We start from the raw sequence: 576,716 nt of genomic DNA, 5'->3' as shown, positions 1-576,716 counted from the left end.
ACAGCCGACGCCACCTTGGACGACCCCTCGTGCCGGTGATGAGACTGAAACACAAATGATTGGCATTGTTTTACATCCTTAGATACACAAGTGAAATGATCGTATGGAATTGCCGGCTGAGAGGCCCCATGTTGAGGGGTTCGGCCGCCGAGTGCGACTCGTAACACAGCCGACGCCACCTTGGACGACCCCTCGTGCCGGTGATGAGACTGAAACACAAATGATTGGCATTGTTTTACATCCTTAGATATACAAGTGAAATGATCGTATGGAATTGCCGGCTGAGAGGCCCCATGTTGAGGGGTTCGGCCGCCGAGTGCAACTCGTAACACAGCCGACGCCACCTTGGACGACCCCTCGTGCCGGTGATGAGACTGAAACACAAATGATTGGCATTGTTTTACATCCTTAGATACACAAGTGAAATGATCGTATGGAATTGCCGGCTGAGAGGCCCCATGTTGAGGGGTTCGGCCGCCGAGTGCGACTCGTAACACAGTCGACGCCACCTTGGACGACCCCTCGTGCCGGTGATGAGACTGAAACACAAATGATTGGCATTGTTTTACATCCTTAGATACACAAGTGAAATGATCGTATGGAATTGCCGGCTGAGAGGCCCCATGTTGAGGAGTTCGGCACTTCCTCAGATATACAACTGAAATAATCGTATGGAATTGCCGGTAGTGTTTTACATCCTTAGATATACAACTAAAATGATCGTATGGGATTGCCGACTGAGAGGCCCCATGTTGAGGAGTTCGGCGCTTCCTCAGATATACAACTGAAATAATCGAATGGAATTTCCGGTAGTGTTTTACATCCTTAGATATACAAGTGAAATGATCATATGGAATTGCCGGCTGAGAGGCCCCATGTTGAGGGGTTCGGCCGCCGAGTGCGACTCGTAACACGGCCGACGCCACCTTGGACGACCCCTCGTGCCGGTGATGAGACTGAAACACAAATGATTGGCATTGTTTTACATCCTTAGATATACAAGTGAAATGATCGTATGGAATTGCCGGCTGAGAGGCCCCATGTTGAGGGGTTCGGCCGCCGAGTGCGACTCGTAACACAGCCGACGCCACCTTGGACGACCCCTCGTGCCGGTGATGAGACTGAAACACAAATGATTGGCATTGTTTTACATCCTTAGATATACAAGTGAAATGATCGTATGGAATTGCCGGCTGAGAGGCCCCATGTTGAGGGGTTCGGCCGCCGAGTGCGACTCGTAACACAGCCGACGCCACCTTGGACGACCCCTCGTGCCGGTGATGAGACTGAAACACAAATGATTGGCATTGTTTTACATCCTTAGATATACAAGTGAAATGACCGTATGGAATTGCCGGCTGAGAGGCCCCATGTTGAGGGGTTCGGCTGCCGAGTGCGACTCGTAACACAGCCGACGCCACCTTGGACGACCCCTCGTGCCGGTGATGAGACTGAAACACAAATGATTGGCATTGTTTTACATCCTTAGATACACAAGTGAAATGATCGTATGGAATTGCCGGCTGAGAGGCCCCATGTTGAGGAGTTCGGCGCTTCCTCAGATATACAACTGAACTAATCGTATGGAATTGCCGGTAGTGTTTTACATCCTTAGATATACAAGTGAAATTATCGTATGGAATTGCCGGCTGAGAGGCCCCATGTTGAGGAGTTCGGCGCTTCCTCAGATATACAACTGAAATAATCGAATGGAATTGCCGGTAGTGTTTTACATCCTTATTTATACAAGTGAAATGATCGTATGGAATTGCCGGCTGAGAGGCCCCATGTTGAGGGGTTCGGCCGCCGAGTGCGACTCGTAACACGGCCGACGCCACCTTGGACGACCCCTCGTGCCGGTGATGAGACTGAAACACAAATGATTGGCATTGTTTTACATCCTTAGATATACAAGTGAAATAATCGTATGGAATTGCTGGTAGTGTTTTACATCCTTAGATATACAAGTAAAATGATCGTATGGAGTTGCTGGCTGAGAGGCCCCATGTTGAGGGGTTCGGCCGCCGAGTGCGACTCGTAACACAGCCGACGCCACCTTGGACGACCCCTTGTGCCGGTGATGACACTGAAACACAAATGATTGGCATTGTTTTACATCCTTAGATATACAAGTGAAATGATCGTATGGAATTGCCGGCTGAGAGGCCCCATGTTGAGGGGTTCGGCCGCCGAGTGCGACTCGTAACACAGCCGAAGCCACCTTGGACGACCCCTCGTGCTGGTGATGAGACTGAAACACAAATGATTGGCATTGTTTTACATCCTTAGATATACAAGTGAAATGATCGTATGGAATTGCCGGCTGAGAGGCCCCATGTTGAGGGGTTCGGCCGCCGAGTGCAACTCGTAACACAGCCGACGCCACCTTGGACGACCCCTCGTGCCGGTGATGAGACTGAAACACAAATGATTGGCATTGTTTTACATTCTTAGATACACAAGTGAAATGATCGTATGGAATTGCCGGCTGAGAGGCCCCATGTTGAGGGGTTCGGCCGCCGAGTGCGACTCGTAACACAGCCGACGCCACCTTGGACGACCCCTCGTGCCGGTGATGAGACTGAAACACAAATGATTGGCATTGTTTTACATCCTTAGATACACAAGTGAAATGATCGTATGGAATTGCCGGCTGAGAGGCCCCATGTTGAGGAGTTCGGCACTTCCTCAGATATACAACTGAAATAATCGTATGGAATTGCCGGTAGTGTTTTACATCCTTAGATATACAATTAAAATGATCGTATGGGATTGCCGACTGAGAGGCCCCATGTTGAGGAGTTCGGCGCTTCCTCAGATATACAACTGAAATAATCGAATGGAATTGCCGGTAGTGTTTTACATCCTTAGATATACAAGTGAAATGATCATATGGAATTGCCGGCTGAGAGGCCCCATGTTGAGGGGTTCGGCCGCCGAGTGCGACTCGTAACACGGCCGACGCCACCTTGGACGACCCCTCGTGCCGGTGATGAGACTGAAACACAAATGATTGGCATTGTTTTACATCCTTAGATATACAAGTGAAATGATCGTATGGAATTGCCGGCTGAGAGGCCCCATGTTGAGGGGTTCGGCCGCCGAGTGCGACTCGTAACACAGCCGACGCCACCTTGGACGACCCCTCGTGCCGGTGATGAGACTGAAACACAAATGATTGGCATTGTTTTACATCCTTAGATATACAAGTGAAATGATCGTATGGAATTGCCGGCTGAGAGGCCCCATGTTGAGGGGTTCGGCCGCCGAGTGCGACTCGTAACACAGCCGACGCCACCTTGGACGACCCCTCGTGCCGGTGATGAGACTGAAACACAAATGATTGGCATTGTTTTACATCCTTAGATATACAAGTGAAATGATCGTATGGAATTGCCGGCTGAGAGGCCCCATGTTGAGGGGTTCGGCTGCCGAGTGCGACTCGTAACACAGCCGACGCCACCTTGGACGACCCCTCGTGCCGGTGATGAGACTGAAACACAAATGATTGGCATTGTTTTACATCCTTAGATACACAAGTGAAATGATCGTATGGAATTGCCGGCTGAGAGGCCCCATGTTGAGGAGTTCGGCGCTTCCTCAGATATACAACTGAACTAATCGTATGGAATTGCCGGTAGTGTTTTACATCCTTAGATATACAAGTGAAATTATCGTATGGAATTGCCGGCTGAGAGGCCCCATGTTGAGGAGTTCGGCGCTTCCTCAGATATACAACTGAAATAATCGAATGGAATTGCCGGTAGTGTTTTACATCCTTAGATATACAAGTGAAATGATCGTATGGAATTGCCGGCTGAGAGGCCCCATGTTGAGGGGTTCGGCCGCCGAGTGCGACTCGTAACACGGCCGACGCCACCTTGGACGACCCCTCGTGCCGGTGATGAGACTGAAACACAAATGATTGGCATTGTTTTACATCCTTAGATATACAAGTGAAATAATCGTATGGAATTGCTGGTAGTGTTTTACATCCTTAGATATACAAGTAAAATGATCGTATGGAGTTGCTGGCTGAGAGGCCCCATGTTGAGGGGTTCGGCCGCCGAGTGCGACTCGTAACACGGCCGACGCCACCTTGGACGACCCCTTGTGCCGGTGATGACACTGAAACACAAATGATTGGCATTGTTTTACATCCTTAGATATACAAGTGAAATGATCGTATGGAATTGCCGGCTGAGAGGCCCCATGTTGAGGGGTTCGGCCGCCGAGTGCGACTCGTAACACAGCCGATGCCACCTTGGACGACCCCTCGTGCCGGTGATGAGACTGAAACACAAATGATTGGCATTGTTTTACATCCTTAGATATACAAGTGAAATGATCGTATGGAATTGCCGGCTGAGAGGCCCCATGTTGAGGGGTTCGGCCGCCGAGTGCGACTCGTAACACAGCCGACGCCACCTTGGACGACCCCTCGTGCCGGTGATGAGACTGAAACACAAATGATTGGCATTGTTTTACATCCTTAGATATACAAGTGAAATGATCGTATGGAATTGCCGGCTGAGAGGCCCCATGTTGAAGGGTTCGGCCGCCGAGTGCAACTCGTAACACAGCCGACGCCACCTTGGACGACCCCTCGTGCCGGTGATGAGACTGAAACACAAATGATTGGCATTGTTTTACATCCTTAGATACACAAGTGAAATGATCGTATGGAATTGCCGGCTGAGAGGCCCCATGTTGAGGGGTTCGGCTGCCGAGTGCGACTCGTAACACAGCCGACGCCACCTTGGACGACCCCTCGTGCCGGTGATGAGACTGAAACACAAATGATTGGCATTGTTTTACATCCTTAGATATACAAGTGAAATGATCGTATGGAATTGCCGGCTGAGAGGCCCCATGTTGAGGGGTTCGGCCGCCGAGTGCGACTCGTAACACAGCCGAAGCCACCTTGGACGACCCCTCGTGCCGGTGATGAGACTGAAACACAAATGATTGGCATTGTTTTACATCCTTAGATATACAAGTGAAATGATCGTATGGAATTGCCGGCTGGGAGGCCCCATGTTGAGGGGTTCGGCCACCGAGTGCGACTCGTAACACAGCCGACGCCACCTTGGACGACCCCTCGTGACGGTGATGAGACTGAAACACAAATGATTGGCATTGTTTTACATCCTTAGATATACAAGTGAAATGATCGTATGGAATTGCCGGCTGAGAGGCCCCATGTTGAGGGGTTCGGCCGCCGAGTGCGACTCTAAACACAGCAGACGCCACCTTGGACGACCCCTCGTGCCGGTGATGAGACTGAAACACAAATGATTGGCATTGTTTTACATCCTTAGATACACAAGTGAAATGATCGTATGGAATTGCCGGCTGAGAGGCCCCATGTTGAGGAGTTCGGCGCTTCCTCAGATATACAACTGAACTAATCGTATGGAATTGCCGGTAGTGTTTTACATCCTTAGATATACAAGTGAAATTATCGTATGGAATTGCCGGCTGAGAGGCCCCATGTTGAGGAGTTCGGCGCTTCCTCAGATATACAACTGAAATAATCGAATGGAATTGCCGGTAGTGTTTTACATCCTTATTTATACAAGTGAAATGATCGTATGGAATTGCCGGCTGAGAGGCCCCATGTTGAGGGGTTCGGCCGCCGAGTGCGACTCGTAACACGGCCGACGCCACCTTGGACGACCCCTCGTGCCGGTGATGAGACTGAAACACAAATGATTGGCATTGTTTTACATCCTTAGATATACAAGTGAAATAATCGTATGGAATTGCTGGTAGTGTTTTACATCCTTAGATATACAAGTAAAATGATCGTATGGAGTTGCTGGCTGAGAGGCCCCATGTTGAGGGGTTCGGCCGCCGAGTGCGACTCGTAACACAGCCGACGCCACCTTGGACGACCCCTTGTGCCGGTGATGACACTGAAACACAAATGATTGGCATTGTTTTACATCCTTAGATATACAAGTGAAATGATCGTATGGAATTGCCGGCTGAGAGGCCCCATGTTGAGGGGTTCGGCCGCCGAGTGCGACTCGTAACACAGCCGAAGCCACCTTGGACGACCCCTCGTGCTGGTGATGAGACTGAAACACAAATGATTGGCATTGTTTTACATCCTTAGATATACAAGTGAAATGATCGTATGGAATTGCCGGCTGAGAGGCCCCATGTTGAGGGGTTCGGCCGCCGAGTGCAACTCGTAACACAGCCGACGCCACCTTGGACGACCCCTCGTGCCGGTGATGAGACTGAAACACAAATGATTGGCATTGTTTTACATTCTTAGATACACAAGTGAAATGATCGTATGGAATTGCCGGCTGAGAGGCCCCATGTTGAGGGGTTCGGCCGCCGAGTGCGACTCGTAACACAGCCGACGCCACCTTGGACGACCCCTCGTGCCGGTGATGAGACTGAAACACAAATGATTGGCATTGTTTTACATCCTTAGATACACAAGTGAAATGATCGTATGGAATTGCCGGCTGAGAGGCCCCATGTTGAGGAGTTCGGCACTTCCTCAGATATACAACTGAAATAATCGTATGGAATTGCCGGTAGTGTTTTACATCCTTAGATATACAATTAAAATGATCGTATGGGATTGCCGACTGAGAGGCCCCATGTTGAGGAGTTCGGCGCTTCCTCAGATATACAACTGAAATAATCGAATGGAATTGCCGGTAGTGTTTTACATCCTTAGATATACAAGTGAAATGATCATATGGAATTGCCGGCTGAGAGGCCCCATGTTGAGGGGTTCGGCCGCCGAGTGCGACTCGTAACACGGCCGACGCCACCTTGGACGACCCCTCGTGCCGGTGATGAGACTGAAACACAAATGATTGGCATTGTTTTACATCCTTAGATATACAAGTGAAATGATCGTATGGAATTGCCGGCTGAGAGGCCCCATGTTGAGGGGTTCGGCCGCCGAGTGCGACTCGTAACACAGCCGACGCCACCTTGGACGACCCCTCGTGCCGGTGATGAGACTGAAACACAAATGATTGGCATTGTTTTACATCCTTAGATATACAAGTGAAATGATCGTATGGAATTGCCGGCTGAGAGGCCCCATGTTGAGGGGTTCGGCCGCCGAGTGCGACTCGTAACACAGCCGACGCCACCTTGGACGACCCCTCGTGCCGGTGATGAGACTGAAACACAAATGATTGGCATTGTTTTACATCCTTAGATATACAAGTGAAATGATCGTATGGAATTGCCGGCTGAGAGGCCCCATGTTGAGGGGTTCGGCTGCCGAGTGCGACTCGTAACACAGCCGACGCCACCTTGGACGACCCCTCGTGCCGGTGATGAGACTGAAACACAAATGATTGGCATTGTTTTACATCCTTAGATACACAAGTGAAATGATCGTATGGAATTGCCGGCTGAGAGGCCCCATGTTGAGGAGTTCGGCGCTTCCTCAGATATACAACTGAACTAATCGTATGGAATTGCCGGTAGTGTTTTACATCCTTAGATATACAAGTGAAATTATCGTATGGAATTGCCGGCTGAGAGGCCCCATGTTGAGGAGTTCGGCGCTTCCTCAGATATACAACTGAAATAATCGAATGGAATTGCCGGTAGTGTTTTACATCCTTAGATATACAAGTGAAATGATCGTATGGAATTGCCGGCTGAGAGGCCCCATGTTGAGGGGTTCGGCAGCCGAGTGCGACTCGTAACACGGCCGACGCCACCTTGGACGACCCCTCGTGCCGGTGATGAGACTGAAACACAAATGATTGGCATTGTTTTACATCCTTAGATATACAAGTGAAATAATCGTATGGAATTGCTGGTAGTGTTTTACATCCTTAGATATACAAGTAAAATGATCGTATGGAGTTGCTGGCTGAGAGGCCCCATGTTGAGGGGTTCGGCCGCCGAGTGCGACTCGTAACACGGCCGACGCCACCTTGGACGACCCCTTGTGCCGGTGATGACACTGAAACACAAATGATTGGCATTGTTTTACATCCTTAGATATACAAGTGAAATGATCGTATGGAATTGCCGGCTGAGAGGCCCCATGTTGAGGGGTTCGGCCGCCGAGTGCGACTCGTAACACAGCCGATGCCACCTTGGACGACCCCTCGTGCCGGTGATGAGACTGAAACACAAATGATTGGCATTGTTTTACATCCTTAGATATACAAGTGAAATGATCGTATGGAATTGCCGGCTGAGAGGCCCCATGTTGAGGGGTTCGGCCGCCGAGTGCGACTCGTAACACAGCCGACGCCACCTTGGACGACCCCTCGTGCCGGTGATGAGACTGAAACACAAATGATTGGCATTGTTTTACATCCTTAGATATACAAGTGAAATGATCGTATGGAATTGCCGGCTGAGAGGCCCCATGTTGAGGGGTTCGGCCGCCGAGTGCAACTCGTAACACAGCCGACGCCACCTTGGACGACCCCTCGTGCCGGTGATGAGACTGAAACACAAATGATTGGCATTGTTTTACATCCTTAGATACACAAGTGAAATGATCGTATGGAATTGCCGGCTGAGAGGCCCCATGTTGAGGGGTTCGGCTGCCGAGTGCGACTCGTAACACAGCCGACGCCACCTTGGACGACCCCTCGTGCCGGTGATGAGACTGAAACACAAATGATTGGCATTGTTTTACATCCTTAGATATACAAGTGAAATGATCGTATGGAATTGCCGGCTGAGAGGCCCCATGTTGAGGGGTTCGGCCGCCGAGTGCGACTCGTAACACAGCCGAAGCCACCTTGGACGACCCCTCGTGCCGGTGATGAGACTGAAACACAAATGATTGGCATTGTTTTACATCCTTAGATATACAAGTGAAATGATCGTATGGAATTGCCGGCTGGGAGGCCCCATGTTGAGGGGTTCGGCCACCGAGTGCGACTCGTAACACAGCCGACGCCACCTTGGACGACCCCTCGTGACGGTGATGAGACTGAAACACAAATGATTGGCATTGTTTTACATCCTTAGATATACAAGTGAAATGATCGTATGGAATTGCCGGCTGAGAGGCCCCATGTTGAGGGGTTCGGCCGCCGAGTGCGACTCTAAACACAGCAGACGCCACCTTGGACGACCCCTCGTGCCGGTGATGAGACTGAAACACAAATGATTGGCATTGTTTTACATCCTTAGATACACAAGTGAAATGATCGTATGGAATTGCCGGCTGAGAGGCCCCATGTTGAGGAGTTCGGCACTTCCTCAGATATACAACTGAAATAATCGTATGGAATTGCCGGTAGTGTTTTACATCCCTAGATATACAAGTGAAATGATCGTATGGAATTGCCGGCTGAGAGGCCCCATGTTGAGGAGTTCGGCGCTTCCTCAGATATACAACTGAAATAATCGAATGGAATTGCCGGTGGTGTTTTACATCCTTAGATATACATGTGAAATGATCGTATGGAATTGCCGGCTGAGAGGCCCCATGTTGAGGGGTTCGGCCGCCGAGTGCGACTCGTAACACGGCCGACGACACCTTGGACGACCCCTCGTGCCGGTGATAAGACTGAAATACAAATGATTGGCATTGTTTTACATCCTTAGATATACAAGTGAAATGATCGTATGGAATTGCCAGCTGAGAGGCCCCATGTTGAGGAATTCGGCGCTTCCTCAGATATACAACTGAAATAATCGTATGGAATTGCCGGTAGTGTTTTACATCCTTAGATATACAAGTGAAATGATCGTATGGAATTGCCGGCTGAGAGGCCCCATGTTGAGGAGTTCGGCGCTTCCTTAGATATACAACTGAAATAATCGAATGGAATTGCCGGTAGTGTTTTACATCCTTAGATATACAAGTGAAATGATCGTATGGAATTGCCGGCTGAGGGGCCCCATGTTGAGGGGTTCGGCCGCCGAGTGCGACTCGTAACACGGCCGACGCCACCTTGGACGACCCCTCGTGCCGGTGATGAGACTGAAACACGAATGATTGGCATTGTTTTACATCCTTAGATATACAAGTGAAATGATCGTATGGAATTGCCAGCTGAGAGGCCCCATGTTGAGGAGTTCGGCGCTTCCTCAGATATACAACTGAAATAATCGTATGGAATTGCTGGTAGTGTTTTACATCCTTAGATATACAAGTAAAATGATCGTATGGAATTGCCGGCTGAGAGGCCCCATGTTGAGGGGTTCGGCCGCCGAGTGCGACTCGTAACACAGCCGACGCCACCTTGGACGACCCCTCGTGCCGGTGATGAGACTGAAACACAAATGATTGGCATTGTTTTACATCCTTAGATATACAAGTGAAATGATCGTATGGAATTGCCGGCTGAGAGGCCCCATGTTGAGGGGTTCGGCCGCCGAGTGCGACTCGTAACACAGCCGACGCCATCTTGGACGACCCCTCGTGCCGGTGATGAGACTGAAACACAAATGATTGGCATTGTTTTACATCCTTAGATATACAAGTGAAATGATCATATGGAATTGCCAGCTGAGAGGCCCCATGTTGAGGAGTTCGGCGCTTCCTCAGATATACAACTGAAATAATCGTATGGAATTGCTGGTAGTGTTTTACATCCTTAGATATACAAGTAAAATGATCGTATGGCATTGCCGGCTGAGAGGCCCCATGTTGAGGGGTTCGGCCGCCGAGTGCGACTCGTAACACAGCCGACGCCACCTTGGACGACCCCTCGTGCCGGTGATGAGACTGAAACACAAATGATTGGCATTGTTTTACATCCTTAGATATACAAGTGAAATGATCGTATGGAATTGCCGGCTGAGAGGCCCCATGTTGAGGGGTTCGGCCGCCGAGTGCGACTCGTAACACAGCCGACGCCATCTTGGACGACCCCTCGTGCCGGTGATGAGACTGAAACACAAATGATTGGCATTGTTTTACATCCTTAGATATACAAGTGAAATGATCGTATGGAATTGCCGGCTGAGAGGCCCCATGTTGAGGGGTTCGGCCGCCGAGTGCGACTCGTAACACAGCCGACGCCACCTTGGACGACCCCTCGTGCCGGTGATGAGACTGAAACACAAATGATTGGCATTGTTTTACATCCTTAGATACACAAGTGAAATGATCGTATGGAATTGCCGGCTGAGAGGCCCCATGTTGAGGAGTTCGGCGCTTCCTCAGATATACAACTGAAATAATCGAATGGAATTGCCGGTAGTGTTTTACATCCTTAGATATACAAGTGAAATGATCGTATGGAATTGCCGGCTGAGAGGCCCCATGTTGAGGGGTTCGGCCGCCGAGTGCGACTCGTAACACGGCCGACGCCACCTTGGACGACCCCTCGTGCCGGTGATGAGACTGAAACACAAATGATTGGCATTGTTTTACATCCTTAGATATACAAGTGAAATGATCGTATGGAATTGCCAGCTGAGAGGCCCCATGTTGAGGAGTTCGGCGCTTCCTCAGATATACAACTGAAATAATCGTATGGAATTGCCGGTAGTGTTTTACATCCTTAGATATACAAGTGAAATGATCGTATGGAATTGCGGGCTGAGAGGCCCCATGTTGAGGGGTTCGGCTGCCGAGTGCAACTCGTAACACAGCCGACGCCACCTTGGACGACCCCTCGTCCCGGTGATGAGACTGAAACACAAATGATTGGCATTGTTTTACATCCTTAGATATACAAGTGTAATGATCGTATGGAATTGCCGGCTGAGAGGCCCAATGTTGAGGGGTTCGGCCGCCGAGTGCGACTCGTAACACAGCCGACGCCACCTTGGACGACCCATCGTGCCGGTGATGAGACTGAAACACAAATGATTGGCATTGTAGGAAGATCTGACGCCAGCCACACCGCGCAGCACAATTAAAACCGCGCAAGTGTCTCCAATTAAGAAGCGAAGTTTAAATGTCGCTCAAAGATGCTTGCAACGATCTGTAATCATTCAATGGAGTAGCGCCCTGCGACGTCACCTTCGGGCTCGACAACGCTTCAAATAGCAAACCTTCGCAACATGCAGAAAGAAGGCAAGAGCTCGAAGTCCATGCGATGTGTAAGGTAGGTTAATGATGTCGCACTGGCACCAAAATGCATCTCAGTTCCGTCCCAACGGCACCGTGGACGTATCACATGATCGGAAGGTCGTCACATCCCTTCTTACCGACAATTCACCCCTTCTTTTGACGTCTCAGCAAAGGACGTCAGAGCGGCGCCGCGACGCCCAGGGCTTTCTTACGGGTGGCCGAGGAAAACATTTGACACACACAGCCGCTCATAAAATGAGCACTATGGGACTTAACTTCTGAGGTCATCAGTCCCCTAGAACTTAGAACTACTTAAACCTAACTAACCTAAGGACATCACACACATCCATGCCCGAGGCAGGATTCGAACCTGCGACCGTAGCGGTCGCGCAGTTCCAGACTGTAGCGCCTAGAACCGCTCGACCACTCCGGCCGGCCCGCCGCTCAGAATAGACACAGAAAGGCCTTATGGGTGAAACCAACCCTTCGCTTGGAGCGTTGATTCCCACTGTATTGCTGCTCACGCTGGTCGGGATCCCTTGACTGTCATGCGAAAATTGAATCTGTGGATTGAGGAGGGCCATAATCAGTGCAATGTAGGATCTCAGCGGCTGCGTGCGATTAGCGCCCGAGAGGACAAAAGTGTTACAGAGTACGAAAATTTATTTAAGTATATGGGGACGCACGAAATTAAATTGAACAGGGAATGAAGGCAGTACAGGTCTACACGTGAGGGTAGTTATTTAATGAAAGTGTTTTCATAAATACTAAAATATGTAACAGGATCGAAGAAACAAAAAAAAAGAAAATGTCAAATTAAACAAATAGCTATTAAGGTGAAGATATGTGTTTCCGTCAAATGGTAATATCAACGTGACAGTATGCCTTCGTAAGGATGTGAGAAGGCACTATGTGAATTTGGTTACGGAAATAATCGAAAACAGCAAGAATGTAAGAAAACAAAACAGAGACTCAATACCTTACCATATTTCATCGGCTAAGACGGAATGGTAGCTGATACAGAAACAATTATACATGAGCTCATAGCTTTCTTCAGTTTTTATGTAGTCGAAGATTTGAATCAGAAATACAAACAGTTAATAAAGAAAGTAATGACATGCAGAACAAAGTGTACAGAACCATTCGAGGTATGAAGAAAGGGAATACCTCCTGAGATGTGGTGTTTAGTACAATCGTTTTAAAGTTATAGGTAGAGTAATACAAATGGAACTTGAATTATTTCTAAAGAATATCGTCAAAAGAAGAAAATTCCATAAAACAGGAACAATATTGTAACTATATTTCACAAGAAATGAGGCAGGCAAAACTTAAAAACCTGCAAAACTATCAGCATCCTTTCTTCAGCGTATAAGATACTACCCAAATTTGTAGCCAACGGAGAATACAAAACAATCGATTTTAATCGCCTAGAAAAACGATCCGGCTGTCGAAGAGGTTATAGCACACTAGACTATTTACAAATTATGAACGGAACTATAGAAGGCTGTTATGACTGTGAATTATCACTTCGAATTGGATTCACATATTTTGAGAACGTATTTGACGCTGAACAGACTTTTGAAACTAATGGCCCCTGTGAGGAAAGGCAATGATTCAATCTGTCTCCCTATACCGAAGCGCAGGAGAGCTCGCCGCATCGCCGGACTGTAGTTTATCCATTTTCAAGACGGAAGGCAGAAGCTGACTGTTCCGCAGTTGTAGAGGAACATGTTTGCGCGATGGTTCTCACGTTGTTTCTCACGCCACTTTCCTTTCGTCCTTGTCGGTGGGGAGAAATCGGAAGTGAAGAGGCATTGTTACTAGTGCTACGCAGGTAATTTCATAGGAAATTTGGGACCCATACTGTTAAATTTAACGAAGCTGTTATAATATTGATTAAAATGTGCACGAATTAAGAATAAGATACCGTTCTTTTGTTAACGATACTTACCTGTATTTAGATAGCAGTAAGTCTTCTTAAACTTGCTGTGTTAGCCTGAGTCTCAGACACTCTTGCCTAAACCCGGACAAAGAATCAGTTCTAAAAACAAATTACCTGAAGCTCTCTTTCATTTTTCAGGAATTATTGTCAGAATGGCAGTGTCAAAGAAATCAAAATGGGATGAGGGGACAATGAACAAAGCTGTCGAAGGGGTATTGCGCGGAAAATTTAGCATAAGGAAGGCAACTGAGCTCTTTTCTATGCCTGAGATCTCAGTAGGAAGACGTGTCGCTGCCTTAAAAGGGGAAAGTACAACCATGATACCTTCTTGGGACAGATATAAAAACACCTTCACTGATCAGTCGGAAGGTGAACTAATCAAAATCTTAAATATTTAGACAATTGTTTTTTCGCCTAAACAAAACAGAATTCTTAAAATTAGTGTATGATTTAGCGGGAAATTTGAAATTGCCTCGTCAGTTCAACAGGATCGCGAAAACTACGAGCCTTCAAAGAAAACGACCTTTAAATAGAGAGCAATGAGTTTTGAAGGTCCATACCAGCACCGATACTGCTATTCCATTTAGTTTTACTTTTTTTCATATTTTCAATGAATTGTTTCTCGTACAGCGTGTCCACCATTACGATAGTTAGTTGAAGCATACCATTGTAACCCTAGATTACTAAACCCTCGTAAAATTAACTATTGCAGTAAGGTATAAAACATCAGGGCATTTTATACTCAGTTTGGTATGTAACACATCATTGTAGATCTGATATGGTAATTAACTAATGCATAACCTATAAATTATGACTTCCTTTGAATAAAACGTGGAGGAGCAAACGTTATGATGGTTTAGTAGCAATTTAATATTCCCCTCACCCTCCCTCCTTTTGCTTCTAGGATTAAACACGTTTTTAAAACATAATGAATGATATTAATAACGGACTATTTTTTATTTATTTTTGTGATTTACTAGGTACTAATGTCGTATATTTTCAGTATGAAACAGTTTTATTGTAATTAGTTCATATGTTCCTTAGAAGAGTGCACAAAGGCAAACGTGTCCGCCATTGGGGCATCTGTCCCTGCATGCATCAGTGTTACAGCGTTCATAAGACTTCGTCAGGATAGTGTGACATTTAGAACTGAAACAGGAACCAGACCAGTTGATTCCGCATCAGCAAAACTACATACAACAACCTCGGAGAATTTGGTAAACGAAAAGGGTTTTGAAACTAAGCGACCGATGATTAGAGTTAGTTGCGTTATCAGTCTTGAGAGTGTACCTTTAAACTGTATATAATAAAATTTGGTTTTTCCATATTGTTAATTTTTTATTTCATGACGTCTTTTATTTTCTGGATAGCCCTCGTATTTGCGTCTGTGTTTATTCTCACATGACTGCAGCGTTAATCAAACACAGGCTACGTGGGTGTTTCGTATAGGGTGTATCTTTGCTCAAGGGGCAGGGATAATGTCGTCTTCAACACAGGGTACAACAGGCGCGTTATCCCTGTTATGCTAGCTCGCTCAGGATGTCATCTACCTGGTGGCACCGGGTGAATGGCTCGTCTAATGTCACACCCACGTACTTCGCAGTACTGCCTCAGGGCACAGCGGTTTCTCCAGACGCATATGGGAGATACTCGTCTTCAAGAGATGACCAACCAGTTTACTGCCACACCGATGAAAGACGGGCTCCACTTGTTAGTCTTGACTCAATACATACCAACACTGACAACAATATTTCGGATTCTGTACCTGCCAACGTCGCAAGCAGAAGATTAAGAGATCGAGAAAGTGTATTAGTATACTGAACGGGTAATTCAGAACGTAAAGGAAAGTCAAGGGGACTGGAATGCGGTTGTAGGGGGAGGATTGGTAGAAAGAGCTACGAGAGAATATGGTCTTGGTAGTAAGAATGAGAGAGTAGAAAGACTAATTGAATTCTGCAATAAATTTCATCAGGTAACAGCAAATACCCTGTTCGAGAATCACAAGAGGAGGCGGTAAACATGGAAAAGACCGGGAAATATGGGAAGATTCCAGTTAGATTACATGTGGTCCGGGAGGGATTCCGAAATCAGATATTGGATTGTAAGGTCTACCCAGAAGAATATATAGACTCAGATCACAATTTAGTAATGCTGAAGAGTAGACTGAAGTTTAAGAAATTAGTCAGGAAGAATCAGTGCACAAAATTCGTACGGGAGTACTAAAGAACGAAGAGGTTCGCTTCAGGTGCTCTGAGGCTACATAGGTACTACGATAATGAACAGCTCAGTAGGCAGTTCAGTAGAAGAGAAATAGACATCTCTAGAAAAGGCAACCACAGAAGTTTGAAAGAAAAACATAGGTATAAGGAAGGCGACTGCTAAGAAACCATGTTTGACAGATTCAGTTGATCGACAAAAGAAGGAAGTACAAAAATGTTCAGGGAAATTCAGGAATACAGATATACAAGTCACTTAGGAATGAAATGAATAGGAAATGCTAGAAGTTAAGGACAAGGGTTAGAAAATTGAAATCATCCAACGTACTAGGGTTGCCAAGAAAAGTAATGCACAGCATTACTTTTTTTCAACAGTTCTTTATTGAACACAATGAGAAGTGCACACACGAAATAATGGTGTTTTATCTACACATCATATTTTTCCACGTAATTTCCATTCCGTTCTACGGCCTTCCTCCAAGCGAAACAACGGCGTGGATGCCCTGTTGATACCAATCCTTGTCCTGGTGGCGGGACCAGTGCTTCACTGTGCGAATCACCTCCTCATCGACCTCAAAATGACTTCCACGCATGACTTCCTTTAATGGCCCAGACACGTTGAAGTCCGAGGGGGCCACGTCAGGTGTTAGGTGTGACAGCCGTGGGTGGTCTCCCGGATCGCTGCAAATCGTGGAGCTCCACCAAACCGCCTTCTGATTACCACACCCCCCGTACCTAGCGACTAACTACACTTCTGTCGACAGCAGATGTTCCATAGACTTTGCACAAGCGTTTGTGAATATACCCTACAGTTTCTTTCTCTGCAGTGAGAAATTCAATGACGGCACGTTGCTTGTAACGTACATCACCTACAGACGTCAGTTTGAAACTGTCCTGTAACTACGCTATCTGTCAGAAGCGACAGAAACTTGGCGCGCTCACTCAGGAGACTTCAAATAATACATATGGAACATTCCGCATTCGTAGCATTGTTTTTTGGCTAAGTAAAAAAATGCGGTGCGTTGCTTCCTGGGCAACCCTTATATTACTCGGTTGACCCGAGGATTGTATTACACTCTCACTGAGGAGCTAAGTGTGGACGACACTAAACTTTCCATTTATCTTCGGGTGTCAAAACTGTCGTTTTATGAGTTGCTTGGCCATACGTAACGAACAGATCGGTACCTGTTGTTTCACCAAGCTTGGTGTTAGTAGTCGCGGAAAATACTGAAAAGAAACGGGTGTTAAATGGACACTATAAATCAAAGGCGAGATCAGGACAGAGTCGATTGTTTACTCCATGTTTGCGCTTACGCATTCATAAATAATAATGCTTGTGATCAATCTGGCTTGTTCATTGTTACCGGCGTTGTATACTTGTATTCAAGGATCACTTGATACCAATGAACATAATATCAAACCATGTCTCGAAGTGACACCTATTACTCTACTGAGGTATTGAAATTAGTTTAAAATTCGCCTAAAAGATTCTCCTCTCACAAGTTTCTACTCGTATCCTGGATACGCTTCTGTCGTGGCATCCCAGATTGCAAGCTTCCTTTCAGTCTCAGAAATGAGGTCTTTTGTGTTTATTCTACTTCGGAAAGATTTATCTATGTCTCTCGCTTCTCAGTCAACCTCAGCTGCTGTTTTCATATTTATATAATTGTTAAATAATTAACAATGTGGCACAACTTGACTAGAAGAAGGGATCGGTTGGTAGGACATGTTTTGAGGCATCAAGGGATCACAAATTAGCATTGGAGGGCAGCGTGGAGGGTAAAAATCGTAGAGGGAGACCAAGAGATCAATACACTAAGCAGATTCAGAAGGATGTAGGTTGCAGTAGGTACTGGGAGATGAAGAAGCTTGCACAGGATAGAGTAGCATGGAGAGCTGCATCAAACCAGTCTCAGGACTGAAGACCACAACAACAACAATTAACAATGTTGTAACACACTGCAAAAAAACACGATGTTCACAGTATTGTAGCAACAAGTTATTGAAGGACTGTGGGGCTGAGAGCAGGTGCTCGAGTCATGTGCCGTATGCTCGTGCAGATCCACTGGGCAAAAAGTGAGGCCACCAGTGGCCCACGGCTAGTAGGCTCCGTACACGGCAGTGCCCCATGACGGTCATTGGCAGCTCCAAGTGGACAAAGCTGTTACCATGCCCTGCAGCTAGTTTGTTAGTGGATCCAATAGTTGCCGCGGGTTCCCGTCACAGTCCATGAGATGGAGCTCTGTCGTAGAGAGGAAATACCCCTTTGGAGAGCTTCCTGCGATACTTCGTCGTGACTGTATCCCATAATATCGTCCGGTTTGCCCCGTTACGATGATTTGATGAAAGTCCCAAAAAGCACTGAGCATCACCTAGACCGACGATCTTTAGATCTTCGCCCTTTTCGGTGATGGTCAATTCACTGGTAGCTTTGCTCCTGCATCTCGGGGTCATAGTTCGGCGGGTCTTATCGAACACCTTTGAGCAGACAGCGACTTCGTCATTTACAAACTGACGTGTAACATGTTGATAACTGATCCGTGATTGGTTTCCCCTATCGCCTCGATTGTGATCTTCGGGTACCAGCGTCTCCACTTCTCTTGCGAGCCCCAGTTGTTCACAGGGAGATGGTCTGTCACTTTGTCCTTTGGCATTCAGACTTATTTGGCCACATTATAGGCGTCTACACCATCTAAGCGTGTGTCATATTCCGTTGTTGTAGCGTTGTTCTCCGCGAAGGCCAGGAAAAGAACTACCGCACGATACTTTGCTGTGGAGCCGGCCCGGCTCTCGGGGAATACTCATACTCTCTGAGCCCAACCGAATCTGCTCAGCATTCTGGCTTCCCCCACTACTGCGCTACACCGAACAGATGTGCGACGAGGACGGTTCTATTCCGAAGGCTGCACATGCGGGGAACGTAATAACACGTGTATGCAACACAATGCGACTACTAAAAATCGAATATTGCAGCCTACTTTTATAATGCTGATTTTAGCACTAATGTTTGTCTCCAACTTTTCATTTTTCTGCCAAAGCAATAAACTGACTGTTTATTTCAATAAGTACATTAGACAGTGCGAATACAGTGAGTATAACTACAAGAAGCTCTAAGTACAGGCATTTGACATTAAGTTGTGATGTTCATAAATTTATACAAATTTCGATTTTAGATTATATAGTATATCTGCAACTACCGCTCATGACAAAAACATATGGTGTTACGGAGATTAAAATCTGTTAAACTTAATGATGGCAGGACTTTCTCAATTTCAAACAGAAAAAAAAGAAACAGTTCGCACACGCATATTCAAGCAAATGTTGAAATTACGTTAGCAATTTGTCCATGCAGTTGAGGATAATATCAGATTTGTCCGCAATATCTGTTACCAAATGACGTACCCGTTGCATTAAGACGCTTAATGAATTGAAATAATTGGTTATGTCGACCATAAAAGATTTGGTCTCTTCTTTTCTTACCCTTAACTAATTTTTTCCCTAATACCCATCTTTAGTTGGGCCAGCATCGCTTTCGCTCGTCAGAAGACAAGTACATCATATAGTCTTTGTGGCTGGTGTTGTAATGACGTTCCAATGACTGTTGTTTCCAGCTAACAATAGTGTGATAGTGTATTAAGCACTTTGCGTGGCCTCCAAGTTATACGAAAAGTAAAGCAATTCCCATTCCGCATTGAATGACGTGGCTTCTGCACTTGTCTTTTTTTGAACAAGTGCGTAGGCGCCATAGTATTCCTCATGCAAGCATACTGTAACACAATCGGCATTGTTTTCAGACTGTGACAAGTCGACTGCCACACACTTGCGGCATACGACTGGAGCCTTTTCCTGTTCCTCCTTAGCCCTCAGCTCCACTCGCCGCTATGCTCGGAGCGCACGCGCTCGCATGGCACTGTCTGGTCAGGCCTGCTATAGTAGGTAAAAACTGTAGAGGAAGACAGAGGTTGGGATACATCCAGCAAATAACTGATTGAGGACGTAGGTTGCAGTGCTACTCTGAGATGAAGAGATTGGTACGGGAGGGGAATTCGTGGGGGGCCTCAGAAAACTAGTCAGAAGCCTAAAGAAAAAAAATAGAAAAACCACTTTATCGATGGCATGCGCCGTCTCTTACTTGCTCCTGTAGTGACGTGCTACGGCACCGTGGAGCAGAATTTCTGTGTGTACCAACAGTGCAGACATATGCCTACAAAAAAACAAGAAAAAACAAAAAAAAGAGTAAATACGTAATTTTGTTTTGTCGAGGTGATAATTGAAACTTTAGGACAGCCTCTTGTACTGCGTATCGGCATAAAAAAGTACGGTATACTTTCATTTACAAGAATTTTTTTGTCATATTATTAAATATTGCGCATGTATTATGCAGGATTGTCTTTCACGTGTATCATTAGCGTAGTCTTTTAGGTGCTTCGAATGATTTATTTCAGTGCGATGGAGGGTGGCTAAAGATACAGTATGTCAACAGAAAAGTGATCACAACAAAAAGTGTTATTATGAAAATCTGTCTTGAAAGACGGATGGGCTGCAGTTACAAAAATGTTGACGGCTGTGAAATGTGACTATATTCACGTGAATTTGTTAATGCTAATGGAAGAAAAAGCACTTGGGTCAACCCAGGTTTGCGTAGATAGAGGCACAAAATCGATTGTTTCCGGAAGACTTTACACTAAGTTTTGCAAGACAAAAACATGAGAAATAAAATACCGCAATTAAATCTATCATTGGCGTCATCGGTACATCCTGCTTAATTACGGTCTCTTTCTGGCTATAGCTTCTTTCTACCAGAAAGTGAGGATGCAACATTTCTTCGAACTTTCGCCACACCGCAAGGGAAATGCACTACTAACCTGCTTCCGAAAGCCGGCGTTCGATATCGCAGGTGAATGGCCTGGTGACTAGCGGAAATTGTGCTGCGTTGTCGCCCGTTGCGTGCGCTGCAAAGGTGTCTTAAGACGCCATTGCGGAGGTTCCCTGACGTAGTGGTGTCTACTACTCCCTTACTGAAGGTTATGTAGTTGAAGCAAAGTATATCAGTGAAGAATTCTCTATGGTGTAAGCGGTAGGTGAGCGCGAGCAAACACCATTCGGTTGTGTTCGACTCGCATTCGAAGATGCTCGCTCGTCTTTCAGCGAACCATGAAAGGAGTTTTGCGTGTTTTCCCATTGCAGCTCACAGATATCGTTAATCCGCTTTATTGCGTGGGTACAATGTTTTCTATTGATATAAGTTGCTCGCGTGACGAAATAATTGGAATAGAATGTAGTGTTGCTGATAGTAGAATATACACCTTGCCGTCGGTGGGGTGGCTTGCGTGCCTCAACGATATAGATAGCCGTACCGTAGATACAACCACAGCATGGGGTACCTGTACAGAGGCCAGACAAACATGTGGTTCCCGAAGAGGGACAGCAGCCTTTTCAGTAGTTGCAGGGGCAACAGTTTGGATGATTGACGGACCTGGCTTTGTAACATTAACCAAAACGGCCATGCTGTGCTGGTACTGAGAACGGCTGAAAGCAAGGGGAAACAAGAGCCGTAATTTTTCCCAAGGACATGCGGCTTTACTGTATGGTTAAATGATGATGGCGTTCTCTTAAGTACAATATTCCGGGGGTAAACTAGCCTCCATTCGGATCTCCGGGCGGGGACTACTCGGGAAGATGTCGTCATCAGGAGAACTAGCATTCAGCGGATCGGAGTGTGCAAGGTTAAATCCCTTAATCGGGCAGATAGCCTAGAAAATTTAAAAAGGGAAATGGAAGGGTTGAAGTTAGGAACGGTGAGGGTAAGTTAACTCCAGTGGCAGGAGGACCAGGACTTCTGGCCACGTGAATACAGGTTATAAATACAAAGTTAAATAGGGGTAATGCAGGAGTGGATTTAATAATGAATAAGAAAATATGAATGCGGGCAAGCTACTATAGACAGCATAGTGAACGCATTATCGTAGCCAAGACTGACGCGAAGCCCATGCCTACCACAGTAGTAGAAGTTTACATGCCAGCTAGCTCCGCAGACGATGAAGAGTTTGAAGAAATGTATGATGAGGTAAAAGAAATTATTCAGGTAGTGAAAGGAGACGAAAATTTAATTGGGATGGGGGACCGTAATTCAGTTGTAGGAAAAGGAAGGGAAGGAAGAATAATAGGCGAATGTGGATTGGGGGAAAGGAATGAAAAGGAAGCCGCCTGGTAGAGTTTTGCACAGAGAATAGTTTAATCGTCGCTAACACTTGGTTTAAGAATCATAAAAGAAGGTTGTATACGTGGAAGAGACCTGGAGACACCAGAAGGTTTCAGACTGATTGTATAACGGTTAGACAGAGATCTAGGAACCAGATTTTAAATTGTAAGACATTCACAAGGGCAGATGTGGACTCCGACCAAAATGGCTCTGAGCACTATGGGACTCAACTGCTGAGGTCATAAGTCCTCTAGCACTTAGAACTACTTAAACCTAACTAACCTAAGGACAACACACACATCCATGCCCGAGGCAGGATTCGAACCTGCGACCGTAGCGGTCGCGCGGTTCCAGACTGTAGCGCCAGAACCGCTCGGCCACCAGCGGCCGGCAGACTCCGACCACGATTTGTAGGTTGTGAACTGTAGATTAAAACTGAAGAAACTGGAAAAAGTTAGGAACTTTAGGAGATGGGGCCAGGATAAACTGAAAGAAGCAGTTGAGAGCTTCAGAGGGAACATCAGGTAACTTTTGACTAGAACAGGGGAAGGGAATACAGTAAAAGACAAGTGGGTAGCATGAAAAGATGAAATAGTGAAGGCAGCAGAGGATCAGATAGGTAAAAATACGAGGGCTAGTAGAATCCCTTGTGTAACAGAAGAGAAATTGAATTTAATTGATGAAGGGAGAAAATATAAAAATTCAGTAAATGAAGCAAATGAAAAGGAATACAAACGCCTCAAAAATGAGATCGACTGGAAGTGCAAAATGCCCAAGCAGAGATGGCTACATATACATTTATACTCCGCAATCCACCCAACGGTGTGCGGCGGAGGGCACTTTACGTGCCACTGTCATTACCTCCCTTTCCTGTTCCAGTCGCGTTTGGTTCGCCGGAAGAACGACTGCCGGAAAGCCTCCGCGCGCGCTCGAATCTCTCTAATTTTACATTCGTAATCTCCCCGGGAGGCATAAGTAGGGGGAAGCAATGTATTCGATACCTCATCCAGAAACGCACCCTCTCGAAACCTGGACAGCAAGCTACACCGCGATGCAGAGCGCCTCTCTTGCAGAGTCTGCCACTTGAGTTTGCTAAACATCTCCGTAACGCTATCACACTTACCAAATAACCCTGTCTCGAAACGCGCCGCTCTTCTTTGGATCTTCTCTATCTCCTCCGTCAACCCGATCTGGTACGGATCCCACACTCATGAGCAATACTCAAGTATAGGTCGAACGAGTGTTTTGTAAGCCACCTCCTTTGTTGATGGACTACATTTTCTAAGGACTCTCCCAATGAATCTCAACCTGGTACCCGCCTTACCAACAGTTAATTTTATATGATCATTGCACTTCAAATCGTTCCGCACGCATACTCCCAGATATTTTACAGAAGTAACTGCTACCAGCGTTTGTTCCGCTATCATATAATCATACAATAAAGGATCCTTCTTTCTATGTATTCGCAATACATTACATTTGTCTATGTTAAGGTTCAGTTGCCACTCCCTGCACCAAGTGCCTATCCGCTGCAGATCTTCCTGCATTTCGCTGCAAGTTTCTAATGCTGCAACTTCCCTGTATACTACAGCATCATCCGCCAAAAGCCGCATGGAACTTCCGACACTATCTACTAGGTCATTTATATATATTGTGAAAAGCAATGGTCCCATAACACTCCCCTGTGGCACGCCAGAGGTTATTTTAACGCCTGTAGACGTCTCTCCATTGAGAACAACATGCTGTGTTCTGTTTGCTAAAAACTCCTCAATCCAGCCACACAGCTGGTCTGATATTCCGTAGGCTCTTACTTTATCAGGCGATAGTGCGGAACTGCATCGAACGCCTTCCGGAAGTCAAGGAAAATGGCATCTACCTGGGAGCCTGTATCTAATATTTTCTGGGTCTCATGAACAAAAAAAGCGAGTTGGGTCTCACACGATCGCTGTTTCCGGAATCCATGTTGATTCCCACAGAGCAGATTCTGGGTTTCCAGAAACGACATGATACGCGAGCAAAAAACATGTTCTGAAATTCTACAACAGATCGACGTCAGAGATATAGGTCTATAGTTTTGCGCATCTGCTCGACGACCCTTCTTGAAGACTGGGACTACCTGTGCTCTTTTCCAGTAATTTGGAACGTTCCGTTCCTCTAGAGACTTGCGGTACACGGCTGTTAAAAGGCGGGAAAGCTCTTTCGCGTACTCTGTGTAGAATCGAATTGGTATCCCGTCAGGTCAAGCGGACTTTCCTCTGTTGAGTGATGCCAGTTGCTTTTCTATTCCTTGGACACTTATTTCGATATCGGACATTTTTTCGTTTGTGCGAGGATTTAGAGAAGGAACTGCAGTGCGGTCTTCCTCTGTGAAACAGCTTTGGAAAAAGGTGTTTAGTATTTCAGCTCTACACGTTTCATCCTCTGTTTCAATGCCATTATCATCCCAGAGTGTCTGGATATGCTGTTTAGATCCACTGATTTAATGTAAGACCAGAACGTCCTAGGATTTTCTGTCAAGTCGGTACATAGAATTTTACTTTCGAATTCACTGAACGCTTCACGCATAGCCCTTCTTACGCTAACATTGACATCGTTTAGCTTCTGTTTGTCTGAGAGGTTTTGGCTGCGTTTAAATTTGCAGTGTAGCTCTCTTTGCTTTCGCAGTAGTTTCCTAACTTTGTTGTTGAACAACGGTGGGTTTTTCCCGTCCTCACAATTTTACTCGGCACGTACCTGTCTAAAACGCATTTTACAATGGCTTTTTCCATAAACACTCAACATTGTCAGTGTCGGAACAGAAATTTTCATTTTGATCTGTTAGGTAGTCTGAAATCTGCCTTCTATTACTCTTGCTAAACAGATAAACCTTCCTCCCTTTTTTTATATTCCTATTTACTTCCATATTCAGGGATGCTGCAACGGCCTTATGATCACTGATTCCTTGTTCTGCACTTACAGAGTCGAAAAGTTCGGGTCTGTTTGTTATCAGTAGGTCCAAGATGTTATCTTCACGAGTCGGTTCTCTGTTTAATTGGTTGAGGTAATTTTCGGATAGTGCACTCAGTATAATTTCACTCGATGCTCTGTCCCTACCACCCGTCCTAAACATCTGAGTGTCCCAGTCTATATCTGGTAAATTGAAATCTCCACCTAAGACTATAACAGGCTGAGAAAATTTATGTGAAATGTATTCCAGATGTTCTCTCAGTTGTTCTGCCACTAATGCTGCTGAGTCGGGACGTCGGTAAAAGGAGCCAATTATTAACCCAGCTCGGTTGTTGAGTGTAACCTCCACCGATAATAATTCACAGGAACTACCCACTTCTATTTCACTAGAGGATAAACTACTACTAACAGCGACAAACACGCCATCACCGGTTGCATGCAATCTATCCTTTCTAAACACCGTCTGTGCCTTTGTAAAAATTTCGGCAGAATTTATCTCTGGCTTCAGCCAGCTTTCCGTACCTATAACGATTTCAGCTTCGGTGCTTTCTATCAACGCTTGAAGTTCCGGTACTTTACCAATGCAACTTCGACAGTTTTAATTACAATACCGACTGCTGCTTGGCCCCCGCATGGTCTGAGTTTGCCCCGCACCCTTTGAGGCTGTTGCCCTTTCTGTACTTGCCCGAGGCCATCTAACCTAAAAAACCGCCCAATCCACGCCACAAAACCCCTGCTGCCCGGCTGCTGGCTAGAGAATAAATGTAAGAATGTAGAGGCATATATCGCTAGGGGTAAGATAGATACTGCCTACAGGAAAATTAAAGAGAACCATCGTATGAATATCAAGAGCTCAGATGGAAAACCAGTTCTAAGCAAAGAAGGGAAGGCAGAAATTTGGAAGGAGTATATAGAGGGTCTACACAAGGGCGATGCGCTTTAGGGCAATATTGTGTACATGGAAGAGGACGTAGATGAAGATGTTGGAGATATGATACTGCGAGAAGAATGGGACAAAGCTCTGAAAGATCTGAGTCGAAACAAGGCCCCGGGAGTAGACGACCTTCCGTCAGAACTACTGATAGCCTTGGGAGAGCCAGCCGTGCCACAACTCTTCCATCTGGTGTGCAAGATGTGTGAGACAGGCGAAATACCCTCAGACTTCAAGAAGAATGTGGTATTTCCAATTCCAAGGAAAGCAGTTGCTGATAGGTGTGAAAATTAACGAACTAGCCGTTTAATAGGTCTTGGTTGCATAATATCAACACGAATTCTTCACAGAAGAATGGAAAAACTGGTAGAAGCAGACCTCGAGGAAGATCAACTTGGATTCCGGAGAAAGGTTGGAACACGCGAGGCAATACTGATCCTAAGACTGCTTTTATCAGATAGGTTAAGGTAAGGCAAACCTACATTTATAGCATTTGTAGACTTAGAGAAAGCTTTTGACAGTGTTGGCTGGAATACTCTGCTCGAAATTCTGAAAGTAGCAGAAATGAAATACATGGGGCGAAATGCTATTTACAGCTTTTATCGAAACCAAACATCAGTAATAATGGCGAGGGGCATGAAAGTGAAGCAGTGGTTGAGAATGGGGTGAGACAGAGTTGCAGCCTATCCCCGATGTTATTCAGTCTGTACATTGAACAAGCAGTAAAGGAAACCAAAGAAAAATATGGAGTAGGTATTAAAATTCAGAGAAAATAAGTAAAAACTTTGACGTTTGCCAACGACATTGTAATTGTCGGAGACTGCAGAGGACCTAGAAAAGAGGTTTAACGGAACGGATAGTGTTCTAAAAAGAGGATATAAGATAAACATCAATAAAAACAAAACAAGGATAATAGAATGTAGTCGAAGTAAATCGGGAGATCCTAAGGAAATGAGATTGGGAAACGAGACACTTTAAGTAGTTTTGCTATTTGTGCTGCAAATAACTGAAGATGTCCGAAGTAGAGAGGACATAAAATGCAGATTGGCAGTGGCAAAAAAAGCATTTCCGAAGAAGATAAATTTGTTAACATCGAGTATAGATTAAAATGTCAGGAAGTCTTTTCTGAAAGTACTTTTATGGAGTGTAGCCATGTATGGAAGTAAACCATGAACGATAAACAGGTTAGATTTAGAGGCGAATACAATCTTTCCAAATGTGGTGCTGCAGAAGATGGATCGATAACGTAACTATGAGGAAGTACTGAATAGAATTCGGGAGACAAGAGATTTGTGGCACAACTTGACCAAAAGAAGGAATCGGTTGATAGGACACATTCTGAGAAAATCGTAGAGGGAGACCGAGAGATGAACACAGTAAGCAGATTCAGAAAGATGTAGGTTGCAGTAACTGTTCGGAGATGAAGTGGCTCGAACAGGATAGAGTATCATAGAGAGCTGCATCTCAAACTAGTCTTCGTATCGAAGACCACAACAACAACAGTAAGAGAATATATATATTAAGAATTGTGAATGTGGAATGCTAGAGATCTACAGTAGAAAATGCTTAAGAAAAACAAAAATATTTGATAGAAAACTACCGAATCACTCTTCCTTAGGTGCAACTGAGATAGTGGGAAAGACAATAAATTCAGTTGATTCCATCAGGCGAGAACGAAAGGTACATATTTTTGTGTTCCCCTTTGCTAAAATGGAACAGCAAAATAAATTTCCTTGAAAGTGAATACATGCAAATATGTATCTACTACACTGATTAAAGTAAGATCAAAAATTCTCATAGCATACGTTCAAAATAATTGTAATGACACAGACGTTTAACTGTTATTTTAGGAGCTTTTTCTGCAATAACCTATTCAATAAAAGTCGTTTATTCCGCAATTACGCTATGGCATTTCCACTAAAGAGATCGTGTATGTATTTTACATTAGATTAATCGTACTTGAAAACCGTTATTTTCTTTATACGTACCTTAATACTTGAGCTCTTCGTATGTAACCTGCAGACACCAGCAGCTTTCTGCTGTATATAACAGCTATTGCAATGCGTCTGCAGTTGCTAAGATCCCAAATGTAAAGTGCTAGTCTTTCTGTAGGTTATGTTACTCGTCGGTAATTGATTTCCTGCTTTTAAATTCCCCTCTCAGTTGGAAAGAGGAGCCACCGAAAAGGATCAACAGCGCACGTGGAAGGTCTTGGAATTATGGAGCTGCGGCTCGGCGATAACTGCACTACTTCCAGATGTTTCACTGTAGAGTAAAAATTCAAGCCTCTGCATTTTTCTTTTTTGCGCCATTTTGCTTGTTTCGTCAAGAGTCAGCTTGTCCGCCATGCGAAATAACATCATCTGAATCATAGTTTTGAATCGTGGTTATAACTATTGTATCGAGTGAAACCTGAGTGTCATTTATAATTATCGCAAAAAATAACACAGTGATGCTTAGGATTGCACTATACTCATTCTCTCGTGCCCTCTCTACCATTCCCTCCAGTGTAAACGGATCATAAAGGAAACCCTAAGATAACCACCACACAGAAGTTATAATCTATAGATGCCTCATTTTTTATGCAATGGGTAGAATGGAATGGTAGTCAAAATTCGCGAATTCTCTGCGAATGCTGGTTCGCTTGTGTTCGCTTCCATTCGATCCAGCGTAAACGAGTCTTAAGATGCCAGTCTTTGTGGTTACAGAAAACTGGTTAGCATTCGAGGAGAGTTCTCAGTGCCCTCGTGAACTGATAGGGCAGGGCATTGCCTACTATCTTTGAGTACAAGCAATGGCGTTCCACGTATAATTAGAAGACGACGAATTGATTTTAAATCGAGGCAGCACACTGATTAAGATATAACAATTGTTTTTAACATCCTTATCGAGCATTTCCGTTTGTAAGTTTACATAAGCATGTTTCTCATACGTGGTGAAACGATTATGAGCTGTAACAAAAAAGTGGAAGCTACAAAAACCCGTGACGCGTGAATACGTAAAACTCTTAGCTTGTGAACGATTTTGTGTGATCATACATCATAAAGGAAACCCTAAGATAAGCACCACACAGAAGTTGTAATCAATAGATTCCTCATTTTTTATACAAAAATCTCCTAGGTTTAAATAGCAATGTGTTGGAGCTAGAAGTTCAAACATATTATCAACTTAAGAATGTTCCGCTGCTGCGTAAATAAGCATTGTTTCAGAACTGTGCAAACACGCACTATACGATTTCTGAAATAAATCTGACAGCAAAAATGTCATAAGTGGAGCATGTCATGAAAGGGAGTCGACTTCAGAGTATTAAAACTTCCTGTTGGGAATTAACTGGAAAGTACTTTCAGTATAGAATGCTCGAATTATCAGTGAAGGGAATGCTATTGTATGGCTAACAAATCATCACCAGGTAACATTTCTTTTGTTATTGGATATCACAGGGAGTTACAGTAGTATCTGAAATATTCAGAATTGTGTATGGCGAATTAAGCGTCAACGTTACTCTAACAGTTACCAATGTGATACAGGGTTCTTAATCTAATAGTGCATTCAGTGTGATTACAGATGTGGAAATAGATTCAAGGAGATAACTGATGAAATACTGGATATCAAATAGAAACATTATATAAAAGAGGAGTGACCAATACTTTTTCAACTCAGAAGACGGTACATTTTCTGCTAAAAATATGCTTAATAAAAACTAAAAGATAAGCGAAAAACGTATCGTTATCGTAGGAGACAAATAGAAGAGAATTAAACCTACGTTTTTTGTGGACTAAGAAAAAGCTGGAATATAATCTTGGATAGTGATAAAAAATACAGGGAAGTGAAGGTTATGTACAGAAAGCAGACAGCAGTTACTACAGCCTAAGGCAACGATGATATTTAATCTCTTATTGATGTTATTTAATCTGTTTGCTTAAGCAAGCAGTAAAGAAAACCAAGGGGAAATTTGGAAAGGGAATTAAAGGTCAAGCGGAAAAACAAAAACATTGAAGTCTGCTGATGACAGCAATTTCTTTTAACGGAACGGATAGTGTCTTGGAAAGAGGTAAGTAAAACTAGGGTAATGCAATATAGCCGAATGAAGTCAGGTGATTCTGGAGGTATTACATTAGAAAATGGCACTACAAATAGTACATGAGATTAGCTATTTGGGCAGCAGAATAATTGATAATGGGTGAAGTAGAGAAGATATAAATGAAGACTGACAATAGCATGACAAGCATTTCTCAAAAAGAGGAATTTAACATCCACACTTCAGCACTAATATTGTAAATGTGAAAATATGTTTGTCTGTTTACCCTTTCACGACTGAACCACTGAACTGATTTTGATGAAATTTGATATGGAGATAGCTTGAATTCTCAGGAAGAACATAGACTACTTTAGGAAGAGGGGAAAAAAAGACGACTAAGAGGATGAAGCAGGGAACAGAACTTATTTTTAAATCATTGAGCATAAATAAAAATGTTAAAATGTTAAAAATTATTAAAGTTATTGTATAACGTAGAGCTACTTCAAAAAAATGATGCATAGATTGCTTCTAGCCACGCCCTTCTGCACACACCTCTCCGCAGCAGTGCTGCACGTGGGAAGGTTACACACCATAAGCTATGCTTACACGAATGGGAGGCAGACGCATGAGGATAGCTGATGTTATTGCACGTACAACAGATCATTTACTCACCATCACTCATCACAATAAAATTACGGAAACGTAAGTGCAGCCATGGGAAACAGCTAGTCTAATAAAAATTTATATGTAAGTAATTATATTTTAAATGTATTTGCCTGGAGCTTAGCCTTGTATGGAAATGGAATGTGGACCATAAGCAGTTCAGACCAGAAGCTTTTGAACGTAGTGCTACTGAATGATTTTGAAAAGTAATGAGTGATGGTATAGATGATCAGGGTATATTGAATCGAATTGGGGAAAAAACAAATTTATGCACAACTTGTGTAAAAGATACTGAGGTATCAAGAAGTTGTCAGTTTGGCAATTTAGGGAAATGTGCGGGGATAAAAACTGTAGAAAGTTATCAAAGCTTACCTGCACTAAGCAGGTTAAACTAGATGTAGGTTATCAGTAGTTATGAAGAGGTAAGGAGACATGCACAGGGCAGAGTACCGTGCAGAGCCAAATTAAACCAGTCTTCGTACTGAAGCCCACAGCAGCAACATTATTTGACAACATAATCATTTGTGACCGTAGTGGATGAATTAAATTATTCGGATTTTAATTGAATTTTTTCGTGTTGAGAAAAAGAGAAGGAGCAATCTGTTTTATTTACAAGGAACCCCTTGACTGCGACGTCGCAAGTTCAATCTTTAGTAAGGCTCATTTGAAAGTGTTGTGTTAACAATTATAAAGGAAAAGATATTAGCTGCTAATGATTCAACATTTGCGACAGGACGACGATAGAAAATGAGTGTTCGGGAGGTGCAGAGACCAACCTTCCATGAGATGGATGTACTACTACACTTCACAAAATGGACATCGTCGACGTTCGGGAAATGTTCAGAACAAACCATTAACTTGCGCCAAGAACACCAAAACGGCGCGCCACAGTGATCACTAAGGTTCGCACCGTCAAGATCGAAGGCGAACTGCTTTGGAGTTGCAATCAGTGCTGGACGTTCAGCTAATTCTCCTAGGTATCCACTCTTAAAGAATGCATATAGAATCACATTGGTGTAACGGGAAGATGAGATCTGTTGGAAACGTGTCTGTCGTGGGGCTTATAGTGAAAATGGCAGATAGTGCGATAATATGTCTTATAACCAAGAAAAAAACAAACATCCAGAGCCTGAATTTGTCTAATGGTTCCAGTGGTATGAATTGCAACGTCACACATTTTTCAGGAGGGATAGCTTGCTCTAAAAGAGTATGATTTTTATACGCGGGCCGGAAATCAAGCAAGTTATCTTGACCAGCTGTTGGCCACAAGCAGTGATCATACCATAGTTGTAGTTCTCTTATGCCCATTTTTCCATGCTTGCGTGCTGTGGGGGGAGAGCACCTCCAACTTCTCGCAGCACGATAAATAACTTTCCAGCCAATTTATCATCCAAATTAACAATCAACATAATTACATACGAATGCGTTAAGGCTTTGATGTTAGTTGCTCTTGACACGACACTCTTGGTACATCTAATTTCCAGTGTTTCTTTCATATGCATTTCCTCTTCAAATCTCGATTGGTCGGAATTGAAAAGAAATTCCTTACTGAACGATGGGATAAGATTGTTTACATCTGCAAAGTTTCGGGGCAGTCCGCAGTTTTCTCTGCATCGTCAAGCTGACGCTTTTTTGAAATTTCGTTATGTCTTCCATTTTGTAGCTCTGTTCGAAGTTATGCAGCCATCCATTGCTTCACTTGAAACCACTGTGTTCTATGTCGCATGGAATTCGATACGCAATTCGTACTAGATCAGTATCATGCACATACTGTAAATTGTATCGAGCTTCTTCGAAACGCGCAAACACCAGTTTTTGTTAAAAGTGCGCCTTGTCTTTCCTTGAATATCCATAGTTGTTCTTATGCTCTACACGCTCATACTGCTGCGGACTTATTCGAAATCTGTCCACAATTTTTTCTGCTATGTTGCGGATGATCTTCCATGTAAGTAATTATGTTTAGTACCCGCTCCTTGGGCAAAGATTGTCCCTTACTACGTTTCACGGATACCGGATTTGTGGCTTCCTGTCTGATAAGAATGATGGACTACATGGTTCGACACCAGTTTCAGTATCAATTTCACTTGTTAAGCATGCGTCGTCATGATTGTACTACTCCTGTACATTGTCCGCACAGTCGAGCGTATATGACACTCCACACATTCCACTGAATCATCTTGCAGAAACGCTACTGTTTCATCTGCCACTTCTCTCTCACTCTGCGAAATTCCTTGAGATTTTTCCTGACAAAATGTCAACTTCGGCAACCGTTGCAGATATAATGCAATGTTTGCTTTGTTTCTCGTAGCCATTGCTCCGCTATGTTGGTAAACACCACTAGCACTGTAGCACTGTTGTGAGTTACTCGTAGACGAAGCAATAAAACTACGCTCCGTAGCCTCATGCGGTGCTCACCGTTGGATACCTCCAGTTCCGCCCCATGCTACCATTAGCAGCCAATATTGTGGTTGCAGGGCAGACAATGTCTTTGCGACCTTGCACTCAAAGGGTTTCTTGTCAGTAAAAAACTTTATAAAGCCAAGATCGTATAAATATTTCTTTATTTTTAACAACCAGTTTCGACAGACTTTGCTGTATCTTCAGGTCTTCAAAATTTTTGTTGAGGAAGTGTTCGTTGTTAGTTGAAACATAACGCCAAGTTGTCATGTTTGTGGAAAAAAGGTAGCAACTTATACAGAGGTTTACCAGTAACATAACATGTACAGTCAAAAAGTCCCTTGTGTAGATGGCCATGCCCGTATATGTAGCGCTCACAGATGATTGTTAAGTCATAACAATCGCAGTATACAATAAAATGTACTGTAGCACATATGTTTACATCTCATACTATTGTACCATATACGCTGTCTAAGATGGATCGGCTGCCGGCCGGAGTGGCCGCGCGGTTAAAGGCGCTTCCGTCTGGAACCGCGCGACCGCTACGGTCGCAGGTTCGAATCCTGCCTCGGGCATGGATGTGTGTGATGTCCGTAGGTTAGTTAGGTTTAAGTAGTTCTAAGTTCTAGGGGACTTATGACCACAGCAGTTGAGTCCCATAGTGCTCAGAGCCATTTGAACCATTTTGAACCATGGAGCGGCTGTTAATGGTAAATGGCGAGCTAACGTAAATAGATGTGCTACTGTGCATTTTATTGTATATTGTGGGTTTTATGACGCAACAGTGATCTGTGATCACTACATTTAGGTCAAGATTATGTATTGTACACAAGGTGCTTCTTGATTATAAATGCATTATTACTGACAAATCATTATATAAGTTGCTACATTTTATCCACTGACATGAAAACTTGGCTTCAGGTTTCAGCTCAAAAGGAATAATTTTTTTTAATAAAAATTTTGAAGACCTGAAAATAACAGCAAAGTCTGTTGACACCGGTTGTTGAAAATAAAGAAATATTTGTGCGATCTACGCTTTATAATTTTTTTTATATTGTTATTTTGTAGTGTGTCAATATTTCCAGATTCTTTGGATCGACATGCCGGGTCTCTTGCTGAGGCTTTCTTCTGGGAAGTGGTTACACATTGTGGCGCACAGTCAGATTTTCACAAATTTAAGGACTACCTTAGTCACTTGGCGGAAATGTTTATTTTTGGCTCGTGTTGACGTTTCCACGACTGGAGGAAACGTTTACCGGTGTTCTACTGTTGGTGTCTTGTTTATGTTTACGTTTTTGTTTTTCGTATGCCTGTGGCGGCATCTTAGCACCTACAGCCAGCAACTAAACCACCGGTAGCCTAAAGTCATCGCCTCGACAGCAGTTGTTCGGACATTAGCAAACTCGACTGCCTATCTGGCGTTAAGTAAGTAAGGCCTGCATTTTGTCCGCATGTTTCACTATGTTCAACTACGGCTGACATGCTTGCTTGCTTTGGGTGCACATTCGTTCGTTTTCCTTTAGTCGCTCTCTGACTGCACGGCCTGTCTCCCCTACGTCTGCTTTATTACACTTGTAACTATTTTCATGTACTCTTGCAGTCTGCAGTGAATCTACTTAGTGTTTCGTCGATCACAACTCATCTTATGTTATACGACTGCTAGAAAAATCGTCTTTACTTTTACGGCGTAGGATCTTCCCGATGTGATTGGTCACGCTCTTTATGTATGGTAGAAAAAACAAATGCTATGTTTCTGCATCATATTCCTCTTTGTCATCTATTACTGTTTTACATTTCAGAGTATGTCTGTTTAATTAGCGATATATCAGTTCGAAATTAATTATTTTCTCAGATTAATTAATTCTTGTTTTAATGAGCTTCATCACTAATACGATACCCTCTTGTTGCCAGCGTGCAGAAAACTGCTTGTTTTTGTACCCGGATGATGGCGAGAATCCGCATGCAAGTAAGTTGCGGAATACAAAGAAACATTACGGTAGCTAAAGGAATTTAAACATAGAAGTAGAACGCCATACTCTGTGGTTAGGAAAATTGTATACGGTGCTTCATTTTTATTGGCTCTGAGCACTATGGGACTTAACTTCTTAGGTCATCAGTCCCCTAGAACTTAGAACTACTGAAACCTAAGGACATCACACACATCCATGCCCGAGGCAGGATTCGAACCTGTGACCGTAGCGGTCGCGCCGTTCCAGACTGCAGCGACTAGAACCGCTCGGTCACTCCGGCCGGCTTCATTTTTATTGCCGCACTAAAAGGTACCACCTCACATGGTGTTAATATTCTGTTCCAACATAAATGGTAAAGATAATTAACTGAGCTAAACGTTCTCGAATAATAAGTGAGTCAAGCCATGTCGGATTCTAAAATACAAGTTCATTAATACAGTAGGCGAGATATGCTGGAAATTTTACGTGTGTGGAATGTACAGTAGAACCAATTAAAGACTGTTTAACACAGTCAGTCCAAAGATTAATTGGGTAGATGAAATTGCCGGCCGGAGTGGCCGAGCGGGTTTAGGCGCTACAGTCTGGAACCGTGCGACCGCTACGGTTGCAGGTTCGAATCCTGCCTCGGGCATGGATGTGTGTGATGTCCTTAGGTTAGTTGGTGGGGAGGCTTGCGTGCCTCAGCGATACAGATGGCCGTACTGTAGGTGCAACCACAACGGAGGGGTATCTGTTGAGAGGCCAGACAAACATGTGGTTCCTGAAGAGGGGCAGCAGCCTTTTCAGTAGTTGCAGGGGCAACAGTCTGAATGATTGACTGATCTGGCCTTGTAACATTAACCAAAACGGCCTTGCTGTGCTGGTACTGCGAACGGCTGAAAGCAAGGGGAAACTACAGCCGTAATTTTTCCCGAGGACATGCAGCTTTACTGTATGATTAAATGATGATGGCGTCCTCTTGGGTAAAATATTCCGGAGGTAAAATAGTCCCCCATTCGGATCTCCGGGCGGGGACTACTCAAGAGGACGTCGTTATCAGGAGAAAGAAAACTGGCATTCTACGGATCGGAGCGTGGAATGTCAGATCCCTTAATCGGGCAGGTAGGTTAGAAAATTTAAAAAGGGAAATGGATAGGTTGAAGTTAGATATAGTGGAAATTAGTGAAGTTCGGTGGCAGGAGGAACAAGACTTTTGGTCAGGTGATTACAGGGTTATAAATACAAAATCAAATAGGGGTAATGCAGGAGTTGGTTTAATAATGAATAAAAAAAATAGGAGTGCGGGTTAGCTACTACAAACAGCATAGTGAACGCATTATTGTGGCCAAGATAGACACAAAGCCCATGCCTACTACAGTAGTACAAGTTTATATGCCAACTAGCTCTGCAGATGATGAAGAAATGGATGAAATGTATGACGAGATAAAAGAAATTATTCAGGTAGTGAAGGGAGTCGAAAATTTAATAGTCATGGGTGACTGGAATTCGTCAGTTGGAAAAGGGAGAGAAGGAAACATAGTAGGTGAATATGGATTGGGGGGAAGAAATGAAGGAGGAAGCCGTTTTATAGAATTTTGCACAGAGCATAACTTAATCATAGCTAACACTTGGTTCAAGAATCATAAAAGAAAGTTGTATGCCTGGAAGAATCCTGGAGATACTAATAGGTATCAGATAGATTATATAATGGTAAGACAGAGTTTTAGGAACCAGGTATTAAATTGTAAGACATTTCCAGGGGCAGATGTGGATTCTGACCACAATCTATTGGTTATGAACTGCAGATTGAAACTGAAGAAACTGCAAAAAGGTGGGAATTTAAGGAGATGGGACCTGGATAAACTGAAAGAACCAGAGGTTGTAGAGAGTTTCAGAGAGAGCATAAGGGAACAATTGACAGGAATGGGGGAAAGAAATACAGTAGAAGAAGAATGGGTAGCTCTGAGGGATGAAGTAGTGAAGGCAGCAGAGGATCAAGTAGGTAAAAAGACAGGGGCTAATAGAAATCCTTGGGTAACAGAAGAAATATTGAATTTAATTGATGAAAGGAGAAAATATAAAAATGCAGTAAATGAAGCAGGCAGAAAGGAATACAAACGTCTCAAAAATGAATTGACAGGAAATGCAAAATGGCTACGCATGGATGGCTAGAGGACAAATGTAAGGATATAGAGACTTATCTCACTAGGGGTGAGATAGGTACTGCCTACAGGAAAATTAAAGAGACCTTTGGAGAGAAGAGAGCCCCTTGTGTGAATATCAAGAGCTCAGAAGGAAATCCAGTTCCAAGCAAAGAAGGGAAAGCAGAAAGGTGGAAGGAGTATATAGAGGGTTTATACAAGGGCGATGTACTTGAGGACAGTATTATGGAAATGGAAGAGGATGTAGATGAAGATGAAATGGGAGATAAGATACTGCGTGAAGAGTTTGACAGAGCACTGAAAGACCTGAGTCGAAACAAGGCCCCGGGAGTAGACAACATTCCATTAGAAGTACTGATGGCCTTGGGAGAGCCAGTCCTGACAAAACTCTACCATCTGGTGAGCAAGATGTATGAGACAGGCGAAATACCCACAGACTTCAAGAAGAATATAATAATTCCAATACCAAAGAAAGCAGGTGTTGAGAGATGTGAAAATTACCGAACTATCAGTTTAATAAGTCACAGCTGCAAAATACTAACGCGAATTCTTTACAGACGAATGGAAAAACTGGTAGAAGCGGACCTCGGGGAAGATCAGTTTGGATTCAGTAGAAATGTTGGAACACGTGAGGCAATACTAACCTTACGACTTATCTTAGAAGAAAGATTAAGAAAAGGCAAACCTACGTTTCTAGCATTTGTAGACTTAGAGAAAGCTTTTGAAAATGTTAACTGGAATACTCTCTTTCAAATTCTGAAGGTAGCAGGGGTAAAATACAGGGAGCGAATGGCTATTTACAATTTGTACAGAAACCAGACGGCAGTTATAAGAGTCGAGGGGCATGAAAGGGAAGCAGTGGTTGGGAAAGGAGTGAGACATGGTTGTAGCCTCTCCCCGATGTTATTCAATCTGTATATTGAGCAAGCAGTAAAGGAAACAAAAGAAAAATTCGGAGTAGGTATTAAAATTCATGGAGAAGAAGTAAAAACTTTGAGGTTCGCCGATGACATTTTAATTCTGTCAGAGACAGCAAAGGACTTGGAAGAGCAGTTGAACGGAATGGACAGTGTCTTGAAAGGAGGATATAAGATGAACATCAACAAAAGCAAAACGAGGATAATGGAATGTAGTCAAATTAAATCGGGTGATGCTGAGGGGATTAGATTAGTAAATGAGACACTTAAAGTAGTAAAGGAGTTTTGCTATTTAGGGAGTAAAATAACTGATGATGGTCGAAGTAGAGAGGATATAAAATGTAGACTGGCAATGGCAAGGAAATCGTTTCTGAAGAAGAGAAATTTGTTAACATCGAGTATAGATTTAAAAGTGTCAGGAAGTCGTTTCTGAAAGTATTTGTATGGAGTGTAGCCATGTATGGAAGTGAAACATGGACAATAACCAGTTTGGACAAGAAGAGAATAGAAGCTTTCGAAATGTGGTGCTACAGAAGAATGCTGAAGATAAGGTGGGTAGATCACGTAACTAATGAGGAGGTATTGAATAGGATTGGGGAGAAGAGAAGTTTGTGGCACAACTTGACTAGAAGAAGGGATCGGTTGGTAGGACATGTTTTGAGACATCAAGGGATCACAAATTTAGCATTGGAGGGCAGCGTGGAGGGTAAAAATCGTAGAGGGAGACCAAGAGATCAATACACTAAGCAGATTCAGAAGGATGTAGGTTGCAGTAGGTACTGGGAGATGAAGAAGCTTGCACAGGATGGAGTAGCATGGAGAGCTGCATCAAACCAGTCTCAGGACTGAAGACCACAACAACAACAACAAGTTCTAGGGGACTGATGACCTCAGAAGTTAAGTCCCATAGTACTCAGAGCCATTTGAACCATTTTTTTGGTAGATGAAATTAAGGAAAATTTAGAAGAGATGAACACTAAATCAGACATGAAAATTTGATCAGAATGCTTTTGAAATACTAATGAAGAAGTACAGTTTCACGGAAGAACTTCTAAAAAAAACTGACAAGAATTGTTCAGAGAGCCGTTTAAACACTAGCGCAAGCTCGTAAAGATATTTACGCATTATAAAGGGGAGAACCATCAGACCATCTTTTAAATTTGAGACACTCTCTGAATAAGACTAACGAAATATGATGAATCTTCAATACACGTTCAAGAGCGCTTTATACAGGGTGATCGTAAATTCTTGTTACAAGCTTCTAGGACATGGGAGTGAGTATACAATATTTTGAATGGGAAACCATTTCCGAAAAAGTACCGTTTCCGTTCTACAACGGTTTCAGTTCAGACGTGTAACGTGTCCACGTCTGCTGAGGGAAAGAGAAAAGTCTGAGTTGCTTGACCTCTGTTCTACGCCAAACGCTCACCTGATGTCAAGTTTAATTTACGAGACTTCTATAGAGATAGAGAAAGATCTGCTGGCACGAGTTCTGTCCGCTGCACTAGCAATTGAAGAGTCAGCAGATGGAATGTGTACCAGAACATTCTTCGTAGATACAATGTCTGTAACAACGTTAGTGGACGCCACATCTACCCGCTGTTGTAATGCATCACTACAGTTCTGTATGCACAGGGTGCTGGTTTTCTTGTTTTGGAATAATGTAAACATGTAATTTTTAAGTGTTTATACTAGCAAATGTGCTTAAGCGATAAATGGATGTTTCGTTATGTTTCCTTTCGAACCGTGTACTGATAACAGTACTGTGTCACGCCTAATTCCTCAAACAGAACTGGATGAGATACATAAACGTTTTAACTGAAACCGTCGTAGAGCGGAACGGTACGTTTCCAGACATGGGATCCAATTCGGGATATTATGTGTGTTCACTCCCACTTACAAGTCCTAGAAGTTTGTAACGGGAATTTCCGAACACCCTATAAGACATGTGACGGTTAATACCCCTGGAGAGCGCCCCTTCCCAATCCTTATGCACTACCGGGACCCTTAAATTATTTACCAAGCATTAGATACGGAAGTAAAGAAAAAAAAAATACTTCTGCTGGTGGCGACCTTGGCGAGTGTGCCATACGAACTACGTGTCGTTTTAAATATTTTACACGAGGAAACACGGAAACGAGAATGTCGCATTTGTCACAACTTCTGAAGTTACTACTTCACTGTGTCCGTCCCTCGGTTGCGTAACATGCTATTCTTTCGTGCATAATCCGTTGTCGGCCGATATAACTGCGGTTTATGAACTTACGTCTTAATGTTAGACCGTTGCGTGACTTTGCCAGCCGTAGCGGAGCGTCTCCAGGAACGATCTCATTTACGCTTGCATTTTTGAAACGGGAGCCACTGGGTTACCACTACATTATTCCTACTGTCTTCGTAGCTGTCGTTATGGCTCACAAAACTGCTACAAAAGAGTAGGAGAAGAAAGAGAGAGGGGGAAGAGAGAGAGAGAGGGTTGGAGGGTGGGGAGGGGGGCGGGTTGACTGAGCATCATGAAACAATCGATCCAATAGCGTGAATTAGAAATACAGAAACTTCATGGCAGATTAACTGTGAGCTGGAACGATACTCGAACCCGGGACCTTAGCTTCGATCCGGAACACAGTTTTATCTGTCAGGAAGTTTCATATCAGCGCGCACTCCGATGCAGAATGAAAATTTCATTCTTAATACAGATGGTGGTGTAGCCTTCCTTTGGAATCGCTCGAAGCGCTGAAATCACATATCTTTTCCTCTGCGTTGATACACTATGTGATCAAAAGTGTCCGGACACTGGCTGAAAATGACGTACAAGTTCGTAGCGCCGTCCGTCGCTAATGTTGGAATTCAGTATGGTGTTGGCCCATCCTTAGCCTTGACGACAGCTTCCACTCTCACAGGCATACGTTCAATCAAGTGCTGGAAGGTTTCTTGGGGAATGGCAGCCCATTCCAAAATGGTTCAAATGGCTGTAAGCACTATGTGACTTAACATCAGAGGTCATCAGTCCCTTAGACTTAGAAACTACTTAAACCTAACTAACCTAAGGACATCACACACATCCATGTCCGAGGCAGGATTCTAACCTGCGACCGTAGCAGCAGCGCGGTTCCGGACTGAAGCGCCTAGAACCACTCGGCCACAGCGGCCGGTTAGCAGCCCATTCGTTACGGAGTACTGCACTGAGGAGAGACATCGATGTCGGTCGGTGACGCCTGCCACGAGGTCGACGTTCCAAAACATCCCAAAGGTATTCTATAGGATTCAGGTCAGGACTCTGTGCAGGCCAGTCCATTACAGGAATGTTATTGTTATGTTACCACTCCGCCACAGGCCGTGCATTATGAACAGGTGCTCGATCGTGTTGAAAGATGCAGTCACCATCCCCGAATTGCTCTTCAACAGTGGGAAGCTAGAAGGTGCTTAAAACATCAATGTAGGCCTATGCTGTGATAGTGCCACGCAAAACAACAAGGGGTGCAAGCCCCTCCATGAAAAACACGACCTCGCCATAATACCACCGCCTCCGAACTTTCTCTTGACACTACACACACTGGCAGATGACGTTCACGGGGCATTCGCCATACCTACCCCATGCCATCGGATCGCCACATTATGTACCGTGATTCGTCACTCCACACAACGTTTTCCACTGTTCAATCGTCCAATGTTTACGCTTCTTACATCAAGCGAGGCGTCGCTTGGCATTTAACGGCTGATGTGTGGCTTATGAGCAGCCGCTCGTCCATGAAAACCAAGTTTTCTTGCCTCCCGCTTAACTGTCATAGTACTTGCAGTTGATCCTGATGCAGTTTGGAAGTCCTGTGCGATGGTCTGGATAGATGTCTGCCTGTTACACATTGCGATCCTCTTCAACTAACGGCGGTCTCTGTCAGTCAACAGACGAGTTTGGCCTGTACGCTTTTGAGCTGTACGTGTCCCTTCACATCTCCACTTCACTAACACATCGGAAACAGTGGACCTAGGGATGTTTAGGAGTGTGGAAATCTCGCGTACAGTCGTATGACACAAGTGACACCCAATCACCTGACCACGTTCGAAGTCCGTGAGTCCACGGAACGCCCCATTGCTCTCTCACGATGTCTAATGACAGCTGAGGTCGCTGATATGGACTACCTGGCAGTATGTGGCAGCACAAAGGACCTAATATGAAAAACGTATGTTTCTGGGGTGTCCGGATACTTTTAATCACACAGTGTTTGTTGGACGACGTCTGTGCACTGCAAGGGAGTTGATTGCCCGCCGTATTTTAGATCGATACGGCAGCTCCCGATCCGCTGCTGTATTGATTTGTAGGAAAAGGTGTATCATGGCCGTGCTTGCCACCGAAGCATGTTTCCAAAAGTTGTTTCGTGCAATTAGTGAGATATCCCACCCGCGAGGGAAACGTTTTGCATCTACTACCACAGAGGAGGCCAAAACATTTCGATTCTGTGAACTTGTTGCTAAGTAGCTATGCTATTGTTCCAACAGTGGTCACTGGTGTAGAATTTAAATTCGTCAAACCAGAAAGATATTTACGCTTAACAAACGCGATAGAAAAGTGATTAGAAACAACCTGAGCAGTCAACTGCAGACATTCAGCTCTGGCGAAGAGAATGTGCAAGGTGTCTGGCACAAATCTACGTGCCAGAGGAGACGGTGGAGAATGGAAAGGGCACAACGTGGTTCAATAACAGTAGTAGGAAACTAATATGAAAGCACAGAGTGCTGGCGGAGCAGAGTCAAGAAGAGGTCTTGCTGACAAACAAAACCTGAAGACAAAACTTGCGCAAGGATAGATATGCGAGAAGCATTCAATACATTCGAAAATAAGAGGCTGTGTGCTAATTTGTCAAGAAACCCTAAAAAGTTCTTGTAAACATTGGTAACGCCGATGGATGAATAAAAACTAATATACTGAATTCTGTACTCTGAAGCAGCTTCACCAAAGAATATCACAATGAAATTTCTACGATCAAGCGTCGCACGGAAGTGATAAACAGCTACAATTGTGCGATATAGGAAGGTCACAAGACTTATTGAGGAATTTGTTAGATTCTGTATTGAACATGAGGAGCAATTGACCCCTCTTCACCGCAAGTTGCTGGAACGGTGCCATGCTCTTGATAAAGAGATTCATAAGATCGATGTGCAGCATTGCGGACCTACCGGTACGTCACTGACGTCAAATTCTTGTCGACTTGTGGCACATACACTGCGCTAGTTATTACTTTCCTGTGTACTGCAAAACTCTTATGTGAGAGTCAATATGGTTTCCGGCTGGTGGTGTAAAGTCACGTAGAAAACAAAATACCTGCATATGGTTTATTCCAACAGATTTGTAGTCGAACTGAAGACTTCATAACAAACGGAACAATGTATTCGTTCTTCATGGGGAGGCATTGTCAGAAGTGAAGATAGATTTGCACTCGGACTGAAGATTTCGTAATCATCGACCAAATATTATCGTAGTTCATGGGAAGACGTTGTTAGAACCGAAGACAGATTTGCACTCGGACTGAAGACTTTCTAACAAAAAGAACTCAGTATATCGTTCTTCATCCCCCCCATGAACCATGGACCTTGCCGTTGGTGGGGAGGCTTGCGTGCCTCAGCGATACAGATAGCCGTACCGTAGGTACAACCACAACGGAGGGGTATCTGTTGAGAGGCCAGACAAACGTGTGGTTCCTGAAGAGGGGCAGCAGCCTTTTCAGTAGTTGCAAGGGCAACAGTCTGGATGATTGACTGATCTGCCCTTGTAACAATAACCAAAACGGCCTTGCTGTGCTGGTACTGCGAACGGCTGAAAGCAAGGGGAAACTACGGCCGTAATTTTTCCCGAGGGCATGCAGCTTTACTGTATGATTAAATGATGATGGCGTCCTCTTGGGTAAAATATTCCGGAGGTAAAATAATCCCCCATTCGGATCTCCGGGCGGGGACTACTCAAGAAGATGTCGTTATCAGGAGAAAGAAAACTGGCGTTCTACGGATCGGAGCGTGGAATGTCAGGTCCCTTAATCGGGCAGGTAGGTTAGAAAATTTGAAAAGGGAAATGGATAGGTTAAAGTTAGATATAGTGGGAATTAGTGAAGTTCGGTGGCAGGAGGAACAAGACTTCTGGTCAGGTGACTACAGGGTTATAAACACAAAGTCAAATAGGGGTAATGCAGGAGTAGGTTTAATAATGAATAGGAAAATAGGAACGCGGGTAAGCTACTACAAACAGCTTAGTGAACGCATTATTGTGGCCAAGATAGATACGAAGCCCACACCTACTACAGTAGTACAAGTTTATATGCCAACTAGCTCTGCAGTTGACGAAGAAATTGAAGAAATGTATGATGAAATAAAAGAAATTATTCAGATAGTGAAGGGAGACGAAAATTTAATAGTCATGGGTGACTGGAATTCGAGTGTAGGAAATGGGAGAGAAGGAAACGTAGTAGGTGAATATGGATTGGGGCTAAGAAATGAAAGAGGAAGCCGCCTGGTAGAATTTTGCACAGAGCACAACTTAATCATAGCTAACACTTGGTTTAAGAATCATGATAGAAGGTTGTATACGTGGAAAAACCCTGGAGATACTAAAAGGTATCAGATAGATTATATAATGGTAAGACAGAGATTTAGGAACCAGGTTTTAAATTGTAAGACATTTCCAGGGGAAGATGTGGACTCTGACCACAATCTATTGGTTATGACCTGTAGATTAAAACTGAAGAAACTGCAAAAAGGTGGGAATTTAAGGAGATGGGACCTGGATAAACTGAAAGAACCAGAGGTTGCACAGAGTTTCAGGGAGAGCATAAGGGAACAATTGGCAGGAATGGGGGAAAGAAATACAGTAGAAGAAGAATGGGTAGCTTTGAGGGATGAAGTAGTGAAGGCAGCAGAGGATCAAGTAGGTAAAAAGACGAGCGCTAGTAGAAATCCTTCGGTAACAGAAGAAATATTGAATTTAATTGATGAAAGGAGAAAATATAAAAATGCAGTAAATGAAGCAGGCAAAAAGGAATACAAACGTCTCAAAAATGAGATCGACAGCAAGTGCAAAATGGCTAAGCAGGGATGGCTAGAGGACAAATGTAAGGATGTAGAGGCTTATCTCACTAGGGGTAAGATAGATACTGCCTACAGGAAAATTAAATAGACCTTTGGAGATAAGAGAACCACTTGTATGAACATCAAGAGCTCAGATGGAAACCCAGTTCTAAGCAAAGAAGGGAAAGCAGAAAGGTGGAAGGAGTATATAGAGGGTCTATACAAGGGCGATGTACTTGAGGACAATATTATGGAAATGGAAGAGGATATAGATGAAGATGAAATGGGAGATACGATACTGCGTGAAGAGTTTGATAGAGCACTGAAAGACCTGAGTCGAAACAAGGCCCCCGGAGTAGACAACATTCCATTGGAACTACTGACGGCCTTGGGAGAGCCAGTCCTGACAAAACTCTACCATCTGGTGAGCAAGATGTATGAAACAGGCGAAATACCCTCAGACTTCAAGAAGAATGTAATAATTCCAATCCCAAAGAAAGCAGGTGTTGACAGATGTGAGAATTGCCGAACAATCAGTTTAATAAGCCACAGCTGCAACATACTAACACGAATTCTTTACAGACGAATGGAAAAACTAGTAGAAGCCGACTTCGGGGAAGATCAGTTTGGATTCCGTAGAAATACTGGAACACGTGAGGCAATACTGACCTTACGACTTATCTTAGAAGAAAGATTAAGGAAAGGCAAACCTACGTTTCTAGCATTTGTAGACTTAGAGAAAGCTTTTGACAATGTTGACTGGAATACTCTCTTTCAAATTCTAAAGGTGGCAGGGGTAAAATACAGGGAGCGAAAGGCTATTTACAATTTGTACAGAAACCAGATGGCAGTTATAAGAGTCGAGGGGCACGAAAGGGAAGCAGTGGTTGGGAAGGGAGTGAGACAGGGTTGTAGCCTCTCCCCGATGTTATTCAATCTGTATATTGAGCAAGCAGTAAAGGAAACAAAAGAAAAATTCGGAGTAGGTATTAAAATCCATGGAGAAGAAATAAAAACTTTGAGGTTCGCCGGTGACATTGTAATTCTCTCAGAGACAGCAAAGGACTTGGAAGAGCAGTTGAACGGAATGGATGGTGTCTTGAAGGGAGGATATAAGATGAACATCAACAAAAGCAAAACGAGGATAATGGAATGTAGTCGAATTAAGTCGGGTGATGTTGAGGGTATTAGATTAGGAAATGAGACACTTAAAGTAGTAAAGGAGTTTTGCTATTTGGGGAGCAAAATAACTGAGGATGGTCGAAGTAGAGAGTATATAAAATGTAGACTGGCAATGGCAAGGAAAGCGTTTCTGAAGAAGAGAAATTTGTTAACATCGAGTATAGATTTAAGTGTCAGGAAGTCGTTTCTGAAAGTATTTGTATGGATTGTAGCCATGTATGGAAGTGAAACATGGACGATAAATAGTTTGGACAAGAAGAGAATAGAAGCTTTCGAAATGTGGTGCTACAGAAGAATGCTGAAGATTAGATGGGTAGATCACATAACTAATGAGGAGGTACTGAATAGGATTGGGGAGAAGAGAAGTTTGTGGCACAACTTGACAAGAAGAAGGGATCGGTTGGTAGGACATGTTCTGAGGCATGAAGGGATCACCAATTTAGTATTGGAGGGCAGCGTGGAGGGTAAAAATCGTAGAGGGAGACCTAGAGATGAATACACTAAGCAGATTCAGAAGGATGTAGGTTGCAGTAGGTACTGGGAGATGAAGAAGCTTGCACAGGATAGTGTAGCATGGAGAGCTGCATCAAACCAGTCTCAGGACTGAAGACCACAACAACAACAACAACATCTTTATTTATTTATTTGCACCTCAAGTTCCATAGGACCAAATGGAGGGGCAAATCTCCAAGGTCATGGAACGGGTCAGTACAAGAAATTACAATATAAAAGTAATAACAGATAAAAATAAAATGTTTATGAACCCAAAAAAAGTCAATCCATAAGTTTAAGTAAACGCAATCAACAATACAACAAGAATCAGCTTAATTTTTCAAGGAACTCCTCGACAGAGTAGGAATGACCCATGAGGAAACTCTTCAGTTTCCATTTGAAAGCGCGTGGATTATGGGAAAGATTTTTGAATTCGAGTGGTAGCTTATTGAAAATGGTTGCAGCAGTATACTGCACACCTTTCTGCACAAGAGTCAAGGAAGTCCGATCCAAGTGCAGGTTTGATTCTGCCGAGTATTAACAGAGTGAAAGCTGCTTAGTCTTGGGAATAAACTAATTTTGTTAACAAGAAATGACAGTAAGGAATATATATATTGAGGGGCCAATGTCAAAATACCCAGGCTCGTGAACAGGGGTGACAAGATCACTGCAAAAAAATCAACACCGCCTGCAGCTCACATCTGTATTTACTTTGCAGGCAGTAATTTGACACTAAGCGTTTAATACTTCGCGGAGATACTGTCGATGCAGTTCTTGCACACCTGATTTCACTGGCAGCAATAGGAGCCTCAAAACCACAGCTGAGGTTGCTCACAATACCTGAGAAACTCCACAGTTGGCTGAACCTGAACCGAGTACCTCCGCACAGCAGACGTCTGTGTCAGAACCGAGGCTTCTGCACTGACCAGAACCGCTCGGAGCAGTGAGAGGACGGTGCGCCAGCCGACAGCAGGTGCGGTCACACCACTGGATACACCTGATCAGAACGGGAGAAAGCGCTAAATGTATTTACAGTACACCACAAGACTTGCCATACCCCCCCTGACTCACACATCCAGGTAACATTGTGACTCGCACAGACCGCCATAATACGAATTTATTGCCCGAACCGCCCGTTTCTGAGACAAAAATATCCTTTTAGAATGGGAAAAGTTACCCCAAAATATAATACCATACGACATAAGCGAATGAAAATAAGCTAAGTAGACTAATTTTCGTGTCGAACGATCACTCACTTCTGATACCGTTCGAATAGTTGAAAATAGCAGCATTAAGTCTTTGAACAAGATATTGAATGTGGGCTTTCCACGACAGTTTACCATCTATCTGAACACCTGAAATTTTGAACCGTTCAGTTTCACTAATCGTATGTCCATTCAGTGAAGTTAAAACGTCGGTTTTTGTTGAATTGTGTGTTAGAAACTGTAAAAACTGAGTCTTACTGTGATTTAGCATTAGTTTATTTTCTACAAGCGCTGGACTTAAGTCATGAACTGCACTGTTTGAAACCGAGCCAGTGTTGCACCCAACATACTTTACTACCAAGCTAGTGTCATAAGCAAACAGAAATATTTTAGAGTTACCCATAATACTAGAGGGCATATCATTTATATAAATAAGGAATAGGAGTGGCCCCAACACTGATCTGATCCCTGGGGCACCCCGCACTTCACCATACCCCACTCAGACCCCACACCACAGCCATTCTCAACATCGTGAATAATGACCTTTTGCTTTCTGTTGCTAAAGTAAGAGGTGAACCAATTATGAGCTACTCCCCGTATTCCGTAATGGAGCAATATTTTGTTCAAAAATGGCTCTGAGGACTATGGGACTTAACACGTGAGGTCATCAGTCCCCTAGAACTTAGAACTAATTAAACTTAACTAACCTAAGGACATCACACACATCCATTCCCGAGGCAGGATTCAAACCTGCGACCGTAGCGGTCGCGCGGTGCCAGATTGAAGCGCCTAGAACCGCTCGTCCACAACGGTCGGCGCAATATTTTGTGATCAACACAATCAAACGCCTTAGTTAAATAAAAAAAATGCCTAGCGTTCGAAACCTTTTGTTTAACCCACACAATACCTCACAGAGAAAAGAGAGTATAGTATTTTCAGTTGTTAAACTGTACATTTGATAGCAAATCGTGTGATATAAAATGATCAATTATCCTTACATACACAGCCTTTTCAATAACTTTTGCAAACACTGATGGCATAGAAATAAGTCTAAATTATCTGTATTTTCCCTTTATCCCTTTTTATAAAGCGGTTTTACTACTGAGTATTTTCATCGTTCAGGAAACTGACCAATCTTAGAGGAAAAATTACAAATATGGCGATATACAGGGCTAACATGTGCAGTACCGTACTTTAATGTTCTGCTAGGCACTCCATCATAACCATGAGAGTCCTTTATCTTCAGTGATTTAATTATTGACTCAATCTCCCCCTTGTCTGTATCACAGAGGAGTATTTCAGACATCAGTCTCGGAAAGGCATTTGCCAAGAAAGTTATATGATTCCCTGTAGAAACTAAACTTTTATTTAATTCACCAGCAATGCTCAGAAAATGAATTTTAAATACTTACGTATATCCGATTTATCAGTAACAGAAATATTTTTACTGCAAACTGACTTTATATTGTCTACCTCGTACTGTTGTCCAAACACTTTCTTCACAGCTGATCATATGATTTTGATTTTATCCTGTGAATTAGCTATTCTGTTTGCGCACCACATACTCTTTGCCTTCCTAATAACATTTTTAAGCACCTTACAGTACTGTTTATCATAGGCTACTGTAGCTTGATTGTGACTACTTTTAAAATTTTGAAATAATTCCCGCTTTTTTCTAATGTGGAAGCATTATTAGAAAGGAAGCGAGTGTCCAGCATACCTCAAGGTAGTGTGATAAAGCTGCTGCCGTTCACGCCATACAGGCTAAATCAGTTAAGTTGTTCACCTCAAATATTTCCGGAAATGTTTAAGATACCGAATTCTGTTTTCACCCAGTGAACTGTAAGAAAGTCGTTATTAAACGACGCATAGTCTCACTTTAAAGCTATATTAATTGCCAGAGATACTGGTACCAACTTCGCTTTTTCAAGTTGGACTATAGCAATTTCTGCTGCTAATATTGTAGTTCTAAAAGAGATGAATTTAAAGGAATTTACTCGAAATCCGGTTGCTAGTTTCGAATTAAGATATTTAGAACTTAGGATTTATCTGATTTGAATATGAAACCTTTTGCTGCCTTATGGAACTTCGTGATTTCATTACTAAATGGAAATACGTTTCACCGGATAAGGAGGAAAAAGAGTGTTGCGCCACAGCCATACCGCTGTAAAAAGCGCACAGAGGAAATGTAGCTTCCATTATGTCTGCGATATTCGCGTATTTAGAGTGCTTGTTAATACTAAATAATAAGCGCCTGTCACAGACCAAAGTACTTAGTTATGCTCCTTCACTACGGAGAATGCAGAATGAAGGTGAAGAGGGCACTTGAGTTGTACACACAAAACGTATCCCGACAGACGGTATCCAACAAGATTGACAGTTCAGTGAATGTGAAGAAATTCATATTGGAAAGGCACTGGAATAGTACATGGGGGTAAACAGCAAGCCTGCAACAAGTGGGTCAAAGGAAATAGATGTTTATCAACTGTTGATCATAAACCGTGTAATTGTCAGCTAGCGGCAGAGAAATCGCGAGTCCCTCTGCAATAAGCCAGCTCAGTTTTCGCATTTTGCACACAAGCAGCTTCCATCCACATCAAGTGTCACTTAACCGGCAGATTACCCAGCGGAATTTCAACAGACGTAAGGAGTTCTATCACTCGGTTCTCATGTGACGTCAGGACAATGTGTCCTTTCTTAAAGCAGTTCTCTTTATCGATGAAACTACCTTTACAAATTACGGAAAGGTGAACATAAGCATTATTGAGACAGTAAGAATCCGCACTGGAAATTGAAAATTTGTGGAAGTTTCTATGAGACCAAATTGCTGAGGTCATCGGTCCCAAGGCTTACACACTACTTAATCTAAACTAAAATAACTTGCGCTAAGGACAACACACACACACCCATTCCCCGATGGAGGACTCGAACCTTCGACGGGGGGAGCCGCGCGAACCGTGGCAAGGCGCCCGAGACCGCGCGGCGACCACGCGCCGTTGAATCCGCACTGGCTGGGGCATGTTGAACACCAGAGGCAGTGGATTGAGAACGTTTGGTACGATATTATTGGAGACTATGTGACTGGTTCCTACTTAATTGAAAAAAATGTTAATGGGTAAGAGGTATGCACAGTTTCTTACCCAAGTGCTACCCTGTGGGAAGTACCATTTGTACTACGTAGACGGATGCGTAAGCAGCACAGGTATGCACGGTTTCTTACCCAAGTGCTACCCTGTGGCAAGTACCACTTGTACTACGTAGACGGATGCGTCAGCAGCACGATGGGCGCCTGGCTCTCTGTGTTTAGGAAAGCGTTCATCCATTTCTTTTCTCGTTGCTGGATAGGACGTGAAGGCGTTATTAGTTGGCCTGCACGTACGCCTGATCTGATGCCATTAGACTTTTGTCTGCGGTAAACTCGAAGATGAATTCTATGCACAAGCTCTGACGACCCAAGAGGATATAAAACGTCCTATTGTTGCGGCATGTTAAGTGATCTCGAAGGAATATGTTCAATCTGTCCAGAAGTACTTGCACCAGCGATTGATAACCTGTACCGTGGGCATTTAGAGCGTTTGATGACATGAATTGAACTTTAGGGAAGTGCTTATGGCCACATTCTTTTGTGATTTCACTTTTTGTTGTTGTTTCTGAAGCAATTTTCCAGTGAAAATGTGTACCATGACAGTAAACTGATGAGGCAAAATTAATTACATAAATCCTTTGTAATTCAAATCCATATTATACAAACCCATTCACTTTTTGGCATGCACCTTTCTTTCAAGTATCTTATGGACACGAGAGTAGAACTGTTACTGTAGTTAACTCACGATTCAATGCCACGTCCATCTGGTGTATCGGTCTAACTCATGTAGCGAAGGGCCATCACAGTTCCGCTTTTGTAAGTAGACACTGTCAGCTACGTCAGCCTGATGCCACAGTTCAATATAACCGTTGAAAACAGATAAATCCTAAGTTCTAAATAATGTAACTTCTCCAAAATTACTAATTACAATTTGAACGATAAAACCCCACTGAATTCATCTCCTTCAGAGCCATAATACCGGCAGCAGGAATTACTACAGTCCCTTTTGAAAAAGTGAAGTTGGTACCGATATCTCTGTAATTAATATAGCTATGAAAACAGACTACACGTTACGTCCTCTATGCCTTTACTAGTCGGCATATTACGTTATTCTTGTTTCGACAGTCACGAGTTGTTTCGCTTCCAACGCAGAAGAACTCATTCACTGTGTCTACTTCGTGGTCCCCAATTTTTATGTTAACTTCATCACTAATCTCGTTTCTGCTACTCTTCAATACTTTCGTGTTTCTTCGCTTTGTCCTCAGTCCATATTCTTTACTCTTAAGGCTGTTAATTGCATTCAAAAGGTTCTGCAATTCGTCTTCACTTCGTCATCGGAGAATCTTACGATTGTTCTCCTTACACTCTGATTTACTCCCACTCTTGAGTCTTTATTTTACTTCCGTCATTGCTTCTCCGACATAGATTGAACAGTAGAGGCGAAAGCTTATTATGTCGTTTTTAATCCGAGTACATCGTTGTTGGTCTTCCATTGTTACTATCCCTCTTGGTTCTTGTACATAGTATATTACTACCTGTCTTTCCAATTTTTCGCGGATTTCTAACATCTTGCATCATTTTACAATGTCGATCGCTTTTTCTAGGTCAGCAATTCCTATGGAGGCGTCTTGATTTTTGCTGATTCAGTTATTAGCCTCTATGTCAGAACTGCCTCTGTCTTACTTTCATCTTTTCTCGAACAGAGCTGATAGCCAACCAATAGATCCTTAATTTTCTGTTCAATTCTTGTCAGTTACTGAAATACATGAATTGTTAAACTGATATTGGGATACAATATACATTAATAAAAACTGGATGGCCTCGTTAAGCTGAAAATACATTCTCAACACAAATAAATGTTGTAAAAAAACTGTTTGTATTTTGATCGATAATAACATATTTAGCTCGAAACGGCAGAATTTTCTGTGAACTGACACTATGTATTCTCAAAATAGGAAATGAAAATTAACAGTTATGTCAAGAAACAGAAAGTTACCGTGCGTGCTCCATGCCACTTGTGCGCAACAACTAATAGGCGAATATGGGATCGAAAGATACATAGATATTCAAATGAAACTTGTGAAATTGGACTCTGTAAACAAAATTGTTCTGGTAAATTTCATGTCGGTTACTGCAGTCTTCAGAATCGCTCATAAGTAAACGTTGTAAGACTGTAGCATAATTGAGCAGCAATATATTCGTAGACTGGTTTTTAATAAAAGTACTTTCTCAAACGCATTATTTACCTAATTTTATGACATACCGAGCCCTAAACATGCCTTGAAATACAAATGGTTAAAACGTGTGTTATGGATAGAAAAATGCTCTGCCGGATGACAGTTCTTATTTCTGGTCTTTAAGCTCTTTAAGCTCCATAAGTCTTCAGTTGAGATGTTTTCTTTCTCATATTCCAGTTAAGTGCCTCAAAAGTACTTACAGTGGGATGTAGCATGACTACAGTTATTATTTTCACTTAGCTACTGGCCTTCTAATTAATAATTTTAATCAGCTGGGAGACGTAAGATCCGAAGAGTAGCTAGTTCCTAATTATCTTGCGTGTTTCGCGTGTTGTAACATCTGGTTAATTACAGCATTTGCCGGCTGCCTGGAAGTCCTGTCTGGATAGAGTAGCAAAGCAGATAAGCAGACGCATCGCTTGCACAGTCCATCATATGTATTAGGCTTCCCACGTCGCCCATCACGCAACGATTACGCTTCGGGATCGGAATAGCCGATATTTATTTTTCTGACGCTAATTATGAGATCTAAAACCGATGTTTGAAGGTGTTAAACGCTGATGGGTATCTGTTGGAAGATTCTCATGAAATGCAGCTCTCGCTTCCACCCCCCCCCCCTTCACCCCCCCCCCCCCCAAAAAAAAAGAAAAAAATACAATAGCTATAATAAGCGCATCCGGATATTCATGGTGTCAATAAAATTTTAAAGTGAAATGTTCCGATCCTCCGAATGGTCGAGGAAGAAACAGTCGCGGCATTCGATCAAATGTTCCAGACAAAATTCGAAGCACGTAATTCGCGGTGTTTACTTAATTACCACACGCTCTGGAAATAAAGCATTTGGAAGATGGACACAGGGTAACCTCAACCATTGCTATGTCCTTTATTTAATAAGGGTCGCCAGCCTCTGTTGGATCTGAAAGACAAGGCTAAGCAGTTACAACTCTTACGGTTCCTTTTTCCCTTCGTTTGACGTTCCGCATATAATATAACATAAAGGTATTCTTGCTGAACGTTATTAAACAAAATGAATGTACAATACAGGGCAGTGGCTTCAGTCGTAATGGTAACCCCCTGAGGAGTAAAATAAAATTTTGTGAGGGGTAAAAACTATTATTAAAAGATAATTAGCATCATCATTATTACATAAGTTAGCAATAATTAGTCCTCCCCCTCCCTCAAATACCAGCATCATTGCGTGACTCTGTATAGAGGAGTTTACAGCTTATGAAATCAACATCTTCTTCACATAGTCCACACACTACACACATATGTTGTAGTTTGTGCCGTGCATCTATGATAATAAAATAGTCACACACATCGCTTCTCAAGAAAATTTCTCCTCCGAGTTGTGGGTAATTCCAGCAAGTTCAGAATTTTCTCCATTATTCACTTCGCAATATTAAAGGAACTAACTGACACCACAACTACACTGCTGTACGGCCTACACGGCATTATTATTATTATTATTATTAATGTTAGGGGTTATGAACAGGCACAAATTATTACCAGCGAGAAGTCTTTCACTTTCTATCATTTCAGAAGGAAGGAGTCCAGCAATCAAACGATTTACCGACAGAAATTACAGGGCACACCTTCTAACTTCGTTAATTTTAAATGGGGAAGCAGGGTGTGGGTGAAGCAAGTGGCAAGTGCTGCTAGGGAGACAAGTGGTGCAGAGGAAGGATGCTTTGTAACAAGTGTCTGCCCCGAATATGGCCAGTCAGATTTCTTTTCAGAGGAGTTGTAAGTAGCACTCGCGATGCATTGACAGTTGCTTCACCGTTCTACAGAAAAAAAGGTCGTTAGATTTAGGCAGTATCAATTGTGTCACTGACTCATTAATTCGTGGATTAGTGAACTATCTACAAAAAATCATTTGATTTTTGTCATTTTAAAAATAGAAATACAGAATGAAAATCTCTTTTTTTTTTTTTTCTAAGTTTAGTTCGACACTAATATTGACGATGGTGCGGGAAGCGAGATGGATGTGTGGTACTACCCAATAATCCGATTGTACTCAGGGATAATGATCTCAGAAAGGTTGGGAGCGACTAATAGTGTTCATATACTATAAACAAGTACAGAGTGTCCACGATTAAAGTTCCAGTTACTGGGAAAAAGTCTGTTTTTAATTGTCATGAGGCCAAAAACGGCATGAAGAACATAATGACATCGATAAAATGAAACCATATGGTTCCAGAGACCTTTCCAAATCTCAAACATCTATGCTATACATATGCACACTGAAGCGACGAACAAAAATTTGAATCCCGACACGGTACAAATTTCCATTGGTCGCTTCAGTCTGCTTGTATACAAAATGACACCGGTCTCTAATTTTCGTGAGACTGGCTCAAGACATGTTAGATATGCTGTCCACAGTTTTCTGTTGTCGGGTTCAAATAGCTCTGAGCACAATGGGACATAGCCGGCCGCGGTGGCCTTGCGGTTCTAGGCGCTGCAGTCCGGAACCGCGGGACTGCTACGGTTGCAGGTTCGAATCCCGCCTCGGGCATGGATGTGTGTGATGTCCTTAGGTTAGTTAGGTTTAAGTAGTTCTAAGTTCTAGGGGACTGATGACCTAAGATGTTAAGTCCCATAGTGCTCAGAGCCATTTGAACTATGGAACTTAACATCTGAAGTCATCAGTCCCCTAGAACTTAGAACTACTTAAACCTAACTAACCTAACGACATCACACACATCCATGCCCGAGGCAGGATTCGAACCTGCGACCGTAGCGGTCGCGCGGTTCCAGACTGAAGCGCCTAGAATCGCTCGGCCACACCGACACAATAACATATCGGAGGACATAATCTGCAAATAAAAGTGAAATAATTGTCACAACAAGGAAGAAGAATAGGCCAAATGTGGCTATAACTTGTGGAGGGGAAAAACTACAGGTGGTAGAGAACTTCAAGTACCTGGGAAGCATGATTGAAAGTAAGGGGGGAAACGCAATGGAAATAAATGAAAGGTGCAGAAAAGCAGGGCAGTTCTACAAATGCATTATGGGGCTTATTTGGGGCAAGGAGGTGCCACAGAAATCCAAGGGATTTATATACCGAACCTACTTTGTCCCCATATTGGCATACGGAAGTGAGACATGGGTAATGCACAAAAGCGACAAAAGTAGAATACAGGCTAGTGAAATGAAGTTCCAGAGGAGCAGGTTGAGTGTAACAAGACGAGACAGATTGCGAAATGTGTATGTGAGGGAAAGACTAAAGGAGGAACCAGTACAGGACAGGATAGAAAAATCAAGACTGCAGTGGTATGGACACATGACGAGAATGGATGAGGGAAGAATTCCAAAGAGGATGTTTGATCTGCAACTGGAGGGGAAGAGGCCCAGAGGAAGAACAAGAGATAGATGGGTGAAGGGAGTGAAGTAATGTGTGACGAGACGAGGAGAGAACTGGACGAAGGTGGAAGAGGGGGAATGGTGGAAAGACAGAACACGATGGAGAGGCTTGTGTTCCCGACAGACCCAGCCAGTGGCTGGAAACTGTCCAAGAAGAAGAAAGAGGACATAATAAGATGGATACTTTTCAAAATAGGGTAAACAATGCTAAGAAATCGATTTTCCGATAGGTTTAGTGAACAATTAAGGAGCCCATCTTGTACAAAGTTTTCTCCTGTAAATTTGTGATGAATAAGGTGCTTTACTTTGTCTTGTTATCTGCCTCTGGCACCAGATATTTCGTACGACTTTAAGCACTGAATGTCTAATATCATACTGTGTACATTCTCGTTTCTTTAAACATAGATTTCATGTTTGGGGCATTGCCCACGTGGATCCACCTTGCACTTTACAGAAAGACGGTCACGTTGACTTCATGTGTCCATTTCAATTGCTAAAATGAAGAAGCAGGCTCTGTGCACACCTTCGCTAACTTTCGATGAATTTCTGTTGGCGATGAACCGTTCAAAACAAAGAATTTTGTGACAGAATGATATTCTAGTGTAGGCTCTATCTATTTAAACAAAACATACAGGTTATGAGTTTTCTAAAAAGCCTTATAAACGAACCATTCCGCAAATCCATTTCGCAGCTGAATTATGTTCTTACGAATCATGCACGAAAATAACAAACACGAAATTTCATTAGTGTCACTTTTGTGTCTGACTGAAATGCTTTCGTTATTTCCTCAGATGTAATTGACGCCGTACGTATATATAATCTCCACTGAACGTTCCTGATCTATACCTAGGTCTACATTTATATACCGCAAGCCGCCTTACAGCGTGTGACGGAGGATACTTCGGTTACCACTATCTCTTGCTCTGTTCCATTCACGAAAGACACGCGGGAAGAATGACTGTCGGTAACTCTCCGTACATACCCTAATTTCTCTAACTTTCTCGTCGCGATCATTTCGCGATTCGTTTTTGGGAGGAAGTAATATGTTGTTTGACACTTCTTGGACCCAAGCTCTCAAAATTTCAACAGTTGACCTATCCGTGATGCGAAAGCCTCTCTTACAGCGTCTGCCGTTGGAGTTTGAGCTACGCCGTACCTTACCTCTCGGCGGAGTAAACGTTTACGGAGACGAAACATGTCGCTCTTCGTCGTATCTTCTTTACCTCTTTTCTTAAGCCTACTTGGTAAGGGTCCTAGACTGATGAACAGAACTCAAGAAATGATCGAACGATTGTTTTGTGAACTACCTTTTTCGTGGATGAATTACATTTCCTTAGGATTCTCCTTATAAATCTCAAACTGGAGTGTGCTTTGATGTGATAACGTAGATTTTCCCGGCGTATCAAATACTGATGATTTTCACGGGTTTGCAGCCGGGTTCCATCGTCCTGACGACAACACGATATTTCGGCGGAGTGTGCATTACCTGCTATTTGTGTTATGTGGTCGGTCCAGCTTAAATAACTTCAGATGGTTACTCCTAGGCGTGTTACAATAGACATTTTTTCAGTAATTTGTCGTTAATAGTGTATTGGAACAGCAGTAGACCTCTTTCCCTATTTATACGCAGTACGCTGTATTCATTTAGGTACAGGGTCAACTGCCAGCCCCAGCACCAATCGACGATCTTCTGCAGTTCTTCCTACATTTTGCTACCGTCTTCAGCAGCTGCAGTCACCTTACAGCCATCAGCATCGTCCGCGAATAACCTCACTGAGCCCCCAATGCTATCCACTAAATCATTAATCCTGCGTTGCTCGCGCGGATGACACTCGTCATCCACATGAGTTTCCCCTCTCAATTTTGTCTGGCAGGGCTGGACTGAGTTCGCGCCATTTTCAGTACCTTTCTGTTAACTCTCCGGTTGTTAGCTGCAGTCATTGTTGGCTTTCAGTTACGAAAGATACATTGTTTATGAAACATTATTATAATGAGGACACTGGCCATCCGCGCGAGCTCTCCTGCGACAATCTGAAACAAAGTAAGTCTGTATTACTTTATTGCTTTCCTAGATTCAGTCGATCTTTTAAGTGCATAAATTTAGGCGTATTGAAACTGATTGCAGTTATCTTCCATGTTACCTAGTATTCTCTTTATTTTTAGATTTTGGAAGAAATGTCAAAGGCAAAAAATCCTCGGACAAAGTTTAGTAGAGATCCTAATGTACGACTAGAATGGTTCAATGAGCTGAGTGATAAAGATGCTCAGAGACTGAGGATTCTTTTCACGAAAGCGGTCATCATTCAAGAACAGAACAAGAAGTGTCAGAAAATGATGTTTATGAGTCACAAGAAGACGTAATTCAAGAGGATGCATTTTCTTAGGGAAAGATGGAATACAGCAACTAAATGGAGAAAAAATAAATATCCTACCAATATTAGAAGCAGATCTTGTAATATTATTACGCGTTTGCCTGGACCAAACAATCAAGCTCGTATAAAAAAAACAGAAATAGATATTCTGAATTCTTCTTCGATAAATCCGTCTTGATTTTTAAAGATGAGACTCTCGTTCTTCAAAAACGTCATAATGCATAAGCATAAAACTTGTACTACAATTATACGACAGTTCACGTCTATCTTGAAAACAGGAATGACCTGAGTTTTTTTCAAATCGCTAGGTACTTTTCAACGCTCCGTTGACCTACAATAAACTACCGCTAGAAGCGGGGCAAATTCTTTCACACAGTCTGTGCAGAACCTCACAACAAATGGTTCAAATGGCTCTGAGCACTATGGGACTCAACATCTTAGGTCATAAGTCCCCTAGAACTTAGAACTACTTAAACCTAACTAACCTAAGGACATCACATACACCCATGCCCGAGGCAGGATTCGAACCTGCGACCGTAGCAGTCCCGCGGTTCTGGACTGCAGCGCCAGAACCACTAGACCACCGCGGCCGGCAGAACCTCACAGTCACAAACAAGCTCAAGTCCGAAAGCTATGGTGGCTTATTAAATATTATTATAAAGTGCATATAGCACAAAATACACTACTGGCCATTAAAATTGCTACACCACGAAGATGACGTGCTACAGACGCGAAATTTAACCGACAGGAAGAAGATGCTGTGATATGCAAATGATTAGCTTTTCAGAGCACTCACACAAGGTTGGCGCCGGTGGCGACACCTACAACGTACTGACATGAGGAAAGTTTCCAAACGATTTCTCATACACAAATAGCAGTTGACCGGCGTTGCCTGGTGAAACGTTGTTGTGATGCCTCGTGTAGGGAGGAGAAATGCGTACCATCACGTTTCCGACTTTGATAAAGGTCGGAATGCAGCCTATCGCAATTGCGGTTTATCGTATCGCGACATTGCTGGTCGCGTTGATCGAGATCCAATAACTGTTAGCAGAATGTGGAATCGGGAGGTTCAGGAGGGTAATACGGAACGCCGTGCTGGATCCCAACGGCCTCGTATCACTAGCAGTCGAGATGACAGGCATCTTATCCGCATGGCTGTAACGGATCGTGCACCCACGTCGCGATCCCAGAGTCAACAGATGGGGACGTTTGCAAGACAACAACCATCTGCACGAACAGTTCGACGACGTTTGCAGCAGCATGGACTATCAGCTCGGAGACCATGGCTGCGGTTACCCTTGACGCTGCATCACAGACAGGAGGCTGCGATGGTTCAAATGGTTCAAATGGCTCTGAGCACTATGGGACTCAACTTCTGAGGTCATTAGTCCCCTAGAACTTAGAACTAGTTAAACCTAACTAACCTAAGGACATCACACACATCCATGCCCGAGGCAGGATTCGAACCTGCGACCGTAGCGGTCTCGCGGTTCCAGACTGCAGCGCCTAGAACCGCCCGGCCACTTCGGCCGGCGCCTGCGATGTTGTACTCAACGACGAACCTGGTTGCACGAATGGCAAAATGTCATTTTTTCGGATGAATCCAGGTTCTGTTTACAGCATCATAATGGTCGTATCCGTGCTTGGCGACATCGCGGTGAACGCACATTGGAAGCGTGTATTCGTCATCGCCATACTGGCGTATCACCCAGCGTGATGGTATGGGGTGCCATTGGTTACACTTCTCGGTCACCTCTTGTTCGCATTGACGGCACTTTGAACAGCGGACGTTACATTTCAGATGTGTTACGACCTGTGGCTCTACCCTCCATTCGATCCCTGCGAAACCCTACATTTCAGCAGGATAATGCACGACCGCATGTTGCAGGTCCTGTATGGGCCTTTCTGGATACAGAAAATGTACGACTGCTGCCCTAGCCAGCACATTCTCCAAATCTGTCACCAATTGAAAACGTCTGGTCAATGGTGGCCGAGCAACTGGCTCGTCACAATACGCCAGTCACTACTCTTGATGAACTGTGGTATCGTGTTGAAGCTGCATGGGCAGCTGTGGCTGTACACGTCATCCAAGCTCTGTTTGACTCAATGCCCAGACGTATCAAGGCCGTTATTACGGCCAGAGGTGGTTGTTCTGGGTACTGATTTCTCAGGATCTATGCACCCAAACTGCGTGAAAATGTAATCACATTTCAGTTCTAGTATAATATATTTGTCCAATGAATACCCGTTTATCATCTGCATTTCTTCTTGGTGTAGCAATTTTAATGGCCAGTAGTGTACTAGGTGTCTTTAGATTAATAGTAACATAACCAACCGACTTTCGTTATGCAGTCACGGGGCTGCTATCGCGAAAGATAGCAATAACTGGAGAATATCGTTTGTAAACGCTCAGGAAACTACAAAGTACGCAGTTACCACGAAGAATCAATTACGTAACAATCAGTCATCTTCATGAAACTGTAGCTATCTTAGTGATAGTTACCTTACGAAACTGTAGCTGTCTTAGTAATGATTGTCCTTCGAAATAAATATAAACATCATGTGACTCGACTAAGAGCCTAATGGAAGCCACTTAGGCGCCTTGCGAGTTTCTTTCGCTGCTTATTTATTCAAATGGTTTCTCATTTGGCCTCACGAAGGGTAATGGGGCCCGTTCCCGACCTTTCCACCACATAACAATCTGAGGCGGTCACCGAAAATCACACGAAATCGACAGTGCATGTCTGAATATAAGACATGATACCAGAAGATTTAAAGTTAGTTTGTGGAGTTCTTTTGTATTTTAATTAATGAACAGATCTATATCGTTTGGCTGGCGTTCCAGGTTGAAAAATTTGGAGTTTTGGAAGTTCTGGAGGACGAAGTGGGTTCCACCTTTATGTAGTTGCTAACGGCTAATGTCTGCTCGACACACAGTGATGAAGAAGGTGTAGTTATAAGTTGCTAAAGTTTATAACAATTTCAGTAAATTAATTGCTGCAATAACATATAGATATTATCTGATTGTCTCTATAGACACGAGACATATTTACTCGAGACGCAAGAGAAACACAGACAAGGAAGGCCATACATTAGATCGATTATCGGAAAGTTTTCATCATGCAAAGCTTGGCAGTATTTAAAGTCCGGCTTGTGGTTTTGTTTAACTGACAACGAAAGTTGGAAGGAAGAATGTGGCAAACACGTGACGGCAGGAGCGTTGACGCAAGTACGAGCGCACAAAAACTACGAGGCAGTCGGCGATGCAGTGGAGGTTGCCACAGGCCAGTGGCCAAGGTGAACTTCTCCCGCAGGCTTCCCACACCTTGTCTGACGAGAAACGTCGTCGGCAAGTACTATTTGTGAATCTCTGGACCTCGTTTCGTTGCGTCAACTTCACTGGAATGTGTCTCACGATACCAAACGTTCCAGTAATGAAAAACAATGGACTAGATTTAAGCAAGTCTTCTGATTACATTATGCTGGAGTTATGGAACATCCTTGCTGCCAGGAAGTTTCATCCTTGCTGTAATCCGAGTGGTCACGGTAGCATCTGATATGTTTCACCACAGTTTAGTTAGACAGCCGCTAAGTCTGAAACGATATACAGAGAGAGTCAAAAAGGGCCCTAAAACTTTGGAATAATATAGAAATTTATTGAAAAACTTATACAATTGGTAGATGTGTCATTTTGTAGCAAACAATCTCGTCACATAAAAGGGTCAAATGTCATTTTGGTTCGATGTGGCTACCATGTATCATGCGGTAAACATCCCACCGGTATCAACTGAGGAGTGTGATGGACTATGGGCGTAATTGGATTTACACTCTTTGTCCGTCAAAGTGCTAAATCGATACCTCCATATTTGATTTACCCACCCTGAAAATTTCAGTTCGATATTTTTGATGTAGGCTAAGCAATCATCTTAAGAAGGCAGTGAATGACAGGCAACTGTCACCTTGTTTAATGCGTACTGATTGTCGTATCGACACAGCTGCGTTGCGTGTTAACTTGTGTGTGGTATAATGAGTGAAGTGAGTGCTAATGAACCAGAACTTTACAGACAAAAAGAAGTCAGTGTGACCGGAAATTTGGCACTTATGAAAGAACGTTGAAGAAGAGAGAAACTGTACATTCAAAAGAAGAGTATGTCATAATCCTTAAACAATGCAGGGAGAAACCAGAGCCATTTCAAGTCATTGAGGGAAGTGAGTTTAGAAGTTCATTAAGAAATCAACATAACTCACTGAAGATATTTCATTTTTGTCATTGATAGAGAAACCAACTGTAGCAGCAACAAAGTTGAAGGACATTCGAGACCTGTTGCGCATTTTTCCTGATACAGTAAAAGGCTGGTATGAAGAACTTCTAGACAGAGTAAACAGTGAAGAAGCTACTGATCCTGAACAGGAACCTAAACTATAATGATCATGAACATATATTTTTTGTTAATATATTAAGGCAATTTTCAACTCAATGTTCATGATATTTTGTAGAGGTATCATGGTTTGATGGAAAAAGGGAGTAAACCGTTCATCATATTTTGGATAATATATCACAAATGGAAGAAATATCTTCAGTTGTATGGAATGATTCTCTATGTTAAAAGTATGGTCTAAGACAGAATTATTACATAGTTGAAATATAACAGCTTTTCAATAAGATATAAACATGCAAATCTTCGACTCACTTTTACCGGAAATGCACTTTTCGGATTTACGCCCATAGTCCATCAAACTCCTTAATTTCTCCCTACACTCGTTACAACAAATCGGGCGTAATTTGTGCAACGGTAGCGTACATTCGATTTTTCAGGTCGGCTTAATTGTTTGCTAGGGGAGGGACATACACACAGTCGTTAATAAAACCTTAGAGAAGGAAATCCAGTGGGGTCAAGTCTTAGGAGCGAGGAGCTATGTGAATGGCCCCTCACGGCCAATCCATCGACAACCCAACTCAACAAAGTTCTTGTGCCAAGAGTAAATTGCAGGCCTGTTTGGAAGCTATTTGGAGTACCCGGAACGAAATTTACGGCGAAAATCTGTTGCTCTACACCACTAAAATAGCCATTTCAGCTGTACACTGCGCTGGTGCTCCTGGTGGCGGAAGGTGGTTCTGATGCACTACGTAAAGCCAACTTTCGGTTGTTTCCTTCAAAATGACATAGCTATCGATTATTTATCTCAATAACTTTATATACCACTGCAAAGTTGTAAAGTCCTTTTTGACTCACACTGTGTATACGCTCCTCATAACTGCTGTGTGCGGAGTCAGAACAGATCGGGAACAGGTCCAAGTTTGCAGCCGAAAGTAACTATTTAGTCATTAAGAATTCGGCATGTACGCCTCTCTGGTTATGGAGATGTGCTCCCTCATGCAATCTTAAGGTTACCACAAGATCACTATGTTGCTTACCTTCACCTGAGACGGGCTGAGTCCAATGTCCATCGCTGACATGTTTTTTCAGTAAACCTGTTTCTCGTAATATGCCAAGGCCAAGATGTCCCTCCCTCACTGCATCCCGTACACCAGGGCTTAATGTCGGCTGGAACGACGTTCCGGCACTTTCAAGGGATTTTTTGCAACTGGAACAAGTCGGCATCGGAGATTTAAAATGGGACACACGTATTAAACCGCAACGTAACTAATTTGCCGCTACGCCAGCATCAGTGACAGCGGGTGACCAACGTCATGCGATGGGCAAGCGCGTGGAGCAAGGTAGCATATGTGTGTGTGTGTGTGTGTGTGTGTGTGTGTGTGTGTGTGTGTGTGTGTGCAGTACATTCAAGGTAAGATGAGCTTCGTTCCGAAGAGACTGAACGAAGCAACTGGCACCAGTTAAAAACATGAAGGCTTAGTTGCGAAGACTACAGACGTATACCAATATGTATCGAGCAGAACTGTGGGGCAACGTGCACTGTTGCAGCGACAGACGGTAGTACCTGTTGCGATTTTATTGTTTTGATTAAAGAAAATTATATTTTAAAATATGAATTTCAGAATAGTATTTAGTAAAAAATGATTTCTCATTACAAGTTTTATCACAACTTTTCAAAAATCGAAACTTGCGATTTTTATGATTATTAGACGGGGTTTCACGGTTGAAGAGGTGCGCTCCGGCAAATAAAGTTTTAGAAATTAAGCACTGCCACACGCTAACGAGATTCAAGAAGATCCGTGAAACCGATGAGTGTGGCTCTGTCAAAATGCTGTCAACAAAGGTTTTTGAAGGGCTTTCAAGTATGAGAATCACAGCCGATATTTAAAAATAAAGATCAAAAGGAAATGGCATACATGAATGAAAACATCGCAGACGTGGCACTACACAATACCACGGCTGTATCAAGAGACATCCTCGATGATTTCCAGGAGACGACTGCACATAATTACAGAGATAGTGACGTAGTGAGATGGCGTAGTGGCAGAACCACTGGATCGTGATTGGAAGGACCGGAATCCTCCTTCTAGCCCCCTTAGTGTACGGCTACTAGTTCAAATGGCTCTGAGCACTATGGGACTTAACATCTGAGATCATCAGTCCCCTATAACTTAGAACTACTTAAACCTAACTACCCTAAGGACATCACACATCCATGTCTGAGGCAGGATTCGAACCTGCGAACGTAGCGGTCGTGCGGTTCCAGACTGACGCGCCTAGAATCGCTCGGCCACAGCGGCCGGCACGTCTACTAGTGAATCTACGATTTTATCGATTAAAACTGCAGTACTATGAAGGTGGCATATAACAAACATCAAATTGGCAGTTAGTACACGCTTGGATCTGCGAGTGGTAAGTGTTTATCCATCCCGAGACGACTGGAAGTTGTTTTGAACGCCAACGGTTTTCCTACACCGTATTTTAGGCATGGCAATTTATTATGTTTTTTATGTTTTAACACCCTTCATAATAGCTGTTGTCAGTACCCGCTACAGTTACAAACTGCGGAGTGGTTTTAATATTTATTAACTGGCTCCTTATTTCATTTCCAGTTGCAATCAGACCTTTGTTAGAAGTAGCTTTTGGTAATGTTGTCAGCTCAGCTTCTGTGATTTAAAATTTGTCTCTACATAATACCAGAGTATCGTACAAAGCTGTCAAGTAGCATAAAATAAATCTTCGTTTACATGCGTTCTCACGCACGATATTGGACAGCAATACTAACTTCTTTAAATTTTTTTCTATATCTACATTTTTGTCTTTCAGAGAGATAATATTTGACTGAAATTCAGTCTTTACCACAGATCAAACACGTGGAAAGCCATCGAATTTTTTTGTTTCTCAGTCACTACGTTTACATGCGAGACGTCTTCCGAAAGACGACCGTGTTTACACGTTAAAGTCTGAAGCAGACTTACTAGCCCAGTTAAACATTGCGCCTGGAAAACAACTGTTACAGTTTCTGATTTAGTTATCACAATCACTATTTGTCTTCGATTAGAATGGTGTCAGCAGTTTTAGTCTAATATTTCTATCTGTCCTTCGCTGTATAAAAATCCATTCCCGAGCACGTTTCAAAACCCGTTGCGTTTGCATGCGAGCGAAAATCGATTGCGGAATTGTAAAACCGGATTTCCAGAATCGTGGAGAGTTAAAATAAGATATGTCTACCAAGAAAAACTACATGTGTATAATTACACAGAGTCACAATTTAAAACTCTGTTTCTCTGATTGTACTTAGTGTCCTGACCGGCGTCTAATATATAATACTGACAAACTCGCCAATGGCGCGTTGGAAGAATCGTTGTCGGCAAACCTCTGTATTAGCTCTAATCTCTCGAATTTTCTCGTCGTTGTCATTTCGCGAGATGTATGTGGGAGGAAGTAACACGTTGTCCGACTCTTTCCGGAAAGTTGTTGTTGTTGTGGTCTTCAGTCCTGAGACTAGTTTGATGCTGCTCTCCATGCTACACTATCCTGTGCAAGCTTCTTCATCTCCCAGTACTTACTGCAACCCACATCCTTCTGAATCTGCTTAGTGTATCCATCTCTTGGTCTCCCTCTACGATTTTTACCCTCCACGCTGACCTCCAATGCTAAATTTGTCATCCCTTGATGCCTCAGAACATGTCCTACTAACCGGTGCCCTCTTTTTGTCAAGTTGTGCCACATACTCCTCCTCACCCCAATTTTATTCAATACTTCATCATTAGTTATGTGATCTACCCATCTAATCTTCAGCATTCTTCTGTAGCACCACATTTCGAAAGCTTCTATTGTCTTCTTGGCCAAACTATTTATCGTCCATGTGCCACTTCCATACATGGCTACACTCCATACAAATACTTTCAGAAACGACTTCCTGACACTTAAATCTATACTCGATGTTAACAAATTTCTCTTCTTCAGAAACGCTTTCCTTGCCATTGCCAGTCTACATTTTATATCTTGTCTTCTTCGACCATCGTCAGTTATTTTGCTCCCCAAATAGCAAAACTCCTTTACTACTTTAAGTGTCTCATTTCCTAATCTAATTCCCTCAGCATCACCCGACTTAATTCGACTACATTCCATTATCCTCGTTTTGCTTTTGTTGATGTTCATCTTATATCCTCCTTTGAAGACACTGCCCATTCCGTTCAACTGCTCTTCCAAGTCCTTTGCTGTCTCTGACAGAATTACAATGTCATCGGCGAACCTCAAAGTTTTTATTTCTTCTCCATGGATTTTAATACCTACTCCGAATTTTTCTTTTGTTTCCCGTACTGCTTGCTCAATATACAGATTGAATAACATCGGGGAGAGGCTACAACCCTGTCTCACTCCCTTCCCAACCACTGCTTCTCTTTCATGCCCCTCGACTCTTATAACTGCCATCTGGTTTCTGTACAAATTGTAAATAGCCTTTCGCTCCCTGTATTTTACCCCTGCCACCTTTAGAATTTGAAAGAGAGTATTCCAGTCAACATTGTCAAAAGCTTTCTCTAAGTCTGCAAATGCTAGAAAGTACCCTGTAGAAATTTCAGTAGTAAACCTCTTCGTGATTGATGACGCCTCTCTTGTAACGTCTGTCACTGGAGTTTGTTGAGCATCTTTGTAAAGCTCCTTCGCCGACTAGACGATCCAGAGACGAAACGAAAATTGAAGTTAGTCATTGCGGCATTCGAAAGCTGTAATGAAATGTTCAGTTGCTGTGGACAGTATTTTCACCAACTGATGCAAGTACACTCCTCGAAATGGAAAAAAGAACACATTGACACCGGTGTGTCAGACCCACCATACTTGCTCCGGACGTTGCGAGAGGGCTGTATAAGCAATGATCACACGCACGGCACAGCGGACACACCAGGACCCGCGGTGTTGGCCGTCGAATGGCGCTAGCTGCGCAGCATTTGTGCACCGCCGTCGTCAGTGTCAGCCAGTTTGCCGTGGCATACGGAGCTCCATCGCAGTCTTTAACACTGGTAGCATGCCGCGACAGCGTGGACGTGAACCGTATGTGCAGTTGACGGACTTTGAGCGAGGGCGTATAGTGGGCATGCGGGAGGCCGGGTGGACGTACCGCCGAATTGCTCAACACGTGGGGCGTGAGGTCTCCACAGTACATCGATGTTGTCGCCAGTGGTCGGCGGAAGGTGCACCTGCCCGTCGACCTGGGACCGGACCGCAGCGACGCACGGATGCACGCCAAGACCGTAGGATCCTACGCAGTGCCGTAGGGGACCGCACCGCCACTTCCCAGCAAATTAGGGACACTGTTGCTCCTGGGGTATCGGCGAGGACCATTCGCAACCGTCTCCATGAAGCTGGGCTACGGTCCCGCACACCGTTAGGCCGTCTTCCGCTCACGCCCAAACATCGTGCAGCCCGCCTCCAGTGGTGTCGCGACAGGCGTGAATGGAGGGACGAATGGAGACGTGTCGTCTTCAGCGATGAGAGTCGCTTCTGCCTTGGTGCCAATGATGGTCGTATGCGTGTTTGGCGCCGTGCAGGTGAGCGCCACAATCAGGACTGCATACGACCGAGGCACACAGGGCCAACACCCGGCATCATGGTGTGGGGAGCGATCTCCTACACTGGCCGTACACCACTGGTGATCGTCGAGGGGACACTGAATAGTGCACGGTACATCCAAACCGTCATCGAACCCATCGTGCTACCATTCCTAGACCGGCAAGGGAACTTGCTGTTCCAACAGGACAATGCACGTCCGCATGTATCCCGTGCCACCCAACGTGCTCTAGAAGGTGTAAGTCAACTACCCTGGCCAGCAAGATCTCCGGATCTGTCCCCCACTGAGCATGTTTGGGACTGGATGAAGCGTCGTCTCACGCGGTCTGCACGTCCAGCATGAACGCTGGTCCAACTGAGGCGCCAGGTGGAAATGGCATGGCAAGCCGTTCCACACGACTACATCCAGCATCTCTACGATCGTCTCCATGGGAGAATAGCAGCCTGCATTGCTGCGAAAGGTGGATATACACTGTACTAGTGCCGACATTGTGCATGCTCTGTTGCCTGTGTCTATGTGCCTGTGGTTCTGTCAGTGTGATCATGTGATGTATCTGACCCCAGGAATGTGTCAATAAAGTTTCCCCTTCCTGGGACAATGAATTCACGGTGTTCTTATTTCAATTTCCAGGAGTGTATTAGTGAGTGGAGTTGAACATTTCGGCCACTGAAAATATTTTGATGAGATTTTCGTAAATCCAAAATAGAAAAATTAGAAAAATGGAGATGGTTGGTTTGGCTTTTGAATGGCAGTGAAATTTTCATATTTTGACATTGATGAATCTGCCTGAACGGTATTCTCTTGGTAGGAGGAATGCATCGAATCATGCGATTTTCAGCATGTACCAATGTATATCGTAACTCTTCTGTCCACGCGTTCTTTACAAAAGATTCGAGCGTCGATTCGCGGTATCCAGATCCGACGCTAATCTCTGCGCCCTGGGACATGGCTCCTGCTTCCCACAGCGAGGTGGACGGTCTGGGTGGTACGGCGGTGGCAGTTTTTACCAAATCGAAGTATATCGTATACCCTATGGCACGTGGAATTTGCAGTACCAATATGAATTTGTGGACTTAGTGCCTCAGACAACAGGACCCACAGGCTAGCTGCAATAAAAAGCGTCAATGTTGCGCGTTTTGCCCTTGCAGCGCTTGACTCTCAGGCCGATGGGAAGTTCAGAGTCTGACTGTCTCTTGTTCACATGGCACACCAAACTATTACATTCGCGTAAGTGACACGAGTCATTTCTCTTGCCTATAAGTATGTGTATTCAGTGTGTTTCACAATTACTTTTACAGGCTTCTAGGGGTGGTAGAGGAGAATTGCAAATAAAATTTTGATACGGATCCCCACCAAACGATCAGTTTAATAAATCATGGTCGCATAATACTAACATTGATTCCATACAAAAGAATGCAAAAACTAGTAGACGCCGACCGCGGGAAGATCAGTTTGGATTCCGGAGAAATGTAGGAACACTCGAGGCACTACTGACAGTACGACTTATCTTAGAAGACAGGTTAAGGAAAGGCAAGCCTACGTTTATAGCATTTGTAGATATAGAGAAAGCTTTTGACAAGACTGACTGGAATACTCGCTTTGAAATTCTGAAGGTGGCAGGGGTAAAATACAAGAAGCTAAAGGTTATTTAGAATTTGTAAAGAAGCCAGCTGGCAGTTATAAGAGTCGAGGGGCATTAAAGGGAAGCAGTGGTTGAGGAGGAGTGGCACAGGTTTGTAGCCTGTCGCCGATGTCATTCTGTCTGTGCATTGAGCAAGCAGTAAAGAAAACCAAACAAAAATTTGGAGTAGGATTAAAGTACAGGAAGGAAAAATAAATACTTCGAGGTTTGCCGATGATTTTGTAATTCTGTCACAGAAATCAAAGCTCTTGGAAGAGCAGTTGAACGAAATGGACAGCGTCTTGAAAGCAGGATATAAGACGAACATCAACAAAAGCAAAACAACGATAATGAAATGTAGTCGAATTAAATGTGGTGCTGAGGGAATCACATTAGGAAACGAGACACTTAAAGCTACAGACGAGTTTTGCTATTTGGGCAACGAAATTACTGATGTTGGCTGAAGCAGAGAGGATATTAAATGTAGACTGGCAAAAAGTGTGTTTCTAAAGAAGAGATGTTTGTTATATCGAATGTAGATTTAATTATCAGGAAAACTATTCTCAATGTATTTTAATGGAGTATAATAGCCATGTAGGGAAGTGACACATGGAAGATAAAAAGTTTAGACGAGAAGAGAATAAAAGTTTTGAAATGTGATGCTACAGAAGACTGTGAAGATTATATGGGCAGAACATGAAACTAACGAGGAGTTACTGAACAGATTTGGGGAGAAAAGAAATCAGTGGCACAATCTGATTTGAAGAAGGGTTAGGTTATAGGAGATATTCTGAAACATCAAGGGATCACCAATTTAATGTTGGAAGGAAGTGTAGGGGGTAAAAATTGCAGCGGGAGAGCAAGAGACGAATACAGTAAGCACATTCAGAAGGATGTAAGTTGTAGTGATTATTCGGAGATGAAGAGGCTTGCAGGCAGGATAGAGTACATGGAGGACTACCACAGCGACGACAAGAATCCCGTGTCTGTAAAAGTACCATTTGGATACAAAATAAGATTGAAGACGGGATCACTTTCAAATCTCCCGCTTCACGGTACGGTACGTAATGGTAGAGTTGCACAACGCATGTATCGAGAACGGTATAAGGTCGTCTGAATCCAACACTTACCGTGTTCGTCCGACTGCAACAACGGCTGCGATAAACTGGTACGTTCGGAGTTTTGAAGGTTGACTGTGGTGTTCCACAGACACGCACCAGGGTAGTGTACCATGTGTATGAAACCACTCGTCGCGGATATATCTAGTGAATGAACAGCAGGATCGCCAATTTGAGCAAACCCGGTAGGGCTCGCAGGTCAGAGCTCATCTCCGATTTTCAAACTTATTTCACATAGATACAGGGATTCCCAGAATTCCCACGTCTATCACAAAAGAGAGGGAAGGAAGGTAGAGCGCAGAGAGAGAGAGAACGAGAGAGAGGGGGGGGGGAGGGAGTGAGTGTGTGTGTGTGGGGGGGGGGGGGGGAGTGGAGGGAGAGAGGGCGAGAAACGCGAAATGCAACACGAAATAGCAGAATCCGTTTATTATTACAAGACTTAACTAACTGACTCCTTTTTCTCATCTAGCTGCTGGGAGTACCCCTGAAGACATATATAGAGCACCAAACAACATTCGGTGAAAACACAGAGCCTGTAGCAGGGTCGCCGAAATCATGCGAATTGACGCACCAGAATTGCTTTCTGACGAAAAATATGAAGAATAAATGTAATCTTAACTGGCAACCGAGGGGCTAATGTTCCGCTAATATTCCCTGTCTGCATTATAATAAATACGAATTTCAACTGTCCTGCATAAGCTAATAGTCTCTGCTATTACAAAACGTCACATTACGTGAAGCTGATTCCACGGATATTGCGGAGAGGGGTGTCTGCGATGTAGAAGTCAAGAATGCACTCTTTATTGAGGTGCGATAAAACGCTAACGTTATGGATGTACTCTAACGAAGTGCTAATACGTTGAAAAACTAGTTTCAAGAGTTTCTGGGAAAATACTCATCAGCGAAGTAGAAGCATTCGTTCATCGAAAGTTTGTAACTCACTCTTAAACTCAACCACGTGATCCACAATACATTTGATATATTCTGGACTGTCTCGAACATATGTGGTCTTTCTGTACTAATGTTAAGCTCCTTAAACCTTTAGAGAAGTTTACGTTCATTCCAGTATTATATTCATAATTTGCAATATTTTTTGAGAAAGTGAAATATTTGTGACGACAAGCTATAGTGATGAATATATTACGTATTGTGAATTAACTGCGAAAATACCAAGTTTTTGTAAGAGCTCTCTGTAGCATGCTCGAGAGCTAACATGAGGTATAATTTTTATAATATATTCTTTTGCTGAAAATATTGTACTCTACACCAGTGGTGTCCATCCTCTTAGCTTACTCGGGTCACACTGCAAGAAGACGGATATATTTGAGCCGCACATATTGGTAATATACACTCCTGGAAATTGAAATAAGAACACCGTGAATTCATTGTCCCAGGAAGGGGAAACTTTATTGACACATTCCTGGGGTCAGATACATCACATGATCACACTGACAGAACCACAGGCACATAGACACAGGCAACAGAGCATGCACAATGTCGGCACTAGTACAGTGTATATCCACCTTTCGCAGCAATGCAGGCTGCTATTCTCCCATGGAGACGATCGTAGAGATGCTGGATGTAGTCGTGTGGAACGGCTTGCCATGCCATTTCCACCTGGCGCCTCAGTTGGACCAGCGTTCGTGCTGGACGTGCAGACCGCGTGAGACGACGCTTCATCCAGTCCCAAACATGCTCAATGGGGGACAGATCCGGAGATCTTGCTGGCCAGGGTAGTTGACTTACACCTTCTAGAGCACGTTGGGTGGCACGGGATACATGCGGACGTGCATTGTCCTGTTGGAACAGCAAGTTCCCTTGCCGGTCTAGGAATGGTAGAACGATGGGTTCGATGACGGTTTGGATGTACCGTGCACTATTCAGTGTCCCCTCGACGATCACCAGTGGTGTACGGCCAGTGTAGGAGATCGCTCCCCACACCATGATGCCGGGTGTTGGCCCTGTGTGCCTCGGTCGTATGCAGTCCTGATTGTGGCGCTCACCTGCACGGCGCCAAACACGCATACGACCATCATTGGCACCAAGGCAGAAGCGACTCTCATCGCTGAAGACGACACGTCTCCATTCGTCCCTCCATTCACGCCTGTCGCGACACCACTGGAGGCGGGCTGCACGATGTTGGGGCGTGAGCGGAAGACGGCCTAACGGTGTGCGGGACCGTAGCCCAGCTTCATGGAGACGGTTGCGAATGGTCCTCGCCGATACCCCAGGAGCAACAGTGTCCCTAATTTGCTGGGAAGTGGCGGTGCGGTCCCCTACGGCACTGCGTAGGATCCTACGGTCTTGGCGTGCATCCGTGCGTCGCTGCGGTCCGGTCCCAGGTCGATGGGCACGTGCACCTTCCGCCGACCACTGGCGACAACATCGATGTACTGTGGAGACCTCACGCCCCACGTGTTGAGCAATTCGGCGGTACGTCCACCCGGCCTCCCGCATGCTCACTATACGCCCTCGCTCAAAGTCCGTCAACTGCACATACGGTTCACGTCCACGCTGTCGCGGCATGCTACCAGTGTTAAAGACTGCGATGGAGCTCCGTATGCCACGGCAAACTGGCTGACACTGACGGCGGCGGTGCACAAATGCTGCGCAGCTAGCGCCATTCGACGGCCAACACCGCGGTTCCTGGTGTGTCCGCTGTGCCGTGCGTGTGATCATTGCTTGTACAGCCCTCTCGCAGTGTCCGGAGCAAGTATGGTGGGTCTGACACACCGGTGTCAATGTGTTCTTTTTTCCATTTCCAGGAGTGTATTTAACACTAACAATAACCGCTGAGTAAAAAAATAAAATAAAATGAAAATTAAAAAAGCGATGGTTCCGTGAGGGAATAGCATTGTGTGGTAGGAGTGGGAGTTTCAAATTGAAAATATTCAATGTTTCTTAATTTTACATAAAAGGAACCTCAGGTTGAACACTCCTGCTCTACAGGTTGAATTTCCAAAACAATAACCCCATAACCAATGAGTGAATGGAAATATACAGAATGAAAAAAATTCTTCCCTCTGTAATCGCCTATATATGCAACTATGTAAATAAATATAATAATGTTCACATGAACACTTTGAACTTTTGAAAACTTTTTGCCAGTTTACGTGAAAAATGACCACTTAACTGAACTCATTACGTTCTCACCGAAGATCTGTCTGCCCATAAGTAGAGCAAGACCCATTTAACGACATGACATGGAAAATTATTTGTCTCACAAAAATAAGCATTTAGTCACTGTAGTAATTAAACGTAAACAGAATTAAAGTCAGTTTAATTTATTTAGCTGTTTCTTGGTCATAATGATATGGAACCTTTCAACTGAACAATAGATGCACACGCTTCTTAAAAATGACGACTGACATTTATGCTTAACACTTCGTCGGTGATATAGCAATTGTAAAAGTGGAACTGCTTAAATTAGCAAGCGAACACGCTAGTGATGTCTCAATCGATTGCAGTGGCGCAGTGTTGACACACTGGCCTATGATTTGGCGAGAATGGCGGTTCTGATCCCAGTCCGACCGCCAGGTTGAGGTTTTCTATGATTTCCGTAAATAACTTAAGGCGAACGACGGAATTCAGATTTGAAAGGGCATGACCAATTGGCTTACCTTAACTTCTCCCATCTGTGCTAGTGCACCACTTAAAGACGTTGCCATCGATGGGACTGTAGACCCTGGGGTGGGTTCCTTCCCTCTGTAATTCAGTGTCGCTTTCTACGTCCTGTTTATTAAACAAGAACCAAGCAGACATATTCTGAATAACAAATTCTACAAAGATGGATTTTTGTTATAATGCTTTGATTGACGCAAACGCCTTGAACGTCTTGGGGTACGGTTGCATAGCCCGTAGTTAGTAAGTTAGTTATATGTTCCACATATCATTTGTACGATTTATTAACGAAACGATGTGAAACGAGTCAGTTTACTGGATATGTATATGTGATAAGTGTTAACACTAACGAACATTTTATTTTTTAGTCCAAATCATGGAACTATCTGTACCAAGTACGTGCTTTTTTTCTTACAGGCTACCGATTTGCACATAAAAATTCCTCCAATAAATAGAAGGAATTGTCCAGCAGAAATGATTTTAGGTCACGTTTAAAAGTTTCTTTGCTGCCTGTCAGACATTTTGTGGTATCGAGCAAATCATCAAAAAGTTTTGTTGCTTCATATTCAACTCCTTTTTGGACCACCGACAGCTTCAATAATGGGTGATAAAGATCATTTTCCTCGCTAGTGTTGTAGGTATGGAAATCACTGTTCTTCTCAAATTGCGTTGGATTATTTGAGGAATTTCAGTAGTGAATACATTTATTCTGACTAGGCAGTAAAAATGGTTACCTCCTTGAAAAGGTGCCTGTGTGATGACCGTTGGTGAAGCCACATATTCTTACTGGTCGCTTTTGTGCAACCAATATTTTCTTTCTAAGTGACGAGTTATCCCAGAAAATTATTCCATAAGACGCTATTGAGTGGAAAGATTTGTTTGTTTCCCAGCCGTAATTATACGAACATCAAAATTAGATGAACTATATTGTTTGAACAAGTCAGTAATGTGGTTTTCTTCCAGTTCAAGTTTTTATCAATGAGTACACACAAAATTAGGAGCATTCTACGCTGTTTATTGACTCCAGTTCATGTGCTACATCAATTTTTGAGATGACTTTATTTGTTGTAGAGTACTAAATGTAGCGTGTTTTCTCAAAATTAGGAAGAGTCCAAATTTGTAAAACCACTTCATAATTCTTTGAAAAACATAGTTAACAAGCTCTTCTGCTGCTTTCTCTCTAATGGTATTTATTATAAAAGTGGTATCGTCTGCAAAAACCACCAGTTCTGCTTGATGAATGTTAAGTGGAAAGTCATTCACATGTAATAGGAAGAAAAGTGGACCCTAAACTGAACCTTGCGGGACTCCGTGAGATTTCCCCAGTCACTAAAATTTTCTCTCCTTTCAAAATATTTTGGATTATTTGAGCACAACTTTTTGCATTCTGTTTGCTAAGTATGACTCAAACCAGTTGTTTATAAAGCCATCAGTTGCATAAAACTTAAGTTTTTCTACGCAGTCAAACGCATTGGAAAAATCACAAAAAACACCAACTGGAAATATTTTATTATTTACGGCTTTATATATGTAATTTAAGGCTTGCTATACACGTGGAAAGACGTCACTTTTGTTTATGGATAATTTTATTATGCAGTTCCAGCATCATGCCATTTTCAGGCACCCTTCAGTAGGACAAATTGATTGTGTTTTAATATGAAATAGTACCTAAATTGTAATGGACGTAACAAAATACACGCAGGCTTAATCAGAAATGATATATTTCACGCAAACGCCTTTGAAAGGTATACTTACTCTGTCTTCCTTCAACTGAACTTCAACAAACCTAACCACTCGGCGCTGCCCTGACCTTTACGATATGTCTCAGAGAGAAATGGTTGACTTCAGAATGACGTATGGAACATATTGGCTGCTTGACAATGAGGGGCCCTCATTGTAAGATCTCATCCTTCCTCCCAACTTGTCGCCAACGTCGTGACTCACGCTTTCTATTGTCCTCTTTCTCTGTCCTCATCGTTAAATCAGCGATGACCCTCAGCCATATGAACGTTTTTGGATTTCACGCCATTTCTGCGCCTGGAGGCTACTTATTCATTCAACCAGCATCTTAATTCGCCTCACGAGAAGCAGTAACACCGTTCACATCTCCGCACCCCAAAAACCATCAAGGATGATTTGGAAAGAAGAAACTGTTTCTCTAAGCGGCCTCACATCGTTGGTTATTACGACAATGTACTGGTTAAATATTAAAATTTGAATGAATTTTAACCAATGTTTGAACAGTAATTTTAACGCAATAGGTCAGTTGACCATAATTTCTCGGTTTTTTCCCTCGTAAATATAACACATCTTAAAAAGTCTAAATTAGTTCTAACTCAAATTTTAAAATAGTAAGATCGAAGTATATATTCTCTGAGCTCTGGTGTGTCCCTTATTGATTATTTTTTGCTTATAGTATTCCATTTTCTCTTTCTAACCAACAGCGAGTTTGTACGCTGTGTTCGGCCTGGTTTTAGTATTGCGCCATACAGAAAACGAAGTCTTACTTTTTGGTGGTAGTTGTTATATGGTCGTCAAACCGTGGTCGGAGTCATATTTTTCTGCTTAACATTTCGTCTTCCAATGCTGGAGACATCATCAGAGGCTGTAACAAGTCAGTAAGCAGTCTCAAACAGACTCAGCAAGTCGAACTGTTTATACGTATTCAGACGTGTGTTATGAAACCTCTCATTTTATGCAGACGTCTTACAGTTTTAGAGCTGGGAAGTTTGTTCAGAATTCAAATGGTTCAAATGGCTCTAAGGACTATAGGACTTAACATCTGAGGTCATCAGTCCCCTAGACTTAGAACTACTTAAAACTAACTAACCTAAGGACATCACACACATCCATGCCCGAGGCAGGATTCGAACCTGCGACCGTAGCAGCAGCGCGGTTCCGGACTGAAGCGCCTAGAACCGCTCGACCACAACAGCCGGCTTTGATGAGCCCAGGCGAGGCGTAAAGCTTTGTGTCGTGCAGTCTTCAAGGGTACACGAGTCGGCCTTCGGCTCCGAAAGCTCATATCGATGATATTTCGTTGAATAGTTCGCACACTGACACTTGTTGATGGCCCAGCACTGAAATCTGCAACAGTTTGCGGAAGGGTCACACTTTTGTCACGTTGAACGATTCTCTTCAGTCGTCGTTGGTTCCCTTTTTGCAGGATCTTTTCCCAGCCGCAGCGATGTCGGAGATTTAATGTTTTACCGGATTCCTGATATTTACGGTTCACTCGTGAAATGATCGTACGGGAAAATCCCCACTTCATCGCTACCTCGGAGATGCTGTGTCCCATCGCTCGTGCGCCGACTATAACACCATGTTCAGACTCAAATCTTGATAACCTGCCATTGTAGCAGCAGTAACTGATCTAAAAACTGCGCCAGACTCGTCTTATATAGGCGTTGCCGACTGCAACGCCGTGTTCTGCCTGTTTACATGTATCTGTATTTGAATGCGCATGCCTAAACTAGTTTCTTCGACGCTTCAGTGTAAAAACTACATGTAATATGTATGCAACTCAACTTTTTAACATATTTGGATTTTGTAACAAATATTTCATTTTGTAAATTAAAAGTGTCAAAGTCTCGAAAAATATAAGAATGATAGTAAACTTGCTGGTAGATCATTTTTCCATAAATAAACAACAAATCGGTTTCATAGGAGCAAGTAGCTCAGTCATGAGTTCAGTTTTAGATGTAGTAGTGACTATATTTGACTCTGCATGTAATTATGTAATAACATTTCATAATAGTTATTTATTTATTACCATCTCTTGCACTTCATACCTTGCTATCCTCAAACATCTTATCCAACCAAACACAGCTCTCTTCTTTGACGTATTTAAAGAAACCATGAGCATCATCATCTTTGACTTACTGGTGCACGATTTCCAGTTTTCAAGTTCAGTGTCTCTTAGCCGTTGTGTACCATCTATCTGTTTCCGCAGACGAAACGGGATAAATGTACCAAAGTAAGTTGAAGAGCACAGCGTAGTACCACTATATATTATTTTACTTGGTGGAGTATTATATCTTGAATACACACACCTTTGCCATGGGTATAGGAAGACATATTTGTTGACCACTTATCCAGTCCTTTATCAGATCCCTCTCCATACAAACTTTAAATGGCGAAGGACTGGTCCTACACTCTATCATAGCTGAAAGATATGATTACGCAGTTATGATTGTCTCCGCTTTCTTCAATTTTGATTTAATTATTCCGAAGCTCCTGTCGCATTTCCCAAAAGAATGTCCCTGGACAGAAAATATGTGTTAAATTCCACTTGACATGCTGTGGCTAACCATGAACAAAATGAAGTGATAACCACAGTTTTATTTTTTTCTCCGCAGGCACTAGAAATCAGTATCTGTTTTCACATTAGTGACCTCGTAAATTTATTTTTTAAAGCATTGTTTAGAAACGAGGCAACTGCATTTGAATCTCTTTTCGCCATCAACTCCATAAAACAACACATAAAGTACGAAGTGTCCTTGTGCATGTGAACATTACATACAATCATAGAAGCCTTTTATAAACTCGGCTGGTTACGTTTATCTTCGGAACTGGTAAATTTTGACAATAGTCGAATTCAACAACAAGATGAGAAGGGTCTGTTTCACTTAAGGATGAGATCTTTCTTCATGGATAAGTATCTCTGTCTTCGCTGGTGCAGTGCATACTCTACAAACATCTGTTGCATCACTTCTCAGCGTGTTTTGGCATCGTGAGCAAAATTCAAGGCATAGTTACAATGCTCTAAAACATTTTGAAGTAAGTTACATATTTCGTAAAGTTTTTACCGGTTTGTTCAAAGAAGTATAAGGGGAACATTTCAGATAACACGCTGATATTCAAGTTTGGATTCTGAAAGTAATCTACAACGCAAATTTGTATTTTAGCTCCTTTTGTAACTCCAATGTGTTGTTTCGAAAGGTCTTTGGGTTTTCGGTTTTCCTTCTGTTCAGCTTTTTACTTTCCAGTCCTATCGTGTGTGCTAAGCAAGGATCTTGCAGGTCCTTATTCTGTGCATTATAAAATATTTCATATAATTGTTATTTTGTAACGACTTTAGATGACACTTTTTCTGGCAATATCCGTTCATTGGTTTCCATGTCACTTCGTTTTATGTAAAAATAAACCTGCATAAACAGACATATCCAGGGCACAGACTTCAGATAATGGCATATCAGACACAGTAAGTGTTGCCAGAAACTAAGCATGGCGAGAATATTCTATACAATATGGCGGATCATTTAAAACGATTTCCCAAACAATGACCCATAGGCCTATAGGTCTGTGTTACAGAAAGCTTCTCCATTGCAGCAGTCATAGAATAAGACTGGAAAGAACGTTAACCTGTACGAGGAGAACTTGTTTGTATACCGTTGAGAAAAATCTATCATTAGAATTTCACACGAGGACTCTTCCTTACCTGCAGATACAAAGGAGAAAGAGAGGAAAGGCCGCAATACCACGTGAAGAATGCTAAAAGAGTATTTCTAAGTGGCCTAAAGCATAGTAAGCACCTCAAAAGTAAATACCGATTCTCTGGAAGAGATCTCTAAAAATGAAAAAGAAAAGAAATCTGTGAGATAAAAACTAAAACACATACACAGGAACATGCTTTACTTTTCTGCTCATTTTCGACTTAACATGTTGTTCTCAAAGTACTTTTGATTTCGTAGAAAGAGCTATTTTAGAGGCTCTAGAAATATTTATTATATCTGGGAACTCATCCAACCCAGAAATGAGCTTTTAACGCTTCATTGTGATAAGTAGGTGCCAGCCATTCTTTGGTGTGCAAGATGAAGTGATAATCGCGTAGAGGGAAGAATAGAGTTTAATCTCCGGCCATCAAAATCGTTTGAAAGAGGCAACCAGTTTGATCAGGACAAGGATGGTAAAGTGTGAAACATGAACTATAAGGCAGCAAAAGCTTGTATCGTCACCAGTCACATGAAAAAACTTTATTCCCTACCCTCCTCTGATCGATTTAAAAAGAAGTCTGCAGAAGTAATTATTTGTGTTTTGTAACGATTTTTCAACATTGTTTTGTATCTGTCCTGTACGAAGTTTCCGTTGGCTCTCGTAGTTGGTAATAACTGGTAATTATAATGCAGCGTCACCGGAAACTCGTGATGAAATTCACTTCCAGTACTTTTGTATCGATATGCGCTGCCTAGCACCAAATTATAACTGTTGAGAATGTTAATGTGACATTTTGCGCTGTTACTAGGGATAATGAATATTTCCAGTGTTATGTTACAATTCCCGAGTGGAGTGAAGGTGTTCCTCATGACGTGAGTAAAAGTATGTCAAAACCTGGCGTGGGACAATGTTTTGGTTATATAACTAATTACCCTCTCCCCTTTCCCATTCCCCTTGTACTCCGACGGGGCAGCTGTTTCGACTTGTCAATAATCAGCCAAAAATGCTATGTTAAAATGGCGGACAGACTCCTCTTTCCACCTGCGAGGTCCTGTGTTAGATTCCTGATATTCGTACTTGGTTCCAAGTACCGATTTAAGAAATTTAAGATGCCCTCTTGAACTGCTGGATAAATCTTTCTGCGCCGGGGAAGTTCAGTGCTCATCTCAAGTACCCTCTGCCACTGAATGAAAAGTAGCTTTCGGATTGTAGATTTAGATGTAGAGCGTTTGGTGGGGCATTTTCTTTTCAGCTCTCCAAATCATGTATTTGAGTCTCAGTGGCGCCATTTCCTCGCAAGTTCATCGACCATGTTGAAATATTCAAATGTGTGTGAAGTCCTAAGGGACCAAACCGCTGAGGTCATCGGTCCCTAGACTTACACACTACTTTAACTTATGCTAAGAACAACACTCACACTCGCACCCATGCCCGAGGGAGGACTCAGATCTCCGGCGGGTGGGGCCGTGCAGTCCGTGACATGGCGCCTCAAAGCACGCGGCCACTCCGCGCGGCTCACCGACCATGATTGGCTGTGGCGTCGTCACCGAGCGGGATAGCGCAGTGGACGACGGTTAAAACTCGGGTCCGGCCATGTTGATTTAGGTTTTCTGTGATTTCCCTTAATCGCTCAAGGTAAATGCCTGAATGGTTCCTTCGAAAGGGTACGGCCGATTTTCCTTCTCCATCCTTCCCTATCCCGAGCTTCTGCTCCGTCTATAATGACCTCGCTGTTGACGGGACATAATACACACATATCCTCATATAGCGCCATCACAGCAATAATTACGACACTTTGATTTTCATGACGAAGATGACGGAACTGTCGCCGAAAGATTATTTTATGCGGGGAGATTATGAGAATATTTTGTATATGGGTACGAGCACCTGGTCCTTACAGACAGATAATGGATAATGCGCATCCGTTTGTTTGCTAATAGCAGCCCAAAGGCCGACTGTTTTAAAAGTCTTTTTAAATGGTTGGGAACATGCACACCCTCTCTACACAGGTGGATCACGTATTGCAAATGGCGTTGGAAGCGCATATTGAGGAAACAGACGCACAACAGCGCCCAATTTCAACACCCTCCGGAAACCTAGGTACGTGCAGCGGAGCTCACTATAATTCTATAGGGGCTTAAATCTGCTGATTGCTTCGATAAAGATACAATCCTTATTCGGTCAGACTCGCGGTCAGCATTATTGCTCAGACGTAATCATTTAGTCAATAATACAAGTAATTACTTGGTATACCAGATCATAACCTGTATTGTAGAACTACAGAGTCCTAACAAGGAAATCTCTATGCTGCGGGTAAAGGGGTGCCATGGTACCAGGCGCAATGAAACTGTTGACGCAATCGCTAATAGTGCCATCCACCACCGGACAAAGATGTACGGACATGTTCCTTACATAAACCTATTGCAAGACGTGGCAGCAGATCAGAACGTTGTGGAACAACAAGTGGCGCCTGTCGTACCAATAAAGAGGAAAGGATTGTGCAGCTAGACTACCACGTATCTCGGTGCCACAGAAAGTTTATAGTCACCATGTTCCGCCTCTGCTTTAACCATGAACGGTTTCGGCTGCACCTCTATCGGCTACAACTGATTGATTCGCCACTATGTATTGCGGCGCGGAGGAGGAGATCGACCACATCATTTTCGGCTGCCCACTGCAATTCCACGTGACAGATGAGTTGCTACAGTGCTTGGTGTTTAGTGGACTACCATTGTGAAGTCATTACTCAACACGCATGATGTCATGATGTATCATTGTATAGACATATATATTACGACACAGAAAAATTGCAGACACTGGCTGCGAGCGGGCATTGATTTAAATAAATGTGGAAATTTGAAAGTATGTGTCGGATCAGGATTCGAACCCGGGTCTCCTTCTTACTAGACAGATGCACTGACCACTACGAAGTCCGGACGTAGTGGTCGCAGCTGCATCGACTACTCTAGCGCACCTCCCATCAGACCCAAATTCTCAACTTACCCACACACTCCTAATGTAGTGCCCCTAGTCCATTACCTTGATTACTCGCGGCATTTCGCCGATCCCCGTACAGTCCGAGCCTGGTGTGTATCTGCACTGAAGAGATCATTGGCCGTTCTCGCCTTAATTATGTATGTGTGGTGTCTGTTCTTTCAGACATTCAGTGCAGATACACCCCAGGCTCGAACCCTACGAGAATTGGCGAAATGCAGCGAGTAATGAGGATAATGGGCAAGAGTCACTTCATTAGTAGTGTGTGGATAAATTGAGAATTTGGGTCTGATGGGAGGTGCGCTAGAGTAGTCGAAGCAGCTGCGATCACCCCTGTGTCCTGATGGTGCAGTGATCAGCGCATCTGTATAGTAAGCAGGAGACTAGAGTTCGAATCCCGGTCTAGCATAAATTTTCAACTTCCCCATTGATTTAAATCAATACCCACTCGCAGCCAATGTCCGTAATTCCTTTTCGTCTTAATTCATAGTGGCTGCTGGATCAAAATGGTGTCTGTTCTTTTGGTTTGGACTTGTCTGAAAGAACGGACACACACACACACACACACACACACACACACACACATTACGTTTTGGTTGCTGAACACATCACGATTTTACTATTCTGTATAAAGCAATATAATCATTCTGTGTGTGTCTTGGCTATATTTGTGTGATGAGAGTAATTGGGTGCACATTTTAAATTGTAACATACCATGTACTACAGGATGACTGAGTGGATAACGTCTGAAGGTAACAATAAAAAGAAAAAAAAAAAGGCTGACGATACGTTCAGAAAGGTAATCCACGACCACTCAATGGAAATGGGGTTGATTCTGAGTATCGCCCCGATCGTCTGACCTCGGTCTTATTGAACACGGGGACGACTTAGATGGACATGTCTTCATAGTGGTCTCAGTTCAAATCAATTCGTGGACAGTGGATGAGTGTTCCTCGTTCAAGAGGGTTGTCCAACGCTTTTAGTGTCTCGTGGATTAAATGCACCGATACGTCCCTGTCGTCATCAATACGAAAAACGGGGTGCTACAGTCTACTAGGTAGGTATCTAATGTAGTTGACCGTAGGTGTACGATTCTTTCCGAGGAGGCTATTGGGCACCAACTCGGCATTCACATAAGGAACGACAAGAGACACTGATTCTCAAAGTCGTACCAGTGTGTAAGGTCGTTAATCCGACACGCTGGTTCGACCCGGGTTTGAATCTATGTCTCGCAAACTCGCTTTCTACACATTGCGACATATGGAACATATCCGTGACAACATCTGACAGTGAGAGCAGTCAAGCAGTGATTAACAGCTTAGATTACTGTTTGCGTAGTAAAATCTAAATTCTCGTCTTGCCATCCTGATTTATTTTAACCGATATTCTAACATATAATTTCAGGCAAATGCTTAAACAACACGACGAACGATTTCTTTCAGCGTTGTCCAGTTCAATCAATGCTTTGTCTCTAACGACCTCGCTGTCGACAGCACGTTAAACCCAAACCTTGCTCCATAATAACATGGAGCTCGTATTTCGGCCACGAGTATAACTACATTAAAAAGGTTTTTATTACTGCAAATAACTGGCGACAGGGGAACTGGCCTCCCTGTGTTCGCTCGAGACCAATTCCGCACAAATTTCGTTGACATGAATACTATTCTTGCAAGATAAGTACAAGAAAAGAACGATCCAAAAAGGGACAGAGGAGGACAGCTACACTTCCGGTGGAAAAAATTGCGAACTCACGTCCAGCCCCTGCAGGCAGTATCAGTTTGAAGGAAGCCAGAACATGTGATGGTTACTGATTAATAGCAAGTGTACCCAAAGCCATTTGTTGTCTTGTTCTGTGCAAAACTACCATAAGTACCCGCCCCCCCCCCCTTCTCTGACCCTTCCTTTTCTCCCACCAGCCACCCCCATCCCTTCCTAATACATTCCTTTCTTTGGTACGCTCTTGTTGGTGGACTGTAGGCTAATGAGGCATAGAAATGTCAATGAACCGACAAACAGCAAACTGCCGTTCGAACTTAACCCAGCATAGAGTACCACGCTAATGCGATGTTGATTACAGGCTTACTAATTGCAGTTTGATGGCTGTCTGTTAGACTTTTATGCTCCGCTTGAAATTATATAACACACCAACAGTATGCAGCAGATGCTACTGGAAGTGCAGGTGGTTTCCAAACGCCTTCGTTATCCTTCGTACGAAAATTATTTATACACATTTACCGATGTATGAAATACATCTTAAGACTTCATAAATTTGAGAACAAATCGTCCCTGAGGACAACAACACAAACAGACAAACGAGGTGCGTGATTCGTTACAGGAGTTGCTTTACAGGCCAGCTAACTGGGTTCAACCCTATTGCAACAATACAAACGTTGTTCCCCCTCCGACAGCATTCATTAAAAATTCTCTGTATGATTTTGATACACCTTTGCAACCCGCATTCACATTACTGCAGAATTCGCTCATTATGCGAAGATTCCGAACGCTATTATCAATAGCATTTGTTGAACTGTCAATGATTTTTTTCAACAGAATCAATGTTTTTTTCAGCACTGTTGTGCTCTGTGGTCATTAACATATACTGTTCGGCTAAATATGTACGGTGGCTGTTTTTTAAAGGTCTCACTTCGATCTTCGGATATTCTAGAATTAGCCAGTCTTGATTGTCACATCGTTACGTAAGCATCAGTTGACTGCACTGTGACTGAGGATTAAGAAACAAGTAGTTCATAGCGTCGCACTGCAGAGTTTCTTCATCAGACTCCAAGCAAGGAAGAAGGTAGTAAGTTTACAATAATGCCACGTCAGTGTCTAGGTGATAGGGTTCGAGCTCAGGTGGACACGCACTCGAACTGGTTTCTTCCCTTCATTGCGGCAGGATCATCTCTTGATATTTCAATCACCAACTTTGTTTTCTGAGTGTGAAAATGTTTTGTTGGCGCCCCCTACATAGGTGGAATTGTTGCCCATAGTAAAATAAGGGTAATCAGAGTTCGCACTGAAAGATTTAAGTGTTCGTTTTTCCCGCGCACTGTTCAAGAGTGGAACGGTAGAGAAATAGCTTGAAGGTAGTTAGATGAACCCTCAGCCAGGCACTTACTTGTGAACTGCAGAGTAATCATGTAGTTGTGGAAGTAGTTGTGGAAGTAGTACGAGTCCTGTGTTTTGTTAACAGTGCGCCGCCTTGCTCGGTCGCTGAACCCTGCGTTCGGCACTGTTCCCTCTATACTGACGGGTAAATTCCCCAGGAGCCTGGTTATTTCCTCCGAGCTCCAGGTAATTGCTTCTACATTTCCTCAGAATGCCCCGCGTTCTCTGTGGCTACAGCTTACGCTCTGAAAAGTAGGACTGACTGCGACAGGGAAGTCTGTGACTGTATTTTCTGTAAGGAAAGGTAAAAGCACCAGAGTGGCAAGTCAGATTTTATGCTTGGTAATGGAAGCAAGGTGCCTTCATTAGATTATTGCCAAGAAAAAGAATTCTGCAACGAAAAGTGGTGTACGGAGCTTGAAATAGTCAGAAAAATAGGCATACTCTTTATGAAAGGATGGGTAATATATGTCTAGGGTATTTATTAGATCAAAAGGAAAGAACGATCATGAAAGGCCAAGAGAAAAGTGTGTGAATTACGAGGGCCATTTCAAACGTCCTGCACACTGCGCATGCGCGATCGTTATACTGGCGTGGTCAAGTTGAAATTCATGTCAGCTGTGAGCGAGACCCAAGGCGTGAATATAGTATATGAGTCTGCTAGTTCGCGTAGCTGTGTCGTGAATAATTGTTTTAAAATAGAATCTGGAATGGAGTCGGGTCGGATTACACGTAGTGACCAGCGTGCCTACATCAAAATCCAATACATACATTTCAGCGTTGTCCAGTTCAATCAATGCTTTGTCTCTAACGACCTCGCTGTCGACAGCACGTTAAACCCAAACCTTGCTCCATAATAACATGGAGCTCGTATTTCGGCCACGAGTATAACTACATTAAAAAGGTTTTTATTACTGCAAATAACTGGCGACAGGGGAACTGGCCTCCCTGTGTTCGCTCGAGACCAATTCCGCACAAATTTCGTTGACATGAATACTATTCTTGCAAGATAAGTACAAGAAAAGAACGATCCAAAAAGGGACAGAGGAGGACAGCTACACTTCCGGTGGAAAAAATTGCGAACTCACGTCCAGCCCCTGCAGGCAGTATCAGTTTGAAGGAAGCCAGAACATGTGATGGTTACTGATTAATAGCAAGTGTACCCAAAGCCATTTGTTGTCTTGTTCTGTGCAAAACTACCATAAGTACCCGCCCCCCCCCCCTTCTCTGACCCTTCCTTTTCTCCCACCAGCCACCCCCATCCCTTCCTAATACATTCCTTTCTTTGGTACGCTCTTGTTGGTGGACTGTAGGCTAATGAGGCATAGAAATGTCAATGAACCGACAAACAGCAAACTGCCGTTCGAACTTAACCCAGCATAGAGTACCACGCTAATGCGATGTTGATTACAGGCTTACTAATTGCAGTTTGATGGCTGTCTGTTAGACTTTTATGCTCCGCTTGAAATTATATAACACACCAACAGTATGCAGCAGATGCTACTGGAAGTGCAGGTGGTTTCCAAACGCCTTCGTTATCCTTCGTACGAAAATTATTTATACACATTTACCGATGTATGAAATACATCTTAAGACTTCATAAATTTGAGAACAAATCGTCCCTGAGGACAACAACACAAACAGACAAACGAGGTGCGTGATTCGTTACAGGAGTTGCTTTACAGGCCAGCTAACTGGGTTCAACCCTATTGCAACAATACAAACGTTGTTCCCCCTCCGACAGCATTCATTAAAAATTCTCTGTATGATTTTGATACACCTTTGCAACCCGCATTCACATTACTGCAGAATTCGCTCATTATGCGAAGATTCCGAACGCTATTATCAATAGCATTTGTTGAACTGTCAATGATTTTTTTCAACAGAATCAATGTTTTTTTCAGCACTGTTGTGCTCTGTGGTCATTAACATATACTGTTCGGCTAAATATGTACGGTGGCTGTTTTTTAAAGGTCTCACTTCGATCTTCGGATATTCTAGAATTAGCCAGTCTTGATTGTCACATCGTTACGTAAGCATCAGTTGACTGCACTGTGACTGAGGATTAAGAAACAAGTAGTTCATAGCGTCGCACTGCAGAGTTTCTTCATCAGACTCCAAGCAAGGAAGAAGGTAGTAAGTTTACAATAATGCCACGTCAGTGTCTAGGTGATAGGGTTCGAGCTCAGGTGGACACGCACTCGAACTGGTTTCTTCCCTTCATTGCGGCAGGATCATCTCTTGATATTTCAATCACCAACTTTGTTTTCTGAGTGTGAAAATGTTTTGTTGGCGCCCCCTACATAGGTGGAATTGTTGCCCATAGTAAAATAAGGGTAATCAGAGTTCGCACTGAAAGATTTAAGTGTTCGTTTTTCCCGCGCACTGTTCAAGAGTGGAACGGTAGAGAAATAGCTTGAAGGTAGTTAGATGAACCCTCAGCCAGGCACTTACTTGTGAACTGCAGAGTAATCATGTAGTTGTGGAAGTAGTTGTGGAAGTAGTACGAGTCCTGTGTTTTGTTAACAGTGCGCCGCCTTGCTCGGTCGCTGAACCCTGCGTTCGGCACTGTTCCCTCTATACTGACGGGTAAATTCCCCAGGAGCCTGGTTATTTCCTCCGAGCTCCAGGTAATTGCTTCTACATTTCCTCAGAATGCCCCGCGTTCTCTGTGGCTACAGCTTACGCTCTGAAAAGTAGGACTGACTGCGACAGGGAAGTCTGTGACTGTATTTTCTGTAAGGAAAGGTAAAAGCACCAGAGTGGCAAGTCAGATTTTATGCTTGGTAATGGAAGCAAGGTGCCTTCATTAGATTATTGCCAAGAAAAAGAATTCTGCAACGAAAAGTGGTGTACGGAGCTTGAAATAGTCAGAAAAATAGGCATACTCTTTATGAAAGGATGGGTAATATATGTCTAGGGTATTTATTAGATCAAAAGGAAAGAACGATCATGAAAGGCCAAGAGAAAAGTGTGTGAATTACGAGGGCCATTTCAAACGTCCTGCACACTGCGCATGCGCGATCGTTATACTGGCGTGGTCAAGTTGAAATTCATGTCAGCTGTGAGCGAGACCCAAGGCGTGAATATAGTATATGAGTCTGCTAGTTCGCGTAGCTGTGTCGTGAATAATTGTTTTAAAATAGAATCTGGAATGGAGTCGGGTCGGATTACACGTAGTGACCAGCGTGCCTACATCAAAATCCAATACATACATGGAAAGAACCCAATGGAAATTTATAACGCATTGACAGAGTTGTGTGGGAATAGTGTAGTGGATCGTAGCGCAGTGTCACTGTGCTATACTCGTTACCGTTAAGGTCGGGTCAGCACTGAGGACAACCCAAGTAATTGAAGGCCATCAGCTGCAACTGACTGCACTTCTCAGGTTACTGTTGATGACATTTTGAGAGAGGTCGACAAGAAACATATGAGGCCAGTTTACAGAAGCATAATTGAAAAGTTAAAGATGAGAACAATTGTTGTCAGATGGGTTGTGCAAGGATTTGAGTGAAGAGCAGACAGCAGGTCGCAGAAGACTCACAGAAGCATTGCTTCAAAATTGTCGAACAAAATAACAGGTTCTGAAAAGGATTGTTGCACTTGATAAAACCTGGATACGAGATTTTGAGCCAGAACTGAAGTCTCATTCTTCACAATGGAAAAGTATCGCCTCTCCATTGCCGGCGATCAAGAATGAAACTGATGACGATCTTTGCATATGACATGGATGTAGCCATAGCTGCAAGTAAAGTGACCTAGGGACGTCTGTCACAGGTATGTACTGCAAGCTGTTTCTGAAAATATTTTTCCGCTCGAAAATTTGTCAAAGAAGACCTGACATGCTTGCATCTGGTGTCCTCAACTTGTACGATAGTGCAAGACCGCATACTGTCCTGTCACTGAGAGAAACGCTCGACAACAACGGTTGGGAAATACTTCTTCTCCCAACATAATGCCCTGATACGGGCCCATCAGACACTGATTTGTTTCCCAAATTCCTTGGAAAAATTTTTGGTGCAATTGATGAAGCATCCAGTGAAGCGACCCGAATGATCAGACAGCTAAACAATCCGTATCCGGAATACAGACGTTTCCAAAATCTTGGGAAGCAGTCATAAGCAAGAATGGAGATTATATTCAAGGCCTCTAAAAGGTTTTTCGTAAAATACATTATTTTCTTCAGTTCTATCTTATGGTTCAAATGGCTCTACGCAATATGGGACTTAACATCTGAGGTTATCAGTCCCCTAGACTTAGAACTACTTAAACCTAACTAACCTAAGGACATCACACACATCCATGCCCGAGGCAGGATTCGAACCTGCAACCGTAGCAGCAGCGCGGTTCCGGACTGAAGCACCTAGAACCGCTCGGCCACAGTGGCCGGCAGTTCTATCTTACAGTGTGCAAAATTTCTGAAACGACCGTCGTAAAAACGGCACAACAGAAGACTGTACTCTCTCTCTCTCTCTCTCATATTGTTCAGAAAGTAGTGAATCAAATAAAGGTTCACAAGTGGCATTAAAATTAAGAGTGATAGGATATCAATGAAAGGGCGTACTGATTGCATTGTAGTTCTCTGCGATACTGAGGAATAGTTATTACAGGACCTGTTGAATAGAATGAACGATCTACTGAGCGCAGATTATGGACTGAGAGTGAACCAAAGAAAGACGAAATTAGTGACAAGCAACAAGCCTTCAATTGAGGACCACGTAACAGACGGCGCGAAGCAATTCTGCTGCCTCGTGAACAAAAGATCATATGACGGACGAAACAAGGACGGAAGATCAGATTAGCATAAACAAAGAGGCCATTCTCTGTACAATGAAATCTACTAGTATAACGCATAATTCATTTTAAAACGAAATTCTTTAGACTGTTCTAGGGAAACAGGAAGGGAATCGAGGCGTTTAAGATGTTAAGTTACAGAAATTCTGAAAATAATGTGCACTTACGGGATAATAAAAAGAGGATGTCCTTCGTAGAACCGGGGATGAAAGGAATATAGGGAAATCACCGGCTAGAAGAAGAAAATGGACATGTGTTAAAGCAAGAGGAAGTAACTTTCATGGTCTAGCTGGAGACGCAGCAGTGGGCGAAAGATTGCAGGCGAAGGCAAAGACTGGAATACACAAAGCAAATAACTGAATACGTTAGGTGTAACAGACACTTTGAATGGCAGGCCATATCAGATCAGTCTGAAGAACGATAAAAAAAACTTTTACGAAAACGTGTAGCCTAAGAGTACCAGAGTTAGCGATAAAGCTTCCATTAGGTTTCATCAGGGTCGTAGGACATCTGTATCACTAAACGACCAACCCAGTGCACGGTCATCTACTCCCAGGTGCAGGTTCCCTAACTAACGTCTTCCAGGGGAGACAAAAATTTGATTTGCAGTATTTCAAACAGCTACTCAAAAATTTTAAACGCTGACATAATCTACTCAGTAGGAAGTATAATCTTATGTTCAAAATGTTCAAATGTGTGTGAAATCTTATGGGACTTAACTGCTAAGGTCATTAATCCCTAAGCTTACACACTATTTAACCTAAATTATCCTAAGGACAAACACACACACCCATACCCGAGGGAGGACTCGAACCTCCGCCGGGACCAGCCGCACACTCCATGACTGCAGCGCCCCAGACCGCTCGGCTAATCCCGCGCGGCTATAATCTTATTATCAAGACTAAACACAATACGTCAAACATATTCTAAGACGCACGACGATGAAATTTTCCGAATGAGACGCAAATCGGTAGATGTCATGTACATACACAGACAAACAAACGATAAAAATTTCAGAAAAACTGGATGATTTATTCAAGAGAAGAACTTCACAAATTGATCAAGTTCCAAGATGCTACTCCAGGCGGGTGTAAAATGAATGTGCGCAACGGATAAGAATAAATGCTAAAATGATGATTTGGCCCTGTCTGACTACCCCCTGAAGCATATCTTAGGATCTCTTAATTCTTTTTAAGATGCAAATTACAATCTAAACATAAATGAATGAGGAAAGCAACTAATACTACTAAATGATAAACGTTGTTGCTCAATATATATTTATTATAGATTAAAATCAACACTTTAAGTACAATTCTCTATATTTCCTAACTAAAATTGCAGATCAATTGTCCACTCTGCCCCTTTTTTTGGCCACGCGATCTAACATAAATAACGCGAAATGACTGACATCATCTACGTACCAAATATTAGAAGACACTACTTTCAAAATGATCTACAGTGGTGTGGAACCTCAGTGGAAATAAACTAATGTGATCACAGCTGTTTAGCTTTATAATCCTAATAAGCCGAAGCAATTACCAATATCACCGTATGTACTGCGTCCGGTGCGTCAGCGTGCTGGTTCTTGTACACGTCTGCGTCGAGGGAAGAACTCCAGCCACAAAATAAAACCTTCCAAAAACTAGGTCTAATACTGTTTTCTCCTCTCTGTGTTCTACAGACGATAAACGCGAACTCAGAAGCAGTGCTCTCAATTACTGAACGGTGCGTACTCAACGACGACTTCCAACCCGGAATCGTATAGGTTCGCAACAGTATAGTGCCTAACTGTTCTAACTGTAAACTCTACTGAGCTGAATCGCTGGGACCACAGTTAACGCTGACAGGTACTGTGAGACTGAAAAAACTCAAACGGGCAATTCAGAACCGGAAAAGAGGAATGTCGAGCAAGGGCGTACACGTTCTCCATGACAACGCTCGCCCACACATCGCTCGGCAAATCGTTGCTCTCCTGCAACAGTTTCAGTGGAATATAATCACCTACCCACCCTATAGTCCTGACTTGGCGCCAAGTGACTATCACCTGTTCCCTAGATTAAAAGAACATTTGGCCGGAAAGCGATTCAGCTGCTACGACGAAGTGAAAGAAGAGGTTCATAACTTTCTGAACAGCTTGGTGGCGAGCTGGTATGACATGAGCATACAAAAACTGCCACAGCGTCTACAAAAATGCGTCGACAGAAATGGTGATTATCTCGAAAAATAGCTAATTGTTCAAGCTGTAAACTGATGTAAACCATTGTAGAAATAAACAGGTCTACGTACTTATAAAAAATAGGTATCTTACTTTTGGGATTGCCCTCGTATATAGCGTTTTTAAAACAGGTTTTCCTGTATCTTTGGAAAGGAAAGTTAACGGTCAGGCTGTATTACCAGTTCTGACTTGCGAAGGTAATACAAGAAATTCTAATGAGAGAACCCTTCAGAGCCTGAAAGTCGCTCAGCGAGCAATGGAAGGATTGATCTCAAGAATCACTAGCCATGTGAGGAAAACTAAGAAATGGATCAGGTTACATTCAGGAGAATAAGATGTAATTATGACTGTAAGAAAAATGAAATGCAGACACATGTAGCTAGACGACTGGAAGGCACGTGGACGAATCTCTTTGGCGGATTCCAAAACAGAAAGAGAGACAGACGATGACCTACTGCAAGGTGAGTAGATGACATTAGGAAACAATGCTGGAGCATAGACGGTTGAAGACCGTAACACATGGAAAAGTCTAGCAGATCTTGCTGTTTCCAAAGCTGTTCACTATTTTTATTGTGGAAAATTAAAAATATTTTGGTACTATTTTTCCTCTACTCAGCTGTGTTTATTGTTTTCAATGCATATGCAATCGATTTCGAAGCAACTATGCTTTTATTTCCAGATGCTCTATCACTTTGATCTATGTAATATGCCAACACAAGTATATCCTGTTAAAATACTTAAGCATCCTTTGATGTGGCTGTTACTAGCTTACGTAACATGCAGTGGTATATCACATCGATCACAGTGCTAAAATGCCTGCAGATGAATCCGTAGTTGCTTCGAAATCGACAGGAAATAATTAAAAACAATAAATGATGCTCAGTGTAGACAAAGTAGTTATAAACAGACTTTATTATCTGTGATAAAAGTTCAGAGGTGTCTTTTTATCTAGCAGTGCATGCAAAATGTCTAACGACGAGACCGAGCGAGGTGGCGCAGTGGTTAGACACTGGACTCGCATTCGGGAGGACGACGGTTCAATCCCGCGTCCGGCCATCCTGATTTAGGTTTTCCGTTATTTCCCCTAAATCACTCCAGGCAAATGCCGGGATGGTTCCTCTGACAGGGCACGGCCGTCTTCCTTCCCCATCCTTCCCTAATCCAATGAGACCAATGACCTCGCTGTCTGGTCTCCTTCCCCAAAACAAACCCCCCCCCCCCCCAAATCTAACGACGATGGTGGTGGGGATAGTGGTGGCGGTGAATGTAGAGGCAATCGATATACGTCAGCGGCTTTTTCTAATGACCACGTGTCAAGAACAATCAGATGGGCATTCCTGGTGCAGACACTTGAACGAAAACGTTTACTGTGTTTAACGAAAATAGTAGTGGGCTGCCACACCTCGTAAGTGATCAGCTTCTGGAGCAAGTGGAGCAGTACACGACGAACCAGTCGCCTTACGATTAAAGAAATCAGCAGCGATTTACCAAGGATGTTCAGATCCTGCAAACTTCGATGCAGCTCTCAGAAGAAGCAAGTGATCCATAGTGCAGATGCTTTGCTGACTGAAGTCACAGGCATCAGCAGCAAAAAAATTCCTGCAGGCGATGTGGCGAGAGGTCTTTCACCATCTTGTAGTAGTTTCGTTGTCCCACCCGTTTCTTTTCTTGCACTCAAAGAAATTCTCATCCGGCCAACATTTCCGGTGTAGGACAATGGTGCATCGATTATCATACGCTACTTTCAGTCCCAGGAGGTCGAATTCTATGACACACAATAAAGAAGCTGATCACACGATATTAAAAGGACATAAAATACGGTGACGAGTATGTTGGAAAGTAACTCAGCGACCGGTGTGTTTATTCTAGCTTACATGTAATCCTCAAGTTACCTTAGGGCGTGTGGTGGAGGGTACTATGTGTACTATTGTTTTCTCCATTACCTTTTCCACTCGTGAATGGTGCGCGTTCGACATCTACATCTACGTGATTACTCTGCTATTCACAATAACCTGCCTGGCAGAGGGTTCAATGAACCACCTTCATGCTGTCTCTCTACCGTTCCACTCTCGAACGGCAAGCGGGAAAAACGATCGCTTAATTTTTTCTGTGCGAGCCCTGATTTCTCTTATTTTATCGTGATGATCATTTCTCCCTATGTAGATGGGTGCCAACAGAATGTTTTCGCAATGGGAGGAGAAAACTGGTGATTGAAATTTCGTGAGAAGATCCCGTCGCAACGAAAAACGCCTTTGTTTTAACGATTTTCACTCCAATTCACTTCTCATGTCTGTGACACTATCTCCCCTATTTCGCGATAATACAAAACGAGCTGCCCTTCTTTGTACTTTTTCGATGTCATCCGTCAGTCCCACCTGATACGGATCCCACACCGCACAGCAATACTCCAGAATAGGGCGCACAAGCGTTGAGAGTGAATGGCAGTAAACCTTCGTATGAGCTCGAATTTCTCCAATTTTATGTATGTACATAGACACTCGCGTGATATATGGTGGAGTGATATTTAGACTGAATCTTACTGAAATATATAATTTTAAAAATAAATATTTAGACGAAACTATGCTTCCTTTTGGTTCTTGTTTAGGGAATTAGGACAATCTTCTATCTATTTTCGCATATGTCACTTTAATCTGCTTCAAAGATTTACAAATATATCGTTTATAAAATAAGGCACTGTACGAAACGGACAACGATCATTCTGTATCCGAAGAACGTAAAGATATAGGGAGGAAGGAGTATTGGAGACAGAGTGAAAGCTCGGATTGTAAAAAGGAAATCAGTCGTGTTATATCCCAGCGAACTATTGGTTGTGTGCCTTAAGCGATCTGTGGCAACCACGAAACATAGAAAGCGAGTTGTCTGGGCGGGAATTTGAACCGGCCTCCTCCCGAATTCGGATCCAGTGCGCCACTTCTCCAGGTACATAGGAGCAGCAACGGTTTCGACTGTAATTTGTAAGGGGCTGGTATTATCGCATCTGCTTAACGCCTATCAGTTGTATAGTTGTCTAAGATCACAAAACGACGATCACTCGTGTATTCATTTAGTAGAGACACCAGTTCACAGAAGACAGTTATAGGCGTAGAAATGAATGGCAAAAGATATACCAGGTGCTCTACGAAAGTTCGTTAGTTGCCTTTTCTCAGACGATTTTGGCGAGATAAGTAACTAACTTATACTTTGTGATATGTACTCGGCGCGGTCTTGCTCACAGAATGATTTCTGTTACATCGATTGCGCGTATCATTTACAAACAAAAGGTTAAGTAAACTGCAGTTTTACGTTCTCAATCGATTGATGTTCCTCAGATTATTCTGGGGCTATATTTAATCGAGATATATCTATTGATATTATCAGGAAACCAAAAAATAGCCACCTACTGAGATACTTATTCTTTGTGTTTAGCAGTCACCAAAATGTGATATGAAATATTCCTAGATGCACAACAAAAAGGGAACCTGTCTACTATGAGGTAGAGATTCCTTTTTTTGGCTAACGTAGCATCTGTTTTGATACTATTGCAATTGAAATGGGGCTTTGTTTTTATCTGAAAACATGAGTTGTTTCTGGTTACTGCTAGCGAAGCCGGCAATGCTTCGCAATTGCTAGACATGTATGGGATTTGGATGTACATCCAAAACTCTTTTTCCCTCCGCCCTCCCTCTGCCCATCTCCTGCCCCGATCCCTCTCTTTTTTCATCTCCTCTCTCTCTCTCTCTCTCTCTCTGTATTACATCTCCCTCTTCTCTCTGTCTACCTCCTCCTTCCCCCTCCCTACCTTAATTCTCCCCTCCTCCTTCCCTCCATCCTCTTACCACTTTCTCTGATCTAGAGCATTGGTTATTGTTATTGCAAACAAAAACTTGACTGGGAATTTGTGTCGCTTAAAATGAAATGATAAATCAGTTGTAATCATTGGTGTATAGAGTATGAGAGAGCTATCCGCCGGCCGGTGTGGCCGAGTGGTTCTAGGCGCTTCCGTCTGGAACCGCGCGACCGCTACGGTCGCACGTTCGAATCCTGCCTCGGGCATAGATGTGTGTGATGTCCTTAGGTTAGTTAGGTTTAAGTAGTTCTAAGTTGTAGGGGACTGATGACCTCCGATGTTAAGTCCCACAGAGCTCAGAGCCATTTGAACCATTTTTGAGAGCTATCCAGCTGCTGGATCTGCGAGAATAGTGGCTTCAGTGACGGTATTTCACTTCGTTTTAATCTGCGACAGGGTACGACTACAAGATTATGGACGATTCAGATTCCATAGTACTATTCTAACCATAAGCCGATAAACAATAAAGATTACGTTCTTGTTTTCTGTAAAAGCGATAGGGAGCAAGAAAAAAAGCACGTTGTTGTGTATATAATTTTTTTCTTAAATTGTATAAGAAGAACATATATGGGGGACATAATTTGTCTCTTGAAATAAGACAGTCTTGGTTGCAAACCAAATTCATAATTTGTTGCTGTACCAGGCGCCCAGCATGGAATGGAACTATTTTTAATAATTTGTCGAATGGTTTAAATGCCCTCTTATCGTAGCTGAAACTAACTGTGAGAAAGAAATCGAAACAGCACATTTTCACAGCATAGCACAGCATTGTCTTTCTCGCTGATGGTTTTGACAGAAAACCTGCACAATGTTGTTTAAAAAAGTAAATAGCCTACGGTATGAATGTCTGAATGTTTTTTTAGCGTACCGTGTAAACATGTGAAATAAATCGGTCAAGAACTTTTCGAAATTTTTTTGTAACGACCTTTCCCCTTTATAAAATACACAAATATTTGCATATTACATATTTTAAAACATATGAATCCTATGTTCGTCCGAAGGTTAATTTGAGTATCGTGTACAAATTTGAAGTAAAACAGTCAAGCACTTTTCGAGATTTTTGGTAACACCGTTAAACAATATTTTATCTTTGTATAGTCTTGTATTGGTGATACACTGTAGCGCTCGTCAAAACCTTTGTCACCTACCGCGTTCACAGGAATGTAAGAGTATTTGCATGACAATCGAGCGTAAGAAAACGTCAATGACAGTTGACGTAGTAGTTAATTTACATCAGAGGCTATGACTTACCTCAAGATGAGTTGAACGAGCGTTCTCCTTACAAGTACAATTGAAACAAGGTAAACAAATGCTTACTAAAACTCTAAATGTTTGTTCCTTTCCACAACCTAACGCTTGATTTGTAAGTTGGGATTTATCTAATACACAGTCTATTCAACGTGGACAGTGTGAGTTAAGCAGGCTAGATACTTTTTTTTTTCACATTCATTCTTGCCACTCGATACTCCAGGTCCCGGTATCTACATCACACAAGAACTATTAGACTGAATTACTCTGCAGGTTTAACCTAGGTCCACTTTGTATCTCATATAACTAAAGGTATTTCGAGTACGATACAATAGTTTCGCCGGGAAACCCTTACACATCCTCCCCATGCGATTTCCATATTTTTGGAGCCCCGACGGAAGACATTTGTTGCTATCGATTTGCTTCGGACGAAGAGGTTTACACCAGGGTATCATTATGATTTCGTAAGCAGCAGCAAACTTTTTTTCATGTAGGCACTGACCGTCTTGTCTCACAGTTGGATAAGCGTATTAACAGTTTACGACAATTGATTTTTAAATAGTACCATTTTCCTTACTTTCTTCCATTGTCTGGGGGTGGTAGGCCACGTCATGGGGAAGAACAACTTTCGTTAGAGACAGAATGTTCGCCGATGCTTCCCGGCAGCGCTGGGTATCGCTTCAGACTGGTTATCCCTCTGTAGGCAATTTGTGGCGCTCGTAAGCAATGTGAGTTGCCTATCATTTGTTGCACATGAAAGGCATAGGCTGAGCAAAATTGAGTTCCTGATTCGCTTTTAAAACATCTTTGTCCGCTTTGACACACCCATTCTTATGGTTTTCTTGTTGACAACCACTCTGTCAGTTAAGTAGGGTAGATGTTGCACATCTGGTTAGCAGATCCTGCTACTTTGGTGAAATTTATTCGTCCCAGGGTCGGCAAATGCTAAAGGTCGCCTAGCATCGCTGGGAAACGTCAACGAAAATTTTCTTGTCTAACAGAAGTTGTTCTTTATGAAGCAATCTATCACCGTAGACGTTTGTCGCAAAGACTTTGGAACACCCTTTGTTTATATATGTGGTGCCACTCCTACAAGCCGTCAGGCGCATTTTCGGCAGATATCTGCGATTTCGTTTTTGCAATGTGTATATGGATTGGGACGAAAAATGCAGCTCATCACATCACATCAAATGAGACTCCCAGTGTGAACGTAAAGCGCCTGTTTCCCTTTACAGAAAAAATTATTTTAAAGTGGAATTTTACGTGTCGATTCGATAGAGGGGACCCAAACTAATCTAGAGTGGTATACGGTTTAGTGTTAAGTATTAAGAGGAACAGTAACAAAGGAATAACCAGAACCCATCAGCGACTCATTGTGCCTCTCTACCCTGGCCTGTCTGCTACCTCGCCGGCCGAGGTGGCCGAGCGGTTCTAGGCGCTACAGTCTGGAACCGCGGGACCGCTACGGTCGCAGGTTCGAATCCTGTCTCGGGCATGGGTGTGTGTGATGTCCTTAGGTTAGTTAGGTTTAAGTAGTTCTAAGTTTTAGGGGACTGATGACCTCAGAAATTAAGTCCCATAGTGCTCAGAGCCATTTGAACCATTTGTCTGCTACCTCCATGCAGCAACACTACTCGTTCACTGTTGAAGTTTTGCCTATGCTTCGTATTTTTCTGTCCCTCTTAACACTTACCGCACTAGACTTATTTGGGGCCGATCTATCAAATGGGAACGTAAAATAACCCTTTAAATTTGTTTGTTGCGGAAAACAAACCGACGCTTTCCATTTGCACTTGGCTTGGGCAGTATTCGTTTGGTCCTAGCCCATGTACAAATTGCAAAAACACAATTGCACATTTCTCGCATAACACTAGAGACAATGCGCCTGACGACTTATGGGAGAAACCTATACATATTGCTTACGCAGAAACTATATACAGAGTGTTCTCGGAGTCTTTCGCGGTGACAGGTTTCAATAAAATCTTGTCGATTTATAAGCTGCGTCCACAGTGAACGTCTCCTTGTAAGTGTATATTTTAACCCCCAATGTTTCCCCTTATTATGTTCTTAAGTTCTTATTTTTATCGCTTTTTATACGTCCCGTTTTCATCTTTTTACTAAACGTATCACTCAGATCACTCAGATGAAGAGCGGCGGATTGTACCGCTGCCAGCCACCCCCCCCCCCCCCAGACCCCCCCCCCCCTACCCGCCCCGGCCATATGGTACCGGGAATGAAATTACAATAAAGAATAAAACAAAAAATAAGCTGCATCTCTTCACATAAAGTACTCGATCTTTCGATAGTAGTCCCTGCTATCGCCATCAGGAGTTAAAATCACTTAGTCAGTGATCTTAACTACTATTGACGATGGCGGAGACAGTTATCGAATACTCGAATGTTTTACTCGAAATGACGTGGCTTGTAAACCACAAAGATTTTATTGGTATATACAAAGAGTTAAAAAATATTCTACACTTTGAAATGAGGTAATGTGCACCAAAACAAGTTCAAAATGGTTCAAATGGCTCTAAGCACTATGGGACTTAACATCTGAGGTCATCAGCCCCTAGACTTAGAACTACTTAAACCTAAGGACATCACACACATCCATGCCCGAGGCAGGATTCGAACCTGCGACCATAGCAGCCGCGTGGTTCCGGACTGAAGCGCCTAGAACTGCTCGGCCGCGGCTGGCCCAAAACAAGTAAAAAAGTCCGATGCACGTGGGATCCTAAATCCATACCTTAAGAGCTATGAGCACTTACTCATCTTTGCTACTGTAAAACACAACTCTTCTACTGCAATCTCTTTGCTATTACGAACGGCCTACAGAATGCAGAAAACAAACGAGTAAACAAATGGGAACGTATTAATCTGTAATTGTGATGCAGCAAGCTTTTTAATGTAGTCTGTTTGTTGTTAGAAAAGACTGCACTTGTGAGCCATCGCTAAATGGCGTGCTCAATTTAGTGCCCATTCATAGTAAAGCATGCTTCTGTTCGGCGTCTTAGGGAATCATGCACACCCTGAGAAGCTCCATGTTGGTCTCAGTTACTCTGGCAGGCATTGACGACCCGTTCCTGTAGTGTTTGTACTTCAGTAACGGAGCTTGCACACACCAAAGATTTCGAATGTTTATCATTTTCTGTGGGGAACGATAGACTCCCATTATACTGGTAAGTGCAAATTTTCTGTGGAGAACAATAGACTCCCATCGTGCTGGTAAGTGCAAAGATAAGACTGCAGTGCAAAAGCATATCACAAACAGACCATAAGAGAACCTGGTTTCTTTAGAACTAACATATACGCTGCACTTACCCAGTACTGTGAATATGGTTTACAGTAACAACACTAACAGATTCATGGACAATAACAAAATAATGTTTCCTCATTTGTTTATTGCATTCTGAAGGTTTTCCGTGACAGCAAAGAGTTTGCGGTAGAGGAGATGTGTTTCACAGTAGCGAAGATGAACAACTCATAGATCTTAAGGTTAGTATTCCAGAGCCCATGTCTACCGGACATTTTTGTCTTGTTTTGGTCCTTAGTACTAACTTTCCAAACTTGGTATACATTTTTTTAGCGCTCATTCTGAGCCGAATATGAGAGTACTGTCGTCAATGAAGAATTTCAATGCTTACTACTTAAAGCAGGTTATATAAACAAAAAAGATGGAATTGCAGGTACGACGAAATGTGCCTGGAACTGACGCAAACTAGGCCGGTGCGACCATACTTGGCGACCTTGGAACGTTGTGCGACCGCTGCTAGGCTGTTTCCACCGTCACCTCTTTGAGGTTAACCAGACAGGGTTAAGAGTGTTTAATTTCAGTGGACTAATGAATGACATACCGTATCATTTTGCTGTAACTTCGACTGCCAGTATTTGCAAAATGAGATGCACCTGATGAGTTGTTCTCACGTATTTGGCCACAATGCCAACGTATAAAATGATGCCAACAAGCATGTAATAGATGTTTAGTGAACCAACTGTGCATTTCTTAAATATAAAAATACGTTTTACCTTTAAACTTATATTAGAAGTAACGCGAATTGCAAGCATTTTATTGGCAGTTGATTCCACAGTCATAATGAATTGTTTAAAACCGTGGAGGTAAAAAAGAAGGGAGGTGTCACTTCAGACTTGCTGTAAGTTGTTTGGAAGCTAGAGTAGGTGAGGCCTGCCGCCATTTTAAGTAGCCCAAAACATTAGCAGACTACGGTTTACGATTGCTTCTTGTTCATTATTTCTGTCGTGTGCATGCATTAACTGTTTCAAATACTAAAAATGCCTACATGAATAACATGGTGTCAGGAACGCAATTTCGAAAGTTTTTCTGTTTTTGAATGCGTGTTTGCTCTAATAACACGACACATTTGACCTCGTTAATGTAACTTGCTTTTGTTCATATATTTCGAATGACCGAGACGAGAAGGATTTCACGTGAAAAGGATGCTGTCCTAATGCATTTTATTCCACTTTTATATATTTGTATCGATAGCAAATGAAGCTGGAACTCAGAAACTACAGCTTGTTTGCTTATTGGTACTGCTTCTTGTTCGTCACATTTTCAGCTTTCAACTCGGATGCCCAACATTTTTAATGTTCACGTCTGCGAAAAACTTCCCTACGTGTTCTTTTTTTAGGCCATAAACTTGTGAAATGAACAAAAAAGCAAGGCATGCTATCATATCTTGTTCATGTCAGCAAAGTGAATGATTATTGAAATGTCAAAGAAACAGAATGCGTAGTGGTATACCTCCATGCAGAATAGTGTCCTTGTTTTGTTAGATAGCCAGTGCATTATTTTCATTGTAGTTTACACATCTCCTCACTTCGAAGGCTTATTTATGATGCGTCATTCAATGTGTGGGCAGTAATAGCAATTTACAGGGTAAAAAAAAAGATAATTTTTTATACATCTTCCAGCATTGTGGAATACTATAAATGTGATTAAGGTAATGGATCAAACGCTTAAGACACCATAAAATGGATATTTTGCTTTAACATGTATGTCCGTTACATTTTTTTAGTAATGATGGCCTAAACTTTGTAAGATGCAGGCCTGCCTTTCCAACGGTATCCTGTTTGTTTCTTTTCCCGGAATATTTCTCGCCAGTAACTCCGCCAGTTTTTCAGGAATAACGAAACACAGCACAACTGGAATGTACATCTACATTCATCATCAGTTTAATTTTACTTTTGAATTTCATTTTGAGTATATAAGCCTATACCATGTTGTGTGATATACCAGTAGTTAGTTAGTTACTTGGTTAGTTCGCTTGATATTCCATGTATCATTTGCACGATAAATCGTAATGATGTGGAACGAGTTATTGTTTACTCACGCCAATATTTTTTTTTCGTAAATATGCCTCCATGCTGGTCATTTTTGTTTTCTTAGTTTTTTTTTTAAATTAAAGACAGACAGACGTAGGTCCGTAATTCGTACCCATCGCCATTTACACATTACAGTAATAGATAATCTTCTGTGGAATAGGATGAGTTGTCAAAGAGAAACGTTTTCAGTTTTGTTTCAAATTTTATTTTGCTGTCGTCAGGCATTTTATATCAATGGGTAAGTGATCAGAACTTTTGGTTGCAGCATTGTGAACCTCTGTGCTACAGACAACCTTAATGTGGGGTAATGAATGTCATTTTTTTCTACTGGTGTTGTAATCATGTACAACATTGTTCCTGTTGAAGTACAGAGAATTATTTACAGCAGCTTCATGAGGGAATAGCTATACTGTGAACCATTGCTATTCACATGTCACCCATCCTAGGAATCGATTTGTCGATACTGATACTGGCAGAAATTGGTCCCTGGAATTTCAAGACCTTATCACAGAACCTACAGTAGTTACCGTACGCGACGCGAACAGGGGACTTCAGTTTATGTATGCACAGAGAAACTATTTATTAAAACATTTTTATTTGCTTACTACAACATGCCTACAACTAACATTTTATGTTTTATGCGTCTGTTATGCTTTTGATGGATCATCAATGCAATGTGTGTTCAAATGGCGGAAGACGTGTTTATTTAATATCATTACAATTTAACACGTTTCAGATTTTTTTGCTTTACTTGCACTCTGAAACCTTGCTTCTGGCCAAATTTCATGATTGTAAGTCAATGGGATGCACCCAACAGGTTCTGATAAGAGAGTTTTCGAGTATCAAAATATGTAACACAAACGGCCATATATTTTGATTGAACTGACTTAGAAGCTTAAAATTTATACACTGCCAAGGGACTGTAGCCTGTAGTATATGACAGCAGTTTGAACTTGATATCTCTACCCGTTCCTGAGAAAAAGGTTTCTTAACAATCGCATGGACAGACAGGTACCAGATGGAAAACAAAGTGATCCTATAAGGGTTCCGTTTTTCCTGATTGAGGCACGGACCTATAAAATTGGCAATTTTGGAATCGTGCTCCCTGTCAGATAAATTTCTGCGGGTGCCAAGAGCCTTACAACTAACTCAGTAGAGAGTAAGAGTACCTTCACTATGAATTCCGTTCTAAAATGGAGCGCCGGCCAGTGTGACCGAGCGGTTCAAGGCGTTTCAGTCTGGAACCGCGCGACCGTTAAGGTCACAGGTTCGAATCCTGTCTCGGGCATGGACGTGTGTGATGTCCTTAAGTTAGTTAGGTTTAATTAGTTCTATGTTCTAGGAGACTGATGACCTCAGATGTTAAGTCCCATAGTGCTCAGAGCCATTTGAACCATTTAAAATGGAGCTAGAAAACGTGTGTTGGAATCACTGTCCAGGTTATCTTGGGAAATCCGAGGAAAAAAAATCTCCTTTTGGAAATTTCGCGGAAACATTTTGTGAATGGCTCTGTACGAAAAATGTCACGTTACACCACGATTCGGCGTCCACATTACGCAGTAGGTCCCTATGTAATTGGATAAGTAAGTCAGTTCAAAGATCGAGGAAAGGCAATGGTATACTATCTCAAACAAGACCACGCGCATTGAAGCACTGCGATGCGTTCAGGAGTGAGGACACCTTCAGTTAGCCCTAAGTTTCTTATGAGCAGCACTGAGCGAATTTGCGTTCTAAGGTCGTTAACTCGCGCCTGGCCGCCTACATGATGTCTATTGTCTAGATTACAGTAGTGCACGATCTTGCCGCAAGCCAGGTCGTTGGTTTCAGAGACACTGCAGTTGACACGTGGCATGAAATTTTAATAGTGAGAGTATCTGGGTCCGGCGAACTGAAATGCGTTGTGCGAGGGGGAAGGGAGGGGAGCGGGGGGGGGGGGGGAGAGGGTCGCCCGCCGAGTCCCGAACTGGCCGGTAATTACGCCAGCGATATGCCACGGACAGCCGCCGCGGTGGAGTCGGCAGTCTGTCGCGAACTGCCATGGCTGGCATGCGCATTCACGTCGCGTCCGCGGCGGCCGCTCCAGGTAGGCGGTGCACACTGCATTGTTGTCGACTCTGTCGGACCTGATCACCTACGCGCTATTATAGTGTGGCCAACATAAGAGACAATACTAAAGTGTCCCAGTCGTTAGAAGAAAGTTCAGTTTACACTAAAATGTGATTGCGATGTCTGGATAACGTGTTTGAAAGGCATGCCTTATAGCTGATAGTACATTTACTCTACATCAGTATGTAAAACCAACTAACGGAGACGTCCGAGTGTTGTTAAGGTGATGTTACGAGCACTGTGTGTTCTGAGGAGTGTTCTTTGTTTCAAAAATTTCGCTGATACCTGCGGAGAGCTGTTCTAATCGCCTAGTAAGTGTGAATACCACAAGGAGCCATCGATGGCTTCAAAGCGATTCCAGTGGGTCGAGGCGTTGATGATATCCTGGGACCCCCGGAGAGAGGTTCACTCGGTGGATTAGGGGTTTGTACGAGGGCAGTTCAATAAGTAATGCAACATATTTTTTTTCTGAAACAGGGGTTGTTTTATTCAGCATTGAAATACACCAGGTTATTCCCCAATCTTTTAGCTACACAACACTATTTTTCAACGTAATCTCCATTCAATGCTACGGCCTTACGCCACCCTGAAATGAGGGCCTGTATGCCTGCACGGTACCATTCCACTGGTCGATGTCGGAGCCAACGTCGTACTGCATCAATAACTTCTTCATCATCCGCGTAGTGCGTCCCACGGATTGCGTCCTTCATTGGGCCAAACATATGGAAATCCGACGGTGCGAGATCGGGGCTGTAGGGTGCATGAGGAAGAACAGTCCACTGAAGTTTTGTGAGCTCCTCTCGGGTGCGAAGACTTGTGTGAGGTCTTGCGTTGTCATGAAGAAGGAGAAGTTCGTTCTGATTTTTGTGCCTACGGACACGCTGAAGTCGTTTCTTCAATTTCTGAAGAGTAGCACAATACACTTCAGAGTTGATCGTTTGACCATGGGGAAGGACATCGAACAGAATAACCCCTTCAGCGTCCCAGAAGACTGTACCATGACTTTACTGGCTGAGGGTATGGCTTTAAACTTTTTCTTGGTAGGGGAGTGGGTGTGGCGCCACTCCATTGATTGCCGTTTTGTTTCAGGTTCGAAGTGATGAACCCATGTTTCATCGCCTGTAACAATCTTTGACAAGAAATTGTCACCCTCAGCCACATGACGAGCAAGCAATTCCGCACAGATGGTTCTTCTTTGCTCTTTATGGTGTTCGGTTAGACAACGAGGGACCCAGCGGGAACAAACCTTTGAATATCCCAATTGGTGAACAATTGTGACAGCACTACCAACAGAGATGTCAAGTTGAGCACTGAGTTGTTTGATGGTGATCTGTCGATCATCTCGAACGAGTGTGTTCGCACGCTCCGCCATTGCAGGAGTCACAACTGTGCACGGCCGGCCCGCACGCGGGAGATCAGACAGTCTTGCTTGACCTTGCGGCCATGATGACACACGCTTTGCCCAACGACTCACCGTGCTTTTGTCCACTGCCAGATCACCGTAGACATTCTGCAAGCGCCTATGAATATCTGAGATGCCCTGGTTTTCCGCCAAAAGAAACTCGATCACTGCCCGTTGTTTGCAACGCACATCCGTTACAGACGCCATTTTAACAGCTCCGTACAGCGCTGCCACCTGTCGGAAGTCAATGAAACTATACGAGACGAAGCGGGAATGTTTGAAAATATTCCACAAGAAATTTCCGGTTTTTTCAACCAAAATTGGCCGAGAAAAAAAATGTGTTGCATTACTTATTGAACTGCCCTCGTACATTTTTAACAGTGTTGGTACCACGCTGACGCTTCTAAGGAAATTCATTTCGCACTTTGTACTTAGCCTGGTTCGCGACTGGTCTGAAAACGTTTTAGACCGGCAGAACGTAGCACAAAGTATTTTCTGTAAATATCAACACACACTCCGCTGCAGAGTGAAAATTTCATTCTGGAAGCATCCCCCAGTCTGTGCCTAAGCCATATCCTTTCTTCCAAAGTGCTAATCTTCCAAGTTTCGCAGGAGAATTTCTGTGAAGTCTGGAAAGTAGGAGACGAGGTAACGGCTGAAGTAAAGCTGAGGGTAGGTTGTGAGTCGTGCTCGGTTGGCTTAGACGCCAGTATGGTAGCTCAGCGTGTTCGGTCAGAGAGCTCGCTGGTCTCTGTGATAAAAAATCTGTGTGAAGGTATCGACAGTGAATTTCAATGGGTGTCATGTGACGTCCGCTACGACCAGATATAACGAACAAATTGCATTTAAAAAAGTCGGTAGAACGCTTGCCCGCAAAAGGCAAAGGTCCCCCGTTCGAGACTGGGTCCGGGACACTGTTTTGATCCGCCAGGCAGTTTCATGTATTTAAAGATCATAATTGCTTTAATGTAAGAATATACGTTATTCAGCGTAGAGGGTTGTCTACAGACGCCGAAGTAATTTCAGGCATTTCCCAGAAAATTGTGAAACGGCTGTTATTGTTCATACAATATCTCACTAATGGTATCACACTTGTATCCGTACAAACACTGGCTGTTCATACACGACGCAGTTATCTGTGAGAAAGTATTAACCGAAAAAATTGTGTTAATACGCATCCCTATATGAACAAAATATCAACCTAGTACGAAGACTCGTGACTATCTTTTAATGCAGATAAATGTGTGCACATTACAAGACGAGAAAACATCCCTTGATTATAGGGTTAAAGAGTCACTGATGGCGTTGTTAATGCCGTATTCAGCAAGTAACAGAATGGCTTTTTTAAAAATTGGGAGACTGTAGTGGATGTAGTTTTGATATAAGTTACCTACAACTGGAAATGTGAAATAAAGTTTTTGCAACACTATGCACTTTGTATGCATTCGGTAGGCTAAATAAAACACCAGAATACTGTGGTTCGGAAAACGTCTATACGCAGTAGAGTACAATCAAATACTGTACACCGAATCCCTGTCGCTTCACTAAAAACTAAATTCCGTCCGAACAGGCCTTGGAAGGCCCAACGTTACCGACCGTCGCCGTGTCATCCTCAGGCCACAGGCGTCACTGGATGCGGATATGGAGGGGCATGTGGTCAGCACACCGCTCTCCCGGCCGCATGTCAGTTTACGAGATCGGAGCTGCTCTTCTCAATCAAGTAGCTCCTCAGTTTGCCTAACAAGGGCTGAGTGCACCCCGCTTGCCAACAGCACTAGGCAGACCGGATGGTCATTCACGCAAGTGCTACCCCAGCCCGGTGATCTGACGGAACCGGTTTTACCACTGCGGCAAGGCCTTTGGCATCTCTTCACCACTGCAGAGTAAATTTCAAAGTCATAATACCTCGACTTCGTTACACACTGCGCAACGAAGAATCACGTTTTGTCCGATTCTCTGTAAGATTCCGCGCTCTCGTCTTATGGTACCAACCGCCGTAAAGATGCTCTCAGTGATCTCAGGTACTGTCCTACTGGTGCTGAGTACACAAGTTGTCTATGACATATGCCTCGACCATCGAAGTGTGCTGGAGCACCATCGTTATAAAGCTACAAACTGGTGCACAGTTTCAAGTGAACGCCCTCCAGAAGTTGAGGCGAGAAGTTGTTCAGGAAGTTCAAATACCATGCACCCTTCAACATGGAGTGATGTGTGGTCCAGTAAGGTGATCTCCAAGAATTACGGCCCACATGTTCACTGAGTATCTCAACTGTTAACGTCTCATACAGATAGTGCGCAGATTGTCAACAGCCGCCGGCCAGAGTGGCCGAGCGATTCTAGGCGCTTCAGTCTGGAACCGCGCGACCGCTACGGTCGCAGGTTCGAATCCTGCCTCGGGTATGGATGTATGTGTTGTCCTTAGGTTAGTTAGGTTTAAGTAATTCTAAGTTCTAGGGGACTGATGACCTCAGATATTATGTCCCATAGTGCTCAGAGCCATTTGAACCATTTTGTCAACAGCCAAGTGATGGCCGTATAAACTTTATTCCACATTTACGGCTTCAGGTTCCTTATATCAAAACGCTTTAAATCATCCCCCACAGTCCCCCAAGATTAGCGTTCAACGCCCCGTCGACAACGAGGTCATTAGAGACGGAGCACAAGCTCGGATTAGGGAAGGATGGGAAGGAAATTGGCCGTGTCCTTTCAGAGGAACCATCCTGGCATTTGCCTGAAGCGATTTAGGAAAATCCCGGATGACCTAAATCTGGACGGCCGGAAGCGGGTTTGAGCCGTCGTCCTTCTGGATACGAGTCCAGTGTGCTAACCACTGCGGTGGGAAGTGGAACGATGACGAAAATACAGTATGTCTATGAATGATATTGTTCAGTCCATGATTGCTCAAGTGTGTAGGATCCATATGAGTTCGTGCTAACTGAAAGGAAGTAAGGCTTAGGTTTCAACAGTCTGTCGCCAATGAGGTCCTTGGAGAAGGAGGACAAACTCGGATTGTTTCAGGGATGGGGAATGATATCGACCGTGCTCCTTCAAAGGAAACTTCCCAGCATTAGCCTGGAGCGATATAGGGAAATCACGGAAAACATAGATCAGTAGGCTCGGACGTGGCTTTGAACCGGCGTCCTCCCGAATGCGAGTTCAGTGTGCTAATCACTGCGCCTTCTGAATCGATTGCTAACTGGAGGTAGCAAGTGAGTGAAGAGTAGACAGTGCTTGCCTCGGGCGAAAGAAATGCTGAAAAATTGCAACTGACGAACGCTTGGAAGAAATCACTTTGTTAGAAAATTCCAGAATGAGGTCTGAAAACTTATCTCATCCACACTTACGTATTGCGGCAATAGAGACAACAGAGATGAAATTGGACAAATAACACTATGCTTGATGACACGTAAGCCATGATCCTCCTGCAGAGAAAAGGAAGATCAAGGTTTAGCGTATCGTTGATCCTCCTGTAATCTATGGTACAGTAAAAGTAATCTCTGCGATGATTCGCATAGTACAGAAGCAGTGTAGAAAAGATTAAACCTGAGGGGAGTAAGTGGGCTTAAAATTATTTACCGCGAAGAAAAACTCAGTTGTACGTAGTTTACATTAAAAATAAAATAAAATATCAAACTCCTAGAATTATCAGCTACATTCGGCAGCAGTTATCTTTTGTACACTCCTGTCCCCCAGGGCTGGGGTAGGGGCTGGTGTACCCCATAAAAACTCGCATGATTTCCATCACACAGATGACTTATCAATTCAGTATCAGTTTAAAAATAATGGGGCAAATAATGGGTACCGACTAGTAGCAAGTGTAGAACCATTTGTCGTGAAATATCAAAACAGCTTCGCCGTTCACGGTGAAACTAATACGAGTTGTCGTGCTGATACAACCAAACATCGTCTCTGAAATGTTTCTCTAATGTAAGCAATACGCAATTCTATAGAATCGGTTGTTATCCTGCCGCATTTACCATTTTCTTAAGCGCAATAAGGCAACCATAAACAAGCCACAAAAAACACGCCCAAACCGTAACACGAAGTCCTCCGTACCTCACTGTTGGCACTACTCATGGTGACAGGCAATGTTCTCCAGTCGTTCCCCAAACACAAGCCCTTCCATACTGCCACAGCAGGGCCGGTATAAGGCCTAAGCGACAAAAGCCGCAGCTTGGGGTGCCAAGTTGAGAGGAGCGCCAGATGCGTCACAACTATAAGTTTCCTGTACAAAGCCGGCCGGTGTGGCCGTGCGGTTCTGGCGCTTCAGTCTGGAACCGCGTGAACGCTACGGTCGCAGGTTCGAATCCTGCCTCGGGCATGGATGTGTGTGCTGTCCTTAGGTTAGTTAGGTTTAAGTAGTTCTAAGTTCTAGGGGACTGATGACCATAGATGTTAAGTCCCATAGTGCTCAGAGCCATTTGAACCATTTTTCCTGTACAAAAAAAAGTTCAAATGGCTCTAAGGTATTCGTTCTTTCCGCGCGCTATATGAAATTGGAATAATAAAGAATTGTGAAGGTGGTTTGATGAACACTGTGCCAGGCACTTAAATGTGATTTGCAGAGATTCCATGAAGATGTAGATGTTTGCTAGAGGTTCTAGAGCGGACACCATACACTACCCTTGTTATTTGTTTCTGTGCAACAAACACTTTTAAAAGTGAGTTAGCTTGTTTACATTTTCATATCCCAAATGTAATATGAGGGGCGTTCAATACATACTGCAACACATTTTCCTCTCTCGGCAGATTTCAGTTGAAAAATGCGGAGTTTGTTGTGGGACATCCCGCTTCGGCCCGTATAGTTTCACGAAGTTCCGACAGGTGGCAGCGCTATATGTAGCCTTCAAAATGGCATTGTAATGGATGTGCGTTTCAAGCAGAGAGCTGTCACTGAGTTTCTTTTGGCGGCACGAAGAGTCGTTGGGGGCGGCGTCTGTCATCATCGCAACAAGGTCGCGTAGACCTATCGGATCTCCCGTGCCGCCTGCACACAGCTGTGACTCCTCCAATGTTGGAAAGCACGGGCGCTCTCAAGCGCGATCACAATCAAACACCTCGCTACTCAACTGGACGTCTCTGTTAGTAGCGCTGACACACTCGTCCACAAGTTGAGTACTGAAAGATGTGTCCCCCTGGGTTCCTTACCTTCTAAAAGAAGACCATAAACAGCAACAAAGGACTATCTGTGTGGAATTACTTGCGGATTACGAGGCTGATCGTGACAGTTTTCTGCCGTCGCAGGTGTTGAAATATGGGTTCCTCACTTCGAACTGGAAACAAAAACGGTAATCCATAGAATGGCGCCACACAACCTCTCCTCCGAAGAAGAGTTCAGAGCTGCACCCTCAGCCGGTAAAGTCAAGGTGACAGTCTTCACGGACTCCGGAGGGGCTATTCTGTTTGATAACTTCCCTCTTGGCGCAATGATCAACTCTGAAGTGTGTTGTACTATACTCAGGAAGTGGAAGAAATGATTTCAGTGTGTTCATTGCCACAAAAATGCAAACGAACTTCTCTTTCTCCATGACAACGCAAGGCCTTACGCATCCGAGAGGAGCTCACAAAATTTCATTGGACTGTTCTTACTGACTCACCCTGCAGGTTGAATTTCGCACCTCCCGGCTTCCATCTGTTTGGCCCAATGAAGGATGCACTCTGCGGGAAGCAGTACGTGGATTATAGGGAGGTTATTGATGCAGCAAGACGCTGGCTCCGTCGTCGACCAGTAGAGTGCTACCATGCTGGCATACAGGTCCTCCCAGTAAGGTGGCGTAAGGGCGTCACATTGAACGTAGATTATCTTGAAAAATAGGGTTTTATAGCCAAAAGAGTGCGCTGCTTTATTGGAATCCTGAATAAAATCAACCTGGTTTCAGGCAAAATTTTGCTACAATACTCATTGAACGTCCCTTATGTTTTCCGTAACGCAAAAGTTGACAGGTGTTCGTTCCGGGGACATCTAGAGAGCTGCCGTTGCCGCTGTATTTATGCTTTTAAAGTTTTGCACTCACTGTGATGGATGTCGAAAACTTATAATAATAACAGTACGTCACAGTCTCTACTATGAGCGAAAGGTGCATTCAGGAACAACCTCACTAGGTTTATAGAAGAAAATATGAGAAGTTAACTTTTCGATGAAGCTATTCCGGCATTGGCATTAAGCGATTCGGACAAGCTACGAAAAACCTACATGTGGGCTGTTAGATGGGAATCTAAACACTGCTCCTCTCGAATTCAAATCCAGACTTCATAGATTATAGTTATTGGCCTGGTTTCATCTCTTCGGATATCCACTTGATTCCTTTCGCGCGGTGTATTGTTGACTTCATCCTGTAATCCATTAGCTACTGATTCTGACGGTGATGAAGTGTGAAGTGTAACATTTTCTTTCTAAAAGAATTAATTTCCTACACTGACTGACAATTTCGCCTTGGGCCCGCATCTCGTGGTCGTGCGGTATCGTTCTCGCTTCCCACGCCCGGGTTCCCGGGTTCGATTCCCGGCGGGGTCTGGGATTTTCTCTGCCTCGTGATGGCTGGGTGTTGTGTGATGTCCTTAGGTTAGTTAGGTTTAAGTAGTTCTAAGTTCTAGGGGACTGGTGACCATAGATGTTAAGTCCCATAGTGCTCAGAGCCAATTTCGCCTTGGAAAATGCATTATTTCTCTGAAGACCTATTTGTATGAACGTGGGCCGTACCAGCTGTGTAATTTAAAAACAGTCATATGCCGTATGTGCAGTGTGTCTCATACACTAGGGCCAAAAACACAAAGATGTTACACAGTTCATTTATTCTCGTAATAAGTGGTCAAAGTTACGACCATTTGTCTCAAAGCACGCACTTCAGCGGCACATAATTTTTTTCAGCACTTTCTCGAACACTTCTGTTGCCTGTTATACAACTTGTTGTCCATCTGAGACGAGTGTGGCGCAGGGATTTCCATCAATCCAAACATACCTGCTAGCCACTTCCTCTTCAAATTCTATCGGGGTTTCAGACAACAAACTGCTTCAAGCAACGTCTTAGTAAGAAATCCATAGGAGTTGTATCTGGTCACCCACACTGGCCGTGAGGCAGGACTTTCTTTCCAAATTAATGATCATGGTGTGTACGTTCATTTGCTCATGGACACTAGTCTCTAAGAGGGACGGTACACCAGTATGTTTAAACCACATCGTCTCGTGGACATTAAGAGGTACAATCTCAAACATCTGTGGCAACACATCTCAAAGAACACCAGATAACATATAACGTTGAAACAGATTGACAGCAGGTAAGGATCGTGACTTGATCGTGTACAACCGGCCGGGGGTGGCCTAGCGGTTCTAGGCGCTACAGTATGGAACCGCGCGACCGCTACGGTCGCAGGTTCGAATCCTGCCTCGGGCATAGATGTGTGTGATGTCCTTAGGTTAGTTAGGTTTAGGTAGTTCTAAGTTCTAGGGGACTGATGACCTCAGAAGTTAAGTCCCATAGTGCTCAGAGCCATTTGATTTGATCGTGTACAAATCTTGTCTACAAGTTGATAGAGAACCGTTGTTGCCCATCTGAGACGAGTTTGGCACAGGGATTTCCATCGGTCCAGACATAACAGATGGTGCAGTTGAAATAGCATCACGGTTAAAAGCAGACTCATTCCCGAACAACATTAACATAGAAGGTTCGGACAGCAGTACTGAGATGAATAACCCACTGACAAAATTGAACCCTAGGTTCAAAAATCATTTGGCCTCATTGCTTGCAACGTTGTTCATGATAGATATTGCGCTCCATGAGTACACTACGTACTGCACTCCTAGAACTGTAAATTTCACGGGAAAGTTGACTGGTGCTTATTGATGAATTTTCCATCACAAAACCCAATATAATGTTCTCAAAATGTACTCCCCGAACAACCTTTTGTCGAGAAACTTGGACAGTTTTCCGTGTACTGAACAACCCAGTTTCTCGCTAATTTCTATTCATTGTAGGCACTACATCGTACTGCAGTGTACATGAAATGCATTTCCGTACTTTCCAGTAACGAGTAATACTCTACAACCATACTCGAACTGTAAAAAGACGTTAACTCCACCGTCGACATATCACAGACGATTGTGTACTATTTTTCAAGCTGTTAAAGATTATCCAGCGATCGGTTTACCGAAGCAGTTTACCTACCGAAGCAGTTTATCTACACGTGCATCGCGCGTATTTCTCATCCAAGACTTCGTACCATTTGAAATAATAATTTTAACCACTGGGTTCGTATCTCGTTTTAGAACCCTCTACAGTCTGAGTAATTCTGACCCAAAGGTTTTGTATACCCTGTATAAATGTAACTCCCACACTATGGTACACCCAAGTTGTGTTGATACCGGCTGGACAGTAGAATGTTACGCCGTGTGACACATTCTGCGGTTAAAAGTAGTTCAGAAGCTGAAGGCTTTGGACTGGATTGAAAGGTCAGCGGTTGTCGTCCTTCATACTTGAGAGAACCCCGCGGGTTTGAATAAATACAGACGCTCTGCGTGGCTGAGGTATTTGTAACTGTAGACCTCAACATAAAGTTACAGAAATCCAGATAGAAAAATTTAATCCGACCATGTAATTTATATATTATTAATAGCAATTTTAGTGCCTCTCCCTCCCTCAAATAAATTTCTACGGACACCGATGTTCGTACATATTTCAAATCTAAATAAATGTTACGTGTGCAACAAAAGAGCTCAGATCATTTTTCATTTCAGGTGTAAATTTGCGACATCTTTCACTTCTTTGAGATGATGATACATTTTTTGCTGCACCATTTGATGACACTTTCCCTCAAGAACCATAAAACCTCTGTTCTGACAACTAGTTCCATAAGCACGTTCATTGGTACTTCATAAACCAATGGTTTCAGATAGCCCCACATGCAAACGGAAACCTTGCAACATTAAAAACTGGTCAGGTATATTCGTGTTGCTATTTAGTGTGCATCATGTCCAAAGATAACAAATGCTTCAGGAAATTAAAAAGAGAAGAACTCTTTGTTAAATGTGCTATGCAAGACAAAGGAAGTACCTTAACGAACAAATGCATGAACACAAAGGTGAGAGATGTCCCGAAGTGATCCTACGCCCTTTATAGTACTGCCAAAGCTGTGCACCCTCTTCCTGTAAAATCAGCTTTCTGGCTTTTTTTCTTTGCATATTTAGCAAATTACTTAAATGAAGACGTTGAAAAATATTGCACACAAGAAACTAAATGTTTCATCGTAGTCAATAAATTGCAAATTATATAAACTTTCTACACAAATTAAAAGTAAAATAACATCTCAATCTGTTTATGGCGGCTACTGTAGATGATGTATAATAAAAAAACAGTTTTTATTTGCTCACAAATTACTAATAGTGCATAAATTACTAATTAAAAAAAGAAAAAGGGCTATAATTAAGAGCTGAGAGAATATCGTTTTCGAAGAACTATTATTTCATTATAACCTCTCTTTACATTTCTTTGCTTTGAACGAAGCAAACGGCGCTGCTTCGTGTTCTGTCGACAGGATAGCTAAATTTGACTCCATTTTAACAATAGTTTCATCGTCTCATCTTTTATTTGCTGCGTTCAAGAGATGCTGCTGTCAATGGCAATCTCATAAATTAATGCCCTTGTACCTATTTTGATGTTTGGATAAGCATTCGTTAACCCATACTTTGAAACAGCCTTCAAAATATGCAAATGAGAAGCCCTGACAATGTTCTTCATCAGCTCTTTCTCTTGGAATTTGAAAGTAGGTATTTCGTTAACTAATGCTGGTATATTTGGCACCAAAATAGGCTCCACATCTTTCAGATTTTGATACAGGGCTCTCACTTCAGGCATTTTGTGAAGAAATAAAGTCGGATGACATTTGTGGGAGCTGTCTTCCATTGAACTTATTATTCTATGAAATAATTTGAAGCATCTAATTGAAAGAAGTCTCGCTTCAGTCTACGATCGGCAAATATCGGAAGCCTTCGATCAAGTAGCGTATGTGTTTCAGCATCCGCTAGCCAGTCTTTAATATTCTATAATACCGTAGCGAATTAGGAGCAAGAACCCCATTATGGAATGTGAGCGAGTTTTGTATTCGGCAGGCAGCTGTGTGAATCAAATGCACTTTTGCCAACTGTCCACATATACCGTGTTGTTGATAGACGTCTGCTGGGCAATGGTCGTTTCTTTATTATGCTGCATGGACGAAATTACACTTTGACAACATCCTGCATTATAATCAAGAGCCTAAGGAAAGATTGCTTTTTGCAGACAGAAGATAGGGATGTGAGGGGTAGGAGAAATCACGAGACTCTCCCGGCTAATTCTAAACCGTATTTCGTTCTTATTTCTATTTCTCAGTAACTTTATGTGCACCCTCTGTCTCTCCTCCCATGGTAGGGATTATATCGCCAGCCCCTCGGGTCGGTCCTGTTCCTAAATCTTTCGTCAGGTGTGTGCTGCTCCGAGTGAGTGAAAGCTGACTAACGAATAAAATAAAAAATTGGCCAGTTGCGAGTAGGAATCACGCACTGAGGGTTCCGTAACAACTTAATTATGTTCATCCATTCTGGGAATTGAGAATCTCGATCGTTTTTGTCTGTTGTCGACATTGATACTGACATCAGTCTCAGGGAGTTCAAATTTTTCGAGAATGTTTTAATTTCAATTATACAAATGCGACGCAAAATCATGCAGGACGCAGGCGATCATAATTATAATTATCGGCAGATCTGCATTCAGGCTGACAGGGTCGTAATGGTAAAAGTCAAACATTAGCCAGGGAATGACTTTATTGCTCATACGACCCGTTTCGGAATTTATCGATCATTAGGAGCGATTACTGCACGGAGCTATAGTGTGCCAAGTTGTATCTGAAATAAACATCTGATGATTGATAAATTCCGAAACGCATCGTATGAGCAATAAAAGCTATTCCTTGCCTGATGTTTGACTATTACCATTGCGATCCCGTCAGCAGAATTACTGATTGTTTTAATTTCAATTTTGACATCGGACAACAAATGGCAAAAGAAATATTTTTTTCGTATGACATAATCGAAAAGTAGGTTTTCGGATTTTCTTCCTTTACTTTTACTGTGAAGCCGTGTTTCTTAACAAATTTTATGATTTTAGGCCAACGGCAAGTACACTACAGGTTTTGCTGAGTGACTTTGTGAGTGTGAAAATACGTGATATAAATGGCTGCATTAACTTATGTGCTTTCATTTATTACACTGCCAAGAGCCTGCAGACCTTCGTATGTGACATGAATTTCAACATGGTACGTTTATTTGTTCCTCGGGAAAAGGATTTTCAACTGTCTGACACACAGAATGACAAACGAACAACAAAGCGATCCTCTAACGGTTCCGTTTTTACCGATTGAGGCATGGACCCCTAAAAATAAATAACAACGAGGAAGATGAAACTTGTGGTTCGAAAATATTGACATTGGTAACATACAAGGACTGGACAAAAATATGGGAACACGGCCAGAAAAGTATGCTTGAACATTAATGCAGGTTGCGCTTTTGTAATTGACCACAATCGGCACCTGTACAATGTCCTCAATACGTTGCAAGCGCCAAACGTAGTCAGAACAGTGTTCTGTGTAGTATGAGTTCAGTGACTCGAACTTGTTGGTGTTCATATGGTGGGTACTTTCGTAACCAAGGTAGCCGAAGTATTTGGAGTTCTCAAGAGGCAGCGTATCAAAGATTTATACCGCACACAGGGAAAACATTATCCGCAAGTCACAACGCGGACGAAAGTTCGTGTTGAGTGATCGTGACAGTTACTGAAGACGATTGTGAAAAAAAAATATGAGGACGACAACTGCTAAATTCACTACAGGACTGAATGTCGCTTTCGCGAACCCTGCCAGCGCCAAAACAACACGAAGAGAGCTCCACAAGCTGGAAACTACAGCGCGAGCTGGAATATCAAAACCACTCACCTGTGGTACAAATGTTCTGAATAGGAAAACGTCGTGTCGAAGCCATAAAATCTGGACTGTAAAGCAATAGAAGGAATTCATTTGTCCGAATGAATCACACTGTTCCGCCTAGTTTATGTCCCAAGAGTGAAACATGGCGGAGCTTCAGAGATGATTTGGACAGCCACATCGTGATATTCCAGAGCCCTCTTGGTTATTCTGCAAGGTCGCATTCCTCTCTAGGATTATGTTACCATTTTGGCTGATCAGGTCCAATATTTGTTCCTCAATGTGATGCTGTATTCCAAGATGACAGCACCCCTGTTTACACATCTCGCATTATTTCCCTAAATCGCTCCAGGCAAATGCCGGGATGGTTCCTTTCAAAGGGCACGGCCGACTTACTTCCCCGTCCTTCCCTAATCCGATGAGACCGATGACCTCGCTGTCTGGTCACCTTCCCCAAACCAACCAACCAACCAACCAACACATCTCGCATCATCCAGGACTGGTTTTGTGAGCATGAGCATTTGTCACATGGCCACCACAATTACAAGATCTTATAAGGGAGTTGTTTGTGTTCTTGCCCTGGATGATAATTAGACGAAATATTTGTCAGGATTTGTAAGCGATGGGTCCTTGAGGTACGCCAATACGCGAACACGAGAAGTGAGTTTAAACATTTTTATTAACAAGGGCTCATTACAAAACACGCACGCTACGCGCACCCACCATCACTGTGTCTGACATCCTAATTATGGTCATATCGAAAGGTTCCATGGTGAGCTAAGAAAAGAGACGTATTCGTGCCCGTGGCCAGGCTAGCTAATACAGCGTGCTGTGGACGGCGGCATGTCGCTTACTACTTGCGTCGCATTCCGGCCAGAAGTGCGTACACTGACCAAGCAAATCTCAATATTATTGAGCCTTTGTGGTCTATTTTGGAGAGAAGGGCGCGTGTCACTATTCATCTCCACAACTGTTACCAGAACCTGCCACTATTTAGCAGGAAGAATGGTAAAAGGTTCCGATGAAAAACATATAGGACTCTAGGACGTTTTGAGAGCCAATAGTTTTCCTACACCATGTTAGGCATGGCAATGTGTTGTGTTTTTGCTGTTTCCATATTTTTGCCCTCTCTCTGAGTCTCAGCAATACATTCATGGAAACAATATAAATATTTCACCTAAACGCACTAGTAAGATAGAAGACAGTGGGTCCTGAGAAAGTTGTGCCTTCTAGTCATTATCAGTTATGTTATAGACAGTTGATTTTTAACTCAGAATGACCATATGTGTCTAAAACCTGACAGTGTACTTGCCGTTGGCCTAGAATCACAAAATTTGGCAAGAAACGAGGCTCCACAGTACAAGTAACGGAAGAAAATCCGAAAACTTAATTTTTGATTATGTCACACGAAAAAAATATTTCTTTCGTTATTTGTTATCCGACGTCAAACTTGAAATTAAAACAATCAGTAATTCTGCATTCAGGCTGACGGGATCGCAATGTTAAAAGTCAAACATCAGGCAAGGAATAACTTTTATTGCTCATATCGATTTTTAACTCAGAATGACCATATGTGTCTAAAGCCTGACAGTGCTGTAAATTGCAGAAGAGAAATCACAATTTATGCTTCATAGCTTCATTCATTGATATGTCACTAAAAGGAACTGTCTCAAAAATGAGAAATGCCAAAACAAGGACCAATGCCATGAAAGTTAGTAGTGCACAATTTTTATTGATGAATTTAAGAGGCTTTCAACCATTTGTGTTACAGCGCCACTTCCTGGATGGGGAGGTGTGCCAGCCCTGGATCGAATGTGCCTGGCAAATTAGTGATGAGGGTCAGTGTGCCAGCCACCTTGGATGTGGTTTTTTAGGGGTTTCCCCACAGCCTACTCGATAAATGTTACACAATTCACAAACATTTCAAAAACTTTTATTCACTTTCACATGAATAAAGACTACACGCAGACAGTTGGGTACACATATTCCATCCTAGGGGTAACAATGCTAAGTCTTGCACGAGATAGGGCACAGTTAGAACACTGCCCAGGTAAACAATGTATAACAGTTTTATTGAAAGTACACAAACCAAATTACTCCTCCTTTGGAGAAAAGTTAATCACTACAAGTCTGTGATAGTTCATGATTAGCATTAATTTATAGAAGTCCAACTTATTATATGTTACTTGCTTTAGCTGACTATCAGCTGAATACCACTGACACTGTAACTCCTACAACAAAGCCACAGTTGATAGCTTTCTTTGGTTCACTCAGTAACATCGGTTCCAATCAGAGCACTGTCTCAACTACCAGTACCATACCAAATAACTGTAATATTACTTCATCATTTTTTGTCTATGAAAGCTCATGCATATGTCACCCATGTAATGCAGCACAGACAGTTAGTGTATAAATTCTGCTGCTACAACAGTGTGTGTTAATATTTTGGTTATTTACAATAATTTGTTTGCATCAGAGGTAAAAACAACATGAGAATGAGATGAGATTATATTATTTTCAATACTGATGTGTAAAGATCAACATTTAATTCACACTGAAGCTTACAGAGGAGTATATACTTTCATACACCATACAATATTGTGACGTCTTCTGATTCATGTTCTCCGAAATTCCTGTCTATTGAGATGAAAGAACAAGAAGCCAATTTTTCTTCCAACTGAATGGCTCAGGGAGAGTCACCAGCATATCTTATAATAAAAGATCAACAAATTTCATTCCTACAATTCTGAGCCACCAAAGGATCAATTGGAATAGCATGGATGTCCGTCCACTCATTCAGAGTTTGTGTTCACACAACCAATCACTACAATGATGAGATGCACAGTATTCGCAAAAAACATGTATGTTACACACTCCGTTCAGCAGAATCCTGTTGACCTCCATTTGACACTGCATCACAACTCATCAGAAAACTAGAGAGGGTTCTATTTAGTTCGCCCATGTTCTTTACATTCCTCCAACCAATGTCTTCGGGCTCTATGGTGTATATTAATTGCAAGCATATCATAGACTTATATCCACTTACTGTTGATGATCTTCATCCTGATGGTGTCTGGAAGGCACACTGAAGTTCAATGGTATTCTACCTCACATTCCAGGGTAATGTGAGTAATAATCATCTCGGGTTGCTGTCAGATCTTTATTTCTGGAGATAATGCATACTTATTGTTTGCATTTGATAGTTTTGTGAAATAACAAAACTAGTCATCCTTAATAAAATGAAACTGATGATTAGAACTAAGATTCTCACCTCATAGAGTCATGACTCTACCTTCCTGAAACCAGAGATCCTCAGAAGACTCATGTACAGTACATGGAAATTGAAATCAATGCCAGATACAGCAAACTGATCACATTGCTGATGCCAGTTTGCCTCATATCTCCTTAATATGGCTATACAGAACCAATATTCCATATCTCAAAATGTTGTGTAGAGCATTCCATGTTGCTTGTTTGATGTCTGGTTGCTTTTGTCCAATCACCTTACAGAAGGAGCTATTTTGTGCAGTCATACTTGTAGTTTCTCCATTCTGTTACTGCCAGTAATAGCAGAAGATGTATTTCCAACTAACTTGGCATCAATATACAAAACATTATCTGAAAGCTTGTTTTGAGAAACAAATTGTTATTTACTTATAATAATGACCTGTTGAGAAATAATATCCTGTTATTTTGCTGACAGCTAATTTAACTTACCCTTTTTTTTTTACAGTGTCAGTACCCAATGGGAAACAATCGAACACATTATTCTCAAATGTAAGTGTGACGTTTAACATTTATTTCTTCTCATAATCACTTTTAGTGAATAGATCAATTAACATTGTGGGATTCCCTGTAATCTCTTCATTCCTAGCCTCACCAAAAGGCCTTTTCTTCTAATGTCAACACTGCCAATATATCACTGTTGTTTGATACTATTACTGAAGTAATGAACTTAGATATATGTCAATGTGAGAAGTCATGATATTCCTCCTCTCCAAGAAAGTCTTTTTTTCTTCTTCTTTTTCTTTCATGTGATAACATGAGGAAATACTGTATTTTTTGTGTCAGATTATCCCAGCACATGTCAACCTGCATTTTTTGTTAATTTCTACTTATTTCCATTTTGAAGTTACTAGTTTTTAATTTTATGTGCATGTTGTTACTCTGAAGTTTCCTCAATGTCTCAGAGTTTACTTTTTGTACACTGCATTCTATTTTCTTTCCTGTGGCAGGTTGTACAGAGGGCTCGTGATGCCTTTAATAGTGGAAAAACAAGATCTGCAGATTTTCGTGAAAAACAACTAAAGCAGCTCCTTAAATTGTATGAGGAGAATGAGGATGCTATTGTTGCTGCATTATCTTCAGATCTGAGGAAGGTAAATCCTTTATTGCAACTTAGTTTGCAAACACAAAACTAAAAACTGGGTCTGTAAAGTATATTTTTAACACAGCTAGGAAAATGATGTATAATGAAAAAGACAATGATTCCAAATGATCCTGCATTTAGAACTTTTAAGTTCTCCTTTATCAAGAAAGGAGAAAATAATACATCTATAAAAGTGGCACAGGCGATGTCAGTCAGAACCTTTGATGTAAATTCTTACATTTTAAAAGTTTTTTGTACCAATCACACTTCCTTTTTTTCTGACAGGAAATTCTTAATCGGGACGGGGAGCTCTGCATTATTTTTTATTATGTTTCATTCCCATTAATTTTGATCTGATCCAGGTGAACATAAAACCAAAACAGAATTTTTAATACCCTCATGAAAGGATGAAACCTATTCTGAAGTTTTCATGAATGAAGCAGTACAGTCTGAAAGAAGACATGTATTCAGAAATATAATCTTAAAAGATAAAATAAGCTAAACTATCCTAAATGCCTTCAATTGCCTCATAAAGTAACAGAGTACACAGCTATACATTCTTTGATCATTTACCCTCAGAAATCGTATGATAGGGAAAAAAACTGTGTTTGAATTTTTTTAAAATTTGTTCTTCTAGACATATGGTTCATGGTCCACTATAAATTAGTTCTTGATGGCAATTAATCAGTTACACAGCTGTAAGCAAACATATTCAGAAAATGTGAAGTGTGTATGTTCCATCATAACTCTATAAAATCTGGACGCTTTCAACCAACCTTGTACATGTATGCCTTATTTTCTACAAAATTATATTATTATAAGTAATTTAGTAATCCAAGGATAATTTTAGAATGATATTGCGTCTGTCAACTTAACAAAAGGAAAAACGTGTCATGTGGACAGACATGAATGTGTACTCTTGTTTCATGAGGTGACAATAAGTGGTCAGCTGTAGCCTTCTTCCAGAAAGCATATGGCACATGCCTGAACTGATTTAGGAAACTGTGGCCCAAATCATAATTGCCAGCAGAGCATCTTTTAATGTAATAAAGATGTTCTAATTAGTACTCTTTTTACTAACCCCTACTCTGAGTTCTCTAAGTAACCTTTAATTGTGTAGTATGTATTTGCATTAGGAGCATCCTTTATTAAAAAAATCTTTTTAGAGTTTTTCTTTTGTAAAATGAAGGATCAATAACACCTGCTGTACCTTCCTATCTACAGTCACTTTCATAACTGCAACAGTGCAATCACTTAAACAAAATAATAATATTTCCTCCTTATACACTCCTGGAAATGGAAAAAAGAACACATTGACACCGGTGTGTCAGACCCACCATACTTGCTCGGGACACTGCGAGAGGGCTGTACAAGCAATGATCACACGCACGGCACAGCGGACACACCAGGAACCGCGGTGTTGGCCGTCGAATGGCGCTAGCTGCGCAGCATTTGTGCACCGCCGCCGTCAGTGTCAGCCAGTTTGCTGTGGCATACGGAGCTCCATCGCAGTCTTTAACACTGGTAGCATGCCGCGACAGCGTGGACGTGAACCGTATGTGCAGTTGACGGACTTTGAGCGAGGGCGTATAGTGGGCATGCGGGAGGCCGGGTGGACGTACCGCCGAATTGCTCAACACGTAGGGCGTGAGGTCTCCACAGTACATCGATGTTGTCGCCAGTGGTCGGCGGAAGGTGCACGTGCCCGTCGACCTGGGACCGGACCGCAGCGACGCACGGATGCACGCCAAGACCGTAGGATCCTACGCAGTGCCGTAGGGGACCGCACCGCCACTTCCCAGCAAATTAGGGACACTGTTGCTCCTGGGGTATCGGCGAGGACCATTCGCAACCGTCTCCATGAAGCTGGGCTACGGTCCCGCACACCGTTAGGCTGTCTTCCGCTCACGCCCCAACATCGTGCAGCCCGCCTCCAGTGGTGTCACGACAGGCGTGAATGGAGGGACGAATGGAGACGTGTCGTCTTCAGCGATGAGAGTCGCTTCTGCCTTGGTGCCAATGATGGTCGTATGTGTGTTTGGCGCCATGCAGGTGAGCGCCACAATCAGGACTGCATACAACCGAGGCACACAGGGCCAACACCCGGCATCATGGTGTGGGGAGCGATCTCCTACACTGGCCGTACACCACTGGTGATCGTCGAGGGGACACTGAATAGTGCACGGTACATCCAAACCGTCATCGAACCCATCGTTCTACCATTCCTAGACCGGCAAGGGAACTTGCTGTTCCAACAGGACAATGCACGTCCGCATGTATCCCGTGCCACCCAACGTGCTCTAGAAGGTGTAAGTCAACTACCCTGGCCAGCAAGATCTCCGGATCTGTCCCCCATTGAGCATGTTTGGGACTGGATGAAGCATCGTCTCACGCGGTCTGCACGTCCAGCACGAACGCTGGTCCAACTGAGGCGCCAGGTGGAAATGGCATGGCAAGCCGTTCCACAGGACTACATCCAGCATCTCTACGATCGTCTCCATGGGAGAATAGCAGGCTGCATTGCTGCGAAAGGTGGATATACACTGTACTAGTGCCGACATTGTGCATGCTCTGTTGCCTGTGTCTATGTGCCTGTGGTTCTGTCAGTGTGATCATGTGATGTATCTGACCCCAGGAATGTGTCAATAAAGTTTCCCCTTCCTGGGACAATGAATTCACGGTGTTCTTATTTCAATTTCCAGGAGTGTATTATGACTGGAGAAATATACAGGAATTGTCAAATATTTAACTGATGAAATTCAGCCCATTGTCTATGGTCCGGGAGAGATTAGATTGTAATTCAGACTATGGAATGAAACACACCATTTTTTGTAATTAATCTGTATATTCTTCCACAAATCTAGTTTTCACATAATCCATTGTGCCTCTCTGCCCAGTCACAGAAACCCTGGAACTTCTGAACTAAACTATCTCTCACAATCTGGCCTTGCATTGGTTCTTATATAAAAAGTAACAGTCAGCTAATCATCATACATTATTAGCACTTTCGTAAAATTATAAAGAAAAATTACATATGCACAAAAACTTAGTGTGTCAGTAAGTTAAACATGAATGCATAAGTTATCTGAAATAGTTTCTTTTCTTGCATATTAGATTTTTTTATTCAACATTTCATAAGATTTTTGTTCCGTGCAGTCATTATAGAAATATGCAAATATCAGTAACATAAAGTATATATTCTATTATTATTTTAGAAATTATATATTCTATTACTATATATTGCCTATGATTATAGTGGTTCCACTGACTAAGTCATATTACTTTATACACAGAACTACCTTTAAAATCATATCATTGCTGTAACAGTGTGGCAAATTCAGTCCCTTAGTGGTATGATGATGGAGTCAGAAATCACCAACACTCAATTAATCATAGAACACTGTTATTAGCACACAATGAACATGCATGTGAAAATCCACAAACAGAAGGAAGCAAACAACATTGGTCAAAGTAACGTAAGTCACGCAAGAGAGTTAATATTCTTGTGGTGGATAGTTGACACAACATTTATAATTTGAATAATTGCCTATGTCATTTTACAGTATTTTCCAGAAACTTCTGTTTGACAGTCCTGTGTGTTTAGTATTAACATGCCAAACAAAATTTCAAACTGTACGGTGTCTTAACCTAGCCTTTGAAATGATATGCTGAATTTTGTCTTCTGCAGATTATTAAATTACTTCACATGGTGTTAAGTACTAATTAATAAATGTGGAAGCAATAAACATTGTAGTAAATACATGGTAACATTATAAAAATTTCAATGTATTGGGTAGTACACTAGAAGTGTGTACCACTTCCTCATTTATAAAATTTGTGTCAGATATTTCCTTAATTAAACATAAAATGAAATCTAAGACTGTGACATTAACCCCCCCCCCCCCCCTCCCATACACACATTAGACTTTCATGCATATCATGTATCCATGAGAACCTGTCTGCATATACATGTAACAACAAATGTCTAAAATAAAATGTAAAAAATGATGAGTGTGGAAATTCATGTAGGCACTGGCCAACCAGAACAGTATAGGTCTTTTTTTGTTACAGGTATCCCTGCAAAAGGTTTCAGCCTGTGTTATTTTCACAGTCTCAATTAACATTACAAACTGTATATTATTGTTAGTGAGAAAAGTGCAGTTCATCTGAGCATTAATATACAAGTTCCTACAGCTTTTTCTAGTCTTTGCTATAATCTGTTATAGTTTTTGTTCTCTTCATACAGGTTATAATGCAGTATTTTTTACACCCTTGTACACATAACATACATTTACACTCTTCACTCGGTTTGTGGAATTTGTTGTTGACACATATTTTATGATGAAATCTGTGTATTGTAAGTCTTGTTGTTTTAGGCCTCTGTTCTTACATTTTCTGGTCCAGCTGTCATCCAGCATGGTTGGTGGTTTGTAGAGCTCCATCTCTATCCCCTTCTTCTTTCTGTCCACAGTGTTACTCAGGTGCTGATATGGTCCTGTGGAAGACAGCCAGTGTTGTAATCTGATCTCTGTGAATTAAGTCTGTTTCATAAGTTCACATGTAAATCAGGATGCAGCTATTTTTTCCATTCGTAGTATCATTTTCATGAACACAGTCTTGACTTTTTCTGTTCTTTTCATATTGTTTTTCTTATATGGTCTCTGTTCCATACATTATGACTGGCACTTCTGCCACTTTGAACAGTGTCATCACTGTGCTTATTGATAGACTGGTTGTGTTCAGGATATCATATACCATACGTGGCTTTTATGGGAGCTGCTACTCTTTCCTGAATATGTGTATCAAAATATGTTGCTCCTGTCTGTAATGTAATTCCCAGGTATTTATATTCCCCTACTATTTGTGATCATTGTATAGAGTTATAGGCTTACTGTGTATATGAGACTTGGATAAAATACACAGCTATTAACTAGAACGTTAGAAGTCCTCTGTTCATTCTTCTTTCTTGTTCCCTGGAATTTTTCTTCCATTTTCATGTCATGGGCGTTCGCCACATCAGGATTAGTGTTGAATCACATAAAGGCTTAGAAGGTACACCATACATGATGACAGTAAATATCAGGTAGATATACTCAAAATGTCAAATAATTCATAATTAATGCAACTTAATGTTATACAGTCGTACAAAATGATAACTGATGCTCTTCTTGGTTTCTAATTAGTAACTGAAAATGTGTTCAGAAACAAAATTATACACATACCAGACTGTGTGCATATATGTAAGTACAAGACTAGCAGAAAAGCTTCAAAATCAAATTACTGTACTGTTACACCTAAAGTGAGTAATCTCTTAAATACTTCTTCATCAATACAAATCTACATTAATTAGTTACTCAGTGCACAAGTCACATACAGAAGTATTTCAACTATGGGTGGCATGCATGTCAAATGGTCTATGCAGCCAAACTAAAATATGTTTTCCAAGAAAGAAATATACAATATTATTCTTATCCTAAACTTGCATGTATTTCTAACATGCTACTTTCAAGAAATTATAAGCCTATAAAAAATGATATGACAATTATCATTAAGGAAGACAGCACCTCCACAACTGCTGGAATACACAGGCATTACTATTATTTTGCTGAAATAAATTCATCATCACTACAGTGAAAACAGAAAATTTCATATGCGCAGTTTATCATATGGGAATAAAATAGGTGATCAGTAGGTTCGTTAGTAAAAAAGAAATAAAAATTCATAATCAGTTTACTTCTTGGTCCACAGGGTTACACACATTTCTACCCCATACATTGCTGCCAGAATCGCTTCCACATCCATTATCATATACATAAGTTAGTTCTTCACAATATTGATGAATATCAGTAATTTCATTGACAACGTCGTATATCAGTAAGTAGAGGATGTAATGACAGAAAGAGTTAACTTAGGTAGCTTAAAAGACAAAATAGTAATCAGCACATAAGAATGACAAAATTAAATATGTGCTACAACAGCTTAGGGGCCATGTGATTGCCAATCATATAGCTTACACAGGTTGTATGTCCACTTGAAGATTTCGCAACGTGAACCCTTCACAATGAAGATTAATTATAATCATGTTTGCATAAGGAAAAATGTAAACAATAAAATAAATTCATTTATACAACATTTGCATGCAAGACTAATCCTAGAAATAAAAAAAAAAATAAGTACAAATATACACATAATGTGAAAGCAAGTTGTAATAAAATTATAAACATGGCTCACCATACAAGCTGTAAAAGAATTTTGATAGTAAAGTTGTAATTAAATTATCCAAATCATACCAGGACAGTAAAAATTTTCCATGTTATTCCAGAGATACTGATCCCAATCAATTTACTACTTAACTTTCCATTTCCGTTAACATTTTTATCTATCAGCACTTGTTCCTACATTACTACAAACTTAACTGGAAAACTCGCACAGGCATGCTATGCAAAAAACTCTCACATATAATCTTCCTCTTACATAAACTGAGAGGCTCTGTTAGTAGAACACTCCTACTATATGCATACTTTGCTTCTTCCACTCTCATCTCTCTTACGGGATTGCACTGTGGGGAAATGGCCCAATTTCAAAGACTGTATTCAAATGGAGTACCACCCAGAGACTTATGCAGGCAGCATTTTAAAGAATTAAATATAATGACAGTACCTGGCTTGTATATTTATAGTTTCCTGATATATGCCAAAGAAAATTTAAATAACTTTGACCTTAGGATGGCAACGCGTTCACATAATACAAGAAATGGATGAACAATTGACATACCATTTGCCAGACTATCATTGATTCACTGCAGTTATAAGTATCTAGCACCCACATTTTTTAAAAAATTACCCAAAAGTGCACATTCTATGCCCATGGATAAATTTAAAGTAAAAGTAGCAAAAGGGATATAAAAAGTAAAGTATTTTATACAGTTCAAGAATTTCAAGAGAGTGCAATAGATGATACTGAATTTTGATGGTACATTTTGTGAAAGGAATATATATTACAAAATTAGAAATATAATATTATGCAAGCAATTTGTCTTGTCAAATATATGTATAAATAGATGTATACAATATATCTGTAACTTTTATTATATGACACCAATTGCATGTAAAATGTTTAAAGGTGAATAAATATGAATGAATGAATACTTTCAGTTGGTACTCAGTTATTTATAACTACATCATTTCTTCATCATTAATTACACATTTAATCATCGTTAATTCACTAGCCCACATACTTGCTGTCATTAAGAAGTTAACAGTTTCAACAAAAATTACTACTCATTATAATCACAAAATCCACAAATTTTCAGTTACTATGTTACATTTCCTCTTTTTAATGACCATACTTTTCACTGTTCTTATAAATAACATAGAGCACTATAAATGCATTCCGTATGACTGAGTGAATACAATCCACTGTATTTCACGATTACTAATTCCTAAACCTAACTTATCATCATCCACCCAGTTCTGTTCATGAAAAATACTTCATAGTACTCTACAGTGGGGCATCAACCTCATTGTCATAATCATCAATGTTATTATCCATGAACAACCCACACATCATAATAATCCATTAAGTATCCAAGAATTTCCTCATAATGTTATCTTCTCATAATAGTCCTCATTATTTGACAATAACCTTTAATTCTTCAATCACAGTTACCTCTCACCTAACTGCAACATCATAAATATAAAAAAATCAATATTCATCTCATCAAAACTTCACTACAAATATAACATTCATGACAACATTACTAATGCATATTCCACATTTGGTTATCCAGATCATGGCAAAAACAAACTTCACTTACTTCTCCCAAGATTTTCATTGTGTAATATGGTGTGACTTTACCAAAAAGCTTTCTCTTCCTTCAATACTCAAGTTATTCCAAAGTATGAATGAGATGTGTCATAAAGGCTGTCCCACATGATATTATTCCACAAATATCTCTATGTTCAGTAAAGTGCTTAACAGCACATTTACTCCACCAAAAGAATAATCATTACACATAGACTTTATAGCTATAACATGACTTTAAAAACAACAAGTCTGGTTCTCCATCTTCCAAATAAATGATTTTACATTAATTCTAATTTCTTCAAATACAAGAAAATAATTACTTAAATTTAACCCAAAAACCGACCAAAATTAATGAGCAAAGCATACAAAACATCATCCTAGTCCTAACTATTTAACATCTGAACTAGAAATACAATGACTAAGAAAAAGCTGATGTAGAATTAATTTCAGAAGGTTCAGATTAATTTCCATTAGTTCAACATAATATTTGTAAATTCTGTGATAAACATGAATTCATATTGAATCAGTAAAGGTGAAATATAACATAATTAATGTGTGACATGTCTGCTGACTAATAGACAGTGGATATACATGACAGTAAGAGGTAACTGTGGTAGATTAAAGAATGAGTGAAGGATAATACAATTCAGAAAGTGAATATGATAAAATAGTGCTAAATAACTCAGAACCCTGTGTTTGGCAAGCATATAACATACAATGGTTGTGTGTTTCCCTGAGGGAACACACAATATCAACCCCAACCTTAACAAAACCAAATGGCATGTAACCATAAAATAGTTCAGTTCAAATACCACCATAAAAAAGAACACAGCATAATTCTGAAATCATGAAGTCATCGCAATTCCTCGTACAAAACACTACATAGCAAAAATAGTAAATCACACCAGTATAATATAACAATATTCCTACAAAAAAGGCAAAACAAATGAAAGCACTAAGTATACAGACTGTGTAATCACTATCTTCAAATACTCATAGTACAACATAAATCAAAGTATAAAGCACAACATAGCAAAAGTCCTTTCACCAAAATGAAATAAAGAAAAAGTCTTTCAGTTCTTTCTTGTGGGCAAATTTGTGTACCTCTCTCTGAGCTCTCACACTTTCCTGTCTGGCGGTTTTTTTAAATTCTTATTAATGGTACATTTCCAGTCACTACCTTATAACTATACGCAGTCCGAATTGTACATTTTACATCCATTGTCTCCCTTAGATCAACTGTCAAATAAAAAATGTGCAATTGTTGAACAGAGGCAAACTCAGCTTTACTTTCACTTACTTCAGTAACTTTTTCCCTTTATGTAACTGACAGGTCATAATTGTGAATTTTCTTATCAGCATCAAATATTTCAGACAAATCTATATCATTTATTATATTACCACTTAAGTTTCTCCAGTTTATTTTAACTTTATTTATTTATTCATTTATTTATTCGTGTTCCATAGATCCGGTATACAAAAGAATTGCATCGATATGGAATGAGTCACAATATAAATTAACACAGTAGCCTACTTGTATATGCTAACAAATGTAAATTGCAATTGGTATATAAGAAACAAAGTATATTAATAGTTACAGGCTTAAGCATTTTCTATGGTAAAACAGAGGTATGAAATGATAAAAGAATAAATTAGAATTTTCCATATTACAAACTATACATTAGCAGAAATTTGATAGTGCCAACTGCCTGAACACGAATTCCCATACTGGTGTAAGATGTATAAAGTTACAAAGTGGCAATAGCAAATATTACGAGTAAAGTATTGCATCTAAGTTACAATGTTACATTAAAACATTGATTAAGAGAGTAAAAAGCTTTTTCCAGAAGATATTCCTTCAATTTACTCTTAAATTTTGGCATTTCACTGGTAAGATTTTTTATGTCAGACGGGAGTGCATTAAACACCTTCATGCTTGAGTAGTGTACTCCCTTTTGTATCAGACTCCAGTTTTTTCTGTCAACATGAAAGTCATGTTTTGTTCTTGTGTCATAGTCATGATAAGAAGTATTGGTTTTGTACATGTGTAGGTTCTTAGCTGAAAAGCACATAAGGGTTAAGATATATTGTGAGGTCATTGTTAATATTTTGTGTGTTTTAATAAGATTTCTGCATGAATGATTCCTGTTAACTCCACTTATAATTCGAATTGCTCTTTTCTGAGTTACAAATACATTAGTTTTAATCTGCCAGGAAGTTTCATATCAGCGTTTTACAAATACTTTGTTTGCCATTGGTAGGTTACCCCAGAATATTGAGCCATAGGATAACAATCAATGGAAATAGCCAAAATAAGCACCCTTAACAGCTTCACTATTAGCAGTTGTTGCTATAACATGTACAGCATAAGTTGCTGAACTAAGTCTTTTTCTCAAGTCCGAAATATGGCAAGACCAATTTAATTTATTGTCAATGTGGAGGCCTAAAAATTTTGTTGAATAAACTTGATATGTATCTTGATCATAATAGCTTAGACGTATGTCATCCTGAACTTTGTGAGACCCATGGAAATGTATAAACTGGGGTTTCTTTTAGATTTAAAGTTAGGCCATTGCATCTGAACCACTTATGGAGGTCATGGAACACCAAGTTGGCAGATGATGCAATATCATTTTCACGTGTTTTTTCAATAACAAGGTATGTAACATCTGCAAAAAGAGTAAATTTGATGATAGCCTTAGAATAGTGAGGAAGATCATTAATAAAAATAAGAAAGAACAAAGGGCCAAGCACCGAACCTTGTGGCACACCTACACTAACTGTTCCCCAGCCAGATGAAGGTATTGAGCCATCTTCACGATTCAGCAGTACCCTCTGCTTTCTGTCAGTCGGGTATGATCTGAGCCACATTCCCACTTATCAGTTAAACCATAATAGGCTGCTTTTGAAAGGAGGATTTCATGACTCACACAGTCAAAGGCTTTGGTTAAGTCACAAAAAATACCAACTGAAGCCAATTTATTGATCAGTGCTTCTAGAACATTATTAGTAAAGGAGAATATGGCATCATCAGTTGGAAACCAAATCGGCATTGACTAAGAGCCTTGTGGAAATTCAGGTGTTCTACAATTCTTCTATGCATCAGTTTCTCGAGAACTTTGGAGAAGCATGTTAAAAGGGATATAGGGCGGTAGTTAGAAGCATCAGTTTTTTCCCCCTTCTTGAACAATGGTTTCACATCAGCATACTTCATTCTATCAGGGACAATGCCTTGTCGAAGGGATTCATTAAATATATGGCAAAATATTACACAAATGACATTATGACAATGTTTAAGTACCTTAGTGGAGATATTATCAAAGCCAGGTGACATTTTGGTTTGCATTTTAGTGATGATCCTTTTCACTTCACTGACTGTAACTGGGGCTACGAGCATTTGATTAATTTTGCACAGACCAGATCCTTTCAGAAGGTCCATAGCCTCATTGATTGAACCCCTACAGCCAGTTTTCTCAGAAGCTGTTAGAAAGTGCTCATTTAAGACTGTTGCAACTGCATTCATTTCTTTAATTAAATCACCACACTGTTTACAAAATTCATTCAGATACTTCTCCCACCATTCAAGCTCCAATTTTTCACAAAATTTAAATAGTGTTTACTGAAGAGATTCCTTACATACAATGGATTTTGAATAATTTTCTGCTCTTAATGATGAAATCCCATCTGTTTTTGATAACTCAAATACCTTAGATTCACTTTCATTATACAGAAATGTTGACAACGTCTGATCACAGCTTTTCAACCTTGAACTTCATTACAGCATTAATAATTTCAGTAGTTTTGAACACTTTTCTGATTCTTTGGACAAATTAAGTTTGACACCTGAAGCATCATCTTTGGAGCTGTCTTACTTGTTGCCAAACTTGTGAACGCACTTGAATCTACATTTGTTGGTTGGAGTCCAAATTTGGACAAAATTTTGTGAAATGTTGGTTACAGCATCTGGAAGCTTGTTTCAGGCCACAAAAGCTTTGATTCAGTATACACACATCATTAGTTCACCTTCAAAAAATTATGGTTTTCATATAAATGGGATCAGCTAAGTTTCCATGAGGGAAAACAGTTAAGACATCAAACTTTAAAAATTATTTGTGACTAGGATATGGAAATTTATATAAGATTAAGAATGAATTTTTGAACTGAAGGCATTGCCAAAAACAGAAAATATGAAACACTCTAAAAACCAAAAATTTGTTAATGTTCTTGAAAAATGTCATAACTCAGAGCATTGTTTGCATTGCTATAAGAATGCATATAAAAGAATTATAGTCAATTCTTAGGGTATGCAGATAATGGTTTACCATTAATAACCATCATAACATATATATAAACATGAAGGAGCAGAACCCTACAGACTGGTGGCAAATATCAATACTTGAAAACTAGTTGTCATTTTAAGACACTAGCTTTCCTGCAAATTATACAATTTGTATCAGTCTTAATTACACACAGAATACAGCTTCTCTGAATTGTACTTCTTTATTAATTACAAATTGATGAATGTTGTCTTTAATTAGATGTACACAAAGCAAGAAGTGCATGAGAGTGACTTCTAGATTCGCAGTTCAATGACATCTATTATTTTCTTTTACAGAGTAGACAAGAGACTATGCTGACTGAAGTAGAACTTATGAAAAATGATGTTATAAATGTACTGATTCATTTTAGAGATTGGATGAAACCAGAGAAGGTATGCCTCTAAACTATTTTATTGTCTTTCTCGTTTTAATTTGAGATTTCAGAAAAATAAAAGTTTTGCTGTAACTGTTTACCACTTTTAATGAATTTTTTTGTTGCAGCCTGAGAAAGGACTTGTTTATCTGTTGGATGATGTTGTCATTTATAATGAACCTTATGGTGTTGTTCTGATTTTGGGTGCTTGGAATTACCCATTTCAATTGGCACTGTTGCCTGCTGCTGGTGCTATAGCAGCAGGTAACTGTCTCGTAATCAAACCATCAGAAATGTCTCCACACACTTCAAAGCTTGTAGCTGAATTGGTTCCAAAATATCTTGATCGGGTATTTAACTTATTATTATCATCATTATTATTATTATCAATATTAGTGTTGTTATTGATGTTGCTGTCATGCTCTTTCTCTACCTACAGTTTTTCAAAGTCCTAACACCAGCATTGGATTAAAAAAAAAAAATAGACTTGATTGATTGCTTTATTAAGCTTTAACATTGTACAGATTTCACTATCTAAAACACTGAAATTTTTATGGCTTAAAATTAATTTCTTATACAGTAATTGGCAATAATTTTCTAAATCTAATAACATTTTTTGTTATTTTAGCTAGTTATTAACAATGATTACACACACACACACACACACACACACACACACACACACACACACACACAAAAGCAAGCAAGCAAGCTTTCAGATGACTCTTCTAAGTCCATTCTTCTAGACCTGCATCTACATGATTACTCTGCAGTTCATGTTTAACTGCCTGGCAGAGGGTTCACACCTTTTTCACCATCATTCTTCTAACTGGTCTGATATGGACCACCACAAATTCCCATCACCCTCACTTACTAGTTGGATATATTCTATTATTCACCTATGGTTTATACCCTCTACAGTTCCCTCAAGTACCATGAAAGATATTACTTGATGTCTTAACACATGTCCTATCATTCTGCTTTATCTTCTTGTCAATATTTTTCACATATTCTTCTCGTCACCGATTCTAAAGAGAGCTCTTTGTTTCTTATCTTATCGACCCACTTGATTTCCAATATTTTTCTATAGCACAACTTTTCAAATGCTTAAGTCCTCTCCTTTTGCAGTTTTCCCACAGTCCATGATTCACTTCCAATTGTACAATCTCAGAAATTTTTTCCTCGAATTATGGATGATATTTGATAGTAGCTGACATCGTTAGGGCAAAATGCTGTCCTTGCATGATTTCTTAGTCTGCTTTTCATTCTCTCCCCCCCCCCCCCCCCCCCCCCCCATCTTGTTTCATCTGTATCGCATTTTGGTTCAGAGCCAGCAGAATTCCTTCACCTCATCTATTTCATGACCCCTGCTCTTCATATTACATTTATCACTAATCTCATTTCAACTACTCTTCATTACTTTTGTCTTTCTTTGGTTTACTCAGTGCAAAGTGTCTTTCACTCTGAATTTTAATATCACTCCTCATCAATCTCCTTTTGTGTCATGCTTCTTTGATGTATACATTGAACAGTATGGGAGAAAGACTGCATATCCATCATATATCCTTACTAATATGAGAACTTTGTTCTTAGTCATCCATTCTTATTTTTCCCTCTTTATCTTCCTGAGAATTTCAGACATCTTGCATCATTGTCACATGCTTTTTCTAGGTCAACAAATACTCTGAACATCCTTTGATTTTCCTTAAGTTTTACTCTCATTATCAAGCACAACATTGGAACTGCCCTTCTGGTGTCTCTTCCTTTCCTAAGGCCAAGGTAATTGTCGTCTAATGGATCCTATGTAGCTCCCACACTGACTTGAACTACTTCTTCTATATTGTCATTAGACAGTTCACCCCCATTTTAGAGGCTTTCAGGGTTCTCTTTTTACTGATCCACTCTGTTCTCTGCATTTAACAATGGAGTCTCTCTTGCATTTTTCATGCTGACAACTTTGCTTTTAATTTCACTGAAGGCTTTCCTAGTTACTTAACAGTCCTTCCCACAGCCATTTCCTTTTCAGTTTCATTGCATTTTTCTCCAGCCATTTTGCTTTAGCTTCTTTGCACTTCCTGTTCATTTCCTTCCTAAGTGACTTACATTGCCATATTCCTGTCCTGTCCTGAATATCAAGAGCCCAAATGGAAAATCAGTCCTAAGCAAAGAAGTTAAGGTGGAAGGAGTATATAGAGGGTCTATAAAAGGGAGATGAAGGCAGTATTATAGAAATGGAAGAGGATGTGGATGAACATGAGGTGGAAGATATGGCATTGCGGCTTGGATTTGAGAGAGCACTGAAAGACCTAGATTGAAACAAGGTCCCAGGAGTAGACAACATTCCATCAGAGCTGCTGATAGCCTTGGGAGAGTCAGCTATGAGAAAACTCTTACATTTGGTGAGCAAGATGAATGAGACAAGCAAAATGCCCTCAGACTTCAAGAATAATAAAATAATTCCAATTCCAAACAAAGCAGGTGCTGACAGCTGTGAACATTACCGAACTATCTAATAAGTCACAGGTGCAAAATACTAACACGAATTCCCTACAGAAGAATGGAAAAACTGGTAGGAGCAGACCTTGGGGATGATCAGTTTAGATTCTAGAGAAATGTACAAACGTGGGGTAATAATGATCCTACGACTTGTCTTAGAAGATAGGTTAAGGAAAGGCAAACCTATGTTTATAATATTTGTGTACTTAGAGAAAGCTTTTGACAGTGTTGACTGGAATGCTCTCTTTGAAATTCTGATGCTAGCACGGGTAAAACATAATGAACAAAAGACTATTTACAACTTATACAGAAACCAAACAGCAGTTTTAAGAGTCAAAGGGGCACTGAAGGGAAGAAGTGGTTGAGAAAGGAACGAGATAGATTTGTAGCCTATCCCCAATATTATTCAATCTGTACATTGAGCAAGCAGTAAAGGAAAGCAAAGAAAAGTTTGCAGCAGCAATTACAGTTCAAAGAGAAGAAATAAAATCTTTGAGGTTTGCTGATGACATTGTAGTTCTGTCAGAGACGGCAAAGGACTTGGAAGAGCTTTTGAACAGAATGGACAGTGCCTTGAAAGGAGGATATAAGGTGAACATCAACAAAAGCAAAAGGAGGATAATTGAATGTAGCCTAATTAAGTCAGGTGATGCTGAAGGAGTTAGATTAGGAAATGAGACTCTGAAAGTAGTAGGTGAGCTTTGCTATTTAGGCAGCAAATTAACAGATGATGGCCAAAGTAGAGAGGATATAAAATGTACACTGGCAATGGCAAGGAAGAATTTCTGTAAAAGAGAAATTTGTTAACACTGTATATTGATTTAAGTGTTAGGAAGTCTTTTCTTACAGTATTTCTGTGTTGTGTAGCATGTATGGATGTGACACCTGGGTTATAAACTGTTTAGACAAGAAGAGAACAGAAGCTTTTGAAATGTGGCGATACAGAAGAATGCTAAAGATGGATAGATCATATAACTAATGAGGAAGTACTGAACAGAACCTGGGAGAAAAGAAATTTGTTGCACAACCTGACTAGGAGAAAGGATTGGTTGACAGGACACTTTCTGAGACATCTAGTTTAGTGTTGGAGAGAAGTGTAGAGAGCAAAAGTCATCGAGGGAGACCAAGAGATAAATACAGTAAGCAGATGCAGGAGGATGCAGAGATGAAGAGGCTTGCACAGGATAGTGGAGCATGGAGAGCTGCATCAAAACAGTCTTCAGATTGAAGACCATGACAATGATACTCCTGTCTTTTCCTAAACATTTTTGTACTTTCTACTTTTATCAGTTAATTGAAGTATTTCTTCTGTTACCCAGCGTTTCTTCATGGCTACCTTCCTTGTGCCAAATTCACCTGTTCAACATCTGTGATTGCTGATTTTAATGATGTCCATTCCCATTCAACAGAACTACCTATTGTAGTACTGAATATCACAGGATCTACAGAATTTCAACCACTCATTATCATTCCTCAGTACTTCAGTGTCCTACTTCTTTCAGTTTTGATTCTTTGAAATTATTCTCTTAAACTTCAGACTACTCTACATCATTACTAAATTGTTATCAGAGTCTCCCAGGTACAGCTCACAATCCAGGATCTGATTTCCAAATCTCTATCTGACCATGAGGTAATCCTTCTGGAATCTCTCCATGTTTTGCAAGAGTATCTCCTCCTCTTGTAATTTTTGAACAATTTATTAGGTATTACTACCTGAATTTATTGCACAACTCATTCTCCTGTCTCATTCCTACTATTGAGCCCATACTTTGCTTTAACTCATCTAAGGTCTATGATGTTGGCATGTTTATATGAACTACTGTTGTTCATGTTGATTCACTTTAAATTTTGATAAGAATAATCCTATCACCAAACTGTTCCCAAAACTCATTCTCTGCCCTATGTTCCAGTCCACAATGAATACTACTCCTGTTGCACCATTTGCTGCTGCTGTTGATATTATCCTATATTCATGTGACCTGAAAACCTTATCTTCTTTCCACTTCAGTTCACTGACCCATACTATATGTAGACTGAGCCTTTGCATTCCTCTTTTCAGATTTTCTAGTTTCCCTTCAATGTTTGAACTTAATATCCCCATGCTCTGATTCACAGAATGTTACCCTACTATTGATTAGTCAGTGTTTTTCTCATGGTTACCACCATCTTGGAAATCACCTCCCCATCCCCCAACCCTGGGGACCTGAATGGGGGCTAATATGGAATCTTCATGACACTTTCTCACTTACAGCTCATGTTTCCTGTGTATCTGTATTGTGTGTCTTTAATGCAGTGGTTTAATTTGCCTCCTGTATCCTAATTCCATTGTTCATTGCTGATTATTCAGCCTCTTAGCGGCAATTTCCCACTCCAAGTATAAGAGGAGGCCTCTACACACTCCTCTGCCCTCTTTGACAAAGTCACTGGTAGAAAGAGGGTTACTCCTTATACCATAAGGAGGGCTAACGTACCATGTAACCCCAGGGATTATAAGGGAGCATTGTGGAGTTATGACATATGTAGACAAACCTCACTTACGAAAAAGTAGTTTATAGCTTTTGATTTTATTTTTAGGACTGTTTCCATGTTGTCGAGGGTGGCGTGGCTGAAACAAGTGAACTTTTGAAAGAATGTTTCGATTACATTTTTTACACTGGCTCAACACATGTTGGTAAAATTGTGGGAGCAGCAGCTAATGAACACTTGACACCAACAACTTTAGAACTGGGAGGTAAAAGGTAAGAATATTACATTATTGAATGTAGTAGCTGTTGCTTCATTAGAGTAAGTGGCATCTACCTTTAAAAATATACTATTTCAGTTGTTTATATAGATAGCTTTATGTTGACAGCCCAGTTTACTTGGATTCTACAGCAAATATGGACATTGCAGTAAAACGAATTATTTGGGGAAAGTGCCTTAATGCAGGTCAAACATGTGTAGCGCCTGATTATTTGTTGTGTACTAAGGATCTAGAGAAGCGATTTATTGCAATAGCTAAAGAGGTGCTTCGGGAATGGTATGGAGATAATCCAAAGAATTCACCTGATCTTGCTCGAATTGTTACTGATCGACACTTCCAGTAAGTTCGACATCATATAAATAGAATGAATTATTCAAGTAGATGTCAGAAACCTAAAATTCAAAGATCTGTGTTAAATTTTTTTCATTTGTTTGTAGGAGGTTACAAGCATTCCTCAGTAATGGAACTGTTGCTATAGGAGGTGAAACTGATCAGTCAGAAAGATTTATTAGTCCAACAATCCTCACTGATGTTAAACCATCAGAACCTGTTATGCAGGAAGAAATTTTTGGACCAATTCTTCCTATAATAAATGTAGACAGTGCTTTTGAGGCTCTCAAATTCATAAATAATCGGTAAGTCCAGTATTTTACTGGAGATACATTGAGCTAATATTTATTTTTATTTTAATTATTACACACTGTGCCTTCATTCTGGTAAACAAGTTAAAACAAATTTATGAGTTTAATAACTGAAAAGATGTAATAAATTACTAGTAGGCACTTACAAGTGAAGGCTGTGATCATAATAATATTAGTAGGATATTTGATGTCAAGTACATTACATTTACAGTAATTGCATGAATAAAGGTCTACACAAAAATACAGTAAGTGAGCTACTGATATCATATAATGTTATGAGTAATGATATTATAAAAACTAGAGAATGCTATGGACATTCCATTGGTCAGTAATGAGTAATGAATTGTTTCAAGTGATAGAACGGATGTGCAGCTAATTGGTAATATAACATGTTGTATTTAATTGCATGCCTAGGAACATCTTGTACAGCTAGTGGAAGCTTACTAAATTACTCACGGTCTCTCTCTCTCTCTCTCTCTCTTTCTCTCTCTCTCTCTTTCTCTCTCTTTAAGTCCAATTTCAAAGTATGGAATGAAACACGAACTTTTAATTCGTGTAATCTTTAACTGTCTCAACTCTGAATACAGCATTAACCTTTTACATAAACTCGTTGAAACTCATAAATCAACTCACAATTGGCATCTTACTGGTTGTGAAACCTCTAGTGCTTCCACTTGGGCTTGCATCCATCCATTATATGTAACAGTAGTAATCAGTAAAATTTAAACAGTACGTCATTAGTATTAATACTATTGTAAAATTATGATGAAAAACTACTAATCTGCAAACATTTTATACAAAATTTCATAAAATTAAACAAATATTTTTGAAATAAGCAAATTCTAACTATGCTACTTAGCTATCATGATTGTCTTCATTTACAGAGGTCTAAATGCTAAAGTTTTATTGCTTAATACAAAGGAGTGCCTTTAAAATCGTGTTAAAGATCACTAAAGACTAAGGTCTATACATTTTGATAATCGACTTTGACATTTTACAATGTTTTCCAGAAATTTCTGTTTCATAATTTTTGCATATTTAATACAAAAAGTTGCATTAAATCAGCTAATTTCATGTTCATGGATTTGAAATTATTGATTTGGCAGAAGAGAGAGAAAAAAGATGTATATATATATAAAAACAAAGATGATGTCACTTACCGAACGAAAGCGCTGGCAGGTCGATAGACACACAAACAAACACAAACACACACACAAAATTCAAGCTTTCGCAATATCTGCAGACATCTGATTGTGTCTGTATATGTGTGGATGGAAATGTGTGTGTGTGTGTGTGCGCGCGAGTGTATACCTGTCCTTTTTTCCCCCCAAAGTAAGTCTTTCCACTCCCGGGATTGGAATGACTCCTTACCCTCTCCCTTAAAACCCACATCCTTTCGTCTTTCCCTCTCCTTCCCCTCTTTCCTTATGAGGCAACAGTTTATTGCGAAAGCTTGAATTTTGTGTGTGTGTTTGTGTTTGTTTGTGTGTCTATCAACCTGCCAGCACTTTCGCTCAGTAAGTCACATCATCTTTGTTTATATATATATATATATATATATATATATATATATATATATATATATATATATATATATATATAGACACACACACACACTCCTGGAAATGGAAAAAAGAACACATTGACACCGGTGTGTCAGACCCACCATACTTGCTCCGGACACTGCGAGAGGGCTGTACAAGCAATGATCACATGCACGGCACAGCAGACACACCAGGAACCGCGGTGTTGGCCGTTGAATGGCGCTAGCTGCGCAGCATTTGTGCACCGCCGCCGTCAGTGTCAGCCAGTTTGCCGTGGCATACAGAGCTCCATCGCAGTCTTTAACACTGGTAGCATGCCGCGACAGCATGGACGTGAACCGTATGTGCAGTTGACGGACTTTGAGCGAGGGCGTATAGTGGGCATGCGGGAGGCCGGGTGGACGTACCGCTGAATTGCTCAACACGTGGGGCGTGAGGTCTCCACAGTACATCGATGTTGTCGCCAGTGGTCGGCGGAAGGTGCACGTGCCCGTCGACCTGGGACCGGACCACAACAACGCATGGATGCACGCCAAGACCGTAGGATCCTACGCAGTGCCATAGGGGACCGCACCGCCACTTCCCAGCAAATTAGGGACACTGTTGCTCCTGGGGTATCGGCGAGGACCATTCGCAACCGTCTCCATGAAGCTGGGCTACGGTCCCGTACACCGTTAGGCTGTCTTCCGCTCACGCCCCAACATCGTGCAGCCCACCTCCAGTGGTGTCGCGACAGGCGTGAATGGAGGGACGAATGGAGACGTGTCGTCTTCAGCGATGAGAGTCGCTTCTGCCTTGGTGCCAATGATGGTCGTATGCGTGTTTGGCGCCGTGCAGGTGAGCGCCACAATGAGGACTGCATACGACCGAGGCACACAGGGCCAACACCCGGCATCATGGTGTGGGGAGCGATCTCCTACACTGGCCGTACACCACTGGTGATCGTCGAGGGGACACTGAATAGTGCACGGTACATCCAAACCGTCATCGAACCCATCGTTCTACCATTCCTAGACCAGCAAGGGAACTTGCTGTTCCAACAGGACAATGCACGTCCGCATGTATCCCGTGCCACCCAACGTGCTCTAGAAGGTGTAAGTCAACTACCCTGGCCAGCAAGATCTCCGGATCTGTCCCCCATTGAGCATGTTTGGGACTGGATGAAGCGTCGTCTCACGCGGTCTGCACGTCCAGCACGAACGCTGGTCCAACTGAGGCGCCAGGTGGAAATGGCATGGCAAGCCGTTCCACAGGACTACATCCAGCATCTCTACGATCGTCTCCATGGGAGAATAGCAGCCTGCATTGCTGCGAAAGGTGGATATACACTGTACTAGTGCCGACATTGTGCATGCTCTGTTGCCTGTGTCTATGTGCCTGTGGTTCTGTCAGTGTGATCATGTGATGTATCTGACCCCAGGAATGTGTCAATAAAGTTTCCCCTTCCTGGGACAATGAATTCACGGTGTTCTTATTTCAATTTCCAGGAGTGTGTGTGTGTGTGTGTATATATATATATATATATATATATATATATATATATATATATATATATATATATATATATATATATATATATATAAACAAAGATGATGTGACTTACTGAACGAAAGTGCTGGCAGGTTGATAGACACACAAACAAACACAAACACACACACAAAATTCAAGCTTTCGCAACAAACTGTTGCCTCATAAGGAAAGAGGGGAAGGAGAGGGAAAGACGAAAGGATGTGGGTTTTAAGGGAGAGGGTAAGGAGTCATTCCAATCCCGGGAGTGGAAAGACTTACTTTGGGGGGGAAAAAGGACAGGTATACACTCGCGCACACACACACACACACACATTTCCATCCACACATATACAGACACAATCAGATGTCTGCAGATGTTGCGAAAGCTTGAATTTTGTGTGTGTGTTTGTGTTTGTTTGTGTGTCTATCGACCTGCCAGCACTTTCATTTGGTAAGTCACATCATCTTTGTTTTTATATATATATATAAAATTTCAATTTGTGCAGTTTCATAATCTTGCATATGAAATGATCTCTCGAACTTTATTATCTGCAGGTCATTAAATTACTTCAAATGAGGTTAGATAATTGTTATTAAATGTGGAAGTAATAAACACAGTCATAACAATATGACAACATGATCAAAGTTGCAATGTATTGAGTTGTACATTAAAGCTGGGATAATAAACTTAGTTAATTGGGTATAATATGAAATCTAAGGATGTTACATTAGATTAGATTAGATTAGATTAGATTTACTTTCATTCCAATTGATCCGTGGTGAGGAGGTCCTCCAGGATGTGGAACATGTCAGAAAAACAACAATACATGACAAATATTTACAATTAAAACAAATAAGCTAATGTACCATTCCACAGGTCCCAAGTGGAATGATCGTCATTTTTTAATGAACACTAAGAGTAATTTTACAAATACTAATGCACTGAATTTAATATAAAAAAGTTTTTTATTTATTTATAAGGTAATACAACTACTGTAATACTTATTTACAATGAACACATTACTGCACTGAAATGGTGCAGAAGTTAGATTATACTAACACACACACACACACACACACACACACACACACACACACACACACACACACACAAATTTTCAATGAACACATTACTGCACTGAAATTGTGCAGAAGTTATGTTGTACTTATATACAAATCAGTTGGTTTTACTAAGAAATTCATCAATGGAGTAGAAGGAGTTGGCCACCAATAAATCCTTTAGGCTTCTCTTAAACTGAATTTCATTGGTTGTTAAGATTTTTATGGCTGCTGGCAAGTTATTGAAAATGTGTGTTCCTGAATAATGCACACCTTTTTGTACAAGACTAAGTGACTTTAAATCCTTGTGAAGATTATTCTTATTTCTAGTATTGATTCCATGAATTGAGCTGTTGGTTTGAAAAAGTGATATATTTTTAATGACAAATTTCATTAAGGAATAAATATATTGGGAAGCAGTAGTTAGTATCCCTAGTTCCCTAAACAGGCTTCTGCAGGATGTTCTTGAGTTCACACCACATATAACTCTCACTGCACGTTTTTGTGCCCGGAAAACTTTAGCTTGGCTTGATGAATTACCCCAAAAAATAATCCCATATGACATTATGGAGTTGTGTTCACGACCTGTTGTTGTTACAAAATAAATTAATTAGACTAGGTCCTGATTACTGGAGCTCCACAAACTACACAGAAAATAACAATGGTTCCTACAGTCATCATCTTTTCTACAGAGATCAAATGTTTGGTATGCAATTTTTATGGAGGTCTGGTAATTAAGGCATGCTCCAATGGATTTATTTTGTGTAACAAAAAGTCATGAACATAACCAGATTTGTTACATATTATTAAAGCAAATAATAAGAGACTTCTTATCGAAAAGCAGAAGCATTGAGTCGTCGACAAGCACATAAAAAAGAAAGAAAACTTTCTGCCTTTTGTAATGAGTCCTTTCCCTAGCTACAGTACAAGTCTAGAATATGATACAAATACAAATGTTTTATTCCATTGTTGAGCATATTTACATGCAATTGGTGTTGTCAGTGTTAACACAATAATAATAACAACAATAATAATATAAACTTCAGCATGACAAATGTTATTAACTACAATATAATAATCCAAGATGGATACAACACATATTTGTGCAAATGGCAATAGCAACAAGAAGTTTCCTATCAGATCAATTACAAGATAAATGAACTACATAGTTCAGTTGTTTCACTTCCACTTAAATTCACTTAACTGCTTAATGACCTTTCTCTTACACAAGCATGATGATTTCACACTCCATAGTGAGTGGAACCACTAAAGTATCTTCCATCATAACATTTGAAAATAAAGCCATCTCTCAATAAAAAGTTTTCAAAAGGTCGTTCTTTGAGAATACTCTTGATTGCTGCCAAACCATCATCATTCTCATGCTCTTTCCTGATTTTAGCTATTAAGGCATCTGCAAAACCTGACAGTAAATTTACATGACTTAAGGCATCTACATATTTATCCTAGAACCAGATTGGTATTCAATGGTGTAGGAAGACTCTTTCAAGACTAAAGCCCATCTTGCTACTCTTGGTGACAAGTCATTCTTATCCATAATGTTTTGGATGCAGTTCATTAAAGTTTTAAAACATATTCCTATCAACTACACTTGGAATTGCATTAAGGCATCGGAAATAGCTAGAATTTCAAGCTCATAACTACAACATTCTTCCCCTTCACATGTTGTTTTTTTTTTTCCCCTCATATAATTGATGGAACTTGTCAACATCTGAATAGTTTTTTAATAACACAGCTCCAAACCTTCTTTGCCTGCATCTGTGTGCAGCTCAGTTCCACATTTTGGGTTGCAGATTTTTAAAACTGGATTTGATGAAATGATATCTTTGAGCGTCTTGAATGCTTACCTCTCCTCCTTTTTCGAACTTTTATTCTCCATTATTTCTCACTCGCTCATATGTTTGGAAATATTGTAAAATAATTTGAGATAAACTTCCTAAAGTATCCTGTTAGTTCTAGGAAACATTGCATTGCTACAATAGATTTTGGTTCTGGAAACTTTTGAACAGCTATTGTTTTCTCAGAAGATTGGATTTGTCCACACCGTACAACGTACGCAAGGAACTCATCAGTGCTCTTCAAGAGATAGCATTTTGCAAAATTAATTTCCAAACTACATTTTGCTGCAGTTTTTAACATTGAACCAAGAGGCTGAAGTGTCTCATCATCACTCTTTATTGGTATTATAATATTGTCCATGTCAGTAAATATTTATAAATGTAAAGTTCTTTTGAGCCAATGCCCAAAAAACAGTGTTTATAAAATACAGGGTCACTGCAAGTGAATTTGATAATCAAACACTCTAAAACTGCAATTGCCCCGAGTGTGTCACAAACAAGGTATATTTTTGGCTTTCCTCTTCAACACAACAGGAAAAAAATATTCATGAGCTCTAGTGTGCAAAAGATCTTCTATGAAGGGCAACAGGTAACAATCTTTCACTGTGATTTTGTTGAATTTTCTGTGTTACATGCACATGTGACACACTCTATTTTTTTCACAGCTGCAACTTGGCTAGCATTCTCAGATGAACTTGGTTGTATTATTCCTTGATCAAGCCACATTTGCACTTGCTTGTAAACAATTTTTTTCCCTCCAGATGAAAATCTTCTAGGTCTGCTGTATTCTGGTTATTCATCTCTCACAATACTCTTTGTTCTGACATCAGCAGACTTTGTCTTGTTGGAGTTAACTAGTCTAGTCCCTAAACCTTAGCTATGTTGCTTTGTTTCATCACTAACAAAGCTTTCAATATCTAACACTGGTTTATCTTCTACATGGATGTATATAACACAAGTTTCCCTTCTGGCTTCATTTTAGTACTCTGTTCTTGTTTGGTCTAGAAGATCACTCCCAACTACCATTTCTAAATTCATATAGTCTCTAGAAACTACATAAATATCTGTTTCAATTTTCACATTATCAATCTCAATGATGCCTGCAAAACATCCCTGTGGGGATATGGAAGTTTTTCCCAAATCCTATCAAGACAATATCTGTATCTTGCAAATTTGTAACATTTGTAATCTCATAAACATGTTGTCATAACAAATTAAGTTGACTGCCACAGTCAATGAGCACCTTCACCTCTCATTTACTTATTCATACATTATTAAATATATTATTGTTAATACTCTTCTTTAAAATGTTTTCATTCATTGTCACCCTCTGATTATTCTTCTCCTGCCATGCATTCACATGTGATATGTCCAAAGTCACTGCAACTGAAGGATCTCTTTCCCTTACACTTTTGGTTGCAATCACTGAACATGTGACCAATGGCGTCACAATTGAAACACTTTTTGTTTGAATCCTAAGCTGCTATTCTAGTATTTCTGTAACTTGAGTCTTTAGCATCTTTCTCACTGGAGTCTCCGAAATTCTCATTGTTGTAACTTTCATTATTATTATTATTTTTTTTTTTACATGATATCACAGATTTCTGCAGTGCTTCTTTCTTCCTGAAATGTTTTCACACTTCCATTGTGATAAAACAGAAGTTTTGTGCCATAAATCACAGTTATTATCAATATCAGCATGCATGGCAATTTCTTTCATTACAAGAAATTATTCTTGAAGAGACTTTTCTGTTTCTTGTCTCACCAAGACACCAGTTGGCAGATTTCTGCAGCACTTGTTTGTGTGTCACATTCTTCTTGCAACATGTTTTTCAGTGCAATCCACACTGTAAGACCCTTCTTACCGTGAATAAAAACATCATCTAAACTTTCAAGTGTTTTTTTTTTTTTTTTTTTTTTTTTTGGGTGAAAACAAGCATTAGTAGCTGACTCCAACCCAGTTAATGATCCATTTTTTAAATCGATATCCATCACTGTCACTAAATGACGTAAGAGTGCCATAAAAGAACAAAAAAAATTACATTTATCTTGTGAATCTGCTGAGAATTGTGTTTCGGTTTTATCGTCTTTTCATAAATTTGAAATTTTTTCCATCTTGTTTTTGAGTAAATTCAGTCTTTTATCACTACTCATTTGGATTGCACCCTCTTCATCACCACCAACATCATCACCATTCTCTTCACATTCTGTGTCATTATTAGTTTTCACCACAAGTTTGTCAGTGTTGGGTAAATAATAACAAAGTTTGGTAGTCATTTCATTTCTGATAGCATCATCTGTACACAATATATTTCAGATTACTTCCAACTCTGCTTCTCAAAGTGCTGCTTCAATAAATGACTTCTTATCTTCAAGTTCACCAGAACTGACTCAAAACTAAAACCACAAAGTTCCCTCAATCATTTCCGATATCTTCTGTTATCTGGAGTTGTTCTGAAACTTAACAAATGTTGAGATTTAATGCTTGTAACTGAGACAGAGATAATATTTTTATTCACTTTTTTGATTTTTCCTAACATGTCCAATTCTCCTTTTGCCACAATGTTTAAAATTTCCCTTTGCACTGCTCTGCAACTGCTAACCATACTTAGATGTGAATTCTCATTGTAGATCCAAAACCAAACCAATTACACATTGTACATTGCTGCAGCAAAATGGTACTCAGAAAAGTTCGTCTGAAGCATCTTAGATTAGGCAGCAAAACTGCATCATTACTCATTAGTTGATTCCAGACAGAGCCATTAAATTTGTAGAAAAAATGGTCCCAACTTTCGTATAGAACTGCTTATTGTTCTCACAGATAGAACCTCTAATGCTGGAATCTCCAAATGGGAATATCAACAAAATAGGAAAAGACTGTCATTTACCATAAAGATGATATGTTAAATTACTGATAGGCACAATTAAGACACCTACACAAAGCTTTTGGCCGCAGCATTCTTCAGTAAAAGAGAAACATACACCATTCATTCACACAAGCAAGCACACCTCAAAAACACGACCACCTACTCTGGCAGCTTGGGCCAGCATGGAATGAAACATCATCTTCCAATGGCACAGGCACTATGGTGACTAGAGGACCTATGATGGCCCATCAGAAGCTGGCAGGGCTGGAGCTGCTGGCATCACAGTAATGGTGGTGGTGCTGTGGTGATAGCTGCAGGTTCTCTTTCCAGTGCCGGTGGTGTGGGACCCAATGAAGGCAAAGATGGCTGAGGCTGCAGGGTCCTCCTGGACACTGAATCAGCAAATGAAAAACCCACAGCAGGACCATGCAGCCCACACAACTGAAGCTTATTCTTCTGGCACTTCTGCAGCCTGGTGTGGCCCTGTCAGACCTATAAAGAGCAACCTATGACTTTGGTGATAACTCCTCATTCCCTGTGCCTATGTCTGCCAAAAACTCCGAAAAAGAAAAGAATGGTATCATTTACATTAAACTTAGAGCCCTATGGAAGACCACTGCAGAAAATATAGAAAGTGAAGCAGTGTCCTTTGTTGCATGACTGGGAATGATATGACGAAGGGAAGAGCACTAACACCTGCTCCCACATATGGGAAGTGTGTAAATTTTTCATATGATGCTTGAATGTTCAGACAAAGCATTCCACATGTAACGGAACCTATTAAAGGCTTTACTTTACCGAAGTATGGGTTACCCTCCAAATTCAACCAGTTTAACGAGTATTTATGATTATAGAAAAGTTATTGTGTATGTTAACAATGATTCCATAACATGTCTCTATAAACAGTCAACCCATTAAATTATACTTAATAACTGACCCACACAAAAGTTAATACCACTTGATCACTGATACAGCAAATGTCATCATGCAAAAACACTAAGTTCATCTTAAATAATTAATATGAAGTACGAAAAATAGTGGCCAACTTACGTATTTTGGATCTCCTTAAATAAAAATCACCCAGTGAAACCTGTTTCTTCACTAGGACCATTTTCACTCAGTATTCACGCAAACACTCCTATTTTAGACGAAAACCAATGTAATTCTTAATAATTCATGTTATTTACTTATTTATGCAAATTAGAGAAGTCAATTGACAAACTTCTAAAAAACTGCCTTTTTGTAACAAAGAGTTATTCTGTCAAGTCAAAAAATCTGTCTGTCATTTTAATAACCTGTTAAATTATGTCACTCGATATAAATTAATAACTTTTCTGCACAAATTAGAATAACAGATGTACATGTGACTTATGAACTATATCTCTTTTTAGTAGTTCTTTGACAAGGTTATAAATACGAGCAGCAAGAAGGGAGCGGAGGCTGAATGTCACTTTGGTAAAGTGTGTATGTGTGTTATTGTTCGAGATGGATAAACATTGCAAAGAACATGTAAAAGAAGTGCTACTTTGTGTTGTCATTGACTTTGGTGGACAGTGGAACTAAGATGGCCACCAGAGTAATAAATATTTGAAGTTTAAATATTTGTTGGTTTCGCTTGTTATTTATCATCAAAAGCACATCAAAAACACGGGACCTCATCTTTTACCCCTAGACAATCAGATTTAGAGCCAGCATTAGCATCGAGACACAGCAGCGATCCAGCAAGCAGCAGCAATTACCACAATGCATTTTAATGGGGCCAAACTAACATCAAGTGCTAACCAGCTCCATAAATGGGAGTGAAATAGTGCGATTATAGCAATATCTACGACTAGGCGACCATTACACACATCATCATGGATTGAGGGTGGAATGGTGCTGTCATCACATGCTTAGAGAGGTTAGAACTGAGACAAACCTTCAGTTTGAGAAAGAAATCAAAAACCATAATTCCAGCTTATTACATCAGCATAAACAGCCATTGGTTAAGAATTTTCAACTGTCAGCAGATATTTTAACTCCACCCAATTTTAACTCAGTCAATGTGAAATGTCAGCTATCTTTATTGCATCAAAATATTCGAGGACTGAGAAATAAAATTAATGAAGTAACTATCTGCATAGATGAATTAGTCTTCAAACCCAGCTAACATAATCTGCCTCTCTGAACATCATGTGACCACTGGTATAGAACTTTTAAGTGTTACAGGGTTTAGATTAGCATCTCACTTTTGTAGATCAGAAATGGAGAAATGAGGAGTTGCCACATTCATCAGGAACTGTCATAAATTTAAGAACATAGACATTCATAAATTTTGCCTAGAACAGCATATGGAAGCATGTGCAACAGAATTAGAATTTCACAATAAATCCTTCATAATATTAAGTGTATATCAAGCACCTGCAGGTAACTTTAATCTGATTGTAAACCACCTTGAAGCTGTACTGGCCCATTTAACAACCAAAAACAAAGAAATAGTGGTTGCTGGTGATTTCAATGTAGATTTCCGTAAAGACTCTCCCAATAAGAACTTATTTGAGTTAGTAACACTATCATTCAACTTAATTCCCACTGTAAAATTCCCCACTAGGATAGCCACTTGCTCACAAACAGCCATTGATAATATCTTTATAGAAAAGTCCAATGAACAAAATTATATTACAAAACCAATAGTCAATGGCCTCTCAGACCATGACATGCAGCTCCTTCTGTTAAATGTTAATACTGAACAGGATATAAAATCTGTTAAATCTGAGCTCAAGAGGGTAATCAGTAAGGACACTCCTCAGAGACATTTACTGGACTGATGTTTACAGTGCTCATGGCATGAATGAAAAATATAACATTGTTGCTAATAAAGTGCTTACCTTATTCGAACACTGCTTTCCCCCAAAACTTACCAAGGTTAGAGCAAAGTCTACAAAGAAGCCATGGATTACTCGAGGAATAGGGGTGTCTTGTAAAACAAAAAGAAAACTGTATCTGTCAATCCGAAACATTTCCAATGTTGATGCTATAGCACATTATAAGAAATACTGCAAAATGTTAAAGACTGTAATACGGACTTCAAAGCAAATATATTACAAGGAAAAGATAGTCATATCAGATAACAAAATAAAGACAATATGGGATATAGTGAAGGAGGAGACCGGTAGAACCAGACATGAAGAGGAACAAATAGCATTAAGAGTAAATGATACATTGGTGACAGATGTGTATAGTGTTGCAGAACTTTTTAACAAACATTTTGTAACTGTTACTGAAAAGATGGGGTTGTCAGGTTCGGTAGATGCTGCTATGGATTACCTTAGACCAGACATTTCAAGTAACTTCCATAATATGAATTTGACCCTCACTACCCCCACAGAAATAATGTCCATCATAAAATCTTTAAAATCAAAAACATCTAGTGGGTATGAAATATCAACAAAGTTAATTAGAGAATGTGATTCTGAGCTAAGTAACATATTAAGCTATCTGTGTAACCAGTCGTTTATCAGTGGAATATTTCCTGAATGGCTGAAATATGCTGAAGTTAAGCCACTGTTTAAGATTGGAGATAAAGAAATAGCATCAAATTTCCGTCCAATTTCACTGTTGCCAGCATTCTCAAAAATTTTCGAAAAAGTAATGTACAGTCGTCTTTATAGCCATCTTATCTCAAATAACATACTGTCAAAGTCACAGTTTGGATTTCTAAAAGGTTCTGATATTCAGAAGGCTATCTACACTTACAGTGAAAATGTGCTTAATTCATTAGACAAAAAACTGCAGGCAACTGGTATATTTTGTGATCTGTCAAAGGCATTTGACTGTGTAAATCACAATATCCTTTTAAGTAAACTAGAATATTATAGTGTAACAGGACATGCTGCAAAATGGTTCAAATCTTATATCTCTGGCAGGAAACAAAGGGTGTTATTAGGAAAGAGACATGTATCAAGCTATCAGGCAGCATCCAACTGGAACTAATTACATGGGGGGTCCCACAAGGTTCCATTTTGGGGCCCTTACTTTTTCTTGTGTATATCAATGACCTTTCATCAGTAACATTACCAGATGCCAAGTTTGTTTTGTTTGCCGATGATACAAACATTGCAATAAATAGCAAATCAAGTGTAGTCTTAGAAAGATCAGCCAATAAAATATTTGTAGACATTAATCACTGGTTCCTAGCCAATTCTTTGTCACTAAACTTTGAAAAAACACACTACATGCAGTTCAGAACTTGTAAGGGGTGTCCCAAGAGTATATGTCTAACATACAATGACAAGAAGATAGAAGAAGTGGACAGTGTTAAATTCTTGGGATTACAGCTTGATAATAAATTCAACTGGGAGGAGCACACCACAGAACTGCTGAAGCGTCTTAATAAATCTCTATTTGCAATGCGAATTTTGTCAGACATAGGGGATATAAAAATGAAAAAGCTGGCATAATATGCTTACTTTCATTCCATAATGTCATATGGGATTATTTTTTGGGGTAATTCATCAAGCCAAGCTAAAGTTTTCTGGGCACAAAAACGTGCAGTAAGAGTTATTTGTGATGTGAACTCAAGAAGATCCTGCAGAAGCCTGTTTAGGGAACTAGGGATACTAACTACTGCTTCCCAATATATTTATTCCTTAATGAAATTTGTCATTAAAAATATATCACTTTTTCAAACCAACAGCTCAATTCATGGAATCAATACTAGAAATAAGAATAATCTTCACAAGGATTTAAAGTCACTTAGTCTTGTACAAAAATGTGTGCATTATTCAGGAACACACATTTTCAATAACTTGCCAGTAGCCATAAAAAGCTTAACAACCAATGAAATTCAGTTTAAGGGAAGCCTAAAGGATTTATTGGTGGCCAACTCCTTCTAATCCATTGATGAATTTCTTAGTAAAACCAACTGATTTGTATATAAGTACAACATAACTTCTGTGCAATTTCAGTGCAGTAATGTGTTCATTGAAATTTTGTGTGTGTGTGTGTGTGTGTGTGTGTGTGTAATCTAACTTCTGCACCATTTCAGTGCAGTAATGTGTTCATTGTAAATAAGTATTACAGTAGTTGTATTACATGTTTATTACCTCATAAATAAATAAAAAACTTTTTTATTTTAAATTCAGTGCATTAGTATTTGTAAAATGACTCTTAGTGTTCATTAAAAAATGACGATCATTCCACTTGGGGCCTGTGGAATGGTACATTAGCTTATTTGTTTTAGTTGTAAATATTTGTCATGTATTGTTGTTTTTCTGACATGTTCCACATCCTGGAGGACCTCCTCACTACGGATCAATTGGAATGAAAGTAAATCTAATCTAATCTTAATGCCGTTTGTGTCAGAAGACTGTTAAACTTCTGCTGATGTAAACTGGGGTCATTGTCCAAAACAAACAGCTCTGGTAGACCTTCGATGCAAAAAATAATTGTCAGATTCTTTGCAGTACTAGATGTTGAGGTGGATTGCATGGGTGCTACAAACAGAAACTTGTTAAAGGCATCTACAGCAATAAGCTGATGGGAATTCCAGAAGGGACAAACAAAGTCTATGAGCAGATGCTGCCAAAGGGCACTGGGCTTGGACCAATCAGAAAACTTCTGTGGCAGAGCAGCCTGGTGTTCCACACATGCCAAACATTGTGAAGTCAATTGTTCCATTTGAATGAATATACTGACCTATGTACAATGGTGGTGGGTGTGCTGCTCTGTGTGTCCAATGCCCCCAAATCCTTGATGGAGAAAGTAAAGAATTTCCTTCTGAAGCAAATGTGGTATAACCACACATTATAGATCATTTTCTGTACATAACACCCTGATGGACAGATAAGTTCTCCCAAAGAGTAAAATAACAATGTACAACCAGATCACTGATCTACTTAATTGAAAGTGGCCAACTGGTATGGAGTTACTGCAACAGAAGCTTGAGAATGGGCCCCACAGCCACTGCCTCAGTAATCTGTCAGCAGTCAGTAGAAAAACTGTCAAGTGTTTCATCATCCTGAACATCAATGTGGAAACAAGAACCTCTAATGTGTCAAATGGCAAGTTGGTACCGACTGGTAGGTGAGAGAACATGTCTGTCTTCAAATGGTTAGCTGTGGGCCTGTACAAAATTTTGTATTGGTAATTTGAGAGCAGCAGAGACAACACTGCAACTTTTGCATGAACTTCCTTCTCAATTTGTGAGTAGTTGCACAGTGCTTTGTTGAAGAGTTTGGGTGTGAAGGCAGTTAGCATGACCAGTTATCCGACATTGTGAGAGAGAACAGCACCAAACTCATAAGAGGATGCATCAAGCCAAGCACGAGTGGCCTAGTGGTATCAAAATTTACCAAACAATGGTCATTCAGAAAAGCATGATTCAGTTTCCAAAATGCAACCTGACACTTCAGAGTCTAGCCAATGTATCTAGGAGCTGTGACATTAATTGTGACTGCAAAGGGTGGATATCTTGACTGTTGATCACACATCCTAAATAACAGTCTGGAAGATGGAGTACCTACTTGTCCTTGTCTTTTATTACAACACTTGAGACATTTACTGGGATTGGCAAGATGTTCATCAAGATTATGATCTGAACAACTAAGTCATCCAAATAGTTCAAACAAAAAAGAACGGTAGCAGGGTCAACTATGACAAACAAAACTGGAAAAATTGCAGGTGTGGACACACTGCCAAAGGGCAACCCCAAAAACTTAAATAACCCCATGTTGGTGTTGATCTCAAAAACTTGATGTGACTGTACATCCAAAGGAAGCTGCAAATATACATCACAAAGATCAGTCTTGGAAAATAAGCAGCCTACACCAAGTTTGTCCATTAGTTCCTATGACCAAGGCAAAGGAAAAGAGTCAATCATAGTCTGCAGATTTACTACTGCCCTGAAATCTGTACATAGTGTAACCTGTCTGAAGGTGATGCCCACTGAGTGGCTGCTACAGGGGAAATCATACCATTGCCCTACCAAGATAAGAATTTTTGTGCCACCTGATCTCTAATAACATGAGGGATGAGCTGTGCTTGGCAAACCTGTGGTTGCACATTGTTTTTCATAGAAAGTGAGCCTCAGAACGTGGAAACTGTCACTAAATTCCTCACAAAGTTCAGCTACCCTGTCCATTAGGCACAGAGGAGTTTGCAGAGAGAATATTGTCTTGAATGTGCAAACCAAACAAATTAAAATAATCCATGCCAAAAATATTTTCACTGGCACAAGTGCACAAAAGTGTGGATGAAACTATCTTGGTAATGTTATGAAAAGTGGCATGTAGGCTGGAAATACCTAACACAGTAATGTCATATCCACCATAAACAGGACTTGCCTGTGACTTATATAGCTTAGGCGTGCCTAACAGTTCATAAGTGCTTCTGTTCAACACATTCACTGATCCACTAGTGTCCAAATGCATGCATATTGCTAATCTGCAGAGTGAGAAACAACTTATTGGCTTGATGCTGAATGGAAAAATTGCGCGTCTTCATCACTGTTGCACCTGATTTGCACTGTGTAATACTAGAACCACTACTGGGCTTGGAAAAAATTGCATTAACATTCATGAACTGAGACTTTTGAGAACATGCAAAGTGCATGCTGGACTTGCCTTTTTAAAGCAGGCATCTTGAATGTGACTATACTTGCCACAATGATAACACATAATGTCATAATGGGGTGGAGTCATTTTGTGTTTTTACCCACTACTTATAGCCAATGTATTGCAGAACACTCCCAACTCTGCTTCTGAAAATGATGCTTCAATAAATGACTAGTTAGCTTCAAGTTCAACAGCTATTGACTGAAAAATAAAATCAGAAAATTCTCTCAGACTTTTCCAATTTCTTCTGTCATCTGGAGCTGTTCTGAAAATTAACCTATGTAGGATTTAATCTTTGTAACTGGGGCACAGATTATATTTTTATTTACTTTTTTGATTTTTTCTAGCACTGCCATTTCTATATTTTTTTCTTCGTTGGCTATTTCTCCTTTTGCCAAGTGTTTAAAATTTCTCCTTGTGTCACTCTGCTATTGCTAGCCATGGTTAGCATATGAATTCTTGTTGTAGATCCAAAAGCAGTCCAATTACACATTGTTACATTGCTGCAGCAAGATGGTAATCAGAAACGTTTGTCATAAACATTGCAGATTAGTTGGCAAAACTGTGTCATCACTCATTCAGTTGATTCCAGACAGAGCCCCCAAAACTTGTATGGAAAACAGATCCAACTTTTATGTAGAACTATTTATTATTCTCAGAGTTACAAACTCTAACACCAAACAATTCTCCCCCCTGCCATAAATGTGCTGGTGTATGCCTTCATCAGCACACTGGTCAGCACTAGAAAACACTGTGTAGCAGGCACAGAAACTAAGCACATCTACGAAAAGAGTAGACCAAGCATGCCGGTAATGCCCCCTGGGCAGCGTGTGTATAGACTGCCACCATAGACTGAGCTCTCAGTACCTCAGTACGTCACATCAGGACTCAGTTCACATTGCACCTCAATACGTCTCACTCTGCTCTGGTCTTCCACAGTGATAGTCGTTGCCTCACACCTTAGCTAGCTGTGAAGGAATGTCAGTCATTGTATGTAGTTCTGATATGGACATGGATCATGATTGAAGTTAAGTACTCAATTTGTTCCTGTAATAAAGTGTATTTTAACCAAGTGAGCTTTTTGTGTTGCAGTGAGAAAAAACTAGCCACCCATCTGTCATACCACCCTCTTCTCATCCAGCCAGGAACACAAAACATTACAGGAGGGCACAGTCATAACAAGAAGTAAAGATTAAATTCATTTTCCCCATGAATATTGTTTCTCTGAGAACAAACAAAACTACTCTCCAATATTTGGTTTCTCTGGTGTGTCACCGGTCTCATCAGTAGTAAGACAATTAAACATCCTATCCGAAGGCCAGAACTATACCATATGATTGGAGACCTCTCACTGAAATGCAAAAGTGTTGATTCATTCACAGGCATACAAAAAAAAAAAAAAAAGGAAAACTTAGTGGCTTTCAGAATGAATCCTTTCTCAAACTCAAGTGCACATACATGCCCCCCCCCCCCCTCTCCAGACACACAGAGACATACCTGAGGCTCTATGGTGCTGGCTGAATACATGGCTCTACCCACCACATGCAACCCCTAGCCAACCCCCTTCCACGTGCCAAACTGCAACGAACTGCAATCTTGGCATTGTGCATCTTAGCCAGCACCATGTAAAGGCACAAATTCTCTCTCTCTCTCTCTCTCTCTCGCTCCCCCCTCTCTTTCTGTCTACCTGTGTGTGTGTGTGTGTGTGTGTGTGTGTGTGTGTGTGTGTGTTTCATGAGATACCACAACAAATAAATTATGGCAGACAACTTGCAACTAATGCATTTTACACATACTTGTCATAAAAATTAATCGTCTTCTTATAACTCAAGAATTTTCAGTGATTCATTTGTCATTTGATTTAAAAATTTCTGCTTTTTGTTTTCACAAAGCAAAACCTTTTCACTTTAAACAAATAATAAGTCCAAGAAGGTGCATTATCTTCTTTATTTTTTAGGTAACTGAGGTCTTGACTACAATTTAGATGTCAGCTGTGTACTGTATGGAATCTTATAAGTGAGAGCATTTCATTAATTATTATCAGGATCAAGATAAGAGCCAGCAAGTCTCCTTTGAAACAAATAACTTAGTCAGTCCTGTGCTAGGCCTTTCTTTATCGACACAAAAATTTGCTTACAGTTCTATAGAAAGATTTTAAAAGTTTCTTAATACAACAAAAATGATGTTCATCTAGGAGTGGTTTATGTCCAACACAACTGCTGGCTTTGTTATTTAACAAAAATTGGCCAGGTGTGAGTACGACTTGTGCTCTGAGGGTTCCATACAAACTTACTTATATATATAAACCATTAATCAATCCCAGTAATTGAGAATCTTGATGATTTTTGTCCATTATTGCCATTTATATTGGCAAGATATTGGTCCCAGGAATTCCAAAACTGTACAGAATATTTAAATTTTAAATTTGAAGTTGGATAACAACTGACAAAAGAAATATTTTTGATGTGGTATAATTACAAATTAACAATTTTTAGATTTTTCTCTTTAGTTGTACTGTGAAACCTTGCTTCTTGCCAAATTTCATAATTTCACATAAATGGGGAGTACCCTACAGATTTTGATGAGTGAGTTTGCGAGTATCAAAATATGTGACATGAATGGCCAAATCTTTTGATTGCCTTGACTTAGAAGCTTCAATTTTTAATGCTACAACACGACTGTAGTCTTTAGTATGTGGCATAAATTTCAACTTGATCCCTATACCTGTTCCTGAGAAAAACAGATTTTAATAGTCAAACAGACAGACAGACAGATAAATGATAAAGTGAATCTATAAGTGTTTGTTTTTATCAATTGGCACATGGAAAATTAAACAAGATCCGAGTAAAGCTATTGTCAATAAACACTTGCTGAATGTATTGAACAACAGAGACTATGGTATCTATAGGTGACTTAATTACTCTAAAACCAAATTAATATTAAACATCTGCAACTTTGTTCTGCATAACTGAATTGATGCAGCTACAAGGTCACAAATTAATTCTTATCACTGTGAATCAAACAAAATGAGCAGCAATTAGCTCATATGTTGCATGTGTGTCTCCTGTGGTCTGGAACCTCTTTGAGGAGTGCATGGAATATTTTGCAATGAAGGTAGAATTGAAAATGCAAGTTTCCATAAGTGTATCAACATACATGTAATGGCAGGATATTATAAGTCAAGTCCTGTACATTTTTATTAGGTAGTAATAAGTATAATACCTGTAATCATATGTTACTATGAAGCCCCCACTTAAACACACACACACACACACACACACACACACACACACACACACACACACACACACACACACACAAGGCGAGAGAGAGAGAGAGACAGAGAGAGAGAGAGAGAGAGAGAGAGAGAGAGAGAAACACACACACTACAATAAGTGGCTTGTATGAGTGTGAAACATTTATGGTGTGAGCTTGTCAACATACTAGAATCACTGCAAGATGTGAAATTGATAGTTCATGGAAAACCATAGGGAATATCATAAAATCTTCCCACAAGCATCTCTTGTAACAACGAACATTGAAAGTTTCTGGTTAGTGACTGGTATTATGTATATGAAAACTGAAATCATAAACGGCACATTAAATATTAATGAGCTTTTATTTCTTACAATTGACAGTTACATCACAGATTCGATAATCAGCAGCATTTCTTTCCTACAAGACTCGAATTTCCATATTGCTGAAGCCGGCAGCCCCTATCTGGGTCATGTTTATTTGAGAGCAGAACAGTTAACTGTTCAGGGATATAATGCAGTCACCTGAAAAGCATCAAACAAATAAATTTAACCTAAAAGGTGTGTGTGTGTGTGTGTGTGTGTGTGTGTGTGTGTGTGTGTGTGTGTGTGTGTGTGTGTGTGTGTGTGAGGAGGAGGGGGGGAGGGGGGTAGGAGAGTCATAAAATACAAGTGTATGTTTTATCTTTCACTGCCAGATCAAGACAGTTGTATCTACACATTTAGGAATATGCTCTGGGTGAAAAGGATTTTTTGTTAAATCCGATGTAGTAATACAAAAATATGTGCAAATATTTATCTGGAACCAGGTGTAACAACCTCAAATGGGGCATACATACAGATTCCTTAGTCTGTAGGCTGTCATAAAACATGTTTGCCATAAATGTGATTAGCAAATATTGTAATGATATGTGTGCACTAAAAACTGTTTATTATTCATTATTTTTGTCAAATTTCACCTATTAAACAACCATTTCGGCTAATCACGTTATTAATACTATAGAAAAATCTTACCAGAATTATTTGTGATGCCAAACCTAGAAAATAATGTCAGAAACTGCTTTCAAAATTAGGTGTGCATGCAATTGTGCGTGTATTTACATTCAAAAAAATTTTGCTTGTGAAAACAATAAATCCGAACTTTAACTGCGACCTTCATCAGCATGATGCTAGATACCATGTAAATAGCTACAGAACAGTTATATATGAAAAAAATGCACTTCATGCTGGGCTGAAGCTAACCGATGCCCTACCAAAACTCTCCCTACTAACAAGTTAAAAGCCCACCTAAAAAATTTTTTATTGAAAATCCATTTTTCTCCCTAGATGAGTATTATATGTTTATGAAAAGTGCTTTGTAAGTATATCAAGGCCAAAGTTTTCAGTAATTCATCAGTGATCTCATGATAATAAAAAGATTTGTAACACTTTTATTTGTATATTGACAAATGTAAAATGCATTAAAATTTAAAATTTATTGTTCCACACAAATGTTTAGTTTGTAATTTGTTTACTGATGTATTCAGAAGAATAATCTGCATGATTTCCTGAAACTGTGTTATTTATAGGAATTGTATTTGATTATTCAACATTCAATCAGTATTATTATTATTAATATTATTATTATTGTTATTGTTGTTATAATTGTCATCTTACATTCATAATTTTTACTTAAATGTTATTCACAATTCTCTGTTCCATAGACCGAAGCCTTTGACACTTTATATTTTTTCAACTGACAAAACTGTACAAAAACTGTTTCTGGAGCAATCAAGTAGTGGTTCAGTCTGCATCAATGACACAGTATTGCATTTGGCAGGTAAGTTAATGTCTTATGCTAATGAAGAATAATCTTTCAGGCACTACAGCACAGTCAAGAGAAAAACTCTAGAGTGGGAAATGACTGCTGTAAATGACATTACCCTTTAAAAAGATTTCAAATTTTTTGCTCAGTTTATTCAAGTTAACCACTTTGCACTTACACATAAAAGTGTATTGTTTTATGTCGTTATTGTCATTGGAAAGTTATATTCATCTTACCAATATGTGGGTGAACTGGGTGAGTGTGACAAGGTGAATTTAAGAACTGATGAATTAAAGCAGTATAAGTATTTAAAATTTTTGATCCTTAAGGCTCTTTACTAATAATACCATCAATCTACTAGAAATTTTAAAAACCATTGTAGCATGTTTTTAGATATAGTTTATATCTGCCTCCCTGTGTTGTTCCTCTTCATTGAGTTCCTTCATTTCTCCTGCAGATTTTCATTCGTAATGGGGTTTATTGAATGTAAGGTAATATGAAACAGTTTCTAGGTGTACTGCTGGTAAAATTGGATAGTTTTCATTAAAAGCACTAACTATTTATATTCTGTTGTTCAGTAAAGTGTAGGGTATTTGTTAATACAAAAATTTTGTTACTCTTGTGTTCTGAGTTCAGGGAAACAGTGTGATATAATTTACGTACATATACACAACCCTGATAATCACTGAAATATGTCTATAGATTGACTACAGCATATTTTTAGATTCATGAGGGAACACTGATTCATAAATTCATACAATAAATCTATGTTAAGTAATTAGTAACTGAGCTGCAGAAAGAATATTTTAACAAAGGACTAGAAAAACTGATAAATATAATTTAAAAGGTCATTTAATAGAAATGTTGGTAATCACTTCAGTTCTTTAACTAATTTTTGTGAGATAAACTATGTTTTTATAGCTCCACCTTCTGAAAACAAATTATATTTCTCTCCAGGGACAAATGCATTTATAGTGTGTGTAAGATACTAGTTCCTTTGCTCATTTCTGAGTGTACTCTGAGAATCCAAGTAAGAATGAAGTTGTTGATGTGAAAATCTTAAAAAAAATCACACACAACATACCATGAAAAAGTAACAATGTATGTCAATAAATCATAACATGTTCTCTGTGAATAAAACATATCAGTAAATCCGGCTTCTTAAATTTGAAACTTTGCTGGCACTTATTATGAAATAAATTAAACACACAGAGGATAGCACATGACTGTTAATTGAAAGTGAGAAAAATAATTTATGTTTTACATAAGGTAAATTCATAAAATTATGCTGCAGTTATTACTTCATTTTGCTGACTACAGTGTTTACCTTTCATTTAGTTGAAGCACTTCCTTTTGGTGGAGTTGGATCTAGTGGACTGGGGGCATATCATGGTGTCCATACTTTCAACACTTTTACCCACAAGAAAAGTTGCTTGGGGAAAAACTTCAATCCTTTAGTGGAAAAACTTAATTCGTAAGTAGCCTACATGTATTTAGTGAAAGTAAACAATAAAGTATTCCTCCACTGATATTACAAACTTAGATAATAATAGCAAACAAATATCTTTTTTGTTATCTGTTTTGAAATTATCTTTATTGTTTGTCATTTCAGGATGAGGTACCCACCTTACTCAGAGAAAAAAATAAATCTTATAAGTTTTATAATGAAGAAACGCCGTGGAATAAGCTTCAAATATATAATCCATTTTATAATGTTTGTGTTGGGTGTTTTAACAACTGTTGCCATCTGGGGAATTGTGCAGGTAAATCAAAAGTACATATAACAAACAATTCCAGGCTGGAATAACAAAATTACTATGAAAAGGATAGATTGCTACTCACCATGTACAGCAGATGTTGAGTCCCAGTCAGGCACAATGAAAAGGCTACTAAACATTTAAGATTTCAACCAAAAGACCTTCTTTGTCAACAGCAAGCACTCGCACATTCTTAAAGCACAAATCACACACACATGATCACTGGTTCTGGCCATTTGGTAGTCATGTCACATTGGCCAGAGACAGTGGCCTCATGTGAGCAAGTTGGCTTGTATGAATTTGTGTCCATTTCTATTTCCAAAGAATTCCTTTTGGCTGAAAGTCTTTTCATTGTGCCTGTCTGTGACTCAATGCCTCCTTTTGTAATGAGTAGCAGTCCATTCTTTTCACAACAATATACATGTATATAATAAGATGACAGGTTAACAGCAAAAAATTTCAGATGCTTACAGTGACCAATAAAAAGGAAAAAAACAATGCTTTGCAAAATAGATGAGTATTAATCTTTGAAGTACATATTAACATTTTTTGAGATAAAAAATTTTATCCATCACACATAAATGGTAGTGGTAGTAGTACTGTCTACATTTATATCTGTATGCCACAAGCCACCTTCTGGTGTGTGGTGGAGGGTACTTCTGATAACACTGCCTTTTCTCCTGATTCTTGAATGGTATGTGGAAAGAACTTGTCAGCAAAGCTTCATATGATATATAATTTCTCCGATTTTCTCATTGTGATCATTTCAGGAGACATGTGTGGGAGAAAGTAATATGTTCCTTGACTCTTCTTGGAAAGTATTCTCTCAAAATTTCAACAACAAGCCTCCCTGTAATGCACAGTGCCTCTGTCTACCACTGGAGTTTGCTGAGCCTCTTTAATGCTTTCATGCTGAGTGAATGACTCCAAGATGAAAATCTCATCTTTTAATCCTATTTAGTAAGAATCCGAGACTGATGAATAATTGTCAAGTCTTGGATGACTGAGTGGTGAGCTATTTCTCTCATGGATGAATTACAGTTCCTTAAAATTTTCCCAATTAATATGTCCTCTATCAGATTTTCCTACTATTTGTTTTATGTGGTCATTTCACTTCAGGCTGATCCAGATGGTTATGCCAAGATGTTTTATGGTAGATACTGCTTCCAGTGATTTGGCTCCTACAGTGTAATCAAACAGTAGTGAATATCTCCAAGATGTTTTATGGTAGATACTGCTTCCAGTGATTTGGCTCCTACAGAGTAATCAAACAGTAGTGAATATCTCCAAGATGTTTTATGGTAGATACTGCTTCCAGTGATTTGGCTCCTACAGAGTAATCAAACAGTAGTGAATATCTTCAACTACCGACATGGAATACCTTAGATTTATTCAAATTGAGAGTCAACTGGTAATCCTGACCAACTGTTGATCCACTGCAGATCTTCCTGTATTTTGCTGCAGTCTTCCAGCAGTGCAGTCTTATTACAGGCAATAGCACTAACCATAGCCTCACAGGGTCTCCAGAATTATCCACTAGATCAGTAATATAAATTGTAAATAGTAGTGATCCTTTAACAATCCCTTGTGATATTCTTGAAATTACTTACATATTTGTCAGATTTGTTCCATTAAGAATATTCTAATGAGTTTTGTATCCAATCATACATCTGGTCCGATAGTCAACAAGCATGTGATTGTGATTTTTATTGGTCCCGTAAATTACCTTTTGTAAAGATATGTACTTGTAACATAGGACAGGTCATTAGGCTTACAATCTAGATAATACGAAATATAAAAGTATATAAAACAGCTTACACATTAAATATACATAGGAGCTTTCACAGTATGTATATAATATTAAATCATACACAATGACTTATGATGCAGTATATTCATAATATTACATGGTACAAAATGACTTAAGACACATGATATGTACAAATAATAATAATAATAATAATAATAATAATAATAATTACCCGTGGAGGCCCGGGAAAAGAATAGGCCTCCGGTATGTTCTGCCAGTCGTAAAAGGCGACGAAAAGAACAAACCACTAATAGGGCTAACCCCCCTTTAGTGTGATTAGTTGGTTCAGGACAGAACTAAAGAAGCCTCGGACAAGCGCCGTCATGGTTGGGGACGACGCTTCAACCCTATGCCCGCCCACAATGGTAACGACACTGCTAGCCAACTGGAAAATGATTTAAATCCAAATAGAGGTGTTTTGCAGGATATGCTTCCTGCAACCACCCTAGAAGGAAAACAAAGACAGAGGATGAGATGGTCAGATGAAGTTAATCGACACCTCATGTTCTGTTATTACCAAGCAACAAACCTAGGAACCAACACAACTGGATACAGATCACAAGTATACACAACATTTATTACCAGATACCCAGAATTAAAATTTTTAACAGAACAACAACTAGCTGATCAGATCCGTGTAATAATAAAAAATAACAGGATACCCCAGTCAGAATTAGAAAACATCAAACAACAAGTACAACAAATACTGGAACAAAATAATGTGCAATCAGAAGAAGAAGAAAATACAGTAATGGACTCAAACATCCCAGAGCAAACAAACAAAGAACAACACGCATCAATTAAACAATCAGAGGAAAACGAAATCTTAAGACAGCCACCAGAACAAGCACAAATAGAACACGAAGTGACACACATGTTAGATATAGAAGAGAAATTTCAGCTGACATATATAGAATACAAAGACACAAATACAGACATAAGACCATTCTTGCATAGACCACCAAATAACCCACAAGTCGAAACAACAATAAAAACTATCAACACAATCATACACAACAAAATAAATGAAAACACAACTATGGAAGAGTTACAACTACTGGTTTATATAGGAGCACTCACTACACTAAATATACACACTAGACAGAGATCAGAACCAACCAACACACAGAAGAAACCCGCAAAACCAGCATGGCAACACAGGCTACAGATCAGAATAGAAAAACTGAGAAAAGACATCGGACAGCTAACACAATTTATAAGAAATGAAATCTCGGAAAAAAACGAAAAAGGTTAGGTAAAATCTCACAACAAGAAGCGACAGAGCAATTAGACGAAAAGAAGCAGAAATTACAAGCATTAGCCAAACGACTCAGAAGATACAAAAAAAGTGAAAATAGAAGGAAACAAAACCAAACATTCAACACAAACCAAAAGAAATTTTACCAGACAATAGATAACACACACATTAAAATAAACCACCCACCAAACATAACAGACATGGAACACTTCTGGAGCACCATATGGTCTAACCCGGTACAACATAACAGGCATGCACGGTGGATACAAGCAGAAACAGACACATACAAGATGATACCACAAATGCCTGAAGTGATAATTTTGCAACATGAAGTCACCCAAGCAATTAATTCTACTCACAATTGGAAAGCCGCTGGAAATGATAAAATAGCAAATTTCTGGTTAAAGAAGTTCACCTCAACACATTCACATCTAACTAAATTATTTAACAGTTACATTGCAGACCCATACACATTCCCTGATACACTTACACATGGAATAACTTATCTGAAACCTAAAGATCAAGCAGACACAGCGAACCCAGCTAAATATCGCCCCATAACATGCCTACCAACAATATACAAAATATTAACTTCAATCATTAAACAGAAATTAATGACACATACAACACAGAACAAAATTATAAATGAAGAACAAAAAGGCTGTTGCAAAGGAGCACGAGGATGTAAAGAGCAACTGATAATAGATGCAGAGGTGACATATCAAGCTAAAACTAAACAAAGGTCGCTACACTACGCATACATTGATTACCAAAAAGCTTTTGATAGTGTACCCCACTCATGGTTACTACAAATATTGGAAATATACAAAGTAGATCCTAAATTGATACAGTTCCTAAACATAGTAATGAAAAATTGGAAAACCACACTTAATATCCAAACAAATTCAAATAATATCACATCACAGCCAATACAGATTAAGCGTGGAATATACCAAGGAGACTCATTAAGTCCTTTCTGGTTCTGCCTTGCTCTGAACCCACTATCCAACATGCTAAATAATACAAATTATGGATACAATATTACTGGAACATACCCACACAAAATCACACATTTGCTATACATGGATGATCTAAAACTACTGGCAGCAACAAATCAACAACTCAACCAATTACTAAAGATAACAGAAGTATTCAGCAATGATATAAGTATGGCTTTTGGAACAGACAAATGTAAGAAAAGTAGCATAGTCAAGGGGAAACACACTAAACAAGAAGATTACATATTGGATAACCACAGCGACTGCATAGAAGCGATGGAAAAAATGGATGCCTATAAATATCTAGGATACAGACAAAAAATAGGAATAGATAATACAAATATTAAAGAAGAACTAAAAGAAAAATATAGACAAAGACTAACAAAAATACTGAAAACAGAATTGACAGCAAGAAACAAGACCAAAGCTATAAATACTTATGCCATACCAATATTGACCTACTCATTTGGAGTAGTGAAATGGAGTAACACAGACCTAGAAGCACTCAATACACTTACACGATCACAATGCCATAAATATAGAATACATCACATACATTCAGCAACAGAAAGATTCACATTAAGCAGAAAGGAAGGAGGAAGGGGATTTATCGATATAAAAAACCTACATTATGGACAGGTAGACAATTTAAGAAAATTCTTTATAGAACGAGCAGAAACTAGCAAAATACACAAAGCAATCACTCATATAAATACATCGGCTACACCACTACAATTTCATAACCACCTCTACAACCCTTTAGACCACATAACATCAACAGATATGAAGAAAGTAAATTGGAAAAAGAAAACACTACATGGCAAGCACCCATATCATCTAACACAGCCACACATCGATCAAGACGCATCCAACACATGGCTAAGAAAAGGCAATATATACAGTGAGACGGAAGGATTCATGATTGCAATACAGGATCAAACAATAAACACCAGGTATTACAGCAAGCATATTATTAAAGATCCCAATACCACAACAGATAAATGCAGACTTTGCAAACAACAAATAGAAACAGTAGATCACATCACAAGCGGATGTACAATACTAGCAAATACCGAATACCCCAGAAGACATGACAATGTTGCAAAAATAATTCATCAACAGCTTGCCTTACAACATAAACTTATAAAACAACACGTTCCCACATACAAGTATGCACCACAAAATGTACTGGAGAATGATGAATACAAATTATACTGGAACAGAATCATTATAAACAGATAAAACACCACCACATAACAAACCTGACATCATACTCACCAATAAAAAGAAGAAATTAACACAACTAATCGAAATATCCATACCCAATACAACAAATATACAAAACAAAACAGGAGAAAAAATTGAAAAATACATGCAATTGGCTGAGGAAGTCAAGGACATGTGGCATCAGGATAAAGTTGACATTATACCAATTATACTATCAACTACAGGAGTCATACCACACAATATCCACCAGTACATCAACGCAATACAGCTACATCCAAACATATGTATACAACTACAGAAATCCGTAATTATTGATACATGTTCAATTACCCGAAAGTTCCTGAACGCAATGTAACATATACCGTACAGTTAAAAGGAAGTCACGCTTGATCAAGGTCCGCGTCACTTTCATTTCAAACCAGACCTAAGGTCTGAGAAAGGAAAGAAATAATAATAATAACCACTAATAGGGCTAACCCCCCTTTTAGTGTGATTACTTGGTTCAGGACAGAACTAAAGAAGCCTCGGACAAGCGCCGTCATGGTCGGGGACGACGCTTCAACCCTATGCCCGCCCACAATGGTAACGACACTGCTAGCCAACTGGAAAATGATTTAAATGCAAATAGAGGTGTTCTGCAGGATATGCTTCCTGCAACCACCCTAGAAGGAAAACAAAGACAGAGGATGAGATGGTCAGATGAAGTTAATCGACACCTCATGTTCTGTTATTACCAAGCAACAAACCTAGGAACCAACACAACTGGATACAGATCACAAGTATACACAACATTTATTACCAGATACCCAGAATTAAAGTTTTTAACAGAACAACGACTAGCTGATCAGATCCGTGTGATAATAAAAAATAACAGGATACCCCAGTCAGAATTAGAAAACATCAAACAACAAGTACAACAAATACTGGAACAAAATAATGTCCAATCAGAAGAAGAAGAAAATACAGTAATGGACTCAAACATCCCAGAGCAAACAAACAAACACAACACGCATCAATTAAACAATCAGAGGAAAACGAAATCTTAAGACAGCCACCGGAACAAGCACAAACAGAACACGAAGTGACACACATGTTAGATATAGAAGAGAAATTTCAGCTGACATATATAGAATACAAAGACACAAATACAGACATTAGACCATTCTTGCAAAGACCGCCAAATAACCCACAAGTCGAAACAACAATAACAACTATCAACACAATCATACACAACAAAATAAATGAAAACACAACTATGGAAGAGTTACAACTACTGGTTTATATAGGAGCACTCACTACACTAAATATACACACTAGGCAGAGATCAGAACCAACCAACACACAGAAGAAACCCACAAAACCAGCATGGCAACACAGGCTACAGATCAGAATAGAAAAACTGAGAAAAGACATCTGACAGCTAACACAATTTATAAGAAATGAAATGTCAGAAAAAAAAACGAAAAAGGTTAGGTAAAATCTCACAACAAGAAGCGATAGAGCAATTAGATGAAAAGAAGCGGAAATTACAAGCACTGGCCAAACGACTTAGAAGATATAAAAAAAGTGAAAATAGAAGGAAACAAAACCAAACATTCAACACAAACCAAAAGAAATTTTACCAGACAATCGATAACAGACACATTAAGATAGACAATCGACCAAGCATAACAGACATGGAACACTTCTGGAGCAACATATGGTCAAACCCGGTACAACATAACAGGCTTGCACAGTGGATACAAGCAGAAACAGATACATACAAGATGATACCGCGGATGCCTGAAGTGATAATTTAGCAACATGAAGTCACCCAAGCAATTAATTCTACTCACAATTGGAAAGCCCCTGGAAAAGAAAAAATAGCAAATTTCTGGCTAAAGAAGTTCACCTCAACACATTCACATCTAACTAAATTATTTATCAATATAATAGAGGGAAACATTGCACGTGGGAAAAATATATCTAAAAACAAAGATGATGTAACTTACCAAACGAAACTGCTGGCAGGTCGATAGACACACAAACAAACACAAACATACACACAAAATTCAAGATTTCGCAACCAACGGTTGCTTCGTCAGGAAAGAGGGAAGGAGAGGGAAAGACGGAAGGATGTGGGTTTTAAGGGAGAGGGTAAGGAGTCATTCCAATCCCGGGAGCGGAAATACCTTAGGGGCAAAAAAGGACAGGTATACACTCGCACACACACACACACACACACACACACACACACACACACACACACACACACATATCCATCCACACATACACAGACACAAGCAGACATTTGTAAAGGCAAAGAGTTTGGGCAGAGATGTCAGTTGAGGCGGAAGTACAGAGGCAAAGATGATGTTGAAAGACAGGTGAGCTATTAGCAGCAGCAAATTGAAATTAGAAATTAGCGGAGATTGAGGCCTGGCGGATAATGAGAAGAGAGGATATACTGAAGGGCAAGTTCCCATCTCCGGAGTTCTGACAGGTTGGTGTTAGTGGGAAGTATCCAGATAACCCGGAGGGTGTAACACTGTGCCAAGATGTGCTGGCCGTGCACCAAGGCATGTTTAGCCACAGGGTTATCCCCTTTACCAACAAACACTGTCTGCCTGTGTCCATTCATGTGAAAGGACAGTTTGTTGCTGGTCATTCCCACATAGAAAGCTTCACAGTGTAGGCAGGTCAGTTGGTAAATCACGTGGGTACTTTCACACATGGCTCTGCCTTTGATCGTGTACACCTTCCGGGTTACAGGACTGGAGTAGGTGGTGGTGGGAGGGTGCATGGGACAGGTTTTACACCGGGGGCGGTTACAAGGGTAGGAGCCAGAGGGTAGGGAAGATGGTTTGGGGATTTCATAGGGATGAACTAAGAGGTTACGAAGGTTAGGTGGATGAAGGAAAGACACTCTTGGTGGAGTGGGGAGGATTTCATGAAGGATGGATCTCATTTCAGGGCAGGATTTGGGGAAGTCATATCCCTGCTGGAGAGCGACATTCAGAGTCTGATCCAGTCCCGGAAAGTATCCTGTCACAAGTGGGGCACTTTTGGGGTTCTTCTGTGGGAGGTTGTGGGTTTGAGGAGATGAGGAAGTGGCTCTGGTTATTTGCTTCTGTACCAGGTCGGGAGGGTAGTTGCGGGATGCGAAAACTGTTTTCAGGTTGTTGGTGTAATGGTTCAGGGATTCCGGACTGGAGCAGATTTGTTTGCCACGAAGACCTAGGCTGTAGGGAACGGACCGTTTGATGTGGAATGGGTGGCAGCTGTCATAATGGAGGTACTGTTGCTTGTTGGTGGGTTTGATGTGGACGGACGTGTGAAGCTGGCCATTGGACAGGTGGAGGTCAATGTCAAGGAAAGTGGCATGGGATTTGGAGTAGGACCAGGTGAATCTGATGGAACCACAGGAGGTTGGAGAGGAAATTCTGTAGTTCTTCTTCACTGTGAGTACGGATCATGAAAATGTCATCAATAAATCTGTACCAAACTTTGGGTTCGCAGGCCTGGGTAACCAAGAAGGCTTCCTCTAAGCGACCCATGAATAGGTTGGCGTACGAGGGGGCCATCCTGGTACCCATGGCTGTTCCCTTTAATTGTTGGTATGTCTGGCCTTTGAAAGTGAAGAAGTTGTAGGTGAGGATGAAGCTGGCTAAGGTAATGAGGAAAGAGGTTTTAGGTAGGGTGGCAGGTGATCGGCGTGAAAGGAAGTGCTCCATCGCAGCGAGGCCCTGGACGTGCGGAATATTTGAGTATAAGGAAGTGGCATCAATGGTTACAAGGATGGTTTCTGGGGGTAACAGACTGGGTAAGGATTCCAGGTGTTCGAGAAAGTGTTTGGTGTCTTTGATGAAGGATGGGAGACTGCATGTAATGGGTTGAAGGTGTTGATCTCTGCATGTAATGGGTTGAAGGTGTTGATCTACGTAGGCAGAGATACGTTCTGTGGGGGCTTGGTAACCAGCTACAATGGGACGGCCGGGATGATTGGGTTTGTGAATTTTAGGAAGAAGGTAGAAGGTAGGGGTGCGCGGTGTTGGTGGGGTCAGGAGGTTGATGGAGTCAGGTAAATGGTATTGTAGGGGGCCTAAGGTTCTGAGGATTCCTTGAAGCTCCGCCTGGACATCAGGAATGGGATTACCTTGGCAAACTTTGTAAGTAGTGTTGTCTGAAAGCTGACACAGTCCCTCAGCCACATACTCCCGACGATCAAGTACTACGGTCGTGGAACCCTTGTCCGCCGGAAGAATGACGATGGATCGGTCAGCCTTCAGATCATGGATAGCCTGGGCTTCAGCAGTGGTGATGTTGGGAGTAGGATTAAGGTTTTTTAAGAAGGATTGAGAGGCAAGGCTGGAAGTCAGAAATTCCTGGAAAGTTTGGAGAGGGTGATTTTGAGGAAGAGGAGGTGTGTCCCGCTGTGATGGAGGACGGAACTCTTCCAGGCAGAGTTCAATTTGGATAGTGTCTTGGGGAGTTGGATCATTAGGAGTAGGATTAGGATCATTTTTCTTCGTGGCAAAGTGATATTTCCAGCAGAGAGTACGGGTGTAGGACAGTAAATCTTTGACAAGGGCTGTTTGGTTGAATCTGGGAGTGGGGCTGAAGGTGAGGCCTTTGGATAGGACAGAGGTTTCGGATTGGGAGAGAGGTTTGGAGGAAAGGTTAACTACTGAATTAGGGTGTTGTGGTTCCAGATTGTGTTGATTGGAATTTTGAGGTTTTGGGGGGAGTGGATCTGGCAGTGGGAGATTGAGTAGATGGGAGAGACTGGGTCTGTGTGCAATGAGAGGAGGTTGTGGTTTGCTGGAAAGGTTGTGAAGGGTGAGTGAGTTGCCTTTCCGGAGGTGGGAAACCAGGAGATTGGATAGTTTTTTGAGGTGGAGGGTGGCATGCTGTTCTAATTTGCGGTTGGCCTGTAGGAGGATGCTCTGAACAGCTGGTGTGGATGTGGGAGAGGAAAGACTGAGGACTTATATTAAGGATAGGAGTTGATGGGTGTGTTCATTGGCTGAGTTGATGTGTAGGTGAAGGATTAGGTGGGTGAGGGCAATGGATTGTTCAGTTTCGAACTTGTATAGGGACTGATGGAGAGAAGGGTTACAGCAAGAGATGGGAACTTTAAGTGTGAGGCCTTTGGGGGTAATGCCAAATGTCAGACAAGCTCGAGAAAATAAAATATGGGAGTATAATCTGGCTAGGGCGAAGGCATGTTTGCGGAGGGAATGTAAATAAAATTTAATGGGGTCATTGTGGGGATGGTGTGAGGGTGACATGGTATTAGAAGGTGGAAAGTGTAACATGAGGCTGAAATGAAAATGAAAATAAAAACATAAATATATGGGGAGAGATAAAGGTGTACTGGAAAGCAACTGGAGATCTGGTGTGAAAAAAAGGCACAAAAGTGTTGGTTATAGCTGGGCTTGTTGATCCTATGGTGAACTTGGGTTGGTAGACAATGATGTGCACAAAGGTTAGGTGGTTGTGTTGCAGCCAAAACACGTTAAAGGGTGGAGGAATTCGGGAAAATTTCGAAAAAAATGCGTACAAATGTATTAAAAGTAGTAGTTTTGTGGTGGCAGATTGTTAAGATGAGGCTAACAATTGTCTGATGAAGAAATAATGACGTTAAAACCTGTTGGAAGCGGCTAAAAAAGATCAGTGATGTGGGGAAAACGGAAATGGAAAAAAAGGCGAAAGTTATTAGAACTAGCCTAAATGGCTGTTTAATAGCTGAAAGGAATTGTTTGTGAACTGGAAACGGTGGATTTTATAGCAGCGGTAGTGTTGAAAGCGGAGAAAATTTTTTTGGTTATGGTTTGGAAGTGGGTTATGTATTATTGAGTATATATAGGAGGGATGAAATTGTATGGTAGATTCGGTACTGAGGAGAAGGTGAATACAAAGTGCAACTACTTGCAAAAACAGAAAGAGAAAATAAGATGACAGGAAAGATTTCGAAATGCAACAGTGACAATAACAAACTTAATTGTTGGGTTCAAATTAATGATATGAATATAATAGAGGGAAACATTCCACGTGGAAAGAATATATCTAAAAACAAAGATAATGTGACTTACCAAACGAAAGTGCTGGCAGATCGATAGACACACAAACAAACACAAACATACACAAAAAATTCAAGCTTTCGCAACCAACGGTTGCTGCGTCAGGAAAGATGGAAGGAGAGGGAAAGACGGAAGGCTGTGGGTTTTAAGGGAGAGGGTAAGGAGTCATTCCAATCCCGGGAGCGGAAATACTTACCTTAGGGGAAAAAAAGGAAAGGTATACACTCGCACACACACACATATCCATCCGCACATACACAGACACAAGCAGACATTTGTAAAGGCAAAGAGTTTGGGCAGAGATGTCAGTCGAGGCGGAATTACTGAGGCAAAGATGATGTTGAAAGACAGGTGAGGTATGAGCGGCGGCAAATTGAAATTAGAAATTAGTGGAGATTGAGGCCTGGCGGATAATGAGAAGAGAGGATATACTGAAGGGCAAGTTCCCATCTCCGGAGTTCTGACAGGTTGGTGTTAGTGGGAAGTATCCAGACAAAAGGGACAGTGTAACACTGTGCCAAGATGTGATGGCCGTGCAGCAAGGAATGTTTAGCCACAGGGTGATCCTCATTACCAACAAACACTGTCTGCCTGTGTCCATTCATGCGAATGGACAGTTTGTTGCTGGTCATTCCCACATAGAAAGCTTCACAGTGTAGGCAGGTCAGTTGGTAAATCACGTGGGTGCTTTCACATGTGGCTCTGCCTTTGATCGTGTACACCTTCCGGGTTACAGGACTGGAGTAGGTGGTGGTGGGAGGGTGCATGGGACAGGTTTTACACCGGGGGCGGTTACAAGGGTAGGAGCCAGAGGGTAGGGAAGGTGGTTTGGGGATTTCATAGGGATGAACTAAGAGGTTACGAAGGTTAGGTGGACGACGGAAAAACACTCTAGGTGGAGTGGGGAGGATTTCATGAAGGATGGATCTCATTTCAGGGCAGGATTTGAGGAAGTCGTATCCCTGCTGGAGAGCCACATTCAGTTGCCACCAGATGATTCACCTTTATCTCTCCCCATATATTTATATTTTCATTTTCAGTTCAGCCTCATGTTACACTTTCCACCTTCTAATACCATGTCACCCTCACACCATCCCCGCAACGACCCCATTAAGTTTTATTTACATTCCCTCCACAAACATGCCTTCACCCTAGCCAGATTATACTCCCATATTTTATTTTCTCGAGCTTGTCTGACATTTGGCATTACCCCCAAAGGCCTCACACTTAAAGTTCCTATCTCTTGCTGTAACCCTTCTTTCCATTAGTCCCTATACCAGTTCCAAACTGAACAATCCATTGCCCTCACCCACCTAATCCTTCACCTACACATCAACTCAGCCAATGAATACACCCGTCAACTCCTATCCTTAATAAAAGTCTTCAGTCTTTCCTCTCCCACATCCACACCAGCTGTTCAGAGCATCCTCCTACAGGCCAACCGCAAATTAGAACAGCATGCCACCCTCCACCTCAAAAAACTATCCAATCTCCTGGTTTCCCACCTCCAGAAAGGCAACTCGCTCACCCTTCACAACCTTTCCAGCAAAACCCAACCTCCTCTCATTGCACACAGACCCAGTCTCTCCCATCTACTCAATCTCCCACTTCCGGACCCACTCCCCCCAAAACCTCGAAATTCCAATCAACACAATCTGGAACCACAACACCCTAATTCAGTAGTTAACCTTTCCTCCAAACCTCTCTCCCAATTCGAAACCTCTGTCCTATCAAAAGGCCTCACCTTCAGCCCCACTCCCAGATTCAACCAAACAGCCCTTGTCAAAGATTTACTGTCCTACACCCGTACTCTCTCCTGGAAATATCACTTTGCCACGAAGAAAAATGATCCTAATCCTACTCCTAATGATCCAACTCCCCAAGACACTATCCAAATTGAACTCTGCCTGGAAGAGTTCCGTCCTCCGTCACAGCGGGACACACCTCCTCTTCCTCAAAATCACCCTCTCCAAACTTTCCAGGAATTTCTGACTTCCAGCCTTGCCTCTCAATTCTTCTTAAAAAACCTTAATCCTACTCCCAACATCACCACTGCTGAAGCCCAGGCTATCCGTGATCTGAAGGCCGACCGATCCATCGTCATTCTTCCGGCGGACAAGGGTTCCATGACCGTGGTACTTGATCGTCGGGAGTATGTGGCTGAGGGACTGTGTCAGCTTTCAGACAACACTACTTACAAAGTTTGCCAAGGTAATCCCATTCCTGATGTCCAGGCGGAGCTTCAAGGAATCCTCAGAACCTTAGGCCCCCTACAATACCATTTACCTGACTCCATCAACCTCCTGACCCCACCAACACCGCGCACCCCTACCTTCTACCTTCTTCCTAAAATTCACAAACCCAATCATCCCGGCCGTCCCATTGTAGCTGGTTACCAAGCCCCCACAGAACGTATCTCTGCCTACGTAGATCAACACCTTCAACCCATTACATGCAGTCTCCCATCCTTCATCAAAGACACCAAACACTTTCTCGAACACCTGGAATCCTTACCCAGTCTGTTACCCCCGGAAACCATCCTTGTAACCATTGATGCCACTTCCTTATACTCAAATATTCCGCACATCCAGGGCCTCGCTGCGATGGAGCACTTCCTTTCACGCCGATCACCTGCCACCCTACCTAAAACCTCTTTCCTCATTACCTTAGCCAGCTTCATCCTGACCCACAACTTGTTCACTTTTGAAGGCCAGACATACCAACAATTAAAGGGAACAGCCATGGGTACCAGGATGGCCCCCTCGTACGCCAACCTATTCATGGGTCGCTTAGAGGAAGCCTTCTTGGTTACCCAGGCTGCCAACCCAAAGTTTGGTACAGATTTATTGATGACATTTTCATGATCTGGACTCACAGTGAAGAAGAGCTCCAGAATTTCCTCTCCAACCTCAACTCCTGTGGTTCCATCAGATTCACCTGGTCCTACTCCAAATCCCATGCCACTTTCCTTGACGTTGACCTCCACCTGTCCAATGGCCAGCTTCACACGTCCGTCCACATCAAACCCACCAGCAAGCAACAGTACCTCCATTAAGACAGCTGCCACCCATTCCACATCAAACGGTCCCTTCCCTACAGCCTAGGTCTTCGTGGCAAACGAATCTGCTCCAGTCCGGAATCCCTGAACCATTACACCAACAACCTGAAAACAGCTTTCGCATCCCGCAACTACCCTCCCGACCTGGTACAGAAGCAAATAACCAGAGCCACTTCCTCATCTCCTCAAACCCACAACCTCCCACAGAAGAACCCCAAATGTGCCCCACTTGTCACAGGATACTTTCCGGGACTGGATCAGACTCTGAATGTGGCTCTCCAGCAGGGACACGACTTCCTCAAATCCTGCCCTGAAATGAGATCCATCCTTCATGAAATCCTCTCCACTCCACCAAGAGTGTCTTTCCGCTGTCCACCTAACCTTCGTAACCTCTTAGTTCATCCCTATGAAATCCCCAAACCACCTTCCGTACCCTCTGGGTCCTACCCTTGTAACCGCCCCCGGTGTAAAACCTGTCCCGTGCACCCTCCCACCACCACCTACTCCAGTCCTGTAACCCGGAAGGTGTACACGATCAAAGGCAGAGCCATGTGTGAAAGTACCCACGTGATTTACCAACTGACCTGCCTACACTGTGAAGCTTTCTATGTGGGAATGACCAGCAACAAACTGTCCATTCGCATGAATGGACACAGGCAGACAGTGTTTTTTGGTAATGAGGATCACCCTGTGGCTAAACATGCCTTGGTGCATGGCCAGCACATCTTGGCACAGTGTTACACCCTCCGGGTTATCTGGATACTTCCCACTAACACCAACCTGTCAGAACTCCGGAGATGGGAACTTGCCCTTCAGTATATCCTCTCTTCTCGTTATCCGCCAGGCCTCAATCTCCGCTAACTTCTAATTTCAATTTGCCGCCGCTCATACCTCACCTGTTTTTCAACATCATCTTTGCCTCTGTACTTCCGCCTCGACTGACATCTCTGCCCAAACTCTTTGCCTTTACAAATGTCTGCTTGTGTCTGTGTATGTGCAGATGGATATGTGTGTGTGTGCGAGTGTATACCTGTCCTTTTTTGCCCCTAAGGTAAGTATTTCCGCTCCCGGGATTGGAATGACCCCTTACCCTCTCCCTTAAAACCCACATCCTTCCGTCTTTCCCTCTCCTTCCATCTTTCCTGACGAAGCAACCATTGGTTGCGAAATCTTGAATTTTGTGTGTATGTTTGTGTTTGTTTGTGTGTCTATCGACCTGCCAGCACTTTCGTTTGGTAAGTTACATCATCTTTGTTTTTAGATAAATTATTTATCAGTTACATTGCAGACCCATACACATTCCCTGATACACTGACACATGGAATAACTTATCTGAAACCTAAAGATCAAGCAGACACAGCAAACCCAGCTAAATATCGCCCCATAAAATGCCTACCAACAATATACAAAAAATTAACTTCAGTCATTACACAGAAATTAATAACACATATGGCACAGAACAAAATTATAAATGAAGAACAAAAAGCCTGTTGCAAAGGAGCACGAGGATGTAAAGAGCAACTGATAATAGATGCAGAGGTGACATGTCAAGCTAAAACTAAACAAAGGTCACTACACTACGCATACATTGATTACCAAAAAGCTTTTGTTAGTGTACCCCACTCATGGTTACTACAAATATTGGAAATATACAAAGTAGATCCTAAATTGATACAGTTCCTAAACATAGTAATGAAAAATTTGAAAACCACACTTAATATACAAACAAATTCAAATAATATCACATCACAGCCAATACAGATTAAGCGTGGAATATACCAAGGAGACTCATTAAGTCCTTTTTGGTTCTGCGTTGCTCTGAAACACTATCCAACATGCTAAATAATACAAATTATGGATACAATATTACTGAAACATACCAACACAAAATCACACATTTGCTATACATGGATGATCTAAAACTACTGGCAGCAACCAATCAACAACTCAACCAATTATTAAAGATAACAGAAGTATTCAGCAATGATATAAATATGGCTTTTGGAACAGACAAATGTAAGAAAAATAGCATAGTCAAGGGAAAACACACTAAACAAAAAGATTACATATTGGATAACCACAGCGACTGCATAGAAGCGATGGAAAAAACAGATGCCTATAAATATCTAGGATACAGACAAAAAATAGGAATAGATAATACAAATATTAAAGAAGAACTAAAAGAAAAATATAGACAAAGACTAACAAAAATACTGAAAACAGAATTGACAGCAAGAAACAAGACAAAAGCTATAAATACGTATGCTATACCAATATTGACCTACTCATTTGGAGTAGTGAAATGGAGTAACACAGACCTAGAAGCACTCAATACACTTACACGATCACAATGCCATAAATATAGAATACATCACATACATTCAGCAACTGAAAGATTCACATTAAGCAGAAAGGAAGGAGGAAGGGGATTTATCGACATAAAAAACCTACATTATGGACAGGTAGACAATTTAAGAAAATTCTTTATAGAACGAGCTGAAACTATCAAAATACACAGAGCAATCACTCATATAAATACATCGGCTACACCACTGCCATTTGATAATCACTTCTACAACCCTCTAGATCACATAACATCAACAGATACGAAGAAAGTAAATTGGAAAAAGAAAACACTACATGGCAAGCACCCGTATCATCTAACACAGCCACACATCGATCAAGACGCATCCAACACATGGCTAAGAAAAGGCAATATATACAGTGAGACGGAAGGATTCATGATTGCAATACAGGATCAAACAATAAACACCAGGTATTACAGCAAGCATATTATTAAAGATCCCATTACCACAACAGATAAATGCAGACTTTGCAAACAACAAATAGAAACAGTAGATCACATCACAAGCAGATGTACAATACTAGCAAATACAGAATACCCCAGAAGACATGACAATGTAGCAAAAATAATACATCAACAGCTTGCCTTACAACATAAACTTATAAAACAACACGTTCCCACATACAAGTATGCACCACAAAATGTACTGGAGAATGATGAATACAAATTATACTGGAACAGAATCATTATAAACAGATAAAACACCACCACATAACAAACCTGACATCATACTCACCAATAAAAAGAAGAAATTAACACAACTAATCGAAATATCCATACCCAATACAACAAATATACAAAACAAAACAGGAGAAAAAATTGAAAAATACATCCAACTGGCTGAGGAAGTCAAGGACATGTGGCATCAGGATAAAGTTGACATTATACCAATTATACTATCAACTACAGGAGTCATACCACACAATATCCACCAGTACATCAATGCAATACAGCTACATCCAAACTTATATATACAACTACAGAAATCTGTAATTATTGATACATGTTCAATCACCCGAAAGTTCCTAAATGCAATATAACATATACCGTACAGTTAAAAGGAAGTCACACTTGATCAAGGTCCACGTCACTTTCCATTTTTGACCAGACATAACGTCTGAGAAAAGAAAGAAAGAAAGAATAATAATAATAATAATCATAATAATTTTGTGAGATATAATTAGCTTATATTATACATCAATGGTTCCTAATTATAGTTAATTTCTTCAACACTGATTTCTGTTGCTAGTTCTTTTTATGATGCATGAGATTTATCACTCACAGGATGAATTTTTGATCACTGTTTGCTAATGTAGTCAGCTGCACTATAAAATTATCCTTGTATCAGAAACTTTTTTAGAGTTGTGGGGAATGTTTCCTCAGTTTTGAGGTCTTGTAATTCCCTTGGCATTGCTTGTATTAACTTGATGCCAGAGTATTTGGGTCCTTTTTCAAAAATCTTAAGCACTGCAGTTGTTTTCTGTTCCTTGTGTTGTGTGTATGAACAGTCTCATTAGTCTCCAGTTTTGTGAGATCATGCAATGCACTCACATTGGTCTTGAATATATACAATGATGGAAATGTCAGAATGTTTAGTTCCTTGAAACAACTTTTACATGATTCTTTTTACTTCTATTTCAATATAATTTGAATGGCTTTCTTCTGTTACGTGAATAGCCTCTTCATTTGTATGATAGTTGAGTTCCCCCATACTGTGATTCCATATCACATGTATGGTTCAAAAAGTCCATGATAGACAACGCACCAGAGGTCTCGGTGAGTATACTGAGCCAGTGGTTTCATTATAAATATCGCTGAGCTTAGCTTACTGGAAACAGTATTTATCTGCTGTTTCCGATTTAGCTCACTGTCTATTGTAATACCCAAAAACTTAACTGCAGTTACTTCTTCCAGTCCTTTTTCATCTAAGAAAACATCCATATGTTCTTCTTTTTGTTTATATTTGAAGACCATGTACATAGTTTTTTCAGATTAATAATTAATTCATTTCCTGAGAGCCATTCTGCTGTACTACTGACTGATATGAATGTATTTTGCTCAAGTGCCTCCACATTATTGGAAACATTTAGCACAGTCACATCATCTGCGTAAAGTATTTTGATTTCATCTTTACATGTTTGTATATTATTCACAAATAAATTGAAGAGAACAGGTCCCATTACAGATCCTTGAGGTACACCATACTTAATGCTTCTAATTTCTGATCTGCATAAGTTATTAATGGCTACCTATTGTCTCCTGTTACTTAGATATGATGTTATCCAGTTTGCTGCATGTCCACGAATACCAGTATTCTCTAGTTTCTTTACTAGGACTGTATGATCAGCTGTGTCAAACATCTTGGATGGATCAAGAAAAACTCTAGACATTACCATCTTGTTGTCCAAGGCCTGTACGATTGATTCTGTTAATGATTCAATTGCTGTTTCCATTGGTTTCCCTTTCTGATATCCGTGCTGTGCTGGAGTTATTACATTATGTTTTTCCAAATAAGCAGTTAGTCTGTTTAGCATGAGAATTTATAATATTTTGGAGAAGCCTGATACTAAAGATACTGGCCTGTAGTTGTTAGGGTCATTGTGCTTTCCCTTTTTGTATACAGTTACTACTTAACTAATTTGAGTTTATCTGGAAATACTCCTTCTTGGAAAGAGCAGTTGGCAATATCCAGTAGTAGCATAATTATTTCTGCTGCCACCTGCTTCATTAAGCAGTTTGACACTTCATCATGTGCAGCACACTTTTATGCTTTTAGCTTTTTCATAACATTTGTCAGTTCCTTTTCAGACAATGGTTTCAGGAACATTGAGTGGCTTGGCTTATCTGTCACAATAGTTTATTACCATTTTTTAATTATAACCATTTATTATCAATGCTATGTCATTCACCAGCCACAGCTGGACAGACAGTGTCAAGATACAACATTATCAAAATACATGACTACAACTCTACTATGATAGTAATTTAATTCCACAAGACACATTTAAGTTACAAATTAGATTACAATAATATCACAACTATAAAATAGATACAAGTATAGAATGAAATTAAATATAATGGTTGCTGTTGGAGTCATGGAACTGAGCTGCAGCTCAAGTAAACACTATGCTATTACTAGAGAAGAATTCTTCAATATTGTAGAAAGGTTGCTCTTTTAGCTTAAATTGCTCCCATGGTAAAGATTGAATGTGATCAGGTAGAGCATTAAACAATTTTAAGGCCACCACTGGGAAACTGTTTTGTGTCTTTGCTAATCGACATCTTGGCATGTCGATACTGTCTTTGTTGCGAGTGCTGTATTTGTGAACTACATTTCTCTTTCTGTAAACATCATGGTTTCTCTTTATGTGGAAGAGGCAGTTCAGTATATATTGGCTGTAAACAGTCAGAACTCCTAACCTGGTGAAAATCGGTTAACAGTGGTCTGTTTTTCCTTGAAGTAATGATTCTCATTGCTTTCTTTTGCAGTAAAAGTACATTCTTGAAGACTGCTGAATGGCCCCAAAACAACAGCCCATAACTGACATGGCTGTGGAACATTGCATAGTACACAGTTAGAAGGTACTGTTCTGCTACTATACTTTTCAGTTTCCTCAAGACGTACAGGACCCATGAAAGTTTGGAACACATATGTTTGATGTGCTGTTGCCAGGTTAATTTGGTATCAATGAGAAAGCCCAGAAGTTTAACATCTGCTGCATTACCCAGTGCTCTCCAGTATTGCTGGGGCTGCATATCATCCTTTTTCTTCATTAATTTTCATTTTGTTCATGATAAACCAGGCCTTAGCTTCATTGAACAAGACTTCTGCTTGTTGGACTGCCTGTTAAACATTCTCTCCTTTTGAGAACAAGGCTGTATCATCCGCAAACTGCAAGGTGTGCCTATTGGAGCCTATGACATTTACGAAAATAAGGAACAGCAGGGGACCTATTACCAACCCCTGAGGCACACCATGCTGTAGCTTCTTCTCACCTGAATCAGCTTCTTGCACGGAGACAATCTGTCATTTGTTTCTCAGGTAGGATTTAAGAGTTTGCAGGACAGATCCCGCTATACCATATGTTTTTAGCTTTCTGAGCAGCGCCTTATGTGGGATGCAGTCAAATGCCTTACTAAGGTCACAGAGTACTATTGCTGTAGACTCTTTGTCTTCAAAACCCTGACTTATGTTTGTAACTAACTCAAGTACAGCTGTTGTTGTTGACCTGCCCTTCCGAAAGGCATTTTGCGCATCATAAAAGAGACTATTTCCACTGTTTTTTCATTCTTTGTTCCCCTTTTACCCTTCCTCCACTTCAGCATTTGGGGTTCCTCTTTTCCTTTCTCCTCCCTGAAAGCTCCTAAAGGCTGGCCCACGTGACTGATATGTAACAGGTGACTGGGTAACACATAATTCCCAGTCCCGGGTTGACAGGTAGGGTTCACACTTACCCCCTGGTACAGGCCAGGCCCAGGGAGGGGTGATTGCATGAGCTGTTACCTTCCCAAATTGCCAATTGGTCCCTCTGTCAGGTGTTTGGGAGGTTTGAACAATCATCTAAGGTGGGTGAGCCCCTCTGTGGGGGGGCCCCCAGTTGCTAGGAGCATGTCATCAGAGATGCTGCCAATAATGAGGGATTTTCTCATAATGAGCCAACCATTTCTTCACAGTCTGTCTACTAAACATAAACGGAATGAGACTAATAATTCAAAGACCCTCCCTGCTGCACCTTGGTTTCTCATGGTTTCATGTACTGAAGATGGTCAGTCCTTTGCTATGGGTAATCCGCTTACTATTCAGAAAGGTGTTGATGCAGTTGTTGGCCCTGTGAAATCCTGCTCTGGCACTTTGCTTTTGGAGATGACTTCTTGTTTCTCAATCACAACTACTGCTTGCAGCTTCGCTCCTCCACAGGTATCCTGTTCGTGCTGAGACCTGTCAAACGCTGAATTCTTTGCATAGTGTTATTTACACTAGGCTGCTCGATGGTCTGACCAAGGCAAAAATCCACACTTACCTCTCTGATCAGAGCATCATTGCAGTCCATCAGTTGATGAAAAAGGTAGATGCATCCTTAGTGGCCACATGCACTCTTTTTCTCGCGTTCGATAGAGTAGTGCTTCCATCAAAGATCAAAGCAGGCTATGAAGTTATCACAGTCCGACCATGCATTCTGAACCCAATGTGCTGTTACCAGTGTCATTGTTACAAACACACTTGAATGTCTTGTTGACACCCAGCCAAATGTGTAACACATGGTAGGGATGCTCACGAGGGCGACTGTCCACCTCCTTCTCACTGTTGGATGTATTGCATTGGCAACCATGCAGCCTCCTCCAGAGATAGCCCTGTGTGTCTCAGTGAGGGGGTCATACTGGAGATTATGATGAAGAAAAAAGTGCATTATTCTGACACTTGCAAGTTGTTGGCTAGTCAGAAACCTTGTGTTTTACCATCCAGCACTTACTGTACCATTATTACTACATCTCACTCCACAAAGGACATTGTCATGCAGACATGTGACCTCAAATTCAGCAAAGTGGCTGTATAATCGCCCAGTGTCAAGGTAGCATCTCCGTCTCCTTCTCCTCCAGCTGGGCAAAAAGCCGCCACATTTTCGCCTCTGGTGGCGAAATCACCTGCTATGCAACCAGCTGGTCAGTAAGGACAGGAGGAATACTTCCGCAAAGATTTTTTACATCCCTCCAGCCAACAAATATCTGAATTGTTATCTGCAACTGCAAAGGCTTCTCCTTCACTGGCTCGGAGATCCTCTTCAACAGTGTCCTGTCACCATGTGATACTCTCACACGGCCAACCTCCATGTCGTCGGAGCGCACCACCAGCCATTTTTCTGCACTGGACTCTGCAGACTGACCAACAGAGGATGCCGACACCTCATGGAGTGCGATCTTCCAGCTTCTGTGTTGTGTAACAGTGTCTTCAAAAGCTGGGACTTGGCAGCCCCCGAGGTGACACCCCTTCGTTTTTTGCCCTCCTCCCCTTTCCTCGTCATGACTCTCCTCCAACAGAATGTTCACGGACTTAGATCCAATAAGGAGGAATTATGGCTACTCCTGGAATTGCAGCATCCACTTGTTCACTGCCTCCAGGAAACAAAATTGCATCGTCACAACTGCTTTGACCTCTCACATTTCTTTCCAGTCCGCTTCGACCTTCCCCCTGAGGACAGCATGCCGTCTCATCCAGATTGATGTTCATAGTCAAACCATCTCCCCGAACACCCAGCAGCAAGCTGTTGCAGTCTGCATTTTCCTTCCTCACTTCACCTTTTCCCTTTGTACCATTTGCATCCCTCAGTCACTCGGTGTCACCAGGGCAGACTTCCTCCAGCTTGTTGAGCAACTCCTTTTTTGCTGCTTGGTGACTTTAATGAGCACCATCCCCTTTGGGGCTCTCCCAGAACCTGTCAGAGAGGTGCCCTCTTTGCTGACCTTTGCAATCAATTCAACCTCATCTGCATTAACACTGGAGCACCTGCATTCCTTTCAGACTCGACGCACACCTATTCCCATTTGGACCTATCCTTCTGCACTGCCCAGCTTGCCCATCATCTCGAGTAGCATATTATCTCTGACATGTACTTGAGCGACCGATTCCTATCCATTTCAAACTCCTACCCCACCTACATGCAAAACTCAAATGGCAGCTTTCCAAGGCTGAGTGGAGTCTATACTCCTTCCTGGCAACCTTTGATGAACAGCTTTTCCCCAGTTGTGATGACCAGGTAGAATACCTTACCAACATTATCCTTACCACCACAGAACATTCCATTCCTTGCACTTCATCTTTACCATGCCATGTCCCGGTCCCTTGGTGGACTGAGGCGAGCCGTGACGCAATTTGCACACAGAGTTGTGCTTTTGGCATTTTTAACTATCATTCTATGATGGTGAACTGTATTCATGATAAACAGTTGTGTGCACAGTGTCATCATGTTCTTTGGGATAGCAATGAAGCTAGCTGGGATTCATTTACTAGTACTTTTAGCAGTTCCATTCCCTCTTCCAACGTGAGGGTCAATTTCTGACGGCTCTCTGGGAACAAGATACTTCCCAATTTCTGGCCAACGTAGCAGGCAAGGTCATAGTGGACCCTATTGCATCTCTCACACCTTGGGCCGCTATTTTGGGAAGATTTTGAGCTCCACCCACTATCACCCTATCTTCCTCCACTGGAAACGAGTGGAGGAGGATCGGGCGATACCCTTCTCTCCTCAGAATGGGGAATGCTCACATTTACTACGAGGGAGCTAGATCAGGCTCTCACTTCATCCCAATCCTCAGCCCCAGGGACAGACAATGTTCACATTCAGATGTTGCAGCACCTTTCTCTAGGGGCAAGCACTTTCTCTTTCACATGTACAATGGCATCTGGGCAGAAGACATGTTTCCCAGTTGCTTGCGTGAAGCCTCTGTCATACCCATAACTAAGTGTGGTAAGGACAAGCACCTTCCTTGTAGCTACCACCCCATTTCTCTCACCAGCTATGTTTGGAAGGTGATAGAACATATGATTCATGCCTGGCTGGTATGGTGGCTCAAGTCTCACAATTTACTAATCACTGCACTATGTGGATTTCGAGCGCACTGTTCTGGAGTTGACCATCTCATCACTTTGTCAACCCGTGTTGTGAATGGTTTTCTGCAGAAATACCAGACTGTGCCCATGTTTTTTGATTTGGAGAAAGCCTACAACACCTGCTGGAGGACTGGTATCCTCCGTACTCTCTACATGTGGGCTTGAGAAGCCGCCTGCCCCATTTCCTTCAGGAATTTTTACAAGACAGCGTTTTTAAGGTATGTGTGGGTTCTGTCTTGTTGGACACCTTTATCCATGAAAATGGAGTGCCTCAGGGTTTTGTCCTGAGCGTCATCCTCTTTACTATTGCTATTAACCCTATTATGGACTTTCAGTGGGCCTCTCCAGTACCCTTTTCGTCGATGATTTTGCTATCTATTGTAGTTCTCCAGAGACAGTCTCCTTCTTCAGCATTGTCTCAATCGTCTTTACTCATGGAGCGTCAACATTGGCTTTCACTTTTCCACTGACAAACCGTCTGTATGAATTTCTGGCAGGTTCCTTCCATTGACAAACCTGTTTGTATGAATTTCTGGGCACCGCTGCTGCCAAGGCAGCAGTCCTTGTCCCTCAGCCCTCTAGTTCTTCCATTCTCTCTGATGATCTCTGTGTTGCTTTCTGTCAGCAGGTGTTGTCATTTTGGCATCACTATTGGTCTTCCCTTCATAGGAACAAGTTCTAGGGAATTATATATTTTGCCAAATGCTCGGGAGTTGAATTCTCTGCTTTTTACCTTAAAACATTTATTATATGTTAGTGAGGAAATATTTCTCTATTAATAAGATAAACAGCATTCTGTACTAAAGTCTCTTCTTCACAATACCATCACAGATTGTAGTATTTATTTCAGTGACTGCATGTAACAAGTTTGTTGTTCTTAACAGCTTTTTGTTTTGATCAAAAATCAACAAACAATATGTAACTTGCTTGACAATGATGGTAGGGAAGAGTCCTTACTTGGTTTTAAAGTTTTCTAATGTTAATTTTTCTTTCTTTGCAGGCAAGCCAAGGAGGGAACTGAGAGATTTTAAATTCTTTTACCTCAGAAGGTGACATACAGTATCCAGGAAGAGTTCTCTTTCATTTAAATAGTAATACTTATTAGGTGCTGCATTAAGAGTGGGATTTAGTACAATGGATGTCATAGCAACCTGCCAGTTTCTACAGATGCATTACAAGTGTCTCACTGGTACTTAAGGAAGATCACTCTTCCTGGTGCAATTTACCTGATTTTATTTACTGTCTCAAAGTATAGTGATACACAACAATCAAAACTTTTTGAAGCTGTACTTTGCCAAAAGAAGTACTTGAATTAGATCTGTAAAATAACTCTTTGATATTGGTATTGTTCTGTAATAATATTGATTCCAATTGTATATACATTGTAAATATTTTATAATATGTAAATAATATACAAGTAAGTCAGTTACTGCTGTGTTGTGGAAAAATGCTGGGTTTTGATGTAATAGTTGTATAAGCAAACACCACCAGCATTTATTTAACCTGTTAAGTAAAATGAATACAGTAACTTATCTATAAGTTAAGATATTTCTTATGCAAAACAGAGAATATCAGCAGTAACAAAGAAAGACACCTTTTTTCAGGACAAAAGAGAATAAATTCATTCATTTGTTCATTCATTCACTCATCACATTCTATGAAACCTTTCATGTAGGACAGCCATTTGGGGTGTGAGACAAGTAAAGTTAAACACATAGGCATAAGCAAACACTGCTGCCTACTTCTTTAAACTACACTAACAACAAATTATGATGAACACTAATCTGTATGCACAGACAAGAGTGAAAACTATCAGGAGTGGAGCCCATTCTAGAACCAAATGCAGAAATCTTTTTAAGGAACTCAACAACCATTGCACAATGTACAATCAGGCTGAAGTTTTTCATGAGGAAAAAAAGACCCCTATTTAAACCTAATAGGTGATATCAAAATCATTATACTGGAAAAAAGAAGCCATCCACTATGAGGATACAAACCTGAGTATGGTAGTGAAGGCTGTCCATATGGGTGGCTGTAAGATTTTTAATGCCCCCTTCATAAAGTATGTACTTAGTGGATGATGTTTCTCTTTCTCTTACAAAATACTTAAAGCATGGTCTATTGCAATGGTCATTTTACGCTATAGAAGAGTCCTGAACGACAATATCCTTATACCTGTAACTCTCAGACACATTCACAGATCCTAATTTGTATGCATGTTTGTTTATTATTGTGAACATATTTAAATACTTTTATGTTTTCTGTGATGGAATCTGAGTTACAGATGTCTAAATGTGAAACTGATTAATACTATTTACATAGTACCATAGAATGTAACCACAACAAACCTGTAAAATGGTCATTACATACCCAATGGTATATTCACAACTTAGATCACTGGAACACAAAATAAATGCAGAAAATTTTTATTCAAACTGGTAATTAGGATAACACTGTGTGTGTGTGTGTGTGTGTGTGTGTGTGTGTGTGTGTGGTTACACAGATGTTAGAACATATGTGTTTGTTTGCTTAATGTTTTTAGTGGTGATACCAATGAAGATATTGATGGAAGTATGTTTTCTTAAATGGAACCATGCACTTTTTATACTGAAATCGACAGCTCTTGAGAAGACAATTACAGTGAAATAGTGTTTGTTAATGTTGATATTGAAACCTGTCACAAAAAAATTCAAGAAATGTACTAGAATGAGAGAGCATGATGGCCGGAAACAGCATTTGTGGTGCAACCACTGCCACCCCTGCTCTGTAGTTGTATACTGTAACATAAGCCTGCACTATGAGAATAAAGCGTTATTTCCCCTTAAACCAACTTATCACTTAGATGCAGGTTCATCTATGAATGTTGTATATGGAAATATGATATAGACTAGAATCTCGTGTATCACGAAGGTCATAGGAAGACAGTTTGACATTTGTGAAACAGAGCTGAAACAGAAAAATCAACTGTTCATTCTCCAAAAATAAAGAGGTTTTAATCCTCTGCAAAACGGAACTACTGTATTAAATATCTAAATGACAGAATGAAGATTTGATCCAACAGGCAAATGTGTTGACATTCTGACACAACACAGCATGAGAACTCTGTTTGGCAGTGTTTGCATTGCTAATGCCAGATCTGGCCACCGTGCTTTCAAATTGTAGGACATTTCTTGAATTTTTTTATTTCAAGTTTCAATATCAACATTAACAAATTCTATATCCCTGTGATTGTCTTCTCAAGAGTAATCAAGTGCAGTTATAAAAAGTATACAGCTCCATTAAAAAAAGTACTTGCTTCAATATCTTAGTTCATACCAAAGCTAAAAACGTTAACCAAACAAGAAAATACATGTCCTCCAATGCTTTAACATTTTCCAAAAACCCTGTTTTGATACAGGGGTGTATTTTTCCTTCTTTTCCTGCTGTTGTTTATTTTGTAAGATTTGTGGTTGGTCTTATATCAGCACTAGTGGGAAGTTTTGTTCCTGGCCTATATAACAGGGCAATACTTTGCTGACCCCAATACACCGCCCGATGAAAGTAGTATTACCTTTATCATCTTGGCGGTCCGGATCCTTCATTACCACCTCCATGCCGATCCAACTGCGGTGAAGATGCCTGGAATTGTCTTCTCAAGAGTAATCAAGTGCAGTTATAAAAAGTATACAGCTCCATTAAAAAAAGTACTTGCTTCAATATCTTAGTTCATATCAAAGCTAAAAATGTTAACCAAACAAGAAAATACATGAAACTTCCTGGCAGATTAAAACTGTGTGCCCGAGTTCGAGTCTCGGTCGGGCACACAGTTTTAATCTGCCAGGAAGTTTAATATCAATGCACACTCTGCTGCAGAGTGAAAATCTCATTCTGGAAACATCCCCCAGGCTGTGGCTAAGCCATGTCTCTGCAATATCCTTTCTTTCAGGAGTGCTAGTTCTGCAAGGTTCGCAGGAGAACTTCTGTAAAGTTTGGAAGGTAGGAGACGACGTACTGGCAGAAGTAAAGCTGTGAGGACCGGACGTGAGTCGTGCTTCAGTAGCTCAGATGGTAGAGCACTTGCCCACGAAAGGCAAAGGTCCCGAGTTCGAGTCTCGGTCGGGCACACAGTTTTAATCTGCCAGGAAGTTTCATATCAGCGCACACTCCACTGCAGAGTGAAAATCTCATTCTGAAAGAAAATATATGTCCTCCAATGCTCTAACATTTTCCAAAACCCCTGTTTTGATACAGGGGTGTAATTTTCCTTCTTTTCCTGCTGTTGCTTATTTTGTAAGATTTGTGGTTGGTCTTATATCAGCACTAGTGGGAAGTTTTGTTCCTGGCCGATATAACAGGGCAATACTTTGCTGACCCCAATACACTGCCCGATGAAAGTACACGCTATGATCCCCGGAATGGTTCCGCAAGTTCTCTCTATTGCGCTACTAAATAAATAGCCACACTTAGCACGAACAGGGGTATATTTTGCCCAACATTTTCATTATCACTTTTCACAGCAGAATTAACAATTACTACAATAATACCACTCTCTTCAGTACCTTCAAACATTTGTACATGCATCCTGTAGGACCTGGGAGAAAAACCAGAGAAACAACTACCACTCTTCAATTGTTCATTACGCCCTTGTTGGTGTTTCACTTACTCCAAGGCTCTCTGATTCAGACACTTTCTGCACCATGGCACAAATGACTCCCAGACGACCAGTGGTTGTAATACCATTTTTAATGATCCCCTTCTCGCTGGCTCCACCACTGCTCCACACTCACTGCATACAAGAAAGGAAAATATACAGTTTCCCCTTCTCACTACATTTATCCTTAATCAATTTACTCATGAGCATCTCTTGTTGATGGCTTTCCAATGGTGTTTTGGAATGTTTACAAATATCCCGAAACACTACAATACATGGAACAGTTCACAAAATGAAAAGGGTGTTACATCTTGTGTGACTCACCCTGTATATACTGCGTGTTTGTGTTAGAAGAAAAGCTGCAGTTTTGAAAAGTCACTGTTCCTCCTCCTCCTCTACTACTCAGCTGCTCTTCTCATCTAAACAAAGCATTTTTGTAACTTTACACAGACCACTATTAGCTGTCTGTATACTGGTAAAGTAAGGGCCTTTCTAATATACACTGGAGAGCCAAAGAAACTGGTACACCTGCCTAATATCGTGTAAGGCCCCTGCGGGCATGCAGAAATGCTGCAGCATGATGTGGAATGGACTTGACTAATGTCTGAAGTAGGGCTGGAGGGAACTGACACCATAAACCCTGCAGGATCTCTTCTGTACAGCACATTGCAAGGTCAGTGGAAGTATTTAAACTCAGAAGAGTGTTCCTGGAGCCACTCTGTAGCAATTCTGGATGTGTGGGGTGTTGAATTGTCCTGCTGGAATTGCCCACGTCCATCGGAATGCACAATGGATATGAATGGCTGCAGGTGATTCTATATGTCTCGCGCATGCGCGTCGCCCTCTGTGAGGCAGACCGCGGAGCCCTCGCGGTCCGCAGTCTCTAGCCACACGACGAGGCCCATACAATGGGCTTAAAGTGAATTTGCAACAGCTTCTTTAATAGAAGTGACAAAACCTTATGGTTATACATCAAGTTTTATAAAGTTGACTTAGGACATGGCTTGTTTTAGGCAAACATTTAAATAATATTTTATGTTCTGAAGAAGACGTTATTACTAACGTTGAAACCTAGGTAAACGATAAAGTTAACCTGCAACTGTAGGCTGTATATTCTTATATATTTGGTAGAAAGTAAAAACGAATAACAATAGTAGTGTAAAACTGTGGATATAGACAAAATAAGGGAAAGACCAATAACTCCTAAACATCATGTGGCCCCTACACCTGTTTCTGTGAACCAGATTATAAAAACCTCAATTTCTGTTAAACCTTGCAGGATAAAATGCCTTTGTTGGTACATGAAACTCTTCATTAATGTTCATAAAAAGTTTTATGCTTGGAAAATGGTCTCTCAACCATTAAGTTTTAACACAAGTGAAGATCACTTCTGAAAAGCCTTGTTTGTATTGCAGTAATTTAAAAATTGAACATAAATCAAGATAAAATACGCAACACTTGACACTGTGTAAGCAAAGAAGAACCAAGGCATAGCTGTCAAGTGGGATATGCATTACATACAAAATAATTGATATTATTCTCACCTCCCCTGTCTGGTGGCACATGGCTAACAAGGTAATTAATTCATTTGAATATTATTGCAATAAAAGATGATCTGTGAAGTAATGGATGAGGCTGCAGGTTCATTTTCTGCTGTATTTAATATGAATTACCGTCACAGATAAGGTCTAACACATCTCATACTAACATATAATCACTCTAAAATTCCTTAAAGATCGTATCATCCTTTGACTGATATCAATTGAACTGGAAGAAATGTAATAAGAATGCTGTACATGATGATATGTTTTAATACTTAATTACTTTTATTACTGCAAATCATACAAATATTTTTGCTATAAAAGAACTGTACTGTACCAGGAACCAAGAACAAATGGTGATTTAAAATGGCCTTAATTATTATTATAGCAGTCTTTATGACCAGGCAGCCACATTAGTTCTTGCAAGGATTCATATTCATGCCAACAGTTCCTCTGCAGCTTCAAGTAGTCTATGACTAAAACCAGAGGTAATGCAAATTTTCTATTATTGTGCAAGATGTATGTTACATAGCACCTAATGGCCAAAGACTTCATTTATGGAGTAAACAAGGTTGGCTTTATTCTGACATAACTCACGGGATTCTGAAAGGCTTATTATTTTGGTGAAGTTTATTCCTGCACTGTAGGAATACTTTGATTATTTTCTTTTTTATGATGTGATAACCAGTTTATAAATTTTCGTACTGTATGTACAATTTTTTCCCAAGTACATTGAGTTAGACAATTTGCATAACTCTCATCCTGGACAAATTCTAACTTCACCTCACCATTCAGTGTATGCTCAATGAAAAACCAGGCATAACCACCAGTGGGGCATTTGACCTTACATTACGAGTACTTTTGCTAGATGCAGATCTCCATGGTACTCTACCCTGTGAGAGCCTCTTCAGCTCTGAGTAACTACTGCAACATACATCCTTCTTAATCAGCTTACTGTATTCATCTCTTGGTCTCCCTCTTCCTTCCAGTACTAAATTATTGATCCCTTTTTCTAGTTAGGTTGTATCACAAATCTCTCTTCTCCCCAATTCTGTTCCCTACCTCCTCATTAGTTACAAGATCTACTTGTTTAATCTTCAGCATTCTTCTGCAGCACCACATTTAAAAAGCTTCTATTTTCTTCTTGTCTAAACTGTTTATCGTCCATGTTTCATTTCCATACATGGATACACTCTATACAAATACTTTCAGAATGGACTTTCTGACACTTAAATCTATACTCAATGTTAACAAATTTCTCTTCTTTGGTAACGCTTTTCTTGCCATTGCTAGCCTAGGTTTTATATCCCTCCTACTTCAACCATCCTCAGTTATTTTGCTTCCCAAATAGCAATACTCATCTACTACTTAAAGTGTCTCATTTCCTAATGTAATTCCCTCACATTGCCTGATTTAATTAGACAGGCAACAACCTTGCCGCAGTGGATACACTGGTTCCCGTGAGATCACCAAAGTTAAGCGCTGTCGGGCGTGGTCGGCACTTGGATGGGTGACCATCCAGGCTGCCATGCGCTGTTGCCATTTTTCGGGGTGCACTCAGCCTCGTGATGCCAATTGAGGAGCTAACCGACCGAATAGTAGAGGCTTCGGTCAAGAATACCATCATAACGACCGGGAGAGTGGTGTGCTGACCCCATGCCCTTTTTTTTTTTTTTTTTTTTTTTTTTTTTTAACATTCCATTATCCTTGTTTTGCTTTTGTTGATGTTCATCTTATACCCTCTTTTCAAGACACAGTCCATTCCGTTCAACGGCTCTTCCAAGTCGTATGCTGCTTCTGACAGAATTACAATGTCATCATCAAACCTTGAAGTTTTTATTTCTTCTCGCTGGACTTTAATTCCTACTCCAAATTTTTCTTTTGTTTCATTTACTGCTTGCTCAAGATACAGATTGAATAACATCAGGGATAGACTACAACCCTGTCTCTATCGTTTCTCAACCACTGCTTCCCTTTCATGCCTATTGCTTTTCTAATTGCTGCCTGATTTCTGTACAAGTTGTAACTAGCTTTTTGCTTCCTGAATTTACCACTGCTACCATCAGAATTACAAAGTGAGCATTCCAGTCAATACAGTCAAAAGTTTTCTCTAAATCTACAAATGTTATAAATGTAGGTTTGCCATTCCTTAACCTACCTTCTATGAGAAGTTGTAGGATCAGTATTGCTTTGTGTGTTCCTACATTTCTCGAGATCCAAACTGATCTTCCCCGAGGTCAGCTTCGAACAGCTTTTCCATTCTTCTGCAAAGGATTTGTTATTATTATTTTGCAACTATGACTTATTAAACTGATTGTTCGGTAATTTTCACAACTGTCGGCACCTACTTCCTTTGAAATTGGAATTATTATATTCTTTTTGAAGTCTGACGTTATTCCGCCTGTCTCATACATCTTGTTCACCAGATGGAAGAGTTTTGTCATGGCTGGCTCTCCCAAGGCTGTCAGAAGCTCTAACAGAATGTTGTCTACTCTCAGAGACTTAAGTCTTTCAGTGCTTTGTCAAATTCTTCACACAGTATCATATCTCCCTTCTCATCTTCATCTACACCTTCTTCCACTTCCATAATATAGCACTCAAGTACATCTCCCTTGTAAAGACCCTCTGTATACTCCTTCCACCTTTCTGCTTCCCCTTCTTTGCTTAGGACTGGTTTTCCATCTGAGCGTTTGACATTCATACAGGTGGTTCTCTTTTCTCCAATGGTCTTTTAATTTTCCTGTAGGCAGCATCTATCTTTCCCCTAGTGATATATGCTTCTACATCCTTATATTTTTGTCCTCCAGCTATTCCTTTTTAGTCATTTTGCCATTCTTGTCAATCTTATTTTTTTAGACATTTTTATTGCCTTTCACCTGCTTCATTTGTTGCATTTCTATATTTTCTCCTTTCATTGATCAAATTCAATATATCTTGTGTTACCCAAGGATTTCTAATAGCCCTCATCTGTTTACCTACTTGATCCTGTGCTTCCTTCACTATTTCATCTCTCAAATCTACCCATTCTTCTTCTACTGTATTCCTGTCCCCTTTACTTATCACTCATTCCCTAATATTCTCTGTGAAACTCTCCGCAACCTCTGGTTCCTTCAGTTTATCCAGGTTCCACCTCCTTAAAACGCTGCCTTATTTCAGTTTCTTTAGTTTTAATCTACAGTTCATAACCAAGAAATTGTGGTCAGAGTCCACATCTGCTGCTGGAAATGTCTTACAATTTAAAACCTGGTTCCTAAATCTCGGTCTAACCATTATATAATCAATCTGAATCCTTCCGGTGTCTCCAAGTCTCTTCTATGTATACAACCTTCTTTCATGATACATAAACCAAATGTTAGTTATGATTAAATTATGCTCTGTGCAAAATTCTACCAGGCAGATTCCTCTTTCATTCCTTTCTCCCAGTCCATATTTACCTATACTTTTTCTTCTCTACCTTTTCCTACTATTGAATTCCAGTCCCCCATGGCTATTAAATTTTCATCTCACTTAACTACCTGAATAATTTCTTTTATCTCATCATATATATCCTCTGTCTCCTCCTCATCTGCGGAGGTAGTTGGCATATAAACTTGTACTGTGATGGGTGTGGGCTTCATGTCCATCTTGGCTACAATAATGTGTTCACTATGCTGTTCATAGGACCTTATCTGCATTCCTATTTTTTTTACTCATTATTAAACCTACTCCCACATTACCCGTATTTGATTCTGTATTTATAACCCTGTATTCACCTGACCAGAATTCTTGTTCCGCCTGCTATCGAACGGCACTAATTCCTACTGTATCTAACTTTAACCCATTCATTTCCCTTTTTAAATTTTCTAATCTACCTGCCCAATTAAGGGACCTGACATTCCACACTCTGATCCGCAGTTTTGTTTCTCTCGATAATGATGTCTTCTTGAGTAGTCCCTGCCTGGAAATCTGAATGGGGGACTATTTTACCGCCGCAATATTTTACCCAAGGGGATGCCCTCATCGTTTAACCATACAGTAGAGCTGCAAGGCCTTGGGAAAAATTACAGCTGTAGTTTCCCCTTGTTTTCATCTTTATTTTTTTACACTTACAAAAATGTATTGTTCTTTGTTAGGAAATTCTCATAAAATGTATTTGATGAAAGGTTCTTTGTTCTCATATTAAACACTGGACTATTTCAATTGCATATTTATCCATATTAAGTTACAAGTTTTCAAATACATATACAAACATATTCAATGAAATGTTTTTCAGATACAGACTTTTCATTAACAAGACTGTGTTACTATTAATGGATTACACAATCTTTATATCTGCATACTCTGGAAAACTGTCCTTTTCATTATTTAAATCACTTTCATGTATAGTGAGACACTATATTCCACAAACTGACTGTATCAGAATTTTAATTGGACATAATAAATGGAATTATTCTTATTTTGTTTCTTGGTCCATCAGTGGACAGACTGTTGTTCAGGTTGGACAGAGGTGTACTCTGTTTTTTTCTCTTTTTTCCCCTTTTTTATTATTTTTTTTTAAAAATGATCTTAACTCGTAGCAGATTATAATCCTAGGGAAGGACAGTCTAAGATTTTTTTTTATAGCAAGAGTTGTCATTTTTGCTCTGCTGTCAATTTCAACTACTTACATGTCACATGTTCTATGACTATAAGTGTACCGGTACATCACTGTTCATGACCACCACAACCCCTTACATAGGATGTTCTTGTAGTCTGCCACTTGCAGTCTTATTATCATCTGTGCAAATTATGAAGTTTTCTTAAGTGGCTAAAGGCACACAGTTTATTTCTTAGTAATTGCATCAAGTAGCCTGATTGTCATCCTGTGACAGTTACTCAGTGCTAGTGACACCTCACTCCAGTTCACATGCATCCTGCAAGATGTCTTCTCAGCTTCTACCCTGTGTAATCAAGGATTGCAGTACTTCCTTCACTGGTACGCCACTGAAGAGAGTTCTTCAGCACAGAAGTCACTGCTTACAGTTAAGTTCAGTTCACAGTTTATTCCTCAGATCCACACTACAATTTTCTTGTTTTGTCCATGGTGCAGCACTAGCACATACATGTGTAATTAGACTAGCTAATGATTTTGCTTATACTGTCAAACTGGGTATACAGATCTATCATACCATTTCACATCCTCACAATATAGCTCTTTCAGACTGCCATCCCGAATCCCACATTATTGTACCATCCTATAATTAAATGAAATAATCTTTTATCATCCTAATAACCATTTTTAATCTAAAAATATACATATTCTTTAGGCACCTCTGTTTCTGGGCTGGTTTTTAGATGCTCTTAGCTGGTATTTCATATGCAAACAGCCAGCAACTCAGCACTATGTGGAAATGTTGCTGTTTGTCCCCTAATAATGTATTTTCCCTTACATCCACCTGTCCCAAGCTTAGTGAGAAAAAAAATTGCTTAGCAACATGAACCAGCCAAGTAATGAATTTAATCTTCTATTAAATCCCACAGTAAAATTTTTGATTTTAACTCTATGTTTCTTTTAGAGCACTTTGAGTGATTCTAAGTCAGTGTTGTTGAATCTCATTATCTACATTATTACAATGGGGAAAAAACTTCTTTGCTTCAAAGTGGTTCAGCTTTCGTTCTATAGCTATTCTCATAAATATTTCCTCAAACAGAAAATGCTCTCTCTTTCTCTCTCATACATTATGTCTTCTGCAAAATCATAAAAACAGTTGTGTTTTCTATACTATGTACGGGCCTTTCTGGACACAGAAAATGTTCGACTGCTGCCCTTGCCAGCACATTCTCCAGATCTCTCACCAATTGAAAACGTCTGGTCAATGGTGGCCGAGCAACTGGCTCGTCACTATACGCCAGTCATTACACTTGATGAACTGTGGTATCGTGCTGAAGCTGCATGCGCAGCTGTACCTGTACACGCCATCCAAGCTCTATTTTACTCAATGCCCAGGCGTATCAAGGCCATTATTACCGCCAGAAGTGGTTGTTCTGGGCACTGATTTCTCAGGATCTATGCACCCAAATTGCGTGAAAATGTAATCACATGTCAGTTCTAGTTTAATATATTTGTGCAATGAATACCCGTTTATCATCTGTGTTTCTTCTTGGTGAAGCAGTTTTAATGGCCAGTAGTGTATATTGTCTGGTATAACAGCGGTGAAATTCCTATGAAATCTGACACTGAATGACTGCACGTACTTGTGATATTTCGTGTTTATTTCATATAATTTAAACAACAAAGTGTTTATATGGGCTGAAAAGTATTAAATTACTTACAAAATGAATTAACTGACTATTTACTTGATTTCTGTCATCTTATGTGGAGTTCTGTGATATAATATATAAGGTGTTCTGAGAGACCACATGTTTCTAGTTACACACATTTCAGAGATGTTTCGGGTTCAGGGTTAATAAAAAATACGTAGAAATTTTTAACTTGCTTTTTTGCTGCTCCACTGACGATCGTTTCCCCATATCTTGCGTACTATAAATTTATGTATTGGTTATTATTTTGATTGTCTTTCCACTCGGAAGGTGAAGTTATGAAACATACGAAACAGACACAAATCGGTTATAACATTACATACCTCGCTCTCATTACACATCTTCTGATGCAGCTCTACCTGGCAGGAAAACAACGTTGCACCAGATGGCAATCCCCGCTTACAGCAGCTGTCTATAACAATATTCTTCATACTGTCCTCTTGCTTAGCTGAGTGGTAACGTGCTCGCCTGCCATGTAAGTGGGCCTGGGTTCGATTCCTGGCTGGGTTGGAGATTTTCTCTACCTGCTTCCACTTCACCACCGGTGTCTGTCGGCCATATCGTGCCTCATTTGTCCCATCTTTCGACCTTTTTCGTCGACTACAGTTACATACATACCAGTCTCCCAGATACACGCCCACCCAGGACTAAGGATTTTTACAGCCTGCTGCTGCGCTGTGTTCCCCGGAATGTGATGGAGACCAGACATCCCTCCATCCAGTGGCCCATAGTGTGGACTACCGTCCACCAGCCCTACCTCCCTACAAACGTCCGGGCACTGTGGTATCACATAGTCCACAGGAAATTTGCCACGAAGCAGCGACTGCACAACATTGGCTTGTCAGAATCCCCTCTTTGTCTCCTTTGCCAGCAACCGGACACTGATGAACACCGTCTGACATGCGCCTCGTCGCAAGATGTATGGCGTGCAGCAAATCATTGCCTGCTATCTCCAGGTGTCACCAGATACAATCGAACCTCGAATGTTTCTACATCCGGAGAACCGATATTTTCCCGCCGCCAAATGTCATGCTATTACGTGGGTCAAAGGGTGGGCGGTCGCTTATCTCTTTCATGAGGGACCTAAATCCCGCCTCGACTTCTGCACCTATTTACGAACAGCCCATGCAGCTCTCGAAAACACGCCACGTTACCGAACATTATTTGCTAACTATCTTCGAGCGGTCTTTGTTAGACCTCCACTGAGTTGGGGGGTGCGTGGCTCAGAGGGCACCTACCCCTCCACCCTCGGCGGTGTCTGAGTTGCAACCGCCTACGATCTATTCTACTTCTGACCTCCGCGGATGGGAGAGCGCGTCGCAGATTGCGCGGATTTTATTTCGTTTTGCTTTTCCCTTTTCCTTTCTTTTTCTTTAACCAGAATTTATATTTATTTTCTCTTTCGCCGATGTGTTCACATAATTTCATGATATTAGTGAATATTACAAAAACACATGCAAATAAATAAATAACAACGCCTTCCACTACTGTTGATTCCTGTGTCTCCCATTTCCCTAAGCACCACAGGCTCGGTGGTGGTGAGGAGGACACTGTGGCCAGGCCTCTGGTTTCGACCCCTGCCCACTTTGCCCCCCGAGCCCCGATGCAATTGGCCAACGATGCCATACGCTCATTTCCATTTTTTTCTTCATACAGAAAATTAATAACACTTTTGCCTATAATAAAAATTACACATGATTATCTTATGCATTTAACAAATGATTCATAATCTGTTTAGGCTTTTCACTTGCCTATGACGTGCCAGGAAAACTGTCATCTCACGAGGGTTTGATTGCAATATCAAAAACCCAGAGTTGCCCTCAGTGACGTTTTCATTGCTAACTTTTGAAAGAATTAAGCACTTACTAGATGTATGTTTATACTCTAACTCTTGTCGTTAAAAATGCATTGACCTAACTAACCAGATCTTTGTGTAAATCGCTCAACGATTTACCCTCTATGCATTTTAAAAAACGACTGTAATTATATTCCTGTGGCTAGAGCAGAGGTTCCCAAGCTTTCTTAGGCCATAACCATCGAGTGCAATTAGACATTGGCTAGTACCCCCTCCCCTACATTATAACCAACTTTGGCGCATAATTAAACCGTAGAATGAAAGAATTTCCTTGGAAAACTTTTATTTTCAAAATGATGAAAGGTGAATGATATTTAGTTTGTATGTGTGTGTGTGTGTGTGTGTGTGTGTGTGTGTGTGTGTGTGTGTGTGTGTGTGAATGAATGACGTAGAAATTCATGATGCATCACAAGTACTACCCACAACTACACTTCTTACAAAACAGACTTCCCCAGCATTACTCCTCTCCATTGCGGCAATTGATTGACCTTCACACTGCAACCCCATTTACAATCAACCATGTTAAAATGTGTGCACTATACTTACTGTTCGTAAATCATTTGATCGCTGCGATCCTTATTTCTGAACTGGCAGACACTTGTTATTACACAAGGCTGAAAGCTGAAGACAGAAATAACATCGTGAGGAAGATAATCAGTAGTACATGCGTTTATCAGCCACAAACTTTAATAACAACGGCATTATCAGTCTGTTAATTGTGACAAATACGCATGCCCTGCCTCGTACAAGTCTGCCCGCTGCCAAAGAGGTTGACAATGCACTGAACTAGACTTTCAATCTTATTACTGGATGTCTGCGGCCTACTCCACTTGCTTAAGTATATCATGTGGCAGATATTGAGCTCCCAGTCATCCGTTGTTGTTGCCTGCATGGAAAAAAAAGCCTAGCCATCCACTACTTCAAAAAATGGTTCAAATGGCTCTGAGCACTATGGGACTTAACATCTATGGTCATCAGTCCCCTAGAACTTAGAACTACTTAAATCTAACTAACCTAAGGACATCACACAACACCCAGTTCCATTACTCGATTGTGCACCAACGGTCGACAGAGTTAATCCTCACGCCACTGAAAAGATGTGAGAAATCGGTATAAGGTTCAGTGTCTTTGAGAAACTGCTGAAATTGTTAAAACTGAAGAAAAGCTCCAGGGCCTGATGGAATCTTACAGAGTCTATATTGAATTTGCGACTGGGTTAGCCCATATTATAATTATAATCTATCGTAGGTCCCATTAGTTGGAAGAAAGCACAGGTAACTCCCCTTTACAAGAAGGGTAGTAGAAGTGATCAACAAAACTACCGTCCAGTATCCTTGACATCGATTCGTTGTAGAGTCTTAGAACATATTCTGACCTCAAACATAATAAGGTATCTTGAACAGAATGACTTACTCCATGCCAACCAGCCTGGATTCCGAAAACATCGATCATGTGAAACCCAACTCGCACTTTTCTCACATGGAATACTGAAACCTTTGGATCCAGGCAGGCAAGTGGATGCAGTATTTCTTGATATGCGAAAAACATTTGACTCAGTACCACACCTACGCTTATTGTCAAAAGTACAATCATGTGGGTATCAAGTGAAAATTGTGATTGGATTGAGGACTTCTTGGTAAGGAGGCCATAGAATGTTATCTTGGATGGAGAGTCATTGTTAGCTGTGTAAGTAACTTTGGGTGTGCCCGGGAGAAGTGTGCTGGTGCAAGGATTGATAACTTGCTTTAGATGATGAGAAGTGTAAAATTGTGCACTTCACAAAGCGAAAAAAAATGTAGTATTGGTTAAAAACAGTCTTGGTTGCAATTTTATTTTTTTTTATTTTTCAACGACGCCTTTCGCCTTATTTACGCATCTTCAGGTTATCTTTTCTAGATGGACGCGAGAGGCACCAAGATCTGCCTAACGCTTTCCCGTTCACAGCGCATTATGCTTACTCGCTGCTGTGAACGGGAACGCGTTATGCAGATCTTGGTGCCTCTCGCGGCCATCTAGAAAAGATAACCTGAAGATGCCTGAATAAGGCGAAACGCGTCGTTGAAAAATTAAAAAAAAAAAAAAATGGCAACCAAGACTGTTTTTAACCAATATTGTTACGCACTGGTTTGCTGTATGCCACATATGGATTGGAAGAAAAAACGTAGTATTCTATGATTTTAATATCAGTTAGTCACAGTTGGAATCCGCCAACTCATACAAATGCTTGGATGTAATACTTTGTGGAGATATGAAATGGAATGACGATGTATATGCTCAGCTGTGAGTAAAGCAATGGGTAGACTTAGGTTTATTGGTGGAATACTGGGGAAGTGCAATCAGTCTATAAAGGAGATTGCTTACAAATCCATATTGCAACCCATTCTAGAGTATTGCTCAAGTGTGTGGAACCTGTACTAAATAGGATTAACAGGGAATTTTGAACATATACAAAGAAGGGCAGCACGAATGATCATAGGTTTGTTTGACCCATGGTAGAGAGTTACAGTGATGCTCAAGAAACTGAACTGGCAGATTCTTGAAGATAGACATAAATTATCCCGAGAAAGTGTATTAACAAAGTTTCAAGAACCGACTTTAAATGATGACTCTAGGAATATACCAAACCCCCTAGGTGTCGTTCACATAGGGATTGTGAGAGCAAGATTAGAATAATTACAGCACACACAGTGGCATTTAAACACTCATTCTTCCCGCGCTCCATACGTAAATGGAACGGGAAGAAATCCTAGCAACTGGTACAATGGGAGGTAGCCTCTGCCATGCACTTCAAGGAGGTTTGCAGAGTATAGACCTAGAAATATACTGAAGCGCCAAAGAAACTGATATAGACATGCGTATTCAAATAGATATGCAAGCAGGCAGAATATGGCACTGAGGTCGGCATTGCCTATATAAGACAATAAGTGCCTGGAGCAGCTGTTAGATCGGTTACTGCTGCTACTATGGCAGGTTATCAAGATTTAAGTGAGTCTGAACGTGTGCTCTGGTCGGCGCACGAGCTGTGGGACACAGCAGCTCCGAGGGAGCGATAAAGTAGGGATTTTCCCATACGAACATTTCACTAGTGTACAGTTAATATCAGGAATCCGGTAAAACATCAAATCTCCGACATCGCTACGGCCGGAAAAAGATTCTGCAAGAACGGGTCCAATAACGACTGAAGAGAATGGTTCAAGTGGGCAGAAGTGCAACCCTTCCGCAAATTGCTGCAGATTTCAATGCTGGGCCATCAACAAGTGTCAGTGTGCGAACCATTCAATGAAACATCATCGATATGGGCTTTCGGATCTGAAGGCCCACTCCTGTACCCCTGATGACTTCACGACACCAAGCTTTAAGCCTCGCCTAGACCCGTTAACACAAACATTAGACCGTTCACTGGAAACATCTTGACTTGTCGGTTGAGTCTCGTTTTAAATTGCATCGAGCGGATGGACGTGTACAGTTATAGAGACAACTTCATGAATCCATGCAGCCTACATGCCACCCGGAGAGTTTTCAAGCTGGTGGAGGGTCTGTAAAGGTGTGGGGCGTGTGCGGTTGGAGTGATATGGGACCGCTGATACGCCTAGACACGACTCTGATAAGTGACACGTACGTAAGCATCCTGTCTGGAACCGCACGACCGCTACGGTCGCAGTTTCGAATCCTGCCTCGGGCATGGATGTCTGTGATGTCCTTAGGTTAGTTAGGTTTAAGTAGTTCTAAGTTCTAGGGGACTGATGACCTCAGATGTTAAGTCCCATAGTGCTCAGAGCCATTTGAACCATTTTTGTGATTTCCAGTCGTCAATATCAACTGCTACTGTAGTAAAGAGAACTCATGAACCACATGTTTCGTTTCGGGCTGTGATCCGCATTATGCATCAAAGAAGATTTGATTCAAGGACCTCGAAATGCTCTCGAGGTTGCCCGCTTCTGATCATCCGTGGCGTAATCATCCATGAGAATATGCCCACACATGTTCACTTTAAGTTAATTGCTTGCGTACACAGTAATTTTTTTGTTTGTTTCTTGTAATGATGCCGCTGTCACAAGTATAAAGGATGATTTAGAATTCATAAATGTAGATTGGCTTACCAATCTGGATAGTGTATTATCCATCACCACATGAATTAGCTTCTCAACGTACATAAGCTAAGTGTCCACTGCAATGGTTAGCCCCAGTAGTCGCAGATGCTTAGCAGTGACTTAACATGGCCTTTATGCGTTTCATGAAATGTGTTAACAGTTGAGAATGCAAATAATTATCAGATGTGTAAAGGAACAACGATAATGACCGGGACTTGAACTTGGATTTCTCGTTTTTCGCGAGCGGTCGCCTTAACCGCTTCCCTAGAATACTCCCAATACTTCCCTACAACAGACGTTACATGTTTGTTCCATTTCCATGTCAATTTTCAACGTTCTGCCTTTAATCAACGCACCTTTGTCAAAAAGCACACCATTAATACTGTATTCGAACATCAGAGGATTCTTTTAGCCATCACACCAAATAGAAATTGCCTGCAAGTCACCCTATATTCTCGTACAGTCAGTCTACAGTGACACTTTCCAGTACACTAAAGCGTCATCAGCTACAAGGCGCAGATTGCTGCTCATCCGATCCGCCAGATCGTTTATGTAAGCAGAGAACAGAGTGATCCTACAACACTTCCCCAGGGCACCACTGACGATACTTTTGTGTCTGACGACAATCACCGTCCAGGACAACATGCTGGGCTGTATTATTTAAATAGTCTTCAAGCCACTCATACATCTGATAACCTGTTCCATCGGCTTGGACCTTCTTTAACAGTTTCCAGTGTGGCCCTGTGTCAAATGCTTTCCGGAATATCCAATTTGCCTGTTGCTCCTCAGCCATGGTTTCCAGAATATTGTGCGAGAAGAGGGCACACAAGTTTGCGAGCAACAAACATAGATTAAACTGAAGACAGAAACTTCCGTGATTGTCAGTCTGAAGCAAAAGATTGCGTGGAAGTGAATCATGGACTGTGGCAAAAAATCAGAAAAGAAGAGGATTGAAGAGTTTGTGATGTGATGTTATGGAAGAATGCTGAAAATCAAGTGGAATAAGTTAGTAGTAGGGCAATGTTCATGCGGGTGCATTTTGTTAGTGCGGTTTGCCTATATCAAGGGCAGGTATGTACTCACAAGGGAACCTCCCCATCGCAACCCCCTCAGGTTTAGTTATAAGTTGGCACAGTGGATAGGCCTTGAAAAACTGAACACAGATCAATCGAGAAAACAGGAAGAAGTTGTGTGGAACTAGGAAAAATATAAGCAAAATATACAAACTCAGTAGACCATGTGCAACATAGGCAATGTCAAGAATAATTTGAGCAAGGGAGCGCCGTGGTCCCGTGGTTAGCACGTGCAGCTGCGGAACGAGAGGTCCCTGGTTCATATCTTCCCTCGCGTGAAAATTTTAATTTTTTATTTTCAGTTTATGTGACAAACTCTTATGTTTTCGTCACTTTTTTGGGAGTGATTATCACATCCACAAGAAAACCTAAATCGGGTAAGGTAGAAGAATCTTTTTATCCATTCGCCAGGTGTACAACTTATGTGGGTGGACAACAGGTCCTTGGTTCAAGTCTTCCCCCGAGTGAAAGGTTTGCTTTCTTTATTTTCGCAAAATTATGATCTGTCCATTCGTTCATTGACGTCTCTGTTTACTATAATAAGTTTAGAATCTGTGTTTTGCGACCACACTGCAAAACCGTGCTATCTGTCAGACAGGGGGAAGCAAATTATTATTTGTGGGGACTTCAATGTAGATTCTCTGAAAGAGGGTAATAGGAAAAATGACCTTGAAGTATTACTCGGTTCTTTCAATTTGACACCCGTTATTGATTTTCCTACTCGGGTGGTAAAGGATAGCAGCTCATTGATAGATAACTTCTTTATAGACCAAGATAAGTTTAACCAGATAAATGCTCAGCCTGTTGAGAATGGTCTTTCTGATCATGGTGCACAGCTAGTTACAATATATGACATAGCTCCATTCAGCAATACTAAACAGTCCTCCAAAGTAGTACGTTCAGTCAACGATTTAACAATTGCAAATTTCAGGGAAAGCCTACAGCAGTTAGACTGGGATGAGGTGTACCGTGAAACTGTTGCCAATTTAAAATATAATTTATTTCATAACATTTTTGTAAATGCATTTGAAAACTGCTTCCCCAAGAAAATAGTTAAATATACTCGTAAGAAACCTTGTAACAAACCATGGCTTACTAAGGGTATAAAAATATCTTGTAACCGGAAAAGGGAAATGTATCTGACAGCAAGAAAGAGAAGTGACCCAGAAACTATCAAAAATTATAAAAACTACTGTGTTATATTAAGAAAAGTTATTAAAAAATCCAGGAGTATGTGTATCATGCCTGAAATCAGCAACTCTGATAATAAAATTAAAACAATTTGGAATATTATTAAAAGAGAAACAGGTCAACCAAGAGCAGAGGAAGACAGTATTACCATCAAATTGAATGAAAACTTTACGAACAAAAAGTCAGAAGTTGAAAATATTTTTAATAATCATTTTCTAAATGTTGTGGATATAGTAGGATCCAGGTGTTCATTAGAAGATGCTAGGCTGTTAATGGAAGAGGCCATACCTATGAAATTTGATACAATTGAAATCTCACCCACTTCTCCCTCTGAAATTAGGAAAATAATAAACTTGCTTAAAAGCAAAAACTCACATGGAATTGATGGCATTTCCAGCAAAATACTAAAAGCTTGTTCTCAACAGATAAGTAAGATTCTCAGCCACCTGTGTAATAGCTCTCTGGAACAGGGCATTTTCCCTGATAGACTGAAATATGCTATTGTTATACCTTTGCATAAAAAGGGGGATAGATCTGATGTCAACAATTACCGTCCAATCTCCCTTCTAACAGCTTTATCCAAAATTTTTGAGAAAGTAATGTATTCAAGAGTAGCTTCACATATCTGTAAAAATGAAGTACTAACAAAATGTCAGTTTGGTTTCCAGAAAGGTTTTTCAACAGAAAATGCCATATATGCTTTCACCAGTCAAATTTTGAATGATCTGAATAACCGAACACCACCCATTGGGATTTTTTGTGATCTCTCAAAGGCTTTTGATTGTGTAAATCATGAAATTCTGCTAGACAAGCTCAAGTATTGTGGCATGAGTGGGACAGTGCACAAATGGTTTAATTCGTACCTAACTGGAAGAGTGCAGAAAGTAGAAATAAGTAGTTCTCGTAACATGCAAAGATCAGCACATTCCTCAAACTGGGGAACTATCAAGAATGGGGTTCCACAAGGGTCAGTCTTGGGTCCTTTGTTGTTCTTATTATATATTAATGACTTGCCATTCTATATTCATGAAGAGGCAAAGTTAGTTCTCTTTGCTGATGATACAAGTATAGTAATCACACCTGACAAACAAGAATTAACTGATGAAATTGTCAATACTGTCTTTCAGAAAATTACTAAGTGGTTCCTTGTAAACGGACTCTCACTGAATTTTGATAAGAGACAGTACATACAGTTCCGTACAGTGAATGGTATGACGCCATTAATAAATATAGACCTTAATCAGAAGCATATAGCTAAGGTAGAATATTGCAAATTTTTAGGTGTGTGCATTGATGAGAGATTAAATTGGAAGAAACACATTGATGATCTGGTGAAACGTTTGAGTTCAGCTACTTATGCAATAAGGGTCATTGCAAATTTTGGTGATAAACATCTTAGTAAATTAGCTTACTACGCCTATTTTCACTCATTGCTTTCATATGGCATCATATTTTGGGGTAATTCATCACTGAGGAATAAAGTATTTATTGCACAAAAGCGTGTAATCAGAATAATAGCTGGAGTCCACCCAAGATCATCCTGCAGACATTTATTTAAGGATCTAGGGATATTCACAGTAGCTTCTCAGTATATATACTCTCTTATGAAATTTGTTATTAACAACCAAACCCAATTCAAAAGTAATAGCAGTGTGCATAACTACAATACTAGGAGAAAGGATGATCTTCACTATTCAAGATTAAATCTAACTTTGGCACAGAAAGGGGTGAATTATACTGGCACTAAAGTTTTTGGTCACTTACCAAATAGTATCAAAAGTCTGACAGATAACCAACAAGTATTTAAGAAGAAATTAAAAGAATTTCTGAATGACAACTCCTTCTACTCCATAGAGGAATTTTTAGATATAAATTAAGAAAAAAAAAAACAAAAAAATTTAAAAAAAATTAAAAAAATAAAAATAAAAAATAAAGAAAAACAAAAAAAACACAATAAAATAAAGTTGTTATATTAACTTAAGTATGTTGTTAAATTAACCTAATTATGTCATGTATTGGAAAATTCGACTCGTTCCACATCATTACGAAATATCGTATTCATGATCCATGGAACTAGTATTAATCTAATCTAATCTAATCTAATCTAATCTAATCTAGACGAAAGGACGTGCCTGTCCAATGGGAAACGAAAAATTTGATCGCAAGGTAATAGGTCAACCGATTCCTCCACAGGAAAACACGTCTGATATATTCTATACGACACTGGTGACGGCATGTGCGTCACATGACAGTAATATGTTGTCCACCCACCTAACTTGTACACTTGGCGAATGGGTAAAAAGATTCTTCTACCTTACCCGATTTAGGTTTTCTTGTGGATGTTATAATCACTCCCAAAAAAGTGATGAAAACATAAGAGTTTGTCACATAAACTGAAAATAAAAAATTAAAATTTTCACGTGAGGGAAGACATGAACCAGGGACCTCTCGTTCCGCAGCTGCACACGCTAACCACGTGACCACGGCCTTGCTGTGCTCCCGCTGTCCCTGATCTTGTCTACCTTTTACATGGATTACTCAGTTTGTATATTTTGCTTATTTTTTCATAATTCCACACAACTTCTTCCTGTTTTCTCGATTGATCTGTGTTCAGTTTTTCAAGGCCTATCCGCTGTGCCAACTTATAACTAAATCTGAAGGGGGTGCGATGGGGAGGTTCCCTTGTCAGGGGCAAACCTATTGCTCTCCTTTGATTGACAGGTACGTAACCTATTGTTTTCCTTTGATTGACAAGTACTTAACCTATAGTTCTCCTTTGATTGACAGGTCCTTAACCTATTGTTCTGCTAAAAGGATCCTTCCTTTGTATTGACAGGCGCTTAACCTATTGTCAAGTATTAGAGATATGTGAGAATAAGATTAACGTATCAATACCAAGGGAACTACAGATGGTCAATTGTAAATAGCATCCAGAACCAAGTTACGTAATGTTTATACTTGTTATTATTTTAATAAATGTGTGTGAAAATTAATCAAGTTCTGTTTAAAGTTGGTCACCGTCAACCTGCTACTCTAAGCGTGCAAGTGGCATTTCTATCGTCTGACATAACGGCAGAAGATTAACACGCCACGATAAGACCACGAGACATATTGCTGACACTCACCTACTCCGTTAGAAAGACAAGTCAAATAATCTGATGGCGTGTGTACCGAAGGTCTTACAGTACGCACACCACAAACACCGTATGCATTCTTCCTGATGGTCCTAACGAGACTCCACGCGTTCCCTTCCTGGAAATCGTGACGTCCTGCTTTCAACATACATCTCAGAAACGGTAAGCGTTCTCGCCGCTAAAAGCCCTCTTCATGTCTGTGCACGCTCGCGAAAAAACATCAAAACATTCTTGTTGTTTGGAGCCGGCCGGAGTGGCCGAGCGGTTCTAGGCGCTTCAGTTTGGAACCGCGCGACCGATACGGTCGCAGGTTCGAATCCTGCCTCGGGCATAGATGTGTGTGATGTCCTTAGGTAAGTTAGGTTTAAGTAGTTCTAAGTTCTAGGGGACTGATGACCACAGATGTTAAGTCCCATAGTGCTCAGAGCCATTTGAACCATTTTTCTGTTGTTTGGAAAGAGAGTACTGTCTAAGCACAGACGGGAAAATCGGAGCAATTGCGCAAACAGAATTCGAAGCACTGTCCTACAGAAGAGAAAAATGGCTGGAATTTTCGGTGTCCTACAGCTACTGGTCTGGAGATGTCCTAATGCCACAGTGGCGGATGAGTGACGGCATTCTCGCCAGAGATGAATGGTCTGCTTCAACTTGTCTTTGAACACTTGCTTTCTCAGAACTTTCTGTAGATACCTTGCCTCCATCTTATTCGAATCTGTTTGGTGTAACTACAATTAAATAGCCGGCCGGGGTGGCCGAGCGGTTCTAGGCGCTACAGTCTGGAGCCGCACGACCGCTACGGTCGCAGGTTCGAATCCTGTCTCGGGCATGGATGTGTGTGATGTCTTTAGGTTAGTTAGGTTTAAGTAGTTCTAAGTTCTAGGGGACTGATGACCTTAGAAGTTAAGTCCCATAGTGCTCAGAGCCATTTTTTTACAATTAAATATTAGAAGTGCTATCCGCAGTTTGACACCGAGCAATGTACTAGATACATCTTCTCTTTATGACCTTGGTTCTGGAATGAATCTCAGTATCTATAGCGCACATAATTTTCCACATAAAAAAAAACCTTTCGTTCACCTTACGACTATCGAGGTGCTGAATCTATACCTCCCTCACGAAGGGACATATAGTCATTTTCTCTGGACATGCCTGAACATAAGCCACGGTAGCTTTACACTGCAACATACACGCATTTCAGACAAACAGTGCAGTTATCGTTTATATGTGTACAGCACCTGAAAAAATTATGGCATTCCCACATTCACACCAGCTACATGTCTCGATTCTCTTCAGTTCTAGGAAATTATTTGATGTTTAAGTTTTCCAGTCAGCGCTTCCGGAAAGCGCTGCATCCTGTCAAGACTTTCTCAAACAAGTGTTATAAAGCACAAGCATCCGGCTATGTGATAATCAACAGCGCCCCTGCGGTCGAAAGGGTTGGAAATATATCACCGATAAGGGTGGTTGTACTATAATCACCAACACTGTCGATAATGCGACAAGGAAAATGCGAGGAAACGCTTAGGGGGTGCCGATGAGGGGACTTTTTTTACAGCTGTATTGCCTGTCTTGTTTGCACACTACAGCAGGACCAGTTGAGCCCTTGCATTGCTATATTGTGCAGATTTTTACAAAATGAATCCATCACCCCTTACGTTCGGATATATTCATCAATGCATTGAAACCACAATTCACCACGGCAAATGTATCCCTCCCTTACGACTATATATATATATATATATATATATATATATATATATATATATATATATTCGTGAATATTAGTTTGATTACGTCCCACAAATGTCTGGTGATATGTCGGAACCACAGTCTCTTTACGTGCAAGCAGCAGCATAACATTTCTATCAATTGTAGGTGTACAAAAAAAATTAAGACACGTCCACACTTGCACCAGCTGGGTGTCGTTATTGCACTGCAAAAAAGCCTCCCGCCATTACGTATTTGTCGATGAATATAGGATGTAAAAAAAAAGCACTCCGTCTTCAGACCACGAGTGGCCTACCGGGACCATCCGACCGCCGTGTCATCCTTAGTGGAGGTTGTGGGTAGGAGGGGCGTGGGGTCAGCACACCGCTCTCCCGGTCGTTATGATGGTATTCTTGACCGAAGCCGCTACTATTCGGTCGAGTAGCTCCTCAATTGGCATCACGAGGCTGAGTGTACCCCGAAAAATGGCAACAGCGCATGGTGGCCTGGATGGTCACCCATCCAACAGCCGACCATGCCCGACAGCGCTTAACTTCTGTGATCTCACGGGAACCGGTGTAGCCACTGTGGCAAGGCCGTTGCCCAATAAAGGATGTAAGTATAATTTAAAAAAGCCCTAGAGTCTTTTGGGTTTATCGATTTCATCACTTCCACAAAACCTTTGGTATTGTCGATACTTGTAAATCCAGCCAACACACAGTGGCGTTATATATATTCAGACCGCCAAGTGGGGGTTTGTGTAGTGCATTCCACGCATAGCTTACACCAACCAGATCACACAATTTTCCGCTGACTAAGAAATCATTGTGAGTGCAAAATGTACTAGAGTGCTTTCATTCGGAGTTAATTTTCACGGGCAGAACAGGTGGGTAGAGAAACTGCAAAACTGTTGTAGTCTAAGCGCATTTTTAAGTTCATGTTGCTAAGCACCGTACCTGTTTAACACTTTGGAGCAGGAGTAGGATCACTGCGAGACAGATCTGTTTTTTCACATGGCAAAACTGAGTTTGTTACGAAAAAAAGTGGCTGTTGGAGCGTCATGTCTAGAGAACCAGCAAACGTGTCTTCCACTCGTCTTTCATCTGCTAGATGCAGACACCACAATCGATGTTCCCTCAACTAAATGAAGGCGTGAGATGGCAGACGCAGTCAGCTGGACAATTTACATGGGAGGGAATAATGGACCAGTGCAAAAACACGTCCATATCGAATCTTCTCAAGTTGCCACGTGATCACGAAAGCTGTCCAACACATACCAAGTATTAGTTCGCTATTAGGCCGTCTAGAGGGCGACATGGTCGAGTCAGCTATATTCCTGCATCCCAACAGGCCTCTCCATTCGGACAGCTCTTACCGTGAATCATTCCCGCCACAGGCTGCCACAGCACACCAAGCACACATAGACAGAATCGTCCTAGCAAACATATATATATATATATTTTAACACTGTACTTACAATGAAATATTACGATCGCAGTCTCAATTGGACGGCATTCCACAATGAGTGAAGTATCGGAAATACACCCTGCTGATGGCTGTGGCCCTGGAAATAGAAATATCTGTACCATTCTTTCTCGGTATTCCATGTCAAATCCATACCTTCCTTACGGCTGGACATCGTCATTTCCTTTACACATGTCGGAACACACATACACACACACACACTTTATATGCCTGATGCTCAAGGTGAACCTATCACATATCCCCTACTACTAAGCATAATACTTCGCCAATAACTAATTGCTGGCGATACGAAACAATAATGACCAAAAATCAATGATGGGTGGACATGTCTCATAAGTTTTTCCTGGTAGTATTATCACTGTGTCTTAGAAAGAGAGGCATAATCGTTTTACAAACCGCTATATATGTTTAAAAAATATGATCACAATGACCATATTACTATCGCAATCGGTCTTGGTCCTACAGCTGCACACAGGTATTGATGTTGAAAGCTATACTGGCCTTATAAATCGACGTATGATATTACCTCCCAATGAATTGGTTTTTCCAGACAAATACGACGACACTGAATACAGACGGTGATTGTAGGAGTGTATATTATCAGACCAGCAGTGCGGTTACACGTAGCCCACGATGCAACCTCGTGATAAAATCGCTGAATTTTGAAAGTGATTCGGTTAAGGAACGTGGTATGAAACCATTATTTGCAACTCCCTCATGCTGCCACTAGATATTTCTCCAGTATTTGCAACGTATTCTGTCTTGACGCCATGTCAGAGGTTCCATGATATATCCACTGAATTATGGGCGAAGGTTGATTCAGAAGGATCACTAACAGAAGATGGTGTGCTGATTGAGATCATAAGAAATGTACACAGGCTTCTCAGATCACTAGTGTTACGCTATCTGCTAGAAATGCCGTCTGGGATTTGGAATCAATTCTTTCCATTCAATCACATACTTGAGTTGGATCCTGTGGAAAATTCCTTTAATGATTACAGCCACTCGTGAATCATATTTCTGGCACTCCCATATCTCGAAACGAGTCACCTTTCTCGAACCTGTCTGCTACAGTAAAATTCCAACATGGTTTTAAGTAGTTCCTATGCATATTGCAACTGCCCCTCAGACTCTGCGCTACCATCCTTGCAGCTATGCGCATATGATCGTTCCAAATTAAGTGGAACTGAGTAGAAGTCGGAGAAAGCTATATCTATCTCTTTCTGCAACCTGTGTAGAAACAGGCTACGCTGAGTTAGTGCGACAGGACTGTGTTTTGACCATTCGATGGAAATGGGAACATGTTGTCATAGCCCCACCAGCTGCATACGATGTATAAGGTCAGCGCCAAACGAAGCCTGCTCCTGCAACATGAGGTAGTTTAAAAGACATCGGCAACTGGGAGAAGGACGAGGATTCTGCTGTTGCATTGTGGTGCGTCTACAAACTTCATACAGATACTGCAGTCCGAGGCATGTCCGCGTCCCTCAGGTCTCATTCACGTCTACCACCCCAGTATGCTATCATCGTTATTCTGTACCATCCAACAGATAAAAATTACGAACTATACAGGCTACACTAACTTCATCCGATAGAGTACACCTCAAGATTTTTACTGCATCTCTCTCCTCGTACTGTGGGAGGATGACCGTATCCCACAAACTATATTATAAGTCGTAAGAGACGCTCCCTGTGACCCTGTGTCGTTGTTGGAAACATTGCTTTTTCTGCTGTAACACGCTTTGTACACTGCCATACATTTTATTTTTCCGCCACGACTTCGAGGTCCGTGTCAGGTTCTAAACTGACATTAACACGTTCTGATCCACTGCTTCTCACAGAAAACTAGACGTTGCATGGTGTAAATCATGTTGTTACTGCTGGTACCACAACACACCACACACACTGGGTGGTTTTAAATAAAAGACAGTTACAATATAAGGAAACTGGAAGAGTTTGGCCACGTTGTGGAGCGTTTGCAAACTGCTGTCCAAAGGTGTTGGACGAGCTCTACATTTAAAGTCACCTGTCACAGTGGCGGAATAGCTGATAGCTCTGCCTCCCATTTAGACTGATTCCTCATATTGTAATCATGTACATGATCACTGCCATCCCTAGAAGGTGTTGCCCCTCCACCAAACTTCTTTCTCCATCTCAAACAAGCGGCGTCAGTCAATCATTATGTGCTAACCAACAGCATACCAGTGGACGGATGGGGTGGAAAAGACACAGTCGACGTACTGTAATACACTCCTGGAAATTGAAATAAGAACACCGTGAATTCATTGTCCCAGGAAGGGGAAACTTTATTGACACATTCCTGGGGTCAGATACATCACATGATCACACTGACAGAACCACAGGCACATAGACACAGGCAACAGAGCATGCACAATGTCGGCACTAGTAAAGTGTATATCCACCTTTCGCAGCAATGCAGGCTGCTATTCTCCCATGGAGACGATCGTAGAGATGCTGGATGTAGTCCTGTGGAACGGCTTGCCATGCCATTTCCACCTGGCGCCTCAGTTGGACCAGCGTTCGTGCTGGACGTGCAGACCGCGGGAGACGACGCTTCATCCAGTCCCAAACATGCTCAATGGGGGACAGATCCGGAGATCTTGCTGGCCAGGGTAGTTGACTTACACCTTCTAGAGCACGTTGGGTGGCACGGGATACATGCGGACGTGCATTGTCCTGTTGGAACAGCAAGTTCCCTTGCCGGTCTAGGAATGGTAGAACGATGGGTTCGATGACGGTTTGGATGTACCGTGCTCTATTCAGTGTCCCCTCGACGATCACCAGTGGTGTACGGCCAGTGTAGGAGATCGCTCCCCACACCATGATGCCGGGTGTTGGCCCTGTGTGCCTCGGTCGTATGCAGTCCTGATTGTGGCGCTCACCTGCACGGCGCCAAACACGCATACGACCATCATTGGCACCAAGGCAGAAGCTACTCTCATCGCTGAAGACGACACGTCTCCATTCGTCCCTCCATTCACGCCTGTCGCGACACCACTGGAGGCGGGCTGCACGATGTTGGGGCGTGAGCGGAAGACGGCCTAACGGTGTGCGGGGCCGTAGCCCAGCTTCATGGAGACGGTTGCGAATGGTCCTCGCCGATACCCCAGGAGCAACAGTGTCCCTAATTTGCTGGGAAGTGGCGGTGCGGTCCCCTACGGCACTGCGTAGGATCCTACGGTCTTGGCGTGCATCCGTGCGTCGCTGCGGTCCGGTCCCAGGTCGACGGGCACGTGCACCTTCCGCCGACCACTGGCGACAACATCGATGTACTGTGGAGACCTCACGCCCCACGTGTTGAGCAATTCGGCGGTACGTCCACCCGGCCTCCCGCATGCCCACTATACGCCCTCGCTCAAAGTCCGTCAACTGGACATACGGTTCACGTCCACGCTGTCGCGGCATGCTACCAGTGTTAAAGACTGCGATGGAGCTCCGTATGCCACGGCAAACTGGCTGACACTGACGGCGGCGGTGCACAAATGCTGCGCAGCTAGCGCCATTCGACGGCCAACACCGCGGTTCCTGGTGTGTCCGCTGTGCCGTGCGTGTGATCATTGCTTGTACAGCCCTCTCGCAGTGTCCGGAGCAAGTATGGTGGGTCTGACACACCGGTGTCAATGTGTTCTTTTTTCCATTTCCAGGAGTGTAATAAGCATCACAGTTGATAGTGCGAACAATTTTAGCAATTTTACAGTAATTTCAACACCAACTAATAATGAGACAGCATGTTACCCAATTTCAGTATCATAGCTAAAGTGCTCCTTCTCTACTTTGCCGAGTATCATTGCTGATGTAGACAGATGATTGTGCAGTACGTCCATTCATTGTTAATTCTCGAACATGTACATCATCAAAAGTATACCAGACAGCATTCTATATATTTCTAGCACCTCAAGCATAGTGCATAATTTATGATCTATCTCTATGTGGATGGATGTCACAGAGCATTCTGGCAGTCTTAGGATAAAATTAGAGACTGAAAGACGCCATCGCACTGTCTTTAATCAACCTGCTCGGCAGCACAGTTACCGATTTAATCTGCAGCTGACCAGAAGTAGACCGCTACATTCTGCGTCTCTTGAATGAATGGAAAAACTTGGAAATTTGTCGTAAGGTCTTATGGGACCAAACTGCTGAGGTAATTGGTCCCTAATCTTAAGCAGTAGTTAATCTAACTTAAACTAACTTACGCTAAGGACAATACACACACCCATGCCCGAGGGAGGACTCGAAACTCCGTCGGAGAGAGTCGCTGAATGAATGGAGGTTGCCAAGTCCTCGTCCATCCAAGTGCACAAGATTTCTCCAGACGAGCCCATGTCGAGGAGGTTAGCACCCCTTATCAGTGTATAGTAGTAGATTTGAAAGTGTTGTGATATAATAGCAGATGGTTAAGAAGAACAAGAAGTGGGTGGTTTTTATGCATAATGGAGCTCCAGGCAGATAGAGTTCGAAGCATTCTATGTACATCAACTAAGCTATCAATTTTAAAGTATTGTTCTAGTGTCTGGAAACAGTACCGGGAGGGTATTGGTAAGAGAGAACATAAACACACGCACTCCTAAGGCTACAAGGTTCTGCACTTAAAACAGGCTATAATGTTAGATCGCTTGTGTTTCCGACATATCAGTCATGTGGAATACAGCGCTGTTAATATTCAAATGTAAGAAATATATTTCCAGCGCATGACATTCATCCTTCCTGCAGGTTTCTATACGATAAACTATGGTAACATAAAAAAATCCTTCCTTAAAATATCGATTCTGTGTGATACGTGCACAATGTAGCTTTCCAGACATGTGAAGCGTCCACTGTTCACATTCGTTCACGATTCAGAAATTATACTATGCCCACATCAGTCCTATATAAAATGATCATTAGTGACAGAAAATACCTCTTACAAGGAAACAGATAAACGCAGAGCAGCAGCGACTTGTGAAATTACACGTCATGCCGTCACTAACTCTGTAACAAGTCATCTGTCAAGCAGATGTATACATGGGGATTGCAGTGTCTCACGAACACCTATCGCTAACTTAGAATCATCTTAGTTATGAAACTGAAGTCTCGATTTTATACCCAATATGCGACAAGGGAATGGAGTACATCGCATAAATCTTCGTTCGTTTAGAAGAATGTGTCACGTTTCATCACACATAAGATGGAAGTCCTCTGATGATCGATGGGTTTATTGTTAACGATCGCAAGTAGACACTGCTTTAAGTCAAATACAGAACACGCGGTTGTATATGAGTCGAATGCAGGCTATGTCACATAACTGACAGAACAGCGGAAAAAATGGCCAAATGAACTGCGCCAACATCTCCCTCCCTCTCTCTAGAATGCATCATCAGTCTACCACTAAATCGTACCTCGTTACAACTCCATAATGACAGGACATTCGTTTGGAAGTCAACGAACAGCTTCCGTGATACTAGGAGCTATAAAGGGAGAGAGACACAGATTGCAATCTATGGTATACAAAAATATAACTGAAGGTTTTGAAACTTCTTGCTAGATTGAAACTGTGTGTGGGACTGAGACTCGAACCTGGAACCTTTGCCTATCGCTCGCAAGTGCTCTATCGACTGAGTTCTCCAGGCACTAATAACGACCTACCCTCACAGCCTTTCTACCATCAGTACCTGTTCTCCTACATTCGAAACCCACGTTCGGGTCCCATCAGGTAAACACTTTTAATGTGCCACGAAGCTTCAGATCATTGCACACACTGCTGTAGAGTGAAAATAGAGTTTGCTAACTGCTACGCTGCTCGTGAAGACGTAACTGGCAAGGAGAGAAAACATAGCGGGACACATCAAATCAGGACAGCGATAACGAGAAAAGATCATGTTGTGGTGTAGCTAAACTTTGCGGATTTGTTAACGACATACGCTGGTGTCCGAAATTAAAGCAACAAACGGAAATCTTGCAAGGTTGCGGTTCTTTTTTTTTTTTTTTTTTTTTTTTTTTTTTTTTTTTTTCAGCAAAGCAGTACAAACAGGTGATAGTAAAATAGTAACAATGTAAAATATAGAGAACGCAAACAACTGCAACATGCATAACGGTAGACAAAAATATTCTTCATTTCTTCCAACTTAGGAGATTTACCCACACTTTCTGACAACTGTTTAATGTGCTCAGTATAGGGTGTGGCCACCTCTGGTAGCAATACAGGCCTGACAACGACGGGGAAAGCTTTGAATGATGTCATCAATCTCATGTTGAGGCAACAAAGCCATTCTTCCTGAAGAGCTGCTTGCAAGTCTTGGAAAATTGTTGGTGTATACTGAAGTGATTAAACCCGTGTCCCTAGTGTATTCCAGACGCACTCTATGGAATTCAAATCATGAGAGCGAGCAGACCACGCCATGCGTGCAAATTCTTCCGTTTCCAAGGAAACAGCAATCATCCATGGTCTATGAGATCGTGCATTATCGTCCATTAATACGAAGCCTGGTCCCACAGCATCTCACAACAACCCCACATGAGGCCCCAGGATCTCGTCACGATACCTGACAGCAGTTAAACCTTGCTAATTCAACCGTAAACTTTCATGAAGAGGTTTTCGAGTGGTCAACAAACTCCCCACTCACACCATTAGGGACCTTTCCCCATATCTGTCTCTTTCCACAGCGTTTGGGTCGCGAAAACGTGTTCGACGTTCCCTCCAGATGCGAATCGGTTGAGAATCGTTCTCCAGACCAACTCGGGACTCATTTGTGAAAAGAACATTGGCCCACTGTTCGACCGCCCAGGTGGCATGTTGAGGGTTCTACTCTGGAAGTTCCCTTGTGTGAAGACGCGCCGGAGGTACACACACAGCAGGTCTCCGACAAAGGCCACTCTGCTGAAGCCCTCTGTACACCGTTTTCCTCCATACAACAGATGTTCAAATGTGTGTGAATTGCTAAGGGACCAAACTACTGAGGTCATCGGTCCCTAGTCTCACACACTACTTAAACCAACTTAAACGAACTTATGCTAAGAACAACACGCGCGCGCACACACACACACACACACACACACACACACACACACACACACACACACATGCCCGAGGGAGGACTCGAACCTCCGACGGGAGGGGCCGCGTAATCCATGACATGGCGGCTCGAACCACGCGGCCACACCGCGCGGCTGCCATACGACACGGTCAGTGGATGCTGCCAGGTCAGATGCCAATCACCGTACAGCACTAAGGCAGTACCGTCGTCCCCTTACAGCCAAATAGTGGACCTCTCTTTCTGATCTCATACGCGGTCTCTATAAACTGTCACACATAGTCTCTGTAAACTGTCGCCACATTCGAAAAACAACAGAACGATTCACGTTAAGCCATCAGGCCATATCACTTTGAGACTGTCCTGCTTCCATTCTTCCTATGGCCCTCCACCGCGGACAGTCTGGTAGGCGTCTTCTCTGAGACATACTGCACCGTGTGTGACTGTGTACACAGCGATTGTGGAGGTGGGACTACCCCGTTCGTTAGGTGCCCTGAAGTCATCATTGGCGTGGTTGTCCGTTGAACCGGAATGCTATTATCTTCCGTGTAGAACGCGATCGTACGGATATAAGTTGACATTTTGTATACTTATATCGCGATTTAGACACAGGACGGGGAGGTAGCAGTTTGTTGCTTTAAATTTGGACACCAGTTTCAATCAGTGGTCAGCAAACTCATTGGTCAGCAGAGCCAAATATCAAGATTAAAAATATTGACATTTCTCTTGAGAGCATTTTTTAAAACTTCAACTATATAGATAAGTAAGCCTGTAGTGTTACCAACTTTGTTAGGCGCTTCAAAGCTTGCTTTCGCTATGAAGTACTGAGCCCGATTGAGCTACGTTCACTGAGGTCGTCCCCTTGCAGCTCTCCCAGCCATACTCTTCTTGTATACTTGTTTCGTCTATCTCCTTTCGTTCACCCTCTCTATATGTCTAAACCATCTCACTATATTTTTCTCAACATTCGACACTACATCTTTCACTCCACAGCGCTCCCTAAAATTAATTTAGTAAACGTTATGTCTTAGTTAAACTGCAGCTGCGTTGAATAGAACTTGGTATCATACTTAACAATGGTATTGTTTATTGATATAAGTAAATTGTAAGGCATCAACCGGTTCAAATGGCTCTAGGCACTATGGGACTTAACAACCGAGGTCATCAGTCCCCTAGACTTAGAACTACTTAAACCTAACTAACCTAAGGACATCACACACATCCATGCCCGAGGCAGGATTCGAACCTGCGACCGTAGCAGCAGCGCGGTTCCGGACTGAAGCGCCTAGAACCGCTCGGCCAAAGCGGCCGGCTGTAAGACATCCACAAAATTAAATTATTACAATGGGTGACAAATACTTACATGAACAATGGCCATGCATCTCTTTAGAAAGTTTGCCGACGTCATGTTCGAATATTGTTGCTTTTAATTTTGGGCAGATTTCAGGTTCACATCAATAAGAAAACTTCTCAAATTCATCTTCGTAAGGTTAATGCTTAAAAATGATTGTGCGCATGATATGAAGATTCGAATAAGGAAAGAGCAGCAAACGCTACCAGTTTTTTCAGATGATGATGTGAATCAGAAAAGCTATTCCATATGTTAAAAATCAACACATTTACTTCCCGAGGCCTTCCATAGCAGACCGCCTGTGCTGTGAATTATCTCCACGTTTGTTTTTCTTGAATAGTCCTGTATCAGCACAAAGGCATTCAAATTTCGATATCCACAATTCCTTGTTTTTTTAAATCCACCAATCACATTTCAGAGTTGCCAGTTTCAGTATTAAAGAGAGAAAATTTTAATTCTTTTACAGAAGGCGAAGAGTTTCTTTTTAAACAAAGGCTAACGTCCCCTTGCTGTTTGACATTTCTGAGACCTGTTGAGAGAGGTTTTCCTCATATTTAAAAGTGTTATTTCGAAACAGTAAATATCAATAACAGAATGGTTTTCTCGGCGATGTTTCAACAGACTTGGGAAGTGCATCGAAGTTTCTGTTTCAGAATCATGAGCAAAAAGTGATACTTTGTTTTCGAATGGAATAACTGAAAAAACTGTGTTTCTTTTCCTCTGTAGCTGTTGATGAAGCTGAATTAGATGAGACATAACATTTACCACGACATAAAATTTTTGGAGCCACTGATCTTTGGTTGGTTCTGTATATTGACATGCTTCTCAAGGCAAAATGCTTTAATTTCTGTTACTGTAATGGACAGGCCGGCCGCCTCGCGCATGTCTTTTTAGGTGAAGCCACTTCGGTGAGTTGTGTGTCGATAAAGATGGTTTGATGATAGAGACAACACCAGTCCCCGAGCGGAGAAAATATCCGATCCGGCCGGGAATCGAATCCAGGTTCCTCCCACGGAACTCTGCTGAGCTGACCACTCGGCTATGGAGGTGGACTATTTCTGTTAATAAGGAATCGGAAAGTTTCAAAAAACGTTTCCTCTTCATAAGCAACATACCTCGTTATGAAAAAAAAAAAGATCTGCGCGCTCATTCTCCATTGCAACTAAAAATTCGTTAAGTGAATTCGCAATTGTCACTAAGTGAATTCCCAATTGCGAATAAGGACAACCATCAGCTGTAAACTAGAATGATGACAGTGAAAATTTGTTGCGGATCGGGAGACGAACCCGGATTTTCCGTTTATCGCGAGCGGTGGCCTTACCATTTGGCTATCTGTGCACGACTCATGGCGACACCCAAACTTCCATATATCGTCAACCATGCGTCTACGACATGTACTCATACATCCATTATGTATATTCTCGTACAGGTCAAGTTGTACTTGGAAAGTCGCTTGCCCGGTATCGGCAGATAAATACGATACTGCAGTGCCTGTGTTATTCCGATTACGACGCAAAGCTGCTTTGGACGTGCGATTCTTCAATTTCTCCAGACGTATTTTATGACGAAATAAATCTCGGGTGAACAGCCTGGTATGAGTGTGCATAGGACATAATATTTCGGCAATCGACCACGTTGCCAGCATCAGGTGCGCTGATGTACTGACCGATGGTTTACCTAAAGGATGGGGCCGGCCGAAGTGGCCGTGCGGTTAAAGGCGCTGCAGTCTGGAACCGCAAGACCGCTACGGTCGCAGGTTCGAATCCTGCCTCGGGCATGGATGTTTGTGATGTCCTTAGGTTAGTTAGGTTTAACTAGTTCTAAGTTCTAGGGGACTAATGACCTCAGCAGTTGAGTCCCATAGTGCTCAGAGCCATTTTGAACCTAAAGGATGGGGCCCCTCCACGCCCACACAAACGTGGTGACCAAGCCAAAAGTTCTACTGTCACCTCCGTATAACATGTTAGTTTTTGTATCAGGAGTCACAGGATGCGGGCTGTGATGTTATCCATGCGTCTGGGTAAGATTACTCATTAAGATGGTCCACCAGGAGGCAGAAAGTGGAGAAAAGCGATCGAAGGGTAGCGGTAGTATGGGCAGAGGAAAAAAAGTGCCAAGGCAAGCGCCAAGGGAAAAACACCTCTGCGACAGTAGGACGGGTAGTAAGGGCAGTAGCGGCTTGCTATCTGCGACAGTGCATGCAGTGCAGACTGATGTTAGTGCGAGGTATCGTGCATCGTTACCTTTGTCGTTGCGGAAGCTCGTCGTGGGGCTTGCTGCAGTTTCTGCAGTTCAAGGTCGTCATACATTAGTGGGCGATCGGTCATAGATCGGCTCACAGTGTAGGGGCCGTGTGTGACTGGTTTGCGTGCTGTGTACAGTACGATTTCCCTTCGGTTGCCTGTTTTTCGGCGAGTCGAGCATCTGGGGTTACCAGTAGTAGCTGTGTTGCAGGGGCTCGCCAGTACTGTCGTGTTAGCGTGCTATGGACCATAGACGTTTAGTTCCTTGCCAATAGTGTCTTTGGTCTATTATGTTTCCATCTACGGTTGTGGTCGTAGCTACCCAGAGAAAGGATAAACGAGTTGCGCGAGTGTCTCGTGTTATTGTACAGTCGTGTGGAGAGTTTTTGGAATACCTGCAAGATGGTATCTAGCCGATATTCCCAGTGAAGGTCCGCGGTGAATGTGTAGCGCGGAGCGTTGCTTATGATTCTGGGTACTTTGTTCTGTATGAGCTGCAGACGGCGCAGGCGTGTGGGCGCAGCGTATACCCAGACAGGGGCTGGGTACGTCATCAGGGGTCGAATAAATGTCATGTACATGGAATTAGACACCATCCAGTTCAGTGTGCTACGCCTGTTAAGCATAGGGTAGAGTTGTTTGAGCCTCGCGTTTGCTTTGTTGGTCACGTGTTGAATGTGGTCCCCCCAGAGTAGTTTCCGGTCCAGCCAGACACCGAGGTATTTGACCTTCTCGAGGAAACGTATTGGGCGTGCATGTAGTGTTATTGGGTTGCAGTGCTGATGTTTACGCAGTAGTTTCGGTCTTCTAGTGAACAGAACGGCTTCGCACTTGTCGACGTTTACTCTAACACGTCATTTCACCAGCCAAGGCTCTGCCGTTCTGAGTGCAGTCTGTAGTCGTGAGTTAATGTTAGACGGCTTCCAATCTTGCGCAAGGATAGCAGTCTCATCCGAGTAGATTGCCACCGTCGTGTTGTGTGTAGCTGGGAGGTCGTTAATGTAGAGGTTAAACAGAAAGGGCCCTAGGATGCTTCCTTGGGGTACTCGAGCCTGGATACCATGTCGTGTCGATTGTTTGCCCTGCACGTCGGTGTTGAAACTCCTGTCCGTGAGATATGAATTTATGAGACGTACGAGCCCGTCGGGAAACCCTGCGTCGCTGAGTTTGCGTATAACGCCGTTGTGCCATAGACGATCGAAAGCCTTTCGATGTCCAGGAACACCGCTCCAGTTGCTTTGTTTGTGTTAAATCCGTGTGTTATGTATTCAACGACGCGTAGGAGTAGTTGTGTTGTCGAGTGGTGATTCCTGAAACTGAATTGCTCCGGTCTCAGGGTGTCGTTTGTGATACAGTGCCTGGTGAGTCGTTTTAGTATTACCTTCTCAAAGATCTTGCTGAGCGCGCTCAGCAGACTGATGGGTCTCTAATTTTGTGGGAGGGAGTGGTCTTTTCCCGGCTTCCTGAACATCAGGACCTTTGCCGTGTTCCAAAAGGCGGGGAAGTATTGGTGTTTAAGTATGGCATCCGTGATGTGTGTGAGGTAGTCTACTGCTTAGTCCGTGAACTCCAGGAGGACACGGTTTTGAATGCCATCGTGACCAGGGGTCTTCCTAGCGGTGGAATGCATGATGGCCCATTTGACTTCAGCTGTACTAGCTTGTCGGATGATGTTGCGCGCTGGTTGGGCCAAGATGCGTGTGACCTCCTGGTCCGTAGCAAGTGTGAACGCTGGGTCTGAGGGATCCAGGTTCGGTGTGAATGACGCTGCGAGTGTGAGGGCCATCAGTTCCGCTTTTTCTTCTGCAGAATATACTGGTCCGTCGGGCCCTTGTAGCGTGAGTGTGTACAGTTTCTTCCTGTTGAAGTGCCGGGCCATCTGCCACACGCCAGCTCGCGTGGTGTCCAGCCCTTCGAGTTTCTGGTCCCACTGTTGCGTTTTAAATGTTTGTATTTTGTCCCAGATTATTTCCTGGAGCCTGTTCATGTGTTGTTTGAAGTGGTGGGCCGACGCCATGTATATATAGGACAATCCCCCTCCCGATCCTCCCTCAGGCGGTTCCTATGAGTCGGTGCGGACCAGGTACAGCGTCCGTTCTCCCATCGTTTGGGCGCTGCGTCCTAGGTCTTCACGTTTAGGAGTGTCTGCCGGCACCGCTCTCGTTATTCTTCCCTCCTCCCCCGAAGTCGGTACACTCTTGGAAATATCTGACACAGACATCCAAATACTGTGACTGTGTCATCAAAGAAGCCATAGAAATCAGAGTAAGGGAGCCACAACTAAATCGTGACAGCGGTTACATCCTTAGCAAGGCGTGGGAACCCTCGATCACCCGGGTTAAGAAGAAAAAGGTTGTTTCCCAGAGTGTACCGACTTCGGGGGAGGAGGGAAGAATAACGAGAGCGGTGCCGGCAGACCCTCCTGAACGAGAAGACCTGGGACGCAGGGCCCAGACGGCGGGAGAACGGACGCTGCACCTGGATCGCGCGTGGGGCGCGGACCGCACCGACTCATAGGAAGCGCCTGAGGGAGGAGCGGGAGGGGGATTGTCCTATATATACACGGCGCCCGCCCACCATCGGTCAGTACATCAGCGCACCTGATGATGGCAACGTGGTCGATTGCCGAAATATTATGGCGCACGCACTCCGCTGCTCGACTCGCTGCGGCTCAAATCGTTACCCTCGCTCGCGCACGCCAACGCCACTAGCCCAACGCCATGCCGAGAAGCCGGAATGGAGGAAGAGGCAAGATTGCTGCTGCTGTGGAGCTCCTGCTAAACCCAGTCGGGAGCAACGGTTGCGGCAACAAGAAGCGGAAGCCTGTGGCACAATTACAGTGCTATAAGTGTCAAAAGCTTGGACACATAGCCAAAGAATGCGACGGTGTGGTTGCGTGTGTTAAGTGCGGGAAACCGCACGACACACACAACTGCACAAAACCAAGGAGTACTCCAGCGCTGTGCGTAAACTGCAGTGGCTCGCACGCCGCAAACGCGCGCAGCTGCAGTTACCCGAAGACGTGGAAGCAGCGGAAGTTGGCCACCAAACACGAAGAGGTGGCCCAAGAAGAAGAAATGGTGGTCACCCCGCCCCCCCCCCCTGCCTTAGTAGGGGAAGCGGGCTGCGCCACCAAGAGGACGTGGACGCCTTCCGCCAAGCACTGCGGGAAGCCAACGAGGACGCAATCAAAAAAATGGTTCAAATGGCTCTGAGCACTATGGGACTCAACTGCTGAGGTCATTAGTCCCCTAGAACTTAGAACTAGTTAAACCTAACTAACCTAAGGACAACACAAACATCCATGCCCGAGGCAGGATTCGAACCTGCGACCGTAGCGGTCTTGCGGTTCCAGACTGCAGCGCCTTTAACCGCACGGCCACTTCGGCCGGCAGGACGCAATCGCCGCGCTCAAATCCGCCATGGCGGAGGAGAGAGCGGCCCTGAGAGCGGAACTCGAAGAGACGCGCCAGGAGGTGACTCGACTAAGGATGGCCTTGTACCTCGCGTCCTGCACGAAGACGGACGTGGCACCGACCCCCAGCTGTACGGGGGTAGACGCGGCAACACAAACGACCGCCTCCCAGGCAGACGCGGCAACGCAGGTTGCTAGGGAGGTGGTCATGCAGTCGGGGAAAACCGCTGACAACAAGGAGACGGCCCCCTCGGAAGCAGTCGTCACTGCTGTCTCTGCGGATACGCAGACGACACAGGAAGTGCCGATGGAGACCGAGGGAGAAGAAGAAGACGAGCCGTTCGAGTGCCTCCCCCTCCCCAACAAGAACTGTGTGAGAGAGGTGCTCACCAAGATCGCCGATTCCCTGCGAGACGGTGGCTACCCACATCATGATTATCCTTACCCTTTCACGGTAGATAACATCCCTCCCCTTCCTCACAAACCTTATCCTTTCCACTGGAGGTGCGAACCCTTGAATCAGAAGCTGCGCGGTAGGGAAATCGTCAGGCGTGGAGATCTGGAGCTCATAAACAAGCACCCGATCTTCACGGACGAGGACTGGAAATACATGACTGAGGAAGCAGTCAAGTACATCCGGACACAGACGCCGCCAGTGGACTACTCCCGCCTGAAGAAAATAGAATTCGGGCAGCCAGGAAGCAGTAAGAACAAGAAGCCGCCGGAATCAGCCGGAAGATACGCTCCTGCATCCACAGAAACCAGAGGCCAGACCAACACGCGAAGAGAAACATTCCCAACAGAGAGGACTTCAGGAGGAACAGCTCAAGCAGCTTAAACTCCGCTACCTCGGGCCAAGGCAGGCCCGTCAGTATAGTGAGTGAGTGAGTGAGCCGAAATATTGTGTCCTATGCACACACATACCAGGCTGTTCAGCCGAGATTTATTTCGTCCTTTGGACGGGCATGCATGTACCGGTCAGACACAAATTTTCATTGACGTCACTCCATTCTACAGCTAATAGTTGCATTATTCACAATTGCGAATTCATTTAATGTATTTCATAACGGCTGTAGTCGCCACAGTGCCTGTTCCTTAGGACATGCATGCATATGCAAAGGAAATTTGCCTCGTAATCAGAATAACACAGGCACTGCAATATCGTAAAAATTCATTGAATTGGCAATGATCATGAGCTGTAGCGCTGTACGTGTGCGTCGACACGTGGTGTTTTTGTGGAAGAGTCACACTCAAAAGTCGCCACAGAGCTGCTTGTGGCTCGCGAGCCGGGGTTTACCAACCACTGACCTAGACAAACAGTTCATCAAAGCTTGAAACTGCCTCCGTGTAGTTCACTGATTGCTGACGAGATTTTGAGGCCGGCCGCGGTGGCCGAGCGGTTCTAGGCGCTTCAGTTCGGAATCGCGCGACTGCTACGGTCGCAGGTTCGAATCCTGCCTCTGGCATCGATGTGTGTGATGTCGTTAGGTTGGTTAGGTTTAAGTAGTTCTAAGTTCTAGGGGACTGATGACCTCAGATGTTAAGTCCCATAGTGCTCAGAGCCATTTGAACCAAACAAACCCCAAGGAAGTCTAAGGATTCAGCTCCACAAAATGAGGTCGAAATGCCGACTTCAACAAGTGCCTACATACACTCTGAGAACACTGAAATTACATAGAGAAATTGAGATATTTCGTGTACGTATAGCAGAAATCTGTTTTGAATGAGAATCTTGACACTAGGCTACACTACTGCTGAGCTTCCTCTTTCTACTTTTTCCCCTTCATTTCTAACAATAGTTTCAATGACACGACTCTCCAGTGTACCTTTCGTCATATTTTTTTCCCATGTGAACACCTTACAAAGCACAAAAAAGCAATTACCAAGTCAGCAAGGAAGGTGGAAATAGAGGAGTTTACATATGTGGCAAAATAACGACAATTGTGAAAATCAGGAAATACAAGTAATGTCACTGTCGCTGGGGATACTCCCAATAATGAGTACACGACGTAATTGGTTTCCGCGGTAACTAACAATCACTTTCTGAGCAATCGCAAGAGCGCTTGAACTGGGTAACGGCGATGTTCTTCAAAGTACTGAGGGATCTCCTTATAGGGGAATTCTATTATGGGGCGGTTAAACCAGCTGTAAGCTATGCCTCCGGGCACTTACAGACGATGGGTATAGACTCCTACTTTTTAGATAAATATAAGTCTGAGAGCAGGAGGCGCGGCCACGGCGAGCACGCCGCGCGGATGGCGATGCAGGCGGCTGAGGAGCGGCCGTGTGAGCGCGGGCTGGCTGCTCCAGAGGACGCGCCGCTGCTAGTGCGGGCAGGTGCCGCTGCGTACCGTGGCGCCACCAGTACCGGCGCCTACGGGGCACCTCGCGCATCCGCAGCAGCCACCGCCAGAGCCGCCTACGGGGCAACCAGATTCCGGCGGCAGCTGTGAAGGCCTCACGTAAGTCAGTTGTTCTCTTCACACACGCCATCGAGTCATTTCTCCATCATAACTGGTCAACTAGGAACCATGTGAAACTGATAGATTTTCTTGTCAAATGGCTCTAAGCACAATGGGACTTAACATCTGAGGTCATCGTCCCCTAGACTTAGAACTACTTAAACCTAACCTAAGGACATCACTCACATCCATGCCCGAGGCAGGATTCGAACCTGCGGCCGTAGCAGCAGCGCGGTTCCGGACTAGAGCGCTTAGAACCGCTCGGCCACAGCGGCCGGCCTTTCTTGTCAACCTCTTCACTTAACCCCAGGACTTCTTCATTCTTTCAGCTCCATTTTCCTGTGCTCCTAAATTAGTAAGGCGTTAGTTCTACTTTTAGGTACTTTTTCCCTGCAATGTATTGATGTTTTCGGTGCAGTTCCTGTCCTCATTTGTGGGTTAGGGTTGGATTGTTTTGGGGGAGGAGACTAGACAGCGAGGTCATCTGTCTCATCGGATTAGGGAAGGACGGGGAAGGAAGTCGGCCGTGCCCTTTCAAAGGAACCATCCCGGCATTTGCCTTGAAGCATTTAGGGAAATCACAGAAAACCTAAATCAGGATGGCCGGACGCGGGATTGAACCGTCGTCCTCCCGAATGCGAGTCCAGTGTGTGTCCTCATTTCTGTTATAGTGCAGAAGATGGCTAACTTTTTCCCCTCTTTAACAATTTTTGAAGCGGTACATGCGTTTCTAAACTGTTCTCTGCTAGACGAAGAGTGACCAGGGGCTCACTAAATAAATACCAACGTGTTTTCGCGACTGCCAAAATCAACGATATACAGGCATCAAACCTTTTTGTCAATGGAACAATGGTATTTTGTTCCAGAATAGCATACCTGTATGAGACAAATTCAGAGCCAGCGGATTATAGTTCACAAACTAAATGTAGCCTATAAGAATTTCATTTGTTACTGCTTAACATAGCGTGTTATTGAGATCTGTTGTCACCAACTCTGAACTCTCTATATGCTTACCTTCGTTTTTTAATTATATATGTAGTGAGTCGCATGGTATGTGAAACAAACGCTATTAAAATGAAAATAATGAATCAAATAATTCCCTTAGGTCTCAACACGGACGAACCCCAGTGCCCTGCAAGGTGGAGCCTGTGAGCGGGCGTGAACTTCCGAACGACGACCGCAGTGGGAGTTCGCTGTGGTGACTGGAGCTGACCGGGAAGCTGACTGCCATCTCCAACAGCTTCCCCGAGCGGGGACCTTTGATTCCTGCATTAGGGGGACGACCACCTTCCCCCACACACCGTAAGGTGGCTTGCGGAGTAAACACCTGCTGTGTGTGCTGAGGACCTGGGATACTGCATTGCCAGCGACGTGACGAACTGCTGGCCTCCAACGAGCTTGGCGCCACCGTCTGCAACACGTCTCGTGTGCAGAGAGCCCGTCATCTCTAGTGTGGACCTGACAGGAAGATTGCAGCTTGTGGTTAACAGCGCTGATACAGTCAGGCCGTTTACTCTCTAACGGCTTCTGCTAGTGTACTTGGAGTGGATTTGGTCAACATTGTGGCCAGACTCTTACTTTATAATCTCTGATGCTGCTGGACTGGTTTTTGAGAAGTGACAATCCAACTTATATAATCCATCTGTGCGAATTTTGTCTAATAAATGATACATTTTTCATGCTACCACTAAATGATTGCATCATTTTGTAATACGAAAAAGAAATATTTTTGAGTTGGATTACCCGAGAGGAATAACGATTGTAATTTACTCCTCCATTCCCTAAATGGATACTACCGCACCGCTATAGTTTTAAAAACGTAGGAGCGATTGCGTCAGTTATTAAAAAAAAACGTTGGAGCGATTGCGTCAGTTATTCTTTACGGGCAAATGTAGGTACAACATAAGTAGTTAAGATGTTGAACTGCAAATGTAGTTGCAGTAACAGCGTAAGTATAAATGAATCTCAAAATTCCTAATACACAACGAAAAGAAATAATCACAAGGCAGGGTCGATTTATCAGACGCGACAATTCACAAGCGACCACCAGATAGCTCAGTAGAATGTCGCAACAGATACTAGGAATGTCTATAGAGTGTGAATAGCGTACTACGTATGTCAACATCAATCCAAAATAGAGCCGGCCGCGGTGGCCGTGCGGTTCTGGCGCTGCAGTCCGGAACCGCGGGACTGCTACGGTCGCAGGTTCGAATCCTGCCTCGGGCATGGGTGTGTGTGATGTCCTTAGGTTAGTTAGGTTTAAGTAGTTCTAAGTTCTAGGGGACTTATGACCTAAGATGTTGAGTCCCATAGTGCTCAGAGCCATTTGAACCATTTTCCAAAATAGACAAGTGACAGTATGGCGCTGTTGTTTACATTCTGCGATAGCTACCAAAACTTTAATGATACAGAATGAGATTTTCACTCCGCAGCGGAGTGTGCGCTGATATGAAACTTCCTGGCAGATTAAAACTGTGTGCCCGACTGAGACTCGAACTCGGGACCTTTGCCTTTCGCGGGCAAGTGCTCTACCACCTGAGCTACCGATGCACAGCTCACACCCGGTACTCACAGCTTTACTTCTGGCAGTATCTCGTCTCCTACCTTCCAAACTTCCGAGTGTGAATCGTGATTCGGTAGCTCAGATGGTAGAGCACTTGCCCGCGAAAGGCAAAGGTCACGAGTTCGAGTCTCGGTCGGGCACACAGTTTTAATCTGCCAGGAAGTTTAATGATACAGTCATTTGCCCTCTTTTCACACATTTGTTTATTAGTAACAGCAATGGTGATGAATTTACTGCTATATATGAAAACTGAAGTTCTTCAAAGGAGGAGAAGTTATTATCATACCTAATTACCACAAATGTGTGATCATAATAGGGACGAGGGACGTGTGGTAAAGTTGCCTCTCTAAGATAAGTTTTCATCAGACCAGGGTTGTTGATAGAAGCTTGCCACTTACACATATTGATTCTTCACGTTACATTCACGTTACATACTCAGGTGACAGAAATCATGGGTTAGTGATAGGCACATATACAGATGGTGGTAATATCGCGTACACAAGGTATAAAAGGGCAGCTCTTTGGAGGAGTTGACATTTGTACTCAGGTGACTCATGTGAAAACGTCTCCGACGTGATTACGGCCGCACGCCGGAAATTAACAGACTTTGAACGGGGAATGGTAGTTGGGACTAGTCGCATGGGACATTCCATTTCGGAAATCGTTAGGGAATTGGATATTCCGAGACCCACAGTGCCAAGAGTCCGTCGAGAATACCAAATTTCAGGCATTACCTCTCGCCACGGACAACACAGTGGCCGAAGATCTGTACTTAACGACAGAGAGCAGCGGTGTTGACGTACAGTTTTCGGTGCTCACAGGCAAACAACACTGCGTGAAATAACCGCAGAAATCAATGTGCGACGTGCGACGAACTTGTCCATTAGGGCAGTGCGGCAAAATTTGTCATTAATGGCAGCAGACAGCCGACGCGAGTGCCTTTGCTAACAGCACGACATCGCCTGCAGCTCCTCTCCTGGGCTCGTGACCATATCGGTTGGACCTAGACACTGGAAAATGGTGGCCTGGTCGAATGAGTCTCGATTTCAGTTGGTAAGAGGTGAGGATAGGTTTCGAGTGTATCGCAAACCCCACGGAGCCATGGACCCAAGTTGTCAACAAGACTCGGTGCACGCATTCAGAAAATATCGTTCTTGTGCAAGACAGCTAGCTCTTTATTCCCATGAAGTAATGAGTGCTGTCGACAAGGGATCTCAGATCGCTTCCATATTCCTAGGTTTCCAGAAGGCTTTTGATACCGTTCCTCACAAGCGACTATTAATCAAATTGCGTGCATACGGAGTACCGTCTCAGTTGCGTGACTGGATTCGTGATTTCCTCTCAGAGATGTCAGAGTTCGTAGTGATGGACGGTAAATCATCGAGTAGAACAGAAGTGATGCCTGGCGTTCCGCAAGGTAGTGTCATAGGCCCTCTACTGTTCCTGATCTATATAAATGATCTAGGTGGTAATCTGAGCAGCCCCCTTAGATTGTTTGCAGATGACGTTGTAATTTACCGTCTTGTAAAATCATCAGACGATCAATTACAGTTACAAAATGACCTAGAGAGAATTTCTGTATGGTGCGAAAAGTGGCAATTGGCATTAAACAAAGAAAAGTGCGAGGTCATCCACATGGGTACTACAAGAATTCCGATAAATTTTGGGTATACTATATCGCACAAATCTAAGGGCTGCCAATTCGACTAAATACCTAGGAATTACAATTACGAGCAACTTAAACTGGAAAGACCACATAGATAATGTTTTGGGGAAGGCGAAACAAAGACTGCGCTTTGTTGGCAGAACACTTAGAAGATGCGAGAAACCCACTAAAGAGACAGCCTACATTACACTTGTCTGTCCTCTGCTGGAATATTGCTGCGCGGTATGGGATCCTTACCAGGTACGATTGACGGAGGACATCGAAAAAGTGCAAAGAAAGGCAGCTCGTTTCGTGTTATCGCACAATAGGGGTGAGAGTGTCACTGACATGATACGCGAGTTGGGATGGCAGTCACTGAAACAAAGGCGGTTTTCTTTGCGGCGAGACCTACTTACGAAACTTCAATCACCAACTTTCTCTTCCGCATGCGAAAATATTTTGTTGACACCCACCTACTTAGGGAGAAATGATCATCATATTAAAATAAAAGAGAAGTCAGAGCTCGAACGGAAAGATTTAGGTGTTCCTTTTCCCCACGCGCCATTCGAGAGTGGAATGGTAGAGAAGTAGTATGAAAATGGATTGACGAACCCTCTGCCAGGGACTTAAGCGTGAATTGCAGAGTAACCATGTAGATGTAGATGTAGATGTAGAAGCTGGTGGTAGCTGCTTAATGGTGTGGGCTGTGTTTACATGTAATCGACTGGGTCGTCTGACCCAGATGAATCGATCATTGACTGGAAAAGGTTATGTTCGGCTACTTGGAGACCACTTGCAGCCATTCATGGTCTTCATGTTATGGATGAGAATGCGCCATCTCACTGGGCCACAACTGCTCGTGATTGGTTTGAAGAACATTCTCGACTTTTTGAGCGAATGCTTTGGCCACCCAGATCGCTCGACACGAATCCCATCGATCATTTATGGGACGTAATCGAGAGATCAGTTCGCGCACAACATCCTGCAGCGGCAACACTTTCGCAATTATGGACGGCTCTGGAGGCAGCATCGCTCAGTATTTCTGCGGAGGACTTCCAAAGACTTGTTGAGTCCATGTCACGTCGAACTACTGCACTACGCTAGGCAAAAATATGTCCGATACGATATTAGGGGGTATCCCATGACTTCTGTCACTTCAGTGTAACATATCAGACAAAATATTTTTAATTGGAAAGAAATTAATACAAGGTACCTATAATTAAAGTTTCAGTTTCAAAACGATGTAAAAAGAGAATCACAGCTTCGAATGACGTCAAATTTGAACAGCATATTATTGACGCAGAGGAAAACGTCATGGAGCAAAAAAAATTTAAAGAAAATTTGACCAATAGCTGTAAGCGTCAGAATGTACACACAAGTCACGCGCGGCGCACAGCAGTTCCTCAGTTTGCGTCCGAGACGCCCAACATGACTGCCTCAACGAACGATGCCGCTCTGCTGGTAAAGCTGCTTTAGGAGAACGCTGACAGCGTGTCTGTAGCCCTGCGGATGTTCAGGACACTCAAAAGTCTGAAAAAAGACGTTGGGCCGACGTCTACTAAGTGTGCGGAGAAAATGATTACAAAATTCCAAAAGGCATGTTCTTTTGGGGTCCAATGCGTCAGAGGGAGGAAAGCAGTTGATATGTTGTCATCTGCGGAAGATGTGGTCCAGAGTTGCAGGAGGTGTCGGCCGGTGTGGCCGAGCGGTTCTAGGCGCTCCAGCCTGGAATCACGCGACTGCTGCGGTCACAGGCTCGAATCCTGCCTCGCGCATGGATGTGTGTGATGTCCTTAGGTTAGTAGGTTTAAGTCGTTCTAAGTTCTAGGGGACTGATGACCTCAGATGTTAAGTCCCATAGTGCTCAGAGCCATTTGAACCATATGAAACAATTGCAGGAGGGGTCAAGCGGTGGTGTGCAAACATGCACTGCACGGGGAATTGCCCAAATGTACACGCCGCGAGCATGGAGCGTAAAATCCTATGAAACATCCTGCGTTGCCATCCGTACAGGATCATCCATGTTCGACAGATCCTTCCTGCGAACCTGCCAACGAGAAAAGTTCGCTCTGGAATTGCTTGCTTGTATGGGAGTGGACAACAAATGACCATGGAACATTCTGTGGACAGAAGAAGCCAAGGACACGTCAGCATCCAGAATTGTAGAATATAGGAACGGAAAATCCGCACGCTCATCTGCCGGTACAACTATATTCTGCAAAGGTCACTGTTGACAGTGTCGTGAGTGTTGACGGCATAGTTTATTGAAGGGCCGTGTTTCTCGGCGAGATGAGTCCTGCGAGTCCTGTTACATGTACCATCATTGCTAAATGCTATGAGAGTCTTTGGCGCACCGACGTCACCCAACCCTTTAACAGTGTGGGCGTTTGGCTAGGATCATTTTTCTGCAAGATGGCGTGCCACTGAAGCGGGAGCTGCAAAGGCATTTCGGAAATGCTAGAAATATCAGCTGTCATTCCCCTACAGTCTGGACGTCAACATCGTATGATATCTGGCCTGATGGACTGTCTGAAAGACGTTGTGTTCCATTACCAGTTACGAGCGTAATTGAACTGAAGACACGCATTGCGTGACCGTAGAGACGCTCCGATCTGTTCTAGAACATGCTGTTTCTGAAATTAAACTTGCGGCAGAAAATGCGGGACAGCATATTGAACACGTCTTGCGCCAGTCTCACGACAGTTATAAACTGATGTCTTTTTGTTTTTATGGGATTTTTGGGTCCAGGACAAAAACCGACGTCATTTTGCTTTTTAAGCTGTTTTGGCGTCCGGTCAGTTAAGAACCGATTTTTCCCATCCGATCTGGTACGGCCTTGCCGTAGTGGATGGGCTTACCTAACTGACAGTGCCACAACTGTTGACTGCCGAATTTCTGCAGTTATGCACATTGAACAGTTCAGATGGTGAAATGTGCAACTGAAGCTATAGCCGTCGTATTGCGATCCACCTGTCATTTGTAGCCGACCCCACTTACGTTAAGACGCTTACGGCGCCAGCTAGTGGTAGATTTTTTGTTAAATTATTTGTTCCATGACGTTTCCCTCTGCGTCAATAAAATGCTGTTGAAATTTGACGTAATTATGAACAGTGGTTCTCGTTCTACAGCTTTTTGAAACCGGAACTTTAATTGTGGAGGCCCTGTATATAGGAACTAAACTGAGGTGACAAAAGTCACAGGATATCTTCTAATGTCGTATCACACCTCCTTTTACCTGGTGCAATGCAGCAGCTTGACGTGGCACGGACTCAACAATTAGTCGGAAATCCTCTGCAAAAAATACTCTATAACCATCTATAATTTCGAAAGTATTGTCGGTGCAAGATATTGCGCACGAACTGGCCTCTCGATTATTTCCTATAAATGCTCAGTGGGGTTATATTGGGCGATCTGGCTGACCAAATCATAACCTCGAATTGTCTAGAATGTTCTTCAAGGCAGTCGCGAACAACTGTGGCCCGTCCATGGAAACTCCATCGTTGTTGAAGAACACGAAGTCCATGAATGGATGCGGATGGTCTCCAAGTAGCCGAATATAACCTTTTACAGTCAAAGATCGGTTCAGTTGGACCAGAGTACCTAGTCTATTCCATGTAAACAATGCCTACACCATTATGGGGCCACCACAAGCTTGCAAAGTGTCTTGTTGAGAACTAGGGTCCGTGGCTTCGTGGTGTTTGCGCTATACTCGAACCCTACCATCATCTCTTAACTGAAATCGGGACTCATCTGACCAGGCCACGGTTTTCCACTCGTCTATGGTCCAGCCGATATGGCCATGAGCCCAAGAGAGACGTTGCAGACGATGTCTTGCCGTTAGCAAAGGCACTTGCGTCAGGTGTTTGCTGCCGTAGCCCATTCACGTCACATTTCGCTCCACTGCCTAACTGATACGTACGTCGTACGTTCCACATTGATTTCTGCGGCTATGTCACGCAGTCTTGCTTGTCTGTTGGCACTGACAACTCTAACGCCGCTGCTCTCGGTCATTCAGTGAAGACTGTCGGCTACTGCGTTGTCCGTGGTGAGAGGTAATGCCAGAAATTTGGCATTCTCGGCACACTATTGACACTATGTATCTCGGAATATTGAATTCTCTAACGATTCCCGGAATGGAATGTTTTTGTTTTTGTTTTTTTTTTTTTGTTATGGTTTTAGGGCGCAAAACTGCTACGGTCATTAGCGCCCGGTGTGTGACTTAGGAAAGGCTAAAAAAAAAAGGAACTGGAAACTAGCAGCAACGGGAGCAAAACTCAAAAAAGTGGGGAAACCAAAAACAGAAGGAAAGCTTAAAAAGCCACTATAGAAGGGGGTTGTTTGTCCCAAAAAAGAGCTTCAAATTACTGACGTCATCTCACTGGCACTAATGAACTCGAGAACGCGATCGGCTGATCGCGTGTCATCTGCTAAAATGGAAGATATATCAGGCTACAGCTGTAGACGGGCGCGTAACGGAGTAAAATAGGGGCACTAAAGTAGAAGGTGTGTCACCGTCCACAGTTGAGAGCAGTGGGGACAGAGTGAGGGAGGATCGCCGCTTAAAAGATGTCGATGGCTAAAAAGAGAGTGCCCTATCCGGAGTCTAGTTAAAATTACCTCCTCCCGACTACGAGTTCGGGAAGAAGAGGTCCATGCACAGGGAAGAGCTTTCACGTCCCGCAATTTATTATTGGGAAGTGTCGACCAATGTGCGTGCCATAAAAGAGCAACACGATGACATAAAACACTCCGTAGATCGGCGAAGGGAATCATGCGAATAGCTGGCCGAAGAAGAGAGACTGCAGCCTTGGCCGCTATATCGGCCGCCTCATTTCCACAGATACCAACATGTCCTGGGATCCAGAGGAACGCCACAGAGACGCCCCCAAGTGGAGCAAGTGGAGACAGTCCTGAATCCGGTGGACCAGAGGGTGGACAGGGTAGAGAGCTTGGAGACTGAGGAGAGAGCTGCGAGAGTCTGAGCAGATAACATACTGTATCCGCTGATGGCGACGGATGTATTGGACAGCCTGGAGAACAGCGTACAGCTCCGCAGTATAAACCGAACACTGGTCGGGAAGCCGAAATCGATTTGAGGTGTTGCCAACAATATAGGCACTCCCAACACCAAACGATGTTTTTGAGCCATCAGTGTAAATAAATGTGGCATCCTTCATTTGCGCGCAGAGAGCAGAAAATGCCCGACGATAAACAAGAGAAGGGGTACCATCCTTGGGAAACTGACAAAAGTGACGGAGCAGGCAGGTCTAGGGCCGGAGCAAAGGCGGTGCTGTACCCCAAGTTGTCAATAAAGTTTTAGGAAAGTGGAAGGAAAGAGAATGGAGCAGTTGACGGAAGCGGACTCGCGGTGGTAGAAGGGAGGAAGGGCGGCCAGCATACTCTAGATCCAAGGAGGCGTCGAAAAAATTGTCATGAGCCGGATTTGCAGGCATGGAAGACAGATGGCTAGCATAACGACTCAGAAGGACAGCTCGCCGATTGAACAGCGGAGGTTCAGCAGTCTCAGCATAAAGGCTTTCCACAGGGCTGGTGTAAAAAGCTCCAGTCACTAAACGTAATCCACGGTGGTGGATAGAGTCGAGACGCCGAAGAATAGACGGCCGAGCAGAGGAGTAAACTATGCTTCCATAGTCCAATTTCGAGCGCACTAAGGCGCGATAGAGGCGGAGAAGGACCACTCGGTCCGCTCCCCAGGAGGTGCCATTCACGACACGGAGGGTGTTGAGGGATCGCAGACAGCGAGCCGAAAGATAGGAAACGTGGGAGGACCAGCACAGCTTTCTGTCAAACATAAGACCCAAGAATTTAGCGACGTCCGCGAACGGAAGGTTGACAGGATCTAGATGTAAAGAAGGCGGAAGAAACTCCGTACGACGCCAAAAATTAACACAAACGGTCTTACTGGGAGAAAAGCGGAAGCCGGTTTCGATGCTCCGAGAGTGGTCGCGGTCGAGACATCCTTGAAGACGTCGTTCAAGAAGGCTGGTCCGTTGAGAGCTGTAGTAGATCGCAAAATCGTCCACAAAGAGGGAGCCCGAGACGTCAGAAAGGAGACAAGCCATAACTGGATTTATGGCAATGGCAAACAGTACAACACTTAGCACGGAGCCCTGGGGTACCCCGTTTTCTTGGGAGAAGGTACGGGAGAGAGTAGTGTTCACCCGCACAGGTATCGTATGCTCTCTCCAGATCAAAAAATATCGCTACTGCTTGGCGTTTCCGGAGAAAATTGTTCATGATATAAGTGGAGAGAGCAACAAGATAGTCAACTGCAGAACGATGCTTTCGGAAACCGCATTGGGCAGGTGTTAAAAGACTGCGGGACTCCAGCCACCAGGCAAACGGCAATTCACCATACGCTCCAAAACCTTACATACACTACTCGTGAGAGAAATGGGGCGATAGCTAGAGGGGAGATGTTTGTCCTTTCCAGGTTTCGGAAGAGGAAGGCGATAGCTTCCCGCCATCGTCTGGGAAAAGTACAGTCCGTCCAAATTCGATTATAAAGGCGAAGGAGGTAACGCAGACTATGGTATGATAAATGCAGCAGTGGAATGGAATGTCCCATGCGTGTAGCTCCAAACACTATTCCGCTTTCAATGTCTTTCAAGTCACGCCGTGCAGCCATAATCACGTCGGAGATCTTTTCACATGAATCACCTGAGTACAAATGTGAGCTGCGCCAATGCACTGCCGTTTTATACCTTCTGTACGTGATACTACCGCCATCTGTCTATGTGCATGTTGCTATCCCATAAGTTTGTCGTCTCATTTTGTATGCATTTTCCTGAAGGCTTGTGCAGAGACTGCTTTTCGCTTCCTGTGGGATAATGTGACCAGCACCATCGCAACAGCAATCCTATGTTTGTTGTTCTGATTTCCGGGCATGTTTCTCCGGCATCTTATGAGCTAATATCTGAAACAAAATGCCAAGCAGCTCCAGCAGACCGTTTTCAGGCGAATTTTTGTATTAGTCCGAATGAAACAGAACAGAGACAGTTTTAAATACTATAAATTAATTAATTAAGAATCGTCACAAGGGGACAGAATGACGAATGGCAGATTTATATATGAAATGGTTCAGACGTCAGTCTGATGTCTACTGTTACACGTGATATACGGAAGAAACTAACCCTTATGGGGGTCAGGCCACTTTTCCTGACGAGTACTGCAGCCACTTTTCTCGATCGGAAGCAATGTGTTTGCATTAGGTTGTTAGTAGATGAAACTATCAAACCGAAAGAAACAACAGGGAACTACATTTGTAGACTTAAAGACGTTGTTTAAACATTGGTATTATACAAGAGTATGTTAATGGCTTATTTTACATTAGACAACTGAAAATCAGATAAGTTTTTACTACACAAAAGGAACAAGCTTCCTCTGTCAAACTCGCTAACAGTTATAATGGTGTATGTTACATCTAGTTGGATCAATTCTACACAGGCAGTAGCACTGTTCAGGGCAAAAAGTGTGTAACTGGTGACATTCTCCGCCCTGGCCACTTGCCCTAGTTAGAGGCAAAGCAAGAACCGTAGTTGTGTGTGTGGCCATATATTTGCGAGACAAATGCTTGATTGATATATTCGGTAGTGTGTTGCCATTCAGTCCATGAATGTAAATACATTTCGACTAAATTTCCTCTGCAGATAAGATTTATATGTGACAGTCATTTCCTCTGGATTGTACAAATCTTCAAATCATTGTGCGTATTTTAAACTAGTCACGCTACAAATCTGTAGTATCTACGAGTGTTCTACCTAAAGTTTTTAGCAGAAATTCAGGAAATTTTTTGTTTGCAATATAACTGTTACCACTTCTCAAAATATTCTCTTTGAGCACTTGCACATTTTTCCATCCTTGAAACCACTTTAAAAGTGTCTCAGTCCAAGTTTCTTTAGGGAATTCACGTAGAACACTGTTGTATGCTGCAATAGTACCTTCAACGGATGGAAAACGTTGCCCACGAATTTTGTCCTTCGTATGCGGGAACAGGAAAAAGTCACGCAGAGACATGTCAGGTGAACTGGGTGGGTCCGGTAACACTTGCATTTTTCCCTTCTCCAGGAAGTCTATTGTTCTGAGAGCAGTGTTTGCTGAGGTATTGTCGTGATGAAGACGAGTTTACTTGATGTGGATCTATGTGGCGATGACTTTCCGCAGATATTCAGTCACGTATCATTCGCCACTGACTGTGCGATGTGTGTCCAAGGTCGTAAGGATGAGAAGACCCATGTTGGAGAAGAAAGTGGATACCACCATTGGTAGGGCACTGCAGGTACAATCCAGGAATTCGCTGACAACAGAATCCGCACATTCTTGCCTGTGGTGTCATATTACAGCTGAGACAATTGCGCAATTCATATTTCGTTGACAGCAGCATTAGCACTTTCTTATCTCCAAGGCCTTTGCAGGAATCATGACATCCCGCCAAGTGCCAAGGTCATGGAGGGGAGGGGAGGACACTCGCACCTCCCTCCCTTGCACTCCTGCAAATTTTGCGTGGAGAACCCACCACCCCGAGCGCCCCCGCTCTGCAGCCAATAGCGTGCATGCTCAGATCCTTACCACTTGATTTTTTTTTTTATGATAATGTGACTGCTTGTGCATCATTTGTTCTCCAGAATGAAGTATCGCCAGCCTTAGCAGCAATCAGCTGGGATGAAGAAGAAAACTGTCAGTATGTTTTACCTCAGCCCATCTGTAATTATTATTATGAAGTGTTTATACTTCATTATACTTAGTGTTTTTTATTTGCATAAATGTTAAAGATGCACAGTAGCAGCTGCAGCCCATAGGATGTATGGTGTTGACAGACTAAGCTGTGACACAACAGAGCAGCTATAACGACCGCCTGATCCAATGCTGAACCACGCAAAATTTGCTGATCTTATATTTCCACAGTCGCAGACCACTAGATGTCTGGATCTGGCGCCGTCTGACTGTGCCGTAACACAACCACAGCAGGGATTTACTGAGACATACAAACGTGTGAATGTAGCTTTTTCACCTGACTATGACTCTGAAATAGTTACAGAGGCATAACATGCCTGAGGTAAAGTGCAGTATTCATGGTATGAGTGTGACTATCTAAGCAGTATGCACATACGAAGTTGACAGACGAGTGTGACGCATCTCACACCCTTACTAAAATTCACATGTTTGGTCCTGAAGTGTCTATAGTAGATGTATATGGTGAGGCAATGCTACAATTAAACTCATGGGACACAAAAACATATCTAAAACATCCTGTATATCCACAGCACCCTTTCGCTGAACCTGCATCCAGACAATGACAACGACCGATGAACATGTCGACTGTTAGTACGTAAAATAAAAACTCTGCCATTCTTACATCAACCTGCTAAGCATTCATTTCCTATATTAAATTAATTTATTTCTTGTCCATAGCACGACGTGGTGGGATCGCCTAGGATGAAGATATTGAAGCAACTTAACTGTTGTTGCTGTGGGATTCTAAAAATTGTAATGAGAAAATTGTCGGCAGTTACGTGCACTGAGGCGACAAATGTCAAGGGGTATCGCGTCGGACCTCCTTTTTCCCGACGTAGTGCAGCAGCTCGATGTGGAATGGACTCAACAAGTCGCTGGAAGAAATATTGAGCCAAGCTGCCACTAAAGCCGTCCAATAATGCGAAATTGTCGCCGATGCAGGAATTTGTGCACAAACTGACCTCTAGATTATGTGCCATAAAATTTCGATGGGATCCATGTCAGGCGATATGGGTGAGAAAATCATTCGCTCGAGATGCCCAGAATGTTCTTCAGAGCAGTCACAAACAACGGTGGCTTCGTGTCACATTGTTATCCATAAAAATCCCATTGTTGTTTGGGAATATGAAATCCATGAATGGCTGCAAATGGTATCCAAGTAGCTGTTCATAACCATTTACACTCAATGATCGGTTCAGTTGGGCTAATGGACCCAGTCCATTCCATGTAAACACAGCCCACCTAATTATGGAGCCACCACCAGCGTGTACTGTGCCTTGTTGACAGTTTGGGTCTGTGGCATCGTGGGGTCTGGGCCACATTCGAACCCTACCATCAGCTCCTACCAGATGATATCAGGACTAATCCAACCAGGCCACGGTTTTACAGTCGTCTATGGTCCAACCGATATGGTCATGAGCCGCGGAGGAGCGCCGCAGGTAATGTCCTGGTGTTAACAAAGACCCTCAGGTCGGTCGCCTGCTGCCATAGCCCATTAACGTCACATTTCGCCGCACTGCCTAACGGATACGTTCGTCGTACCCTCCACATTGATTTCCGCGGTTATTTCAAGCAGTGTTGCTTTTTTGTTGGCACTGACAACTCCATGCAAACGCCGCTGCCATCGGTCGTTAAGTGAAAGCCATCTGCCACTTGGTTGTTCGTGGTAAAAGGTAATTTGGTGTTCTCGACACACACTTGACGCTGTGGATATCAAAATACTGGATTCTCTAAAGATTTCCGAAATGGAACGTCCCATGCGTATTGTATTCCGCGTTCAAAATCTATTAAATCCCGTCGTCCGGTCATGACCATGTCAGAAACCTTTTCACATGGATCACCTGAGAACAAATTACAGCTCCGTCGCCGGCCGCGGTGGTCGAACGGTTCTAGGCGCTCAGTCCGGAACCGCGCGACTGCTACGGTCGCAGGTTCGAATCCTGCCTCGGGCATGGATGTGTGTGATGTCCTTAGGTTAGTTAGGTTTAAGTAGTTCTAAGTTCTAGGGGACTGATGACCTCAGGTGTTAAGTCCCATAGTTCTCAGCGCCATTTGAACAGCTCCGTCAACGGATAGCCCTTTTATTCCTTGTGTAGGCCATACTACCGGCATCTGTATATGTGCACATCACTATCCCATTTCTTTTGTCACCTCAATGTAAACAGTATCGGTTCTCACAGCAATTGCCGTGTCACCTCTGGCTCTGAGGTGCTTATCAGTTATGCCACCTAAATGTCCTAACATAGGAGCGTAGACATATGTAAGATAATAATAACAGGAGTAGAGGTTATGAAAATATATTTACAGCAATCGTTAAATAGTTCACCCACTTGTGAGAGAAACGTCAAAGGATAAGGATGTAAAGACGTACATCAACGCTGCCGGGTGCGAGGCAATGTAAGTATTAACGTCAATCTTGATGAATAGAAGGGAGGGGAGGGGAGCAAATAAGCTCAACTAATTGTTTTCCTTGCAGTCTAGGTGAAGTACTTGCAGCAGCAGCCTCCTGACAAGAACATGACGCTGTTTAAGCAAACCTACTGTTTTGAACACCTGTGGGTATAAGGGTGTCAGTGTTGGTATGACATCAAAGAGGGAGTTCTGCCCAGTGGTAGTATTTGAAAACACTCGATTTGGTGACGTCAAAGTAATATTATCCATAGAGAAATGCTGTCAATCACTTGATGTGTCAATGCAGATTTCGGCCTCGGTCCACAGAAACGTTTACTCTCTGTTGATGATAATGGATGAACACACAAACTCTGTAGGGGACTTTCTTGATACATTTAAAATATTTGGCAACAGAGTGTTTATAAATCTACAGGAGCAGACCTTTAAGGATTTAATGATTGCTAGCTATGCAATACAGCATGAGCTATAGTGTCGACAAAGGTGGCAGTCATATGTCAACCGATTCTATGAGAATGAGAGTAGTCTAATGAAGTTAGCTCGCTAAAATCTCAGCCCATCGGAAGAAACCATACCTCAACTCTACAACGCTTGCTGTGCATCCATGGAGGTTGAAGCATTTGAGTCAACATTACCAGATGTGGGCACAGGACTACCATCTTATTGAAGTTTGTTTATAAATCCAGCTATATGTAAGGTTTTATAAAAAGCCCCTGCACTTCAATGTAAGCGAACAGCTAACACTATGAGCAAGTGGACGATACAACCTCACTTCGAGGGTCTTGCAGTAAGCGACTAGTCCTACAGTGATGAAGCTGGAAACCGGAAGACATGTGATAAAACAAGGACTGGATGATCTAGTAGTAGTAGTAGTAGTAGTAGTAGCAGCAGCTTTATTCATCTATAGATCTCTTTTTACAAGGATATAGGATATGTCAAAGTATTTACAAGTGTAGACCAATTTAAAATAAGCTAAGTCGTATACACATACATTTATGGATTTCTAGTTAGAGACAATCATTAGATTTAGTCCTAGTATACAATACTTTTTTTTACAATTAACTTATTAAATAATGTAATGCCACACTGTTCACTCATATCTCACTATCAGTCACTGCACACACTATACACACGTTGTTTCATAAGACTTCACTCACTACACACACAAACACACACACACACACACACACACACACACACACACACACACACTGGTGATCTCTGGGCCATTTTCTGTACTGCAACTGCCCATTTGCTATCCTGAAAAAATGAGTCAGCATCCCCCTATAATGAGTGAGATGTTGAGCCCAGAAACAGGAAGAGGTGTTAGTATTGTGCTAAGCATAGCTTGGGGTAAGTTTTTCTAGGAAAGGAAAAAAAGAAAGAAAAAACATAGTGTGAAGGTGTTACGTGGAATGTTGCATGTTTTATAATCATTATTATTATTTATTTGTATAACATTTTTTTCCAACCCCCTACTCTGTTTTATCTAAGTAATCCTTCACTGTATAAAGTGTATTGCACAACAGGTACTTTTTAGCTGCCTTTTTAAGTAAGTGTATTTTTGTAATTTCTTCAATGTCTTTTAGCGATTTATTGTACAGTTTTATTCCTTGGTAAAAAATGCTGTTTTGAGTTTTATGTTAATATTTTATTGGTAAATGTAAGTTGAGTCCAGCTCTTGATGCATGGTCATGGACAGAGCTGTTTGTGCAGTAATTACCAACGTTATTTTTGATGTGTACAGATGACTGATAAATATATTCACACAGAGCAGTTAGAATCCCAGTGTTTTGAACAGATCTTTTTTTAAAAAACAAAAAACAAAAAAAGGTTGAAATGGCTCTAAGCACTAGGGGACTTAACATCTGAGGTCATCAGTCCCCTAGACTTGAACTACTTAAACCTAACTAACCTAAGGACATCACACACATCCATGCCCTAGGCAGGATTCGAACCTGCGACCGTAGCAGCAGCGCGGTTCCGGACTGAAGCGCCTAGAGCCGCTCGGCCACAGCGGCCGGCAACAGATCTTTACAATGAGCAAGACTACTATTTTTTTTTTGGGTATTATTCTTATGGCACTTTTCTGGAGTTTGAAAATTGTGTTCATATATTGTGGGTTTCTTCCTCAAAAAAGAATGCCATAGCTAGGAGTTGAGTGTACATATAAATAGTACGAGTGGAAACTTCATTGTCCGCAGCTCGTGTTCTTGCGCTAGCGTTCTCGCTTCCCGCGCACGGGGTCCTGGTTTCGATTCCCGGCGGGGTCAAGGATTTTTCACTGGGTGTTGAGTCGTCTTCATCATCATCATTCATCTCCATTACGGTCGGAGGAAGGCAATGGCAAACCACCTCCGCTAGGACCTTGCCTAGTTAACGGTGCGGGTCTCCCGCATCGTCCCCTACGCTGAGTATGGGACCTTATCATCATCATCATCATCATCATGAATAGTATTAACTAAAAGACACTGCATGTTACACACCGATGATAGGATTCTAAGGGCATAACATGCTGATGACATTCTATTTGCAAGTATCTTTGTGTGTTCACACCACTTCAACTGAGAATCAATATTCATTCCTGGAAATTTTGCATTTGTTACACAGTCTATAGAGGTGCCATCTACTTTTAATTCAACATTGTCATTTTCCCTCTTCAAACTGAAATTCATATCATTAGTTCTCTTTATGTTCAATGTCACTTTATTGCTTATTGACCAATTGTTAACTTCCTTGAGAGTTCCATTTGCTTTTCCTGCAAGGAGTTCTCCTGTTTTCTTAGTGCCTAATATTGCTGTCATCAGCGAAAAGAATTTTATCACCATGAGTAACACTACTGGGTAAGTCATTGATGTAGGTATATCAGGAATAGTATTGATCCTAATATGCTAACTTGCAGAACCCCTATATTAATGTATTTTGGTTCTGATAAGTGTTTTACCAAATGTTTAGATCTGTTTGAATTAAGTGTTATCTTTACCCTTTGCACAATATCTGCTAGGTATGATCGAAACCAGTGATTAGCTGCCCCGGAGTTTTAAAATCCCAACGATGATGAGCTTATTAGATATGGAAACTAATTTGGCAAGGAAGCTGAAGAAATTCAGCTGTGTCCTTAGACGCTTTGAACTATTAAGGAAAACTACGAAAAACCACTGTATTATAGTCCACTCCTCTTGAATTCAAGTACAATTTGGCTCATATTTTAGCGAAATCTGTTCTCATTTCCGAGTTCTGAGGAGAACTGCTGGCTGAATCCTGGCTTTTAAGGACCCGTGATGTTTGAATCTGAATACGCCCAGCATGTTCCGTGGCTGTGGACATATGAAGTGCATACCTGACGGTATGGATGTGCTGAGGGCAGCTTTCCCGGCTGAAACTCGACAACTGCTGACAAATCGTTGCGCTTAGCTGGCTTAAGCTTTGAAATACGCGGTGGGGAATAGACGAAAATCAAGAAAGATTACCACGTTAACGATTTTTTCCGTAATTGGTGTTTACGTGCGTTAATGCAGAAACTATTGTCTTGGGGTACCCACTTGGGATCCTTGTGTTCGACAAAGATTTCATTGTCAAAACTGGACCAAAAAGGGGAACAGTAGTAGAAGCATATAGTTCCGGCTCACTAGTTTGTCTTCCAACGTCGTGGGTTTAATTCCAGGCATCTCTGCAGTGTCTCGGCAGGTGTTTATATACTGTTGAGAATGGTCCCTCTGACGGATAATTTAATTAGCAAACTACTTTCCACTTACAATCTCATGTATGTTAAAGATATGTTTGTAGATTTATTTTCAAAATTGCAACGTTCGGTTACATGTACATATACGCGACTAGTCTGAAAAGTCGCAAATGCTTGGCAGAGGGTTCATAGACCCACTGTCAGGCTATTTCTCAGTTGTTTCATTCTCGGATAGCACGTGGGAAATATGAACATCTAAACCTTTCCGTGTGAACTCTGATTTCTCTTATTTTATTACGATAGTCATCTGTTCATATGTAAGTGGGAGTGAACAATATAATTTCGCGTTCGGCATTGAAATTTAGTGACGACGGAAAATATAATGTAGGCAGTGTAAAGGAAATTTAAAGAACTTTTTTTGTATTTTTGTGGAGTACCTCACATTTTTATTGAATAATATCAACTGCCACTTTTCATACCATACATACACTCCTGGAAATTGAAATAAGAACACCGTGAATTCATTGTCCCAGGAAGGGGAAACTTTATTGACACATTCCTGGGGTCAGATACATCACATGATCACACTAACAGAACCACAGGCACATAGACACAGGCAACAGAGCATGCACAATGTCGGCACTAGTACAGTGTATATCCACCTTTCGCAGCAATGCAGGCTGCTATTCTCCCATGGAGACGATCGTAGAGATGCTGGATGTAGTCCTGTGGAACGGCTTGCCATGCCATTTCCACCTGGCGCCTCAGTTGGACCAGCGTTCGTGCTGGACGTGCAGACCGCGTGAGACGACGCTTCATCCAGTCCCAAACATGCTCAATGTGGGACAGATCCGGAGATCTTGCTGGCCAGGGTAGTTGACTTACACCTTCTAGAGCACGTTGGGTGGCACGGGATACATGCGGACGTGCATTGTCCTGTTGGAACAGCAAGTTCCCTTGCCGGTCTAGGAATGGTAGAACGATGGGTTCGATGACGGTTTGGATGTACCGTGCACTATTCAGTGTCCCCTCGACGATCACCGGTGGTGTACGGCCAGTGTAGGAGATCGCTCCCCACACCATGATGCCGGGTGTTGGCCCTGTGTGCCTCGGTCGTATGCAGTCCTGATTGTGGCGCTCACCTGCACGGCGCCAAACACGCATACGACCATCATTGGCACCAAGGCAGAAGCGACTCTCATCGCTGAAGACGACACGTCTCCATTCGTCCCTCCATTCACGCCTGTCGCGACACCACTGGAGGCGGGCTGCACGATGTTGGGGCGTGAGCGGAAGACGGCCTAACGGTGTGCGGGACCGTAGCCCAGCTTCATGGAGACGGTTGCGAATGGTCCTCGCCGATACCCCAGGAGCAACAGTGTCCCTAATTTGCTGGGAAGTGGCGGTGCGGTCCCCTACGCCACTGCGTAGGATCCTACGGTCTTGGCGTGCATCCGTGCGTCGCTGCGGTCCGGTCCCAGGTCGACGGGCACGTGCACCTTCCGCCGACCACTGGCGACAACATCGATGTACTGTGGAGACCTCACGCCCCACGTGTTGAGCAATTCGGCGGTACGTCCACCCGGCCTCCCGCATGCCCATTATACGCCCTCGCTCAAAGTCCGTCAACTGCACATACGGTTCACGTCCACGCTGTCGCGGCATGCTACCAGTGTTAAAGACTGCGATGGAGCTCCGTATGCCACGGCAAACTGGCTGACACTGACGGCGGCGGTGCACAAATACTGCGCAGCTAGCGCCATTCGACGGCCAACACCGCGGTTCCTGGTGTGTCCGCTGTGCCGTGCGTGTGATCATTGCTTGTACAGCCCTCTCGCAGTGTCCGGAGCAAGTATGGTGGGTCTGACACACCGGTGTCAATGTGTTCTTTTTTCCATTTCCAGGAGTGTATATCTTGTCTCTTTCACTCTGAAATTCGTTTTGATCTGCTGACGACTTTAATAGAAGGTAAACGACAGCACCACCCGCAAACCATTTAAGAGGGCTGCCCACATTGTCTCCTACATTCCTTATAAGGATTAAGAGCAGCAGAGAGCCATAACACATCCTTAGGGCACCCCAGAAAGCACTTCTGTTTCACTAGATGACTTCCCTCACAATTCTTACACGTGTTTTGCAAGTCTCTTGTTTTGTAGATGTATTTCCTTATGATTTTATCTCAGTGTGGCACTTGCCTTTCCTACAATTTGTTTTACGCATTCATTTTTACGCATTCATTCCACTTTAGGTCCTAGGTGATTTAGGGTAGTTAATATTTCCAGTGACTTGTTGACAATTGTGTGTAATCATACAGTAGTGGTTTTCTTACAAAAGTGTAATCCTACAGTAGCAGATTTCTTCTGTTATTTATGCGCTGTGCGCTACATTTATTAATGTTGACGGCAAACTGCCAATCCCTGCATGAATCGTCAATCCTCTGCAGATCTTCCTCCAATCTGCAACAGTCTTCTGGCGTCGCTACCTTCGTGTAAACAACGCAGTATCGTTAGCAAACATAATCATGGAAAAAATGGTTCCAATGGCTCTGAGCACTATGGGACTCAACTTCTGAGGTCATTAGTCCCCTAGAACTTAGAACTAGTTAAACCTAACTAACCTAAAGACAACACACACATCCATGCCCGAGGCAGGATTCGAACCTGCGACCGTAGCGGTCTCGCGGTTCCAGACTGCAGCGCCTAGAACCGCACGGCCACTTCGGCCGGCCATAATCATGGGGCTGCAGACGTTATCCACTACATTATATATAACCAACAACGGCCCTATCACATCTCCTTAAGGTACTCCTAAAATTACCGTAGCCTCTGTCGATTTTGTTCCTTTATCGACGGCGTGCTGAATTTCCTCTACAAGGAACTCTTGAATAAAATCACAAATCTCGTCCGATATTCGGTAAGCTCCCACTTTGATCACTAAACGCTGATGGCACTGTATGTAATGCCTTCCTGAAACGAAGGAACATGGTGCTCCAAATCTCCTGAACGAGCAGAGAGAGGGTTTCACTTAATTTGTCTTTACGGAATTCATGTATTTTTTACAGAGGAGATTATCGTTACCCATAAACGTTATAATACGTCAGCATAAAAAATGTGCCAAAATTCTACAACAGTCTGATATAGGATATAATTATGTGTATCTAAGATACGACCCTTAGTGGAAACAGTAATGACCTGTTTTTTCCAGTCTAGCTAGGCACCCTTCGTTGTTCGGGATCCTAGGCGAAGAGATCAACAATAGTTCAGAAAGAACTGGCATACAAGTACGAGGAACGTTCCGAAAGTAATGCCTCGTATTTTTTTGTGGTGATTTTGGATGTCCGCATCAGATGTCGCTGGTGTAGTGCTAATGCTTGAACCTTACTCTTTCATCTGCAGGTGGTTCAGTTGTTCTGCGGTAGTTGGTGCCAGCAGAGAGGTGTTCCGAAATGGAGTCTAATACGGCCATGCGTATAAAACAGCGATGTGTGGTTGAATTCCTCACTGCAGAAGAATGTGCGCCGATGAAATCCATCTACGCTTGCCAATGGTGTATGGAGACGATTAGACGTGAGCAGTATGAGGCGATGGATGCGGCATTTTCAAAGCAGTGAAAAGGGTGTGCATAACAAGCCACGGCCCGGTCGATCCTGCAAAGCTGTCATCCCTCGCAATGAAGAGCATCTTGATGAACTCATCTATGCTGGTCTGCTGGACCAATACGAAGTTGAAGATGACAACTTTCTGAATAGCATCGTCACCGGAGATGAGACATGGTGTCACCACCAAGAGCCGGAATCCAAAAGATAATCCATGAAACGGCGACACGCAATTTCTCCGTCAAAGAAGAATTTCAAGACACAGTCGTCTGCAGGCAAAGTGATGTTCGCAGTCTCCTGGGATAGGCAGGGTGTGGTTCTTTTGGATGTCCTGGAGCCTGGAGAAACCGTCAAATAAGCACACTACAAGACGACACTAAGATGAAAGACGGAACTTCCAGCGTAAGGCCAGAGAAGAAGACCAATTTTCACTTGCAACATGATGCATCAGGCCCCACAGCAGTTTTTCCACCACGCAACTCATTGCAAAATTCGGCTGAACTGTCTCAATACATCCACCGTACAGTCCCGATTTAGCGCCTTCAGCCTTCCATCTCTTTGAGCCTCTGAAAGATGGACTACGTGGCGAACATTTTCAAGACTCAGACGCTGTTGTCAAAGCTGTAAGAAAGTGATCAGCTTCAGCTCGTTCCGATTTTTACAAACGCGGCATGCAGGCTCTGGTTCAACGTTGGCAGAAGTGTATAAACGATGGTGGTGACTATGTGGAAAAATAACAGTTTGTAGCTGAAATATTGCTCTATTTAGCTGCGCTGTTGTGATTTACGTATCTCCTGTAGTTTCCGTGAGTAAAAATAGTAGGCATTACTTTCGGAACGACCCTCGCAAACCTTTGAAGCCTGTAGAGGAGAAAGTATTGGGCAAGAACCTAAAAAATGGTTCAAATGGCTCTGAACACTATGGACTTACCATCTGAGGTCATCAGTCCCCTAGAGTTAAAACTACTTAAACCTAACTAACCTAAGGACATCACACACATCCATCCAGGCAGGATTCGAACCTGCGACCGTAGCAGCAGCGCGGTTCCGGACTGAAGAGCCTAGAACCGCTCGGCCACAGCGGCCGGCTGGCAAGAACCTCGTGCATATGAAAAAATTCGATCACGACCTACCGGAAGATCATGAAGCTGTAGGGGCTGCAGCGGGAATATTCCACGATGTTCCTCAACAAATTGCGCATTTTTTCAACCGACGTAGGCCGAAAAAAAAAAAACCTGTTGCGTTACTTACTGAATCCTCCTCGTACTTCCCCCCTCCCCCAGAAACACGTAGCGAAAATATCACAACGAGAAAATCACAGCAATTGAAGCGTACTGGTTTACCGCCAGTCTCCCATGCGTGATTCGCGAATTGATCAAGGAAGGGAGAAAAGCACTCTCCGCCACACACCTTATAGTGGCTAGAGGACTGTAGATGTGGATGTACTATAACACATATTTACTTAAAGTTTTTTTTTTCAACTAAGAACTTCACTGACAGCTTTACAGTACCCTGAAAACGCCACCTTTTATTGGACGGTGACTAGCAGTTTCCGGGTGGCCGCCGCCGCGTGCGTTCGTCGGACGTGAGCGCAGTGCTGATGTCGCGCTTAGTAACAGTTACACAAGTGCGTACCTGACCAGCACACCGCCATCACAATGGGAGTGAGTGTCGCGCTTGCCTCTCTCCAATTGCAGACACGCCTCAAGCATACGTAGCATGGTTGTCACTCCGTGTATGCTGCACACTGACATCCGATCCGATTGTACTTAACCTCATTCGAAGCACGCACTTATTGTTACGTTAGGCATGTGTCACTTGTTACTGAATGCTCCGGTTCTACACACTCAGTCTGAACACCACCTTTTCGTTACGTTAGTAAAATAGCAGTAATCTTTAGTGATCAATAACTATTTCTTAAACTTTAACAGCATAATGAGTATGAATTAGTCAAAAGGTGCACTAGTTACGTTATTAAATAAAATATCACTGGCATCAACTCCGTGATTAGGTCTCTGTAGTTCCTAAAACGGTCTGTTCAACCTGTTATTCATAAACAATTGTCCGAATTTTCTTTTGAGAACTGCTGCGGCTTCTGTCAACACGACTTTCAGATGGTACGAATAACTGGTATCGACGCAAATGAGCAAAACCGAATTTTCTCTCTGAATTTCGCGTCTTCTCATTTCCATAACATATAAGTTTAAGCCGCAGAAATCTGTGCTTAGGTCGTACCCTTACCATTTATTCTTCTGACATTTTTTGTCTTAACTACTGTGTAGCCGGCCGCGGTGGTCTCGCGGTTCTAGGCGCGCAGTCCGGAACCGCGAGACCGCTACGGTCGCAGGTTCGAATCCTGCCTCGGGCATGGATGTGTGTGATGTCCTTAGGTTAGTTAGGTTTAACTAGTTCTAAGTTCTAGGGGACTGATGACCTAAGATGTTAAGTCCCATAGTGCTCAGAGCCATTTGAACCATTTCAAAAAAAACTACTGTGTGAAGTGGTGTTCAGGATTGTGTCGGTTACTATACAGTAACAGTGTTCTGATGATTCTACTAAGAAGCACACATTTAATGAAATGTGTACCTGCATACCAGAGTTGGTGCCTATAGTATAATCTGTCTTTGTTCAACTGTAATCACGTCACTATTATTGTGGAACGAGCCAATATTTTGAAAGATTACCGTCAAACCTCCTTGCCTAGGGACGCCAGATGAAAGTTAATGTCGTCAAGCCCTGAATGAAAATTACGCACCGGATAACTGGGGAGGGGAGCTTGAGAGCGCTACCTAGAGAGCGTGCCCTTTCTGTATGATACTAGGCCAGGGGCTGGAGGGCTCACACGCTGATGTGTTGTTCCCTGCATTCTATATCTTTTATTTTAAATGAATTCTATTAATTTGACTTCTTTGTGATTTTTAAGGTATGTTAAAGATTGATGACAATTGATTACCTATTTATTTTAAACATTATCACTCGATTTTACAGCTATTGCAGCAATTGTTCTAGTTTACAGATATTACAATTTTACAACTTATAGCTCGGGTATATTATATACTAATCTGCACGCATATTTCTACGGGCAAGACGTAATTGCGTTGGCCAAATGTATACCACCGAAGTCTCCCAATATTTCACATAGGACATTCACTATGTGAGGAGGATAACGGGCAAACTGGGGACCAGATACATTAACACAGGGGTCAAATTTCCGAAATTAAACGAGAACATTCATTTCCTTACACAATCCAAACCTGGAAATAAAAGAATTAGTACAAATATTCAAATACCTCTCTTACATGCGTTAACATTGAGACAGACGTACTGAGGGCACGTCTGCTCACTTACCCGTCTTCTGTAACACTCCTAGAATATGGCGGGCACCCAGAGGTCTTCTGGGCCCCGGTGGAGGGGATGGTCGCATCACTTGGCCGTCACCAACCTCTCCATTCCAAATCTTGCGCTACTGGAACGTCTTTGACTTTTACCTGCCTGTGCTGTCTCTCTGATCCCCTACCCAGGAGTAAGGTTGGCACTACTATACTACAGAACTACTTCCCAACTAAGATTTGGCCACGCTTTACGGAAAGGTGCGAGGAGGATTAGGAAAGTTCATGTGCAGATTCACATCCACGTACAAGAAATGCATAATACGTGACACATATAAATACGTATTATGAAGCCTGACACATTTCTTTCCACCCGTCCACATGGGTTCTGTTGCACCCGCGGCCGGCCGCGTCGTGCAATAAAATTGGTGGCGGAGCCGCCTCTGTATTTCCCCGTGCGAGCGAGCAGCGAAACCTGCTGCTTATAGAGCGGAAACTACTGTACCGTTTCATTTTTTACGTAAAAATATACACGTATATATTGTCAAAATGGAAAAAAAATACATCTGCTTTTGAATTTATTAGTAGAAGAGATTCATTTAATCTATATCGTACCATCAGATTCCTAAATTGGTTACAGGAATCGAATTAAGTACCCCTCGATCTAGAGAAAACTAGAACGCGAGATGCGGACACTGTGCAATGAGCAACTATAACAATGTCTATTCGACTGTAGCGAAAACGCAGATAAATTACGAGGGACGTTCGATAAGTAACGCAACACGTATTTTTCTCGGCAGATTTCGGTTGAAAAAAGCGCAATTTGTTGTGGGACATTGTGGAATATTCCCGCTTCAGCCCCCACAGTTTCATGAAGTTTCGATCGATGGAGGAGCACATTAACTTCAAACTGCCGTATGTAACGGATGTGCATAGGGCTGGCCGGCCGCTGGTGGCCGAGCGTTTCTAGGCGCTACAGTCTGGAACCGCGCGACCGCTACGGTCGCAGGTTCGAATCCTGCCTCGGGCATGGATGTGTGTGTTGTCGTTAGGTTAGTTAGGTTTAAGTAGTTCTAAGTTCTAGGGGACTTATGACCTCAGCAGTTGAGTCCCATAGTGCTCAGGGTTCGAATCCTGCCTCTGGCATGGATGTGTGTGTTGTCCTTAGGTTAGTTAGGTTTAAGTAGTTCTAAGTTCTAGGGGACTTATGACCTCAGCAGTTGAGTCCCATAGTGCTCAGAGCCATTTGAACCATTTTGCATAGGGCTGTCGCTAAGTTTCGCTTGGCTGAGAATCAGAGCGTTGCAGATATTCATAAGCGCAGGAAGCGTGGCTTTGAACAAAAGCACGGTGAGTCTTTGGGCGAGGCGTCTGTTATCATCGCTACAAGGTCGCGCATACCTGGCCGATGCCCCGTGTGCCGGCCGGCAATCCGTGGAGAGGCGCCACACCACCTCTCCTCCGAGGAAAAGTTCAAAGTCGCATCCCCAGCAGGTAAAGTCATGCCGACAGTCTTCTGGGATTCTGAAGGGGTTTTCTATTTGATGTCCACCCTTATGGTGCAAAAGTCAATTCTGAAGTGAGTTGTGCTACCCTCAAGAAATTGAAGAAACTTCATCGTGTTCGTCGCCACAAAAATATAAACGAACTTCTCCTTCCCTATAGCCAATGGTCTTGCTGCAGTGGATACACCTGTTCCTGTAGGTTCACCAAAGTTAAGCGCTGTCGGGCGTGGCCGGCACTTGGATGGGTGACCATCCGGGCCTCCATGCGCTGATGGCATTTTTCGGAGTGAACTCAGCCGCGTGATGCCAACTTAGGAGCTACTTGACCGAATAGTAGCGGCTCCGTTCAAAGAATACCATCGTAACGACCGGGAGAGCGGTGTGCTGACCATATGCCCCTCCTATCCGCGTCTTCAGCTGAGGATGACACGGCGGTCGGATGGTCCCGATGGACCACTTGCGCCCTGAAGACGGAGTGATTGAGTCTCCTTCCGTATGATAACGCAAGGCTTCGCATACGTCTGCGCACCCGAGAAGAGCTCACAAAGCTTCATTAGATTGTTCTTCCTCATCCATTCTATAGCCGGGATCTCGCACCTCCCGACTTCCATCTTTTTGGCCCAATAAAGGATACACTCCGCGGGAGGCAATACTTGGATGATTGGGAGGTTATTGATGCAAACGTTGGCTCCAATGTCGGCCAATAGAGTGGTACCATGCGGGCGTATAGGCCCTCCCAGTAAGATGGCATAAGGCCGTCGCTTTGAACGGAGATTATGTTGAAAATAGGGTTTTGTAGCCAAAAGGGTGAAGAATAAAATGGCATATTGGAAACCTGAATAAAGCCAATCTGCTTTCAGAGAAAATATGTATTATTTATAGTCACCTCTCGTATTACACTACTCGCCATAAAGATTCCTACACCATGAAGATGACGTGCTACAGACGCGAAATTTAACTGACAGGAAGAAGATGCTGTGATATGCAAATGATTAGCTTTTCAGAGCATTCACACAAGGTTGGCGCCGGTGGCGACACCTACAACGTGCTGACATGAGGAAAGTTTCCAACCGATTTCTCATACAAAAACAGCAGTTGACCGACGTTGCCTGGTGAAACGTTGTGATGCCTCATGTAAGGAGGAGAAATGCGTACCATCACGTTTCCGACTTTGATAAAGGTCGGATTGTAGCCTATAGCGATTGCGGTTTATCGTATCGCGACATTCCTACTCGCGTTGGTCGAGATCCAATGACTGTTAGCAGAATATGGAATCGGTGGGTTCAGGAGGGTAATACGGAACGCCTTGCTGGATCCCAACGGCCTCGTATCACTAGCAGTCGAGATGACAGGCGTCTTATCCACATGGCTGTAACGGATCGTGCAGCCACGTCTCGATCCCTGAGTCAACAGATGGGGACGTTTGAAAGACAACAACCGTCTGCACGTACAGTTCGACGACGTTTGCAGCAGCATGGACTATCAGCTCGGAGACCATGGCTGCGATTACCCTTGACGCTGCATCACAGACAGGAGCGCCTGTGATGGTGTACTCAACGACGAACCTGTGTGCACGAATGGCAAAACGTCATTTTTTCGGATGAATCCAGGTTCTGTTTACAGCATCATGATGATCGCATCCGTGTTTGGCGACATCGCGGTGAACGCAAAATGGAAGCGTGTATTCGTCATCGCCATACTGGCATATCACCCGGCGTGATGATATGGGTGCCATTGGTTACACGTCTCTGTCACCTCTTGTTCGCATTGACGGCACTCTGAACAGTGGACGTTACATTCCAGATGTGTTACGACCCGTGGCTCCACCCTTCATTCGATCCCTGCGAAACCCTACATTTCTGCAGGATAATGCATGACCGCATGTTGCAGGTCCTGTACGGGCCTTTCTGGATACAGAAAATGTTCGACTGCTTCCCTGGCCAGCACATTCTCCACATCTCTCACCAATTGAAAACGTCTGGTCAATGGTGACCGAGCAACTGGCTCGTCACAATAGGCCAGTCTCGACTCTTGATGAACTGTGGTATCGTGTTGAAGCTGCATGGGCAGCTGTACCTGTACACGCCATCCATGCTCAGTTTGACTCAAGGCCGTTATTATGGCCAGAGTTGGTTGTCCTGGGTACTGATTTCTCAGGATCTATGCACCCAAATTGCGTGAAAATGTAATCACATGTCAGTTATAGTGTAATATATTTAGCCGGCCGAAGTGGCCGTGCGGTTAAAGGCGCTGCAGTCTGGAACCGCAAGACCGCTACGGTCGCAGGTTCGAATCCTGCCTCGGGCATGGATGTTTGTGATGTCCTTAGGTTAGTTAGGTTTAACTAGTTCTAAGTTCTAGGGGACTAATGACCTCAGCAGTTGAGTCCCATAGTGCTCAGAGCCATTTTTTTGTAATATATTTGTCCAATGAATACCCGTTTATCATCTGCATTTCTTCTTGGTGTAGCAATTTTAATGGCCAGTAGTGTAATTATTCTGACAGCTACTATCAATTAATATGTAGTAAAGAGAATAAACTTCCGTCTTCTTTTGAATAAATTGCAAAAAGTAACTTAAGTCAGAATTGCTGGCGGGAATGCGGTGCGACAGTTTCTTCAGTCAGCAGTAACTACTCCGCAAAAAGAAAAAAAAAGATACTTTATCAGAAAAGTGGACATATCTTACGTACTTTTTCAGTAAAATATGTTAATAGGGAAAATTACTTATAGCAGTGACGTACATCAAACTGGGTATTTAGTAGCTCACTTTCATTGATAGTGCTGGCCGAGGTGGCCGAGCGGTTCTAGGCGCTACAGTCTGGATTCCGCGCGACCGCTGCGGTTGCAGGTTCGAATCCTGCCTCGGGCATGGATGTGTGTGATGTCCTTAGGTTAGTTAGGTTTAAGTAGTTCTAAGTTCTAGGGGACTTATGAGCTCAGAAGTTAGGTCCCATAGTGCTCAGAGCCATTCGAGCCATTCATTGATAGTGTACCTTGCTGTTTATGCAATTAGTTATTCAATATGGCATTCAAAAATTATTCTTACCACTGTAAATGTGCGCCCGATCCATAGAACGGTCTTGCACTGTAGCTTTCTGGTTAGCCTTCATGCAGCGAAGAAGTCAACTTCCACCACGACCATCAACAGCGCCAGGTGGAGTTCCTCAGTTTTCACGGCGGTGATGTTGAATGGTACTATTAGTCCACTCACGATGCACTTTCACAACAGACACACGCAAAGAGTCCACAAATCTACTTCTCCGCGATTCCCCTAATATTAACTGTTTTCTGCTACTATAAATCTCTTCCCTCCCCTCCGAGTCTTCTAAGCGTAATGCGTACAAATAGTTTTCCAGTCTTCTTACAAACGTTGCTGACAACCACTTATCACGTCCCACAACTATGAGCTAAATTTAAAAAACGTGGTGGAAGTTATGTACTTCGAAGGTATGTTTTAAGTTTGTAGAGAACTGTCAGATACAGTGTCTCGGACTGAACGAGATTCTGGCCATACATGACTCGTTAAGTGTACTACGGGCACTCAACATCTCAGCGAAACAAAGAAACAGCAACGTTCATCTCATGAGCATTATGCAGAAAATGACTGAGCCACTGCAGAATGGAAGTTCCGTGAACTTTTTCGAGATGCCACCAACAAAGGCATACAGCAAAATGAGCCTTTGCACCGCCTCGCAAAGTACGTACTGGACGCTTGCTTGTCCCCCATTTCAGTGCCCCCTCGACGGTATTCCAAATTAAGGGCATACAACGTGTGGAAAGACGAGTGACAAGAAACACGACGGCACAGAAGCTACCAATTCTATGCAACTTGCCCCCCCCCCCCCCCAGCCCCTTTCTTCCAGCCCCTCACCCCAAGAAGACTGTGCCATTCAACGGACTGTCAGGGACAGTGCTGTACCTGAGTACTGCTAAATCATTGCTGTATAGAAGACATAGCATAAACACAGATTAATGTTGCATTGTGATTTCAAAACAAATAGGTGAATTTCTACTATTCTTTTACCTTTCCTTCTTTCAATAATCTAAAAGAAAGGTATTTGCTGGGTTATACCACGATGTGGTATTATGATCCGTGAATTCCTAGGGGACCAAACTGCTGGGGTCATCGGTCCCTAGACTTACACAGTACTTAAAACTAACTTATGCGAAGAACAACGCAAACACCCATGCCCGACGGAGGACTCGAACCTCCGGCGGGAGGGGCTGCGCAATGCGTGACATGGTGCCTCTAACCGCGCGGCCGCCCTGTGCCGCAGTTTTTCAAGGTAATCAACTAGTAACATTCATGATTAGTGTTAATTTGATCTCTTTGTTTTTATTATGTCACAAATAACGCAGTTGGTAGGAAAGTCTAATTTTGTGTTGGGAGAATTGCGTAATTGTTAAAATCTTATGTTGTACAGTCTTTTCTGACAATAATCACAGTTTACTTCTTCAAGAAAGACTTCCCTTAATGTAAAACGCTCTTCCATTGTTATTAGTAATGTTTTGAATATTTTGTCGTGTGTGCGCTGCACCTTACGCCACACTATGCCGCAGATTGTTTCTGACAATCAAAAAACTAATTTTTTAGTTAGTACCGTAGTTTATTTTTCTTTAGTTCCTGCATCTGCTATTTTAAATTTGCTTTCGAGGACGTCAGTACACCAGACGCAAAACAGCATGCTGAGCATGAGGAAATTTACTTTTATTTCAGGACAGATATCACTTTGCCTTCTTATGAGGAAGCAATATCAGGTGTTGTGCTAAGCAAGCAGATTAACTTATAATGATCAGTGTAGGTAATCTCAAACAGTTATGTTTCTTACGAGTAGAACGGTACTTTATTTCGTGGACATCACAAGTCACAAATTGCGCTTCATGTCTCGCAACTTTCACAATGTACTTCGGTATTGAGTTTCAGTTAAATACTTTTCACTGAGGACGCCATCACTTACTTTCGCATTGAATTAGATTAGTTTACATTATTTCAAACTCAGTATTTCACTAACTTTAAAGATTTGTTTCACGATACTTCTCATGCGCAACACAGGCCCAACCAACAGTCAGTACTGCTCAGCAATTGAATGCGTATGCGATATGTAAAGCACACGTTACGCGAGAATTTTTTTTTCTTTTTTAAAGGAATATTCAGTATTTTAATTCAAAAATAAGGCTTTGTATGACACCACTGACAGTATAATCGAAAATTAAATTTTTCCGTTCACTGCTTTCTATTTGTTTGTTTAAACACCTAACAGCTAATCTTTGCAGCAGGTTAGTAGATTATCTAGAACTGACAGGATTTTATGATCGTTCTTATCGGATAAGAATTCTAAACCTGCTAAGTCAGTGATGTACGAAGTGTGATGATAATACAACTTTTCTGGTGTTTTGGGCAAGGCAGTATGTACTAATTTGAGGTACAGAACCCTTGTCCGGAAATGATCGAGTCAACAGTTTTTCAGCGAAAAGTGTTGTGTGATAAGCAATCCAATGAACCTGTGACATTGTCTGTACAGTAATTTATCATGTTGGCTACTTGGAAGTGGGGAAGACAAACCCGAGCAACAGTTAAGCATACAAAAAAAGGCGTTGAAGTGAGACCTTCGTGTCGGTATTTAGTTTCATTAAAATGGAACGCCAGCTCACTTTGCACATTTTGTTTGTGAACAGTTGCGACAGATTTTCACTAAATAGCTGGACAGGAAAAGGACGTTCTGTTTGGTGGCCTGTTCGACCACCTGACCTAATCCGGCTTGCTTTCTCCTTGTGATGTCTTGTGAAAGATGTAGTGCTTGGGACACCTGTTAGGTCCGTAGAGGACCACCTTTCTATACGGCGGAGCCCCTACACGCTCACATCGGCATGATGGCCAACACAAAAGATGTACTGCCATCTCTGCATATTGGTTAGTTTTCACTAAGTGAGGTCTCGCAGGATGTGGGTACTGCGATGTTTGCATACGTCTGGTTATGATTAACCATTAATACGCCGTCTTTTGGAGATAGATTGGGTCCAAAGTTGAACGAAGGGTAGCGGTTTGAAGAGCAGAGGAAAAAAAAGTGCCAAGGCAAGAGTCAAGAGGAAAAAAAAACCTTTGCGATAGTTGCGTCGGGTTGTAAGAACATTCGCTGTTTTCTTGCTGCCTGCGGCAGGTCATGCAAGGGTAGGTTCTGTTAGTAGTGAGTATCTTGTAGGCGGATATCTTTGATGTTGTGGAGCGGTGTTACTCGGCGGCTGTAGCTGGGTACTGGTATTGGCTTCTCGGTCAGCATCAGCATGCCTGTAACAGTTGGGTTCATCATCGGTTAGTGTCCGATAGGTCATATATCGGATTCACAGTGCAGGCCAGTGTTGACGGTTTGTTTGTGCATTTGTGTGCGAGCTTGTCGGCTTCCCTGTTGGTCGGCTATAACAGGAGCTGGCAAATCCAGTCAGTATTGCTGATTTGCAGGGGCTTGCCGATGTTGTCGCTTGTGAGTGAATGTTACCTCGCCATAGCTTACGCTTCCACCTATGGTTGTGATTTTAGTTTCCCAGAGTAAGGATGAAAGGATTGTTCGAGTGTCTCGAGTTCCTGTATAGTCGTGTGGCGAGTTTTTTTGAATACTTCCTTGAGGGTTTCTAGGCGGTATTCATTGTGGAGGTCCGCGGTGCGGGTGTAGCGTGAAGCGTTGCTAAAGGAAATGTGTGTGAATTCCTAACGGACCAAGCTGCTGAGGTCATCGGTCCCTAGACTTACACACTACTTAAACTAACGTAAACTAACTTGTGCTAAGAACAACACTCACACCCATGCCCGAGGGAGGACTCGAACCTCCGGCGGGAGGGGCCGCGCTCCGTGGCACGGTGCCTCAAACCGCACGGCCACTCCGCGCAGCTCGTCGCCGAAGGACCTCCTACTAAAAATTGTCACTGCCTGTGACATTATTCGAACAATTCTTGGGTTGTGCAGGTTCTGCAGGTACCGAAGGACTTAATATGACGATGTCAAGCGTGCATAGAATTGACGGAAGGCAATTTGGAGACCTATTGGGAATGTAACTCCTTGTGCAAGTTGTACTGATAAATAAAAATATTATAAAAAGGTATATTCCTGGATTTTTATTATAATCAATAGGCAAATTGCGTATTTAAATGTTCTCATTTTCGACTTTAACTTTCACCTCGGTTGTCAGCTCTCTGGACGATGATTATGAATCTCAAATTGATCCGTAAGCCCTTCGCCATCATCTTTGTTTCATCAGCATCAAGAGAATGCTCTGTATAATATGAACGCAATCGGTTCTTTAATACTTCCTTGGGGCACACAGAAAATTACTTTTATCTATTTAGATGGCACTACGTCCAGGGAAACGTGCTGCATTGTGTCAGTCACGAAGTTCTTAGGCCAGTCACAAACTTTGTTGGTTCGTAGATTTGGGGGAAGGGACCAAACAGCGAGGTCATCGGTCACATCGGGTTAGGGAAGGATGGGGAAGAAAATCGGCCGTGCCCTTTCAAAGGCACCATTCCGACATTTTCCTGAAACGATCTAGGCAAAATCATGGAAAACCTTAATCAGGATGGGCGAACGCAGGTTTGAACCGCCGTCCTCCCAAATGCAAGTCCAGTTTGCTAACCACTGCGCCACCTCAAAAATGGTTCAAATGGCTCTGAGCACTATGGGACTCAACTGCTGTGGTCATCAGTCCCCTAGAACTTAGAACTACTTAAACCTAACTAACCTAAGGACATCACACACATCCATGCCCGAGGCAGGATTCGAACCTGCGACCGTAGCAGTCGCTCGGTTCCGGACTGCGCGCCTAGAACCGCGAGACCACCGCGGCCGGCTGCGCCACCTCGCTCGATGCCCTACACGTTAGTGCTTTCCTTGACTGGCGATTGTGAATTACAGTTGCATTTTAATTATTTTCTTAATATAAAAATAATGGGCGCACCGAGTACACGTGCTTTGCCAGTGGCGAGAGTGGCAAAGCGAGAGTTTAGTTTTGCATGGGCGATATTTTTGGGATCTATTGCGGCTGCCACGGGTAACAGAGGTAGTATATTGCTGTTAACGTTATGAAATGTTGCGTTGATGGACGTCAACGAAGCCGGCCGTTGTGACCGAGCGATTCTAGGCGCTTCAGTCCGGAACCGAGCTGCTGCTATGGTCGCAGTTTCGAATCCTACCTCGGGCAGGTTAGTTAGGTTTAAGTAGTTCTGAGCTCTAGGGGACTGATGATCTCAGATGTTAAGTCCCATAGTGCTTAGAGCCATTTGAACCATTTTTTAAATGTCATGGAAGCTCGTTACCTCGAGACGGTATGTTGATCGCAGAGCAACCACAGCGCCTAAGGAGCGGCTGCTGTTCCTGTGACACCAAGTAAAGTAATGTTCAAGAGACTAAGCGACGCTTCTTACGTTCGGAACAAACCGTAAACATCTGACACTGTCAGCTTCTGCGTACTCGAGGGACTGTTACTGTCTCATAAAACAGCAGTCGCTCGTCAAGTGTTCAGTTGGCCTTGAGAGTTGGTTGCAACTTGCCGTATCCGAGTTGTACCGGTAGCTATGCCATTGGCGATACTAAAACGGAAAAAAGCTGCAGAAATGATAAATTATACGAAAATATGCAAAATGGGCTATTCCAAACTGGTCCAAGATACACCTCACGTACAGCACACTTTCTATGTTGCTCTCGTGTCCTCTTGCCTGCCGGCCGAAGTGGCCGTGCGGTTAAAGGCGCTGCAGTCTGGAACCGCAAGACCGCTACGGGCGCAGGTTCGAATCCTGCCTCGGGCATGGATGTTTGTGATGTCCTTAGGTTAGTTAGGTTTAACTAGTTCTAAGTTCTAGGGGACTAATGACCTCAGCAGTTGAGTCCCATAGTGCTCAGAGCCATTTGAACCATTTTTTCCTCTTGCCTCCGGGAGTCTATGCTACGAGTGCCTTTGTTGCCATTAAACATCTTTCAGTACACAGTTGACGTTGTTTGTTGCGGCATGATGTAAAATAGACACGACTGGCCTTATTCAATTGTTGCTATGATATCTTTCCAGCATATCGAAGTAAATCACAACTGCGACTGGAAAAAATGGACTGGTAATGGCCATAGACCTTCTCTTCTGAAATGGCATGAAAATCCTTCATCTTAAGCACGAGTGTAGATCATTTTATTACACTGTGCGCCTCTTTTACGTTATTTTCGTGGTCCCCGCGCGCGATACGCTATGACAATAGAGACAGCAGTCTCCCTCGAATACTGGTTCTCTAAATTTATCCAGTAAGACTTCGCGAGGCCATTGTCTCCTTTCCCCCCAAAGATACCTGTTTAAATATCTCGTATACCTTCATTAGGACCTATACTGATCAGTTATGATCGTAGCAGAGCGCCTGCCGATTGGTTCGACATCTGCTATCAGGGCTACTTGATAAGACCTCCAAATACTGGGACAGTACTCCAGAATCACTCTACTGTACTGTATACAATTTCCTTTACAGGTCCACTTCACATTCCCACAACCCTCGTAGTAAATTTAAGCCTTCCGTTCTCCTTATCTAATACTGATTTCACGTGTTCGTACCATTTGATATCGTTTCGAAGCTTTACTCCAAGCAATTTGAGTGTAAGTACTTCCAAGAGCTTATCACAAATCTTGTACTCGTATAATATCGTATTCCTTGCCGTTGTTATGGTCGATATCTTACGTTTCAAAGGGCTCTAAGCACTATGGGACTTAACATCTGAGGTCATCAGTCCCCTACACTTAGAACTACTTAAACCTAACTAACCTAAGGACATCACACACATCCATGCCCGAGGCATGATTCGAACCTGCGGCCGTAGCAGCAGCGCGGTTCCGGACTGAAGCGCTTAGAACCGCTCGGCCACATCGGCCGGCTGTCTTACGTTTATCAACTTTTCAGGAGATCTGTTATTCTCAAAATCAACTGGTCATGCAGTCTAACTCATTCATCACATTTTTGCGCCCATCCAAAGACGATACGCCTACTTTCTTGTAGGCTGCAACCTCGCCAATGACCAAACTGCGAGTGCCATTATTTATTTATTTATTTATTTATTTATCCAGTGATGACAGGATAAATACTGAGCGCAGACGTATGTAGGCTGCCAGGGAACCGGTCGGTCGGTCGGCCAATTGACCAATAAACTGGTGCATGTGTGGGGGCCAACGACCAAGACTAACGTCATTAACAGGAAAACAATAGTAAAACAAAATCCGATAAAGATTTACAACAAATATATACATTTGTACACAGATACAATCTCAAATTCGTGATAGGTTCAAACCATGTTCAAAATCCAATCAGAAGCTTCTATAGACAAATTGTGAAGGTCTTGTTTCTCTGAATGCTTTGAGGGAACATTCAGAATGTTACGTGGTGTACTCTATGTTGCTCTTCGTCGCAGTCACGTTCAGTGGATGACTTCCATTCCCACTAGTGCAGCAATGATCCTCATCCAGCCCGGTCAGTTCTTGTCCGATTTAGTATGATCCAGTCTGATAGTTGGTATTTATCCTTCTCAATAACGACAGTTCATCCCATGACATCAGTACAGGCAAAGAATTAATCGACAAATCGACGACGTAACGATGAAAATGGAATAGCGTTTTCACTGCAACCAGTGCGACTTCCGATTGTGTATTTTCTTGTTTCAGAGAGTGTTACAGTAAAAAGAGTGATTGAAATACGTATTTTAAATTTCAGTCAGTTCTGATCTGATTCAGTACGCTCCAGAACCCTTGCCCCAGTCTGATATTTCGGTATTTACTTTTCTCAATACCGACAGTCCATCCCACGACGCCATTACAAGCGAAGAATTAATCGACGGCCGAAGTGGCCGTGCGGTTAAAGGCGCTGCAGTCTGGAACCGCATGACCGCTACGGTCGCAGGTTCGAATCCTGCCTCGGGCATGGATGTTTGTGATGTCTTTAGGTTAGTTAGGTTTAACTAGTTCTAAGTTCTAGGGGACTAATGACCTCAGCAGTTGAGTCCCATAGTGCTCAGAGCCAATTAATCGACAGATCGACAACGAAGCGATAAAAATGTAATAGCGTTTTCGTTGCAAACATTGCGAACTTCGGCTATGTATTTTCTTGTTTTAGGATGTGATACAGTAAAAAGAATTTTTGAAATGTGTTTTTTAAATTTCATTACGACGTGGTGTTGATCTCAATGGAGTAGTCAGTCCAAGCAGCGACTGAGATTAAGCCGGCCGAAGTGGCCGTGCGGTTAAAGGCGCTGCAGTCTGGAACCGCAAGACCGCTACGGTCGCAGGTTCGAATCCTGCCTCGGGCATGGATGTTTGTGATGTCCTTAGGTTAGTTAGGTTTAACTAGTTCTAAGTTCTAGGGGACTAATGACCTCAGCAGTTGAGTCCCATAGTGCTCAGAGCCATTTGACCCATTTTTTGACTGAGATTAAACAAAAAATGGTGTCATGACAGCAGCGAGAAGGGAGGAGGGGGAAGTCTAAGTTTGCTCTTGGCCCTTATTACCCAAGCTAAGTGCCCTACACACACACCAACCGACGGACGGACAAATTACACGTGTGTGGGCGTTTTGACCGAGCGATCGACAAACTTTTCTTGTCGGGATATCGGCAGGGTAGACCACCTGACATCCGCCCCCTCTCACCTCCACGCCGCCGGCCGGAGTGGCCGAGCGGTTCTAGGCGCTACAGTCTGGAACCGAGCGACCGCTACGGTCGCAGGTTCGAATCCTGCCTCGGGCATGGATGTGTGTGATGTCCTTAGGTTAGTTAGGTTTAAGTAGTTCTACGTTCTAGGGGACTGATGACATCAGAAGTTAAGGCCCATAGAGCTCAGAGCCATTTGGACCATTTTTTTCACCCCCACTCCCGCCTCTCAATCCACCCAACAAATTGCGTTGTCCCTTGTGCAGGGGTTTCTGGTGAAATTCAGAAACTGCAGATGTAAATGGGGCACGTCATGCGAGGAGTATAGCAATATAGACGCAAGAAAACACTTTTTTCATTTTTTTAACGGATCCATAATGGTTTCGTGTGGCACGTGGAGAGAATAAGAGTCTGTCGACCTTCTGTATTTTCTTTGCCTTCTTTCCGATACGTACGGGAAATAAAATGATAAAATCGAAATATCGATATTCAATGGACGTTAATTCATACAATATACTTGCTTCATTGTTACAGGTACTAAAAAGGCCCAGCCTATAACCAAGCCCTTTCCTGTAAGGAGCAAAGTGTGAGATTTTTTTGCATGGTTTTCACAGTTGCTAAGTACTTCATTTCTTATGTATCTGTTGCATTTATTAGATGATGTGCGCCAGCACCATGTGTATAGTCCTTCTTCTTCGAATCTGAAATGAGTTTCTTAAACTTACATATCTTTTATGCTACATACATCAACAAAATAATGATGTTTACATAAACGTTTTTTGTTTTATTTGTTTTGCTTTACCATGGTGTATTTCCTCAGTCAAGTATATGTCACGTTACATGTTTCATGAACCATTTTAGGTAGTAATTGTTGGGATACAACAGCTCTGAATTTGAGGTCCTCTTAACTTCTGTCAGTGATTATAAATCATAATATAGCTATCAGCCTCTCTTCGCAGCTTACAGCCTCCCTCATGACAGTATCCTTTGTCGTTAATAATGGTTTGATGATGTTCAGCAGCTCCGATTATTCATCCATTCTTAGATAATTACGAAAATCATCGAATCGCAACTGCTTACGTAACACAACATGAGTGAATTTATTTCCTTGCATTAGCCACTTCTTTGCCCACAGCTTTCGCTCCGTACTTTTTTTTTTTTTTTTTTGATTGCCCTGTTACCTCTAAAACAGACGAGGCAAATCCCGTGTTTGTTTCTGTGTAAAACGTAGCGGGCTCTCACAGGAGATAAAAACAGTGAACTTACGCGAATCGCAACAACAGGGCAGACTGTAATCGCTAAGAGCAATCGGTCGGACGTGTGTTAAGCTACAACGAAATTTGTGTGTGTGTGTGTGTGTGTGTGTGTGTGTGTGTGTGTGTAGGTGCCTCAAGCAGCGATTGGGATTAAACAAAACATGGTGTGATGCTAGTAGCGAAGGTGGGGGGAGGGGGGGGGGCAGAGAATAAAGAAGGTATTGGGCCTGAAGTAGACGCGTCAGGCCTCATCGAAACACACGCACCCGACGCTCTACCATACGCTACACTGTTCTTCGTACTTGACGTATCACTGTCTGATAGACGCGGAACGAGATGTTCACACCAATTAGCACTCTCGTACACAGCACACTGAGATCGTTTTTGGATAAACCTAAATTGAGAAGGCTTCTTGCAGATAATGGTGCCCAGGTCCCTCTCCAATTCAGTGTACCCGAAGTTGTTCTTATTGTGTGATGCTAGTAGCGAGGGACCGGGGGGGGGGGGGGGGGGGGGGCAGCATCACAGGCGTAGAGTCGCAGTTTGCCCTGGGCGCCTATTACCCAAGTTATGCCAGGGTTAACACCGCTTCCTGCCCCGCTGCCTCTAAGCCGCTGGCACCTTTCCGCCGGAGGGTTTGTAGGGCGGAGTGTTGGCAACAGTGAGGACGCGCTGCGGGCACGCCAGTGCGCTGCCGCCGCCACAACACGCCAGTTCCGTGTGTCACACTCGGCCCGCGCGCGCCTACTGGCCACACTCTTTTTCTCTCTCGCGTGCCGTAGAAAGCCACCAGCCCTGCCCGGATGACTGCTGTGCAGCACGACATTTCTCACCCCAACCGGCTGCAGGAGGACCAGCTGGAAGCTGTTCTCGTTGACGGATTGCAGCCTCCGTGCCCAGGTAAGTCTATATTCACTACGTCTGATTCTCGCAAATTGCCTAGTTGTCCAGCCTTGTACGCTGCGGCGCCTGGTAAAATGTCAAGTCGCCAATTAGGGAACATAAATACTCTCCGATCTTAACAAAGCTGTATTGTTGGTGCAGTTATGTTCTTCTCTCCCGGTCAGCTGGCGACGGTACCTACGTGTCGCACGATTTTCTGACTTCCTTTATAAACTGTTCACAAGGTGAAGTTGAGCAAAAACTGCCATTTCTGCAATCATAGCGAAAAACTGACTCTCGTAACATCTGGTCAACGGAAGCGTCCGATTCCACCCGTCTGCTGTGACCCATGACGTAAGGGTGTTGCTGTGTGTGACGTCATTATGGCGCGGAGTTAGAGTTGGTTTTGTTTGTAGATGTCGTCTTGTTGTGTTTGATGGCGTCCTGTGTGTGTGTGTGTGTGTGTGTGTGTGTGTGTGTGTGATGGTCGGCCGGCCGAAATTTGTTGGTGGTAATTGTTTTTTTGGGTCTATTTTTCTCGAGTTGTAATGTTTTGTGTATTTATTGTGTATTGAATGTGTTTCAATTTACGTAGGGATGTTTGAGTTTTTAATTTTTGAGGTGATGTGGTTTTGGTTTTGTTTTTCGTAGTTGTAGGTGTTGGTTTTTTCGTATCAGTAGTTATAGTTGACCTATATAGGTCAAGGGAAATGAGCGATTGCAATTTTCGTATTTTTATATGTAGGTATAGGTATTTTGGTACCGTCAGCTGTCGTCAAGGAAAATGTCTGATTCCAATTTCCGTAGTTTTTGCTGTAGGCGTTGGTGTTTTGGTATCGCCGTTGACCTATATAGGACAAGGGAAGTGTCCGATTCCTGTAGATTTTGTTCGTCATCTTGTGTTTTTTTGGGATCGTGGTGTTTTTTCTTTACTGTTATATTTAGCTTGTCCTCTCCCTAAAACCCACAATTTCCCGATGTTGTCCCGTCAGTTTTATTGTATTTTTGGAGGGAGGTGTTATTGTCTTATTTATACGTATTTTCGTGTTTGTTGCCGTGTGTATGTAGTGATATCACAGACGCCATATTGGAGACGCTTAGAATAGCCATTTCCGCCATATTGATGACGTCATGGGTAGAACACTTGCACGCGAAAGGCATAGGTCCCGAGTTAGTCTCGGTCCGCCGCACAATTTTAATCTGCCATGAAGTTTCATTCTATTTTCATTGTGATCAGTCCGTAAACTGTAATGATGTTCTCCACGATAGTCTGTCATGTGCAAGACGCCTTATATTAAAACCTAGAAAATATATCATGGAGGGAGAAGAGGTGTTTTGATCAGGGATACACGTAACTCTTCAAGAGCGATGTATCTAAGAAACATTGTCATTACACATAACGGCGTCCGCAAAATGCGGATGGCGACGGGACGCGAGGAACACTCGCATGCTCTTGGAATAAGGAGACATACACTTAAATTTCGCTATAAAATTCTCATGCATATGTGGCAATTATCTTTGAGTCTAATGAACAGTAGATCTGACTTTGCCGAGTGCGACGGTAAACACTGTGGCTTTAGTTGATGTAATTAGGGAGAAAAGAGTAGCAAGAATTTCCTAAGATGGAAAGAGGTTCAAGAAAGTTCACCAGTTCAAATACATCGTATCTTGGTTTACCATTGACACCAGCATAGAAGATGGACATCAGGGAAAGCACAGCAGGGGGAATGAAACGAATGTATTCCCTCAGGGAGACATTCAGCTCAAAATCAATATCAGCGAATATTAAGATGAGAATTATATATATTGATGCGCCAAGTAGTCATGTACGGTTCGTAAACTGGAGCTTGATAAAATGAGAAAAGAAAACTATAATATTTGAAAGAAATGTAATGAAGAAGATATGGGGACCTATCTTAAAAAATGGAGAAGGAAGAATGAGGAACTCTACCTCTTGATATAATAACCAGCGATACAACGGAAGCTGAAGAGCAAAAGAATCCACTGGGCGGTCCATGTAGACCGTATGCCAGAAGACGGATGAAGAAAGCACTTGAGGGGGAAACCAAACACCAGACGCCGCATAGGGCGACCAAGGCAGCGCTAGATGGATGATCTAGCAAATGACTTGGCCGTCCTGGAGACTAAAGACACCTAAAGGAACCGAGCACAAAACATGAACTTGAGGCACTATGGAAGCACTTGGTCTGCAGGGCCTGTGATCGTTGGATATGTATGTGTGTACTAGTAATTACATTCCTTTTCGGCGGCAGTTTCAGCGTTCGTCTTACTCAAGATGAAGAACAGATCAGTGGGCAAGCCGGCCTGTGTGGCCGTGCGGTTCTAGGCGCTTCAGTCTGGAAACGCGTGACCGCTACGGTCGCAGGTTCGAATCCTGCCTCGGGCATGGATGTGTGTGATGTCTTTAGGTTAGTTAGGTTTAAGTAGTTCTAAGTTCAAGGGGACTGATGACCACAGATGTTAAGTCCCATAGTGCTCAGAGCCATTTGAACCAGTCAGTGGGCAAATTGTCCCAATCGCTCCTCTGTCGCTTTCTTACGTGGCCCATATCAATCTGCAGAGAGGGATCGTTCCAACGCTCAAGGGCACGGATTTCCTGAACAACATTAACAAGACACTTCCCATCATCATCTAGTCGTGCACTGGTTCTGCGTTACACATTATGTAGCTTTCAAAACAATTTCATTATTAGTTATGCCTATCAACATCAGTTAACATGGTCATATGTGTTGTTTTCAGACAGTGTTAACATAAACACTGAATAAACGTTTTTTACATTTTATCCCTGCTGCTCCATTTATAGCACTATTTTCTCAATCATCTCTTTTCTATTTCACAGTTTTAATTTTTAGTTTCAACCTAACATTCTCGGAGAATGAATAAATTACTTTAGTGAAAAATTTCTAGCTGTGTTTCGTAATACTTTGAATATTCTGAATTGAATCATACGAAAATATAATTTCAAATTGCGTTAAAGGCACCCATATTCATATAACGTAAGATGCTGTGCTTGACATAAACTATTGAGATTTAATGTTTAGGTAATACAGTAAACCACCTTAAAAATTTTAAAGTGATGTCAATAGTTGAAGACAAAAGAAATTCCGCGTACATATTGTCAAATTTAGTTCGTGGATAGCGAGACGTTTTTGGATCCACTGTACGTTATATCGAGAACGACAAATTTTAGAACCTCTCCCCCGCCTTTTGATAATGTCTACGACCACCAATGATCACACATCGATTTGGATTTGGTTCAGTGAGCGTTTCTTTACTTCCATCTGTAGTTAACACTATTGCACATATACAGAGCACACTACCTTATAGTTCACGTGCACGTTTGCATTACTATTTGTTAGAACGTCCGTGAGCATTCTGATTATGTTCATACTTTGAAGGATCAGAACAAGGAAAAATTTAACACAAAACAAACCAAACCTAAGAGTTAGATATCTGTTCCACAAGTTTTAATCTGTCAATTTGTGTTAATTGGATAATCGGTAATTTATTACTTTTACGATGAATAAAGTCATTTTCGGTTTTAAATGTCCTGTTCAGTTCTTTGTGGAACCGTTCATCGTAATTTTTAAACCTACCTTATCACAGAAATCCATTGTTTTTCTGTTATAATGCTCTTAGGCGTCTTCTCAGTGGAGGCAGATTCACGACTAGCAGGTAATACGAAAAGTGGTCGGCGCAGGCAAGGGAAATTTGAGGGCTCGTTTCTGTTAACGTTTTGTTTGTTTATTCACTTAATGCCGTCTTCAGCAGCACATGCTGACGGTGGACAACCACCTTCCACATGGCCCGTACAGGGCGTTGTACATCTTTAGGTTTAAAATTGTGCAGATTATGCAGCTGATTTTAAACTGAGCATTTTGACACAAGTAATGGTCTGAAATGATTATTTCAGGTGCTATGGGATTGTGAATGGGCAGTGTCAGCAGGTGATGGTAAAGCAATACTTATGTCTGTGCGTCGACGACGGTGGAAGTTTCACCTTGGTTGCATTAGCTTCTTATCTGCTAGCAACTTGCGGTCATTGTCTTGGTTAATGTGGTTAGGGTTCGTTCAGCGTTATGACGCTAGAAGGCCGTAAAATGAAATGAAATGGTGCAAGTCTCCCAAATAATTTAATGGAAAATATAACTGTCGTGAAAGCCGCCATCCTGTGTTTTGATGGGAAAGAGACGACGCGAAAAATAGTTGTAGTCGTTTACGCAGACAGATGAGCTTGAGACGGAGGGAGCGGAAACAGCGGGAAAGGGTTGTTATGTAAAAATTGTAGAAAACGGCAGATATTAATGTCGAATTTATAGTTTCCAACGTCGTAGAAAATTGGTAACATTCCCAGTGAAATATAAGTTCAGTGGAAGAAATTAGATGTTTGACCTGTTGAAGCCAACTAAAAGTGAGAGAAATAATTTTTCCGTGTCACCTGAGAAATAGAAATTACTAATTGAGCAGTTACGCTTAATCCTTACAATTAAATGTTTCCCGGGGACATTTGAGTCTCTTCATTATCTACGATAATGATCGAAGAAGAAGAAATGAATTAAAATTTGTGCCGCAGCCAGGACTCGAACTCGGGTAGAGTCCTGGCCTCAGCACAAATTTTAATTAATTTCTTCTGCTTGGATCATTATCCGCTTAATCTGTTAATTTTTGTAGGACTAATATTTTCAAAACGGTAGTGCGACACACATTTCTAAAGTACCGTTTTGAAATACACCTGTTGGAACTTTTCTGTGGAACAACGCGCATGCTCGCAAAGTATCTTCAACTATTGACTATTCACAGACTCCAGAACGGTAGCTTTCGTTTGAATGAACGTAGGTTTGACATATTTAAAATTGGCCAGCCGACTGAAAAAAACACATTGTCAATATACGCTATTAATCGTTTCTCAAATGCAAGAGACGTGAAATCAGCACATTGCGTGGGGAAAGCAACGAGCGCGGGAATTCTTAATAAATGATGGAGAGCATTTTATAGACGGCTCCACAAATTTGCACGATCAGTAAGTGAGCGACCGTATGTCATTACTCGTGATCTGGTGAAGAAAGTCGATAAAAAACTTGTGACAGATACTTCACGATTTCATGATCTCGTGTCTTTCCTCGCGTTTGAAGAAATGCTCACAGTTGTGTGGACGCACAAACGACAGATTTCTATGAGAACGGATCTAAAAATAGGATAACGATACGTCCTGTAATATAGGTTGAAATTATGTCGTGAAGTAGATGTAGGTCCAGTGTTTTATGTAGAAATAAAGTTGTAGTAATAGAATTTTTGTTCTCTCTACAAAGGCACTTTCTTTCTAAAATGCTACTAATGTATTAACATTATTAAAACGACCACACAAAGGTAAACACTGCACTGGATAGCTCAGTCATGAAGACCTTTATCCATGGAAGTCATGGTTCCGGGTTAGTCCCGGTTCGATACGCATTTATATATACTTTTAAAACAGCTCACACTTTCGCTGCGGAGTGTAAGATTCATTGTGATAGTGAAATATTTGTTGTAGTCTCGGCCTTACGGGGTTATGATACCTGGCGATCTGAGATCAATTTACAGAACCATCTAAATGCAATCAGTATCTGTTGACAGTCTGTAGCGTACATCTAAGTTTTCAATAGTCGAACAGAACTGTGTAGATTAGTTAAGCCTATTTTTCATATGTGCCTTCCAGTTACTGTTACGGCGCTGGATTTGCTTCGGTATGGTAAATAACCAGCAGAGGAGATGATTTGACACAAAGGCGTTTTTGACTAGTTCAGCCACTCCTTTGCTGCATTATATCACAATAACTGACGACGTGGGTGGGAAGAAGAATGGCGATAATCAAGTAATCGACACACAATATTAAACAATCTAGCAAGAGGAAGGACCATTGTTGCATTTTGCTTCACAGACCAACAAGTGCTGCCTGCCTGCTAGTTTAAGTGCTTTGCACTTACTCTCTTTAAACACTTGCCGGTAAATTCATCTTTGAAGTGAAAGTATGCATACATTCAGTCATTCATTGAGGACAGGACAGATACAAAGGTGCATTAGCCGACTGTGTATCATTTCAGAAGTCTTCTACAAAACATCTTATTCTCTGCGGGGCTAACAAAGGGTTATTTAACAGTTACTGTTATTAAAACGAATACAATGTACAACCTTAGCGTTGAGAAATGGCTGTCATTTTCTCTTCTAGTATTGTAATTATGTACCTCATTGTTCCTTTTGAATTGTATTGGATTATTTACAACAAACTGAGGGAATAAATATACTGTGAAGCAGTAGTCAGAATGCCCAACTCATTAAACAGATGTCTACAAGATGATCTCGTGTGAGCACCACATATTATTTTTACAGCACGGTTTTGGGCAATGAAGACCTTTCTTAAAGATGAGTTACCCAAGAACATTATTCCATATGACATAACTGAATGAAAATAAGCAAAATATGTCAACCTACGGACTTCTCTCTCCCCAAAATTTGCTGTGATTCTAAGTGCAAATGTGTCATAACTAAGTTGTTTTAGTAGTTCCAAAACGTGTTTTTTTCCAATTTAAATTCTCATCAATATGGACACCTAAGAATTTTGTAGTTCCACCCTAAGTACTATTCAATCGCCATATGTTACACTTATTACTGGTGCAGTACCCCTAGAGTCGCAGCACTGAATATGATGTGAAATTAAGGGTGAGGTCATTCGCAGAAAACCATTCAATGATACTTTTGAGAACTTTGTTCGCCATTTCTTCCATTTCTGTATATATACTGGAAGTGATTACAATACTGATGTCATCTGCAAAGAGAACTAATTCTGCTTGTTGTACATTAGACGGTAGATCATTTACATATATGAGAAACAGTAGCGGACCTAAGATTGAGCCTTGAGAACCCCATACGTGATTTCTCCCCAGTCAGAATTGTGTCCCTAGATTCTGTTGGTTGAATTACTACTAAGTACAACTTTCTGCATTCTTCTGGTTAGATGCGACATGATCCATTGGTTGGCTATACCAACAATCCCATAAAACGTCAGTTTATCTAGGAGTATAGTATGATTCACACAATCAAATGGCTTGTATAGGTAACAGAAAATACCGACCGGTGCTATTTTGTTATTTAATGCTTGTAATATCTGGTGTGTGAACATGTAAATGGCATTCTCAGTAGAGCAACCTACTGAAACCCAAACTGTGATTTGCTGAAGATATTATTGTTGCCAAGGTGCGATACTATTCTAGAATACATCACCTTCTCAAAAATTTTGGAAAATGATGTCAGCAGTGGTTGGTTGGTTGGTTGGTTGGTTGGGTTTGGGGAAGGAGACCAGACAGCGAGGTCATCAGTCTCAGCCGGCCGAAGTGGCCGTGCGGTTAAAGGCGCTGCAGTCTGGAACCGCAAGACCGCTACGGTCGCAGGTTCGACTCCTGCCTCGGGCATGGATGTTTGTGATGTCCTTAGGTTAGTTAGGTTTAACTAGTTCTAAGTTCTAGGGGACTAATGACCTCAGCAGTTGAGTCCCATAGTGCTCAGAGCCATTTGAACCATCAGTCTCATCGGATTAGGGAAGGACGGGGAAGGAAGGCGGCCGTACCCTTTCAGAGGAACCATCCCGGCATTTGCCTGAAGCGATTTAGGAAAATCACGGAAAACCTAAATCAGGATGGCCGAACGCGGGATTGAACCGTCGTCCTCCCGAATGCGAGTCCAGTGTCCAGTGTGCTCTTAACACCTTTCTTAAAGAGGGGTTTAACAACGGCATATTTTAGTCTCTCTGGAAAAATGCCTTGAGTTAGTGATGCATTACATATTTCGGACAATACCAGACTTATTATATGGGAACAAATCTTTAGTATTCTATTGGAAACACAATCAAAACCAGAAGAGCTTTTCTTCTTGAGAGAATGTATGACCCTCTTAATTGAAGCAGTAGAAGTTGGTGTTACTTTCATATGAAGTAATTTTATGAGTTACTTCAACATATTACTGTGATCTTTCTCTTGAACTGTTGGTCCCTATGCTTTCTACTATGTTTAAGAAATGATTATTAAATACATTTGCTACCTGTGACTTGTCATTTGTAACCCTGCCATTCAATTCAATAGAAAAGTTATCCTCTTCTGTGATTGATTGTCCTGTCTCTTGCTTCACAATATTCCATATTGCCTTAACTCTGTTGTCAGACGAACTGATTTCTGATGTTGTGTACATGTTTCTTGATTTTTTAATAACCTTGTATGTATTACATTGTATGTTAACCGGGGGCCTAGAAACGACGGAGAGGCTCCGTCCCCGCCGCAGCCGCAGTGGTCCACAACCCCACGACGACTACCGCAGTCCACTTCACCCCTCCGCCACCCCACACCGAACCCAGGGTTATTGTGCGATTCGCCCCCCCCCCCCCTCCCCCCTCGCCTCCCCAGGGAACGGATCACACCAGATGAGAGTAACCTGCGTGGTAGAGTACTGGTGGCGTAGGCATACATGGAGAACTTGTTTGCGCAGCAATCGCCGACATAGTGTAGCTGAGGCGGAATAAGGGGAAACAGCCCGCATTCGCCGAGGCAGATGGAAAACCGCCTAAAAACCATCCACAGACTGGCCGGCTAACCGGACCTCGACACAAGTCCGCCGGGCAGATTCGTGCCGGGGACCAGGTGCTTCTTCCCAATTCAGAAAAGCCGTGCGTTAGACCGCACCGCTAGCCGGGCGGGCTTTAATAACCTTTCTTAGCAATTTGAGTAGTTTTTGTAGTGTGCAACTACTGCAGGGTCTCTACTTGTTCTTGTCAAAACATACATTTCCCTTTTCCTTTCACAAGGTACTTTAATCCTCTTAGTGATACATGGATTTTTACACGGCTGTCTAACGTTCCTTCTGATTAGCTTATGTGGAAAGCTGTTTGATATGAATTTATCATGGAATATGTTGAATTTTATATTGGCATTTCTTTCTTTACAAATTTCATCCCAGGTTGTTTCTTGTAAACTACTCTTAAAAACATTTGCCCTGTAGTCATTCATGATTCTGACTGACTTCCACTGAGGTGGATCCACACTGTAAGGCACTATGTCATTTATCCTTTTAGTTTAGGTTTTCCGGAAGGGCCACTTGCTATTTCTCTCCTGATGATAAAACTTAATGAAAAATATCTCATCTTACACATACAGCATACAACAAAAATTTCTCTTTCAGATACCTAGCAATTTCTGTATATGTAGCTAATTCTCTTCGTTGTGAGACGTAGTCCGTCGCTTCCAACACTCAACTACTTCAAGGCAACGTTTACCGCACTCGTTTGTTGTGTTAAGAAGGTGGAGTTGGTAACACCACAAAGGTGCGGCAGCACTTGGCACGATGCAAGGGGCAAGCGAGCGAGCTCCCTAATGCCAACATTTGCATGACGGGAGCGTCGTTGCTCTTGGCTTCGGAGTTTCCTTCTAGGCTGTTCTTCAGCAGCAAATAAATTTTTTCCTTTAGCTCTGCACCGATGCTGCACCACTGTTCAAGAGCCGGCCCCTGCGGCCGAGCGGTTCTAGGCACTTCAGTCCGGAACCGCGCTGCTGCTTCAGTCGGGAACCGCGCTGCTGCTACAGACGCAGGTTCGACTCCTGCCTCGGGCATGGATGTGTGTGATTTCCTTAGGTTAGTTAGGTTTAAGAAGTTCTAAGTCCAGGGGATTGGTGACCTCAGATGTTAAGTCCCATAGTGCTTAGAACCATTTGACTTCTGACACCTTTGACCATGGGACCGATGATCTTGCTAATTTGGTCCCTTACCACCCCCCTCCCCATCCCCCACCCCCACCCCCACCCCCTTCCGCCGGTCAACCAACCATCGACAGCGAGTACTCGTCAGGAGTAAGGCACGGAAGTAAGATAGGACTGCTATTTTCTCAGACAGGGTAAGCAGCAGTCTGCGGTTGTTTGTTGATGACGCTGCGGTGTACGGAAAGGTGTCGCCGTTGAGTGACTGTAGGAGGATACAAGATGAGTCAGACAAAATTTCTAGTTGGCCTGATGAATGGCAGCTAGCTCTAAATGTAGAAAAATGTAAGTTAATGCAGATGAGAGGGAGAAACAGACCTATAATGTTCGTATACGGTATTAGTAATGTGCTGCCTGACAGTGACGTCGATTAAATATTTAAGCCTAAAGTTGCAAAGCAGTATTAAATGAGACTAGCATTTAAGGTTTGTTGTAGGGAAGGCGAACGATAGACTTAGGTTTATTGGTAGAATTTTAAGAAGGCGCGGTTCGTCTGTGTCGGAGACTGTGTACAGGACACTATTTCGACCCAATGTTTGTACTGCTAGAAATGGGCTGCTAGATTTATTACAGGTAGGATCGAGCTTTACCCAGGTACTGCGGGGGTGCTTCGGGAAGTCAAATGAGAATCACTAGAGGGAAGGCGACATTCTTTTCGATGAACATTATAGGGGAAATTTAGAGAACTGGCATATGAGGCTGACTGCAGGGCGACTCTACGGCCATCAAAGTACATTTCGCGTTAAGGACCATGAAGGTAAAATTAGAGAGATTTAGGCTTGTACGGAGGCATAAAGATAGTCGCTTTTCCCTCGCTCTATTTGCAAGTGAAGAAGAAAGGGGACCGGCTAGTAATGGTTCAGGGCACCTCCGCTACGCTTGCGGAGTTTCTATGTAGACGTAGATGAAGGAAGCTATTATTTTTTTTTAAATCTTCGGTCTCCAGCAACGTAGCTAAAAGTCACGATTTTTTCATCGCATAGCCGTCCGTCGCACCTAAGCCAAAAAATACCTACAGTTCACACACTTTACGTTGGCGGCTGGTCCCGAAGTTTCCTCGAGGCATGTGGGAATAATTTAGAACGCTGCACTTCTCCTCTCGCCTGTTTCCCATTGGCACCTGCATCCATACTTCCGTGTGAAATTTATACCGTTGCTACTGTTTGGAACGAGGAGCGCGAGCGAGCTTGTCGGTTAGTAGTTCTGAGTCGGAAGTGCTTCAGCATTATCCTGCGACCTTGGTTGTGTCACTAATTAGTGACGAGAGCTGGCCGGATATGGGGGCATTTTGTATTTGTAAGAGTTTACGTGGGTACTGTTGGTTATATTCTGAATAAAGCATTGTCGGGTTCGGAAAGTCCAGCGCAGACAATGGCGAAAAAAAGGAAAGGCAAGTGTCTCAAAAGGTTCGACGATCCTGTGTTTAGTGCTTGGATTAAAAAGAGAGAGGGTTTCACCACTGAATGTAAAGTATGTAGAACCGATATAACAGTGAAATGTGAAGGTAAAAGAGCTGTGAATTAGCACTGTAATCTGTTTTTGAGAGATATGCTATCAGATCCTAGTTTTTTGTGAAAAAAATTTACGAAAAGATTTAATTACTGCTGCAGAAGTAACATCTTTGCATCATGGGGTGAAACATCACAGCTACTCAAGGAAAGACTGTAACAATAAGCTGTTTCCTACGTTATTTCCTGATAATGGAAGTCGCGAAGAAGGTACCGTGCGGTCGAACTAAATTTGTCACAATGTCACAGTCGCGCTGAAACAAGAAATACTGCTATCCGAATTGCATGATTACACACATTCCTCAATTGGCAGAGATTCTTCTAACAAAGGAAATTTAAAAATGTTTCAATGAAAATACAACATTTTTCACTTAAGGATGGTTTGAAACAATGTTTGTGTATTTAAACTGGGGACCTAGAAACGACAGAGAGGCTTCGTACCACCGTAGCCCTGAATGGTTCACAAACCCACAACAGTACACCCACCCTACCGCCGCCCCACACCGAACACACGGTTATTGTGCGGTTCGGTCCCCAGTGGACCCCCAGGAACGTTTTATACCAGACGAGTGTAACCCGAAATGTTTGCGTGGTGGAGTAATTATGGTGCAAGCATACGTGGAGACGGTATTTGCGGGATTCACAACTGTTTTTCATAAGCTCAAAATAGAAAATCCACATATTTTTAAAGCGAATTGGAAGGGCTACATTTTACATAAGTGTAACAAAAATGCATTAAAAGAATTAGTTTGATGTGGGACGTTGGTATTGCAAGTTTATAGCGAATTTTCCGCATTTGCGCAGTAAATTGCGAAGCTTAAGGAACTCTCAGATTTCGCTCATCTAGAACCCAAATCTGTTCTCCACTGTGTTGTTAAACGATGGTTCTCTTTGCTTCCGGCTTTAGACAGACTTCTTCTGAATTGGCCGGTTTTGAGAGAACCCTTTCTTATTTTGAGAGAACCCTTTCTTATTTTGAGAGAACCCTTTCTTATTTTGAGAGAACCCTTTCTTAATGAAGGCGAAGAGGATTATGCAGCAATAATTTGGAAGGCCTTTAAAACGAAAACTGTGTTCCATTATGTTACTGATATTTTGTTCACAATATAATGCAAATTTTCGAAACCTCGATTTAAAAACTGGAAAGTGACTATACGACATGCTCTGAACTAAAAGTGATTATGACATAATTGTGAAGCAAAATTACTAATACACCCGACAAGTTTTACGGACAGTCAGTGATGCAGTTTCGGAGGAAGTTGATTAGTGATTAAAGTACTTTTAACGAAGATGCAGACAAATATACTGAGCGTTGTTTGGCTCATTTGAATAAGCGGTACGAATATGACAACTCTATTTACAAGAAAATGAACGTTTTGACAACGAAGCCAGTAAGTGTGGATAAATTGTACGGTAATTACTGTAAACTGCGAGTAGTTCGTGAAGTTGTGGCGAGTAAAATTCAGCCTAGATCTACGCTGGGTAAATTGTTTCGAAAAATGTAAAGATAAGCCTGCAAAAGAAATATAAAAGACTTGTCACTTTCACTTTATCGAAGCCCACCGCAAACGCAGCTCCTGAACGTGTTAATAAACTGTGGTCAAAAAGTGGCAGTCGACTAAATGAAGTCCATCTCAAACCCAAATTACAGGTGTGCACTAATTTCAAAAATGGTTAAAATGGCTCTGAGCACTATGGGACTTAACTACTGATGTCATCAGTCCCCTAGAACTTAGAACTACTTACACCTAACTAACCTAAGGACATCACACACATCCATGCCCGAGGCAGGTTCAAACCTGCGACCGTAGCGGTCGCGCGGTTCCAGACTGTAGCGCCTAGAACCGCTCGGCCACACCTGCCAGCTCACTAATTTCAAATTCACTCGTAAGGAATTTTATGATTTTATTATTGCTAATCCAAAGGCGCTAAAATATGCACGCTGTGAAAAAAATATATAATTTTAGATAAAAAGTATTTGACTTGCGTTGACTTATTTCATCTTCTAGATTTTTGAAAGAGAGAGTTGGCAACCCTGATTACATCCCCAAGCTAACGGACAGAATCGGCAGTGTATTCTGCAAACACGGCATATAGACTATATACAAACCGACCAAGATTGATCGATGTTCGCCAAAGCAGAAAATGGCCCCATTTGCAATGCTGGCAGTGTAAGTGTGGAAAACTGTTGGAATGACTGGACAGTTCTGCAATAACAGTATCATCGAACATAGACGGTTGCAGATTGGTACAGGTAAGGTCTGCCGTGGTGGAATGCCCGCTGTCTGAGACCGACCACATAATAAAATTTGCCAACGTGCGGGTGCTCGCAGCCTTAGGTTGGCATAGGGAACATATATTAGTAAGAATTGTGAGTGGTTGCAATGAAATGTTAGCGGTCTATCTATGCCACAAAGACAAAGTGGAATGACTGCACGTCTGGCGCACGCACGCGCGTTTACATGACCGTAGATAGTGAACAGTGACTGCAAACGGATATCAGCGTTACGCCATTTTCAAAAGATCCAAAACTGTAACACAATGTTGTACGGATGTCAAAAAGCAGAATGAATATGTCCAATACAGATACACAATAACTAGTAAACCTTAATGTCATGAGATGCCATGAAATTAGTGCAAATAAATGACCATGAGTTTTACAGAACATAATGCAACATGTATCTGAAATCTTCCATAGGGTGCCTCATGAAATATCACACACTTAGGCTACTTTGTTTACGGAAACCACATCAATTTGTTCACGTTCGAATTCACTTAGCTGCGAGGTAACGCGCTCGCAACTACACGGAACAGTGTTAGGACCATGCCTGACGCTTGCAAAGTATTGACGACATTGCACAGGTGTCGTTCGTGGTCAAATACACCCAGTGCACACTGTGCACACTATAGGCTTTGCTAGCAACTGCATTTATGTTCAGGCATGCTTTCCTAGCGGTGTGTCCAACCCCTGTACGGAGGAATAACGCCCTCTGCACTCAGTGTCTGAGAAAAGATTACATAGACTTAGTCAAAAAGTCGCATTTGAAAGTTACTTGCGAGAAGATTGCGTCATGCCTTGTGTGTGGTGGAGAAATATGCCACCATGCGTCTCAATTCGACAGCGACAGGGCAGAGTTGTTGCATAACAGATTTAAAATAAAACATAAGACTGTAGATAGGGCGATGCTGAACGAAACGCCTTTGGCTGCCTAAAGTGCAATGCATGAAGTCTTCAATGACTAACGCAGCAGAATATTATAGAAGGATCTCACAAAACCCAAAGAAATTCTGAGCATGTGTAAAGTCTGTTAGTGGTGTCAAAGTTAGTGTCCAGACATTCATGGACTAAACACGGACTGAAACTTAAACTGCTAAAATCGAACAACGCTCCAGGGCCCGATAGAATCCATATCAATTATATACGAATTGACGGCTGTGAACATACATACATACATTAAAGTGCATTATACCTACGAACTGAAAAACTTCGGTTCAACATTGCTTTGTATTTGGGGCCACATGGATCAACGTGAGAATGAAAAGCAACAGGAATGTCGATGGAGTTGCACTGAGCTCAGTGGCCATAACGTTTCAAAACTTTTCGTTGTCGCGATAGTATTGTTTTTTGTCGAACTGCTTAATTCGTCCTTACCTTAGTTTAGAGGTAAAGTGATTGTCACTTCAGGGTGTGCTATATTACGAGGTTAATTAGAAGACAAGTATCTTTGGTGCTCTCGGGGAACACCACAATCGAGAAGAATATTCTTAACCTTAAGGTTAGAAATATGTCGTCTCAGAAGTCAATTTTTGTCAGTCAGCTACTAAAGTCAGAAATTGCGTTGCCATCTTTTGTTCTAGCACACAGTTTGTGAACTACGAGGGTCACTCCAAAAGAAATGCAGACTATTTTTTTTTTAAATCCATCTTGTATTCTACATGTTTGAAAATTTTACAGTGTGTAGATACATCCTTTAGGAACAATATTTTCATTTCTCCACATAATTTCCATCCCTCTCAACTGCCTTACGCCATCTTGGAACCAGCGCCTGTATACCCGCACGGTAAAATTCTGGACCAACCTGTTGGAGGCACTGTTTGGCAGCGTGCACAAGGGAGTCATCATCATCATCATCATCATCATCAAACCTTGTTCCACGAAGAGAGTCTTTCAGTTTCCCAAAGCGATGATAGTCACAGGGAGCCAGGTCAGGACTGTAAGGCGGGTGTTTCAGTGTTGTCCATCTGAGTTTTGTGATCGCTTCCATGGTTTGTTTGACTGACATGTGGCCGTGCATTGTCGTGCAACAGCAAAACATCCTGCTTTTGCCGATGTGGTCTAACACGACTCAGTCAAGCTTGAAGTTTCTTCAGTGTCGTCACATATGCATCAGAATTTATGGTGGTTCCACAAGCAAGAGTCCTTCGGAATCGAAAAACACCGTAGCCGTAACTTTTCCAGCAGAAGGTGTGGTTTTGAAATTTTTTTTCTTGGGTGAATTTGCGTGGTGCCACTCCATTGATTGCCTCTTCGTCTCTGGTGGAAAAATGATGGAGCCCTGTTTGATCTCCTGTCACAATTCTTCCAAGAAATTCATCTCCACCATTCTCGTACTGTTCCAAAAGTTCGCTGCATACCGTTTTTCTTGTTTCTTTGTGAGCCACTGTCAACATCCTGGGAACCCACCTGGCACAAACCTTTCTTATCGCCAACACCTTCAGTATTCTGCAAACACTTCCATCTCCTATCCCAACGTATCGTGACAAATCGTTCACTGTGATTCATTAACTCTGCACATTGTCTGGAGTGTGTGCAGTACGAGGCCTGCCGCTGCGAGGACAATCCTCCATACTGCCGTGCCCGTTTTCATCACGTAACCTGCTTGCCCACTAACTAACTGTAGTGCGATCGACAGCAGCATCTCCATACACCTTTATCAACCTCTTGTGGATGTTTCCCACTGACTCTTTTTCACAGGACAGGAATTTTATGACAGCATGTTGCTTCTGACGAACGTCAAGTGTAGCAGCCATCTTGGAGACATGCTGTGACGGCGCCACTCACGGGAACAGGTTGAACTAAGTTTGAAAACAAGCGGGAAGGATGTATCTACAAACTGTAAAACCTTCACAGGTGCAGAATGAAAATTGTATTTTTACAAAAAGTAGTGTGCATTTCTTTTGGAGTGACCCTTGTAACTTCCAGTATATCAAGAAAATATTCTTTGGTGTGAGTTTTCGATTATTAGAAACTGGTTCAGCTGACGTTCAAGCCAGTTTTGATAAGCATCTTGGCCACGGATTAACACGAACAGGTAAAATGAACGAGAATACCACTGACAGTTTTACACTACAGTGCTGCTGCGGCGGCCTTCCAAGATTCCTTGAGCACCGAGGTTTGCTTTATTATTAAATCTCCTCTTGAATTTCTCTGCCTGTCGTTCTGAATTTCTGTGATTTTTAAGAGGTTCCTAGTATACAAATGTCGTAATTCGGGTGTGTAAATGGAACGTATACAAATTAGCAAGTTACATTTCTATAATGAGATTTAATGTGGAAGATAGTGAAATCGACTATTTTACAAAACGTTAAAGAACTTTAGACTTATGGTCAATCTGAAGATTGTCACCGTATAAATACATGCGATTAACAGAGCGTGGAAGTGAGGTATGAGAGTCATAAATATTAAATGATGAGTGAAGGAAGTGGCACTCTGACGTTCATTGGTATGATGTTAGGAGGGTGCAAATTGTCAGACATTACCAACTTACCACGTTTTATGGAATACAGTTAGAATCCATGGGTTACATATGTGGTTGTCCTAATAGATGGAAAACCCGCTTATAAAATTTCGAGAACTGGTCTTCAGTAGAGAATCTTGGAATTTTATTCTGGCCTCTCCTTAACCCATCAGAGTGACCCTAAACATTAGTCTCATCCAGGGCGTACAAGCACTCGTTTTTCTGTGAGTAAAATTGGAAGAAACGTCAGTTTACACAAAACTAGGAATTTGTTGCAACAGTCTGCAGGAACAACGGCTGTGTCTACTTTGCCGATAAAAGTTCTACAGAATGCGACATTTAACGTTAGTGTACACCCAATCACCAGAAAAAAACCTTCATTACTCATAGGGAGTGAAGGAGGAGAGTTTTTGTGAGTTTCTATCAATGCTTTCAGACAACTGGGGCATTCCGCTGACCTATTGGTTGGGCGCCTGTAGGTACTCCGTCTTTCAAATACTTCGTATCATTGATCAGAGCTGTAGTCATTTAAAAATAAAAAAAAAAAAACCTTTCAAGACGACGCGGACAGTCTCAACTTGCTTTTAGAAGTTACAACCAAGAGGAAGTAGCGCAGCGGTTAATGTACTAGTCTAGTACTCAGAAAACGTGGAACTCAGATCCTGTCTGTCTACGTTGTTACCCGTAGTTTCTTAAGAGTGCATCCCCAACATAGGCCATTTAGAGTTTGTGCTCTATTTCTAATGACTCGTCGTTGAAGGGACATTAAACCCTAATTTTCCTTCTTCCCATCTATTTACGACTTAGCTGCTGCCCCTATTACAATTCTTAAAACTTCGTCGGTGTCATGACGCAGAACCACAAGTGTCACGCTTCTGCAGCTGCCGTTGAAGTTCGTCCTGTTCCCACTAGATGGCAGCAGCTACTTTAAAGTGTCCCTGTGTATTCCCCCAACAGCGTTTGAGATGCACGCAGCTGAACAAGCTGCGTTACAAACAACGCGCGGAAGGTACATCAGTAATATTACGGTAGTCTCCCTTTCATAGTAACTTCATTATCGTTTCTACTACAGCGGTCGTGACTGAACACGAGGACGATGGTCTACGATAAGGACGGCTATGGAAAAGATAGTTTCTTAAGAGAGTTCTCTTTTCGTATTTTGGGACTAAAATTTACGAAGAAGAATGATGGCTTATCGTCAGGTCCCCATTCCTAAAACTCTTACTTCAAACTTCTATCGCAGTTAGTCGATATTGACAGTAGTCAGTCGATATTGACTGTTATCAATGGAGAGACGTCTACAGATGTTAAAGTAACCTCTGGCGTGCCACAGGGGAGTGTTATGGGACCATTGCTTTTCACAATATATATAAATGACCTAGTAGATAGTGTCGGAAGTTCCATGCGGCTTTTCGCGGATGATGCTGTACTATACAGAGAAGTTGCAGCATTAGAAAATTGTAGCGAAATGCAGGAAGATCTGCAGCGGATAGGCACTTGGTGCAGGGAGTGGCAACTGTCCCTTAACATAGACAAATGTAATGTATTGCGAATACATAGAAAGAAGGATCCTTTATTGTATGATTATATGATAGCGGAACAAACACTGGTAGCAGTTACTTCTGTAAAATATCTGGGAGTATGCGTGCGGAACGCTTTGAAGTGGAATGATCATATAAAATTAATTGTTGGTAAGGCGGGTACCAGGTTGAGATTCATTGGGAGAGTGCTTAGAAAATGTAGTCCATCAACAAAGGAGGTGGCTTACAAAACACTCGTTCGACCTATACTTGAGTACTGCTCATCAGTGTGGGATCCGTACCAGATCGGGTTGACGGAGGAGAAAGAGAAGATCCAAAGAACAGCGGCGCGTTTCGTCACAGGGTTATTTGGTAACCGTGATAGCGTTACGGAGACGTTTAATAAACTCAAGTGGCAGACTCTGCAAGAGAGGCGCTCTGCTTCGCGGAGTAGCTTGCTCGCCAGGTTTCGAGAGGGTGCGTTTCTGGATGAGGTATCGAGTATATTGCTTCTCCCTACTTATACCTCCCGAGGAGATCACGAATGTAAAATTAGAGAGATTAGAGCGCGCACGGAGGCTTTCAGACAGTCGTTCCTCCCGCGAACCATACGCGACTGGAACAGGAAAGGGAGGTAATGACAGAGGCACGTAAAGTGCCATCCGCCACACACCGTTGGGTGGCTTGCGGAGTATAAATGTAGATGTAGATGTAGCTGTAGATGTAGTAAGTACAGGCAAGATTCTACTCCATCATCATCCTTCATGTTCAGTTAGGAACGGCCCTGGTGACCGTCTGATACTGTGTTCATCATAATAATAAACCTGATGTAAACATTAAACCACATATTCTTCCTCGTTTGCTTGAATCTCATTGGATCTCGTTTCACGTGGAGCGGAAGCCCAACTGTGTCCCGTACAGTCAAGTACGATCATAAGGATACGTTTTATGGTGTGTTACACGCACATAGACTGATGATCATGCGGGACAACAGCTTTACCGGCACCTTTAAACTTGGACAGCACTGGCCGGCCACCTGGTCCAACTAACCTGCGATGGTGTGACCAGCTGCATTTCAGACGTAAAAGAGACGAGCAGAAAAATAATATAGCTTCGAATGTCATTTAATATTTAAAGAGAGTGAAATAATATTAGACACAGCTCCAGCACTACCGCACACTACTTTGGCGATCAGAAGGAAAGCATAAAATGCTCTCGCTTAACATAGCATTCGAATTACAAACAAGAGTGACGAAAATTCCTAACTTAAACACAGGGAAATTTTTGTGAGCGAGCTATTTGTGATGCAAAAGCATACTGCAGGGATTTCACCGTACTGTTGAATACTGAAGCCACTGAAGGAATTAGTCAGTCAGTCGTCTAGTAATCTCTTAGCTCCTTCCTTATCCGAATCCGAGAAATACATTTCACTTCTGGAACTGTCTTCTGCTACGTTGATAACGAGCGATCGACAACAGAATCCACGAAGTCACGTAGGCGCCGCATTCTGTCATCTTTTATGACGTGCCGTTCTATACCCCGCCAGCGTTCGGCAGTGACATGTGAGAAAGCTGCGTGCGTTAGTTCCAGTACGTCTGGCAGCCTAAGTCAGGTTATTTCTCGAGACAAATCCCTTAACTTGGTTCCAGATCAGTTCTGTTGGGTTCATATTGTAATAGTACAGTGGCAAATGTAAAAAATGCATCATTTGTATGGTGTTCTCGATGCTGTGAAACTGATTGTTTTTCATGTTTCTACGAGACTTTATCACTCTGGTTCGTAAGGGACTACATCTGTGGTATAAAACAACGCACATTGTCCAAATAAAGACTACTTGCCTTTTTCATTTTTGTCCTAAAAATTAAATTTTTATGTTTTATTAACTTAAGCAACCTTTATTAAAAAATTTTCTTAAGATATCGATAATTAAGAATTTATATTCAAAATGAAAACAGGAATTTCGAGTGCAATATATAGTTACAAAACAGAAGACGTGCATTATTCATAAAAATGATGAATTTTCCGAGATGTAGACACATAAAATTGAACGAAGAAAAGGGTAACTGATGTGAGAGGTGAATTGCACCAACATATTAGTCTGCTACGCTACCGATTCTGCTACACATATAATAAAAAGTTGCATCTCAATCATATCAAATGCAGTCCCTTGGAAAACTTCAAAGCCAATTTTTTTCTGTAAATTAATGAAAAGCATTAAGAACAACCTATTTCTCGGCACTTTTAACCGTGTTCCACACGCGTTTCACTACAGATCAGGAACCAACCTCAGCCATTTTCATACTGCGTATTAACAGCGCGACAATCGGAGCACAGCAGTACAGAGACTGTGAGTGTAGATTATTTTTTAAACTAAAACTACATAGCTCAAACGCGTTTAAGGAAAAATTTGTTGTCTGTTAATACATTAGAAAATCTTGGTTTCATCTACCGTAGCTTAATAATAAGATATATAATACATAAGTAGGACCTACTTCGAAGAGCATAACACCATCAGCGTACATGTGCTAACGGCTTCTGACCAATCACCGCTTTTTGTGTTTGTTTGCATCAGGTTTATTCATATGATGAACAGAGTACAGCAGGGGAGTTGACGGAACGTTTGTTAGGTCACGTCGGTTACAGCGATAACGAGAATGGTGTTCACAGGGTTTTTCCTATTGGCAGCACACATGCCGCAGGGCAAGGCGAAGTCGTCAAAGGTAAACAGGCGAGAGATTCGGGAAGGGCAACAGGACACCTCGCGATGTGTCCCACCTGCAAACACTCCATTATGTGGCGGGCAAAGCGAGAGGTAAAACAGCAGAACCGCAACACTCGGTTTTGATGCTGTTTCGATCTATATTTTTCTGTGCCATAAACGCTCCTCCATGTTTAGAAATTAAATTTATAACATTGCTACTGGTATGCAGTAAATCGTATGGCGAAGTTCTAAGACCTCGTCGGCGATTGAGACAGTGTTTTCCTTGATCTAAGAGCTAACTGGAAGCTCAAATTAACATTTTGTTAATGTTTTGCTTGCAGTTGTTACTTCTATTGTGTATTATCTTCACCAAAAAATGGTTCAAATGGCGCTGAGCACCATGGGACTTAACTTCTGAGGTCATCAGTCCTCCAGAACTTAGAACTAGTTAAACCTAGCTAACCTTCGGACATCACACACATCCATGCCCGAGGCCGGATTCGAACCTGCGACCGTAGCGGTAGCGCGGTTCCAGACTGTAGAGCCTAAAACCGCTCGGTCACTCCGGCCGGCTTATCTTCACAAATTACTATCTCCTTCTTATATGAAATGCTGAATATAATTTAGCAGTATTTTCTCATCTTTTTTTTTTGTTTCAGTTTTCAGAACTGACCACATTATTTGTTCGACCATCATGATTTAATCTGCGGCCAGTACATTTCATTTATGGCGTCACTGTCTGACTGATGCTCCCTACTGTGACATATGACCCCTTCTCTTTAATCCACGGCTGTCGCTATGTTTTCTTTGGTCAGGGATTACCACTCACAAGGAACAAGTGCGAAAATTGCCGCAATACAGAGCAGTGTCGTGAATGGCCTCGTTGTCGGAGTACAAAATAATTTCGTACTATGTTTTGTACTTACGGCGTGATGCAGCTCTGCAACCTAGCGTACCATACGCAGACTTCTTCACTATTGCATTAAATCAACCTACATCCATTTGAAACTGCGTACTGTAATTATGTTCTGGTATTCCTCTAAAATATAAACGCCCCACACTTCCCATTGTTATCAAATTGACGACTCCTTGATGCTTTCGTTTAGCCAAGTGGTGCCACAAATTTGTTCGACTTAGTACCTCATTAGTTGTTCGATATGCCAATATAACCTTCAGCATTCGCCTGTAACACCACATTTGAAAAGTTATCCTCATCTTTCATTAGTTTCCGAATTTGCAGCCGGATTACGTCATCTTGCCATGATATTTCGGCTGACGACCATCCAGCCAACTTCAGGTGAGTTCTACTGTGTGTGAAGCTCGCCTGAAGAAAGCTGGATAGTTGTCAGCTGAAACATCGTGGCAAGATGTCGCGGTTATCTACATGCGAACCCGACATCAAGTGAAATACTCATAACGCCGGAAAAATTCGAGATCGTATTGTCTTTGTGTCTAAACTGTCAATGTTTCACTTCCTTGCAAGACTCTACTCAAGACAATTACCTTTAGCAAAGACTTCCATACATTTAAATTTGTATTTAAGATAACACTCATTTATTGTTCCATCTCATGTTATATGTTTTGGTCACTCTGGGTTATCTTCAGATCTAAGTAGTTGCGTCAGCAAACCGTCTTGTTTACTCAGAACTACATATGAGACTACTCTGATACGTTGTTCTGAGTAGACAAGATGGGTTGCTTACGCAACTACTTAGATCTGAAGATGATCCAAAGTGACAGAAATATATAATTAATATATATAAAAATTTGCAACCGAGATGGGACAATGAATGAGAATTACCTTAAATATCAATACAGTTGCTGACTCAAGACAGTTACGTCGGCTATAGTGAACACTTAAATTTCGGTATTAACAAATTTCAGAAGTGCTTTTCTTACTGTTGCCAGTCTGCATTTTGTTTCCTTTCTGTTTTGGCCATCATTGCTTATTTGGCTGTCCAGATTGCTTTTAGCGTCTTATTTCCTAATCTGATTCTCTCCGAATTATCTAATTAGACTACATAGCATTGACAGTGTTTCACTTTTGCTGATATTAATCTTATAACGTCTTTTCAAGACAATATGTATTCCATTCAACTGACCATTGAAGTCCTTTGCGTCCCATCTAGACTGTTTAAAATTAATGGAACCCATGCTACATAGGATTAACAGGGAAAAATGAACGTGTACAAAGAATAATGGATCGAATTGTCAGAGGTTTGTTTGACTCGCTAAAGAGCGTCCCTGAAATGTTAGAAGATCTGCATTGGCAGAATTGTAGATACACTCAAAATATTGCGGGAAAACGTACTTAGTTTTTTTAAGAAAGAGTGTCTATTAAGTGAAGAAGGTGGAGACAATTTCCAGTTTATGTATCGTAACAAGAGGATTGACTGCCTGTACAGAGGGATTTAATCATATTTCTCACGCTCCGTTCGCGATTGGAATGAAAATTAACCCTGACCCATTGCACAGACTTGTGTGTCCTGTACCGTGCACTTCGGTGGGCCGGCCGGGATGGCCGAGCGGTTCTAGGCGCTACAGTCTGGAACCGCGCGACCGTTACGGTCGCAGGTTCGAATCCTGCCTCGGGCATGGATGTATGTGATGTCCTAAGGTTAGTTAGATTTAAGGTTTTTATTTCATCTCCACACCTCTCTTTACTTCGTGTCACTGCTTGCTCAGTGTACAGTCACAGAATGATTAACACGGGCATAGGATAAAAACCTGTCTTATTCCCTTCTCAGCTGTTGCCTTCTCATGTTCGACTCCTATGACTGTTTCTCTAAAAGTTACACAAAACCTGTCACTCCCTGCATTTTATCCTCTTATTCTTCAGACTTTCAAAGAGCGTATGCCAGTCCATGTTATGGAAACCGTTCTCCCTTATCCACAAATACTATAAATGTAGATTTACCTTTTATCAATATCCACTAAATAAGGCAAATTTTCCTGTTTCCCTGTGCCACCCAGTATTTAACAAACTCGATGTTGGTAGCGAGTATTCAGCCGCAAGACTTGCCAACCATAGCTTAGACACTACAGTGCAGCGCTGTCCCATTCGGGCTGTCTGTCGTTGGTCATAGGCTGCGCGTAAGCCACACGTGCCAGCGGACTGCGCAAGTGGCCCCTCGTGCCGTGTGGAAACCGGGACGCGTTGCCCGCAGTCTAGGCACATGCGTGGCGAAAGCCTAGCCGTAGGCGGGGCGATGACAGCAGCTTAGCGAACATCGCCTCCTGGACAGGGTTGCCGGCGTAGCGAGGAACCCAGTTGATCGCGAAGTCTACATTGTGTGCTACACCGCTTCATATTACCCTCACTCTCAGTACCCGGGCAAATAGCACTGGTAGGAGATCAGACGACAATAGCACAGGTAAAGACCAACTACCACAGAATAAGAACTATACACTGAGGTGACAAGTCATAGGATACCTCCTAACATCGTATCAGACCTACTTCTACCTGGCGCAGTACAGCAACTTGACCTGGCATGGATTCAACAAGTCGGTGGCAATCCCTTGCAGAAATATTGAGCCATAATGCCTCTACAACCGTCCATAATTCCGGAAGTGTTGCCGGTGCAGGATTTCGTGCATGAACTCTGGCCTCTCGATCTTTTCCCTTAAATGTCTACAAATGGTCTCCAGGTAGAAAAACATAACAATTTCCCGTCAAAGAACGGTTCAGTTGGACCAGAAGACCCAGTCGATTCCATCTGATCACATCTCACATCACTATCGAGCCACCACTAGATTGTCCAGTGCCTTGTTGACAGCCTGTGTCAAAGGCTTCGTGAGGTCTGCGTCACAACGAACCCTATCATCAGCTCTTACCAACTGAAATCGGAACTCATCTGACCAGGTCACGGTTTTACAGTCGTCTAGGGTCCAACCAGCATGGTCAGGAGCCCAGGAGAGGCGCTGCAGACACTGTCGTGCTGTTAACAAAGGCACTAGCGTAGGTAGTTCAAAAACTGGTTCAAATGGCTCTGAGCACTATTGGACTTAACACCTGAGGTCATCAGTCCCCTAGAACTACTTAAACCTAACTAACCTAAGGACGTAACACACATCCATGCCCGAGGCAGGATTCGAACGTGCGGCCGTAGCGGTCGCGCGGTTCCAGACTGTAGCGCCTAGAACCGCTCGGCTACCCTGGCCGGCGCGCAGGTAGTCTCCTGCCATAGCCCATACACGCCAAATTTCGCCGCGTTGTCCTAGCAGATACGTTCGTCGTACGCCCCACTTTGATTTCTGCGTTTATTTCACGCACTGCTGCTTCTACGTTAGTACTAACAACTTTACGCAAACCCCACTGCCCTCGGTCGGCCACTACGTTGCCTGTGGTGAGAGCTAATGCCCGAAGTTTGGTATTGTCGGCACTCTCTTGACACTGTGGCTCTCGGAATATTGAATTCCCTGACGGTTTCCCAAACGGAATGTCCCATTCGTCCATCTCCAACTACCATTTCGCGTTCAAAGTATGTTAATTCCCGTCGTGTAGCTATAATCAGGTCAGAAACATTCTCATATGAACAACCTGAGTACAAATGACAGTTCCATCAATGTCCATTATAATTATCCGGGCTGTTATGCCGTGGTCGGTTGATGAATTCAGCGTCGATTCCCAACGTTTCGTCTCCGACTGCGGGAGACATCTTCAAGGGGGTCCGTAGCTCGATGGAAGGTCCAACACACCCACTGGCTCGCTACTTCCATCGAGCTACGGACCCCCTTGAAGATGTACCCCGCAGTCGGAGACGAAACGTTGGGAATCGACGCTGAATTCATCAACCGACCACGGCATAACAGCCCGGATAATTATAATGTACATGATATTTCCGGCTGTGAAAGTCTACATTTTAGTATAGTTCCACCAATGCACTGCCCTTTTATACCTCGTGTATGCGGTACTGCCGCCATCTGGATGTGTGCATATCGCTATCCCATGGCTTTTGTTAACTCGGTGTATGTAAAGTACCAACTTACAGTTAGGTTCGGTGATACGCAAAGAGACTCTCCGGCATTTTTCCCGTACTAAGCTCGCATCATCACGAATATCTCGTCCAACGCTAAGTCCTGTGCAACTGGAAGAAAGCGCAGGTGACTCCTGTGTATAGGAAGGGTAAAACGAGCTGATTAAAAACCCTGCTAGGTTTGCTACAAATAAGTTCGATCAACACGCGAGTAGTACGGTGATTCTTTGTGAACTCAAATGGGAATGACTGAAGGGAAGAAGTTCCTTACGACAAACACTATTGAGAAAGTTTAGAGTACCGGCTTTTCTTGCTGACTGCAGAACAATTCTATTGCCACCAACGTACATATAAGGATTTCGAAGAGAACATAAGAGGCTGGTAAGGATGCACAGAGACAGTCGATTTTCTGTCGCTCTCTTTGCGAGTGGAACAGGAAATGGAATGGCTACTAGTGGTACAAGATACCCTCCGCAGCACACCGTCTGGTGGTATGCAGAGTATTTATGTCGATGTAGACCGGAATTGCTAGCTATGCTGGCGAGTCCTATTTCATAGGCGTGGAGCAATCCCGCCACTTTACTACACAAGACGCAACGTGCGCAGACACTCATGGTAGATGTCCAAAAAACGTAGAATAGTAAAATTATAAATAGAATCATCGTTAAACGTGGCAGGTGGCTGTCATTGGAGCGTCGTGAAAAAAATAAATGCTATGGTCGGATTAAAGGACAAATCTAGAAATACGATACCGCAATGCCTGCTGTGTTAAGAATGATGCAATGTTTTTTCGGGAAAGCATACTGCGGCGACTGCAGCCGTTACGAAATAAATTCGCAATTGCGACTACGAAAAACTATCAGCTGTATAGGGGAATGACGATGGAAATTTGTGCGAGACCGGGAATCGAACCCGGGTTTCCCGCTTTACGTGAGCGGTCGCCTTAACCACGTTGGCTATCCTGCGAGTCACGGCTTAGACCCAAACTAATTGCGTCACAAGGTGTACTCGTATACACGTAAAGTGATTTCCGTGGAGACGAGGAGATTTTAATTGAAAGTCGCTTCCTTATGCGGGAGTTACGTAACGTGTGTAACAGTACAGCTTGTGATGCAGGATTGACGAATTGGAAGTTTGGGTCTGGCCGTGAGTCGTGCACGGATTGCGAAAGCAGTTTAGGCGACTGCTTGCATAAAGCGGGGTAGCACACTGGACTCGCATTCAGGAGGACGACGGTTCAATCCCGCGTCTGGCCTTCCTGATTTAGGTTTTCCGTGATTTCCCTAAATCGCTTCAGGTTAATGCCGGGATGGTTCCTTTGACAGGGCACGGCCGACTTCCTTCCTCATCCTTCCCTAGTCCGATGGGACCGATGACCTCGCTGTTTGGTCTCTCCCCCCAAATCAACCCAACCCAATAAAGCGGGGATTGGGTTTGAGTTCCGGTCCGGCACAAATTTTCATTGTCAATACCTTATACAGCTAATGGTTGTTCGTACCCGCAAATGCGAGTACACTTCATGTAAATCTAGAAATGAACGACACTAGCTGATGCTGTAGTTAAAAAATTAAATCTAACGAACTTGTTTGATAACGCCATCTGAGAAAGAGAGGCCAAAGTCCTCTGCTTCGGATGGCGAGTAGTAGCGAAACGGGTCGTGGCCATCCAGGAGCAAGAGCCTCCTGATGGTGGCAATCTATAAATTTAAACGCTGTCCTGTTTTCCTAGCTTCGTAATACGTAAATATTTTTCAGCATTTTCGTTTCTTAAGTAGTTCTAAGTTTACAAGTATATTAAGCTGCAACTTGTTTAAAAAACTAAAAAACTACATATATTTCATTTCGTGTAAATCTCCATCTAAAACTTATTGCTGTGAAAAAAAGGCTTGTTAGAGTCACTAGGTGGGAGGTTAAACGCAAATGGTAGTAAATAAGAAAATCAAAATAAGTCCCTTAAATAACAGCTAAAATACCGATTGAACCTAAAATAATGCAGAAGGCAAAAGTGGAGAAATCAAAACGTATTTCATTAGTGCGATGCGGTTTTTGGAGAAATACGTAGAAATTAATTGGACGCTTTTAAATGACAACGTTTTTTTTTTTTTGTTACAATAGTGAATGGCGCTCAAAAAACTGCCCTATAACCACTGCTGATAGAACGTGACAACTTGTCAACCTTGTTACTTTGAGTACATGACCATTGGCCCGTTTTATATCCATCATCATCAGTCTGTTCGATCACTTGGTGATGTGATCTCTTTGAGTCTTCATGCATCATAAGATCCCTGCAGGCTCTTCCTTTTCTGCAGATCTTGTGCTTCCAGTTGCCAATTGAATCCGGCTGTCTTTCTTAAGTCTCTGTCCCATCCGTCTGGTAGTCTTCTCCCTTGTCTTTTTTGGTAAGTTGGGCTACAGTCTAGCATTTGTTTTGACCCACAGCCATTTTTATTTTTCGAGCTACGGACCAGTCCCCTGCCATTTCAGGGCACTCACTCTTTGTTGTCCGCCTGATGTCAACTGCTTTCTTTGTCTTCTTTGGGTAGCTGAACATTGATCTTTCCAATCCTCTTTAGATTACTGTTAATTATTTAAGAATTAAATTCGTTTAATGTCCATGTCTCACAACCATAAATTATTACTAGTTGTTGTGGTCTTCAGTCCTGAGACTGGTTTGATGCAGCTCTCCATGCTACTCTATCCTGTGCAAGTTTCTTCATCTCCCAGTACCTACTGCAACCTACATCCTTCTGAATCTGCTTAGTGTATGCATCTCTTGGTCTCCCCCTACGATTTTTACCCTCCACGCTGCCCTCCAATACTAAATTGGTGATCCCTTGATGCCTCAAAATATGTCCTACCAACCGATCCCTTCTTCTGGTCAAGTTGTGCCACAAACTCCTCTTCTCCCCAATCCGATTCAGTACCTCCTCATTAGTTATGTGATCTACCCACCTAATCTTCAGCATTCTTCTGTAGCACCACATTTCGAAAGCTTCTATTCTCTTCTTGTCCAAACTATTTATCGTCCATGTTTCACTTCCATACATGGCTACACTCCATACAAATACTTTCAGAAAAGACTTCCTGACACTTAAATCTATACTCGATGTTAACAAATTTCTCTTCTTCAGAAACGCTTTCCTTGCCATTGCCAGTCTACATTTTATATCCTCTCTACTTCGACCATCATCGGTTATTTTGCTCCCCAAATAGCAAAACTCCTTTACTACTTTAAGTGTCTCATTTCCTAATCTAATACCCTCAACATCACCCGACTTACTTCGACTACATTCCATTATCCTCGTTTTGCTTTTGTTGATGTTCATCTTATATCCTCCCTTCAAGACACCATCCATTCCGTTCAACTGCTCTTCCAAGTCCTTTGCTGTCTCTGACAGAATTACAATGTCATCGGCGAACCTCAAAGTTTTTATTTCTTCTCCATGGATTTTAATACCTACTCCGAATTTTTCTTTTGTTTCCTTCACTGCTTGCTCAATATACAGATTGAATAACATCGGGGAGAGGCTACAACCCTGTCTTACTCCCTTCCCAACCACTGCTTCCCTTTCGTGTCCCTCGACTCTTATAACTGCCATCTGGTTTCTGTACAAATTGTAAATAGCCTTTCGCTCCCTGTATTTTACCCCTGCCACCTTTAGAATTTGAAAGAGAGTATTCCAGTCAACATTGTCAAAAGCTTTCTCTAAGTCTACAAATGCTAGAAACGTAGGTTTGCCTTTCCTTAATCTTTCTTCTAAGATAAGTCGTAAGGTCAGTATTGCCTCACGTGTTCCAGTATTTCTACGGAATCCAAACTGATCTTCCCCGAGGTCGGCTTCTACCAGTTTTTCCATTCGTCTGTAAAGAATTCGTGTTAGTATTTTGCAGCTGTGGCTTATTAAACTGATTGTTCGGTAATTCTCACATGTGTCAACACCTGCTTTCTTTGGGATTGGAATTATTATATTCTTCTTGAAGTCTGAGGGTATTTCGCCTGTTTCATACATCTTGCTCACCAGATGGTAGAGTTTTGTCAGGACTGGCTCTCCCAAGGCCGTCAGTAGTTCCAATGGAATGTTGTCTACTCCGGGGGCCTTGTTTCGACTCAGGTCTTTCAGTGCTCTGTCAAACTCTTCACGCAGTATAGTATCTCCCATTTGATCTGCATCTACATCCTCTTCTATTTCCAAAATATTGTCCTCAAGTACATCGCCCTTGTATAGACCCTCTATATACTCCTTCCACCTTTCTGCTTTCCCTTCTTTGCTTAGAACTGGGTTTCCATCTGAGCTCTTGATGTTCATAGAAGTGGTTCTCTTATCTCCAAAGGTCTCTTTAATTTTCCTGTAGGCAGTATCTATCTTACCCCTAGTGAGATAAGCCTCTACATCCTTACATTTGTCCTCTAGCCATCCCTGCTTAGCCATTTTGCACTTCCTGTCAATCTCATTTTTGAGACGTTTGTATTCCTTTTTGCCTGCTTCATTTACTGCATTTTTATATTTTCTCCTTTCATCAATTAAACTCAATATTTCTTCTGTTACCCAAGGATTTCTACTAGCCCTCGTCTTTTTACCTACTTTATCCTCTGCTGCCTTCACTACTTCATCCCTCAAAGCTACCCATTCTTCTTCTACTGTATTTCTTTCCCCCATTCCTGTCAATTGCTCCCTTATGCTCTCCCTGAAACTCTGTACAACCTCTGGTTCTTTCAGTTTATCCAGGTCCCATCTCCTTAAATTCCCACCTTTTTGCAGTTTCTTCAGTTTTAATCTACAGGTCATAACCAATAGATTGTGGTCAGAGTCCACATCTGCCCCTGGAAATGTCTTACAATTTAAAACCTGGTTCCTAAATCTCTGTCTTACCATTATATAATCTATCTGATACCATTTAGTATCTCCAGGGTTCTTCCATGTATACAACCTTCTATCATGATTCTTAAACCAAGTGTTAGCTATGATTAAGTTGTGCTCTGTGCAAAATTCTACCAGGCGGCTTCCTCTTTCATTTCTTAGCCCCAATCCATATTCACCTACTACGTTTCCTTCTCTCCCTTTTCCTACACTCGAATTCCAGTCACCCATGACTATTAAATTTTCGTCTCCCTTCACTATCTGAATAATTTCTTTTATTTCATCATACATTTCTTCAATTTCTTCGTCATCTGCAGAGCTAGTTGGCATATAAACTTGTACTACTGTAGTAGGTGTGGGCTTCGTATCTATCTTGGCCACAATAATGCGTTCACTAAGCTGTTTGTAGTAGCTTACCCGCGTTGCTATTTTCCTATTCATTATTAAACCTACTCCTGCATTACCCCTATTTGACTTTGTGTTTATAACCCTGTAGTCACCTGACCAGAAGTCTTGTTCCTCCCGCCACCGAACTTCACTAATTCCCACTATATCTAACTTTAACCTATCCATTTCCCTTTTCAAATTTTCTAACCTACCTGCCCGATTAAGGGACCTGACATTCCACGCTCCGATCCGTAGAACGCCAGTTTTCTTTCTCCTGATAACGACATCCTCTTGAGTAGTCCCCGCCCGGAGATCCGAATGGGGGACTATTTTACCTCCGGAATATTTTACCCAAGAGGACGCCATCATCATTTAATCATACAGTAAAGCTGCATGCCCTCGGGAAAAATTACGGCCGTAGTTTCCCCTTGCTTTCAGCCGTTCGCAGTACCAGCACAGCAAGGCCGTTTTGGTTATTGTTACAAGGCCAGATCAGTCAATCATCCAGACTGTTGCCCTTGCAACTACTGAAAAGGCTGCTGCCCCTCTTCAGGAACCACACGTTTGTCTGGCCTCTCAACAGATACCCCTCCGTTGTGGTTGTACCTACGGTACGGCTATCTGTATCGCTGAGGCACGCAAGCCTCCCCACCAACGGCAAGGTCCATGGTTCATGGGGGGGGAAAAAATTATTACTAACAGTATGTATTTGGTCAAAAACTATCAGCTCAGTCGATATCTTAGACTTCAAAACTGAAGAATATCTCCCATAAGCTTGCCAGCCTAATTCAATACGCCGAAATATTTCTGGTTTTAAGTCTCCTTTCATATTAACAAGTTGATCCTGATATACATCTTATGTGACCCCTTTGCAGATGCATACTTCAAACATATATTTCCCTCCTGTGACCATTCATTCATAAAACGTGATCTTAGTTTTATCATAGTTCATTTTTAGACCAGCTTCAGAGCGGACTAAGAAAAGGTCGCTAACCGGTATTTGAAGTTCGTCTATACTATCTGCAATTAGAACAATATCAGCAGCAAACCTCAATTTTTTTTAACCTCTTTCCGAGAATTTGAATTCCCTTCATTTTCCAACCCAGTTTCATAAAGATGGATGAAATGTCAATCGTGCGTTATGCCAGTGGCACCGTATAGTCTGACATACTACGTGTTACCTTGGCAATACTGCGTTACAGTCTCCTGGAGGGGAGATGGGACAAGTTAGATGTTTTTATTTCATTTAAGTTCATTCATTTCTTATTCCAAGTGCGATTTCAGTCGGATGATTGTGAGATTAGTTGAGAATCAGTGCATCACTGTTTAGAAAGAGCCGGATTTGGACAAATGAGAGTGGAGCGGGAGGAAAAGGGACAGAAAAAAAACATAGCCTTAAACTGCTATAACAGGGAAGTTTCAACTCTTCCGGACCTCATCACACTGTATGAGATCGAGCGCCATTCTGACGGCGATAGTGATGGTTTGTGGCGAGTGACAGAAGGACGCAGTCTTCAGTTGTGAGGCGATTGGACGTTTTTAAAATCTAACGAGGTTCTCCCCTTCCGTCAGATGCGAGATTAGCACTCCCGAGATAGTTCGGTATAGACGAGAGAGTAGGGCGTAGTTTCAGACGAGAATGGAGATATTACCACAGAAGAGACGCAGTTTGATTGGTCATTTATAAACCTAAGGACTACGGAATAACCTCACTTGCGCGAGTGCTTCCGGGGAAGTGACGAACGAATGAGGAGCGCGGGACGGTGTCTGTCTGCTGGCGGCAAGTGCGCTGATGTGATTGCGGGAGATCGTCTGCTGTTCTTGGGAGGAAAGAGTTTTTGGGCGTCTACTTCGGGTTAACTTATGTTTACTTCATTCGACCAAGTCAGGGGGGCGTTTGGGGTCATCCTTACGCTTCCTGACGACTTTGGGTTCTTAAAAGTATCAAGTTTTTTTTTCATGCTAGGCCGTAAATTTTTCCTAACACTATAACTAGTGTTCGTAATAGTGGATGAAAGTTAAGAGAGAACTGCCGGCCGCGGTGGCCGAGCGGTTCTAGGCGTTTCCGTCCGGAACCACGCGACTGCTACGGTCGCAGGTTCGAATCCTGCCTCGGGCATGGATGTGTGTGATGTCATTAGGTTAGTTAGGTTTAAGTAGTTCTAAGTTTAGGGGACTGATGACCTCAGATGTTAAATCCCATAGTCCTTAGAGCCATTTGAACCATTTTAAGAGAGAAGCACGTTTCTCAGGTATATCTCCAACGTATGCTAAGATTTGATTTTTTCCCTTCTCAGACGAACGAGTCCCTTAGTTTTCCCCCGGTAGCGTTAGGGGCACCACTCCACGCCGTGTAACGCTGTGGTAATCACTCATTGTTTGATAACTTGTCTTGGTATCTTACATGCGTGTTCAGTTATTTAACCGTGTCTTAAGAAATACCATTTGCAACTGATACGAATTTCCTATTACTGATGCAAAAACAAACCACCAGTTTCTCCCAGGTCATCTCCCGCCACCTGCTTGCTAGAGGCAGTTTCCGGTGCGCGACTTTTTGACGTTACTATATGAGCCGCAATTTGATTACTCTAATTACTAGAGAAGCAGGCAACGATGCTGATGAACCAATTCTCAGATTAATTTTATTTGTACAAACAATAACATTTCAGTTAACTTACCTCACCAAAATCTATTTTAAACTTTCTAAATACCTAACATGTACTTTCAATTAACTTTTCCTACAAAGATGAGTACTGAAGATGGAAGAGTAAGCTTCCAGACTGCCTCTATTGCCATTACGAAAGCCATGCAGACTTCGTCCAGATGGGTGGAGTAGACTGGCGAGATGTTTCCTGTTCAACAAAGAACCGAAATATTGGAATCATATAGAAGATTTTTTTTCTAGCGCTTGTCTAACGTGTGCCAGGATTCTCTCATGTTGTCCAATCTTCCATCGATGATGTGCCAGAAATTTGAAATGTTGTTGCGGGATGCCTTACCTGTCAGCCCAATCGCCCGATCTCTAATTGGAGATGATAAAATTTATGATGCAATTATTATACCCCATGCATTTCTAATAATTTTCTTTATAGTAATGTCTATTACTATGGTAGATAACTGACTTTTATCATTAATAATTGGTGCACCAGATATAAGATTTCCTCGAATAAATATTTTTTTTTTTTTTTTTTACTTTTACAGCTCTTAAATCTCCCATAGTTGACAACGGTGCTGGTAATGAACAAACAGTTTATCCGCCACTAGCTACTGCTATTGATCATGGAGGAGCAAGGAGGGAAGATCATGGTCACTATCTGACTCTGTACATTGAAAACTGTTCTTCTTTCATGTTTTCATCGCTTGTTTTGTTCCTGAAGAGATGATAGCAGCCCGCTGTTCTCCCTGATTAGTGTGGAGAAACGCGTAAAAATTACACTTTGTCCATCTGGTGCAAAATACCAACAGTCGTTCATAAAGCACGTAGATTCGACACAGATACGTATACAGATCAAAATCAGTTAGTTATCTATCTCACAAACTAGCACCTTGTACATAAAAGGGTGACGTAAAAGAATTTGTATTTTATGGCCCCTTGTGTCACAAAGGTGCTATTTTTCTGTGCAAGTTTATCAATCCATCTTGCTTTCTTACTGGCTGATTTTTAGTCTTCCATGTTTGCTTTCGTTTCACAGTTAACACGAATTGGTTCCATCATAATGTGCTTCTGATTACGACTTGTCGGGTGCGTTGCACCCTTTGAATTGTGTTGTAAATATGTTACTCGTATTATACAGCCGAAATATTAGAAGAAGGAGATTTCTTGCGGCTGCACACCCGAAACTTAATGGAACATACTCGTATTATGATTGCGTTCTTCTGGCATCCGTAGTATTGGGTGGGCTAAATGATTCCAAATTTGTTCCTTCTTGTCTCATGTAAAACAGAAGCTGCTTTCGTTGCTTGGTGTTCTGCGGACTAAGTGTATCTGTTATTACTTAAGGGGCTCCGGAACGCCCTATACTTGCAATGTTAAAATAACGCTTATAAATTACATCTTTCCTCACTAAGTATTTGAGGTAGGAAGTTGAACTTTTTACAGATTATTTATTGGAATATGGGCTACAACTTAACACAGGGATTTTACAAAATTTTAGTTCAGTTATTAAAGATGTTTTTTTTTCAATTGTAATGAAAATTCACATTTTTTTGCATTTTTTTTATTTATATATTCAAAAATATACAGTTTTTTGGAAAAAGGCTGTGTTAAATTATTCAGAAGGTACTGTGTAACATTTACTGAAAGTTTGGAACAAATATGTTTGGAATATCCTTAGAAAACATGTAATTAGTATGAGAAAATAAAAGTTTTGGGAATCGAGCGACAAAGATTGGATTAACTTTTTAGTGCATTCCAGGTCCATAGGATGGATTATCTTCATCCTCTGCAAACTCCTCCTCCAGCTTCCTCTTGTTCCTCCTCCTGTTTACTCTTGCTTGTATTTCTAGACTCTTTACAGCCCTGTCTGCAGCCCAAAGGCGTAACTTGTCTAAAGCAAGCATCGCTCGTACCATGTTAGAACCTATCTTCATTCCCATATTTCTAAATCCCTTGCACCTTACAATGTTGCCATCATTGAAAGTCGCAACAGCATCATACACACCAAAGTGAAGTGTTTCTATTCCAACAAATACAGTCTTGGGGATTCTCGACCATATAACACTATTTACACTTACATTGGGGTTTTGAGTTTTTCCGTGAATACACTTTTTCAACAGTTCAGGTGCTGCTAAGTCTCTGAAAATAGGTTTTATCACCTCCATTATTGCATGAGGCAGACTATGCTTATGAGTGTACACTTCACCAGTTAGCAATCCTTTGTTATATTTACACCAACTGTCTTCTTCTTTGGGACACAAGCTATGTTGGGGATTTTCATCGGTTGAAGAAGTATGAAAAAAAAGAGCCCAAACAGCCTTCTTCATTTCGTCGACACTTTGTGTATTTTGCTTAACAGCCATTCCATAATAGTTCTGTATATTGTCAATTACACTGTCAGTTAACCTTCCCTTCCCATCCAACCCTTTACCATCACTGAGTTTTTGTTTTTTGTACGAAGCTTTCAGTCGCCGAAGTCTTGTTCCCATTCACTTCTGTACGTGTCCAATACACTCAAATTTCTGCACTACAACATCATCACCATAGGGCTTCAGTCCTTGAACATGTTTGAAACTTTTAGAATCACCGTCACCAAGGTAATTAACATATCGCACTTTATCACACGCCTCAGAACGCTGGAATATACTGGCAACACCAGCCACTTCCATTCCTCTATAGTTAGCTTTGCAATTATTTTCATGTGTACCTTTATATTTTTGTGGACATCTACAATACTTTGATATTACTGCTACATCTAAAACTTTCCCTGTATACATACTGGTGGCAGATACTACACCATGAAGAGATGTGTGTCCCCGTTTATGCCAGGTACCATCGAACGCTGCAGTCAAATCTCTGTTACCATTATTTTCCATTACTGCCTCTTCCACAGTGTTCTTCATAGATTCTATACAGACATCTTCTACTTTAGACCCTATTAATTTATTATAGGTCGTAAATTTGGTTGGGGGATTTGGAAGATTCATGATGCCACAGAAAATTGCACCTGCAGTAGCACCCTTACCAACTGAACGCAAGGAATAAACAAATCTAATGTTGTGTTCGTAGATTTTGCTACCATTTTCTTCAGTTGCTGTTACTGCTACACTGTTCCAAAAGGTGGTCATGTATGAACACTTATCACATTTCAGTTGTATTTCACTAGCAAGTCCTACGAGCTTTATTATGGAGAGTTCCAGACCAACTTCACTACAATGAATACATCTTACACAGTTTGAAAAAATTCCTTTGAGAACCGACATATCAAATATTTCATTCACATCCGATTCGCCCATAAAACATTCATAGTTTTCACTCATTGAACCAAGCTTCTTCTGTGAAGTATTTTCTTTCCCACTTTGACTGCTATGGGCAGGTGTACTTGAGAGGTTAGGTTCACTCACTTGGTTATCGTCTTTATTGTTTACAGTAATAACACATACCTTTGGCTTTCCAACATTTCTCCTTTCCTTAAAAGCCTTCAGAGGATTTCTAATAACTTTACTTTTACTCATTATTATACTTCAACAAAACAGAGACTCAAGAAACAGAATTAATTACGAATATTTTCGAGATAACGACAGAGTAAATAAACATGAAACAATCGACAATCACACCAGCGATATATATTGAACCATCACAGGTTAGCCACAACACATACTTTATCTCACATCACTAAAATGTACCTGATGAACACGGACGTTAATAATAACACCATTTGACAGCAGTTTAACAGCGCCACAGTGGGTCACGCCCATGTAGAACACATTTCAAAAAAAATTTAATATAGTTGTAGTCTTCGGAATTGAATAAATTATATATCTATTAAAAGGTAATAGTCTGCAGATTCAGAAAACGCAAAAAAGTAAAAATTGAACTTTTCATGATTTTGAGCCTTTCCGGAGCCCATTAAGAATCTGAGTGTGAACTGCTCGATTTAAATGCATTTAAGTATATTGCTCGTATTCTACGTTATTTTTGTTTGCATCCTTTCTCAGTACTTACTGGCATTTAATGGAGAATTCCATGTTCACCAGGATTTGACACTACTGGTATTCAACCTTCTTATGTCTTGCCAGGAATGAGTATGTAATTCTGCTTATTCAGTGTTGCGTCTTGCCACTGAATGCCATGCATTTCTGTGTCCTGCAGAGTATGAATGTAGACGCAGATGAGAAGGTCCTATGATATGAAGTTCTCGTGACTGGAGCAGCATTCTTGCAAACGCTAAAAATGTGAAAGTAGCTACACAAATGTTTTCACGCGTTATTAACAAGTAATACGAATAGCACATTTTAGCAGAAGTCAATGAAAATTTAGATGGCCTCCATTAACTGTGAAAGCATAAGAAACCGATAGTAACAAAAAGAACATAGAACACTACAATACACTTACGGTGCTTTAAAATCGAGCAGTGCACACACTGATTCGTAAGTAGTAACAAACAAACAGGAGTCCAAAGAGTACCACGCAAATGTCCTTAGACATTTCACATGGTAAAGACACCGGTTTCGTTACGTGGTACTCTTTGGACTCCTGTCTAATCGCTGGTGCCTGTATGACATTAACAGCACGCAGGAACAGTCGTTCATCATTAATTGCTCACTGCACTGCCTCCTACATTGCTGCATTTCTCCAGAACCCAAACCGACTTTCCCAGGAGTCGGATGCTACCAGATTTTCCATACTCTTGCAAACAATTCGTGTCACTATTTTGCAACCTTGGCTTATTAGTCTGATGGTTTGGTAGTTTCACACCTTTTAGCGCGTGACTTCTTTAGAATTCTTAATTCTTCCTGAAGTATGAGGGCGTTTCTCCTGCAGCACATATCTTGCGCAGCAAATGAAATAATGGTGTCATGGTTGACTCTCCAAAGGTTATCAATAATTCTTTAGGGATTCTCGCTTAGTGCTGAGGACTCGTTTCCCTTGTGGTCTTCCAGTGCTCTTCTCGCAGTATCGTATCTCCATCCCATCTCTCTCTTCTCTTTCTAAAATATTGTTCTCACATGTCTTCCCCTAATATAGGCCCTTTATATATGCCTTCAACCTTTCTGCTTTAGCTTCTTTGCATAGTACTCGCTTGTCATCTTAGTTTTTGATATTCACACAGCTGCTTCAATTTCCTCCGAAGGTCTCTTCAGTTTTCATATTGGAGGCATCTCTTTCCCCTAGTTACGCACGCTTCTGCAGCCTTGCTTTGATTTTCTAGTTCTTCGGCTACTTAGCTTTTTTGCACTTTCGGTCAGTCTCATTTTGTAGACGTCTGTATTCCCTTTAACTTGCTTCAGTTGCTAAATTTTTATATTTTATCCTTTCATCAATTACATTTAATATCTCATGTGTTATTCAGAGATTTATACTATGAACTATGCATTGTCTTTTTACCTATGTGAGCCACTGTGGCCTTCTCTATTTCATTTCTCCAACTCTTGGCGGAGCTGGAGAGGCTACGAGAAGTGATTGCAGACACATTCTCTTAGCACTTTGCTTGAAGAAAGGCCCGACGCTACAGCTGACGGGGGGATACAGAGAAGGGGCAGCTCACACAACTCATTCGAGCAAACATTACGTACAGCGTAAGTCCATCAAATTGTTTATTTTTCTGCCGGGTGCTACAAGCGGACAGCCACCTTAACGCCTCGGCGACGTGTTTGAGACCATGACATAAGCATACAGAGTTCGTTGAATAATGAAAGTACACACAATCCTACTTAGAGTATAATGTTAAGACCAGGTGTTGTAATTCCAATGAAATGAAATGTCGTGTGGCTAGGGCCTCCCGTCGGGTAGACCGTTCGCCTGGTGCAGGTCTGATAGTAACCTTGTATGCGAAAACACTGTAGTGGTGGCGTACTGCCCAAAATGTTGCAATGTGTGTGAATTCCTAAGGGACCAAACTGCTGAGGTCATCAGTCCCTAGACTTACACACTATTTAAACTAACTTAACGCTAAGGACAACACTCGCACCCATGCCCGAGGGAGGACTCGAACCTCCGGCGAGGAGGGCCAGGTGTACTGTTGGATCAGATAATATTAGGACAAAATTCTTGTTCAGTGCACAAGACTGCAGAGCTAAACACGAACAAGCATCGAAGGCATATTTCTTGAACAAGCGTCGGAGGATTTATAACAAAGGTAGCGCTTTATCGCAAGACATTTGGTATAGTACAGTGTACAAACATATGCTTATTAAAACTGTTAATACCAGAATAAACATTATTCCACCCAGACACAGATGTAGCAAAAGTTCTCAATTAAAATTGACATAGTAATGTAATAGAAAAAAACCTACTTACACAAACGCGCATCTTTCTTAGACAGTCATGTAATTGAGCCCAGGTAACTTCACAAGTGAATACCAACAAAAGAGACAGTATCAGCCCGTAATGACTTTACAGATAGGCACAAGGAACACTGAGACAAGAACTGAAAGCTCTACGCTGTACCATCATTGGCCTTGTCCGACTACCAAACCGATAACATACACTCCTGGAAATTGAAATAAGAACACCGTGAATTCATTGTCCCAGGAAGGGGAAACTTTATTGACACATTCCTGGGGTCAGATACATCACATGATCACACTGACAGAACCACAGGCACATAGACACAGGCAACAGAGCATGCACAATGTCGGCACTAGTACAGTGTATATCCACCTTTCGCAGCAATGCAGGCTGCTATTCTCCCATGGAGACGATCGTAGAGATGCTGGATGTAGTCCTGTGGAACGGCTTGCCATGCCATTTCCACCTGGCGCCTCAGTTGGACCAGCGTTCGTGCTGGACGTGCAGACCGCGTGAGACGACGCTTCATCCAGTCCTAAACATGCTCAATGGGGGACAGATCCGGAGATCTTGCTGGCCAGGGTAGTTGACTTACACCTTCTAGAGCACGTTGGGTGGCACGGGATACATGCGGACGTGCATTGTCCTGTTGGAACAGCAAGTTCCCTTGCCGGTCTAGGAATGGTAGAACGATGGGTTCGATGACGGTTTGGATGTACCGTGCACTATTCAGTGTCCCCTCGACGATCACCAGTGGTGTACGGCCAGTGTAGGAGATCACTCCCCACACCATGATGCCGGGTGTTGGCCCTGTGTGCCTCGGTCGTATGCAGTCCTGATTGTGGCGCTCACCTGCACGGCGCCAAACACGCATACGACCATCATTGGCACCAAGGCAGAAGCGACTCTCATCGCTGAAGACGACACGTCTCCATTCGTCCCTCCATTCACGCCTGTCGCGACACCACTGGAGGCGGGCTGCACGATGTTGGGGCGTGAGCGGAAGACGGCCTAACGGTGTGCGGGACCGTAGCCCAGCTTCATGGAGACGGTTGCGAATGGTCCTCGCCGATACCCCAGGAGCAACAGTGTCCCTAATTTGCTGGGAAGTGGCGGTGCGGTCCCCTACGGCACTGCGTAGGATCCTACGGTCTTGGCGTGCATCCGTGCGTCGCTGCGGTCCGGTCCCAGGTCGACGGGCACGTGCACCTTCCGCCGACCACTGGCGACAACATCGATGTACTGTGGAGACCTCACGCCCCACGTGTTGAGCAATTCGGAGGTACGTCCACCCGGCCTCCCGCATGCCCACTATACGCCCTCGCTCAAAGTCCGTCAACTGCACATACGGTTCACGTCCACGCTGTCGCGGCATGCTACCAGTGTTAAAGACTGCGATGGAGCTCCGTATGCCACGGCAAACTGGCTGACACTGACGGCGGCGGTGCACAAATGCTGCGCAGCTAGCGCCATTCGACGGCCAACACCGCGGTTCCTGGTGTGTCCGCTGTGCCGTGCGTGTGATCATTGCTTGTACAGCCCTCTCGCAGTGTCCGGAGCAAGTATGGTGGGTCTGACACACCGGTGTCAATGTGTTCTTTTTCCCATTTCCAGGAGTGTATAACACAACTACATACAGCTAACTACCACACCGGTCTTTGAATGCAGCTCTGTACAGAATAACTTACGACTAATTTAAAATGGTGAAATAACACTCTCCATGAGCAATATAACCACAATACAGTACAATAAAATTAGCTCTGCAGATGATGAAGACACTGAAGAAGTAAATGATGAGATAAAAGACGTTATTCAGACAGAAATAAGGTAGACGAACATTTAATAGTTATGGAGAACTGGAATTTAATAGTAGGACAATAAGAGAAGAAAAAATAGTAGGTGAGTATGTATTTGGGAGGAGGGGGGGGGGGGAGAGACGGAATGTAAGAGGAAGACGCTTGGTAGAATTTTACACAGAGCATAATTTAGTCATCTCTATAAGTTCGTTTAAGAATCACGAAGGGAGGGTGTACACGTGGAAGAGACGTGGAGATACCGGGAGATTTCTCAGACTGATTATGTAATGGTAAGGCACAGATCTTGGATCCGTGTTTTAAACTATAAGACATTTCCAGGGGCAGATGTGGTCTATGACCACAATTTATTGATTATGAGAAGTAGATTAAAACTGAAGAATTGGCAAAATGTTAAGAAATTAAGGAGATGGAACCTGGTTAGGTTGAAAAACAAAAAGAGGTTGATGCGAGTTTGAGGGAGCATTAGACAAAGATTGATAAAAGCGGGAGAAATGAATAAAGTAAAAGACGAATGGATAGCTTTGGGTGATGAAATAGTGAAGGCAGCATAGGATCAAATGGTATACTAACAACCCTTGAATAACAAAGGAGGTATTGAATTTAACTGACGAAAAGAAAAAAAAGAAAAATGTTGCAAATGAAACAGGCGGAATAAAATATAAATGTCTAAAAAATAAGATTGATAGGAAGTGCAAAATGGCTAATCAGGAACGGCTAGAGAAAAACTCTAAGGATTTAGAAGCATATGCCCCCTATATCGAAATAAAAACAGAATGTAGAAAAAATAATCCTGCGTATATTCTATCATTGTCGATTTTGACAAACTGGTTTTTGCACACACTGTACAATGATTTAAGAAATCACTGTGTTAAATTTTTCAGCCACGCGAGTGTTTCACTACGTTCATTCGACGAGTTGCTGGAGATCTGCCGGGATTGTCTGAAAAAAATGATCATTTACGGGAAGCCTTGTAGCCACAAGAAAAGCTTTTCGTGACATTAAGGTCTACAGTTATAACTGTAACGTACACATGGAAGTGGTTTTTCGGTTCTTATTTCAAAAGCACTTCATTATAAAAACCAGCTATACCAGAAATATTTGAGCCAAATTAGGAGACCTCTCTCGTTTTTTAAGTGTCTTATTTCTTAAAATAATTCTCCCGCGTTTGATGGGTCGGACCCATTCGAGACACGCTGCAACAGGAGACCTAGCTTCGCTGTTTCGGTCTGGGAGTAGGTTTCAAGGAAATGCGCTTTGTCCGTGTTGTGAAATTCGTACGATTGAAGTGGAGTACCGGGAACTGGTTGTGAGGAATTTGAGATAAGATAATTTTAACGTTCTCTAACTGGCCATTGTCCTGAAAGCTCTTTGGTGAAAGTAGCTTGAATGTGACTAACGTGGAGGGGCGTATTCTTCGAACTGGGCTTCATTTACGACAAGATCCTAATTTTAGTGGTCATTTTCTTTGCTTTGGAAATACTTTGGAGTCAGTAGAAACAGTAAAATCATTTGATCTTCGTCTCCTACTTGTCGCCTCGCTTGATTTCCTTTGCTGACTGATGACCACAGATGTTAAGTGCTCAGAGCCATTTGAACCATGTTTCTTTTTTTTTTTTTCCCTTTGCTGTATACTTGGATTAAGTCCCTAAACCAACGGTGTTTAGTCATCTTTGTGCCTTTTTTTTATTTTTCTAATGCATCCGCACGAGATACGGCGCTTTTTTGTCATCGTGCGCATCTTCTATATACCAGCAACGTTTTGGATAAGCGGCGCGGGATTAGCCGAGCGGTCTCAGGCGCTGCAGTCATGGACTGTGCGGCCGGTCCCGGCGGAGGTTCGAGTCCTCCCTCGGGCATGGGTGTGTGTGTTTGTCCTTAGGACAATTTAGGTTAAGTAGTGTGTCAGCTTAGGGACTAATGACCTTAGCAGTTAAGTCCCATAAGATTTCACACACATTTGAACATTTGGTTTGGATAAACACAAAAAATGGTTCAAATAGCTCTGAGCACTATGGGACTTGACATCTGAGGTCATCAGTCCCCTACAACTTAGAACTACTTAAACCTAACTAACATAAGGACATCACATACATCCATGCCCGAGGCAGGATTTGAACCTGTGATCGTAGCAGTCGCGCGGCTCCGGACTGAAGCGCCTAGAACCGCTCGGCCACCGCGGCCGGCGGATAAACACACCTAACTGAAACATATGCAGTGGCGGAAAACAAAATGCAGAACTCTGACGGACTGTGTTCAGTTGCACCAGGCATCAATATATGCATACTGACTGGTTGTCGTGTTAGTCACTCATCTCTCACGGTCATCGGCACTCGGGATACCTGTCAATGCACCCTCTGTTTTGACGCTGCGAGCAGTCACTTTGCTGAGTTTAGAGATGAACAGTGTTTGCACCGTTCATTCCATTCATGCCCCACCGATGAGTTGAACAGCTTCAACCATTTGAACTGGGTCGCATGGTGGGCCTGCAGAAAGCTACATGGATATATCGACAGACTGGTGCAGATATTGGGCACACTGTATCGGTGGTGCGTCACTGCTTAAAACTATGGTCTGTGGAACATTCTCACATCTGTAGACCAGGCTCTGGATGTCCGTGTAGTACACAAGTCAAGATCGACGCATTATGCGAGTAGCGATGGCCGACCGATCGTCATCCAGGGAGAAATAGGGGCACGTGTTGCATATGTTGTGTCAGCAGGAACTACAGGGAACCGTCTGCTTGCAGTAGGATTAATATCATGTGTGCCTTTGGCCGGCTACAGAGCCTATATTCTGCGTAAAAAGGCTCTGTATGGCCAAGCTACCACTGGTAACAGTATACTGCCACGCACGACAACTTTTGTGTCGTGAAATACTTGACTGGAGAGTAAAATGGCGTTCTGTTGTCTTCAGTAGTGAGAGTAGGTTCTGTCTGTATGCGAGTGATGGATGTACACGTGTGTGGCGTAGACCTGGTAAGCCGCCTTTTCTAGAGAGCATTCGCTCACGACACACAGATCTCAACCCAGTCTTCAAGGTGTGGTGGATCATCAGTTATTTGTTGTTTGTAGTGCTTTTTAATTTTTTTGTTGTAACTGTAACGTACACACAGAAGCAGTTTTTATTTCAGAAGCACTTTATAATAACCTGTAGACCAGGTTCCGGAGGTCCGTGTAAGGCATACGCTAGTCAAGATCGACACATTGTGCTAGCAGTCTTGGCATATGGAACATCATTCAGGGATGAAACCTGGGGACACGTGGCACCTCTCATATTTGGGGTTTCCTGCAGGATAAAGTCAAAAGGCCCGCTACGTTGCACAGGCCTTCTGCTACTGCTATTCCTTCGACAGGGAGGTGATGTGCTCTTTCAGCAGGACAATGCACATCCACATACAGCTGCTGCGACGCAATGTGCTCTTCATGGTTTAGAACTGCTATGGCCACCAAATCATCGATCTCACCCCCACTGAACATGTATGGGGTATGCTGAAGCGAGAACTTAATCGTTCTCTAGGGTCTGCAATACCCATTGCCGAACTGCGACAAAAGGCGCAAGATACTTAGGAAAATTTATCGCAGGGTGCCATGCAGCACCTCTATGATCAATTTGCATTCAAGGATACACCGCTGCGTTGCTGGAGAGAGGGGTATACTGTATCTATGCGACTGTTTTGGCACCCGTTACGGTGACATGTTTGCTTCATTTAGCCTGAAATTATTACCATGCACTCCAATGATAAACTGTCACCTCACTTGTCATTGCACTTACTTCTCCTTCAGGGAGCTTCATTTTTTTTCCGGCAGTATCTTCACTCTTCCTTGTGGGATGCACATGATCCTGACTTAACGAAACCCTTTACAATTGTTAAAACTTCTAATTCCCTCCAATAATAAATTGGTGATCCCATAATGCCTCACAATGTGTCCTATCAACCGATCCCTCCTTCTAGTCAGGTTGTGTCACAAATTTCTTTTCTCCTCAGCTATATTCAGTATCTGCTCATTAGTCAGCATTCTTATGTACAACCACATTTCAAAAGTTTCTATTCTCTTCCTGTCTAAACTGTTCATCGTCCTTGTTTCACTTCAACGTATGGCTATACTCTGCACAAATACTTTCAGAAAACACTTCCCAACACTTGAATCTACATTCGATATTAGCAAATTTCTCTTCTTCAGGTACTTTTCCTTGCCACTCTGCATTTTATATCACCTCTACTTCGGCCATGTTCAGTTATTTTACCGGCCAAGTAAGAAAATTTATCTACTACTTTAAGTGTCTCATTTTGCCATGTAATTCCCTCGGCATTTTTTTTTGTTTTATCTTATATCATCCTGTCAAGACACTGTCCATTCTGCTCAAATGTACTCCACGTCCTATGCTGTCTCTGACAGAATTACAATATCATCGGCAAACCACAAAGTTTTTATATCTTCTCCCTGAACTGTAATTTGTACTGTAAATTTTTCGTTCGTTTCCTTTACTACTTGCTGAGTGTACAGATTGAATAACACCGGCCGGCCGGTGTGACCGAGCGGTTCTAGGCGCTACACTCTGGAACCGCGCGACCGATACGGTCGCAGGTTCGAATCCTGCATCGGGCATGGATGTGTGTGGTGTCCTTAGGTTAGTTAGGTTTAAGTAGTTCTAAGTTGTAGGAGACTGATGACCTTAGAAGTTAAGTCCCATAGTGCTTAGAGCCATTTGAACCGTTTGAATAGCATCGAGCCTAGACTATGAACTTGTCTCACTACATTTTCAACCACTACTTCCTTTTTATGTCCCTCAACTCTTCTAACTGGTTTCTCGCTTCTGTACAAGTTGTAAATAACCATTCGCTCCCTCTGTTTTGCTCCTGATACCTACATAATTTCAAACAAATATGTCAAAAGCCGTCTCTACGTCTGCAAATGCTCTAAACGCAACCTATCAATTAAGATAAGTCTTAGGGTCAGTATTGCCTCACATGTTCCTACTTTTCTCTGGAATCCAAACTGATTTTCCCCAAGGTCAGCTACAACCAGTTTTTCGTGTCGGCATTTTCTAACCACAACTTATCAAACAGATAGTTCCATAACATTCATACCTGTAAGCACCCGCTTTCTTTGGAACTGGAATTATTATAGTCTTCTTGAAATCTAAGACTATTTCGCCTGTCTCGTACATCTTGCACACCAGATGGAAGAGTTCTTTCAGGGCTAGCTTTCACAAGGCTATCAGTACTTCTGATGGAATGTCGTCTACTCCCGGGGGTCTTGTTTCGACTTAAGTCTTTCAGTTCTGTGTCAAATTCTTCTCGCAGTATTATATCTCCCATATCATCCACGTCCAGTTCCACTTCTGTTAATATTGCCTTTACGTCCATCTCCCGGGTATAGACCCTCTGCACACTCCTTCCACATTTCAGCTTTCCCTTCTTTGCTTAGGACTGGTTTCCCACCGGAGTTCTTGGTATTTGTACAGCTGCTTCTCTTTTCTCCAAAGGCCTCCTCAATTTTCCTGTAGGCGGTATCTGTCTTTCCCCTACTATAAATTTCAATAAGCGCAAACTCAGGAAATACAGAGTGTACATAAAGTCTGGGAACACTTTCAATTATTTATTGTACAAGAACCAAACATTGTACAGATATCATATATGTCATTTTGAAGAGAAATCGCGAAAGTTTTTTTTTTTTTTTTTTTCATGTATACCGCCACAGCATAGTTTGGTAATTTGCCGATAGTCAGAGCTAGTCGCAAACATGGCGAGTTCAGGTGCGGAGCGAGCTTTCTGTTTGTTGGAGTTCGGAAAAAACTAGTGTGCTACAGCTGTTCAGCGGATGTTTATAACAAAGTACGGTAAGAAGCCACCAACAATGAATGCCATTTACCACTGGCACAACAAATTCGTTACGACGGGTTGCTTGCGTCCGGCAAAGAGAAGCGGACATCCCAGTGTGACTGAAGTGAATGCGAAGTACGTACGAGAGACATTCATAAGGAGTCCAAAGAAATCGGTGCATCGTGCATCCCGTGAAATCGAAATGGCTCCAATGACTGGGTGGAAAGTCCTGCGACAGAAGCTGTCTATGAAACCATTCAAATTGGAGCTAGTGCAGAAGCCACAGTCGACGATACCATGCTGGGATGGGTATGGAAAGAATTCGATTACCGTATTGACGTCTGCCGGGTAACTCGTGTTGCAGCCACATGTAGTAAGCGTTGCTTCACACAGTGGAGAATGGTAAAACAGAGGCACACCGGCGACCGAGGCGTTGCGAAGTAGGCAGGCACAGATAGCCTTGCTGACAGCAGCAGTCTACCAACAGACTGATGCAAGGACGCACACAGACCGAGCGCCAAGCGAAGCCTGGAGAGTGCTGAGTAAGGGGGAGTGAGGCCAGCACACTAAGTTACGCTGCAATATACTGCGGGAGTAATAACAAAAAGCTACCACCGAGGGTAAAAAACGTCCTCCTGCCAGATATAAATAGTGGAGCACAGGCAGCAACAGACAGAAGCCATTAGGAAGCAGTTCGGATCTGGGGACGGACGTGGTCCATGTCCGAATGTTCAATCTTCGTAGGTGACGATTCCGGAAGTCTGTTCCAGCTCGCAGGAGTCATCCGTTCGCCGCCAGATGTCTACTTCAGCTCTGGGGATCGGTCCGAGTTCGGTCGGCACCATGGCTGACTAACTGCAGCGAGAACTTCCAGCAGGACCGGCCGCAGCGTGGTCTTGGTCACAGGCGCCGCCGGGGACTGACGCCCGGACTCCACGGCAACCCGGCCCCACAGAGCGTGGTCCGTCCATGACGGAACCTCGCGGACATAGCGACTGACGGCTTCCCAGCCGCCGGTGCAGCAGGCGTCGGCAGCTGACCTCACGGCGACGCGGCTCCCTGGGCGTGCCCTACTAGGGCGCCGAGCGGCGACGAGTTCATCTCAACCACAGGCCATCCTGGCTTCAGCGGAGCACTGGTGGCCTGAGGCTCCCGAGTGCGATCAGCGGCGCGCGTTGCGCACATTGTCCGAGAATCTACACAGCAGCAGCCAGGCGGAAGGATTCGCAGGGCTGGGCAGCGATGACGAGGGAGAAACTGTAAAGAAAGTTCAATAAATAATTGTAAAACTCCACGTCTAAGTCTTCGGCGCAGCCACTGTGTCTGCTGTTAACAAGTGGTGCAGAAGTCGTAACACATGGTTCACATATCGAACATTTGTAAGAAAAACTTTGAGTTTCTCTTCAAAATGTAATATGTATGACATCTGTACAATGTTTAATTCTTGTGCAAGAAATAATTGAAAGTGTTCCTAGACTTTATGTACACCCTGTACATCTACCGCATCTCCTGCCATCCCGTACTGGCAGACCGTAGGGCCGCCAGCAGAGCTGCCGTTGCGTCCCAGTGGGAGGCTCGGGGGGGGGGGGGGGGGGCTGGAGAGCAGACGTAGGAGCAAGCTCAACAGCAGGCAATTATCCAGTTTAAAAGAAGCAGGGACAGAAAGAGGAGAGGTGTGGTTTGAACATTTTTTATCTTCCGGGCAAGGGAAACAAATGAAAAAGGGTAACAATGCTAACACTGTGCTGGAAAGCATGGATGGATGTAGTCGATGAAAGACAACAGAATTAATCTTTAAAGGCAAAATACATCTTCAAAAGTGGAATAATAAGAATGCGACTGCACTGATTTGTATCAGTGTCAAATAATTGCACGTGTTTTATGCAATATGCGAAATGTATTCACGGTAGCAAATACGAACAACCATCACCTGTGTAAAGAAATGACAACAATGAAATCCTGCGTAGGACTGGGACTCTAACCCTCAGTCCCTGCTTTACGCATAGCCTTAACCGCTCTGGCTATTCGTTCACGTCCGAAGGCCAGAGGGAGGACATTTTAACTGAAAGTCACTGGTTGGTATAGGCGCGCGCGCCCACACACACACACACACACACACACACACACACACACACACACTCTGCAATATCGTGTTTTGTATGAGCCCGATTGTAATTGTTGTTTAACTATTAAGAAGCCAGGCATCATATTATGCAATCTAGAAAATAAAAAATTACACCATACCTGGAATCGAACTCTTGAACTCGAGTATTCTAACGCGGAACTCTACCCGCTACTCTAACTGTACATCGTGAAAAGGCAGTATTGAATGAAGATACTTGTCGCACATGTGATTAGTGTTCCTAAATTTGCTTTGTTCTGAAGTTTTTGTACCAAGGAAACGCTCTGTGATGTCCGCGTACCTGTGTTTGGCCCAGAAAAAATGCCGCATTTGGAGGTCGGCATGCGATTACTCATCCAAATTCAAGGCGTCAGTTCGTCAGTCAAAATCAGATCGGGTGCGTTTTGGAAACGCATGTAAACAAAATGGGGACTGGCAACACAGTCACATCTTGCAGCGCATCGGATTATACGGAGAACGCGTGTCACCCCGCTCTAACGTACCAGAGCCATCGTAGCTCACTGAATAGACTGCTGGGAAATCAAACCCACTTCCGCCATAGAGCTACGGATCGTGTCCTTGCCACGTTCCTTTTTTGTTTTATAGACGTCCGTTCCCTAGTTCTCGTTGTTTATAAGTAGGCCATCATATGATACGACAACCATGAAACTGCATGCATGTGTCTACTACCCATGCAATACACAACCATCTCTGGTCCTGCCAAGTCCACTTAGGGCGGCTTCCCGATGGAGTACACAAACGGTGGATACATTGATATGGTCTTGGTGCTGGGTGCATCCGATAACCAAGCTGCTGCAGCTTCTGCTGCTGCTCGTGTGTATGCTGCAGGCCACCCTCAAAGCCGCAGTTCCGATAATATTATTTTTCGTCGCTTGGAGCAATGTTTTCGGGAAACTGGTAATCTTTGTCCACAAGTAATGAACAAAAGTTGCTCAGGGACTAGAAGTACTCCACAAACAGACGTCGCGCTTCTTGAAACCGTTCACCAATAACCTCAGGTAAGTACCCCGATATTGCAAAGCCCATTTTACCTACAATACTTCCATGTCATCGACCGGTTTTCATGTATTTCACCATGAAGAATTCGAGACCCACGAGAAAGACAGGCCGCAGCGCGTACGTCACGAAGGTAGTCCTGAACTCTCCCCTTCTCAGCTCAGCAGACAAAATGCGTTTCTAAACCTGTTAACTCGAAGCTGGGCGTGTACGTAGTAACGAGCATTGTGTCTTCTACTGGAATCTATTATGAAGTCTCACTGATTAACAGTACAACAAAATTTAAGACCAATACTTGATACAAATGGTGTAACAGCTTGTTTATAGCATTTAGTCTCTTCTGCGTAACAGTCCTCATTTCAGACAAGAAGTGGTGCCTTATGCAACTGATAATCATTTTGGCATAATTTTAATTTTATTGTACCCCAGTACAGCCGTAACAAATTATAAGTAGGCCTATCGACTGTCGATCATTGTAGGACTAATAACAGTAAGACACCATAAGAGCAGATTCCAGTAGAAGATGCAATTCTCGTTTGTACGTACACACCTATTTAGTAGTTAACAGGTGTAGAAACGTAGTTTGTGTGCTGAGTTTAGCGAGCGAGCAAGCGAGCCAGCCAGCCAGATAAGTTGCTCAGCCCTACCTTCGTGACGTACGTGCCGCGGCCTGTCTTTCTCAAAGGCCTCGGAAGAACTGCATCTGTATCATTACTCGTTAACTCAACACCAGCAGCCAGAAGACACCATTCGACGAGTACAATTTTGTCAATGCCTTTTCTTGCACGAGATGTTTGTTGTGTGCTTTTATTTCCCTCCCTTCCTTGTTGACCTTCCTTCCTTCCTATTCTCGATAGATACTTGAACACAAATCAGCTTACCACCCAGCCCCTGTAACAATTTCTGCTGCATCGACTTACTCATCTTTTACACTTTGCTTGGTAGTTCTATCATTTTTTACGTCAGCACTATTACTCCTTTTGCTTCTCATCGTCAATAAATTTTACGACATTAAGAGAAAGCTGTCGTGACTATCCGCGAAGGCGACATGCTTGCGTTCCGAAGCAAGAGCACGCATTGCTCCAAAGTGGAACATGGCTGGTGGCTTGGTCTCGTGACCAGGTTTCATTTACTTCGAGGTCTACGGTTCGCTTTGTAGAGGAAGACATCACACACACAAACTACTGTAGATAAACATGCCAAGCACAGCTGTTAACACAAAGCTTCATAAGTAAGACCTCTCAGCTCGATATTCATACGTCATTTGTAGTCACGGTACAACCGAAATAACATACGCAAGTCCAAGCAAGCACAGGTCCTTTATATAGTACACTAGGCGAGTAGACGGACTAGGCTAGAAACTCGAGACGGCCACTCTGTGGTCGCAGCTTTGTCTACATAGGTAGGCCACAGGACATGCCCACATGGCTGGTTCAAATGGCTCTGAGCACTACGGGACTTAACATCTGAGGTCATCAATCCCCTAGAACTTAGAACTACTTAAACCTAACCAACCTAAGGACATCACACACATCCATGCCCGAGGCAGGATTCGAACCTGCGACCGTAGCGGTCGCGCGGTTCCAGACTGAAGCGCCTAGAACCGCTCAGCCACTGCTGCACATTGATCTGTTTGGCCATTGTTAGTATATGATCCCACTGTGTAAAACAGTGGGGTCACCTGGACTCAGGAGTCATGGCTCACAACCCCTCTTCCCCTCCTCACTGGTCACCTATACCTACTGCCGTTCTTCAGCAACTGCTCCCACCTTTCCTCCTGCTTGGGGATTTTAAAGCCTGTTACCCTTTGTGGGGCAGTGTTTCTTTGTCTATTCATGGGCTCCTCATTGACTAATTTCTTACGGACCATTCTTAATTATGGTTCCGTTACTCATTTTAGTGCCACATATGGCGCTATATTAAGGGACGGGATATTGAAATAGTGGACAACTTTAAATATTTGGGAAGTGTATTAATGGCGAATGCTCGTTTGGAGACAGAAATTAGCAAAAGAATACAACAGAGAAATACAATTTACCAGTGTGTATGGGGCTTTGTGTGGGTAAGGGAAGTGCCAATGAGGTGCAAGCTGGTGCTATACAAGACTTATTTCACATCCATACTTATTTTCGGCTCAGAGACTTGAACTATGACTAGAAGAGAGGAGAGTAGGATACAAACCAGAGGAGAGACAGTGTGAAAAATGAAGATGTTATGAAGGAAATTGGAGTGGAGAAGTTGACCGAGAAAATTGAAAAGAATAGATTCCGAGTTCCATAAACGTTTTTCAAACCAAGGTTGTTTCGGAATTCGTGGCTGTACTTGCCCATAGTCGCCTCCTTCGTTCGCGAGCTCTGCGTTCAATCTTCCTGCCAGAATTCGAATCCTCTTTTTCGAATAAGTTGTACATATTCATTATAGGGGAGCTTTATGTCCAGTGGTGTCCCGTTGCCTGCTTTGCCACTCGATCTGCTTTTTCATTGTCTGGGATTCCACAGTGGACTTTCACCCACATAAAGGCAAAGGGATTCATAGTACCAATAATAAACTTGGAGTAGGTCTTCATTGGTGGTTTTTGAGTCTTTGTACTTGGCACGCACCCATTGTCTAACCGCCGACACGGTAGCTCAGCGTGTTCGGTCAGAGGGTTAGCTACCCTCTGTAATAAAAAAAACTGAGTGAACGGATCAACGAAGAACTTGAACGGGTGTCATCGGACGTCCGCCCCGAACAAATTCAACGAACGATGTTGAACAAAATGAGATTTAAGAAAAGGAAGAAACAGCTGTAGCGCCTTTGATTCACAATCGAAACGTCTTCGGTCGCGGATTCGAATCAATCTGCTGTTTAAATTTTGGTTAATAATCAGCATTGGCGGCCGAACACTTCCCCTAAAGGCGGAAGAATCAGTAATGATCAACGGCATGAGGATGCAGAAGGCAATGGAAACCACTGCATTAAACACACGTAACGTGTATCCACAGGACATGTGGCCTGTAATTGAAGAAGTGTCATGATGATTTCTCCATTGGCAAAAGATTCCGGAATAGTCCTCCATTCGGATCTCAGGGAGAGGACTGCCAAGGGGGAGGTTACCATGACAAAAAGATTGATTAATCATCGAAATGATAACGTTCTACGAGTCGGGGCGTGGAATGTCAGAAGCTTGAACGTGGTAGGAAAACTAGAAAATATTAAAAGGGAAATACAAAGGCTCAATCTAGATATAGTAGGGGTCAGTGATGTGAAGTGGAAAGAAGACAAAGATTTCCGGTCACATGAGTATAGAGTTACATCAACAGCAGCAGGGAATGGTATAACAGGGGTAGGATTCGTTATAAATATGAAGGTATGAGAGAGTGTGTTACTGTGAACTGTTCAGTGACGGGGTTGTTCTTATCAGAATCGACAGCAAACCACACGGACGACGATAGTTCAGGTATATATACCGACGTCGCAAGCTGAAGATGAAGAGACAGAGTAAGTGTGTGAAGATATTGAAACGGTAATATAGTATGTAAAAGGCGATGAAAATCTTATAGTCATGGGGGACTGGAATGCAGTTGTAGGGGAAGGAGTAGGTTACAGGAAAATATGGGCTTGGGACAAGGAATGAGAGAGGAGAAAGACTAATTGAGTTCTGTAATAAATTTCAGCTAGTAATAGCGAATACTCTGTTCAAGAATCACAAGAGGAGGCCGTATATTTGGAAAATCAGGGTGATACAGGAAGATTTCAGTTAGATTACTTCATGGTCAGACAGAGATTCCGAAAACTGATACTGGATTGTAAGGTGTTCCCAGGAGGAGATAGAGACTCCGATCACAATACAGTAGTGATGAAGAATAGGCTGAAGTTTAAGACATTAGTCAGGAAGAATCAGTACGCAAAAAAGTGGGATATGGAAGTACTGAGGAATGATGAGATACGGTTGAAGTTCTCTAAGGCTATGGATACAGCAATAAGGAATAGCTCAATAGCCAGTACAGTTGAGAGGAATGGACATCTCTACCAAGGGCCATCACAGAATTTGGGAAGGAAAACATAGGTACAAAGAAGGTAACTGCGAAGAAACCGTGGGTAACAGAAGAAATACTTCAATTGATAGATAAAAGGGGGAAGTACAAAAATGTCCCGGGAAACTCAGGAATACAGAAATACAAGTCGCTGAGGAATGAAATAAATACGAAGTGCAGTGAAGCTAAGACGAAATGGCTGCCGGAATAATCTGAAGACATCGAAAAAGAAACGATTGTCGGAAGGACAGACTCAGCATACAGGAAAGTCAAAACAACCTTCGGTGACAATAAAAGCAAGAGTGATAACATTGAGTGCTACCGGAATTCCACTGTTAAATACAGAGGAGAGAGCGGATAGGTGGAAAGAATACATTGAAAGTGTTGTGGATTGGCAGGAGCCAACCCACGGGGTTTGGAGGAAGCCGAAAGGCACGCGTTTAAGCTCACGCAGGCTGGCGTGAGGTGTGGAACAGGACAAGGTATGTAGACTTCAGAAAAAAGGGGGTACTTGGTGGAATACTTAACTTTAATCCATTAATGTTGAACGTAGCTCTTGTCTGTACATTATTTACAATCTCAATAGCAACTGATAATGGCGCCTTGCTAGGTCGTAGCAAATGACGTAGCTGAAGGCTATGCTAACTATCGTCTCGGCAAATGAGAGCGTATTTTGTCAGTGAACCATCGCTAGCAAAGTCGGTTGTACAACTGGGGCGAGTGCTAGGAAGTCTCTCTAGACCTGCCGTGTGGCGGCGCTCGGTCTGCAATCACTGATAGTGGCGACACGCGGGTCCGACGTATACTAACGGACCGCGGCCGATTTAAAGGCTACCACTTAGCAAGTGTGGTGTCTGGCGGTGACACCACAGAAAGCCTCTATGAGGGCGAAGATTTGTGTAATGTGATAGAAGAAGAAACAGGAGTCGACTTACAAGAGATGGAGATCCAGTATTAGAATCAGAATTTAAAAGAGCTTCGGAGGACCTAAGATCAAATAAGGCAGAAGGTATAGATAAAATTTCATCAGAATTTCTAAAATCATTGGGGGAAGTGGCAACAAAAGGACTATACACGTTGGTGTGTAGAATGTATGAGTCTGGCTACACATCATCTGACTTTCGGAAAAGCAGCATCCACACAATTCCGAAACGGCAAGAGCTGACAAGTGCGAGAATTATCGCACAATCAGCTTAACAGCTCATGCATCCAAGTTGTTTACAAAAATAGTGTGCAAAAGAATGGAAAAGAAAACTGAGGATGCGCTAGATGACGATCAGTTTGGCTTTAGGAAAAGTAAAGGCACGAAAGAGGCAATTCTGACGTTGCGGTTAATAATGGAAGCAAGATTAAAGAAAAATAAAGACACGTTCATAGGATTTTCGACCAGGAAAAAGTTTTCGACGATGTACAATGGTTAAAGATATTCGAAATCCTGAAAAAATTACGAGTAAGCTGTAGGGAGAGCCGGGTCATATACAATATGTACAACAGCCATGAGGGGATGATAAGAGCGGACGACCAAGAACGAAGTGCTCGTATTAAAAAGGGTGTAAGACAAGGATGTAGCCTTTCACCCCTACTGTTCAATCTGTACATCGAGGAAGCAATGATGGAAAGAAAAGAAACGTTTAGGAGTGGAATTAAAATTAAAGGTGAAAGGATATCAATAATAAGATTCGCTGATGGTATTGCTATCTTGAGTGAAAGTGAAGAATAATTGCATGATTACTGAACGGAATGAACAGTCTAAGGGGTGCAGAGTATGGACTGAGAGTAAATCGAAGAAAGACGAAGGTAATGAAAAGTAGCAGAAATGAGAACAGCGAGAATTGATGGTAACGAAGTAGATGAAGTTAAGGAATTCTGCTACCTAGGCAGTAAAATAACCAATGACGGACGGAGCAAGGAGGACGTCAAAAGCAGAGTAGCAGTGGCAAAAAGAGCATTCCTGGCGAAGAGAAGTCAACTAATATCAAATACCGGCCTTAATTTGAGGAAGAAATTTCTGAGAATGTACGTCTGGAGTACAGCATTGTATGATAGTGAAACAAGGACTGTTGGGAAAACTGGAACAGAAGAGAATCGACGCATTTGAGATGTGGTGCTAGAGACGAATGTTGAAAATTAGGTGGACTGATAAGGTAAGGATGAGGAGGTACGGCGCAGAATCGCAGAGGAAAGGAACATGTGGAAAACACTGATAAGGAGAAGGGCCAGGATGTTAGGACATCTGCTAAGACATGAGGGTATGGCTTCCATGGTACTAGAGGGAACTGTAGAGGGCAAAAACTGTAGAGGAAGACAGATATTGGAATACATCGAGTAAATAATTGAGGAGGTAGGTTGCAAGTGCTACTCTGAAGAGGTTAGCACAAGAGAGGAATTCGTGGCGGGCCGCATCAAACCAGTCAGAAGACTGATGGAGAGGAAAAAAAAAGGCCCTTGACATTGTTTGAAGTACGCTTTCCGAGTCTTACAATATTGCATAGGGCGCGAACTTCTGGTTCATACAACACTGTGCCACCTTTAGTACTGCAGTTGTTTCGGCTAACAGATAGGGCTAGTTGCTGGTAATTTATGTTTTGGGGCTATCTGTATGTGTGGACTAATTATAGCTCATCCTGTATTTTCGCCTGTTGTCTTTGCTCCGTCTGTGTATCTGTGGATTACCTACTGTCTTGTTTCCCCCGTTTGTTTTTGCAGTGCTATAATTGTCTCCAAGAAATCAGACTTTTTCTCAATCGTTTGGAATGAGATACGATCCCTGATGTTGAAATAATATTGGTAGACAGGTCACTGTATACTTTTCGCAATATCTTTGCATTCATCTGCCAAGTCATTATAAACGGTGATGAAATCGAAAGACTTTTTCCGACTTTTCTGGCGGAGGACGGAACAATGGTAGAATGTGAAACATTGAATGCCGTGAACATGATAGTTTCTCTATTGTTTAACGTTCCATGCGCAACTTCCTTTTCATATGGAAAGGCCCCTCTTGCGTTTCCACCAGCAGTGCATGTGTTGGTGTGTATTCCATCACTCCTAAGCAGGTGCGTATACGGCGGCACTGAAATCTATCCAGTTTCTCAAATAGCTTGCAAGTCGTGTATTTGAAGTATATACTTCCATAATCCAATCTGAATCTAATGAGGGAGCGATATAGGAGCAGCACACTGAAGTACGCGCTCCCAGTCATGGTGCAGTAAGTGATCGCATAATATTAAGCTTATTCTCACTTGTTTCAATTAAGGTATTAATATGTGACGCCAAGTAAGCTTTCTGTCCAGCGTTACTCCTAAGAAACGAATAGATGCCTTCACTTGTACTTTTTCGTCCTCATGTATTGAACAATTTCCTGATACAAAACCTTCCTAGCGAATACGATTGGCGAAGATTTTTCCGGTGCCATCAGGTCATTTCCACAAAGCCAGCGAGTTAGACTCTTTATCAGTGACGTAAGGTTATTCACCTCCTACTGTGGTACTAAATGGGAAATAAACACGCATGTCATCTGCAAACAAACTGTAGAATTCTAACTGGATGAGTTACAGTTCTTTCCATGTCAGTGGGCTAAGCACCGATCCATGCGTTATGCCATTGTCCTCCGTGTGCGGGCCCTTCAACCAAGTATCCTTTCTAATACACACAATTCGTTCACTGATTAATGTAGACATATCTTCTACAAAACGAGATGGGTCTCCTTAGTATAGTAACTTATCTAATATTTAACTTCCTGGCAGATTAAAACTGTGTGCCGGACCGAGACTCGAACTCGGGACCTAATATTATTTTGTCTGAGTATTATAGACGTTAACTTCATGCAAGCTTCACGCAGTTCACTGTCTCTGGTCCACGTATATTCAGCTTTGAAATAGTCCGTAACCAACTCACGAAGAATAAATTTAGTTAAGCTGCACAATCAGCTTTAAGAAATGCTTTGGCTGTATGATATTATTTGTCCTAGTTCTTTTATAACTACGATGACGTTACACATTAATATTGGGTTTGTCGTAATTTATAGCGTCCAGCGATATTAACAGTGCTGCTTGCTTGAGCTTAGCTTCATTCGCAGAGATAATCTGTTTTGTTATTTGCGAACTGTCACTTGTAAGCTTATTTACCGATAAATTCACATTTCTTCTTTCTAGGAGTGATAAAGAGTCAGTCTAGTGTTGAAAGAATCTCCTAAACATCGCTTTCACACAAATCTCGTGAGGTACAGTCCCCTCAAACTCAGTATCCTAATCTCAGTAATCCAGACATCTATCTCGTGTCAGTTCTGGCGATGCGTATACTAGATGCAGACCTAAAGCTGTTTTGGGAAGTCACTTGGAAACTTTCTAATGTTTTAATTCTCAATCGTAATAAAAAAATTTACGCCTTGTTATACGAAGTGTGGCTGTAAAACAACGGGACTGATGCTGTCTCACAGAATAAGTACGGATGCGCCGAAGATAGAGGACCACTGGTTGTGAGACATGTAACCTTCAGTCGAACGCTGCATCTCTGATATCTGTAGACAAATCAGTGTGGCCGTGGCCTTCGCTTGTGTAAGAACCGTTATTTCGTTTCGCCGGAAAAATAAGTGTAATAATAGAGCAACGAATTGTCGTGACGTTTCACATTAAATTTGGAAAATCTACTACTGAAAACCATCTTTTGCTGAGAGAAGTGTACGGCGAGGACTGCTTATCAAACCCGCGAGTTTTTAAGTGGTTCAAGCGTTCCAGAGTGGCTGAGAAGACTTTGAGGACTCACGCCCGGGAAGCTTTCAACAACTAAAACGGATGAGAGATCGAAAAAGCAGAGAATCTGATTCGATCTGACCATCGGTTGATTATTCGATCGATTGCTGAAAGTGTAGGAATTAACAGAAAATGAGTAAGGCAATTTTTACATAACCACTACGTCAAGTGCGTGCGAAACTGGTGCTGAAAGTTCTCGCGATCTGACAAAAAGCACCTCGTGAAAATATTTGTATTGACACTTTGAATATCGTTGGAATACTTGGTTTACCTTTTAAAACATTATTACAGAAGTATTGCATCAACGCAATCTACTTACAGCTTCCAACTGATCGTGGCCAAATCTGAACATAAACTGAATACATATTTTAATCCATTACAGTTCGAAGTACAATATTTCTTTTTTTACCATCATTAATCTTCGGGCGAGTTGCTTCAGGATGTCTTCTTCGAAAGCGGCCGTCTATTCGGCGCCAATGTAGCTCAGCGGTTATGGCTGCCTCTTGACGAAAGTGACTGTTCCTTCCGCCACTGCCACGCCCCACGCTTGTAACATGGAACAGTACAAAGAATATAAGTTTTTTTTTGCAGCATATCACAATACAACATATACAAAATCTCTTCTTTTTTATTAATATTATGAAACTTACAGCTGATTACTATACACGTATCGAGTGGCAGAGGATAATCGATCATAGAGTCTATGAACCACTGTATCATCAAAGGGTTCACCAGGCCAGTCCAGGTCAACGCAGTAATGTTTTAAAAAAGTAATTCCGTAAAAACCCTGAGCAGTTAAATTTTTCGCTCCGTAATAATAAATTTTGCACCGGTGGTACGCTGGACAGAATGAATAAAGGAAGGAGGAAAACATTTTTGTTAGACATATTGTGGCATTGATTCCACAACATACAGCTTAAATATTTAATTCACTCAAGAAAAAATGCAGAAAACTGCTACACTACCAAAGAGAGAGATACCATACAGTAAAACAAAACTAGCAACTCCCAATCTGTTAATCACTGTTTACTCATAAGGAGCAAAGCTAAGCGATTGAGCATTGCGAAGATAAAGTGGATACCTGTTAACTACTTGATCGTTCGTGAGGCATTCAATTAACTGCACGTGGAGGGTTAGTATAATTGCTACGATGTAACATGATGAGGAAATTACTATAATTAAGTCATTATACAACTGGGTACATTTCGTGACGTGTCAGGAAGTGGTAGCGTGGGCTGAGCTGTGAGTGATCATAATTTTAAATCTTTAACAACGTGCACGAGAATTTATATTATAACCTGCCTTAAAAAAATTCGAAGAGCAATGCATTAAAACCCAAGGAGTGTCTGAATAACGACAGATATTCAGTAGTAGATCAACGCCCTCACGATCAACGCAAAATACAAGAACCATTACGATTAAATACAAAGCCAGTTAACACATCCCAAAGATAATATAAAAAATAAATAACGTAATAGAATTACAAAGAGGCTACCCACGGAATGTGAGAAATTTTAAACACACTTACCAGATTCAAAAATGAATTGACTGCACATGGGCCGAAGCACAAAGTACGATCTTACTATGACAGTGAGAACACACATATGAACGTTTGCTGTGAATAATCATGCCCAGTCTCTGCCAAATAACACAGGACAACAAATCTGAACTACGAGGTCTGTCTATAAAATAACCGTACTATTGCTGTAAAACATTTTATTTCAAAAACCTTCATCTAGCTATTGTCACCCTTAATATACCCCCCCCCCCTAAAACTACAACGCTCAGTGCGAATTTTCTATTGTTGGAAATAGTGCTGGAAGTCTTCCTCTGTGAGCTCCTTGATAACGCGTGCTGCTTTTGCTTTCACTGCTTCAACGGACTGGAATTTTGTTCCTTTTAACGCAGATTCGACCTTGAGGACATAATAAGTATGGAGCGAGGTGGCGCAGCGGTTAGCACACTGTGCTCGCATTCGGGAGGACGACGGTTCAAACGGCCATCCTGATTTAGTTCATCCATGACTTTCCTAAATCGCTTCCGGCAAATGTCGCAATGGTTCCTTTGAAAGGGCACGGCCGATTTCCTTCCCCTTCCTTTCCTAACACTTTGGGACTGATGACCTCGCTGTTGGGTCCCTTCCCCCCAAACCGACCTACTAACTTTATAAGTCGCATGTTGTGGTAGGTCTGGCGAATAAGGTGGGTGGACTATGTTGATTAATAGTCTGACCTTCAGGAACCCAGTGGAGATACACAGTTCCGTGAATATCGAAAAAAACATTCATCACTTTGAATCTTGATTTGCTCAACTGAGCTTTTTTCACTCTCAGAGATTAGCCCTTTCTATTTCATGGATTGACGCTTAGTTTCTGGACCATAAGTGAAAAATAAAGATTTTTCAGTTGTTATCATTCTTTCCAAGAAATTGGGATCATTTTCAGTGGTATTCAAAGTGTCAATACAAACATTTTCACAAGCTGCTTTTTGTCAGATCGTGAGAATTTTCAGCACCAGCTGTGCACATACTTTTCCCATGTTACATTGGTTATGTATTGCCTTGCGTATTCTCTGTCAATTCCTACAGTTTCAGCAATCGATCGAATACTCAACCGACGGTCAGATCGAATCAGATTTCGTTCTTTTTCGATGTTTTCGTCCATTTTTGATGTTGAAAGGCGTCCTGGGCGTGAGTCACTTAAGTTTTCGCAGCCATCCTGGAAATCTTGAACCACTTAAAAGTTCGTGTGCTTGATAAAGTCTCCGATATACACTCCTTTTAGTAAAAGATAGGTTTCAGTAGCAGTTTTTCCAAGTTTCATGGCGCGACAATTGGTTGCTCTATTATTACACTTATCATTCTTCCGGGAAAACGAAATAACAGGTCTTACACAAACGAAGGCCACGACCACACTGATTTACCTGCAGACGCCAGAGATGCAGCATTCCACTGGGAATGCTACAAGCCTTGCTGCCAGTGGTCATCGTTTATGCGCGCATGCGTACTTATTCTGTGATAGCATCAGTCCCGTTATTTTACGGCCACACCTCGTATAACAAGGCATAAAGAATTTTATTACAATTGAAAATTAGAACAGGAGACGAGAACGTTTCCAGATAACTTCCCAGATAACTTCCCAGAGTAGCCTATACGAGCGTTATGAGCATTAACATTAGCAAGAATATACGATATTCAAAACTCGCCGACTGCAAAAGGAACCAGAGAAATAATTGCAACACTGCATCGAAGACAGCAAAATATGCCAAGGTTTTGCTTTATTTAGGCGGGCTTACTTCACCTTGCAAAAGGTGCAATAACATTACTCAGTGTTTCACTGAGTTTTACTGCACAACTGGCCGAAATTATTATAACACAAGTACTCAGAATCATGGGTAATCTATCACAAAAATGCTTAACAGCCACGCAATAAGTCATTCTTGCACAGACGAACAACCTAAATACACAGCAACAACACCGTCTGCTCATTCCTACAAACACGACACCGATCATCTAGTGGAGACAGTTAACAACAACTTACCCAGAAATGAGGGAAGCTGAAGACGCCGTCCCAGTTAGTGCCTTCCAGGAACCGCTAGGGATAGCACATTTTATCGGCCGCCGGCAACCCAGGCGTCAGGGCAAATCCGTTTCCCTCTCGAGTTGCTCGGTCGGTTGTAACCCTAGTTCTGCCCTATGCGTCCAGCTGGTCTCGTACGCCGACGCGCGCAAGTGCTGGTTTCGAGGCGTACTCCCTGATAGCGCCCTCATAGAGATACACTACCCCTTTCAGACCCAAGGTTGCATTTTATGTGTTACTTTCCGCAATATGAAAACCAGTCACAAATTCATTAGTAAAATGAAAATAAATTTATTTTCTGAAATTTCTAGAAATCTGGCTAGTGCACATTTGTGCATGTTGAGCCTTTACTGCAACTTTTTTATGATATACACAATCGAACTATGTCATGTTTTCATTCTCATTTCTTTGTGTGATACAAGCGAATTAATGGCAAAACAACATCACAGGGGCGCACAAAATCAACTGACTGTCAGACATGATAGGTGCAGGCGTTGAAACAAATGCGGACATATACACTTTAACATGCTATTGTCTTAAGCCTCTGATGTTAGGCCCAATATGGACAATTGTGAGTATGCTAATGTTTCAGTTCATATCTCCATTATTTTCAAATAAACTAACAATTTGAGATTCACGTAAAACGATCTGTTTAAAGTGTATTTATGCCATGAAAACGATATAACCCAAACTTATATTATCACAATAGAGAACAGTCTAACGTGCACTACCTATCCGCCATCATAACTCGTTCAAGTTTGCCGATTGCTGCTGCCATCCAGTGACGAATCTTGGAAATAAAAAGCATTGCAAACGTCAAAACCATTCAGCCACGATTGTGCAGGCCTGGCCTGAACTTTCTAGTGTTGATCGCAAAGAAATAAAGCAGGAAAGACCACAATTGTGCATGCGGGGCCTTAAAGACTACAGCAGCTGCCACTCTTTCTCACGGCTCTTCAAACTACGAAAGCTGAGTGGCGTCTTGTGATGCCACACATTTCAGTCTCCTAATCAACGAGCAGAAGAACGAATTTTCAGAATTAAACTGTAAATAATCATCGCGTTCAATATTTAGACAACGAAACATCCACCGCAGTATCTAAAATGTTATGTCTGCTGTGTAATTAGGAAACGATGAATCTGAACGAATGATTGAATGAAAAGATTGTCAGAAGTGATGGAATGGAAAGTAAATTCCTGAGCAATCGAGTGCTTTTTTTGACCCCCGTCAGTGTCACAATCGACAACTGTTTAAACGTCGTAGCATGAGTATGTAGTAAGTCAATGGTACATACAACACTCCAAGCAAAAGTCAGTTTTAGTATTTGAGCACTTCGCTCTGCAAATAATGAGCGTATAGCGGAGTAAAATGCCGCTTTGAAGAAGCTCGACGGGCGTTCTTACAGTTTTGAAAAGTGACATCTGGGAATACCACTTGTAACATTTCTGGCTCTTGCAGTCATGCTTACATTATTTTTTGTCATAATATCCTTAGTGTTGTAGGAGGGAGCTGGCGTCATTAGTGTATTGATTGGTGCATGCGACCTTGAAACGCAGCATGTTATTTGTACACCTAATCGTAGTTTGGTTGGCGCCTTTTCGTAGCTGATGATGATACTCCAGCGGAGGTATCCTTTGCTTTGATTGACTGCTGGGGTGCTGCATGCGTCCAAATATAACTTCATTATTTATTCATTTGTTAAATGAAACGTCAGACAGGAATTTGTGTCCAGTAGTTAGGTCCTCTCCTAAACGTGATCATTAGGAAGTATCGATTAAATAATCTCACAGCAACACTTAGAGGATAAGACAGTACATCGCACCCCGCCAAGAACAATGACACAACTTAAAAATGCACTTTTTGAGATAAATCGACTTAAAGAATTATATAAAACTAAGTATTAATTTTGCCAATAAATTCTATTATAATCTATACAACAGTGATTGGACAAGTAGTATCGTTCTCGTGGAATGTGAGGTTCACCAGATAATTATTAATTCTTTGTGTTGGGTCGTTTTCTTTATTGTATAAAAGTTCTTTGGTTTTTTTACGAGCTTTTACATTATGCTTTTGCTACTTTTCCACAGCAAATTTTGTATATAATGCCGTAATATTATACGACTTTCGAACCTCCATCAAGCAAAATTGATTATTAAGTTAAAAAATGGAACAGAATATGAAATTGTTGTGTTAGAAAAATACAAAATGCAAAATTGTAATACATGAAAATTAATACAACTTAATAAGGAACATCAATTACGTACAATTCAAGGAACACAATTTACAACAACATAGACTCATAAATGGGCTTTTATAATAGGAATACTTTTCGCCGAGAAAAGGGATTCAATATTAACTATTTTCATAGCAGAAACGATCTTTTTTTTTTTTTTTTTTTTTTTTTTTGCACGCTGCAACGCACGAAATTTCGTAATGTTTACAACAATCGTCAAAAGTGTTTGTTCCTTCAGGCATGCATGCATGTCTGAAGAACATTGTAATGTAAGATACAAATACTGTATCAACTCGGACATTGTAATAATCAATTATATTAACAATTTTATTCAACTTACCTTATACAGGAAACGTTTCACGACTGTAATGTTCTGCTCTTCGTGAATGAGGCATGCACGCCTGTCGTTAGCAACGCTGAAGTGACACTGTTCTTGCCGGGACGAATCATGAAGTAGTCTACAACAAATCTGACACCTGCCGTGAAGTGGACAAATTACGTGATAGAGATGTCACGTTGTTCGTGCACGTTGGAGCACTTAACAAGTATTTTTCGGTGACGAAAACTAAAAATTGCATATACATAGCACTGCACGCCTGCGAACGATGTAGTGCAGTTACGAGGTAGGAAAGTTTTGTCTATAGTTCATTAGTGTATGAAACGCATATCATTTACATATGTGGCTTTGTAGATCGCGTAACGATGTGAGCACAAGACTTTCTATGGCTGTTCTTTTATGTTGACCCACGCAAATAAAATAAATGGAATCCGTTTTGAAATTTCGACTACGTCACTTAATAGTCTACCTGATACTAAACACCGAGCCACATACAGTAGCCGTTTCAGATCAGATTCCTCTCCGTCCACTGTGCTGAGACAATTACTTGGACGACGGTTCAATCCCGTGTCCGGCCATCCTGACTTAATCCAATTACTTGGAGTGAAGACACCGAGTCAGTACAGATTTTTTCCGACGTGTTAGATGAAACTGTGACTCCCGCATGGGATGCGGTTTCAGTACAATTATATCACTACCGTGGGCACGGTGGAAAACTGGGAGGGAAAGGTTACTGTTGGCACACGGGAAAGAGAGAGAGAGTGAGAGAGAGAGAGAGAGAGAGAGAGAGAGAGAGGGGGGGGGGGAGGGAGGGAGGGTGAGAACAGATTCTTCTCGACTAAAACGTTAAAACTTGAGAAAAATTTGCAGAATATTTCGCTAGGTCTTCTCTGTGCTATGTTCATGGGAAAACTGCAGGAGTACCTCTCCTTTTAAGCTGTAGTCTCCTGCATTCACAAAGAAGCCACATGAGAGGGGATGACGAAGCCGCTCTTCATGGCAATTGGCCACCAGAATTTTTGGGTTATTAACGCGTTTTTTCTGCTAATGAATGGTAATTTACAGACGATAAGTTATAACTATTTAAGACTACGTTGTACAGTGCAGCTACATTGCGCCCCAGCTCCAGCATGAGACACGCTCTTCAACATGTTATTTTAACTGTACCACCGCAATTCAAATATTCTCGAATGAATTTTGTCATAAATAATCCATCACAATTTGAGAGGAATATTGACGTCAATACCTGCAACAGAAGGGAAAAATGACCTTCATTACCCATCATTAAACCTGTAAGCGGCTCAGAAAGGAGTTAAATATGCAGCAACAAAAATTTTTTATTGTTTGCCCAATACCAAAAAATGTTTGAACGGTAGCAAAGCAAGTTTTAAATCTAACGTGGTATCATTTCTCCTGGAGAACTTCTATGGACGAATTTTTATTTAAAAATTGGTAGCCTGTAAAAAAACTAGTTTTTAAGTATAGTTGCACTAGTGGGACTAAAATATATAGTCATTTATGTTAAAACTAATCGTATTTGCACATCTTGTAAACTGGCTAGTTGCATATGATTACTAGAAAAGAATCATTCGAATGGTCTACGTAACATGTAAGTAAGTGCCGACCGGGGTGGCCGAGCGGTTCTAGGCGCTACAGTCTGGAACCGCGCGACCGCTACGGTCGCAGGTTCTAATCCTGCCTCGGGAATGGATGCGTGTGGTGTCCTCAGGTTAAAAGTTAGGTTTAAGTAGTTCTAAGTTCTAGGGGACTGATGACCTCAGAAATCAAGTCCCATAGTGCTCAGAGCCCTTTGAACCATGTAAGTAACTAACATTTACTGTGAAGGATCTTAGAGCTCCAACGGTTTCACTGTGTTTTCTTGTTGTTTAGGAGACACTATGCTGTATTTGGTACAGTTATATGTCCTGAAAAGCGTGCATATGCGAAAGTGGATCTACATCGACCACCGTTTACGGCGAAAAAGCTTCCGCACAGCTTGAGAGTAGCAACAGGCAGGTGTCAAGTGCGCGTCCAACAAGAAAAGCCTCGAGGCATGCAGTGCGGGTTTCTGAGCCAAGGCGAGCTTCTCGGTCAAGGCAAACCTTTGATACCGGTTTCTGATGGCTGTGGTGCAACTAAGAATACCAGACCGGTTACCAAGTTCTCACAGTCTCTGCCTGTACGTTAGATATCCAGTAGTTTGTTAAAGATATGCAAGTGTTGTTCCTGTCGATCTATTATGTGTTAACGTTGTTTAAACTTAATAAGATGTTTCATGCATTTCAATGCATTCTGTACAAAAGAAGAAGAAATCTTGGAGCTAGATCAGGCTCGTTTGAACATAAAGTTATTGACATTTCGTCTCGCAAGTTAGAAGTAGTTCCTTCGACAAGACTGGGAACCCAGCTATCTTCAGTATCCTCACTGATACGAGCAACAACTGCCATTATTTCTCATTTGTAGCACCACTGATTTACATGCAGTAAATTTACGTATAGTACCTTCAAGCACTGCTCTGTGATTACCATATACCCAGTTTTCATGACTGCTTTGTTTTATAAAGCGTATTGACAATTTTCATAATTTTTGGAATTCGAATGAAATTAGCGAAGCACTGCTAGGATCGTAAGGAGCCAGCAGGGTCCTTACGAAAGTTTAATGGAATGCTTATGGATCTTGAATGACGATCCGGGAAAAAATGACGTTCTACGCAAAACATGACGTCATACTCACGGCAACATCTTCCGTAATTGTGGAAGGTCGCTACTCGACGAGGAATGAGCAACAGTTTTATTCCGTAAGGGTCACGAGTAAGATTAGGTGAGTTAGGTAATGCCCTGAATCATATACATAGTTTCGCCTGGCTCCTAATGTGAATGGGTTCTACCAGAAAGTCACTACAATTGGCGCAAAATACCCTCCACTCTGCACTGTACAATGACTTACAGAGTATACATTTCATATGTATTACTTGTGAGTGGATATTTATCTTCGTTCTGCTGTCACAAAATGTCTTTCTTTCGCAAACAAACGCACATTACTTGTACTCCAGGGTCTTAGACTCCTTTTGTAAAAACTGTAGAAGACTCGATTGGTGGTGAGCTGCGCATAGATTCATTCCTAATAGCCCCACTGGAGAAAGCATGCACAGCTCCTATCCAGAAACGACTATTTCTAAAGGACGCATATTTCTAATTTCCATAAAGCAGTGACCTGTAAACTTAGTCTGAAGAGCTTGTCTGTAGCTGTGGCTAAAGTGGAACTGGCTAGATGCCAAAAAGACGTTGCATCGCATAACTTCTAGGTAATTATTTAGTATAGTTCAACATTCATGCCGGCCGGTGTGGCCGTGCGGTTCTAGGCGCTTCAGTCTGGAACCGCGTGACCGCTACGGTCGCAAGTTCGGATCCTGCCTCGGACATAGGTGTGTGTGATGTCCATAGGTTGGTTAGGTTTAAGTAGTTCTAAGTTCTAGGGGACTGATGACCACAGAAGTTAAGTCCCATAGTGCTCAAGAGTCATTTGAACCAATCAACATTCATGAATATACTTCGACACACGCAGAAGAAGGCTGGTGGCAGATGTTCCCCTCAGACTTCAAATGCTTCAGAGATATTTATTTCTCTCCCTTTGTTGGTTTTTTTTTCCACAATATTCGTGGCTGAAATCAGTTTCCTTGTGCAAGCATCTAGTGGAATTAAGCAGTATCGACTCTGCTGAACAGAAAAAAAGCTTCTCCGTTGCGTCCAAAATCCTTAACTGCCACTGAACAACATTGCAGTTTTCAGATTGCTATCATGACTTAAAAATAGTATTGGGTACTGCGTCCTCAACATTCACACACTGTCACACTGGACTGAAACTTCACTGAAGGGCCCTGCAGAGCGAAGTAGAGATTCCTCCCGTGCGCGTCATCAGGCCGATGCGAACGAAACAGCTCACCAGATAATTTTGTCATTCGCGTGCTTCGATCTTGCGATACATCTTCCGCTAATGTGAAGTGCCTATATCATTTACGACAAATTCTCCAGAACGTGTTGTGCTGATAGTAACTGGCATGAAATAACGAAGTGTAGATGCAAGAGAGAACAATGGCAGTCACTCACAACACTTCAGTCGTAGTCATTCAAAGTCTCCTTGTACTCCATTGTACAGAAATAAGCCTATCGTAAGACTGTCATTATCGCTGAGACTGACTTTACCTCATCAACTGAGAACTTCGCATCACGCAATTGCAGCGAACATCTAGTTCGGCAACTCTCACGCGAGAGAAACGTTTGAGATTTGGCTACAAACAAACCACCACAATTGCGTCAGTGTCATCAAAGAAATGGAGATCGATGACAATAGCATTGAATCACCTTAAACTTGCACTGCAAATATTGCAAAAATGGAAAGTGCTATTGACGTACAGTTTTCACAGAATGGATTCTAGTCAGGGACTGCTATTGTTATCGAACAAAAAGATTGTAACAGTGCTTAGAAAGTATATCTTTTGTGCAAACACACTTTTTTAAATGAAAATGAACAAGCTAAAGTAGGGTAAACTACAATATAAGTGGTATTTGTTGCAGGATCCTAGTGCGAATACTTTTGAAAAGTTTCCAAACCGACACTTGTTTGTTTCATTCTACAGTGCGCTTGTGTGTTCCTAGATGGCATTTCAATTTGCTAATCAGTTAGTGTGTGACAGTCCAAACAGCAGTCCGTGAGCGGACGATGGGATTTACCAGCGGAGGAAAAAGCAGACATGTTCATTGGGTATGGTAGGGCTTTTGATAAAATATCGATGTATCGATATTCTTTCAAAAATACCAATATATACTGCCGGTAATTTTTCCCCAGTATATCGAGATCAAAGTTGCAATATCGAGTGCCGATATATTAATTTTTAATTATATTTTCTTCACAACTTTTACTTTCGCTGTATTAGGAAGTCTTACTGCTTCCTGAGCCTTCATCACGTCCTTTCTTTCTCTTTGACTATGTGAGGCAAGTATGCGGGGCACAAAAGAAAAAGTCCGATTGCGCTGGGGGTGGCGGTGTGAATGGAGTAATAAGGTTTCCGACGTGAAGAAATAGCGTTAAAAAGCAATTTTTAATGCAGCTGCTATTTCTTTACATAGGTATTTTTCAAAAACAGTTGCTGAAAATGATGAACAAAGATCTGAATGACAAGACTGGAGTTTGCGGTGGGCAGAGACGCCTGAGGGAAAATGTTGACGTAATCGGCGTTCGGCGCTACCAACAGAAACTACAACGTTTACCTTCACCAAGCAATTCTGACACAACTACTAGGTCGCTGGCGGTGGCAGAAATGGAAAAAACAGAGGGGGTCGACATGAAGTGTTCCGTACAAATCCGATATGTGGCGAAACCGAGCGATGGACCCATGGGACACCTTTTGTTGTGCCACTTACTTGCGGTTACCATTTTTAGCAAAGTGGTTATCGTCAAGCGTCAACGTGAATAGTTTTTCTTTAATTCTTGCTCTGAGGGGGATAGCAGACTGCTGGTTTGTTGACGTACGGAATACCCAATAATAAATCAAGACTTAAATATGCAGCTCTAAAACCGGCATTATATTTACAATGTGAAGCCGCCATTTTTATGGGCCGGTACGTCGATATTTTTCCGTCGATATACCGATGTATCGATACTGTTTCTCGGTATATCGAGATCCAATAATAATTTTTTAAAATATAGACATGTCGGACTCCCGGTATTTTTAAAAATATCAACAGTCCTAGTGGATAAAGTATAGAAGGATCACAGTTCGTTCTCATAAGGTGCATGCGCCAAGATATCCCAATAGACGTCAGCCGCCTGGGCATTTATTTATCAGACTCTTCAATCAGTTACGCGAAAGTGGTAGTGTAACACCTAGAGAAAGTAGCAGAAGGAAATAATTTACCGCAAAAGAGTGGAAATTAATGTTCTTGTTGCTGTTGTTGATCAGCACATTAGCTCCAGCGCAATCGCATGAGGAGGTACAAGAATCAGGCAAGCGTCCTTCTCATTCTCCATCGACATAGATTCCATACCTATCGCATCTCCCTCTGCATGGATACGATTATGAGAATCGTGTTAACATGTGTGTGTGGGCATTAAGACAGGATACTCCAGATGTATGGGGTGTTCAAACAGTCTCTCCGCAGTGCCGTATGATTGTTAGCCGCGCGTGCCGTAAGATAGTTCGCCTGCCTGGGTTACTTCCCTTCAAGTGGGGACAAATGGCTCTGAGCACTATGGGACTTAACATCTGAGGTCATCAGTCCCCTAGAACTTAGAACTACTTAAACCTAACAACCTAAGGACATCACACACATCCATGCCCGAGGCAGGATTCGAACCTGCGACCGTAGCGGTCGCGCGGTTCCAGACTGAAGCGCCTAGAACCGCTCGGCCACTCTGGCCGGCAAGTGGGGACACTTTCAACATTTAATGTGAAAATTTGTAAGTAAAAATGAATTTTCAGTAAATTAAGAACTTGTATTTCACTGAGTTTCATTTAGGTATATTCAGTGCGGCATACGGCATGCGCGGCTAACAATCATACGGCACCGCGGAGAGACTTTTTGAACACCCGTTATAATGGATTTTGTTTAGTGATGGTGCCACATTTACCAGTCAAGGCCAGGTAACCACTGAAACGTGCACTATTGGTCTGTTGACAATCCCCGTTGGCTTTGTTAGGTGGAGCGTCAGTGTCCATGGAGTGTAACGTTTGATGTCGTATAGTGAACCACCAGAACATAGGCCTGTTTTCACAGACGGATCATTGAATGCGCATCAGTATCGCTTTCTCCTAACACGGATGCCAGAATACGTCCCACTGCAGACTAAAGGGGAACCTGTGGTACGAAAGTGATGGTTGTTCGTCCATTAGTGAACCAAGTACAACAGTAGTCTTCTGGAATTGTTTCCAAATCTTGGGATTGGACGTAGTGGATCTATACCTTGGCAGGGCCGTTCCAAGAATTTGACGCATGAAGAATTTTTTCTGTGGGGGGGGGGGGGGGGGGAGCTGAAAGACACTGTCTACAAGGACATACCAACTACACTTGTAACCTCCCCGGAGAAATTTTGAAAAGACAATAATTTAATTTGACCGGAGAATTTTGAAAAGACAATAATTAAATGTTAATGGGAATAGAGCCAAGTGTAACCTTCCCACAAAAATGAAAGAAAATAATTAATTAAATGTGAATATTCATCGTGCCAAGTGTAACGTCCCCGTAATTATTATTAAATGATATGAATTGAATAAAAATGCAAATAGAGCCATATGTTAGCTTCCCACAGTAATAAAACTCAATGATAATAAAAATGTGAAAAATGTTAAGTCTCCACAAAATTAACGTTATGCTAAACCTGATAAATTTTATAAGGCCAGCTGCGCTAACCTTAGGCCCTGTGCAATAACCAGCGTGATAAATTGATTCTTGGAGGAAAAGCAAAGGAAATATTGTTTCAATTGTAATAATTATTTTCTTAAAACGATTACTTTGAGAACAAAATTATTATTGGGGGCAATTCCTGAACAAATTAATTACAGTTAACATACTTTACATTATCAGATGTGCGCAATGCTGCTTCATTACCTTATTTAAAAATATACCTCGTCCCGAACCTTGACCAGAGACCCATATCGACGCCCGCCGACTCCTCACACACAACTCCGACTGTCTCTCGCGCGCTACTAGCACGAACGAACTACATGCTCTCGCGACTCGCTACGTACAACTGCCTCGCAACTGAACTCTCGCGCGGTCAAGCGCAGACTAGCAACGATAAATAACTCTCTGGTCAGAGATTCTGTCATGCCTCGCCATCGCTGCTACTGAATACATACGTGTTTCACACTCGACGATATGCAAGCAGCCTGATTGGACATCTCAGCTGAAATGCCTGGACGTGTGCAGCAGTCATTCCATACCAGACTGTGGAGGCATGTACTGCTGATGCCGGTGGTCATTTTCAATACAACCTGTGATGATCAGTTGCCTCGTTGTTGGTCAGAATCCACACAGCTAGTGTGTGCGATTGTGTTGCTCTTTAGTGTGTGCTAACACAGGTATTGTACAAGTGTAGGTCTGCGAACTTTTCAAAGTACGATATTTCGTAAACGACTCGCACTACAATCCTGCATTAAACATCGCTGACATTCCAATTTACCCTACTTGTAGTTTGTTAATGTCAATAAGATTGTTCCATTTCAAGGAGTGTGTCTTTGCACAAGAAATACGCTTTGCAGTAATACTTAGAACCTGTTTATTGACTAACAATACGAGCTCCTAACTACCAATCCATTCTGCGAAAACCACACATTAATAGCACTTCAAAATGGTTACCAAAGGCAAAAGATGAGGAAGGCGTGAGAAGTATTTGCGTTTCATAGATTTAGAAGTTACTACATTGTATTTAAAGGTGAGTGTGTTATCAAGTTCGATACCACACTTGTTAGGGGTTGCAGATATCGACCGCGGTCCGTAATAGATATCGCTGGACCCGCGAGTCGCGACTAGCGCCGCTCTGCGGCTTGTGACAAGTATCTAGCGAGCTCTCGTCCATTCTTGCTCGGGACGTCAACTAGGAATGTAGCATAGTCTTCAGCTGATAGGAAACAACCTCTAACAAAGCACTTATTCAAGTATGGCATAAGTAATGCCTCCCTAGATACCTGTTTCTAATTATATATATGCAGCATATGAAGAAGCCTGTAACACAAGCATAATATATATAATTTTTACCAAAGACTACTAATTAGTTCAGTCGTTGCAGACTATGCAGCCAGCTCCTTACCGACATCACAGCACAACCTACAATATGTGTTTCTACACTACTGGCCATTAAAATTGCTACACCACGAAGATGACGTGCTACAGACGCGAAATTTAACAGACAGGAAGAAGATGCTGTGATATGCAAATGATCAGCTTTTCAGAGCATTCACACAAGGTTGGCGCCGGTGGCGACACCTACAACGTGCTGACATTAGGAAAGTTTCCAACCGATTTCTCATACACAAACAGCAGTTGACCGGCGATGCCTGGTGAAACGTTGTTGTGATGCCTCGTGTAAGGAGGAGAAATGCGTACCATCACGTTTCCGACTTTGATAAAGGTCGGATTGTAGCCTATCGCGATTGCCGTTTATCGTATCACGACATTACTGCTCGCATTGGTCAAGATCCAATGACTGTTAGCAGAATATGGAATCGGTGGGTTCAGGAGGGTAATACGGAACGCCGTGCTGGATCCCAACGGCCTCGTATCACTAACAGTCGAGATGACAGGCATCTTATCCGCATGGCTGTAACGGATCGTGCAGCCACGTCTCGATCCCTGAGTCAACAGATGGGGACGTTTGCAAGACAACAACCATCTGCACGAACAGTTCGACGACGTTTGCAGCAGCAGCATGGACTATCAGCACGGCGACCATGGCTGCGGTGACCCTTGACGCTGCATCACAAACAGGAGCGCCTGCGAGGAACCTGGGTGCTCGAATGGCAAAACGTCATTTTTTCGAACGAATCCAGGTTCTGTTTACAGCATCATGATGGTCGGGGATTTGTGTTTGGCGACATCGCGGTGAACGCACATTGGAAGCGTATCACCAGGTGTGATGATATGGAGTGCCATTGGTTACACGTCTCGGTCACCTCTTGTTCGCATTGCCGACACTTAAAACAGTGGACGTTACATTTCCGATGTGTTACGACCCGTGGCTCTACACTTCATTCGATCCCAGAGAAACCCTACATTTCAGCAGGATTGTACGAAAGGTATAAAAGGCCACTGCATTGGCGGAACTGTCATTTGTATTCAAGTGATTCATTTGAAAAGGTTTCCGACATGATTATGGCCGCACAACGGAGGGAATTCTATATTTCGAGATCCACAGTGTCGAGAGTGTGTCGAGAGTGTGCTGAGAATACCAAATTTCGGGCGTTACCTCTCACCAGGGACAATGGAATGGCCGACGCCCTTCACTTAACGATCGAGAACAACGACGTTTGCGTAGAGTTGTCAGTGCTAACCGATAAGCAGCACTGCGTGAAACAACCTCAGAAGTCAACATGGTAGGTACGACGAACGTATTCATTAGGACAGTGCGGCGAAATTTGGCGTTAACGGGCTATGGCAGCATATGACCGACGGGGGTGCCTTTGTTAAGAGCAAGGCATCGTCTGCAGCTCCTCTCCTGGGCACGTTACCATATTGTTTGTAACCTAGACGACTGGGAAACCGTGGGCTCGTCAGAGGAGTCCCGATTTCAGTTGGTAACAGCTGACGGAGGGGTTAGTGTGCGGCGTCAACCCCACGAAGCCATGGATCCAAGTTGTCAAAAAGGCACTGTGCAAGCTGGTGGTGGCTCTGTAATGGTGTGGGCTGTGTTCACATGGAATGGACTGGGTGCCATGGTCCAATTGAACCGATCATTGACTGGAAATGGTTGTTAGGCTACTTTGTGACCATTTCCAGCCATTCATGGACTTCATGTTCCAAAGAATGACGGAATTTTTATGGGTGACAGTGCGCCATACCACTGGCTCACAGTTACTCACGACTGGTTCGAAGAAAATGCTGGGCAATTTGAGTAAACGATTTGGCCACGCAGATCGCCCAACATGAGTCCCACGAACACTTATGGACCGTAATCAAAAGGTCAGTTAGTGCACAAAATCCTATACCGGCAACACTTTCGCTGTTATGGACGGCAGGAGGGGCGGGGGGGTGGGGGGCAGCATGGCTCAGTATATCTACAAGGCTACAGCTCCTTCTCGACAGCTGCAGTAACACCCGAAACTGTTTCCAGTAACAGGTCTCGGTTAATTAGAGTTATACAGACCTTATTTCATTTGCATAGGAAAGGAATTACAACAGGCCGATAGCTTATACCGTTCTCTCTCACTGGCACTTTCAGTGAAAGTGGAGAGTTTAAAGGTGGACAGGTTTTTGTTTTTATAACTTTTTCAGAACATGGATCGACCATACTTACAACAGTTCGCTGAGTACCCTGTGTTAAGACCTCTGGATATATAGTTTTTCCCGTCATACACATACACTTGAAGACAAAAGAATAAATAAATAAATACTATAGTTTTGTTAGAAACAATCCAATACATACCTGAAAGTAAACACAGGGACATCCTTAAAATGTGAAAAAAAATTAAGTCGACGGGTACCAACATGGCTTCTGATTTATGAAGAATTTTGAGAAAAATAACGCATTAGGTAGTCAGCCTTGTACCGAAGAACATAACATGACCTCTCCCGCTGAAGCCTTGCTGCCGTTTCAGAAACACGAAGTATATATCGTAGGTGACTTTGTTAGAGTTATACTTTGCAAATAAGTACTGCAGGTATATGAGGTAATGGTTTAGTAGGAACCGTAGACGTGCGAAGTTCCGTGTTTTTTCTACTGAAATAAAATTATTGTGCCTTGAAGCTAGCAATGTTGAGGATTCGAATGTATTACTGCTCCAGTGAGAAAAATGACACGAATAGTATGTGGGGCGCTCAACTGCGCGGTCATCAGCGTCCGTACAAAGTCTTAATTTTTTCAAAATGCAATTTTTTTACGCAGTCCCATCGATCCACTGTCGCGAATAATGAAGATGAGGATGAAATGATGAGGACAACACAAACACCCAGTCCTCGGGCAGAGAAAATCCCCAACCCGGCCTGGAATCGAACCCGGGTCCCGTGATCCAGAGGCAGCAACGCTAGCCACTAGACCACGAGTTGCGGACAAATAGTAAGTTGATTATACCTTATGTTACAGTTTCACTTACGATGATTTTACAGGAGGCTCAATTTGCACCTCTGAAGAAAAACAACAGAAAGACTACACAGCAAAATACTTGCAAATATCCTATCCCTAGGACATCACTTCGTATGTTCGGGCTGCAACTGAATAGGTCTCTCCATTTCAGTTCATTGTCTACAGCAATTTGCTTTAAGCGTATTACTGTTCTTGTATTCTGAATCTTTGTTGTAAGTTCGCGCAGCAAGTTCGGTCTTTCTGCGAAGATCAATTTCAATGGTTGAAGATTTGCTACAAAAAAATTTCTCCATGACCTGGCTCAAATCCGGTATACTCAGATGCGGAACTTATTGCCTGACTAGATACAAATTTACTGTACTGAAAGATGAGACTCCATTTTGATTCAGGTGAATGGGTTTAGTTGACAGTGTCAGGGAAAACTGGACTATTTACCAAATGTTACATTTTTGGTTCAAATGGCTCTGAGCACAATGGGACTTAACATCTATGGTCATCAGTCCCCTAGAACTTAGAACTACTTAAACCTAACTAACCTAAGGACAGCACACAACACCCAGTCATCACGAGGCAGAGAAAATCCCTGACCCCGCCGGGAATCGAACCCGGGAACCCGGGCGTGGGAAGCGAGAACGCTACCGCACGACCACGAGCTGCGGACTGTTACATTTTTGGTCTGTGTTACATTACTCATTGTATGTCGATCCTTACCTTTTTAAGTAGTGTTTTAGCGTTCATTAAGGGTCTCAGTCATTACAGATTACAGAGGAAGACTGCATAAATGTAAATACTTTCCACCTACCATTTATATCTTTGAATCGCTTTGACAGCTGTAGTATTGACGTCAGTCAGTTCCGAATAGTTTCGGGTTGATTGCAGTTCGATTCAGTGAGAGGACGGCAAATTATTTTGGTCAGGGAAAGTTGATGGAGAAACGGATATTAATTATCTTGTCACACTTACTGGTAACTTGTGCTTTCAAAGCGATTTATTCAAGGAATCCTTTAAAGCTAGTAACATGTGAAACTGTGTTCATTACAGTATCACGTCAATTGTGATTGCTGAACGAATGGAAGCAGGTATGAAACGTGAAAAGATACTATAGACTGGTCTAAATTCTGTAATCACATTTTTGTTAGGTGAATGTTAAATGGGCAAATATGCATTTCATCAACTGATTACAGCTATAAAGGAAGAATGTTAATAATCCCGCGAGGAAAATTAAAATAAAAAAGCAGGAAAAGTTTTAATTTGTCTCTGGCAGAGTACCGAAAGAGATAGGAGTCGGGAAGTAAAAGAGGGTCGCACAGCTATTTTGCAAGCTCATTCATCGAGTTACCGTGGTGACGTGGGAGGACCGGCTTAAAGTTACCTTGCTATTTACGAAGAACTAGTTGTGTCTCGAGTGATTTAGGGATTATTTTAAAAACCTAAAGCATGCAGATTGGAGGGATTTTTAAACTCTGTCCCCTACATGGAGACCGGAATTGTAGCTGCTGCACTAGGGTGCTCCGAAGAGGGATAGCACCCGTGGATGAAACGAAACGCTGAGGCAAGAGATTGGATTACCTATCTTTCAGCGATATCAAGAGAACTGCGTCCATGTTTTTTCCAGGAAAATCCAATCGTCTGCATCCGGTAGCATTTAAATTGTGCGTGTCATGCTACGTTGTTCTTATTTACCTCCTAACAGACATCTCTTAATGTGATTGGCGTTCTGATCGTTGGAGGGATACCGAGCACGGGAGTCGTTGCACTTTGTCTCCTCACCTTTGAGCGTATGACAGAGTCCTACTGCGAGTGAGTCAGTGTGATATCTCGTGAAACAAAACACTTGACCGTGAGTACAGACAACTAGTGGGTAGCGTCGCTGGTGTTTACTTGAACTTTACAAAAACTTTGCGAGCTTACAAAAAATGAAACGTAAAAGAAGAAAGATGGCTATTGTCGTGCTTCCAGCAGTATTCGACAACAACGGATTCTTAGCATGAGACTGACTAACCCAGTCGAATTTAGAGGTTGTGACCGTGCGAAAGGAAACTTTCCGTCATTCTTTGGCCGGCAAAGTAAGGCTGGACTGCGTGGCTTTTACACTCGTCCCGGTCTCTCTCTCCAGTGCTAGATTTAATCCAAAATCATTACAGTTTATTTATTCCGTACGGGTAGTCTTCACTACTACCTCTAAAAAGATAGTTACATAATAAGGTTGATTCATTCACAGTTCTTGTGTACGACTTCGTGCACAATGGTAAGAACAGGTGGGCTGTAGAGTGGTGGTTCACATGGCTCTGAGCACTATGGGACTTAACATCTATGGTCATCAGTCCCCTAGAACTTGAGGTCTGGAACATGACAAGGAATTAGAATTCAGAAAGTGGACGTAATTAGTTTGATACTTAACTTTAATCCATTAATGATGAACGTCGCTCTTGACGGTACATGATTCACAATATTATCTGTTGAGAATACTTATAGTAACTGAATATGGCGCCTTGCTAGGTCGTAGCAAAAAGGCGTCGCTGGAGGCTATGCTAAACTGTCGTCTCTGCAAATGAGAGCGTATGTAGTCAGTGAAACATCGCTAGCAAAGTCGGCTGTACAACTGGGGCGAATGGTAGGGAGTCTCTCTAGACTAGACCTGCCGTGTGGCGGTGCTCGGTCTGCAATCACTGATAGTGCCGATACGCCGGTCCGACGTATACTAACGAACCGCGGCCGATTTAAAGGCTACCACCTAGCAAGTGTGGTGTCTGGCGTTAACACCACACCTCTAATGCTTAAATGTGAATTAGCGGTTTTCGTACCAGTTCGTTTACCACAATTCAACATGAAAGAGACGAACTGTCTCAAAACTCCTAAGTATTTATAACTTTACAATTTCTTTATTTTTTTTTACATATATTAAAAAATGTCGTACTACCCTACTAATATGCCTGTCTGTAAAATTGTCAACATTTTTCACTTTAGCTGGTACTTTAAGGTTTTATTTTATTGAGAATAATTACATGTATGGCGTTCTTGCAGTTTTTCCAGTTTTGAACTTCGCCAGCTGCAGCATCATGAATTTTAAAGCCAGACAAGATCTTCCCTTTTTCTTGTAAGCCGAGAAATTTATTGCAGTTTTAGTGTCATGCTGAATTTGTTTGGGTAACTCAAGAAATTTTTATATATCTGGACAGCAGGAGTAAAACTGACCATTGTACTTCCCATAGAAACTTTCACAAGCGTTAGCGGTTCTCTGTCTGTTAAATCTTGGACACAACGTTTGACACAGATAGATCTAGGACCAGGTGAAAATCGCGCTGTCTTCAACTAAGACACACAATATTTCTCTTCAACCACCAACAGCAGTGGTGCCAAGATGCACGGCTCTGGAGCACAGTCAATATACACAACCAGCACTTTCGGAAAAAAAATGGCTCTGAGCACTATGGGACTTAACTTCTGAGGCCATCAGTCCCCTAGAACTTAGAACTACTTAAACCTAACTAACCTAAGGACATCACACACATCCATGCCCGAGGCAGGATTCAAACCTGCGACCGTAGCGGTCGCGCGGTTCCAGACTGTAGCGCCTAGAACCGGTCGGCCACTCCGACGGCCAGCACTTTCGGCTCGACGTGTGCAGCGACGATGCAGTCACGTCATAATGTGTTAAAAACAATGGCATAAGCAAGTACTGCAGTGCAATAAATGAACTATTGGTACCACTTACACATCCCCGTGTTATTAATGTGTGCCGTCATAGTTTATTGAAAAATAATGGCATCAGCAATGTATGTCCTACTGCTATTTACTGTTTTGGCCAATTTTCCCTGAAGATATACGTAAAAAAATAAGAATGAGACTGACCACTTACCACAGTGTAATGTTTTTAAAAAAAATTACGTTGACGTCCAACGTTAATAATTACACGTATAGCCTGAGTTTAACAATTCCCACAATGCATTATTTAACAAAAATAAGCACTTGCTAAGTACTAATTCTCCATTATACGTGTATTATGAATGTGTGTCAATAGTAGACCTGTAAATAATGAAAAATCCACATGTGTGGGCTGACGAGAATCCGCACGCAATTGTGCAATCACGTCATCAACACAGATTTTCTGTGAACATTTGGGCAGGCATTGTTGGTGATGTCTTGATTGGGCCCCATGTTCTTCCACCTACGCTCAATGGAGCACGTTATCATGATTTCATACGGGATACTCTACCTGTGCTGCTACAACATGTGCCTTTACAAGTACGACACAACATGTGGTTCATGCACGATGGAGCTCCTGCACATTTCAGTCGAAGTGTTCGTACGCTTTTCAACAACAGATTCGGTGACCGATGGATTGGTAGAGGCGGACCAATTCCATGGCCTCCACGCTCTTCTGACCTCAACCCTCTTGACTTTCATTTACGGGGGCATTTGAAAGCTCTTGTCTACGCAACCCCGGTACCAAATGTAGAGACTCTTCGTGCTCGTATTGTGGACGGCTGTGATACAATACGCCATTCTCCAGGGCTGCATCAGCGCATCAGGGATTCCATGCGACGGAGGGTGGATGCATGTATCCTCGCTAACGGAGGACATTTTGAACATTTCCTGTAACAAAGTGTTTGAAGTAACGCTTGTACGTTCTGTTGCTGTGTGTTTCCATTCCATATTAATGTGATTTGAAGAGAAGTAATTACCTGCATGAAAATGATTCTGCTAAGTGCGTAGTTTACATTAGTAATGTGAGACATAATAAAGATATTTAAATAAGTATGGAAACAAATCCGCTGTCTGTATTTGGTAAGCAATTGTTGCCACTGGTATTAAAAAAAACTCCTCAGAGGTCTGTGGAAATGTCACCATATCACGGTACAGGTTCTGTGTGGAGGTCCCTGAGGAAGTGGTAGAGCAACGGATCACAGTCCATAGAGCTGCTCGTATCTGTCTGAGAAACCAGACTCCTCTACATCTCATGTATGTGGAATGCAGAATACAGAAATAAAAGTCGCTGAGCAGTGAAATAAATAGGAAGTCCTGGGAAGCCAAGACGAAATGGCTGCATGAAAAATGTGAAGAAATCAAAAGAGAAATGATTGTCAGAAGGACTAACTCAGCATATACGAAAGTCAAAATAATCTTCAGTGAAATTAGAAGCAAGTGTGGTAGCAGTAAGAGTGTAATAAGAATTCCACTGTTAAACGCAGAAGAGAGAGCGGATAGGTGAAAGAGTACATTCGTCTCTATGAGGGGGAAGATTTGTCTGATGTAAGAAGAAACAGGAGTCGATTTAGAAGAGAAAGGGGATCCAGTATTAGAATCAGAATTCAAGAAAGCTTTGGAGGACTTAAGATCAAATAAGGCAGAAGGGATAGATAACATTCCATCAGAATTTCTAAAGTCGTTGGGGAAGTGGAAACAAAACAACTATTCACGTTGGTGTGTAGAATGTATGAGTCTGGCGACATACCGTCTGACATTCGGAAAAATATAATTCACACAGTTCCGAAGACTGCAAGAGCTGACAAGTGCGCGAATTATCGCACAATCAGCTTAACAGCTCATGCATCCAAGTTGCTCAAGAATAATATTCGGAATAATGGAAGAGAAAATTGAGGATGTGTTAGATGACGATCAGTTGGACTTTAGTAAGAGCACGAGTGGAATTAAAATACAAGGTGAAAGGATATCAATGATACGATTCGCTGATGACATTGCTATCCTGAGCGAAAGTGAAGAAGAATTATATGATCTGCTGAATGGAATGAACAGTCTAATGAGTATGGAATATGGATTGAGAGTAATTCGAAGAAAGACGAAAGTAATGAGAAGTAGCAGAAATGAGAAAAGCGAGAAACTTAACACCGGGATTGATGGTCACGAAGTTGATGAAATTAAGGAATTCTACTGCCTAGGCAGCAAAATAACCAGTGACGGTCGGAGCAGAAGGACGTCAAAATCTGACTAGAACTGGCAAATAGGGCATTCCTGGTTTAGAGAAGACTACTAGTATCAAACATAGGCCCTCATTTGAGAAAGAAATTTCTGATAATGTGCGTTTGGAGCACAGTATTGTATGGTAGTCAAACGTGGACTGTGAGAAAACCAGAACAGAAGAGAATCGAAGCATTCGGGATGTGGTGCTACAGACAGATGTTGGAAATTAGTTGGACTAATAAGGAAAGAAATGAGGAGGTTCTACGCAGAGTCGGAGCGAAATGAATATGTGGAAAACACTGATAAGGAGAAGGGACAGGGTGATAGGACATCTGTTAAGATACACACCCCAGCGGGTCTGGGGGTTAGAATAGGCCCAAGGTATCCCTGCCTGTCCTAAGAGGCGACTAAAAGGAGTCTCACACTTTTTGGCCCTGTAAGTTCAGGTCCCATTATATGGTTTGATCTGCCACTTCCCAAATTCTACAGAAGTGCAGGCCATATGGGGAAGGACACCTTAGGTGGTGCATGAGTTGTCCATAGTGCCCTTAGATTTGATCTCGTGGACCTCTTGTCATGGTTTTGCATTTCCACCTGCAGCTCAACTATTTGGTGAGGAGGACACTTTCTGAAGTATGTCATCTTCTTTCGTTGTCTCCTGTCCTCTTTCGCCCCCATGACAATATTGGATTTCTCGGCGCCCAACATCCAGCACAGTAGCCAGTCCGTTGTGGTGGGGCCGTCATGTACCCATTTGGTGGTAGCCCCATGACAACACAGAGATCACACTGCTGATGCCTAGGCTGTAAACTCCCCCTGTATGCCAAGGAGTAGATAGATGTCTGTCTTCCTATGGCATCAGGACTCCCGGCAACGGCCATCGTGCCAAGTGGACTTTGCTGTGGCTGGGTGGCGCCTGTGGGGAGAGCCCCTGATAATAGTGGGTGGCATCAGGGCAGATGACACAATGGAGTAGACTAAGTCACCTCTTGCTGGTGACTGTACAGCGGCAACAGTCTCTAAGAAGGGCAAGATCGAGTACAATGCTAACCGATATGACCCTAAATCGCTTCCCTCCCTTGCTACACCATAGGAGGAATATAGGGCTACAGAAAGAGAGCCATATTCGCCTCGGTATTTAGTCTATAGCAGAATGGACGTGGACTCCTTTCTAACTATGAAGCTTCAAATTTTTGTTGAACAGCTTGAGGATACGTTTGGGGAAGTGATAGCGCTGTACAAGTTGAGAAGCGGTGCATTCCTGATTCAGAATCCCCAGCCCAATTCCGGGCATTACTCGCGCTTGTGACTGGCTGGGTGATTTTCCTGTTTCCGTCACTCCCCAAAAGAGCCTCAACATGGTCCAGGGGATTATTTTCCATCGCGATCTCCTCTTTGTCTGTCGACGAGCTCCGCGCCAATTTAGAACGGCGGGGTGTTCATTTCATCCGGCACGTTTACAGGGGACCCAAAGAGAACAGGATTGCTACCGATGCTTTCATCTTGGCCTTTGAGGGTGATTCATTGCCTGAAAAGGTCAAGGTGATGGTTTACCACTGTAACGTTAAACCATACGTCCCTTCCTCTACGTGGTGCTTTAAGTGCTGAAAATTCGGGCACGTCTTTCCGCTGCACTTCCAGCACCACATGTCGAATCTGCGGACGTCCACTGCATCCAAGTACTCCCTGTGTACCTCCTCCCACTTGTATCAACTGCAGACAGCAGCACTCCCCCTGCTCGCCAGACTGCACAGTACTCCGAAAGGAGCGGAAAATCATGAAGTAAAACACCCTGGACCAGTTGACTTACCAAGAGGCTATTCGTAAATTTGAAGGATTATACCCAGTTCAGTTGACGTCCACATGTGCTGCAGTAGGGGACATATCCCCTCCCCCCCCCCCCCCCCAGCCGGAGAAGCAATAGCCTCCTCTGGCTCCTCTCGAGCAGAAGGGGTCCCTTGGGACCCTCTCTCCCAAGATCTCCACTAATGCCACAGCAGACACTCGTCAGTGGCTAAAGGAGCTAAAAGTTGCTGGACGAAGAGCTTCACGATCTTCCTCCATGCTTGAAGCTACTTTGGACAAGTCCTCCCAGCAAGCCCCTAAAGAGAAGCGAGAGGGCAAGCAAACAAAGACGTCTGCTAAGAAAAAGGACCCTCTGGTGGCTCCAACAACACCACCACCACCACCACCACTCCCTACCAATTCTGCACCTACAGGTGAGGCGGAGATCTCAGCGTCCCCTGAGGACCTGGATCTCACTGACGCTTCATCCACAATAGGAATGGTAAAAGTACTTCATACCTTCCCAGGCTCACGATAACGTCACCCTCCAGTGGAATTGCTGCGGTTTTTTTCCACCACCTGGCTGAACTATGGCAACTGTTAAGTTTTACACCTGCTTCCTACATTGCCCTCCAGGAAACCTGGTTCCCGACAATGGGGATCCCTGCCCTCCTCAGCTATAGGGATATTACAAGAACCATAGCGACTATAATAGAGTGTCATGTGGAGTTTGTGTCTATGTCCTGAACTCAGTATGTAGTGAACCTGTTGTAACGTTGTTACTTTAATTTGCTATGTAAGCGGTGCTGCTGTACAATAAAAGCGGGTTAAAAGCTGTGAGCTGTCTGGAGAAGTTAACCGTGCATTACTGCGCAGCTGTTTTACCAGGTATCCAGTCTAGCTTACCAAATTCCCAACCAGACGAACATTAATTATAATTTTTTAATAGTCATACGACAACCGGTGATATATATATAAATCAGTTTATATTTGGAAATTTATTTTAAGATTGATCATTGCAATTTCAGCATATTAAACACGATTCACAACTAAGCTGGTGCCTTATTTAGGATTGTGAAAATGTGAGATTGTAATCTTACGGAACACATCAAATATGGAGCCAAGATTGGGAGACTGCATACAACACTGCATTCATAAAATAACACACGAAGAACGTTGAAACATGTGCAAGAGGAAATTAACCACAACCAACCGATTCAATTTTCACCCAAAGAAATTACGTTCGTAGCACAATCCTGTCCGTCATGTAATTACCACACACTGTTATACTAAATTCATACTAACTCTCTGTGAAATCTTCCCAAAAAGAATAGCTGAGGGCTACTTTGATGATTACACCACATGCTTCACGTGGTCAACTTGGTTTACACAAAGCGTATAACTCCACAATAATTTTGATAATTAAAATAAATTAGATCGAAAAGCAATTTACAAAAGAAAAACCTCGAACTGGTTACTAACGTCTTACTATTAACCTGATGGGTCAAACAGTTATATAAGCACGTGGTACTGGTTTCGCAAAGTACACCTCACGTGGGTTGAACATAAAGAAAAGTTGCTATATTGAAAAATATTGTCAAGACGAGACGTTATAATCACACAAGCATTCGCATTTAAGATTGATCTTAGTTAGAGTTACTGATCAACACGTGGTTCCACTTTACTCACAAAGTAGTGACAAAGCAACTACCGGAAAATAATCTGAACTTCACACGAGAATTACACTGCGCTGCAATTTAAGATAACATTAGATATTTTAGAGCTAAACCTGAAATAAAGGTGATTAAATTTTCAGTTAGGCTGAACTTAAGAAATCCATTGTCCTACGGACTTAGCAGACACGCGCTTAGCCGGAGATCTTACCACTTCAGACGCTCGCCACGGACAGACTGCCTGGTCCCTTCCTGAGGGGTGGCTCACAAATACAAACGGAAGTGGCCAGAGGGGCAGCTTCCTATACCAACATGACAACGGACGGACAGGACCATACTAAGGACAGAAACCTCTTCGCTTTTAGAAAGCGTAGCTACCTGTTCCGACGTTGGTCCTACTGTTCTCTAGCAGACAGCCTTGTCTGCTACCCTCAAGCATGCAACTAGAAATACATTTGCTCATTCATCCTCTCACACAGAAGGGAAGGGGGATGACAGTATCTTATCATATACAGTATATAAAAGAAAGCGGATGTAGGTTCCGTATGAGACTGTGTGACATGAATTACATATAAACTGTGTTTTAAAGTGTAGTAGTGTGACAGATCGCTCTTGTTTATGTGTAAAAGTAACACGTTCCACTACTCAGTCTCCTCCCAGATAGTCAGAAACGCCACAGTAAATTTAGAAGAGGAATTTATGCCGTAAATGACAACAGATTTAAGAAATTAAACATGAAAGGAATCCAACAGAGACCTTTCACTGTGCCCCTTCAAACCCCTCTTGATGTGCGGCTGATCCCGGCGGGCCGGCCGCGGTGGTCTCGCGGTTGTAGGCGCGCAGTCTGGAACCGTGCGACTGCTACGGTCGCAGGTTCGAATCCTGCCTCGGGCATGGATGTGTGTGATGTCCTTAGGTTAGTTAGGTTTAAGTAGTTCTAAGTTCTAGGGGACTGATGACCACAGCAGATGAGTCCCATAGTGCTCAGAGCCATTTTTTTTTATCCCGGTGGAGGTTCGAATCCTCCCTCGGGCATGGGTGTGTGTGTTTGTCCTTAGGATAATTTAGGTTAAGTAGTGTGTAAGCTTAGGGACTGATAACCTTAGCAGTTAAGTCCCATAAGATTTCACACACATTTTTGAAACCCCTCTTGAATCTGTGGCTGTCAGGAAATAACTGTCTGCAACGTATATCTTCCTCCAGATGGTGCAGTACCCCGGAACACATTGGCTGTGCTGATTCAACAACTCCCTAAACCTTTCTTACTTTTCGGATATCTTAACGCCCACAACCCCTTGTGGGGTGGCACCGTGCTTACTGGCCGAGGTAGAGATGTCGAAACTTTCCTGTCAGAACTCGACTTCTGCCTCTTGAATACTGGGGCTCATGGCACTTACTCGGCCATTTATTTATCCCTCTGCAGTCTAGGACTTCTCCCATCTGTCCACGATGACTTGTTTGGTAGTGATCACTTTCTCATCTTCCTGTCACTCCCCCAGCGCCATCCCCCCAGACGTCTACCAAGATAGGCTTCAAGCAAGGCAGACTGGGAAGCTTTCACCTCTGCTGTCACCGTTGAATCTCCCCCACAAGGTACCATCGATGAGGTGATTGAGCAGGTCACTACAACGATAGTTTCTGAAGCGAAAAACACGAATCCTTGTTCTTTAGGGTGCCCCAGCGAAAGTCAGTACCTTAGTGGTTGCCGGAAATCGCTGAGGCCATTAAAGAGCGTCGGCGAGCTCTACAGCGACATAAGCGACTCGCTTCCCTAGAGCGCCTAATAGCTTTTAAACGGCTCCGTGCCCGCGTTCGCCAACTTATAAAAAGACTGAAACAGGAGTGTTAGGAGAGGTACGTCTCGACCATTGGGTGCCATACGACACCTTCCCAAGTCTGGACGAAGATAAGACGTGTTTGTGAGTAGCAGACTCCGACAGGTGTTACAGACATTAACATCAATGGCGTGTTATCTGCCGACGCAAACGCAATTGCCGAGCACTTTGCTGAGCACTATGCTCGAGCGTCCGCGTCAGAGAATTAACCCCCAGCATTTCGCGCCCTCAAACAGCGGATGCAAAAGAAAGCCCTCTCGATCACTGAACGTCACAGTGAACCCTATTGTGCTTCCTTTACAGAGTGGGAGCTCCTCAGCGTCCTTGCACGTTGCCCCGACACAGCTCCTGGGCCAGATCGGATCCACAGTCAGATGATCATCTCTCATCCGACTACAAGCGACATCTCCTCGTCATCTTCAACGGGATCTGGTGCGATGGCGTCTTTCCATCGCAATGGCGGGAGAGCACCATCATTCCGGTGCTCAAACCCGGTAAAAACCCGCTTGATGTAGATAGCTATCGGCCCATCAGCCTCACCAACGTTCTTTGTAAGCCGTTAGAACGTATGGAAAGTCGGCGGTTGTGTTGGGTCCTTAGGTACTGATGGCCGACTTTGAGGGTTTTATCTAATTGAGTGTTCAGTAGCCTTAATGTTTATGCCTGAGGCTGCTAAGAGGTGGTCTGAAAATCAGATATTACCCATCCATCTCACAAGGTGGCAAATGCTTCACTTCTTATCCGCTGGGTGTTTGTCAGTTAAGCACGTGATGATTTCCTCCTATAGTTAGCACTTTGCTGGGTAATTTTTAGGTAACATACAGATGAGGTAGGTTGCATGACTATTGAACCCCACACCATCATATATAAAGCACCTGTTCACCCAACGTGGTAAGGGTCTTAGGCTGACGATTTTTGCGTGACACACCACGAAAAACGCATTTGAAAATTCGAATCATTCCCCAAAACTTGTTCTGCCACTGATAAATATATACAGATGAGATCAACATGACTAGTTCAAATGGCTCTAACCACTATGGGACTTAACATCTGAGGTCATCAGTCCCATAGGCTTGGAGCTACTTAAACCTAATTAACCTAAGGACATCAGGCAGGATTCGAACCTGCGACTGTAGCAGCAGCGCGGTTACGGACTGAAGCGCCTAGAACCGCTCGGCCACAGCAGGTGGCGAACATGACAGGTTATGAAACGTCCCCTTAGAAAAATTTATGAATGACTGTGCTGATAAACCTCTTACATTATTTGCTTTTCAAACAGCTGAGCAAAACTGAACGTACTCAGACATAACTCTCTTTACTTATTCTGATCAACACTAAACTGACACACAATATTTTTAGCGCAACGCAATCTGACTTTTAATAATCCCTACAAAAGAATGGCCCTGACTAACAATAACCTATACGTTTCATGAATCATTTACCTCACAAAAATCTTCGTTACTGGAACTACTGCAATACAGCGAGCGCCACTACTGCCAGCTAAATAAAAGATTCTAACTACTGAAGGTACTAACTACTGATAGGCATAGTTAGCAAATGAAAGATTTTGATAGAGAACAAACAATGCATTTACCTTAATAGTGTTCAAAAGTCATAATAATCAGTTCATGACATCAAGTCTTACAAATTTACTGTCTCTGATGGACACACGTCCAGATCATCCGCTCTCAAAATTCCGCCATCTCTCTCCCCACATCCACCACTGCTGGCGGCTCACCTCCAACTGCGCAACGTTACGCGCTGTTAACAGCCAACTGCCCAACGCTACAATAGCAAATTCCAACAATGCAAACCAGCCACAGACTGCACACAGCACAGTCAGTGATTTTCATATAGAACGCTACATGGCGTTACCAATATAAAATACTCAACAGCCTACTTACAAGGTAACCATGGCTATTTAATGACTATATATAATTTTAATAGCGGAAAGATGATACATTCTATAGAGAGACATGATGAAGAGATGAAACTACTATGTTCCCTTCAAGTATAACTCACTGCAGCAGCAATATGTTCGTCAGAAAGATTCTAGGAGGGACGTGAAATGTAAAATAACCTCTGTCTATAGCGTAGACTAACATTAAATCTATGTTCTGACGGCTCAAAGGCTGTAACTGTTTTTGTTAAAGTGGGGAACCACACACATCAAGACTCTATATACAGAAATATTGTTTATCTAGATAGGTTAATGCTTAAGATTCATACACCTTGATCTTAACACTTCCTTCCAAACAACTGGTCAACATTTACGACTTAAGATTTTAGCGCTAAAATACAGAAATGGCAGAAAACACCAGCGTTTGTAGATATTGATATTATTCTGAAAGGTTAAAGAGACGTCATTATTCTTCGTACTCTGCATGGAGATATACATTAAGGCTTCATTAAAGGCATCTAAAGCTGTGGTCTACTGTCCATATCGCATCACTGTGTCGTAGGTCAGGGATGCGTTCTCCCGGGAGCATTATTTATTTGGCTGCAGCAAGTGCCTCTCTACCTGTTTTGGTTTACTAATCGACGTTTACTATCATGTATTATTATTTTCATAACAGACACGCTCTTGCTACAAAGTCGAACAGGTCAATATTAAAATGCAATAATAATAATAATAATAAACCCCATGCAGGCCCGGGAAAAGAATAGGCCTCCGGTATGTTCTGCCAGTCGTAAAAGGCGACGAAAAGAACAAACCACTAATAGGGCTAATCCCCCTTTTAGTGTGATTAGTTGGTTCAGGACAGAACTAAAGAAGCCTCGGACAAACGCCATCATGGTTGGGGACGACGCTTGAACCCTACGCCCGCCCACAATGGTAACGACACTGCTAGCCAACTGGAAAATGATTTAAATCCAAATAGAGGTGTTTTGCAGGATATGCTTCCTGCAACCACCCTAGAAGGAAAACAAAGACAGAGGATGAGATGGTCAGATGAAGTTAACCGACACCTCATCTTCTGTTATTACCAAGCAACAAACTTAGGAACGAACACAACTGCATACGGATCACAAGTATACACAACATTTATTACCAGATACCCAGAATTAAAAATTTTAACAGAAGACCGACTAGCTGATCAGATAATAACAGGATACCCCAGTCAGAATTAGAAAACATCAAACAACAAGTACAACAAATATTGGAACAAAATAATGTGCAATCAGAAGAAGAAGAAAATACAGTAATGGACTCAAACATCCCAGAGCAACAAACAAAGAACAACATGCATCAATTAAACAATCAGAGGAAAAGGAAATCTTAAGACAGCCACCAGAACAAGCACAAATAGAACACGAAGTGACACACATGTTAGATATAGAAGAAAAATTTCAGCTGACATAGATAGAATACAAAGACACAAATACAGGCATTAGACCATTCTTGCATAGACCGCCAAATAACCCACAAGTCGAAACAACAATAAAAACTGTCAACACAATCATACACAACAAAATAAATGAAAACACAACTATGGAAGAGTTACAATTACTGGTTTATATAGGAACACTCACTACACTAAATATACACACTAGGCAGAGATCAGAACCAACCAACACACAGAAGAAACCCACAAAACCAGCATGGCAACACAGGTTACAGATCAGAATAGAAAAACTGAGAAAAGACATCGGACAGCTAACACAATTTATAAGAAATGAAATGTCAGAAAAAAAAGAAAAAGGTTAGGTAAAACCTCACAACAAGAAGCGATAGAGCAATTAGATGAAAAGAAGCAGAAATTACAAGCATTGGCCAAACGACTTAGAAGATACAAAAAAAGTGAAAATATAAGGAAACAAAACGAAACATCCAACACAAACCAAAAGAAATTTTACCAGACAATAGATAACACACACATTAAAATAGACAATCCACCAAACATAACAGACATGGAACACTTCTGGAGCAACATATGGTCAAACCCGGTACAACATAACAGGCATGCACGGTGGATACAAGCAGAAACAGATACATACAAGATGATACCACAAATGCCTGAAGTGATAATTTTGCAACATGAAGTCACCCAAGCAATTAATTCTACTCACAATTGGAAAGCCCCTGGAAAAGATAAAATAGCAAATTTCTGGCTAAAGAAGTTCACCTCAACACATTCACATCTAACTAAATTATTTAACAGTTACATTGCAGACCCATACACATTCCCTGATACACTTACACATGGAATAACTTATCTGAAACCTAAAGATCAAGCATACACAGCAAACCCAGCTAAATATCGCCCCATAACATGCCTACCAACAATATACAAAATATTAACTTCAGTCATTACACAGAAATTAATGACACATATGACACAGAACAAAATTATAAATGAAGAACAAATAGGCTGTTGCAAAGGAGCACGAGGATGTAAAGAGCAACTGATAATAGACGCAGAGGTGACATATCAAGCTAAAACTAAACAAAGGTCGCTACACTACGCATACATTGATTACAAAAGAGCTTTTGTTAGTGTACCCCACTCATGGTTACTACAAATATTGGAAATATACAAAGTAGATCCTAAATTGATACAATTCCTAAACATAGTAATGAAAAATTGGAAAACCACACTTAATATCCAAACAAATTCAAAAAATATCACATCACAGCCAATACAGATTAAGCGTGGAATATACCAAGGAGACTCATTAAGTCCTTTCTGGTTCTGCCTTGCTCTGAACCCACTATCCAACATGCTAAATAATACAAATTATGGATACAATATTACTGGAACATACCCACACAAAATCACACATTTGCTATACATGGATGATCTAAAACTACTGGCAGCAACAAATCAACAACTCAACCAATTACTAAAGATAACAGAAGTATTCAGCAATGATATAAATATGGCTTTTGGAACAGACAAATGTAAGAAAAATAGCATAGTCCAGGGAAAACACACTAAACAAGACGATTACATATTGGATAACCATAGAAGCGATGGAAAAAACAGATGCCTATAAATATCTACGATACAGACAAAAAATAGGAATAGATAATACAAATATTAAAGAAGAACTAAAAGAAAAATATAGACAAAGACTAATAAAAATACTGAAAACAGAATTGACAGCAAGAAACAAGACAAAATTTATAAATACTTATGCTATGCCAATATTGACCTACTCATTTGGAATAGTGAAATGGAGTAACACAGACCTAGAAGCACTTAATACACTTACACGATCACAATGCCACAAGTATAGAATACATCACATACATTCAGCAACAGAAAGATTCACATTAAGCAGAAAGGAAGGAGGAAGGGGATTTATCAACATAAAAAACCTACATTATGGACAGGTAGACAATTTAAGAAAATTCTTTCTAGAACGATCAGAAACTAGCAAAATACACAAAGAAATCACTCATATAAATACATCGGCTACACCACTACAATTTCATAACCACTTCTACAACCCTTTAGATCACATAACATCAACAGATACGAAGAAAGTAAATTTGAAAAAGAAAACACTACATGGCAAGCACCCGTATCATTTAGCACAGCCACACATCGATCAAGACGCATCTAACACATGGCTAAGAAAAGGCAATATATACAGTGAGATGGAAGGATTATTGATTGCAATGCAGGATCAAACAATAAACACCAGATATTACAGCAAGCATATTATTAACGATCCCAATACCACAACAGATAAATGCTGACTTTGCAAACAACAAATAGAAACAGTAGATCACATCACAAGCGGATGTACAATACTAGCAAATGCAGAATACCCCAGAAGACATGACAATGTAGCAAAAATAATACATCAACAACTTGCCATACAACATAAACTAATAAAACAACACGTTCCTACATACAAGTATGCACCACAAAATGTACTGGAGAATGATGAATACAAGTTATACTGGAACAGAACCATTATAACAGATAAAACAACACCACATAACAAACCTGACATCATACTCACCAATAAAAAGAAGAAATTAACATAACTAATCGAAATATCCATACCCAATACAACAAATATACAAAAGAAAAAACTGAAAAATACATCCAACTGGCTGAGGAAGTCAAGGACATGTGGCATCAGGATAAAGTTGACATTATACCAATTATACTATCAACTACAGGAGTCATACCACACAATATCCACCAGGACATCAATGCAATACAGCTACATCCAAACTTATATATACAACTACAGAAATCAGTAATTATTGATACTTGTTCAATTACCCGAAAGTTCCTAAATGCAATATAACATATACCATACAGTTAAAAGGAAGTCACGCTTGATCAAGGTCCGCGTCACTTTCCATTTTTGACCAGACATAACGTCTGAGAAAAGAAAGAAATAATAATAATAATAATAATAATTATTATTATTATTATTATTATTATGCTGCTATTAAGAAACTGGTAAAATATGTTTTAGGCCCTGTCTGTACCACACCACATTTCGGCAATTACTATGTACAATTATGTTCTGTTTGACAGGTGGGGATATAACGCAAGCTGTTATCTGCCTGCCTATAGTTTTGGTTATTTAATGTGCAAATCTATTACACAAACTCTTACAGTTTGTGTACACATATAAAATAAAGTACTCTGTGATGTTAACTACATTTATTTGTATGTCCAGAACTTAAATATACAAACCAATTAAATGCAACATAAGTAAAAAAAACAGTACAGAAATACAAGATACCGAAAGTAATAACACAATACAGCACACATGGTTTTCTATTAAATGGACAGCAGGCTCCAGAACTGCGCAGTTTTGATGGCCTTATCACTTGCTGCATGAAGATCTTCTGTGGTGGAACGATCAGACAGGTTTCTTCAGACCAGGAGATGTCGTGTGCGCTGTAGGTCACCACACTTACATAATTCCTCCTCAGTGGTGTCGCTCCACTTCCTAAAGTTCGCTTTGCATCTTGACACTCCTATCCTCCGTCGGTCTAGAAAATTCCATGTAGCACATGGCAGATGAAAGCCCGTGGCAGGTTCCTCTTTGACGTTCTCCTTATTCTTTTCAGGGTACACTGTTCGTTTGTGACCTAACTAGAAGCGATTTCTATTTACTATCATGCTTTGTAGTTTAAATTCTTTAGTTTCTAGCGCGTTTGTGTATTTTCTTTGCACAGTCGCACGTTTTAATAACTTTATACAATGTTGCCGCCTTCAGGATGGATAAGGAATAATGACCATAATCCGTTCATCATAAGAATAAATCTGATGTAAACATTGCACAACGTATTCTTCTGCCTTTGCTGGAACCTCATTGGATTTCCGTTTCACATGGGACTGCAGCCAAGCTGTCCCGAGTACTGTTAAGTAAGATAAGGGTACTGCTGTGCGTGACGCGCACATCGGCTTAACGATAATACGGGACAATAGCTTTACTGGCGCATTTGACTTGGACAGCACTGGCCGGTCAGCTGGTACAGCTAGCCTGCAGCGATGTGGCCAGCTGCTGTTCACACGAAAAAAGAGATGAGCAAAGGAGCAATACAGCTTCGAATGTCGTTTAATTTTTAAGCAGAATGAAATTATACACTGCAAGAAATAATACACTGCAAATCTCCTACAATACGCTCCTTAGACGACTAGACGAAAATCGCAACACGTTATCGTTTTTAGCTACGTACTATTGTCATTAAGTCCGCAGCTCGTGGTCGTGCGGTAGCGTTCTCGCTTCCCGCGCCCGGGTTCCCGGGTTCGATTCCCGGCGGGGTCAGGGATTTTCTCTGCCTCGTGATGACTGGAGTTGTGTGATGTCCTTAGGTTAGTTAGGTTTAAGTAGTTCTAAGTTCTAGGGGACTGATGACCATAGATGTTAAGTCTCATAGTGCTCAGAGCCATTTGAACCATTTTGAACTATTGTCATTAAAAACAAGAATGATGGAAATTCCTGACTTAACCACAGGGTAATTTTTCTGCATAAGCGGTGTGTAACGTAAGAAAGTACTTAAGGATTTCACCGTATATTTAAATATTAAGCCACTGGAGGTATTACTTACAGTCGGTCGTCTGATAATCTCTTAGCTCCTTCTTTATCCAAACCCGAGAAATACATTTCAGTTCTCGAAGTGTCACCTGCTACGTTGATAAGGAGCCTATCAACAATAGACTCCACGAAGCCAACCAGGCGCAGCATTTTCTCTTCTTCTTTTACGACTAGCCGTTTTATATCCCGCCAGCGTTTGGCATGACGTGTAAAAAAATTAGTTCAGCACGTCTGGCAGCTTAACAGTCTTGTTACTTCTCGGGCCAGATCCCGCAGCTTGGCTTCAGATCAGTTCTGTTGGGTTCATATTTTGATGGTACAGTAGCAAATGTAAAAATGCAGGATTTGTATGGTGTGCTCGATGCTGTGAAAATGATTGTTTTTCATGTTTCTACGCCGGCCAATGTGATCGAGCGGTTCTAGGCGCTTCAGTCTGGAACCGTGCGACCTCTACGGTCGCAGGTTCGAATCTTGCCTCGGACATGGATGTGTGTGATGTCCTTAGGTTAGTTAGGTTTAAATAGTTCTAAGTTCTAGGGGACTGATGACCTCAGATGTTAAGTCACATAGTGCTCAGAGCCATTTGAACCATGTTTTTACGATACTTATCTACTTCTGTGGTATGAAACGATGGACGTACTCCAAATAAAGGGGATATGGTTTTTAATTTTTGCCTTAAAAATTAAATCGTTATGTTTTCTTACATTAAACAACTTCTACGAAGTCTCTCATAAAACATCGATAATTAAGAATTTGTATTTAAAGGGAAACAGGAATTTCGCGTCCAATATGTAATTAAAAACAAGAAGTAGTGCATTTTCATAAAAAATAATGTCACATGACAGAAGCAGACTTTTTTCCAAAATTATGTGCTCTGAATGGCAGGGGTACGACAGTCAAAAAATTATTTCTCACCATTTTTCAAAACTGCTAAATGGTGTTACGTAGTTGGAACATGGAAAGATGAGTCAGTTAAATGTTGAATAAATTTTCAGCACGAAGCATCCACCTGCAAACACCGTGCCTAGAAGAGCATCTCAGCGGAATTTTCTTATACGGTTGTCCACCAATTCCTGCACCGTAGACAAAAATTAAAGTTTTTGTTCAATTTCCTGTTTCCTTCATAAATGTCCACAGGTGCAAGTGTAAATGTTTGAATACGCAAGTGAAGTAAACCGTTCGAATAGCATTGCTTGCGTTCTAGATTCTAAGTTGAATAAAGAAGCAAACAGCCGAGAGCGAGCCTACTTATTGTATGATTCAAGAGGTAATTTTAAATAATGAACTCCGAATATACTAAAACTCCTTACGAATTGCTCTTTAGGCATCGAGAGGACAAGACTGATTAATTACAGCATGCACAGATGGATTTAAGCAGCCATTCTTCCCGCACTGCATACGTTAATGGAAAGGGAAGAGGCTCTACTAACTGATGGGAAGTCCCTCTGCCATGTACTTTACAGTGGGTTGCAGAGTATTGAGGTAGACGCCATAACATGACCTTCACTCGGTATCTCCATCTAGGGTCACTTCAGTGTCCTGGATACGCAGTGGGCTTCCTGAATACACTTCACTTAAGTATCGTTGCACATAACCACATTCTAGTACATTCCATTTCGGGTATCTGTCAAACAGTTCTCGTTCACAGACGGGAAAAGTGAACTAGATTTATGTTCCGGCAGTTTTTGCTCATGCGCTCAGTCATGGTACGGCGACACGCACATATACAGATGGCGGTAATACTGCGTATACAAGGTGTAAAAAGGGCACTGCATTGGCGGAGCTGTCATTTACACTCAGATGTTTCATGTGCAAAAGTGTCTGGTGTGATTATGGCAGCACGACAGGAGTCAATACACTGTGAATGTGGCATGATAAGTGGAGCTAGATCCCTGGGACATTCCATTTCGGAAATCGTTGGTGAATTCAGTATTTCCAGATCCACTGTGTCAACAATGTGCTAAGAATACCCACTTTCAGCCATTACCTCTCACCACTTACAATGCAGTGCAAGGCAGCCTTAACTTAGCGACCGAGAGCAACAGTTCTTGCATAGAGTGGTCGGCGCTAACAGACAAGCATCACTGCTTGAAATAACCGCAGAAATCAATGTGGGGCGTTCGTCGAACGTATCCGTTGGGACAGTGCGGCGAAATATGGCGTTAATGGGCTATGGCAGTAGACGACCGACACGAGTGCGTTTGCTGACAGTACGACATTACCTGATTGTCTCCCGGGCTCCCGACCGTATTAATTAGACCCTAGATGACTGAAAAACCGTGGGCTGGTCAGATAAGTCCCGATTTCAGTTGGTATGGTTAGTGTGCGGCGCAGACCCCACGGAGCCACGGATCCAAGTTGTCAATAAGACTCTGTTCAAACAGGTAGTGGCTCTACAATGGCGTGAGCTGTGTTTAGATGGAATGGACTGCGTCTTACGGTATATTCCAAGTGAACCGATCATTGATTGGAAATGGATATGTTCGTCTACTTGGAGACCATTTACAGCCATCCATGGAGTTCATGTTCCCACGTCACTGGGCCACAATGGTTCGCAATTAATTTGAAGAATATTCTGACCAATCCCAGTGAGTGATTTGGATCGCCCAACGTGAATTCCAGAATAACAGCCTTCATACATGCTCTAAAATATTTCAGTGAGGAAGGGATAGCCTCTACTCTAGAAGACACAAACAACTGTTACCTTTACTAAATCTTTTTATTACAGAATCACCATACACATTGTGAAACGTCCCCTTAGAAAAATTATACATGACTGTGCTTAAACTGACACACAATATTTTTTTAGCGCAACCCAATCTTTCAGTAGTCCCTACAAGAGAATGGCCCTGACTAACAATAACCTATACCTTTCACAAATCAGTTACCTCACAACAGGGTCCGATTTGTGCTTTTACCAGTGGGGGGGATGTCTTAGGGGGTTAGTAGAATTATATATGTTACTAGCTTGGACCGTGACGTTACGCATGGTTAAACAGCTATTTATAAATAGATGTTAATGCCGAAACTCACTATTGACGCGTATGCACTATCAGAAAAGCCATCCCTTGTTATATCTTTAAAAGTACATTATAGGTAAAGCTTATTTACAAAATCATCTACATACGGGTACAGATATACGAAGGGAATTCACAAAGTAGAGGCACATTTGTGAAAAGTTGTACTTATTCTGATGATAGAAAACTGAAACATATTAATAGTATTAATAGTAAGACTTATTAAAAACATTCAGTGTTCGGCTCCACAAATTTAAATTATATGTAAAGTTTTACTCCAGTGCATGGGAAATAAACATCCCAGGTTGGGATGCATAAACTAAAACCAGAGGAGGGGATGGTCTGATGCAGAGGGGGGGGGGGGCGGGGAAATCCCCCCCTGCAAATCGCCCACTGCCTCACAAAAATCTTCGTTACTCGAACTAGTGCAATACAGCGAGCGCCACTACTGCCAGCTAAATAAAAGATTTAAACTACAGAAGGCACTAACTACTGATAGGCATAGTTAGCAAATGAAAGATTTTAACAGAGAACAAGCAATGTATTTACCCTAATAGTCATAATATATATAGCAGTTCATGACATCCATTCTTACAAATGTAGTTTCTGATGGACACACCTCCAGATTATCCAATTCTTGTAAGAGCCCCTGAAAAGCTTCTATGTCGTCTTTGCAACGTCCTGCCAAAATAATATGTCGTAAATGTTCAGGTAATTGACAGGTACTGATTCTTGTGCAATATGTCTTCAAAATATTTCACAAGACTAGAAAATTCAGATTGTTCGAAATGTTTCATCATTATGATGCTATGTTTTACTCGGTCTTGTGTGGCTTAAGACCAATATGCTGAGAGGAAGGCATGGTAAAATTCTCCTTCACTGTGGCAATCGTGAATGACCGATCGCATTCTTACAGCTGGTTCATTCTCTAAGTAGCCACACATAAATTCTAATCTATGCTCTAATGACCAGTTGGGAGGAAAACAATGAGAGAATTGATGAAGCCACGCTTGTGGATGAATGTCGTTGCCAGAATTCTTAAATGTTTTGAATTTACGTGTAGTAATAAACAGCTTATAGTCAAAATCATCATTTTGGCGAGTCGCATGTCGGTCATTGTTACGTCGTGTCGGCGGTTCCATCTCAAAATTCGGTGCACCTTGCCAATTACTTTCATAATTTCCGAAATGCCCTGTTTTATTATTTTGTGGCTTTTCCGTATTTCTAAGTCCCTCTTCCCGTGTTGGAGCGCGAGTGTCCTCTGAAATATGTAATTTTTGTATTATTTGTGCCCACTGATCTTGTACTTCCCGGATTTCTCTTTTGTGTTGCGTATTAATTTGATTCTGATTTTGTTTGAATTTCTTAATTTGTTCATACTCTCCTGTGTCAGTGATGGCTACAGGCCTTGTGTCATTCGGATCATCATCTACCTTTGCAGATAAGTTAGTGAACTGATCCGAAAGTTCGGCTACTTTCTCTGATAGTGTACTTATTTCCTCAGTGTGTTTTTCTGAACCAAATTTCAGAGTGTCCATTTGTGTTGAAAACGTATCGACTGTGTCCTTTAAGTTTTCCTGAGTTTTTGCAAGTTGCGTAACCGAATCGGTAGATGCAACTGAGTCAATTTTAGCTTGCAAGGTCTCATGATTTTCATGAACAATAATTTGCAGTTCTTTTATGGCTGCTTCGTGATTCTGTAATGCATTTTCATGCCGCGAAAAAATAGGTGGAAAATGCTCACAAATTTGTGTTTTTACGTCGTTACAGACTTTTTGACATTTCGATTCGATTTTATGTAACTCAGTAGTTAAATCTTCACGTGTTTGTTCAAGCGTGGTGTGAAGATTTTGTTCCATTGCGTCTAACTGTTGCTGTGTTTGTCTCTGGTGTTGTTCCATTGTGTCTAACTTTTGAAGCTTTTGCTGTGTTTGTCTCTGATTTGGCTCCATTGTGTCTAACTGTTGCTGTGTTTGTCTTTGATTTTGTTTCATTTGTTGCATTAATTGCAATAATAATGTATTAGTGTCTGGAATATGTTCCTCTATGCTTTTCGGCAGTGCATTTGCACCGGCAACATTCACATTTTGACAAGCAGAAAATGTGTCTTGACTTATTTGAGAAAACGGTGAGGACGCAAAACCTGAATCTACAGTATTTGCAAGATTGTGTCCTGTCATTTCGGATTCCTGAGACGAGCTGTTGCCGACCGATCGATCGATAATGCTTCCCTGTTCACCAATTGTTTCACTGCCTACACCATTATTTGCAGCCCGCTCCATTTCCGTATGCAAAATTACCAAATTACTACTTTGAACATTAGTTAATTCATTACTCGGCGGTGCTAACACACTGCTTGCGTCTTCACTGTCATTTCTCAGTTTACTTTGGAGCGTAGTATTACGTTTTTCACACGCCATTATTGTCACAATATTTCACACTACAACACAGAAAACCACAATTTGAAGAGCAAAATAAGAAAACACATTAACATAGCATGGAAAATAATATCTCGTTAATTGCAAGCGCAGCTGCGAAATACTTGGTGCAAATCTACACGCATGCCACAACTGTTTTACTGTACAAGAATGAAAAACTACAACTACAAAGGAAATTTTCTCTACAATTACGCGCTAGCAATAAACAAAGGCTGCACTAATTACACAAACTACAAGAAAAAATCAGAAGATTCCAGTGAGGTATCCTCGGCTACGGGTCGACATATGAAACGTCCCCATAGAACAATTATACGTGACTGTGCTTAAACTCACACACAATATTTTTTTAGCGCAACGCAATCTGACTTTCAGTAATCCCTACAAGAGAATGGCCCTGACTAACAATAACCTATACCTTTCACAAATCACCTCACAAAAATCTTCGTTACTCGAACTACTGCAATACAGCGAGCGCCACTACTGCCAGCTAAATAAAAGATTCAAACTACTGAAGGCACTAACTACTGATAGGCATAGTTAGCAAATGAAAGATTTTAATAGAGAACAAACAATGTATTTACCCTAATAATCATAATATATATAGCAGTTCATGACAACCATTCTTACAAATGTACTGTTTCTGATGGACACAACTCCAGATTATCCATTCTCAAAAATCCGCCATCTCACTTCCCCACATCCACCACTGCTGGCGGCTCGCTTTCAACTGCGTAACGCTACGCGCTGTTAACAGCCAACTGCCCAACACTACAATAGCCAACAACAATGCAAACCAGCCACAGACTGCACACAGCACAGCCAGTGATTTTCATACAGAGCGTTACGTGGCGTTACCAATAAAAAAACCTAAACAGCCTACTTACAATTGGATTCAAGTGTGTAGATGGTGAAGTTGAAAAATCCCTATAATTAGAAAGATTCTGACAATCAATTCACAAACTAATTGAAATTAATCATGATAAACTTGAACACAAAACAACCTTCCAAAAGTGTTACTACATGAGAAAAGAACCCCTAGCGTAACTTACAATACAATGATCACAAAACAATTTACCCTCCAAAATATTACACTCACAACCATATATACTCTACTGTCTATGCTATTGTAGCTGGACAATAACATATATTTACTGACACTTTCTCGACTTTTAAGCCTTATGAACACACACGCGATACTTGGCTATCATGGACACGAGGGAATGAGAAGAAAATACGTAACACAACATCAATCTCCAATAGAACTGAAGAGGACACACAAGCTAGTGACTCCCTTACCGAGCGCCTGAGCAAACGCTATATTTGTGTGCTTTATCGGCGGCTGCTGTGGTTGGCAGTGGAGTATAACAACATCGGCGCGTCGACGCTGTGCGGACCTGTAAACCTCAATACTATTCTGGGCCTGACTGTATTTGCTGTCAGTAACTGCCCGAGTTTTCGTGAGACGAAATACTGTGGTTTTTCCCTAGCTAAACTATTGGCAATGTTCACTCGCTCTGGCTTAGCGACGTGTACACTTCTGCCCTCTTAAATTCTTCCGCAGAACGTAACTAGCTCGGGTCGAAATCCGTAATCTCCACTCCGGAGATGTTACGAGATTTTCGAACCCTGTGAATGCAAGTGTTCATTAAAAAGCTCCAGGCCGACAGAACAGGAAGTGTTCCGTCTACATATTGCCCTGGTCCGAAGAGACCGCTCTCCCTTCTACCCACGGCTCCTGTCTGAAGAGATCTCTCTCTCTCTCTCCTTCTCTCCGACGAGGCCATCCTATATATCTTTTTGGTCTCTCCCCCCCCCCCCCCCCCCACTGTACCTGGCGTTCAACCCCTACCACAAGTCGTAGCGGCCAATGCTGATTGTGGTACGACTTGCGCCGTTCCTTGGTTCAGTGAGGCTTCAGAAGCATGTTGGGGGTGGAAACTATTTTCCTTCTGGCCTATAGCATTCATGTTCCGCTCCTATCCTCTCAGACTCCGTCCATACATGAGCTGCCCACGCGCAACCTCATGTTCTCCACGCCTTTATCACGTGATATGCGACTATTTGTTAAAAATAGCGGTGCTTTCCACTGTTGCCTGTTTTCTGTTTCCAAATATGAAACATAGCGACAATGTTTTTCGTGATATTCAAAGACCTCCCATTGTGGTTCTGAAAGTATTTCTTTCGTAGAAGCTTCCCCAGCCATTAGGTGTAGTCTTTCTATGTGTGTGATTTCTATGTGCGTTCTGTCCAGTCGTCTGTGACCCGCTGTTGACTTTATTTTGTGCGATTCAAAATTTTTGGTAAATGCGAATTCCGTGTATTGGTCCTCTAAGAGCGGCCACGCAGACCCCTACTATGCTGTTTCTTTCCGTTCCACGCAAGTGTGAGTCAGAGAAGCTCGCTTAATGGTCTATTGTTAGCTGTGAGCTGTCATTAACGACCAGCTTTGGGCTGCGCTAATGGTGCCTGCCTCCCCACTGCGGAGGGTAGACTTTTTTATGACCTCTCTCGAAATGCGTTCCATGTTCTACTTCTCTAGACGGCTGGGAACTCCCTGTATCCACTTTAGTTCAGAGTGATTGCGATACTACACGACTATTAGCATACAAAGTAGGGAATGCTTGTTAGTATCGAGTTCATGTCGGCTGTATATGAATGAGTACTCCCCGTACTATGAAAATAAGTATCACTTCACTTGAAGTAGGGTGTGTGTGGTATCAAACTCCTCGGCTTGATGAGTAGATTACGTTTCTATACTTAAAATAGTATGTTAAGGGGAAAAATCATAGAGATGCTACACTACGACAGAAAAAGAGGTCCGACACGGTACTAGGAGGTATCCCATGACTTCTGTCACCTCATGTAATCCACATGTTAGCTCATGTGTTACGTGTTCCCACGTGTCGCAATACGATGGGTTGTAATGCATCCAGGGACACTGGTCTGTGTGTAGTGGTGTGGGGAGGCATAATGTTGCATGGGTGTGTTGACGACATCTTTGAACGTGGTGCATTCAACACGTAACATTATAGCGGCATTGTACTCCTTCCCCATATGTGTCTTTTCAGGGGCACATTGGGTCCTGACTTCGTTTTTAGGGTTTCGTGCCTCAGCCGCTGGAAACTAACTCTTATAGGAGCACATTGTTGTCTGTGTATTAAGAACCATTTTGCTCAGGAACAGGTAGAAGCACAAGTTGAAATTTATATCAAATAGTAATGTTTACTCTCCCTTGGTGGTGTAAAAAAAAATATAAGCTATGTGTATGCAATCAAAACATATGGCTGTTTATGTCATGTATTTTGACACTCGCAAACTCACTCATCAAGAACTATACATGAACTACCTACATATGCAATTAAGTATGTAAGAAGCCCCTCAGAGCGCGAGTCCTATTTTGTCCTGTTTTTACGGATGACAATGCGCGACCATCAGGCAGCGCAGGTGGAGGTGGTCTTAGAACGAGAGGATATTCGGCGGATGGACTGGCCTCCCCGGACTTAAATCCCATCGAGCACGTGGGGGATGCGTTGGGGAGTATTGCAGAATGTCTACATGCACCAAAGACTATCCAACAGTTGTCAGCTGTGCTGGTCGAGGAATGGATCGCCCTACTAACAGAACTCGACAACCTCTTGGGACAGCGTGAGAGCACGTTGTGGAGCATGCAATATCAAGCACGGTGTCCAGGGAACCATCATAAATCGCCGCGGCTTCAATGCAAATATTGTCTTTGAATAAAAGTGTCATTTCTCTTCGTCTCAATGCGTATATCTTTCTGTTACCTTCTGTATTACACAGTAGCAGTTCTTTCTATGTATGGTCCAAGTTTCATCGATCTATGTTACTTGAAAGTGAGACATCTTGCGTAAGTTACTTTCGACCTTGAGTTTTGTACACCATAGCAATTTTAAACGAGATTTTTTAATCGTAGCATTTCAATATTAGTCTACTTTCTGTTAGGTGAGAAACATTTTGACACAAAACTGAGTTAGGTTTTAGCACTTCGTGGTTCCGCTTAAGATTTTGTGTAGTCCTTTCTTCACATCTCTGCTGCCTTGTAACTGTATTCAGTTATATTCTACGGTCCAAGATCAGTTATGGACATTTTGGGTGCACACTCCATCATATCAACTTCACGTTTTCAGTAGTGTGTCTTTCACGAGAGGCCTTGAAAAAGTAAGCTGCACATTATAGTGGCAGGGCAAACCACTTTTACTGAATGCTGCACTAGTCTTCAAATTGACGGATACTTGACACTATTTTTCAACGTAGTCATCAAGTCTCTGTAAACAACAGTCGAAACATTTTACCAATGGTACAGTTTTTCAACGATGAAAATCCTCTCCTAGAGGTCACGGAGTCATTCGGGAACCGCTGTGTGAACGTCTTCAACACTGGAAAATATTTTTCCCCCAAACATGCCGAAAAGCTGAAATCGCACTGTGCAAGATCCGAACTTCCCAATCAGTGTCACTCACATCTGTGCGAACGTAGTCAACTTGTAGGCGTCATTTCACCACTGCTGGACGTGACATTTCATATGGTCTATATACCGCCAGAATTTCTTGATGAATCTGTGTGCATTTTAAACGTTTTGATCTCAAGTGTCATACTGCCCTGCGTACTTCAACTCTGCAGTACGTCCTCAGTTGCCGTGCCATTTCAGTGGCTTACTGTGATGCCTCTGCAAGAAACCCGGAACATGCACTCTCTTCTGACATTGCGCCACGGTTGTTGCGCGACGTTCTCGCCTTGAACAACGTGTGTAATTTACTTCCTGAAGCTTAAGTTTACTGGGTGTGTTTACTGTCTTTAGTATTGCCACCTGCGTTCTTACTAGAAGGAAAAAAACAAACTCACAGATTATGTTAAGAGCTACTGCCGATCACATGCCCCGAACTAGGAAATGAAACAGAACTGCGTGTAGCCACAACGACACAGATAAAAGATGACATAACAATGCGCCGCAACAGTTGACGGTATCTGAAATAGTAAACACTAGTTTGAAACACACTTGTGGAAACGTGGAGTGCATATGATGGAATGTATACCCACGTGTCTACTACAGTACATCCTAGTCTGGCGTGAGTAGGATAATTACGAGGGGAAGCCAAAAAGTAAATGGACTTCTGAGAAAAGGGATATTTAGTCTAATGATAGAAAACTGAAACATACATTATTTTTCTATATAGCCTCCCTGCACTTCACCGCACCCTGTCCAACCTTCCACAACCTTCTTGATTCCGTCGGGAAAAAAAGGGTTTTGGCTGCACCTGTAACGAATTTTGCACCGCATCGATGACTGCAAATGTTGCAAATCATCTTGCCCTGAACGTATACCGCGCTAGGTGGCGCGTTGGTTAGCACATTGGACTCGCATTCGGGAGGACGACGGTTCAAAACCGCGTCTGGCCATCCTGATTTAGGTTTCCCTTGATTTCCCTAAATCGTTCAGGCAAATGCCGGGATGGCTCCTTTGAAAAGGCACGGCCGACTTCCTTTCCCATCCCTCCCTAATCAGACGGGGCCGATGAACTCTCTGTTTGGTCCGCACCGCAAATCAACCAACCTGAACGCTTCCTTCAATGGTCCAGACGTATGGAAATCGCCTGGAGCCAGGTCTGGACTACGGCGGGAGTTCCAGCAAGTCGACTCCCAAATCCGTTATTGTTTCAGCAGTCAGTTTGGCAGAATGTGGTCGGGCGTTATCTTCCTGCAGGATGACATCTTTTCACAGATTTCCGAGACATTTGGATCCGACTGCAGGTTTCAGTTTAGTTCGCAACACATCACAGTAGTACTCCCTGTATACACTTTCACCTCTTGGAGGCGAAACGAACGGCTACCACACGTTCCATACCCCAGAATAATGTTAGCGTAATCTTACCAGCTGACGGTTGACGTTTAAATTTCTTAACTTCTGGTGATGTTCGGTGTTTTCAGACCATGCTCGCAGCCTTACTTTTCGATTAGTGTTGGTGCACCCGTAATTCGTCTACAGTAACGATTTGCTATAAAAATCAATCTCTGTCGGGATGAAAACGGGTCAAATGTTTACGAGAGACGTCCATCCTTTGCGCCTTATGCTGTGCTGACAATTCTTTCGGTACCCAACTTGCACACACGCTCTGAAATTTTAGCCTGTCGTGTAAGCTGTAATACGCTGAATGATAACTGACACGTAAAGTATTGCCGATTTCGTCCACTGTGATTCGTCTGTTTATCACCTTACCCCCAAACATCTTCGAAATTGTCCTCAGTTGTTGATGCCGATAGGCTATTCGGTCTTTTCTCGTCACATACATACAGGGTGTTTCAAAAATGACCGGTATATTTGAAACGGCAATAAAAACTAAACGAGCAGCGATAGAAATACACCGTTTGTTGCAATATGCTTGGGACAACAGTACATTTTCAGGCAGACAAACTTTCGAAATTACAGTAGTTACAATTGTCAACAACAGATGGCGCTGCGGTCTGGGAAACTCTATAGTACGATATTTTCCACATATCCACCATGCGTAGCAATAATATGGCGTAGTCTCTGAATGAAATTACCCGAAACCTTTGACAACGTGTCTGACGGAATGGCTTCACATGCAGATGAGATGTACTGCTTCAGCTGTTCAATTGTTTCTGGATTCTGGCGGTACACCTGGTCTTTCAAGTGTCCCCACAGAAAGAAGTCACAGGGGTTCATGTCTGGCGAATAGGGAGGCCAATCCACGCCGCCTCCTGTATGTTTCGGATAGCCCAAAGCAATCACACGATCATCGAAATATTCATTCAGGAAATTAAAGACGTCGGCCGTGCGATGTGGCCGGGCACCATCTTGCATAAACCACGAGGTGTTCGCAGTGTCGTCTAAGGCAGTTTGTACCGCCACAAATTCACGAAGAATGTCCAGATAGCGTGATGCAGTAATCGTTTCGGATCTGAAAAATGGGCCAATGATTCCTTTGGAAGACATGGCGGCCCAGACCAGTACTTTTTGAGGATGCAGGGACAATGGGACTGCAACATGGGGCTTTTCGGTTCCCCATATGCGCCTGTTCTGTTTATTGACGAAGCCGTCCAGGTAAAAATAAGCTTCGTCAGTAAACCAAATGCTGCCCACATGCATATCGCCGTCATCAATCCTATGCACTATATCGTTAGCGAATGTCTCTCGTGCAGCAATGGTAGCGGCGCTGAGGGGTTGCCGCGTTTGAATTTTGTATGGATAGAGGTGTAAACTCTGGCGCATGAGACGATACGTGGACGTTGGCGTCATTTGGACCGCAGCTGCAACACGGCGAACGGAAACCCGAGGCCGCTGTTGGATCACCTGCTGCACTAGCTGCGCGTTGCCCTCTGTGGTTGCCATACGCGGTCGCCCTACCTTTCCAGCACGTTCATCCGTCACGTTCCCAGTCCGTTGAAATTTTTCAAACAGATCCTTTATTGTATCGCTTTTCGGTCCTTTGGTTACATTAAACCTCCGTTGAAAACTTCGTCTTGTTGCAACAACACTGTGTTCTAGGCGGTGGAATTCCAACACCAGAAAAATCCTCTGTTCTAATGAATAAACCATGTTGTCTACAGCACACTTGCACGTTGTGAACAGCACACGCTTACAGCAGAAAGACGACGTACAGAATGGCGCACCCACAGACTGCGTTGTCTTCTATATCTTTCACATCACCGAGCGAGGTGGCGCAGTGGTTAGGCACTGGACTCGCATTCGGGAGGACGACGGTTCAATTCCGCGTCCGGCCATCCTGATTTAGATTTTCCGTGATTTCCCTAAATCGCTCCAGGCAAATGCCGGGATGGTTCCTTTCAAAGGGCACGGCCGACTTCCTTCCCTGTCCTTCCCTAATCCGCTGAGACCGATGACCTCGCTGTCTGGTCTCCTTCCCCAACACAACCAACCAACCTTTCACATCACTTGCAGCGCCATCTGTCGTTGAAAATTGTAACTACTGTAATTTCGAAAGTTTGTCAGCCTGAAAATGTACTGTTGTCCCAAGCATATTGCAACAAACGGTGTATTTCTATCGCTGCTCGTTTAGTTTTTATTGCCGTTTCAAATATACCGGTCATTTTTGAAACACCCTGTAAGTTCTCATCTGTCTTAAGAGCTCTGTCCATTGGTAGATCTTGCTTCGCGATAAACAGCTGTCACCATAATGCGCTTGCATTCGAATTTAAAAGCGAATCACTGCCCTAATTTCCTCCTTGGAGCAGATCGACAATGGAGGTGCCATGTTTGGAGGTCTGCTACAATACACGTTGCATAGAATTGTTGCAGACCACAATACTTCAGCCCTGGATATTAGCAGTGTTACCAAGCCCTACGGCGAGACATTTCAAAAGTCCTTTATATTTTGAGTTCCTATAGCAAATACCAGTAAATGTGTGACGTAAAGTCACATAGTAGGCTAGCTATTCCAGCGCGGCACAGTTGTGAAGGAGGGACCATACAAAATCGTAACTGGAAGGGGGAAGGTGCCAAAAATTTAACTTGTGCGCCAAAAAGCTGTCCTGAATAATAAACAAATGCTTACGCCGAAAAGTGGCAATATAGACATATGTTTAAAACTATTTTATTACGTGTTTTGTAATCACAGATACAGTTACAGATTACAGATACAGAAACAAAATATGTGGTGGGGGCCACCGAGAATACTTAAAACATAAAATAAACTAAGCTCAAATGACAGAGAAACAAACTTTCAGCTTAGTGACAGAGTCACGCCTTATTTTATTCAATATTTCAGTTCTTCAGTTGGTTGCAAACGAAAACAACAGTCTTCAGTTTCATTCAGGATGCAAAATGTCATGCGAAGCTTTGCCGTCGATAATATCCATTACATATTGCTGCTTTAATGGGCGTGCTTCTATCTAAGCTTTCTGTTTGTCTGTGAGAGAGGTGTGGCACCACTCGGTCTTATCTGTTAAACTGCAGAATGTGTGACTGCAACCGTGGACGGAAAAAAGTTACTCGCTAGCTGAAGAAAAGACAAACACTTGCGGCGATATACACGAGGTGTAAACGAACTCATGCTGCTGACTTCAGATTGTTTAGAAATACTGGTTGGATGTTAAGACCTAATTGAATAACACGATGAGTTACACTACGATTTTTAGCTAACTGTGAACGTGTTGAGGGCGTAGTCATTCTTTCAATTTTAACAAATATAAAATTGTTACATGATAGCTATAAGATGATATTAGCTTACGTTTACTTATTTGTCTGTTTTGTTTCGATGAGTGCAAGCTTGGAACGTAACACCTATGTGTAACTACACTCTGCAGTAGTGCAGATCGTCTTTAAAGATCTAATCATGGGAGTCGGCAGAAGGAATTATGAATAAATACGCCTTAGTATGGTATATTTTGTTTTGAGATATTTCATCACTATCGCGTGCCTAAGCTGAATTAACTGTCTACAAGCTTCACAAGTCGCCGAATTCAAAAATTTTTCAAATGGCTCTGAGCACTATGGGACTTAACTTCTAAGGTCATCAGCCCCCTAGAACTTAGAACTATTTAAACCTAACTAACCTAAGGACATCACACACATCCATGCTGCACGAGGCAGGATTCGAACCTGCGACCGTAGCGGTCGCGCGGTTCCAGACTGTAGCGCCTTTAACCGCTTGGCCACCCCGCCCGGCTCAATAATGGTGGTGCAGGAAGGGTGATGCAGAGGGAATTAGTTAGAACCGACACTCGTACGGGTAGTAGAGTAGTATTGCTATTCGGGGAGCAAGGTAACTATCCGATTACAAAAGTAAAGCGGATTTAAGTGCAGACTTGCAATAACAAGAAAAGTTTTGCTCAAAATCAGGTCTGTTTACACTGGATATAAATTTAAATGTTGTAAAGTTTTTTTTCTGAAAATACTGTAAGACAAAAAATAAATAAAAATAATGACGCACCAGGAAGAAATTATCCGGGTGGGGCGGAAGTCGACAGATGTGATGAACATATACAACAAACAAATGATTACAATTTCAGAAGAATTGAATGGTTTATTCAAGAGAGAGAGAGCACCACAAACTGAGCAAGTCTGTAACCCCTTGGTCCATCTCTGTCCCTTACGCAAGTAATTATTCGGCTTGGCATTGTTTGATAGAGTTGTTGGATGTCCTCACAAGGGATATGCTGCCAAATTCTGTCCAATTGGTGCCTTCGATCATCCCGAGCTGGTTGGAGGGCGCTGTCATAGTGCCACAAACGTTCTCAATTGGAGAGAGATATGGCGACCATGCTGGCCGAGGTAGGGTTTGGCACGTACGAAGACAGGCAGTAGAAATTCTTACGTTTGCAGGCGGGCATTATCTTTTTGAAATGTAAGCTCGGGATAGTCTGCAATGAAGCGTAACCAAACGGGGCGTAGAATTCGTCGATGTACGGCTGTGCTGTAAGGGTGTTGCGGATGACTATCAAAGCGGTCCTGCTATGAAATGAAATGGCAGGGCACCCCAGACCATCAGTCCTGGATATCGGGCCGTAATGCCAGCGACAGTCAGGTTTGGTACCCCACTGCTGTCCGGGGCGTCTGCAGAAACGACTTCTATTGTTATTGGTGCTCAGTTCGAAGTGGGACTCATCACTGAAGACAATTCTACTCCAGTCCATGAGATTCCATGTCGAAGATGTGTCTGGAGATGCCCGAGACAGCAATGGGGTACGAACCACACTGTCGCCCGCCGTACGGTCCATCCAACAACCAGGATGCGATTTCTTTTCACAGCAGGACTCCTTTTGCTGTCATCCGCGACACACTTAAGCAGCGGTACGTCTACGCCTCGTTTTCTTATCCATCATGGCAAGCCATCCAGGCCTTACAATTTCATCAAGATAATGGCCGCCCGCACATGGCGGGAATTCCTACTGCCTGTCTTCGGGCTTACCATACCGTACCTTGGCCAGCAAGGTCGGCGGATCTCTCCCCAGTTGAGAACGTTTGGTGCATTACGGGTAGGACCCTCCAAGCAGCTCGGGATTTTAATGATCTAAAGAGCCTATTGGACAGAATTTGGCAGCATATCTCTCAGGAGGACATCCAACAACAGTCAGTGAAGCTGAATAGCTGCTTGCATAAGGGTCAGATGAACGAATGCGTTATTGACTTGGCCAGTTTGTGAAGTTCTTTCATTTGAATAAATCGTCCAGTTTTTCTGAAATTTTAATAACTTATCTGTGTGTTTACGTTACACTTCACGATTTCTGCCCCATTTGGATAATTCCTTCACGTTGTGTAGTTCTTTGTTTTTTTTTCATTTTTTTCTCTCCGTCCTATGTTTATTGGAAGTGTACCCATGCACGGAGGTGAATCATGGACGATACGCAGTTTGGACAAGAAGAGAATAGAAGCTTTTGAAATCTAGTGTTACAGGAGAATATTGAAGGTTAGATGGACAGCTCGTGTAACCGATCAAGAGGTACTGGATCCAAATGAAAAGAAACGAAATTATATCACAATTTGACTAAAAGAAGGAATCGGCTGACAAGACGTCCAGGGGCAGTAAGAGATCGTCAATATGAGGACGACGGTAAGTGTAGAGGCTCAAAATTATAGAGGGGAACCAAGGCTTGCCTAGGGCAGATTAGCGTGGAGAGAGATATCTGACTGAAGACCACAACAACACGTTTTGATAACATTGTGAATCACTTTACATTCTTTTTTATAGTCCTCATTACGTGGTCCTGTGTCCATACGAATGTCGTTTGCATTACCCACTTCCTTCAGTCACGGTAGTGATCCTCAGGTTCATCCAAAAGATACAGCAACATCGACAAGAGCATGTCAGACTCTTACAGCCATTGGCAGCATTCCCAACACTTTACAGTACTGATGCCTTACGATCGGAAAATATGAAAACGTCAGTATCCCATTACATTCAAAATAGCTGATAGATTCAGTACCAGTGTTCTGTCAATATTACTGAACGCATGAGATTTGCATAGGAATACTTTTGCTTCCCCAGAGGAAGGAAAGAAATGTAGCTGAAGTGAAATTCATCTTTGTTTGTAAGAATTATTGATGTTAGACTGAATTCTCGTTCCCACCGCCATTTAGACTGGCGGGATTGAGGTAATCTTTGCGAACAAACAATAAACGTGAGGTACCATAACATTTTTACGACTGAGAATAAACCCCAGACTGCCAAAACTGTCGTATTAAACGGATGTTGAATGCCAACTACCGTTGTCTCACTCTCTGCTGAGGTTTTGTACGTACTGAAAGCCAGCTGTGTAGAATGGAGAAATTGCTGCGTCAGCCTGCCGCAACCATTTCCGGCGAAAACCGGTAGTTAGACTCGCCACATGCGTGTTCCTCATACCGGTCGTCAAGGGCTTTCCACACAGCGCATGATCTCTGCTTCTACAATGCAAAAGTGATTCACTCTAACGAATGTCTGAAAAGAATGGAACTTACATACTACCATTAACTATGAATTCAGTAGCAGTAATTTACTACAGTTATTAAGAAGTGACTCACGCAGTAGTATGAGCATTGAGCTGAATTTTGTAAATGTTTGGAACAGGTAGTCGCGGCCTACAACACATTGTGAAGCAGCACAAAACGGTATTTATTCATCGTATGATGAAAACATTATATACATAATATATAATTCGCGGATAAATGTGCACAATAACACTCTCGTACAGTCTTATATCTCCAGATCTAGTTCCCCGATCCATCCGATGGCTTCACTCGACGAGTGGTGAATGTCCATTACCGTTAATCTATACTCTCGAAGAGGACAGTCAGTAACAATTTGCTGAGTTGACTGTAAGAAGGCACCACAGTCCCAATTTGCAGAACTATCTCATCCCCACCTGTGGATTAAGTAACCACATCTGCCTTGTCTGGTTAGAATACAGTTCATGATACTCCATTGACGCCTCGGGAGATACGAGGGATGTTCAATAAGAAATACAACACAGTATTTTTCTCGGTCAGTTTCAGTTGAAAAATGGCGTAATTTGCTGTGGGACATCGCGGAATATTCTCGTTTCAGATCCCTATAGTTTCACGAAGTTCCAATAGGTGGCGGCGCCCCAAGCAGAGAGCTGTCATTGAGTTTCTACTGATGGAAAACCATAGCATCGCAGAGATTCGTAGGCGCTTGCAGAATTTCTACGCAGACCTGGCAGTGAACAAAAGCACAGTGAGTCGTTGAGCGACCTGTGTCTCACCGTCGTAACAAGGTCGCGCAAACCTGTCCAATCTCCCGCGTGCCGTCCGGCCACACACAGGGTGGGGGAGTCCAACATCCTCCGCCATCTTCGTATTGCCCATGCTAGGTTGACCCATGACTCTTTACTCCACAATGAGCCCCCAGCCCCCCGCCCTCCCACCCTTTTGTAGTTGCGTGGCTCTGCTCATGGTGATCAAGTGTTTGCGGGTCTGCCCCTCCCACCTTCCTTGTCTCCCTCACATGGTTACGTCCATCCTTAGTTTTCTTCGCAGGAGTGGTTTGTACCCTCAGGTATAAGTCCTTGAATTTTCCTCTGGCATTTGAGTCCCTCAGTTAGGTTCAGTTAGCGTAGGCGTTGCTTATGGAGGCCTTGACCTTTCGTCTACAATGGCCAGGTTCTCGCCGCCTTTTCCATACATTTTGTCTGATCTTTTGTTTTGTTTCGTTTCTGCTTTTCTTGTGTCTTCTTCCCCTGGTATTGTCCCCTTTGTATCGCGATAATGGTATGGCGTGGGTGTCGGGATAAGACGAGTCGGTGGCGGTGCTGGTGCACCACCGCACGTAGCTTTTCTGAGGCACACCAGCTCTCCCCATTCCCACCCACCCCCTCGTCCTACTGTCCTGACACCCCTTTTCCCTATTTGTCTGCACGTTATCATTTCCCCTTGATTGGACTGTATTGTTTGTGTTGTACCTCTCTTGTTTTCTGCCATCGTAGATCAAGGGACCGATGACCTCGCTGTTTGGTCCTCTCCCCCACATCAAACAACCAAAAACCTCACTCTGGTGGTAATGCCGACACAGCAGTTGGGGTACTTAGATCTGCGTTCATCTTCATCTATCCACATCCCGGATCTACTGACTTCCATCTGTTCTGTTCAATGAACGATGCACTCCGTGGGAAACAGTACCTGGATGATGGGGAGGTTACTCATGCAGCAAGACGTTGCCCCAGTCGATCACTAAAGTTGTACCATGCGGCCATAAAGGCCCTGCCATTAACGTAGCGTAAGGCTGTCGCATTGAACGGAGATTATGTCGAAAAACTGGGTTTTGTAGCTAAAAGAGTGGTGAATAATTTGGTGTGTTCTAATCCTCAATAAAACTAACTTGGTTTCAGAAAAAAATGTGTGCCTTACTTACTGAGGGCCCTTCATAGAAGCCTTGTGTCTGCAGGGAAAGGTTCTCGACAATATGTTCGTTGACTACAGATGATTGCTCCCACTGGATGTTACACGAATGGTTGACATTGAAAGAAGACCCAGCAATGTTGTTTGTTGTGCATCACGGCGGTTTCCTCGATTTCAAGCATTGGTGTTCTGCTTGCACAGTAGTTCGGTGAGTGGGTAGCTGACGGTTCTTCTAAATGTTTTCCAACCTTCAGTAGAACTCCTGATTTTCTTAGAGCCGGAAGTAGGATATTGCTGAAAACAGGAATTACTGGCATTGCTCGACTGAGTTATACGTCTGTCTTGCTTTCGTGCGTAGAAATAATCCTTAATTGCATTACACATGACCCTCGGGTGGTGCTAATAAAGGAGCAGTGATAAGATGAAACCCAGCTGCCTGAAAAGACTCCAGGCAGAAGGACCTACAAGAAGTCGAGAGGTTCTTTGCAAGACCTAAAAGATAGTAGAATTTGACCAACTTTGCCCATTTATCAACTTAATATTGAAGGAAAAAGTCGAGCGAAATGTGAATAAAATATCGCTGTGCAGCAGTGAAGTGCAGTTAACTCTGTGAACATTGATGGCACCACCTTCAGACTGATGATGGTGAACTGTAGAACCGAAACTAGTCGAAGAGAATAAAGAAACATCAAAAACACCGTTTCCCATTGAAGGAGGACATACGGAAAAGTAATTTTTAGTTCTTTATACTTACGATACAAATCTAATAAAGAACCGCATGATGCTGTGTCGTAGGAGTGTCGCTATTGCCTTCATTTCACCATTGTCAAAATTCCATATAAAAAGGAGTCCCACTCAATCTTGATTTGCTAGCGCCATATCTAGTGCCTCTGTGTCATTCTGGAATTTGTCACAGCAGTGGAAATGTACTTTGGATACCTTGCTTAACAATGAAGCTGAAGCGCAGACAAACGTACATAATTTCTTTTTAGCATGATTTTTCATATCGCTACAAACTTCGTTTACGATTTCAATGCTCACATAAGAAAGATGTTGATATTCAATAGTGTACGCTGGCTGTGGTGTTGCAGTGCGGAATCACTACAAATATGTGTCTCTCAAACTAGAAGACGTGATGCAGAAGAGTATAGGAAATTGGTCAGCAATGCAGAAAGTGACAGGTACCTAGGTGTGCTGCTTCCTCCGTGTGAAATTTCGACATCTCAAACACTATAAAAGGAATTCAAACCACAGATAAGTTTAGTCAGTCAGTTTATCGATTACGTAACTAACAGTTTTTCAGTAGAATTGTTCACATTTTCAATATAAAACTCCTCTGTGAAACATAGGAAACGTCACGCATGATTTGTAAGGGAGTATTGCAGTTGTGCAAGGTATCATATTCTTATTTCTGAAGCCCGATGGCTAAGCAGACGCTGCAGCTTTTGACTCTTACAGAAAATAAGTGGAAAAAAATGATTGTGTGCTCCAGGTAAAGATACACCTTCACTGAACTTAACTAAGGATTCATATCCGTTCAACAGAGCATTGACCCATTTAAGAATCGAAAAAATTGTGAACTTGCTTCACTGACATTCGTTTTTGTTATGAAGTGGCTCTTCGTTTAAAGTCCTTCATCTATCACTAAATGACTACCGTCGTAAATGATATTCGTATTCATAAATGAATCAAAATAGCTTTTGAAACAATTAATAAATCTCATGAGATGTACACGTAATGGGTAATTTCACATTTAGCAAATATGAACAGTGAAATTACGACACATGAAAGAAATTACAACACATCTGGAGGTAAATTGTTTTCTTCGTAATAAACCCAAATGATGGTAAAATTTATAGAGATGACAAAAGTAAAATAATTTATTTGTAAAAAGTAGCAATTTTAACTTGCATGTGGCTCAAAACGTTAAAATAACAAAAAAAGTGGTTCAGTATCATTATAATCTCTATACAGGGTGTTACAAAAAGGTACGGCCAAACTTTCAGGAAACATTCCTCACACACAAATAAAAAAAAGATTTTATGTGGACATGTGTCCGGAAACAATTTCCATGTTAGAGCTCATTTTAGTTTTGTCAGTATGTACTGTACTTCCTCGATTCACCGCCAGTTGGCCCAATTGAAGGAAGGTAATGTTGACTTCGGTGCTTGTGTTGACATGCGACTCATTGCTCTACAGTACTAGCATCAAGCACATCAGTACGTACCATCAACAGGTTAGTGTTCATCACGAACGTGGTTTTGCAGTCAGTGCAATGTTTACAAATGCGGAGATGGCAGATGCCCATTAGATGTATGGATTAGCACGGGGCAATAGCCGTGGCGCGGTACGTTTGTATCGAGACAGATTTCCAGAACGAAGGTGTCCCGACAGGAAGACGTTCGAAGTAGTTGATCGGCGTCTTAGGGAGCACGGAACATTCCAGCCTATGACTCGCGACTGGGGAAGACCTAGAACGACGAGGACACCTGCAATGGACGAGGCAATTCTTCGTGCAGTTGACGATAACCCTAATGTCAGCGTCAGAGAAGTTGCTGCTGTACAAGGTAACGTTGACCACGTCACTGTATGGGGAGTGCTACGGGAGAACCAGTTGTTTCCGTACCGTGTACAGCGTGTGCAAGCACTATCAGCAGCTGATTGGCCTCCACGGGTACACTTCTGCGAATGGTTCATCCAACAATGTGTCAATCCTCATTTCAGTGCAAATGTTCTCTTTACGGATGAGGCTTCATTCCAACGTGATCAAATTGTAAATTTTCACAATCCACATGTGTGGGCTGACGAGAATCCGCACGCAATTGTGCAATCACGTCATCAACACAGATTTTCTGTGAACGTTTGGGCAGGCATTGTTGGTGATGTCTTGATTGGGCCCCATGTTCTTCCACCTACGCTCAATGGAGCACGTTATCATGATTTCATACGGGATACTCTACCTGTGCTGCTAGAACATGTGCCTTTACAAGTACGACACAACATGTGGTTCATGCACGATGGAGCTCCTGCACATTTCAGTCGAAGTGTTCGTACGCTTTTCAACAACAGATTCGGTGACCGATGGATTGGTAGAGGCGGACCAATTCCATGGCCTCCACGCTCTTCTGACCTCAACCCTCTTGACTTTCATTTACGGGGGCATCTGAAAGCTCTTGTCTATGCAACCCCGGTACCAAATGTAGAGACTCTTCGTGCTCGTTTTGTGGACGGCTGTGATACAATACGCCATTCTCCAGGGCTGCATCAGCGCATCAGGGATTCCATGCGACGGATGGTGGATGCATGTATCCTCGCTAACGGCGGACATTTTGAACATTTCCTGTAACAAAGTGTTTGAAGTCACGCTGGTACGTTCTGTTGCAGTGTGTTTCCATTCCATGATTAATGTGATTTGAAGAGAAGTAATAAAATGAGCTCTAACATGGAAAGAAAGCGTTTCCGGACACATGTCTACATAACATATTTTCTTTCTTTGTGTGTGAGGAATGTTTCCTGAAAGTTTGGCCGTACCTTTTTGTAACACCCTGTATATAAAAGGCAACGTCCTGACTGACTCATTATCGCCCAGCCCAAACCGCTAAGGATAGAAACTTGAAATTTGGAGAAGGTGTGGATCTCACACTGTAGGTGTGTCGTTTAAGAAGGGATTTTTCGAAATTCCAACCCTAAAAGGGTGAAATAGAGTTTTTTTTATAAATGTCGCTTTTAAGGCAATTTTGAAGCTAGACCTACGAAAATTGGTGTCTGACTGGTCGATCAGAAACAAAGAAATAGTCGTATCAACATTTCTGGAAAGTTAACCATATGGGGGTGAAATAATGGGTGAAATCTGTTTTGAAAATATATCGTTATTAAAGAACTACTTAAGTATTTTTATAGCTACATCTATGAAAACTGGTATTTGTCTTCTCGGTTACAAATAAAAAGAATACATGCTTATCGCGTCTGGAAACTGAGCCCCTCAGGTGGTGAAATACGGGATGAGTATTTTTATAAAAATATTTTATTATGAAAGCATTTTTAAAGCTAAATCCATGAAAATTTAAATTTGACTTCTCAGTTAGAAATAAAAAATACGTGCTTCAACGTTTTTGGAAATTCAGCACCTGAGGGGGTGAAACGGGAATGAAAGCTTTTATAGAAATATTTCATTGCACAAGTATTTTTGAAGCTAAGTCTACGAAAATTTTTATTTGGCTTCTCTGTTAGAAATAAAACATACTACGTCACTGTTTTTGAAAATTCAACCCCTAAGTGTGTGAAACGTGTCATGAAGACATTTTATTACGAAAGCATAATAAAACAAAATCTTTGAAAACTGGTATTTGACTTCTCAGTTAGAGATGAAAAAAAATACATGTTTCATTGTTTTTGAAAATTCAACCCCTAAGGGAGTGAAATAAGGTCAGACTGGTTCTCTGACTCACTACCGCCCAGACCAAATCGCTAAGGATAGAAACTTGATGTTTAGAGAGGGTGTACATCTTATACTGTAGCGTCATTTAAGAAGGGATTGTCCAAAATTCACTCCTAAGGTGGTGAAATAGGGTATGAAAGCCTTTTCGAAACTATGTTTCTATTAAGGGAATTTTGAAGCTAGAACTACAAAAACTGGTATTTGGTTTCTCAGTCAGAAATTCAAAATACGTGTTTCAGCATTTTTGGAAATTCAGCCACTAAGGGGGTAAAATAGTAGGTGAAAGTTCTTTGAAAATAATTACTAAAGAACTACTAAAGGATCTTTAAGGCTACATCTACGACAATTGGTATTTGACTTCTCGGATTGAAATTAATAAATACGTGTTTTGGTGTCTCTGGAAATTCGACCGCTAAGGGACTGCAATAGGGGATGAGAATTGTTAAGAAAATAATTCGTTACACTAAAATTTTAAACTTAAATTTGTGAAAATTGATGTTCCACTTCTCAGATACAAAGAAATATTTGTTAGTGGATAAAAGTTGCAACGGAAATATTTTAAGTAGGCTGTTTAGGTTTTTATGTTGGTAACGCCACATAACGCTCTGTGTGAAAACGACTGACTGTGCTGTATGCAGTCTGCGGCTGGTTGGCATTGTTGGAATATTCGCTATTGTAGTGTTGGGCAGTTGGATGTGAACAGCACGTAGCGTTGGGCAGTTGGAGGTGAGCCACCAGCAGTGATGGACGTGGAGAGAGAGAGAGAGATGCCAGAATTTTGATAGGTTGCTACGATCTGGGCGTGTGTCCGCCAGAAAAAGGAAACCTCCGGTTGATTTAAAAAAATACACCAAGTTAAATAAAAATATTTTAATATATACATCTTACAACTACATCTTTGCACTATTTTTCTACATAGTCTCCATAGCGATTGAGGCACTTATCGTATCTCTTCACAAGCTTTGAAATTCCTTCTGCATAAAAATCACCCGCTTGTGCCTGGAGCCAGCCTGTGACAGCATCTTTGAGCTCTTCGTCGTCATTAAAACCGCTGTGACCCGAGCCATTTCTTCAAATGCATGAAGAGGTGATAATCACTTGGCGCCAGGTCTGGGCTGTAAGGTGGATGGTTGATAACGTCCCACTTGAAGGACTCAAGAAGGGCCGTTGTTCTGCGAGCAGAGTGAGGACGGGCGTTATCGTGCAAAAAAACGATACCGGAAGTCAGCATACCACGGCGTTTGTTCTGTATAGCCCGTCGTAACTTTTTTATTGTTTCACAGTACACGTCTTGAGTAATGGTCGTACCACGTTCCATGAATTCAACCAACAACACCCCTTTGGCATCCCAAAACACCGTTGCCATCAGTTTTCTGGCAGAAAAATCTTGCGAGGCTTTTCTTGGTTTGGTAGGCGAATTTGAATGTGCCCACATCTTTGATTGTTCTTTTGTCTCAGGGTTCACGTACTTAATCCAGGTTTCGTCACTGGTCACGATTCTGTTTAACAATGGTTCTCCTTCGTCCTCATAACGTGACAGAAAGTCTAATGCAGAGGCCATTCTTTGAGTTTTGTGGTGGTCGGTAAGAATTTTGGGCACCCATCGTGCACAGAACTTACGGTAACCCAATCTTGCTGTCACTATCTCGTACAAGAGAGTCTTAGAAATCTGTGGAAAACCAGTAGACAACTCCGACATTGAGAAACGTCGATTTTCACGAACTTTTGCATCAACTGTCTGAACGAGTTTGTGAGTCACCAATGATGGTCTACCACTCCTCTCTTCATCATGAACGTTTTCTCGTCTACTTTTAAATAAACGTACCCATTCACGGACAACTCCTTCACTCATAACTCTTGGTCCGTACACGGCACAAAGCTCACGATGAATAGCTGCTGCAGAATATCCTTTGGCTGTAAAAAACCTTATGACAGCACGCACTTCACATTTGGCGGGGTTTTCTATTGCAGCACACATTTCAAACTGCCACAAAAACTAAACTAGCGCAAGTACGACGTTCACTCGACCACGGCTTGATGCCGACTGACCTGTTGAGTGTGTGAACGCACAGATGGCGTCGCTACTCCCCCCACAACGCGCACTGTGACCAATCGGAGGTTACTTTCTGAACCGCCCTCGTATATATATATTTTCATGACATTCATCTTTACAAATTTCCTTTTTCTGGCGGACACACGCCCAGATCGTAGCAACCTATCAAAATTCTGGCATCTCTCTCTCCACGTCCATATATGATGACTTTAGAACACTATTAAGGTAAATACATTGTTTGTTCTCTATCAAAATCTTTCATTTGCTAACTATGCCTATCAGTAGTTAGTGCCTTCAGTAGTTAGACTCTTTTGTTTATCTGGCAGTATTGGCGCTCACTGTATTGCAGTAGTTCGAGTAACGAAGATTTCTCTGAGGTTAGTATTCATGAAAGGTATAAGTTATTGTTAGTCAGGGCCATTCTTTTGTAAGGATTATTGAAAGTCAGATTGCGTTGTTCTAAAAAAAATTGTGTGTCAGTTTAGTGATGATCAGAATAAGTAAAGAGAAAACTGTTTGAGTTCGTTTACTTTTACTCAGCTGTCTTTGTATCAAATAACATAGAAGTTTACTAGCACAGTCAGTCATAATTTTTCTAAGGAGGCGTTTCAATATCTCCACAAGAACTCAAAAAGCATGATTAAAAGAACTTCGGACTCCAGCTAGCAGAATGGCTTTTTGGTCAGAGGTACGTTCGGAAAAGATCTTGCTTATCTGGCCTTAATTAGTGTGAAAAGTATAGATGATGTTGCAATTTGTAAACAACATAAAAATTCGATTAAATAAAAATAAAAATCTCTGCAAGTCACACAGTCTACGCAGCCAGCGGACAGCAACATAGGCTGTTATATATTTATACAATGATGAGCCAAAATTTTATGACCACCTGCTTAATAGGTTGTTTGTCCGTCTTGGGAACGAAAAACATCACATATCAGGGATCCGACAGTTTATTGATAGGTTTGTGGAGGTATGTGGCATTTAGATGTCTACGCATAGGTCATGCAAATTCACATAAATAACGAGCCGCTGATTTGCGTGCGCGGTGATGGCGCCCGATAGCGACCCAGATGGGTTCCATAGGATTAACATCAGGTGAATTTGGTCACCGAGACATCAACGTCAATTCACTGTAATGCTCCTCAAACCATTGAGCACGGTTCTAGCTCAGACACACTGACAACTATACAGCCGGAAAATGTCATCGCCATCGGGGAAAGCTTCAAGCAAGAAGGGATGCATGTGATTCGCAGTTGTCAGCGTGTCTTTGGTTACTACCGCAGGTGCCACGCAAGCACAGGAGAATGTCTCCCATGGCATAATGCTGCTCCCACCAGCCTATGCACGTAGCGTGGTGCACGTTTCGAGCCGCCGTTCTCCTCGATGACGGCGTTTGTAGAGACCATCATCAACCTAGTGTACCGAGAATGTGATTCACCCGATGAGCCGACACGTCTCCATTGATAAATGGTCGAATCCCGAATCGTAACTGACAGTGGCATAGAGTCATGTGAATATGTAGAAGTGGTCTGCTGCAGAGATCCTTGTTCAACAATTTAAGATGAACGGTGTGCTCCAAAACACTTGCTTGTGCACCAGCATTGTGCCCTTTAGGCAGACCTGGCACAAATCACCGTCTATCCTATTTTACAGAGCGGACATGCCTCAGAACCCCACAGTCTGTGAAGAGTCGTGTACACCCAACCATTTAGTCCTTGGTGGTAGTTTCACTGTCCTTCTACCTCTTTTTGTAGATGTTCATGACATCTTGCTTGACCAGCTTGGCCAGGTTCGAAATACTCATTCACAAGCTCTATAGTAATAATGTGCCCATCGTCAAAGTCACTTTTCTCAAAGGATTCTCCCATTTGCAGCTCATATCTTCGCTAGGGCGATTCCCTGTCCATGTCTGCTCTGTTTTATACTTTCATTACCACATCGCATGCCCATAACGCCACAAGACGTCATCCAACGTCGTGGTGGGCTGTGGTCACAGTATTTTGGCTTATCAGTGTACATAAAACAGTGTGTGTTTATCCAGGATCTACTCCAAAGCTTCCTGGATTGATTTCAACCAAATTCGGCACAGATACAGTAGCCCTCAGCAGTATCAGCATTGTGGGGGGGGGGGGGGATATAACCTACTAGCTCATATAGGAGCAAAGATACAGAGGAAACCAATTTTTTTACAGCTCCTGGCTTGTAGGCTGCCCTGCATGACAGGAAAGTTGTGTGGGAGCAGTATTAGTCTGTCAGATCACTGCTTTGTAGGGCAGCCTGTATGATGGGGCAAGAAGCAGTTTTCAGGGCTGCCATATATGACAGGCATGTTATGTTGGAATAGTATCAGCATGCTTTATCGATCTACTTTGGGTAGCAGCCTGTACATCAAGGGTAAATAAGTGCTTTTCAAGCCCCTGCTGTTTAGCCTGCCATGCATGATAGGCATGTTATAGGAGTAGTATCATCTTGCTTTACTGAACTGAACTGCTTCGAATAGATTGAAATTAATAGAGGAGGCAATGGATTGAGCAAGGGGGATTAGGAATGGACAGAGAGAGAGGAGGACAGACAGGAAGAGGAAGAGGTGGACACAGAAAGGGGTGGTGGTGGTGGTTGTCTGTTCAGTACGTGTGTTGATTGCATGTGTGGATGGAGTGATAGTGAAAAGGATAATTTAATAATACTATGCTTACACTAAAATGAGTAAAAAAATTACTTTGATTTTATACTGTGTCACTTGATTCTTTTCCTGTCTGATAAAAGACTAGGATGAGTGTTGACATCAAATCTGACTGAATTTAATAGAATTCCAGTCGCTGTCAAGCAGTCAGTATTTAGATGTTTTCCATGAATCAAAAAATGGTTAAGATGGCTCTAAGCCCTATGGGACTTAACATCTGAGGTCATCAGTCGCCTAGAACTTAGAACTAATTAAACCTAACTAACCTAAGGACATCACACATCCATGCCCGAGGCAGGATTCGAACCTGCGACCGTAGTGGGCGCTCGGTTCCAGACTGCAGCGCCTAGAACCGCTCGGCCACTTCGGCCGGCCCGGCTCCATGAATCATTTCGGAGGTGTGTGTGTGTGTGTGTGTGTGTGTGTGTGTGTGTGTGTGTGTGTGTGTGTGTGTGTGTGTGTGTGTGTGTGTGTTCTATTAGATCATGCTGGGGACCTTCCTCCAAAGCTGATCAACACAGTTTAAATTATGTCTCGCCTGATCCTGACGTCTGTACGAAGTGCTATTTACTTTCCTCTTTCCCCCATACCTCCTCCAGCAACATGCACATCTGCACCCACATTTGTAATCCGCAAAACCACCTTATCACGTGTGGCGAAACTTTCTTCATGCACCACCGTCACTTCCCACTTTCGCTGTTCATCAGGAATGGTGTATGGCCGGCCGATGTGACCGAGCGGTTATATGCGCTTCAGTCTGGAACCGCGCGACCGCTACGGTAGCAGGTTCGAATCCTGCCTCGGGCATGGATGTGTGATGTCCTTAGATTAGTTAGGTTTAACTAGTTCTGAGTTTGAGGGGACTGATGACCTCAGATGTTAAGTCCCATAGTGCTCAGAGCCATTTGAACCATTTGAATGGTGTATGGGAAGAGCTTCTGTTGATGTGCCGCCACATGAGTTCGGAAATCTGTAATTTTACCTCCGTGGCCTTTTCGCGAGATAAATGCAGGAGATAGCAATATATTGGTCGGCTCCTCTCTGAAGGAGTGCCCGTGGAATTTAACAGTAAAACCACCCCGTGACGACTTCCTCTGTGAAGCTTTCTTGCTTACTAAAGTAACCTACGAAGAAATGCGCTGCACTTCTTTGGATCTTCTCTCTTTCCTCTATCAATCCTATGTGATAAAGATCCCATATTGACGAGGAATATAGGGTTTTGTGAGATACCTCCTGAGATTTCTTCCGGTTATCTCAATCTGGTATTCGCCTTTATTGCGATTAGTTTTATGTGGTCGTATCTTTTTTTATTCGCTCGATATGCATAGATTTGATTGCTTTTGACGCGTGTTCAGCAGTCATGTAATCGTACATTAACAGATCTTTCCGCATATTCATGATAAATACGCTAAATTTATATATGTTGAGGGTCAACAGTCAACCACTGCAACAACAGTTAGTTATCTATAGGTGTTTCTGTATTTCACTACAATTTTCTACACTAATGTTTGTGAGAACTACGCCACCCAGATGCTATGGTATGAATCACTCCAGAATCGGAGGATGTGTAAAACAGTGGAATCACAATGTGTGGTTAAGATAGCAGAGAGATGACGTGCACATAGGACAACAGAATACTCAGTTTGTATGTCCGGACGGGCATTGCTACAACACGCTCAATCCGCCTTCTACGGAGAATTCGACTGGTGAAACGCATGACAATGCGTCTGCTTTGACGGACCAACAACTAACATCACCTCAGACTGGTATGGGCACGTGAACTCCGTCAATGGCGTGCTCAGTAGCAAAATTTTGTGTTTTCGGACCAGTCCTGCTTCAACTTATTCTACAGTGATGGCAGTGTACGCGTAAGACGCTGCCGTGGTGAATGACCGCCATCGGGCAGACTGCATTGTTGAGCAGTACAGCTGACACCCGCCAATTCGATGGCTTGGGGTGCCACTGCTAGATCTGGTCTCCTAAGTACTGAGGGCAATCTGAATAGCCACCGCTGCGTTAGCGACATCTTGGAGACCGAGGCTGTTGCCCTCCTGCAGACAGATCCAAATACCGTATTTCAGAAGGGTAATTCCCGACCACACAAGGCGAAGACTGTACAAGCCTTCTTCGACGAACGACGGGTACCATTGTTTCTCCGGCTTGCACGTTCGCCTTACCCGTCAACAACGGAACATATCTAGAATATGATCGGTCGGCAAGTTGTTCTTTCAGGTCCTCCTGCTATAACTGTCGATGTTTTTGGACACCGAGTGTTTTACACAGCAGCATATTCAGGTCCTGTTTGATTCTCTCACGATGACTAGAGGCTATGACTGCTGCACATGAGAGCTTCATACTGAGGTGTCACGGGATACCTCGTATCATCATGTCGGACGTTCTTTTGCCTGGCCGGCCGGAGTGGCCGAGCGGTACTAGGCGCAACAGTCGGGAACCGCGCGACCGTTACGGTCGCAGGTTCGAATCCTGCCTCTGACATGGATTTGTGATGTCCTTAGGTTAGTTAGGTTTAAGTCGTTCTAAGTTCTAGGGGACTGATGACCTCAGATGTTAAGTCCCATAGTGCTCAGAGCTATTTGAACCATTTTTCTTTTGCCTGGCGTAGTGCAGCAACTTGATATGGCATGGAACCCACAAGTTGTTGGAAATCTCCTGCAGAAATATTGATCCATGCTGCCTCTATAACCGTCCATAATTCCGAAAGTATTGCCGGTGGAGGATTTTGTGCACAACAGACTTCTCGATTATGTCCCGTTAATTTTGGATGGGGTTCATGGGGGGCGATCTGGGTGGCCAAATCATTCAGTGGAATGGTCCACAATGTTCTTAAAACAAATTGTGGGCAGTTGTGGTCTTTTGACATGGCGCACTGGCGTCCATAAAATTCCATCGTTGTTTGGGAACATAATGCCCATGAATAGCAGCAAATGGCTTCCCTGTAGGTGAACAGACCATAGGACCCAGCCCATTCCATGTAAATACACTATTATGAACCCACCACCAGCTTGCACAATGCCTTGTTGAAAACTTATGTCCTTGATTTCGTGGGATCTGCGCCACAATCGAACCCTGCCATCATCTCTTAGCAGCTAAGTCGGGACTCTTCTGACCAGGCCATGGTTTTCCAGTCGTCTAGGGTCCAACCGAAATGGTCACGAGCCCAGAAGAGGCGCTGCAGGCGATGTCCTGCTGTTAGCAAAGGCACTGGCGATCGTCTGCTGCAACCGCCCATTAACGCCGAATTTCAGCGCGCTCCGTCCTAAAGGATACGTTCGTCGTGCTCCCACATTGATTTCTGCGGCTGTTTCATTCAGTGTTGCCTGTCTAGCAGCACTGACAATTCCGCTCAAAAACCGCTGCTCTCGGTCAATAAGTGAAGGCCGTCAGCCACTGCGTTGTCCGTGGTGAGAGGTAATGCCTGAAACTTGGTGTTCTCGGCACTCTCTTGACACTGTGGATCCTGGAAAATTAAATTCCCTGACTGGAATGACCCATGCGTCTACCTCCAAGTACTATTCCGTGTTCGGTCTGTTAATTCCGGTCGTGCGGACATAATCACGTCGGACAACTTTTCTCGTGAATGACCTGAGAGCAAATGACAGCTTCGCCAATGCACTGCCCTTTTAGATCTTGTGTATGCGATACTACCGCCATCTGTATACGTGCATATCGCTATCCCATGATTCTACATCTACTTTGTTACTCTGCGATTCACGCTTAAGAGCCTGGCAGAGGGTTCATCGAATCATCTTCATACAACTTCTCTACCATTCCACTCTCGAATGGCGCGTGGGAAAAAGGAACACCTAAATCTTTCCTCTTATTTTACTATGATGATTATTTACCCTACGTAGGTGGGTGTCAACAAAATATTTTCGCATTCGGAAGAGAAAGTTGGTGATTGAAATTTCGTAAATAGATCTCGCCGCAAAGAAAACCGCCTTTGTTTCAGTGACTGCCACCCCAACTCGCGTATCATATCAGTGACACCCTCACCCCCATTGCGCGATAACACGAAACGGGCTGCCCTTCTTTGCACCTTTTCGATGTCCTCCGTCAATCCTACCTGGTAAGGATCCCACACCGCAAAACAGTATTCCAGCAGAGGACGGACAAGTGTAATGTAGGCTGTCTCTCTAGTGGGTTTGTCGCATCTTCTAAGTGTTCTGCCAACAAACCGCGCAGTCTCTGTTTCGCCTTCCCCATAATATTATCTATGTGGTCTTTCCAATTTAAGCTGCTCGTAATTCTAATTCCTAGGTATTTAGTCGAATTGGCAGCCCTTAGATTTGTGCGATTTGTCGTATACCCAAAATTTACCGGATTTCTTTTAGTACGCATGTGGATGACCTCGCACTTGTCTTTGTTTAGTGCTAATTGCCACTTTTCGCACCATACAGAATTTATCTCTAGATCATTTTTTAATTGGAATTGATCGTCTGATGATTTTACTAGACGGTAAATTACAGCGTCATCTGCAAACAATTTAAGGGGGCTGCTCAGATTATCACATAGATCATTTATGTAAATTAGGAACAGCAGAGGGCCTATGACACTACCTTGCGGAACGCCAGACATCACTTTTGTTATACTCGATGATTCACCGTCTATCACTACGAACTGTGACCTCTCTGAGGAAATCACGAATCCAGTCACACAACGGAGTCGGTATGCACGCAATTTGATTAATAGTCGCTTGTGAGGAACGGTATCAAAAGCCTTCTGGAAATTTATAAATATGGAATCGATCTGAGATCCCTTGTCGACAGCACTCATTACTTTATGGGAATAAAGAGCTAGCTGCGTTGCACAAGAACGAATTTTCTGAATCCGTGTTGGTTATGTATCAATAAGTCATTTTCTTCAAGGTTATTTTTGTCACCTCAGTGTGCACTGTACTGAATTCTCATGGTCGAGCCGGTGCATTTCTGTAATTCTAATCATTTGTGTATTGTCACGTCCCTGATCTGTGGAATAAATTTCATTGTTTGCCGATGAGATTGTAATTCTATCAGAGATGAGTAAGACGTGGAACATCACTTGAACACAATGTTTTGTCTCTCGAAAAGGGGTTGTAAGACGAACATCAACAAAAGTAAAACAAGGATGATGGTATGTAGTCAAGTTAAGTCAAGCGATACTGAGGAGATCTGGTTAGGAAATGACACTCGAAATAGTAGATGGGTTTTGCTATTTGGATAGCAAAATGACTGTTGATGGCAGAAATAGAGAAGATACAAAATGCATACTGTTAAGAGCAAGAAAAAGGTATCTGAAGAAGAGGAATTTGCTAGCATCGAAGTTAAAGTGTTAGTAAATCTTTTCTGTAGGTGTGTAGAGTGTAGCCTTGTACGGAAGAGGTTGGGATGTACTGGAACGAATTGGATAGAAAGGTAATTCATGGCACAACTTGAGTAAAAGAAGTGATCGGTTAGTATGACGCATCTTGAAGCACCAAGGAATAATATGGTAATGGACGGAAGCGATCTGGCTTAAAATTGTAGGGTGAGACTTAGGATTGAATACAGAAAGCAAGTACTAATTGATGTAGATTGCAGCAGTTTCACAGGAGGAGGAAAAGAAAGGTCTATAATACAGCCTCGGGGTGCCGCCGAAGTTACATTTGCGTCTAAAGCTTTCTCTCCATGAAGAAAGATATGCTGCGTTCTGTTTGCTGGGAATTCTTCAGTTCCGTCACAAATTTGGTCTGATATACCGAATGTTTGTATTTTGCTCATAAGGCAACAGTGGCGAGCTGTACCGAACATCTTTCGGAAGTCGAGAAGCACGGCATCAACCTGGAGGCCGGTATCTGCTGCCTGCTGGGTCCCGTGGATGAATACGGCAAGCTGTGTTTCACAGCTTAAGAAAACACACTTTTATAGCTCGCGGCTCGCGTGTTTACCACGGCGTGGGAATAGCCGTAGAGCACGTGACATCCGCCTCTTTGTGTTCATAGCGGCGCAGCGCATCGTGGCATCCACTGGCTTCAGGAAACGCAAACCTACACTTGTCATGGTTGGTGCCTCTGTTGTATGCACGAGGGGTTCCGGGAAACTGTCTCGTGACACATCTCCCATACAGCGCATTGTGACTGCGTTTGCTTGTTGTGACAAAGTAATTTACGCAAACTACTTACACAGAATATTTTTAAATTCCCCTTACAATTTCTTGGGTGGTGTAGAGAATTCTGGGTAGATAGTAAACAGAAGTCCACATATGGAAACAAACATTTTTCGTGCAATGAAAACGAACCTATTAAATGTGTCCTAGTCTTAGGAGTCTGCCGAATGAAGGAGCGATGCCAGTTGGCTGTGACGCTGTTAACTACTGAATCTGTAGCGAGTTAAGTAACGACAACAATGCCTAAAGCCACTCTTGTATTAGTGGAACAGCATGATAACGTGGAGAGACAGAGACAGTGTGTCTAATGCGTGACGAAAATGTTGCCTACTTCATGTGAACCTTAGCACCGGACATTGTTGCTACCTTACTTTGTTGATTATTTACGAAGTAATTAGCTGATCAGCTGTTTTATCCAGGCGGCGCAAGAGAGAGGAATACTTTGTTTTACACTTTTCGCCAGGTTGCAGGGAACTGGAACTTCACTGATCATGGATTGCTTCTCATAACATTAGTAATTCCATGCCCTCCACTGGTTTTTGAGATAATTTGAGAAACCATTTCGAACTTTCACCATTTCTTCGTTTGTATATAAGATCACCGTACAAAGTATTGGTCTTTAAAAAGGCACATTGCTCGTTTTAGAGAGATGTAAATGGCCTAACTCCGATACCAGGTGGTCATATGACACTCGTCCGCTGACGTAAGTCGTGGCAGTGGAGTGGTGTGCGTGCGACAGTCGGTTATTTGCAGTAACTGTAGCAACATGAGTCAATGTGATGACGTGACAGAATGGCGGAAAGAAGCTGCCGTGCTTGGACTTGGCGGAGATCACATCCTGAATGAAGTTCACGCTTTGTTTGTGTGTCAACGCGGACTGTCCAACTTGTCTACAAGAATTGGTGTACCAGCGCAGCCTTGTAACACGACGTAAGAACAGTGTTCGCAGAAATCAACTAACTTACATGGACCGGAGATGTGTATCACGCCCTGTCAATGACAGTCGGTTTCACAGGGATAGGAATCGCTGCTGTCAGTAGATGCAGGTCCACCTCAACCAGTTACCGAGCGAACATTGCGAATAGGACTGCATGCGACGGACATTTTGCAGTTGCTAACGGGGCCACATAAAAACATCATGAGTCCAGTTGGCCGAACAAATCACACAACTGAACAGATGATTGGAATTGTAGTGTGTGGCCCCACAAGTTGCAATTTTGCTTGGGGAAAAAACGTGTCCAGTGCACCGATGCATTTAACCCGCAATGTTACTACAGAGAAGTTAGGTTAAAATACCTATCACACCATTCGGATCTTAACATTCCGTGTTTTCGCCAAAACTGGTGAAACCCAAGTTGTTTCATTACTGAATGTCTCTGATTGTACTAGAATTTGGTTTAATGATGTTGACGTTTTGACACTGTTGTTGTTGTTGTTGTTGTTGTTGTTGTTGTTGTGGTCTTCAGTCCTGAGACTGGATTGATGCAGCTCTCCTTGCTACTCTGTCCTGAGCAAGCTTCTTCATCTCCCAGTACCTACTGCAGCCTATATCCTTCTGAATCTGCTTAGTGTATTCATCTCTTGGTCTCCCTCTACGATTTTTACCCTCCGCGCTGCCCTCCAATACTAAATTGGTGATCCCTCGATGTCTCAGAACATGTCCTACCAGCCGATCCCTTCTTCTAGTCAAGTTGTGCCACAAGCTCCTCTTCTCCCCAATTCTATTCAATACCTCCTCATTAGTTATGTGATCTACCCATCTAATCTTCAGCATTCTTCTGTAGCACCACGTTTCGAAAGCCTCTATTCTACTCTTGTCCAAACTATTTATCGTCCGTTTCACTTTCATACATGGCTACACTCCATACAAATACTTTCAGAAACGACTTCCTGACATTTAAATCTATACTCGATGTTAACAAATTTCTCTTCTTCAGAAATGCTTTCCTTGCCATTACCATTCTACATTTTATATCATCTCTACTTCGACCATCATCAGTTATTTTGCTCCCCAACTAGCGAAACTCCTTTACTACTTTAAGTGTCTCACTTCCTAATCTAATTCCCTCAGCATCACCCGATTTAATTCGACTACATTCCATTATCCTCGTTTTGCTTTTGTTGATGTTCATCTTATATCCTCCTTTCAAGACACTGTCCATTCCGTTCAACTGCTCTTCCAAGTCCTTTGCTGTCTCTGACAGAATTACAATGTCATCGGCGAACCTCAAAGTTTTTACTTCTTCTCCATGAATTTTAATACCTACTCCGAATTTTTCTTTTGTTTCCTTTACTGCTTGCTCAATATACAGATTGAATAACATCGGGGACAGGCTACAACCCTGCCTCACTCCCTTCCCAACCGCTGCTTCCCTTTCATGTCCCTCGACTCTTATAACTGCCATCTGGTTTCTGTAAAAATTGTAAATAGCCTTTCGCTCCCTGTGTTTTGCCCCTGCCACCTTCAGAATTTGAAAGAGAGTATTCCAGTCAACATTGTCAAAAGCTTTCTCTAAGTCTACAGATGCTAGAAACGTAGGTTTGCCTTTCCTTAGTCTTTCTTCTAAGATAAATCGTAGGGTCAGTATTGCCTCACGTGTTCCGATATTTCTACGGAATCCAAACTGATCTTCCCCGAGGTCGGCTTCTACCAGTTTTTCCATTCGACTGTAGAGAATACGCGTTAGTATTTTGCATCCGTGACTTATTAAACTGATTGTTCGGTAATTTTCACATCTGTCAGCACCTGCTTTCTGTGGGATCGGGATTATTATATTCTTCTTGAAGTCTGTGGGTATTTCTCCTGTCTCATACATCTTACTCACCAGATGGTAGAGTTTTGTCATGACTGGCTCTCCCAAGGCCGTCAGTAGTTCTAATGGAATGTTGTCTACTCCCGGGGCCTTGTTTCGACTAAGGTCTTTCAGTGCTCTGTCAAACTCTTCACGCAGTATCATACCTCCCATTTCATCCTCATCTACATCCTCTTCCATTTCCTTAATATTGTCCTCAAGTACATCGCCCTTGTATAGACCCTCTATATACTCCTTCCACCTTTCTGTTTTCCCTTCTTTGCTTAGAACTGGGTTTCCATCAAAGCTCTTGATGTTCATGCAAGTTGTTCTCCTTTCTCCAAAGGTCTCTTTAATTTTCCTGTAGGCAGTATCTATCTTACCCCTAGTGAGATAAGCCTCTACATCCTTACATTTGTCCTCTATCCATCCCTGCTTAGCCATTTTGTACTTCCTGTCGATCTCATTTTTGAGACGTTTGTATTCCTTTTTGCCTGCTTCAATTACTGCATTTTTATATTTTCTCCTTTCATCAATTAAATTCAATATTTCTTCTGTTACCCAATGATTTCTACTAGCCCTCGTCTTTTTACCTACTTGATCCTCTGCTGCCTTCACTACTTCATCCCTCAAAGCTACCCCTACTTCTTCTATTGTATTTCTTTCTCCGATTCTTGTCAATTGTTCCCTTATGCTCTCCCTGAAACTCTGGTTATTTCAGTTTATCCAGGTCCCATCTCCTTAAATTCCCACCTTTTTGCAGTTTCTTCAGTTTTAATCTACAGTTCATAACCAATAGATTGTGGTCAGAGTCCACATCTGCCCCTGGAAATGCCTTACAATTTAAAACCTGGTTCCAAAATCTCTGTCTTACCATTATATAATCTATCTGATACCTTTTAGTATCTCCAGGGTTCTTCCATGTATACAACCTTCTTTCATGATTCTTGAACCAAGTGTTAGCTATGATTAAGTTATGCCCTGCGCAAAATTCTACCAGGTGGCTTCCTCTTTCATTTCTTAGCCCCAATCCATATTCACCTACTATGTTTCCTTCTCTCCCTTTTCCTACTCTCGAATTCCAGTCACCCATTGATGTGTTGGCAGAAGAGCCAACACCGTGTTGCTAGAGGAGGCCGAAATGCACGCGTTTAAGCTCACGCAGACTGGCGTGAGGTCTGGAACAAGGTCAAGTAATTACAGTAGCCAAAAATAGTACATAGCTTCTGGAACACTTAACTTTAATCCATAATTGGAGAACATCGCTCTTGATGATACATAATTACAATCTCAATATAAATTGGTAATGGCGCCTTGCTAGGTCGTAGCAAATGACGTAGCTAAAGGCTATGCTAACTATCGTCTCGGCAAATGAGAGCGTATTTGTCAGTATATCATCGCTAGCAAAGTCTGCTGTACAACTGGGGCGAGTGCTAGGACGTCTCTCTAGACCTGCCGTGTGGTGGCGCTCGGTCTGCAATCACTAACAGTGGCGACACGCGGGTCCGACGTATACTAACGAACCGTGGCCGATTTAAAGGCTACCACCTAGCAAGTGTGGTGTCTGGCGGTGACACCACACCCATCACTATTAAATTTTCATCTGCCTTCACTACCTGAATAATTTCTTTTATCTCCTCATACATTTCTTCAATTTATTCGTCATCTGCAGAGCTAGTTGGCATATAAACTTGAACTACTGTAGTAGACGTGGGTTCAAAATGGCTCTGAGCACTATGGGACTCAACTTCTGAGGTCATTAGTCCCCTAGAACTTAGAACTAGTTAAACCTAACTAACCTAAGGACATCACAAACAGCCATGCCCGAGGCAGGATTCGAACCTGCGACCGTAGCGATCTTGCGGTTCCAGACTGCAGCGCCTTTAACCGCACGGCCACTTCGGCCGGCAGTAGACGTGGGTTTCGTGTCTATCTTGGCCACAATAATAGGTTCACTATGCTGTTTGTAGTAGCTTACCCGTACTCCTATTTTTTTTATTCATTATTAAACCTACTCCTGCATTACCCCTATTTGATTTTGTATTTATAACCCTGTATTCACCTGACCAAAGGTCTTGTTCCTCCTGCCACCGAACTTCACTAATTCCCACTATATCTAACTTTAACTGTGCTTAAGAGAGTGGAAATTCCTGTAGCATTTATTTTACATAAACGGGAGCGCCCACATTCTTTAGTGGAGAGCAGTGTTTTCACGAACTACACTGCAGTGCAACACGAAGAAAGCGTTGAATCCGAACAGATTAAAAGAAAAAAAAGTGTCACATACAGCGTGGTTATTCTCGCTATTACGTATTACGTTACAGTGCTTTACTAGGGAGGGTCATGTTTGAGATTTTACGCATTGATCTTCGTCTGACTTCTGAACTGACAAATTCAATTATCGAGAGAGAGCACAGAGCCCGAATTTTAGTATAGGTTACCATATATATCACGAACAAAGCGTTGCTCGAAGGGAAACTCCTGTTAACATACAGAAGAAGAAAAATAGAACGAGAAGCCGGCGAACCAATCACAGACGTTCGAATTTGTTCATATTGATCAGAACTGTTTATATTGTTATTCCCTTCTCAGTCGTTCTGGTGAAAACCGAAAACTTCTCTAGATGAAGCCATTGTGCACTCTTCTTCACGACACAGATGCAGGATTCAGATTACAATGGAAAAAAAGAGACACTTTGTATAATCTTTAGAATGGTTATCGATAGGGGAAAAGCACTCGCATTAGGCATTATGGCAATGACGAGAAGATATAGATATGTGAAAGAAGTCCAGCATTCTAGCTATTGAAGGAAAAATTGTCATCTGGGATACAAAACAATGGTTCCTATTTTACAGTAATTAATTATTTGAATATCAGAATTATTTTCGTATGTGTCATCTTAGAAGCTCATATCGAAAATTTTTACTCACTTAAAATAACTTTGTTATTGTCATCAGCCACTCGATTTGCACTGCTGAACAAGGGCTCATGCAGAGTGCACGTACATACTCTGATCATACAGAACATTATGAACACCAGCTTACTATCTACATAAACCCGTCCAGGCGATAGCAGCATCACCTGGCGAAGAATGACTACTAATCAGACACACGCACGGTGCTCGTAATATCAGTGAGCGTGCTGTGCGTGTGAATGAGGAAGGCGCGCCGCGCCATCTATCTGAGTTTACAAAATTGTTGAGGCTTTCGTGGCCACTTGTTGACAAACTGCCTATTGGCTTCTGTCTCGGGTTCTTCGGCCGACGTTCATCTAATGATTTTTCTGACGTTTCGCCAGCACGAGTGGCTGGCATTGTCAAAGCTTCACCCTCCATTGCCGGTGGTGAACTGGAGCCGAGCTCGCGGGCGCAGACTATATGTACCTGGCGCGCCAACGTCCGAGGGCTTCTCCGCGGTCATTTCCGGTGCGGTTCTCCTCTTGCTACCTGCGACGGTCGTTCGCTGCAGTACGGGAAGCCAGGATCCGTTGACCTTAAGGCTTTCCTCTTTCTTGTTCAAACTGTTCGCGTGTTTTTGTATTTCTACAGCTTCTCTGAACAAGCGCGTGTGATAGTGGTTCTCTACAGCCAGAACTTCCGTGTCGGCGAATTTTATTACGTGGTCGGTCTCATTCAGTGCGTGTTCTGCCACGGCCGATTTCTCCACCTGCCCCAACCTGCAATGTCGCTTATGCTCCTTGATCCTGGTGTTAATGGATCGTCCAGTCATCCCGACATAAACTTTTCCGCATGTGCATGGTATGCGGTATATTCCCGACATTGAAAGTGGGTCTCTTTTCTCCTTCGCCGATCTAAGACACTCTTTGATCTTCCTTGTCGGTTTGAAGATCGTCTTTACGCCATGTTTGCGCAATATACGGCCGATTCTGTCCGTCACTCTGGGAATGTATGGCAGAAAGGCCGTACCCGACATTTCTTTTTCTGGTTCCTTACTTCGCAGAGTGTTTGGCTCAGTTACACTTCTAATATAATTTGTGGAGTACCCATTGCTCCTCAGGACTGTTTCCAGGTGTTGCATTTCTCGTTTGAGGTGTTGCGGCTCACATATTCGTCCTGCTCTCGTTACGAGCGTACTAATCATGCCCCTTTTCTGGCTCGGGTGGTGGTTTGACAGTTTGTGCAGGTATCGGTCCGTGTGAGTCGGTTTTCGATACACGCTGTGTCCCAGGTTTTCGCCGTCCCTTGTGACCAGCACATCTAGAAATGGCAGTTTCTTGTCCTTTTCTACTTCCATGGTAAATGTTATGTTGGCATGGAGGCTGTTCAAGTGTCTTAGGAAGTCACCGAGCTGTTCTTCACCATGGCTCCACACCACGAAAGTATCATCGACGTACCTGTACCACACCTTAGGTTTGCAAGTGGCCGAGTCCAGTGCCTGTGCTTCGAATTGTTCCATGAAGAAGTTGGCCACCACTGGACTGAGAGGACTACCCATGGCGACGCCTTCCAGCTGTTCGTAGAAGTCGCCATTCCACGTGAAATAGCTCGTGGTGAGACATGCATGGAAGAGCTTTCTGATGTCTAGCGGGAAAATGGAACCGATGTGCTCCAGAGCTGAGTTTGACCGAGGGCAGATTGTGATGGCCCGGAGGCTCGGCACGAGCATTTCGGAAACTGCACTCCTCAACACGTGGCGAAACCAAGATAAACATGAATTCATACCCGGTGATCTTTCAGGCCATTCATATGGAAAACTTCTAGAGAAAAGAAGTTCGTGGAAGGTTGCTTTAAGCAGATTTTTCGGTGGGCGAGCCACGTGAGTGGTGACTCATCTTGCATGTGAACAGTTGTTGCCAAACAGATGCGCTCTTCTAAAGCAGGAATCTCATACTGTACAAGGTGGTTTTGATAATGTACAGACGGCACGGTACACCTGACAGGTCCTCTGGGTGTAATCTCTTCAAAGAAGAACGGGCCGAGAAAAAGGTGCTTGTGGATCCACACAACACAGTCGCATATGGCGAGTGCAATGGCTCTTCGTGCACAACACGCGGTTTAATAGTAAACCAAATTCGGCATTTCTGCATATTCACTGTACTCTGCAGTGTAAAATGTGCCTCTTCAATTCACAGAATATTGCCCGGCCACATGTTCATAAACTTCAAATCGTGCCAGAAACTGAAGAACAAATTCAGAACGTTGCTCCATATCGTGTCAGTGCACTGTCTGGATTTTGTGCGGGTATCAGCGTGAAATAAACTGCAAACTTTCCGTACTGTTTACCATGGAATAGACAGTTCTCGTGACACTACACGAGCACAAACACCACTCTTGGCACGTACTGCATGGTCAGTTACTGTAACAGCAACCTTGTCAATACTTCCACCGGAATAGGACGCCTTCTTCTTCCAAGGGTCACATCAAACTCACTGGTTGAATTGCCCCCTCTGTTTATTGATTGGATAGCCACTGAATTGCTATTCATTTATTTAATGGAATAATACTAATTACTAAAAGGTGGCAATTTTATTTAAGCATTGATTTTACTCTTTCGATTGTTGCGAGTGAGCGATAGTGCAATGCTGCTCGCTTTGGAGAATACACATTTTATAAGAATTATTTGGTCCAGGAAACACTTTTGCGATCACGGTTGCAATTTAGACTGTATTCGCGTAATTGTACTGATTAAAAGTTATCGTTTCCGAAAGACGCAGGTTCGATTAAAGCTGTGTGCACTTTTGCGCGTATAATGAAAATATTCATAACACGTCACGTAACAAAAAGAAACATGCGAATCACAACCGTGATCAAATGAAGAAAATATATAACATAAATTTTCTTCGCTGTTATTCAGGACAGGCTCGGATTAGACCTTGCAATTTTTAGTTATAGGAAATGACGTTACACTTGGGAGATATTTCTTTTGATTAACTTGTATTTACCTTCTCTCTCTCTCTCCTTTTTACAGCCTTTATACCTTCACATCGATTAAGGAACTTTTCCTTCTCCACCGACCAGTACGAGAACAAAATTCAGACTCAACAAAAAGTCTTACATCGAATTATTACATGCTTAACCCTTAACAATTATATATAGTTTCGTAGTACAAACAATACCAATTTATTCCGTGCACTGGAAAGTCTTTGATACACTGAGCACAAAAAAGAAAATAATAAAATTATAATTACATTTTTAATATCATGAATACTTCTTTGAATCGTGGAAATAAGGTTTGACATCGTCGTAATATTAATTTTCATCGTTGTAGCCTACATTTCCCCCCTTTGGATGTAGTCACACTTGTTCGACTGGACATCCAAGCAGGCTTATTTTCCTTGTGTGTTCTGTTTAAAGTTCACTGTGTTCTTTCACTTGGAAGCATGTGCTTTGTTTACTTTTAAGTCTCAGGGATTTTGAGTCACGCTCCCCCATTCGGGCAAAGGCCAATGGGAAAAACCCCGGAAAAAAACCACGGCGGAGCGAGCACATCTTCCACACCCTCTTTTTTAATTTTCAACATTTGAATATTCACTTCGTATGACATTTAATAATGGTACAATTTCGTGATAGTGCTGCTGGTGACGACGGCTGGCGACTTGGTGTACTGCAACACCGATGTCTCGCCCCATCAGGTAAATCTGCGATGACGTGGCAGGGTGCGGCAAGGGATGACGGATGATGTCGCTGCAGTATGCTGCCCTCACCGACACGTGTGCTCAGCATCCCAGCATACAGTCACATGAAATTCAAACAGCAGTATCAGTTCCTTAAATTAACATCATATTTCACTCACTCTTTCACTCAACAAGAAGAATTTTTTTTTTTTTGTGAGGTGTTCGACTGTTTGTGAGTTTCTTTATCATGATGCAAGTCCATTCGTCCTTCCGACGTAACTGACTATCTGCAATTAAAGGTTCATGTAGTTACGTTCCAACATTGATACAGTTCTGCAACGGGTTTAATGATATAGTCAGTAGCAGTTCCCAACACTGTTACGACTCACCACTGTTGCTGACTGATCTATAAAAACACTTGCTCTTGAGTTTTAGTTGCCTGGAATGTTACGTTCACGCATGTGGTCCCAATAACACTCTGAATATTTGGCATTACTAAACACTCGTAGCACAAAATTTGAAAACGAAATCATGGTAACACAATGCACTCATTGAGCGTCCACTTTTGTGTTAAATTCCACTCTTTCGCTAGTGAAATAAAGTTCGTATGCGTAGAGGATAATGTTCACAGGAAGTCTTTGTTCATAGGTCATCTGTGACATGTTCACTCCACCACGTAGTCACTTGATCACAGTTATCAAGTCTGACACAGTAAAGTCCTTGTGCTACCCATAAGAATGTCTTTACACAGTCTAGTTACATAATGATAAATAACTGAATGATTGTACATGAAGTACATAATTGTAGTCATTTACAATATAAAAGCAAATCCTAAGTCATATATTTTCCCGAAAAGGTGCTCCTGGACTTACAAAGAATTGTGCAGTGATAAACACAAGTCTGTATATGTTTGTCTGTGTAATGATCTGTTCAGTCATGGACAACATCTTATTCGATCTGGTTTATAGCTCATGCAAGTCCGAGCACTAACTTATGGTGGAAAATTTGTTAAACCTATACGTAACCCGCGTAAACTTTACATGTTGTAAGTGTATCCTGTACACAGTCTGAAAGAAAAAAAAGACATAACCTGCTCACCCTAGTGAGTTCAAAATAGTTAACAATCAACAAAATGAAACGTTTATTTTCTAAAGTCACATATATCCTACTGTTGTTTGAAATATGCAGTTCCGTTCACTGTTCGTAGTTTCACACGCTTAAGTTCCTGAAAGTTTACTAAATCTCAACAAGTTTGTATTATGTTTGATTGAGTGTGTTAGGGTGGAATCATCTTGAAGCAATTCTTCTTCTCCTTGCTGCAGCTCGGCGTCCTCTTCTCCGTCGAACTGGAGCTGGAATTTTCTTACAACTAATTGGTATTCTGAGAGTCTTGTTACTGCTTCCCTTTTCGCGCTGGGTATTGAGTACGTTTGATGACAGTAAATTTCATGGGGAAACACTTGCATGTCGTACACGTAACCTTTAATTAGTCCAGGTTTTTTCAAAAATACTTTGCGATAATTAGTGTGTCTAATAATTGCTTTTGTTGCAGACTGTCAACACCAGCGGATTGTTGTACTTTTTCTACTATTTCCGAGAGGTGGATATTCTCCTCGTCCTTCACATATTCCATGACCGGGAAGGTACGACAATTGAAACTATCTTGAAGTCGCCATAAATGTGCGCGAATCGGTTCTCTCTTAAAAGTTTGACAATATTTGCCATGCAATTCTTTTGTCTTTAGCAAGTCTTACCTGACTCTCGTGTCAACCAAACACATGCTGCATTCACCCTTTGCGAGATCGATTATAGTTTTCGTCTCTCGCAAAATATCTAATCCGAGTAGACAGTTCACGGTTAAATTCTTTACAATAAGGAAGGTGCACTCTTTGGCTCCCATTCCAAAATTAATATAAATCCGTGTCTGTCCCCGAACTAGTTGGGCTTTCTGACTAATGGTTCCTGTAACTCGACAATTAGTGACTGGAAAAACCGGAATCTTTCTAATCTTCTTTAAGTGAAGAAAGAACGATTCATTCAGCACAGAAACAGATGCTCCAGTATCTAAAATCAGCGTAGTTTGAATATCATAAATATCACAAACTATAGCTGCTTGCACACTTCCCTTTCAAACAAATTTACACTTCTTCCGAAAATCTTGACATAATTCCTCTCGTATATCTACTCCGTCATTATATCTTAACATCTGCATAGTTGCCCGCATTTCGTGGTCGTGCGGTAGCGTTCTCGCTTCCCACGCCCGGGTTCCCGGGTTCGATTCCCGGCGGGGTCAGGGATTTTCTCTACCTCGTGATGGCTGGGTGTTGTGTGCTGTCCTTAGGTTAGTTAGGTTTAAGTAGTTCTAAGTTCTAGGGGACTTATGACCACAGCAGTTGAGTCCCATAGTGCTCAGAGCCATTTGAACCATCTGCATAGTTGAACTACGTTGCTGAGCAACATCAACAGAATTATTCCTACACACTGCATTTTTCGCGTCGTTCGACCCGATCGCTGCTGATTCTATGCGACACACATTCTCATTGTTACTACAGCTGATTGTCTGCACGTTTGGTTGCTCGTTATTACTAACATCATTAATGCAAGTGCCCCCTAGACACCCTGCGACTGACATACGGGAGCGGAATGTCGTCGCACCTAGTTTGACTGACTGGTACTGGTTGATGGTTGCGGTTCACTTACCTCAATGATCTTGATATTTTGATTCGGTGGTTGCCATGGCTGCGCATTCATATGCTGCTGCATGTTATTTGACATATTTGTATTGTACGGGGTTTGTACATGATTTGTTGTTGTGATATTGCGGTGGCCTAGGCTGCTGCCATTGCTGTTGTGCATAATTCTGTGTTGACCAGTTATGTGGTGGTTGCATGTTTTGCTGATTATTTGAAAAATTACCGTTATTGTAATTGGCGTTAGCTCTAAAATCTCGTTTACGTTTCTTTGAAAAGTTTCCGTTATTGTTTTGTCCGCTATTGTTCTGTGGATGATAATTGTGATTCGGTGCATTACTGTACTGTCCATTTGTGTTCATATTTTGGTTCTGCCATCCTGAATAATTCGTACTTTTCCAATGATTTTGATTCCTATAGTAGGTGTTTCTATTACTATTGTTCTTGTGGTTTCGTCCATTGCCATTACCATTACCATTATTCGACGAATTATTCCCATAATGGTGTCTGTCCTCTTCGGTAACCAAATCTAAAGAGTCCAGTACAGATAGAAAATGTTCCACGTTGTCTTCAGGAATGTGAAACAATTTCTCCTTTAGATCACGCGGTAACTTCTCCTTTAATATCTTTAAAACATCACACTCAGGGATTGGTGTGGATAAATATTTCATTTTGTCCAGATACTTTTCGAAATATTTCCGCAAAGTACCGCCTTTTCTATTAAATGGCTCAGGACTATAAACTTCCTTTCTTAATCGTTCTTGTACCCCACGCGACCAATACTTGTTAAGAAAAGCTTGTTCAAATTCATCGAAGGAGCTGCATTGTTCAGCTTTCTGTGTCGCGAACAACGCTGGCTCACCTTGAATATGGGTAATGGTAAAGACAATTTTCTCCCTTTCGTTCCAACTTTTTGGCATTATTCCGCGGATCCCTTTGATGAACACAATTGGATGGGGTCCGTTCTTATCATTGGTAAACTTCTGAAACTGTGAATTCTTCACTAAAGCATCCTGAGTCACCAATGATTGTGTATGGTCCTGATAAACGGATGTTACTCCACGTGTTGGATTGAAATTATTGCCCTTCTGCCCCCTACTTTCAGTTAAAGGCGTTTCATAATGATCAGGGTGTGTTTCTGTGATACTAACACACCCCGGTGAACTGTTATGAGATGTTTGCATACGTGTTTCATTAAGCACTTCCTGCATGTTTTGTAATTCAGTCTGGAGTTCATGAATCTTTGTGTTGTTTTCATGTATCAGTTGTGTTCCTGCTCGTTGTTACATCACAGGTAGTTCCTTCTGTATAACAGTACTAATTTGTTTGTCTTTGTCATTTAGCCATGCGTTGAATGTGGTCACAACGCGTTCTTCTTGTTCTTTGCATTTTTGTTCTATTACGTTTTGATTATCAACCGTAAGGTTTTCTATACGTGTACTTATGTTGCGTATTTCTGCTTCCAAAGAAGTGTGTGTTTGTTGTAATTTGTCCACATCCTGGGATACTTGCTTTACGTTCTGTGGTAAGTCATGGTATGTTTGTTGCATACTTGAAATGTTCTGTATAGCAGACAACTGGGCATCTATTTGCTGTCGCAGCTGGCGATCGTGTTCTTTTAACCGGTTTTCAAACTTTTGATCTATCTCTTTTGAGAACTGTGAAAAGCTTAACTGCGTACGCTCGTCTAATTGACTGATGCGTTCATCCAAGGTCCTAATCCGTTCATCTACTCTGCTAATACGTTTATCTAAATTATTATTAATCTCAGTTGCACGCTGTATCTGTGATTGTTCCTGTATTTTAAACATTTGTTCCATTTTCATCATTAAGAGAGAAAATGGATCCATTACTGTGTGTTGGTTCTACCGGTGGTAAATCGACTGTAACTGGTGTTCCTTGTGGTTCTGCTTCAGTATGCAATTGAACTACCGTCTGTATTCTGCCTGAGTGTTCTACAGCAGATGGATCACTGACTTTAATATTAGTGTCCTGTTCTATATCCTCTGTCTGATCTGAAAAAAATATTATCAATTTCTACATCACTAGTTATTCCTTCCTCCTCTGAATGTTCTACAGTTACTTCCTGCTGTGTAGCTTTTCTTACACGTCGCACTGTTTTCACCATGTTTGCAAATGTTTGGGTGCAAGTCTAATCGGGAAAACGTCACACGCAACACATCAATTATTCCGTCACACAAAACATAAAATAATTACTACACTGCACCAGATTGGAATCAGTACTATAAATGTTCACTTTCGTTTGATTAAAATTCAGTTCCAATCTCGTTCAGTTAACCTCTACTGAAAACACTCGATGCTGTATTTTACTGATCCTTCTCACAGTTGTTTAAATATAATTGACTCTTATAGCTTCCTAAGAGGACACACTCACAAAATGTAAAATTTTTTTGTTTCGTTTGTTTAGTAAGATACTGCACCAGGTTGAAGAAGATGTTGTGCCTACCTTATGCAGTGCTTCGTTCTGCTGCCGCTGGGATGGAATGATACAGCAAAAATATCGTGCTTAGGGTCGTCGTAGATTTCCGCTCATTACAGCATGAAACAAATAGAAAAAACACACATTAGCACACACATATAAGCTAGTCCTGTCAATCGGTTGCCACTGAATTGCCCCCTCTGTTTATTGATTGGATAGCCACTGAATTGCTATTCATTTATTTAATGGAATAATAATAATTATTAAAAGGTGGCAATTTTATTTAAGCATTGATTTTACTCTTTCGATTGTTGCGAGTGAGCGATAGTGCAATGCTGCTCGCTTTGGAGAATACACATTTTATAAGAATTATTTGGTCCAGGAAACACTTTTGCGATCACGTTTGCAATTTAGACTGTATTCGCGTAATTGTACTGATTAAAAGTTATCGTTTCCGAAAGACGCAGGTTCGATTAAAGCTGTGTGCACTTTTGCGCGTATAATGAAAATATTCATAACACGTCGCGTAACAAAAAGAAACATGCGAATCACAACCGTGATCAAACATAAGTGTTCTTCGCTGTTATTCAGGACAGGCTCGGATTAGACCTTGCAATTTTTAGTTATAGGAAATGACAAGACGTTACACTTGGGAGATATTTGTTTTGAATAACTTGTATTTACCTTCTCTCTCTCTCTCTCTCTCTCTCTCTCTCTCTCTCTCTCTCTCCTTTTTACAGCCTTTATACCTTCACATCGATTAAGGAACTTTTCCTTCTCTACCGACCAGTACGAGAACAAAATTCAGACTTAACAAAATGTCTTACATCGAATTATTACATGCTTAACCCTTAACAATCATATATAGTTTGGGTAGTACAAACAATGCTAATTTATTCCGTGCACTGGAAAGTCTTTGATACACCGAGCACAAAAATGAAAATAATAAAATTATAATTACATTTTTATATCATGAATACTTCTTTGAATCGTGGAAATAAGGTTTGACAGCGTCGTAATATTAATTTTCATCGTTGTAGCACTACATGGTGTTTAACTTTCAGTCGGCGATACTCTAATGCAGCACTGTAACTGCTGTCTTTCACATAAAACTGTTTCGCTAATAGCACATGGTCTCTCTTCTCGATAGCCATACTGTTCACTCACGTTATGGCATGGAAAATGACAACAGGCATGACATACCGTCATACAGTGTATAGCGCCAGGTTTGCACCTGGTGGTCCAAATTTGAGCTAATTTTTTTCCAGCATAAATCTGTCCCACATTAACATATCTACCAAGTTTCGCTGCCATACGATAATCACAGCCTACATTCTATCTCCGTGAGTAGTTGCATTTTAATTATTACCACCTGATACTTCCAACCGTTGACTGCAGCGATGGTATCCTACAAGGTCTTTCTCATTACAGCTCACGGCGTCTTTAATTGGTGATGAACGCCAGTATTCGATATATTTGCGATGTTAGACCTTTTGACCATATTTCACAGTCTTAAGCGCAGCTATCCTAGTTACAAGCAGACAAGCGTAGAGATTTCCACACACACTCTCTTCCCACTAACGTTTTGTCAGCGTACACTGCCTCACATATCTCTCCTCGAACTTAACGCTTTTGTCTGTATAACGTAGCAGAAACACTCGCTCCCATCAGAGCAAAAATCTTTCTCTCCCATCCCATCATTTAATCACTTTCTCACTTTTCAGTAGCAGGAGTCTGAAATGACCATATCACAGAACTGAATAACAGCTCCAGCTTCCAAAGTTACAATGACATATGTACAAAGCTACAATAAAGTGTACATTTGTCCCTGTACCCACTCCCACTCGTTACCCCTTTACAACTAAGTGTCCTTATCTCCTACCAGATCTTCCTCAGTTCCCAAAGCTCTTAGTTCATGCAGTCTACCAAAATTTCTCCCCCTCAGAACTCACTATGTCAGAAAATACTCTTTTCATACGCCTATGAGTGCATTTTGTCTGCCACTATTATTATTTAACAGTGGTGGTGGTGGTGGTTTTCTCATTCAAAATATTTTTAATTCTAATAATATCACGTTATTACTATTTACACTCAGACATAAAAATACGCACCACCGAGGAGTCATCCGAAAGGGACAACGCCTTTGGTTGTCATCCGCGGCCTCCTTACAGCACAGCGGTACGTGAATGTACTTTGTACTTCGATCGTGAAGGTGCAAAAGAACTAATCTCCAGCTTTCAAGAGTTATCTCTCAACTGACAATCTGAACTAAGAGGTAAACAAACGGAAAAAAACCAACCAGCAATAACGATGTATACGTAAACTTCGAAATTTGTGTGGGAAGTGTACTCTAATGAGATAAACCTCATTAGTATGCTATCTGCATGACGCTGGCAGATTTCAATTATAAACTGGTGGTGGTCTGATACTTCTAGGTACAGACTGTGCGAACAAAAGTCAAGTGCATGACAGAGTATTCTTACAAGGGGATCATACAAACTTTACCTCTCCGATTTGCTTAGTATCGACAGGGTGTGTGAGACACTACTCCCTGACTTCAACAAGTGTAAAGTTAATGAGTGATAAGGTATTGATACTTTTCACGGTCATAATAAATCTGTTGTTGTAATTATGTAGGACTGAAATATAAACTACTAGCATAGATCTCGCTAATATGGAACGAAGGTGCACACTCGCCCAGCTGCGGATCCCGTGAACACTGGCGGCCCTAGAAAGCGTACAGCGTAACCGCGTTTATAATTTCCAAACTCAGTTTTATCAAAAAAGTTTGAAAGTTGCATCTTCTTCCTTAGATAAGTCTGGTTTACAAGTCATATTTGTTGTGGGTTGGCAGGAGAGCCAACACCTTAATAATAGAGGAAGCCGAAAGGCACGCGTTTTAGCTGGCGTGAGGTCTGGAACAGGACAAGGAATTGAGAGTAGAAAAAAAGGATGTAGCTGGTGGAATACTTAACTTTAATCCATTAATGTTGAACGTAGCTCTTGTCTGTACATTATTTACAATATCAATAGTAACTGAACATGGCGCCTTGCTAGGTCGTAGCAAATGACGTAGCTGAAGGCTATGCTAACTATCGTCTCGGCAAATGAGAGCGCATTTTGTCAGTGAACCATCGCTAGCAAAGTCGGTTGTACAACTGAGGCGAGTGCTAGGAAGTCTCTCTAGACCTGCCGTGTGGCGGCGCTCGGTCTGCAATCACTGATAGTGGCGACACGCGGGTCCGACGTATACTAACGGACCGCGGCCGATTTAAAGGCTACCACCTAGCAAGTGTGGTGTCTGACGGTGACACCACAATATTTTTATCTCATTTTCAATTTTTTTGTAAGGTGCAACCAGAAGATAAGTCACACAATGATCCGCCATGGTACACAAAACGGATCAGATCGCTGTTGCAGAAGCAACGAAAAAAGCATGCCAAATTTAAAAGAACGCAAAATCCCCAAGATTGTCAAAGTTTTACAGAAGTTCGAAATATAGCGCGTACTTCAATGCGAGATGCTTTTAATAATTTCCACAACGAAAACAATCTGTTGGCACCCACCTACAAAGGGAGAAATGATCATCACGATAAAATAAGAGAGTCCGCAGCTCGTGGTCGTGCGGTAGCGTTCTCGCTTCCCGCGCCCGGGTTCCCGGGTTCGATTCCCGGCGGGGTCAGGGATCTTCTTTGCCTCGTGATGACTGGGTGTTGTGTGATGTCCTTAGGTTAGTTAGGTTTAAGTCGTTCTAAGTTCTAGGGGACTGATGACCATAGATGTTAAGTCCCATAGTGCTCAGAGCCATTTTTGATAAAATAAGAGAAATCAGGGCTCGCTCGGAAAAATTTTAAGTACTCGTTTTTCCCGCGTGACGTTAGAGAGTGGAACGGTAGAGAGACAGCATGAAGGTACATCATTGAACCCTCTGCCAGGCACTTTATTGTGAATAGCAGAGTAATCACGTAGATGTAGATGTAAAACTTCCAAATACGAGGGTTCTTCAATAAAGAATGATCATAATTTTTTATGGTCATAATTTCTCGAGCTAAAATTTAATATTATGATAATATGTTAGCTTAATTTGCAATAAACATGCCGTAGTAGTTTCATTGTTGGAAATCTTGGTTCCAGCCTGTGAGAGGCAGGCAAGGTCAGACATGTTAAGTATCGCCTTCCGCAGCAATGGAGGTAACACGATAGGAAGAATATGCGGCTTTGAAATTCTGCTTTCGTCTCAAAAAATCTTCAGCTGAGGCCTATACAGTGTTACGGGAGGCCTATGGAGAGTCTGTTCTTCCCTACAGCACAGCTCGAAGGAGGTTTAAAATAAAGAGGGGAGACAATTTCAAAGGAAGGTGGACCGGTGCTCCAGTTACTGCTCTTCCGGAAGAAAACATCAACACTGCTGCTGTCATTGTGAGAGAGGATCGACGAATTACCTTAAGATCACTTTCTGGAATACTGAACATTCCATTGGGTGCCATTCACACGTTGGTGACAGAAAAATTACGCATGACGCGTGTTTGTGCGCGATGCGATCCAAGACTGTTGATTCCCGAACAAAAGGACATTCGCGTGCAGGTCTGCATGCGGTTAAAGTTGATGTTAGAGGAAGATCCAGAGTTTCTTTCAAATGTAATAACTACTGATGATACTTGGTTCCATCGTTTTGATCCTGAGAGCAAACAGCAAAGCTCAGTGCGGAAATCTCCCTAATCACCAACCCCCAAAAATGTAATGCAGTTGCTTCTGCTGGGAAAGTTATGGTCATCTCATTCTTTGATAATCATGGAATGGTTTATCAGCATGTTGTTCCTGCACACACATCAGTAACTGGACAGTTCTGTAGGGATGTCCTGAAAACATTGCAAGTCCATATCAGGCGCAAAAGACGACATTTCCGTGTAGCAGGCTGGATGCTGCACCACGATACTGCGCGGCCGCATATTCCCAATGTTGTTCCTGAATATCTTGTAAAAATCAACATGAAGTGCATCCCTCACCCTCCCTATAGTCCGGATTTAGCCCCATGTCACTTTTTTCTATTCCCTTTAACATGAAGAAACGCCTTCGTGGGAGGCATTATCAATCACCAGAAGCAGTGGCGAAGGTTGCGGAGGCGATTTTGAAGGACCTCTCGAAAAATAGTTTACAGCATGTATCTGAAGACTGACAGAAACGCTGGGACAAGTGCATCGCATTCATGGTAGACTACTTTGAGAAGGACCATCAAAATTATGAGGATGAGTAAAGGTATGCTGTCAAAAAAAAATTATGAACATTCTTTATTGAAGTGCTCTCGTAGATAAGTATTTTTCGTCATTTGTTTACATAGATTTTTCTTCTGCTGTTGGTTCCAGAATCAACTTTCAGAGGTCCATATATCATTTATCTGAAACCCTGCTGATAGCTGTGGATTTCTTCCTACTGATGCTTGGAACAGGAAATGTAAGTGCCGTTATTATGTTCTTCATCCAGTGTGCATAACTGGCGTATTCTCATTACACACCATATCAAATTTAGCGATTCTTCCCTCTCCGTGGCTGTAAAGCGTCACCACTCGTATTGCGTAAACGTCAAATAGAGGAACTACTCATAGCTCCGTTAGGAAATTTCTATAAAACCCTGTTACTGTTTGCATGCACAGGATATCGTGCTATTAACGCTTGACAATAGTGATGAGAATTTGATGATGAAATCTTCTGAGTCGTTAGGCCGAGTCATATTCCTTTCCAAACTTCTTCACTGCCCGAAGTGGCCTTCGACTCCCATGATTTTATCTTCAATGACAACGACGACAAAAGCCTGGTGACTTACATAATGATGAGAAAGTTCCCCCTCGGCTACCGGTGAGACCATTTGGTTCTCAGACTCAGTCTGTCGAAGCGCAAGTGTAGCTGGCAGTGTGTGGTGAGTCCTGCAGCATAGCACAGAGTAAGTTTTCGTATGCAATCCTATATACTTACCTATACAGATCGTTGACTTTTTATTTAATTAGGTATAGCCGCTGCTTCAGTTCCTGAAATTATCTTTTATCTGTTTCATGACTACTGCTTGTGGGTTTTGGACCTTTACCAAGTATGAAATTCAAAGTACATTGGCTGACACTACTACGGATGTGAGTCATGGAGAGGTGTCAGAGACTTAGAGCAAAATATTACTTCTTCCCATGTATCTCACGCGAAGAAACATAACTGTAAAAGTGAAGCCCACATGGAGACTTACCGAAATGAACTACCTGACCAAAAGTACCTGGACACCTATGACAGTGTTACGAGGTTCCACCATTCACGTTTACGACAGCTTGAACTCTTCTGGGGACGCATTCAGTAAAATCTATGAATGTCTGTGGAGGTATGGCAAGAGCAGGAACCAGAGAAGGTACTCTTGTTGCTCGCTGGGGTCTGGAGCGAAGTCAACGTTCTAACTCACCCCAAACGTGTTCCACTGGGCTCAGGTCGCGGCTCATGGCAGTCTAGTCCATTTATTTACTATCCATAAAACATTACGTCATAAATACTGCTTTGTGACAGAGTTCCTTGACATGCTGGCACGATCAATCACCGTCTCCGAGCTTTTCCTGTATTCTACGCAGTACACAATGCTTAAATGTGATCATATCATTTCGCATTTAGCATTTTTTTAACCACAATAAAGGGCCCACATCTTAACTACAAGAAATAGCCTGATACCGTACATCTACACCATACTCCTCAAGCCACCTAATGGTGTGTAACGGAGAGTACTTTCGGTACCACTATCTGACCCATACAACCCTGTTCCACTCGCGAATAGTGCGTTGGAAGAATGATTGTCGGTAAGCCTCTGTATTGGCTCTAATTTCTCAAATTTTCTCCTCGTGACCAATACGCGAGATGGGGAGAAGTAATATTTTGTCCGACTCCTCCTGAAAAGTGCTGTCCCAAAATGTCTCCGTGATGCACAACGCCTCTCTTGTAGCGTCTGTCAGTGGAGTTTGTTTAGCATCTCCGTAACGCTCTCTCGCCAGCTAAACGATCCCGTGACGAAAAGCGCCGCTCTTCGTTGGATCTTCTCTGTCAATATTACCTGACAGGGATCCCAGATGGATGAACAATACTCAAGAATCGGGCGAACAAGTGCCTTTTAAGCCACTTATTTCGTGTATGTGTTTCATTTCCTTAAAATTCTTCCGATGGTAAGTCGTGTGTCTGCTTTTCCCACTATCTGTTTTATGTGGTCATTCCACTTAAGGTCGCTCTGGATAATTACGCCTAGATATTTTACGGCAGACGCCGTCTACAGCTGTTTGTCATCAATAGTGTAGCTGCACAGTAGTGGATTTCTTTTCCTATGTATGCGCAATATGTTACATTTATTTACCTTCAGGGTCAGCTGCCAGAGTCTGCACCATTCATCAATTCTCTGCAGGTTCTTACTATCTTCTGGCGTTGCTACTTTAGTATAGACAACAGCATCATCTGCCAATAGCTTCAAAGAGCATCTGACGCTTTCTACTAGATCATTTGTCTATATTGTAAACAGCAACGGCCCTATCACACGTCCTTCATCTCCAAAGCTGGCCTGCGTTCTGTCTTGCGCCGCAGGGTTTTCAGGCTTTGGGAGATGGAATGGCATAACAGTATGCACAACAAGCTGCGTATCATTAAGGAGACGACGAATGTGTGGAAGTCTTCCATGCGGTCCTCTCGCACGGAATCAATTGTCCTCTGCCGGCTCGGAATGGTCACCTACACCGTCGCGAGGACCCAGCTGTGTGTCGCTGTGACTCCCGAATGACACCACCTCTTGCTGGACTGTCCAGTTTCCGCCGCTCTTCGGCGAACTTTTAACTTCCCCCAGCTCCGGTGTTGGGCGGCGATGCCTCAGTAGCAGCTTTAGTTTTAAGTTTTATCCGTGAGAGTGGGTTTTATACTTCCTATGTAGGTTTTAGCGCATGTCCTCTACCCTAGTGTTTTTAGGGTGGAAGTTTTTAATGTGTTGCAGAGTGGCGGCTTCTCCTTTTCATTCTCGTGGCCGGCCAGCCACTGTAATCTGCTTTCATGTTTTACCCTTTTCTGTTCCTAGCGTCTTCGTTGTTTTCGTGTCCTCTTTTGTTCCTTTTAGGATTCGTTGGCTTTCCTTCGTTCTTGTGGTTTTTCATTTCTTTCCGTTTTGTGTTATATGTCTCGTCCATTTTATTCTCACACTTGTGGCATTGTTTTATTAGGAACAACGGACCGATGACCTCGTAGTTTGGTCCCTTCCCCCTCTCTTTTAAGCAAGCCAACCAACCAACCAACCAACACTTCCCTGTGGTACTCCGTATATTACCTTTACATCCGTCGATTTATTTTCTGTAACAGGTCTGCTCCGATACTCCGTAAGCTCGTATTTTTTTCATTAAACGGCAATGCGGGACGGTGTCAAATGCCTTACTCAAATCAAGGAACACGGCATCAACCCGAGCGCCGTTGACCACTGCGCTGTGGATCTCATGGAGGGACAGAGCGAGCTGTTTGTGGAATTCATCTTGATTTTTATAGAGATGTTCATTTTCCAAGAACGTCATAATTCTTGAGCATAAAACATATTCCATAATGTTACAACAGATTGACGTCTTAAAAACGGGAATGACCTGGGTTTTTTCCAGTCGTTAGGTACTTTTCGTTGCTCAAGAGATCTACGACAAATCACTGCTAGAACGGGGGGGGGGGGGGCAGTTCTCTCCCATAATCTTTATAGAATCTTATAGGTTTGTACCGTAATACCACCTCATCTGTACTTCGGCAGATAACGTTCGCAAGCATTCGCCAAACCGACGACCGTTGCATCGGATTGCTAGAGGCTTCAGCGTGGTTCATAACTCGTCTCCAGTCATCCTCTGTCGAGTGGTGTCGCTCTTCACTCCCCCTCAAATGTCACCTGTCATACACAAATGTGTGGCATATGAGGCGCCACTCGACCCTTGCACAGCCGTTTATTTCAACTCCCTGCTCAGTAATTGTGCTAGCTGGGACTCTGGTAGCACTTCGGAACTCACGACTGATTTCTTCAGCTGATTTCATACGATTTTTTACAATCTTTATCAATGATCGAAGGTCCTGTTCGTCATGACACGAGGCTTGTCTGAGCTTAGTTTAGCCATGGTAGTTCCTCTGCGTTTCCTCTTCACAATCACATCAACAACAGTCAACTTGGGCGGCTTTATAAGTCACTGAGCTCTCCTAACCGATCCATTCTGCTGTTACTGCTTCTCTACTCACAACAGAATACCCCGCCTCCTTTTTCAATGGCGGGTACGTTCCTAAGACATATGGTAGTGAATTTCGCATTGCATAGATGTGTCTGCATGCTTTTGATCGGATAGTGTACAGTCTTCCCACGAACCATTCGCGAGTAGACTTGGACCGGAGAGAACTGTTCGCCGCTTCATAAAGCAAGGGACCTGCAAAATAGTCGACGTGCATTTAGATAAACTACAAACATTTAAATTTTAGGTAAAAGTACTAAACTTCGTATGTGGTATTACACTACTGGCCATTAAAGTTGCTACACCAAGAAGAAATGCAGATGACAAACGGGTATTCATTGGACAAATGTATTATACTAGAACTGACATGTGATTACATTTTCACGCAATTTGGGTGCATAGATCCTGAGAAATAAGTACCCAGAACAACCATCTCTGGCCGTAATAATGGCCTTGATACGCCTGGGCATTGAGACAAACAGAACTTGGATGGCGTGTACAGGTACAGCTGCCCATGCAGCTTCAACACGATACCACAGTTCATAAAGAGTAGTGACTGGCGTGATGTGACGAGCCAGTTGCTCGGCGACCATGACCAGACGTTTTCAATTGGTGAGACATCTGGAGAATGTGCTGGCCAGGGCAGCAGTCGAACATTTTCTGTATCCAGAACCGTAACATGCGGTCGTGCATTATCCTGCTGAAATGTAGGGTTTCGTAGGGATCGAATGAAGGGTAGAGCCACGGGTCGTAACACATCTGAAATGTAACGTCCACTGTTCAAAGTGCCGTCAATGCGAACAAGAGGTGACCGAGACGTGTAACCAATGGCACCCCATACCATTACACCGGGTGATACGCCAGTATGGCGATGACGAATACACGCTTCCAATGTGCGTTCACCGCGATGTCGCCAAACACGGATGCGACCATCATGATGCTGTGAACAGAACATGGATTCATCCAAAAAAATGACATTTTGCCATTCATGCACCCAGGTTCGTCGCTGAGTACACCATCGCAGGCGCTGCTCTCTGTGATGCAGCGTCAAGGGTAACCGCAGCCATGGTCTCCGAGCTGATAGTCCGTGTTGCTGCAAACGTCGTCGAAGTGTTCGTGCAGATGGTTGTTGTCTTGCATACGTCCCAATCTGTTGACTCAGGGTTCGAGACGTGGCTGCACGATCCGTTACAGCCATGCGGATAAGATGACTGTCATCTCGACTGCTAGTGATACGAGGCCTTTGGGATCCAGCACGGCGTTCCGTATTACCCTCCTGAACCCACCGCGTCCATATTCTGCTAACAGTCATTGGATCTCGACCAACGCGAGCAGCAATGTCGCGATACGATAAACCGCAATCCTGATAGGCTACAATCCGACCTTTATCAACGTCGGAAACGTGATGGTACGCATTTCTCCTCCTTACACAAGGCATCACAACAACGTTTCACCAGGCAACGCCGGTCAACTGCTGTTTGTGTATGAGAAATCGGTTGGAAAATTTTCATCATGTCAGCGCGTTGTAGGTGTCGCCACCGGCGCCAACCTTGTGTGAATGCTCTGAAAAGCTAATCATTTACATATCACAGCATCATATTCCTATCGGTTAAATTTCGCGTCTGTAGCAATCTTCGTGGTGTAGCAATTTTAATGGCCAGTAGTGTATAAAGCCGGAGTGAAATGATATTGAAGTAGCATAACGTTTATGTAAGACAGTAGTTTCTACGCTTTTACTGTTACTTAAAAGTGTTGCTTTCCTCCATAACTCAGCAACTCGTGCGTTCTATGAAATTCTGAACCACACTTGAGAATCTGCGAGAGCCGTTCAGTAAGTAATGTAACCATTTTTCTTCTCGGCCATTTTGGTCGAAAAAAAAATGTATAACTTGTTGTGGGACGTCGTGGAATATTCCCGCTTCAGCCCCTATAGTTTACCGAGCGAGGTGGCGCAGTGGTTAGACACTGGACTCGCATTCGAGAGGACGGCGGTTCAATCCCGCGTCCGACCATCCTGATTTAGGTTTTCCGTGATTTCCCTAAATCGCTCTAGGCAAATGCCGGGATGGTTCCTTTGAAAGGGCACGGCCGACTTCCTTCCCCATCCTTCCCTAATCCGATGAGACCGATGACCTCGCTGTCTGGTCTCCTTCCCCAAAACAACCAACCAACCCTATAGTTTCATGAAGTTCCTATAGATGGTGGCGCTACACGTAGCCTTCAAAATGGCGTCTGTAATGGAAGTGCGTTCCAAACACAGAGCTTTTCACTGAGTTCCTTTTGGTGGAAAACCAGAGCACCACAGATATTCATAGACGTTTGTGGAATGTCTGCGGAGAGTAGGCAGCGAACCAAACGACGGTAACTCGTTGGGTGAGGCGTCTGTCATCGTCGTAAAAAGGTCGCGCAAATCTGTCCGATCACCCTCGTGCCGTCTGGCCGCACACAGCGATGACTCCAGCAGTGTAGGAATTAGGAATGTGCGGAAACTCTCATTCGAGGTGATCGACGCATCCATAGTCAGACACCTTGCTGCACAATTGGACGTCTCTGTTTGTAGTTCTGACACACGTCCACCAGTTGGGATACTCAAAGCTGTGTGCCTGCTGGGTTTCTCACCGCGTAACAGAAGACCATAAAAAGCAATGAAGGACCATCTGTGCAGAATTGCTTGCGCGTTACGAGGCTGATCGTGACAATTTTGTGTCGAACATAATCACAGGTAATGAAACATGGATTCATCACGTCGAACTGGAAACAAAACTGCTGTCCATAGAGTGGCACCACGCCACCTCCCGTGCGAAGAAAAAGTTCAGAACCGCACCCTCAGCTGGTAAAGTCACGGCGACGGCGTTCCGGGACTCTGAAAGGGTTATTCTGTTTAATGTCCTCCCTCATAGTGCAGCTAACAAGTGGACTGCATTACCCTCAGGAAATTCAAGAAACTACTTCAGTGTGTTCACCGCGACAAAAATACAAACGGACAACGCAAAGCCTCGCATAAGTCTGCGCATCCGGGAGGAGCTCACAAAACTCCAATCGAATTTTCTTCCTCATCCACCCTAAAGTCCGGACCTCACACCTTCCGATTTCAATTTGTTTGGCCCAATGAGGGATGCACTCCGCGGGAAGCGGGAAGTGCATTTTGGGGAGGTTATTGTTGCAGCAAGTGGTTGGCTCCGACGTCGACCGTTAGTGTCACGACGCCATACAGGCCTTCCCAGTAATTTGGCGTAAGGCCGTCGCCTTGAACGGTGATTATGTTGAAAAATAGGGTTTTGTAGCCAGAAGGGTGGGGTACAATGTGGTGTATTAGGATCATGAATAAAACTAACATGCCTCCAGAAAAAAGGTGTTGCATAATTTATTAGACGATCTCAGTAGTAGTGATCTCCTTTTACAGGAGGCAAGTTGGAATTGTTTCTTATTCATCTGATAAACAGGTTTCGCCATATCTGATATCTGTGAACAGTAAACTACATTAAAACATGTACCTTCCAATTGTTCTGTTTACCTCAGTTGGCGTTTGACAGCGTGCTATACTCGTATAGTTCACGGCATCAATACAATAATGGAAACGTGATACTATCGGCTCCTTTTGTGTTGTCACTTCTATTGCGCAAAGCATTGCGTCTACCAGTTAAGTAGGAAACTTTTCCACCCGCGAAAATTTCGCGCGTTTCACGAAAAAAAAAAAAAAAAAATCTGGTACTAAAATTGGTGGCTACCTTCAGACAGTACTCAGGTCGACTACGTTGCAACCTTAAACGTCAAGTGCCAAATAATGTAAATCAGACTATAGTCCAATTGGTTACCGGAGTGGATCAGTAAGCAGGGTTCAGATTCTCATCCAGTCATAGAAATTTAAGTATTCTCTGCTTTCCCTTAACTACACGAGACGGATGCTAGGACGCTTCCTTAAGCAGGCCAGGGCTGATTCCCTCTCCAGTTGCACTCCAGCTGAGTTTTTCAAAGTAATTTCGATGACTGGACGAAAATATGAACCCTGTTTACAGAACTATAGTCTTATTTACATTATTTAGCAACTTACATTTAAGGTTGCAACGTTGCCGTTCCAATTATCGTCCGAAGGTAGCCACCGCTGCTCTCCAATTTTCTCCTTAAAGTTTTTCTTGAACAAAAGTCAAGTGAAAATTTCACTCAAGGAGACGCTTAACTCTTAAGTTTTCTTTCTCGTTCCCCTTTGAGTGTTAAGATCGGTGCCCAACCCAGCTCTTCGCTACAATCAAGTGATAACGTCTAAAGTTAAGATAAGAATGTTGATGTACCAGATAAGTGACGAAGCACATTTCTCTGTTAAAAATGTAACTATCTTCATCCCATTGAAATAAAAGAGTTCCAGTGAAATATTTGGCCGGAGCGTGTTTGGCAGAGGAAAAAGTCTTGCACTCTTAACTGCAGCTTGCAGAGGTAACATTGTAAGTAGGCTCTTTAGGTTTTTATGTTGGTAACGTCACGTAGCGCTCTGTAGGAAAATCACTGGCTGTGCTGTGTGCAGTCTGTGGCTGGTTGGCATTGTTGGAATATTCGCTATTGTAGTGTTGGGCAGTTGGATGTGAACAGCGCGTAGCGTTGCGCAGTTGGAAAAAAGTCTTGCACTCTTAACTGCAGCTTGCAGAGGTAACATTGTAAGTAGGCTCTTTAGGTTTTTATGTTGGTAACGTCACGTAGCGCTCTGTAGGAAAATCACTGGCTGTGCTGTGTGCAGTCTGTGGCTGGTTGGCATTGTTGGAATATTCGCTATTGTAGTGTTGGGCAGTTGGATGTGAACAGTGCGTAGCGTTGCGCAGTTGGATTTGAGCCGCCAGCAGTGGTGGATGTGGGAAGAGAGATGGCAGAGTTTTGAGAGCGGACGATCTGGACGTGTGTCCGTCAGAAAAACGAAATTTGTAAGACTGTATGTCATGAACTGATATATATATTATGAATTTTGAACACTGTTAAGGTAAATACATTGTTTGTTCTCTATCAAAATCCTTCATTTGCTATCTATGCCTATCAGTAGTTAGCGCCTTCAGTAGTTAGAATCTTTTATTTAGCTGGCAGTATTGGCGCTCGCTGTATTGCAGCAGTTCGAGTAACGAAGATTTTCGCGAGGTAAGTGATTCATGAAAGGTATAGGTTATTGTTTTGTCACGGCCATTATTTTGTAGGGATTATTGAAAGTCAGATTGCGTTGCGCTAAAAATATTGTGTGTCAGTTTAGTGATGATCAGAATAAGTAAAGAAAGAAATGTCTGAGTACGTTCAGTTTTGCTCAGCTGTTTGAAAATCAAATAACATAAGAGGTTTATCAGCACAGTAATTCATTAATTTTTTAAGGGGAGGTTTCAACATATGTATCTTTTTAAAAGACATCGTGTTCACGCCACTGACTGTAACACTTTCTTTACTTCACGATTGCAATTTCGGCCTTAGGCCATGATCAAGTGAATATGTTACGGCTATTAGGCCATGTCAACCTAAAATGAGCTGACATATCTATAAGTCTTTTTTTTTTTTCTTTATTGTATTTCAATTCCCCATCGGGGCGGGCTGGCAGCAGCATATGCGCTGCTCCTCAGCTGAAAGACATAGAACAAAAACAAGAGAAGACATTTAAAAACAGCAAAGGAGAGAATAAGGTGAACATAGATATAAAAAAGGGGGAACATCATGGAAGACAATAGATAAAAAAACGGGGTGACTGTAAAATGGAGATAAAAAAGTGTGTAAAAGTAGCACACACAAAAATCCACACACTGCGACGATTAAAAAAACACAAGGTACAGTATGACTGGAGCATAAAGGTATCGACGGATTGCATAGCACATAACGTAACACTGACGGCGAACTTCAAGGCAGTACACAATTAAAATCACACCTCTTGACGCACAGGAGAAACAGCACTAAACACAACACTGATGTGGCACACTGATGATGATCAATACAGAGGATCTGCCAGGCGCTAGGAGAGGAGGGAGACCTGAAGAAGGGAGGGAGGGGAAGAGATGGGGGAGATGAGCGGGGGGCGCGCTGAAGAGGGCCAGGTAGGGAGGGATGGGGGAAGGAAAGAGGCAAGTATGGGGTGCAGGGTCTCAGGGGAGGGGGGGATGGAGGAAAATCCGCTCTGGGAGAAGGAGGGAAGAGGAAAAAGGGGGCCCTGGGGAGGGGGGAACAAGGCCAGGTTATAGTTGGAAGGAAGGGTAGATGTCACGGCGAAGTTCGTCATCCGGGAGGGGGAGGCGTTGGAAATTGCCCTGATGAAGGAGATGGAGGGTGTGGAGGTGGAGAGAGGGAGGGATACAGCGATAGAGGCGCGGCAACGGGCGGGGAGCTCCATAAGTCGTTGTCATTACTATTAAATACATTGGTGACGCTATTACATAGTGCAAGCACACACATCCATATGTCATAAAACAACATAGTCTGTAGACACTCATGTTCGTTAGCACATCACTAGTCACATTTGCACTAAACTGCAGCGGCAGATCACTGTTTACGGGCTACTGGTAGCCTTTTTGGCGCGTAAACGGATTGCAGATATTGTTTTGCTCTGTGTGGAGCGCCAATGCCGTCCAGTGACTATACTAGGAAGCATAGAATGTGCCACTATAATATCTTATGTAACCTATTTTCAATAAATCGTACATAAAATACATGGAGATTGATCACCGTTTTATATACATAAAGGATATACATCGTTATATATACTTGTAGGTATTCTTATGTTGCCCACTCATTACTGTTAAATTTGTATAGGTTATTTATTTCGTCGTGGTTTATTGTATTAACTTAGCATAACCAGAATCACAGAGGCGGTCACACACTTTCCAAATCAGCGGCAAGCTTTTATAAAGTTCTATATGACTGTGAATCCCAGGTACAAAAAGTTAATTAGATACATATCTGTTCAAAAGTGTCCGGACACCCTATGTAATGGGAAATTGTCCTCTAGGTGTCACGAGAGGCAGTTCCACCTGTATAAAAGGTGGCGGGGAGTATTGTGTTAGCAATGGAGGAGGAGGAACAGCAGAATGTGTCAACAGAGCTCAGTGACTTCGAAATTGCATTAGTCATTGGAAGTCACCTGAGTAACATGTCCTTCATGGACATTTCAGCCCTTCTAAAGCTGTCCAAGTCGACTGTTGGTGATGTGATTGTGAAGTGGAAATGCGAAAAAAAAAACCACAGCTAAAAAAAGACCAGGAGACCTCGTGCGCTGACAGACAGGGACCATCAACTACAAGGGAGGGTGATTGTAAATAATATGAAATCAGCGGAAGGAATCACTCATCAGCTGCTAGCACTAAAACTGTGAACAATGAATTAGAAAGTATAGGGCACAATGGTCCAGCAGCTCCCTATAAGCCACACATTTCTGTACTCAATGCTAGGCGACGCTTGAGCTAGTGTAAAGTGCAACGTCACTGGATAGTGGATGAGTGTAAACGAATGACTTGGAGTCATGGATCATCACACTATACCCTATGGCAATCCGATGGGAGGGTTTCGGTTTGGCGAATGCCTTGAGAACGCTACCTGCCATCGTATACAGTAACAGCAGTGAAGTCAGGGGTGGTGGTATTAAGATATGAGGATCTCATTCGTTTAAGATGTGGTCGCCTTACTGCGCTTAGAACACATTTTACGGCATTGTGTACTGCGTATAGTAGAAGAACAGGAAACGATTTTATCAACGTGACAATATTCTCTGTCGTAAAGCAGCGTCTTTGAGTCAATAGTTTGTGGACAATAACATTCCTGAAATAGGCTGACCTGCCCCGAGTCCCGATCTTAACCCAATGGAACACCTTTGGGATCAGTTACAATGCCCGCTTCCCTCCAGACCGCAGTTTCCAATTTCAGTACCTTCTCTGGTTTCGCCTCTTGCCATACCTTCACAGACGTTCAGACACCTGACTGAAAGTGTCCCCAGCAGAGTTCAAGGCGCTATAAAGGCGAAGTGGGGACCAGTGGCGGATACAGAAAAACCTCAGGGAGGGGGTGTTAAAGATATCTTGAGCTACCCTTACTTTTACCGTAATAAAAAATAATAAAGTCGCATGCAAATTTTAAGAAAATTTTATTTAAACTGATTTTACACATATGCAACACAACGCCACTTATGATATAAAAAAGTTACAACTGTGGTTCTCTTCTTTAAATGATGAATTCTATGCGCCTATTCTTCCAGGCCAACTAGTTAATTACATCGTCAATAGGACAATCAAGGTCAGGGTGAGTGTTCAGCAGAGTTAAGCCATTAAGTCGATCCTCCTTCATTGTCGATCTCAGCCATGCCTTTGTATGCCGCAGTGTTGAAAAGTTTCTGTATACTGTAGCAATAGATGCAGGTAGACAAGCAAATATCTTGTACAGCGTGTGGAAAGTAGGATTGTCAGACATAGGACAAACAGACAACGCTTGCATAGCAGAATCACGATCATTAAGGGCGTTTATGCTCGTTAGCTTATATTGAAGAATCTCTCCCATTAGTCTCATTTTAATCACAAAGAGAGATTCTTCTTCAAAGAACGGTAGCTCAGTTGAGCACTGATTCAATTTATGTGCCACATCATTACCGTCATGTTTCAGTAATTGTGAGGGCAAAAGTACACTCCTGGAAATGGAAAAAAGAACACATTGACACCGGTGTGTCAGACCCACCATACTTGCTCCGGACACTGCGAGAGGGCTGTACAAGCAATGATCACACGCACGGCACAGCGGACACACCAGGAACCGCGGTGTTGGCCGTCGAATGGCGCTAGCTGCGCAGCATTTGTGCACCGCCGCCGTCAGTGTCAGCCAGTTTGCCGTGGCATACGGAGCTCCATCGCAGTCTTTAACACTGGTAGCATGCCGCGACAGCGTGGACGTGAACCGTATGTGCAGTTGACGGACTTTGAGCGAGGTCGTATAGTGGGCATGCGGGAGGCCGGGTGGACGTACCGCCGAATTGCTCAACACGTGGGGCGTGAGGTCTCCACAGTACATCGATGTTGTCGCCAGTGGTCGGCGGAAGGTGCACGTGCCCGTCGACCTGGGACCAGACCGCAGCGACGCACGGATGCACGCCAAGACCGTAGGATCCTACGCAATGCCGTAGGGGACCGCATCGCCACTTCCCAGCAAATTAGGGACACTGTTGCTCCTGGGGTATCGGCGAGGACCATTCGCAACCGTCTCCATGAAGCTGGGCTACGGTCCCGCACACCGTTAGGCCGTCTTCCGCTCACGCCCCAACATCGTGCAGCCCGCCTCCAGTGGTGTCGCGACAGGCGTGAATGGAGGGACGAATGGAGACGTGTCGTCTTCAGCGATGAGAGTCGCTTCTGCCTTGGTGCCAATGATGGTCGTATGCGTGTTTGGCGCCGTGCAGGTGAGCGCCACAATCAGGACTGCATACGACCGAGGCACACAGGGCCAACACCCGGCATCATGGTGTGGGGAGCGATCTCCTACACTGGCCGTACACCACTGGTGATCGTCGAGGGGACACTGAATAGTGCACGGTACATCCAAACCGTCATCGAACCCATCGTTCTACCATTCTTAGACCGGCAAGGGAACTTGCTGTTCCGACAGGACAATGCACGTCCGCATGTATCCCATGCCACCCAACGTGCTCTATAAGGTGTAAGTCAACTACCCTGGCCAGCAAGATCTCCGGATCTGTCCCCCATTGAGCATGTTTGGGACTGGATGAAGCGTCGTCTCACGCGGTCTGCACGTCCAGCACGAACGCTGGTCCAACTGAGGCGCCAGGTGGAAATGGCATGGCAAGCCGTTCCACAGGACTACATCCAGCATCTCTACGATCGTCTCCATGAGAGAATAGCAGCCTGCATTGCTGCGAAAGGTGGATATACACTGTACTAGTGCCGACATTGTGCATGCTCTGTTGTCTGTGTCTATGTGCCTGTGGTTCTGTCAGTGTGATCATGTGATGTATCTGACCCCAGGAATGTGTCAATAAAGTTTCCCCTTCCTGGGACAATGAATTCACGGTGTTCTTATTTCAATTTCCAGGAGTGTATATTGAATTTTAAATGGTAAATATGTTCCTCAGCAAAACGTTCTCTCATGTCACTCGTAACATGGTCCAGTGTTGGAATAAAAACAGTTTTTCCAATATGTCGTAACATCACCCTTCTGATTGCAGTTTTCCCTGTGTCTTTATCTGCCTGTAAGACGAGGAACACTCATCTCCACGCTATAACGCTACGTTTGGAAGGTTCTCTGTTCAAAAGAACAGTGAAACATTCGGGACTTTTCTCGAACAAATGCCAGGCACAATAGCGTATCGAGATCACTAAAATGGCCGCGACTTTTCTCGTAGGTATGTGTTAGCTATCTATGAGCCAGACAGAAACATATAAAATACGATGACGTGTACGCGCGTGTTACATAGGAAAGTATAACTACTCGATAACTCGATTCAGTCGAGTCGACTGACGAAAGAAACGAACGAATAGCGTGGGGGCTGACTGGCGGGGGCGGCGCAGGTGGCAATGCCGGTGGCTCCGCTGATTGGGACGCACCCCGCATTAATGTCCACTAATAGGCATCCAGACACCGTTGATCAGCTAGTATACTTGTAGCCTGTGGACCTATACTGATGTAAAAGACTTTTTCCCCAAACTAGTTACAGAGGGACTCTGGTAACGTGGGCCTGCAGCTGCATACGTAATACTTGAACAATGATAACAAATGGTTCAAATGGCTCTGAGCACTATGGGACTTAACTTCTGAGGTCATCAGCCCCCTAGAACTTAGAACTACTTAAACCTAACTAACCTAAGGACATCACACACATCCATGCCCGAGGCAGGATTCGAACCTGCGACCGTAGCGGTCGCGCGGTTCCAGACTGTAGCGCCTAGAACCGCTCGGCCACCCCGGCCGGCCAACAATGATAACAAAACCAGAGGCTGTATTTGAATACTACACCACAGACAACCATGCTTGGCTTATTATTGCCACAGAAGGCACGGAATCCAGTTAATTTTGGCACGCTGCGTACGACTCTGTTCATTGCACATGACAACGGTTGTTAGTGGCAGGTTACGTTCGGGGCATAAAGACGACACCATGTGTTGTCGAAACTGGTAGCCTGTGTTACAAAAAATAAACGATGTTAGATTCAAATACAGCCGCTGGTTTTGTTATCATTGTTCAACTTACAGAGAGGTTATGCTATCAGCAGCAGTTTTTTCAATTCTTTTATCATATATCACAAAATTAATAAAAATTTTGTTATAATACAACATGCTGTGTAATTTATTTCTGTAGTCACATTTTCAGTATGGTAATTGAACCATGTTGTGCATTCTGCGAAGAAGTGATTTTGTTCCGGAAACATGGTAAAAATGAAAACCATTTACTTGGTTACTTGAAGTCGGTCATTACTATTGACAGATGGTAAACAAAAATAAGACGCTTTCCTGTAAAAATACGCAACCTGAGATTTTAATGAAAAAATTCAGATTTGAAACTGATGGTTTTGGCTTTCAAATATAACTAATTAGAACCGAAATGTGTCTGGTTGCTGTTTTCCATTAAAATTGTTTTGAAATACGTAACAGCCGTAGTTCCCAAGAAATATCGTCTGAAAAATTAAGTTCTCTTGTTTTCAGTATTTAGTCTCCTGATATGCTTTTCATGAAACACCCTACCACCTCACGAAACTTCATTTATTTCGTGTGCTACAGTACCGGAATATTGCATTTCTTCGTCCCACCTTAAACAGTTCTTTTCCAGATCTTAGCAGTCTTCCTTCAACACAGAGACTGTGTACACCGGGTGAGTACGATGACGTATAAATAATGTTAGGATTACAATTTAAGTCCTCTTACTGTTAACATCATCCCCAGTACGTATGTATCTCTGGAAACAAGTGCAACTGTCTTTCCAGACTCACTAATACGAGCGCGCAGGAACAATGCCACCATCAGTCACGAGTTTTTACTTTGTGGAACTCCTTTGCTTTTGGTTGGAAATTATTCTGATTCTTCGCTTCAGAGACAGAGCTAATCAAGTGGTGGCCTTATTCTTTAGTCATCCTTCGATTAATTAACCCAAATATTCATTCCTCACTTACTCGGAAGAAAGACATTCCATGGATACGAAGCAGTTAACGCCAAAATCGGTGTGGCTGTTAACAGAAAATCTATATTCTTCACGAGCATCACCTTAGAATTCTACAAGAAAATATCTTGTGTTACAAGTACAGACTATTTGTGTATCTGTGTATATTTTGAAAATCAAAAGTGTTAGTACCGTATCAACGTTTAGCAGTATCATGAATAATTTTACTCTCTTCTGACCCCTATTCCGTTGAAATGTGTACTGTAATACCGTATACAGCATGTTATCACCTTGCGACAAAATTTAACACACACTTTTAGTTAAACGTTTCGCTATCTGCTTGCTTCAGTGCTTATCTTCTGTTTGAAACTAAGGCTACAACAAGCGTTGCAAACTGATTGTAGTATCCATACACCTGGAATCTGTTACGAGAAACTCTGTAAATATAGATTAGAAAAAGATATTTGTCCGGTTGTGTCCTAACATCACAGAATTGTTGATACGCCATAAAGTGCTATGTTTTTAATATTTTACGAAGAGAATATTACAAAATAAATATGAATTATCTGTTGTAGAGTTTTATTTGCTGTACCGAAAAATAGTTGCAGAAGGTTAATACCTATGCTACGCGGCCTGATGTACTTCTCATTTTGTTTCCACTTCTCACAATCGACAATCGATATTCGTTGCATAATTTTTTACGCAACTCCTCTGACAACGCGGACCAAGAACAACCAGGAAATCAAACCACTTAACCAGAATGTGGAACGAGCGCGGAAGGTCATTCACTATTTGCACGAAGAATTTCAACGAAATATTTGATAACTCTAGTAACCTCGCGCGAATGTAATCGAATCTCGGCTAAAAGTTAAGGATTCATCTGCATCCAAGTCTATTGCGTGCAACAACACACAAGTTCTGGATGACTGTTGGAGGATTTAGCTAATGTATCTTCCACGATTTGCGCCAGCTGTTAAAATCCATATTGCACTTCAACATGCTGAAGCAATTCGCAAGCCATATGAGCTTATGGCATTCGTTGACTAAGTGTATCACTGAAAATGAAATCTTAAAACCGTTATACGAGTCCTCTATTTTAGAGACCTTTATTAAGGCTCAGTATGGACTTGCTGTCTCGCCCACTAATCTCCATTCAGTCGAAGTGCTAAGTAAGTGAGCGTTGTCTGGAAACCAGCTCCACTGGACTGAGAAATATGGCATCTCCAACCTGTCTTCACTTGAAATATGTACCAGTCTCAATCCCAAAAATTTTGTTTGTTCTTCTTCTTGTGGCCTTACAACCCTGCGTGCGTCTTCGCCTCCTTAACAATTCCTTCCATTCTACCGTTTCATTTACTTTCCTTGTCCATCCCATGATTCCTTCCACGTCTTCCCACCATTGTTTACGCGATCTTCCTTTTAATCTTCGTTCTATCAGTTTCAATTGGAAGACCACCTTTTGTAGGTCTTGTGGCCTCTATTCTTACGACGTGTTCCAGCAGAGTATTCTTTTACTTGTAATCATTCTTACACGATCAGCTCCTTGAATGAAACTAACCAACTCATAATTGGTCCTTGCTCCCCAAGAATCATTAATTCGGGTCCCTCCACTGTTTCATTTTTTGCAGCTACAAGGTACTGGTCCGAGTATGAGTTTGCATACCGAAATGTGCGTACATTTTCATGTTGCTTGAACATCTTTTAGATACCAATATGTGGTCAGCTGGCCTGTATTAGTTCCTGGCATCTTCCAGATCCCTTTTGTGAATATATTTTCTGGGGAAACGTGCTTACTGCTTTAAAATCGTTGGCAGCTGCGAACTAGGTAACTGCCAGCCCATTAGTAATTGTTTCCCCAAGTACGCTTTCGTTACGAAAGAGAGCATGAATAGGTTCTTGTTTTCCAAGCTTTGCGTTATAATCTCCCTGGACTATTCTCGAATCACGGGCGTGTACCCCTTCATATTGCTGGTAATAGCTATACGCCAGATCCTCATCAGATACTTCTGTTAGAACCTAGAAGTTTACAAAAGGAGTATTTTACAATGAACCGAGCACCGTGATCTCTCCTTGTCTATCGTATCTCCCAGGGTAATAAAATGTAAAATTTTCCTTCTGCATTTCTCCTTTACCCTTCCATCTGATGTCTTAGAAAGCAACTAATCCGATCTGTGCTTAAACACTTCTTTGGCTACGTTATTCATTGCTCTTGATTTTCAGTGCGTTGATGATATGTGACTTTATCTTGTCCTGTTTTACTCATCATTACCACGATGATGTTGGGTTTGATAGCCAAGTACAGCCACCTAAATTTTATGTCATAAAGTGTCTGATGAAGTAAGTTTTACTTCCTCTCTCAACAGTCAGAAGTCACGCAAGTTATGTTTCATTGACGTGCAGTGTAGATCAATAGCTTTTATCGTTCAATGAGAACTTATATTTCCACTGCTCGTATGCTAAATAAAATTTTCTCCCTTTAGCCTGTTAGTGTCACCTGCAGATGTCGAGTTCACATCACGAGACCCCGTATAAAGCACGACCAACAGTTCAGTCCCTGAAACTTACTTAGGAATTCCCTAATCCTCTTGACCAGAATGCGGATTCTCCAAAGTGGTAGCTAACAGCTTCTCGGGGAAAACCCACAGGTTATTAGCTTATTATTTCCGTAGAGGCTAATGCAGTATCTGCAGCTCCAGCATTTCCAGAGCTTAGTACTCGCGGCCTTTAGCTGAAATCGCAGGAATATTGATATTCATATCCATTGTGTGCTAGGTATCTGTATCGAAAAACAGTCGAAATCGAAATAAACAAAATTTCCCGACAATTTAAAACTGTCTACTAGACCAGAACTCGAAATCGGACCCCCGTATTGCATGAGTAGTGTTCTTACGACTGAACGATCCACACATGACATACGGTGTGCCTTCGCATCATTGATTGTATCAGTACCTCTCACATACTTTCCAAATTTCACTGAATCGGGTAAGAAAATTACTGGCTAATGACAATGTTGCGGGTTAGATTCCGGTTCGGCACACATTTTCGCTGCAGTGTAAAGATTCATTCTCAAAACAAATAGCCTTCTAACACTCAATGGCAAAAATTATAATAAGTTTTATAATACCAGTTTCAGGTGTGCTTTTAGCCTGATATAGATAGTTTTTAAATACTATCAAAAAATAAGCGGTGGAACCAGAATTTTAACCAATCCTGGCAACATTTTACTGGTATTCTCGATGGTTATTCCCTTCCAGCCGTTGTCTTGAAACAGCGATGTTTGCGTGTGCAATTTTTAGTAGGTATACGTTAGCGTAAACACGAATTCTTTGCCCGTCTTTAAGGAAGGCGGTAGGACAGATGTACTCAAGAATGCTATATTGGCTAAGCAACAATAATATTCTTATAAAATCACGGTTTGGATTTTATAACAGTTGCTCAACAGAGAATGCCATTTACATGTTCACTCACCAAGCGACACACCGGCAGGTGTTTTCGGTGATCTATCTAAGGCATTTGACTACGTGAATCACAGTGTCCTCAGAGCTACAGTGAGGTTTTTATGGAACTGATAGTGTAGCCAACAAATGGCTAACGTCGTATAAGAAAAAGAATACGGAAGGTTGTACTAATCCATCCAATGTAAGCAGTGAAGGAGGAATCCACAAGCCGCAATCTTAGGTCCACTGGTGTTCCTCATGTATGTAGACGACCTTCTGTCTAATATACAACAAGCAGGATTCTTTTTGCTGAAGGCACTATCATTGTAATCACTTATAATGTAACTCGCAGGTAACACTAAAATATGATGATGATACTGCCTCCATGAGCTAAAGCCGGTCTCGCAAGTGAACACAAATCCGAGAAATGAAGATTTCCTCAGGAGCGATTTCATTAAGTCGCCGAGTAGTTAGCAGTGACATTTCACGGATTTATGCCGTAATCTTAGCAATTAGTTCCAGAAAGTAGTTTCATTTCTCAGTACACTACTGGTGTGCAAATGGGCAGTGGTTCCCAGTGGTCTGTTGAAAAAAGTTGCTTCAGAAACTCCTGCAGTTTGTGAGAAGTACATTAGTTACGCTGCGTGGCTAAGTCGTGGGACATTACAATGGACAACCTCTGTTTCCCGTCACGTTATACAAGTGCCGGCGCAATATGTCGTCGTCCTAAAAACGCAACAAAATGAGTCAATAGGTGAAATATAGTTTCAACTGAGCATTAGGATGTAGTCCCAAAGTTCGGGCATTCGGTAAGATATCTCATAGAAACTTGCACACGCTTATGCGATTATTTGTTAACGACATTATTGTCAAATGAGAACGTAAGGGAAGCATGGATTCTGTCATCCCGCTGGTAAGCCTAATAGATTGAAAGAGACTGCCTAAATTAAATAAATATAGTATGAACCAACGATATATATCACTGTCGTGGCAACTTAACGTTCCAGTTCCAGTAACCACGTCAGTGACAGGATGATCAGTCGAGGAGGAACACTAGGCTGTTAAGTCATGATGCTCTTCAGGAATCATTGATCACAGGAACGTATGCGCAAAGTTGCTTATATTGGTTCAAACAGTTCTATCATGTTATCTATGTAAGGGTGGTAGAAGGTTTTAATAATTATGGGTCACGATACGTGATGCTGCACAGATGGACGTGAATGGATTCTTTAAATGTTTGGCAGCGTTTTTTACCCGCGTATGTTGTGACGGCATTTAAAGCTCCCGGAGGAAGAGTATTCCTGTGACAAGAGTCATTAGTCTTCGCCAATGTCACAATGAACTCAGATGTTCCATTGGAACCATAAGGATGAGTCACACTAGTCGGAAAAATATTTATTCAAACAATAACCGGTTTATATTTCAAGCACTTCGTCTACAATGGGCGTACTTTCCAGTAGTAGCTGAAGAACTGTTAGTTTCTAAAGTTTTCGCGTTGATAGTCCATGTCTTACTGCCGTATGACAAAAACTGGCAACAGACACTGGTTATAAAATTTCCGTTTGAGGCATCTGAGAGCTTGGTACTGAAAAGTGGATTTCGTTCACCAAAAGTACTCCAGACCTTTCTATTTATTCTTGTGAGTATTTCCTTTGCTGTTTCTTATGTATTATTGCACTCTTTTTATAATTAATTACTGGCCGCTGTGGCCGAGCGGTTCTAGGCGCTTCAGTCCGGAACCACGATGCTGCTACGGTCGCAGGTTCGAATCCTGCCTCGGGCATGGCTGAGTGTGATGTCCTTAAGTTAGTTAGGTTTAAGTAGTTCTAAGTCTAGGGGACTGATGACCTCAGATGTTAAGTCTCATAGCGCTTGGAGCCATTTGAATTTGAATTAATTATTAGGCCTACTGTTGAACTCACTCTATTGCTTTTTTTATTTAAAAAAAATATTGTATGACTGTTGCTCAGCAACATCAAAAACTGTTTACTCTGTTCGGTTCTTCTATTCGTTGTTAAGCTACTTGAAATGGATGCGAACGGTACAATGTCGTCAGCAAGACGAACGTGTGATGTTAACACGCATTCCTCCTCCTTTATCCGAGAGGGAGCATCAGAAAACTACTACTAGGGCTGCTGAGCATAATTTCGTGATCTGAAGTCTCTAACTAAAGTTGTAGCATTGGCAAATGCCAATGCAGACGATAATGCCCATTTGAAATTCTAGTGACATTTGGTGTACGAGGGGTGGTGTCTCCAACATTCTCTTTGGGGATGGGATCATTAAATTTGGTCGATGTCCGGAGATATTGGACCAACAGCGTGTGCAGGTAGGCCCATACTTACCACAACAGTGCGCAAAACAGTGTAACCTCAGAGACTTTTCTGCGACGAATAAAGCACGTTGGCAGTCGCCATTACAAGTAAAGATAGCTGAATTAAATTATAATTATACTTCCAATCACAGATTCGTATTGATTAGGTAATCACGAGTTCATGGATGCTAATCACCAGTTTAAGAATCAGTTAATTAAAAAATCGATGAAATTAATCAGTCGCTTTATCTTTTAAGATCAATGTCCCCTGGTCAACAAAAACCATCGATGGTTCGCCTCCGTAGAGGAGTATCAGATGGCGGGGGCAGAGCAGTTTTCATGAGTGAATATTAATTAATTCAGAAAATGCACAAGATGGCGAAAATCGACAGACGTTCGTGGCCTGACTTTTAAATTCAACCTGTAACTACGTTGATGCTGAAGGACACTACCCTGCCCCCTCCCCGCGTTCGGAGAATAGGTGCCACCTCAGGGTCATCAACCTGGGCGCCAAGAGGCTGAGCAGCCCGTTGGCCGATAAAATTATTTACCGTTTACTTTGCCACTCTGTCAGTTCGGCTTCAGGGAGCTTCTCCTATTGAAGGAGGCACACTGCTACGCTGCGCCTAATGTTACAAAACTACCGAAAGACATTCTCTTAGCCCCATGTATTTACAGTTCTTACTCGGTTTAACTTCGCGACCAGTAGTAGTACCAGCATTTTGTCGAACGTGTTGGCTCCCATCAACTGGAGGCAATCATGGATACATTCAGTCAGTGTTATCGGAGGTCTCACTGTAAAATGCCCGTGGCAACTTCACCCGTGACTGAGATGCAAATGTACGATTTGCATCGTGAGCAACCAGCATTACCGTTACATTCATTTTAGAGCGGTAGGCCTTGTTGCGCTGCCAGCTAACTGTCTTCGTTCGAGATTCTCAATTTCCAAGATTAATCTCTCTTTTTCCCCAGTTATCTCTCTTTTCCCCACTTATCTCTCTCTTGCCACTGTAACCTCTCTCTTGCCCCAGTAATCTCTCACTCTCTTGCCCCAGTAATCTCTCACTCTTTTGCCCCAGTAATCTCTCGCTCTTTTGCCCCAGTAATCTCTCACTCTCTTGCCCCAGTAATCTCTCTTGCCCCAGTAATCTCTCACTCTCTTGCCCCAGTAATCTCTCTTGCCCCAGTAATCTCTCTTGCCCCAGTAATCTCTCTTGCCCCAGTAATCTCTCTTGCCCCAGTAATCTCTCTTGCCCCAGTAATCTCTCTTGCCCCAGTAATCTCTCTTGCCCCAGTAATCTCTCTTGCCCCAGTAATCTCTCTTGCCCCAGTAATCTCTCTCTCTCTCTCTCTCTCTCTCTCTCTTGCCCCAGTAATCTCTCTCTCTCTCTCTCTCTCTCTCTCTCTCTCTCTCTCTCTTGCCCCAGTAATCTCTCTCTCTCTCTCTCTCTCTCTCTTGCCCCAGTAATCTCTCTCTCTCTCTCTCTCTCTCTCTCCTGCCCCAGTTATCTCTCTCTCTCTCTCTCTCCTGCCCCAGTTATCTCTCTCTCTCTCTCTCTCGTCCCAGTTACCTTATTTTTCTAGGGAGTGAACGAGTAACAATTGTTTCTCGTTTGATTCTTTATATTTCTGGTGTAAATTTAGATTGTCCTACAGCAAGCCAAAGGCTCGCAATATAGCCCAGAATTTTGGGTTGACTAAATCCCATTTTTTGCTACAAGACTGCCTCGCATTTGTGTGTTTTTATCAAGAATATATTTGCTTTAAATAATGTAATCCTCTTACTGGAGAAGTTTATGCCCCCAGATAGCAAAATATATATATTTGCAACTAATTTCAGTAAGTAAAATCGCCATTATCAAATCATCTACACATATACCAGGTGCCAATCTATATTGTGCACTTTCGTTTAGTCATGAACATGTTTTGGAACAAGTCGTTGAAGAAGAAGCTTGGTCCATGGCTAAGTGGCACTGGACTGCATATGTTGGCACAATAGTATATTTATGATATGAAGATGGCTTCTTTAACTTGCCGAAACTAGTTGTTACATGCACAATACGAAGGGCATTCAGTAAGTAATGCAACACTTTTTTTTTCTTTTCCTGAAAGCAAGTTGGTTTTATTCAGGATTCTAATGCATTATGTTACTCCACACTCTTGTGACTACAAGACCCTTTTCTTCAACATAATCTCCTTTCAATGCGACGGCGTTACGCCACTTTACTGGGGAGGCCTGTATATCCGCTTGGTACAACTCTACTGGTCGACGCCGGAGCCAAGATCTTGCCGCATCAATAACCACCCTGTCATCCAAGTACTGTTTCCCGCATCCTTCAATGTGGCAAACAGGCGGAAGTCGAAAGATACGAGATCTGCGTTGTAGGGCGGATGAGGAAGAACAGTCAAATGAATTTTCGTGAGCTGCTCTCGGGTGCGTTGACTTCTGTGAGACTTTACGTTGTCATGGAGAAGGAGACGTTCGTTTGCAAGCGCCTACGAACATTTTCGATGCTCTGATTTTCCGTAGAAAGAAACTAAATGACAGTTCTCTGATTGGGACGCACCACCGTTACAGACGCCATTTTGAAGACTACGTATAGCTCCGTCACCTATCGGAACTTCATGAAGCTGTAAGGGCTGAAGCAGGAATATTTCACGATGTCCCATAATAAATTCCGCATTTGTCCAGCCAAAATTGAGCGAAAGAAATATATTGCATTAATTATCGAACGCTCCTCGCATGGTGCCATCTGGGCAAATAAATTTTTGTAATAAGAACCTATTATTCAGATTCAGAGGTAGCTCTCCTGCTGACAATATTAGGTAAACATTTGCTTAAATTTCAGTTCATTGCTTGTTATGGGTCTGTAGCTTCTCCCTCTTCCCATCATTATTTACACCATTTATCTAGGCAATAGAATTCCCTGCAATGGGTGGTCTCCATGGCCCAGCGAACAGAAGATTAGCAGGTGAAACTGTTCTACCTGCCGATATGGAAAAAGCAACAGTTCATCTCATTTACATCCCACCAAGCAACCACAGCATCTACAAGCGTGAGAATTGAAATTGAAATGAAACCGGTGGCTGACGGTTAGTTAACACCATTCGAGATACTAAAGACGAACTAAGTACACTACTGGCCATTAAAATTGCTACATCAAGAAGAAATGCAGATAATAAACGGGTATTCATTGGACAAATATATTATACTAGAACTGACATGTGATTACATTTTCACGCAATTTGGGTGCATATATCCTGAGAAATCAGTACCCAGAAAAGCCACCTCTGGCCGTAATAACGGCCTTGATACGCCTGGGCATTGAGTCAAACAGAGCTTGGATGGCGTGTACAGGTACAGCTGCCCATGCAGCTTCAACAAGACACCACAGTTCATCAAGAGTAGTGACTGGCGTATTGTGACGAGCCAGTTGCTCGGCCACTATTGACCAGACGTTTTCAATTGGGGAGAGATCTGGAGAATGTGTTGGCCAGGGCAGCAGTCGAATATTTTCTGTATCCAGAAAGGCCCGTACAGGACCTGCAACATGCGGTCGTGCATTATCCTGCTGAAATGTAGGGTTTCGTAGGGATCGAATGAAGGGTAGAGCCACGGGTCGTAACACATCTGAAATGTAACGTCCACTGTTCGAAGTGCCGTCAATGCGAACAAGAGGTGACCGAGACGTGTAACCAATGGCACCCCATACCATCACGCCGGGTGATACGGCAGTATGGCGATGACGAATACACGCTTCCAATGTGCGCTCACCGCGATGTCGCCAAACACGGATGCGACCATCATGATGCTGTAAACAGAACCTGGATTCATCCGAAAAAATGACGTTTTGCCATTCGTGCACCCAGGTTCGGTGTTGAGTACACCATCGCAGGCGCTCCTGTCTGATGCAGCGTCAAGGGTAGCTGCACCCATGGCCTCCGAGCTGATGGTCCATGCTGCTGCAAACGTCGTCGAACTGTTCGTGCAGATGGTTGTCTTGCAAACGTCCCCATCTGTTGACTCATGGATCGAGACGTGGCTGCACGATCCGTTACAGCCATGCATATATGATGCTTGTCATCTCCACTGCTAGTGATATGGCGTTCCGTATTACCCTCCTGAACCCACCGCGTCCATATTCTGCTAACAGTCATTGGATCTCGACCAAAGCGAGCAGCAGTGTCGCGATACGATAAACCGCAATCGCGATAGGCTACATTCCGAGCTTTATCAAAGTCGGAAACGTGATGGTACGCATTTCTCCTCCTTACACGAGGCATCACAACGACTTTTCACCAGGCAACGCCAGTCAACTGCTGTTTGTGTATGAGAAATCGGTTGGAAACTTTCGTCATGTCAGCACGTTGTAGGTGTCGCCACCGGCGCCAACCTTGTGTGAATGCTCTGAAAAGCTAATTATTTGCATATCACACCATCTTCTTCCTGTCGGTTAGATTTCGCGTCTGTTGCACGTCATCTTCGTGGTGTAGCAATTTTAATGGCCAGTAGTGTAAATAAGTGGCAGATTATTGATAACGTTCCACACTGTTATCGGCTTTCTTGGTATAGGACGACGGTTCGAACACGCGTCCGTAGGTTTTCCGTGATTTCCCTAAATCGCTCCAGGCAAATGGCGATTTTCTTCCCCATCCTTGACGTAGTCTGAGCTTGTGCAGCATGTATAATGACATGGATGTCGACAGGACATTAAAGCCAACATTTCTTCCTTTTTCTTTCTGGGAGTAACCTGGAGCTATTTAAAAAGGTAGAGTCCGAGAATCCGAGGCCGTTTCCCGTACCAGAGGCATTTGAGACGCGGTGAGGGGCCTGCCGGAAGCAGCTGATGACTCTGAGCGATAGCCCCCGCTGACGTAACAGCATGCAGCTGGCGCCGCGTGCCAGGCCGACTGTTTTACTGCACTTTCACTCGAGAGCTCGGCTGGCAGCTGATCCGATCTCAGACAGTGCCGGGGGGAGCGGAGCGCACAGCACACCGCGCGGAGATGACGGGGCTGCCCGCGCGAGCAGCACAAAACAAACTCATCAGCGTCAGCTGAGCGCTTCAAGGGCGCTGGAGGACGTGTCGCCCCACGCATGCGCGCAGCACGCCTTGTCGGCAGCTACCGGCAGCGCACGCAGTCCGTGCTTAGCGGTCCGCTCGCTCTTATCCCGCCGGTTCAACGTGCGCGACAACACTGATAAGACAAGGCGGTGGGCGCAGTTCGTCGACCACTCGGCCAGTTAGCGTCCGCCAGAGTTACGTACCGAGCGCCAGCAGTCAGACTGACAACTAGCATCCCTGCAAAGGTGAGTTTTTGAGCGCAAGCAGAGCTAGTTTATTCTGCACATGGCACTGTAACAGATATGGTGTCTCCATGTGGTTCTGATCATTCACGGAGAGTTCAGTCTTGCCACCTGTCCACATATCTTTGTCTTCCTCCTCATCTGCTGCCGTATTGTTCTTTGACCTGCTTTGGCTCTTCTCCATTTTTTGCACCAACTGTCTATCGGCCACACTTACCTGCATTACAGTTTTAAACACTTTCATTTCTATGAAAGCGTGGAATGATCTAAGTGCAGACACACCCATGAATACAGATTATTATTTGTTGTTGTTGTTGTTGTTGTTGTTGTTGTTTTCAGTCCAGAGACTGGTTTGATGCAGCTCTCCATGCTACTCGATCGTGTGCAAGCTTCTTCATCTCCCAGTACCTACTGCAACCTACATCCTTCTGAATCTGCTTAGTGTATTCATCTCTTTGTCTCCCTCTACGATTTTTATCCTCCACGCTGCCCGTCCAATACTAAATTGGTGATCCCTTGATGCCTCAGAACATGTCCTAGTAACCGATCTCTTCTTCTAGTCAAGTTGTGCCACAAACTCCTCCCCAATTCTATTCAGTATCTCCTCATTAGTTATGTGGTCTACCCATCTAATCTTCAGCATTCTTCTGTAGCACCACATTTCGAAAGCTTCTATTCTCTTCTTGTCTAAAGTATTTATCGTCCATGTTTCACTTCCATATAGGGTTGCCATAATCCAAGGACGAAATTCAAGGACAAAATTCGGTGATTATAAAGATGTGGTTGAAACACGGACTGATATGTTGTGCAAGTGACCATTGGTTTGCATTTCAGTTGAATCTTCATCATTTTTTACAGGGGTAATTATGAAGATATAGTTGAAACCTGGAATCACAATGTCCTTTCACCTTTCTGCACGTCAGCCAAATCTTCATAATTACCATAATTCAAACAGCAATTCTGTCAGCAAAGAAGTTGTAATTAACAAGGAAAATTAATCCAAGTATTAATGGTGTCTATAAAGGAGTGGTCAATGATGAAGAAAATTAATTGCAATTGACATCAAATAACATTTTAATTAAAGCACTAAACACAAACTAGTAACATGTACACAATCATGCTGCTACGATTTCGACATTTTAAATTTCAAATTCTGTGCAATAACAACACCAGAAGTACACTTCGCCCAGCTGAATGTTAACTTTACACGACCAAAGAATATCCGATACCGACAACAGAGACGTTGTAAACCAACAGCGGAAAACTGAAACAATCGCAAAGAATCGATTATTGCACTGCTTCCACAGTCTGTTCTGAAAATAGCCGAGCGATTCTAAAGTAACACGGAATATCAGCACAGGTTTCAATGGCTTTCGTCAAGTTTGCAGGAGTTACGAAACACTTCATCGGTGGCCACTGGCAAAACTTGCGTAAAAATTTTTTTCTCTTACTAGCCACTTTTTTCGGGGACATTTTCCTCTTCGTGCTGAACACCCGTCTTCGAGCATAAAATCGCGGACTGTCCGCGAAATCCGCGACGTATGGTAACCCTACTTCCATATAACGTTACACTCCACACAAATACTTTCAGAAACGACATCCTCACATTTAAATCTATACTCGAAGTTAAAAAAATTTCCCTTCTTCAGAAACGCTTTCCTTGCCATTGCCAGTCTACATTTTATGTCCTCTCTACTTCGACCATCACCAATTATTTTGCTCCCCAAATAGCAAAACTCCTTTACTACTTTAAGTGTCTCATTTCCTAATCTAATTCCCTCAGCATCACTCGATTTAATTCTACTACATTCCATTATCCTCGTTTTGCTTTTGTTGGTGTTCATCTTATATCCTCCTTTCAAGACAATATTATTATCTAATATTTTTAAAACAGTCTATAATATTAATGATCAAAATCTGAACGAAATGGGTATAATCGTTGTGAAGACAACACTGCAATAACCAATATTGGAACACGTTCATTTCATTATTTGATTGTTAAGAGAGATTTTTTTTTGAGCATCCTATCGGTCGCGAAATGGAAACCTCAGTGAAAATCGAAAAATGTTTTATTTACAACATTTAGCTCCACCTTCCAGCTACTTCTTTACATAGACGCCGCTCCCAGTTAGACATTTGTCGTAGCAACTTTCCAACACCCTCGTCGCAGAAGACCGCCAACTGTGACTTCCAACAGTTTCCTACACGGTCTGCAGCGTGTTGTCCGTGCCAAAATGCTGTCACATATGTGATCGAAAGATAAAAATCAGAGGGAGCCAAGTCCGGGCAGTATGGTGCGAGATTAAACATAAATCGAAAACACGGGGCGTGCGACTTTGTTGTACCTGCAGTATGCGGCCGAGAACTGAAGAAAGAAACGCATGACGTTTACGTTATGTGGGCTGCATGAAATCGGGCGGAACCCCTCAGCAGGCACCTTACTCGTGGCGGGAGACGCTATTTAAGTGCTCGTTGTTCATCCAGAAGTGAAAAAGTGATGGGATAGACAGCCATACTAGTGACAGTGTACAACATGTCTTGGAAAGCTTTACCGGATTTTCACTATGGTTTTAATTTCGCTACCAATCGGAGGTTGAAAAAGAATAGACCCTGTAATTGAGATGAGCTTTATTTCAAGATGATAGTAACTGTAGTAACATAGCGAAAAGACAGGCAATATATTAAACTCATTTGGCCAATAAAAAATTAGTACAGGTAACTAATAACCTGTTGAACGTGCTGTACTCAAACCAACGCACCAATTATTATCCTGTTTACCAAGTGCAGCGGAATAACAAAAATATTAATCGTCAGTCTCACATTACTTACGTCCACTATGTGTTTCAGCAATCAGGTGTTTACAGAGGGCTTTCATTGTGTTCACAGGGTTTAAACGATAACTGTTTACAACGCACCACAATGGTGTAGGTTAAGTCGAGACAGACCAATTTATATGTAAAATTCAAAACCCCTTCAGCCATCTATATTTTGTTTATAATTTATTTATGCGACCAGTTTCGACGTTTCACTACGCCATCTTGTTGCACTTATGTGAAGAGAACTACAACAATGACAGTGTGAACTACATAATAATAGGGCAGTGTAAAATTTAAGACATCAAATATAAAAGTGGTAAACATTTAACAAAAACCACGACATGTAATTCTGACCTGCGATTACGGTAGTACATTCACTTCACTTTTATGTGGCACATGTATATTTTGTTTCCTACTTTGCATTCATACATTGTGCAACTGTTCTCTTGTTTTATTTTTTAGTTTACCATTTACTTTGATGTCGTACCTTGTACAGTCTGGTTTTCGTTAAATGTTTGCTACATGTTACAATTCTATATAGAGGGCTATTCAGAAAGAGGGGAACGTTTCCGTCTGTCGCCGCTAGGCGCGCGCCGATCGCGTATATTTTGGTATGTGCGTGCTCAGCAGCTCAGGCGATATCCATCCGTGACAGAGGGAACGACTCTGCGCGTCTCGTTTTTTCGATATTCGAATTTGAAATGTGCGCTGCAATCGAAAATCCCGCCAGTTGTGAGGTGCGGTCTGTGATACGGTTTTTGTTGGCAAAAAACCTAAGACCTATAGAAATTCATCGTGAACTGTGTGAAGTGTACGAAAACAACGTGATGAGTACATGTTCCGTCCGGAAATGGTGCATTCGGTTTAAAAATGGCCGAACCAACGTTCATGATGAAGAGAAGAGTGGACGCCAGAGCATTGTGACTGACGACCTTGTCGCTAAAGTTGATGAAAAGATTCGTGAAAACCGTCGCTTCACAGTAACGGAGGTTTGGCTTTCTTTTCCACAAGTTTCACAGACTTTGTTGTTTGAAATTGTCTCTCAAAAGCTAGGCTACCACAAATTTTGTGCACGATGGGTGCCGAAAATGCTGCAGAACACCATAAAGAACAGCGAATGGGGGCAATGTTGACATTTCTGGAGACCTACCACAAACATGGTGATTCATTACTGGATGAATCGTAACCGGTGACGAGACTTGGTTGAAACACGTAAATGTTGAGACAAAATTACAGTCCATGGAGTGGGAGCACATAAGGTTCCCCCCAAAAAAACAAGAAAATGTTTGGAAACCTTGTCAGCAAGGAAGTTGATGGCGACAGTGTTTTGGGATAGGCAAGGTGTGCATCTTATTGATTTTCTCGAACGTGGAGCAACCATAAATTCTGCCCAGTACTGTGAAACTTTGCACAGCCTTGGATGAGCAGTTAAAAAAAAATAAAAAAAAAAAAACGCCGAGGAAAGCTTACGTCCAGAATTTTGTTTTTGCACGACAGTGCTCGACCTCACACGGCAAACGGCACTAAATAACTCGTTGCGTTGTTGTTGTTGTTGTTGTTGTTGTTGTGGTCTTCAGTCCTGAGACTGGTTTGATGCAGCTCTCCATGCTACTCTATCCTGTCCAAGCTTCTTCATCTCCCAGTACCTACTGCAACCTACATCCTTCTGAATCTGCTTAATGTATTCATCTCTTGGTCTCCCTCTACGATTTTTACCCTCCACGCTGCCCTCCAATACTAAATTGGTGATCCCTTGATGCCTCAGAACATGTCCTACCAACTGATCTCTTCTTCTAGTCAAGTTGTGCCACAAACTTCTCTTCTCCCCAGTCGTATTCAATTCGTCCTCATTAGTTACGTGATCTACCCATCTGATCTTCAGCATTCTTCTGTAGCACTACATTTCGAAAGCTTCTATTCTCTTCTTGTCTAAACTATTTATCGTCCACGTTTCACTTCCATACATGGCTACACTCTATACAATTCAAATGGGGAAATTTTCCCTCATCCGCCCTACAGCCCCGATCTTGCATAAAGCGATTTCCACGTGTTTCCCAAGATGAAGAACTGGCTTGCAACGCAGCGCTTTGGCGACGACGCGGAACTCCAGGCGGGCGTGACTTACTGGCTGAAGTGTCGGACGGCAGAATTTTACGATGAAGGTCTTTTTCAAAGCTTGTCCACCGCTATGACAAGTGCCTCAATGTGTCTGCTGACTATGTGGAAAAGTAGTATGTCAGTCGCTCTTTCAGATGTATATAATAAAATGTATTTCTTGTACTTAGTTTTTTTAATGCCAAAAAGTTCCCTACTTTCTGACTAGCCCTTGTGTTTGATGTGGTAAATTTTACTCTGACCCTTTACTATGTAGTTCAAACTGTTATCATTATTGTTTCCACAAAGGGACCTGAAGAAAGATGGCATAGAAAAATGTCAAAACTGGTTGCATACATAAATTAGTGTACATACAAAATATAGACAGGTAAAGGTGTTTTTGATTTTACATTTTATACTGAACTGTCAAAGCCCATCAGCCATCTTGTATGAAGATGGACATGCACAAATTTATAAGTCACTTTTCTATCAAGCCAAAAACAGCCTGAAGCTGGCCTGGAAAAGTCACCTAAGTTACAGTGCATACGCTGCGCACGACCTTTCTTTCCTCTTTAAAATCGCCCTTGAATATTAAAAATCCCTTGTTCTTGCTCCTACACTAAAACTGACGTTTGCATAAATTTTATCTCAAAATATCGTGAATTTTCACAGCATAAAATTAACAATTAAATTTTTTTGTTTGTCTGGCCTCCTCACTACGAAAGTACTGTGATTGTAAGGATTAATTTTAGAATTAACTGTAAATATAATTAGTTTTTGCATAACGTTTACAAAAGTTTTTGGTTCTTTCAATGTCCTTATGAGAAAATTTAATTAATAATGCGTAAATTGAATGTGGAAGGGGGGGGGGGGGGAAGGAAATGGGAACCTGCATCGACACACTACGCTCAATCAGCGACGAAGAGTGAAAATGTGTACCGGACTGGGATTCGAACCCGGGATCTCCTGCTAACTAGGCAAGTGCGTTAACCAACGCGCCATCCGGGACACAGCATTATCGAAACTGCGCTATGTCGGCACGCCTCACGGCCGACCCACATTCCACCCCTGACCGCCACCTATCCACAGTCCCTGCCCATTTCCTCAGTGCTCACCACACTCAGATCCCCGCAGGAGGTCGGACGTACTTGTGCATCCGCATTGAAGAAGGTGGATCCACTGCTCATGTAGGAGAATAAATTGTTTGAATGCATGGTGTCTACTCTATCGGACATGTCCTACATCAAATTGTTCGTCTCGTCTTTTATACAGCACTGTGCTATGTTGTAAACAGTTTCCTTTACACTCTCTCTAAAAAAAAAAAAATTATTTCTGGCATGCGCATGGCATGTAGTTTCAGCAAACAGCGACGTGCGCTTTGCGTTACATCGCTAGCTGTCAGACATCACTCAACTATGTCACAAATGAAGTTACGAGTAAAACACAACGAAATCCACTTGATAATGCTGCTGTAACCATCGAAACTAGTAGTGAACACAAGGCCGAACGGTTCTGGATGCTACAGACTGGAACCGCGCGATCGCTACGGTCGCAGGTTCCAATCCTGCCTCGGGCATGGATGTGTGTGATGTCCTTAGGTTAGTTAGGTTTAAGTTGTTCTAAGTTCTAGGGAACTGATGACCTCAGAAGTTAAGTCCCATAGTGCTCAGAGCCATTTGAACCATTTTTAATATCAAAAACAGTGGTGACATGACAGAAAAAGTACAAGAAGATCTCTTTATAAGAAAGAATTAACGTAAACACCACACACGGGTTAGCTCTTTGGCCTGTTCCGACTGGTCGACTGCTGCAACGAGGCACTATGGTAGCAGTCTATGATCGTAAGGCTTGTGAGAATAGCGGAATCCTGATTGTCCCGCTGCTTCTTTGCACAAGCAACTCCTCATTTGGTATCACGAGGCAGAGTAACCCTGTTCCTGACCTCCCTATCCCAGAAAAAAATCTGAGTATATACCGGGAATCGATCCCGGGTCATTCCGCACCGAAGTGAGCGACGCTAACCATTGTTTTACGTCTTCTGTCTATCTGTTTCTTCGTTTTTTCGTCGTTGATTCTGGGCGATTGTGACATATATTTCAAATTCAATCGATGAGAACTCCACTCAGTTTTATTATTATTATTATTATTCTTTACTTTATCAGACGTTAAGTCTGGTTAAAAATGGAAAGTGACGCGGACCTTGATCAGGCGTCACTTCCTTTTAACTGTATGGTATGTGTTATATTGCATTTAGGAACTTTCGGGTAATTGAACATGTATCAATAATTACTGATTTCTGTAGTTGTATATATAAGTTTGGATGTAGCTGTATTGCATTGATGTACTGGTGGATATTGTGTGGTATGACTCCTGTAGTTGATAGTACAATCGGTATAATGTCAACATTATCCTGATGCCACATGTCCTTGACTTCCTCAGCCAGTTGGATGTAATTTTCAATTTTTTCTCCTGTTTTCTTCTGTATATTTGTTGTATTGGGTATGGATATTTCGATTAGTTGTGTTAATTTCTTCTTTTTATTTGTGAGTATGATGTCAGGTTTGTTATGTGGTGGTGTTTTATCTGTTATAATGGTTCTGTTCCAGTATAATTTGAATTCATCATTCTCCAGTACACTTTGTGGTGCATACTTGTATGTGGGAACGTGTTGTTTTATAAGTTTATGTTGTAAGGCAAGCTGTTGATGTATTATTTTTGCTACATTGTCATGTCTTCTGGGGTATTCTGTATTTGCTAGTATTGTACATCCGCTTGTGATGTGATCTACTGTTTCTATTTGTTGTTTGCAAAGTCTGCATTTATCTGTTGTGGTATTGGGATCTTTGATAATATGCTTGCTGTAATATCTGGTGTTTATTGTTTGATCCTGTATTGCAATCATGAATCCTTCCGTCTCACTGTATATATTGCCTTTTCTTAGCCATGTGTTGGATGCGTCTTGATCGATGTGTGGCTGTGTTAAATGATACGGGTGCTTGCCATGTAGTGTTTTCTTTTTCCACTTTATTTTCTTCGTGTCTGTTGATGTTATGTGATCTAAAGGGTTGTAGAAGTGGTTATGAAATTGCAATGGTGTAGCCGATGTATTTATATGAGTGATTGCTTTGTGTATTTTGCTAGTTTCTGCTCGTTCTATAAAGAATTTTCTTAAATTGTCTACTTGTCCATAATGTAGGTTTTTTATGTCGATAAATCCCCTTCCTCCTTCCTTTCTGCTTAATGTGAATCTTTCTGTTGCTGAATGTATGTGATGTATTCTATATTTGTGGCATTGTGATCGTGTAAGTGTATTGAGCGATTCTAGGTCTATGTTACTCCATTTCACTACTCCAAATGAGTAGGTCAATATTGGTATAGCGTAAGTATTTATAGCTTTTGTCTTGTTTCTTGCTGTCAATTCTGTTTTCAAATGGTTCAAAAGGCTCTGAGCACTATGGGACTCAACTTCTCAGGTCATTAGTCCCCTAGAACTTAGAACTACTTAAACCTAACTAACCTAAGGACATCACAGACATCCATGCCCGAGGCAGGATTCGAACCTGCGACCGTAGCAGCCTCACGGTTCCGGAATGCGCGCCTAGAACCGCGAGACCACCGCGGCCGGCAATTCTGTTTTCAGTATTTTTGTTAGTCTTTGTCTATATTTTTCTTTTAGTTCTTCTTTAATATTTGTATTATCTATTCCTATTTTTTGTCTGAATCCTAGATATTTATTGGCATCTGTTTTTTCCATCGCTTCTATGCAGTCGCTGTGGTTATCCAATATGTAATCTTCTTGTTTAGTGTGTTTTTCCTTGACTATGCTACTTTTCTTACATTTGTCTGTTCCAAAAGCCATATTTATATCATTGCTGAATACTTCTGTTATCTTTAGTAATTGGTTGAGTTGTTGATTTGTTGCTGCCAGTAGTTTTAGATCATCCATGTATAGCAAATGTGTGATTTTGTGTGGGTATGTTCCAGTAATATTGTATCCATAATTTGTATTATTTAGCATGTTGGATAGTGGGTTCAGGGCAACGCAGAACCAGAAAGGACTCAATGAGTCTCCTTGGTATATTCCACGCTTAATCTGTATTGACTGTGATGTGATATTATTTGAATTTGTTTGGATATTAAGTGTGGTTTTCCAATTTTTCATTACTATGTTTAGGAACTGTATCAATTTAGGATCTACTTTGTATATTTCCAATATTTGTAGTAACCATGAGTGGGGGTACACTATCAAAAGCTTTTTGGTAATCAATGTATGCATAGTGTAGTGACCTTTGTTTAGTTTTAGCTTGATATGTCACCTCTGCATGTATTATCAGTTGCTCTTTACATCCTCGTGCTCCTTTGCAGCAGCCTTTTTGTTCTTCATTTATAATTTTGTTCTGTGTTGTATGTGTCATTAATTTCTGTGTAATGACTGAAGTTAATATTTTGTATATTGTTGGTAGGCATGTTATGGGGCGATATTTAGCTGGGTTTGCTGTGTCTGCTTGATCTTTAGGTTTCAGATAAGTTATTCCATGTGTAAGTGTATCAGGGAATGTGTATGGGTCTGCAATGTAACTGTTAAATAATTTAGTTAGATGTGAATGTGTTGAGGTGAACTTCTTTAGCCAGAAATTTGCTATTTTATCTTTTCCGGGGGCTTTCCAATTGTGAGTAGAATTAATTGCTTGGGTGACTTCATGTTGCAAAATTATCACTTCAGGCATTTGTGGTATCATCTTGTATGTGTCTGCTTCTGCTTGTATCCACCGTGCATGCCTGTTATGTTGTACCGGGTTTGACCATATGTTGCTCCAGAAGTGTTCCATGTCTGTTATGTTTGGTGGATTGTCTATTTTAATGTGTGTGTTAACTATTGTCTGGTAAAATTTCTTTTGGTTTGTGTTGAATGTTTGGTTTTGTTTCCTTCTATTTTCACTTTTTTTGTATCTTCTAGGTCGTTTGGCCAATGCTTGTAATTTCTGCTTCTTTTCATCTAATTGCTCTATCGCTTCTTGCTGTGAGATTTTACCTAACCTTTTTCGTTTTTTTTTTCTGACATTTCATTTCTTATAAATTGTGTTAGCTGTCCGATGTCCTTTCTCAGTTTTTCTATTCTGATCTGTAGCCTGTGTTGCCATGCTGGTTTTGTGGGTTTCTTCTGTGTGTTGGTTGGTTCTGATCTCTGCCTAATGTGTATATTTAGTATAGTGAGTGCTCCTATATAAACCAGTAGTTGTAACTCTTCCATAGTTGTGTTTTCATTTATTTTGTTGTGTATGATTGTGTTGATAGTTTTTATTGTTGTTTCGACTTGTGGGTTATTTGGCGGTCTTTGCAAGAATGGTCTAATGTCTGTATTTGTGTCTTTGTATTCTATATATGTCAGCTGAAATTTTTCTTCTTTATCTAACATGTGTGTCACTTCGTGTTCTATTTGTGCTTGTTCTGGTGGCTGTCTTAAGATTTCGTTTTCCTCTGATTGTTTAATTGATGCGTGTTGTTCTTTGTTTGTTTGCTCTGGGATGTTTGAGTCCATTACTGTATTTTCTTCTTCTTCTTCTGATTGCATATTATTTTGTTCCATTATTTGTTGTACTTGTTTTTTGATGTTTTCTAATTCTGACTGGGGTATCCTGTTATTTTTGATTATTACACGGATCTGATCAGCTAGTCGTTGTTCTGTTAAAAATTTTAATTCTGGGTATCTGGTAATAAATGTTGTGTATACTTGTGATCTGTATCCAGTTGTGTTGGTTCCTAGGTTTGTTGCTTGGTAATAACAGAACAGGAGGTGTCGATTAACTTCATCTGACCATCTCATCCTCTGTCTTTGTTTTCCTTCTAGGGTGGTTGCAGGAAGCATATCCTGCAAAACACCTCTATTTGGATTTAAATCATTTTCCAGTTGGCTAGCAGTGTCGTTACCATTGTGGGCGGGCATAGGGTTCGAGCGTCGTCCCCGACCATGACGGCGCTTGTCCGAGGCTTCTTTCGTTCTGTCCTGAACCAACTAATCACACTAAAAGGGGGGTTAGCCCTATTAGTGGTTTGTTCTTTTCGTCGCCTTTTACGACTGGCAGAACATACCGGAGGCCTTTCTTTTCCCGGGCCTCCACGGGGATTATTATTATTATTATTATTATTATTATTATTATTATTATTGCAGCGGTTAACCAGTCTCCTGCTCGAACACGTTGAGCTACCGTGCCGGCGGAACTATTCAGCTTCTGAGGCAATAATGCAGAAAATAATGGTCAGAGTAAAAGGGACGCAATGAGCGGAGTGGAAGAAAGCTGCCTTCAGCAAAAAAGTTTTCCTATGTCGCCGAAGGCTATGACTCTGAAAGCCAATTATTTTGCAGTAGTAATTAAAAGCCTTATCAGACCTTCTCCATTTATATTTCCACGGGTTTTCCCCAAAAACTATTCAGTCAACTACTGGTATGGCTCAGCCGGAAAGATTGTGGCAAATTTCCTTTCCCGTCTTTATCCAGCTGCGTTTTGATAACTAATGTTGACCTTTAACCTTCTATAATTCAATTTTGTGTTGGTATCGAAGGCTGACACAAAACTGATGAATATATTCCTGACCAATACATCTGTAACAAAGTGGACAGCAGCGTAATGGAAGAACAGAAACGGGAAGTATTTCAAAGATCTTAGAAATTATGAAATCAGATTCCATTGTAAAACACCTTTGTAATATTGAAACCAGTGATTTTTATCAGGCAAATAAAAGAGCGAAGAATCATTTCTCTATCAAGATCTCTTAAAATCGACAATTATGTGGTATATCATAAAAAATGATAAAACCTTGCGAAAAGGGCGTGCAAGATAGTGAGACATCTGTTAAGCAGTCCACGATTAGTTAAACCAACAGTGAAGGGAGAAGTAGAATGGAAGAAAACCGTAAGTGACAAAAAATTGAATATGTATAACGGGTCGATAAAACTGAGTGCGGTAGTCACGCTGAGTATCTACCCAGACGAAGATGTGGAGGAGAAGAAAAACAAGAATAATAATTAAAGATATGAATGCCAGCTCTTTCAAATTCTGAAGGTGGCAGGGGTAAAATACAGGGAGCGAAAGGCTATTTACAATTTGTACAGAAACCAGATGGCAGTTATAAGAGTCGAGGGGCATGAAAGGGAAGCAGTGGTTGGGAAAGGAGTGAGACAGGGTTGTAGCCTCTCCCCGATGTTATTCAATCTGTATATTGAGCAAGCAGTAAAGGAAACAAAAGAAAAATTCGGAGTAGGTATTAAAATTCATGGAGAAGAAGTAAAAACTTTGAGGTTCGCCGATGACATTGTAATTCTGTCAGAGACAGCAAAGGACTTGGAAGAGCAGTTGAACGGAATGGACAGTGTCTTGACAGGAGGATATAAGATGAACATCAACAAAAGCAAAACGAGGATAATGGATTGTAGTCAAATTAAGTCGGGTGATGCTGAGGGAATTAGATTAGGAAATGAGATACTTAAAGTAGTAAAGGAGTTTTGCTATTTAGGGAGTAAAATAACCGATGATGGTCGAAGTAGAGAGGACATAAAATGTAGACTGGCAATGGCAAGGAAAGCGTTTCTGAAGAAGAGAAATTTGTTAACATCGAGTATAGATTTAGGTGTCAGGAAGTCGTTTCTGAAAGTATTTGTATGGAGTGTAGCCATGTATGGAAGTGAGACATGGACGATAACTAGTTTGGACAAGAAGAGAATAGAAGCTTTCGAAATGTGGTGCTACAGAAGAATGCTGAAGATAAGGTGGGTAGATCACGTAACTAATGAGGAGGTATTGAATAGGATTGGGGAGAAGAGAAGTTTGTGGCACAACTTGACTAGAAGAAGGGATCGGTTGGTAGGACATGTTTTGAGGCATCAAGGGATCACAAATTTGGCATTGGAGGGCAGCATGGAGGGTAAAAATCGTAGAGGGAGACCAAGAGATGAATACACTAAGCAGATTCAGAAGGATGTAGGTTGCAGTAGGTACTGGGAGATGAAGAAGCTTGCACAGGATAGAGTAGCATGGAGAGCTGCATCAAACCAGTCTCAGGACTGAAGACCACAACAACATGAATGCCAGAATATATTATTGTCAGAAGTGTTCAGAATTACACCCTTACGAGAAACAGACAACCTCAGTGATGGGTAGCAGCACCTACTTTTGCTATTAACTCATCAGGTGGAACTGTGACGTTATAGATGATTTGTATGAACTCATCAGGTGGAACTGTGACGTTATAGATGATTTGTTTCATTCTATTGACCCTGTAAGTTCTCTAAAAAGTAGAATTACGGCAAGGGGTTGTGTAAACATCGTCGGTGGCTTTTTGTGATGTGCCTGTGCAACCGCCTGCTTAATACATGAGACTCAGTGTGTGCGCACTTCCTAGCTGTGGAGGCATACGGTTATGTATGCGGCTGTACTTGGGGATATTCCACGAGAAGCACTGCGTCCTGCTGTCAGTCGCGGTTTGAACAACTCGATGAGAAATTACACAACATCTCGTCACTAGCGCAGTCGCGCTACGTCTATGTGCACAGCTTTAGAGATGATTTATAATCACCTGAGTGACGTAACACACACAAAGTTTAAAACTGATTAATGAAGGTTATACGGTTTACAAATATCTGGCGAAACGCGTAATAAGGGAAAGGCGTGAACCTGAGTCTTGGGAGTAAACGGATACGAGTATTAAGATCTAAAAGTGTTTCCAGTATTTCGCCCACTCTATACATGTGTTTTGACGAAGTTCAGAAGGTAGAACGCCTTCCTTCAGCAAGAAGTTCCCAGCTGCATCTAATTTGCTGGACGCCAGATACTAGAGCTCAATAACATTTTGAGTGCTAAATGTTGGTAGTGTTTCACTTATAATTGCTTGCGTATCATGAGATTCCTCGCCTATTATCAAAGGAGTAAATCACCTTTTTCTCCTTCGTTATCATTAATGTAGAGATTTATTTTGCGTGTTTCTCTCCTAGCCAAGCGTGAAGGAGCCCACTGTGGTTCCTAACCCACACTAAACTGAAAAAGTAAAATTGGTTTGTTACCTTACTCAAAGATATAATTTTTGTTATAGATGCGCGAGAAGCATTCTATTTGTACTGAAGTGCGCCTAGAATTCTCAAGCCTTGTGTGTCCTACCACTTTCCTTTACTTTCACCGTAAGGTCATATAACTACAAACTTTCTTATATGCTCGCAGATTATGTGCCAATTAGTAATTATATCTTATTTCTCTCTCTAATTTCTTGTAACATTCCTAATCATTATTTTTAGATACACTGACGAATTCTGTTATTTTCGAGAACTGCCTTCTACGTAATACACACACACACACACACACACACACACACACACACACACACACACACACACATACATACATATAAAGAACGGTCGTAACTTGCCAGGCAGATGCTCACTATGAAGCGAAAGCATCCCTACCGTGAAAGAACACCACCCGTATTTGTCGTTTCTGATTAATCACCTGCAGTCTCCTCGTTAAGATACCTGACGACGAAAACACTGCTTTCCTCAAATGATTTGTGACCTTGTAAATGTTACAGTCCACACTTTCTCCTCGACAAAATTGTCAATGTATTGTTAGGGATCCGATTGACAAGCCCCGTAACCAAACTATAAAGGGCTGTGTTAACATTTCGTTTCGCACTGGTCTTCCTTGACAACTATGTACTCGACGCATCGAGGCTCCAAAAGTTTTCGTCTTACGCAGCTTAGTGATGTTAAAATCTGTGAATTATTATTTTATGGAGGGGATCATACCACTGATAAAAATTTATTCATACAAAACAGTTTCTCGGGTTGCGGAGCAGGAATAACTCACTGAACTGAACTGTAAACCAGAATAGTCAGGAGGATGAAGAATCAGATGGAATTTTAGTTGATAAACATGCGCTGTTATGACTGCTCTCTTGCTGTCTTAATCATCAGAACACTGAAGGTGTATTTTCGTATTTGCCAATTTATTCATTTTACAGTCAGTTTCTGTTTCATACGATCAAATAATTAAACACAACACGAATTGGTTGCAATTCCACTTTTAGCCGACTCATCTATAAGCACTGTTGTTATTGATGACTGGTATATTTTAAGAGGAATTGTTTCACGGTCGGGAAAGAACTTCCACCTTTTGTAACGACCCCCGTTGTCCTTGCTTTACGTATTTTGTTTTCGTTAAGGACGCAACGGGACGTCACTGCCAGAACTGTCGACCCTCGTAGTCTCAGAAATAATCTTGAGACAATACACTCGACCGTTTTTCTACCCATGAGCCGATATGAGAACGGCCAAGCATATAGGTATCGACGGTATGTACCTCTATACCGATCCGGTAACGATAGATATAGTTTCTTCTTCGTACCGATTGTGGAGAATGTTATCTTGCGAATATCTGTGAGATTAAAACTAAATCGATTATATGTCTGAAAGTTGGAATGAAAACTGCTGTGCGTTATCAGGCGTGGTCCTACTAGTGCTGAAATTCTACTTCCTGTCATTAAGTTGGAAGTTACAGCCTTTGCTGTGGACTGTGGTTGACTTAAAAGTAAAAAATAAATAATCATGACACACTTGGAAGACAACCACAAAACTTTGGGGTATTAGGCTGACACTAAACACTCCGTGTCAAGGAAAGTTTTCTCTTTAAGACATATTGTTTCGTGCTAAGCCCGGTTTATTGGCTCTAATATTTGAGAGCCTCACCTTGTTCAGCAAATTTCAAACTCGACGCAAATCACAGTGCATCCATAAACTTCATACATACGAAGTTTAGCTTTAGCTGTGAATATTAGCTTTAAAAGAGGGCACCACTGACAATACTTAATCGTGACTGTTTAAATAGTATAGAAAATAGATAATACGCAGTTGTCAGTCATAAATAACTGTTGAATTTTATACGACGCATGTGGACGGTTAAATGCTTGTGTACTACTGTGTCCTGTCGTTCCTCTATGGGGTGTTTCTGTATCGCCATGAAATGTTAGCTTAAAATGAAACTGGTGTTTACGCTGAACCATAATACTGCAGTTCCCAGGCTACGTAAACGTGATTTAAGGTTAAAGGTTCATTATGATGCTAAATTATCTCTGACAATCACCTCTTATCGCAACAATCCTTCGATATCACACAGTGCAACACTAGTACGGGAGTGCTTAAAACATACGTAACCTGCATTGTGTATCGAAACGCACCCTACCAAAGACAGAAAAGTTTATTTATACTTGATGCCGATGACGACGATCGTGTCTTGATTTGTATCTTTCGCTCTGTGACGTGAATGGAGTTTTGGCTATTATGTTGTTCCACGTCGTTATTTGCTTCTCCATGCCGGTGATAATATTTCCTGGAGCCTCTTGCGTTTTCACAGATGACTGATTACTCTGATTCCCTTTTATACTGTTCTACACACCGTGCAAAAGTAGGTATGTTTCTACTTCTGTTCATTGCGAAACGAAATCCAGGTGTAGTGGCAAGGTTCTTCAAGTTAACGGCGCGTGGCGCAACTCACTAGTTGTATAATGAAACACGATTGTGCCTCACTTCTTTCATTTTCAGAAACATGTGAGTTGTGTTTTAATGTACAAGGAGAGGCCACGACATCTGGAACACGGATTTACTTCCTGCTTTGTACATCCTTAACAGGCCATTAACACAACATAATGTGCAAGTAGTAACGTGCACACACTGGCAGTTGCGAGAATATCACAAGAGAAGTTTTACTCGTCTATTATGTAGCTGACGTATCTGTACGTAGATGCCAGACTTTATACTTCACGGTGGTAAATTGGTTACCGTTCGAGCGTCGTAAGACGAATGTGTATGAGGCGACGGTTCAACTCCCGTTCAAACCTTCAGTTTTGTTGTATGAGGGACGTTTGAAAAGTCCGTGCACAGTCCGAGTGATGGCACCACCGGCGCGTATCGAGGTCATGTTTAGTTAGTAGCATCTTTGGAAAAAACGCATACCAAGTTTCAGCCATATTGGTCTGTCGAGTGTTTGTCAAAAAATGGACGAAAAAGAATTTTGTGTGGTGATTAAACATTACTTTATGAAAGGCAAAACGCCTCAGGAGACTAAAGAGAAGATTGATAAACATTACGGCGACTCTGCACCTTCGATTAGAACAGTTCAGAAGTGGTTTCAAAATTTTCGGATTGACCATATGGGCACAAGTGATGCTGAACGTTCTGGACGCCCTGTGGAGGTTACGACTCCAGAAATCATTGATAAAATCCATGATATGGTGTTGGATGACAGAAGAGTTAAGGTGCGTGAGATTGTTAGTGCTGTGGGCATCTCGAATGAACGGGTACACAGTATTTTGCATAAACATTTGGACATGAGAAAGCTATCCGCGAGATGGGTTCCGCGATTGCTCACGACTAAAAACGGAATCGTGTGAGGTGTTGCAAGAATGGTTTGCAGCTGTTCAGGGAGAATCCGCAGGACTTTAAGCGTCGTTTCGTCACTGAGCATGAAACATGGATACATTACTATACTCCTGACACCAAACAACAATCTAAACAATGGGTTACCAAGGGAGAATCTGCACCAAAAAAGGCGAAGACCATTCCTTCGGCCGGAAAGCTTATGGCGACTGTCTTTTGGGATTCGCAAGGGATAATCCTCATCGACTATCTGGAAAAGGGTAAAACTATTACAGGTGCATATTAGTCATCGTTAATGGATCGTTTGAAAACCGAGCTACAAGAAAAACGCCGGCGATTGGACCGCAAAAAAGTCCTTTTCCATCACGACAATGCACCAGCACACACCTCAGCAGTTGTGGTCGCAGAATTAATGGAAATAGAATTCCAGCTCGTTTCACATCCCCCATATTCTCCAGACTTGGCTCCCTCGGACTACTATTTCTTCTGCAATTTGAAGAAATGGTTGGTGGGACAAAGACTGTATTCAAATAAGGTGGTGATTGCAGCAACTAATAGCTATTTTGCAGACTTAGACAGTTCCTATTATTTTGAAGGAATCAACAAATTAGAACAGCGTTGGACGAAGTGTACAAGTCTAAAAGCAGACTATGTCGAAAAATAAAAAGGTTTACCCCAAACACGTAAGTAGTTTTTATTTTCGCACGGACTTTTCAAACGCCCCTCCCACACGTGGAAATTTTGTGGTATTCAAAAAATTTGCACCTGCACTATTTGTTTTTGCTACATTAGCAACGTCTCACCGCTATGCATATTAATTGCCAAATAGGGCCCGCCTATGTGTCTGCACCTCGAAGCGTCGAGGTGCAAAATAGTTCCGGGTACCTTACCAGATTACATGTATAAGCGATTTCGAAAATCACGGCAGGCCTACATTTTCACGAAAACTGTATGCGTTTCTTCATATACCTGGCGATAGTTATAAATATGTTTGTTCTAACAATTAAATTTAATTAAAAACAGTGAGTAGTTTAAGAAAAACATGAAATTCACTAAGGATTCATGCAAATACACGTGGTGTAATTTAATTATTTTACCTCACAAATGTCATATAAATTAAATAATATCATCAGTGATGGAAAAAATATAGATCGAAAAATAAGTGCGATTCGAACCGCCACCTCGTTCACGGCCCTCTTGCGAAACGCGAACTCTAATAACAGCTTGACCATAACGACTTCTTACAAAAAGTTTCTACGCACGCATGCATCAGTCACGTTATAGACGCGCAAAAGTTCTTTGCGATTTTTTCGGAATTGCCAGAGTAGTGCACCTTACTATTTGCACGTTATGTTGTTTTAATGGCCTACTAAAGGCGTACAACGTTTGAAGTAAATCTGTGATACCAAGGTCTTGGCTTCCTCTTGTGAGTTAACCTGTGCCATTGGCAGACGTCAACAATCATGATCATCATCATTAGGAAACTAATCTCCTAACAGCCGATTCGGCCCTGGACGTAATATTCTAATCAGAAACTAATGTGCCTTTGCCTCAGGGTTGTTGCAACGCGATGGCAGCCAGATGACACAGAGAGGCATGTGTCTCACTTCCCGCCTGTTACGTAACTACGTCCTCAAGCCCTTCGAGTTAGCTGTACGGGCCAACTGCTGCGAAGCGTAGACTCCATACAGACAGCATTGCTTCACAGTTTGTTTCAACAATTACGAAGCTGAGAAGATAATATGAAAAATACAAAACATGCATTATACATTCTCTTGTATTTATGTTATTACTGCAGATATAACTTAAATTCCTTGTGGTATCTCTCTTGCAAAGTACGACAGAAATCAGATATGCGTAAACTACTCTTCTTAAGGTTAGAGCAGATAATTAAATCCTAAGTGCAAAGGTACTTTTTTTTTACATATGCAAATTCAAGAATGGCAGTAAGTGATATCCTCTTCTTGTAGGCATCGCTCTATTAAACTGTTAATTTCGAAGTTATTGTAATTCATTATTGTTTAAATTACTCTTTCTGGGCAAATTATCGAGAAACTAAAAATCAAAGTATTAGAAAAATAGGTTTTTCACAGATTGCGGCACTGGCGTTTTTTCACATACCTGCACGAAGCGCCACGTTTGCAGCCTTCAGCTGGGGCACTATTGTGCTTCGTTCGTAATGGTTAGATCAGTTCCAAATTCAGCCGAGTCCCATGTTCTTGCGGTGACAAGAAAGCCATTTTCTGGTCAACGTGGAACCAGGATTATTCTTCTTTCTCTTGGCCTTATCTCGTGTCTTCTCGGGGTCTGCATGTTAATCTGGGTTCGTCAGTGTTTTTAGTAGTGGCTTCCCGGATGTCCTTCCGCCGCCACCCTCTTTCCCTACGGGTCGGAATGTGTGTGTCCCAATTGTCAGCTTATAGTGTTATCACAGAGTGAGAACATTGTCGAAGTGTTTATAAATCGTGTAACTGAGGCGGGACGTGAATATTAGCAGCGTGTTTCCCTAGTCAGATGTGGAGAAACCGCCTGAAAAACACATACAGGCTGGTTGGCACACCGGCCCTCGTCGTTAGCCCGCTGGGCGGATTCGATCCTGGGCCAACGCGCCTCCCCAAATCCTCGTGCTAACGCACGTGGTTATCCGGGTGGGTCCATCGAAGCCGTATTGACTACAAGAAAGTCTCGTGACTCACAACCACACAGCTGGATCGTGAAGTGACAGAATCCATAAATCCATCGGAGTCAGCAAGAACGTGAGGAAATTCACAGAGAACGTGATGGAGCACACGAAGACAGAACTACCTATTTCGTACAGATATCGAAGGAAAATGGAAAATTTGGTGGCCGACCGATGGATAAATGTGTGATGCTGCAACACAATTTCACCGCGCATCTAGCAAGGGCAGTAAACAGGGAACATGTCGATACCAGAGCATAAATTTCATTCCTTGTACTCAGTAAATATGCCTCGCAGACAGGTGCGTGAACAATATACTCTGATGTCAGCTTTGAGAGAGGATGTGTACTTGGGCTCAAAGAAGCCAGTTGGACTAATCGGCGAATCTCTCGACATTTGAACAGGAGCGATGCCACTATTTCTCGGTGTAGGCAGGAACGGGTGAATAATGGCCAAAGAGAGCATCAAGAAGGCCGGCCGAAGTGGCCGAGCGGGTCTAGGCGCTACAGTCTGGAACCGCGCGACCGCCACGGTGGCAGGTTCGAATCCTGCCGCGGGCATGGATGTGTGTGACGTCCTTAGGTTAGTTAGGTTTAAGTAGTTCTAAGTTCTAGGGGACTGATGACCTCAGAAGTTAAGTCCCATAGTGCTCAGAGCCATTCGAACCATTTTTTGAAGCATCAAGAAGGAAGCGGTCGACCTAGAGAGACGACAGAACGTGAGGACCGAACAATCGTCAGAGACGCACTCAGAGCCCCGGATGTTATCGTCGATTCGACGTGCCGGGACATTTAATAGGCGGCTCACAGAAAGAGGGCTGAGCTCATGACACCCCTTGCGTCGACTACGAACTGATTTCTGTACACTAACAAGCCCGTTTACACAGGTGACGGGCACATTTGGCTGGAATCTCATTGACTGGAGTAGAACTGTCTTCAGTGAAGTCCCGCTTCGAACTGAGCCCCGATGACCAGCGAAAACGTGTCTGGAGACGCTCTGGCAGCGATGGGATACCAGCGTCACTGTCGCCCGTCTTACGGACCAACAACCAGGAGTGATGGTCTCTGGTGCCAGTTCATTTCATACAGGGATCCCTTTGGTTGTAATCCGCGGCACCCTTGTAACACAGCGGTAAGCCGACAATATTCTACCCCCCGTTTTGTTGCCCTTCATGCCAACTTGGGCTCACATTACAGAACGATAATACCCTCTCGCACGTGGCGAGAGTTTCTGTTGCTTGTCTTCGTACATGCCAAACTATACGCTGGCCAGCAAGATCTTCCCTATTAAGAACGATTGGAGCATTATGGGTAGGTCCCTCCAACCAGCTCGGGATATTGATGATCTAACGTGCAAATGGACAGTTTTTGGCACGACATCTCTCAGTGGGACATCCGATAACTATATCAATCAATGCCAAGGCGAATAACGGGTTGCATAAAGGCCAGAGGTGGCCAAACGCGTTATTGACTTGTTTAATTTCTGAAGCTCTTTCTCTCGAGTAAATCACCAAATTTTTCGGAACTAGTAATCATTTGTTTGTACATTTACTTTCGTGTTGCATCCTTTTTTCTGAGAGTGCATTTGTCGACACTAAAAGTTATGGACTAGTCAGAATCAAAACAGGCTTTTTCCTCGGGGACTCATCCCCTGTACGGTTTATCATCTTACTGATCCCAATGCCAATCATCTTAAGAATAGAAACCTTGGTTACCAGATAATGAGTAGTTCTCAGAAAATATCCCACCTGCTGTGCATGGATAACCTGAAGCTCTGCGGATAATATGAAATATAAATATAAATATAAATATAAACATAAATATAAATATAAATACCGTCCGAATATTTAGCAGTGACATCAGCGTGGTCCACACTGTTTGTCTGAAACTTCTGAATTCTTCCAAGAAGCCGGCCGCTGTGACCGAGCAGTTCTACGTGCTTCAGTCCCGCAACCGCTACGGTTCGAATCCTGCCTCGGGCATGGATGTGTGTGATATGCTTAGGTTAGTTAGGTTTAAGTAGTTCTAAGTTCTAGGGCACTAATGATCTCAGATGTTAAGCCCCATAGTGCTCAGAGCCATTTGAACCATTTTTTTTTCTTCCAAGAGGTGCTCGTAGGATACTGAAAAATTGCCCTACAAATAATACAAAGTGGATGACACAGTACTGCAGAAGCAAAAATATGCAGGGTAGAGGATAATCAACAGTGGAAATTTGGAGATTTGTGGTATGGTCTTATGGGACCAAACTGCTGAGGTCACCGGTCCCTAAGCCTACTCACTGCTTAATCTAATTTAACTTAACGCTATGGACAACACACACACCCATGCCTAAGGAAGGACTAGAACCTCAGGACGGGTGGAGCTGCACGGACCGCGACAAGGCGCCTTATACCGAGCGGCTACCCCGCGCAGCAATCAACCGTGCAGTGTGCTGGTTCTTTCACAAGTTAACGAATGCAGAAGTACTGTGAGCATTAGGAATTTGAACATGGCGCTCAGCACTATGGGACTTAACTTCTGAGGTCATCAGTCCCCTAGAACTTAGAACTACTTAAACCTAACTAACCTAAGGACATCACACACACCTATGTCTGAGGCAGGATTCGAATCTACGACCGTAGCGGTCACGCGATTCCAGACTGTAGCGCCTAGAACCGCTCAGCCACCCCGGCCGGCAATTTGAACATGCATCAAAGGTCAAGATAGGATGCACTTACCCAGGAAGAAGCACCTGTCTGGTAAGAGTTTTTCGGATGCTACCAAGTTAGACGGTGATTTCCACGGTGATACGGCACTGGTCGAAGTTGCCACTTGTACAAAAGTAATGGCTAAATAAGGCAGAGCTGTGCTGTCGCATATTCAATAGGTAACGGATTCAAAAATTACAGGTTGTCTTAAGTAATGTATATGGCTTAAGACACGGAAGCAAGATTTGTCTTCTTGTAGTGCGGAAAGGAGATTAACATTAGTATTAATTTGTAGATAAGGGGTCTACTAATGCTGATTCCGTAACTTCTAATTAGTAATGTTAGTGTGCACAGATATTTAACTTCGTTTCTAACGTTTTTACGATTTTCGATTATCTCTTAAAAGAAAATTAACGTGATAAACTTTCCAAAAATTTGGACAGAAACCATCAGTCAAAGCAGCTAGGCGATATAATAGTGAAGGAGTTTCACCATCACTGCAGTGCAATCATCTTCTCGCTGACATCTCGTCGTTTTTGGCTTTTTATGATAAGCTCTCCAAGGCAGTTAGTCGTGCATCATCCTTTGTAGACATATGAGCTATTGTTTTTATAGCTTTAACTTTTCCTCGATTATGTGTCACTTCTCAGTTCAACTCAAATATTGTTGCATCTATTTTTTTTCCCTCTCTCGGTGTCATTCTCATCTTACGTCTAGAAAATCTCATCTGATATTTCTAGTTTTATCTTATCTTGATATGCTACTGTCTGTGTCGCTGTAAGGGTGTGCGGTTTGATTACTTGCCTGTTGTGTGGATGGGGTTCTTTCATTGCATACTTTAATTATTATAAGAATATGAGAGACTTCTAAATTATCAGTTACCATATCAATGATCGAGGAATGCATCTGTCTACAAACAATGACCACTATGAACTCATTTTATTGCAGTCTTTATCTGTTAGCACATAAGTAATGACATCGTACAAGAAAATATATTTAATAATTGCTGGAATCAATTAACTAATACTTTGGCAAACCTGGATAAAGGATCTGGAATCGTAATTCAAAGTTAATTCATATCTGAACAAAACATTTTCGTCCACGAAAATCGTACCATGATTGCCGTTGGTTAGTACACAGAGACGAAAAATACTACAGAATTTAGGTGCGTGTTCATCTATTACTGGGGCTGAAAGCATGTTAAAATTCTAACTGTAAATAAGACTTCGAAATTAAAACTGGAATTACTGAACATTGGTACATAAACTTCGCCTTTCCCTACACTTTGCTTCGCTGTTGCAGCTGAGCCTCGCCTTACTTAGAGGCTGCAAGTGGCGACTGTAGTGGCTGCAAAATCAGTCACTGACTCTGTAACATCTCCTCGTCTCTGCCAAAATGTTAGTTCAGCCTCAGCCAGATGAGAGCCTGCCATACCGGACGTGCATTGTCGAAGCGAAGTGTGGTCCAAAAGTGAAGTCTAGGAGGGAAGCGACTGTCTGAAGATTCCGACGAGGAAAACTTTCAGCTTTGCGTTTTTAGATGTTGCGTAATATTTGATTCGTGAAATACTGATTCTTGTGAGTGCCGAGCAGTAAGATGTTGTCTTACAAGACGGTGGCCTCCGTTCCTTACTCGTATTTCAGGTGTTAACCAGTTAAAAATCTTGTTATTCTTGGGGCCCCAAAAGCGTATACGATTTACTCCCTCCTTCCTCCAATATGGTTATGTCTCTGCAAGCACAGTCGCACTCTGTCACTCCTATATTGTTTATATGAAACCCTAGGAGCTGTCTTGACGTTTGTTTAAACACTCATTTAGTTTTGGCGTCACCCTGTTAGGTGTCAGCGTCTCGAACACCACAAAGAAGTCCCAACTTTCTGTTCCTGTTCCACTCTCTAAGATGCTGCCTCAACCGATTATGTTTTGCTGCCAAGTTTGACTGCCTTCTGAATCGTCCTACAAAACCAGTTCTTACAGGTTTCTGGACATTAGATGGCACACAGCCCATGGACATAGCCTGTTAAAAACATCGCCCTACACGTTCCTGAGATGTACACTCCGTTGTCTGATGGCAGACGCACGGCACCATCTGTGACGGAGCGTCTTCTCCCCTCTTTTTCCCACTAATCAAAACACCGCTTCAGCCGCTCTCAGAGCTGGCTCACGTTTCCCTTCACACGAGGAGGCGAGTGGACAGTTATAAGAATGGCACGGAGGTAGACTCCCCAGCGATTTTTAGGATCTTCACAGCGTTCCTCGTTCTTACCGGCATTCATCTTGATTTCCCGTGGCCTCTCATTTAACTATGCACGCAATTTAGTACGTCAGGTCAAAATGCGAGAGGCTAAGTGTTGGCAATTACTAATGGCAGTTCATATTTTATTACCCATTGGGGATTAATTTATTGCAATTTAACTCAGGTGTAGCCCTCATAGGAGGCAATCTGACGTAGGCATAAAGTTTTCTGTTATAATAATTAAGTATGATATTAAAACCGCAAAATCTTGACTTATAAAATTTCATAAAATGTCAACTGTTGAAGCAACAATTTGTTAGATAGTATTCAATGTGAACTATGATTACTTGTGTAGTGGACTGACAAGGCAGCCTGTCCACAGTGACGGGTAACCGAAAGGCACGCGTACACACACGCCGACTGGCGTTAAGTCTGAAACAGGATACGTGATGAAAGCTATAAAGAAAAGAACGGAGCTTCTCGTATACTTAACTTTAATTCATTGTGGTACATTTCTCTTGATAATACAAGTGAGACTCTCTCCAGATATGGTTAATGCGCCTTGCTAGGTCGTAGCCATGGACTTAGCTGAAGGCTATTCTAACTGTCACTCGGCAATTGAGAGAAAGGCTTCGTACGTGTAGTCGCTAGCAATGTCGTCCGTACAACTGGGGCGAGTGTTAGTCCGTCTCTCGAGACCTGCCGTGTGGTGGCGCTCGGTCTGCGATCACTGCCAGTGGCGACACGCGGGTCCGACATGTACTAATGGACCGCGGCCGATTTAAGCTACCACCTAGCAAGTGTGGTGTCTGGCGGTGACACCACAACTTGTTCCTGTCGTTAGCCTACAAATAAAGTTAAATAAAGGGAATACTCCCTATCGACCATAGATAATGAAAAGCAGTGTATTAGGCACATATCTTAGTCGTGTTTTCAAGACCCTTCCGTTGTTGGCAGAATGTAGTATTTTTGTTCAGTTTAAAAAGTAATATTTCTCAGTAACATGCATAGTGTGTGAATTACAAGCACTTGTCCCAGGGTAATGGTATTCTATGGAAAGAACATAGTTAATTTAACGAATCAACAACGCAGAAATGATATCTGAATTCCTAGTCACAAGTTGAACACAGAGTAAGACATGACTATCAGCAAAAGAATCAGATACTGATCGGAACTTAACACAAGCACGGGAAATAAAGTTCACAAGATTAACAAAAATAAAGACCAGACACCCAGCGCAGTTCCTTGAATAATCGACCGAGGTGGCACAGCGTTATACACCGGAATCGCATTCAGGAGTATGACGGTTCAAATCCACATCCGGCCATCCAGACTACTAAGGTTTTCTGTGGGCTCCTTAAATATCTTAAGGTGAATCATGGTCCCTTTGAAAACCACATGGCCGAATTTCCTTCCTACTCGGCGGGACGCTGAAATCTAACCTTACTTATTTTAGTTCCACTAATAATGTCCATTTTTCGCACTGTCAGCTTAACATGCATCCAAGTTGCTGACAAGATTAATATACAGCAGAACAGAAAAGAAAATTGAAGATCTGTTACATGACGATCAGTTTGGCTTTAGGAAAGGTAAAGTCACCATAGAGGCAGTACTGACGTTGCGGTTGATAATTGAAGCGAGACTGAAGAAAAATGAAGACACATTCATAGAATTTGTCTACCTGAAAAAATTGTTCCACTATGTAAAATAGTGCAAGATGTTTGAAATTTTGAGAATAATGGGGGGCAGGCTATAGGAAAAGACAGGTAATAAATAATACACAACTGGCCATTAAAATTGCTACACCACGAAGGTGACGTGCTACAGACGCGAAATTTAACCGACAGGAAGCAGATGCTGTGATATGCAAATGATTAGCTTTTCAGAGCATTTACACAAGGTTGGCGCCGGTGGCGACACCTACAACGTGCTGACACGAGGAAAGTTTCCAACCGATTTCTCATACACAAACAGCAGTTGACCGCCGTTGCCTGGTGAAACGTTGTTGTGATGCCTCGTGTAAGAAGGAGAAATGCGTACCATCATGTTTCCGACTTTGATAAAGCTCGGATTGTAGCCTATCGCCATTGCGGTTTATCGTATCGCGACATCGCTGCTCACGTTGGTCGAGATCCAATGACTGTTAGCAGAATATGGAATCGGTGGGTTCAGGAGGGTAATACGGAACGTTGTGTTGGATCCCAACGGCCTTGTGTCACTAGCAGTCGAGATGACAGGCATCTTATCCGCATGGCTGTAATGGATCGTGCAGCCACGTCTCGATACCTGAGTCAACAGATGGGGACGTTTACAAGACAACAACCATCTGCACGAACAGTTCGATTACGTTTGCAGCAGCATGGACCATCAGCTCGGAGACCGTGGCTGCGGTTACCCTTGACGCTGCATCACAGACAGGAGCGCCTGCGGTGGTGTACTCAACGACGAACCTGGGTGCATGAATGGCAAAACGTAATTTTTTCGGATGAATCCAGGTTCTCATTACAGTATCATGATGGTCGCATCCGTGTTTGGCGAAATCGCGGTGAACGCACATTGGAAGCGTGTATTCATCATCGCCAAACTGGCGTATCACCCAGCGTGATGGTATGGGGTGCCATTGGTTACACGTCTCGGTCACCTCTTGTTCGCATTGACGACACTTTGAACAGTGGACGTTACATTTTAGATGTGTTATGACCCGTGGCTCTACCCTCCAGTCGATCCCTGCGAAACCCTACATTTCAGCAGGATAATGCATGACCGCATGTTACAGGTCCTGTACGGGCCTTTTTGGATACAGAAAATGTTCGACTGCTGCCCTGGCCAGCACATTCTCCAGATCTCCCACCAATTGAAAACTTCTAGTCAATGGTGGCCGAGCAACTGGCTCGTCACAATACGCCAGTCACTACTCTTGATGAACTGTGGTATCGTGTTGAAGCTGCATGGGCAGCTGTACCTGTATACGCCATCCAAGCTCTGTTTGACTCAATACACAGGCGTATCAAGGCCGTTATTACGGTCAGAGGTGGTTGTTCTGGGTACTGATCTCTCAGGATCTATGCACCGAAGCTGCTTGAAAATGTAATCACATGTCAGTTCTAGTATAATATATTTGTCCAATTAATACCCGTTTGTCATCTGCATTTCTTCTTGGTGTAGCAATTTTAATGGCCAGTAGTGTATGTACAAGAACCAAGAGCAAACGATAAGATTGGGAAACCAAGAGCGAAGTGCTCGGATTAAAAAGGGTATAAGACAGGGCAGGGATGTAGTCTTTCCCCCCTACTATTCAATCTCTACATCGAAGACCCAATGACTGAAATAAAAGAAAGGTACAAGTGTGGGATCAAAATTCAAGCTGAAAGGATATCAGTGATAAGATTCGATAATATTGCTGTCCTCGGTGAAAGTTACAGGTTTTGTTGGATGGAACGAACAGTTTAATGCTAGTTCTGCAAGGTTCGCAGGAGAGCTTCTGTAAAGTTTGGAACGTAGGAGACGAGGTACTGGCAAAAGTAAAGCTGTGAGGACGGGGCGTGAGTCGTGCTTGGGTAGGTGCCGGCACGGTAGCTCAGCGTGTTCGGTCAGAGGGCTAGCTGCCCTCTGTAATAAAAAAACTGAGTTAATGGATCAACAACGAACTGAAACGGGTCTCTTGCGACGTCCGCACCGAAAAGATGAGACGAACGAAAAAAAAAAAGATGGTAGAGCACTTGCCCGGGAAAGGCAAAGGTTCCGAGTTCGAATCTTGGTCCGGCACACAGTTTTTATCTGCCAGGAAGTTTCAAACAGAATATTAATTACATAACTTTATTTATTGATTTGAGATGACAATTAAAATTTTGACTGTCCCTCCTGGCATTGTATACAAATGTTGGTTCACACTACACCAACTTTCGCTAGTATTTATGTAAAGACTAGCTGCTACTTGTGGCTGTGATCGCACATCAGTAGTTTTGTTATGATGGGTAATGGTGAGTAAAGCTAGTACCTTGCTATATAACGGTGTAGATATGTATATGTAGATGTACATGATTCAATCACATTAAAGTGACCACCGCCTATGTTCGACGTCAACGTGCAATGACGACTCGTAGACGGCAGGTGGCAGCATTAGCTGTGGAGGGTATATAAAGCGTGTCAGCAGGACTCCGACCGTCCACCCTCACCTACCTTGGCCTCACCATTGACCGTCACCTCACCTGGATCCCTCATCTCCGCTCCATCCAATCCAAAGCCCACAACCGCCTCCAACTCCTCAAACTCGTCTCTGGCCAGACATGGGGGTTGCACCCCTCTACCATCCTCCACACCTACAAATCCTTAATCCGTCCCATCCTCTGTTATGCCAGTCCTGCCTGGATATCTGCCCCCCCCCCCCCCACCCAAATTCTACAAGTCCCTCCAGATCCTTGAGCGTCATGCACTGCGCCTCGCCTTCCGTATACGCCTGCCGTCCCCCACGCCGATCCTCTATGATCTCATTCCTTTCCCCCATCTGCTCCTATTCCTCGAACATATCCGCATCCTCTACACCTCCCGCCGCCTTGAACCCCCTCACCCCCTGGTTGCTCCTCTCCTCTCCCATCCCCGCCCCCTGCCACGCCTTCACTGTTGTATCCCCCCTACCCACCATCTCTACACCCTACATCTCCTTTCCCAAGGTGGCTTCCATCAACTCCCCCTCCCGGATGATGCCCTCTCTCCCTCCATTTATCCCTCCTATCAACTCTGATCCTCACTCCCCCTCCATTCCTCTGCCTCCTCTCATTCCTTCTCGCGTCTGCCCTTCTCCCCCTTTATTAGTCCTCTCCCTCCTTGGTTCCCCCCCTTTTTTCGTTTTTTTCCTTCCTCCCTCCTTGTTCTTCCCCCTCCTCCAGGTCCCCCTCCCCCATCTGCCTTTGGCTCGGGAGTGTCATCTTTGTGCCGCCACTTTCGTGCAGTGTTCTACAGTGAGTGTTTTACAGTGAGTGTTCCGTGTTGTGTTTTTTGGGAAGTGTTGCGAACGGCCATCATACTGTCGCTGGGTGTGCCTTTTACCTCTTGCGAACAGAAACCAGACTGTCGCCGTGTTTTTTTAATTGTGTGTGTACTATGTTACTTGTCTGATTCCTGTGTCTTTTATTAACGTTGCCAACCCCTTTTGCTTTCTGTTTTAACTTTCCGCATTTTTCCGCCATTTTTCATTTGACGTCACCGTTTTATCTCCTGTTTTTCTGGTTTCTTTTCTTCTTCCGTTCTTTAAAATAAAAGTCTGTAGGCTGTAGAGCAGCGTACTGAGCTGCTGCCAGCCCGCCCCCCCCCCCTTCGGGGGGAATTGAAAATCAATAAAGGAAAAAAAAAAAAAGACTCCGACCGTCGAGCAGGCGCTGCGGTAAGCCGGCCCACCGGTGGCAGAGGTCGTGCTGGCCGCCACACCATCAGCGAAGAAGCAGAAGTCACACATCGCACCGCCGCTAAGGAAGCTACTGCGACCGCCACACAGACTGACCTGGCCGTCACCACCACCATCGAGGCAGCCACACAAACAGTGACGACTGTCAGAGACACAAAAATCCAGATGACCACAAAGGGACCTACAATTTCGACACAGTAGTATGTAGTATGCTGAGTTCACAGATTTCAGGAAGACCAGAGCTGGCGTTCAGTCTCTCTCTCTCTCTCTCTCTCTCTCTCTCTCTCTCTCTCTCTCTCTGAAGGACTGGACAGGCGAAGACGAACATCTCCTAATCGACGTGGGCTACTACCTTCACTGTTTGAACCTGAAAGTCTCCGAAACCTGTCAGGGATTGAAAACATAAGCATACTGGAGAGAAACGTTATGTACCAGGAACAAGGCGTCCCCAAGTCAATACCGTAACCACTACGAAGTTTCAGGATAGGCAATTCGAAAGTCAAAGCACTAAAGGATGGCGGAATTTCAGAGGAAAGATTTGGGTGGAAACCCAGCCACTTCGATCTTTAGCGGACAACAGTGCACACATTGTCATACTGTGAAAGCGGAGTGATTTATCTAATGTCCTGAAGGACTTGACTATTGGCTTTCAGGCTAAGAGTGGAAGCGTTTCCGAAACAGCTAAGTTTGTGAACTGTTCGTATGCCACCGCAATTGAAGTATATCGTGCGTGGCAAAATGGCGCTGTCCAGAGCTTGCCCCATGGCAACTGTGGTGCGTCACAGGGGTGAATGACGGCGGCAGAGATGTGTGTGGACAAATAGATGTGCAACTGTTGAGCAGCTGACCACCTAAATTAAACCGAAGCGCCACCAACAGTGTCTCCTCCATCACCGTTTAGCAAACGTTGCTGCATATGGGTCTCCGCAACAGGCGCCTGGATCATGCACCCATACTGACTGCTCTTCGTCGGTGATGAAGGCTGGAATTTGCACGCTAATGCCGCAACTGGACCTCCACTGAATGGTGACAGGTGGCCTTTTCAGATGAATGACGTTTTATGCTTCATCGGACACGAAAGCGACAATCGTCGAAGGGGTCCAGGCCAGAGGAGGGAGTTTTGTGGTCTGGGAAAGTTTTTGCAGCATTCCCTGGGTGATCTCGTCATTCTGGAAGGCGCAGTGTGTGCATCCATCCTTGGGGTCCCTGCCCATCCCTACATGCATTCTTCTTTCCTTAGCACAATGTCTACATTTACACTCCGCAAGCCACCCAGCGGTGTGTGGCGGAGGGCACTTTACGTGCCACTGTCATTACCTCCCTTTCTGCCTCCGTGCGCACTCTAATCTCTCTAATTTTACATTCGTGATCTCCTCGGGGGGCATAAGTATATATTGTGAAAAGCAATGGTCCCATAACACTCCCCTGTGGCACGCCAGCAGGACAATGCAACGTATCACACAGCTCGCGGTGTACGTGTGTGATTGGAAGAGCAACAGGATGAGTTTACTGTACTCCTCTATCCATCAAACTCCCCTGCTTTAAACCCATTTGAGAATCTGTGAGATCATCAGGCTGTTCGTGCCATTGATCCTTACGTGACATAGAGGAGGAGGAGGAGGAGGAGGAGGAGGAGGGGAGAGAGAGAGAGAGAGAGAGAGAGAGAGAGAGAGAGAGAGAGAGAGAGAGAGATACATACACTATGTGATCAAAAGTATCCGGACACTCCCAAAAAACAAACTTTTTTCATATTAGGTGCATTGTGCTGCCACCTACTGCCAGGTACTCCATATCAGCGTCCTCAGTAGTCATTAGACATCGTGAGAGAACAGGATGGGGCGCTCCATAGAACTCATGGACTTCAAAAATGGTCAGGTGATTGGGTGTCACTTTTGTTATACGTCTGTACGCGAGATTTTTGCACACTCCTGCACACCCCTAGGTCCACTGTTTCCGATGTGATAGTGAAGTGGAAACATGAAGAAACACCATACAGCACAAAAGCGTACAGGCCAACCTCGTCTGTTGACTGACAGAGACCGCTGACAGTTGAAGAGGATCGTAATGTGTAATAGGCAGACAAATGGCTCAAATGGCTCTGAGCACTTTGGGACTTAACATCTGTGGTCATCAGTCCCCTAGAACTACTTAAACCTAACTAACCTAAGGACATCACACACATCCATGCCCGAGGCAGGATTCGAACCTGCGACCGTAGCAGTCGCGCGGTTCCGGACTGAGCGCCTAGAACCGCTAGACCACCGCGGCCGTCAATAGGCAGACAGCTATGCAGACCATCACACAGGAATTCCAAACTGCATCAAGATCCACCGCAAGTACTATGATGACAGTTAGGTGGGAGGTGAGAAAACGTGAATTTCACGGTCGAGCGGCTGCTCATAAGCCACACACCAAGCCGGTAAATGCCAAACGACGCCTCGCTTGGTGCAAGGAGTGTAAACATTTGACGCTTGAACAGTGAAAAACATTGTGTGGAGTGACGAATCACGGTACACAATGTGGCGATCCGATGGCAGGATGTGAATATGGCGAATGCCCAGTGAACGTCATCTGCCAGCATGTGTAGTGCCAACAGTAAAATTCGCAGGCAGTGGTGTTATGGTGTGGTCGTGTTTTTCAAGGAGGGGGCTTGCACCCCTTGTTGTTTTCCGTGGCACTATCACAGCACAGGCCTACATTGATGTTTTAAGCATCTTCTTGCTTCCCACTGTTGAAGAGAAATTCGGGGATGGTGATTGCATCTTTCAACACGATCGAGCAACTGTTCATAATTCACGGCCTGTGGCGGAGTGGTTACGCGACAATAACATCCCTGCAATAAACTGGCCTGCACAGAGTCCGGACCTGAATCCTATAGAACACCTTTGGGATGTTTTGGAACACCGACCGCGTGCCAGTCTTCACTTACCGACATCGATACCTCTCCTCAGTGTAGCACTCTGTAAATAATGGGCTGCCGTTCCCCAAGAAACCTTCCAGCGCCTGATTGAGCGTATGCCTGCGAGAGTGGAAGCTGTCGTCAAGGCTAAGGGTGGGCCAACACCATATTGAATTCCAGCATTACCGATGGAGGGGGCCACGAATTTGTAAGTCATTTTCAGCGAGGTGTCCGGATACCTTTGATAACATAGTGTACGTGTGTATGATAAACCCCTTCTCTCGAAAATTTCTCTTCTTCATACCTCCCCTGTGTTATCACAGAAGACGTGTCACTGTTCTCATATGTACTGAGATTGCACTACACGCGAGGTGCTGTTGGCTTCCACCGCCCTGCGTGGAATGCATAAGTTCTAATAAATGTTGACCAACCTGCAGCCTTCTGTAGTTGTTGTCCCCTGCACAGAAAACAGCATGTAGTTCTTGAATCCGTTATCTTGACGGAGTAAGAAGCTCTTAGCGAGGAACTGTAATTTTAGAAATAATTAAATTTCCAATCAGTTGGTTTATACGGGATGCCACTCGCTTTTTATTAGCGGCGCACGAGAAACTACACAATTACATCCCACTGTAGGATCACAAATAATTTCTATTCTTCAACATATTAATGAACTGTGTATTTCCGTAATTACTATCACATTGTTCTCAACTACATGTCCAAATAACCATACATTGCTAATCAAGTCTTTACTGACACCGACCGCGGCAGACAACCTATGACTCTGACATGGCCGAATCAGCTCTCAAATTTACAAAGTAAACATTGGAACTTACGCCTTAACTGATACCGCGGCAGACATGTTCGTCCTCCGACTAATGCCGAACCAGCTGTGACGTTACAGCCGAACCACTTCGTCCGCCATCCATGTTAGGCGCGATCCGAAGATCTCCGAAGTGCTTCGTGTGCCTTTCCGTTTAGCAGTTGTTTATTATTCTTCTGGTTATTAAGACTTGTGAAATAATGGAATGATAGCACGCTATTGAGAGATGCTTTAATTTGAACTGCAAGTAAATACACTGTTTAGTTTGTCTAATATTAATAACACAAGATTATCATTTAGGCGCGTAACTTCCGAACGCAGAAGCCAGTCGCGGAGGATCACAATTTAGGCGGTCTTTCTCATGATATCCGTACCGAACAAAGCACCTGCCATCGGTACATCACTGCACATTACGTCAGAGCCATTCTGAAAATGGTGGCTGCAAAGCCAGAAATATTAAACATCCTCCTCCTTCTGAGATTTGCAAAAATTGACATGTTACCACAGACAATAATCAGTTTTGAAAATAAACAATTTTTTTCGATTTTTTGTAAAGTCTTTAGCTATCATCTCTCGAGAGTATTATCATTCCACTATATTTGTAATTTCAAATTGTTTCTCAAAAGTTGGATCTACTTTGTTTTTCAATTCTCAGATTATTAACGTACTTATATAATAATACACTTAAATTATTTTGTTATTAGAAAAAACTGATTGTTACCCTCAATAAATTCGCGTGTAACCTTATATCCCAAAATAATTAATCTTTAGTAAAACTGTCTGGACATTATATTACTCTTTTAATGGCAAATATGTTTAAAGTAGCGTTATTCAGCACCTTTATGGTGTTGACAGGCTTTTTGTTAACTTACAGTCTACCATTTTTGCTGTTAATACTCCGTAGCAGTCCACTGTTCCCTAGGCAAGTTTCATTCACACTATTTTATATTCCTGTTAAGCTACTATCGGCGCATTGTCGGCCATTAAATTCAACAAAATATTCCTCGTGAAGAATTTACGTGGTTATTCACTTTTGGCACGTTGCCGTTCTTTAAACAGACCAACTGCTACACCATTATTATCGGCGCATTGCCATCCTTTCAGTTCGATGAAATTTATTTTAACACTTGTCCTCATTATTATGTCGGCACCATGCCGTTCTGCACATATTTATATGAATTCGTCAAAAGACGTCCACTTCTCGTGGTTACAAATAAAAATAAACACGACACCTATACATTTCACAAACACGTGGAGACGGAAGAACATAAACCCACACTTTTTACCAGAACATGCGCAGTCAGCCCGCAACACCAACCCATACTAATGATTCTGTTGTCCATGATGTGATCTCGCGTTATGAAACGCCAGACTTTCCAAAGTGGTGTTGAGTTCAGCAACTTTCTGTCCATTCTCCCATCTCCAGCCTCAGCATACAGCTCCAGTACAATTCCGCGAAACAATACAAAATGCCTTAAATTAGTTCCCTAATCATTTTAAACAAATTTTAAATAAATGTTTCCACGCACTAGAACGATATAAATACGTGATACGTAATGTTTTGTTATGATTTTGGGTGTTAATAAAAAAATGGTTCAAATGGCTCTCAGCACTATGGGGCTTAACATCTGAGGTCATCAGTCCCCTAGAACTTAGAACTACTTAAACTTAACTAACCTAAGGACATCACACACATCCATGCCCGAGGCAGGATTCGAACCTGCGACCGTTGCGGTCGCGCGGTTCCAGACTGTAGCGCCTAGAACCGCTCGGCCACCCTGGCCGGCTTTATAAACAAAACCAGTGTTTACGTCGTACTACAACAGTGATTCATCAATGTTTTTGTTTTGGTCACAGCTGCAGCTAGATACAGCTGGAGCATTGCACTCAGCAATCTTTTAAGAGCTCTGTGTTTGCTCGTAGCCTATGTTACCGCTAAACTGCTTCGCTAATGAGTCACGCCGCTAACCGGCGTCACCTGCTTACCTATGGAGGCTTACAACTGCGATTCACAGTGCACAGAGAGAACGTTTTAGAATCGTGCTTCATTCCACAGTGTGAGGTATTATTCCTTTTATATTTGAGTGTTATTGTTACTACAAACCATACTAGTGGAACTCATGCAATGATTGTGTATTTTCTACTGACTTACACGTAAAAGCATTATGTGAGTTTTTAAGATATTGGGGCCAATTACCTGATTCTTAACTAGATCTTTATTCTACCTTCCTTTCATATTTAGAACTAGTATGTGGCATTACTTTCTATTCTTCATATTACGTGGCCTTGTATTTAAACCTTATTTACTACGTCTATGTCTTTCGTGAGATTTCCATGTCAGGGTTGTGTCGTATGTCGACAATATGTCTATTCCCGTGTACTTCATAAAATAGCGGAAACCACTTCGCCCATAAGCACTACTTAATGGCCGACTTACATGTCGCTCTTTGCCTTTCCTCCCTCACTCTTCAAAAATCATTGGCTGACTTTCCTGTCGCCTAATAACAATACTTCACCTTTCTCTCTCTCTCTCTCTCTCTCTGTGTGTGTGTGTGTACACAATTTACCGACTTTTCTGTCGCCTAATCTATTACCTTCCATTTGCCTCTTTTTCTCTCTTCATAAATAATTGGCAGACTTTTCTGTCGCCTAATAACCATAACTCTCCATTTACTATAAACCTCTTTGGCAGGACTATTCCTAGCCTATCACTGTATCCTAACTCTTTACAGCGGAAACCACTTCACCGTTTCAATTCACACTAAAGAGTAACGATATGACTATTTTGACTCAACTTGTACATCATCTCAGGACAACATTTAAGTTCTTCCATTATTTTTGCCACCTGAATTTCTTTCTATTGCACATAGTCGTATTCACTTATGTGGTTTAGCGTCGTTGTGTCTTCTTCTGCAGCCTTGAGCTTATTTGTAGGCGTTATTTCATCTGTGTTATATGTAATAGCCCTCGTCTTGTTATCATATTCTTAAAATATTTTCAGACGTAAAGGTATGTATATAGTTGTTATAAATATTTAAAAATTGTTCCACTACATACTGTATGACTTGTTTTTGTTACGTGCGTAAAACTAGTACTGGTTTCTTGTAACTGTATATTGTGTTCTCTTGCTGGTGTATCTGTAATCCTAAACTTCCTATATTCTAGCCTGTCCGCTTGTATTCCATCAGATTTCTGTTTTACACCCGTGCTATGCAGATGTTTATTTGCTGGGTTACTTTGTGTCAGGGCCTGTTTCTTTGTTGTCAAATTTAGTGTAAGAAAATTTTTTCGTCTTAACCTTGATAGAGAGGAATGTTGCAGAAGACAGTTATAGTTCTGAATGAAAGAAGGGGAGGAACTAACAGTAGAAAATGAAAATGAAGTATGCTGTCGGTTAACTCGGGCACTCGGTAATCGTCAATTACCTAGCAATACACAGAACGCTATTGCCCACTGAGGTTATTAATCATAATATTTTTTTTTCATATCACTGATTGACACTTGATATAATAATTTTTGTGACTATATTTCTATGGTAGAATGAGGCACTTCATTCACAACTTTCTCAAATTCAACTACGTAATCTAACCCCCCCCCCCCCCCATATGACACTTCTTAGAACTGAACTGATAACTTTGTCTCCCCTACACGAAAGCAGTATGCCTTTGAACATTTATTGCTAGCGAGCCCTAACAGAAGCTGGCTACCAAGTCTATGTTTGTTGATATCCTGACACCTTTGAACTCCGGTATGGGACCTTCTAGTTCCTTACTGTCATCCATTTGTTGTGTAATGACTTTTTCACCATCAAGCCTTCTGTCCACAATTACTTCACCTCTCGCTCTGTTTTGTGTGTTGCAAGACCAGTCTTGATTCAAGAATGCTTGAAAAAATTCTTTATATGTTTTACATGTGTTACTGACCCCTGTTCCCCCATTATTTTACTTCTGCTTCTAACATATTGCCCATGATTTTGAGTTTATGTTGTTTTGTCATGTTTTCAGGAATGATGCCACCAAAATGCCTAATGAAGTGTATATTTCTCTTACTAGAGAAATAATGGAATGTATATGCATTGGCGTGATTTGTACATCACTTACGTGAACAACACCTTTCCTTCTTTCTTGTTCACACCAAATTTCTACTTTTTGTTTAACTTCATTTTCTATTTTGTCATTGTCCTGAATCGCACTTGTGTTGCCTTTACAAGATGATTCTACATATGAATTGTAACAACGAAATATTTCTTGGTCATATTTGATAGTCTATAAATTAGTCTTGATAACTTTACTTTGCTTTTGTCTTGCATTACTTATGTCCTTCATTATTGTTTGTGTTATCCCACTTGGATGCTGCAAATCCTTATTTAACGTTTCGATTTCAGTGTTAACCTTTTGATTATTTCTAATTTACAGATTTCTTCTTTACCAATTCTTTTATTTCATAATGTATTTTCTTGCTACATCCCTCAGTTTTTAACTTCAAGATTTGTATCCTTTTGTTCCAAAGCATCGAATTTAGCGATAATTTGAGCTATTCCTACCTTAGCTTCTTCTAACCCCTTATCTATTTTATTACTTAATTCCTCCTTACTTTCTTTTAACCGCATATCTATTTTTTACTTAACTCCTCCCTATTTTAGTGCTTTACTTAATTGTTCTTGCAAAATTTATTTTAGTGTAGATCTTATATCCTGATAATCATCCTGAGTTGGTAATGTGTCAGCTGATGCTGTACCGCTTACTTTCTTTACCCCAGACATGTTATTAATACTAATGTTCAAATTTCAAATCTTAGCCTGCTACATAAGTAAGCGCTACACTTAACACTACATTTCTTCCTCGAGGTACTGCCGCTGATTCTCGTGGCTGTGGGCTGCACTGCTGGCTGCAACTATGCTCTTGTGGTGTGCTGAAGCCAGTACACCTAATGCTCACTGTACTGCTAACTGCGCCGGCCGTTGCTTGCTACCACCGCACTTGTTGTCTGTGGCTGTCTCGCGCTGCTCTGCACGCTGTTCCATCTCATAGCATGAAAAATCTTGAAGTGATGATTAATAACGTAATCCCATGGACCCTGCACACAACGTTTACTTTTATTCTCGTTGCATTTCCGCACTTCCTATTCCTTAGTTACCGATACTACTTTCATTGTAATCGGAAAATTTGATTTTGCGGCATCAGATATATATAATTCAACTAAAGTTCAAAAACGGTTCAAGTGTAGTTCACAGACTACTTATCACAGCTTTCATACAGTTCTCTGGTCCTTCACAGTTCACACGTATCACAGTTCTAAGACAGTTCGCTGATCGGTTACAGTTCACCGTTCTCACTAATAAAATTTAGCCTCATAGTTTCAAAGCACTTCGCCTTCAAGGATGCCATGTGCAGCAAGTACAAAAAGGGAGGGGGGGAGGGAGGGGAGAGAGAGAGAGAGAGAGAGAGAGAGAGAGAGAGAGAGAGAGAGAGAGGATGACAACTACTGAACTATATGAAAAAAAACGTAAATTAGTTACAAACTATGGCGTGCGCACTATTTATTCAACAAACAAACATCACTACATATACTCAGATTTAGGTTATGACGTGTTCTATATGCGTGCCGTCATTGGCGATGATGTGGCGCAGATGAATAGCGAAATTCTGCATGAGCCACAGAACATTGATGCTGTCAATGACCTCCTGAATGGCTATTTTCAGGTCAGCAATGGTTTTGGGGCTGTTGCTGTACAGCTTGTCTTCAAGATAGTCCCAGAAAAAGGAGTCGCGTATGGTCAGATCTGGAGAATATGGTGGCCAATCGAGGACCACGCCAGCAGCCTCTGGGTACCCCAGAGCCAGAATGCGGTCCCCAGAGTGCTCCTCCAGAACATCACTCTCCTACTTCGATGGGGTCGGCTCTGTCTTGCATGAACCACTTCTTGCCGAATCAGTGTCACTTCGGATAATGGGGATGAAATCATCTTCCAAAATCTTCAAGTACCGTTCGGCAGTTAACGTGCCATCAAGGATTATCGCACCGATTATTCTGTGACTGGACGTTGCACATCACAGTCACCCGTTGAGGGTGAAGAAACTTTTCGATAGCGAAATGCACATTTTCAGTCCCTCAAATGCGCTGTACCGTGACGTTTTCACGTACAAATGGCCGACAACGCGTGCGCGTGCGCGTACTAATTCCCATCATGCCCCGCGGTCAACCGTGCTGTTTGAACGACCCAACGCAAACCGTTCAGAAGTTATGTCGATTTTATTTCATATAGTTCAATAAGTGTCACTCTGTATATACGTGTGTATGATAAACCCCTTCCCTCGAAAATTTCCCTTTTTCATACCTCCTCTGTGTTATCACAGATGACGTGTCACTGCTCTCATTTGTACTAAGATTGTAGTACACGCGAGGAGCCTATTTGCTTCCATCACCCTGAGTGGAATGCTTAAGTTCTATTATATGTTTACCAACATACAGTCTTCTATAGTTGTTGCCCACTGCGCAGAAAACAGCACGTAGGCCATGAATCATTATCGTGAGGCTCTAAGAAACTTAGCGAGAAACTGTTATTTTATAAATAATTAAATTTCCAATCAGTTTATTTCTACAGGATGCCACTCGCTTTTTATTAGCAGAACACGAGAAACTTCACAATTACATTAAACATTAGAGTCACAAGTAATTTCTATTCTTCAATAAATTAATGAACTGTGTATTTCAGTAATTACTATCACATTGTTCTCGACTACATGTCCAAATAACCATACATTGCTAATAAAGTCTTACCTAACCCGACCGCGACAGGCAACACGTCCGTCCTCCGTCACTGCCGAACCAGCTATGACGTTACAGCCGAACCACTTCATCCGTCATCCAAAGTTAGGAGCGATCCGAAGATCTCCGAAGTGCTTCGTCTGCCTTTTCGTTTAGCAGTTGTTTATTTTTCTGCTGTATATTAATACTTGTGAAATAATGGAATGATAGCACGCTATTGAGAGGTACTTTAATTTGAAATGCAAGTAGATATGCTGTTTAGTTTGTCTAATATTAATAACACAAGATTATCATTTTGGTGCGCAACTTCCGAACGCAGTAGCCAATCGCGCAGGATCACAATTTAGGCGGTCTTTCTCAAGATACCCGTACTGAGCAAACCACCTGTCATCGTACCTCAAACCACATTAAGTCACCTTACCACTGCTATCTTCTCAACTGCTCTAAGAAGAGCTTCTTATGCCTGAATATGGTGGCTGCAAAGCCAGAAATATTATACCCCCAGCTGAGAGACCTAGCGCGACTAGCCACAGCACTGTCAGTACTTTCCAGAAACTCACTGAAACTCTTTCTGGTCGTATCGCAGCAGTAAATGCTGCAAAAGGTGATTATTCAGGCTTTTGACAGATCGTCACTTTAAAGTTATAGGTGTACATAGCACCAGTGTATAGGTACGTAATGAATGTGCTTCTACACAGGGATGTTATTTGTAATTATATTATTATAACTAAATTAAATACAAAATCGAAAATTAAAAAATACCTGTTATCTACTAAAAATGGACGCCTGTTTCAAGGAATCAATTTGGGCACTACAATCTAAAGTTGTGAAATACCTTTTAACTAACGAAGAAAGAAACTAAATATTTTGTAGTTCGGTGCAGCACAAATTTCCTGATACTTGTACATGCAATAATGTTAGCTGCCCTCATGTGTGCATCTGTTCGAGTAAGTGGTGTGCGGCCTCCTACCCCTCCTTCAAACCCCCTCCCCCCCTCCCGCCCCCCCACGCACCCAAATGCCCCAATACGCCCCAATACCCCTCGGTACGCACAGCGTCTCTTCCAAGCGTGCATGGGGAAGGGTGTGGGCAGGAGATGCGGCATCTAGTTATTGAAGCCACTGTGCATTATGCAATGCGTTCATTAAACAATAAATTTAATAATTTTTCGTAATTGATTGTGTTTGCCAACATAAAAACAAATGTTCCGTTCGCTACCTCGCTTTTCAGGTGTCGATTTTTGTGTTTTTTGAAGTAGCCCAAGTTCTTCCTCTCGATTCAAGCTATCACATACCAAATTTCATCAAAATCAGTTAAACAGTTTAGTCGTGACAGCGTAACAGGCAGAGTTACGCTACTGGCTATTAAAATTGCTACACCACGAAGATGACGTGCTACAGACGCGAAATTTTACCGACAGTAAGCAGATGCTGTGATATGTAAATGATTAGCTTTTCAGAGCATTCACACAAGGTTGGCGCCGGTGGCGACACCTACAACGTGCTGACATCAGGAAAGCTTCCAACCGATTTCTCATATACAAACAGCAGTTGACCGCCGTTGCCTGGTGAAACGTTGTTGTGATGCCTCGTGTAAGGAGGAGAAATGCGTACCATCATGTTTCCGACTTTGATAAAGGTCGGATTGAAGCCTGTCGCGATTGCGGTTTATCGTATTGCGACATTGCTACTCGCGTTGGTCGAGATCGAATGACTGTTAGCAGAATATGGAATCGGTGGGTCCAGGAGGGTAATACGGAACGCCGTGCTGGATCCCAACGGCCTCGTACCACTAGCAGTCGAGATGACAGGCATCTTACCCGCATGGCTGAAACGGATCGTGCAGCCACGTCTCGATCCCTTCAACAGATGGGGACGTTTGCAAGACAACAACCATCTCCACGAACAGTTCGACGGCGTTTGCAGCAGCGTGGACTATCAGCTCGGAGACCATGGCTGCGGTTACCCTTGACGGTGCAACACAGACAGGAGCGCCTGCGATGATGTACTCAACGGCGAACCTGGGTGCACGAATGGCAAAACGTAATTTTTTCGGATGAATCCAGGTTCTGTTTACAGCATCACGATGGTCGCATCCGTGTTTGGCGACATCGCGGTGAACGCACATGGGAAGCGTGTATTCGTCATCGCCATACTGGCGTATCACCCTGCGTGATGGTATGTGGTGCCATTGGTTACACGTCTCGGTCACCTCTTGTTCACATTGACGGCACTTTGAACAGTGGACGTTACATTTCAGAGGTGTGACGACCCGTGGCTCTACCCTTCATTCGATCCCTGCGAAACCCTACATTTCAGCAGGATAATGCACGTCCGCATGTTGCAGGTCCTGTACGGGTAATTCTGGATACAGAAAATGTTTACTGCTGCCCTGGCCAGCACATTCTCCAGATCTCTCAACAATTAAAAACGTCTGGTCAATGGTGGCCGAGCAACTGGCTCGTCAAAATACGCCAGTCACTACTGTTGATGAACTGTGGTATCGTGTTGAAACTGCATGAGCGGTGGTACCTGTACACGCCATACAAGCTCTGTTCGACTCAATGCCCAGGCGTATCAAGGCCGTTATTATGGCCAGAAGTGGTTGTTCTGGGTACTGATTTCTCAGGATCTATGCACCCAAATTGCGTGAAAATGTAATCACATGTCAGTTCTAGTATAATATATTTGTGCAATGAATACCGGTTTATCATCTGCATTTCTTCTTGGTGTAGCAATTTTAATGGCCAGCAGTGTACTTCAACATTTATAATATTAGCATGGATGACGCCATAAAAATCTAAAATGCGATTCTGATTCTCGAAAACGGTCAGCCCGTTCTACTTCGCTCTTATTTTTACCCCTGTCATTACTTCAAGTTTGTTTTGGTTCTGTATTAATATGAGATCTAATCGGCATTAGTGTAGATGGCAACGACAATTTTTATGTTAAGCCTTTTAGCTTCGCCTGTGTATGCTGTTGCTTACAGACTTAGATGAAAGTTTCTCATTACTTTACAGGTGCCGGAGACAATCGTGCGTTCATAATTATTAACCAGCGGAAAAATGCTCCTGTCGGATTACAAAAAAGGCAGATGAGTTCCTCTTTAAAAGATTCTGACGGAAAAGTGGCGAACATGTTGCCACAATCCTCATTCCGCCTTCCTCACAAAAAATTTTGGCACATGAACGTATTCGGGATCTTTTAACATAGAACATTCTAAATCATTTACCCGGACTCTCTTTGTAGTCAAGCCTTCATACTCAGTATCTCACTGCTAGTGCCACTGTCAAATACACTGAAGCGTCAAAGAAACTGGTATAGGCATGCGTATTCAAATACCGAAATATGTAAACAGGCAGTACATGGCGCTGTATATGACAACTTCAAATGGCTCTGAGCACTATGGGTCTTAACATCGGAGGTCATCAGTCCCCTAGAACTTAGAACTACTTAAACCTAACTAACCTAAGAACATCACACACATCAATGCCCGAGGCAGGATTCGAACCTGCGACCGTAGCGGTCGCGCGGTTCCAGACTGTAGTGCCTAGAACCGCTCGGCTACCCCGGCCGGCTATAAGACAAGTGTCTGTCGCAGTTGTTACATCGCTTACTGCTGCTACAATGGCAGGTTATCAAGATTTAAGGGCGTTTGAACGTGGTGTTATAGTCGGCGCACGAGCGATGGGACACAGCATCTCCGAGGTAGCGATGAAGCGGGGATTTCCCCTACGACCATTTCACGATTGTAAAGTGAATATCAGGAATCCAGTACAACATCAAATTTCCGACATCGCTGCGGCTGGAAAAAGATGCTGCAAGAACGGGACCAACGACGACTCAAGAGAATCTTTCAAAGTGACAGACGTGCAACCATTCCGCAAATTGCTGCAGGTTTTAATACTGGGTCATGAACAAGAGTCAGCGCTCGAACCATTCAACTAAACATCATCGATATGGGCTTTCGGAGCCTCGTGTACCCTTGATGCACGACACAAAGCTTTACTCTTCGCCTGGACCCATCAACACCGACACTGGACTGTAGATGACTGGAAACATGTTACCTGGTTGGACGAGTCTCGTTTCAAATTGTATCGAGCGGATGGACGTGTACGGGTATGAAGACAACGTCATGAATCCATAGTCCCTGTATGTCGCTAGAGGACGGTTCAAGCTGGTGGATGCTCTGTGAAGGTGTCGAGCGTGTGCAGTTTTGAGTGATATGGGACGACTTTAACGTCTAGATACGACTGACAGGTGATACGCACATAAGCATCCTGTCTGATCGCGTGCATCCATTCATGTCCATTGTGCATTCCGACGGACTTGGGCAATTTCAGCAGGACAATGCGACACCCCACACGTCCAGAAACATTCTGAGTTTAAACACTTGCGCTGCCCACCAAACTCCCCAGACATGAACATTATTGAGTATATCTGGGATACCTTGCAACGTGCTATTCAGGAGAGATCGCCACCCCCAAGTACTCCTACGGGTTTATAGACGGCCCTTCAGGATTTTTTATGTCAGATCCCTCCAACGCTACTTCACACATTAGTCGAGTCAATGCCACGTCTGTAGCGGCACTTCTGCGTGTACGCGGGGGTCCTATGCGATATTAGGCAGGTGTACCAGTTTCCTTGGCTCTTCAGTGTATATGTCTTTTTCCCAGCGTCTCGTTTTTCTGCCATTGAGTTACAGTGTGCGCCCCAGTGCCACTGTTTCCTCTCTGTATAACCGTCTTCTTTCAGACTGCCATTTTCCCCACCACACCTCGGCAACTGAAAAATACTGGACGGCCAACCTTCCTTTTTTTCTCTACATCCACGTGTTTAAAATTTCGGCCAAAATGAGCCCTCTCCTTTATCTACGTGTTAAAGTTCGCAAGTCTGTGGCTTGCAAACGCCGCTCCCTATGGTCTCCACTCACCTGTATTTTTCATTATCTCTTCCTCCTTACTCCTTTGCTCCCACTGATTCTATCTCCATCGAGCTCTCTTTCCCGTGGCACTGTCTCCTCTCTGTTGCACCGTCACTGCCGCTCGGCTACTCTCTTTCAGAACAGGAAAGTGCGGATATTTTTCCATGGGAAACGCGGAAGACGAAATGAGGATTGAGGCAGCTAGTTTCGCCACTACACTGTCAGAGTCTTTAAAAGAGGAACACACTCGCCTTTTCTGTGCTCCGACAGGAGAATTTTTCGCTAGTTTCTTTCTTTACCCTACTGCAGTAGAGCGTGCTTCTTATACAGGGTGAAAAACATTTAAACCGACAAACTCTGGGAGGTTGTAGGGGACATCAAAACAAATATTTACCCCTAATGTCATTTTTTCCTATGAGGATTATTTGAACCGGTGGAGGCCGTATTACGTTCTTCAGCTGTAGGCAACTGCTGTCGACTAGTGTAGTAGTGCATTGTCTCTGTTTACTAATGGAGCGATACACCTGGAGTGAGTACACTGATATGGTTGGTGCGTACTACGTAGCGCATCACAACGGACGAGGTGCATAGCGGGTTTATCAACAACAATATTCTAACCGCCGTATTCCGCATTGTACGAGCTTTGCTACTGTCTACCAACGTCTGCGTGAGACCGGGTCATTTAGCAGATTACCTGGACAGGGACGCTGTCGCACGGCAAGAACGCTGCAATTTGAGGAAGCTGTCTTGCATCAAGTGGAGTGGGATCCTTCAATCAGCACTCGTGCAATTGCACATAACATGGGGACGAATCAGACGAATGTGAGAACGGTCCTTCGAGAGCAGTTGTTACGTCCATTTCACTTTCAGTGTGTCCACAACCTGGAGCTCGTTGATTATCCACCCAGAGCACAGTTTTCGTAGTGATACCTGGAACAATGTGAAATGCATCCTACATTTCCATCCTCTGTGTTGTTTACCGATGAAGCAACGTTCGGGCGTGATGGAGTCTTCAACATGCACAATTCGCATGTTTGGAGTGAGGATAACCCACATGCCACAGGTACTAGTGCTCATCAAGTGCGGTTCTTCGTTAATGTGTGGGTCGGTGTTGTTGGGGACTGTTTAATTGGACCGTATCTGCTACCTAGGCTATTAAATGGCAGGCACTATTACAATTTTCCCGCCAGAGCATTGCCAGAATTGCTGGAAGACGTCCCGCTCCCTACAAGACAAGGCATGTGGTTCCAACATGACGTGGCGCCGGCACATTTCAGTCGTCGTGTGCGTCGATTCCTGGACCATCGGTTTCCAGAAACGTGGATTGGCAGAGGTGGTCCTGTACCATGGCCTGCTCGATCCCCGGATACGTCCCCTCTGAACTTTTTTGTGTGGGGAGAGATGCGCAACCTTGTTTACTCAACTCCTGTTGCAGCAGAAGAGGATCTGGTTGCTCGGATAGAGCAGCAGCAGGAACAATTCAGGATACTCCTGGGGTTTTTGTCCGTGTCAGATAGAACATGATCCGACGGTGTAACCTTTGTTTACGTGTCAATGGAGGAATTTTTGAAAGTCTACTGTAATTGAAATTGGATCGTGTTAATGTATTGTCTCTTGGTCATAAAAAAAATGTAAAAGTGTTTATTGGTTTAATTAATTTGCCGCCAGAGAAATCTTCGTCTACCGGTTTAAATACTCCTCATAGAAAACAATGACATTAGGGAAAAATATTTGTTCTGATGTCCCCTACAACCTCCCAGAGTTAGTCGGTTTAAATACTTTTCACCCTGTATAAAACGAGTTATATAGGTCAGTAAAGTTTTGACTGTTTATTTTGTCATGTGTTCACTAGGTCAGTTAAAACTACCTTTAACACTCACAACGGATATTATGTGAATATTTTACCTGCTTAAGTGCGGTAACTATAACCTCTGTATCTCAATAACGGATCATGACATCGAAATAAAGTTAAGATTTCTCGAGATCATCAAATTAAGAACATGTGGTATAAACCATCTGTCATGAATAAAAATTACAGACGTAGTCATCCCCACAACTAGCACTTTTCATACCAAAAAATCATGGTTTTTCGGGGTTTTCTCAGGCACCGTCCTTGAACAAATGGTACTTTATGAGCCGCCTAAGGTCAACCCTAGACCACACCTAATGCAAAACAACCGAGGGGTTTACTCAATTGCCTGGGGTGGAGGATGTGTGTAACATTTACATTTTGAATCTGTTCTGCAGGATAGCTACAGTAAGGCCGGTCTTCCGATAGGTATACAAATGGTAGCTAGGCTCGAGATATGACCACCGGAAACGTCGCATTTTTGGCACGGCTTTTGAGAATATATTGGTACTGTGCACGGACCGACTGCAATGTATTTTTACCTCTTCAACATAGAAGTCCGAACCTATAAAAGGAGTATACGAATGAAAAGCCGCATGGAGCTACTGCGCCAGAAAGTGTGCAGGCACAGCGTGTGCCACCCATTAAAGTGAACTAACGAATTGATCGACCCGCTCCAGCGCCACATATCGCGTGTCGGTAATTTGAATCTCCTGGTAAATTCCCTGTGCGAGGCAGAACGTTTATCTTTATTAAGGAGTAGGTTGCAATGAAAAATCAAGTAACTCTCCACTTAAGCAACTTTGCTTACCGACAACTGTGTACTTAATAAAGCAACCAGTCCACATATAGTACCGCATTGGTGAAAATCAACTCGGTGGATGTTTACACATTTACAGCACACCCGCACTTTCCAAAATTACTTACTCTGTGGAACAAAATTTCGTCATAGGGTTACAGTTCTCTGCTTTCTACCGTTCACCACCTGAAGAACGAGGTAATGCATATTAAGACTCTTGACTCATGAATCGAATGCTTCCTGACATGTCACGAGATCATTTCCTGCGCCATCCTTATTCGCCTGAAGTAGCGTTTCGTCTCTGCAATGACATATACGCTAACGAGAACTATAGACTCCCTTCCCCCCCTCACTTTCTTAGTGACAACGATGTTGGTTGTGTTGAGGAGGAAGAGGAAGAAAAACCATGGTATGGTAATAACTAAAAGCTGTCGTGGAATGTCACCATTAAATGAAAACAGTTTATCATGATGTCGCTTCTCACGGCGTATCACAAGCCGACAACAGAAATATCTGTGTTTTATATACTTCTTTGTTACATAGTATGCACAATGCTGACCTTTGTGATATTTGTGTGTGTGGGGAGAGGGGAGGGGGGGAAGATGGCTCAAATGGCTCTGAGCACTATGGGACTCAACTGCTGAGGTCATTAGTCCCCTAGAACTTAGAACTAGTTAAACCTAACTAACCTAAGGACATCACACACATCCATGCCCGAGGCAGGATTCGAACCTGCGACCGTAGCGGTCTCGCGGTTCCAGACAGGGGGGGGGGGGGAGAATGTTTTTCCGTTACGGCAGTAATATCTGTTAGAACGTTGCTATTTTTACATCTCATATCTAAATGCTGAGTAATTTGGTGAATAAGACAGAAGCACACACATGTCTACATTACCTGTAGCTTGGAGCTTACCTTTGACTAACCGGTAGAGAAATCCTGAATAATTATTTGAATCTTTCTTCGTTGTTTCCAAAAATAGAAGCGCCGGGCAGTAAGCGATCTATGCGAGTGTCCCAGAGACAGAATTAATTAGGCGGCGAACGAAAGAATATCCCTTTTTCCGCTCTATCGCAGCACGTTACCGTTGACAAAACACGAAAGTTACCGGTACCTTCCGTAAGCAGTGGTTCACCACACTCTGTACCGAGTGAAATATGTACATTACGCTTATAGTTGGCCCGTAAGCTACGCGGGAGATAGTTTTAATAGCAGCTTGCGCTATAATTTGAATATAGGGACATTGTAATCCATCGTTTCTCCAGATATTCGTATCAGGATAAAAAGTAAAGATTGGCGCGATTTATGGATCACCGCTCTTTTATTCCTTAAAAATACAAAGCACAATAAACCAGTATCTTAGAGCATATAAGAAACTTATCGTTTAATAATCTCAGAACATTGTTTTTGAAGTTTGGTTAACTCAGTATCACACAGCTTACTAAAATTACGGCCACACATTACTACCGCAGCTTCTGTCGCTTGAAAGGGCCTCAATAGCAGTAACAAACCAGTTTTCCAGCAGTCACGTGATCTACGCCTTTTTAGAGGCATTCACTGCGAAGGCTGAGTGGAGATGGCGATTGACTGAGGCGAGGTGTATGTGCATGTATGAGGTTATGCGGGATATTTGACATCTAGTGAATTTGTGTCCTGTTTAAAAATCATGTTGGTGGCTACTAGTTGATGGAAAGCTATACTCAGAACTAAGTTTCATTTACTGCACAACATAAATCGGAAATGGGTAAATGTCTTCAATTTTTGACGTTATTTACGTGCATTGTTGAAGTGAAATGGTATGAGTTGATAGGTGCCTTGACAGGTTTAGGACTGTTGAAGTTCTAGCGTGCTGTCTTTTAGATGTTGAACACGCCCACATACGTGTGGTTTCGTCGTTGTAAATAAATGATTGTTTACATGGGACGGGAAGTAGGTATCATCTGAAAAAATTGCGATGTTCATTCGGTTCGTTTACTGTAGTCGGTCGTTATTTAACTGAAGCTGCGTTACTGTCTGCACCAGTCTATAATCATAATATGAAATACAACGCGAATGTTGCATACCAATAATTCTGAATAAGGGAGGAGAGAGTAACTTCAAAATGTTTATATTTTGGGGACAGCGTGTCTCAAAAATGCAGAGAGGAGTGATGTTCTTTCGCAAATTAAGATGCTTTTTCGTATTTACAGGTCCGGTGGCGAACGGGAAAGATTCAAGCATGGCCTATTCCAATGTAAGTGTAATTTATATGTAATGTTTCCACAATTTCACTGTGTAATTAGGGAAGGATGAACTGTCAGATTTTTCAATTGAAGAAGTATCTTGATAGTCTGGCAAAGTGCTTACTATTATTTTAGATTCACATATTTTATCCATTGTCAAAGAGAAATATGTATCAGAATTGCATTTCTGCCCAATGTTCATTCATTCATATGAGATATAAATCAGTGAAGGGTAGTTTGCAAGACTAGACCCTTACTTAGAGGTCTGGGCATTTAGTTGGGCTGCTAAATAATGTGTAGCCCCCTAAGTAGTTACTACTTTCTGGTGTTATCTTTTTGTAGGAAAGATACTTTTAAAAAAAAAATTGGGGGACACTTAAATGAAAATTAGGTGGATGGAAAAAATTAATTAAACTGTTTATTTCAAAAGTAACCACTGTAACACATTTACCCCACTGTGAGAGAAGATGCCAATGCCTTCATGTTTGTGGTTGCCTATGGAATCATGATTGTACTCCGATGTGCATCTCTTCGTCCAAAAAAAATTGACAGCCACATGTTGCTAAAGTTGTTTAGACTGTACTGCAGAAGTTTCAGTGGGAAGCCCTTACAGTCTTGATCATACTCCATGTGATTTCCATATTTTTGGAGTCCTGAAAAAAGACATTTGTGGCCATATTTATGCTTTGGATGAAGAAGTGCACCCATTTATACAAGCATGGTTGCGTAGGCACTGGTAAACATTTTTCCATGGAGGCATTAACTGTTTTGTGTCACAGTGGGTGAATGTATTAACTGTTATGGAAACTGATTGTGAAATAATAAACGTCTTGCTTACTTTTTTCCATCTCTTACTTTCATTCAACTGCCCCCTATAGAAACATGTAATAGATAATGTACTGAATGATAATATACCTTTACACTTGGGTAACAACTTTACTGATTTCGGGCAGGTAACACTCAGCCCCAGAATTGTTATGTGCCTAGTCCTAAATCACGTCAGTGATAAACGGTATGTTCAAGAATGGTATAAGTTAGTTAAGTTCACCTGGTGATGAGATAGTACATTTTTCTTTCTAGTATTGCACTTGTAAAATATCATCATCACCTTCAGTCTGAAGGAAATGATAGTAGGATATGATGCACTGCACTGCAGCTTTCAGATATAGGCTAAATGTCACTGTAAATTGACATCTTCCCACCTTTTTTTTTAAAATTTCTTTTTAAAGCTTCTAGAAGAAAATGTTTAGGCCATTTTAAAGTAAGTATTCATATACACAAACAACAGTTGTTAAAAATGAATTTTTACAGAATGTATAAACTATAAGGCTATTCTCACTATTCTTAACTGCTAAATATAAGCACGTAAGATGTACACTAACTTTGGAAAATGAAACTTTCATATCCAGAAGTTATGGTCCTTCATAAATGAAATTTTGTGCTCTTTTGACAAGGATTGCTAAGTTTGTGTGATTATAAACTGATGTCAGGCTGTTTTGGACAATTCAGTGATTCTGTATAGCTGTATTTACTTACAGTGCAATCATGCATGCTAATGATCAAACTGGTAAGATGGCATTTTATACTCTTCAGAAAAGTAGGTGTATTAACCATCTGTGACAAGGTAAAACTGTGTGCTAGGGTGTGGGTGCCCCCAGTTCAGGGAGCATTGTGCTCTGAATTTGGCAATCAGAGAGGGATTAGACTGATACAAAGTGTCAACTTGCTGCGGTTAAACCAGGCAGGCAGCTGTATTGTAGCTAGTCCAGCAGCTTAGTAGGATAGATTCCTGGATGTTGGAAGATATGCAGTGGCAATTTTAAACTCTGAATCTTTTTTATGAGCTGTGCTCGGTTGGGGTAACAGTCAGTGTACTGCTTGTGAAGGGCAGAGATCTGGGTATGAGTTCCAGTATGGTACACAGTTTTGACTTGCTTTTACATCAGGAAGAGATGCTTGTGGACAATGTGTATTTCATGAAGTGATTGTTGTTGTTGTTGTTGTGGTCTTCAGTCCTGAGACTGGTTTGATGCAGCTCTCCATGCTACTCTATCCTGTGCAAGCTTCTTCATCTCCCAGTACCTACTGCAACCTACATCCTTCTGAATCTGCTTAGTGTATTCATCTCTTGGTCTCCCTCTACGATTTTTACCCTCCACGCTGCCCTCCAATGCTAAATTTGTGATCCCTTGATGCCTCAAAACATGTCCTACCAACCGATCTCTTCTTCTAGTCAAGTTGTGCCACAAACTTCTCTTCTCCTCAATCCTATTCAATACCTCCTCATTAGTTACGTGATCTACCCACCTTATCTTCAGCATTCTTCTGTAGCACCACATTTCGAAAGCTTCTATTCTCTTCTCATCCAAACTAGTTATCGTCCATGTTTCACATCCATACATGGCTACACTCCATACAAATACTTTCAGAAACGACTTCCTGACACTTAAATCTATACTCAATGTTAACAAATTTCTCTTCTTCAGAAACGCTTTCCTTGCCATTGCCAGTCTACATTTTATATCCTCTCTACTTCGACCATCATCAGTTATTTTACTCCCTAAATAGCAAAACTCCTTTACTACTTTAAGTGTCTCATTTCCTAATCTAATTTCCTCAGCATCACCCGACTTAATTCAACTACATTCCATTATCCTTGTTTTGCTTTTGTTGATGTTCATATTATACCCTCCTTTCAAGACAATGTCCATTCTGTTCAACTGCTCTTCCAAGTCCTTTGCTGTCTCTGACAGAATTACAATGTCATCGGCGAACCTCAAAGTTTTTACTTCTTCTCCATGAATTTTAATACCTACTCCAAATTTTTCTTTTGTTTCCTTTACTGCTTGCTCAATATACAGATTGAATAACATCGGGGAGAGGCTACAACCCTGTCTCACTCCTTTCCCAACCACTGCTTCCCTTTCATGCCCCTCGACTCGTATAACTGCCATCTGGTTTCTGTACAAATTGTAAATAGCCTTTCGCTCCCTGTATTTTACCCCTGCCACCTTCAGAATTTGAAAGAGAGTATTCCAGTTAACATTGTCAAAAGCTTTCTCTAAGTCTACAAATGCTAGAAACGTAGGTTTGCCTTTTCTTAAGCCTTATTCTAAGATAAGTCGTAAGGTTAGTATTGCCTCACGTGTTCCAACATTTCTACGGAATCCAAACTGATCTTCCCCGAGGTCCGCTTCTACCAGTTTTTCCATTCGTCTGTAAAGAATTCGCGTTAGTATTTTGTAGCTGTGACTTATTAAACTGATAGTTCGGTAATTTTCACATCTGTCAACACCTGCTTTCTTTGGGATTGGAATTATTATATTCTTCTTGAAGTCTGAGGGTATTTCGTCTGTCTCATACATCTTGCTCACCAGATGGTAGAGTTTTGTCAGGACTGGCTCTCCCAGGCCATCAGTAGTTCTAATGGAATGTTGTCTACTCCTGGGGCCTTGTTTTGACTCAGGTCTTTCAGTGCAGTATCTTATTGTCAGAGCATGTGCTTCGATAAGTGCCAATGTGATAAGGAATACCACTCAATCCATGATAAGATGATTACAGCACTATATTGATACCAATGGTCATCACTTCAGACACCTTCAGTAAATGGCTGTTCATGCCACCTTGTTGACCTTCAAAGACCTTACTGTTACACATCACTGGATTAGTCTCTATAGCCGCTATCAGAAAATACTAAACTATAGTATCCCATTTAAAAAGCAAAGTTTTCCTTCGTGTTTCTGAAGTGACGCCACCTAGCAACAAAAAACCGACGTCACATTATGGCTCCCGTTATCCCATGCAACTTTTGTCCCACAAACGTTTCAGCTCCTATCATACTTTCAGAGTTATTCTTGGTGGCAATAGTTAGTGACTCACCCTGTGTATATGTTGTAATGAGGAACCTGTGTGGTTAATTCCAGCATGGAGACAGAAGGTATCAGCCTATCCAAATGAAGGTGATACAAAAGTTCTTCGTACCTAAAATATATTGTTTGTCATACAGATTTTTAATACTGTTTTGAACAATAATGTAATGCGTCAGGTTTTAACTTGGAATGCTGCCAGTGTCTGCAGTGTTGTTAAAGTTAAACCTAAATGTGTAACTTACCCATATCAGTTCAGAATTACCACAGTGTATAAATGTATTCAATGATGTAATCTCCTTTTCCCTTCCCTTCCCTCCCTCCCCTCCTGCAGTCATGTGCCTGTACCACAATCTCCACCCATCCGGTCCCTCCCCTTCCCATCCCACTCCCCCAGGTTTTTATTGTTTTAACAGTATAGTGTCCACAATAAAGAGCACTGTTAAGTCATCATTAGACGAACATGGCTTTAATTTTTTGTTTACCTTCCATTGTAGCAATTACACCATTTTAAAAGGAACTGACAAGTACCTTGCACCACCACCATGACTGCTACTACTGCTTAATCCACATTATTGCTGGTGGTGGCAGTGAAAGATCATTACACTCTAAGGAATTGTATTATATTAAATAGAAAAGTCAGACATTGTCTTTGCCATTTTCAAACCAGTGCTGTGTAATGGAAATAATCTGACAAATTTATGTATTAATTTTTGGAATGGTTCACTGTCTTATTTCTATGGTCTATCACTAAATTAGGTCTATCACTAAATTAGGTTATTTAGTGCTTTGAGAAATAGATTAATGTTTCATTATTTCCTGGTGCAGATTGTGCAACGGGCTCGAGATGCCTTTAATAGCGGCCAAACAAAACCAGCAGCATTTCGTGAAAAGCAGTTGAAACAATTGTACAAAATGTATGAAGAGAATGAAGGTGCAATGATTGCAGCTTTAGCATCAGATCTCCGAAAAGTGAGTAACATATCCTGAAATTTATTGTCATTGTAACTGATACTAACTTTTACATTGGTGTGATTTTGTTTAAAGTTACTCCTAATTTCGGAATGCTGTATTAGATTAATGCGTACGTAAAGCAAGCAGCAAATAAATATTACCATTTAAATATGACAGAAAGAGAGAATTAATTTGTCAACTTTATTTTTGGTTATTTGTCTCAGTTTTTTCATTTTAAAACCATTTCTCCTGTTCAGCTACAATTAATCAAGTGATTTCTTGAATCTTAGTTGGGTGTTCAGGTCACTGGATGTAGTAATATGTGAAGCTATTTCTGGCTAGTACATTGGTGTTACTATTAATACAATCTTATTTTCATTATTTTTCAGTGCAAACAAGAGGCCCTTGTCACAGAAGTAGAGTTTCTAAAATATGACCTAACAAATACATTGATGAATTTGGAAGAATGGATGAAGCCTGATAAGGTATACTGTTATGAATCACTTAACCATTTTAAAACAAGATAACCATGATGATATTTTTGTGAAGCAAATATGTGGTGAAGAATTCCTAAAGAACTTATTGGAAATTTATTTTCTTTTGTTGACAGCCAGCTAAAGGATTTGTCAATTTAATGGATGACGTATTAATTTTTAAGGAGCCTTATGGTGTAGTCTTAATTATTGGTGCATGGAATTATCCACTGCAGTTATCTCTGTTGCCAATGGCTGGTGCTATAGCTGCAGGTAACTGTGTTGTGCTGAAACCATCAGAAGTGGCTGTTCGGTCTTCGCAACTCATAGCTGAGTTACTTCCAAAGTACTTAGATCAGGTAATGTGTTCCAACTGTTACTGTTATTACGGCTTCTATGTTAACACCCTGACCATTGTTTGGTCTGTTCATTTATATCACATGTCCTGAAGGCCTCGTCATTAAAGAGCTTTTTCAGAAATGTGGAATGAGTAAAATTATTTATTAACAAAGAGAAGCAGTGGTAATAAATGACATTAATAATGAACTATCGTTAAGTTGACACAACTATTTTACTTAAGAGCTAAATCTGATACAGACAAATTAGTATCAAACAAGCTTCTTCTAAAGTTGTATTTAATAGCTGCTGTATATTTCCTACCACTGTGCTGATATACAGGGTGATTATAATTATAGTTAAATTTTCAAACCACTATAGAAATAAAACCATTGGGCAGAACGACGTCAAATTGCAACGGAATATTATCAGAGAAGGGGGAAATCGTATGACAGAAGAAAAATAAATAGTTACAAAATGTAGCAATAGATGGTGCTGTAAGCATCATAATTTAATAGTGGTTGACTACAAATGACAAATGAATCATACAACAATTCCTGAGGTGTTTGTTTGACATTGAACAAACTGTACTACTCAGTGTGCAAGGGTGTACAGGTGTGATACTGTTAGTTACATATAAGCCTTTCCACCACAGCAAAATAATATTGGATGGGAAAAATTGGGTTTTAAGTGTCCTGAGGCCAAAAACCAAATAAAAAGCATCAATCACATCAGTTTTTAACTGTCCTGAGGCAAAAAACGGCATAAAAAGCATAAATCAAAATAAAATTGGATTATTAATATCTGTGTGACTAGCGCATAACATGTTAAAATGCTTTTCGCCATTTTCTGCAACAAGTTGAAATCGAGAAACAGCATGTTCCACAGCTGATCAAAGTGTTTCCAGGGTCACGTTCAGAATGTGTTGCACAATGCGTGCATTCAATGCAGCTAAGTTTGCAATTGGAACACTGAACACATCATCTTCCAGGTACCCACATAGCCAGAAGTCATGCGGATTAAGATCAGGTGATCGAGACGTCCAGGCTGTAGGGAAATGGCGGCTGATAATTCTAGCGTTTCTGAAATGGTGCTTCAGCAGGTGCTTAACTGGATTTTCAATGTGTGGAGGCGCACCATCTTGCATAAAAATGATCCCACTCACACATCCATGCTGTTGGAGAGCTGGAATGATGTGGTTGCGCAAAAGACACTCAGTGCTCACCAGTGACGGTACAGGTAACAGGACAAGAAAAAAAATGGCCCTATGATAAATGATGACGTAAATCCACACCATGCAGTGACCTTTCCAGGATGAAGTGGTACTGGTTGATTTTCTGTTCCCATATTTGACAATCCTGTGTATTGTCATATCCTGTCAGATGGAAGTCAGCTTTGTCTGTCCACAAACTCTTCCACAGCCAATCATTGTCCACTTCTGTGCTAGCAAGAAATCTTAAAGCAAAGGTCTCGCTTGCTGGTAGGTCAACAGGAAGCAGTTCATGCACATGGGTAATTTTAAGTGGACAGCAAAGGAGGATGTTTTGTAGGATTTTATGTATCGTGCTCACGGGTATGTCCAGTGTTTGGGCAATTCTCCGTGCACTTCATGTTCGCACACCACCACTCATCTCCTCCTGCATTGCTATGGCCACTGCTTCTACTGTCGTCGAATCAGTTCATTTCCTCCCTCTACAAGGTTGCACACCAAAAGAACCCGTCTTTTTGAATTTCCGAATCATTTTCTCCAGACCCATGGCAGTCATCGGACCAATGCCTTTTCTCAAACCCTTCAGTGTCCGAAATTTCTGCAGAGTGACGTGTGCACAGTCATTATTCTTGTAATACAGCTTTACAAGCAGAGCATGATCCTGCATGGAGACAGTCGTGGCGAATGTCGCAAACGCAAAAGGATGAAAGCTGTGTACCCAGCATGTTTATACCATTTTCAGTGGGTCGTGTACATGACAAGTGTTTTCATTTACGTATTCTGATACATATAGCGCCATCTATTGATCAATTTTCACTCTATTTTTTTCTTCTGCCATACATTTTCCCCTTTCTTCGATAATATTCCATTGCAATTTGATGTTTACAGTGTTCTGAAAGTGTAACTTTAGTTATAATCACCCGGTGTATTGTAGTATTGTAGTGAGGGTTACTGAGGTCCTACACTTGAAGTTTATTAATGATTATTAATGATAAAACAGATGTACCAGAATGTGGCATTTGCAATTAATAACTAAAGAAATGTGTATTCCAGCTGCAGGAACATAACTTTAATACACGCAGTTGTTTTATTGCAACAAAATATATTTGTTTAGACCACAACTAGAGTGATTTGTCTTTACATTTTAAGCTACAATTGAAATAATATTACCATTGCGTTAATGAAAGTCCTGGGACCTCTTTTCCTGAGGGCTATCTGTAACTTTGAGAAAAGAAAAACATTGGCATGTGGATTTTTTTGAATGGGAGTGCTTTGGTGCTTGTCATTTTCAGGCAATGACTACTTTGTTAGCAGCATTGCCTAGCGGCATGTAACCGTATGTGCATGGCTGCAGCTGAGACTAGGTGGAACTGAGGCAGAGGTTAGCGCACTGGACTCACATTCGGGAGGATGACGGTTCAATCCCGCGTCCGGCCATCCTGATTTAGGTTTTCTGTGATTTCCCTAAATCGCTTCAGGCAAATGCTATGAATAACACTCCCCTAGCACCCAGCAGAATCTACTGTGGGTATCACTATATCTGAGTGGCCAGACTGAATTCTTCGTGTAACCAATCAAATTATTTGATGACAATTTTTGTTGCTGTTCTGTATGCCCTCTTTTCCCACATTAAAAAGGATTATCTTGCCAAGAACATTCATCTCTAGAAGCATATCTACATAATCTTGAATACTGTTCAGTTTCTCTAATATCTAAAAATCTATGGGTTCTTCTACGTCATCACTTTGTCATGTGCCATTGACAGTCTTCATTGTACTACTTACTTCAGTGAAAACACATGATGGGTCCCATCTGGTCTGGGACTTTCTCCATTGGGTACATTGTCAGGTGACTTTCTTGGTCACTGTGGATTGTGGCAGCTTGGTGTCTCATCAGTCACAAGTATCTTAAGAGCTCCCATCTTATGTTATCCAAAATTTGAAGCACTAAAATTGTATTTCCCATAATTTGGAGTGATCTCAAAGGGAAATCCTATGTAATCTTCCAGTGTTTACAGACATTTCAACATTTACCTATTCGCACTTCTGGTTTATCTCAGTCATTAGAGATTACATATAACATAGGCACTGGGCAGTGCTTCTCTTTATTTCCGTTAAAATAAGTTAGTTACTGATGTTTCAGTGAGTCGAGTGGTAAGGGCCAGCGGCCAGCCAATTGTAGTTCTTCCTCGAGTGCCACATGCTCACTCTGTTGTCTGTTTTGTAAGTACATGCAGAGCCTTGTCAAACATAGCTGGCTGCATGCTGGCAACAGTACTCCTGCCCTACTTTATTCAGGCTATGACCTTGGGAATTTTCTGTAATGTTTTTGGACATTATCTTTCTGTGTGTATTTGAGTGTGAAACAAAATTGTATCTTTACCTAAACAAAAATACAAGGACTGAATATCCGGGCAGCTTATCAAAATTCTATCAGCATATAAATATTGCTCAATTGGTTGGTAACAGTACCATTAGATCTAACACCAGATATTGAATGCATGCCAAGAAGAGCAGTGCAAATTATAAGTTGTTTGACCCACAGGAATACGTCATGAAAATGCTGAAAAAACTAACCTGACACATGCTTGAAGACAAACCATTCCTCAAAAGCTTACTTATGATGTTTCAAGACCAAGTGTCAAATGATGAATCTAGCAGTGTACTGAAACCCTCTATGTATTGCTCCCATATGGATGACAAAGACAAGATCAGACTAATTGCAACACACACTGAGGCATTTATCATCATCTCCCCACCTGTACACATGAATGGAATGGGGATAAACCATAAAAAATGGTACAGTGGCAAGTGCTGTCTGCTATGCACCTCCTGTTCATTTGTGCAGTATGGATCTGTGTGTGGTTTGCACAATATCGATGTGGATATAAAAGTAGATATGGAAGTTTACTCACATCCGTACTTGTATGCTAGAAAAACATGTTATAGAGTAAACTTCCATGAGATGAGATGTGACGCTTGTGACAAATATCACATGAAATATGCTATTGTTGTTGTGGTCTTCAGTCCTGAGACTGAATATGTAGACATACAAATATGCTTATAAAATACCTCAGATTTTCAGTTACATTTTTGCCATTTTCATCTAAAAGAAATCTGCCTTTTAAAAAGGACAAAAAAAGTTAGCAATAATGCATAGGAGATGAAATAATTAAAGTGTGTGTTCACTCTCATTGGTTACCACAAGTAAATTGAAGTTACAGTTCTTTGCTGCTTTTGGCATATAAAAAACGTCACATTCATCCCATTCAGTTAAAAAAGAGTACTGTAAGCTTCAGTACTGTTCTACCAACACATGAAATTAGTTCCCATTTAAAAAAAAATGAACAAGTGCAATAGGACTCGTGCTCCAAGGGCTCTATGAAAATATATTAAAAAAACAAAGATGATGTGACTTACCGAACGAAAGTGCTGCCAGGTCGATAGACACACAAACATACACACAAAATTCAAGCTTTCGCAACAAACTGTTGCCTCATCAGGGAAGAGGGAAGGAGAGGGAAAGACGAAAGGAAGTGGGTTTTAAGGGACAGGGTAAGGAGTCATTCCAATCCCGGGAGCGGAAAGACTTACCTTAGGGGGAAAAAAGGACGGGTATACACTCCCGCGCACACACACACACATATCCATCCACACATATACAGACACAAGCAGACATATACAGAGGCAAAGAGTTTGGGCAGAGATGTCAGTCGAGGCGGAAGTGCAGAGGCAAAGATGTTGTTGAATGATAGGTGAGGTATGAGTGGCGGCAACTTGAAATTAGCGGAGATTGAGGACTGGTGGATAACGGGAAGAGAGGATATATTGAAGAGCAAGTTCCCATCTCCGGAGTTCGGATAGGTTGGTGTTAGTGGGAAGTATCCAGATAACTCGGACGGTGTAACACTGTGCCAAGATGTGCTGGCTGTGCACCAAGGCATGTTTAGCCACAGGGTGATCCTCATTACCAACAAACACTGTCTGCCTGTGTCCATTCATGCGAATGGACAGTTTGTTGCTGGTCATTCCCACATAGAATGCATCACAGTGTAGGCAGGTCAGTTGGTAGATCACGTGGGTGCTTTCACACGTGGCTCTGCCTTTGATCGTGTGCACCCTCCGGGTTACAGGACTGGAGTAGGTGGTGGTGGGAGGGTGCATGGGACAGGTTTTACACCGGGGGTGGTTGCAAGGGTAGGAGCCAGACGGTAGGGAAGGTGGTTTGGGGATTTCATAGGGATGAAGTAAGAGGTTACGAAGGTTAGGTGGACGGCGGAAAGACACTCTTGGTGGAGTGGGGAGGATGTCATGAAGGATGGATCTCATTTCAGGGCAGGATTTGAGGAAGTCGTATCCATGCTGGAGAGCCACATTCAGAGTCTGATCCAGTCCCGGAAAGTATCCTGTCACAAGTGGGGCACTTTTGTGGTTCTTCTGTGGGAGGTTCTGGGTTTGAGAGGATGAGGAAGTGTCTCTGGTTATTTGCTTCTGTACCAGGTCGGGAGGGTAGTTGCGGGACGCGAAAGCTGTTGTCAGGTTGTTGGTGTAATGGTTCAGGGATTCCGGACTGGAGCAGATTCGTTTGCCACGAAGACCTAGGCTGTAGGGAAGGGACCGTTTGATGTGGAATGGGTGGCAGCTGTCATAATGGAGGTACTGTTGCTTGTTGGTGGGTTTGATGTGGACAGACGTGTGAAGCTGGTCATTGGACAGGTGGAGGTCAACATCAAGGAAAGTGGCATGGGATTTGGAGTAGGACCAGGTGAATCTGATGGAACCAAAGGAGTTGAGGTTGGAGAGGAAATTCTGGAGTTCTTCTTCACTGTGAGTCCAGAACATGAAGATGTCATCAATAAATCTGTACCAAACTTTGGGTTGGCAGGCCTGGGTAACCAAGAAGGCTTCCTCTAAGCGACCCATGAATAGGTTGGCGTACGAAGGGGCCATCCAGGTATCCATGGCTGTTCCCTTTAATTGTTGGTATGTCTGGTCTTCAAAAGTGAAGAAGTTGTGGGTCAGGATGAAGCTGGCTAAGGTAATGAGGAAAGAGGTTTTAGGTAGGGTGGCAGGTGATCGGCGTGAAAGGAAGTGCTCCATCGCAGCGAGGCCTTGGATGTGCGGGATATTTGTGTATAAGGAAGTGGCATCAATGGTAACAAGGATGGTTTCCGGGGGTAACGGATTGTGTAAGGATTCCAGGCGTTCGAGAAGGTGGTTGGTGTCTTTGATGATGGATGGGAGACTGCATGTAATGGGTTGAAGGTGTTGATCTACATAGGCAGAGATACGTTCTGTGGGGGCTTGGTAACCAGCTACAATGGGGCGGCCGGGATGATTGGATTTGTGAATTTTAGGAAGAAGGTAGAAGGTAGGGGTGCGGGGTGTCGGTGGGGTTAGGAGGTTGATGGAGTCAGGTGAAAGGTTTTGTAGGGGGCCTAAGGTTCTGAGGATTCCTTGAAGCTCCGCCTGGACATCAGGAATGGGATTACCTTGGCAAACTTTGTATGTGGTGTTGTCTGAAAGCTGACGCAGTCCCTCAGCCACATACTCCCGACGATCAAGTACCACGGTCGTGGAACCCTTGTCCGCCGGAAGAATGACGATGGACCGGTCAGCCTTCAGATCACGGATAGCCTGGGCTTCAGCAGTGGTGATGTTGGGAGTAGGATTAAGGTTTTTTAAGAAGGATTGAGAGGCAAGGCTGGAAGTCAGAAATTCCTGGAAGTTTTGGAGAGGGTGATTTTGAGGAAGAGGAGGTGGGTCCCGCTGTGACGGAGGGCGGAACTGTTCCAGGCAGGGTTCAATTTGGATAGTGTCTTGGGGAGTTGGATCATTAGGGGTAGGATTAGGATCATTTTTCTTCATGGCAAAGTGATACTTCCAGCAGAGAGTACGAGTGTAGGACAGTAAATCTTTGACGAGGGCTGTTTGGTTGAATCTGGGAGTGGGGCTGAAGGTGAGGCCTTTGGATAGGACAGAGGTTTCGGATTGGGAGAGAGGTTTGGAGGAAAGGTTAACTACTGAATTAGGGTGTTGTGGTACCAGATTGTGTTGATTGGAATTTTGAGGTTTTGGAGGGAGTGGAGCTGGAAGTGGGAGATTGAGTAGATGGGAGAGACTGGGTTTGTGTGCAATGAGAGGAGGTTGAGGTTTGCTGGAAAGGTTGTGAAGGGTGAGTGAGTTGCCTTTCCGGAGGTGGGAAACCAGGAGATAGGATAGTTTTTTGAGGTGATGGGTGGCATGCTGTTCTGATTTGCGGTTATTGAACCCTGCCTGAAACAGTTCCGTCCTCCGTCACAACGGGACCCACCTCCTCTTCCTCAAAATCACCCTCTCCAAAACTTCCAGGAATTTCTGACTTCCAGCCTTGCCTCTCAATCCTTCTTAAAAAACCTTAATCCTATTCCCAACATCGCCACTGCTGAAGCCCAGGCTATCCGTGATCTGAAGGCTGACCGGTCCATCGTCATTCTTCCGGCGGACAAGGGTTCCACGACCGTGGTACTTGATCGTCGGGAGTATGTGGCTGAGGGACTGTGTCAGCTTTCAGGCAACACCACATACAAAGTTTGCCAAGGTAATCCCATTCCTGATGTCCAGGCGGAGCTTCAAGGAATCCTCAGAACCTTAGGCCCCCTACAAAACCTTTCACCTGACTCCATCAACCTCCTGACCCCACCGACACCCCACACCCCTACCTTCTACCTTCTTCCTAAAATTCACAAACCTAATCATCCCGGCCTCCCCATTGTAGCTGGTTACCAAGCCCCCACAGAACGTATCTCTGCCTACGTAGATCAACACCTTCAACCCATTACATGCAGTCTCCCATCCATCATCAAAGACACCAACCACCTTCTCGAACGCCTGGAATCCTTACACAATCCGTTACCCCCGGAAACCATCCTTGTTACCATTGATGCCACTTCCTTATACACAAATATCCCGCACGTCCAGGGCCTCGCTGCGATGGAGCACTTCCTTTCACGCCGATCACCTGCCACACTACCTAAAACGTCTTTCCTCATTACCTTAGCCAGCTTCATCCTGACCCACAACTTGTTCACTTTTGAAGACCAGACATACCAACAATTAAAGGGAACAGCCATGGGTACCAGGATGGCCCCTTCGTACGCCAACCTATTCATGGGTCGCTTAGAGGAAGCCTTCTTGGTTACCCAGGCCTGCCAACCCAAAGTTTGGTACAGATTTATTGATGACATCTTCATGTTCTGGACTCACAGTGAAGAAGAACTCCAGAATTTCCTCTCCAACCTCAACTCCTTTGGTTCCATCAGATTCACCTGGTCCTACTCCAAATCCCATGCCACTTTCCTTGATGTTGACCTCCACCTGTCCAATGACCAGCTTCACACGTCTGTCCACATCAAACCCACCAACAAGCGACAGTACCTCCATTATGACAGCTGCTACCCATTCCACATCTAACGGTCCCTTCCCTACAGCCTAGGTCTTCGTGGCAAACGAATCTGCTCCAGTCCGGAATCCCTGAACCATTACACCAACAACCTGACAACAGCTTTCGCATCCCGCAACTACCCTCCCGACCTGGTACAGAAGCAAATAACCAGAGACACTTCCTCATCCTCTCAATCCCAGAACCTCCCACAGAAGAACCACAAAAGTGCCCCACTTGTGACAGGATACTTTCCGGGACTGGATCAAACTCTGAATGTGGCTCTCCAGCTGGGATACGACTTCCTCAAATCCTGCCCTGAAATGAGATCCATCCTTCATGAAATCCTCCCCACTCCACCAAGAGTGTCTTTCCGCCGTCCACCTAACCTTCGTAACCTCTTAGTTCATCCCTATGAAATCCCCAAACCACCTTCCCTACCGTCTGGCTCCTACCCTTGTAACCGCCCCCGGTGTAAAACCTGTCCCATGCACCCTCCCACCACCACCTACTCCAGTCCTGTAACCCGGAGGGTGTACACGATCAAAGGCAGAGCCACGTGTGAAAGCACCCACGTGATCTACCAACTGACCTGCCTACACTGTGACGCATTCTATGTGGGAATGACCAGCAACAAACTGTCCATTCGCATGAATGGACACAGGCAGACAGTGTTTGTTGGTAATGAGGATCACCCTGTGGCTAAACATGCCTTGGTACACAGCCAGCACATCTTGGCACAGGGTTACACCGTCCGGGTTATCTGGATACTTCCCACTAACACCAACTTATCCGAACTCCGGAGATGGGAACTTGCTTTTCAATATATCCTCTCTTCCCGTTATCCACCAGGCCTCAATCTCCGCTAATTTCAAGTTGCCGCCACTCATACCTCACCTGTCATTCAACAACATCTTTGCCTCTGCACTTCCGCCTCGACTGACATCTCTGTCCAAACTCTTTGCCTCTGTATATGTCTGCTTGTGTCTGTATATGTGTGGATGGATATGTGTGTGTGTGCGGGAGTGTATACCCGTCCTTTTTTCCCCCTAAGGTTAGTCTTTCCGCTCCCGGGATTGGAATGACTCCTTACCCTCTCCCTTAAAACCCACATCCTTTCGTCTTTCCCTCTCCTTCCCTCTTTCCTGACGAGGCAACCATTGCTTGCGAAAGCTAGAATTTTGTGTGTATGTTTGTGTTTGTTTGTGTGTCTATCGACGTGCCAGCGCTTTCGTTTGGTAAGTCACATCATCGAACGAAAGCGCTGGCAGGTCGATAGACACATAAACAAACACAAACACACACACAAAATTCAAGCTTTCGCAACAAACTGTTGCCTCATCAGGAAAGAGGGAGGGAGGGAAAGACTAGAGGATGTGGGTTTTAAGGGAGAGGGTAAGAAGTCATTCCAATCCTGGGAGCGGAAAGACTTACCTTAGGGGGAAAAAAGGACGGGTATACACTCGCGCACACACACATATCCATCCACACACACACACACACACACACACACATATATATATATATATATATATATATATATATATATATATATATATATGAGAGAAAATACAGTTTAACACACAATCCAAACCATGTGTTGTGTCTGCCAGCTCCTATTATCATTGAGAGGTGAAGTGTAGGCTAAAACAAAGACTAAAAAATGCATGGTCTGACCAGGAATTGATGCCATGACCTCTCAGTTTCCAGGCATGCACTTCACTGCTAGATGATCAGGTCTGACATGTATATAGATAGTTCATTTATAGGTTTGATGATTGAGTCTGCGAGTATCAAAATATGTGACATATATAGCCGTATATTTTGGTTACATGGACTTAGAAGCTTTAATTATTTCAACTGCTAAGAGACTGCAGTCCATAGTATTCAGCATAAATTTCAGCTTGATACTTCTACCCTTTCCTGAGAAAAAGGGGTCTTAACAGACAGATGGATGGACAATAAAGTCATCCTTTAAGGGCTCTGCCGAATGACATAATAAACCCCAAAAATAAATCATTATAAGAAATATGCCCTTATTTTCTCATACTGATTGTTAACATTCCTCTTGAGCCTTTTACCAAATGATTAACATTCTGAAAAACTCTGTTGAACCACACTGCTGACGTGGAGTAATTTGTACCTTCCATGTGAAGCTTATCCAGAATGGATTATTACTATGGTGCAGGCCTACCAGTAAGTGTTTGACGTTTCTGAGTGATGACATCCCAGAATGAAACAGTGGTATACCTGACGAAACATTTAATATGGTTAATTTGTGGCTGTTACATTTAATATTGTGAAGGAACATAAACAAGCATATACTTGTAATCGAAAAACACTGTAGCAAATCCTCATTTTGTGATTTTCATTTAGAAATAATAAATTGTTCTACCATCCAGCCATATAAGAATCAGTTAACATGACAAATAAATACATTCAGTGAGATGTTTAATTTTATGATACCACATTGCTTTGTAACAGATTGTCGCATTGTACAGATTGTTGCATTTGGAGAAAAAGTTCTGAGAAGGTGCCCAGTACTATTGCAGCTAAAGGTATTATTCTTATGTCAAACTTAGTATGACGGAGGCAAAATTGGAATAATTGTGTCTGAATTGATTGTATACCTCTTTAACTGTATAAAGTGGCATAACATCTTCTTGTAGTGAAGGAAGAAATTTCATCTTATGAGCTTTCTCATACAAGACACACTTCCCTTTTGACAATAGAAGTATCATGATCAAATCATCCCCACAGAAAAATTATGGGCAATAATACAAAGCTAGGTACAATATGCAAATTAATAAACAATGTAATTGCACATCACTAGATAGTGCAGCGTGTTGTGAATTGTTATATGATGAGGGTAAACAGATATTTACTTTTCAGAACTTGTTGCAAGTATTTCTTCCATGGAAGCTCTCTGAAGAAATATCTTAGTGCATACCTATCCATAGTGTGCCCTTGATTGTAGATATTGCCATGTAAATTTGAACTTCAGCTGGATTGTGAATGAACTTCAGCTCAACTTGATGGCAAATGTACATTATATGGTGCTGTGAGACATGATAATACTTATGACTTACATGCTGTGTCAGCTAATCGGAGAATGTGCAACTACTACTTCTGTACAAAGCAGTCATAAAGACTAAAGTTTACCTGAAGCACAAATTGGCACTTCTTGTCCCTAAAAATCCATTTTTATGAGTTTACTAAACCCTTATACTATGTTATTAATCAGGAAATTATTATGAATGCAATGCTTTTCTAATCCTACCCACTATCTTTCCCACCCCTACCTCCCTACAGTGGTATTCCACCGCCCACCGAACCTACACAATATCCTCGTCCATTCATACTCTACCCCTGCTCCCAACCTCTCACCTCACGACTCGTATCCCTGTAATAGACCTAGATGGAAGACCAGTCCCATACATCCTCCCACCAGTACCTACTCCACTCTGGTCACAAGCATCACCTATCCTGTCAAAGGCCGGGCTATCTGTGAAAGCAATCGTGTGATCTACAAGCTAAACTGCAATCACATTGCTGCATTCTACATGGGCATGACAAACAACTATCTGTCTGTCCGCGTGAATAGCTACTGATAAACTGTGGCAAAGAGACAGCTGGTTATCCCCTTCCCTGTTCCTGCTCCATCACTACACAGCTTTCTATTCCACCAATGCACCTGCTGTCTCTTTACTTCTCTCCTTTCCTGCCTCCCCCCCCCCCCCCCCCAACATAGCTGCCTTACCCTTTCCCTATCATGTCCCTGTATGCTCCCACAAGCAGCATTTTACTGTCACCTCCGCCTCCCTGCCCCAGTCTTCCCTTTACCCCCACCCCCACCCATACACCCAAATTGCTTCTCCCATCATGCGCATTTGCTGACAGGCTGGTCTCGGCGACCAGAGATAGTTGTCACGTGTGTGTGTGTGAATTGTGCTTGAGTCAATATTTGTGTGTCTACAGTAAAAGAAGGCCTTTTGGCCAAAAGCTTTCTTGTTTAGTGGCTCTTTTATTATGCCTGTCTGAGACTCAACATCTCCACTGCATGGTGAGTAGCCATCTATCCTTTGCATAATATTGTCATTAATGCTTTTGTAACCATCTCTAAGTGGAATGACAGTTTTCATAAACAGAAATTATTACCCATTGAACATAGTTTGCTGGTTTTCCTTTTTCTGATTGTTTGAAATCTTTTTTTTTTTAGGAATGTTACCATGTTGTTCAGGGTGGAGTACCGGAAACAACTGAATTGCTGAAAGAACGTTTTGACTATATCTTTTACACTGGCTCAACACATGTTGGTAAAATTGTGAGAGCAGCAGCCAATGAACATTTGACTCCTACCACCTTGGAACTAGGTGGTAAAAGGTAAAAACCAGATTAATTTGAAACTTTGATGTTAATGGAGGAGGAAATTCCTCACTTGTAACAAGTAAGTGTTTGCATAGTGCATATTTATTTGGACCCATGTACAGTTACAGTTCTTTGTTCACAGTCCTGTGTACATTGATTCCACTGTAAATATGGACATAGCTGCAAAACGTATTCTTTGGGGAAAGTGCATCAACGCTGGTCAAACTTGTATAGCACCTGACTATGTGCTATGTTCTAAGGAAGTGGAGAGAAATTTTATTGCTAAAGCTAAAGAAATACTCAAAGAATGGTACGGAGATAATCCAAAGGACTCGCCTGATCTGTGCCGAATTATCTCTGATAGGCAATTCCAGTAAGTTTTGATTTTAATATCCTAAGTATATTACTAATTAACTTAACAAAACAAAAGTATGGTAGATTGCCAGCTTTTAAAAACTTCATACTTCCTTAGGAGATTACACGGTTATCTGAGTAATGGAAGCATTGCAGTTGGAGGTGAAACAGATGCTTCAGAAAGATTTATTAGCCCAACTATTCTCACTGATGTGAAACCAACAGCACCTGTTATGCAAGAAGAAGTATTTGGGCCAATTCTTCCCATAATAAATGTGGAGAGTGCTTTTGATGCGATAAAGTTCATCAATAGTCGGTAAGTAGTCAGAGGAAATTTAAATGTATATACTTTCACTGACCTGCAACTCCTTATAGTACTAGCAATGTATTTTCATGTGAATAATAACTGCAGCAGTTAACAGTGGAAGAATACGTAACGATATGCACGACTAGGATGAGAGACTGACATGCAGATTAACAGTTAAGCATCATGCAGCCAGTACTGAGGAGCCATTTACCTCTAAAACAGATAGAGAATGTAATAGGTGTTGCTGCAAATAAAAGTGGGGTTCTGACCAAACTGTGTTGTTCAAAATTGAAAGAACGTGGTAAACTCCTTTATAAACTGCCATTTAGATGGTGGCAGTAAGTTTAAAAGACATGGTACATAGAGGAACATTAAAATCACAAGATTATATGGACATCTCTTTCCAGTAAGCCCCATAGCTTTTTAGTTAAATGGTTGATTACTGTATGACTTAATCAATGACAAAGTTAGTGTCAGATTTTACTGTTATTTCACAGGTAAAATGTGGCTACTAGGAAGGATGGGGCATGAGGAAACAGCCATAAAGCTGTGATAAATTCTTGTAGAAATTGCAAAAAGAAATGTATTGGGATGTAGGATCTGCATGAACGGTGAATGTAAAGTAACCAGAAGAAATATTTTGCCTTGATCACCAATTTGTTAATTTTTATTCAATCTCCTTAATTGTAGTTGTCAGATTTGTGATAAAACAAAACTGCACATGTGGGATTGTCATTAAATTCATGCAGTTGATTGTTTCTGATTCTTACCCTTTTGGAGTAATTTATCACTGCAAAGGCAGGAGGGTAACCTGAACCTCTGTACATTCCTTCACTTTTTTTTGGTAAGGGAGTCTAAAGAGTGAAGGTGATGCCATCTATTGAAAATGTTTGATCACTCTGGTCTTGAGTTATATTCCAATAATAATAATAATAATAATAATAATCTTTATTTGTCCCTATATAACATGAAAACAATCAATTTTTGACAATATATTTGTCCTTATTAAATTTACAGTCTTGGACATGTCAGTTTTTGTACATTTCCAAAAATATAATGCCATACATGTGATGAATATATACAATAAGTAGCATATTATATACTATTATATAAATATTTACCACTATTAATATACAGAGGTAGAATTGTCGATAACGGAGCTCAGAACTCTTTAAGTGAGCATAAATATTTTTCAGTTGACAACTGTTTTCCGTGGAGCTGCTTTGTTATCTGGCGACCTATTATAGATTTATCTTCCACCTTCAAGTGGACTGTGATCTGTAGCTCTTTTATTAGTCAAACAATGGAAAATCCAGGATTTAACAATGACAATAATATGAAAAGGATTGATTGCTGCTCACCATAAAGTGGAAATATTGAGTCACACAGGCACAAGAAAGACTGCTAAATAAGTAGGCTTTCAGCCAAAAAGCCTTTTGTGAATTTGACCTCTCTTTTGAATCTTCAGCGTACTATCCACGTAGACTGTGGATGCTCAACCCCAGATTTCAGTCCCATATTACAAATGCCAATGGAATAATCCGTAAGGCGCTTATTTAAGGATGGAAGGATTTATTATGTTTGAGAGCCATTTCAGTAAGTAAATATTGCAGCTAATCTTTAAAAAGATGTAACTGATATCCTCTTTCCATGTGAGATGTTCCTTCATCATGATGCCTAAAAACTTACATTTATCGGATGTTTCAGCTGTAGACAGTGATTCAGCATGGAATAGGCTATAATTCAACAGGAATTTCATTACATGTGTCTTGTCCCTATTCATTGTTATATTTTCTGTGATTGATTCAGTTTTGTTTATTGCTTTGTAATGCTAGCTTATCAGTACAGCCCCACCTAATGAATGATGTTTCATCAGCATAGTCACTAGCTTTCAGTTTTGTGGCTGTGTTTTGTCAGTAACATATACAAGAAACAATGGCCCAAGAATACTTCCCTGGGGGAAGAGTTTTGTATGCTGATTTTACTGTTAGGATTTTATTTTCATTCTTATAATACAATTTAGTACACTTCGATCTCATATATGCAAACTTACATAGTTTAGTGCTTCGTCTCATATACCATAAATTTGTAATTTGGATAATAGTGCTGCATGATCCACAGAATTGAAGGCCTGAGACAAATCTAGAAAGGTCCCAATGACTTTGGCTCCTTTATCCAGTCTGTTTAGCCTTTCATGGAAAAAAGTTGCTACTGCTGTTCATGCGTATCTCACTTTTCGGAACCTGTATGACGAGTTGTTTAATGGGTGTACTTACAGGAGAAAGATTACATTTGCTCTAGAATTACTCTTTCAAGCGACTTCCTGTATGTTGAGGTCAGTGAAATTGGCCTATAATTATTTACGTGAGTGATTACTCCCTTTTTATACACGTGTTATATCTCATCAATTTTTAACAGTTCAGAGAAGGTGCCATGGCCAGTTTAACTGTTTATTAAACGTGATTTTGGTTTTATTGATTTATTTTTGTATTCCTTAAGGACTATAAATGATCTGTAATTCCAGCCATTAGATGTGAATGTAGTCAAACCTGTCATCTTTGGAGTAGTAGTTGGAGACACTAACCCCTAGACCAAGACTTAATTAACTTTGGTAAAATGTCTATGTGGATTAAGATCTTCTGCTTTTTATTGTATTTCATGTGTTAGCTTAAAAGAGGCTTAAATTGGTATTGTGTTTTGTAATTTTTGTACCAATTCTGTTAAATGAATTACAATGCCAAAAATAAAACTTTAAAAGGTTTTACATACACCTGGAGAGGGGGGGGGGGGGGGAGGAGGGGGAGAACATGTAGTTTGTATTCAGTCTTTTGCTTTGTGTTTTGATACCCGATATTCTTTGATCGAAATTTTGTGGCATTGGCTGCTACAATGCACACTAGTTCTGAAGTTTTCCACTGTTTTCTTATAGTGTGTGCAAGACGTTGGGAGCACTCAAAGGCATATTTCTCATTTTTATATTTTAGAAAACCAGTCACATTACATTTCTTGATTCAATAACTAGGAACAGGAAAAATTTGTTTAAATGATAACACAACGAATAACGTGAATTCAGCAGTTTTTAAGGAAGTAATGCGAATTTGGCAGTTTTTAAGGAAGTAACGCGAATTCGGCAGTTGTTAAGGAAGTAATGCAAAATCAGCGTTTTTCAACAATATATTTCTGTGTCCTCGTAAGAAGTGTTGTAAATCTAATGATGTCAGAAACATACTTAGTGTTGAAATGTTCCATGTTCAACCGTCATACTACTTTTTGCAGTTGTGACGTCACTAGTTGCCTTTCGACTATCGACTTTTGCGAGCGCGTACAAATGACCACTGTGCGAATTTTGATTGTGTCTTTTTTAGTGTATGTGCCACAGTATGCCATTTCAAAGCAATGGCGCAAAGAAAATCTATCACAAACACATCACAATGACGAAGCCTACAGTAACCGCTGACAAAAGGGCACGAGAATTTCAAATCGGTGGTTTATATGCTCCTGATAAGCTAACAATGTCTTGTAAATTCTGCAATGTCAGAGTTTAATGGGAGTGTAAAGATTCAACAGTGAAACATGTGCAGACTGAAAAACATAAGGGCAACAAGTGTAAGTAGACCAGTTTGCCAGTAAAGCGGCAATCTACAATTAGCAGCAGCTTTTAAGCTGCAAAAAGAAGAAGAGCGATTGTGAAAATCTGGCCCAAAGGACTGCGGGAACATTTTTGCAGCCAACACTACATTCCACAAGCTGGTTACATCATTGATAAATAATTTTTTTCCCATTATTTAAATATATGTATCACTTCACACCATTCTGGCCAAGCGCAGCAACAGTATACAAATGTTAAAAATTGAAATAATAGTCTCTATTGCAGATACTTTATTGATGATGCGTTTCACGCGTCTAGCGCATCTTCAGGTCATTCATTCTTGAGCTGTGGAGACTGGCTTTTGTGGTCTCCACAGCTCAAGAATGACATGAAGAAGTGCGAAACATGTCATCAATGAAATATCTGCAACATGCTGTTATTTTCATTTTTACCTTTGGTATTTGTTTTTAAATAATTATTTGTGTCAAAGTTTTTTGTTAAAAGAACATTCCACGTGGAAAAAATATATCTAAAAACAAAGATGATGTGACTTACCAAACGAAAGTGCTGGCAGGTTGATAGACACACAAACAAACACAAACATACACTTAAAATTCAAGCTTTCACAACCAACAGTTGCTTCATCAGGAAAGAGGGAAGGAGAGGGAAAGACGAAAGGATGTGGGTTTTAAGGGAGAGGGTAAGGAGTCATTCCAATCCTGGGAGCGGAAAGACTTACCTTGGGGGGAAAAAAAGACAGGTATAAATTCGCGCGCGCGCACACACACTGACACACTGACACACACACACACACACACACACACACACATACACAGTCACAAGCAGACATCAGACATTTTTAAATCCTTTCGTCTTTCCCTCTCCTTCCCTCTTTCCTGATGAAGCAACCGTTGGTTGCGAAAGCTTGAATTTTGTGTGTATGTTTGTGTTTGTTTGTGTGTCTATCAACCTGCTATCTTAGGAATAGTTGCATTTTAAACATAGCATTGAAATATGGTTAAATGTGACAAAAATAGATAACTGATAATAGAAAAAGCTTGCCAGAAATAACACTTATAAATAACACCGAAAAGTGCAAAAAGTAATACCGATTTTGGCCATAAAATAACACTGATTTCCCCCCCTCCCTCCCTCCCATCAATAACATGGCAAAAACAAGTTTGTGTCTCAGTATGAGAGACTTTTCATGATATATCTTTACTTATTATTGAATCACAGCAAGTGAGTTTTCATTTCTGAAAATTTTGAGGAAATCCCGAATGATATCTTCATAGTACAGATCAATTTTTATTTGCTATTTGGACATGTTCATATTTGACAGTTTATCAAATTATTACCAAATTGCAGCATTTATATGTTTATTGTGAGTTTTAAATAATTTATGTGGTAGTAGAAAGACATTGTATTACACATGAAAGATTAGTAATTGCAGTTTAAAATTCATGCTTTATCTCAATTATATATTTAAGTAGGATTAAAACACTGGGATCTGCCTGTGGTCCCACATTCAGGTCTTTGTTCAGCACATAGCTTAATCTGCCAGGGAGTTTCATAAAATCTAGCTGAAGTTCACCTATTGATAAGAGTATCTTTGGAAATATTTTTTGTAAACTGTTGAACAATTTTTTTACAGCAAAACAAACATATAATATATAAATACATAATGACTCTATGAAATGAAATGTTTGGTGTGTGGAACTTTCAGGAAGAATGGTACTGTAGTTACTAGTAGCACTAGTAGTACCTGTAAGGAATATAAGTGTAGAAGGTGGAGAATGAGAACCATATTTATGTTATCATAACTTAGGTTATATTATGAAGAACTCGAGGCATTATTGAGAAAAAGTAAGTCCATTCAGAATCTCCTCAGCACATATGTTTATGTGATCATAATTAATCACTTTATCCCAGGAAACCATTTATATATCTGCCCACATTCACATTTTTCTCTTCAATAGCTGGCATCCATTGACACTTTATGTATTTACAACTGACAAGTCGATACAGAAGTTGTTCATGGATCAGACAAGAAGTGGCTCAGCTTGCATCAATGACACAGTGATGCAGTTTGCTGGTGAGTTGTTGGTAATGCAAAATATGCTTTCAGGTCCTGTGATGAGGTGCTTGGCATAGAATGTAGTTACAGTTGTGAAGATAATCTGAAATTCCCCCATTCTGTACAAGTAATAATTAACACTGCTCTGTAGCTAATTATGGTTGCTGTTGACCTGTTCATAATACAGGGGAAAACCATTGTTTATTTTGGTGGTGGGTATACATTCAGAATTATTTTACATGCTTTGCCATTTATAGGGTGGTCAAATCAAGACTACCATTTGTTTTAAGTGTAAAGGTGAAGTTAATGTTTATTATGAACTTTGATTCTGTTGTTATGTAGAGGTAGTTGTACCAAAGGCTTTACAAGGCAGGATACAACTATCTAGATATAAACAGATTTCTTCTTCATTCAGAATGTGCTGACTGGTTAAACTGTTTATATGTGACTTCAGGAAGTTGGGTTAACACTTTGTTACAATCCTGTCTCTTTACTGGTGTGCAAGATATACTTGGTCAACTTGTAAATATTGCTATGCACACTGAGGTTTTATGTAGATGTTAGTTCCAAACCAATTAGAATAATGGGTAACTTCAATTCACACATTAATGGATACTGTGCTTCTAGCTGTATCTTAAGTGTACTAATTAGAAACTACTTTGAAAAGAGATGGTGCATGTAATAGCATAATAAATTCACAAAAATTTTCCTCTCTCTGCATTGTGATTCATTTCAGAAACTAAAATTAGTTTAATATGTGAAGTTTAGTCATTGGTTGTACATTTAAAATGCCACAGTGATGATGATTCTTTCCATAGATACTGCAGTTTTCAGAGAAACTGATGTGCAACATACATCATGCCTAACTTACTAGCAGATTGGTGATAGGGTTACTGTCTGTTCTAGCTATCATAATTTTTAAGCAATAGTTAATTAACTGACTTTGGTGGTTGGTAAAACTATAAAAAATGACTATTATTTAAATGTCATAACGTATTATAGTACAAAATTATGCTCAATGTGCAGCAGAGAGAATTGTGTAAAAAGTGCCATTGGTCAGATCAGGTTGTGATAAAAAAAGTTATAAAAATTGCTGCATTACCATTGTCTACTACATTGTTTTAAACGTCCTTAAAAACTGAACACTTTTAGAAGTATTGTTGTATTATCCTTTAAAGTTATTCTAGAGCTTTTGAGTATTGTGCAATAAAAAGAGTTGTGAACATTACACATACAACTGATATAGTAGAGTTGTAGTTAACAAGGATCAGTAGTTAGAATAAATCACTTAAAATGCAAAAATAGTGAGGAATATTGGACTCGTGCACTCTCTTTTATATATAATAGTGTCAATATAAAATGTAGTGAGAGAGGATGAAACAGAAAAAATGAGTGGAAAATGCATTCATAACTTCTCCATGTTTATGCTCCCATTTTCTTTTTAATCAGCTCATTGGCATTTACAGCATTTGTAGATGTAACTACTTTGTTCTTTACCTGACTTTCCACTTCACAAAGGAAGCTATGATGAAAGATAATGCCATAAATAACAAATTGATAAATTATCTTTTATTTAATTGGAAGCTTATGTTGCAGCTTAGTCTGATCAGTGAGTGCTCAATTTCTCTCTTGTATGTACTTTTCGGTAATAAGATTTACAGTTGTTCATGTGAGTGGTAGAGCAAATATAAACCAACCGTACATATTCTTTCACAAAAAAGTGAGTTGGACAGAATTTCAATAATTGTAGCTGTTTTGGTCATGGATTAGGACTTGCCAAGAGTTCATTTCTGTGTTGCAAGACATAACTGGTACTCAAGTCATTCATTATAATTACATGAAGAGAAGGAGGCTGTCCCCATTTTCTGCACTAGTATGACTGCAATATTTGACTAATGATTCTAACATCAGTAATAAATTATAGTCAGGGATTACTGAAATGATACTTCAGAACAAAACAGTATGCATTGACTATGTTAATTTTACAGTAGAAGGAGGAAATGCCTAGTTGTATTTCATTGGAAGAGTTCTGGGAAGGTGTAGCACCTCAACTAAAGAAATATCATACAAATGGCTTACGTAGTTTACCCTTGAGCATTGCTTATCTATTGCAATATTTTAGCCAGAATTGTTAATAATAAAGACAAGTGAAGTTGAAATAAGTCCTATAGTTTTTGATGAATCTACCTTATTTCCTAAAAAGAGTGTTATAGATAGGCCTCATAATCGCTAATGGGATATGCTTTGAGGCTTTCTCTGGTGCAGAATCCTTGTGTGGCTCTGAGCACTATGGGACTCAACTGCTGTGGTCATCAGTCAATCCTTGTATGGAACAGGCAGCTACGCAGTGACAAATATTAACCCCCTCCTCTCTCCACCCCTTCCTCTCTCTCTCTCAGCTGCCGCAGAAAGCTGAGAACATAGCAGACTATAGTTTTTACTATTTATTGTTTTTGGTTGCGGCTGGAACATCTCAGAATCAGCATATCTTAAAACATGCACATGTCAGTGAATTTCAGTTACTCTGGCATTGCATTTAGTTTTTCTTGAGATCAAATTTTTGTTTCAAATTGGGATTCTCCATTGTCTTTAACAAATAATAATCTGTAGAGATGATAATCCGTAGATATGCACAACTGCCATCAAAGCCTACACTAATGCTAGGGGTGATACTTTTCCTTCAGCAAACTGCTTCTCATCACAGCATAGAGTATATTTATCTGTAACTTCTCTATCTCAAATACCAACTTTGTCCCATTGCTAAGAGTGTGCCCCATGTGTCTACTAAAGTTGTTAATGTGCATTCTAATTTCCAAAGTGGCTGAACTGTAGGGATATAAATTGAACAGTCACTGTTTTGCAAGAGTATAATTTGAATTACTGCATCATTGTATCATCGCACTTTGCAACTAAATTTGTAGATTCTTTTTTAAAAAGATTGAACTTGCTTCTAAACATTTGCCTCATTTATTACTTTCATTTAATGGTATGGAGACTGTTTTTGGGCAGATTTGAACAGCTTCTCTGCAGCTTATCTTTGCACAGCTATGATGATTGGTTTTTCATAAATTAGTATTCAAGTAGTGTAGTTAATATTCATCAGGAAGATTCTTATTGGATATTAAAATCCAAATGTTACTTTGCTTTGCCTCTAGACACTTCTTCTCTCTGTACCTATTTCAGTTTAAAAGGTGTATTAAATATTTAAAAAATCACATAAATAAGTTCAGTAGATTCAGTGACTCAGGCACTTGATGAAAAAAATCTTCGCTTATTAAGGACAACATAATTATGCAACAACTAACATTTCTCAACATAACAAGATATTATCCTGTAGAAAACACAAGCGCAACTCACTTCCACTTTACATCAATACATCATTACAATGTATAATAAAAGAAATATATGCTTTCATCTGTGGCTGGCCAAATATGAGAAGTATTTTCTTCATTCAGCGTACCTTCAGCTGAATTCAACTCCTGTAAACGTTTTCTTATCTGGAGAGCAGGGACTTGCTGTTCTCGCAACCAGCCTTTCAACAAAGGAAAAGATTACTTTACATTGTAACATAAACCAAAAGTATGCATTCGTAGCAGTAGAGGTAGCACTGCTGTGGAACACTTGAGGTGAAACTGACATGCACCAATAGTAATTCTTGCTCATATTTCAAATTACTGAGACTCTATCATCAAAGGGTTGTGTGTAATGTAATCTGCTTCTAGAGCATCAGTAGATAAATGGACTACAGTTTCTGGTTGCACTGCTACAGCATTCACATCTGCGTATTCCTATCAGCTTTCTGGCACAGATTTGTTTTCTTGAGAAAAAAGGAGAATATTGTCACAAGTCTGATATTTTATCCCAATTTGACACATTCTGCATTGTCTTTCTTGAGTGGTATGGCAATGTGCATGCTGCTAGCAGAATCTGTATAATATTAAATGAGCTAAGCTTTCTTTGTGGTGATTAATCCAGTGTGTGGCGGTTCCTCCTGCTTAGCTGTCGTCTTTTGTTGATTGTTGTCCTCGATGTCGCCATACTGTGTTGCTACACTGGCAGAAAAATGGGTTGTGGATTCCAACACATGCTACTGTAAATCATGTAGCCGACAGGTGCACAGTTGTGTTTCACAGTACTTTAATTTTCACTTTGCACAAGCCCCAATATCACACAGTTATATGGCCAGTGCACTATTATGTAACCTTCGATAAGCCTCATGACAGTTAGCAGGTGAAACTCCACATACTGCTACAATAGTTTCTAGTTGAACATCTATGAGCAGTAAAACCTAACCACAAAATTCACAGTTCTTCAAGAATAATCAGGTATGTATGAAGTAGACACTCACTGTTTTTACGCACAGCCTAATTGTTTAACACTTGTTCCACAGTTAATTTGAAGCATTGTTGTTGTTGTTCTAACCAACACAGGTTTCTTGTCTAAAACTCGGCTGTGGACTGAATGTCTCGTGACCAAAAATCGGGCCCTTATGTATCCTCACAATAATAGGGGCTGAAACTACATTGTTCAAAGTTAAATTTATGTAAATTACAATTAAAACTTAACTCATTAAATTAACTGAATACACTGAAAAATTGTGTCCATTTAACAGTTTCTTCTACTACAAACGTTAGGCCACATTATTTTTTAAAATCATGAAATTAACAAATATAGTTATGCAAACAATACTTTCGACAAAACTGTTAATTACTTTGGAATTAATTAAGGGCTGGTTTTGCTAACATGTTTTCGAAGAGAGCCAAATAGATACTTTGAGATTACTAGCATTTCGTCTTCCAAATGTTTACAATTATTACAGAATTTATATTTGTTTATACATCAACAATAGAATTTAAGTTATGAAACAATTGCTGATTTCGCCCTATAACCAAAATAAATTAGAAAATCAAATACATACATAAAACTAAGCACAAAATTAGATCTGGTGTTATTTACTTTAAAACTGAGGGCCAGTCTTTCACTTATATGAAAATGCAGATTATATCCACGTATGCTAATGGTAATCAGTTAAAAATAACAAAATGAATTTTAAGGAGGCAGATGACAAAACAAGAGAGGAATTAAAATTATCCCAGCTTGCTTTTGTCACAGGTGATAATTTGAAAAGAGTGGCAAAGTACTTTCCCAGATAGGGAAAGGTTGCACAAATCTATAACTTCTGGATGTACAATCTCTTCCCTCCTAACATGAATTCTTTAGTGGCCTTAGGAAAGGACGGTTGGTTTATGTTTGCTGCACCCTCTTTTGAAGCCTGCTTTGATCTATATGCTGGGCATGGTTTTGTTATTGGTACAGGGAAAAGCCTTTAGCTTTCTACATCTTCACCAGTAGAAAAACGGATATGGAGCTCTTGATTGACAATGTCCCTTGTGGTGGAGTGTGTTGCAATGACACTGTTCTTCATCTTGCAGGTAATGAGTCTGTTTCAAGTTACTTTTGTAATGCAGTTGGTTTACTGTTAACTTTAAACATTTTAACTTCTTTGTATGTAACAAATATAAACTAAGAAATGTGCCTTCTATCAGTCTTTCTACTTTTGCCCTCTTTCCTTTTGACCTTTTTCCTCAATCTGGTTTAATGTAACAGTAACAACATTAACAGTACTAACAGTGACAGTCATTGTGAATATATATTATGAATACAGTTGTAGTCACTAGTATGTATGAAAGTGATACTTTGCATTCTTTTGTAATGTGTAGTTGCTTATTTTATCTGTTTGTGTATGCTGGGTACTGACAACATTCAGTGTTGATTTTAAGCAGTTTTCCAATTTTATATTTTGTGATATGTAGTCCACAAGTTGTATAACCATTTCTGTGCTCCTGAATAGCTGCAATTTAATTTTCGCTGGATTTCCGTCTTCTCTCAAACTGATGGTACACACTCTTTTTCTTTTCTTTTTTCCCTATATTAGAAACAAAGCAGAGTAAGTTACATATACACTCAATGACAACATAAACGCTTAAAAAACTGCAAGGGAGACAAAGAAGACTTTATAGACTCAAACTGCAAATTCCATTTATCATTAACGTGAAGCAAATGGTCATTTTTCCAGCTTCGATGAATTCTGAGGTGGTTGCTTCAGCAAGGCCACAGTTAATTCGCTCTGCACCCCCCCTCCTCCCCCCCACACACGCAACACCACAACCAGCAACACCACAACCACAACCACTACACACCCCCTCCCACCTCACCCACTTTTCTCTGTTTACGTTTAATTGAGGTAATGCTCTATAATGTAAGTGTGGAGTGGGTATGAAATAATTGAGATATGGTACATGTCTGTTCTGTTTGTAAGCTAAAAATGCACTGTAATCTGTGGTCAGGTCACAGATATTCCATTTACCACTTATGGTACATCAGCAGTGTATATTGCATGGATTTTCCAGAGCCACCCTCCCCCCCATTTCACCCCTTCCCCCACCCCCCTCACCCCGCAGTGCGCAACACTGAAGGGATGATGAGAATGGGGTTGGTGACTACTTTAACGGTGAGTACCGATATGAATGATAGGTCATGCTGTGGCTGGCACTTTCTAGAGTCACAACTGGGCCATTTCTCGAAGTAGTCATGGGTGCAGTATGAATACTGAACAGATGGTAATACAGTTGTGGCTGCCATGGGAAGCATCCAGTGTGTCTACATGGAACAGCGGCAGTACAACTGGAGGGATGAGAGTGGGGTGTCAGTGGTGAGGATGTTGGCATGTGGAGGCGAGACATGTTGGAGAGACTTCGTTCTGATCAAAGGAACAGCATATGTTGAAGGGTTGTGCAGTTGACGTGATCGTATAATGCAATTGCTGGAGGGAGCTTCAATGGGCACAGTCTGTGCAGTGGCTGTCAGTGAACCAGGTGAATGTAGCCGGTGGGGTTCCTGTTGTCATGTGAAGATCAGGGGTGGGCAGCAGTCGAGCTGCATGGCGGTGCATCATGTGGAAGGTATGTGGCCACAGTGTGCTGTACAGCTGAGATACATGAACGATGCCAGTGATGGGGTAGCTAGGTGGCTAGGCACGACTGACGTGGTGTACTGTACTGTACTGTACTGTTTTTACTGACATGACATGACATGTACTCCACCATATGCGTGTGTTGGTAACATTGCGGGTGATGGGTAGAGAAAGGAGAGGAGGGCGTGGCCAGATGTTGGGTGGGCATGATTGGTTTGTGTGACGGGACTATGCGTGTGCTCCCACTCTCTTCGACATGACGGTTGTGTGTCAAACCTGTGATCTGCCTATGCACCAGTGCGAGGGCAGCAGGTATGTCTTCATTACATTGGGGGATAAACATGTTATCTAAACAGAATCTGTCCAATGACGTACGACAGTTGGCGTAGCTCATCAGCTGAGGGAGTATGCTCCTCAGCGGTCTTGATGGATGTATGGTTGTCTTCCTGTTGTTTGTCGTGAACGTTCGATGTACCATGTATAGGCGGAGGCGACAAGACACAAGGTTCTGGGATGCAGTGGTCCATGTCAAAGTACAGGAGCACGGCATGTTGTACGACCGAGGAGAGCTGAAATTGGTGTTAAAAGTCCATCACTAGGTCTGGTTTTATGACGTCCTTAGCAGAAAATGTCCATTTAAGGGGAAAGACAATGGCAGTTGTAGGGTCCGAGCCATGGATTTGCGCACTGTAATCGATGAACGGGCAGCCTCATGCGGTTTCAGTACCCTAGGTTCGTCTTTTGTCAGCCGATGACTGGTAGCAAGTTGATATTAGAACTTTGTTCCACCAAAAGGTCATTCATTGGAGGGAAGAAGGCAGGCAGCACAGTGGAAAACATGGTTCTCAGAATGGGACCATCAGAGGTGGAAGCTCTGCTGAACATGCGTCAGAGACCAAGTCAATGATTTATGTTCGTAATTTCAGATGTGAAGTCCGGTAGCAGTCATTGTCTGTGTAGTAAAAGAAGATTCACTACCATGTGGTGCATTGAGGCAACTATAATAATCTTCTGAAGTAGATGAATGTTTTTCGAGCAATATCAGTTAATCACAGTACAGGCATAAATTTCACGCAGTGTCATCGAATTTGACTCCCATGGATGCAGTGGGACGTGGGGCGTGGTTGCTCAGTGCAACACGGCAGTGTCCTGCACAGGTGGGAACATGGCAAAGTCAGTTGCACGTCATGGCTGCACAGATGTGGCATGGTTGGACACAGTGTGGCTGCATGATCATGATGTGAGTGGTGGTGATTTGCATAGGGTCAGGTGTGGTTAGCAGTATTCTGTATCGTCACAAAAAAAGTGGGGGTTTGTTGATGTCATGTGAAGGCCATCATATCAAATGAGCACGGTGATGTTGGTAGACAGGTGCAGTCGGTGGGATTTGGCCGCTGCTTGGAAATAAGCAGTTCATGGCAGCCAGCATGTTCATCAACAGTGTGAATATGTTGTTGGTGTTCCATGGAATGTTCTTGATGTAATTGTTCATTCATTACAGATGAGTTGTCAGCAGTTGCACACCAGGCATGTAGTTGGTCCAGACTAAATTGAGATGTTCCAGCCCCATCCACAGTGCAAATGTTTGAAATCTGGGCAGTCGGTGGCAGCACAGGCGGGTCTAAGGAAATCACGTGTGGTGTGGGAGATGCTGCGTCCGTACTGAACGAATGCAAATGCAAGCAGCTGGAATGCTGCAGTTCAGCAGTCGCATAGTGTTTCTGCAAAATGGGAACAGCAATGAGGTCCCAAAGTAGATCATTTGTTGCTTTCAGTTGTATGGCACTACTGTCAAAAATCAAAACGCAGTATTAAAGTACATCTCCTGCTGCGGAATTGATCACTGTAGGTGGTTGAAGAGTCGGATGAAAAACACTGCACTGACTGGAATGGAAAAGCTTGTTGTAATGTGTGAATGGCACACAATGGTTATGCACAAATCACATTGTTGTGGTGTAGTTCGGTACATATGTGGCGTAATGTACATTCATTGTGGGTCTCCAATGTGGTGAGAGTACAGTGCAGGTATGATATAACTGAGATATGACACCATCCAGAATGATGATAATGCTTTATTGCACAAATATTTACACAGTAAAAGGTTCCGCTTTGAAACTAAGAATGCACTAATGCCTGTTGTCAAGTGAGAAATATTTCACTTATCATACACCAACCACAGTGGACATTCCCACAGCTCAATCTGTAATGAACTCAATGCCAGAGAGATGGTAAACTTTAATCTTTCTTCCTACTATGGAATGGTGCAAGCAGTATAAAGAGTGTCTTTATAAGGAAAATAAAATTGAGGACAATGTGATAGTAAGAGAAGAGGTAAGAGAAGAGGAAGTAGGTGAAGGTGATGTGGGACACATGCTGTGAGAATAATTTGACAGAGCAGTGAAAGACCTAAGTGGAAACAAGATGCTTGGAATATACAACATCCCCTCAGAATTACTGACCATTCTTGGAATGTTGAGAAATGTTAGTTGTTGCGTAAGTGCCTTATTTACGTGACTATAAGACAACCCTAAATAAAAGATGACTCCTACTCTAAACTTCCACCATTTATTGATTTTTGGTCACACAAGAAGTAGTAAAATAAACCAAAAGAAATGATATACATTAATTTTTATTTTCACTTTCTTTTATGCTTACTATCTACGTGACCGACTGAGCAAGATAGTGTTGTTGTTAGAATGCAGGTGCATAGGCAGAAATCATACCACTTTGGATTAATACTGATACTAACATGAAAATCAGCAGTGCTGTGGAACAGTAACAACTTCATCGTGTTTCATTTGTTGTACTGTGTTTAAAGTGTTCTGTGCAAATGTATTTTTGTTAACATTAATTTGTCTTCTGTAGAAACATTTACTATTGTTGAGTATTATATATTCAGTTAAATTCCAGCTACAATTGGATTCAGGCAAACTACATTGCAGACATTCATAGAAAGCAAAGGCAGTATGTGTTCCCATGTTTGGCAACATGAGAAAATTTGCTGTCTGCTTGCCACTTTCCTCAACATGTTCTTCCTAGTGCTCAGCCAAGTTGTTGCACCTCCCACTCTTAAATTAAATCTGTGCATTACTCAGTTGCCGAAGTTTCATCTGTAAATGTAAGAAAACCCCCATACTAAGTAAAGATGTTGACATCGGGAATAGTAGTTCATCTGGAATTGTAAGACAACTGTACATTTTTTGAGTAATCAATTTGGCAAAAAACCTCATCTTATAGTTAGCTGGTTACGGTATGTCACTGAATCTACTGAAGTGTGTGTGTGTGTGTGTGTGTGTGTGTGTGTGTGTGTGTGGTGTTTTAACTGATTCACCTACTGAACTGAAATAGAGAAAGAGAGGCATTTAGAGGCAATGCAAAGAAACATTCAGATTTTTATATCCAGAAAGAATTATCTCCACGAACATAAACTATATTATAGGAATACTGAATTGTGAAAAACCGGTAATTAATCCTCTGTGATCAGAGATAAGGCAGCTGTGCCTCTTATACACTTCACATTTCTCATACAGTGCTTGTGTGCCTGCATGCGTGTGCGCTCCCCCCCTGCCCATCACACACACACACACACACACACACACACACACACACACACATATTCATGGGTGTGTTTACTGCTGAAGTTGTTTGTGGTCAATTTTGAAGTGCGGAAGAGCATAAAATGTTTCACAGCATGGCTTTAGCATGCTGTTTTGCAAATGTAGTACTTCCATTTGCTGTTGATGGTGTACTTATGCTGTTACTGTTCCAAAATCTCTGTGCCATTGCAGGGTCCATTAGGCTAGCTGCTAGCTCACATTAAAAGTTTGAAATGGATCATTGCCAATTTTTATGAACTACTTCGGCTCGAAGGAAATGACATTCCATAACAACAAAAAGAATTCATTGCTAATGAGAAAATAACAAGCACAACTAGCAGTTCACACAATAAAGATCTAAGAAGTCATTATTGTACCCAGGATATAACACCAGCTAGATTAGGGCTCACAGTCGGGTCAAAGTCAGTAGTGATAGTCATAATGCACAATCTGCTGGTTGCAATAGCTGTGAAGAACATTGGTGTATTCAGGGTCCCTGTCAGAGATTTACAGAGTCAGCCAATTTTTCCCTCGGTTGACTGTGCACTGATTAGTCTGTGCGATCATCCTCTAGTTTCACAGAGCCTGCCACAAGCACCATCTGTAGTTCCAGGTATTACAGTTTGAATGTCGATGAGACATTCACCTGTAATCTTCCTTTGTGCCATCTTTTCTTTCATTTCACTTCTATGTTAACTGTTCAGGCAAGTGTTTTTTAGTCTCTACCCATAATTATGAATGCGGGGTTAATCAACAGTACATTGTCATACTTTCTTAACTGAGCATTTTATTTTCTTTTATTTTTGCATTTATAATGCCACCATTAAACAATTGATATCCTTTGAACTGTTTTTACAGCAAATAATCCTTGATAACTAATTTTCACTTCCTTCTTTCAGCAGCATTTGTGTAGAGGAATGTCGTGTGAGGAGCTTCTTGTTCTGGGACATAAAAAAATATCTATTTTTTAAAAATATTGGCATTTTTAGGGTTTTGTACTTCAATTGGTGAAAATGGAATGCTTATTGTCTCAGTTTCTTGTCCGTCTGGCTGGCTGTTAAGACCCCTTTTCTCAGGAAGGGGTAGAAGTATCAAATTTGAAGCTTATGTCAAATACTAAGGTGTACGGTACCTTACCAGTGTAAATAAATTCAGCTTCTAAGTCAATACTCTCAAACTCACTTATCAAAACCTATAGACAAACCATTTACAGGATGTTCAGATAAGGACTCCCTGATTTCAAAATTAAATATGTCTTAAGATTAAGACTAATAGATGGGTGAAACAAATAGTATGTTTATTGTGAAAGCTGTATAAATTATACACAGAAATTTTGAAATAGTTTGAAAAGCTGGTAACAGGTGATGCAGTAATCACGATATATAGTGCCTATAAATAGCGTGCTGCTGCTCAGAGTGATCAGTGCCACCACTGGAACATTAAAGGAGGTTGAAATCGCCAAATTCCAAAAGACGGGCAGTGTGGCTGATGACATAGTGAGGAATGTTGGCTCCGGACAAACTGTAGTTACTCCTGGAAATGTCGCCAAGGTTTCTGGAATTGTACAGCAAAATCCCAGAAAATCTGTCCAAATAATTGCTGCAAAGACTGACTTTCCAAGTTCTAGTGCAAGGAAAATACTGAGACCAGGACTACATGTTGTTTACATTCAAAATCCAAAGCCAGCAGACCATACCAGTGCAAGGTGTGTGATACAGGGCTGACTTTGCAAACCAGATTCACACAGTGATTGATAATGAAGGATTTGATGTTGGCTGCATTTGGTTCACAGGTGAAGCACACTTCCACCTGAATGCAGTTGTGAATAAACAAAATTAGCGATTTTGGGATTATGACAAACCCCATTTGTGTGAAGCGAAACCACTGTATTTTCCTAAAGTTACTGCCTGGGTTGTGGTATGCAGCAGAGGCCTTATTAGCCCTTCTGTAATGTGAGGAATGGTCACTAGTGAATTTTACATCGCAATTTTGGAACAATTTGTCACCACACACGTAGCGTGGGAGGGTCAACCAGATACTGAGTAGTTCATGCAAGATGGGGCCAGACAACATCACACAGAACAGATGTTTTGCTCTCTTGATCTATACTTCGGAAATGGTCATTGTGTTGGATTACTGTAAATTTACTAATCCAGGGATAGATTGACCTCCATATTCGTTCTATGTGACTTCTTGCAACTACATTTTGTGGGATGCATTGAAAGACACTGCCTACTGGAACCATCCCAGCACACTGGATGAGCTTCCAATTGGTGATCTTTGTGGCATCTGAATCCATTTCCATTGTGACACTACAGGATCTGTTAGCAAATTTCATTGTTCATTTATGCCACCTCCATACTGTGAGTAGTGGACATTTTGAAAAGGTTCTGATATGATTTGAAAGATTGCCTGCAGAGGATGAATTTAATTATTCACACTGCACAGCTATGCGAGCTGCACAGTGTACTGCACCATCTGTGAGTACCTTTTCAAATTATTCCGAAAGTCCTGTGTAAAATTCTTACAGCTTTCACAATAAATACACCTTTTGTTGCACTTGTCTATCAGTCTTAGTTTTTGAGATATTTAATTTTGAAACCAGGGACTCCTTCACCGGACTCTCTGTATATATTTGGGAATTCTGGTCTAGAGCCTGCACGGTAATACAGTGTGTTCCGTCATGGGACTGGCCACCCTCTGTAATATAAAAACTGAGTGAAAAACTCATTGATGGAATTTTGAACAGTGGCATGTGAAATCCTTGTAAAACAATTGATGGAAAAAAGAAGGGAAAAAAAACCATGAAGAGGCAGGTGGTGATAATGAGAACGAAGTAGTAAAGTGCATGCCTGCAAATGGCGAGGTTGTGGGTTGAAACTCGGATGGCGGCAGATTTTTCAGTCTTCGTTTAAACCTATCTTTCACCTCTCAGTGATGAGAGGAGTCGCAAGAAACAATATATGGTTTGGATTCCACTTTAAACTGTAGGTCCCTTCCGTGGTTGGATAACTAGGATGGGTTAGGGACAAGTGATTTGCCAAACTGGCATCCAATAGAATGATTTGCACCAGGCCATTGAACCACACGAAATTATTATTATTGTCTATATACATTATTAAGTTGGTATGGAACCCTCAGAGTGCGAGTCCTTCTTGCACATGTCTGTTTTTTTTATTTTTTATTTTTATTTATTTATTTATTTTTTATTTCTTCTGCTCCTATCAAATGTTCACTTAACAGGAAGCACCACATTATATAATCTTTGTGTGGCCAACAGGAAGTAGTACATTGTCATTAGGTAATTATGAGGTTTAGTGTATATTTGCTCTAGCATAAGTTATAGGTGCCTGTTTATTACCTAAAAAGCACATCACACAAATTACTCCCATCATTGGCAATCCATTGGGAAAGATGTTCGGATTTGTGGCTTGCAACTTGACAGTATCACTTTGAAAAAACTTTGTTCTTCAGAGGATCCTACAAAAAAATCATGGGCTGAAAGATCAGGTGATCTTACCAGCTAAAGGATATCACCAAATTGTGAGAATAAGGAATGTGGAAAGTGGCACCTGGGTGTAGTCTTTGAATTACGGGCCACATGGGCTGTAGCCACATCATGCTGAACCATAAAGATGGCAGTGTCCCTGCAGGTGGAGAATGAAGAAATAATTATCATGGCTATATACAGCTCAGAATTGGCACTTTCTGGCCAGCAGTGTGTGTGTGTGTGTGTGTGTGTGTGTGTGTGTGTGTGTGAGAGAGAGAGAGAGAGAGAGAGAGAGAGAGAGAGAGAGAATAACCACAAGCGATTCCAGTGAACTATCCAATAGCACAGCAGTGGGCAACCTTTGGGTTACTCTGGGCCTTTCCATCATCGGGCTGCAGGTTTGCCCTGAGTAATATAAGAAGATTTGTTTATTGAGAAACCCATTCAGATGAAATTTTGCATCATCAGATATCGCAAGATTTGTCAGAAATGCGCCACCCTGTTACATTCTGCCCAGTACTTTTGTGCAACAAATATGCCTGCTCATTAAACGAAGCAAAAATGAGTGTAAGATGAAAAATGAGAGAGTCATTCGGTGATTTTGAAAGTAAAATTTTGTCAACTGATCTTGAGTAAAAACCCTAGGAGGTTTTGGTCTAACGTGAAATCACTAAGTGGTTCAAATCCTGTATTCATTCATGCAGTAATCATAGTGCCACCAAAATGGAAGCTAACAGAGAGAAAGCTGAAGTACTGAATTCAGTCTTGTAAATTGTTTTGTAGCAGAAGACGATAACATGGTTCCTGCTTTCAATCGTTGTACAAATGCCAAACTAACAGATATTGAGATAAATGATTGCAGAGTAGAAAATCAACTATGATCGAATAGTAATGGAAAGGCATCGGGACAGATGAGATATCTATAAAATTATAGAAAGTTTTTGCGAAAGAACTTGCTCCACTTCTAGTAGCAGTGTGTTGTAGATCATTGAGCAGTGAAGGGTACCTAGCAACTGGAAAAAAGTGCAGGTTATTCCCATTTTCAAGATGAGTTGTAGAACAAATGTGCTTTATTATAGGCCTATATTGTTGATATCAATCTGTTGTAGAAATATAGAACATGTTTATGCTCAAAAATTACAAGGTTTTTGGAGAATGAAAATCTCCTCTATAGAAAATCAACATGGATTCTGCAAACAGAGATCTTGCAGAGCTCGACTTGCTCTGTTCCTCCATGAGATCCATAGCACATAAGAAAACGGTGCTCAGGTTGATGCTGTGTTCCTTGACTTCAGGAAGGCATTTGACATTGTCCTGCACTGCTGTTTGGTGAGAAAAATATGAGCTTACTGAGTATCGGATCAGGTTTGAGACTGGTTGAAGACTTCCTTGTAGATAGAACCCTGCATGTCACTCTTAATGGAACAAAAGTGACAGATGTAAAGGTGTTTCCCAGAGTACCCAAAAGAAGTGTGATAGGACCATTAATGTTGACAATGTTTGTAGGTGACCTAATAGAAAGGGTCAGAAGCCCTTTAAAACTGTTTGCAGATGATACAGTTGTTCATAAGAAAGTAGCAATGCCAGAATATTGTATCGATTTGCAGAATGACCTGCAGAGGATTTATGAGTGGTGCAGGCTCTGGCAGTTGAACCCTACCATAAATGAATTAACATATTGTGCATATTTAGAAAAAGAAATCCACTATTGCACAACTACACTATTGATAATAAATTGCTGGAAACAGTGTCTACCATAAAGTATCTAGGGGTAAGTATCCAAAGCAATTTTAAGTAGGACAACTACATAAAACAAATAGTAGGAAAAGCAGCTGCCAGGCTGAGATTCATGGGAAGAATCATGAGGAAATGTAACTCATCCACAAAATAAGTGCATACAAGGCATTTGTTTGACGAATTCTTGAGTATTGTTTTTAAATCTGGGGTCCTTACCCACATGAGGGAGAGAAGATCGAATGAATAGCAGAATGTTTCATCAGAGGATCACTTGGTCAGCATGAGAATGTTAAGGAGATGTCAACAAACTCCAAGAGGCAGACGTTACAAGGAAGGCATTGTGTGTCATGGAGAGGTTTGTTGAAATTTCAAGAGAGCAGCTTCCAGGAAGAGTCAGACAACGTATTACTTACTCCCCCATACATCTCGCAAAACAATCAAAATGAGAAAAATTTGGGAAACTGAGAGTCAATACAGAGGATTACCGAGTATCATTCTTCCCACGTGCCATTTGTGAGTGAAATGGGGGAAGGGAGATCAGTTAATGGTACCAGAAGTATCCTCTGTCACGTACGGTTAAGTGGCTTGCGGAGTATGGCTCAGATGAAGGGGTTTATCTCATAGCTGTAACTGATGACCTCTTGCAGCTAATAAGGGTGGAAACTCAACTCCTGTCTCTCAATATTCTGCAAAGACATATGGAGGATTTTTAGTGTACTGGAATAGTGATGACAAATTGCTGAGGGCTTCGTAGCAGAGCTGTATGAACGAGTTGGGTATTTACTAGCATTCAAACTGTCATCTCATGTCCCTTATCCTTTACATTGGGTATGGAACCTAACTCATGCTATCGTTTTATCCAACTGGATATTGTTCTCCTGGAACAGGAAAATGGCAGTTTCTTCCATGGCGAATTGCAGGTTGGGCAGCCATTATGCTCTGCACATGACAGTACTCCTCCACCGCCTAGTATGCACCTGCACTGGACAACATTCTGAACTGAATGGCATATTATGTGGGTCTAATTAGATGTAGTAGGTTATTTGAGCATATCTATGTCTTAGCAGGGAGTGTAAGTAATTTGTAATGCTGAGTCCATTCTTCAGTAATAAAATCTACATTGCTTGCAGTGAAAAGAATGAAAATTAATTTTATGGGATTTACTTTTGTATGTCCTGCAACACCTTTGAAATTGAGTTACATATATTTTTGGTATCTGATGGTTCTTAGTTATCTGTTGGGAAACAGTGATCAAAGACATGCCATTCCCTTTCAGGTGGAGCAAGCAAGAAACAAACAAGCTTTCTGTTCCTGTCTTCTGCTGTTTTTGTAGTATTCAGCCTTGTCAAGAGTGTCTTCTCCGTTCCATGCCATATACTGCCCTGCCAATTCAATATTTGCAATCATGCCCCTTCATGCCTTTGCAATTTTAATGGCCAGTAGTGTATTTTGTTTGTTTGTGATCGAACTATGCCAAAGTAAGAGTAGCTGAGTAAAAAGGAGTCATTGTACTATGTCATTTCCAGTGTATGAAGAATGAATGTACTTAATTTTCCTTATGTTGGTTCAGTGGAAACCTTGCCCTTTGGTGGAGTTGGACATAGTGGAATGGGAGCCTATCATGGAGTCTACACTTTCAATACTTTCACACACAAGAAAAGCTGTTTGGTAAAGGACTTGAGTGCGATTGGGGAGAAACTTGCTGCGTAAGTATTTAAAAACAACTCAATACGTGATTAACGTAATAGAAGTAGGTCTGTGTATTGTATTTAGGTCCGTGTATTCTAAACATTGAAATTTTTATGTAGGTAAATCAAATAGAAAAATATAAATATTTTTAAAAGTATAGGACCATGAAGATATAAAGCTGTGTTGACTAATGACATAGATTGTCCCCACATGCACTTCAGGTCCTGTATAATTGCCAAACCCTGTGAATTCCCATACATTAAAAGTCTGTTGATTGATTGCTCAACCATTAATGCAACTTCTAGCTTCAACAGGATTGGATTTCTTTTCTCTGAATTGATAAAATATTTAGAAAACCCAATAAGGTTAGGTTAGTAAGCATAATGAATGAGGAAGACACTGATTACATCCTCCCTAATGTCATGACGCTGCCCCTAAACTAATGAATAGAGATCAACTCCACAATTGAGCTTGTAACGAAGCATAATTTTTTTATATTTTTTTTTTTAAAAAAGGCTCTGTTGGTACATTGTGAAACTTCGGTGCATTCTTCATACTTTGCTCTTCCAAACCATTATTAATACTGAGATGTAGTTTTTGTACATCTGCACACTAATAGAACCTACAGATTATTCTGCATCACAGTGCAGGGGGTGATATTTCTAATTTTAATTACAAAATACAGTGTGCGTTTCCTTTCAACTCTGACGTGTTTCATGTTCTATAAACTTATTTCTAAAAGAGATCCTATTTACAAAAAGGAATTGTGATTTCAGGGCAAGGTACCCACCATATTCAGAGAAAAAGATTTCATCGCTGAGATTTTTACTGAAAAAACGGAAAGGAATAAGCTTCAAGTACTTGCCACATGTTGTCATGTTTGTTCTGGGTATTGCAGCAACTGTTGGTGTAACAGAAATTCTGAAGGTAATAAATGTGTTAATTTATTTTAGAAATTTATGGATGTCTTTTGAATCTTCCTAAAGAAATTATTTGTGTTTATTTTATGGAAAGTTGAATAATCACAGAAAATTCTGTTTCCAATACACTTCTTGCCTTCATCTAACTGATTTTGTATTTCCACACAAAACTCTTCTCTAGCCACCTCTTGTGTCTTTAGTTTTTGCTCTGTTATAAGTATGCTTGAGTGAGGAAGCAAATGATTGCTCGGTACATACCAGATAGCCTCATATCAAACACAGAGTTCAAGGAATACCTTTTCTATTTGGTTTGTAGAATGATCACCAAAGCTTAGTCTCACTGGTTCTCTGACATTATGGGATGCCATGCACGTTTATTACAATTTATTTTTGGGAGGCGGGGAGGGGGGGGGGAGGCAGGAATTACACCACGATAAATAGTGGGCTCCCTGAGAGGTAATGTTCATACCATGTGCAATTGGAGGAACTGTCCATGGTACACAGTCACTGTAAAGAAACTTCTAAAGAAACACTGGATTCCATAAGTATAAAAAAAATCATAATATCGTATATAGAGAGAATTGCTGAATGAAAAACGTTTGGCTGACAAGAAGGCAATGCACGAAGCCTTCCATAACTACTATAAAACAGAACCTTATCAAAAGATCTTTTGCAATACTCAAAGAAATTCTGGTCATATGCAAAGGATGTTGATGGAGTCAGAGTTACTGCCCCGACACTGATGGATGAGACAGAAACTGAAACTGAGCATAGCAAAGTAAAAACAGAAATGGTGAACTCTGTTTATTATTACTAATGAAGATAAAGTAGTACTGTCCCAGTTAACTTCTTGCATCACTGCAGAGATGAGTTATATAGGTATTAGTGTCAGTTGTGTCAGGAACTACACAAAATCACAATTGCACAAAATCATTAGAATTAAACTAGATACTGGAGCCCAACTGGATGTGTCTCGATTCTACACAGAATTTGCAGCTGAGTTAGCTCATATTTTAACCATGATATACTTTAGATTCCTGGAACCAAGAACTGTGATTGGAAAAAGTACAGCACACACCTGTCAACAAGAAGGGTAACAGAAGTGGTCCACAAAACTATTGCCCAATCTCATTGATGTCTGTTTGTTTTAGAATCGTAGAACATAACCTCAGTTCAAATGTAATGAGATATCTCTAGTAAAATGACATATCCTGTGCCAAATTGCATGGATCCCGAAAACGTTGATCATACAAAACCCAATGTTCGCTTCTCACAAGTGACATCCTGAATGCTGTGTGTCAAGAGAATCAGGAAGATGTATTATTTTTTTATCTTCCAAAAAGAATTTAACTCGGTATAACACCTACATGTATTGCCAGAAGTACAATTGTGTGATCTATGCAAGCTCTTTTCTAGTAAATAAGTATGATATTTAATTAATTTTTTCAGTTGAACTGTTAAATTAGTAGCAAAACCCATATCCATAGGTTGTATTCGTTTTCAACAACGTGTGAGTGCTCTGACTGATATAACCACAGTTAAATTCATTATTTTGACTATGCTGCTGTTAATGCCTTGGAAAATATGAATTATTATTATTATTATTATTCAAGACAAGTGTCATGACACCTTTGGAGTTTATAGTCAAATATGTCACTCTGATTTCCAGCTCTTTGTGATTTCCAGCTCTCATACACTTAACTGCTGGATCCACAGTTCTGTTCACATACATAAGTGCATTATCAGTGGTAATTCTTCCTGTTATTTGTTATGATCAGGGTAAGATACACTTCCAATATCATTTTGTCTCTCCTCTCTTAACAAACAGTTATACTCATTTTTGTGTCTTTTAATGTGACCAAACACCTCACGTACATGCTACAGCCCCAGATTCGGCAGGCTCCACATTGTTCCCTCAAACAATGCCTATTTGCCACACAAGCCATTCTGCAGGTCAAAGAGGACCATTGGTGGAAGAAAGGGCACACCACTTTTGTCTAAGGTGAGGAGCAAGTTTACAGGTATCAAACAAAATTCATGATTGGATTGAGGATTTCTTGGCAGGCAAGTCCCAGCATGTTATCTTGCATGGGAAGTCATTGACAGAAATGGAAATAACTTGAGGCATGCTGCAAGGGAGTGTGTTGGGTCACTTGATGTTTTGTTGTATATCAACGACCTGGCAGACAATATTAGTAGCAAGCTGAGACCTTTCACAGATTATGTAGTTACCTGTAATGGAGTATTTTCAGAAAAAGTTGCAGAAATATTGGCAGATCTTGATAAGAATTCAGAGGTGCAAAAATGGGCAACTTTGTTTGAATCTATATAAAACTATGCACTTAATAAAGTGACAGAAAGTAGGATCCTATTACTACAATATTAGTGATCCACAGTTAGAATCAGTCAACTTCTACAATATCAGTGATTCACAGTTGGAATCAATCAACTCATGCAAGTTCATGGATGTAACAATTTCTATGGATGTGAAATGCAGCAATCTGATGGGCTCATAGGTAAGGCAGGTAGCAAACTTTAGTTACTGGCAGTATACTGGGAAAATTCAGTCAATCTACAAAGGAGACCTCTTACAGATCATTTGTACATCACATTTTAGAATATTTCTTTTATGTGTGGGACACATGCCAAACAGAACTAATGTGGAATATTGAGTGTAAAAAAAGAGGGGTGGCAAAAATGGTCTCAGGTTTGTTCGACTCACAAAACAGTCTCAAAAAAAATATTGAAAAAGTTGAATTGGCAGACTCTTGCAGATATACACAGATTAAAGTGAGAAAGCCTACTTACAAAATTTCAAGAACTAGTACTAAGTGATGACTCTTGCCCCCTATGCATTACTCTCAGGCAACCATGAAGACAAAATTAGACTAATTACAGTATGAAAAGAGGCATTTAAATGTTTGTTCTCTCCATTCTCCATACACGATGGAACTGGAAGAGACCCTAACGTGGTAATGTACTAAGCATCCTCTGCTAGGCAGTTCTCAGTTGTTTGCAGAGATATGTAAATTTCATTATACAAGTGCCACAGAATTAAATTCTATAATACGCAGTGACCATGTTTGAGATCAGTGACAATAGTCATTTTAGATCAACTGATGCTATTGCTTGTAGTGATGTAATTCGATACTATGCCTCATCGTGTCTCAAATCCTTATGGAATCACACTACAACTAGCTCTGTGAGTCATCACAATAAATTAATGTATAACTGCTTAGAAATCTTGTCATATCCTTGTTGAAGTTTCCTGTAAGTAAAGAAAAGCAAAACATCTGATTGTTTGAATAATAATTAGCAGGACATCCAAGGCAAAAATAAACTTTTCTGTATCTGAAGCATAGGAAATACACTAAAAGGAGACACATTTTCGTAAGGTTGAACAGGAAAGTCACATATGTTGATGAGCAAAGGTTAGCCTGACAATATTTGAAATGAAAGTTAAAAAGATACATCCTGAAAACGTGAAAAGTAAGAAATGGTAAAATATGTAATTAGCAGTTCACTAGTAAAGGGAGGATAAATTGAAAAATCAAGCCTAATAAAGATGAGTGGTATAACTGAATAATTGGAGATAGGCAGGAGGAGAGTAGATGCAAAGAAAAAGGGAATGGCTAAAGAAACAAATGAAAGCAAAATCTGTTTGGGAGATATTAAGAAGAGAGAATGAAAATGTGAAGATACAAGTGAGATAGTTGAGATGATAAAAAGGTGGGAGACAATCCCTTTTCATCCATCTTTCTGTCTCATTCTCTGACTGTAAAAATTCCATATTTTGAAAACTATTTTGCTCTTGCTTTGTTTGGTGTAACTGTTTATGTTCCTCATTTTAGTCTGTGAACTTATTTGCTGCTGTTGTCCTTATTTAGTGAAAGTTTTATACCTTATATTCTTCTTCCATATGTGAGAACTGTGTAATTTATAGATGCTGTGTAACTGTTACGTATTTTTTTTGCATACCTCATAGCTGTATTAAAATGTCCCAAAAGTAGCTGCATTAACTCGAGAAAGATGTGGTATGCTACATTTATGAATTTCTTACAATGAATACCTTTAGCACTATATTGTCTCACAAGAGAAATCCACAATGTTGGGATCACAGATTTACTTCAAACTTTGTAAATGTTTAGTAGGTCATCAAAACAACGTAATGTGCAAGTAGGTCAGGATTTGAACTTCGTAAGACAAATGTGCATGAGGTGACGGTTCGACTTCTGCTCAAAACTTCATTTTTGTAGTACAAGTGTAAATTTTGTGATGGTAAAAAAAAATTGCACCTACACTATTTGTTCATGCTTCATTAGCTACGTCTCACTGCTACGCAGGTTAACTGCCGAATGTGGCCTACTTCTATGTCTGCAGCTTGAAGCGTTGAGATGCAAAGTAGTTCCGGGTATCTTACCAGATTGCATGTATAAGGGATTTTGCACATCATGACAGATATACATTTTCAGGAAAACTCTATACATTTCTTAATTTGCTTGTTGATAGTTGTAAATATGTTTGTTGTAATAATTAAATTTAATTAAAAGTAGTGATAGTCAAATAACATGAAATTCACTAAAACTTCATGCAAATACGTGTGTTTTTTAATTATTTTACCTCTCATATGTCATATGAATTAAGTAATACGACCAGTGAGGAAAAAAATATTAAGTTTGAGTGGGAGTTGAACCTTCGCCTCATACACATTCATCTTGCAGATCACAAACGCTAACCGACTGACCAGCAAAGCACCTATGTACAGATACATAATAGATGTGTAAAACTTCTCTTGTGATTTTCTCGGAATTGCCAGAGTAGTGCACCTTGCTACATGGACATTATATTGTTTTAATGGCGTACTAAAGGTGAACAAAGTTTGAAGTAAATCTGTGATCTGAATGTCGTGTCCTCTCCTTGTCAGTAAAATGTCAGAACACTGCTCAGTAGATGCTTAACTGCTTTCACTTATTCTTTTTGTGTATAGTCTTTACACTCAGTGTCACACTTTGTCACCACTTGACTTCATTTTACACTTGTAATTGTAATCTTGAATCTCAGGACATAAAAAAACTGTTTCTTAGTTATTGCGGGCAACCTGTCCTGCTATACCTTCTCTGAAATCATTTTCAAACTGCAAGGTTATTTTCACTTTTATTTCCATTTCTAGCTGTTGAAAAATGAATCTGAAATAATTCTTCCATAGCTACTGATTCTAATTACTTCGGAGATAAGTGGTATGTTTCTCAAAGGCTCATCATTGTACAGTCCACACAGTCCACAATAAAATTATTATAACATGCAACCATCAAATATTTATGAGCATCATTAAATAGTACAGCCAAAAACATAGTCATACTAATACATAGTGATGGTCGTAAACTTTCATTTTCAGGCATGTTGAAAGTTTAGTTTACAAATCGATATTTTGTTTACTGAAGGCATTCCAGTGCATTTTTATTCTTCTGTTTATTCCTTTTGCAGTCCGTCCACTTGTTTCAAACTGCTCTAAATGCAGAAATTCATAAACTGCTTCTTTTAGTTCATTGTTTATTTGTGCCTATTTTTACTGTCTTGATTGTACATTATATAACTCTTGTTATGACTAACATTCGGATATACTTGGATATTTGCTCTGTTAAGTTCTTTGATTAGTTTTGGAAGATTATATGCACTAAAGGTTAATAGTATGTGATCAGCAAAACGATGGTGGTTCAGTTACTTTTCACTAACTCATATTCCGCCACTTTTCTTTCATTAATTCAAAACACATTTTAAAAATAGCTATATATTATGTACCACTAGTTTTCACACTTCATTTAAAACATTGAATTTTAAAAGTCACTTACAGTAAGGATGTTGTTCACAAACCATCTGATAGTGAGAAAAACAAAGACATTGCTGAACTATACTTGAAATGACTGGTTTCAGTTCAGTAGCTTTGCCTCGGCATATTTGTCAAAACTGAACCTACAGCAAATACATGGATGGACAGTATCACCTGACCTCCATCTCATAACAGAAATGAATGCTTCATTATATCCTGATTACATTTTCTCATAACAATTTGGAGCATACAAATTTGAAACATCTAGTCATGGATTGGTGGAATCATTGTCTCATTAATTGTTTTATTTTCTCCAGAGAGAGCCATCAAGAATATTGGGTTACATCTGGTCGTTGCAGAAAAGAAAGTAGCTGTAAAGTTCTTGATGACTCCATGACTTACCCTGAAGGTGGGGCACATCATTATCATTTTCATATAATCATTGTAGAATATTATATGTAGGATAGAGAGGAATACATAAGCTCACATCTCTCTGTATTAGCAAGTACAATATTTCCAGTTTGAAATATTTTCGGGAGGCCCTTTACTTTTGCAGTGCAAGAGAATTATTGTTTGGCAGAGGATATAGATAATACCCACCACTACAAATGGTTGCCATTGACCAGAGATTACCACTACTAGCCGTTTCATTTAGATCATCTATGCTCATTTCCACGCCCAGTAGCATTTCTGCAAATTGGAGAGGGTGAACTTTTGTGTTGCTTAATGCAAGTCGGGACAGCATGGCTTTTTTTTCTGTTGTAATTGTTTACAGTTATGTTGACCAGATGTAATCAAATGTTTTGTAATGGTAACCTCTTGGTACCTGTAGCAAGCACTGTTGTTATAATCTTTCATAGTTTACAGTTGCGAATTAGTGAAATGAAACAAAAAAATTTTCAAGGAAGTAATGTGGTATTCCTTGCCAACGAAACTTCACAGTTTGCTTTAAACAAATATTTGTGTTTAAAAAAATGATAATCTGTGTCTCTTATGTACTAACTGGTCAACATCACTGTTAAAGATATGAATGAAAACATACTAGAAATGTACAATGTATGTGTTAAAAATATTTCTGCAGAAACATTAACATCAGCTATAAGAGCATGATCCGCAAGACTGTTGCCAAACTTTTTATGACAATGAGTGTAATGTGCATTTAGATCCATGCTTAATGTATCAGTTTATTAGTTAGCTTTTAGCATTCTAATATCAAGTGGAATTTCAGTTGCAATTCTTTCAGTTAAAGTCTTTGTACATTTAAATCCACACTTTGTCAGAGGTCAACTGCAGTGCCATACTATCTTAGATCCCTAATATGCAGATCCTGCACCTAGTACGCTACTGAATAATGAAAAACCACACACTCCTTGGCTATATAAAGTTCTCAGATTTTTTGGTCAGCGATCCCTTTCACCCAGGCATATTTATTAGTGACCTCACATGCTGTTATAAATGTAATAAGTACTAGCATTGTAGATAAACAAGTAATATACTAGTCCATCAAACAATGGAAAATTTAGGATGTAATGTAACAGTACTGTGAGAAGGAAAGTTGCTACTCAACATATAGCAGAGATGCTGAGTCGCAGGTAGACACAACAAAAAGACTGTCACAAATATAGCTTTCGGCCTGTCCTTCATCCAAGTTAGGCGACACACACACACACACACACACACACACACACACACACACACACACACACACGCCACTGCAGTCTCAGGCAACCTGTTGTTTGACTTTGATGTGCCCTTAATAAATTCATTCAGGGGTGCTGTTATCGATGCATAATTGTACACAAATTTTTGGTAAAAATTTATGACCCCTAAAAATCGGCGTAGCCTTCTGATTGTAATGGGGCAAGGTTATTTCTTAATGGCTTCCACTTTCTCTTGCAGTGGTCAAATTCCATGCATGTCTTCTGTGTAACCCAGAAATTGCACTTCTCTCGCTCCAAAAGTACACTTTGAAGAATTAGTTACTAAGCGTTGCGTGCGAAAATGATTAAATATCTGAGCCAGATGATGTAAATGTTCTTCTTCTGTCACAGACTCACCGAAACGTCATCTACGTAAACATAACAGATGTCTAAGTCCCTAGTCATCTCATCCATGAAACACTGAAACGTCTGTGCAGCATTGCTTAGACCAAAAGGCATCCTAGACTGAAAGGTGTTGTCGTTACTGTCATGGGGATACCTTCTATGGCAACTGGGATCTGATAATATGCCTGGACTAGATCAGTAGTGGAAAACATATTCTTACCGAGAACGTTGGCAAAGAAGTCTTCTATATGTGGCACCGGGTACTGATCTGGGATGCTTGTCATGTTGAGCTGCCGGTAATTGCCACATGGACACCATCTGTTCTTCTTAGGTACTACATGGATTGAGATTGCCCAGCTGCTACTGAAACTTTGCAAACGCCCATTGACAGCATGCTGTGGAATTCCTGCTTCATCGCTCACAACTCCTCAGGCGTCAAACATCTAGGTGTAGCGTGAGATGTCAGGCTCGGCATGGTCAAAATGTGATGCACCATTGCGTGTTTAACCAGCAGAAGAGTGGGTGACTGCTTCATGATTTCGGGAAATTCTTTTAGTAATCATGTGTATGGCATTTCTCCTGGAACTGTACATACTGTCATCAGAGTGACGCAGGTTTGTAGTGGAATCGATATGCTGCTTGCATTGGAGGTCAGGTACCAGATTATTAAAGGATAAGAAGTTGGCTCCTATGATAGACTGTGATATATCTGCTACTGTGAAGTGCCACTTAAATGCTTGGCATAGTCCAAGGTTAAACAACAATGAGACCTGACAGTATGTTTTAATCTTAGAGCTTTTAGCGGCAAACAGACAAGAATCATCACACTTCTGGCATGATACACAAGTTACTGGGTACAGGGACACTTCTGCTCCAGTGTCCACTAGGTATTATACTTTTATGTTGTGGTATCTGACAAAAAGTCAACATGCAGTACGGGTATGAATACTTGTTGCTGCTACGTTTTCCACTTCATGTTGCCACTTGCATGGTTGTATACGCTTCTGCACATCATTGCTGAATTTCTTGTGGTACCAGCACAAATTTTGTGCTGATGGCGAGAGGTTACGACTTATTGATGACTGATGGTGTGGTCGCTGACATGTGTTCGACTTTTGTAATGTGGATAATTGCATGGTAAGCTGCACCAATTGTGACTACAAGCATATTCTCATGCAGTGGTGTCAGTGCTAACACGTTTGTTGCAGGATATATCTCGACGATCTTGTCCGCTGTTTGCACTAGTGCTTTTAAATTACCCGCACACACTGTCAGAATTTTTCGAGTGTCCGAGGCTAATCGAGACAAACAAATATTGCACAGCATTTCGTCGCTCCCTGTGTTGCTTGCCAGTGTGTGCAAATGGCATAAAAGTTGTGATGGGATTTGATAGCTGAGCTCCTCAGTCCTCTCTAGTCGCTTCGGTTCCGATTGCGACAGGCGCATCACTAGCATATTTTTAATTGAGACATACTTTTCGGTGCTGGGCGATGCAGCAATGGTATCTTGTACTTCAGCGGATAAGTCTTCTGTTCGTGTTGCGATTACATAGCTATACTTTGTTTCGTCTCTTGATATCTGCACAAGGACAAACTGGCTTTCAAACTGTGCCAACAACTCCACTGGATTGCTGGAGTGTGTTGCCAGAAAGCAGGGGTTTATTTGTAACCCTATTAATTGTGCTCTTTCGCAGCTGGCTCTGTGGTAACTGGTGGGTTGTCCATTTTTGTGCGAGAATGAGCGCAACGTGATAATGTTATTGTGTTATCGTCGGTGTCACTAAATATGTGGTATCTAATAGAATTGAACATTTATTTCCACATAAAACACATCTATACAAGATAGCTTACAAGTGTGGAAGGCTTAACAGTTACTGTAAAGAGCGGCATGGAACAGTCTATATCTCTAACGTCAAAGAGTAACTATAATAACAAATACTAGTTATACAGTATGTTTATAAATCCACTGTACACTCACATTTGCAGGGACAGAATGAGGTACTACAAAGTGATAAGTGTCAGATAAAATCCTAGGAACACTTGAACTGCATAAATATCTAAAGGACTATGATTAAAATGGAAACAAACAAAAAGTTGGTTACATAATTTAAAAAATACACTGTTAATTAATCACATACAGTGAAATAGAATAAAAGACGTAATGTGATGGATGTGACTGCTTATTTTGACACAATATCTCAGAGTGCAGCTTCAAGTCTGTTACAGCTGGGGTTATGGCACTATCCATGTTCTTAAGATTTGAGTGATGTATTGATTATTATGGCCACCATTGTTGAAAATAATTATTCATACAAATAAGTGGTAGTATATGGCAGGACAACTGTGATTGTTAAATCTGACAGTACCAGAAATTTTGTCTACACATCAAACCAGAAACTGTTAATGTTTCTTCCTGAGATTTTAACAAGAGATGTTTCACATGATCCACTCCTAAGACAAAAGGATTTTGAATCCAATCCAATCTAACAATTATGGTACTATTAACCAAATCATAATCAGACTACTGCTCTGCAGCAGTGTGTGCACTGATCTACATCTACGTCTACATGACTTCTCTGCAATTCACACTTAAATTTCATTAATCCATTATCACACTATTTCTCTATCATTGCACTATTGAACAGAGTGCAGGAAAAACAAGCACTTACAGCTTTTTGTACAAGCACTGATTCCTCTTACTTTTTGTGATGTCTGTGTCTCCCAATACAGGTGGGCATCAACAAAATATTTTTCCATTTCACATAGAGCTCCCGGGACAGTTCGCGTAGTGTGGTGGCTCAGGACTCAAACCTGCCACCTTTGCATTTCATGGGCAAGTGCTCTACTGATTGAGCTACCCAAGCACAATTCATGACCTGTCCTCACACTTTTATTTCCACTAGTGCCTCATCTTTTACCTTCCGAACTTCGCAGCATTGCTCTTGTGAAACTTGTGGGACTAATACTCCTGGAAGAAACGAAATTGTGGAGATAAGGTGTAGTGACAGCCTGGGTGATAGTTTCCAGAATGAATTATCACTCTGCATTGGCAGATGAAAACTGTGTGCTGGACTGGGACTCAAACCTTGGACCCGTCTTCCAGGAGACTAGTCCCATAAGTTCAGTAGGAGGTAGTCCCATAAGTTCAATAGGAGAGTTTATGTGAAATTTGGAAGGTATGTGATGAAGTACTGGCTGAAGTAAAGCTATAAGGTAGATAAAGCTATAAGGTCTGGCACAGAGTTTTAATTTGCCAGAAAGTTTTGTAAACAAATTTACAATCAATAAAGCTGTCAGCACATGAAACATTTCACGTGAATTACTTTCCTCATTATGCTTCCAAATTGTTCAATTCCTTCATAAAAACACGAATCCTACATTTCAGTGTAAAGATCATGTTCCTATCTCTACAGCAACATATTATAGTATGCATAATTGTTACAGCAAGTTTGCATTGTATAGAAATCAGCATATTTAGAATTATTTTGAAATAAAAATAGTGTAGCTTCGTTTTTTAACTCTTCAGATCTGCTTGGCACCTCATTCCCTTGACAACCATTGCCAGTACGCATTAAATGTCTGCTGAAATTTGATTCCTTTTTATAACACAGATTTGTGAAGGAACAGCTATGAAGTTCACAACTCTTAATCAGACTGATAACATTAATTGCATTTTGGAAGAGCATTCAAATCTGCAGAAATTTCCTTAGCCACTGAAGCTTCTCGATTAATCACAAAATGAGTAATTTGTAGTAGAACCGTTGTGTGCAAATGTTGGTATTCCTCCTCTAATTGCTACTGAACTATTGGTTCATAATCCAACACATTTATTCCATTGCAAAATATCCTCTCTCTCTCTCTCTCTCTCTCTTTCTTTTTAAATAATCTCCTCACCCATAAAGTGCACTATTGACACAACAAAAGAGAATATCTTCATGCATACTCTGAGCATTACAAAACCTGATGTTAGCATTAGGAGAATTGCAAATTTTCAACTTCATTTAATTCTTACAGTAACTTGGTCACACTGGTCACTGCAAATTTCCAAAATATGTCTACCTACTGTATAATTTAATAGAGAATTTTTTAAATTTATCTATGGATCTATGGGACTCAATAGACTCATTTTGATCTTCAGAGATTCCAGTGGCTGTTTGAAACACTTTGCACATTTTTTGGGTTGGGGAGCATGTTTTGTAAGTAGATGCAATTTTAATTTTGCAGGTTTCAGGCTTTCACTCTCTAAGCACTCATTATAAATTGGGCGAACATCTGTGTCTTCACTGTTTGTGAAAGTAAAAGTAAATTCATATTGGGGAAATGTTTAATCGTATTTTCTTTTTTGCCTGTCAAAGCACAATGTCTGTAGTTTTGTCTGCACCTACCTGTTGCAGCTGGATGGTCATGGTGCTGCAGGATCAATAGCTTCAAGGTTACCTGTTGGCTTGGTCTTTGACAGATATTATTATCATTTCTTTTCTTTCTCAGACCTTATGTCTCGTTAAAAATGGAAAGTGACGCGGATCTTGATCAAGCGTGACTTCCTTTTAACTGTACGGTATATGTTACATTGCATTTAGGAACTTTCGGGTAATGGAACAAGTATCAATAATTACAGATTTCTGTAGTTGTATATATAAGTTTGGATGTAGCTGTATTGCGTTGATGTACTGGTGGATATTGTGTGGTATGACTCCTGTAGTTGATAGTACAATCGGTATAATGTCAACATTATCCTGATGCCACATGTCCTTGACTTCCTCAGCCAGTTGGATGTAATTTTCAATTTTTTCTCCTGTTTTCTTCTGTATATTTGTTGTATTGGGTATGGATATTTCGATTAGTTGTCTTAATTTCTTCTTTTTATTTGTGAGTATGATGTCAGGTTTGTTATGTGGTGTTGTTTTATCTGTTATAATGGTTCTGTTCCAGTATAATTTGTATTCATCATTCTCCAGTACATTTTGTGGTGCATACTTGTATGTGGGAACGTGTTGTTTTATTAGTTTATGTTGTATGGCAAGTTGTTGATGTATTAATTTTGCTACATTGTCATGTCTTCTGGGGTATTCTGCATTTGGTAGTATTGTACATCCGCTTGTGATGTGATCTACTGTTTCTATTTGTTGTTTGCAAAGTCTGCATTTATCTGTTGTGGTATTGGGATCTTTAATAATATGCTTGCTGTAATATCTGGTGTTTATTGTTTGATCCTGTATTGCAATCATAAATCCTTCCGTCTCACTGTATATATTGCCTTTTCTTAGCCATGTGTTGGATGCGTCTTGATCTATGTGTGGCTGTGTTAGATGATACGGGTGCTTGCCATGTAGTGTTTTCTTTTTCCAATTTACTTCTTCATATCTGCTGATGTTATGTGATCTAAAGGGTTGTAGAGGTGGTTATGAAATTGTAGTAGTGTAGCCGATATATTTATATGAGTGATTGCTTTGTGTATTTTGCTAGTTTCTGATCGTTCTATAAAGAGTATTCTTAAATTGTCTACCTGTCCATAATGTAGGTTTTTTATGTTGATAAATCCCCTTCCTCCTTCCTTTCTGCTTAATGTGAATCTTTCTGTTGCTGAATGTATGAGATGTATTCTATATTTGTGGCATTGTGATCATGTAAGTGTATTGAGTGCTTCTAGGTCTGTGTTACTCCATTTCACTACTCCAAATGAGTAGGTCAATATTGGTATAGCATAAGTATTTATAGCTTTTGTCTTGTTTCTTGCTGTCAATTCTGTTTTCAGTATTTTTGTTAGTCTTTGTCTATATTTTTCTTTCAGTTCTTCTTTAATATTTGTATTATCTATTCCTATTTTTTGTCTGTATCCTAGATATTTATAGGCATCTGTTTTTTCCATCGCTTCTATGCAGTCGCTGTGGTTATCCAATATGTAATCTTCTTGTTTAGTGTGTTTTCCCTTGACTATGCTAGTTTTCTTACGTTTGTCTGTTCCAAAAACCATATTTATATCATTGCTGAATACTTCTGTTATCTTTAATAATTGGTTGAGTTGTTGATTGGTTGCTGCCAGTAGATTTAGATCATCCATGTATAGCAAATGTGTGATTTTGTGTTGGTATGTTTCAGTAATATTGTATCCATAATTTGTATTATTTAGCATGTTGGATAGTGGTTTCAGAGCAACGCAGAACCAAAAAGGACTTAATGAGTCTCCTTGGTATATTCCACGCTTAATCTTAATTGCCAGTGATGTGATATTATCTGAATTTGTTTGGATATTAAGTGTGGTTTTCCAATTTTTCATTACTATGCTTAGGAACTGTATCAATTTAGGATCTACTTTGTATAGTTCCAATATTTGTAGTAACCATGAGTGGAGTACACTAACAAAAGCTTTTTGGTAATCAATGTATGTGTAGTGTAGCGACCTTTGTTTAGTTTTAGCTTGATATGTCACCTCTGCATGTATTATCAGTTGCTCTTTACATCCTCGTACTCCTTTGCAACAGCCTTTTTGTTCTTCATTTATAATTTTGTTCTGTGTTGTATGTGTCATTAATTTCTGTGTAATGACCGAAGTTAATATTTTGTATATTTTTGGTAGGCATGTTATGGGGCGATATTTAGCTGGGTTTGCTGTGTCTGCTTGATCTTTAGGTTTCAGATAAGTTATTCCATGTGTAAGTGTATCAGGGAATGTGTATGGGTCTGCAATGTAACTGTTAAATAATTTAATGATATGAATATAATAGAGGGAAACATTCCACGCAGGAAAAATATATCTAAAAACAAAGATGATGTGACTTACCATATGAAAGCACTGGCAGGTCGATACACACACAAACAAACACAATCATACACACAAAATTCAAGCTTTCGCAACCAACGGTTGCTTCATCAGGAAAGAGGGAAGGAGAGGGAAAGTCGAAAGGATGTGGGTTTTAAGAGAGAGGTTAAGGAGTCATTCCAATCCCGGGAGCGGAAAGACTTACCTTAGGGGGAAAAAAGGACAGGTATACACTCGCACACACACCCATATCCAACCACACATACACAGGCACAAGCAGACATTTGTAAAGGCAGAAGTACAGAGGCAAAGATGTTGTTGAAAGACAGGTGAGGTATGAGTGGCGGTAACTTGAAATTAGCGGAGATTGAGGCCTGGTGGATAACGGGAAGAGAGGATATATTGAAGAGCAAGTTCCCATCTCCGGAGTTCGGATAGGTTGGTGTTAGTGGGAAGTATCCAGATAACCCGGACGGTGTAACACTGTGCCAAGATGTGCTGGCCGTGCACCAAGGCATGTTTAGCCACAGGGTTATCCTCATTACCAACAAACACTGTCTGCCTGTGTCCATTCATGTGAATGGACAGTTTGTTGCTGGTCATTCCCACATAGAAAGCTTCACAGTGTAGGCAGGTCAGTTGGTGAATCACGTGGGTGCTTTCACACGTGGCTCTGCCTTTGATCGTGTACACCTTCCGGGTTACAGGACTGGAGAAGGTGGTGATGGGAGGGTGCATGGGACAGGTTTTACACCGGTTACCAACCCAAGTTCACCACAGGATCAACACAGCCCAGCTTTAACCAACACTTTTTCGCCTTTTTTCACACCAGATCTCCAGTTGCTTTCTAGTTCACCTTTATCTCTCCCCATATATTTTTATTTTCATTTTTATTTTCATTTTCATTTCAGCTTCATGTTACACTTTCCACCTTCTAATACCATGTCACCCTCACAACACCCCCACAACGACCCCATTAAGTTTTATTTGCATTCCCTCCACAAACATGCCTTCGCCCTGGTCAGATTACGCTCCCATATTTTATTTTCTCAGGCTTGTCTGACATTTGGCATTACCCCCAAAGGCCTCACACTTAAAGTTCCCATCTCTGGCTACAACCCTTCTTTCCATCAGTCCCTATACCAGTTCCAAACTGAACAATCCATTGCCCTCATCCACCTAATCCTTCACCTACACATCAACTTAGCCAATGAACACACCCGTCAACTCCTATCTTTAATAAAAGTCCTCAATCTTTCCTCTCCCACATCCACACCGGCTGTTCAGAGCATCCTCCTACAGGCCAACCGCAAATTAGAACAGCATGCCACCCTCCACCTCAAAAAACTATCCAATCTCCTGATTTCCCACCTCCGGAAAGGCAACTCACTCACCCTTCACAACCTTTCCAGCAAACCTCAACCTCCTCTCATTGCACACAAACCCAGTCTCTCCCATCTACTCAATCTCCCACTTCCAGCTCCACTCCCTCCAAAACCTCAAAATTCCAATCAACACAATCTGGAACCACAACACCCCAATTCAGTTGTTAACTTTTCCTCCAAACCTCTCTCCCAATCCGAAACCTCTGTCCTATCCAAAGGCCTCACCTTCAGCCCCACTCCCAGATTCAACCAAAGAGCCCTCGTCAAAGATTTACTGTCCTACACTCTTACTCTCTGCTGGAAATATCACTTTGCCACGAAGAAAAATGATCCTAATCCTACTCCTAATGATCCAACTCCCCAAGACACTATCCAAATTGAACCCTGCCTGGAACAGTTCCATCCTCCGTCACAGCGGGACCCACCTCCTCTTCCTCAAAATCACCCTCTCCAAACCTTCCAGGAATTTCTGACATCCAGCCTTGCTTCTCAATCCTTCTTAAAAAACCTTAATCCTACTCCCAACATCACCACTGCTGAAGCCCAAGCTATCCGTGATCAGAAGGCTGACCGATCCATCGTCATTCTTCCGGCGGACAAGGGTTCCACGACCGTGGTACTTGATCGTCGGGAGTATGTGGCTGAGGGACTGCGTCAGCTTTCAGACAACACCACATACAACGTTTACCAAGGTAATCCCATTCCTGATGTCCAGGCGGAGCTTCAAGGGATCCTCAGAAGCTTAGGCCCCCTACAAAACCTTTCACCTGACTCCATCAACCTCCTGACCCCACCGACACCCCGCACTTCTACCTTCTACCTTCTTCCTGAAATTCACAAATCCAATCATCCCGGCCGCCCCATTGTAGCTGGTTACCAAGCCCCCACAGAACGTATCTCTGCATACGTAGATCAACACCTTCAACCCATTACATGCAGTCTCCCATCCTTCATCAAAGACAGCAACCACTTTCTCAAACGCTTGGAATTCTTACCCAGTCTGTTACCCCCGGAAACCATCCTTGTAACCATTGATGCCACTTCCTTATACACAAATATTCTGCATGCCCAGGGCCTCGCTGCGATGGAGCACTTCCTTTCACGCCGATCACCTGCCACCCTACCTAAAACCTCTCTCCTTATTACCTTAGCCAGCTTCATCCTGACCCACAACTTGTTCACTTTTGAAGGCCAGACATACCAACAATTAAAGGGAACAGCCATGGGTACCAGGATGGCCCCCTCGTACGCCAACCTATTCATGGGTCGCTTAGAGGAAGCCTTCTTGGTTACCCAGGCATGCCAACCCAAAGTTTGGTACAGATTTATTGATGACATCTTCATGTTCTGGACTCACATTGACGAAGAACTCCAGAATTTCCTCTCCAACCTCAACTCCTTTGGTTCCATCAGATTCACCTGGTCCTACTCCAAATCCCATGCCACTTTCCTTGACGTTGACCTCCATCTGTCCAATGGCCAGCGTCACACGTCTGTCCACATCAAACCCACCAACAAGCAACAGTACCTCCATTATGACAGCTGCCACCCATTCCACATCAAACGGTCCCTTCCCTACAGCCTAGGTCTTCGAGGCAAACGAATCTGCTCCAGTCCGGAATCCCTGAACCATTACACCAACAACCTGACAACAGCTTTCGCATCCCGCAACTACCCTCCCGACCTGGTACAGAAGCAAATAACCAGAGCCACTTCCTCATCCCCTCAAGCCCACAACCTCCCACAGAAGAACCACAAAAGTGCCCCACTTGTGACAGGATACTTTCCGGGATTGATCAGACTCTGAATGTGGCTCTCCAGCAGGGATACGACTTCCTCAAATCCTGCCCTGAAATGAGATCCATCCTTCATGAAATCCTCCCCACTCCACCAAGAGTTTCTTTCCGCCATCCACCTAACCTTCGTAACCTCTTGGTTCATCCCTATGAAATCCCCAAACCACCTTCCCTACCCTCTGGCTCCTACCCTTGTAACCGCCCCCAGTGTAAAACCTGTCCCATGCACCCTCCCATCACCACCTACTCCAGTCCTGTAACCCGGAAGGTGTACACGATCAAAGGCAGAGCCACGTGTGAAAGCACCCACGTGATTTACCAACTGACCTGCCTACACTGTGAAGCTTTCTTTGTGGGAATGACCAGCAACAAACTGTCCATTCACATGAATGGACACAGGCAGACAGTGTTTGTTGGTAATGAGGATAACCCTGTGGCTAAACATGCCTTGGTGCACGGCCAGCACATCTTGGCACAGTGTTACACCATCCGGGTTATCTGGATACTTCCCACTAACACCAACTTATCCGAACTCCGGAGATGGGAACTTGCTCTTCAGTATATCCTCTCTTCCCGTTATCCACCAGGCCTCAATCTCCACTAATTTCAAGTTACCGCCACTCATACCTCACCTGTCTTTCAACAACATCTTTGCCTCTGTACTTCTGCCTCGACTGACATCTCTGCCGAATCTCTTTGCCTTTACAAATGTCTGCTTGTGCCTGTGCATGTGTGGTTGGATATGGGTGTAGTGCGAGTGTATACCTGTCCTTTTTTTCCCCTAAGGTAAGTCTTTCCGCTCCCGGGATTGGAATGACTCCTTACCCTCTCCCTTAAAACCCACATCCTTTCGTCTTTCCCTCTCCTTCCCTCTTTCCTGATGAAGCAACCGTTGGTTGCGAAAGCTAGAATTTTGTGTGTATGATTGTGTGTCTATCAACCTGCCAGCGCTTACGTATGGTAAGTCACATCATCGTTGCTTTTAGATATGTTAAATAATTTAGTTATATGTGAATGTGTTGAGGTGAACTTCTTTAGCCAGAAATTTGCTATTTATCTTTTCCAGGGGCTTTTCAATTGTGAGTACAATTAATTGCTTGGGTGACTTCATGTTGCAAAATTATCACTTCAGGCATTTGTAGTATCATCTTGTTTGTGTCTGTTTCTGCTGGTATCCATCGTGCATGCCTGTTATGGTGTATCGAGTTTGACCATATATTGCTCCAGAAGTGTTCCATGTCTGTTATGTTTGGTGGATTGTCTATTTTAATGTGTGTGTTATCTATTGTCTGATAAAATTTCTTTTGGTTTGTGTTGAATGTTTGGTTTTGGTTTCCTTCTATTTTCACGTTTTTTGTATCTTCTAAGTCGTTTGACCAATGCTTGTCATTCCTGCTTCTTTTCATCTAACTGCTCTATCGCTTCTTGTTGTGAGATTTTACCTAATCTTTTTCGTTTTTTGTCTGATATTTCATTTCTTATAAATTGTGTTAGCTGTCCGATGTCTTTTCTCAGTTTTTCTATTCTGATCTGTAGCCTGTGTGGCCATGCTGGTTTTGTGGGTGTCTTCTGTGTGTTGGTTGGTTCTGATCTCTGCCTAGTGTGTATATTTAGTGTAGTGAGTGCTCCTATATAAATCAGTAGTTGTAACTCTTCCATAGTTGTATTTTCATTTATTTTGTTGTGTATGATTGTGTTGATAGTTGTTATTGTTGTTTCGACTTGTGGGTTATTTGGTGGTCTATGCAAGAATGGTCTAATGTCTGTATTTGTGTCTTTGTATTCTATATATGTCAGCTGAAATTTTTCTTCTATATCTAACGTGTGTCACTTCGTGTTCTATTTGTGCTTGTTCTTCTGGCTGTCTTAAGATTTCGTTTTCCTCTGATTGTTTAATTGATGCATGTTATTCTTTGTTTGTTTGCTCTGGGATGTTTGAGTCCATTACTGTATTTTCTTCTTCTTCTGATTGCACATTATTTTGTTCTAGTATTTGTTGTACTTGTTGTTTGATGTTTTCTAATTCTGTCTGGGGTATCCTGTTATTTTTGATTATTACACGGATCTGATCAGCTAGTCGTTGTTCTGTTAAAAATTTTAATTCTGGGTATCTGGTAATAAATGTCGTGTATACTTGTGATCTGTATCCAGTTGTGTTTGTTCCTAAGTTTGTTGCTTGGTAATAACAGAACATGAGGTGTCGGTTAACTTCATCTGACCATCTCATCCTCTGTCTTCGTTTTCCTTCTAGAGTGGTTGCAGGAAGCATATCCAGCAAAACACCTCTATTTGGATTTAAATCATTTTCCGTGTTGCTAGCAGTGTCATTACCATTGTGGACGGGCATAGGGTTCAAGCGTCGTCCCCGACCATGACAGCGCTTTTCCGAGGCTTCATTAGTTCTGTCCTGAACCAACTAATCACACTAAAAGGGGGGTTAGCCCTATTAGTGGTTTGTTCTTTTCGTCGCCTTTTACGACTGGCAGAACATACCGGAGGCTTATTCTTTTCTTTATTATTATTATTATTATTATTATTTTCTGAAACAATGGTAGCCCATAACTCAACATGATTCACTCACTTATTTCTGACTTTGAGTACTTAAGGACAATAAAAATGCTGGGCTTTGTTGCGTAGAACACTGCATATTGCGCAGTGAACTTCTAAACAGATAAAAGTTGTCAGAAAGTGAGCAGCTTCTCAATACAGCTAACACAAGAAGTCACAAACTTTTACTAAATCTTTGCACACAATTTTTTTGAAATCATTATGTAGCTTCCTAAAATGTTTATGTGGCTCCTCCAGGTTGAGAAGCCCCAGGCTTCTTGACACAGTGTCAAACAGGACATACAGACTGTAGCATCAGTAATGCAATGAAGTAACCAGTTGAAAGTATTTGGTACTAGTAGCAAAAAGTTCTAGTAAACATGGCTCAGCAAATTATTTAAGTTGAAATTTGTTTTGTCAGTCATTCCTGAATTCATTGTTAATAAACATCATCCTAACAATTCCCGGTTAAAAGTTCTACTTTGTTAGAAGTAAGAATGTTTTTTAATTTTCAAGGAATACTGCCATGCATTAGTATGTTACACTGATTTGCTGCAATTACTCTATACTTGTACCAGTTAAAAAGAGCTGTTCAAAGTGTCTTCCTCAAAGTTCAGTGCTCAGCACATTGTTTCAAATTCTTTTGAGCAATTCCGAAATATTTTCAAATTGTCGACAAACCTTTACAATTTTTTGCATATTGTGGAGAAAATGCATCTTGGTGTACTTTGTGAAATTATAGACCATGTATTTATACAATTTGTCCAAAATAACCTAACTGAATTGATGTCCAATTATTTCACCCCAGAACAACTCGATTTACTTTTGAATTGTGTGGATGCAGAGAATGTGATTCCATCTTGTCACTAAATTATGTAAATCACACACAGTTCTCTTACTAATCCCGTAAACATAGTAGGATTAGACTACACATTGTTCACGTATCTCTTTAATCAACAACCCCCAAGCTATTACTTGTGAAAGTGTGGTAACATGAATCTAAGTACGATGTAAACATAACATACAGCAATTGTTTGGCAACTATCACATTCAATTTGCCCTTGCTGTGAAGCTTAAACCAATAGTGGACAGGCAGCTTTAATTCTGTTGGTCGGCACCCAGAACCTAATGGCGGACACCGCAATTTACACATATTGAGGCATGCCAACTCACTTTGATCATAATGGTGCACACACATGAGTAACACTCCACTCCAAAAGGCACATAAAACATAACACATGCAATTACAGCAGCATTTATTTAAAAGAAAGAGTTAGTTTAAGTAAAAGAAAAATACTTATGACTAATAATGGGTCAAAAAAGCTACATTGAGTGTTAATAGTTCACTTCAGGCATCTTTGTTTACATAGCAAAAGTTAAGAAATGGCAAAGAAAAACAATAGCTTTATAATGAAACAAATGATTACAGTCTGGACTGTTGAATTTTGTTAGTTTGAGCTTGGAAGAGCATGTACCTGTTTGTTGTTGGAAACATGTTGCGGCATGTTGAGATGACAGCGGAGGCTTGTGATGTTACAAACGAAGTTATTGCAGCAACTCCATTTGTCATATTTTCACAACATAGTATGCTAGTGAAGTCTCTTCTCGGTTGGGCTGCAAAGTCATCTGCAGTGGCGTTTAACAGGCCACTGGCTGAAAGGATGTAATTGTTGATGATAATGCATAGGTTTAGCATGTCACATTTATTACTTGTTAGGCACACCTAATTCTCATTTCAGTACTTCATACACTGTTTGTGATAATTTTGAACTGCAATATCACTGTTCGTCACATTTTCAGATGACTACGTCAATCACAAATTCACAGTCAGTAAAACCACTCTTACACATGATCCATAATTGTAATTATGCTCAGAGTGACAGTTAATGCTTCAAAAACTTGACTGTCCATTAAGGAGACAAATATATTACACAGTTTTATGGAAGCTTGGCTCTTACGGTGCGGTGTATTGTTAAAAGCAGTTTCACTCTCACGATAGCAATAACTATTAATATCTAAATGTGAAAGGATTCTCAGTACTAGTGGAGAGAGAGTCCAGTTAGTAATCCCCAAACTGTACGATCTTTCTGTTCATAATGATCACTTCAGTTTTCATTACACACTGCAATGGTAATCCTAATTGTCAGTTGTAAAGTTGTACAATATTCACTGCCTCAGCAAGTTCTTACATCTCAGATTAGTAATACACGTCTTGCCATATTGCTGCACACACATTGGCTGACACGCACTCATTGTATATCGTTGCTCAGCTGTTACTCTCAATCTGTGCTTTCATGCCTATGATTTACATAGCAGTTCTTCTCATGACATAATATTACAAAAGCAGATAAAATAAACAAAAGAATCCAAAGTCTTTCCATATTCAAGTAACAATAAGAAAACATATTTATCATTAGAGAAAAGGAATAAACAATTTTTTTCAATGAAATTTTTAGCAGGGTGTATACCCAAAAATTTATAACATTTTATCTTCTTCACTGACTCCTGTTAATGTCTTGCATCAATTGTTAGTGGTGGTCCTACTGTCGCTGTCTCCCCAAAAGCAATAATTGTAGCATTTGTCATCTGTAATGAGTACAAACTTCGCTTTATGTATGATAAGTGGATGGTGGTGTCAGTTATATGAGAAATAAGGTTTGATCCATAGTTGAATCTTATGATGCTGTGTTGGAGTGACCCATCCCTCCAGTTGCTAAAATCAGATTCGGATCAGTTGTTTATAATACAAGTAATTTAAAACTTACAATATTTTCTAAAATATGTAAATGATGATTTCAGTTGAGAAACTATTGTGGGACACACATTGTGATGTAATAAGAAAATTTTTTCTACTTAAATGTGACACCACCTTCGAGTATTGAAGAAAAGACTTTTTAAATGCTTAGCATAAGAGCTGATGTTTCTATACTAGCTGACTAGTTTTGAGCTTTGCATGTTTTCACACACCACTTATTACAGAGAACAATATTTGTTATGTGTGGATGTGTCAAATGTGGTTAATAAAGGTATCAGAATGGTTTATGTGGTAAGTACTTACATATTTGTATTTTTTATGTGTGTGGTGTAAACTGTTCTATTTATGTTGTCACACTTAAATGTATGTCATATCGGCATTAAAAATGCTGCAGTTGTATTTAAACCATACCATATTACATTAATGTATGTGCATAATATATATTTTTCTTAATTGTGATACCATAATTATCCACTTTGGTAATGCAAGTAGGTGTGGAGGCATAAAAATTGTAGAAGGAGACCAAGGCATGAGTACAGTAAGTGGGTCCAAATAGATGTCAGTTGTAGTAGTTATACAGAGATGAAGAGGCTTGCGTGGGATAGACTAGCTAGAGAGCTGCATAAAATTAGTCTTCGGACTGAAGACCACTGAAAAAACAAAACAAAGCAACAAAAACAACAATGAAAAATTATTGCTTCAAGCTGTAATTTTGTAGAATAAATGATTGTTTTGACTGAAGCCTATATCATGATGGCAGCAAACATTTCTTACACAGTATTAAATGTCCAGTAATATGACTAAACATAACTGCTTAATAGTGCATACAAAAGTGTCTTACAATTATTGAATGTTCATGGTATTCAGAAGAAGGCAAAATGCTTTATCCAAAATAACATAGAATATAAATTTCTTTGTGTGGCATGTTGATTTATAGTTAAAACTGTGGATGTATCACGCACGTAGCTGCTCACATATGTCGCATCTTCCACTAGAATAAAGCTGTAACCATCTTCTAGACTTCCAATATTTAACATAATAAAAACTGGGAATTATTTCATGTGTTCCCATGATATTGATGCTGTTATGTTCCCGTATTGATATGGTGTTCTTTAACTGTCATATTTAAAATTGCTTCTTTAATCCCTGTTTTGTCTGTTACAAAGTTTAACTGCACATTAGGTTGCTTGAAGAACTATGCAAAATGTGTTGGGTACCTGTAAATTTAAGCTAGGTAGATGTACTTAGACCATATGTTTTCCGGTGATTTTAGCTAACAATGTGACACTACACAGTTACGTTTCTTGTGCTTGACTAGTGTCTATTGTCTTTTTCATTGGCTTTTGTCATGCAAGGAGAGTCATGCTGTTCTTGAAGGCCTACTTTCAGTGACTCTTATTTGCTTGTTTACAGCACATTCTGGTTGTACCCAAAACCCACAGACAAAATTCTGGAGTTTGCTCAGGGATATTTTTTTGAATATTTTGTTATAAGGAACCTGTTCCCCTTTCAGTCTTGACCCTCAACTTCACATTCAATACTGTATAGTCATGTCTCATGTTTATTCTTCCAGCAATGTTAGTTTTCTCTTAACAGTGATACATAAGAGTATGGACAGGTTCACTGATGAAGGTTGGTCAATATGAACCTTACGGTTCACTGAATGCAATGGAAAAGCAGCAATGACAACCTTTGCTGAATTGTTCCCAAATCAACAGCGACCACATCACAGTACTTAAGCATCTTGTTTCATTGATTGCATATTACAGACTTTTTCACTGGTCTGAAGGTATTTTTATAGAAACAAAGATAACGGGAAGAATTAACTTAATAAATTGTGACCTCATTTTACTGGAGGCCACAGAGCCCTTATACCAGAATACTCAGAATACTCGGAAAATATCCCTGAACAAACTCTGAAATTCTTGGAGGAGTTCGTATTCACTCCGTATTTGCACCTTGTTTACAAAGTGCTCTTTTCATTTAACACAAATAAGTTGCAGACAGACAGCTTTACGGACCTACCTGGGGGCATACTATTAGTTTAAACTTTGTTTTATTTGTTTACAGGCTAGTGGAATGGAGTCTGAATAAAGTACTGCAAATAACATCAACCTGTTGTATGCAGGTTCCAATTTCTGCAGTTATTACACAAACAGATAATGCTTTGGATTTGTGAAAGTACTAAATGTAAAGTGCTATAACTGCTCAATTTCTGACTGCTCAGGGGCAGCAGTGTCACCTATAAATGTAAAAGATACATCCTGAAAGGAAGGTATTACTGGGAATGCATCTCAAGTGGGCTGCATCTTGCTATAGATAAATTGTTGTGTCTGATAAATGTTTTAAATATTTGTGTTTTATGTAAAACTTTGTCTAAATACAATAAGAACCCGGGAGCAGCCTTATAAGAGATTAGGAAAAGTCTGAATATTTGTACTGTACATTTCTGTAATGTTCAATAAAATTTTGTCTTTTTGATAGTGTATTCTTTATTTAGTTAAAATTGCTGTTGTTTGCTAAATAATGACACTGTATTTATGGGTGGGAGTACTGAGAAAAATAGACAGATTCTGAGGTTTTGTGAAGCTTCTCGAAGTGTTGAATTGTGCTGTCCTGTCATGACCAACCATACAAATCTTTGTCCTATTAGTGCAAGAATTTCTCTTTAAGGGTGTGGCTATGATTTTATATCAAATATTGAGCAATAAGGCCTCATAAAAAAAGGTTGTTGCAAATATAAAATGAACAGTTGCAGTTGACAGTTGTGTGCTGTTGCTAGAAGTAAGTCGTTTATAAACAACTGCAATTTTGGTGGATCTGCAAGGATAACTGCTGTAAGTTAATATAGAAATTACAGTTTTTTTCACAAAAACAAAGAAATGGAATAAAGCCCCATTCAGATGGTCCTCAGAAAAAAATGCATTTTATTGTTTTCTATTGAATAAAGCTGTATTTTCTCTTCTATTGAATTAGCCTATGATTGGTCTTTGTTCTACACTATTTATTCCTCAACACAGATACTTGGTCAAGGAAAAGAAATTGCAAAGATGAGCAGAAGTTTTTGCTGTGTGGTCAGTAAGACCAAATAAATTGAATAATGAAAGCATATACTTTCTTCTGGTGTTCATGAAAATCGTGTTTTTCCTTCCATATCAAAATTATTCTTTAACATATTGGTTTCCCTTATATTTTTAAATTTAGACATTCCATATACGTAACTACAGACCAAACAGGTATGTTAATGCAAATCACAAATAATGGATGTGGTTCAGCACATGCTTAAGGGCACTAAGAAGTTAGGTGAAAGGCTAATGACCATATAGGCCAAAAAATATGAAAGGCAAGCAGTAGTAAAGAAAGGACTGAGATGGAGGTGTAAAATATCCCCTATGTCATTCAGACTGTACATTGAACAAGCTGTGAAGGAAACCAATTAAATATTTGAAAATGGAATTAAAGTGCAGGGAAAAGAAAGAAAAACTTAAGAGTTAACCCAAGACAGAATTGCAATGTCAGTGATGCTAAGGACTTGAAAGAGCATTTGAATTGAATGGGTTTTCTCATGAAAAGAGGCTATGGTTGTTAACAAAAGTAAAACAAGGTAATGGAATGTAGTCAAATTAAATCGGGTGACGTTAAGAGGTTAAGGAAATAAGACATTAAATAGAGTAGTTAACTTTTGCTATTTGGACAGCAAAATAACTGATGACAGAAGTAGAGAGGATACTACAGACTGGCAGTAGGAAAAAAAAAAAGTTCTGGCAGAAGTAGAGAAAATGTAAATGCAGACTGGCAATACAGAGAAAAGTGTTTCTGAAAGAGACATTTGTTAATCTGAAATATGTATTTTAATGTTAAGACGTCTTTTCTGAAGTTAATTTGTCTTGGAGTGGAGAAGTGAAACATGGATGATAAACATTCCAGCAAGAAGGGAATAGAAGCTATTGAAATGTGGTGCAGATGGAGAATGTGTATACCGGATAATGAGGTATATATGGAAATAGATGCTAACACACAATACACTGTATCCATAGTAAATTTTTGCCAGTATCTGCAAGTTGCCTTCCTAATTAATTATCCAGTAAGTTCATTCCCCCCCCATGAGCCATGGACCTTGTCATTGGTGGGGAGGCTTGCGTGCCTCAGCGATACAGATGGCCGTACCATAGGTGCAACCACAACGGAGGGGTATCTGTTGAGAGGCCAGACAAACATGTGGTTCCTGAAGAGGGGCAGCAGCCTTTTCAGTAGTTGCAGGGGCAACAGTCTGGATGATTGACTGATCTGGCCTTGTAACATTAACCAAAACGGCCTTGCTGTGCTGGTACTGCGAACGGCTGAAAGCAAGGGGAAACTACAGCCGTAATTTTTCCCGAGGACATGCAGCTTTACTGTATGGTTAAATGATGATGGCGTCCTCTTGGGTAAAATATTCCGGGGGTAAAATAGTCCCCCATTGGGATCTCCGGGCGGGGACTACACAAGAGGACGTCATTATCAGGAGAAAGAAAACGTGGCGTTCTACGGATCGGAGCGTGGAATGTCAGATCCCTTAATCGGGCAGGTAGGTTAGAAAATTTAAAAAGGGAAATGGATAGGTTAAAGTTAGATATAGTGGGAATTAGTGAAGTTCGGTGGCAGGAGGAACAAGACTTTTGGTCAGGTGAATACAGGGTTATAAATACAAAATCAAATATGGGTAATGCAGGAGTAGGTTTAATAATGAATAACAAAATAGGAGTGCGGGTAAGCTACTACAAACAGCATAGTGAACGCATTATTGTGGCCAAGATAGACACAAAGCCCATGCCTACTACAGTAGTACAAGTTTATATGCCAACTAGCTCTGCAGATGATGAAGAAATTGATGAAATGTATGACGAGATAAAAGAAATTATTCAGGTAGTGAAGGGAGACGAAAATTTAATAGTCATGGGTGACTGGAATTCGTCAGTAGGAAAAGGGAGAGAAGGAAACATAGTAGGTGAATATGGATTGGGGGGAAGAAATGAAAGAGGAAGCCGCCTTGTAGAATTTTGCATAGAGCATAACTTAATCATAGCTAACACTTGGTTCAAGAATCATAAAAGAAGGTTGTATACCTGGAAGAATCCTGGAGATACTAAAAGGTATCAGATAGATTATATAATGGTAAGACAGAGATTTAGGAACCAGGTTTTAAATTGTAAGACATTTCCAGGGGCACATGTGGATTCTGACCACAATCTATTGGTTATGAACTGCAGATTGAAACTGAAGAAACTGCAAAAAGGTGGGAATTTAAGGAGATGGGACCTGG

At 42.0% G+C, this 576,716-nt stretch overlaps 2 protein-coding genes and 1 pseudogene across 7 annotated transcripts in view; all 3 read left to right on the top strand.

The window, feature by feature from the left end:
* The window catches only part of LOC126263023 (aldehyde dehydrogenase, dimeric NADP-preferring-like), a 233,870-nt gene extending 41,786 nt beyond the window's left edge, over positions 1–192,084 (top strand). Inside the window, exons 1-12 of one of the 2 annotated variants that reach the window (XM_049959990.1) lie at positions 106,607–106,700; positions 123,805–123,848; positions 124,307–124,450; positions 136,862–136,957; positions 137,067–137,288; positions 142,009–142,172; positions 142,286–142,516; positions 142,615–142,812; positions 164,203–164,318; positions 165,642–165,777; positions 165,916–166,066; positions 191,445–192,084. In XM_049959990.1, coding sequence (XP_049815947.1) covers positions 106,655–106,700; positions 123,805–123,848; positions 124,307–124,450; positions 136,862–136,957; positions 137,067–137,288; positions 142,009–142,172; positions 142,286–142,516; positions 142,615–142,812; positions 164,203–164,318; positions 165,642–165,777; positions 165,916–166,066; positions 191,445–191,465 — 1,569 coding nt within the window. In that variant the 5' untranslated portion in view covers positions 106,607–106,654 and the 3' untranslated portion in view covers positions 191,466–192,084. Of the gene's footprint in view, positions 1–106,606; positions 106,701–123,804; positions 123,849–124,306; positions 124,451–136,861; positions 136,958–137,066; positions 137,289–142,008; positions 142,173–142,285; positions 142,517–142,614; positions 142,813–164,202; positions 164,319–165,641; positions 165,778–165,915; positions 166,067–191,444 lie in introns of those variants that run through there. The other variant, XM_049959989.1, reaches the window with a different exon arrangement.
* A 5,955-nt stretch (positions 192,085–198,039) lies between these two features.
* On the top strand, positions 198,040–198,157 carry LOC126264045 (5S ribosomal RNA; annotated as a pseudogene).
* Positions 198,158–275,096: 76,939 nt separating this feature from the next.
* Positions 275,097–573,895, top strand: LOC126263158 (aldehyde dehydrogenase, dimeric NADP-preferring-like). 5 transcript variants are annotated; one of them, XM_049960194.1, is made up of 13 exons: positions 275,097–275,220; positions 504,910–504,953; positions 509,637–509,780; positions 510,152–510,247; positions 510,373–510,594; positions 523,420–523,583; positions 523,711–523,941; positions 524,041–524,238; positions 535,212–535,327; positions 547,262–547,397; positions 548,157–548,307; positions 554,445–554,536; positions 573,485–573,895. In XM_049960194.1, exons 1-12 carry the CDS (start codon positions 275,124–275,126, stop codon positions 554,496–554,498), a joined length of 1,653 nt encoding a protein of 550 aa, XP_049816151.1. In that variant the 5' UTR covers positions 275,097–275,123; the 3' UTR covers positions 554,499–554,536; positions 573,485–573,895. The 5 variants fall into 5 exon arrangements, with proteins under 5 accessions (XP_049816151.1, XP_049816150.1, XP_049816153.1 ...); XM_049960193.1 differs by lacking the exon at positions 535,212–535,327 and adding an exon at positions 529,798–529,913 and having other exon boundaries at positions 275,102–275,220; XM_049960198.1 differs by lacking the exons at positions 275,097–275,220; positions 535,212–535,327 and adding exons at positions 454,178–454,337; positions 529,798–529,913.
* Positions 573,896–576,716: the final 2,821 nt, after the last annotated feature.

The sequence above is a fragment of the Schistocerca nitens genome, chromosome 6 (genome assembly GCF_023898315.1).
Source record: "Schistocerca nitens isolate TAMUIC-IGC-003100 chromosome 6, iqSchNite1.1, whole genome shotgun sequence".
Lineage (NCBI taxonomy): Eukaryota > Metazoa > Arthropoda > Insecta > Orthoptera > Acrididae > Schistocerca > Schistocerca nitens.
Note: the sequence above shows the minus strand (reverse complement) of the source record. Positions and strands in the feature narration are given on the sequence as shown.

What these genes read in the sequence shown, in the direction of transcription:
- LOC126263158 (XM_049960194.1), top strand. Translation starts at nt 275,124, where the DNA reads ATGACTGCTGTGCAGCACGACATTTCTCACCCCAACCGGCTGCAGGAG. An exon ending in TTCCAAAGTACTTAGATCAG is followed by an intron (nt 510,595 to 523,419) that starts GTAATGTGTTCC and finishes TTTTTTTTTTAG; the next exon opens with GAATGTTACCATGTTGTTCA. An exon ending in TTGGAACTAGGTGGTAAAAG is followed by an intron (nt 523,584 to 523,710) that starts GTAAAAACCAGA and finishes CTTTGTTCACAG; the next exon opens with TCCTGTGTACATTGATTCCA.